The sequence below is a fragment of the Colius striatus genome, chromosome 1 (assembly GCF_028858725.1).
Source record: "Colius striatus isolate bColStr4 chromosome 1, bColStr4.1.hap1, whole genome shotgun sequence".
NCBI classification, from domain to species: Eukaryota; Metazoa; Chordata; class Aves; order Coliiformes; family Coliidae; genus Colius; species Colius striatus.
Window position 1 is genome coordinate 175,483,126 of NC_084759.1, and position 576,716 is coordinate 176,059,841.

At 39.0% G+C, this 576,716-nt stretch overlaps 7 protein-coding genes across 13 annotated transcripts; 5 read left to right on the forward strand and 2 right to left on the reverse strand.

The window, feature by feature from the left end:
• The first annotated feature begins 16,426 nt into the window (after nt 1–16,426).
• ARRDC5 (arrestin domain containing 5) lies at nt 16,427–20,740 on the forward strand. The gene is made up of 3 exons (XM_010198120.2): nt 16,427–16,679; nt 19,397–19,605; nt 20,252–20,740. The coding sequence occupies exons 1-3, from the start codon at nt 16,427–16,429 to the stop codon at nt 20,738–20,740; spliced, it is 951 nt and encodes a 316-aa protein (XP_010196422.2).
• A 12,531-nt stretch (nt 20,741–33,271) lies between these two features.
• Nucleotides 33,272–250,555, reverse strand: TMEM117 (transmembrane protein 117). 3 transcript variants are annotated; one of them, XM_062017084.1, is made up of 9 exons: nt 249,853–250,006; nt 248,774–248,864; nt 247,541–247,845; nt 214,870–215,002; nt 151,019–151,118; nt 105,091–105,188; nt 70,690–70,849; nt 41,444–41,573; nt 33,272–34,249 (listed from the first exon to the last, which is right to left on the reverse strand). In XM_062017084.1, exons 3-9 carry the CDS (start codon nt 247,815–247,817, stop codon nt 33,609–33,611), a joined length of 1,539 nt encoding a protein of 512 aa, XP_061873068.1. In that variant the 5' UTR covers nt 247,818–247,845; nt 248,774–248,864; nt 249,853–250,006; the 3' UTR covers nt 33,272–33,608. The 3 variants fall into 3 exon arrangements, with proteins under 3 accessions (XP_061873068.1, XP_061873072.1, XP_061873060.1); XM_062017088.1 differs by lacking the exons at nt 248,774–248,864; nt 249,853–250,006 and adding an exon at nt 250,530–250,555; XM_062017076.1 differs by lacking the exon at nt 248,774–248,864.
• Nucleotides 218,923–225,508, forward strand: LOC104552809 (P2Y purinoceptor 1). The gene is made up of 2 exons (XM_061991771.1): nt 218,923–218,977; nt 224,487–225,508. The coding sequence occupies exon 2, from the start codon at nt 224,504–224,506 to the stop codon at nt 225,506–225,508; it is 1,005 nt and encodes a 334-aa protein (XP_061847755.1). The 5' UTR covers nt 218,923–218,977; nt 224,487–224,503.
• Nucleotides 250,161–285,889, forward strand: TWF1 (twinfilin actin binding protein 1). Of its 3 annotated transcripts, none has more exons than XM_062017134.1 (9): nt 250,161–250,346; nt 268,528–268,605; nt 271,108–271,174; nt 272,394–272,489; nt 274,768–274,872; nt 279,302–279,427; nt 279,619–279,769; nt 280,547–280,668; nt 282,350–285,889. In XM_062017134.1, the coding sequence occupies exons 4-9, from the start codon at nt 272,406–272,408 to the stop codon at nt 282,518–282,520; spliced, it is 759 nt and encodes a 252-aa protein (XP_061873118.1). In that variant the 5' UTR covers nt 250,161–250,346; nt 268,528–268,605; nt 271,108–271,174; nt 272,394–272,405; the 3' UTR covers nt 282,521–285,889. The 3 variants fall into 3 exon arrangements, with proteins under 3 accessions (XP_061873118.1, XP_061873107.1, XP_061873098.1); XM_062017123.1 differs by lacking the exon at nt 250,161–250,346 and adding an exon at nt 265,168–265,256 and having other exon boundaries at nt 270,996–271,174; XM_062017114.1 differs by lacking the exon at nt 250,161–250,346 and adding an exon at nt 265,309–265,717 and having other exon boundaries at nt 270,996–271,174.
• On the reverse strand, nt 283,423–303,334 carry IRAK4 (interleukin 1 receptor associated kinase 4). Of its 2 annotated transcripts, XM_062017093.1 has the most exons (12): nt 303,244–303,334; nt 302,834–303,003; nt 301,745–301,890; nt 301,250–301,447; nt 300,263–300,423; nt 298,755–298,819; nt 298,128–298,242; nt 295,231–295,340; nt 292,376–292,559; nt 291,397–291,459; nt 289,397–289,555; nt 283,423–289,314 (listed from the first exon to the last, which is right to left on the reverse strand). In XM_062017093.1, exons 2-12 carry the CDS (start codon nt 302,992–302,994, stop codon nt 289,282–289,284), a joined length of 1,395 nt encoding a protein of 464 aa, XP_061873077.1. In that variant the 5' UTR covers nt 302,995–303,003; nt 303,244–303,334; the 3' UTR covers nt 283,423–289,281. The 2 variants fall into 2 exon arrangements, with proteins under 2 accessions (XP_061873077.1, XP_061873085.1); XM_062017101.1 differs by lacking the exon at nt 303,244–303,334 and having other exon boundaries at nt 302,699–302,915.
• On the forward strand, nt 303,259–317,087 carry PUS7L (pseudouridine synthase 7 like). 2 transcript variants are annotated; one of them, XM_062017067.1, is made up of 9 exons: nt 303,259–303,465; nt 303,668–304,607; nt 306,323–306,482; nt 308,017–308,212; nt 309,854–309,952; nt 311,491–311,572; nt 312,657–312,934; nt 314,647–314,700; nt 315,316–317,087. In XM_062017067.1, the coding sequence occupies exons 2-9, from the start codon at nt 303,710–303,712 to the stop codon at nt 315,637–315,639; spliced, it is 2,091 nt and encodes a 696-aa protein (XP_061873051.1). In that variant the 5' UTR covers nt 303,259–303,465; nt 303,668–303,709; the 3' UTR covers nt 315,640–317,087. The 2 variants fall into 2 exon arrangements, with proteins under 2 accessions (XP_061873051.1, XP_010199456.2); XM_010201154.2 differs by lacking the exon at nt 303,259–303,465 and having other exon boundaries at nt 303,598–304,607.
• Nucleotides 317,088–373,780: 56,693 nt separating this feature from the next.
• ADAMTS20 (ADAM metallopeptidase with thrombospondin type 1 motif 20) lies at nt 373,781–464,591 on the forward strand. Its single transcript, XM_062020444.1, has 39 exons — nt 373,781–373,871; nt 374,257–374,603; nt 387,513–387,675; nt 391,287–391,546; nt 405,260–405,343; nt 406,035–406,159; nt 407,062–407,102; nt 407,433–407,538; nt 408,489–408,635; nt 409,246–409,387; nt 410,714–410,818; nt 419,769–419,914; nt 421,256–421,437; nt 421,546–421,682; nt 422,839–422,956; nt 425,871–425,966; nt 427,134–427,300; nt 427,402–427,531; nt 428,577–428,703; nt 429,651–429,861; nt 430,398–430,562; nt 431,255–431,419; nt 433,351–433,473; nt 433,973–434,080; nt 435,229–435,393; nt 435,641–435,931; nt 436,242–436,403; nt 437,876–438,052; nt 454,959–455,126; nt 456,369–456,542; nt 457,945–458,115; nt 458,493–458,693; nt 458,811–458,940; nt 459,098–459,192; nt 459,291–459,385; nt 459,768–459,901; nt 460,605–460,696; nt 463,723–463,827; nt 464,502–464,591. The coding sequence occupies exons 1-39, from the start codon at nt 373,781–373,783 to the stop codon at nt 464,589–464,591; spliced, it is 5,736 nt and encodes a 1,911-aa protein (XP_061876428.1).
• Nucleotides 464,592–576,716: the final 112,125 nt, after the last annotated feature.

Sequence of the window (576,716 nt, forward strand, 5' to 3'; positions counted from 1 at the left end):
ACTGGTGAAATATGGTCATGAAGTCATAACCGAAATACTAGCCTTTTTTTTTTCCTAGGATGCCTAAAAGTGGGTATTTATGCAGAGTGCTGTAAAACTACCCTCCTCCAATGCCAGCATAAAGTCTTGCCATTAACTGTGTTGGGCTACAGCAAATTTACCCTGTGGCACCTCTAGGGAAGCATAGCTTTGTGAGCCTCAGAGCCCAGATGGCAGATCCTGCTGACTTCAAATGCTGTGGGGAAGTGCTCAGCTGCAGGGTAGGTCTCTTGGGACAGACAGCACTTGTGAGTCTCCTCCAAAGGGGAGGAGGATCCCACTGCAGTACACAGACAGTGCTCAGCTCACGTGGCCTCTGCACAGGTAGGGACTCCATGGATTTCTCAGATAAAAATAGCAACAGCTTTAAAGCAGGGCTCAGCTGATTATTTTTTAATGGTGAGTCTTTACTTACAGGCAAATACAGTTTTAACTTGTCCCCAAACCAGTTAATAATTTAAGTTTAAAATTACCTCATAGCTTTTGCCAGCCATATAAAAAATATATTTCAGAGTAAGAAGACTAAAGCAGCTCTGGCATGTCTTCAGTGGGTGACCCTTGGAGAAGGGTCTCTTCTTCAGCGCCTCAGTAAAGCAGTTGTGTCTTCCACAAAAGCAGTCTGCCCAAGTCCCAGCTGCATTTGCCAAGTCAGTCCTGGCCATTTCTTCTGTTGCTATTTTATTTCAAATTAAAAATTTAAAACTTCTGTCCTGGGAAAAAAAGGCAAAGCATACAACTAGATTTTTGAGTAAGAAGAACCGTTTTAGAGAAGACTTGAAAAGAAAAAGACAGGGTTTCAAACCATGCTTCTTGTATCAGTGCGGCTGGTCTTCAGCCATGTGAACAACCACAAGCATGTCAGTGTATTTCACGTTTTTGTCAGTATGGTGCTAATGAAAAATGATAAAAATACAAATTCAGTTGTTAAAATCAGTTACTCATCTGGGTCTGCACTAATCAGTATTATTGCCAGTTTACAGTCTGTAAAATGCCAAATAGGCATTGTTTACTGTAACGGGAGATTTGCAACCCTACATTCTATGAATCTGTTCATAGATTATTTCTATAACATGAACCTTTAACCCCCTAGTAATCTATTGATCACATAATATTTCATCCATAAAAGAGACAATCTCAATAACTGCTTCATTTTTTTGTTTATCTAGTTTTATTAGTAATCTCATTTTACTGTTTTAGACATGTAACTCCCAGGATGTCACTTAGGTATCAGTAGTATTGCTTAGAACTGTAAAATAAAATTGTTTAAATGCTTGTTTTACAATTGAGTTGTATTTGAAAACCAAAATAACTAGGACTGCATCACTACAGGTTGAGCATCTGTCTAAACAGAGCAGCAGAAACGAAGTACTGACTGAAATGCAATTTTATGATGGGCAGGAAGGGCAATTTCATTGAGGGGAAGAGGGGAACAAAACAGAGGAGGGATGCAGCATTTTGCATGGCTATCTTAGCTCTTACAAGAAGCTTCTCAGTTGATTCTGGTTTTGAATATTTTGTATCATTGAGTGGGCCACAGCCCTTTCCTGTTTATTTTCTTAGTGCCTTTGGTAAAAATATTAAAAAAATACTTAAGGCCATCACAATGCAAATGGATTTATCTGAATACTGGGACAGGCCCACTTGGAAGCCAGGCACTGCCCTGCAGCTGGAGCATCCTGCTCCCAGGCAAGCTGCAGGCACCAGTCTGGCATGCGGGGAGCAGCACTCCAGCTACAGCTGTCCTGGGGCAGTTCAGCTATTGTATCACCTGTATGTAGTTGGGTACTCCCAACTCAAACTGGTTCCTCTTGAAGTCTTGCAAGGTAAAAACCTGCCCTTCTCTCTGCTCTACATGAATTTGGCAAATCAAGTGGTTCTTCAGTGCAGACAGATTCAGGAGCTCCTGGGACAGTCCCATATCACTGCAACTCATGCAGCTCACAGCCTAGGAAAGGTAAGGTCTGCCTTCAAGATAGGAACAAAGTGTTCTTATCTGACAAATACTTTTCCCTGGGAAAGTGCTATGTTTGCATCATTCACACTGGCCATGGACAAAATGTGAGCTCTCACAAACACTGCTCAAAATATAGTCCTCTCACTCCTTTGGTGTTTAGTAGTCATATGGCTCTGGAGAATTTACCCCAGTCATCTGAGACTGAGCCCCCTCTCATGGCCAGCTTGGGAGTCCAAAGGTCTGCAGGACTTTTTTAGGGAGATGTCCAAGGATGCCATTTTGCACTTGATGCCTGCAAGGCCTGGACTGGGCAGCCTCTCTTCCCCTGCCCAGCCAGGTTGGGCTGTTGACAAATGGATGTAAAACCCAATATTTAGCCTTGCAGACATTGTCAGTGGCAATGTGAGGGATAATGTTGATACTGCTTAAATGATCTTTGTTTTACTTAGTCTGTTTTGTAATTTTGTTTCCATTGGGTAATAATTACATTTGATGGGCCTTGATGTTCCTGTGAAGAACACAGCAGGCGAGGAAGAAATAATTCTTTCCTCACTTGGTAAACTTGAGAGGCTGCCTAACTGCTGCAGCCTTCAAAGGAACGAGAGATGCAACCCACAGAGCCTATGATTGTACCAAACCCAGAACAACCCAGAAGAAATACACATGGCACCTAGATCAGTCCCTGCCTCCTCTGGGCAGCACGTGCCCTGCAGCCTCAGAAGCCAAAGCACTTGATTTTAACATCCCTGTCACAACAAATTAACTCCTGCACTGCAAATTATTGAGTTAGCTTCTTTTGGTGGGAAATGGATTGGGGAAAGGGCAACATAGAGGATTTTGCAACTACATTACCCTTTTGCTTTGTAGTTTATTCAGAAAATTATGCACTGTCCCTCTGCAGGCACCAGTATCGATACCTGGCAGAGCACTTCCAGTGCTGGCCTGTCTCAGCATAGTGATAATCGTTCCCACAACAGACCATTTTATTCTGCCATGTCTCCAAACTTTCTTACATGGAATTTGTCACACCTTGGGTTAGAGAGCACTCGTGTTGCTTTACAGGTTTCAGCCAGTGTTAACCTTTCCTTTATAAGAACTAAAATATATACATGACCACTGTGCAATTCTTTTTCTGTTCCTGAGAGGCTGTACAATTAATATCACCAAATTTACATTTAAATTTTAATTAATTTATTAATTTAAATTTTTAGTTAAATTAGCCCAAGTTTTCACAATTCAGACTCATCTCAGTTACTGCAGGACTTGAACCAGACAGAGAAAGTGGCTGCTGAAATCTTAACGACCTTTGTTTTTCTTCTGAATGAGGAAGAAGGTGGGGATTCTGTTTTTACAGAAGCAGTTTCCAAAATGTGCAGCTCAGAAGGCCAGTTTACACCCCTGTACAGCTCTAAAGTCTTGAATCACCTTACACCAAAATTAAAAATGCTTCATCAATTCCCAGCAAAGCTATAGATATTCAGGCATTTACACAGCCCATTTAAGTGATCTTTTAATTTCTTATATAGCAAGTTTTTGTCATTTGTGTAGGTTTCAAGTGATTTTTGTGTGCTTCATGTATTTGAATTGCTTATTGTGGGTAATATCCATTTGCACGTGAAGCTTCTCAGCACTTGGCTTTTTTGAGCTGTTAGAATTTAGGATTCATACATGAAATATATCCTTGTGCACCTCTGGTCAGCAGAAGGAAATCCTACAGAGAGATGAATTTGGCCCACTACACAAAATAGTGAAGGCAAACTTCTATTTGATTTAGTATTTGAAACAGTTTCTGTGTTTTATTGTGTTCTTCAGCTGTGTTTCAGCAGTTTTGCATTAATCTCGTTTATAAGTATAAACCTGGATTTCTGAACAATCCATCAGTACAAGGTCAACTGCAGCCATTGCCTGCATGGTGTGAATCAAAGTTAAGACACGTAGACATTTGTAACAATATGGAGAAGCAGAGATTTCAGTATAATCAAAATGCTTTTCATGTACAAAAAGAACTATACAGAATGGTGTTGAGTGAATTAGGTAATAAATTTTTCCTCAGGTTTAGTGAGAGCAAGATCAGAGGAAAGGTTAGATGTGAATTTATGGTGTATTTACTGACTGTTATACTGCTCTACACCAGAAAACCCTGAGATGGCTCTGACTGAACAGTGCAGGTACTAGTCAGATATTGGCCAGCTATTAAAAAACTTCTTCAAGAGATAAAAATGTCCTGGACCGAAAAGTTTCCGATGCTGAGCTTTAGACATGTTGCACAACTGATTAAAGGCATGTAAATATAGGGTGAGATGATGACAGGGGAGTAGTTTAAGGATGCTGCTGTCACCTCCTCTCTGCCATGGTACAGCTGACTGCTCTGTAGCTCTCCTTACAGTGGGTTAGGAGTAGACATATAATGGCTGCTGCGTTGTGGCTGAAGGCCTTCAGGAGGTGATCAATCCTGTTGTTGCTGGTGGCTATCCAGCCATATCCTTGATACTGGTTCAGGTTAAATGCACCTAGTTTGAAAAGAAACCTATCATAGAGACCTTACATCAGTAGGAGAGTTGGCAAAGAAGCTGCAAAACATTAGGTCACTGTCGTGAGAGAAGATGACCTGTGGCAAAGGAGACGCCAGACAGGTATCAGGGAGTTGCACCAAGGCCCAGGGAACTCAGCAGAGATTTTTCCCTCATCCTAGGACCTGAGCTCTGAAATAGTTATGCACATGCTAAATGAGCGTGCTGCTAACCCATGGTTTTTGGTAGGGTTGGAGCACTTATCGTATCTGGCACAGTGCAGACGTGCTCTTTCATCACTTTCTCCGCAGGAGTGTAGTTCAAAGAGGCTATAAATATATATAAACCTGAAAATGATGTCAACTAGAAATGAAGTTAGACTATTTTGTTTGACTGAGGCAGAAAGAAGAAAAAATATCAAATGTGTTTTAAAGCTACTCTGGTTTCTGAGAGGAAGCGTGGGTTGGTAAACGTCAGGAAGGCCCTGACTGCATTCCTTGAAGTGTCACAAAGGAAAGAATCCATTCCATGTAGGGCAGCTTTTCAAAGGGTGCACAATTAGGGGCAGCGATGCAAAAAATTGCAGGCACAAAGAACAAGAAAGACTTACAAACATGTGACTGAAACACCACGGCTGTGAAAAGAGGGGTCTGGTCTGTCCAATTGTGCTCCTTCGTGCCCCCAATTACAGATGCAACCTGTTGGTGTATCTTCAATGGCTTAGCAAGGAGATTACTTTCACAGTAGTTTCCTGATAAATGTCTGGTTGCTCATTAACATAGCTGACATTTCCTAACTCTGCTCAGATTTGCAGTCTGAGCTAATCCACACCCTATTTAGTTCGTAGGCTAAAGTTCAAATGGAACAAATTTTTGATCCCATTTGTATGAGTGCATATAATTTTCCTCCTCCCTTTGTGGCCAGAATAATGGCTTTAAACTCAGAAAAAAAAAAAAAACTCACCAAAAAACTGAAAACCTTAGGGTTTTGAGCATAAAGCTCATTTATATTTATTCCAGGACAAAACTGCTTTTTAACTCTGAATACAATTTCACCTTCTTAATCACTTTCACCTTTGTTTCTGCACAGTAGCAGTTCCTTAAATCTGTATTTCTTTCATGCTTGGTCTGTGCTATAGTTTTACATATATAGTCCATTAAAACAGCAAACACTTTTTCAATGTATTTAACGAAAATAGATATACCAGCTCAGTGGATAATATGTATGGTTAGAACTGGCAATGTTTTTGACGTGGGAGGATGACATAATGTGTCAAACCAAAGCCTGTCTTTAAAGAATGCCTTTCATCGTGGCCTGAATTTGTAAGGTATATATCAGAAATGTTTGATTTCAAAGGCTCTCTGAGACATGCTACAATTACTCACCTAAATAAAAGCTGTATTCAGCCAAGCTGTGTTGCAGTGGCATGCCTCAGTGCTCTTCTGGGATGGAGGAGCCTGGAGTGTTAAGACCCTTCTCTGCTTCCCTCTTCACCCACCCAGGAAGCAAGTCCCCAGCCATTACCCCTTGCACTCTTCTGGTCCCATTCCCACCTTTTCCTTATGCTTTTTTTAAAAAAAAATTAAAAAGACATCTATTCTCACAGCTGAGTGCTGCAGCCATGAGCCTGCCCATACTGGCTTCAGCTCAGCTGCTTTTTTGCCCAAGACACTTGCATTCCTGTGTGTCCAGTTACTGCAAGGCATGGCATGGGCAAGAGGAAGGATTCACCATCAACAGGCTCCCCCAAGCCCTGCCATTGGGGCTTTCAAATGTTCTTTAGTGAGTGCTTCTTAGGAGACAGAAAGATAAATGTTACAGACCAAGGGCCCAGTGATAACAGGTTGTCAGCCCTCACAACCCACACAGATTTAGAGCTCATCAAATACCAGAATGACAGCTGATCATGAACTTGCCCATTTCATTTATGGACTTATAAATCTTTTTGGGAATATTGTCTTATAGGAAACTAACAAGCATTTAATGAAAATTTTTTTCATAAAATAAAATAATCCACATGGGATATAATCTCACTGTCTTTTTTAACTTATTAAGTAGCTTTTATTCACTGGACTGCACGATCTTTTGTTAAAATCCATTAAAAATTCCATATTAGCCACTAAAGAGCAGCCAGTTTATTCCCCATCTACACTAGAAACAAATACAGAATTAAAAGGGAAGAATCAATAAAAAATTGACACTCAGGGCTACAAGAACAGATGCAAAGTGCATTTCCTCATATGCATCAAGAGCTAACAGTATAAAAAAGAATACATGCAATTCATGATTAATATACTGTGGTTTGATTCTTCAAAAAGAACAATGTATTTTACACTGGACCTAAAATTGTATCTATAAGTAATAAACAATTTGAAAGCATTAGACCAGTGTAGATGAGAGGAAGTAATGGCATTGTAGTGTCTTGTCACAGAATCAGAGAATCACAGAATCCTAAGGGTTGGAAGGGACCCAAAAAGATCAGCTAGTCCAACCCTCATACCAGAGCATGACCACCTAGAGTAGGTCACACAGGAACTTGTCCAAGTGGGTGTTGAATGTCTCCAGAGAAGGAGACTCAACAACCCATTTGGGCAGCCTGTTCCAGTGCTCTGTCACTCTCAGAGGGAAGAAATTTTCCCTTATGTTTCTTTGCAACCTCTTACGTTCCAGCTTGTACCTGTTGCTCCTTGTCCTATCACTGGACATCATTGATAACAGCCTGGCTCCATCCTCCTGACATCCACCTTTTCTGTCTTTGTAAATATTGATGAGGTCACCCCTCAGTCTCCTCTTCTCCAAGGTGAAGAGCCCCAGCTCCCTCAGCCTTTCATCATAAGGGAGATGCTCCACTCCATCATCTTGGTGGCCCTGCGCTGAACTCTCTCCAGCAGCTCCCTGTCCTTCTTGAACTGAGAGGCCCAGAACTGGACACAACATTCCAGACACAGTCTCATGAGGGCAGAGTAGAGGGGGAAGAGAACCTCTCTCGACGTACTGCCCACAGCCCCTCTCTGCTATTTACTGCCTACGCCCCAGGATGTCATTGGCCTTCTTGGTCACGAGGGCACATTGCTGGCTCATGCTTATCCTGCTGGTCACCAGTACCCCCAGGTCCCTTTCCCCTACACTACTCTCTAAGAGTCCATTCCCCAACCTGTACTGGTACATGGGGTTCTTCTTTCCCAGATGCAAGACTCTACACTTGCCCTTGTTGAATTTCATTAGATTTCTCCCTGCCCAACCCTCCAGCCTGTCCAGGACTCATTGGATGGCAGCACAGCCTTCTGGTGTGTCAGCCACTCCCCTCAGTTTAGTATTGTCAGCAAACTTGCTGACAGTGCCCTCTGTTCCCTCATCAAGGTAGCAGGAGAGTCCCTGCCATGTTTAGGTGACAATGGATAGGTAAGGAATCTGATCCTTCCTTTCTGATCACAAGTGGTTAACATTGACATGAAAGAATGAAAGCCAATGAACCCAGCAGGGGACATGGACTCACACAGGCAGCACAAGCAGCCTAGAAGAGAGCTAACCAGCATCACATTTAAACCAAAGGAACCTATACACTTCATTTCTGTGTTAAAGACTTCTCACCTTTCTTTGAGAGCCATTAGTGGAACAGAAAAATAAAACAAAGGCTCAGCTTGGGCATTTTTTCTTTCCTTGTTCTTGCTTTTCTGTGATCCTGGGATTTAGCTGCTGAGGTTCCTGGCACAGGATGCACAGTAATTTCACTAATTCAACTTGTATAGCTCTTGTATTCTCTAACCACTAAATCAAAACTTAACTGAACAAGGCACTAAGGAATACCCAGCACATCTGAAAAAGCCAATAGAGCTGTTAATAGACAGATATATAGACTATGCATTACATGAATGAGACACAATTTAGAAGAATACCCTCATGTCTTCATAATCGAGGGTAGCTTGTTTTCCATGTAGTGGCACGCTTTTGAACCTCTTCCTTGCCTCTCAATTATATGCTTGTCTAAAACAGAGCAGAAGGTCACAACCGCTTTTCTCTCATCACTATATAAATCAGCCAACCAAAGCTACCACTTCTTAGTGCATTTCAATTATTTATGACCCCAAACCTAGTTGAACAAATACACTTCCAAGCCTGAATCTGAAAGCTAAAAGAGAAAAAAATGGCATCACAAATCAGTAGAAGTGGGCAACATCAGATTGGGGAATGTAGGCTCTCTTATATAGCAAGAAATCTGTCTGGCATGTCTTCACTGGACCACAAGTCATGGAATTGTAAGACATTTGGCTTTCTTCACCTTGTTTGAAGTATTCACGTGAAACTGCACCATCCCGACATAGTTTTTAAAATGCTGTTTGGACATACAGCTAAGACATATGCAAACACATGCCTACCACCTAGAACAAATAGAGTGAGTTTAATTTATGTCAAACTAGATGTGCTAGACAGCTCAGCACCTAGCTCCTGCTTGATGGGAGCCAAATCAAACATCTCATCAGTTACATCTGTCTATAACTGATAGATCTGACCTGATCTATATGCTTGGAAAATGTCTCTGCTCAGTTCTCAAATGCAAGGGGCTGGAATCAATCCTCCATGTTAGGAAGTGCTGAACCTGGCAGCCCCAGAGCAAGGAAGGAGTCTACCACAGCTCCCTGCTCCTGGACCATGCATCCAGGTGCCCTACTCCCAGAGACATCTCTCCTTGGCCTCCAGGCCACATGCCCCTCTTGCCAACTGGTCTAGCTTGATGCTGGGCAGGGCCATGCGCTGATCGCACGCCCTCATTGTTCCCTGTTCTGACAACATGGGCACACAGGACTCCCACCCCAGTGCCTACATGGCACTCAGATCCTCCATACACAGATGCACTCAGCCTAGAGAGCTCTGCACCTGGAAAAATCACTAGACATGTAGTCAGAAGTTGGGACTGACCACATACTGGTCAGTGCCTCTTTGCACAAAACCAGCTCCTTTTATCCCCTTCTCGCTCTGCATCCCACCTTTGCTCCTCCCCAAAACACCAGGTTGTCTCCCTTCCCCTACTTGCCCTAAACGTTTCACAGTAAGTCCTGTGCAAGCCCCAAAAGCTCTTCCTTGTACCCCACAGCGAGCCCCCTACTCTTGGGCAGTGCCCCCAGACTGCAGAGTGACCCAGAGAGCGTTCCCACTGACTCACGGTGCTGGGTGTCTCCCAGCCCATGGGGCAGCTGGGACAGCCCTGCGGTCAGAGCAGGGACTCCTGTCTCTCACTGAGGCATTGGGATCATCCCTACCATTGTGCCTTTGGGTCTGTGGGGGTGATCCTCTCTGAGGTCCCAGGAGGATCTAGGCACGGGGATTGTGGGGCTCTCCCAGCTGTGGTGGTCTTTGAGAGTGTATGTGCAGCTTTTGTAAAGTAACTCAACATTCAACAGCATGCTAGGTGATACTTACCTCAGAGGGACTTCCAGTTGGATTACACATGGTTATTGTGGCTTTATGCTGTAGGGAAATCTGGAGCAAAGAACTCTCACTGGAAATCAGTTGTAATAAACTCCATATTGACAAAGAATGGCACTGAAAATTAGCCAGAGAAGACACTCTTATGTACTTCTCATTGATGTAATGAATATTTGAAGTGGAAGGGAAATGCTTCACTAGAAGGGAGTGTCAGGTCCTGTGAAGCTTTCCAGGACAGAACAAGTTGTAGCTAAACAATAATACTCTCTTGAACAGCAAAACAGAGTAAAGGGATTATTCATCAATGCAATAAGTGTTTTGGAAATGGTATTTTAGGTTAAAGACCAGAGCGTCTCTGTACCCCTTTTCCCGGGAAAGCCCTCACTCCTTCTTGGCTTTAACAGGAGGACCTACCTCCAAAAAAGAAAACCCACCTATGTTATTCAGGTAAGAAGTGGTACCTCAGCCCCTACACCTGCCTACAAATTGCTGCTGAGATAAGTAGATATTCCCAGGGTGATACAGGCATGGGCAGTCCCCAGCTGCCTCCACAAGGCATAGACCAAATCTAGACCTATAGGGTCCAGCACAAAAAGGTATAGGGTTTGAAGGAACAGTGGACTCTGATGACATTGCAGGGGAGGTAAGCTCTCTGCATGATGTGCCCGGGAGGTACCCACAGACCCTGGTTAGGCAAGATAGGCTCCAGGATGGGGTACACAGCCCTACCTGAAAACCTCTGGGGCACGGAGAAGGGGGTTGCACACACCACACAGGCACAGCTTAGTACGGGTCAAGGGCTGGACTCTCCTTTATGTTTTCCTCTCATTAGATCTGGACTAGATGATCTTTGGAGGTCCCTTACATCCCTTGAGATTCCATGATACATAAATGATTAGGCTTGTTTCTTGGGCTTTCATTATAAGCATTGTTTATGTTAATTGTTGGGATTGGGTTTTGCATGTGTTATCTCCTCTCATTATGTTTGCAGAGTCAGGTTCACTCTGTGTTTCTGTTTGTTTTTCGAGGGGAATATTGAGGAACATTCCCATTTCTGAACTGTCTGGCTTTGAAACAAACCCCAGAGAGCCACTTGCCAGGAACAGCATCGCATACTCTGTGCTCTCAACAAAGCCTCCCATAGCCTGCTGCCCGTGAGATGAAGGTCTGTGGGCCTGGGGCATGCAGCTCCTCCTGGGCTCATGCTTTTCATTGTAAATGTCCTGCTGGTGTTTTGTCCATCTCACTGGTAACACTTTCTGAAATCAAAATAGGCCTATTTATCCTCTTGCTTATTTAAATGCAGACAGGCTAACACAGTGGCTATGTAAAGTAATGGCAGTTAGCTGAACAGATGCTTAAGACGTGAGTGCTGGTCAGTCATTAAAAAACCTCCTATGGGAAACTGCAGCCTTCTGGGATTTTTTGGCTTATTAAGTAAGTTTTGAACTACTATATCTTTCTAGCAGGGATGAAACCATGCAAACTTACTACTAGTGCCAAGTATTGTAGCAAGCAGCTAATCTTTCTCATTGCCCCTAATATTTCTGGATCTTCATACTTCTCTATTTTGGCTCTTGTAGGTAAGTGACTCTGACTAGAAAGAGTGAAATGTTATTTAGTTGTACATTGAGATCTTAATTTCTTGCAGGTACCTATGGGAACTCTTGACTTTACTTTGCAATTTATTATAATATATATAAGGTATAAAATTTTCCACTCTGATTTCCTCTTGTGTACTATTTTCTAGGTAAGAGATCATTCTTTGTGCTTAGATTTCAAGTGGCTTTGGTTACACACATTTCCTTGAAATGAGCAGCAACCATGTTTCTAACCTAATGTAGTGATTCTGAAAAATTACAGCCTTACAATTGGTTTTTAACAGAGGAATTATTCCCTTTCATTGAACAAATCATCTGTAACATGGAAAGCTGCAGCATGGAAGCCAGCTCCTAGCTACATCAATTCTTAACCAGAAGCAAATCTAGCAGTGTGTGTTCTAGATTTCTTCAGTTAATGGTGTGAATTAAGTTACATTTGGTAAATAAGAAAGATGTGTGTTGCAAAAGTTTTCCAACATCTCACTTAGTGTAATAAACTGTGTGTTGTTTCCTGGCTTTGTGGTTGCTCTCAGTTTGTGATTGTATGGTATAAGAAAAATCAATATCTCATTTCTCACATCAGCCAGATGGATTGGCCAGGCATGGGCCATTCTGACAGGGAAAACCCATTTTTTTCCCCCGATTTCAAGCTCTGCTGTTTACAAGCAGCTATTGACAGCTCCAGGTAAGATCTATCATGGTAGAGTTTAAAAGTCTTGCTGGCTCTGCTGTATTTCTTACCTCCCATCACTTGCCATGTGCTGTTATAAATTCTTAAAGTGATTCTTACTTTTGCATGTGCTGGCTAAATGTTGAGATTAGCCTAGGAACAAAGGTGATGTTCTGAATTTATGGTCAGCCTGATATATGCTGATCCTCCCAAAAAATAAAAGGTTTCATGAGATTTTGGCTTATAAAATCCTTATAAAATCATGCCCTCTGATGAAATTATCTTCCCTGTATGGCTGTATGGCACAGGTCTTTATATCTGATGCAAGATAGTTTGGTGGAGAACCAACTGGCAGTAGAAAGAGTGTGTTTTCCTGCTCTGTGAAACACATTAATGGAAGTAATTTAATGGAACACATTAAATAACAGGTAATTTTAAATTTTTATATAAAAGAAATCTTAAAAGTTAAAGAGAGTTGAAAAAAAGTTACATTTTACAATGCACTCACTAATAAAATTAAAAGTATTATTAGTGAAAGCATTGATTTTCTACTTGCATGCACAATATATCATAATCACATCCAAAAAAGAGTATTAAAAGATAATTGTACCTTATGATTGCCAAGTGAATCACTCATGGTATGGGAATGCCAAGTAAGAATTATCCATTTGGCTCTTTCTGGCCATCCTACACACAATGTGTATTACACATTATTTTTTTCCATAGAGAAACACTGCTTGGCAAAAAGAACTGCATTTGTTTGCCTGATTCATGCTCTCTCGTAAAACCTCTGCATTAACAGAGGCTGTATGAAGAATTCATAACAATTCATAACAGTTTCTTCAGAGCTATGTCACTGACCATGAGTTGGTTGTAAAGCTGGCTTTGGGAAAGCTAGTGCTAGCATTTAGTGCATCTAAAGTACTATCAACCCTAATTCCCCTGTAATACAAGAAATTTGAAATCCAAATCCGGATACTCCTTTTTCCACATCACCATCAGGAGAGCTACAGAGGCAGCTCAGCTCACAAAGAGAATTTGTGTGCAAATGCAGGCTCTTCATATACTGGTGGAAAGCAGATTACAAATGAGATCTGTGCAACACTTTCATATTAAATCCCGTTAAAATGCAGACCAGACCAAGTTCTTTGATGAATTCAAAAGCTCAGCCTGGATCTTTCCTCGCTTTATCCCATCCAGTTACTACAGATCTTGAGATGTTTGAGGAAAGTAGTCCTTGTGCAGACCCAGAGTGACGTATGAGAGTTTGGTTCCTCTGAGGCCTTGTCAACACAACCTGCCACCTCTGTAAGCACAAGGGCTTGGTCCTTTATTTCTCGTTGACTTTTCAGGTTCAAAATTCTAAACTGAAACCAGGAGGCTCAAACCTAAGGCAATGGTTATGTGAGTCTTAGACCAGAAATCCAAGAGCAAACAATGACATAGTCTTAACTCATACCTACACAAAATTATGAAATTATGGGACTGCATAATGCTTCTTACATGACCGAGAGGAGGCTATGGAAAGCTTGCAAAATTAAATACAGTGGGGCATGGATCCATTTGTAACTTTTGAAGTGTTTAGAATGATTCACATGAAAGGTTCTGCTTTCGCCGATATCAATTGAAAAGTCAAAATCAATGACACCACAGACCGACACAGGCAAAGACAGAACATTTTGTTCCCCACTGTATTTGTTGAAGCTCACTTCTGTTAAAGTATACTGTACTGTTCTTCTGGAAATGGAATTTAAAGATAATTTTGTCAGAGACATCACAAAGTGCAAAGAAACAACATTTGCACATCTCATTGTTAGCTGGCCTAACTTCAAGACAGAAATTGGAGTTAAGGATTAAGAGCACAAACCATAACATAAAAGTAATGCTTCCTCCTTTTTTCGACTATCGCATCGTCAGATTGCACTTAAAATTCTCAGATGTACAGATTGCGATGAAATACTGGTTTGGTGAAGTGGCAGCATGGAGACCATGGCTTTAAGCTGGGTTTGTAAAGCATAAACCAGTGCCTGAGCCATAGGAGCCTAGCATTCAATTAATATATTTTTCACTAATTGTAATTTTTTACTTGATGATACATCATCACTCATGCAAGTAGCTATAAGCTATTTTTTCCACCCATGACCACACAACATGTGCAGTAGGCAATGACTGCTGAAAACTGCCAAGCACAAATAAGAAAAAGGATACTTTTGTTACGGGTAATTCTGTGCCCAATTGAAAAACTATTTCTTCCCACTACAACCCAGGGTGTTGAATAGCTCTTTTCCCAAAGTGTTTATTTTTTAACAAGGCAAGCAGAGGCTCAGAAAATGAGATGCAGCAGCCAAGAATTGAGACTGAGTGACAGCTTGCAGTTAGCATGTTAATTCAATGCTTTTTTTACCTTAAAAAAGAAACACCTGAAAACATTACAAGCAAGGATGGGGTATGGAGGCTGTGAGGGAGAATCTTGACAGCCTTGGAGCAAGTGACTAATTAGTATGGAGGGAGAGAAAAGGCTTAAAGTTCAATATGCTGCTGTAACTTGTTTCCTAAACTGCTGGCCATCTTGATTAGTTAATTTTCAGCATTTCTTGGCATGTGCCCTCATCCTCACCTGCAGCTGAGAACATTGCCTCTAGAATTAGGTTCTGCAGAGCAGGTATCAGTGCTTTCACTCTGGGCTCACAACTCATCAGTGGCTCACAGACATCTGCTGTGACATGTGCACTGCTACAGACACGATCCTCGCTGCAGCCTTGCTGTAGCTGTTTCCACTCCTGCTCCTCTGGCTGAAGATGTCTTTCTGACTTCCTATGCTGCATCGTTTTTCTCCCTTTTTCACAACTATATGAGTCAAAGCATGGCATCCTCATTTAGTTCATGTCCAACAGCATTTGAGGTCTATCTCAGATCAGTCTCACAGTGGTTTTGTTTGATTTTTTAGTTGTTTGGTTTTTTTCATAAGGAATGTTTTTCCCCTTAGTGTTAGATTGAGTTGCAGCAGTTCCATCTAGCTGGAATTGCTCTGATCTAACAAAGAGGAGCTCAGTAGAAAAAAATGGGCTGAGCTTCATCCCAATCCTCGCCTTCAGCCATCTTCACCAAAGCCTCCTACATCACAATAAAATCTTGCCAGTCATCCTGCATTGGTGTACAAGACCCTATTGGCTTCAGACACACCTGTGGGGCTTTGCTGTCCAGAGGGGTGTTGTGGTGGCTGCCCTGCCATCCTCAGATCTCACTGGCACTTACTCTAGGCTTGTGACCACTGCTTATGCTGGCAATATCAGCCACATCTACCACCTACTGCTAGTAGCTTGCTGTGGGGAAGTTTGCACAGCTGTTAGTAGCATGACCATGTAACAATCGCTGAATTGATAGTTAGGTGAGCGTGCACAACAGATGTGAACACAATACACAAAAATCTGCATTCTAGAAGGGTGGTTGCCCAAAACTGGTAATATCATGAAGAAAATAGGACTGGTTACTTGAGATCATAGAATCATAGAATGCTAGTGTTGGAATGGACCTTTAGAGATCATCTTGTCCAACGCCCCTGCAGAAGCAGGTTCATCATCAGCTGAATTAAATAGTAGGCAGAGAATTACCAGGAGATTTATGAGAGTAGAAAGAGTCAGCCTGGAAAGAAACTTCAAGGAAGTGTGACAAATTGTGTCTAGGGATGAGATCTGGGAGTGGGATGAAGTCACCAAAGCGAGGGTGTAGTGCTGCGGGTTGTGGGGGACTTGTGGGGTGTGTTCTTACTAGTGTATGGGGTAATGGGTAGCATGCACACAGAACATCCATGTCTCCCCAAGGAAAGGTGAATGAGTTGGGGAAACTGCACCCAAGAGAAATGAAGTGCACCTAACCACGCATGTGTGTGTGAGAAGTTTCAGGGATTAGTCATTGAAGAGTGCTTAGACATTTCTAGGTGTGTATCAACATTTCCTAAGTGTCTTGAATAGTGATTTATCTGCTTTGTTGCTGGTAGTGATCCTAAATGCCCAGGTGAATGCCTGCCACTTAGTCAGGTACTGCTAACAATCAGATAAATATGTCCTATTCCATCTGGCATAGCTTGGAGAGATGAGCTCCCTCCCTGTGGGGCATGCTGCACCCATCCCCCATGCTGTGACCTCACAAACCCCAGTGTCATAGGGTAGGTAGGGTTGGAGAAGACAATCTCTAAGCTGCAGCAGCACTCAGCTCATGCTCTTTCCTCATGTCTACAGTAAGAGCAATTAACCTGGTGCTGCCTGAGGTTGAGGTGCATCTGGCCGGCTCTAGTATAGTCGGCCAGCTGGTCCTGAACCTGAGGAGCACCTTGGTGGACCCTATTGTGAAGGTGGAGCTTGTGGGAAGAGGCTGCCTGAGGTGGCTTGAGGAGGATAATCCTGAACTGGACTACTACAAGAGTACAGCTTGCACCAACCAGGCTGTCTATGTCTCCAAAACAAAGGATTTCCACATAGAAGGTAAAATACTGGAATGAGACAGCTGAACAGCATCCTAGTGTTGGGCTAGGAAAGGTGGGGTCAGACCATTTCCAGGGAGGAGGAAGTATTCAATTTGCCAATGTCCATGGCATACTCCTTTCCACTACATCACATGGTAACGAGGGCTGTGCAGTGATCAGTAGTCTTGTGTAGAAAGCATGAGTTAGTGTCTGTGAAGCAAATATTTGTTACACAGAAATATTTCACAACCTGCCTAACAGCAGGTTGGAACCTTTTAGTCACGAGCATTTCACTGAAGCATTCTGTGGTCACCTAAAACAGTTGCCTTCAGCATTGCTGTTGACTTATATGTCAGCAAGCATCCACCGAATATATAGGCTTTGTTATATTTGCAACTACAGTAAACGCATTATTAGAGTCACTGCTGTATCTTTAGAGAGACAAGAAAAATGTGAAATGTGCACTGAAAACATCTGAAAAAGTGTGATTATTTCACTGACTCACGGAATGGTTGAGGTTGGAAGGAAACTCTGGAGGTCATCCAACTCCCTTGCTCAAGCAAGGCCACCCAGAAACAATTTCCCAGGACCATATGCAATTGACTTTTTAATTTCTCAATGGAAGGAGACTTCACAACCTCCCTGGGCAACATTTCACAGAGAGAAAGTGTTTCAGAGGGAACCTCCTGTGTTTCAGTCTGTGCCTTTTGTCATTGAAAAGAACCTGGCTCTATCTTCTTTGCACCTTTCCTTCAGGTATCATGCACCTCAAAATGTACACAGATTAAATCAAAGCTAACTATTAAAATGTAGAGACTTAATAAAAGGAGTAAAGTCAGTGGGATATAACAATCACCTAACACAGTAAATTATTCCAGGGGATGTTTAAAGCAAATGGAAGACTCCTAGGAGGTGCACTCCACTTTCTCAGCTCCTCTTTCTTAGGGTCTGCTGAGAACTGAAGTTAGACTGCCAATTTGTGAAAACTGTGAGCTACAGTTTAGAGTGTTAAGACTTCATTTCCTCTCAGACTTGAAGACTCTACCTCACCCAAAGGTCATTTTCACCATGCACATGCATTAGAATCTTAGCCTTGATGTATGACAGCACATTGACTCTTCTTGTAATCTACCAGATGATACAGCCTGGACAGAAAAGAGGGAGAAAGGCTGAGTGTAGGGTTTGGGTTTTTTTTTTTTTTGCCATTATAAGACTGAGTAGCTGTAAAGCACTTCATTTCTAGATCTTTTCAGATAAAGTTCAAATTGGTGTTGCTTAAAGACACACTTGAATCTGTGTTCTGCCAGATATTCCTGCTTTCAAAAGGGTTGAGCACCCACATCCATCAAGACTTGCCAATACAGTACAGCTTAATAACAGATTTTTACTACTGTATCTCAGTCTTTCCTGCTTTCCAGCATTGATTACATCTCTGTTAGCAGTGCTCTAACAAGTCTAAGAAAGCCCTTTTAAAAACATGAAAGAAGTCACTGACCTGACCCTTCTTACCCTGAATACTCTGTGCACCCCATTGCTGTTATCATACAAGGAATGTATGTTTGAACAGATTGCTGCCTGTGTCAGCTTTTGATACTCAGCTGCTAATATGCTCTTGATAGCATGTTAGTAGTTGGTATTTGATCTTACCACATGCCCTGCTTGGGTCACATCTGATGTCTCTGTGAGAAGTGTATATCCATGCATCCAGGTGCCTGCTGACATTTCTTTTTAACTCTGATAAGCCCTGCCACTGCACGAGAAACTCAGGATTGTCTCTCTGTGAGATAAAGACTGCTGGAGGAACTAACTCCTGGCAGACATTGAATGTGTCTGGTAACAGCTCTAGCGTAATTAGATACAAAAAAGGAAAAGATACGTTTCATTGCTACCAGGGATAACCATTCTCATCACCAGAAGAAACCCCTCCCAGTCAGAGCAAACCAGAGGCTTACAACACTCTGGACAGTTTGAAATTCTTCAAGCACTGCTGTGCACTCTCAATTACACCCAAGAAAAACTCTTGTGTCCTTCATAGAAAGGTGATCCCTCAAAACACTCCTACCAGCAGCCTCTTTATGCTTTCCCTACAGTTGCAGCTATGATCTCCCTTGCTGGGAACTTATCCTTGCATAGGTGAGACAGTCTTTCAGTATAGTCCATGGGACCTCACCCACACAAAAGTGAATTTGATTAAGAGGGAGTGGCACAGAAGCAAAGGCATTGGAAGGAAGGGGTTGTAAATCTTCCAGTCTTGCAGTTGTGCAGAGAAAGTGTCAAATACTATTTTTATTGTGAGTGGGGTCTTTTGCACAGGAGAAACAAAGGTTTCAGATCATATGCACAGGCGTTGTAGCAATGATAAAAGAAGAGTGAGAACTACTACAACTCTTTAAAACCCTATCAGTGTTTATTTGCATAGCTCAAAGTCTGTGGCATTCTATTATGACAAGTGAAAATGCTAAAAAGTTTGTGAGGAGCAGCAGATTTATTGACCTAGTGTTAAAATGAGGCAGATTAGTGGTTCTTAAGTCTGCTAACTAGTCCATACATCCAGCAGCTGACCTGCAGGGGCAATGCACAGTCCACCTCACCCCATGCCTCTTATGGCCCTTTGGGTGTAATACCAATTGGCCAGAATACCTTGGATCCTGGGACAAACACCATGGTTTCCATGAAGTACAAATATCTTAATTTTTTTAAAAGGCTTCTGATAGCAGTGTGTTGTTTGACTTTCAGATGGCTGGCTGGATTCTGGGGTCCACACCTTTGATTTCCACTTCAGCTTTCCTCCAAGTATTCCCTCCACTTTCACCAGCAAAACTGGCTGCATCTCCTACTCTGTTCAAGGGACTTGCTGCAGCCGCCACACTCTTTTAGCTAGAGAAGAGAGATGTTTACTGTTGCAAGGAACTGCTGGTGACCACAGAAGACATGTGAAAGACAAGGTATGGGAAACAAGCTATCTGAGCTGGAGACACAAAGACCTACCCTGTTCTGATCCAGACCTGGAACTGTTTGCTACTGAGTGTCTACAAATTTTTAGCTCTGAGCTTCCTCCTTTTAGAATTAAAAAGACAATTGTCTGCCATTTTTTCCTAAGCCATGTACCACTATTTTTTGGGGGTAGCATATAAGATGCATTGTAGGACTTCAAGAGTGACATGCAGGGAGTGTTTTGTGATCCAGGATAAGGGAAAAGGGAGGTTATTCTCTTGCTTTGAAATTGAAGCCTTGGGCAAATATCACCAAATAGAAGATGTCTTTTTACTGAACTTTGCCTAGAATGGGACAGTCAGTCAAAAGTCATCAAGCAAAATGATTCTAATAACTTTGTGGCCTGCCTTTAAATCTGAGTATGAATATAGCTAAAGGTGACAATATTTACATGTACACACGTGAATTGTTTGCACAAATGCTCAGGAGAACCAGCGAGGAAGACTGTGCTGTGGGTTAATGGTGGGGCTTTTTTGAAGGGTTGATCAACTTCAGCTGTTATATTAGGAGTTTGTGGCTGTGGTGTTTGGGAATCATCCCATATCTAGCCATAAGCATTCAACATGCTTTGCCTTTCTGCTTACCTTCTCCATGCAGGCCTCACTAGTGGCAGAAGCTAGGAAGGATGTAGTTTATTTCTGCTGCTTCTGTCATGGCTCTGTGACCCTTCATATTTCCCTGGAGAAGAACATATTTTGCCCCGGAGAAAGCATTGCCTTCACGGCAGATATTGACAACAAGACACGCAAGTATGTTAGAAAGGCTGTTTTTGCTGTACACTGCATTGTCCTGTACAGTGGCTTCAGCAGCAGGGGACAACAACGCTCCTTGGAAGACCGAAGTGAAGTGACGAGGTTGGAGTCTCAGACAGACGCGCCTCCCTTTGAATCCACAAGAGTTACTGGAGCACTGGTTCTGCCAAAACCTATGCCTGTCACCAGCACTCTCAGAGAAAACAAAATCATGGCATTCAGGTATGAGGTGGTAGGCACTGCTGACCTGCCTTGTACCACATCCACCATTGTGGGCAGGGTGCCCATCACCATAGCATTTCTCTGCGGAGCAGAACATCATGACTCTGCATGAAAATGAAGACATTTCAAAGGGGGCAAGCCTTCACAGAGACATTTCTGAGACTGACTCGGAGCAATTGCTAGCAGATCCACAGAATAAAAGTTTTTTCCACAAAATACACACACACTAATTCTGTGCTTTCACGGGAAGAGCCTGTTTTTGCAGCAATGTGCCAGTGATACCGAAACAAGAGGGGTAAAGCCAGCTAAAGCCCAAGGCTTTGATGTGCCAAGAAGGTACATTGAAGGGAGACTGTAACTCTGTTAAACGGAGTCCTGATAATGGGATAAGGAAGACCGGGAGACAGAGCAGTGGCCTAGGCATAGAGAGGATACTTCTGTCCATGGGAAAAGAGCTCCATGTAGAGCACACTCTCAGTGAGCTGATGGGCAGTGGGGTGCTAGGGGAGGCTCAGACAGCAGGTGATCATCCTGCCAGGGATCAGGGTAGGCTGGAGAAGCAGTTGGCCCTGACAACTTAATGTGTGTGTAGCCCATGCCCCAGCTATGCACACATGTGTATCAGTATGGATTACCAGATGACTTTGCAGCTAGAAGTTTGTTTAGGATTTTATTGGTGTTTATTAACATTTTCTGAGTCTAGTAATGCAGTTTATCTGCTGTATTGCTAGTATTAAACCTGATTGTATAGTCCACTGATTGCTGGTTAGTTAGGTTCTGCTAATTGAATAAATCACCCTGATCCTGATGTGCTCGAAGCCACATGAGCTGAGGAGCTTTGCCTGGCAGCAGACTGCTGCTGTGATCAGCCCAGCAAGTGCCATCCTGGGAGGGCTGCCCTGCCTGTGCCTCCTGTGGGCTCCTGCTGCCTCCCTGGGCTCTCAGAGGGACACATGCAGGGCAGCTGGCCTCCATCACACCTTGGCACAGCCTCAGTCCCTCAGCAGGGCTCTTGCAGCAGTCATTTGGTGGCACTCACCTAGACTCACAGTTGTGGCCTTGACTGACACTTGCACACAAGCAGCACCTCTGTTTCTACACTCCCATGTCTCCACATTTTCTTCTACAGAAGAAAGGACAGTGAGGAGTGGGAAAGATAATCTGGATATCAGTGGGTGCCCCTGGGCCACTTTCTACACATCTTGGTCTCTTACAGGACCAAGAAAAACAAGAAGGCCCTACTAAACACCTGTGTGCATCTCAGAGACTCCCACCTCCACCCACACCATCATTGTCTTCTGACACCATTTTTTGGAAAGAGACAAAAGACTGTCCTAGTCTCCAGACTAAAACAGCCATCACCAGCCAGGCTGGGGGCAAAGGTATGATGCCAGCATCCTGCTCCTGCAGTACTGAGGGGCCTATGCCAAGCTGTGCCTTATATACACTGAAGCATGCTGCCACTGGCACAAGACTAAGGTTTCACAGATGAAGTGCACAGGCAAAAGAAACTTTTCTGTCTATGCCTCATAAAGTAATGGGATCAAAGACACAAGGTGAAGCCCTGCTCCACCTTCTTGCCCCATCACCAGACTAGGGCACGGGTATGGCACCTTTCCTGGTGCCACGTGCTCACTGTTGGGAGCTGCTGCTCTGCAACGAGGCCGCCCAGATCACAGTAATCCCCAGCTTTCTTCTACTTATGGAGACTGCTGACTACATTGACCAACTTTAGTTTACAGCAGGTCTCCTAGCAGCGATTTCCCATATGCTATGCCTGGCAGAAAATTGCCAGGCAGCCCCAGCCCAGGATTTTGCATGTCCACAGCTACCTCCATGGCTGCTCAGGCACATGGCCAGTGTCATGTGGCACAATACATTGAGGGAGTGCAGCATTTCTCCCACCACCTGCCTTTCATCATTCCCTGTGTGTGCACAGATTGACCTTGATTGGCAAGACATCCCATCCTGGCTGTATGCAGGCTGAGACACAACACAACACTTGTCACATCCTGCTGCTCACATGCACTGTCACTGGGCAAATGATTCCCCTTATTTTGTCCCTAAAATCAGTATTTATTACACTGACACTGGCAGGGCCCTTTCCACATCTCAGATGAGCCTGTATATCACAACCATATGTGCAGAATCCCATTACAAATAGGTTGTTGTTTTACAGGTCTCTCTGTTTCATCATTCAAGCAAAAATTAACACACTCATAGAGTATATGACAGGAACATGTTAGAAGACTATTCTTCATTGTTTATCTTTTGAACTTCCAGCATTGCTTCTCAGTGACATTTGATATAACTGAAAGAAAAGCACAACCCAGTATAAATTCTGAAGTTGCCATCACATAAACAATGTCAGCACTTGCATTTCCTATGAAAAGGAATTTAGCTGCTTCCATTTTGCAAAATATCATTTGCAAAGGAACAATAGGATGTCCACGTTATGGGGGATAAAAGAGCAGCTTTTTAACTTGTGTGTTACTTGTCACAATTTAAAGTACCGTTGAAGTCTGTTTTCCAGACTCACAATATCTGAATCCAGACAGATCGGCAAACTCCAGGAGGCAGTAGAGGAAGAGGTGAAGTATTTCCACTTTGCATTATAATCACCCTGCTAGCCTTTGCATGGCAGGAGAAAATGGGTACCTGATACTAGCAAAACTGCCTTCTGATTTCAAAAACTCCATTTCTCCAGTTGGAACATAGGCCAGGGTGAAATATACTTAATTCCGTACTTGGGATGTTTCGTGCTGTGTCTGTGTGAATCTTGAGAAGCAAATAAAACATTTGACAGCATCGAACTAGAAAGGTCCAAGTCCTAATAAAACAAACTGGGATATCTGACTTCTGGGAAGTGATTTTATGTCTTAGCATTTCAATGTTTCTTCCCACCTCTGCATGTCTTTTGTATTGCAAATTCTTCCAAGTAGTTCCTTTCCAATCTTTATAATCATTTGTATAAATAGTAACAAGAGCAATATGATGAGTGAGTATTTTGAGTAAAGTACATTTTTTCCAGCAGACCACAAAAGATGGAGTAGAGAGGTCTCTAAGAAAGGTCTTGTCAATTGCCTGACTCAATTCTCCAAAGTGATGGTGGGTATATTTTTGTGATGTAAAGTTGGAGATATCAAAACACCAGGAGGGTCATTTGGGCTGTCTGTGCTTATTCCTTCATGTGCCTTTTGCAAGGCACTAAAATACACCCAAATGTATTAGATGCCTTTGAAGTCTAGTCTGACCAGTATTACAGTGTCTTTGTAACACTCTTTAGAGAAACAGGAACAATTGTTCAGGCGCAGTGACCTAAAATAGCCATACAGCTCACATGCACCTTTGGATGACCCTGCGTGAGTTTCAAGAACATGGTAGCACAGATTGGTTGCTCACTAAGGACCTGTCATTGTGCTCTCTTACATGATATAGATATCACCTGGGCTTGTAAACTGAAAAAACCCACCCACTCTTTTAGGTGCAACACTACATATTTCTGTGGAGGTTTCATTAAATGCTACACACTAAGCCTACCTGTAGTTGAAAGGTTCAGCAAATAATTATATTGGCCCTTGCAGCAGACCTGCTGTGAAAACGAAGCAGGTGTTGTCACGTCCTACCTGTGGAGGGGGGAGAGTGTCTAAGCATTGCAAATCCCCTCAGTGTGGATTAAGGTGAGATAACACTCAAGATCTGTACATAAACACCATTTTTTATAGGAAACTTCTACAGAAAAAAACATCCTGTAAAGGTTGGCCCTTTCACAGCTGTGCTTATCTAAGCTACATAGCTTAGTAAGCTGAAGTAAGTCTTATGTTCCTTAACAACTTTAAGACAAAAGAGAGTAAAAGATAGGAAGAGAGAAAGGAGGAAGAGCGAGAAAGAACATCAGTCCTGGATCCAGCATTGTATCTGCCAGTGGGACTGTTTGGCGTAGAAGGACCTCCAGATCAGAGAATCACACAGAATCACAGAACAGTAGGGGTCGAAAATGACCTTTAAAGATCATCTAGTCCAATCCATCTGCTAAAAGTAGGTCCACCTAGTTCAGGTCACTCAGGAATGTTTTCAGGCTGGTTTTGAAAACCTTCAAGGAAGGAGACTCTACGCCTTCCCTGGGTAGCCGGTGCCAGGGCTCCCTCACTCTTAAAGAAGTTTTTCCTGAATTTTTTTCCTTAAGTGCAACTTTTTGTGTTCCAGCTTTTGTCCATTACCCCTAGTTCTCCAGATGAAGCCTCAGCACGGCAAAGTAGAGGGGGAAGAGAACCTCCCTCGGCTTGCCGGCCACACTCTTCTGGATGCATCCCAGGATACATTCTTGGCCACAAGGGCACATTGCTGGTTCATGTTAATTTCAAACAGAACTTCCAGGTCTCTCTCTCCTTGTAAACATCTCTGCTTATTGACCCCAGACTTTAGGATTTTTCTCTTGGCTTAGTTCCAAGATTGTTAGAGACAATTGTCCGATGAAGAGAAGTGATACCAGGCCCCTTCCTGTGATCTGACCCTCTCTAGGGATGTTGTTTTCTGGATCCCTCTCTCATCTTGGTTTCAGGAGTTGTTGAGCCAGCTGCCAATCACAGGAGGTGACACGCGGCTCCCTGCTGGAATTTTGCTTGGGACATTGTCCAGGCTCACAGTACAGTCACTCAGGGCTCATTTTTTACAACTGTCAACTTCTGCACATTTGCCACGTCTGCTCTAGCTGCTTTTATATAAATAATAAACTCTTCAGGCCTTAGAATCAATATTGCTTTGTTTTGGGTTGTTTTTTTTTTTTTCATTGAATGCTGCCTGAAGTCTCTCTAGCCTGGAGATATTTAAAAGATGCGTAGATGAGGTGCCGAGGGACATGGTTTAGTGGTGGGCTTTGCAGTGTTAGGTTAGTTAGATTTGATGATCTTAAAAGTCTTTTCCAACCAAAATGATTCTATGATTCTATGATTTCAAGACCTCATAGGAAAGAGTTTGATATCTGCACCCTTTGGGATTATTCCTGCAAGCAATTTAATGTTAAACTTGCAAAGATTTTGGAAAATGAACTATTTTTTTATAGGTTCATGAAGCAAAAATAGACTTTCCTTTTTCGAGTAACCATGGAAACACAGAAACAATAATAACTGGAATTTATCAGTGCTTGTGGGATCAGTTTTGTGTTACTACTGGATGACACAGAAGTGAAGCCACACAGGCATCCTCAGCAGTGTTACCTGGCAAGGCTGCCACAGCTGACGGGAAATGAACCTCACAAAGGTCTTCAAATATCTGAACCAGCTGGAGCTGCTGCAGTTCTGGAATATAACTGTAGCTACTTTCAGCAGATGGTTTTGCGAACAATTATATACGGAAACTGACACCGTATTTGAGTATGTGTTTCGCAGTCCAAAAGACTTAGTAGCCACTAGCACATCAACTCCCTTTATGTCCCCTTAAATCTCTCACAGGAAAGGTCAGCAAGGTACACAGTGTCTCAGAAGCAATCACCATTGACATATATCTCTATTTGAAGTGAAAGAAAAATCCTTCAATACTTTTGTTAAAAGCTGGTTTTGAAGAAAATAGTCCCTTATTATCTAGTTCCTCCACCTTTGTCCTTCTATGCTTTAAAATTACAGAGCCTCTTCAGATAAGCTATTGCTTTAAGACACAAATGTGGATTAAATGGTATTGATTTGTTTGATCTTTGCACATTCATCCTATCATTTACTGTTTAAACCTCTTCCTTTTCTGTAGTGTCCTTTTCATACTTCTTTATGTAATCTGCCACCTTCCCAGACAAGAACTTGGACCGCGCCAGCTTTCCCCCGGATTGCCTCCGTTGGATTTGCTGGTAGGGAAAGGCCCCTTATTTGCACGAGACAAATCTTAATTAAAACAACACAACCTTTGACCCCTTCATCCACATTACAGGCAAGCATTGGTTTTTAATCTGTTTTTCCTTTCAGAGACCAGTTCTAACATGGTTGTGTGTGCAGATGTACACAAGGCCAGTAGCGGAAAGTCAATATGAATGGAAGTCTGAGAAGAAAGAAGTCTTTCGTTCAGTTCATCTAAATGACTTTTAAAGTCAGTAAAGATCACAGTATGTTTATATAGATTAATGACTAGGACAATGCATAGGTTCAGCTATTCAATTTGTTTTCTACCAACTACTGCAAATAGGTTTTCAAAAAAAAAGGAATAATCCGTTCTATTAATGGGTGCTACTGGTTCTTCTAGATGAAATATAATAAAGTATGACTCTTTCATGAGTAATTTTAAACATTCACTCAGTGTAATTGATTACATGAGCCAAGGATTGCAAATTGAAGAGATAATTGACTTCTTCAATATGCAAATACAGTACCTGGCAATAAACAGGTATCAGTTATATCAGTATGAAATATAATTACAATTAATTTCAGCATCACAAAGAAAGTGTCTTGATTTTCTTAAATGCTTACTTGCCATTTTCTGCTTTCAGTTATGCCAGTGTAGCACCTAGCGAGAGACAGTGTACATCCATTCTCACAGGACAGAGTGCACCTGAACAGAGCCACGCTCACATCTTGATAGCCTGGGGTTCATACTGTGTCACTTGTCATGGTTTGCACATAGTTTGATCATTCCTACTTATTACTACTGGGAGTCTCTTTTGGAAATTTCTATCAGCAGCAACATTTACAGAACAATACTGAGAAGGTTTTGGAACAAGTTGTTCAGGGACGTTCTGGAGTATCCATCCTTGGATATTTTTAAGACCTAGAAAGATAAAGCCCTGAGCAATGTGGTCTGAGCTGAGAGCTGACCCGTGTTTGTGCAAGAGCTTGTCTAGAAACCCTTTTCAACCTGAATGAACCTGTGAAAGTGAAGGGCAGGTAAGCAGAAGGGAAAGGAAGAGCCCAAATGGAAATTACAGAATGATTTTGAGCATGTTGAGAATCAAACAGATTTAAGGGAGGAAAGGATTCAATGAGAAAAAGAAAAAATGAAAAAAGAAAGTAGTTGATAGCTGATGAAATGTTCTGATCCATCTCAGACTGCTGCTCTGAAACATGGCAAAAAGGAGGGAGCAAACGAGCAGATTTCTTTAGAAACAAGTATTGCTGGACTAGATGATCTCTAAAGGTCCCTTCCAACCCCTACCATTCTATGATTTCAATTTCAATTCAAGATAACTATGACTCCTTTCTGCTTGTCTTTCTCTTTTCCCTGACAAAAGGTGGGAATTACACCACAGCAAGCCACAACAGCAGCACTTGCCTGTCTGAAGAGAAAAAATCCCCAACCCTGAAGGTTTGTCAGGACACATAGGGCTCCATGCATGAGTAGGCTGAAAGCCCCTTTCCTCATGAACTGGAAACCTGGAAAGACGGCATACTTGATGAAAACATCTGTTATATTCATGTGGCTCATGTCTTCTTTGCATGTAGCTGAGAGCAAGGCAGGTTACTTGCAACAGGAGAGACAGGGCTCTGGTTGTTTTAAAGAAGTTACACAGTTATGTGTCTTCTTGAAAAAACACATCAGGCCATAAAATCATCTCTGTCTGTAAACATTCCTTTGTGATGCTCCATGGAGCAACCTTGTTAAAAGGACCCAAAATCTTTCTGGATGTACCATACAGTATTGCAATGAACCATGCTCGCACTAAATCTGTCCCTAGGTAGGAAAGGTACCTGTTGCTGCTTTGGCAGAATCTCCTTGGCAGGGCAGACTCTGTGTACAGATGGTACTGCATCAATAACAGCAATTATAGGACTTCAGTGGGTGATTTGCAGTTTAGGTCACTAACAATAAACATGTATTGGAAATAAAACAGTAGAATGAAACTGACTTTAGGGAAGAAAAAAAGAAGAAAAAGGGAAGAGAGGAAGGAATTCAGTATGCTGAGAAGTGCTCAAGATGTCACAAAGCAGCATGAGACCCAGGTCCATAACCTGCCTGCAGGAATCAGATAAGCTGCTCTTCCACAATTTCCGTACATCAAAGGAAAAGCATGAGATTAAAGTATCTCTGTGACTGTGCTGCTGCTGTAGCGTGTATTTCTGAATGAATTTGATGCTACTTTACTCCTCTTTGCAAAGCAGCTGGATCTATGCTTTTTGTCTCTCCAATGAGTTTGCTGTGGAAAATACCAGCCTCAGGGGGTTTCTCCTTCATAAGCTTCTTCTCTATCTCACATTCAGAAAACTGCCTGTCCCCCAAACAGTAAAAAGCCACTGACTGCTCATGCAGATGAAGTGTTAGGAGGGAAATAAGATGGTGTTAAAACCTAGTCACCCTGAAAACTACTCAATCAGAGGTCATCTGAAAGCCGAGAGTTGTTTGTAAGCATTTGGGAAGGACTTGCTGCTTCTGTTTGAATATCTGAAGGGGATGGAAAGAATTTCTAGTGATTTGCTGTCTCTCCATTTGTCCCCCATGTGTTCCATCTATTTATATCAATTTGCCTCTGAAATGGTCACATAAACCATTCCTCTTCACCTCAAGGATTTGGAACTCACGGACCAGACTTCCTACTTTTGTCTGTCTCACTTGAAGTTTTTATAGTAGGCATTGCAATGACATGCTGGATCAAATTCAGGCGGCCCAGACTGCCCCACTGGACAGTTTTGAGTACAAAGGGAAATAACCCCTTTGTCTTTTTGGACATTGAACAGATGGACAGGAGAAAGACCATGTGGTGGAAGAGCTGGTCTGTCTGGTGTTTGCAGTGGCATCTCGGTTGGTAAAAGGATTGCAATTGTTTGTTAACAAATGTAGGTTAAATGTTTGCATTTCACTGCCCATAATCACAGGGACACTCTAACATTTGATGAATGCGTGTTTTGTCCGTATCTTGCAGTAGGCAGCTATGAGTGAATCATACATTTGGTCTGTCTAATTTTTATGGTTCCTGTAATCTGCTCAAAGCTTAAGCTGGTTACTTTTAAACACAACCTAAAAAGCTGACACATTCTGCTTTCAGAGGACTGTAACTACTTCAATTTTATGGCCTGAGATAAAAAATCCTCTCCCACTGAGCCCTCCTCCAGGAGGTTCTTAAAATTATGAGCAGTGTATTAAAAATCTGTTATGTCTTTTACTAGTGAGTCATAACCTGTTCACTTGTGGGAAAATGAGCTTGCCAGTCTCATAAGCATCTGAATAGTTGCCTTTCCAGTCTTTGAGAGGTGTCTGCTCTTTTGTTTCCAGGTGGTTGTCATGATGGAGGCTATTCACTGCAGGAAAAGCAATAATTGAACATATACTGTAATACAGTGCAGTAGCCCAGAGTACGGTGATACTAGCTGGAGAGAAATCTTTTAAAACAGAAAAAAATTACTTTCTGCATAAATTAGAAAAATATAATTTGGGGAAGCAGATAGTGCAGTTAAATTTTGGGGAGTATATTTTCTAGTCAACAGATGTGGAGGTAGAGGAGATGAAACAACCTGGAGCAGCTAACTCATGGAGCAATGTAGAATAAAGAGGGTAGTAGTAAATCAAGTAGTACTTGAGAGACTCAGTAGTTTCCCCCAACAGAATCAATCCCTAGGCTCTTAACATTCATATACATAGACATCTCACACAATTGGACTTTAGACATATGTACATATACTCACTTTTATAGGCATGAATTCTATATTTAAGGTAGCTTCTACAAACATTCTTACCTTCTATTTGCTCCATCTCATTTCCATCTCAGATAAGGTAATTTTTGAGGATACTAAGGCAATTTATAAGCACTTGCGGGCTCATAAATCTTATGTGCTTATCCTAGAGATGTCTCTTCTATGTGTGCTACTTTAGGCAGCATCTATCATCTGTCACTGTACAGTGTATCTGTGGTAAAAAAAAGAACTATTGTGTCAAATATGATCTGTGACAAAGGAGACACAGGTCAGTCCTGTAGTGATGGCAGATGCTATGTGGTTTATTACAGAGGGCAGAATGGAGACTTGGGCATTGTGTGGATAAAATGTCACTTCCTCAAGTTTCTTCCATTCTATGGATTCTTTAACTTCTTCAGGAAAACAAAATTGTGCAAAAGTTGGGCTTTCAGAAAAAGTCAATCATGTATAACAAGGTTCCAGTGATGGACTCTGCATTTCAGAATGTTTTGAGTTAGCAAAGCATTTCAGAACATTAATAATGAACAACAGATGAAAATTATGAATGTGTTTGGAGGAGGAATATTTTCCATTTTAGGTAACCAATTTTAGGCATCCTACTTAGCCACCTAGTCTCCCATGCTTCTGCAGTCCGAAGTGGAAGACAACTTGCTTCAGGAGAAGGCCGCAGATGACTCTGCATTAGTAGCTCACTTCAGGAATGCAGCTTAGATTTTGCTACTTACTCTATCCAAAGTCAAATTTCACGGTCTCTGCACACAAAATGTCTTCCAATCACTACTGTGTGTTCAGTTTATAAGGACCAGACAAGAGCCAAACTGAAATAAACCCCTGAAATGCACAAACTGTGGGCACTTGTTTCACTCCACACACCCACTCCTGATGAGTTGTGCTGCTTACTAATGCAGAGATAAATGTCTAAGGTACTGCATCACCTTTAGGGTGCTCAGCTCCCAGGACTCTGCCTACTTCCAAAGGAGCTTAAGGTGAGCCTAGACACCTAACTCAGGCTTCTCAAATTTAACACTGGAAGTGGAGAATGGAAATACTCCTCTCTTCTCCCAGCTGTTCCTGTGTTTACAAATGAGACTCCCACACAACTGAGGATTCCTTCCTCCTTTAATTAAATTGATGAGGTGACCATAGTGAGTGGCTACGCCGAATCTTTTAACTTCTTATGAATTTGTGATGTAAGCGGTCTCTCTGCTTGACCATTAATTAAAATATTCATGCAAAATCTAGGATTATTTCACGTTTTTCTCTCTTTCATGCAGCCTTATAATGACCTTGAAAGCATTAACTCAATGTGGAGTCACAGAATTATTTTAGCAGTGATCAGTTGCTTAATAACAGTTTTCTCAGAATCATGTAATCATGCAGACTGAAGTAATTCTTTCATTTTCTGCCTACATATTGATGAATTTAACCACTGCTAAGCACAAAAAAGGCAGACATTAGTTAACTGGAGATTTTCAGTACTTGGGTTTCCCACGTCCAAAACACACAGAAAAGCATCTATCTGCAAAATTAATCAGCTATTCCTGAAACTACTTAAGAAATCAAATGGTGTTTCTAAGTCAAACATCAATATGGTCACCTCTTACATAGTACAAGCAGGATCTCACAGCGTTTTACCGTTAGTAATTAATGGCATGTCTTTGAGTATAACTTAAGTCAACTAAACAAGTTTATAGGCTGCAGTAGGCAACAGCTAATAATTTATTTTGTCATAATTTTTAAGAGATAAAAATTTAGTCTGATTATAAAGTGAATATTCTCCTGATGAAGTATTAAATGTTCTGTAAGCAAAATATTTGATTCTGACATTACCCTGATACAGCCTGTCTTTTTTATTGCCAGAAATATTTATGATTTTAAATAGGGCAATCCATGGGCAAAATATTTTTGAAAATTGCAAAACTAAGATGGTATGTTCCTACCTCATAATAAACAACTGGTGAATGATGTTTATTAAAATTGGCTCTCAAGTGACAGTTAATAAATGCATGGTTCTATTATGCATGCTAAATTCAGCATTCCAAAAACTTAAAAGCAGATAGATCAAAACAACGGAGATAAAAAAGTCACAAAGACAAAATACAGCAACATCAGTAAATGACAGGGAAATAATTCAGACTTAAAAATCACTTATTATTTAGGAACTTGTAACAACAATTCATAGAACTAAATTAGAGGCAAATCAGAGTCTTTCTGATGTTTGAGATATGCAAGTTCTCTAGTGCACTGAGTTTGATCATACAGCACAGAAATTCACAGTTCAAAGTCCCCTTTCTCTATGTTTCTGCTTCCAGGTTACACTTATTCATGGATAATGAATGAAGGAAAAAAAAGGATACAGTAAAATTAAATTATTAAACTATTTTAATTAACCCCCCTAAACAGTTCTTCAGTATTTGGAGACGTTAAACTGTCTATATGTGGTGTGTTTCTATGTAAGTTTCACCTATGCCCAGGCCATATCTGCTCCATGCCACACAAATACTGGATTTAACGGGCTCTGTGTCCTTTACTGTGATCGCTCCATTAGCTCCTTTATGTTGCATAGATTAGGTGTGAGCATCGAAAGAGTTGCTTTGACCATGTATTTTCACCTCTGATTCCAAAAGGTGAAGAGCAAAACTTTTAATCAAGGAGCAGTTTATCTTTAATTAGGAAAAATATAATTAGGCATTATCACCTAATTGCTGTTACTGATGGAGAAAGTCATATTTTCACAAGTAGTGACCCATGCTGTATTATCACTCTGCTGTTTACTGCATAATGGTTCTGTGTTTGTGTTTGGCAGCTGGCCAGCAAAAATTAAAAGGTAATCAACATGCTTCTCTGCAGTCTGGTCATCAAAGTCACTAGCTTCACAGATGAGTTAAACAACAAAGTCAAGTTGTGACGCCCTAACAGAAACCCTTCTTTAGGAATAACTGTATTTATGTCCTCTATCAAGACATCAAATGATACTTGAAACAACCATATACAAAAAGCTTTGCAAAATAGATTAGAAGAAATGTGCAATACATCTGGTGTTGAGTTAAAAAACAGTTTAATGTCTCAAGGCACCACCACGGTAGAATTTTATACCTGCAAGTAATCATCTAATACACTATTATACAGTTAAGGTAATGTATTAATAAATAGCTTGTGCAATTTTGGAAAGCAATCTATAAAGGAATGTTAGATATACAGTAGGCACGTACTATAGTACAAATAAAACCCAAAATTCCTAGAAAAAGCATGCTGAGCACCTTTTGGTATAGGTTGAGTTTCTTATTCTAAACGCTATGTAAATCCTAACTTACAAAAGGTAAAACTGAAATCTTATAGTAACTGCTTATTTAAACTGATTTTCCTGGGTACTTGCCTCTATGTCACAGGATTACTCTTAGGGACAGAGGACTCTGGTACTGGCTGTAAAGGGCTATCTTGTTCATTCAGTTGTGCGTTCAAGTTTTCAGAAGTTAAGAGAGAAGAATTAAAAACTATTTCACTTAAGTCTGATTTTATGGATACGAGATGTGGTTCTTGAAAACTTAATGGTTCTTCTACTAAGACCTGTGTATTTTCTCGTGTCATTCCCATATCTGACGGTGACTTTCGTTTCATTCTTGTATATGACTTGTCTAAATTCTCCATGCCTTGGTCAGTTTTCTGAAATCGCCCAAAGAACCAGATGAAGAAACCAAACAAAGCAAAAGCCAGCAAACTTGGAATAAAAGCCAGGCATTTGACATCAAGGCTAGAGCCTGTGAATCTGCTGTGCAAGAACATGTCTCCTTCGGCATAGGTCCGGTTGGTTAATGGGTTAGTGTTATTGGATCTCCATTCCCAAGATAACTTAGTTCTATTAAGGTCTTTCAAGCTTTCTGAGTCTTTCACGGTGTAGATCTTCTGTCCAGGACCGATATATTGACCATATTCATGAGGTTTGTAAAATATTTGGTTCTTCCACATATTCAGATCCAAGATTAAAACAAGGAAGATAATTCCGTAGTTAAACCACTTGCCTGTTTGGAAAAAGAAAGTAGTATCATCTGATATATCCATTTTAGAAGCAGTACAAATGCAGTCACATATAAAAGGTGCTCAGAGGAAAAAAAAATCATTTTAAAAAAAATAATCTGTAAAACAAACTTGTAATAAAAATTCCACCATAGTCAGATTGATGCCAAATATCCCTTAGTAGTTCACAATTAGGGCTGGGAACACAGAATCATAGAATCATAGAATAGTAGGGGTTGGAAGGGACCTTTAGAGATCATCTAATCCAACCCCCCTGCAGAAGCAGGTTCACCCACAAGTGCAGCAGTGTATCAATTGAATTTACATTGCAGTTTGTAGGTGACTCATAGTCTAACATTAAGCACTGCATTATTGGAAGAGGAAATCTTTCTCCTTTTATTATTTAAAATTGCTCTTTTGCATGCTTCCTCCAGGAATCGATAAGATAACTAAGGCTAACGTCATGCAATTGCAGTTTGCCCTGCTCTGAGCAAGGTGTTGGAACACTTGAACTCCAGATGTCTCTTCTGACCTAAATACACAAAAAAAGGATACTATTTTCATAGCTAAAGCACCTCCTACACTGTGGCTAGATTGATGTTAAGATCGTACCTGTGCAGTGATGTCTGGCACCACCCAAGAACCCAGCAAATCTGTATGTCAGCACTATGTGAAAGAACATTAATGGAGGAATGTTCCTGCTGGTGATTAATTATATTGGCCTATGCTGGAATCATATTTAAATATGTTTCAAGTGAAAAAGAAAAGGAGCATCTATCAAATGGTTTATGCCATTGGCTTGTAAAGAATAGTTGTATTCCAGTTCCTGAAAGTCTGTGTATTCAAATTACACGACCAAAATGCTCCAGGAAGGTAACTACTTGTATTTCAGCCATTGTGTTAAATAATCCTCTTCAGTCTAAATTATATATAGACTGAAAATGAACAAGAATGTTCATTCGCTTGTGTTAATGTTACTATCCAGATATTAAACTGCACGAAAACACCTTGCAGCCAATCCTGTACACACAGCTTCTGCATAACTCCTCAAACTTTTTTTTTCCTGGGTTTTCATCGATATTATAATTGACCTGCTAAAGAACATTACGGTTTCAGAAGATCATGATCACGTTTAATAATATTTAAGTTTCTTAAGTCAACACCAAGACACTTAAAACACTGATAAAATATGAAAAACAATAACAAACAATGTAATCTAGCTTGATGCAGTCTCCTCTGGATTTTTGCTCTGTATTTCATGTGTTTCTCTCCATCAGCATAACCTTAGCTTCCCCATCATGTATGACTTTTCAACAGACAGAGACAGACTATGTCTTGCACAGTCTGTGGTGTTGAAGTGCTGTCTGGGACACACATACTCACTGATCAGCTGGCTGCTGTCAAACATGGCTGACTTCTCTCTGCTATTTCCTCAGCTGAGCATTAACTTCAGTGATTCTCCTTTACCTAATCATCTTTTCTTAGGACACAATTATAATGTCACTATTTTCCAGATTCCTACCCTTTGAAAAATGTTTTGGCAACTGGTTGTGGGTTCAAAAGTTATTTGATGTTGAATGTTGGATATAGTGAGAGTGAGACCAATCCACACAGAGACCATGATCACATCATTCTCATTTCCTTAGGAAAACAGGCTAAACCAAATTACAATGAAATAAATATTAGAACCATTATCTGTGTATCATTGACAATTTGAAAGAAGACACGATTTACTGCATTCTAAACTTCCTTTCTGTTTTAGGGGGGTTCACTTGGACACTTTTAAAGAGGCCAAGGTCTATGAGAGGTTCAACTACCAGTCCACAATCCCCCATGCAACTGATTTACTGGGCAATTGAGGTGGATCCTGCATGTCCAGATATTCCAAATTGTATATTTCAAGCTGATGATTCTGGAGCTTTTTTATTTTTGCATGTCCACTCTGTAACAAAATAGTCATGTCCTAAAAAAAAAAAAATCTTGTGAAATCTTGTGTAGAAGCCAGTCCTCAGCATGCCTCCTGAGGTCAAGAGGAAATGTGAAAATTCCACTTATTAAGTCTAGACTCAAGCAGCCTCATGCTGTGCAACCTCAGCCAGAGGCCAGTGTAGGAAATGTTGACTTTAGACTCTTATCTCAATTGCAATTTTTGTCTAAAAAACATTCTGACAGCTCTGTAAAACATTCAGGTATCTTCAAAATGTTCGTCATATCTTCTGTCACAATGGAGCAATTAGCTAGATACATACATACAGACCACTCACAGCTGAACAAAGCCACAAATTCTCTGAGTTTTTTTCACATCTGTGGGCACAGACAGCTTTGTTTTTACCTCTAACCTTTCTATTTTTGCCCATGGGCTCCCTCAGGCTTCCTTGCATGTGCAATACTCTGCCTGAATCCAGAGATGCTTCTGGTTTAACTTCAGAGGCCAGCCATGCTCGGCACTTGCCAGCCATGAAGGTGATGACTTATCCTTTGAGTGGGAGGGAATTCAGAAATGCATTTATAAACAGTCAGGAAAAAAAATCCCATCTGTTGTGATACACAAAACTTAACATTTCCTATTTGAAACTTATCCACATACTTGACAGCAGATGCTCTTGGATATCCAGTGCTGCTATCAAAGAGTACCAGTCAGGTACCTAGTGCCTTTTAACCATGAACGAATCTGAAGTAACAAAATTTACTTTTAAGTTTTACAAATTTCCCTGGGTATTATAGAAACTAGGATAGACTATGTATTTTCATAAACAGCAGCCCAAGAAGGAAAATACACACTTTGCAATGAACCATCTGTCAAGGGAAATCCAGATGAGTTAAGCAGATGCAGGAATTCAAGTTATTTTTGATGTTCACAGATAAAAGCAGCTATCAAAACAGGATAAAAATATTTAATATTGAGTAGATGCTTGCTAGCAGTTCCTAGATGCAAAGAAATTTCAGCAAAATGAAGTACGCAGTTACCACTAAAAATAAGATATGCTTTTGATAGCAAATTTAAAATTATGCTGAAGCATATCAGCTACAGACTGCAGATGGTAATTCAATATTACTGCCAACTTAAAACATTCAAAAACCACAAGTGAAGCTGAAGAAAGCATGTTATTAATTTAAAGTACTGTTTTATTTTTGTGCTTTTTTTAGACATGGAGTTATGCAGAAGCAGCATTTCAATCATTTTATATGCAATTGTGAGCTTTATTTCATGAAAACTGCAATTCTCATGTAGCCACTGAATTTAGGAGCTAAGACTTTAAGACAAAACAGGGAAGAAAAAAAAAAAAACGAAAGAGAAATCATCTGTCTTAAGATGGGATAAAATTGGCAACACAGTGTATGTAACTGTGAAATCCTTAATCTGTACAGAAATTGCATGAAGCCACTGAACACACACCAACAGAAAGGTGGTTTAAAGTCCTTACTCTTCTGAATCACTGAATCACAGAATGGTAGGGGTTGGAAGGGACCTTTAGAGATCATCTAGTCCAACCCCCCTGCAGAAGCAGGGTCACCTAGATCAGGTCACATAGGAACATGCCCAGGCGGGTCTTGAAGACCTCCAAGGAAGGAGACTCCACAACCCCTCTGGGCAGCCTGTGCCACTGCTCCCTCACTCTCACAGTGAAATAGTTTTTTCTTGTATTCAAGTGGAACTTTTTGTGTTCCAGCTTCATCCCATTACCCCTTGTCCTGTTGCTAGCTACTATAGAAAAAAGGGATGTCCCAACCTCCTGACACCCACCCTTTAGATATTTATACATGTTAATAAGTTCTCCCTCAATCTCCTCTTCTCCAGACTAAACAGCCCCAGTTCCCACAGCCTTTCCTTGTATGAAAGATGTTCCATTCACCTGATCATCTTGGTGGCCCTGTGCTGGACTCTCTCCAGCAGTTCCCTGTCCCTCTTGAGCTGAGGAGCCCAGAACTGGACACAGGACTCCAGATGAGGCCTCACCAGGGCAGAGTAGAGGGGGAGAAGAACCTCCCTTGACCTGCTGACCACATTCTTCTTGATGCATCCCAGGATGCCATTGGCCTTCTTGGCCATAAGGGCACATTGCTGGCTCATGTTTAGCTTATTATCAATCAGGACTCTCAGGTCTATCTCCACAGAGCTGCTCTTCAGCAGTTCGACCCGCAGCCTGTACTGGTGCATGGGGTTGTTCCTTCCCAGATGCAGGACTCTGCACTTGTCCTTGTTGAACCTCATGAGGTTCCTCTCTGCCCAACTCTCAAACGGGTCAAGATCCTGCTGAATGGCAGCACAGCCTTCTGGGGAATCAGCCAGTCCTCCCAGTTTGGTGTCATCAGCCAACTTGCTGAGGGTACACTCTGTCCCCTCATGGGTTGTTGATGATGATGCTGAACAAGACTGGCCCCAGAACCGATCCCTGTGGAACTCCACTGGCCACAGGCCTCCAACTCGATTCTGTGCCATTAATCACCATCCTCTGGGCTCTGTCATTCTGAATGTCCTTTTACTTAGAGCTGCTTCTTTGGGGGACTGTGTGCTCATTAGAGGGACACAGCACTGAACAGGGCTGCTCAGGAGTGTCCTAGAACTGCTTTTATTTATATCAATCAACAGCAATCAGAATAAACTGTGAAAGAACTGATGAAGAATGAAATTTGCCATAGAAAAGATGGTAGATGTTACATCAGCTATGCCTCCTTTCTCCTTGCTCTTTGGCTGAAAAATGTCTCCAGTTTCTACAAATCAGGGCACAAGTCACAGACTTATAGCCTGACTTTATCACTATAGCAAGTACTAAAACAAACAATATTCAGGCCTTAGTCTTATTTTCCTGCTTGTTACCAAAAAGAAATCCCATGGTTAAATTTAACATTCTGAATCCTATGTACTAATTAGGGCCTAAATACTGCAGGCTTCCTGCCATTATCAATGTCCTGCCCTCATGTCATCTGCTGCAGTTGCATTCATGTGCATTACTTTCTACTCTCATTTTAGATTGGATTACATTAATTTTGTTAGATATATATTGAACTGGTTCTTTCTTTTATTAGCTCCTTGATTTGAGAAGAAAATTACAAGTATCTACATATCCACACAATAACTAGAGCTTGAAAATGATCCAAAATGATACCCTAACCTAAGACAAGAACTGATGGCAAGAACAGATGGTTCCAGTAAAACTTACCCATAGGGAGGTTCTTGTGCCATGTGTTATGGCTGTTTATTAGATCTCCTAAAGGGTGGTGTAGCACTGAGATAAAACAGGCACTCTGTAGACAGAGTACGTGACGAGCAGTCAAATGGATTGATTTGTCTAGTGAATCTAATAAATGGATCTTGTTAATGCTGAGCAGGGAAAAATATTCCTCAGACCCTATTCATTAGCTAAACCTCATTAAAAGAACACTTTCTTGCCAGGAAATCAGAGAGGCCTCCAGTCCTCTCTGCAGAAGACTCTACAATGTATAATATTGTTTTCTCTTGATTGGTCTGTTTTCAAACAGCAGCGCTGCTAACAGTTGTATTTCTGATCCCTAATTTACGTTCTTTGCTGTTGCTTATTGTTTGGTCTTCCCTGACTATCATCAATATCCCTATCTCTTCTACAACACACAACAGTTCTTTGCTCTTCAGTCCCTCTTCTGTCATCTATTGCTTCTCATCTACATTAATTATATTCTGAATTCCTGTATCTGATGGTGTAGCCCATCCTACCATGCCTCAGTCATTGTTCATGCTCCTCTGTGTGCCACTTCCACTACTCCTCCTTATAGGATGGAATAATTGCATGATGTTTGGGAGCCTTGTGCAACTGAGTCCCTCCAAATTCATGCTTTAGTCTTGAGAAATAGAAAAAAAATCCTTTTCCCTATCCCCAAATGCTCTGGTTATAATTTACATCAAATATTTTGTGTTTATACTCTTTTTTTCCCTTTTTGCTCACTTGAGAGGAAAAAAAAAAGTGTTCATCACAGATATATCTCATCTTCTCTCACCTTACACCTTCTAGTCACTGACCAGGAGATAATTTACTTCATTCTGTTCCATAAACTACTAGTGACTCAAATGATCTCTCTCAGGTGTCCTCCAGCCCTTCTTTCTTTTTCCTGTCTATTCTCTCTCAGTACTCCAGCAGGGCTCCTACATTTAATTTTAAAAAACTTTCCAGCCCTCCATCTGTACTTCTTGCCAGACCATTTACTTTCCCTCTTTCAACAGCCTTTTGAAATAATTTTCTCTTTATTTTTGTTTTTTAATCTGATCACTTATCTTCTCTGCTGAAAAAGTATTTTCTGAGGCCTCATTCAGCCTATATCAACTATTCATCATTCTTTCTTCCTCAGCACATCTTCTTTCCTTGGCTTTTGCTGCCTGGTGAGTTTGTGACTCACCTGCTAGCCTTATCTTTGTATCATATGAGAATGCTCCTTTTGTCCCTGCTCTGCAGGAGTTTCATATGGCTGTGTCATTGGATGCCCTCATCTATCTCATTCCTGTACAGTATCATGTGCTGTGATTGTTCATAATACCAGCTAAAGACCCCTGTCAATTCACACCTGCATTCTTTTGCTACCCATTGTTATCCAGCTCTTCCCAATATAGAGAGAGGAGCTACGCTCCCGCATAGCTTCAAGGTAAAACCAAATTATTTATCCCTATTTAACCTTCTCTTTTTCATTCCCTACTGTTATTAAAATACTGTCTCACAGTATGCAAGGATCAGTTACTTTTTATCTATATGTACCATCCATTTGAATAACTGCAATTCTATTTTATTTGAGGTTATTTAACTGTCTGCTTCTCATTAGATGACTGATGGAAGTATGGTTATGGGTGGCCTTTGCCAGATGAGAACGACTGAAGTTATGAAAAGATATTAGCATAAATCACAGCAAAGGCATCTCAAAGCAGAAAAGATTTGAAAATGAAATAAGCCACTAATTCCCCATGAGAGGCATTTTAGATAAAAGATCACTGAAGCTACATTAAGTATTACTTAGTGTCACAAGAAGTTGCTGAAATCCATGGAAAAAAAAAAGCAGGTCTCTGATGGCTAAGATACAGTTTCCCTGAGATGTTTATATACCGATGATATAGATATGGACAGATAAACAGATAAATAGCAATCTCGGACACATACACAAAATGTAGGTAGTTAAAAACATGTTAGCATATATTTATTACATCGTGTGACTGTGTCACAATCTTTAAGACTACATACCTGTTATATGTATGTGATACTCTTCTTTGAAGATCTTTTGGAAATAAGGGACTTTGAACTGCATGTGTGCAGACGGCAAGCCTGGAAGATTTACTTCAACATCACCCATAAAATGTGGAAACTCCCAGTCCTGTTAAAAAATAGGAAAATAAGAGCCTAAATATAAGCTTTCATAGCATATTTTTGCCCTTTAAAATGGCTTAAATTAATAAAAGGCAAAGGTTCTATTTTTAAGCCTCCCATTATTGGATTTTCTTACTTTATGTTTGACTGAACTGCTTGAAATAGAATATCTTGTTTATATTATATATTACAATATGATTTTTACTTCAGCTCCATGTAATTATGTGTTTAAAAGTTCACTTCAGAATGACAATGTTGAACCCACTGTACCAGCTAACAGTACGAAAGAATCTAAGCACATGAATGCCTGTATAGCAACTTTGCAATACTAGTACAACTTCTGTTACTAATTCAGAAGGTAAGAAATAGCAAAGGTCTTATCCTTTCAAATACTTCATATATCTGTATTTTACTTGTTCAGCTCGTGGAGTGTTGCTCTTAATACACCTAAATAAACACTCTCTGCAAGTGCAAACCCTTCAGCATAATCTGCCTGAATCAATCCAAGGACAGCTTTCTCCACTGCTGTATTTCAACTGACAAGGTAATGCTGGAAATCTGGAAGCACTTACCTATCATTATACATATTTTAGTAGCATGTGGTAACCCAGATGAGGAGGAGCTGCATTTAAAGGAATTTTTCACTTGGTTATCTGCACCCAGCATCAGTCACTTGAAAATGTATATAATAGCATGGCTCATTAGAGTCAAAACTGAAAATCTAGTTAGTAGTGCTGGAATCAGTACAATTACTGCTGGAATGGTTGCTCTGTGTGCTGCAGATTGTTGGCGATCTGCTGCTCAAAACACACTGGACCTATTTCCATGCATACCCCCAGATTTGTATCCCACAAGTTTGTGCTATGAGCACTTGAATTACTAAAGTAAGATAAAGGAATCTGAAAGGTGAGGAGCTCTGTGACTGACATGTGCTTCCTTCACATGAAAACTACTTCAGCACAGGCATCTCCCCAAGAAAAACAATTCCATTTGTTTTTTTTAGTTTTATAAAGCTGGAAAGTTTCTTACCAGGGTAATGAAAAAATATTATTCAAAACCAAGAATAATCTCTGAAAGAGAAATCACTATATATAACTTCCAAAAGTTACTAGGTGCTCCAACATTTTATACATTGAAATGGAAATGGAAGAGTTTTCTCACCAGGGAACAGCATGGCCCAAATGCTAACAACAGCTGTGCAAACTCTTTTTGAGACTCAGTTAAGGATTAACAGGAGTACAAGCAAGGAGAAAACCTGACCCTCTGTACCTGGTTCTCAATGTTTATAGCAATACAGAAAGTGCCAATTTACAGATGCAGAAGTAAGAGAAATAAGGATGGTCTCCTTTTGCCTTATCACTAATGCAACACAAGCACTCATGGTCATGAGGTACAGTAATAACTGCCCAGCTGCACAATTCCTTACACTGCATCTGCAACCATCCCCTTGCAGGTGGTAAACATTCAAAACGTGCTCAAAGATAAAAATTTTATGGGTGTATGCTCTCAGCTCCCAGCATCTAATATATATCTCTGGGTTGATGTCCCATGTCAAGTCATATGTACTCTCATCCAGGAATAAATAAGAAGAAAGACATTACATATCCCTGAAGATAAACGCATGGAGAGCTGTGGACTCTGCATTAGAAATAAGTAAACACAGGATTATAAATCTGGCCTCCTGCTCTTGCTCCCCTGTGCTCCTACTGTGCCTTTTACTGATTTGCAGATAAAATTCCTCCATATAGAATTTTGTATTGGACTGTGTCCATGCATCTGAGTTTTATTAAGAAGTTCAGCATTTTCTATGATCTGTATGAATACTACTTGATAATGAGTAACTAGAATGCCAGCTCTGTCAGATGTGCAACTTACTATATTATTTGTCTCAGCAAGCAACCACTGAAACCGGAAAATATTTCATAAAACAAAAACAAAACAGAGAGATTCAACCACACCAGTGCAGTACTGTTTCTATTATAACAGACAGGTGAGTGGAGAACCCAATGGAAAAATATGTATTTGATACTCCAAACTACAGCTACTGTTCACACGTATATTGTTTAATATTTTCTACATATATAGTCCATATTATATGAAAAATGTCTGAATTGTATCATGACCTCTGCTACCCTGTAGCCATGTAATACAATATTGTCACTGCTAGAGACATGGGCACAGGTTGGCACTGGAGATGTCACAGTTATAAACAACTCACCAGCGTTCAACTAAAGAGATGCAGATGTGGGGCTGGACAAAACTGGTTTTAGGAGTAACAAGGAGAACAAAAAAAGTACCTAATGTATGTGATAGGCACTGTGTATAGTAAACCTGGCTGTAATGTGGAACTTCAGATCAGTGAAGAAACAGCAAAGTCTAAAAGTGCTTTAGCAAACATAAAAATGTCCCCAAGAAGATCCTAGAGTGAGGGAAAAAGAAACTATCTTGATGAACATCATATCCTTTCCAGCAAAGGAGTGCAGATGCCAATCACTCACTGTTATGTCTGCACTGAACCCCACCAGACTGAAATTGCCCATTTCAGAACCCACAAGAGCAGGAGGCTGGCTGAACCACCAGGAAATGTGGCAGAAATTAAGAAGTGCATATATAACATTTTTTACATCATTATTATTACTGAAACTTTTTCTTCACAGAAGTATTATTTTCTGTAATAATTAGATCTCAACTAATGATGATTCTTGGATTACATGGTTAGAATTTAAATGATATTAATGATAAATTCTTGGCTTTATCTATAAGGTGTTTCTTCTTTGCCTATAAATAACATTTCAAATGAAACACCTTTATCAGTACGAATATAAAATCTCTTATTAAAGAACAACCCCATTGGAAACACAGAAATACAATAAAAAACAACAACAAAATAAAACAAAACAGAACACAGTAAAATATATTTGAAGGCAATAGTAAAAAAAAGGAAACTAAAATAAGGAGTTAAACCTACTGACTTCCATGAAAGTCACTACAGCCACAGCACTTAAGAAAATGAAGCTTCAATTTAGGTGATTAAGTAGCCTTTAGGGCTTCATTTAGCTTACAGCTTTGGTGTGAGCATTTACTGTCCATGAAATGACATTATAACCTGTGGACACAGAGCTGTCGTATTACTGTGCAAGAGAAGAGCAGATGACTATTAATTTTTGGAGCTAATGCCAATATCAGCTTGTCACATCCCAACTTAACAAAGTGGCCATTTTGCTATCTAGACACTAAGGAAGTGTTTTTACTCTGTTGGCTTTTTCCCCCCTTATTGATAAGCAAAAGACAACTTAATTTCAGCAATATTCAGAAAGCCATTTCCCCAAGAAATTCAAGGTGCCTAGTAGGAATACTCTACTTCATTTGTTAGTAGATACACTAATAGCCAAAATCTGCAAGCCTGTAAATCTCATTGCTTCTCTCTGGACCACAACTCAGGTCTGCATCATACTTTCATACATGGTATTTTCTCTCTGTGATCTCTGATATTGCTCTGTGCTCACCTCTGGGACATGAGTGACATGGGTTTTCAGTTCTCATCGCATAATTTTGCAAAGTTCAATTGATCAACTTTAGACCTTATTGATGATGTGACTGTACTCTGCCATATCTGGGATCTAATTAGGAACTGAGTCTAAATACCATATTTAGAATGCATCTCTATTTGCAGAGTTTGAAAAATAAAGCCATAGGACTGTACTGTTAGCTCATATTTGTCTCTCATACTGCATGAATGACTCATTTCTCCTTTAAATACATTAGCATCAAACTTCTAACATTCATCCACTTCAGTGGTTTCCAACCAGAGGGGCCTGCAGCATACCTCTACAGTTTAGAAAGAAGAAACCTACCCAGGACCAGCAGGCCTAAATCAGCTTCACAGAGGTCTCTAACCTCACTGGCAAGTTTTATGGGATGTGCAAATCAAATGAGGTTATAGCCTCATTTCACTCTAGTCATGAGGAAAGGGCAGATGGAGGATGAATTTAAGATCACTGAGGGGTTCATCCTAGTGTTGCAATGGGCAAAGAGAGCACCTCTGATTTTTATCAGCTACCTCATTAAACCCAGAGGCACAGACAAAAGTGGATGCTGCAAAAGTGGAGATCATGGGGGTTTGGTTTTGTTTTTTTTTCTTTTTTTTCCCATAACTTCTAGCTCTGGACACCCTCAGCATACCCAGCTGCCCCCAGCTCACTGCAGCACATGGACAGCATGGCCACAGAGCTGGTGGAACGCTGTCCCACCTGCTTGGACAGCTGGGAGGAGGCCAGCTTTGTCATGCCCTGCCTGCACAAACTTTGTTGTCTATGCATCCTGTAGTGGGCTGAGCTCAAGCCCACGTGCCTCCTCTGCAGGAGGACAATCTTGAACATCTTGTGCTGAGTGCAGGCAGATGATGACTATATTAAGCATGTCATCACATCACCTGTGACACCATCATTCCCCTGCCAGGTGGGAAGAGCTCCCAGCCACCCAGCTGCCCACTAGCTCCATCACCCTGGAGCACCCCAACAGTTGGCTGTGGAGGGAATGCCCAGCTGTTCTACAGCCCTCCACCTGATGAACCGTTTCCACAACAACCCAACCCTCCTCCAGATTTGGCAGGCCATCAGGAGCTGGAGGGGTTCTTTGGAAGGCAGATCTTGGAGGCACCAACCCAGCCCTCCTGACCAACTGTGGGATGGACACGGGGCTGCTGGGTCAGATGCTGGGGTTCACCTTCTAAAATCACACAGTGACATAGATGCAACAGCATTCAATGGCACAGCAGGGAGGACTGCTGTCTGCTGGCCTGGCAGGATGCCTACGCTGACAGCCACACTTCCTCTGAAGGACAGACTCTTCTTTGGCCCAGCCCCTTCCAACAGCCCTGCAAGATCTGATGCAGATGGTCCCTCTCATCTTACCTGCTGCCATTGGTGGGGGTCCTGGCAGTCACCCCTCTGTTCCCATTGCCATCCCCATGGAGCAAGCAAAGCCATAGTGGAGAGAGAGAGGGCTGTGCCTGGGCCATCCACTTCCAGTTGAGCCAGTGAATGCTCCCCAGCAACTCCAAGAATTCTCTAGCCAACAATGGGTCAGCACTGCCTCAATGGCAGAGGGTGCCTCTGGGGATGGCCAAACTTGAACAGAGGCTCCCAGTCTCCCATATCCAATGATCCAATTAAATGCACAAAAACTAGAGAAAAAAGCCTCAATGTTACTAACAGTGCAGGTGGCATTGCTACCCTGGACTTTTTTTTGCTGAGAAGGGTGGGATGTTTACGCTAAAGAGATCCTTCTAGGTCCTCTTAGGACAATAGGAAATGGCCTCAAGTTTCACCAGGGGAGATTTAGATTGGATATTAGGAAAAACTTCTTCACTGAGAGGGTTGTTAGACACTGGAATAGGCTGCCTACGTTGGTGGTGGAGTCATCATCCCTGGATATATTTAAAAGATGTGCAGATGAGGTGTTGAGGGACATGGTTTAGTGACAGGCTTGGCAGTGTTAAGTTAGTGGTTGGACTTGATGATCTTAAATTTCTTTTCCAACTGAAATGATTCTATGAAAAAAGAAGGTACTACCTGTGTAGTGATGATATATGCTATACTTAATTCTATGGAAAGCATTTGTACCTTAAATATTTCAGAATAACAAATAAACAAAAACAGAGCGAAGGAACTGAGAAAATGCATACATGAATGTGTATATCATAGAATCATAGAATGGTAGGGGTTGGAAGGGACCTTTAGAGATCATCTGGTCCAACCCCCCTGCAGAAGCAGGTTCACCTAGATCAGGTCGCATAGGAACATGTCCAGGTGGGTCTTGAAGACCTCTAAGGAAGGAGACTCCACAGCCCCTCTGGGCAGCCTGTGCCACTGCTCCATCACTCTCACAGTGAAATAGTTTTTTCTTGTATTTAAGTAGAACTTTTTGTGTTCCAGCTTCATCCCATTACCCCTTGTCCTGTTGCTAGCTACTATAGAAAAAAGTATATGAGCACTTGTTCTAGAAATTGCCTATAGCATTTTTTATTTAATTTATTAAATTCCCTTTAACTTATGAAGTAGAAGACTCTGCATTTCACCTCTGAGATACCTTTGTTTCAGCTCTCAGAATACGGCAGACAGCTAGATGAAATTTAATGAGAAGCAATAGCTATACATTTTTGCAAGTGTTTGAAGAAATGAACATCTGGAATTCAGAGACAAAGGCTTGACTCCTCTGTGTTTAACTTCATTGCACTGCCGCAGCTTGCCGTGATATCTGCAGTTGAGATCTCTGCAGCTGTGAGCTGCTGAAGTTACAGACATCATTTTAATATTTTATTCAAACATACATAAGAGAGGAAGTCAGCCACCATAACTAGAACTCACTTTCATGCCCATGAGATCAAATCTTTTGCTCAGTTTCTGGCATTCTGTTCTTTGCCAATACCTATCTGAATAGGAAGAAAGTCTGATAGACAGGGTTTTCAGCCCTCACTGAAAAATGAAAAATAGACCTCTGCTCTTAATAGTACCACCTGTATACTTGTATGGCTTCAATGGGGCTACACAGGTCCCACAGCAAAAGATCATTGTTCTTCAAAAGACCTCCTGCTTCACTTTGGTACTATCAGTGCTAAACTCTTCATAGTTTTGAAGCCCAGAAAAATTTATTCGATCTGCTCATCTGTTTTGGCTTCACCTGTTTGGGAATAACAATTACAAAACCACATCAGGAACTGTGGCACAAAGTCACTAACTGCAGATACAGCTGCAACTTTTATCTCTTAATCTTGATTTAAATAATTCAAAATATGGAAAATCCACAGTAACAGTACAGTGACTGCTTCAGTTGAGCTCCAAGCTGCTGAGACAGATGAATGAAGACAACTTCCAAGACCATACAAAGGCACAGAAAGGCTATCCCTGCACCATAAAGCATACCCACATACCCACAACTTTGCAGTTCTCCATCATCTTTATGTTCTTTTCCTCCTCAGTCTTTGCTTAGCTTCTTCAATCTCCTGGCCTCTCTTTACACCCACCACTGCAAGTCTTGCTCATTTCCTCCCTTGTTTGAGAAAATGATGATGGACATCAATAACTCCTTCCTCGAGAGTTAAAGCAGCAATACAGCCTCTTTTTATGTGTGTGTTTGGCCTTGAATGACTCCTTACATTAAAAAATCATTACAGAATCCTTTAGTATATTACCCATCTGCTTATTTAAAGGCAACAATTCTGTGACCACCCAGGTCCCAGACAAGCCCTGTGTCTCTGCACTTTGAATGTACACATTAATGCATCTTGAGCCTAGATGTATGTCCTCCAAACAGGGACCCTTATTACTGAAATGTCTAAATTGGTATTTAAATTTTCCACAGCAAGCTCAAAGGAAGCTCAAATTTCAGACCTTCTAAAACAAGAAACGCTTGCATTTCACTGAAAGACCTGTATCCGTGCCCATAATCACTGGCAAATGCCTGATTTGTGGCATTCCTTCTCTCTGCCCTGCAACTATAGCTTAGGTATCATCTTTTACTCCCTCCTCACAATCTAGTACTGACTTGATACTGCAGATGTGTTCTGCATAACATATCACATACGAAAATTCCTAACAAACCCACAGCTAAAAATGTTGAGGCTCTTATAATCTGCTGTTTATTTACATCGGCATCTTTCACTCTGGCCTTTACAAGCATAGTTGTTCACCAATACAGAAATGCTGCTGCAAAGACCATTCTCCTTGTCTATTTCTTCGACCATGTCACTGTTTTCTTTGAAGAAATAAAATATAGGCCACTTCCTTCCATATTCAAATCCCTTCGGATCCTTTCTTTCACTACTCTAGATACAGACTGCTGTATCTATATGACAGCTACTCCTTCAATCAGTGTATCAATTCAAGCTATGAGTCTTTTCTCTATACAATTAAACTTTCCCATGTGCAGTTCCCTATCAGCAGCAGAGCCTTCACCTTTCTCATTCTCCTTTACAATGCTATGAGAAAGTATGAGGGTGTCATGCATTAGGTAATCTGGATTACTTGTCATCCTGACCAACAAAGTCACCATTGCTTGTCCTGCCTGTCCAATCAGCCATAAATCTGGGCTTTTTATGTAGCAATGGACTGCTCTAGAACTGGAGTTGTATTTGGCTTGCCATCTAGCACAATACTGCCCCAGTCCTTAGTGAACATTGCTAGTTCCTTGATGGGAAAAATATCGCTAGTAGTGTGGAGAATTAATGGCTATCCATTCTTTCTGTTACATTAGGGACAAATTGTGTTTATAAACAAGCCAGTGTGCCGGGAAAGACAGGCACTAGAAGGTCTCACATCTTGAGAAATGTAGTGACCATTTCCCACTGAGGGCAAGGACTGTTCTTTCTCACAGCTACCCTGTAAGTTTTAGTTATTCATAGGAGTCAAAGAGAAGAAAGTTGAAACAACTGTATCCATGCCAGAGGTGCAGAAGACAACACTAAGCACAGCCTCCTGCACACCCAGGATGTCCTAAGAGCAAGTCCATCAGACAAATGTGAGGTCTCATATCTAAGTGACATTGTGAGGTTCCTCTTCTTTATAACTCCCTCTTGCCTGTTGATTAGCTATTCACAACTGCTGAAAAAGCTGCTGAAAAGTATGTGTTCCATTTTGTCCCTAAGTTTCTTCAATTTTTGTAAGTTTTTACTTTAGTCTACTGTCTCACTCTTTTCTGACCTTGGTTGAGCTAAATAGCTACCAGGTAATTAATTTGGATGAGAAACATTAGTGTGAGGTTTTCCACTTAATTCTTGAGCCTGATAAGCAGCTAAATCAAGTGGTAATGTTACGAAAGTGTGTACCTGCGAGAGACAAAGAAATCAGCTACTACAAAGCAACTGCATCTCGTTCCTGATGTGAAACTTCCCCAAACCACCAGCAATTCAGTCATAATGGTTTTTCTAACTACTTCAGTGACACGCTTTATGAAAGCCATTTCTGTGGTGAATAGGAGAAACGAACATTCACCAAAAATATGCAATACTTAGATTTAAAGCTTTACCAAGACTACAGCTTGATGTCAAGGGAAATCACTTACGGCACACAGTCAATCTTTCTGATATCCTAGAAGACCAAATATCTGACTATCATGTGAAGAATAAAAATAACTTTAAAAATACTGCTATGTAATCATCTTCAATGCTATGAGTATATACACATCAACACACGTAGCACGACACTGTGGAAAATATACCCACATTGCAGCTGAACAGTAATATCACATCCAGAGCACTTCAGGATTTGTAAAGACTTAATGCTGTTTGTACCTATTTGAGAACAGTAAGCTCTGCTTAGAGTTTTGAAGTAATTTTGCATTAATGTAACTGTCTCCAGCTAATTACAGCTGCATTAAAAAGTATATAGTTCCATTTTCTTTCCAAATTCTTACATACATGGATTTCTTTGTTGCCTGATATTCAAATCTTAGCCATGTTTTTCAGTGTTTCTTAAACCCAAGAAGATAAATTTGCAGTAAGATACCTGAACAGATATTTTCCTTGCTATGAGCTTTGCAATGTAATCAAAATGGTGTTGCAGAAATGAAGAGTAAGGAGTAAGGAGCTTACTATATGTTGCTCACTGTAGATAGAAAGTATATCACAGAATGACAGAAACACAGAATCACAGAATGGTAGGGTTGCCAGGGACCTCTAAAGATCATCTACTTCAACTCCCCTGCTAAAGCAGGTCCACCTAGATCGGGTCACACAGGAACATGTCCAGGGGGCTTTTGAAAACCTCCAGAGGAGACTCCACACGCTCCCTGGGCAGCCTGTGCCAGGGCTCCCTCACTATTTCCAGTGAAATAGTTTTTCCTTATATTTAAGCGTAACCTTTTGTCTTCCAGGTTTTTGTTCCCCTTGTCCTTTTACTGGACACTACAGAAAGAAGTGCCTCCCCATCCTCTTGACATAGTCCTTTCAAATACTTGTAAGCATTAATGAGATCTCCCTCAGCCTCCTCTTCTCCAGGCTGAACAGTCCCAGGTCCTGCAGCCTTTCCATATAAGAAGAAAGATGATCCAAATCACATGCCTCAATGTTAGAAATGGATAACTGAGTAACTGGTCTGTTCTGGACAAAATTCCTTCAGATCATACGTGCTCTGAAGTGTTTTATCATCACTTGTTCAGGGAAAATTTGGGGTCAGTTAGAAACAAAACTAAAGTGTGATCTGAAGTGGAAGATTTGGACCAGTGGTCTCAGTTTGAAACTGTCATCCAGCTTGTTTTGGTTTAGCTGTAACTGTAAATTACACATGTGTTTCTGAAGGGTTCCAGTTGCTGTGATTAAGCTAATGAAACAGTAATATTGATTTTCTTTTGAAGAAAAAATAATAGATCATATGTTGCATTTGACTGATACTGAGAAAATTAATACAGCTTAAGAAGATGACGGCAAATAAAAGCATTGCATGCATATAGGAGGAGAAATGTGTTTCATAAATTTAAATGTGGGGTTTGCAAACAAATCAGTGTGAATTCCCTCTCTTTTACAAATACAGTAATAACTATTTTCCAAAATTATTTTTCTCCTCATAACTTTTGCTAAATAAAATACCAGCTTTAATATGCAAGTAAAGAAAAAGGAAATTGTGTGCAAATGTTGAAGTAAGAAAGGCTGATTCTGCAAAACATGGCTACCTACACTTAAAGTTTTGTTTCAGGGACAATATTAATATGGAGGTTTTTTGCTCTTCCCAGTTCCCTCTCTTGTTTTTCAGTTGAAATTAAAACAGTTTTCTCTGTCCCCAGTTTTAGCCTGCTAATAGGATTAGCAGCAGCAGCGTACTGTACATGTGAATGGGTTGCCTTCATTTCCCGAAGGCAATATGTCTCTCTCCTGAACTCGTCCCCCACGCTTCCCCTCTATCACCAGTTTTATCTTCACAAGCTGTGGTGTGGCCATTAGGCACATCTGTTCCAGAAGTAACAGTGTCTTGTTTGATATCACTTGGGGTGCCAGTAGGAAAGTAATACATTTTGTTTGCATAGCCATTATGTGAACACATCTGGGTAGCAAAAGAGGATCTAAGAAAACACATAAAGCTTAGGAGGCATGCCTGTAAAAACAAAATCAGCTTCGCTTCCAATCAGTATCTCTGGAATGCGTTTTCAAACTGAAGAAAATGGATATATGTTATACGGGTGTTTATTTTGTCCATTCTTATTTGCATTACACCTGATGCCAAATCAGTCCCTAACATGTACCGTGTGGGCTAGATTGCCATTTACCAGGATGGGCACTAGTGTACAGATAGCTCCCTTATAGCCATCCACCTTTACATGTCCTGAGCTTCAAGCTAAATCACAGTCAAGGTGTTTCAGTCGAGTGCCACTCCAGAAGCCTGATGAGCCACTTACAGCTTGTTAGTACACGCTGCAAAACAGATGTCCTTTCTCACACCAAAATTTTGCCGAATACCTAAGCCCTAACTGGTCATGATGGCTGGTCTAATGACCCCTGAATAGCTTTTCTCTGTTTGGCACGATTTACCTACTTTTTTTCCATGAGTCATAATAATTTTAATAATCACACAAGAAAGTTTCTCTTGACCTCCTCACTAGGTCAGGAAAATAAACAGCTTCAACTCTGTTGAGGTGCATTCTCATCAAACGGGAGAATCTACCTTTATACTCTGAAATTGAAATTCAGTATGAACCGTAACCTATTTCAACCATTTGAACTGAAAGGCCCACTCTTCTGATAGAAATGGACTGGAAAAGTTTCTGGAAATTACAAATCCAAGAAAGCAAAAGGAAGGGGCCTTCTTAACTGTGCTAGTGTGAAAAGACAGACTTAGTCCAGTGCATGAGATACAGATTGCCAAATTCAGTAACAACTGACTCAGGAAGCTATGTTTGGCCCTAGAATTAAAACTACCAGCTCAGAGTCCTCAGCAGTTTGTGGTGCCCAGAGGTTTTTCTGTCCCCTCAGAGACTCTGAGATGCTGAACAGCAACTGGCTCTTCACCAACCATTCAGATAGGGAACAAGACATATAAACACAAAGGTGCTCCCCCTGAGTTTAACACAAGAGGTTGTGAAAGATAAAATGAGAGGTCCTATCTCAGATGCTTTCTGGTGGGTACAGAATTCAGCATTGGATCAAGGCCTCACAGTGATCTGCGCTGTGTTTTTATAACTACTAAGTTTTAGCTGTATTATTCTATCATGTTAAACAGTTCTCCAATTTCCCAAATACTATGATCTTTAATTAAAAAACAATTTACTTAATCAGACACCAAACATACTCATCCCCATCAACACCGAGGCAAAACTAAAGAAAAATCCAGTTGCTAAGAACCACTATAACATCTTTGTCATAAAATACCCTATTTCATTGTATTGTACATAATTTGATTAAAGAGACTTGGAGAAAAATAGGGAAACAACAGTATTCCTGTCTAAGTACAGATGTACAGCTTAATTATTTTCAATAATAATAAGCTACATAAAACTAGTGTGCTGCTTAGATTGCTATGTTATCTACCATACAGACCACAGCACTACATAACTCATTCACTGCAGTTCAGTGAGATGAAACATCCTCTTATTACAGAGTGTGTATGTCACTTAATAGTTGCGGAAATTATTTACTTTAGCTCTCCCTTTCCCATCTGCCCTCCCCTCTCCAAAAATCCATTCATTTTCTTATCCCTTGGGGAAATTATGCCAGTATTCTCTGTATGTTATGCATACATAAATTACACACCTTAAAGAATGAACAAGATCATAAACACAAAAATAAAGCCTCCAATGTGAATAAAAATTAGGGAAGATAACTCTATTCTACAGCCTGCTCTCTGACCTCAATGCAAAAGCTCACTTCCTGAGAGAGGAGAAATGCAATTTCAGCTTTTTATACCAGAGCAATATATCTGCCTTTGCCAAGCGCATGCAGAAAACATGAACTTCACCGTAAAAGGTTTTCAATGTTTAGAAACCTCCCGGGAGAACTTGTCAAAACCACAGTGAATCAAGTTCTAATTGCACAAACTCACCCTCGTCTTGACAAAAACAACAGTTCGGTTTGAATCTCAAAACCGTTCCCATCAAAATCCTTGGGAGGAGAGAGAATGTTGTTAAGGTGTCTTTTTGAATCTCAAAGACAAAATCAGAGGCTGGTGGTGTGCCATGAATTAAAGTGTTTTCCTAGTGAGATTTGAATCTAAATATAGCAACTATACTGATCACAAGAAAGGTTGAATTGTATTTTTTAAAAAAAATGACAGATGAGAGAGGGTGAACAACCTCAAAAGGTTTGGAAATTGAGTGTAGATAAGAAATCAGTTATACAGCACTTGGCAGAAGCTTATCCAAACTAACAGACCCCTCTGAAGGATGCCCTCCTGCAACCCTTCCATTCAGTCGTTACTTTTGGTCTTCAGGAAATCCTTTTTCCCCTCTCACTGCCAATGCTATTTTTTTAAGACAACTTGCTAATTTCCTTCCCCAGATAATTTTCTCTGGGGTTAATTTTAAGTGTCCCATGGAGCCCCTCTTTCTGGAGGGGAAGATGGTGTTTTCCACCATTGCTTCACAAATCTGTCTCTCTTTCACCTGCTTACAAAACCTCACGTGCCTGTAATCTTTGCCACTAACAACAGTACTTACATGCTTTCCCTCTTACTGTTTTTTCTTACATAACTTTCTCCTTAACATCTAGTTGTAAGAACTTTCATGACAAAAGTTTTGGGGAAAGACATGTTGCCTGCTCTCAGAGACACTGCTATGAGGGCAGTAAGCGAATACAGTGTGCTGCCTGCAAATAAATGCGGAGTTTCCAAACTTCCAAGTATGACTCCAGAACTTTTAATTACTGCCATCAATGAATCAAGGGAGCTACATTACAGCAGCTGAGTGATTACTCTTTCAGTGTGATTAATAGATGACGTTGGGTTTTAAAGCAAGGTTCTGTGTGTGTATATGCAGCTAGAGGAGAAATAGATGCATGCATTTTTGGGTGAGTTCCAGTTTAAGTAGTCAAAGCCATATAATGCAGACTGTGACTAAAACTTTCTGGACAGGTAAATATAGAACTACAGCATTATTTTAGATTGTTTAAAGAACTGGTAAATAATTTTCTCATCAGAGGAAGTTGTTTTAGAGCAATTCAGCAAGTCAAGATAATGAATGAGCTGTTCTCTCAGAGCATTCCTCAAGGAGGAATTATCCCAAATGATATGGTTACTTAACACGAACATTTATAAACGGACAGTCATTATGTGAATTATGCATTTTGCATAATTTATTTCAACTTCTGGTTTATAGCAGGACTTTATCTTTTTTCATTCAGTGATAAAAAAGGCATAAATTATAATTCTCCTAGCATGTCTCCGGAACAAATGTCTGCTAGTGAAGTTGCTGTGCTCATTCAAACATATAATTAGGGGCCTGGAAATCTACATTTACCAAAATAATAAACAGATAAAAACTGCACATTTAAGTGTAGCAGTTTAGGTATATGAGAAATGCACTACAAAATATATTTAGAGGCATGCCAGTTACTGGAAGTGAGCATCCCACAATGTGATGACTGTTTTCCAGGCACTTATCTTGTTAAATATGGAAACTCACTTGCATTTCAGAGAGTAATATGCTTGCTGCCATGATTTAAAAAGAAAACAGTGACTACTGCTTTTATGTCTCATTGGACTCAGTACATTTTTACTAAGGTTTATCCAGCTTGCATGTACAAACCATGGCTGCAAAGCATGAAAGTATGAAAGAAATATGAGCAAACGAGATTATAATAAGTATTACTGCAATTTCGAAGAACCTATAATCAGAGATGGAGAGGCATAATGCAGGAAAGCAATTTAGAACCATACCATAGGTTATTATTACAGCAATGTACTATTTTGGAATTAAAGACTACTATTGGGCTATTGGTCCACATCAGCACGTCTGACAGGAGAGGTTGGCCAAATGTTCTGGGCTCTCTTAAAAGCAATTTCACTGGATTCTACACGAAAAAGTTCAAAAGTTGAGCTATTTATAAAATAACATTTACTAATGGATTTTGGCAAAGATCCTACTAGACTTGCAGATGCTGAAAGTATCTTAGAGCTCCATCTAGAAACCAGAGGCATTCACAAAAAACAGACCTTCCTAATAAGGGCTTAGCTTAGGTGAGCATCGTGGAAGATTACAGAATCATAGAATGGTTGGGGTTGGAAGGGACCTTTAGAGATCATCTAGTCAAATTCCCCTACTCAAGCAGGTCCACCTAGATCAAGTCACTCAGGAACGTGTCCAGGCAAGTTTTGCAAACCTCCAGAGAAAGAGACTCCACACCCTCCCTGGGCAGCCTGTGCCAGGGCTCCCTCACCCTCACAGGAAAGAAGTTTTTCCTTAAGTGGAACTTTTTGTGTTCCAGCTTTTGTCCATTACCCCTTGTCCTACCATTAGACACTACAGAAAAAAGTGTAGCCCCATCCTCTTGACATGCACCTTTCAAATACTTGCAAGTATTAATGAGGTCCTCTCTCAGTCTCCTCCAGGCTGAACAGTCCCAGGTCCTGCAGCCTTTCTTCTTAAGAAATATGCTCCAGTCACCTGATCATCTTGGTGGCCTTGTGCTGGACTCTCTCTAGAAGTTCCCTGTCCCTGTTGAGTTGGGGAGCCCAGAACTGGACAAAGTATTAGGACTTCTATAATAACATACCATGGGTCTCGAGGACACAGAGCTCATCATAATATTTCCCTATCTTCTTGTAATCTTGATCAATATAAAGATTGACCAAAGTATCAACTATTCCTTAGCAGTTACTTAGAATGTCCATACCTTTCATAAGAAACTCAAAATAATAGTTCACAAAAATGCCTACAAATTATAACAGCTCCTTCCAAAACTTTTGACGACTTTCCTCCTTCTTATTTATCTGCCTTTCGCAACTTTTCTTTTGAGTTTTCCTGCAGCCAGCTTCCAAATTTCTTGTTTTAAATGCTGAGTCAAAATAAAAGGATAATATCACCCATGTCACTTTTGTATATTTTGCAGGAACTATTTAAGAAGCAAGCAGTACTATTTCCTTCTTGATAAACATATACAGTTGCAGTATATACCGTCTCACACCTAATTCTAAAGAGTTGTTTTCTGTGAATCCTGACTAGATAAATGGAAATGCTTACATTAATAAAAAAATGAAAGCCCCATGAAACAGCTTCTCTGTCAGAACACATAGTTATTCAAGGCTTGCTACTGAATTGGCACTAATGACAATATTCTACTTCCCTGAAAGCAATGCCAAAAGCTTTCTCTGATTTCTGCGACATAAAGTCAATTACCAATCACAAATCTGATCTCTGAATTTCTCTGCACAAGGACTTCTAACAGAATGTGTTACCTTTTAGAACTAGATCACAAAGAAAAACTGAGTTCATGGTCTTATTCTGATTTCAATGTTACAAAACTCTATTATTTCTCCATAAGATATATTAATAATTTATATTAATTTTCTTATACAGCCTGGATGACCATATAGCCTGTATGCCAGAATGGTTCTGTGGGACTATACAGACATGGCTATCCTATCCCCAAAAGAACTTTTGGTGTATTATCTTTTAAGACTCAATACTTTTCTGCATTTTTAATAACAATCTGTCTTAAAAACTAAGAATACTGGTAATTGATAGAATAAATAATTGCATTTAGTAGATGGTGTTTTCTGCCCTTCCCAGTTCTTACATGTACTTTTATAAACACAAACAAAAGAAATGCAACAAACTGCACTATGAGAAAAGAACCTTTCTGGTTTTTTTTTTGCTACTGAAATTGCACTAGAGGAATAAACACAATCCATGTCACAAGGGCATACAGTTACCACTAAAGCAGGTGCTATACAGACCAGACAAAAATTACAGCACTGTTGCTTACCATTCAAGTGTGTCTGTGTACACTATACTGATTTCATTTGCTTATAACTTTTCCAAATTTAACTGCTTGGGTTGAACACAGACTATGCCAGGTGTCTGCCTCAGGCTGTTGGGTTTTTCTTCTGTTTCGTTCTATGCTTTTGTTTTAGGGTTTTGACATTTTCAACTAGCACCACTCAAACACTTCTGAGAGTGAGACCAAGGAGAAAATAATTTGCTCTGCTCTGTAGAGAAGTCTTTTGCTTTGAAGTTTAGCAAGGGAGTAACTCTGTGTCAGAGATGTGCCTTTTGTGTCCCTGTGAGTATTTACCCCAAACTGGAAAACTTTAAGGTACCTTTGAAAAGTAAGATAAAAAAGTCATATTTGCAAGAATTTAGATAAAGGTTCAGAAACAAGTGTTTCCACAAACTGCATCACTCAGCATGCCAAAGTGTATCCCAGCTCCCAGAGCTCATCAGACAATGAAACTGCCACTCTCGGAAGAGAGACAGAGCATCTTCTTTGCCTCCCACTCCCATTACTGCTTCTCTCAAAACAAGGACTGAGCCAGTCTCACGTAGCAGCTGAGGGATGGAGAGTCAGCTCTACTGTCTGGCTAAGGAAAAGGGACTGACCCAGGAAGAGAGGGAAGGGAGAAAAGGAAAGGTTTTGATTTGGACAGCAAGATTGGGGTGGATGATTAGGATCCATCAGATGTGGAGACTAGAAATGAGAGATTCAAAGATGAAAACTGGAATTGGATAAAAATAATGGGGTATGTCATGGAATTAGGGATGAGAAGGACCCAGGATGGGGGCAGAGAAAGAGACAGGAACAGAGGGCTTGGAAGTGACAGGAAGGGGAAAAAGTCAAATTTGTGGAAATAGAAAGTGTCAGTACTTCTTTGGCTTTGGAGCTTGGATTGGTCACCATGACTCCAATTATCACCAAACTCTGCTGCTAAAAAGCAGATGTGAAGCCCACAGGCAAAGCACCTGTCTCCTCTTCCTTCTCAAGCGTCTCATTGGAAGAAAAAACACATGCTGCTATTAGCAGGTAGCTCAAATGCTCCCCTGCTCCATGCATGGGAGCTAACAGCTCCAGTACCTTGATAAGACACATCAGATTCATGTAGCAAACCTAATTTTGAGATTGCTATCTTTTTGTAAAAACTAAAGGATATATGCACACAGAATGTCTTGCATTAAAGGAATGGTCTGGAAGTTTCAGCGGTTATGACTTATGAAATAGGAGGTGTCAGGCTAAGGTTATCTGTACTGTTTGTGTAGACATGGTACAATTCTTTATTAGTTATATGATCATACAATTTTTTTCCAGAGGACACAATTTTTTCTCATTAAAGAGGGCTAACTTGTGAATGTGAGGTGGGAATACCTAGTGACAGAGACCTCTGTAGCTCATTTTTTTTTTCCTGTGCAGTTGTTTCCACTTCCAATCTAAGCTTAGATTTGTCAATGAAAAAAAATCAATGAGAGCTGGACCTGAATAAATTGCCACTGGAAAGAAGAGGAAGAGCTGACAAAATATCCATAGGGATACAGCAGAAGTCCTCTGTATAGCACAACCTAGACAGAAGTGCCCTGTACTCCTTTAAGATCAGTGTAAAAAGTAACCAGTCTTTTTTGTGGAGCTAAATATATGCCACAGTTATAGCCATCAGTCAAAACAAGCAAAGAAACCGCTTCTACAACCATTTGAATTCTTAAAGGGGAATAGGGCTGTTGGTATAATAATATATAATATTACAACAAGTAGCTATGCATCTCTGTCTGATCCTAACGAAATAATATGCTGGACACTCCTCCTTCAATTAGGTAACTGTTTAGCTAAAAGATGGGTAATATAAATTTTCATAATAATGTCCTCAGACATCTCAACCTTTGACTTTTATTGCTTTGTCCCTCAGTAGAAAATATGGACAATAATGGACAATAATACTCCTATTGTGAAGCCTATTGTGAAGATAAATACAATAATGCTTGAAAAGCCCTTAGGAAGTACAGCAATGAGTATCCCAAAAAAGCTCACAAGGAAATGAATGATTTCATCTTCATACGAAGGTTTCAATAGTGTGCAGTAAGTAAGGCCTGGGGCCACACACAGCACAGAAAGTGTAAAACAAAATATTGAATAGCTTCTCATTAAGTGAACACCATTCATCCAGTGCAGCGAGACAGGGGTGCTGTGGAAAAATGGGATGTGAATAGATAATTAAAGATTGTATCATGATGTGTACACACAATAGGGGTGAAAAGTTTAGACCAGTGACCTTAATTCTGGCATCTCCTAAATACTGAATGTATGACTCTGCAGCCTCAGTAGTGTTGTCTCATTTTTAACACCATTTTTTATCTGTAACTATATTTCTCTTACTTAAGTTATCACCTTCTTATTTATGATATTAGCTTGTTTGTTTGACTCTTTTTCTTTCTCTCATTCCCTGTATTTGGAACACTTTGTCCAGATATGCAAATCTTTGCAGCCTGACCTTGAGGAATACTAGGAGTTTGTATAATTTAGATTAGTGCAGTAATTGTTTGGCCTAGATGCCAGAAACATCCCCAAGGGTATTTAACATTCATTCAGAAGATGAAGCTGTTGCTTCGCAACTTAAGGTCAGGACAAAAGTACCGACTTGCAGCCAAGAGTGTACACTGCAGCTCTCGCCTGGGGGAAGGCAGCACAGGCAGCTGGTGCAGCACCACATGGGCTGCCTTCAGAAATTCTGTGGGGCACAGTCTGGGCAGTTTGAGTAGCCTTCTCTAAAATACCAACTGCAGAAACTGAGATGAAGTGGGACCATCAAAAAGTATGCTTGCAGACTCAAGATGGGACAACAGTTCCTTTGGCTTCATCCAGCTCTAGCTGCCTGATAAAGCAGATCACTTCGTGTGCTGTACTTGCTGTTGTTGAGGATTGTTTGCTTCCCCACTTTGGGTACACAGTTCTAAGTGGGAGGAAATTTCATTATAAACTTAATGTAGTATGCACATCATATATATGATCTAAAGACCACCCGAGAGAAACTAAAAGCAAAGAGCCATCCAACAAGGATTATAGGATTGTATTCTTAAACCCATACAGAGAGACATTAAAAAGAGATATGCACTGTTTTCTCATTTTCATCTACAGGCGATAAAATGGATTACCTAGTAACAAATTTCCATCCAAATGTCCAGTTCTGGGCTCCCCAGTCCAAGAGAAATAGGGAACTTCTTGAGAGAGTGCAGTTGGGGACTACCAAGATGATGAGGGGACTGGAGCATCTCTCTGATGAGGAATGGCTGTGAGACCTGGGGCTATTTAGCCTGGAGAAAAGAAGACTGAGAATGGACCTTATCAACACTTGGAAATACCTACAGGGTGGATGTCGAGAGGATAGGGTGAGTCTTTTTTTCTGTACTGCCCAGTTTCAGGACAAGGGGTAATTGACACCAGCTTGAACACAGGAAGTTCCACTTGAACATGAGGAGAAACTTCTTTCCTGTGAGGGTGAGGGAGCACTGGCTACTAACCCCAAGACCTGTACCTACAGTGGCTCCACCTGGGCCTGAAGAGGTTGTGGAGTCTCCTTCTCTAGAGGTTTTCAAAACCCGCCTGGCCATGTTACTGTGCAACCTGATTGAGGTGAACCTGCTTTAGCAGAGAGTTGGACTACATGATGAGGTCCTTTCTAACCCCTACCATTCTGTGATTCTGTGATCATTTAATTCCTTGTACAATACCTGACATGAGAAACAATATCACAGCGAAGCTCAATGGGAACTGATGGAGAGTGAAATTAAAGCTGGTTTTGTATGAAAGAAAAAGCTACAATGTCTCTCCTGAAAGACAAAATTATATCATAGCTCAAAATGACCAGCAACAGCCAGAACAGACACAGTGCAGTCCTCTCAATTACTGTATCACGTTAATTAATGCCAGTGTGGGTGCAAGACACAAATGCACTGAGAAACGGTGCTCCATAGGCTTCTAAGGTTGTTGAAGAAAAGATGGAAATGGAATTGGCCAGGACAGAATACAAGCTTCTCGAAGGTGCAAGCCAAATTTGTCTGGGTGCAGCAGAAAAGCAGCTCTGCCAGGTTTGGGTCACTGAAACCATGTGAGCACTTCATTCATGGCGTGAGGCTCCACCATAAGAATTTGCCTTTGCTCCGGGTCTGCCTCTGTGCCACTCATGCACTGTACAGCATTGCTGGATGGAAAGAGAAGATTTGAGGGGATCAAGATTGTTCCATGTCCTTCTCCCTGCTACCACGCTACCCTGCATGGCAGGACCAGCCAGCTACCACCGTGGTCTTTCTTCAGAAACAGGGAACTGCTTGCAAGGGGCTGCTTTGAGCAGGAGGTGGCCAGGCCTGGAGCTGCAGCCATGGCTGCAGGGCCCAGGCCCCTCTCTCCCTTATGGTCTTTGTGAGTGCTTCAAAGTGCTCTCTACAACCTACTGCCTTAAGACACAGACTGCCTTGCTCAGAGGCATTCTTGAAAGTGGCTCATTAATTCCCCTGCCTTCATCCAGGGAGAAATGGATTCAGTGCCTGGTGCAACCAAGTTCAGATGCCCTGACAGCTCCACCATGCATTGGTTGATAACAGATACTCCCTTCCACACCTGCAGCTGCCCTTCCTGCTAACGAAGTGGGAGATGAAAGCATATGGAGACAGCTGTACTCATCACATACTACCTGAGGCGGTGTCATTCTGTCATCAGAGGTATTGAGACAAGTTCAGCATTACTGGCTACTGGAGTAATTGAACAAGTGCTGAGGGAAGGAGGTGAAAAATATGGTTCTTTCTCAGTTTAACATACTGGTTTTTTAAGTCTCTGTACTGTTTCAAAAATAGTGACAATATGTTAATGTATCCCTTGGCTCCTGCAGGGCTCTAAAGAATCTTAATGAAAAACTATATTCTGAGTACCGTCTAGGTACTAGGAAGAGATAGACAAGAGGTTAATTGTTTGGGAGCAGCTGAGACATAGTGCAGTCCATAGTCAGCTGCAGCTCACTAATGAGACTAGTTGGGAGGCTAGGTCTGTTGATTTAGTTGCTTTGCTGCTCCAGTGGGAAACAGATTCACAATGTGTCATGCAATGCTGGTCACCAATCTGTCTGTCAGATTTGGTAAAGTGTTATGCTGGGGAATCTCCTCTCCCTAATGAGCGCTACAGGATGGGCAGGCAAACATGGTCAGATTCCAGAAAACAGAAACTTTTTACCTTCTGACCTGTAGGAGATTAGAGAACTGGTTGACTTAAGGCTTATGCAGCACCTGTGATACACTGGGATGCTACACCAAGCACAATACAGTTGAGTAATTAGATGTTAGTTCAGAATCTGAAACTATTGCAACTGTCATCTCAAATCTCTAAAAGCATTAGGGAATACTTACTCTCCTCTATAAATATGAGAATGAATTACTTACTTACTGATGGGTTCAGTAAAGTCTGATTCTGAGAGATGCAAAAACATTCAATGTACCTCAGAACACACAGTGATTAACTACGTATGTCCCTTTTGTTGTACAAAGAGAAGCAGCAGCTTTATAGCATGTTAGAAAAACTCAAAGGTAATAAAAGCAAGCATGTCTTTTTCTTAATGTCTCACACAACAAGCTTAGAACTTCCCAAGGATAAACAACTGCTGCTCAATCAGCTTTACAGAAATAATGCAGTTAGAACAATAATATCAGGTATATTTTTGTTTCTATTCTCTTCTAAGGTTTGATTAAGAGCAACCAAGCTGGTTTTGCTCCTTCTCCTTTCTTGAACTCAGTATTGTTACTTGGTGGATCTGTACACCCAGGTACAACCTGTCTCTAAGTCTTGTAAATTCAGTATGATACGTAGCTAAATTTAAGATATGGATAGGCATAAAGCTTGTCTTAAGGCAACAGTTTATCTAGCAATGGCAAACTGAGGTTCATCTTTTTTTTTTTTTTAAACTCAAATGGCTGTATTTACAACTTGCACACAATTCTATCACTTAGAAAACAGCTGAAACAGTTCAATCTCATCTCAGATTTTTCACTTTTAGATAAAGCTGTGTAGAAATGCTCATTACAAAGCACATTTCTCCAATCAAATAATACATTCCAGAGTATTGCTATGGAGAGATGAAATGATCTGAATGCCACTGTTAGTGTTCTATCAACATATACCACTGCAATAAAATCTTAAGCAGTGCAGTGCTCATCAGACATATATCCCATAACAACAAAGCCTATCACACACTGATTACAGCAGAATCAGTAAAAAGACTCTCCTTGCAACTACAGATGAAAATAGTACTGTGAAAGACTTGCAAACAATTTCCAGCTTTTCTTGTTCCTGGAATTCCACATTTCTGTGCATTTTGGCTGGATACAGCAGTTTCAGGGGGCAGTGTGTGAAAATGCTAGGTTTGCTTTTGGAGAACTGCTTCATTATGTCAGACAAGTACCTGCACTGCTAAAGAAGGGCCTCGGTGGCACATATCCATTGTCAGGGTAAAGGGGAACAACTGTGACAAATGAGAAGCTTTCTCAGCTAATTCATTTTGTGTGTAGTCATCTCAGAACCAAGAGACTCCAGATGGGATTGGTGCTTGATTATGCTGGAAGCTGTACCAAGTCAGATAGCATCCTTCTCTGAGCACCTTAGGGGCCAAGCAGACAATCAGGCAACTAGTGAAAGAAAAGAACTACGGTTGTTCCTTTTCTGCAAATGAGGAACTGAGTTACAGTGCTAAAAAAAGGGTTCAGCCCTCAGCCAATATAAATTGGCACAATAGGATTCAGGTCAGTACAAATACACCAAGTTACAGCAGCTGAAGCAAGCCCTGGAGCTGAATCTATAATGCCTGAGACAAATATAATGCAGCCAAGTAAGACTTAACCATCTACAACCAGTGAAAAGGATGAAATGTACTTAAAAATACCATATTTCACATGTCTTGTTTGACAAAATCCACAGCATGAAACGATGGTGCTAGTTATCAAACTAGACAAGCAAAGAAGAAAAAGGCTGCAATATAAACCAGACAGCTCATTAAAAAGTTAGGGCATATAATGTGAAATAAGGCATAAGATACACCCACCTTTTTTCAGAGGAAAATTTTTTTCCTTATCATTTTCTTAGTCCTAAAGTAACTGAAAAAGTTGAAGAAACAAACTGTACTTTATTGTGAGTTCTGGCAAAGGAAAAAAGAATGTTTCAAGGATTTTCAAAAGGAATTTATACATCCAGATGATATTGAAAATATTCCAACAGAAACTTTTGGGTTTTTAATTATACATAACAATGTGTACTTCCCCCCCACCCCCAGACCCTTTTATATAATCACTACATACAATTCTATCAAATTTGGGGAATTCCAAATGCATTACTTTATTCTTTGACCTATAATTATAGTCCAATTTCACTTTCTTTGCCTTATCTACAGAAAACAACGAGAAGGAGGTGTGGAGGTTCCATGCACTCATTCCTCAGAGCCTCACTTCCCAGCCTGGATAGGGACAGGGACATTTCACTCTGTGGGATGTTGACTCCAATTCTAGCTGCTTGGTCCTGAGCTGTCAGATGGACCATTTCTAGGGGCACAGTAACTTGTCCCTCTCAGTACATGATAGCCAGGAAAAAACCCACCCTCTAGATACCAGTCACAGAGATACAGGAAAGCTAATAGAAAGCAGATGTCTGATGGGAAGGATAAAAGTGGAGCTCAGGACAGCTACCATTCTGTGTTCAAAATAGAAAGGAGAAAACTTGACACCCCTAAAACCAGTAACTCTCAAGGAAATAAATCAAAGCACTTTGGGACTGAGAAATTCAATGCAGATACAAATCCATGAGCAGCAGCTGTGGAGGCAGTTCCAAGAAAAGGCACAATCCTAGGGTAGGCAAGCAAGACCTGTGTCTGACCCACTAGAAATAAATTCCATGTTGCCAATATTGACTTGAGAACCATTATCATTTTGTTGGTTAAAATGTTAGGGATGTACTCAGGTTTGTCACTTGAATTAGTAGTAAACATAAATAATGTGAGGCTATAGATTAAGAGTTGTTCCCTTCCAGTCCTTGTAATTGACTTTTTCAAGATTATTTTTGAATGCTTTAAGTCAGTGCTAATAAGGAACACTTCCACAACCCCTAGAAGCATGAGGATGTAGAAGGGACAAAAGAAGAGATTAAAGTGTTTCCTATGTGATAGACTTTTCAGGAAGGAAAATCTATTACTTACTAAAGAAAGGTTTCTCCCAAAGTTACCTCACTTGAACTTGTCCCTTTCTCCTTCAGAGATCTGTATGCCATGGGAGGCACAGCACTGCAGAGCCAACCCTCGCAGTAGGTTTCTTCAGCAAACATTGCACAGTTATATGAGTACAAGTGTGTGTTCAAAATGCTTACCAATTTTTGTAATGCTCTCTGACAGGCATGTCTGAAATCTCCTAGTGAAGCGTAATGTACTCTGAGTGGAATGAAACACTCCACATAACATCTGAAAAAAAAAAGCAGTTCAGGCTATACAGCTCCTCCCTGTAAAACCTTACCATACAGTAGTGGCTGGGGACATCAGTAATGGAGCTGAATCTGCTGTCAGTTTTATTAAAGGTGAATTTCCATCTATCTGGACTCCTCTGAAGAACCTATCATTGGTTACCTGCCTTTATGGCCAGAGTCCCATCTTAAAATGGTTAGTGCATGAATAAAAAAGCATAGCAACTCCTCACATATAGAAATGCTGATTGCCAGAGATAATGTAAAAGTTGTTTGCTAAATTCACTAACACAGGTGTTTGTCACAGGTTTTGACTTGTATTTCACTATTTTGTTTTCAAATGTTCCAAAACCCAGCAACAGTAACGCAAAGTACCCTGACATTCAAATGCTCACTTCTTCAGAAGCTGTGCTGAATGAGAAGGTTTTTAGAAGGTAATTTTAATTCAAAGTTTGATAACTTTCTTGAGAACAAACTCAAAAAACATCAGTACCTTTTGCTGTTGCTTGTTAGGAAACAACAAAAAACTATACCACTTTTGAATCAAATGTACAGCTGAGAGGATCCGTTTGGATAGGAATGACAAATTATTGTGTACATCTTGCTTTGTCTATGGATGTAAAATCATTTTTTGCTTATCAGTTTCAAAGGAAAACCACTATACCTGTACATTCCGCTTCAAGTGTAAATCAGGATTCTCCTCTCATTTATATATGTGTAAATTAATTCTATCAAATTACCAAGTGAAAATCCAGTTAAAAGCCACGAATTACACTTTCAAAGTTAAATACATTTTCTAACACCTCCACCCCCCTGAAATTCTAAAGAACAAATATTTTCTGTGCACAAGAACATATTTCTACTTCAACTATTCAAGCAATTTATATCTTTCATGTACTTGATGATGTGGGTGTTGGTTTTTAATGTGCTTGCCCATCATACCATATTTTAATCACCTCCATCTGTGTAAAACTGAAAATAAATAGAACTGTCCCTGCTTTAAGTATTTGTTAACAAGACTAGAGCCTGTTACATTTTGCTGATACCACTTCTGGGTTACTGTTTAACAATGACATATACAAAACAAAATTAACATTACAAAGCACCCAGATTAACGATTTCTTTTTTCAGGGAAAGACAAAGAACTAGAAGAAAAAAAAATACAGGACAGCCTAACTATTTTTTTTTCAATCTGTTATCATTCTAATTCTCTTATTAAAACTCTACCAAAGAAAAAAGATCAGACATTCTGCAGAAAACAAACAAATAAAGAACTGACAGGCCACCCATTAAATATGTTGATTTTCAACTGCAGTAGCAAGGAACAATTTACAGTTACATGTTAAAGTAATTTACATACAAAAATACAAGGAAAAATAGATTTTAAAAATGGTTATTTAAAAGAAAAGTCTGTCTCATGATATCCTATTACATACATACGCAGAGATGCAGCACGAGTCACAGGAATATTGTTAATTTTCTAACTCTCTTTGACCTTCTTTTCTTTCAAGTTACCCAGGAAGACAAAATTCTATTCTCCTTATTTACAAAAGTATTATCATTTGATATTAATGGGATTATTTTGCTAGTTTCGTTAAATATTCACATTTAAGAGCTTTCTTAAAGAATTTTAGACATAAGTGCTGCCTGGCTTCTGTTAACTCCACTCAGCTGCTACAGAATTTCTCCCGTTTATTGAAGAATAAATTCTCTTTTTCAAATCTTTTTCAAAATTGCATTTTCAGGTAATGTTTAAATCACTCGGATATTGTATTTGATTAAAAGCTGCAGTAAGTCATAAGAGTTGCAAGAATTTACACCACAGGACTTGCAAAGTACTCAGCAAGTTAGCTGCAACATGTAATTCCATTGTGATGCTGGAATACTCCAGTCTTTCAGGAGTCTGGAAAAACCTGTAAATGCTCTCAAAAGACACTACAGAGTTGAAATAAATCATCCTTTCTGGACACACAAGGTTTAATAATCTAGCCACCACAGGCTCCCACCCATTAGCAAAGTCACTAAGAACACGACCACGTCTACTTGCTCAGACAGAAGTTTTCAAAATGTCTAGAGACATGTAATTCTAAAGCACGCTTCAAAGGATCATGAACCTGATGGTCTTCACTTGAGATTTAATACTTTTTGTCTTCAGTTTATTGCACTAGCAATGAAATGGTGCCAGAACTATAGATGCTAATATGCTAACTTAGTTGCACAGTCCAAATAAATAACTGTAAATAAATAGCTAACCACATCACACAAACATCAGTCAAAAATGTAAATAAAAAGAACCTCTTGCTTTGTGTTGTAAAAATATCAAATAATACTCAGGAGAGGCAGTTTCACATAAAATTTTTCCCTATATTCAGCAGCTCCATGGTCAAACTTCATTTTTCAAAGTGAAAAAGACGATTTAATAATTATTTGATACAAAGACAACTCTGTTTCTCTACCCTGCACACAATACCAAATTCGGTAGTGCCTGACATATTGCATATTTTCATTCACATTTCCATTACTGTCTACTGTGAAGTAAAATCTTTTATTATACATTCTCTTGAATCTTTCTGAAACAGCAAACAAAATGTAAAATGCAAAGGGAGATAAAAGAGAGCACCAGAAATCTTACTAGAAAAAAAAATATATTCCCTTTCTTATCCTCCTTGTTCTAACCATGAACCACAGTGAAGACTGAACAGTGCTGGACATTGGAAAATAAAAGTGAACTATAGGACTCTATGCAGCTTTAATGTCCTAGTACAGCAGTGATAAATTCAGAGTGCCACCACAGTGTCACCTCTATGATAATTACTCAAGCAATAGATATCTCGTTAAAGAGAACGGAGTGCCCCAGAAAGGGTACTTGCTAGCAGAGTTAGATAGTAATATACTGTGTGGAAAGAACTCATTAGTTCTTCTCAAATTCTTTACTAAACTTCAGTTCAACAGTGTAACATGTCTAAGACTAATTGCTAAAGTCACATAGGCCCTCAGTGCTCCTTTTCCTTGCCTCAGCGCAAACGACCTCAGTTTTCACACAGCATTTGGTGAGTTATCCACACAAGGCTCAAACCACAGACAAATACAAAGGGTAGACACAGAGCAGCATCACATGAAGGAGGTTTTTGGCCACGTACATGTGACCCAGACTCCTTTCTTAACAGCTAGATTCAAAGAGGCAGACATCTGGAAGACTACAGAGAATCATCTCCCCAGTTAACCTCTCTGGCAGAGGACATTACTATGCAAGGACCTGTCATGAAAGCAAAGAAATCTTCATGGGATTGTAGAAAGTGGAATCTTAATAGTAAATACTAAACTTCACCTATTAAAATAATGCAATGTGTGTATGCCTAATACTGTAAAGGCTTAAAATATGGAAATTTTTCTCTCTTGTTTGGTCGAATTTATCTCATCTTCCTAACAGAAGCTTTGAATTTACAAAACAACTAGCTTCCACTTCCTTTCTGATGTCATTTGAGCAGAAAACACCTTCTAATTTGGAAAGTCATGTAGCTCTTACCTGTAGTCTAAGAAATCAGCAATGTTTTCACAAAAAGAAAGCCAGCAGATTTTTTGCAAAGTCACACAGAATGGTGTTACAAAATGCTCCTACTAATAGCAATTGCAAACTAAACCTTTATTTATTTTTATTTAGTCTTAGCTAAATGCTGTTTGCCCTAGAGGACATAGAGTGACTAGGCAGTCTCAGCAGCTTGCACAAAACATTAGGAGAGTGTACCTGCATGACAATAAGAAGGTCAAACACCAAGATGAAAGAAGCCAAGAAGGCTCTTGAGACCTCATCGCTTGGCAGAAATCCACGATTCAGCTTGTCCCAGCTGATCCAGTCAGTAGTGATGACAAGCACAACTACAGAGGTCAGAGTAAATAGAACCGTCCTGCAAGGGGGAAAAAAAAAAGAGTTCAGAGAGAATACAATAGTAATGAAGATGTATCATTCTATTTTATCTGTCTTCTAACGGTCAACATGTGTTTTATCAGTACTTTACTGCTGATGAAAAGAGATTGAAGAAAATTAAGCATACAAACAAATAATTTGATTTAAAATAGGAAAGCAGTCAGCTGAATCCTTAGTAAAAATAAATTCAGTAGCTAGTACTAAGCCTGTTGGAAAATTAGGCTGGAGTGTATCACTCTTGTTCTTTATTCCATGTTTTTCACTGAAGATGCAAACCAGTTAAGCAAAATAAGAAACAAGTAAAATATAATAATGTACCAAGGACTGTATGACCTAAGCTAAATTCAAATGAACAATCCAAGAGAGAACATTTAAGGCACCAAAGACATTAGAACTTTTGAAGAGCTGTAGGAGCTATAGGACAATAACCGTGAAGTCTAATTTTTATATAGAAACATGTTTGTATGCAAGAAGTTTTCCTTGCACTAAATTAATCTGTAGTGAATTCTGCGAGTTGTAGAAAGATTTTTGCTTTGTGTCTCCTAAGACGTCCTTTGTACAAGTTTTCAGCACATCTTACAGCTTTTCCAAGAAGTCAGTCAAGAGCAAATCATAAAAGTTATAAAGCCTCCATATGAATGCTATGAGAATTCCAGAAGACACATTTGGCTAATTCATACAATTTTGCAATATGGTATTTGAGCAAATATCTTTCTAAGCTCTCCCCTCAAAATAGCTCTGCATCATTTCCAGCAGCACTTTGGAGATATCCTTCAGAGTTGGCAGTGCCGACTGATTGAATTTCTGGTTCTGTAGAGACAGGTAAATTTAGCTGGTAATTTGAGGGGGGACAAGGCTTCTCTCAGTAGCCATAGCTGTCAGTAAATCTATGCTATAACAGAGGCATATCAACATCTGAATGCACACAGGCTGATAAACTGTGGCAAGATGCAGGGTTTTTTCTACAGCAATAAAGTCTCATTTTCTTCAGCTACTGAGGGCTGTAAAACAATGCGAAGAAATATTTCCCATGACACTTCCAAATAGGATAAGTACTCATCAGAGTAAAAGAAAAATCGGTTCACCAGTAGTCACAGGCTATCAGTCTGTATGCATTTATTTTTATATATCAGCCTTGGCTGTGTCTTTGTAGGAAGGGAAAACAAATATGCACATAAGCAGTAGTGTACACACATCCTAAACATCACTTTCCTGTAGCACATTGGGCTGCACTTCCTAACAGTAAAAGACACAAAATGACTTGATTTCTACCACCTTTACTTTTGAACATTAATTTTTATTCTTAATGAATACATTCAGTTATATACAATGTTGTTGGTGGTTGTTTCGTGGTTGGCACCATACAGTATTCCCTGACTGTATTGCCAGCATCTGTACAAGAAAAAATCCTGAATGAGTCATATTAGACTTAATCAGACACAAGCAATATTCAAGACTGCTTATCCCCAAAACGTTTGCTCAGCTGCCATCTCACCTGTCAGTACCTGAACCCAACTAACTTTTCTACAAGCTCCTTAATGGCATGTACTCATAATGGTTTACTTTGTAAAGGTGATTCATTATGGTGCTCCTCTCTTGCATATAGTCTCATGTTACCCACAAAGGTGGTTTTTCCCATCTATTTCATCTTCATGTCTGAAATCCACATGAAGGTATATGTTCTCACTTTAGCTGAGAACATATCTCACTTTAGCTGAGAATATATCCAGAAATAACACAGAAAGTCCTCAGTGCTTGCCTGCCAGCCAGTGCAGACTGCCCTGGGCACTGGGAGCACTGATTTCCTCATCTTTTTTCTGAGGAACCCACATCTCCTGGTGCACTGGTAGTTCAGAACTGTAATTCAAGTCTGTATAGTGTGCTATGAGAACCATGTACCCAGAAGTTATACTCAATAGTATTCTGCTTCACTCCTTTTCAATTATGTATTTGCATCTTGAAGCAAGAGTACAAAGCATGGAAGGTCAGATTTTTACATGTATGCAAGCAAAACCAGACATTTTTATCCATTCTCCATTGTCATGCATGCAAAGACTAATGTGTATGCTCAAGCCCTGATTTCCTTGAGGAAATGCACATACAGTTGAAAAATTGCTTTGTTATTCATTCTGAAATGTCAAATAGCAAGGGAAGGGAGCAGAAAATGGGCTGCTGGTAGATTAAGAAAATGTGAAACCAATAAAAATGGTTGGAAATAGACTTTTGAAACGGTTACATTAAACTGCAAAATTAGCACTCAGTTGTATTTTTTGACCTATGATACTGAAACACAGCCCAGGAAGTGCTTTTGAAGTTACTATAAACTGAATTTGTCTGGATTAGAGTTCAGTTCACGTCTTGTGAAAGCCTCAGTGTCCTGGAAGTTAAGAAGAAGCTGATGATTTCATTTATCATGACATAACTTGTATCAGATGAACTAGTGTGAGCTACCCTGCAATACTTAGGCCAATGTAGTTTGTTCGTTATTCAGCAATGCACATTACTGAGAAAGGGCTATACCATCAAACTGTTCACAGCATTGCTGGCAGTACTTCTATGTCTTCTGCTTACAGAAGGGCTATGAGGGGAAAGACAAGAGAGGATCGAATCTTCCCTGTACCAGACATTAAGAAATGCAACTTGTTTCTCTGCTTCACAGAGGAAATACACTTTTATATTTCACTTCTAATTCTAGCTTGCTGTATTGAATGATTATGTGCCCTGAACAACTATTCAGCTACAATAACACACATTTTACAACCTAGCCTGTACTCTTCAAGATAGAAGGTTGCTATGAAGAATAAAAATTATAAAAAAGTCTGAAAAAAACCCCCACTGTCCAGGCCAATTGCACATTGAGAAGTTAAAATTATTAGGTAGGTCCAGAAAAGTACAGTGTTTATCACTGCCAGTGATGATCTAAATTTCCCAGTTCCACACTAAACTGAGAGAAAGCTTGAAGAGAGTAACTTGTTACTGCCAGAGAATTCTCAAGAAGCAGGTAATTCTTTAGACTGTATCTCTAAAATTTTTGATATCCAGGACTGAGTTTGGTCTTGAATTTGTCAAATCAAGTCATTCATGCCAAAATGAACTCACATTGCTGGCCCTCAATTGCCAAGAGAACATTAAGTTTGTTCTCATACATTTAGCAAGAGACAAAGTAGATGTCTTATGGTTTCTGCACCTTCCCACAAAAGCACTTTCTTGGACCATAAGCTTTGACCAAATTGACCAACTCCTTAGCATCTATCGCCCAGAATACTACACACTATGAGAGGTTACTACAACATGTCCCAGAAGCTTTAGTAAGCTTTTGTAATTGGTGGTGGCTGCAGACAATCTCTCATGGCAGATAGGGTCATAATGTTGTAGTTTCTATCATGCACAAAAGTAATTTCAGGAGGAGAAAGGCTGTATTACTTCGTTTTTGTCTACACTACTACAATCAGTAGTAAGTGCAGAACATCCACATGCCATCTTCAACAACCTATGCCAAATACCTGGCATTAATTTACCTACAAGGTCTCCACACTGCTGCCCTATAGTTCAAGAATGTAGCCATCATGCCTTGAAGTCTGGACAATCCAGCTTTGGCCAAGTTGTTTAGAAAGCACTTAAAGGTGCATTGCATATCTTCTGCTAAAGAAGGAACTCTTCTAACAGGTGCATCATTGGAAACAGGGGGCTTCACTTCCTTCTCAGAGTCCAGACATACTGACATTTCCCATACATGTAATGGCCATCAAACATATCATCTCAGTCCTGTTTCTGCCTGCTGGGCACACATTCTTCTCTTAAACACCTCTTGCCTTTTCAAAAATCACAAAAAATCTCCCCAAACTTTCTGATTCTCTGTGACTTGTATACAATGTCTGAGCTGTCACTTGCCACATGATGACCAGAGATCAGGCTGAACTTTTGATTCTTCACATAAAAGCTCTGTTGTAAAGGAAAGCAGCCCTTCATCATCCCTCCCTTTCTAGTGCTCTTTGCTGGTCCTCTGAGAAAAACTCTCCTCATGGGGCTTTCTAAGTAATTTCTCTGCTGGTGCCCCAGTGCCCAGATGCCCTGCGTGCCACACTCTGGCACAGCTGTAGCTAAGAGGGGAACAAGAACTGAGAAAATTTAAATCAGAAAAACAGGCACATTACATAAACAAGACCTACTCACAAACTGTAATGAAAAAAATAACCTGGACACAAACATCAAGGACACAAAGTCAATGCAACATCACAGTAAGGAAAAGTAGCAGAAGCAAAATAGGGCCAGTTGAGGACAACACAGTCCCTAGTAAATAAGAACAGTGTGTATTTGGGTGAACAGAGCTGTGCTGTTCTTCAGCAGATAATGAAGTGCCAGGGCTACCTCCCTTTATCCACTGTAAAATACTGAGGATAGAGTAAGATTTCATAAAAAATTCTTCCAGAAGTCTAAAATAGATCCTATATGTTCAATGAATGAATGCAAAAACCCACAAAACCTAGTAGAGTCGTCCATCCAGTGTTGTGAGGGCCTAACTGTTTTTTTTCTACAATTCTTTGCCAGAGTCTTTCCCCAGCAGATGTTTCTATTCCTACATTCTGGGCGCCTTTATGGGTCATATCACTCAACAGCAGCAAAAGCAAAGATGACTTTTCCCATTGTCTCCAAACAAGCCTAGCCACTTTCCATTTCCAAGTGGTAAGTTCAACTGGAGACACTCAGCTCCCTGGGAAATGAGGAGCAGCAGCGGCCACACTGCATGCTGGACATAACTATGTTAGCAAGTTAATTACCAAAGGAGTTTTGTAAGCTCAGTCTGGCACTGAATACTCTCAAAACTCTGCAGTCTCCCTTACAGTGATGCTTTGCCACTGTCCTCATCTTCCTGCAGACATTGTGCTTGTTCTGGGTGATGGGTCTGTAACTTCTCCCTTTGTCTTGCACCTGCACAAACCTGACCTTATGAACTGCAAGTTCTTTATGAATGGAATGAGCCCAGATTGGTCTGTGAAGAAAAAGCCACTTATTTGTACGATCTGCAGGGCAGTTGTTCTGCAAATGTATAACTGCATGCAGATACATCAATACTTCTCTAGATCCATAGCTAGCAAGAAATAACAACCCACTTAAAATTCCTTTTCGAAGAGTGTGGCAAGGAACATCACAGCCGAGCCTTTGCAGCTTAGTGTGCAGACTGGCTGCCATACCATGGTTTGCAGTCTGTCTGCCCAAAGAGAAACCCCACCACTGCCATCTGACATGGCCCTAGTGTCATTCCATACTTCTGCAGTCCGTGTCTCAGGAGAGCACAGTGTGCCAGAGCAGCAGATGGACTTCTCTGAAATGCAGAGTTGGGCTCTGGAGAAAGAGCTGGAACAGATCAAGCCAGGAAGAGAGAGGAAGAGGATACCCATACTTTACAATATACTACAACCAATGTTGAGTGTTGATGCACAGCTGAGACTTTCTGACTTTATTTCACAAGGAGAGAAGTCCACAAAATTTAGTTTTCTTTTAATTCCAAAATAACAGCACTGTCACCAGCCCTCCTGGTAAAAGGTTCTCCTGCTATATCTGTAAACTGCCTGCACAAGTGCACATTTTCTAATAGCTCTAAGGCAGTTCAAAGTTGGGGGCTGGCATGCCTGTACCACTTAATTAAATCAGTATTCCAATCATGAAGTTACTGACATTCTCAGAAGTCCTGGATGACAGAAGACACAATGTACTGCAGTGACTGTAGGTCCCAGCTGCTTGGAGATACCCTCTTCTGCTCTTTTGTGTGTCCTACCTCTCACATCAGGAATTCCCTAGGCTGCGTTCATGAAGCTCTGACTCATCCTTTTGCAATCCCAATGCAGCACCACAAAATCATTCCTAGTACTTTTCCTCCAGACCTATGCCAGATGTAACTTTGACTCCATCCAGCCAGATTTTCAGGAAACAGATTGCGTTACTCGTCCATACTGAGTTGAAAACTGAACAAAACAGGATTTGTCCCTGGAAAGTTAAAAACAAGATGAGAAATCTATAAAGTTCACAAAACATTAACTGTTGGAAATCAGAACCGTTTCCAGTCTGAATCTCCCGATTCTTCATATTTAAATCAGCAGGGCAAAGTGTACTGAAAACAAATTCTGGCCTGTGACAGGATCTCATTACCCAAACCATCACATAGTGAAACTGAAGTTATTCACTGCTCAGATTTCAAATAGAATTTTTTGCACAATCATACATAAGGGGAAGATAACACTATCTTAAATTTTCCACCAACTTTGAGATGCTCATTGTTAGAGCTATTTAGGATTTTTGTGTTTTGCACGACCCTCTGACAAATCTTTGATGAAGCTACAGCTTTGACGATCAGATAGCCAGAGTTCTGCAAGGATTGACTGAGGAGATGAAAGACAAACTCTGGCTATTTTCCCCATCTTCATTTTGTCTTTTCCAAAAGGCAAAAAGCAGTATCTTGCCCTTTGACTTCACCTTCTTCAGAAAAAAATCCCTACCTGTGCTTGGTCAAAAGTAGCTCTTAGATTTGTATGACATACCATTTTGAGAACTTTTCATCATGCTTTCACACATAATTGCTCCTAAACCAGGTTATTTAAAAACTGTTAAAACAACATTAAGAAGTATTCCATACGTTGCTTAATACTATGTAACATTGGGACAGAAGGACACGTTAATAAAGTAATGAGATCATAAATTCTGTATTCCTATTATTGCTCATTAAGAAAATGAGCATAAGTACTTAATACAATATATATGTGAACTTACTAAAGAAAATTAATTCGTATCCAGTCTAGGTATATTAAAACCCAAATAAAATCATCTAGCAGTTAATCAGAGTTCACCAAAATTTTCAGCTTCAGATGGTGCTGCTGGAAAGAGAAATGCAATTCTAAATGTTTTATAAATTACTATTTATGTTTTCATAGAATCATAGAATCACAGAATCACTTGGGTTGGAAGTGACCTTAAAGATCACCTAGTTCCACCCGACCAGCAATGGGCAGGGACACCTTCCACTAGACCAAGTTGCCCAAAATCCCATCCAATCTGGTCTGGAATGCTTCCAGTGATGGGGCAGCCACAGCCTCTCTGAGAAACCTATTCCAGTGCCTCACCACCCTCACAGGGGAGAATTTCCTAATATCTAATCTAAATCTACACTTTTTCTGTTTAAAATCATTATTCCTTGTCCTATCACTACACGCTCTTTTTAAAAGTAACTCTCCAGCTTCCCTGTAGGCCCCTTTTGGTACTGGAAGGCTACAATAAGGTGTCCCCAGAGCCTTCTCTTCTCCAGGCTCAACAACCCCAACTCTTTCAGCCTGTCTTCACAGGAGAGTTGCTCCAGCCTCTTCTTGGCCCTCCTCTGGACTCTCTCCAACAAATCCATATCCTTCTTATGCTGAGGGCCCTACTTGCACTACAGAGTCACTTACTACTGCTTCCAGAGCTCTGCAGCCCTTGATACTCCTCAGACTGCCTCTGGCTGTATCACTGGTGCTCATGGGAAACAACCTATAACAGCCAGTGGACTGCACAAGGCTTGGTAGTCTCTCAGTGACATGCCTGATACAAGCCCCAGCAAGCAGCAGCACATCTCTCTGGAGAGTGTGTCAGGTAGGCAAACGGGTACCTCTGTACCTCTCAGAAGTCACCCATTTGTTGCTTTTTTTCTTTGTTGTGCTGGTTGTTACACAGGGACCAGACTGGGCTGCCTCGCTCCACTCCAGTGGCCCTCCTGAGGAGAGTCTGCAGACTGGTTCTCTCCTCCTGCAGCTCAGCCCCCTGCAGCAGGAGCTCCTCTGCCTGGGCACACCTTCTTCACAGGTCTGCCCAGAGGCCTGCCTTGTCCCAGGAGAGAGGACAGGCACTGCCTGCAGCCTCAAGCCTGCACTGCAGCTTCTCCTGCAGCCATGTTGAGGTGGAGGCATTGGACTGCTGGGGCACATGGCACCAAAAGTCCCCAGGTGGAGATGCAGCCTTTGCTCTCAGGCGACTGCCCTGTGGTTCTGCCCTGAGACCCAGGTGGGATGAGTGTCCTTGGCCTGCTCACGGTTGGTCGCTGGTGCTCCCCAGGGCTGCCTTCTGTGGGAGAGCAGGGTGGCCACATGACTCCTGTACTGGCCCATGACTCCTCAGCCATGCTCACTTGTGAGAGCTGCTGGCGTGTCTCCACACTTCTCTGGGCTTTCCCCTGTTCAGGAAACACCCTGCTCTGCTGCAGAACACACTAGCACTACAGCTGATCATCTCAGCAATCAATTGCAATTGTATATAATGCCATTTTTTCATGTGCCATGATAGATGAAATCACCCCATGAAAACAGATATAGAAAGAGATGAACAATTTTACTGCTCTTGCTATTTAAAAACACTTTCCAGTCATCAGAAAAGAAACATCTATCAAGTTAAATGCTTTGCATAACTTTTAATCTCAGAATCAGCACCGGCCAAACACACCATTCCACAGTGTACAATAACTATAAAGAACAATGGTACTGCAGATGCTCATATGCAAATACCAACACTTTTTATTTCATTTGTTTTAATTAAGAAGGCTTCTGTTGTTAAATCTGTCGAAAATAGCAACTCTAACCCCACTTTAAAAGATAATATCTATTCTACTTGTTGCTTGGTGCTAGCACCACTTCTGCAATTAGGCAAATGTAAGGGACAAACGCTCTGCTGGTGAAAGGCACCTGGGTTCTCTGGAGCAGCATGGATTCAAGTCTGCAGCTGGCCTCTGCCCTCCTGCCCTAGCAGGACAGTGCTCTGGAAGGAGAGAGAGCAGGGTGTAGAGATCTGCCTGTATCAGCAGCTACTGCAGTGCCATGGAGTAACATGGTGCTGACGGCCCCATATTTGTAGCATTTGTGTCTTATGGGCTGAATCCATGCATAACTGCAGTCTGCTACGTCACATTCTGTCTCAGTTGAGCCCAGAGAAATTCCACTTGTGCACCCCAAGATCAATCCATGCTGTGAACCAAAGTGCAGGTGGAGAGATGATTTGGAGATCCATTTCAGAAGCATGCTACTGAAGTGAACTGCTGACACAGATGCAGCCTAGAAGAAGCCACATGCAACAAATATCTACAAATATTTAGAAAATTAATTACACTGGATTTTTGTTAAAATACTATGCTTGGTCCCCTGATGGGGGCAAATATATGGTAGAGATATGGAATAATACTACTGCCAGCCTTCAGAGCATCATGCTTCCCCTGGCACGCTCTGCAACCGTAAAAGACTTAATTATCTGAAGTTAAATATCAGTTAGAAGGTTTTCTATTCAAACTTTTCATTTTTTAAAAAACTGCCATCACAACAGTGTATTTCTGACTTCTACAGTAGGAAGTAATGTGTAGGTAATTCAGCATTTCCCAGTAACTGCCAGATCCAAAATAACTGTTCTGAAATTGCAAGTTCAGAAACTCTCTGCTTCAAATAGGGAATAGCAAAGGGAACTCTATGTTGGGACTGGCTCATAAACACCTATCAACAGCAGACACTGCACATTTTAATAATGTTGTCTTCCCAGTTAAGTCTTCTAGTCTTGTTGTTATGACTGGCGAGCTGAAGAAACTGGACACCATGGAGCATAAAATATGCTTTAAGTCTGGCAAAACTGAAATTGTTTATTCTGCATTTTTGCACATTCATTTTACTTGGAGAAATGAAAAACATTTGTTGTGAATGTAAATGGCACTAGTTTATTTTTTTAGTTTGTCAATGAAAGGATAATACCTCTCCCACAAATCTTGCATTACTTGTATCCTTTGACTCTGACAGTTGCAATTTTATTAAAGTGTATCAATGTGATTCCAGACCTATTTAGGATTTTTGCACAAAGATTTGTATAAAGTCTGAAATTACATTTATGTTAATGCACAGCGGAAGCATTTCACTCTGTTTCATGTAAAAAAATGAGTAAGATTAAGTAGTGTAATCACATGGTGTAATATTAGAATTCTAGAGAGCATCATTTTTTTATTACAGGTAGAAGCATCTTTGAGTTTCCTTTTGCCACATCATTAATTTACTAAAATGAAAGTGTTATCTATTTCAAACAGCAGTTCATTTAAATTAAACTCATCAGCCATAAGCTTTAAGTTTCAAATGCCATTTCCTATCTGTGATACAGAAAAGCAAAAACAGTTTTAGAAGGTTTGTGGTCTTGCTTGTAAAAGACATTTTCAATCAACACCTATCATACACAAGGTAGTATAGGACTCACAAGTCTACTCCATGTTCAGCTTCCAAAGTTAGAAGTTAATTGCCCAGCTCCAGTAGAAAGCATTTTGAAAAAAATCCACAATTCAACATAAGGCAAAGGGAAGTAATTTTTCTGGTTTGCTTTCAGATGGATACATCACTCACTCTATCAACTGAATGGGAGGTGGAAGGCAGATGGATACATCACTCTATCAACTGAATGGGAGGTGGAAGGCAAACTGGTTCAAGAAACAATAGAAACAAGATTTTCAAAAATGTTTTCAGAGCACCAGATGTGCCTTTGGACAGATCTACCTGGCAATTTTTCAGTGAAAATAATTTAACTTTAGGCAAAGTCAGTTCACCAATACATGAAATTTACCTGTGAAAGGGATGACTTCTGTAATGTGAGTGAAGCTGTGTCAGAACTGGGCATGACTCCCACACCCCGCTGTGGTTGAGGAGTCAGGAGTTAGGCCAGCATCTGAGCTGCACAAGAGGCAGATTCAGACCAGGTATTTGAATATCAGCCTTAAAGGGACCATCTGAACACCATAATAACCAGGCTTCTGGATGCTACATGGTACTATTTGTACTGATTCTCTAGTTGAAGCTGCCCCACTTTGTATTAAAGGAGTCAACATTAGTATAACTCTCTGGACACAGATATCCGACACTTTCAACAGTTAGTTAGTAAGTCTTCATGTCACTCTCAAGTCCCTGGTAAAAGCAAAGTAAAGGCTTGGTGTTGACCACAGCAGGAAGATATGGATGGGATCATGCACGAAAACATCCCAAGAGGGATTTTGGCTTTCCATGTTTCCATCATCCCCAGTAACTGTCACAGTAATTGGTTATGAGAAGACAACATTCTAGGCCTCCTTTTCTCAGTTATCATGAAGTATTCAGTAAAGTTTTAAATTAGTTGCAACACAGAACAGGAAAAAGCTCTTGAAATGGAAAAAAACTATACGTCTCTACATTTACAAGGCAATTCCTATTTCAAATGCATTTAGATGGTAATTGAAATGTGACTCTAAGAGCCTAAAATTAGGCTGTCGAGATCTATAGCAAGAGCTAGAGGTATATCCAGCAGCTCCTTGATTTTCCTGAGTTGAAACATGTTATTAAATTGTAGTTTTAGAAAAAAAAAGCAAGCGCATAAGTGAGGATTTAACATTACATTTTCAAGTATATCTGTGATTTGGATTACTTGGATTTCTGGTTTGTCTTTGATTCAAGACAAACTGACTGATTTTCAGAAGACCCAATTAGCAAAATGTAAGTCAGAAAGGCGGTAAAAATCAATGAATAAGAACCCAAATCTTTCATTAATAAATAAGCCAAATTCAGACAAGACTCTGAATGTTTTCTTTGGAATTTTGGCTAGAGTCAAGTGAAAAACTGATCATTCATTCTTTTAATACAGACTGTTTTTTACATATGGTTTAGTTCAGTAAAACTAAACCATTTTATAAGGAAATCATATTCAGCCAAAAACTTAACCACAGATTTTTTTTCTGTAGAAATCTACGTGTGAGTTAATATTTATAATCTCTCATTACATTTGACAGAGATGTAGAGTGAGATTTGGTTGCTGAAACAAATATGTTTAGTGTGATTTTAGGCACTGTAGGGCATGCAGGTTGGTCTCCAGACCCTGCAACAGGTCTCTTCTGAATCCTTTGTCATGTCTACCATGCCTGTGCATTTCTTCAATACTCTAAAGCATTTCAAATTGTAGTCAATGCCTATTTTTAGACACCTAAATCCTACCTTTATTCAGTCTGTGGAGTCTAGAAAATTATTCAAGTGACTAAATCTAAGCTTTTACTTGAGTGAACTGAATGATCATCATCTGCATCAGTTAAAGCTCCATCAGCTGTAGCAGGAGCTGTCACGTCGATAGCCATAATCAAGACACAAGTACAAGGCATGTGAATCTAGAGTTAAGTCTCAAAAATCAAGTAAATTTTCAGTCTTTTAATTTCTTTCAAGAAAATAATGAAAAGTTTGCTTGAATTGGAAAATTAATATCTTTTCTTTAGGAACTGTCAAAACTCATATTTCAATAAAATAATAGAAAAGTTCTATTTAGAAACTGTCACATGGAAAATGACACTGAAAAGTTATTTTTACTTGCTTTTTCAAAGACATTTTAGAAAAGTGAAACGACTTTGCAGAGCATTTCAATGTTGCAGAGTTTTAAAAATATCTTTGCAATTTTTTTGTTTTCGAAAAAAATAAACCACATAAAAGTTCCTGCTGTCTTTATGATCATGAGTTACAAAGCATTAAGAATAAAACCAGAGTCTGATTTATCTATGTAGAATATATGGAATGCATTGTCCTTGCCCAGATACTGTTGGTTGCTGGTCTTAAATCTTTTACTAAGAGTAGGTGGGAGGACTGTATAGTATACACTATATTCTCATAGCTTTTCCGATTACATAATGTATCCACAACCAAACCTAAAAATAATACAGTTAAAATTTTGAATAAGTTAATCATAACAGTTTCGAAAGCTTTCTGTGTTCTGGACGAGATTAGCTGTATATTTTAGTTATATAGTAGTATGATGGAATAAGAAATTTCTCATATTTTAGATTTCATACACCATGGTATCTATGGGATGCAACTTCTCATTCATCAAGATGTTGTTCCTTTTACAATGATATTTGTGCAAACCTTGTCAAAGTAAAATATAATTACAATTGTTTTGAACTGCTCTCTAATGTTTTTTTCCCAAAGCATTTTGAATAAATGCAGACACTTTCATCTAACAAGTTGATTATATTTTGATTAAATATATTTCCAAAACAACTACAACACACACAGAAAAAAAAGAAAAAAAAGAAAAAAAGCTTTAATCTTGCCTCTTGAGCAATGCATTTCTATGTAAAAAAATCTTCTAAAGAATATCTTACCTTAGTATGAAAGGAGCATTAGTAGACCGCAAGCTGAGCATGACCTGGGTATGTGCTCTGGTAGCAGAGGTCCCAACAGTGTCCAGGGCTGTACTAACAGAAGCATGGTCAATAGATCAAGGGAAAGTACTATTTCCCTCTACTTCACACTTGTTAGACCATACTCAGAGCACCATATCCAGTTTTTGGTCTCCCAGTACATATAAAACACCAATAAAGTGAAGTGTAGGTCTCCAGGCTAGAGATAAAGCACTTGTCCTGTGAGCAGAGGCTGAGGGACATGTGGAGAAAGGGTGGCTTTGGGAGCACCTAACAGTTGTCTCCTAGCAGCTCTGTGGAGGTTAGCAAGAAGATAAAGCCAACCTCTTCACAATAGTGAACTATAGGAAGACAAAAGACAACACATATGTTGCAATAAGAGGTTCAGACTGGATATAAAGAAAGATTATTTCCAATGAGTCCTGTGAGGCAGTGGAAGAGGCTGCCTAGAGAGGCTGCACAGTCACTACAGTCTAGAGGCTTTTTTATTCAGTGCCAACAGATTTTTGAGATCCAAGTGGATAAACCTCTGAGCAAACTAGTCTCAGATCAGAGTTGTCCCTACTTTGAGTAGCAGACCAGAGACCTCCTGAGATCTTGAATTCCAGCATGAATTATCCTGTGATCCTACACTACTATGGTATTTTCCATCCAGTAAAAGAATCCTAGTAGCTAAGCTTGTAAATTACATGCCATTAACATTCATGAAAGAAACATGACCTGGTCATTCAGTAAGCAATCTTGTTTGTTTACAGGAAAAATGTGAACAGCAATGGCACTAACCTCAAACCAAAAAATGTGATACAATTCCTCCTGAAAAAAATCTGTGCAATCAAAATAGAAGGGACTTTTTTGTGCATAGGATTTCTGAATTTCAGCTGACATTGCTGCTCTAGCAAAGATTTTACAAATGCAAGCTTTCAAAACTTCACTTGAGATTTACAGTAATTACAACATACAGTGCTTTTTGCAGATGATTCTAGAAGAATCAATGCCAAGTCAAAAGTTGCTCAGGAAATAAAAGTTTAATTTGTGTGATTTTGCACAAGTCGAGCCAGTTCCAGTGAAAGGTTGACACAGGTCTTCTAAGAAGACAAAGAAAAACCACATCCAAATTACTCTGATTTTGATCTCCTGGAAAGTTAATCTTTCTAAGAATAAAATAGGCTTAGAAAGAAGAATAAGCAAGACGAAGCTAATAACGAGACTCACCAGAATACATGCTGAAGGACAGTGCTACTCTGATGATTATATACCCAGTTCTGTGACATAATAAACATGAGGGACTTCAGAGAAGCAAGGAGCACAAATCAAACTTAAGAACTGTTCACTAAGAATTCACTAAGATGCTCAGATATACATTTAGTTAAATCTGAGCTTGTCGGGAAATGGTTATCCCTCTCAAACAGAGACTTTTCTGTATTTCAGAAAAAGCCCTGTGTTCTGTCCTGAGATTAATTTGCATTCTTTTTGGGCTTGTTATAGCAAACAGAAATCAGAAAACAGATAAATCTGGAAGAAACAGCAGTATTTAGGGAACCGAGTAAAGATGCAGCAAACCTAGCTGTAGGATTCTCCCCTTACACACATCTTTTTGAGAATGCAGGGGCTCCAATTAACATTCATCCATGTGAATTTGATGCTGCTGGCTACTCTGAGGAGATCGAGCCTCTCACTAGTTTTGATCACAAGTTCCTTCCTACAGATGAGAAACATTTCTCCATGAAAGTTTAATCAAAAGTGATGCATTTCTGAATGTCTCTGATTTCTTTAAAAAAAAAAAAAAATAAATGTTTTGTTACAGGATTCCCAACAATGTGCAAAGGTCCCCCTCCTCCCAGAATAATTTGTCATCCTTTACTTTCCATGCTTGGTCTCTTGTCTTAACAAGTAAGACTCAGATGTGAAGATGCTCAGAATTTACCAGCTCGGTCCCATGTAATTGTACATTAAAGAAAAGTAGCTCTCCTGGCATTTGCATTAGACTATTTGGCAGTTAGCACTCCTGTGTTTTATTGTTATTTTCTGTCTCCTCCTTCTTTGTTCTTAGACCTTCTTCTTCCTGACTTGTCAACTTGATTTGACTTCAGTTCTTCATGAATTTAAATGTTGTCTGTAACTTGTAGTACAGCCCAGTGCTGGACGACATGGCAGCAGGGATTGACGGCTAGTGAAAAAAGGCATGAGTTTTCTTTTTTCTTCTGGGGTATAATCAGTGGCATCTGTTGCTTCTCCTGCAGTTTTCTCTTGTGGGAAGCTGGGGACAGCCCTTTTCTCCTGCCCAAGTAGTAGGTGAGTTGTCAGAACCACAGAGGACTACATTTAGGTCAGATTAGGTATTCACTCACTTTGTCTTCCAAGGACTGACATACCACATCGATTTTGCTTTTCCTCCATGATTATAGCAAGCCCAGAATAGTTTAAGTGGTGCTAAAGCTACCCTGAGTTTAACAGATATTGTGCTGAGCTAAATTTTCCCAAATATATATTCTGTGTTTAATATCTTGTTAAATGTTTTACCCAATGCTGATTATGTCCCCTCTAGTTTTACAGTTCTTCCTATGAAATACTTTAGCATCTGTATGACAAGCATGAAAGCCAACAGTTACTTATTCCCCATCAGTTACATGATTACTCAATTAGTATCCAGCAAGCACCTACAGAGAGTGGTTAGAGGAATACTTTTGGAAGGGCTATATTTTGCACTTTCTCTCAAAACAGGGAACCTTTATATTGTTGATGAGACTCTGAAATAAATGTTTGGAATAAATGGATTCTTTGATCAACAACCATTGGAGAGACTAGGATCGCCAAATTTTTAGACCTCTGTGGAGCATGTAACAACATCCATTTCACAAAGGCTCCACAATGGAGGACAGCTTTTGGGACTAGATATAGTCTCTCATAAAGCTTTGTTTAGTCATTTTGATAAACTTTGTTAGCATTGTCTTCAGCTTTCTCCTAGATCATTCAAACATCGTACAGAGATGAGATGACATTAAATTCACTTGCCCTGTTATTCACTGAGTTTTCTGGCTTTGTATTCTTCCTGGGAGCCCTGAAAATAACTGTCATCTCTAGGTAGGAGGCCTTGAAAGATGAATTTGACTGGGCCTTTTCAACCATTACTTGCAATTTATCCCAGATATTTCTGGGTTGATAACCCCATCAATGTCTACTAAACAAAAGAAGTGTATTTCACTTGAGGTAGTGGCTATCTTCACTTAGTTGAATCATAGAATCATAGCAGGTCTTCACTTTGCAGTGGTGGTATTTTAACGCCATATTTAGAGAGAAATGGACTTTACACTTAAAACTCCCCAAATACTGTGAAATACTATACTAGACCAGCAGTTTTTTGAGTCTGAAAAGTGTTCACAAACCCTGTAACAGATAACTGCTTATACAGGCATATGTCATTTCATAGTTAAAGGTGATTTCAGAGATGGATTCTACAGGACTGGAGTAATCACCACTTGTGCTATGAACAGTTATTGCAGAATGCCAGAACATCTCTTCTGCAGCCCGCTGTCCTTAAAGCAAAATGTTCACAGCATCATTCAGTGTGGGATCCTTTATAGCTCCCCCCCCCCCCAAAATGCTGCATCATAGAATAAACCTAAACAATGCTTCCACTGACTAGTGCTGTTACCAATTTCTCTGTCAGTCAAATTATAGTTCCCTGGAATTTGCATAAATCTAAATGCCAGGACAAAACATGTTTAATTCTATTTAGATTTCTGGAATTACATTTGCATTAAATTGCTTTAAAAGACAGGATGTGTGGCTCTTTAATGAATGATACCAGCAAAGCCTCTGTTGCTTTACTCAAATGGGAAGAATTGATTATATGAAGCATTTTGGTTACAAGGCAGAAATCAAAGACAGTATATAGATCACCTGTTTCTTAAGGGGAAAAAAAAGTTTTCATCATTCAGTTTGATGTATCAATGCTATTTCATACCTGGGCTTACCATATGGACAAACGTCCTCAAATCTCTTTTATAAGAATTGCTCACAATATCAAGAAGTTTGGAATGAACTCTTACCTTATCACAGGTGAAAGCTACTTAAAATCTCAGCTCATGCTTAACATACTATGGTGGCAGTGTGTGCCTGCTGTGTCAACAGATTGTCCCACCTTGGATCTTACCATTCATTTCATTCAAAATAACAGCCTTAGGAGCTCTTTGAAAATGAAATGTTTAAAAACATATCCAAGAGCTTTCTACTTATGCTATCACACTTTGTATTACAGAGTAATGATTTGTCAAGCCAGCTCTTTCTGTAACCCAAGGCCCGGCTAATGAATGTTGTATTTTAATTCATTTATTGCTTCAAAATTAAAACGCTTCTTTAGTTTTTAGGTTGTTTTACAATAAAGTCACGCCTGCTGCCAAAGCAGAATCACATTAATGTTCATCCAGTTTGCTCATATTGTAAAGAGAATGAGAAAACCAAGCCCTAACAGGCAGTGGATGCACTAACAAGCACAGCTGTGTCAAAAAGTCAAAAGGTTCCCGAAGCAATCCAAAATTCAGATTTTAGGTGGTGCACATATCTATCCATCTATCTATCTATCTATCTACACATATGCATGCATCATGCCCATACAATCAGACTTTGCGAATGGGATAACAGTATCTTCTTTCTCTTTCTGCACATTCAGGGAGAGACACTGAAGCTGAATTCTACTTGTTCAAGCAGATCTGGTTTTGTCCTTGTACTGGGAATTACCTCAATCACAGCAAGTAATCTCACTGCAGATATCCAAACAGCATGAATGATCTGAAAAACTAAAATGATAAAACTGAAGAGGTAAATAATGGAGTTACAAAGTAGTGGTTCACATTCCCTAACATTATCCGTATTTCTAAACTGATCAGAGAGCACAAACATGAGCATACTAAGGGGGCTTGACAAGACAGAGTGTTAAAATTCGTGAAATTTTCATACAGTCCAGGAAAAGATCTTATGATACAACTTTATCTTGTATCTTAAGCTAAGATCCTGAATTCATAGCCAGGGATGGTTTGGTTTTCTCAAGTACTAGAAGCACCACAAATCTCTTGCAGGGCAAATTTAAGGGACACTTTCATAAATTTAGACGGTTAAAATATAACTGTAGGATAGTAAATTCAGATGGCTAAAGAACAAATATTTTGGCTATGACTCGTTTTCCTGGAAGGGTAAAGAATTTTTCATATGCATCACTTTCTGAGTACACATACCTAGTTCTTATTGTCAACTTCCTTTATTAATCTGGCCATACTATTGTAAGGCAAAACCTGCTGTCACAAGACACATTACAATTCAGAATGCCATGCAGGGTGAGCAGGCATCCTCTGACAGTCATAAAGTCAGATTATTTGCCCATGTATCATAAAAAATAATCCAATCATGTTTCTGACACAAAAATCCTACAGATACAAATAATAACAATACTATTATTACTCAAATCAGTAATAAGAAAAACAACAAGCCAACAGGAAACTCAATAAATGAAAGGGAAAAGGAGCATGATGAAGTGGAAACAAGACAAACCAAAAAAAAAAAAGAGAGGGATATATACCCAGCAGTAGAATTTTGCTTATTGAGTAATGAGAAGATATGAATCAACACTATGACGAAAGAAATGTAAGAGTTACAAGGAGGAAATATTACCAAAGGTGAGGAAAGAGTTAACAACTTAACTAATCAAAGACTGTATCTGTCATTGTGTGCTTCAAATATCTATTTGCATGATGCCATAGAGCTTATTAAATACTGTAGGGAAAAATGTCCCGTCCAACTAACTGAACAGAAGCTGACAACACCTAGAAGAGTATTAGTTTCATTGAAGACTACTGGGCTTTTACCATTGATTTAAAAAAGACAGTCAGGTGCTCATTTCAATATACTTGCATAGATGTTCTTTTTCACTAGGAGAAGTCAATCATCTTGACTGTTGAAGTGGATATTACTTTGATTACAAGCACCAAGGTTTCCTGAATTTTGCGATATCACCAAGATTGCTTACCCTGTGCTTGAATGGAAGATCCTAAATGAATGCTGCTTCTCTGGAAAATAATATGATTTGGGGGCCCTCTTATGACATATTGTTGGCATCTCCAGTATTAGTTGTCATATTAACACGACATATCCTTCATAAGCATTGTTGATATTATTAACAGTTACAGGTTTAGCTATAGATATAAACAGGGTTTTTTCTCCAGACTAGAAGAAAATTTACTGAGGCCTTTCAGGCCTTACAACTTGGTTGCATTTAATAAAATAGTTATAATGTCTCCAGAAAGTCAGTTTTGTTTCAATAACAGCCTTGAAAGTAGTTAAAGAAACAAAAGCACATTTCCGGCTTTAGATGAATGTTTACACAGATGTCATTGTTTCACTGTGCTGTTACCCACCAGCAGTGTAAGCCATTAGTGGAACAAAAACCATCATTCCACAACAAGCTATCACTCCACTAATGCCATGGCTTAAAGAATACATTAAGAGGCCAGTGTTTTCATATGGGAGATATCCATACATCTTCCATGAGTAATTACATTACCAGTAACCCTTTTAAAAGGCTATCTTTGCTCAGTTGCTTTGCCAATAGCTCAAAGCCTGGTTTTATGACAATCCCACATACTCATACTGTATGAATTGCTAACAGATGAACCAGCTAATATGCTGGTGCTCTCTGGTGAATGTCAAATCATAGAATTGAGAATCATCAAAAGAAACAAATTCTCTTTACATAGCCTTAAACAGTTTGGTTTTATTTATTACTGAAAATACTAGAGAAATATAAGAATTAGTGACCCTGAAAATGGCATGTGTTTGTACACTTTGCAAAGAATTATAATTATCAGGAAGTACAACCACTAACTTTTTCAAGAGCTCCAGCATTCACGATGGTATAAAAAAGCAGCCTCTAGCTATAGTACAAGCATCTCTTTCATGAAGGATAAAAGTAGTGATATGAAGATAAGCAATACAGGCCATGTCTCGCAATATCCTAATTTGAAGACCTAATAATGCCAGCACATTCAGTCTGAGAAGTCTTGCTAAATTCTAAAAGACTCTCTGAATCAATTCTGTGAGTGATGTCAAATCTATTAATGAATAAAAACTGCTAACCTGAATACTAACACTGTACTTTTCTACTACAGAGTCTACTCTTTGCTCCTGAGATGGTGATTAAAAATAGCAACTGTCACTGTATCTGTCAGTCAGTGGGTACACAGATGACGTAGGAGGCCGTGTGCAGAAGCGTTTTTGGACCATCAAGCAGCAATACACAGAAAGACTGTGAATAAATTAAATCAAAAATATAAGCCCCAGGCTGATGTGTTTGAACTTCACTGCAAACATTCTTCATACATATTTAATTGCTCCATTGAGACTGTGACTGTTCTGGAAATGTTCCAGGCGTTATTTCCATTCCATTAGTACACTTGCAGTATGTGTACTCCTTAACCCAAAATGATTGATTCCATAAATGTCTTCCCACTTACTGACCTGAACAGTAATTGAGGTTGTGTATAGATTAAAAGAGAGTGTATGCATCTTGAAACCAGACAAAATATATTGTAGTCACTAAAATATCTTGTGGCACAAGAAGAAAGACGTACTTCCAACAGGAGACACCAAAACAGCTTCATAGAAATGTTTCAGGTGGGAAGAGCTGGAAATTATACAATGGGTTGAAAAACTGTTTAATGACACTTTAAACAAAATTCTAAGTACAAAGTCTCACCTTTCTGAAACACAACACAATCTTTATTTGAAATATTATTATCACTTATCAGGTGCTTTTGTCTGCACTTGCATCTTTAAATTAATTTGCTCCGGTAGAAAGTATCAATTTTTTACATTCAATAAAAGTAAAACTAAAGAAGTTCAAGTAGTTTTATCAATTCAGCTGTACACAAGGGGAAAAGCTAAATGTTTTTAAGATCTTATTCAAATCAAGATAATGTTGTAAAGTGTAAATTATTCTACTGTGAACTAAAACTTTTCCTGTTGAAGTTATTAAAGTATGATTAAATTGCAGCAGTTCAAATCCTAAGCAAGCCACCTTGAGGAAACAATACTGAAGATGTCCATATGCATTGTCTGGCTTCTGGGTTAACTTGAAAACTATGGACAGTCTTAAACTGTTAGTACTTAAGACATGAAAAGTAAAATCAGTGGTATCATATTTCAAGGAAAAAATGGCTGCATTCATAATACATTTCTTTTTAACCGAGGTACGTTCATGCAGCTCGGTCAAGCTTGTATCAGACACTGGAAGAATCCCTGGAAAACAAATTCATAGTATACTTTATTTATAAAGTTTAGAAGCATGACTATGTTAGACTTATGTGACTGCAGAGATGCTTAGACAAGAAACCTGGACCTCTCTTGGAGAGAAGTTTCATCCTGAGAACTAGTGCACTAAAACTGACACTAACATTGAATGTGCTGTATTCCTCTGGATTGTCTGTGTGAAATTTATTCAATTTAAAGATTGTTTCCCAACTAAATTCCAAATCCTTCAACTCAATATACCATTTAAAAGTCAAATAAGATCTTTCCAGCTTGTTCACTGTCACTGAAAACATGCCTTTCTATTTCCTTGCCCAAGACCTATGCTTCCTGTGCTGTGCCAATGGGCCTTGAATTTTCAATAAGTGAGGTCAGGTCAAAGCATGCAAGTAACTGGAAGCTGAACATGTGTTGAGGGTCATTTTTTTTCCTGACACACTACTTTTGTCAGCAGCAAATACACCAGTGCAGATGAGAGACTTAGCACATCTCTGTGCCACATCATTACTTTTTAAAGCAGGAAGTCCAGACAGTAACCTCCCTTGGGTAGAGATTGCACTTGCACTTGGGCTGCGCAGTTCCAGCACAATGGAGGGCCCAAAGAAGTTTATTTCTAATAGCAATTTGTTTTAATACATAGGACATGGGTGGTTGTTTAGAGGAAAATAATTTACTAAAAGTTTTAAATTTATTATGTTTCAGTTTACAGAAGAGACAGCTTAGGGCACTTCACTATTCAAAGTTCCAACAATTATGTATAAATTCAGTAAATATTAAATCCAACCTGTCTAAATGAAAAGTAAGTAACCAACCAGAACAAGAAAGAGAAGAAAGAGAAAAAAATATCCTGTGCATTTTAAACATGATGCAATTCCCCAATGTATGAAAAAGCGTAAAAGCCCAGGAGCTTGCACTGGAGCTAACAGTCACACAATCTCAAAAAGAACATTTATTCAGCACTGGAAGAAAGCTGCATATAGTACCTTTAAAAGGAGAAATATATTTTCTTTCATTTTTTAGCATATCTTTGAATAAAGTAAAGCTGTCACAGCAATGAAAACCTTTTCCATTTTAATGTATTATCTGGACAATTTCCTGGCTTTTGTCCACTACCTTCCCACTTGTACAATATTATTTATTCAGTAAAATGAAATTCAAATTACTTCATGGCAAAACTAGTGGATTCAGGTAGGGTGTGTGAAAAAGAAATGGGGAAGCAGTAAACTAGAATATAAGCAACAAAGCTTCCGAAAACACGTGCCTTTCTCAAGGCTGAATAGATTTTTTCCATCTGTTGTCTCTGGCTTTGCCTTATCCCTTCAACCATCACAGACAAGACAACCTGATGCTGTTTCCATTGAAATACAGAAACGCTTTGCATGAGGAGCAGCACTGTGTTCACCAATGTACCAGCACAATCAGTAATACAAAGCAAACAAAAGTAAACTGCAGTCAAAGTGCAGGAAAACATCATTCATTTCAGTAAGAATCTGAAGGATGGAAAATGTTTAGTACCATATTAATGGTATCTTTGTTTACACACTGTTTACTGAAGCTCTTGACTTTGATGAGCCAGTATGACAAATTCATTATGTTCATCAGGATAACTTCCTGCTAGACAAAGTACCTCAAAAATGCATGGTCTGAAATTTAACTACTATTTGTTATTGTAAGGACTTAACTGCTAACATGGTTTTTTTTGTGTGTTGCTAAAAAAAAAAAAAACAAACCAGAAAGGATGATGAAATATCACAACATACATTATGAAACCAAGAGCCCTGCAGGTCACCTTTTGTTAACAATTTTTTTGTTGTGATCTCGTTGACAATTTAATCTACCCTTTGTTTTAGGTGTTGCTTTTTCTATTGTCACAATTATCAACAGATAACATGCAATTATTTGAATTAAAAATATAGCTACAACATCCTCATCATGTTATCCAGTCTAAAAAAGCTATTTGAAAGTTGAATGCTTCGATTTAGATAGCTGTCAGCAGATCCTTTTAATTTTACAATGCTGCTGACTTTTTTCAAGTAGAAAAGTAAGAAAGAAACAAAAGAAATGCGACTAATACTAAATAGAGGTTTATACAAGGACTAATTAATCATATGTACACTCGTGGTCGTGTTAAGCACATCCTAAAACATTAGTTTTAATTAATTTTTCATTTTTATTGAATGTTTTTATTCTGATAGAGGCCACGGGATATAAGAATTGGGAGGTGACAGCAAGGGACAAAGTCTGGCAGCATTTAAATAATAATTTGCTGTTCCACATTTATGTACAATCTTTGCAAAAGACAGCCTCATCACTTTTCTGGTAGCCCTAAATAACTGAATTTTGGTGTAACAAGCTTTTTTTGTTGTTGTTCTTTTAAAATATCACCAGTTAGAAAGTAACTCAGCATCAGTACAGCCACATTCTAGTCCCATATAGCACTTCGGATCTGAAGCTGTGATTTCACTGGAACCACTGCTGTTTGTTGGTCTGTTTTCACAAGGAGAGTGAGCTGATGCACAAACCTATTCATGCCCAGGACACGGGAGATGCCATATCATCAAGAACTATCAGCAAGTCAAGAAGAATAAAACTTTTTAAATCAATGGATGACAACCATAATATCTACCTGATGGAAGGCCCTAAAATCACATTGTATCCGAACCAGTTTTCACTGGGCACAGATCAGTTTCACGTGCATTTGAAAGCCAAAGAACACCTGACATCAGCATTTCTTGTAGTGCTTGTCATGATTTAAAAAATAAGTTCATAGTTTTGTGTATTCCTATGGGCCTTCCAGTCAGAATATGTAAATACTCAACATTTACGGGAAACATGGGAATATGAGAAAGACGAGTCGGTAGTTCAGCTGAGCACGTCAGCAAATCCAAAGACACAAATTTAAACATGCCATTATGGAGAAATACAATTTTTTAAAAGTACTCTGGCATTCCAGGAAGGGAAATAATTTAATTGCTTTAATCATCACGTTTATTTTACAAAATTGAATTGATTTTTGGAATCCAGCCATGACAAAGTCTATTAACTCTGGCTGTGAGCACGAGCAGCTGAAGCACTATCCATTGAACTCAGTGGGCTTTCAGAGTGCATGTCTTGCACAAAACCATTGGCTGAGGCTGCATTTTCTCCATGCAGCATGTCTTCGTATGATGAATCCTTTAAAGCTTCCTCAAAGAGACTTTAATTCAAGTCAAACTGATCACGTTTCGGGCTATGATTTTCCCAGGCCTCTGCACATTGAAGCAAGGTTGCAAGACAGTGAATTTCTACCTTGATAATCTGAAATGCATCTTTCTGCTGTATCAATAATAATGCACAGTGTGCATGCTGATATAATTGCAATACTTGGGACTTCTGTCTTGGAGTGGCTGTCACAATTACCTGATTATATATTGCTGTAATTTAACTTTCAGCATTTTTTTCTGCCTACATGATCACATAATGCATATTATCTGACAGCTATACTCATCCTACTCTTAGAGTGGACCCAGAATGGGGCCTAGGTTATCTATAAATGCCAAAGAGAGAAAAAGATGGGTTTGCTAATAACAAATGGATTTATACTGTGGAAGAGGAAGGGAGGGAAAGCACTTAAGCAGATAGAGGGCACTGACAGAACAAGCAACTGCATCAGTGATTCTGCTCATCTCCCTGAAAATCTTCAACAGGGCCTGAGTGGAGGCAGAGGTGTCTCCTGCTCAGCAAAAACTCTGCAGAAAGTGAAGAGCAGGTGTTAAAAGGACTTCCTGCAACATTACTTTCACACTGGCCCTGTGCCTGAACTGAGGATTGCAGCAGCCTATTTCAAAGAAATAGCTTTTGAAACCTGCTAGGGAAAATTTTTGTCTAAAAATTAGAGCTTTTCAATTTTTGGCATAGAATGTGATTTTGTAAAAGCATTTTCATTTGGAAGTGCTGTTATTACTGAAACATTGCAGACACTGCACTTCAGGAAGTTTTATTAAAGCTAGAGTATTTTTAGTAATTGTTCATGATATACCACTTGCTCACTAACAGGGGTAGAATAAAACATACGTTTTAAAACAGGTGACGATGGGTTGCCATATCCATCCAATTACGAGGGCTATACTAAGAGATCTAGCAATTATGTAGGAATAAAACCAGCCTTTTTTTTTCTAACAGGCTATCAGCTATTGAATTGCAAGTAGATACCAAATATAACTCAAAAAGCTTAAACAGGCTGAGGCAGAGAAAAAATATGCTGTAAGCCACATATGTACTACAGCAGTTCAAAGAATTTAAAGCCAAATCAAAGGTGAAACCCAAGCCTATAAGCCCAATCCAAAACCCCACTGTGGCTAATGGCCGATCCTTTTCTCTCTTCAATGTAACTATCTTTCATCCAGATTGCTCTATAAATCTTTGTTTTAAAACACTTCCACAGTTGAAGTTATTAGAGAAATTGTTTTTGTGCAGGAGTGTTAGGAGTTCCCCTTCTCCTCTTTACTGCTGACTTGTGTGTATGGGTGTGTGTCTGGATGTGCACATCTATGTCCTACTTCATATAAGAGGAAAGCTGCCATGCTACACTCGCTCTCCTCTGCCAAACCTTCTCTTATTCATGCAAATACAAATAAGAAGCAACATCAATTTTTGTTTGATGTGTAGCAGTCTCGATCAGAAAAAAAGAAACAGGATGAGACAAATTTGAAGACAAATAACAAATCCAATCTTCATGCTAAAGTGCTCTCACAGTATCTCTTTTTACAGTATCTCTTTTTAATCTGAAATCTCAGTTACCTAAACTTCATTTTGTCTCCCTCGAATGCTTTTCCTTCTGAGAACAGAAGTGAGATGAGACAATTTGTCTCACTATTCTTCCTATTATAAATAGAGTGGGGGAAAATACATGATACAGCCTTTCCAAATATAGACTGGCATAGACAAGATATGAATTCCTTCCTTGACAGGTGAGACAGATGGGAGACTTCCACATGCACTCTCTCACATATGGACATGTTCTCTCTGCTCATATATAAGTAATGTCATGCAAACCGTCTACCTCTCATGCAGTACATTACCAGTCCATGAACAACATGCTCCATGTGGCTACACAGGTGGACTGCGGACTGACTGCATTTCACAAAATCCTGCCACCCTCACTGGCTTTTCCTAGAAAAGTCAGGGAAAGGTTGACACAGGCCATGATGTTAGAGCAGCAAATGCTACCTTGGAAGCCAACATGCTCGCAACTGGGTTAGAGCCCCAAGTCTGCCTTGCCCTTTCCCTCTTGCTTCTGCACACACTGCTACCATTTTGGGCTACTGCTGTGTTGGAGGCAGGGAGTAAGGGAAGAAGGAAAAAAGGCAGACGTGTTCTACCAAGGAATGGAATGATTGTTGGTACTGGAAACCAGTGGGGAGGTCTGAATAATATTTCCAGTTGTCTGCCCAGATTACTTCATATAAATCAGGATTACTTCATATATGTCAGGTTACTTTATATAAATCTTCTATGCAAGACCTTAGTGAATACTTTGTAACAAAATAAAAAGAAAATAGTAAAGAACTTATTTATTGCCTTGCTTATCCAAACTGAAGTTACTAACTTTGATTATAGCATAATCAGTAATACTGTAAAATATTTTAATGTTCTTTTATAGTTTTTATGCTATTTACCAGGAAATCTGTCTCATCCTCTAGATAATTCCAGGTTTCTGTTCAGTAGCCATTATTCCAAGATGCATTAAGAACAGTGTGGCCAGCAGGATGAGAGAAGTTCTCCTCCTCCTCTACTTTGCCTTGATAAGGTCACATTTGGAATATATGTCCAGCTCAAAAGAGATAGGGAACTGCAGCAGAGAGTCCAGCGGAGGGCTTCGAAGATGATCAGAGGACTGGAGCATCTCTCTTACAAGAAAAGGCTGTGGGAACTTGGGCTGCTTAGCCTACAGAAGACCTGACTGAGAGGGGACATTATCAACTCTTATAAATACGTAAAGGGCAAGTGTCAAGAGGTTGGGGCGAATCTTTTTTCTGTAGTGCCCAGTGACAGGTCAAGGGGTAACAGACACAAGCTGGAACACAGCAAGTTTCACTTGCACATGAGGAGAAACTTCTTTCCAGTGATGGTGAGGTAGCCCTGGCACAGGCTGCCCAGGGAGGTTGTGGAGTTTCCTTCTCTGGAGGTTTCCATAACCCGCCTGGATGCATTCCCACGCAATCTGATGGAGGTCAATTTGCTTTAGCAGAGGTCAGATTACATGATCTTTACAGGTCCCTTCCAACTCCTACCACTCTGTGATTCTGTGATCTTATCACAAGATAAATTACTTAAATAGGAAAGAATCAACAGACAAACTTAAGCCCCTAGAAAACAGGGATATAGGTATATATATAGGTATATATATGAATATATATTATAGATACATTATTTTGTTGTTTCATACAGTTGTCTTTATGGGACTCCATCACAAAAACTTTTATTCAAATTTAGTGAAAAGTAGTATGTTTATTTGGGTTAGTATATAATTTAGCGTAACAAAACTGTAATGTCTAATTAGTTTTTCCCAGTGCAGTCTATCACAAAAAAAAATGGATGCTTTAAGAAGCTGTCTTTTAAAAGAAATGTATGAACTACATTCATATACGTGAAAAGAAAAAAAAGTGTCCTATATGCATCTTGACGATGAAAGCATAGAATATGTAAACATAACGTATGAAACTAACCACTCATATAGGTGCATAATAGAAAATGTCTTAAAGAAACTATCTTTTATTTCTATTTGGGAGATGCATCTATCTGCCTCATAAGGAAGCTTCTGCTATTTCCAGTGTTCAAAATATTGTCCAATTAAGAATCCTACACAAACCCATGGATAATACAATTCTCTATAAACATAAAATATGTATGTGAATTAATAATCTGTAGTAATTCAGAACAATTAATTTGAATAAAAGTTTTTAAACCTATATTACTAACTTGCTGAATCAAAATACTGTGATTATTCACATACATTTCTGAGCATGTGTAGTATTCTTTTTTTATTAAAGAAGCTAGAGAGAGCTTATGGAAATACACACTAAAAGATTATTTAGTTTGTAAAGTCAAACACAGCAAATACAGGGAGTCACAAATTTACAATTCTCTGTATTACTTTATTTCTTCCCCATGTTGGTATGTGCTTCGTATTATTTCAGATAAGAGCACTATGTCAAAGATGTATTATTGCACCAGTGAAGACTGATCATTGTGTACACGTACAATGAACGTCTAGCCAGGGCCGCCACGGAAATGGATTCCAGTCTGCTACTTGCATATTCAAACATTCAGCTTGTATATATTATTCTGTCACCCTGTCTGCAATCAGTATTCAGCTGCACAATCCACCATGATCTCTACACTCCCCCATTTTGATAATCTACCTTTGAATATCAATTTTCTTTTCCCTGGTTACACAGACCTCAGTAGTTCTCTTCCAGTAAACTCATTTCTTTTTGTCAGTGCTCTGATTTCCCCTATAGCTAAAAGTTCATAGGAAGAACTCTTTATATCTTGCTCATTATAATCCCCCTCCATCCTCTGTTAGGAAAGTTTTGAGGACAATTAATATTTGAAGAGTTTGTTGAGAGAGAGTATTTGTATCTTGTCTCTATTAACCAAACCATGCACAGAACCCAGAGATGTCCTGATGATCTTGTTATAACTACAACATTCAATTCTCCACAGGATGTGGCAGGCCACTGCGGAAGACATTGTAACGAGGAGGCAGTGATTTCAGGCACAAACTCGGCAGAGGTTAAATACAGGCCTTGTTGGCAGAGACTTGCATGTTAATGCGGGCAACGACTACATAACCTGAGTACACACTGCATGAGTAGGAACCGTCTTTAGCAACTCCACCTGAATGTTTTGCTTCTGAGAGCTTGCTCCTTTGCAGACTTGTAAAAGCATAATGCTCTCAGCAAACCTCAGGGTACCATCTAGACAGCTCAGTACCACACAGGTTTGTTCACTTGGAAGAATACTTTATAGACAATAAAAACAGGCATGCCATAACTTTAATAGATTAGATTCAAGTTCATGAATTCTCTTAACGTTATTCTCCTCCATTTGGATGAGTGGACAGTGAGGTGGATCAAGAGCTGGCTGAATGACAGAGCCCAGAGGGTGGTGATCAGTGGCACAGAATTGAGTTGCAGGCCTGTGGCCAGTGGAGTTCCACAGGGATCGGTTCTGGGGCCAGTCTTGTTCAACATCTTCATCAGTGACCTGGATAAGGGGACAGAGTGTACCCTCAGCAGGTTGGCTGATGACACCAAACTGGGAGGACTGGCTGATTCCCCAGAAGACTGTGCTGCCATTCAGCAGGATCTCGACCGGCTTGAGAGTTGGGCAGAGAGGAACCTCATGAGGTTCAACGAGGACAAGTGCAGAGTCCTGCATCTGGGAAGGAACAACCCCATGCACCAGTACAGGCTGCGGGTCGAACTGCTGAAGAGCAGCTCTGCAGAGAGAGACCTGGGAGTCCTGATTGATAATAAGCTAAACATGAGGCAGCAATGTGCCCTTGTGGCCAGGAAGGCCAATGGCATCCTGGGATGCATCAAGAAGAGTATGGCCAGCAGGTCAAAGGAGGTTCTGGTCCCCCTCTACTCTGCCCTGGTGAGGCCTCATCTGGAGTACTGTGTCCAGTTCTGGGCTCCTCAGTTCAAGGGGGACAGAGAACTTCTGGAGAGAGTCCAGCACAGGGCCACCAAGATGATCGGGGCACTGGAACATCTTTCATATAAGGAAAGGCTGTGGGAACTGGGGCTGCTTAGTCTAGAGAAAAGGAGACTGAGGGGAGATCTTATTAACATTTATAAATATCTAAAGGGTGGGTGTCAGGAGGTTGGGACATCCCTTTTTTCTATTGTAGCTAGTAACAGGACAAGGGGTAATGGGATGAAGCAGGAACACAAAAAGTTCCACTTAAATATAAGAAAAAACTATTTCACTGTGAGGGTGAGGGAGCCCTGGCACAGGCTGCCCAGAGGGGTTGTGGCGTCTCCTTCCTTCAGGTCTTCAAGACATGTTCCTATGTGACCTGATACAGGTGAACCTGCTTCTGCAGGGGTTTGGACCAGATGATCTCTAAAGGTCCCTTCCAATTTCTACCATTCTATGATTCTATGATTCATTTTTAGGGTATTTAGTAGTCTTTTTTCTGTCTTAACAAGGAGTTTCCATACAAGAATTCCTCATAAAAAGAGACTATTAGTATCAGTTGGTCTTAAGTGGAATAAAAATATTATTTGCAAAATAACTGGTCTTCTCACATAGTACTTCCCCCTCTGCTTCCTCTAATACTCCATACTAAAAATAACTACCATTCTATACTGTCCTCTTTATTTAACTGATCCCTAGCTACTGCTATTGGCTTGTTGTCAGTCTTGTCCAAGATCTTTATTTGGCTTAATTTAACAACCTTTTTTCATTGTTCTTCTTTCAAATGCCGGTCCTCTCATGTCATATATCATTTGTCTCTCCTAAACTAGCAAAATTACCAAGATATCAAAAAAATATAAATCAGTCTATCTCAATTCATGCCTGTAACCTTGCAATAGCAACAGCAACCACATAGCACCGGAGATAGTTGTCACTCTGCCGCAGCCTCATCTGACTGCCAAGTGGTGCGGATACTTAACTCTCTGTGGATCTCTTTCATAACCCACAAACATGTCTGCACCATCTTAGTAATTCCACCAGGCTTCCAGATACTTTATTGCTTTCTAAAAGTCATCTTCATGATACATTTTTTTAAACATGTAAGAAAGTGTGTTTGGATTTGCAGTGTATCCCTATGCAATATAACACAGACTGTAACAATATTATACGAAAGAGCCTCTTGGTGGTGGAAGTAGTCATTAGCAGAGCTGGAAATGACCAAAATGGAGACCTTTCTATCAAAAACTCCCAATCCACCACTGTAAGAAATGTAGAAAGCATTTCAATAACTCCTTAGTGATGGGCTAAACAGAAGCAAATAGCAAATGGATATTTTTGATCTAGACAAGCTGCTTGTGGAAGAATTATGTTGTGAAGTCTTTCAAAAGACAACCAGAATCCTCAGGAGCAACTAACAACAAGTTGTTGACAATGTTTCCAAGGAATGATTTAAACCAGGAGATGACAAGCTAAATCTAAACCTTTGCCAATTAGTCACACTGGACAGCTGAAAACAATTCCAAACTAGAAACACAAAGCAGTCATATGATCAACTGTTAGAAACATGTGGATGTTGCCCCATGACAATCCATCTGTCTGTGGTACATTTATATACATTTTCTAATTTTACAAAGTAAACCCGAAAATAAAAATTATACAAAAAACAAGTTCAGTGTGTATATAAAATTTTCATTTCACCAGTCACTGTAGGCTGTGCATCACATATCTATACTGGAATAATTAAAATATAGTGCACTGTATTACACTATCACTGCTAAACAGGTGTCCCACTAGGAAATGTCCTGAATAAATGGATTTTGGCATACCAATATCTGTGTAGTACTGAGGATGCTTCATTTAAGACATTTCAGAAATTAAGCTGCTCACATCCCCCTGCTTAAGCAACAATAAATAAAATACAAAGGAAATAAATGAAATACCCCACACTATCATGCACAACATTATCAATACTTTAACTCCTCCCTCTATTTTTCCTGCTTATAAGGGGAAAAAAAGTCTAATGTGCACTATCTAAATAATGTCTCTAAAGAATGTAGACTAGTTCCCAGGGCTATTTTATTTCATTGATTAAAGCTAAAAATAACAACATTTATCTTACTCTTCAGGTTTTGAAATCCCCACTAAGCATACTCTTTAGTACAAGAATCACACATGAAAAAAAGTCATCACTCTTTACTTTATCTCCATTTAAAACTTTTAGTAGGATTTGTTAATGGGGATACAATTTGAAAGAAAATACGTATTTATAACATAACATCTCTCACAACAATATTTAAGTACTTTTACTAATGTTTTATTGTTCATCCTGTGTAGCAGGTAAATTTGAAATCTATCATGTCATTTTACTTTTAACTCTTTTTTCCTTTCTTTCAGTCTTTTTGTGTAGTAAGTTTTTTCTTGACTCTTAACCAGTCTCCTTTCCAGTCCTTCAGACAAAGCCTTTCTTTAGGCGAGGATGAAAAAAAAATTATGCTCTAGATGGAGCTTTTCACTGACTTAACCAAATGCCACTGTAATCATTGCTAGCACACTTTGTACCTATCTGAACATGTTTTTAATACATCTGCTTTACCTTTTTGCCTAACCCAGCACACTGAGACAGAAACTTCCTCTGCACATCCCACACTGATGACAAGGAGCTATTTGAGCTCTCTCTGCTCCTTTACAACTTTTCAATCATGTTATTCTTTTTTACCTAGCTTTCTAAGATCCCTCTTCCATGTTAGCATTTGTTGAATTATTCACTTTATAAACTTTGCCATGTCACTGATATACAATGTATACAAATTATTCATACTACCTCTAAAATGAAAAAATGGAACTCCTCAGTCTTATCAACGTAGCAAAAAATTGTTTTATTTATACCTTTCATTGCACATTCCCAAAATGATGCTTAAATGTTCAGCACACAATGTGGGGCTTACAAGTCTTCTAAATTGCCTTCAGTAAAGAACTTTGTCAAAAGCCTTTGAAAGTCCAAATAAATTGGATCAAACATTTCTTCCTCATCCATTATTTTGATGACGTTCAAAGAGTTCTAATAGATCAGAGAGGAGCTTCTTTCAACAAAGCTACCCTGAGTTCTTTCAGCAAAATTTAATCTAGAGTTATGTTCATAATTCTATTATTGATGATGTATTCAATCCATTTAGCTAATACTAAATTCAGACTTGGAGGCAAGTAGGACAATTCTAGTTTTCCAGAAAAAAGCACAACAAAACCCTAAATAATACCCAAGTGTTAGCATTCATCTTTTCATTAGGCAGTAAAGCATGGGTAAGATTTGCACCAACTCAGTCCCTTCAGTTCCTCATAAACGTTTTCTGTAGTTACTCAGCCATCTGATTCAGCTTTCTTTTTAGTCTTTAAATTTCTCTTCTTTTTTAAAAATTACTTCTACTTAATTTTTTTTACTGCTTTAAAAGTATAGTCATTTAATAGTATTTACTATAGTAGAATCCACATAAATAAATCTTCAACTTCTCTGTAACTATTCTTTCAAAATATGCTATTTAAAAAACAGCAGGTCTGCTGATATTCTAATGAGCTTTTTAGCTTCTGATGTAGTTAAAAGCAATCTTTGCAGTTTCTTTCATCTTCAGCCATAAGGTTTTCAGATCACCTCTTAGACTATATTCACCATTTGAAATCCCATTCACAAATTAATTCTAATAATTGCTAAAATTAAATTCAAGGTCACAAAAGGACATTCACATACTTACCTTAATTGCAGGACTGACAATAGGACATATAAATGTTGTCACACGTAGCAAAAATTTTTCAACTCAGTTATAAATAGCACCAAAGATACAATAAAAGAAATGGTATAAATGCATTTTAAAATTCTATTTTTACACCAAAGACTTTGATTAGGAATTGTTCTCTCACAGCCTTTGTAATGTTTAATTTTTCGGTTATATAGCGTTTCATTTTTTATAACTATATATTCCTTTTATATTTCTTACTGACAGAGACAATTAGAGGATATATTTTTGGATGTTCTATAACTATACTTACAACAATTTGATTTTACCTACCAGAATAAAATGATTCTAATGTTTCCTTTCTTCCAGAAAGCTCTGGCAGACTTTCCCCAGTCTGGGTAGGGTTTGTCCTGAAGCATCATATCAGTGACCTACATGGAAAGAAGAAATAATATATAGTTAAACTTGTCACCAGAGAGTACTAACATGGACTTTATGAACACTTTTTTAAAATGTAAAACACACCTGCTTCAGTTCTGATAATTCAAATAGTTCAACAGTAGAAACATAGTACCTCTAATGATATTTGCAATCAAGATAAAATTTGTTGGCCTACATATTCTGGTGCCTGCAGTGCACACAGCTCCGTAAGGAAGAGGGAAACCTGTGGAGATCCAAAGACAGGAAGAGAAGAGGAACTAGTCTAAAAGTTACAGCAACCTACAGAACATGAACTACATTCCACTACAGCTACAAAGCTTTCTGGTCCAGCCTGGGAAAGCAAATCCACTTTCCTGAGAGCAGCATCAGCAGAATTTCCACTCTTGAAATCAGAACTGCAGCCAGGGAGTACAAACCTGTGAATTAAGCACTATATGCCATTTATAATCTCCTCTTGGTTCCTGGTATCAGTAAGAAAAGCACACTCGGGACTAGAGACAAGAAAATCCCTTAAAACTTGCCGGGAACTTAGAAAGTATGAAATATTTATTCTCATTTTCATAATTCCTGCCTAAAGAGTCCATCTGTTTCTTTGTCCAGAGAGTCATATGCATGTGCTGCTTCTATGTGGAACACAAAAGTAATAGAAATGACTTTCAGCTAAATTAGGGAGATGAATGTCCCTCAGGCGATTGGACCTTTGTGAAGCTGTGTCTTCATAACCATTTACTTAAAGTTAACTATACTAAAAAGCATCAAAAGTTACATTACAGTAAACTGACCAATTCCATTGTGCAAATGACCCAGAAGAGTGGAAAACCTACCCATACATAAAGATTAATAAGTAGTTGAAGGGATAAAGGACACAAGGGTGACCACCTGCTTCAAAATACAAGTAACTAATGCAAATTCTTACTATGTCATTGGTATCAATATATAGTGGAAAATTACTAACTGTTTGGATTAGTCTGAAAATAACTCCTAATAAGATTTAAGAAGAAAATAACTTTAAATGTAAGTTAAGATCTCTTGGTTTTATTTTCCACTATATTTATTTTGATATACAGTTTTAAAAATGCAGTTTACCTTCCAGATCACGACCTACCACTTTCAATCAATTACATAACAGCATTTATCAAAAAGAACACATGGTTTGTAATTAAATTAAAACTACATGTAAACTACATTTAACTTCTAAATCTTGGCCCCAAGTCCATTAGGAGTTAAAAGTATATTAGCTGGAAGGGCTAGGTCGAAAGGATAATCAGTATGTTAAATAAACAGAAAAACACATTATAGGATTTTATGATTCCATTAAGCCCAGCCTGAAGAAAAATATCTCAAAACACCATCTTTACTAATTGTTTTATGTAGGTAATCCTTTTCTCAGATCAGTATGCTATGATACTTTTTAATAAGATCTCTATTATCTAAAGTAATATTTTGATAAATATTTAATGCTGAACAAGACCTCTGTAAAGATTTCATCCACTACTTTAGTAATACCTTTTTCTATTAGGAAGAACCTACATAGTAATGAGTATTTGCAAAGAACAGATATTTCAAAAGGTTTTATTAAACGTGAAAAATATTTTGTCCAGACACTTTCTGGGAAATACTTATTATAGAATCACAGAATCATTTAGATTGGAAAAGACCGTTCAGATCACTGCCACATCTGTCATAACTGCCCAGCACTGCCAGGTCCACCATTAAACCATGTCCCTAAGCACCGCACCTATACATCTTTTAAATACCTCCAGGGATGGTGACTCCACCACTTCTCCACACAGTCTCTTCCAATGCTCGATAACCCTTTCACCGAAAAAAAATCTCCTAATATCCAATCTAAACCTCTCTTGGTGCAACTTAAGGCCATTTCCCCTTGTCCTGTAGCTTGTTACAGAGACCTACCCCCATCTCTCTACAATCTTCTCTCAGATAGTTGCCCTCAGCCTCCTTTTCTCCAGGCTAAACCACCCCAGTTCCCTCAGCCACTCCTCATAAGATCTGTTATATTTAGTAGAAGGATGCAATCTGCTGCTGTATGACCAATTATTAGAGTAGCATGTTTCGCAAGAATGACATTCAAGAAGGAGACATTTTCTGAGGAAAATGGCAAGACGAGGCAGGAAATGTTCTCTCTGATATCAGACAGTTGGTCTTTCATCTCCCAGCTTTGGCATTTATTTAAAGTCATATCACCAGATCAATGTCAGGTCGGTTGCAGCTAAACTCACTGAAGCAGAGACAGTCATTAAAGGGATGCATTCCATAAAGAGAAATCCAATTACTTTTTGCATTAGAGAAATCAAATTCATTTTCTGGTTTGGTCAAGGACAGTCACTGTGGAAAACAGCTCACGGGAGGAAAGCACTCAACACTGACATAGTGCAAATAAGTTTTAGATTGGAACATAAAAAACTCATTGCTGCAGTTAGATAATGTTTTTAGAAGAAGAAAAAAATTGAAATTTTAATTTAATTTGCACAATTTAGTATAATGAGATGCGTGATTTTTTTTTTCTCTCTTTGTATTTTCCAATGCAATTATTGGGCAGCAAACATTTCTTTTTTAGTGGACTATATTTGAAAACACTGTGGATACTTAGGAATAACAATCAGAAATAACAGTAATTGATCACTTCAGTAATTCTATGTATGTATGCATCCCACATAATCAAGATAAACCAGGGAAAGTCACGAAGTAATTAAGTATTTTTTTGTAGTTGTTTTTGAACCAAGAGATGTGATATTCTTTAATCAATTAATTACACTGCTGCAATTCAGAAAGGGATGGCCTCTAGATATAATGGCTGTATACTATTTCATTTTATTTAGTGTCTCATGAAAAAAAACTCATTGCACTCACTGCTTAATACACATTGTCTGACTTCTTAAGTTACACACATGCACAGTAAAATATTTTCACGAAAAATTAGTATGCCTCATATATATTACAGAATCTTAAATTTCACATTGTTAAATAAAAATGTCTTTATTGACTATTCATATTATTGAACACAACTGCATGTTAACAATGAAGATAATATAATGCTTTTTAAAAGGGATATTACTATGATTAAATTAATAATAAAATGCTACTAATCACAATGTTTGTTAAAGAAAATTAAATAATTCCTTTTGATATACTGCAATAATATGAACAATTATGTCATACTATATAGACAAAAGGACCTGGGATTCAAAGTCATGTTCAGAGCAAGTAATTTACACAAAGAACAAGAGCAGAAAGCATAAAAACTCTAAAAAAACCCAACAAAACAGTAAGATGCCTAAGATAACCTCAGATATACTAAGCAGACTAGTAAGATGTCCTAAGGATCATTTGCTCCTTTCGGGTATTTGCTCTTCGAGCATATTGCTCAGGATGCCCTGCATACACTTTAAATCTCATCTCCCTAGACAGTCATGTCAAATGATGCTATGTTGTAAGTCACAAGATCCTTCCCATCACAGGCAACATTTGCAGCAGGAGTTTCAGGTAAGGCTAAATACCTTTATCTATTAGTAAGTTCATTTAAATGACATTTTCTTTTAAAAAAAAAAAAAACAAAGAAAGAAATAAAATTACCTAGTGCCTTGGTCATTCCCTTAAAGTATCTTCCAAATTCTTTACTAGTAGGAACTATGCTGTAATCTTCAGATGCAAACTGATCATTCCTGGAAAACTAATATGGCACCAAACTGGGAGGACTGGCTGATTCCACAGAAGGCTGTGCTGCCATTCAGCGGGCTTGAGAGGTGGGCAGAGAGGAATCTAATCAGGTTCAACAAGGGTAAGTGCAGAGTCCTGCATCTGGGAAGGAACAACCCCAATGCACCAGTACAGGCTGGGGGCCGATCTGCTGGAGAGCAGCTCTGCAGAGAGACCTGGGAGTCCTGATTGATAATAAGCTAAACATGAGGCAGCAATGTGCCCTCGTGGCCAAGAAGGCCAATTGCATCCTGGGATGCATCAAGAAGAGTGTGGCCAGCAGGTCAAAGGAGGTTCTTCAACCCCTCTACTCTGCCCTGGTGAGGCCTCATCTGGAGTCCTGTGTTCAGTTCTGGGCCCCTCAGCTCAAGAGGGACAGGGAAGTGCTGGAGAGAGTCCAGTGCAGGGACACCAAGATGATCAGGGGAATGGAACCTTCCTTGGAGGTCTTCAAGACCCACCTGGACTTGTTCCTGTGCGACCTGATCTAGGTGAACCTGCTTCTGCAGGGGAGTTGGACTAGATGATCTCTGAGGTCCCTTCCAACCCTACCATTCTAGCTGTTTTCTTTTGCCAAATTGCTTTTTGAAGACTTGTAAGTATAAAAGTGTATCAGATATTTTCATAGCATCACTTCCTCATATAACAGACTGCAGAAACTGTAGAAATGGACTCTGGACACTCTCTAAGGACACTATGTACTCCATACTGTAATATTTATTAAGTGGAGCCCAACCCTCTCTGGATGATTTTCATTGCTTTATTCATATTCAGATAAATTATCTCAACAGAGTAAGAGCAGCCCTCCAGAAGAAGCCAAGATCCCAAAGAAAAGCATGGAAATACAAACAAAATGGTGAACTCTGAGATCTTTGATACAGCAATGAGCAGTGACAGGTCTAACAGACAGTAGGCCTCCAACATGTACCAGTAAAGAAATTGTTCACACATAACTACTCTGCCAGGAGGACACCATGGTGCTCTTTCTGGAAAAGAGAGCAGCTTGAATAACTGCATTTGGCAAAATATCTATTTATAGCACTGTCAGGTACATGACCCAACTATGACAAGTGTTATTTTTTCTATTATCATTTTACAATTTCAAAATATCTTATTTTAAATCATAAACCCCTTCATAAATAGCATCAAATTAATTTTATTTAAAACTCAACATTTAAATAGTTCATAAGTAGCATATTTCCACTCTCCCAAACTCTTTACAAACATAAAGTTATTTTCAGCCCTGCAGCTGAGGAATTTAATTGATAAGAATCAGTATCACAAATTCTGTAAGTTTTCAGAAATTGTAAGGATGCCATTGTGGCAGGGCAGATCTGTGCATGCATGTTCTTTGGTTTTGTGCAGCACAATATCCCTCATCAAAAGAATCCATTGATATCTTTTGCAAAGGCTCAACTCTGTATTTCTGAAAAGCATATGGGGTTTTTTGTGTTTTTTCTAGAGAACGAGGCTAAATCAGGTTAAACTAATTATGCTTCCTGAAGTCAGAGTGTGAAGTCAGTGAGAGCTAATGTATACCACTGAGTGCATACACTCCCTTTGCTTTGCTGTTACGTGCTTTTAGGTAGGAGTTATATATAGGTGTCCCACTAACTACACATCAATACTTTATCACATCTCAGTCTTCAAGCACTGAACTACATTGTGGTAATCATATACCAAACCAGGGAAACATTTAGTATTCAGTCATTAAAAGCTTCTATCCATCATTTTTGTCTTAATCTTCCTTGAGATATTTTAAAACCACAGAGTTATTCACTTGACGTACAAAAGTAACCTATATGGAAAATGCTTTTATGCTTCTTTCATCTGGATATTAGGGAGAAAACTGTCTTTTTTTAATCATATCTCAACTCCTCCATGGCTTACACAATGATAATATGAAATGCCCCCTTTAATTCTGAAATAATATTGTCAGTGGAGCAGAAATGTCGAAAACTTTGTTACACATCCTTCAGAAATAACTTTTAATTTATTTTAATGCAATCTACTGTATTTTCCAATATATAAAATGCACAAATATTTGAAAACAAATGTAACAAATATTTGTACTTAGTCTTACTGATCTATAAGGAAGATGATATTTTTCAAGATATATATTAGTCAGTTGTAAGCACAGTGCTGGATTTTAAAGTAGTTTTGTCTGCTTTCTACATTTTCAAAAGCTCCTAGCATACTTTTATTCCTACCCTGAAAATAACCTAGCTTGAGTTAGGTTCTTTCTCCTTCAAATTAATTGTAAGAAATTCTTTTTATATTAGCAATTTGAAAGCAACAGCAATCACAGAGATAAAATATGGCCCCCTACAATCTATTGTTTGTCTTCTCATTTTAATCAGAGCCAGCACATTGTTCTTGTCTTAACAATATGCATTGTTTTAACAATAGGTAAATCCTAAAAACCAGCATTAATTTTCTCTCACAATTCAGCGATAAATATGAATGAGAAATAATATTACACTTCACTTTTTTTTATTCCACAACTGTGCTCAGTATTATTCTGTGTATTTGCACATTTCCCACCAATAAAATGTTTCCTGAGTGTTGCTTGTATGAGCTACTATTCTCCTGATCCAAGGCATTTACAAATGTGCACCATCTTACATCTGAGTTTCCAGCAAAACCAATTAAAGAATTTCTTTTGTACAAACAGTGAGAGGTCTTATAATAAGTACTGTTGTCTTTACTGCTCCATGAAAATGTATCTCTTCATCCACCAAGGAAGTTCAGAGAGCCTCTTTCAGCTAGGAGAACTTGACTTGGTTTTTGAGTATTATCCTAGCAGTTGAGGCCATAGTCACAATCCATGCAGGGATAACATCTCAACAAAAAGGCTCAAATTTAGAAATGTCACCTCTGCCACCACCTCCTTTCAATTTCCAAATAAAGTTGGGACAGAATGCTCCATAAAGCCAGTGTTTAGCCCACAACCAATTTGTGCAGAAAAACTTCTTTAGATATCAAAAGGTGAGTTAGGGTAAAATCTGGTCCGCAATTATTTTAGCTCTATTCAAGTTATTTTTGAAATTACACTTTGTAGTTCAATACCAGCAGAAATAATTCCGAAATAAACATTAAAGAAAAAAAGAAATAGCATCTAAACCAAACAAAAAAGTAGAATCAATTTCTTTTAACTGGAATTTCCTTGACACTTCATAAATATTAATAGCTGTTTAGGAACAACTGTACAATTGAAGTAGGGCTCCTGCAAAAAAATTCTAAGCTGCACCATTTCCTACCATATTTCAAGTCTCTACCGTGCACACAAATCACTGTTTATGTACAACAAAATCTACTGGATGCCACGTGGCAAGCACTTGCTGCTTATATAACCACTGACACCATGTTTCAGAAGACTGGTTTTTTCCATGCTTTACTGCTTCCTTATTAGTGTTACAAATGCAGAAGCAGAGGTCTGGGTAATATCATGTATTACAAAGTGGGAGATATAAAGCCACATCATGATTTTTATTTAAGGCATTCAGCTCAGTTCCATCTTAGCCTGACAGGAGAGCTTGCTTTACTCATTTAGGGAGCTTCATGTTTTTGCCAAAAGGACAGAGACAGAAGCCATGCCATGTTTGAAGTACACATACCATATGCATCTAGACCAATGTAGATTCTTTTTATAGTCAGTGAAAAGAAAAAAGGCATTTCTGGGGCGCAACTCATTTCAAAATAGATTCTGATGTAAAGATGTACCGATTTCTCATCACTCTAAACCAGGACCTGCTCAGACGTTCACACAGCTGACACTAGAAGTCTGTTAACATGAATCCCAACCTCATTTCCTACATGTCTTCACATTTCTCATCAAAGTGTCATTAACTCAGTTAATAAAATACTTGACAGCTCATAAGGGATGAGGGTTTGTAATAGGCAAGGGGACATACTCACACATCCTATGCCTAAAAATTAAGCTTTTGACCTCAGCAGGCTGATTCAGACAAATTTAGAGAATCCATGTTCCTTGGGTGAGTCCTGGGGGAAAACAAGTAAAGGATTGTAGAGAATGGACAACTCATATCACAAAAGAGTGATCCAATCTTGTGAGCAGAGACAGCCAATGCAAATACCAGATATAAAGCTATTTGCCTTGGTGCTTGACTCAGGTTTTCACAGGATATGTTTCTGTATTTTTGAGATAAAAACAGGCAGAGCTCTTCTGGGGAATGATGACAAAAATGCATTGTTTTACTTTTGCACAGTAGACTATTGCTTAAAGAAACCAAGTGGGAGTGTCCATTTCTAGTCCCAGATTTACCAGTATATTTAAGTTTAATCAATGTTATAGGCTTTAATGTAAAAGGCCCATCAACTGACTGGGCTAAGAACCATCCTTCAGGACCCTCCATTTCCTGTAGCTACAGAATCTTACTCTTTCCCAATTTTTCCTGGCCTTCCGCCTATGAGTAAGTTTCTCATAAAATAAGATTCTCATAGTTTCTAGAAATATTAACTTGAAAATGAAGGCTAAGATAAAATAAACTGCAAAAATTCGTGATGCACTTCAGAAAAACCTTCTCATGGCTCTTTACAATATTTTCTTTATCATACTACAAGGGAAAATACAACTAAAAGAATTTTCATCTCAGCTTCTAGTCCTTTAACAGAATGATTGGTTTTGATAACCTTTTTATATTGAAGCTACAACCCTACTGCAAACCTAATCATAAAAAAAAAAAGAAATCCTTCTATTTGTCCACATTTCCTGTCCGCTTCTGCACTTGGGATGCAAGCATGGTCACAGTTTTGTCTGGTTCTCTTAAAAAAAACTTGCTTTAGTCTTACTTCCAGAATAATAAGTGTACATGGAAGGTACTCTGCAAAGTTGTACCAGTTGCACCTCAACAGCAGAAAATCTCATGACTCTCTTACAAAGTCACTTGCTATTCTGAATAACCAGTATTTTGCTCTGGAAAAGTAATCCAACTATTTTTTTGTGTGTCAGGTTTTTTTCTTTAAGAACATTCAGAAAGTCAATTTTTTTAACACCTCACATTATAACTAAAATGTAAAACTACCCACAAAAATGCAGAAAACGAGTGTAGTGTCTCTTTCAGAAAACAGAGAAATAATAATTACTCTTAAACTGTATTGGGGTTATTCAAGGTATTCTCAGTGCTGAAAAAGGAACACAAAATGAAGTATGTCCCTATTCCCTGAACAGAGAACTTTTGAGATTAATTAGTCAGAAAACTGAGATTACTTAAGTCATCTCTATTAAAGAGTTATAATATTGGAGGCCTTTAGGGTTTCAGGCATAGTGATATATTGCTGGTTCCTTAAAATGGCATGATTGGCTCAGCTCAGTTATACCAAATTAAGAAAAATAAACCATAGTTTCATTTTGTTTGCTTTCAGGTTTTAAGGTTTGGGTTTTCAAAGACCACCCACCAAACATGATGCCTTGAACAGAAGTGGAAGATAAGACACTCCTGTAGTCACACAAAAATCCAAACTTTGGCTTTCAGATAAAATTCCTGTTACTGTAGATTCAAGACAAAATATTACCATTGTTAACAACTGGGAATAATGGTATCTTTTCATAGAATAAGCACAAAAGGGGAAAGCTTGTTATTAAATATTAATGGATACAACTGAAAATGTTTCTATACCAACCCTTTTTTGGGAAGAATATTGAAGATACACAGGGGATAATGCTGTATGAAGAATTCCTAAGTAGTAGTTGAGTTGCTAGAAGGTATTTTCAAAAAGGAGGTAGAGCAAGATGAGAGCTGAGAGAAATGGATGTAACTCTAGAGATAGGATTTACACTTCCTTCTGGACTAGTGTTGAAAGATGTTCCACAGTCAATTTAACAGCAAGCAGATACCAGGCATTGCAGTCTGGAAAGTCAAGGATGGCAAGAAATGACTGGTAGTGTCATTGCTTTCTTGTATGCCCTTGGCTGTAGAAAACAGCAATCTCCAACCAAAATGCTTAGTTCCCTGAGCACATGCAGAACTTTGTATTTTTGTTGATTTAGTTCAATAAGAAGTAGAAGGATGCCAGGACCTCTGGGCAAACAGAACATTCAAAGAGAATGGAAGGAAATTTGTTCCACTTTTAAGCACACTTGAGAACCTTATCAATATACAGTTGTTATTCAGTCTTCTAAATTATAAACTCTGTGCCCATGCTATACTTTCATTTGAAATTGAGTCTCTTTTGTATAAACAAAGAATCAAGAGCTTTAGAGGTTTTCTTTCCTGGATTCACATGCATCTATTATCCATCTGCAAACATTCCTCCCATGGGGAAGCAGGATTGATACCATTTAGAAGAAAGCAAATAACATTATATCATGGTTGAACAGTTATTTGCCATTTGTTTGACATGTTTACTCTTTATCTACTGTCTGCACATAAAGCCATATGAAGTAGGCTAATGGTCACTCATTAAAACATACTTTTACCTTATACATATTCATAAGACACACTAGAGAGAAAACCAATACATTCTTGAAAAAAGAACAAAGGAGAAAAATCTCAAGGAGACTAACTTTACATGAAAGGGAAAGTTGCCTTACTTAAAAGTTCAGATGTTACAAATTAAAAAATGCTGCTTTATCAACACGGTGTAAAGTAGATATTTTATCAGATTCTCTTTTGAACAACAATTTTTGGTCAATTATTACTCCTCATGTGGACATTTCTCAAGGCTGAGCCATACTGTGTGCATAGCTGATATGGTACAATCTTTGCTTTACAGCTGGTCTTGTTTGTCATCTCGGCTTACTTGATTAAGCATTTTAAACAGTGTTTTGCATAAGATTGCGCACCTTCTGCTGAAAATTGTCTGGATAATATTCAGTTGAAAAACAGTTGACTTCCCAACATAATTCTTAGGCTTTGGCTGTTTCTCATTTCTTAACTTTTGAGGGGTTTAAAATCAGCATCTTAACAAACGTTCTCCAATAACACCACAACTCAGTACTAATGTTAGTAAACAGCTTCCAATGAAGCTGGTAAGCTGTTTTACATTTAGCATAATGCCATGGAGAGTATAGAACAAGACTGCCTTATTCTGCCTTAGGCATTGATCTTTTTGCTTCTAAAAAAATAAAATACTTGTTTTAGTACTGTATTTATCCCTTCTCTTCTCACTGTTTTGTTAAGTCACCCCTTTCCTTCAGCCAGATCAGGTGCGGTGTTTTTTTTTTATAAAGTAGTTCTGTTTTTCCCCTCAGAGTGCTCAGGACATTGAATGCAGATTATATTTACATGCTTGAATAAACAGTTTAATATCATCTTTATTTCATTCATCTTTTCTATGTTTCTACACGTTTCCCTTATGATTTAACATAACCAAGGAGCATTATCATTTGGGAATTTCTGAGCAGACCATTTGCCTTGAGCTCCAGCTCTTCTTTTAGCACAAAGAAGGAAATATCATATTTGGGGGAAATGTAAGTCTCACCTCCAGAGCCCAGATCACACTGTTTTAATATCTCCTATAAATTTTTACTGATAAATGAGAAACAAAAAGCTTTCCAATGACTAAGCATATACTGAAAGACTTAAAAAAAACCTTTGCCATAAAACTATAAAGAGAAAGCAAACATTCAGTTGGATTATTAGTGTTCTCAATCAAAACTGCACATTTTCAAGTGGTCTGAAACAATGAAATTCACTTTATCTGAGAAAAGATAAAGATACTATATTTACTGGCTATTCACTATTACAATAAGTAAACAGATATTTACAGTTACTTTACTTTAAGTGATATCACCTTTACCTCAAACACACACTTTTTGTTTTACTAAACTCTCATCCTCCTTGCCTTGACTATGATGGATCATCTTTGAACCAGTCCCTAGACTCCAGTCTTAGTGCCTCTGAATTCTCATTGTAACGATAAGTCCTTTCTCAGAATAATGTATTTTAAAATTAGTCAGCCCAAGACTAAGCACTTGTATGAGCACTTTGACATTGTACCAAACAACTCTTTTCCACCGCCAGTTTGAAAGGCACTTCAGCAAAACTAAGCTACTGCTGATGCACTTGCTTTTTGACCTAGGTACATATTAACCTAAGCAGCATACTGCTGGCTTAACTACCATCTAGCAGAGTTAATGTGGTAAACATTCAAGAAAAAATGACAAATTTAAGTGGTGCTGCTTGTTATCCATATAATGCATAAAGCTGGAATACAGATTCCCTGCTTTATCTTGTCATATAAACAAGAGTCTCAGGAAAACATCCATGTCATTTGGCTGAAAACTGGAACTGAATTTTTTACTTTTATTTATGTAAAAGCAGATATATAAACATATGCTAGACACGCTTGAAAACCAGTAATATCTGTAAACACTTTTATTAACATTGCAGCTCCTCTATGTATTTTGGCAAAATGTTTTACAACAAGTGAGGAATGAAATATGATTACAGCTCCAGATTAGCTAAAATTGGTATGACCTTAGGTATGAAGTATTTCTCATGTAAAACTACAATATATACAGGCATTTCTGATTTGTAATAGCACATCCTGAATCCTATGCACAGAAAATCAAATTTTAATAAAGATCCTTATCAGCTTTGAAAAAATCTGGTCTTTATGATGGGAAAATGAAACAAGAAAATAGTCAGAGGTAACTAAAACAGGTTCTAGAAAGGGAGCAACTTTGATGGAAGACAGGAAGAAGTGTGTTAAAATGCCAAAAATCAGAACATGAAGTTGAAATAAGCTCAATAAACAGATATACTATTACATAGTTGTAGAAAGAATGGAGATCCATCTCAGAGCTTAAAAGTACTTCAAGAGAAATGAAGGTTGACATTAACAGGTAGATTATCCCTAAATTAGAGAAAGCTACCACTTTAAGATGGATATTAGAATATTTTCTAGAACATCTCAGATTGACCATTTGTTCCTGAAATTGTTGAAAGACAATCCATACAGCTATTCAAGTAATACAAGATATCAACCCACAGGAGAAGAACCAAGCCAAGACAGACTAAAGATAACCGCAAGCAGAAAGTTCAGGTCTAAGACCCCAGTGTTATCATACACGAGACAGGCATAAAATAGATATTATCTGAAGTTCTTAATTAGGAAAGTACTTCTAATTAGAGTAGTCTCTAGATTTTTCACTTTCATGAATAATTAAGATATCTTAAAAAGACATAGAATCCAGTATTGTCATGTGATTCTCACTGATGTCTGCTAGAGAAACAATGCTTATGAATAATATTAATATCAATATATTTTAATTTCTTTTAACTAACTAATATATAATTAACATATCAATGTTATATGTATTTAATATATTCTATATTATTATATATTTTATATCAGTTCATATATATTAATATAATATTAATAATAGGAATTGCTTATTAATGTATAAGCTTTAGTGTCTTATTTGATAAATATGTGAAGAGAGTTTATATAAAGACTCTTTGAGAACCTTCAGTCCACAATGCAGCAATGCTGGAATGCAGCAAAGAAATTTTTAAACTGGCATTTAAACAAGACAGAGTGTCTTCTCAGTGGATCTCAATGCTATCTGCATATACTTAACTTTAATTCACAGGCAGCTGACCTAAAATGCTGTGTCATCCTGAAAACAAGCATATTAAGTTTGATGTAGTAGCAGAAAACGCAGCTTTCCTTCTTATGATCCAGACCTGACATCTATCTGATACACATACTTGTGCTTCTTATGATGCAGTTTGCACATATGGCTGGACACATGCTAATTTTTTCCAATTGACAACGGAAATTTAATGAACTTAAACTGATTCATGATGTGCATTTTTCAGTATAGCTAATAGACTAACAGGTTAAACTATGCTGTAATCCTCTATTCAGTAGAAAGCAATTAAATTCAGTTTAGCAAGACTCTTGAGTTTTCTCTTTGCTCTGATTGGTGATCTATCAAATGTTGATTTGACGGTGCATCTTCTGTACTAGGAGTACAAATGGGAAGGTGATAAGCACTATTCAATGTAGGTTCCCCGTGCCAGATACATCTGGCACTGTATCTTCACCAAGCCCAGTCCCATCCCAGCAATCACAAAACTTTTGAGTTCTAGTAATGTAGGACATAATTCTGAACAGCTCTTCAATTCTGTGTTGTTATTTACCTGCTATTTATCCCCACCATTCCACACAGATGTGTTTACTGTCAATCATTTCCACTACAATAATAAGTCTGTGAAAGATACAAGACAATCGTAGCAACAATTACACACAGAATTTGCAGGCAAGTTAGTGATCAGGCAACGGAAGGTCTGACTGCAGAAGCACATTCCTCAGCCTCAGTTCATTAACCACAGCACAACACCCACATGTAGTATTGGAAAGTAATATTTCTGCTGTTTTTAGTAAAATTGTTTTTTCCATTTCTGACTATGCCGTTACCAAAAATATGCTGGTAATTACCAATGATGGTAAACAGGATGTATTTAGAGCTATTACTTGCAATCTGGTGCATAGAATAGATGAAAATGATTCGAAAAAACGACAATTTGCTATTTGTTTCAGTATAATAACCACTGCAGCATAAAAACAGCAAACAAGGGGTTTGATTTCCTGTGTCAGGGAGTTACTTGTATTGAGCTCTCTTATAAGTGTAAAAAAGGGGATATAGGATTGTGGAAAATAAATTACTTGAGGGATTGAAATTTGTAAAAATCACATTAGTGATTAGTTTATTTTAATGGTGATATTTTTTAGCAGCATGCTAAAAAACGATAGTTGCAAATCTCATGCTAGTACATGAAAAGAAGCTTATAAACAAATGCCAGGTGCATTTCTGTTTTGCAGTTTTTGCATGCATTTTTGTCTATGCATGTATCCCGTGCATAAACATAGGATTAAATATTTCATATGTATTTTCCTTTCTCAGCTGAACAGAGTGCTCCTAAGATCAGACTGGCAGAGACTAAGTCTGAAAAATGAACTTAGTTCCCTGTTCCAAAAGACTTTTGTAAGAGCAGCAGGTCATGGACTGCAATGTTGAATGCAGTCAATGATGCCAGGCTTAGGCTCTTGCCAGGCTCAAGGCTCTGGGGCAGGGAAATTTATTACACTGGACTTCCTATCACTATCTTACTGAATGATCCTCCTAATTGCCACCTGTAGCATGCCATCCTCAAACTACTCTCACAGGGTATCTTTCTATTCCTATAACGAAATAATATTATCTAATAATTAAAAAAATTATCTCGAGGCTCAAAAAGCTTTTTGTACAAGCTCAGGGATTAATTTTGTCCTCCCTCACTCCACTTTCTCCATTGATTCTTTTGGCTTCATAAAATGATCTAAAAGTGTTCTTTGCGAGTCAGTGAGAAAGTTCAAAGTAAGACAACTTTCTGGCTATCAATCTGCATTGTCTACACCATCACAACTCCACTGCAATTATTAGTAACAAAAAAGATTAAAAATGCTAGGAAACAAATGATCAGTGAGAAAGTGCTTCTAGACAGGAGAACCAAACAGAGCTAAAGACATTATGTTGCTACAGAAGTGTAGAATTACCTGCTTCAAACAGAAGAATTAATAACAGGTCTGAGCGCATGCTGATGTGAAATAAGTTAGGCTTATTTACATATGTGGTTTTATGTATAGCATCACAAATGTTTCCATTTGAGCACTGCAAAGGATATTTCTGAAGGGTGCTATTTCTGAAGGGGATTTATGTGCCAAGATTCTTATACGACATTCTAAATATATGGTATGTACACATCCACACTATTTTACAACAGAATGCCTGGTCAGCACAGACAGCAAATAAATGTTTGCTATTAAGAAATTCTTTTATAGTATTAATTCTGCTCTGGGAAGATAATACATTTTAATTCTGCTCATTCTTGCTTTTGTAACTGTCACTTAACTGTTTGATTAGTTTGAGTGTGAGTTTGTTTAATTTAAATTTTGGAGTGAGAATTCCTGAATTGCTATGAATGAATCTCCAAATTAGCTTCTTTCACATTCTAGATTATACTTTTTCAGTCCAAGAAGTTTCTGGCTTTTTAATTTTTGCAATATTTTTATTAGCATACATTGCACAAGTGTTCCACTTCAGAGAAAACCTAATAATGACTATTATTGCATTTCTGACAAAGTTTTACAGATAAGTAACTTGTAAAGATTTTTTTAATTCTTGTTAATAGTGTGATAGCAACAAAATTCCAGCTTGAAAATAAGCCCTGCGCTTTCTGACTATACTCCTTTCTCACTAATTGCATTATAAATTAGAAATCCATTGCCAATATTATGGCACAATGATTAGAAATAGATTTGAAACACAACTAGCAGTAGATTCTTATGGCTTATAATGTTTTGTGATCTTTTCCGTTCATTACTAAAATTAGAGTTTAAAATCTGTAGTTATCTTTTTCAGACCAAAATAATGAATCTTTTGGCAGCATTTTACGCCCACTGACTTTGCACTGAATTGAATGAATAGAGCTAACATAAGTGGTTCTGATGACCTCTATCTGTGGTCATAATATCCAGATGGATAACAGCAGAAAAAGACCAAAGAGGCCAGTTAAGAAAGTTCTGCATGGCCATCACGTTCATTTTTACACTTTTGTTTGACCTCAACATTGTCATGGGAATAAGAACGTGCTGCTTTGTAGCTCCTGCATACAAAAAAATAATCAGACAAATAGTACCAACCCCACAGAAATCTTGAGAAAGACAAATGAACAAACCCAATTTAACTTTAGCTATTTGAGTTCAATTGAACTTGCTCAGACATCTGTGCCTGTTTGCTGTACTCAAGATTTCAGTATTTTTCATCAAAGTAAATATCAAGTTATGGGCACATTTTGGACACGTTTTATTTTTTCTAAAGTTGTCTTTACAGACACATAACATTTGTCTTCCATGTGAAAAACAGTCTAATATCACTTGCCTTTTAAATACGTTTCTAACAGTACTTCTTGGCCCAGTACCCTAGTCTAAAACTTGGGTGTGAGAGAACAGTAAAAGCTCAAACCCACTTTTGTACATTTCTGCTCCTAAAGTTCTTCAAGCTCTGTCGCTTCTCTTAGTGTTCAGACTTTTAAACATTGACATTGTTTGCCCACCTTCTCAAGGCATCATCACCACATCAACTACCCATCAATCAGCCAGGCAAAGGATGTGACCTGTCATGTCTGTAGCATCAGCTGTAAACATGCAGATACCTCACTTCTCTAGAAGCAGTGAGGTTCACACACCTGCAGTGATGAAATGCAGTTACAGGTTGCCAAAGATGACTTCTTCTTCGGATATTAATAAGATGCTGCAAGTACAGTACATAATGGATATGGCTTGGGACCACCTAGCTAACTACTGTAAGGTGAGCTGTTATGAGACACTTCCCACAGAAACCCAAGAGGCTGTCCATGCATGGGAAGTATAATATATTTCTGTGGAACTGCCATTTGCACAATTAACCTTGTGATGTTTAACATGGATGAAAAACCTCAGCTCTCCTAAACACGGCAACAGAAATGGGATTGCCAACTCAAGACAAAGATAGAAGAGTTTATGATTCACAAGGGAGCTCAAAATACCTTCTGCTTATTTCTGAAAGTTAACAGCAGTTCTGTCCCAGCATCTGTGTCTTGCCAAAATCAATGGAAAGTTACCATGAAAAATGATAAAAAGGCTATATTCTGGTCTACAAACCTTAGGACAAGCCCATTGGTGTGAATGTATGGCAAGAAGGATCATTATTTTAAATTCATCTAAAAGATAACAGTTCAACCTAAAGACTTTCCTGTTCTTGCATTCTGGTGCTTCACAAGGCAGTCAGACTTTCCTGTCACAAATTATTACTCTCTCACTAGAACTGTCTGATGTAAATTAAAGATGCGAAACAAGTCTGTCACTTGTTCCTCATGAACAGTATGTAATGCATATAGTATGATTAGCATCCTCTGGATGGTATAGTCGATTTAGGAACAGGTATGCTACAAAGTTACTGGAAAGTACATATGAAATACAAAACTTTAAATGACAAAAATTTTGCATTCACTGAACAAAATCAAGAAAATTATTAAATTCTAATTATGGCATACAGTTTAAAATAAACAGAAAAATAGTTTTAGAAATTATACTAACTGCAACAGTTTCTAAATATTAATTAAGGGCTGTATGTAGGAATATTTCACACATGATTTCCTCACCATCTGCATTTGTAAAACTTGAGAAGAATAAGAATGTAACATCTGGTTAAAATTATTTGAAGGTACTAATGCTAAACTTCTTGAATCTCAATTCGATTGTTCACTCTGTCTTAAAAACATTCTTTTATAGCTGAAAAGAACACCAGTATATTCTTTGTGTAGACTTGTCATGTGTCTACAAGAAGTGTCAGACTGTATTTTTAGCTACGGAGTTTACTTAATCCCACAAGACTTTATCTTGCCTTTATGTTGACAAATGAACAATGCTGAAATATACAGGATCTGAGCTTCTGTCAAGGTAGACTGTGTTGCAAAAGTCATTGTTCTTGCACAGTTGTTTCCTTTAAGCTATTGACTTAAAAACAATTTTATTATTCTTCTGGGCTCATTACTGAGCTCCTCAGTAGTTGCAGTTAAATTGTCTCCAAGCTTTACTTTTCTATAAAAGCCAAGAAAATGTGGCAGAAATGTAATATGATGCAATGAGGTGACTTGGATGGCCCTCATTCTACACACACAATTGTGCCCACGATAGGTTTTCTTACTTCCATGTTCCTTTTTTTCAAAATAGACTTGTAGTATATTACCAGATTAAAGAGAGAATGCTACCTTGTAACACCTTTTAGTTAGTAATACAGTCAGTAATTACTATTACCATTAAAATAATGTTTTGGTTCACATCTCAGGCTTCCTTTTATCTTTAATGCATCTACATTGAATGACAAAAAAGACTGTACCAGATGTCTGTTTCTTCTGTACTAATAAACAGTACATCTCAAGAGTTTCTAAATAAATATTAATAATTACTAACAGATAAAATATGAACTTATTATTTTAGGTTTTATAATAGATCTTTTTTTCCCCCTCAAACTGTTACATTCTTGGAGTAAATTATGCCTGGGAGCAGCGCTAGAAGCTTCCCTGTCAGACTAACATTTTTTCCTGACATTTTTAAAGCAATCAAAATACTGTGCATTTGTCTATTTTAAGACCAACATAGACAACAACATATGTACAGCAATTATGTTAATCTTGTCAACACATGCCAAATCTTAGACTCCTTTCTAAGTTTCTATTTACATTAAACTGAAAATTTATAATTGAACTTAGAGAACTAGGAAAGAAAAATGCTCAGTATTGTTCTGTATCACCAGAGGACTAACAGAAGTTGTTTCACTGTTGAAAGACTTGCTTTGTGCCCATTGCACAATCAAGACAATAGGCTTTCCTTTATCTTACAGATAAAATTGATAATGGATTCAGTACGTCAGTCTTATGACGCCTGTGGAACTGTGGCAACCCCTTTTGTTTGGCATCACTCCTAGTAGTGGGTTGCCCACTCCAGTCCTCAGCAGGCTATCGGCACTATTACAGGACTGACCTGCTTAGAGCTACCTTACGGCTGCTGAAGTGACAAGCAGTCAATGTCATTCATTGTACTAGCTCTGGAAGAAGTAAGGGAAGGAGAGAGAGGAAGTTTAGTGCCTACTACTGTAACAGACATGAATCTGCTGTCAGTCAGAGTTTTCTTTAGTCATCTCAAGGCAAATTACTAAACTAGAACTGCCTGGTATAATAAAAAAATATTTGAAATCTGGGAGAGAATTTAATCCAGCACAGGGTGACAAAAATGATGGAGTGGAACATCTCCCTTATGATGAAAGGCTGAGAGAGCTGGGGCTCTTCAGCTTGGAGGAGACTGAGGAGTGACCTCATTCACGTTTACAAATACATAAAGGGTGGGTGTCAGGAGGATGAAGCCAGGCTGTTCTCAGTGATGTCCAATGATAGGACAAGGGGCAACAGGTACAAGCCGGCACATAAGAAGTTCCAAAGAAATACAAGGAAAAATTTCTTCACTGTGAAGGTGACAGAGCACTGGAACAGGCTGCCCAGGTGGGTTGTGAAATCTCTTTCTCTGGAGACATCCAAAACACACATGGACGAGTTCCTGTGTGACCTACTCTAGGTGGCCCTGCTCTGGCAGGGGGGTTGGACTAGATGATCTTTTTGGGTCCTTTCCAACCCTTAAGATTCTGTGATTCTATACTGGCATACTTGATAAAACATAAATAAGCAGTTGTAGTAAGAAATTTTAGTTTATATATATATATCTATCTATCAGAATACAGAATTTAGTAGCTTTGCTGTTACAATTCTGTGATTCTGTGAGGGATGATGAAACTGCTTCCACTCGGTAGAAAGGATGAAAGAACTATCTGGATCAACAATAAAAATATTTTAGTTTTTGAATTGAGTTTGGCTAGAATAGAAAATCGGCATGTGAAAACTGAGCATTCTTTAATTCTAACAACATGTGGAGATGTTCTAATAAACTGAAGCATCTGTATAGCACAAAGAGGACTTAAGCTCTCAAGTGCTTGACTAAGAACCAGTGTAAACACAAGGAATATATGATGTGAAAAAGAATAACATTTGTCTTCAGTACATGTATTTATTTATACTACTTAGCTTCTGACAGATTAACTTCAAAAGCCAAATAGAATGCAATGACTGAGAGTAACATCAGAAGAAAAGAAAAACGTACCAATCATCTATTTCTTCATCTGTGTTCAGCTCTGTCCTGCAGTACTTAGCATCCCTGGCAGATAGCGTGAGGGCATGTGCATGCTAATTCTCTTCTGGGGCATGTTCGACATTATCTTCTTTTAGAAAGAAAGTCATAGACTGGTATGTCTTGAATGTTTTCTTACCTACCATTAATGCACACAAGAGCCTTGACTTCTCTCACATAACTTTAGAAGTTTAATTGCTGTGTTTGATAACTCTATAACCAAGACAGAAAGGCAGACACCTTCAGAGGACACTCAGCTCTTGGAAAAACTGAACTGCCTTCTGAACAAAGACTGATAGCATTGTCTAGAGAGAGGCACAAATGTGGCAACGCTTTGTACATAGATGTTGAAGTTAAGTGCTTAAGTTGGTAAGGTGTCTTTGCTTCCAATTTCCAAGCCCTTTCTCACCAGTATTCTTCACAAAAAGTTCTCTCTCCTGATTTTCACATGTATGATGAATTAAGGATTGTTAGGTTGCCTATAAAAGTCAATAAGGTACATAATAATTTTACAAATAAGTGATTTTCTTATTGCCACCAACATGAGCCAGTGAAGGAAGATCCACAAAATAGTATAGTATCATTAGTGGTGATGGCAGTGAGGTTTCTTCCTCTTTTTCAGTACCTGTATATGGTAATACTTGCTCAGCAGAAACACAATTTTGAGTAATCCTTCAAAGTCTTGCTAGCTATTCTATGTAAAAATATTTCAAGAGTATGACGTGAAAACTGTTTGTACAGAGTAGTTTGTCTAGCTGTCAGAAATGCTTGTGAGCACCAAGTCTCCTCTTTTTACATTTAGGAAACAGATACACACATTATTTTTTTTTCTTAAAGCACCAATCAGTTCAATGGAAATATTGTTTTGTTTTTATTTTCAAGCAAATTAAATGCTAAACAAAACACTGGAGACACACGGAAAGCACAATCCGACTATACACGTTCTGTTGTTCCTTAGTTACACAGTCATGAATATAGAGCTAAATTTGAACTAGAGTTCTTAATAGGATATTCTTATCCAGTCAACAATTGCCACCCTATGAGCAAACCAGGGAACACATAAACCTCAATCTGTGTATCTTGAGGATATATAGGGTGCAAGAACTAGTCCTACATCCTGTCAAACCACTGCTTCTTCCTCCCGACTCACAAAGAAGACAACAAAGAAATGAAGAAAATCTAAATATCAGCATTTTGTTGGATGAAGTACCAAACAACATAATTCTCTCCAGTATCTTTCTGACCCAGACTTGGCAGCAAGGATCCACACATGTATGACCGCTAGGCTTGATTGCTGCATCTTATTGTAATCAAGAATGAAAAATACATATTGTGAAAAAACTCCCGCTGCCAGGAAAAGCAGCTGCCAGTCTGCCTAGCAACACAAACCACTATGAACACATCATCCTGGCATGCTGACCTCTGTGCAAACTCCCCCTCGATTTCAGAGTCCAGGTGAAGGTCATTGCCACAGTCCCTAAAACTCTCAGTGGGACTGGCCTTAGGTACTTGAGAGACTTCCATCCCCTCTGCAGCAGTGACCTTCTCTGACAGCTATGTTCCCTTGGAACAATGAAACTGTCAGCCCACGGAAGAAGCTTAGCAATGCAGAAGACTTAACTTTGCAGAAGCTAAATCTCAGTGAAAGCACTACCACTCATAAGAAAGGGAAATGACTAAATCTCAACAGCTGCAAATGTCAGACCTTTAGCTTACTTTCCCCAGATAGTTTCCTTTCTGACCAACCAAACCTTACATAATGGATGGATAGATTGTCTACCAGCCATCAGTGCAGAATCACTGCAAGACGAAAATAAAAACATAAACATAAATATCAAGATAACACACTCGTAAATGCTCCTAGTGTGTTGCTCCTCGACTTGAAAAAAAAGTCTTAGAAGATTGTCTATTTATCACAAATGTATTTTATATTGAAGTCAATGAAAATCATTGAAATCAGAGTTTCAAGTCATTCTTTCCAATTCCCTGTTCACTAAATTAGAATTACTGGTAATTACAATCTAAGCTCTTCCTAGAAAGACAAAGTTCCTTACCACCAGCACAGACACTTCTCTCTCTTTCTTCCATAGAGTGCTATTTCTTTTATATCAGGGAACTGCTCAACAGCGACAGGAAATTCAAAGCAGTCTGCTTAATAGAGAAATTTCCTATTGAGTATTCTTGAAAAAGGACAGGAAGACTCAGTCTCAGAAAAATGATACCTGCTTTACCAAGAGCTGTTTGTACCAAAAAAGAAAAAAGGTTCAGGCTGCCATAAACATTTATTAGGATCAGATGGAATGGACCCATACTTTTAATGCTCTTCTCATACTATCATGACATCACACTTAAGGCCTGGGACTTCACCCTTACCTGAGATATGGGTGCTACTGAAGAAAAGTGCTACTCAGACTTTAGAAAACTGTCAGCTGGTGGAAGCAATCGGACTGTCTATAAACCTTAGAGTAATAAGATGACCTGGCATGAATACAAATATGTATAATTCACTCAAGGGATTACACTTCTGACATCATAAACTACAAGAACATTGCCTGAATGCTTTATAGACAGTGGCAGAGCCCAAGAGCAAAATCAACATTGCTCTCTGAAGTCATTCAGTATTTCATATAGAACAGGCTGTGAACTTTGCAACATTTGAAGTTTGAAAACTTTCAAAAACACAATGAATAATTCAATTTTTTCTCTCAAATGACCTCAGTGAAATGATGCTGGGGACTGGAATCAATGTTTGTAAGTGGATTGAAACTGGAGCAGCAGCTAGTAGTACTGCAGCCCAGTAGGAGAGGGAGCTCTCTTAAAACTTATAAGGGGCTTCTCTTCATTCCCTGGTGTGTAGGCTTGATCTATGCACTGCTGCTTATACCAATACAACTATATCAGTTAGGGGATGATAATTTTCACATAGTCAAACCAATTTTTATAAGGATGCAGTACCATTAGTATAAATGTGTGTGTTGATTCAGTCTTCTTTTTTCTTTTAAAAATATCTTGCCTTCAGCAGTTGTTTTAATCTGTGGCTACAATAAAGGATTTTTTTCTGACTTTATCAGTACTGTTGCTGATAGTCTGAATACTTTGCACAGATGTTCAGAAGCTATAGCCACATGGATGACACACTGAGTGCTTCTGTAAGGGATCCATGTTGTTTTGCTGCCTGGTAACATCATTTGTGAATTATACACAAGCTAATGTAGAAAAAAAGTGTACATTTTTTCCTGTGCTGCTAGTATGGTTTAGAATTTGGTTTTATTTAAATATAAGTGATGTCATCTGCTCCTCTTCCAAAAATGAACTGATCATTTGCATCAACTGTACACTTAATTCTGAAACGTATTGTAGGTTTAGCAATTCATTTTATTCCATGAATCACAATATCTAATGCCAATCTGAGTTTTCTCTGATAAATTTGCCCTACATTAGAGTGTTATAGACAATGTTTTTCAGTTAGCATTTGTACATCGTAACTAATAGCAGGTGTAAAGCTGTAGTTTTATTGCAAAGAGAGGACCACATTCATCAAATCCCACCTTGTGCAACTCTATAAAAGCCAACAGTTACAGCTAGTGGTAATTCAGTCATCTATGTCTTCTGTAATTTCCTTTAATAGTGTTGTGAAATTATAGCTGTTAGAACTGACTAGTGCGCTGTTGTGGTCATGCCCCTGCTGTAATACTGTCTCCCATCATCAGTTACTTTCTTACTGTCTTGTGGGCCCCTTTGATTAAAATTTCAATAAAAGATATACAATCACTCATAGTTTTATTGACACATGACAGAGTGATCTCCTGGGCTGAAGACAAGCATATAGGTATCAGACTCGGCATCAGTACTGCACAGCAAGCACAGTTCTCAGTGCCAGTGAGAGCTGTAAGCTTGTACACTGTCCCCTCTGAGCATCAAAACAAACTACATCATTGCAACATAGACAAGAACATTCACGGGAGTGAAGGACTTAACTTCATTGCCCATGGTACAAGAAGAGCGCAAAGCAATTGTGCTAATGCTAAAATGTTCAACCAGCATTAATGTTTATAATTATTATTAAAGCATTGCATAGATTGCAAAAGTCACAGTCAGTGAATAACACAGTCAGTGCCTTTTCTACAATACAGAGTTGTTAGAGAAAATGAAACACAGAAGATAGAAGTAAAACAGATTAAGCCATGTAGTGAGTTTGTGTGACCACGTTTTGGTAGCAGGGGGATACAGTCAAGGTTTCTGGGAAAAGCTGCAAGAAGCTTCCCCTATATCTGACAGGGCCAGTGGCAGTCAGCTCTAAGACGGACCTGCCGCTGACCAAGGCAGAGCCAATTAACGATGGAGGTAACACCTCTGTGATTAATATATTTGAGAAGGGGAAGAAGTTTCTGCATAGGTGTTTAAAAACTGCAGCAGAAGGGAGTGAGAAACAGACAACACTATCTTCACAGACACCCAGGTCAGTGAAGAAGAAGATGGAGGATATGCTGCAGGTGCCAGAGCAGAGAGACCCTCACAGCTCATGGTGAGGCCCTGCCCCTTGCAGCCATGGAGGCTGTGGGGGAGCAGAGATCCACTTGCAGCCCAGGGAGGAACCCACACTGGAGCAGGTGGATGCCCAAAAGAGGCCGTGATCCTGTGGGAAGCTCATGCTGGAGAAGGCTCCTGGTAGGACCTGTGAATGCATGGACAGAGAGTAGCCCTTGACAGACCAGGTTGGCTGTCAGGACTTGTGACCCTATGAGGGACCCATGCTGTAGCAGTTCATTCCTGAAGGACCGTTTCCCTCATGGATGAGACCCATGCTGGAGCTGCTCATGAAGAACTCTAGCCCATGGGAAGGATCCACATTGGAGCAGTTCGTGGAGGACTGTCTATCATGAGAGGAACCCCACACTGCAGCAAAGGAAGTGTTTGAGAACCACTGGGAATATCCTAGACTACTGACACATAGAAATAAGAGCAGAAAAAGATTTTTTTTTTTTGTCAAATAACTGAAATTTTGTAATACTTGTTAGTAATTTGAGTTTCATTCTAGCAATACAAGACTTCATTACACTGAGTACCAAACAAGCCTTCAATAACCCAACAGTGCAGCAGCACTTAACCTTCAACATTAGTGTGGCATGCAGCTCTGATCATACCAGATATTCAGCTCCCCTTTCTCAAGGTGAAAGAAGATGTACAGTTAACCTGACAGGAAGCCAGAAGTTATGCCCTCACAGACAAATAATCAACCAGTGTTGGTATCTGTTTTGAAGTCATAACCAAATATCTGTCTTGAAGCGTCATATGGCCAATTCAGGCCTTCCATGCTACCTCAATTCATTTACTAGCCCTTATTCTACTCAATAGCATAATCTTGGAAACAGGTTAAATCAATATAAATAGTAGGTTAGAAAAGCATGAAAAGCCATTGTAGGTGGTATAGGCCATGGCTTTATTCATGCCATTAAGAAAATGCCTTGAAATCACCATGGATAGGAGATTCAGGGGAAATCAATGAGTCTATGCTTTTTTTCCCCCTCTTTTTTAAGGTAAAATCTGAAGTTTTAGAGGATACAGTCTAGAGAAGAGGAGACTGAGGGAGGATTCCATTAATATTTACAAGTATATAAATGGTGGTGTTAGGAGGTTGGGACATCCCTTTTTTCTATGGTATCTATTGCAATAAGACAAGAGGTAATGGGATGAAGCTGGAACACAAAAAGTTCCATTTAAACATAAGAAAAAACTATTTCACTGTGAGGGTGAGGGAGCAGTGGCACAGGCTGCCCAGGGAGGGTGTGGAGTCTCCTTCCTTGGAGGTCTTCAAGACCCGCCTGGACACATTCCTGTGCAACCTGATCTAGGTGAACCTGCTTCTGAAAGGGGGTTGGACTGGATGATCTCTAAAGTTCCCTTCCAATCCCTACCATTCTATGATTCTATGCTTGTTACCATCCATACAGTTTCACACTGCTGTTGTAAGTGAATTCTTTATGCTTTATTTGCATTATGGTGAAGTCACTTCATGTGAAGTTCTTTTACTGTTTCCTCAGGAAAGTCTTGTCACTCTGGAAATATTTCTTTACCTTTCTTAGGTCCCAAGGGATGTTTAAAAGTTAACATTGCCATGCTTTAACTCTGTTAGTTTGTGTGACACCTTCTGGCTTTTCTGTATCCCCTGTATCCACATAACTTAAACAACTCAAATGTAAACATCTGAGTCACCTCACAATTCCTTTTTTACCAGTGGGGAGAAATAACTGGTTTTACAATGTGATTCATTTGCATCATTTGAGATGTCAAATATACTCCAGTGATTTAACAGGTCTTTTCCTCTCCACTTATTAAGATAGTCCAGATAATCAACCGATTAAAAAGTCATAATTTGTAGCTGTCTGAATGTAAATCATACCACTTCTATGTCCAAACCACCATCTGCTGGCACAAATCCTGCCTTCATCATCTGAGTCAAGTATTAACCCTAGCAAAACATATGTATCTTCACTTTGCACTTTTTCTATTGTGAATACTGTGTGGCAAATGGATAATGTGGAGGCCTATGAGAGATAAAAAGAAGTACATGGAAAATACATCTGCAGTCTGAAAAGCATGGGCTTCTCTAACACAACACCTAAGTGTTGTAACTTGAGTTGTATCCTGCACTCTAGCTTGAGCTTTGCCAGCGCTACACTGATGTAGTCATACACACGTGATCTGTCCTCATTCTGATAATCCTTTATATAGTGCTCTGCCCACTATAAAGTAGGTTACATTGTCTGATAACTCTAATTAAGTTGTTTCTTTAATATAAAATTGGAGTGTTGAGTGGTAAAAGTAACGTGTGGCATCATTCAATGAGACTAAAATTTAAGCAAAGATCCATCTAATTTCAAGTTAAGAGAACTGGAATACATGTCATGATTCTCCACAATCAGACATTAGTATAAACTTTATCATTTTGATAGAGTTACACAAGCATAAAAGGAAGCAAAGTAGAAGAGAAGACAGACCAGAGGCATCCAGAAATGGGCACAGAATAGACCTTCAAAGAAAAAAACAACCACGTATTCTGTTGCTCATACGCAAACAGAGCCAGGAGAAAGTGAAGCACAATCAAGGGCGTCCACCACTTTGAAGTATCCCTTTACCTATATACAGGTGAGGAGAAACCTTATAGCATGCTTTTATCCCCAGCTTCAGCTCCTTACCTTTATATATCCCCAGTGTACATACACGCCATTTCGGTTTTCCATAAGAGAAATTATTCAGTATCTTTGCAGAGACTGGAACCTTTTAGCTACATTGGAATGCTGCCAGCAAAGGAGATAAACAGTTTCACTTAAAGATTTCAGGGAAACAGTGATGGGATGACTACAAAACTGAGAACAGGCTCTTGTCTCAGTTCCCATCACCAGCTCGCTACATAATCCAGACAAGCACCAAAGCATTTTCAATTGCAAGATATAAGAACTAAGAATCTGCTTCCCAAAATAAATCTTTTTGTCATCATTAACACTAATATAAAGGTCAGTGTAGCTTAATTGGAAGCTGTGGGTAACATCTGATTAATTTGGCCTCAGAAAGCTTAATCTCTTCCCTCTTCCTTTTCTTTAGTTCTCTATTGTAAAACAGGGGCATATTAGCATACCTATCTCCACAAGTTGCTATAAAGATCAATCCCTAATGTCTGCAAAATGCAAAACCTTTTTTATTACTGCCAGTGTAGGAGGCAGTGATTTCTTTTGTGATTTGGAGAGGCGTAGTACTGTAAGAAATTACAAAAATAGCTTTTTAATGGAGGTTTTAAAGGTACTTACAAAAGTTTAAGTGAAACTTGACAATCTTTCTACCCATTTAAAAAACTAGTTTGAGTTCCATTTCAAGCAATGTAAAATAACAATAAAAAAAGACAAAGACGAGATCGGACTCATCTTACCAAGTGCCTTTTATTAAATGAAGTTTTATAATGAATTGTAATTCAAGTCCATTGAAACTTTTTATTTTAGTATTTCCATTTTTAAGACACACTTGTGTATTTTAAGCCTGCTGTAGTCAGCAGTATTGCATCAAAGTTACACTTGGGTTTTGGCAACAAAGAGCTTTTGGAAGCTGACCTTTTTCTGTAGAAACTGTCTTTGAACATGTTGAAGTTTTAGTGTTTCTTCAACATAATCACAAGCATGGATATGAAAAAATTGACCTTCTTGCTAGAGTAATCCTAAGTCTAAATTGGGCAGTTCCTAAGATTTCTCAGCTGGTTCAGCTTTACTATCATCTTCCATACATTACCTACAAGGTGGAGTTAGTGATTTCACTTGCAGAAATACTCAGTTTGATGCAGAGTTCTTAGCAAGGTGGATTAAGAGAAGACTTCTCAGCTAGCCGGTTACAGGAGGTTCCTTCAGTGCATCGATGATAACTTCTTGATGCAAATGGTGGATGTGCCAACTAGGAGAGAAGCACTACTGGATCTTATGAGCAAGCAGGATCTGGTTGAAGTGGTAAAGGTCGAGGGCAGCCTTGGCTGCAGCAACCACAAGATGGTGGAGTTCAGGATCTTGTGTGGTAGGAACAGAATACCAAGCACAATTCTGCACTTTAGCAGGGCCAACTTTGGCCTTTTCAAGCAATTGCTAGGGGATATCTCATGGGACAGGGTACTAGAAGAAAAAGGGGCCCAAGATAGTTGGTCTCTATTCAAAGATCACTTTTTCCAGGCTCAAGGTCAGAGCATCCCAGCAGGTAGGAAATCAAGAAAGGGAGCCAGAAGACCTGCATGGTTAAACAGGGAGCTGTTGGGCAAACTCGAGTGGAAGAAGAGAGTCTATGCATATGGCATCCTGGGGTGTATTAGAAGGGCTGTGGGCAGAATGTTGAGAGAGGTTCTCCTGCCTCTCTACTCTGCCCTTGTGAGATCACATCTGGAATACTGTGTCCTGTTCTGGGCCCCTCAGTTCAAGGACAGGGAGCTGCTGGATAGAGCTCAGCACAGGGCCACAGAGATGATGGAGTGGAGCATCTCCCTTATGATGAAAGGCTGAGGGAATTGAGGCTCTTCAGCTTGGAAGAGATTGAGGAGTGATCTCATTAATGTTTACAAATACATAAAGGGCAGCTGTCAGGAGGATGGACCCAGGTTGTTCTCAATGATGTCCAATGATAGGACAATGGGCAACAGGTACAAGCTGAAACATAGGAGGTTCCAAAGAAATATAAGGAAAAATTTCTTCACTGCGAGGGTGACGGAATACTAGAACGGGCTGCCCAGATGGGTTGTGGAGTCTCCTTCTCTGGAGACATTCAAAACCCACCTGGATGAGTTCCTCTATGGTCTACTCCAGGTGGTCCTGCTCTGGCAGGTGGGTTGGACTAGATGATCTTTTGAGGTGCCTTCCAACCCTTATGATTTTGTGATTCTCATGCTTTATTACAACATATTATGCAGTATCCCATTGGAAATTTAATTCTGCAACACTGGCATTTGCTTAATTGCTTTTCTGATATAATTTATTGACCTTCAGAATGTGGGGGTTGAATTGACCGATGGCAACATGGGATACCATTTTTAAGGTACAGTAGTTGTTGTGAGAATAACCTTTTTATTTTTAGGCATAATTCATCAGAAAATGAATGGTATGCTGGTAATTTGAGCATTTAAACCATTTCCTTCTGGCCATAATATAAATATATTTTCTTTACAAAAGAGCATCAGAGATGAAACCAGACACTAGGAAATTATCTTTTTTTTTCAGTTATGATCACTTGCACTCAGGGAATGTGAAATGAAAAGTATAAAAAGACAAGATCTATCTATAAAGAAAGGAAACAGACACCAAATGCATCTGCAGTTTCTCCCGGCCTTGCAATAAAGTTTCTCATCTGAACACCCAAATATCAAAAATAAAGCAGTTTAAAACCAGCAATAGTTTCTTCTTTCTTAGTTTACCAGTTTCAACCACACTGTCCCTTGTAAAGAAGTACAGATTTTATACAATATTTTGTTAGGCAAGAGTGCTGTGACACGCTTTTTCATAATGAAAGATCCCTCTCTTCTTTTCCCTTCACAAAGTTTCTGATAGTTCATTCTACAGACCCTTAAGGAATTTAGAATTAAAGAAATGCTTTGCTGTGTACCACTGCCATCTGCTGCTAATCTCTCCCTGTGGATATAGAAGGATTTATTTCACCATACATTGAATTAACTAAAGATCTTCAGTTGAATTTGCATGATCAGTTCAATATTCTTTTTACAATACTTATTAAACCTCCTCTTTCCATTCTGTTACACAGCTTCTTATTGTCCATCTTGGCAGATTTATTGAGGTAATGGCTTCAGTATCAGTTCCAGCAAGAAAATTATTTTCCTCTGACAGTAAGTGAAAAAGGTTTGTGCTTGCAGTCTCATACAGAACCAGGCTGTTCCAGAGAGGAAGTGTCCATCTTAGAGACTTCAACAGTTTACACATTTGCCATCTGTACTCAAAGATCTTGAGTAAGAACATGTTATTTCTACAGTCCCACTTCTGACACCCACTCATTCACACCATTTCTAAGGAGAACATCATGTCAGGATGCAGAATTACTGCATAGTTACTTTAATTTATATGGTACTGTCTTGAGTTTCTAAATACATGTAACCAGTATATAGCAAGATGTACATAACTATTGTCAAGAAGCAAATAGAGTTCTACATGAAAAAGAGCAGAGGAGAGTATGATAAAAAGGAAAGGAAAATACAGGACCCTGAGTCTCACTTATATCTGTATAGTAATTGAAGCTACAAAACAAATCAACCGGACAAGATTTGACTTGCAGGAAAACACATCTCCTTTACACCTCGTCTTTTGAAAAAGATGGAACCGTATCTTTCATCTACAACATCTGGAGAACAGAATAGCTCCCATTAACATTTGACATGATCGTTCATGTATTTTTAAAGCATCTCAGAACACAAGAGATTTCAGAACAGGTATCATCAGTGTTCCAGAATTAAAAGAAATTTTATTAACAGAATAAAATGCACAGCTAAGCGTGATATAAAAGGGAAGCAAGTATTAGGCCTCGGTTTCATATTCATCACAGTCAGAAGACAGTCACCTTAACTTCTAAGCACACCACTATATCATTGTCTTGGTGTGTCTGGGTTCTCACATTCCCCATCTGTCTGGAATAGTCCAGCTCCTCACGCTCTACACAACACGGAAAAAGCCATCACAGAACCATCACTGGCTAGCGAAGTCATTGAGGCCTGTTGTGCCCACACAGGCTCCCTGGGCAAGGTGCCATGGATTTTTGACTGCTTTTTGAGAATTCTCATTTGTTTGATGAATGTCCTTTTTTCATGATGTAGTTTTTGGAGGGTATAAGAGAGCACTATGACAATTAAATAAGAAATAGGTTTTCTGTGTTTTCATAGTGAAATCAACTACAATGCATTAACAACCACAGACTCTTACCATGCGTTAAGAGTTATCCCAGCAGTCCACACAACAGAGAGTGCTGGTTTCAATTTTATAATATGAAAAAATTATGCAATGAATATAATCAAAAAAAGGAAAGATACTCCACTTTTTCTGTCAGAGTTCCAAATTCTCAGAGGAATGCAGTGTCTATCTGAGCATTCAATACATAACCTGTAGCAAGTAAACATGTTTTACTTTCCTGCACTTTCTGAGCCTCCTCCATTCTGCCTGTGCCCCACTTATATCACTCCAAGAAAAAGCAGATACACCTTGTCCTACCTGATTTACTTTTTGCTACTGTCCTTTCATAGGAAGGAATTTTCTTCCTTGCTTTGATCATGAAAAGCTCAGCTAGGCAGCTGGAGCAAACAAACTCTGCAGTGGCCCTCACTGACAGTGACTGCGTCTCTGGTTGTTGAAGGCTTTATGAAAAATGTACTTCTCTATCCTCTTTTGCTTCCTGTCTGTTTCATCCTCCCAGAGACTCTAGGAGGGAGCTGTATTGACTTTCACTGAGCATCTTATAGTGACCAGTGCAGGATGCAGGGCAGTATACAGGATGAACGAGTGGTATTCTCCAATGCTGAATTCCTGAACTCATCTGAACAGCCTTTTTTCCATAACTGTACACTCAGAACTATGGGAGAACTGTGTGCATACAGATAATATATATACGTTGACTCTAACTCAGGCTAATTAAAAAATTGACACAAAAAAAAATGTATCTCTTGCTCTTTTCCAATAGCCAGGAAACTACCAGAAAACTACTTCAATTCCTGGAGGATAACCACAATCCTCTCTAGTAATATTCCTGGCTTTCTATTAAGACGTTTTAGAATACGTAAATCTTCTGGACAAAGTGTTGTTTTCACCTAAACTCCAGCTTCTAAAGAGTAAAAACAAGTTAATAACTAGCCACATGAATATTCAAAACATTCAGTTTGTATGTGAATTTACATTATTGCTGTATGACAGTGCAAAAGAGCAGATGCTTCTGCAGGTGCACATTGCTGTTCAGTACAATGGCATTACTTTCTCTTTGCCTGCAGGACAACAAAAATAGGTATTGTTTAAATAACATGAATATCATCTGCAAACACAAGATTAAGTAGTTCTAGAAGAGCTAGGAGTAAGCATGGTCAGTCTCAGCAAGTAGAGTGTAACTTTTTGGATTTGTTGACTCTTCAAAAACATAGTGGGAATTTCTGGCATTGTCAACTGAAAAAAAGAGACAGATACCTTGATGCCTGTCATGGTTTAGGCTCAGTCAGCAATGAACACCACACAGTCTCTTGCTCACTGCCCCCCATCCACTCCCATCCTCCTTAGGGCAGTGGAGGCTCCAGTGAGATGGTAGGGAAAAAAAAGATAATCAAGGATGTTGTGGATTAAGGGCAGCGAGGGCTTACTGCCCGGTACAGTTCCGGGTAAAAGAGACTCCAGTACTTGACTTAGAGAGGAAAGTATTAAAAAGTTTTTTTTACTACCTACAAGAAGCAGAACAGAACAAAAAGCAAAAAAACCCCAGAGCAGGGTGATGAGAAAATTACAACCAGCAATTTAAGATCTCCCTCCCCCATCCCTCCTTTCTTCCTGGGTTCAGCTCACTGCTCCTGCTATCTCTACCGCCTCCCCCTTAAAGAGCTTTGGGGGTAGAGAATCGGCAATGTGGTCAGTCTCTCACAGATCGTCTCTGATTCTTCTCACAGGATGACTCCTCTTCCCCTGGTCCCATGGGATCCAGTCCTTATCAAACCTCTCCAGCACGAGTCCTTCCCAATGGCTGCAGCTTCTGTTCACAAACTCCTCCAGTGTGGGACTCCTCTGCAGTAGCAGCAGCATTCTGGGCACCTTCTGCTGCAACACCATCCTCCCACTGTGCCTTCTCTGGGCACAGTCACCACCCCTGGTGTAGTGTCCTCCATGAACTGCCAACAAATCTCAGCTTCATCATTCCTCTCCACCGGGTGCAGGGGTACAGCTTGCCATTTCCCCAAAGAATGTAGGAGAGTCTCTGCTCCAGCAGACCTCCTCTCTTCCCTCACTGACCTTGGGGTTCACATGGTCTCTTCTCTCTCCTCCAACTCCTTTCACCATCACCAGATGGAAAAGTAGAACGAACAGTAAGAAAGAACAGAGGAAGAACCCTCCTCTTCTGACTTCTTAAAAAGTGACCATGGACGCATCTAATTGACACAGTCCCAGAAGTGGGTCTGGCTCAGAGCTGGTGACAGTTTTGAGCAACTTCTCACAGAAGCCATCTTTACAGCTCCTTCCCTATTACCTGAAACAGCTCCACACAAACCCATGACAATGGCTCAGACCAAGTGCACTTATTTCTTTGACTGCGGTAGAAGTTGGAAACTGAAAGTGCAAATAATTAAAGATTGTCTTGTAAAGGTATCATATCCAACAAGAATACTTCTACTGGAGAAGAGAAACATCCATATACACCAATATCTCACATTTTGCTGAAGAAGTATCCAAGTAAGCTGCTTCCATCAAAAACTGCAGTAATGAAAAAGTCACAAGGCTGAAACACTGGGCCCAGAGGAGACTTCAGCACTCAGTTCAAGTCACCTTGAGAACTAGCTCCTTCCAAAGGAGAACATTTTATTTAGTTCCACCAGAACACTAAGTACAATAGGGTAGAAGAAATCCATTCCTCACCCACTAAAGAGTATAGGGCTAAGACTGTCATCAGGTGAACCTTGACAGACCATCTGCAGACTTCTGGCTTCAGTAGAAAGCCTCACATCATCAGGACTCAGATCTGTAATTGAGGTGAAGAATCTGACTGAGAACAGAGCTAAGAGTCTGGGCTCCTCTTCTGATAATACACAGAATCTCTCTAGCAAGAGTGACACAACTCTGTTCTTGTGGAAAGACCATTCATCATCATCCATACTGCCTGGTCCAAAACCAGAAATCTGACATTACTTTTTGATCCAGACAGTACAGATCCAGACAGTACAAAAATGGGCATACAAAGTCACAAAAATGTGTGTATGAGTTCATAGTCCTTAAAAAAAAAATAGTGAGGGAAATTTCCCTCCTATTTGAAAGAACTAGAATTAGTTTTTGTTTGTCATATAAAGCTTTCAGCAGCTGCTTTGGAGAAACTTCAGGATTAATTTTGGGGACTTGCAATTCTTACTCTTGAGCTCTGAGGTCAAACTGGCTATGTCCTTCTTTGGAAAAAAAAATCTTGAAGCTTTTACTGCTAGATACACCAAGCACATGTTTTAAAGCCCAGAAATGGGTTATGAACAAAGACACCTGCTGTGAGGATGAGTTGAAGGAACTCAGTGGCTGGGAAACAGACAGGGATGAAGTAACACCTCTGGCAATGCCTGGTCAGAATTCAAATTGCAAAGTAACAGGGGAATACAAAAAAAGATCAAGCTTGAAAAGGCAGATAATTATAACCTAGAGCACATGAACAGATGGCTACACCATCAATCAATGAATAAATAATGGTGCAATCTGACTTGATGGGATCATTGTATGAACTCAGATGACACCAGGCACATTCCACTTTATATAAGAAAGTACCAGACAGGAAGCAGGGTAGGATCTGAGAACATTTGTGCCCTACAAAACTGAGAATACAGAATTAGTAGGTTTTATATGACCGGATATATGAACAGCCATCATGCCGATGAACTTGCATGTGGATTATCACCTGGAAACAGAACCACTAGCTACTGAATGGCTCTGCAACTGGAATGGCCCTTAAGAAGACGACAAAAAACCAAGAAACGTGGCCAAACAAAAAAGGGCAACTGGCATTGTGCTTGCTTCTCTGAAAGAAACATATTGCCACCAATGATGTTATTAGTCACATTCCCGTGCAGTCCTGGCAAGTGAGTTCAGTAACATGTGTCATCCACTTTGCTTCTTCCACTTCATGCTTCATAGTTTAATTTTATTTCTACTACTGAACTACAGTAGAGTTGTTAGCTACATAGTATTTCAGGTGCCACTGCAAATTCAGTTACAGTTTTGTTTAGTCATTTGATAAGTCAGTGGAATAGAAACAATCAAGAAGACTGACACTGATCATAATCTGAATTGTCGTGCCCAATCCTTGACAGACATATGAGTTAGAAAAGGTGTCATTCATTCAAGACTCCTGACTCTCCAAACTACCTTGGAACGTGCATCAAAATGGTGGATTCTTTACTGCTTGCAAATAAACCAATATGCTTTGCTAAACAGAATTTCCTGGACAGAAGAATTACTTTTTAAGTCACATAAATCTAAGACTGAATATTTCAGGCTACTCCTTTAGTTAAAAAGATACATATTGTCCTGGCTTCAGCTAGGATAGAGCAGCTGGTACAGAGTTGTGTTCTCGATTTAGTATGGTAGTAATGTTGGTACCACACTGATGGTTTAGTTATTGATAAATAATGCTTACCCTAGGTCAAGGGCTGGGAGGGAGCATGGTCAGGATGGTTGGCCCAAACTAGCCAAAGGGCTATTCCATACCACAGAATGCCATGCCCAGGATATAAACTGGGAGGAGTTGGCTGGGAGTGGCAGGTCACATGATCGGGTGATGAACAACTGCACTGTGCAGCACTTGTCTTTTCTTCAGCTTTATTATTCTCTCTTTTTTTTTCCATCTTCCTTTTCATTATTCTTATTATATAACAGTAATTATTATCACTATTACTATTATATTTCAGTTATTAAACTGTTCTGATCTCAATTCATGAGTTTTTTGAGGGGTTTTTTTGATTCTCCTCCCCATCTCACTGGGGATTAGAAGGAGTGGGCAAGTGGCTGCATGACAGTTGCTGGCTGGGGTTAAACCATGACATATACAATAAAGAAACTTTACTATTTTTAATAATGATGCTACATTTTCTTTCAGCATATTTTAATAATAGTATCCTTCCCTCTACTAAAGAAGATTTAATTTTTTAGTCACATCAATATTTTCTTTTCCATTTTCACTGCAATAGTTTAGTGTACCTGCTGTTATCAGCAACATGACAGTACTTACAGCATCAAGATTGTTCACTTTGTTTGAACACACCTTAACAACACATACACATTATGAGATGAAATAAACAGAAACAGGTAAATCAACCTTGTTTCTGCATCATGGCAATGGATCCTTCTTTCTTCTAGAATGCTGATTTAGATAGTTATGTCTCAGAGCAAATGAGGATAAGAATAACCCTCTCTTAATGCACACAAGGGGAGTACTTCAAAATCATTCAGTAGCTTGTTCTCCTATTCTACAAATAGATGCCATTTTTCAGGATAACAATGTCAACAATGAAAAGTAAATACTTCCAAACACTGTTAAAACTCTTTCCATTAGCTTGCAAGCCATCAAAAAACGTTTTAATGACAATAAGTAAACATCTACTCTTATTACAAAAATGAATAAAGAAGAAAGCAGCCAGATTATAATCTACATGTACCAGAATCTACAGGTACTACCCCTATCTACCAGAAGGTAACATCAAGTGATTGGTTTATTAAAGTGTAACGTACATGCTGCATTACTTCACCCTACACAGTACAGTATTAGACCATTATGTTTCAAATTTATAGAGAAAGACCACAGCAGAATTTATAAGGTCAAAATGAAGAGCTAAGTAAGGATACATTTGAGGCAGTTGAACACTTCTGTCCCAAACTACAGCAATTAGGTTGTACCTACTGCCTGTACAACAAGGAAGGAAAAAAAAAGTGATTCTAAGCAAGAAAGTCAAGAGGGGCCAAGAGTCAAAGAATTACTTTAGCAGTCAACAGGTTCCTATGTTGAAAATTATGACTCAAAAGCTTCATATAACCAAGAAAATAACACAAACTTGTTAAGAACTTCCTTGTTCGGCCTAAGAGATCCAACAGCTATGTAATTTTTCAAGAATGAGAGGTTCTGTATCTATGGTTGACGTTCTCTGAAATATACAATCCATGCATATATTCAGAATCTAGCAGAGACATTTCTGTCTTCAGGATATTAACAGCCAAGTTCTGTTTCGGTTGACCTTTGTATGTGCAAGAACAGATAAAAATAGGATATTTCTACCTTTTTGTTCACCTGCAAAATCGAACCCAGGCTATGAGAGATATAGCGCTGAGAGAAAGGAACAGCGAAAATGAATGAAATGAACATACAAAATTTAACTGCCAGGAAATAAGCTCACTGTCTTTCATGGATAAGCCACATGAAGATGGCTCCGTACTGTTTCATACATTCATAGATCTTGAGCTGAGACTTTTTGTCTTTCACATGAACACCACTTTCAGAGCCACCCAGCATTGTCTGAATATCTCTTTAATGGCAGCAGGAAACACTGAGGCTGTGAAAGGAGTGCTAAGTGGCTGGCTCTGTAAATATCATGAATGGGGATATTTCAAAACAAGATTACAGAATGAGGTCAATAAAGCATATGGATAAAGAAAATGTGGTTGAAATACCCTAACCTGACTTTTCTATAATGCTTTTGAAAAATCCCTCATCAAAGCTTCTACGGAAACCCAACAGAGTTTTAGGGAAGGTCTTTATGTTGATAAATAAATGGTTAAAAGACAGGGAACAGAAGGTAAGTAGGTTAGCTAGACAGCTCTTGCAATGGAAGGGGGTCATTAGCAGAGTTTCACAGGGATTTGTGCAGGGGATGCAGTCATTCGTCATATTCCTAAGCAATCTGGTAAAATGGGTGAGCGGTGAGGTGAGAAGGCTTTATAATGACTTTAAGTTATGCACAGTAATAAGGGTGATGGTTTGCTGACTGTGAAGAAGTGAGAAAGGTGCTTATGGAAGTAAGTCCTTAGGCAATAAAATGGCAGATGAAATTCTCTGTAAATGGATGCAGAGTGATGCAGAGGGGGCAAAACAACTCCAGAATCATTTATGAAATGATGCCCCTCAGCTGACCATTAGAGTTCAAGATCCTGAGGTTACGATAATGTAATACCATGAAAACATGCTCGCAGTGACCCATGTTGCCAACACCACCCCACCACAAATGTTATGAACTAGTAGGAAAGGAACAGAAAACAAGAGAACAGCATTACATCACTGTAAATCCTGTAGTTCATTTACACCTGGAATACTGTGGGCAGTTATGATTTCCCTATGAGGAAGGACATAGCAAAACTGGAGAAACTGAAAAAAAAATGGCAACAAAGATAATCAAGTACAGTTTCATACCTTGTGTATGAGAATAAACTTACCAGGCTAGAGATCATCAGCCTGAAGAGTGGATAAATTAGACTAAGTATGATATATGTCTACCAAATCATAAACGTTAGGAAGAGAGCATACAGAAATGAAGTGTTCTAAACAAAGAACTAAAGGCAGCACATTAGGTTAGTAGGAAACAAAACAAACAAAAGAAGGTGATTCCTTATGCAGCGACCTCTGGAGCTTGTTGCCAAGTAGTTCTGTGGATGCTAAAGAAAGTAATTGGGCTAAAGGTGAGATTGTAGAAGAACAAGGAAGAGACATCCATCAAGAGTTATTATATATGAAAAATTGTATGTAATTTGAAAGAGTGTTAGAGAATGCTACCATATATCACTGGCTTGTTCTTACCCTCAAAGTAGGTGTCTGCTCATAGTCCCAGTTTGAGGCAGGATAGTAGGTTGGATGTCTGACTTTGTATGACTGCTATCTTCTTACAGATGTGGCCTGAATTCTAACATGGTGCACATGATAGAAAGAAGTTCTGGTTTAGGAGTCTACAGATTTACTGTGTGCTTGCGTGGCAGTAACCATCCACTTACGCCTGTCAGCTATTGATGTTAATAGTATCAAGGATCACATGGACAGGCTTCAGTCCTCTAGAGTGCTCTGAATCATAGAATCATAGAATTGCTTGGTTGGAAAAAACCTTTAAGATAAAGACCAACCACTAACCTCCCAGTGCCAAGCCCACCGCTAAACCATGTCCCTAGTTGTGAAACAGCCTCTACTAGTTAGACTGTGACCAGCCATGTAAGACATGTTAGTCTCATAAAACAGGGAAATATAGAAGTCTCCTTCCTCCAATGACAAAGATTAAAAAAAATGCCTAATAGAGAAATGTGAATGAAAAGAACAGAACAAAATCTATTTCTTTCACAACTAGCAAAGGCAGAACACCTAATGGTGTATGATTTGTCCTCTGGAAATAAAAGACTGAAAATCTGGTCCATTGATGTACATTTCCTGGAGCTTTTTGAGCTGAAAATCACTGAAAATCTCAGAGAACAGAAAATCCTTCTCATGGAACAGATAAGCTTTATTAAGGGAAGCCACATGACACCACAAGTTATATGTCATGATATGGGAACTGTACACAAAGAGTTAAAAGCACCAGTGTCCTCTTATTTGTGCAGACCTGGGAAGCAGAGGTCTGAGAAGCAGCTGAGGGAGGAAGCCTTGTGGAGACAAGCTGGTCCTGTTTTGGCTATAAATCGCAGGACCAAGTAGAGAAACAGCTTCAAAAACAGTTTTAGCAAGGCCACTGTGCCTGGAGTGAGGCCTTTGTCCAATTAACTGTGATATTAATATTAAAGTTAACACCTGTTTGACATCCTTAAGTATGATAACGAGCAAAAAGAGGTACATGCTGAACATTTACGACTACGTTCTTCAGTGCTCCACCTGAATCATGTTAAACATTACCCCAGAGACGGGACAGAGAAGTTTGGGGTATAGAAGTCCCCAGGGAAAGGGAGATTTTTTTTGCACAGGAAAAGCAGGGTTGTTTTGGTTTTTTTTTGCTACAGGAAAAGGAGCCTTTTTTTAGAATCATAGAATGGTAGGGGTTGGAAGGGACCTTTAGAGATCATCTAGTCCAACCTCCCTGCAGAAGCAGGTTCACCTAGATCAGGTCGCACAGGAACATGTCCAGGCGGGTCTTGAAGACCTCCAATGTAGGAGACTCCACAGCCCCTCTGGGCAGCCTGTGCCACTGCTCCCTCACCCTCACGGTGAAATAGTTTTTTCTTAGATTTAAGTGGAACTTTTTGTGTTCCAGCTTCACCCCATTAACCCTCACCCTACAATACGAAAAAGGGATGTCCCAACCTTTTTTAGTCTCTTTAGCTTTTTGAGCATTTTTGCTCCACTTCTTCTCGAGTCAACTTAGAGAGAAAGATGCAGCAGGAAGAAAGAGATTGAAGACCCAGACTAGACAGGTGACAGGCTGTACTCTTCCTCCACCGAGACAGGGACATCTTCTGGTTAAGAATGGTACCTTTTCTCTCTGTGGTGAGGAATCCCTGGGATAAGTATTGCTGGCATTTTCATCACATATCAGTGCTCCTTCTGTAAGTGTATTTATGAACAGCAATCTCAAACTTGTTATCTGTCACCTTAATAAATTACCTATTTCCAACCTTCTAAAATTGTGTCTCATAAACTGAACTCTAACCCTTGACTTTGCAAAACTGCTTTCAGTGAAATTTCACAGAAGCCCAAGAAACCTGTCTATATGGAAGTCATTATCCAGTTCCACTAATGAGGAAAGGTAGGTGTGGATTCCTCATTCAGCAATAATCTTTTGAAATCCTAATACTATGTTCTGACAAGAAGTCTTAAGTAGAAGGTCGCTACCTCCATATCCATCCATGCAAGCAGATACAACGTGTCTATGTCAGTGGAACAGGTGGTGACTTTCCATCAAGACCATGCTGGAAGTACTACTTCCTAACTTCTTTTTAACTTCTCTGTTAAGACAATGAAAGACAGTAAGGGTCCTGGGTCTTCATGGTGTCAAGTGATGGAAGAGTCAAACCAAAGTCAAGTGAAGGTGTTAGAAAGTACGGCCAGGAATTGAGAAATGATTCAGCTTACACTGGAAGACATTGTGCCAAGTACTGTGCTAAGGCACAGTGTTGAGAGAAGTCTTGGCTTCTTGTTAAAAAGAACATACTAGTATAGCATGTTTGACAAATAATAAACTAAACTACCCATTTGAGTTTATCATTGTTTCTGATGATGTGAGCCAGCAGTCTCAGCTGCTCAGTTCTCTCTCTAATGTTCTCAGTTCCCTTTAGTTCCCTTTACTGAGGGGAAAAGCAAATCTCAATTAAAATACCTTTCAGAGGGAAGTTAAATGTGAACAGTATCCCTTGTCAAGAGATTCAGCTCCTGATATATTTATAGAGATTAGGGCCAGCTTCTAGCTAAAGTTGACTGCTTCAGTTTCTGATAAATCTCTCAAGAAAGATGTAACAAACTTCTACTACTTAGATTGTTTCATAGGTACATAAGGCTTTTAAGTAGGGACTTGTTTTTAATGTAGATAGCAACAGCAGCTAGTAAGTAAATCTCCCAATGTGGTAGGAGTATCATTCATGGTGCAGGGCCAGTTTGCAATCTTTGCCCTTTGGATTCTTTGGAGAATCTAAAATCCCACCACTTAAAAGTGGAGAATGCCAGTTTTTGCATCTTAAAAGCCAATAGTACCCTGGAAAGAAGGAGGCTGTTCCATCTCACCAGGAGGCTGTATAGGAGAGGAGGCTCTGGTTGTGCTCTGCCCTCTCTGTCAATGTTTAATACAATCCAGGCCTGTAGGTATACTCTGAGTGTGCCTTACCACTCATGCTCAGGACTCCATCTCTCAACAGCAGCAGCAGGTTTCACTGTTTCAAAGAGAGAGTCAGAAGGCCACTCGACTCTAATCATCTAAGATTCTGCCCTGGAATCAGGTCCTTCCTCAGCCTGCTCACAGTCTCCAAGAAGGCAGCCACAATTGCTAGCTTATAAGCTTGTCTGGGTGGAATTCAACCTTTTTTTCAAATATATCCTGCTATGCCAAATCCTGTGGTGTCTGCCTCTCTGTGAGAATAGAATGCACATTTTATGAGAGTAGGAGATCATGTCAAAGCAGGTGCAGAATATACTTCCCTGGCTTCAGAGGAAAAAGTACTGATAGATGGTGAGTGTATTGAACCCATTCCCCTCTTCGCAGACTTATTTAGATCATCTAACACCACAGATTTCAGCAAAGATTATTAGTAGCAGAAGTTCCTGTCCAGAGGTAGAAAGAATTTGCTCTACACCCACAGCATGGCCCCATTCTTATTACACATAATGCAAAGAATATTCCTGATTTTATTAGGAATTGAGTCAGACCCTGTCACCAAATTAGTCAGTGAGCTAGGAAGTGCTAAGGTGGAAGGCTCACTTCTGCCTTTTAAATCCAAACCAAACAGCAATTCAAAACATATTTTCCCATTTTGATCCCTTTCTTGATTTAACAAGCCTCTCCTCGCTGTACTAGAGCAATATTATTGTTTATTGATTACTCATTTTTTAAACAGAATTCCATCTGTTCTGCTTTACTCCTGTTTATTTCTAAAGTTTCCAATTAAGTGGGGAATAGGACCTTATATCCAGTATGGTTCAAATAGCAGGTGGTCGAGTCCCAATCCCTAGAGATATTCAAAAGATGCATAGATGAGGTGCTGAGGGATGTCGTTTAGTTTAGTGGTGAGCTTGGCTGTGTGAGGTTAGTGGTTGAACTCGATGATCTTAAAGGTCTTTTCCAACTGTAGTGATTCTGTGGTTCTATGAAATACACTGGAGTGAAGGCTATATTTGCTTTTTTCATCTCCTCTACAGGGTTGGCTTTTCTTTCCAGTTCCTAAACAAGATTGGAGAACTTCACAAAATGTAATAATCCCACAAAAGACTTGTGTCATTTTGATATGAGTTTCGTGCTGGGTTTGACATGCAGAAAGTCAAGCATATTCAAATATTAGAAACAGTGTGATAAATTGTTCATATAGAAGAAGATTGCTGAAGTTAGGCTGTATGGGAGGTTTGTGCCAAGGTACATGCACATGCACCAACATACGTGTCTACTCTCCTTTGTTACTAACACCTCTCTACCTTACACTGTAGCTTTTTTTGATGTTCCTAGGCTTAGCCACCCTGAAAACACTGTAATTTCCATTGACTGATTTACATGCTTTGCCTAGAGATTTGCATTGCAGAAGCATTCTCAATCTCACTATTCTCTTTTGCTCTGGAGATCTAAACACCAGCAATCACACATCTAAATCACACATCTATATTCTCCTCGTGCAATCAAAGCATACCCTAAAACACACTGACCCTTCAGTCCCATGCCTTCTGCTCACATAAGCAGCCTAGTTTATAAACAGCTCCCCCTTTACAAACTGCCTCTGCAATCTCTCCCAATCTCTCTCCCATTCTTCAGCAATAACTCTGTGGCACAATCCCATTGTGCCTCCATTGCTGAAAAGACCTGAGAGGACTTTGAGTACACAGAAAAGGATCAGGATTCTCATGCTTCAACATGCTGGATTCAACATCCAGCCATTTCCATACTTTAGAAGGTGCTGCATGTAACAGTTTTTTTCCAAGGAAATGACAAAAGGAGGACTGAAAAAACTGAACGTTATGTAATGTATCACTGTAGCTCTAAGTCACATATGTATGACAAATAGAACCCCTTTTAATTTAGCTTAGTTTATGCATCATCTTTCCTTCCATAGTGGGATAAAGCTGTGGAAGTATTCAGAAGTAGTCATGAATTTTATCACTGATTCAAAAGGAATCAACAACAATTGTCAACATCATTCAATGTACCAATTCTGCAATTTCCTTACCATTACGTAAGTAGAGATGATTTGCTCCATACTTGCTTTTCATGGCCACCATTTCACAGAGCATAATTTGTCTGGGACAAAGCACAGACTGAAAAATATACTGAAAAAATCCTTGATGCTTTTTTTTCTTCTATCGGTTGTACGGTATGTTCCAAATATGTGGAGGACAGAAGACAAACCGACAGAAACTCTAAGCCATTCCTACAGTTTTTCAGGACTATAGTCTCAGCACCTTACAGTCATTCCTACTTGAAACTATTCCTATAGTGTTTTCCCTTAACACATACCATAGTCATAAAATTTATTCACCTTGGCTTGGGTTTTTTTACTTTTGTCAGCGATTACTGCACTAGCAACATATAGTGCTCAGATCTTTTCCATCCATGTTTATGTGACATGTGATAAACATTCACCATCAGACAACACTCTCTGTGTTAATAAATTCCTCAAAAATTATGTTGATTCTTCTGAGTCAACAAACAGAACTATCAATGAATTACTCAGAAAAAAACCTATTAATTAAAACCAATTCTACAGCCTTAGAAACCACAGACGTCTTTCCTCAATTTAAGTGAATGTTACAGTCATAATTCTTAAAATCCTTACCTACACTAATCACAAAAATCTATTCTTACTAAAAAAAAAAAAGAATCAACTTTTTGTGTTTAAGAAATGCTTTCCCTTGAACAATAAAAACATGTGCACATTTCATCCTGTTCCCTGTTAGCTGTCATTTTCTGATTCTCTTTCACTAAGCTGACCTTTGGGTTACCCATACTTCAGGAGAGAATCCTTATAACAATTATAATCCAAGTGAAGACTTTATTTTCTTAAATCTCAGTGACAATCTGATAGTTTCACATCAAACAGGCTACCTTCAAATTCCGGGATGTAACAGGCTTGATTTCCTTCTCTCATCTCTATCACTCTTTGTCGTGTCTTTTAGTAAACTTTTCTTCCTTTTGAATCCTTTTCATTAGCCATGTTTATCTCTAGCCATTACTCACTGCTTCACCATATAGCAAGTTATGATGTTATTTTACAGCAAAGGGCCACTGTGCTGCCTGCACAGAAGCCAATGGCAAAATTCCCACTTACAGCAGAGGAAATTGAATATTTCTCTGACACATTTTAACTGAAACTCTCCTGGACTCTCAACTAATTAAATACCCTGCTATTGTGCTACTTTGCCTTTGTTAAGTTTCTACTTCTCTAGGTTGAAATACTTGCACACTTCAAGAAATTGTGTTTCCTCTCTTCTCCTCCCCTTTCCCTTGAAACAAGCATATTGCTTTTCTTTTAAAATGTAATATTACATTTCTTACCATCCATGCTGTGACAAAGTCTCCCATCCAAGTCCCAACTGCAGCTACCTTCATAAAATTTTCATTCCTGATGCCCATGAAGTCTGTTATAATGTATGCACTGTGGAAACAAGAACACAGACTGTAAGCTAAACACGTTTGCTTAATGCAGTTATAAAGAACTTGCTTTAGTGACAAAAATTATGATTAGCTGTGAAAGATTTCCCATTTCTTTCATAATCATTTTTTCTGCTAGATCTGCGTCTTGACATAGAACTGAACCAGGATCAGTCAATTCCAATTAGAAATGGAAATGCGAATCTGATTTCACAGCTCATGTGTTTTTTGAAGGTGCTAAAATAATAAGGAAAGCTTTAGTATTATGTAAGGCTTATAGAAATACAAAGTATTTTACATGTTTTTACCTCTTCTCTGTACAAATGGAATAGCAACATTCTTGGAATCAGTGACTTTGTAAAATCTTTTTGAAGAAAAATGTAAATCTGTAAATTCTCTTTAAAAAGATCATTAAGCCACCTGACTTTTCACTCTGTCAGTTATACAATCACATATTTAAGACTATAGTGCAAGCAAGCTTTGCAGATTTTCAGTGAGATGTAGCTGTTTCTTGATTTACACAATGTATTTGCATAGGTATATTTTACTTCAAGCAAAAAGAGGCATTTCCATTCTGCTTAAATAATGTAACAGATGGGATTGAAAGCCTCACAATAATGACCTCTACTTTCTGTTTCATTAAGATGCTAGAAGGACAATCAACAAGGTAAATTTCTTTGTGCTGGATTAAAATCTCCGTGAAAAAAAAAAAAACATAGCTTTTAAAACACTTGCTAAAAGCCTTGTATAGTGTTTAAGAAGAGATGACTCTCCTCAAAAGCTAACATGTTGAATAACGACAGCAATTATATTTTAACTTCCCAAGTGACATCTTTGTTTTCAAGACACCTATATACATTGCTTATATAATGTTATGCCTATTTAAAGATGCATATAAGTTGCATGTGACAACTTCCTCAAACACTGTGTTATCCATCATTCAAATCTTAACCGTTATCTTATACCAAATGTTGGAATGTCTAGGAGCTAACAGACCATATCCCTGTAACTGGATCAGTGCAAGCTGATCCCACCTTCTGTGACAGTCCTATTAAAATCTAAATGTTTAATCTGGATAGACTATCTTGCTAGTACAAAGCCATGCACAGCACTGTATCACTTCTTATACACAAGTTAACATGTTCTAGAGTAGAAATAATAACGTCATTGAGTAGTTTCATGACACGTGTAAATGGCACACCCGAAGAGCTCTTTTCATTATACACATCATAACCTTTCAGCTAATATTTCACTAACAAAAATACCCTCATTTTTTAAAAGCTGTTCTTAATAGTGTTCTATGTAGTTAATAAGATCATCAATATTCTAAATTTACTGTCCTGTAAACAAAGATGTAAAAACACAAGAACACCTACACTGGGTCAGCCTAAAGTCTCTCTGTTCCAATGCCCTGTCTCCAAGAGAGGCCAATAGCAGATGCCTAGGGAAGACTGGGAGAACAGGCAAGCACACTCCTCCCAGATACATCCTCCTCAACTCTTTGTAACTGGGAAACACTTGGAATTACTTTTTTCCTTCATCTTAGGTATGCCATACTTGTAGCTTCTGAGAAGGCAAAAAATTATCGAGTCTGCCTTCCTTAATAAGGTTTTTCATTAACAAAGAAAGCCCAAAAATAAATCTCAGTCATAAGGACTGTCCCCAAAAAGCAAACCGTATCTTTAACCTTTTCTTGAATGTGAAACATACACAAATCTCCCATAGTTCCTATCTGCTTTTTTTTTTCATTTCTCATACGCATTATACATTCTAATATGCATTATACATGATTACAGGTGTACAGAGCTAAATGAACATTGCACCACACTCCTGAAAAACGGGCCACTTGGGTAACTCCTACAGCCCTGTCATGCATAGAGGGCTGCCACAGCCACCAAGGGTAGGCTGATGTACAGAAGACAGGATATCCAAAAAGACTGACAGGTCACTGATCACTGAATGTAGGTATTAACAAATAGAAGATACATCAAACCAGACATAAGCTACTTTTCTTTTCATCGAAACTGAAATTCTCCATGTAGTTGCTCGTTTTTACAAATATTCAAAGTACCTGAGGGCTTCTAATAAGGTTGGATGAGCCGGACGCACTACTTAAATTCACAGAAAGGCCTTGAAAGTACCAGATCATTGTAATAGTCCTTTTTGTCACTTGTAACATGAACATTTGAGGTAGCCGATAAACCTAGTATAAACTTTATATTGTAGTCTATAAATAATTAATGCCTAAATTAAATATGCAAGTTGACAGAATTTCAGTCAAGAGTTTAAATAGTATATTATTATTATTAAGGAAACTCTTAAGAATATAATCTGTGCATATTTTAAGTGCATTTACTGACTGAAATACAGCTACAACTTTTTATGGAACAGGCAAGACATTTTTAGCACCGTCATTATCTTATTAGAACTAGTAATGAAATCCACTGCTATTTTATTAACTTTATTTGTTAACTATTAGCATTATATCCTGCCTTTTATGCTCTCTGCAGTATAATTTTCATATCATAGCATGAAGAGAAATTGCCATTTTTAAAACACAGACTTTGAGCTGCTAAAAATAATAAAAAATCCTTTCAATTTTTAATTTTCAGGTTTTAGTTTAAATATGATGGTAGTTGACTTTCAAAAAATGCCAAGCCTGCCTGATAAAGTTACCAGAATATATATTTCAACACCACCAAAAGTAAAATTAATTCTACTGTGGAAAAATCCTCACAGTTTTTCAAGCTTTACCTAGTGATTAGAGCAGTTTTCATTAATTGGTTACTCTGCTTCATGGGAGGACTAATAGCAGTTCTCTTCCAGTTAACTGTCATGGTCACTGAAGATCTTCTATAGCTTGTCAAAAGGTTTCTGTTTGCTTTGTCATACTTGTATTCTGCAGGAACATACATTCATATTGCACGAATAGTACAATCTAACGAAAATATTGAGTGGAAAAACACAGTGTTTGAAGCTTATAACAGAGGAAAAAAGCTCTTCAGAAACAGACAGGGTAAGTGTAAATAATTAAAGGTTGAGGAGGCAACACTCGTGAACATTATAGATAAAGAACAAGTTCTCAATTGGGATTTGGGACAAACCCACTATTAACCTCTGACAGTAAGACTGGAAGCTGCAAAGCTACGGAAATTGCTCTTTGCAGGCCGAAGGCTGTGGAAGGTAAACCACAATTTGGATAGAATGGGACAAAACAAGTGAATCAAGAGACAAAAGAGCCTTGAGACACATAACTTTAAAGAAAAGGTGGAGCACTGGCACAGGCTGCCCAATGGGTTGTTGAGCCTCCTCTGGAGACATTCAGAACCCACCTGGACGAGTTCCTGTGTGACCTACTCTAGGTGGTCCTGCTCTGGCAGGGGGGTTGGACTAGATGAGCTTTCAAGGTCCCTTTCAACCCTTGAGATTCTGTGATTCTTCGAAAGTCTTAAAAAACATCACCATAACATGCTGCCGAGGTTCACATTCTTGCAAAAGGTAAGTCAATAACAATGAATAAATTAAAAAAATGTATGAGCCCAATGCATTTAATCACTTTTCTGGAGTCAGCAGTAGAGTGTACATAGAATAAAGAGGGAAACAACTGCAGTAGCAAAGAAATTGTTCAAAGGAAGATACCAGAGCACTTTTCCAAAGATGGATATCACTTTAGCAGCTGCTAAAATGATTTAATAGTCTGAAAGCAAACAGAACACTTTAAATTTTACGTTGGATAAAAATGTACAAGTCACTGTGGTGCTATCAGCATTGTTCTAGGCACTGGAATAAAAGTCATGGCTTTTTTTTTGCACTCAGTTCAAAAGTCATGGCTTTTTCTTTTTCACTCAGTGCTAGCAACAATGTTTTCTTGGCCTTCACGGGAATCTAAAATTGGGATATAGCTTGAATTTAGACCCTTAAATTTAAGAGTGTGTCAGGGATCCACACTCTCAATGGATCCTAGGCGGGAGAGTGGACAAGCTGAGTGAAGGATTTGTTTGCCATATGCTACTGCAGGATGGCTAGCACATACAATATAATATGGTCACATATTAAAAGGTATTGCTAAACTTATCTGACTAAATAATTCCAGGTGCTGGGATATATCCTCATCTCCAGGTGATAATCCAAAGAGATCCGTATCTCTTGTAAGGCCTGCGATGCATCTGACAATCCAGACGCATCTGAACTGAACCCTAGGTCTCCATGGGCTGCAATGAGAACATGAAAACTTGAGGAGCTTTTAGTTGCCTTTCAATGCCATTTTAGAAACGTTCATGCTTAACTACACTTTAGCCAGCTACTCATTCTATCTACAGTACTGGGCTGGTACATAGCACACAGGGCATTTTCTGTACAGTGTCATCAAGAACTGCATCCATAAAGAGTGGTAACTTTATTTTTTGAAAAAGAGGGGAGATGTAGGTATCTCTTATATTTAGTGATAAAAAACCATTCAGCAGGATCTCGACCAGCTTGAGAGTTGGGCAGAGAGGAACCTCATGAGGTTCAACAAGGACAAGTGCAGAGTCCTGCATCTGGGAAGGAACAACCCCATGCACCAGTACAGGCTGGGGGTCAAACTGCTGAAGAGCAGCTCTGCAGAGAGAGACCTGGGAGTCCTGATTGATAATAAGCTAAACATGAGCCAGCAATGTGCCCTCGTGGCCAAGAAGGCCAATGGCATCCTGGGATGCATCAAGAAGAGTGTGGCCAGCAGGTCAAGGGAGCTTCTTCTCCCCCTCTACTCTGCCCTGGTGAGGCCTCATCTGGAGTCCTGTGTCCAGTTCTGGGCTCCTCAGCTCAAGAGGGACAGAGAACTTCTGGAGAGAGTCCAGCGCAGGGCCACCAAGATGATCAGGGGATTGAAGCATCTTTTATACGAGGAAAGGCTGCGGGAACTGGGGCTGTTTAGTCTGGAGAAGAGGAGACTGAGGGGTGATCTTATTAACATTTACAAATATCTAAATGGTGGATGTCAGGAGGTTGGGACATCCCTTTTTTCTATTGTAGCTAGCAACAGGACAAGGGGTAATGGGATGAAGCTGGAACACAAAAAGTTCCACTTAAATCTAAGAAAAAACTATTTCACTGTGAGGGTGAGGGAGCAGTGGCACAGGCTGCCCAGAGGGGTTGTGGAGTCTCCTTCCTTGGAGGTCTTCAAGACCCGCCTGGACATGTTCCTATGCAACCTGATCTAGTTGAACCTGCTTCTGCAGGGGGGTTGGACTAGATGATCTCTAAAGGTCTCTTCCAGCTCCTACCATTCTATGATTCTCTGACTCTATCTGATACATGCCTCTCTAAGGCAGTTTTACTATCTGGCATTCCCCCTAAATAGCTGATTATCTATTCAGAAATCATCTTCCTTGGTGCACCTGACAAAGTGAAATGCCTTGACATTGGCCAGCAAGTGACAGCATGAGGGTTCATGTAGGCTGCAAAGAAGTATGTGTTTAGACGTGGCACCACAAGATTCCATTACTCTTAATTTAGCGGAGGCAAAGAGTGTCAGAATAACTGAAAACATAAATAAAAGACTGCAGGTACAGTTCCTGATCCATATTTGTCACTGTAAAACAACAGAATGGCAAGTGAGACACCTGGTAGCATTTTGCTCAGTTGAAAAAACTAACCCTCTGCTTCTCAGAACTGAAGTTAGAGCCACAGGGAACTGGAAGATGTACAGAGACAACAAGATCTGTCCTATAAATTGATATATCATAATGAGAATTGCATAATGCATAGCTACCTACAAACAGTACAGACAGCAGCCAGTCCCTAACTGTTAAGAGATACAAATGAAACTTTTTCTGTGACACCATAACAGAGAATAAGAGGCACTCAGATAGGAATTTTGCCTGACAAGATGTCAAAGAGGTAACAGTCACAAGGGGTTCAGCAGGCTAATCTCCAAGACACAACAAAAGGAGGATGCATAAATGGCTTGCCCATAGCAAGACAGATCCATGGCATAGTGCAGAATAGCTGAGACTGATGGATTGATGCTGTAACTGAGCATTGCTGGTTGGTAACTCATTTATATATGTTTTGTTTAAATCAGGCAACAGAATTGTGATTCTCAAAACCTCTGCTCATCAGTCCACAGGCCTGAGGGCTGTGTAAATTACCCTGGGGACTTGACTTTTAAAACTCCCAAGCCATTTAAAGTTCTCTGCTAGGCATGTACATGAGTTTCTCACTCTCCACAGGAATAAGCCATTTGGCTTCTAGCTCACATGCTATATTGATTGATATCCATAAAGTGGTAATTCTTCCACTTAGTTTGCCTGCAGAACTCCATCTGTGAAGTGCTTCACAAGCCTGACTATAAGACAAGGCCCATTGAAAAATGCAGCAATTGTACCTCTGCCTGTTAAGGTAGACGAGGTGTATGCACGTAACTTAAACCGTAGGGAACACATGAGATGCTATCGCAATTTCAAGGGACAGCGGTTCAACACATTTCAAAGTCAGAGAATTGCATCTCACTGTTACGCTCAATAAGAAAAGGAAAGGTGATGACCAACTCCTGTTAGGACAGTAAGGGTTTTTTTGTATATAGCACTCTACAAAAAGATAAGAAACATGCGTTTCAGCCTTCTTTAGGTAAGGGGTAACTGAAGCTGTACATTCCATGACTTGCACAACAGTGTCTTTCACATACAAGACGGTCATTCCTTTTCCTCTGCTTTTAGAGAAGTGGAATGGATGCCACTGGTCAGGATAAAGGTTTGGATTATATCACAAGTACAATCCTAGTTAAGGTGTTTCAAGCAAGTTGGGATAGGATTTTAAATATGTTCTCGTCCTAATATAGTTTTTTTATTGCAAACTATCAGAGTTTCTTGTTCTCTGCAAAGGCTGCAGAGTGCATTCAGCATTTTTCTGCAGCAAGTAAAGGTTACACTACTCAGCCAAGGACAGGCTGCTTGGAACACTTCTATTGTGTTAGCACTTCTATTATTGTGCTAACAGATAAATGCTCATCTAAATACCCATAGCACAGTCTTACCATCCACCACTACACACTCACACAGACACAAGCATTGAAGCTGTTTATATGTAGCTATGTGCATTTCACCTAAACTGTATAACCACTACATAAGTTGTTTTTACTGAAGCAATGAAATAAAAGGCTGCCTCTTACATGCCTGTTTGATACTACAGGAGAGGATGAAGGTATTTACTTAGTGCTAAGTAAATTGCATATTGAAAATTGCTCCAGTGGACAATCACACAAGTTAAGAGAACTGTGTCACTTTTTAGTATCTCTTTTTAGTATCTCTTTTAGCTCTCTTGGCTAGTAAAATTCTGTGACTAATCCACAAGACTGTAGCACAAGCTGATACATTACATGGCTTATTTCACTCCCTTTACCTATATACTACGATATCAAAATAGTTCTACAGTAAAAAAGTCCAAAATACTAGCACAAGCGTGCCCAGGGACACAAATAGGGTGAGTGGCCTCAGACACACACATTCTGAGAGTATAAAGAGGATATTGGCTCATCATACTGTAACACACTGCAGACATGCAGGTTTGCAGTCTCAGTTCCAGCTGTACACATCTTAAGAGGGATAATGAGTGCTGATTTTCAACAGAGTACTAAACAGCAAGCTAAATTATGCACATGTGCATTGGAAAAAAACGTATGCTCAGTTTCTAAAACTTAAAACAATGTTGTATTTGTGTAGGGTTTTTTTTATAGTTGACATTTTGTTAAATGTTGTAGGTTTGCTTACCTTAAAATACAGATATTTTGATTGGTGAGTGCCATTTTTAAAAAAGCTACTTCATTTGAAAATCGCATTAACAAATTTGAACATTAACAGAAACTAAGGAACATAACAGGAAATCCATTTGGGAAGGAAAAGTTAGGTTAGTAGTTAATCAAGAGAGAAACACGGTAAAACATTATCTTTTAAATAAATAATCACTTTGTTTTCAAACTTGGGGAGATATTGGTAAAAACAGCTTGGAATGATTCTGTACTGGCTGAATGCTTCAGAACTGACATTTCAGTACAGCTAAGAAGGGATAAAGACAGATGTGCAGCAACATTCTCAGAAGTGGCACTTACAAGAAAAAAAATATTCACTTGGAAAAAAAAAAAAAGAACTGCTCATATCATTGCCAGAATATAAACAAAATTAAATGACGTAGTTGGAACTTTACCACTTTAACCAAGTGCTTTGACAATATTTAAAACTTCTGTGAATTCCAGCAAAAGCTTTGTACTTTCTATCTATTTGAGTTTTAAGGATGGCAGAGAAGTTTAAAATCGTTATTATAATGCCAAATAAACTAGTAACTGCAGTATTATTGGTATTCAGAAAGGGGAAATTAGAATAATTTGAAGTTCATTAAAGTCACTGCATGAACCTGTTTGTAAGTAGCAGCCCAAGTAGGAAAGAAAACAGAGAAATATATTTTAACAAGTTTTAGTACAAACTTCTAAATATTAGCAGGTAATGCTAACATACCAGATATATAGATCTGATATACAGATCTGTTATGAATTAAAATCATCAAATGCCAAAAAACTTCAAACAATATGTCACAAGTTAATGAACTGGAATGGAGGAAACAAAAAAAAAATGCCAGCACAGTCTCTGCTGACAGATTCTCAGCAATTAGAAGTTAAAACAATTTCAGCTAGCTCTGAAAAAAAAATGTAAGCCTATAGCATATTTATAACCTCTGTGATTCTGTAATTTCTTATGAGTATACTTTTAAAAAAATAATTTATTATAAACAAAGTAGATTTTTTTTTCTTTTCTTTAATTATAACTTTTTAAGGTTTTATGAAGCCTAGCAATAGTTTGAATTCCAAGGGTCTATTCCAAGGGTCTAACAGGACAAAGAGTAATGAGATGAAGCTGGAATACAGAAAGTTCCATTTAAACATAAGAAAAAACTATTTCACTGTTCAGGTGACAGAGCAGTGGCACAGGCTGCCCAGAGGGGCTGTGGAGTCTCCTTCCTTGGAGGTCTTCAAGACCTGCCTGGACATGTTCCTACACGACCTGATCTAGGTGAACCTGCTTCTGCAGGGGGGTTGGACTAGATGATCTCTAAAGGTCCCTTCCAACCCCTACCATTCTATGATTCTATGATTCTATGATTCTGTTGTAGTGATTCAGTGAAGCAAGGACCACGTGCCTTCTTTCACCACTTTATTTTCAGGATAGTCACTAATACGCTGCAGTTGAATGAGAAGTGGCCAAAGGACCATCCTTTCAGTGTGGACCAAGGGATCTCTACTCTATTACTGAACACTGGCAGACATGCTAAAAGCCTATATATTTGTGACTGGAAACAGGTGAGATGATTCACTACAGCAAATGCTGGACCCATATCTTAACCTCTTGGTTGGAGTCTGAGAAGTAATGAAAAACACAGATGAAAGCAACCTGCATGTGGATACTCATTTTTAAAGCAGTGGAGATTGACCTTACAATTTGCATCCAAGTATGTAAATGTGTGGTGGAGGAGTGTAACTGCTGCTAAACAAGCTAAAAAGATGGTGTTTTTAGTACATCAGTACAGTAGGTTTTAATTTTTATATTTTTGTTGCCAGAGTTTTGCTGTAGAGACATGTCAAAGTATCTGAAGCAGAGGAGACATCAGTTATATGCTAGGAGGTTATTTTCCTGACACACGAGCTTCAAATGATGATGTAAAATCCATTCACAGTACCCTTTAACTAAGATATCAAGATATTCTATTTGGCTAGTGTGCTTGTACTGCCAGTGCTGATGATACCTTTCTTCAAAGTTAACAAAAGTAAGAAATGGTCATGAGCATTTTACTATCATTATAATATAGCAGCTCAAACAGAGTCTGCAATCACTTAAAGGAATATATTGCTTTTAGTAAAGAATTTAAAATGTGAAAATACAAATATATTTACAAAATTAAAAAAACTTGACAGTTCTCAACTGAAAATAACCTTGCAGTTTGATTTTATAATAAAGTTACTTACATTTCAAAATTTTTAGCTTGATTTTTTTTAAAAAAAAATAATAATAATTATTTAATGATAATTCCAGCTTTCTTTCCAAATCTGCACATCATATGTGTTTTCATTACTTTAACTTCTTTTGCTGGTTTGGGACAGGAAATCCTTCTAATCTGCAAAAATTCTTGAGAGAATGTAAAATTGTTTCATGTCCAAATCACTTTGGATTAGCATTTATTGTGCATATACTTTCTTTCAGAAAAATTAATTTCTACTTCAAACTACAATATAAAGTCAGATGTTCCTTTAGAGGATTCAGAGTTTAACTAGAGATATGAAAACATTCACCTTTCAACAGTAAGGTAATTTAAGGCTTAATTACATCTGAATAGTATCAAAATTGATTTACCAAATTTCTGTTTCTATTTAAATGTTGTTGTTGTTGCACAAGAGACTTACATTTTCTTACAAACCTAGTCCACAGTATGTAAGCAAAGTTGTGAGAGAATGACTGTGTAGGTCCTGTAATTTTTTAATTATGCAAACCAATCTGGTCTTTGTATCATGATTGTTCAAATTGCATAAAATATTACAAAAGTGCCAAGGTTGTATAACTGATTACTCAACTGATTTTAAAAACACAATTATTTCCTTGAATTATTCTCTATAAAGACAAGTAATATTTGAAATGAATGAGTTGGCAACAAGACCAGTCAGCAATCATATCTGAGGCTGAATGGACTGATGGTAGGGCACAGTCCCATTGCTTTCCACTGCAGAAGTATAAACTTATTAAAAAAGGAAGAGTTACTAAGTAAGAGTGACTACCTGCCATGGAGGTTGTGGGATATTTGCTGAATGAATGAAAAGGAGATTTGACTTCACAGAAGTTTATGGACAAGACGATTTCTTACGTATTTGACTACTAATAGATCCATCAAATAAGCAATCAGTCATAGTTAAATGAAGCAGGTAAAATCACAGAAAAAAAAATAGGTTGGAAGGAAATTCAAGGGATGAACTCGCCCAACCCCTCATGCTAAAGAGGACTAACTGGCATTAGATCAGATCATTCAAGGCCTTATTTATGCTTAAAGATTGTTTATTTTAAGTCACATTAGAACATATTTATTTAAACCTAAATCTTTTATCAAAAGTAAAGCTAACATTACTTAAATATCTGGACAAAATTTAAAACTACACCAGGGAATGAGTTTACTTTACAACTGACTGCTTCAGATTTCTAGTTCAAATGTTCTCTTTCAATTATGCCAAGATCTCATCCATTTAACACAGTGCTAAAGCAGCCAAAGAACTTCTATGAAAGCAGCCAAGGTTTTCCTCTTCCTATTCTGTTATTAGAGTTCAATAAGATAAAGTATATGCTGCTCTACATCACCCTGAATACTTCAATGAAGGAAGACAGTACTTCATTTTTTAAGTCCACATCATTACATAGTTTAGTATTTGTTAAATATCATCCCTCAAATCAGGCAAACGTATTTTATATTAATAGAAACAATACAAAAGTTAAGCATACACACAGACATATGTGTTATATTGCCTATGCAGGATATAAATTAATTGCCTTTACACTGAGAGACAGAACAAGTCAAAATGACAAGAATAAAGTTAAAATATAACCTCTATTTTCTATATGATTTTTGTGTTGTATATAGGCAACGCCTCAAAAAAGTAAGAGACTCAGAATAAAGGCCCTTGGAGAATCTTTGCTCAGTTGTTTCTTCATGAACACTAATGAGTCTTGCACCTACTCCACAGATTCCACCAGTGGGTGCTGGGATTCCTTGGCATGACAAGTTATACAATACTGAATTTGACAAAGGCCCCATCAATCAGCCAGACCCAGAGAAAATCGCATGCACTCGGGGAAACGGAATATTAAAAAATACTTAAGGAGGAGGAAAAGTAGGAAAGCTGGGAAACTGGATTGACAAAGTTGATGGAAAGGAAATGACAAGATAAGTATACAAAGAAGTGCAGAAATACATTTCATGCACAAAATATATGAAAAGTAAGAAAAGCCAGAGTCCCGAATGGAGCAGATGTGGTCACAATCCTCAAACATTTTTAGGAAAAGTGTTTAGATTCAGCCGTATTTTGCTACTTCTTTTGTTAAGATTCAAGTGCCTAGAATCTCAGCATTGTAGAACAAGTCTCACTGCAAGAGGAAAACCAGAAGAATCCTTCCTTCCTTGAAAAGCAGTCAGTTAAAATATTAATTTCAAACAAAGGACTAGGTCTAAGCTTTCTATCATGTTGAGTGCTTATAGATAAATGAGAAAAAGTTATTCTTTAAAGCTACTTACAGGTGCAAAGAAATGGAAGTACTTTTCTGTTATGTATGTCTTATTCTGTATCTGTTGAAGATGACTGGTGAATATATTATGTTGCAGTCTATAAAACCAGGCTGAGATATGGAAACTGTTTTAGTTCTTAAAAAACAATGGTCTACCATGCTCACTGGTACCTTTGAGAAGAAATGGAAAGAAAATGTGAAATGACAACTCAGGAGCTGGTCTGAGGATTTGGTTGGTTTCTCTCATAATGTAATAACAGCAGCAGATTGCAGAGCAGATGGAAGAGAACTAAACTTCAAGCAATGTTCAAATTAACAAATCGAGGAGATTGCTTCTTTATTATATCACTTGAAAATAGTATATACAGAACAACTCAGTCTAGGGCCAGTTATTTGACAAGAGCTGGCATATAGTCACAGCAGAGAATTTCACACAGAAAAAGCAGGGAAGAAGACAGCCTGTTCCTCCACTTCTTGGCTGACAAAGCAAACACCTTTATCATGACTACATGACCATCCAATGGCTTATATCATCTGAAAGAGTCTAACACTGGATGTGCTACAAATTTGCTCTGTACTGTGCTGACTGATATATTTTCTGACCCTTACACTACTGAGCATTTTAAATAAAATTATGATGGAAATAAAGAGGCAAAATTGTCAGAAGTTGTTTGAGGATTTTATCCTGAAAATATAACTCTATTTTAGACCGTCCATTTGACTGTACACTCTTCTTTTAATGACTTGAAAATGAGTTCTGAGAAGATAGACATATCAGAATCACATGCAGCAATTGTTTGCTCGGGCAGTACCACTCTTAGTACAACTTTAAGACACACAAATAGAGAACAGACACAAGTCATGGCGTGAACTTCATCCTCAAAAAGAATATTCTAATTTTTCTCAAGTAAAAGCCCATCATCAAATGCACACACATTTTTGAGACCCAGACACTAAACTTTGATAGTTTTGGCTATATTTTTAATGTCAGTTAGTTACAAACACTGGGTTTCATTTCAACTACAGACTTACAAAAATAAAGTCTCAATTTCAGCTAGTAATTCCAGGATCATAGAACCATAGAATGGTAGAGGTTGGAAGGGAGCTTTAGAGATTGTCTTTTCCAACCCTCATGCAGAAGCAGGTCAACCTAGATCAGGTCACATAGGAACATGTCCAGCTGGGTCTTGAAGACCTCCAAGGAAGGAGACTCCACATCTCAAAGAAGAGTCCATTTCTCTCCACAGTCAAGGAAGAAAAGACAGCTAATTCAACCAACTTATCTTAGACATCTACACTGAATCTGGCTGGGATGGAGTTACTTTTCTTTATAGTAGCTCAAATGGTGCCATGCTTTGCATCTTAGCTACAGTAGTGTTGATAACACACCAATGTCTTGGCTACCAAGGTTAACTAGCAAGAACATCTCCAAATCAGAATTACCTTCTGGAAACTTCATTTTAGTTAAATGTAAAAGTAACTGGTCAATTTTAAACTCATCTTTATTGGATTCTTAGGCTATGAGATATGGCAAAGTATGGATTTTTATGTTTTAAGACTAGTACAGTTTAGATTATTAGAATGAGAGTCTAACAATTAAAATGTCCTTGCAAATCTCCACATATCCAAAACTACAACCCAAATCAGCCAGATACTAAAGATAAAATATGCAGTTTGGGAAAACATCATTCTAACTGAAAACAAAATGCTCACCTTTTATCTAGACATTTCCAAATAGCATAAAAGATTACATGACAAATGCTTGCCAGTAAGAAACCCTGACAAGAATGAGTAAAAATGCAATTAAGATTTCATTAAAGTAGTAAGTTAAATCTAAAGTTGAACAGATGGTCAGCAGGACAGATATAACCAGGATTAAATAAACTATGGAGTAAATACTCTGTCTTTCTCTGATGCTCATTGTGGAAAACATTTCAAATTGCTACTGCTCAATGATAATCTGATCCAGAAATATTTTTATACTATCTGAAAGTTATAATCCACGTGTTACTAACTGGAGCAAAGAGTGTCATTAATAAAAATACCGTGAGGTCTTTGCATGGCATGCACGCACAGTTTCGGGAACAATGCCAATGCATTTTACGGTAAGTATTTCCTTAGTTTACTTATTGATTATCTGTGAGATTTTGTAATTAAACTCATATTCTACATTGATGAATGGAAGAAAAAGAAGGTTGCAGAATGGTTCTGCAGAGCAATTACAAACCCTTCTCTTTGCTCAGGATCCACCACTGCAAAAATTCTCCCTGCATTCTGAAACCAGTGTTTAGAAGTGCCTGCTCTGAAGCAGACAAGATAGAATATAATTCTTTAGTTAAAAATGTATCTTTAAGCTTTGTACAACAATATTTTATTTGTTAAAGAAGAAGATAAAGATAATAAACAGCTCACTTTCAAGCAGTAATGGACATACCACTATGCAGATAGAAGGCAGTAAAATACTGAGTAAAATCAATAGAAATGACTGGCTAGAGTATGATTAAATTATCATATTTCAGGACTTCAAAATCCCATTTATGGTTAAAATTTGAAAATCTGTTTCTTTAAACTTTTGTTATTTTTCAAAGCTATATGTCAGATATAGTGTCCACTTTGTGTTTGTTCAAATGTCTTTTTCAAATGCTCACATGTAAATCAAAAAGTCATTTGTACCTAAAGACACGTTCCAGCATTAAATCAAACCGTAAGACTGCACACAACCTTTTGATGTCTGTATTGGGTCTAGCTGGGATGGACTTTCTTTAAAGCAGCCCATATAATGCTATGCTTTGCATTTTGCCTACAATGGTGTTGCTAACACACCAATATTTTGGCTGTTGCTCTCTCTCCAACTTACTATGCAAGGGGCCAGGAGGCTGGAGATGGGCAAGAGGCTGGGAGGAGACGCAGCTGGGAAACTTGATCTGAATTGACACAAGGGACATTCCATACTAAATGGTATCATACTCAGCAATAAAAGGCCAGAGGGGGGGAGGGCTGGGTCCTGATTTCATGTGGGATAGAACTAACTTTAGGGCTATGTTTTGGGTTTACATTGAAAAGATTTGGTAATGCAGGAAGACATTTTGGTTATTGCTGAGCAGTGCTTGCACAGAATCAAGGCCTTTCCGGCTTCTCACCCTCCCCTGCCAGCAAGCTGGCTGGGGGTGCACAAGAATCTGGGAGGGAGTATTGCCAGGACAGGTGACCTGAACTAGCCAAAGGGATATTCCATACTGTAGGATATCATGGCCAGTATATAAATTGGGGGGAGTTGGGGAGGCTGGATTGCTGCTCGGGCATTGGTCAGCGGGTGCTGAGCAACTGCATTATGTAGCACTTGGGTTTGTGAGATTTATTCCCTTGGGTTTCATGTCTCTCTCATTCACTGTATTATATTTCTTTTAATTAGTATATTATTATTATTGTTGTTGTTATTGCCATATTTTATTTCATTCTAGTTAGTAAATTGTTCTTATCTCAATCCACAAATCTTACTTTTTTCTCCCAGTTCTCCTCCTCACCCCGCTGGCAGAAGGTACAGAGTGAGTGAGCAGCTGTGTGGTGCTTAGGTGGGACACTTGTACTTATGGTGTCTGTCTTGCAGAGCAACTGCTATGCATACTACAGCCATGCTTTCCAGGAAGATGCTGGACATTTGCCTACTGGTGGGAAGCAGGGAATAAATTTCTCTCTTTTTTTTTATTCTCTTCCATCCCTGGCTTTTGCCTTTTTTCATAAAATTGCCTTTACCTCAGTCCATGAGCTCATCTTATTTTCTTTCCCTGTCCTGCTGAGGAAAGGGAGTGAGAGAGTGACTGAGTAGAGGTCTGTCAGCTAGCCAAGGTCAGACCTCCACAATGTATTATGTTCATGCCAACATTCTAAATAGCAAAAAGAGGTCATAACTGATAAAGTAGTACTCTTATTTCATTTTAGTATTACTTTTAATATTACAAAAACAAAACTTGAAATACAATTCATAACTAAAAACTACTGGTAGGATTTTCAGAGATGACCAGCACCAACACTCATCTTATTTAGCTTTTAACAACATACTGGTAAAATAAAGACAATTAGAGATTTCAAAAAACAAGTGTCCTCAGCAAGTTCTCTGATGACACCAAACTGGGAGGACTGGCTGATTCCCCAGAAGGCTGTGCTGCCATTCAGCGGGATCTCAACCGGCTTGAGAGTTGGGCTGAGACAAATCTCATGAGATTCAAAAAGGACAAGTGCAGAGTCCTGCATCTGGAAAGGAACAACCCCATGCACCAGTACAGGGATTGGCCTGCTGAAGAGCAGCTCTGCAGAGAGAGACCTGGGACTCCTGATTGATAAACTAACCATGAGCCAGCAATGTGCCCTCGTGGCCAGGAAGGTCAATGGCATCCTGGGATACATCAGGAGTGTGGCCAGCAGGTCAAGGGAGGTTCTTCTCTCCCTCTACTCTGCCCTGGTGAGACCTCATCTGGAGTCCTGTGTCCAGTTTGGGCTCCCCAGCTCAAGAGGGACAAGGAAATTCTGAAAAGAGTCCAGTGCAAGGACAACAAGATGATCAGGGGACTGAAGCATCTTCCTTATGAGGAAAAGCTGCAGGAACTGGGACTCTTCAGTCTGAAGAAGAGGAGACTGAGGGGGGACCTCATTAATAATAAGAAGCATTTGAAAGGTGTGTGTCAAGAGGGTGAGGTAACACCTTTTCCTGTAGTGTCTAGTGATAGGACAAGGGGTAATGGGATGAAGCTGAAACACAAAAAGTTCCACTTAAACATAAGAAAAAACTATTTCACTGGGAGGGTGACGGAGCCCTGGCACAGGCTGCCCAGAGAGAGTGTGCAGTCCCTTTCCCTGGAGGTCTTCAAAACACACCTGGATGCATTCCTCTGTGATCTGATCTAGGTGGATTTGTTTCTCTAAGGGGGTTGGACTAGATGATCTCTAAAGATCCCTTCCAACTCCTACCATTCTATGATTTGCTAACATAACTTCTTTCAAAATGAATACCAACAAGTCTGTGAAATTCCACTTTCACCTTTTTTTCAACTCACCTTAATCTATATAAAAGTTCTGCATTCCTATTTATATACGAACTTTATATCACCCACTTTGTGCTATTGTCTAGGACATTTACAAGCTTCAGGTGTACAGTTAAAATTTTGTAAAGCAGAAACCTTCACAATGTCATATATTTATATTTACAATAAATGTATCAACTTAGTGAGAAATCTCAGCATTATGTAATGCAGAGAATATCTAGTCCCATGTTCTCAAATGTTTAAAGAAACTTCTATTGTCTTTATTTGAAGGCTGCTCAGTCAGTTGTCTGTTTGTGAACTGCTATTCCATTTCACGTCCTGTACTGCAAATTAAACCAAAATCCTCTACTAGATAAGAGAAAAAAGCATGGGCTGTGACTCTGCTCTTTTTTATTTACTGATTGTACAGGCACACCGTGCATTACACTGCATCATTTCTTTAATTTCCCAAAAGGTTGTATCTCACAGCCAGCAGGAGATTTGCCCCTTGCACTTTTTCACACCCAGTTTTCACATGTCCTGTTATACTACAGGGTGGTCATTTGCCAGCATTTAAAGCTGATGGTCTTTTCTCTACTCTGATGGTCTTTTCTGTACTGACTAGAATCTGACTGTTCTAGAGGTGATTCTTTATTCCAAGTAGGTAACAGGCACATAACAGTGCAACACAATTTTACATATTTTCATGTTTTTATATTTCTCAGGAAAACCTAGAATAATTTAGGTTAGAAAGAACTTCTGGAGATCACCTAATCCAAATTTCTGCTCCAAGCATACCTGATTTCAACCTGATCTTGTTACTGAGATAGAGAAAATCCTTATTTTATTCTTCTTTGCTTAGATGATATCAGACTTCAAATATTTGAAACTCCTACAGAAACTTTCTCACTTACAAGCATGAATTGAACTCTGGGTTGAGCAATGAATGATGAGAGAATTGCAAGAAAAGGGTTTAAAGTATCAAAAGTGCCTATGCCACTTATCTGTTGTGTACACACCCGCAAGTGGGAGGCTGCAAAATCAACATGAGGAGCAGTTGAGAGAGGGAGCCTTACGCTGGTGGGACAGTTAGGTTTTGGATATAAATCATGAGACAGAGAAGATGACTAACTTCAAAATAATTTCAGCAAGGCCACAGTGTCCAGAGTGAGAGCTTTGCTTCATTGACTGAGAAATTAATATTAAAGTTGACACCCCTAAATATGATAATGAGCTAAAAGGAGTACATGCCAAAGATGTATCACTGTGATCCTCAACCCTCCGCTCAAAACATGCTAAATGTCATCCTATATTGCACATGTATTAGATAGGTGGTCACAGGCGGGCAGTTTACTTTTTGAAACGTAACGTGTGTTCTTTTGTCTCTTGGTGTGCATGTTAGGTGGAGCGATCCCCCATGCACCCAGCACCAAATAAAGGAACATCTGTTTTTTAATACTAAATTGAGTGTTAGAGAGTCTCTTCCAAACCAGTTTTCAGTAAAAATCTGATTGAGGGAAGTCAAGATTGTCCCTCAAAAGCAGAGCACAACCTAGAGTGTTGATGAAGCTTCAGACCACCAGAACTGCTGCAGAGACAGAGGTGAGGAGTAGCACAAAGGATAGACACCTCTATGCTGAAGATGCCACTTGGGAAACTGCTAAGGCTTTTATTAAGGTAGCTATAAATATCCCTGTCCTCTTTTGCAGATTGGATAACCCATTTCAGGAAGACTGACAGCAGTAAGCACTCCAGAAGGAAAGTCTATGCTGTAAGCACTCCAGAAGGAAAGTTTATGCTGATTTAATTACTTTAAATACATTTCAACAGACCAGATTTAAAAAGATTAAGACAAACACTCTGCTCATCTAAATTTGAAGTGAAAGTTACCACTTTTTTTTTTTTTTTTCAAAAATGTACCACTTTCCTTAGTTTTAAGGGGATTTTTATGGTAAGTATTCTGAAGCAATAAAGTGCATTCAAGTTTTGAAAACTTAGGATGACCTACATCCAACTTGGTAGTAATCATGTTGTTACACAAACAAAAACACAATGCAAAATAAAACCAAATGTGTTCACTGGTTTTGCACTGAGAGCCTACAAAGATTTCTTGTTATACAAGGATTTACTAATAGAACAATAAAGAAATAGCTATACATTTGGATAGTTAGGAAAGCATCCTCACTGGGCTGGCTTTGGTCTTTAACTGCTGAAGTAGACAGCAATTAGTAATTCCTAAAATACGTAATTTTTTCTATTGCCTTAAAGAAAAAAATAAGACTTAGGCACAAATTCATTCCGTTGTCAGAAAGTTTTTCTAAGGCTAAGAGAACTCTTTCTTACAAGCAGACCGCTCAGGAGTGAAAGAAACCACGCCACAGATGAGGAACATACGGGGCTCCTCCACAGGACAGTTGGGTTCTTAATGTGCTGTGGATATGACATATTTCCATTACTTTATCAACATACTGTTTCACCCTGTGTTCTCTCTAATCTGTTTCTGGCTTGACAATGTCTGGCATAGCCCCATATCCATACTGTAAGTATTATGGCTGGCTATAACCAGTATAGTGCTGTCTTGTTACGCAGAAGTACCTGTGGGAACACAGCACTAGCCATATGGCATTTTCCACACAGAGGAATAATTTAGGGTTTGGAAAATAAGTATGTGAACTCTGCTGGTATCACGTCTTCATTCTGGAAGAGAAACAGCCTCACCAACAGAAGTTTTCTGAGGGTTTTATTTCTCTTATTGTCCTTTGTTTCCTGCAGTCCTAACAGTCTGCTTATCATTACATGAATCTCTCTGAATGTCTTTCAGGTAAGATGTAGTTATCAGCATTTCCATCCATCATAAAATGTTATATTGCTACCATGAGACAAAACTGAAACCTCAAAGGAAAATTTGTTTACAGAAAATACAGAAGTGAGGTTTTCTTCCTGAAAAATAGATGTTCTTTAAACTTAGGCTATGTAATAGGTGTACTGCTTTATTCTTCTCTATTACCTTTTAATTGCTGACACTTTTAGGTGCATAGAATCCATTTTTAAAGTCTATTTATTTGTTTGAGAAGAGGAGCAAATATTTTTCCATTAAAGTCAGTGATTCAATAATTACTATTTATGAGGGTGATATTAAACTAGGTAAATGAATAGCAAGATTTTATCTAGTCACAACACAGAGGATTATTCTTTGAATCAATCTGGAAGCAAAGATACCCCAGATGTCTTGGCCAGACAGGCAACATACAAAATAGCTATGCTTTGAATGCATATCCTTATCAAAGATTGTTTTCATTAAAACAGATCATGTTTCTCTTACAACAGTTTTGTAGCAGAGGTATCTCCTCATTGAAAGAAGCAAACCGTTTCCTTCAAAACAACAAAGAAGAAAAGATTGCTTTTGGAATGGGACTAAGAAGTTGATCCTATTTTTCTAAAAGGTGAATGGATTGTACAGACATTCAGTGGTCTAACTCTTGGAACAGATTAAGTAATCAAGAGAATACCACTTTCTTAATGCCATTAGCAGTGTCAATTTGGAACAAATATTAGCTTTTAATATTCTCAGATGACTTCTAGGGCGGAGAGAGACTATGAAGTGGAATGGCTTTTATGTTACTGGGAGTTCCCACAGATAGTCTTAGGACTTTTATGTTACTGGGAGTTCCCACAGATAGTCTTAGGATAAATTCCCCAAAAGATGAGAAAGGGAAGCAATATGTTTGACAGGCCAAATCTGGAACACTGACACTTTGCATTCCTATGGTCATAAGATAAAAATCCATTCCTCTATTAAGAGGTCTTGAATACTTTTTCTGAGACATTTTCAAATAACTGTAAGCACTATGGTCAACTTGAATAAAGTATGTATGAAATGTAAGGTAAAAGTAAGGTCCACATTCAACATACTTTATCTTAAATGTCTTCTGGACAGGGCTGCAATAAAGCAAAAGAATGTGACCTGTTACAGACAATATCAGTAATAAGAAAAAAAGGTACTGAAAAAGTTTGTCATCAGTCTCTCTCCTTGTGGGCAACAGAGGCACTACAGTAAGCTTTCTTACTGGGAAGAGATTTTTGCCACAACCCAGAGGTCTTCATTATTAATAAGTAGTTCTTTCCACGAGCTGATGTCAATGGCTGCAGAAAGAAATTCATGTTTAAGGCAGGCTGAGTGAGTAAGTGACTACTACTTACTGGAATGAGGGCCATAAAATATGAGCACACCAAGTGCCAAAAAGAGAAGAAATACTGAAAGAGAGGAATTCTTGTATATTTGTGATTTCAGACTTTGTGTGGCCTCTAGTCTCACTCATCAGTCTTTTCTTAATGGAGTGAAATTACTCATTGTTGATAAGTGTAAAAAAAATGGTCATTCACTTCAGTTTTGCAGTATGATTTTCAGGCTCTGACCACTACTACCTCACAGATGCTGCTTATACAGTTTTGTCCATACCTGCATATTCTCCATTTGAGGTGAATTTCTTTCATATTTCAACTTTCAAACTACTTTTTTACAATGCTTTGACTAGAATATTTGTATTTCAATCAAAAAATAAAGCATGTGATGGTTAATGGTGTAATTACTTTCAAAACCACAGATTTAAAGGCTATAAAGAGTAAAACACACTAATCCACCCTCTTCTGCATGATCCAGGTCATAAAAATCTATATAGTAGTTCTGAGCAAAAATGGATTCCTTCTAGATGAAATTAAGTCTATTAGAAGTCTTGATTTCAGTACTCTAAGCATACATACAGAGAATGTACATATCACCACATTTTTCCAATAGTTAATTAATCTCACTACAAAATATCTGCACTATTCTGAAATTGTCCAAACACTGCTTTCAGCTACTGCATCTCTTACATCTTGGCTAGACTAAACATTCTATTACTATAAATCTTATCTTCCAACTCAGTAATTAAAGTCTTCATTCAAGTCCCACAAGGCCTACTCATGTATAAAACAAACAATCTCAAACCAGAGAGCATCCTTTTTAGGCTTTGGGGCTTTCTTAAGGTTTTGTGGGCTGTTTTTGTTTAAATTCTTACGAATTTTCATATGGAATCTCTATGATGTTGTATTCATATCTCCTTATTTCAGGGAAGAAATTCTTTTCTGCATATCCAAGTTCCAACACTAGTTCATGTGGACAAGTTTAAATAAAATTATGTCAAATTCATTGTAGTGTATATCACAACTCATACACTTGACATGCACAAAATAGAAGCCAGCGCTGCTCTATTAGGAGTGGTGCAGGAGCAGAGTGTTTTCCAGATAGAATTACTCATTTATGAACATGCTAATTCTGTTGAAACCACCTACAGTGTTGTTCAAGTACTGTGCACACATCTGTGCAAGAACTTGCACCTCCATAACACCAATAAGAGCTGAACATAGAAGTTTGTGTTTGGATGGATTTCTGAGATATAACAATTCATTGTTCTTCTTAATGAGCAAAATGGAAGTTCTTCTCCTTAAATTTTTTCTTTTGTGTATATCTTGAGTTTTTTTGTTTTGTCTATGGCAGGAAAAAAGGGAGTTTATGTGATTTTTGTTACTTAAATTGGCTGTCCTGTCTTACACAATGATGAAAAAAGCTGTTACCTATCTCTTCTAAAACTGTGAATAAAGTGAAGCACTTTCCTCTTTCCTTCTTCAAAGTCAACAAAGAAAAAGAGATTATTACAGTTGACCTTGATCCCACCAAAATTGTTTCTGAGATGTGAAAAGCTTTATGGTAATTGCTGCAATTTGGATGAAAACATTAAGATGACACCTGACTTCCTTGAAACAATTAGTTCTATAGTCCTTGCAAACTTAGTCCCTGAACAAAACCAAACCTTACAGAGGAAAAAAGTATCAAAGACAGATCAAAGTTACAGAATAATCTGGGATGCGACTCTTCCTAACACATTTACAAGTTCAATACACACATATGCCTAACAAACGTTACCAAAGAACTTTCCCCTTTTTAGCACTGAATTTTAGAGGCATTTCAATGAGAGACATAATGTGGATGCTTTTCTCCTTTCTGCAGCCAAAAACCTCAAATATCCTCATTGAATTCTGATTCATGGTTAAAAAAAAAATCAGGAAAAGAGGGCTGAGAACTTGAAAACCAGAAGATTTGAGGAATAAAGAGAAAAAAATGTCTTAAAGGTCACTGCTGGGATAACAGACCAAAACTAAAGGAGGTTAACATAAGAGATTGTTAATTTAGAAGAATATGAGTTTTGCAGTGGGGGGAACAGTTTCATCACAGTCAAACACCAATCTGCCACATTTCTAGGCCCCATCACAGAGTTTTTGCAAAACTAAGATTTTGAAGGTAATAGTGTGAAGTAGCAAAGGGAAGCTGCCTCTGAGAATGTACATAGTGTAAGGTGACATGCTTTGGTCTAAAACAAATGCTTCTAACTGGAGGAGAAACAATTGTAATCGAAAAGAATATTTAAAGCAGCAAAAAATAGATTCATCAGAGTCCAAAGAGCAAACACAAGTACTAGTAACCAATATCATTATCACTGGTTTTCAGAGCCTTGACTTTTTACTTTGTTTACAGGTTCTAAAAACATGCTTGAGATCTGCTGTTCATTAACTCCTCTCCTAAGGTCCAGCTCTTTAGGCAATATAAATTAGGTCTTGAGCAATATGAAGAAGATGACTCATATGGTAATCCAAAGATACCCTACATTAAGCATGGATTTGTAAAGTGAAACCAAAAATAGGGCAAGAACACATTTAAATACTCCAATAATGTTCACACTCAGGTTCAAACATCGGTGTGTATGTTTGAGACATTCTGGGCCTGACCATATTTCAGTTCTTTCTGGAAACAAGACTCAGTCACTCCTGTTCAACAGCATTGGTTCCCTTCTTCTTCACAATATATTTTTAATGAAGTTGACTAAATTGCATTTCCATTCTTTTATGGTTCTAAATATCCAATGGTATTAATACAAACAACAACTTAGGTAGATACAAAACCGATGCACTTCTGCACACAGGCATTTCAATTCCTTTCAAACTGATATAATGCAACTAGGCTTTTGTTATAACATCCTTGGACAGAAAGGCTACTATGAATCAAAATTAATGTTTCTCAAAATCTCAAATCAAAACACAAGTTTCTTTAACCCAATCTTGTAAAGAACTCACACTGTTTATCAGCTAGTAGTATTCTAATCTTAGCCATACACAGCCAAGATTATCAGAAAAGACGTTTGTAAATTCTGCTTTTCACAAAATCAATACTACTGTTAAAATGAAAGATTAAGTAACATAGTAACTGCATGGGTTTGACACCAACAACACTTAAAATGGTTTGTTCTTAAATAACTGCCTTACGTCGTCATAAAATAAGCCTAAAATATCAGTATGTTATTTATTAATTTATTCTGGCAGGATTTCATTAATGGAATTGCAAGGCATCATGTTACTGATCTGCTAGGCTTCCCTAAAATAACCTGTTCAATGAGATAAGGGATTTATGTGTATACTCTGTCAGAGGGCTTGTATCTTGGATCCATTCCAGCCTCAAAATGGGTCCCATTGGGAATCATTTATTTTCAAACTGGCAATAGTCAATAATTCTAGAAGCTCAATTTAACAACTTCAAATCAATGTCATGACACAAATAAGTTCAAAGTTTAAGATGCTTTTTTAAAACTATCGAGTCGCAGGATTCAAAATATTTAAGACTCAATTCCTTCCGCAACAAAGTTCAAGAATTAAGTATTACTGCCTTCTACAATCACAAAGCGCTTAGGAGGATATGTAAAACTTCCAGACAGGGAGTTCAAAATCTCAGATATGTTTCATAATGTTTTGAAATTCTCAACTAATCATCTTAACTGTGTTCTAGTCTTCGTGTTTTAAAAACCTAAAACCAATATCTTAACAAAATGATAATGTATCCAAAGAAAACAATATCCTAGCGAATATGGTTATTTCCATTGGTTTATTACTTACAATTATGAACAAGTACTGAGACAAAATTATGTAAAAAGAATCCAGTGAAATTATATGTCCAAGATGCGGCACCCAGGGAGTAAAACATATGATTGGTCCTTACATTCACATGGCTACCAGAGAAAGAAAAGGGCTATTTAGTATTTTTGTGGCAATTATGTTTTGAAATGTAATTTTTGTTTTGGTAATAGATCCTGCTGCATGCTGGCCATTGTAGTCTGGTACAGTAGAACACATCTTCAGGTAGATTACAAAAGGTACTAATGTCAGAAAGTGTGCACTTAAATAAAACACGTTGCTAGGTCGTTAGCTGAACCAGAGAATCCTAGTAAAACAAAATTCTTTGGAAGCAACATAAGAATTCTGAGAAAGCAGTGGTCTTATCCTATCAGTCACTACACAGCAGATGTTTTTCTGTGGTGGTTTAGGTGATACAATCTGAAAAGTGTCTTCAAAATTCACATAGGAAAAGTGAAAGAAACCAAAAGGGAATATACAAACAGAAAGATTTTTAAATTACTGTTATAAAAGTATAAGCATTGAAGGTCTAGTTCTCCACTCAATTTGTGTGATGTATGCAGTGCTTCTCATAAAGTGAATATAAAGTTACTAAGGAAAATGGTATATGCCTGCACTGGCAAATGTCTGGACCACTATCAGGAAACTGGACAATATATCCTTACACATGTAGCTAAATAATACAAGCTAAGATGAAGGCACAATATATAATCATATTAGGAACGTGTAAAATCAGAAATAATCTATAAGTAGATGTATCTAACTGTAACAAAGTAGAATGTAACACCATATATTCAGGCCAAGATTTCCTTGAAGAAAAGACAAATGTCACTAAAAGTTACTAACACTGTATCAGATAGCCAGCTAAGGAAAGCAGCATTGAGCCTTGGATTCACAAATTTAAACAACTCACCATTTCATCTCAGCTGGCCTTCCTTTCAGAGCTTTCCTTGCATTTTCAGAGTCATGGAAGTTTTAAACAAACAGTAAAGCAAATTTGAACAAAAAAGGCTAAGGCTGAATACCGGCTTCTAAATTTATGAGTGTAATTCTAAAAGCTTTCACCTAATCAGTCAGATACTAAACTACCTATTTCTGGACTACCACAAAGAGCTAAATAAAAAAAAAATTGCAAAATTCAGAATATTAGTGCAAGTTTATCATAAGTTTTCAGTAATTACTTTCAAAATTAGTTCATGAAGTAGACCAGTAAGTGAACGCACGAGATCACTATGAAATAGCATTTGTTCCTGGTTGATTCACTACTAAACATCAAATAAATTATCAAATCATTAGGTATAGCTGTAGTTCTATTTGGAATTGCCAGTTTCAGAACAGAAGTTCACTTCAATCATTGATCTACAAATGCATTTTGCACATATTACTTGAACTACAGTCACAGCTTTATGATTCAAACGTAAGAGCAAAAAGAACATCAAGTATTTAACTATAATTCCAAAACTCTGCACAAGGTTATGGAATGCTCTAAACAGGTGTGAGCTGCCAGGTATCAACTGGACTGCACTGATTTACATTCACTGATAAGATGGCCCTACCTTTCACATTTATCTCATTTCATTAAGAGACATTAATGATAGTGATTATCCAGAAAGAAAAGAAAGAAAGAATCTCAAGAGGAGATAGATGATGGTCATTAACAGTGCATATTACCTTGTTGTTAAATTGCATAGAGATTGATTTCACCAGATACTAGCATTAACATATAATAGAAGGCTCAAATAATACTACTTCAAAAAACTGCAGTAAAATGAAGAAAAAAATATCTACACGTTTCCTGTTGCCTACTAGATGTTTGAATTTGCTCCACTGAAACAGCATCATCACCAAAGTATTTAAGGGCACATTTAATTTATGGTGATTCCTCACAGTTCATAATTAAACACATACACTTCTCAGCTTTTTTGACTCAGATCTAAAACCAACAGACATGGTACTGAATTTGTATTTCCCCTCTTTCATAGCATTTTCCAGTAATTGGCACTGTGTATAACTTTCTATCTGTTCTTAATACATAAGTAGAGGAGGGAAATCATCTTATTCCTTTACATTCCCATTCCTGAATCTTTACCTACACCTCTTATTTACTTGCTTAATTCCTTTATCTCAGTTCTACTGTTTTCTGTGATTTCTCCTTATGCCACTCTTCATCCTACCTGCTTAGATTGTGGATTACAGCAGTACTAGGGTGTGAACTAGGAGATGCTGACACTGCAAATCTGCTTGGCTGAGAAGAAAATAATTCTGTTAAGAATGAATATTGCAGATATAGACCAAGGAAACCACCTGGAGCTGACAAGAGATAAATAAGATTATGCTGCTAGAATCACTTGCCTTGCTCAAGAGAATGCCAAAATCAGAAGGGCTGACATTGCCACTAACATTTCAAGGTTATAAACATAAACAGAAATAATTTACTTTAACATCTAGTAGACAGACATTTGCTCTCACAAAAGCACTGAATGTAGTTGAGCAATGTAAAAAATGGCATTTCAAATGAATCCTGAGGCTACAGAAAAAAAATAAAATAAAAAGGTGGGTCTCTTCAGATTAGCACAAAGGTGTAGTTCTAATCAAATTCTTCATTGGAATGGGATATAGATTTTTATATGTTTATCTCAGCATAGTTTAGGTTGTTGCTTACATTAATTGCTGTTCCATCAATTCCAAACTAACTCTGATGACAGAACACATTTTATGTATCTTAGGGATAATATATTTTTTAACTTCCAATAAGAGACTGCCCTGGGTCTCTCCATCCAAAGAAAAAGAACTATAGAATGGTTTGAATTGGAAGTGACCTTAAAGATTACCTAGTCCAACACCCCTGCCATGGCCATAGACATCTTTCACTAGATCAGGTTGCCCTAAGCTCCATTCAAACTGAGTTTGAACTCTTCCAATGACAGAGCATCCAGAACTTCTCTGGGCAAACTGTTCCAGTGTTTCATCACCCTCATCGTAAAAAAATTCTTCCTTATATCCATTCTTTTCCAGTTTAAAATCGTTGACCTTCATCCTGTCACTACAGGCCTCAGTAAAAAAATCTATCTTTCTCATGAGTACCCATCAGTACTTTTCTGATGATGCCATTTCAGTGGATCTGGCTCAAATACATAATAGGCACAAATATTGAAAGGCTGCTCTAAAGTCTACCCAGAGCCTTCTCTTCTCCAGGCTGAACAACCCCAACTCTCTCAGACTTTCTTCCCAGGAGAGGTGCTCCAGCCCTCTGATCATTTTTGTGGCCTTCCTCCTCTGGATCTGCTCTAATAAGTACATGTCTTTCTTGCACTGGAGACCCAGTACAGTGGACGCAGTACTGCAGGTAGGGTCTCATGAGAATGGAGCAAAGGAGGAGAATCACCTCCCTCGACCTGCTGGCCATGATGCTTTTTATGCAGCCCAGGATAAGGTCAACCTTCTGGGCTATAAGCATATGTTGACAGCTTATATTCCAATTTCTTTGGTAACATAACAAAGGTAGCCCAGAGATCTTTCCCACATTTGCATTTACATAAACACCTAGCTTTAGAGACATTGACAGCAAAAAGATCCATAAAACGAAATACAGATATGCCTTACATAAGCAACTGTGTTAATGGACTATTTGCATTGCTTGTAGCAGGTTAAGAACATTTAGCCTTTGCTCCTGCTAGGTATGACAGTTACTTTCTGCTTGTTACCTCCCTAGGAACCTGCCTTAGTGTCTCTCGGCAATGGTATTTTTTTATCTGCTGTTACTGGTTAGTAGGTAAAAAGTATCTGCTTGAGATCACTGATAGACTAGATATGTCACCTCTACAGCAGATCTGACAGTTCTTTAAAATTCTAACTTTATAAATGGTCTATAGCTTAAAGATGACTAGTCCTCCTGCTGCAGTGTTTGAGGACCTGAACTTGACCCAGGTTCCCTGCTTGTGTCTACTTTTAAACAAGCAGGGTACATTTTGCTACAACTTCCTACAGCTGCTTTGATGCTATTTTTGCTACAAAGGGCTTGTTTTCACTATTTTAAAGAGTAAAGAACTTGAATATTCTTTTATACAACCTGAATGACCAATGGGAAGTAAACCTGCTGTAAGGAGTTAAAGATTTCTCATTCCTGAATAATTATTCCTTATAATTAGTGCTTTCCACATAATCTCATCACAAACTGAATGGATTTCAACTACTAAAGTATAAAGCATGCATTTCATAAGAAAGTTGTTACAGATGCTACATCCTATTATTGTAGGATTCCTAGTCAATATGAGAAAGGATAAATACATGAAATCTGTACTTTGTTCCAAGGTTTCCAAGGATATTATTTTTTCTCTTTTCTTTAAATTAAGAACAGGAAGGTGTCTGAAAAAGAATTCCTTAATTAGTTTGAAATGGTTAATTTAACATGCATGTTTAAACTGATAAAAAATGAACTTTAAGTTTTTGTCTCAATTCATTGTTTCAGTACTCATTTGTCTGTGAAATTGAGGCAAATGTTTTTACTGTGAGGGTGATTCAAGCACTGGAACAGGCTGCCCAGTGGGGTTGTGGAGTCTTCTTTCTTGGAGGTCTTCAAGACCGACCTGAACACATTCCTATATGACCTATATCTAGGTGGACCTGCTTCTGCAGGGAGGTTGGACTAGATGATCTCTAAAGGTCCCTTCCAATCCTACCATTCTTTGTTAGTATGGGAAAAGTTTTTGAGAGAAGGTGAATTCCAAAAACTTCCAGTTCCAAAATCTATTTTTGCAGACAGATCTCTCATGCTGTGCTATGGATCATCCCTCCATCAGAGAAGACACAAGGCATCACAAGAAGTAGAGTTTGGCTGTTGAGCACTGACAACAGGGAAGTATGGACACACATGAACACAACAGTGATTTAGACTCATGCAAGGAACAATGGAAAATGGAAATTAAAAGCCAATATGTTACACTTCCTTTCCTTAAAAATGAAAAGCAGCAAACATTGTCCTGTTGAAAATGATAATTTGGCAGAAAACACATTTTCTGTGGAAAATTCTAAATTTAAACTTTTAGCCAGTTGTAATATGAAATGATGAGGATTCATTGGAGGATTTTTCCTCTGCAAGGTCTGTCTGTACTGCCAGTCCTTGGTCAAGCAGCACACTTGAAGAGCCAGAGCATTTTCCACCTAAGTCTAGCTACAGTTACATTTAACTTGACAGCAGATGTCAAGAAAAATCTGCTGCAGGGAAATCAGAAACATACGTGGTACAAATTTGAGGAAAGACTTCAGGAATGGCAATGTGGAAACATTTTTAATGACACACTGCAGGAGTGCTGAAAATCTTTATTTCAAGAGTTTCAATCCAGCAATGAAACCACTAACTTTTGTAAATACAGACATATCACTTCTATTCCTTGACATATTTTCTGCAGTACACTTAGTGGCTGATAGAAGATAGACTACATAATGAATGCAAATATCCTTTTAGATTAAAGAAATACTTAAGTGCTAAAGAGAATTACAGTCCTTACAACAAAGTTTATTTATTAAGAGGCTAGAATTTCATTAAGAGACTATAAGGTCTCATTACTTAAGATATCAATAAGAAATGATAAGTAGAGGTAACCTGGTTCTTTTTCTGCTGCAGTGGTCAAAATGGAAGAAACTAAAGGCCAAAAATAAGATGTGTTGTATGTAGATTTCCATCTATAACTAGAAGGACATATGAGGAAGTTCTAGGAGGTGAAACTTCATTTGAAAATATTTATACTTTACTATTTCCATTTCTCCTCTCTTTGCTCTTTGCCTCACCCAGTTATCACTCTCCTAGTTCTCAGTCTAAGCACTTACCAGCTTCACTCGAGCTTTGCAACTGCTGATGCCAAAACTGTATGTATATAAAACATGAGTAAGAGTTTCAACAATGTCCACAAATAAAAATAAATGTACCTTCCCTTCTCCTATTCTCTCTCCTGAATTAATAAACCCACAGGCACTGTCTCACATCACAGCTTCATCATGTTGTTTCTTTTCTCTTTCTCAGTAGTGCACAGGCAGGAGGATACACTTAGAATAGCAGCATTTTCAATCAGACCATCCCTTTCAAAGTCTTCATTCCCAAGCCATAGACAGAATAAAGCTCTTCAAATCACCATGCAAAATTAATGCTTTGTTATGAAACTCAGCCATTTGGTGTGCTTGCATAGAACAACCACTTATCTCAGCAGAACTCATCACCAACCTAATAGAAGATAATAGTGTATTTTTACTCCATCGCACTCTGAACTATTTCAGATTATTTCAGTTTCAAAATGGTAACAGCAGCACAGTGTTATCCCTGAATTTCACTGCTTTGTACTGTGGTTCAATTAATTCACTCAACAAGGTTTCTTGTTGTCTTAACTGGTTTCACCTGCAGACAGCAAGATCAAATTCTTTAAAACAAATGCTCTGTGATGATATAAGCAAGTGGAGAAAAACTTTCAATGTAGGTATCTCCACTATGTCAGCCATAAGAATTAGGTCAAATTTTGGTCCCACAGCCTTAAGAATAACCTATCCACAAAATGGTTTTTAAGTGTTTTGAAAAGAAGCAACAATAATCCTAAGCACGTTGCATTTGTATATTAAGACTTAGAAATAATTGTACAATAGATGAAAAGAAGACAAAATATTCTTTGCAGCGTTGTTTTTTCCTTCCTGAGCCAAAACACCACTGTTATCCAGCAGATAGAATAATGTCATTTTAGTCATGATGCAACAAGGGTTAAATACAGCTCCACTACTCTCTGGGTGTAATAGCAATCCTTTTTTCAATGGCAGCATGCAGAAAGGTATCTTTATTTTACAAGGTGCCTGCCTGCACTAATATGTAAGGAGCACTAAGAAATTATAAGGGATTTACCTGCATGCAGACGTAACAAAGGGAAGGAAAATGCAGACCATGACAATTTAGGGAATTTATCTACCTAAATCCCATGAATTTCCCATTAATATGCAGGGGTTTTGGTTTTTTTCTTCTGTATGTCTCAGAAAGTATGTTCCATTTTATCTGCATTTTCTCATGTAATTCTTCCCTCAATGAAAACTGGTATTTCACCTGGTGATGATGCTGCATCAACTGTAACATCCCCCTTTGTTTTTTTCCCCCTTTAACAAATTAGTCCCCACTTCTGTTTGCTGGTTGCTACTGAAGATAGTGTCATTTTTTAAGCCTAAATTGGACATTTGAGAGAAAAGAAAGTGAACAGCAGAAGACATATACAGGACCCAATTATAAAAGGAGACATGAACAGAGATATCATTCATCCTGTCCCCTGACAGAAAAACTAAGAAACGGCCAATGAAATTATCGAGATCTTTACAGAATGCATCATGTAAGCCTAGAGTTCTTCCTGCTGGGTACTGCATTAGAAAAAATGTAGGGACTTTGAAAAAGCAGTATTATAAACTCACATAAGAAAGCCCAATAAGTGCTAACAGTATACAGATACACCATGTAGGCCAGAAAACTTCTGAGCACTGCACTAATGGAAAATGTAAGGACACAGTGGAAGAAGCACCACTGTATCCTTCTCCTGTGCTCCTTTCCCAGATACCTGACCACCATCACAAACAATAATTTTCTAAAAGTTAGATGAACAGTCTGAGACATTACAGCCTTTCTTATATACTTATGAGAAGATGGATATTGGCAGGTCATAAAACTAAGCAAAAAATAACTTCTATGACGTGTGTAAACAGCTATAAGAAATATATCGGTGTGTTACTTTCAAAAGATCCTCTATATCGATTTAAACTGGGGTGGTAAAATAAGGTATCACCACAGAAGCTTTATGTTGTGCTCAGTCCCAGGGAAAACAGACATACAGCAACAGCATTTTATTTAAGGATGCACTGACAACAACACTGACAAATTATTTATTCTAGTATTAATATTCCTCCTGGTACAACACAATTTCATCCAAGGATACTTTGGAAAACTTCATGGAGTGACTAAGCACCATTTGTCTGAAGTGCAGACAGCTCCAGAACTCTTTTTAACACTCTGTGGTACCACTGAGCATATTTCAACCATAGCAAATTTCACCAGCAACTGTTGCTCCCCAGAAGAACAGCAGTACAAGACAGTCCCTCTGGAGCTGTTAGTATACAATACCAATAGGCAATGATAACTTGGTGTATCTATTGAGCAAAAGTTAACCACACAGGAATAAAAAAATCCATTATCTCAGTTTAGTCCATACTTTCCTTCACATTATTGCATTCAGAGAATCACCCGTATGTCTCATTTTAGTGGTGACTAGAACTTCAGAGAAATCACACAAAAGTATATTATTACAACCAGCCTAGTGGCCTGGAAGCAATGTGCTTCCTTGTTTATCCTGAGACAGAACAAAAATGGAGCTATCATTGCACCTGATGAGATGTTATTCCACATCTCTCTACAAAGCATTTGTCCACAACACATGTCACTTTCAGGGCTGCTCTGCAGCATAGGGCTGGTTTGGATCCTGGACATAAGCTGCCTCCCTGTGGTCAGGAATATAGAAAGCAAAATGAAAAATATGAAACTGAAAGGGAAGGCTGCTGGCTACTGATGTCCTAGGTTCCTACTCAGTTCCCATCCTCTATGCTCCTGCAATGGCATGGGTGCTCACATGAAAACCAGACTAGACATGGGCTGAATTAAGTCCCTCACACATCACAAGTTGCAAATAGTGAGGATGCTCAGCCTTCAGTACCAGATTTTTTCTTTACAGATCCATTCCTGTTTTGAAACAAAACTTGCTAACATGTATGTAGGTTGCACAGGTTCTTCTTGCCTAGCTGCAAGCAAGATGTGTCAGTGTTTATCCTTTTGAGGTCAGAAGTTAGTCCTGTCTTAGCACAGAGCCTATTCTTGTCACTTAGATTGTGTCTAACCGTGAAAGATTACACTCCATGCATTTTCCTTTTCCACACAAAGCCAAATTTTGACATGACAAAATAAACTGGACAAAGATGTTTTAGAATAGATGTAGGCTCTTAACAGAAAAAAGGTTTCAATATCCGAGCTCACAAAATATTATACTATATCAGAAGCTTTCATAGTGTATATCATAATAAGAGCTAGCTTTTCAGAGTGGTAGGGCTTACCTATACTATGATGTACAAGCACAGCAGGACAGGGAACCAGTCCTACAACTGGTCTTCTGGGAGACTCAAACAGTTTTGAAGAAACAGAGACTCCATCAAATAAGTAACAATAACAAACAAGGCTAACAAGTACTTTTTGCTCTGTCAATTAAAGCAGTCCCTTGAGGCTAATGCAGGCTGAAGCATACTAGCTAATTAGAATGTTCATGTGGAAGATGTATAGATGGTAACTGAGTTCCTTTTTTGCTACAACATTGACAACAAGAAGAGACTACAACTAGTGGCCCAGAAGCAGCCCCACAACAGATCAGAGGATGAAAAAAAAGCTGTTTGCCTATTTAGGAAATTACTTAGATTTAATGCATGCCATATGATTCCTATGAAATCCTCTGCTACTTAAATACATGAGAAACACCTTGAATCCTCTCCTATCTTGAAGTGGTAAGCAAACTGATCTATCTGAAAAATGTGTGCTTCGTCTGGTCCTAAGATGTTACAGCTCTGTCTGGCTACTTGCATTCAACTTTCCTACCTGTTAGGGGGTAGTGGCAGAGGGTTCTTCTTCTCAGACTCTGCTCCTTCTCCTTTGTGAATCTCTTTTTCCATTTTCCAGCCTGGAAAATTCATCTCTACTAGGAATGAAAAAAATGTTTCCTGGAACGACCAAGTTATGAGGACATAGTGCCTGGCCTGTCCCTGTTTCTTCCCTGAATCTTCCCTTAAGCGCTCGCCTCCCTAAAAGCCAGGGCAATGGACAAACCAAACCTGCTCACCAGTCTGAAGCAGATTCTCAAATACAAAATGGCAAGTCACACACAAAAGTCAGACTACAAGGTGGAGTTTACAAAGAAAAAATAGACTTTAAAAACAAGTACAGACACACTTTTTTTGTAGGAAATGAATTAATAATACTGCTGAATGAAATCTGTGGCCTAGAGACTTGAACTCCACTTGTCTGCCTCCCACAGATGTTTTCATTGTCCTGCTATCTATGCTCATTGTTCCTGCAGTACACTCATTTCTATCTAATGAATTAATTGCTTCCAATTAATTGACAGCAGCTTCATACTGTATTACCAAAGGATTACAAATTAAATTTTAATTATGGTTCATTGTGCAGGAGAAATCAAGTATAAACATAATCCTGCTCCATTATAAAGTAAGTACACTAGACATTTTCCACAACAGATGCACACTGTCCAAATTACAGTCAATTCTGATATATTGTAAACAAGCTAAGGCTCATTTATTAAACTGAAAGTATCACACCTCCCACACATAAATGCAGGAGACAAATGCTTAAAGCTTCAAATTTTCACAGATGGTAGCAAAAAGAAAACACTCTTATACAACAAGTACTTTATGCCTGCAGTCTTCAGCAGCCACTGGTGTTCCACTGAAAGGAAACCAAAATTCCCAGTGTAGTTTTTCCTGTACCATGGTAGCAGTAACATCACTGCACTGGGACTTCGGCCTGATATCATGCAGAACTTGGTCTCTAACAACAGGTTGCCAGGTGCCTAACTCCAAACTGTTAAAACACATGTATGAAAACAAGTTTAATGGCTGTTTAGGGCAGAAAATATTCTTTGCAGTAAGGGTATGTATGTGAATTTGGAAAAAAAACAGACTGGGAGATCAGAGATTACAGAAGTGGAGCATACTGCTCAGAAAAAGTGTATCCTCATCAGACAGCTCTGTTTTCCTCCTATATTCTGTGAAATTTCACCCACTCTGGGAGAGCAAGCAAAGTATTTTTGGAGGTAGTGGGAGGAAGAAGGATAAAGTACAGACAGATACCTCCACAGCAACTTTTTTTTCTTAAAAGGTTGACTTTAAAACATCTGATTGTCACCCTACCCAGTGAATTCAAAACTTACCACATAAACTAAGCCAGATACTTAACTCATAAAAATTTACATAGTTCCATTGATTTCAGTAATAGGAAAGGTGAGTTTCTGAGGAGCCTAGAAAGACAGTGCCTTTCACAACCAACCTGTAAGTATACTGCCTATAGAATTTGATTGTCTTTTAAAATGTTATTTTATTCATAAACATCTGAGTAAACTTTTTAATAAAATAAATAGGAATCATAGTTTGAAATGAGTGACAAAGGCTTTTCACGCATCATTATTTCACTTCAATGATTATCATTAACAGCATGAAAAGTACCATTTCACCATGTGACAGATTCTATGTAGATGAGTCTTCTCAAACATTTCAATTTAAGAGATCTACCATCTAGAATCCATTTTCTTCTACCATCTAGAACATGTCTAGCAGCAACACAACTCAGGTGTCGGGATGCAGGGTGTGCCCTACTGCCAAGCCAGTATAGGGTGGAATTAGTGAGCACAGCTGTGGAAGATGTGCCCATGTGGAATAACTACTCTGTTTAGTGGCAGAGCACTGTGAGGAGGTGAGTAGGTTGAGGAGCATTAGGGAGTGCGAGAGAGAGATGATTGGGATCATAACCTAACCTCCCCACATCAGGTCCAACAGGGCAATAAGACACTCAATACAGAGGATTCCCACCCCTTCTCTTTGCCCAGCTGAACACATTGTGTTCCTTCAAATAATATTTTAATACTCAATGAAATAGTGCCAATCTGTAAAACAAGAGGAATATCATCTGAGAAAGCACACTATGAGCATCGTTACAGCTAACAAAACACAAGGTCCCAATGCAGTACTACAGCTAATGGATAACAACATCCCTGGGAATATAAACAGCAGAATACCTATCAGGACTGCAATGATGGCATTACTCCTAGCTAGGGAGGTATTTTTTGTTCAGCACATGTGTTTTCAGAGTGTTCTTGCAGGTTCTTATCATTTCATAGAAAACACTAGAAAAAAAGGAAAAACACACAGGAACCACTAGATAATCAAAGGACTGTAAACCCCGCCTTACAATGAGACTTAAGGACCTGTGTCTATCTAATCAAAGTGAAGATTAAGAAGGGACTTGACTACACTGTGCAAGTACCTACATGGGATATTGATAGTAGAGTGCTCTTTAATCCGGACAAAAAGACAAGTAACAACATTAGATGGTGAAAGATTAAGTTAATACATATAGAAACAAGGTAGAAAAGTTTAACTGTTGAAATAATTAACCTTCAAAAAATCCTTACTTTAAATGATTTATACAAGACATAGAACAGTAGAATTTATGGCAGCAGAGACATGCTTCTCCTATACCTGAGTTCTAAGACGTGCGTAGAAATGTGTCACACAAAAAGCATTTATTTCACAGAATCACAGAATGGTAGGGGGTTGGAAGGGATCTTTAGAGGTACCTAGTCCAACCCCCCTGCTAAAGCAGGTTCACCTCGATCAGGTCACACAGGAATATATCCAGGAAGCTCTTGAAAAACTCTAGAGAAGGACTTCATCTGCACTGTTGTAATACTTTACTAATCCTCTGCATTTATGAGTGTTGCTAAAATATAATCTATTATACTGCATCCCATTCCGGCACAAGGAATCCCTCAGACTTCACATTTCATTTCTAAATCCACTGATACACAACTCTAATGATACTGAAATACATCCTTTTCAGACCATTAAGTTTTCTACATGTTCTACAGAAGAAGCAGAACTATCAGTACTGTCTCTGTGAACTAATATCATTTAGTTAAGTAAAAGATTGGTGTAGTGAGGCAAGCAATGATCGTGTGGGAACCACACACAAGCAACATAGCATATCCAATAAGGTTAACCCAAAGCCACCTTTCATTTGCTCTCTACTTCCTTATATTATCCTACTGCCGCCCATGTGATCACATAAAGCTCAATTGATTACTCTATCCTCTTCACGTGGTGAGCATGCAGCACCTGTTCTTAATGACTGGGAGCAGCTTGCTAACATCAGACCCTGCATCAACTCCCATACTATACAATACCTTGTTCATTCAACCATCACCTTTCTGGCTGGTCCAAATCATATCCTTTTTTAATTAAATGTGCACCCACACCACAGGTTGAGCCACTAACTGGAGTTCATAGTACTGTCACTGATCTTATTGGAAGATACAGACTGACATGCATACAGGCCTATCAAAAAGAAACGCATGCACACATCACAATCAAATGACTGTTGGCAATTTTTCAGGCTATACTCCTGCAACTTTAAATGTATTCATTGTTAACTTCTCACATGGGACCTGTAGTCTATTACAAGATGCTGCTTTTATGCACACTGCAGACACTTCACTGTCATTTAGCAGTCTGGTGACAAAAACAAAATTATACTAGTGACTTGCAACAAAAATGTGTTATATACAGGATTTGTAAAAAGGAAACCATAATATGTGTACACTTGTGGTGATAAACAGTATGAAAATTGCAAATACAAGGACAGATACTGAACTAATTTAAGCATTTGAATGTTTAATACGTTGCATGACACATGCGCATGTGTATGTGTGGGTGTCAGAGAGACTGAGAGGAGCCGATCTATCCTGTCAAGCTCTCAAATGTTTTCTTCTTTGGATATGTATAACAAAATGTCACTCTTTAAGGTCAGGTTACTGATGGCTTATTTAGCTAATATTTTAGGACCGTAGAGAAAACATTTGATGGAATATATTCAGTCCAGTGTCTGATAGGTTTGGTATGAAGTGAATGAATGAACTGGAGACTGAGTGAAATAGGCCATTTGTCTTTAGTACAGATTTGTTAACAAAGAAGGATTTGGGCATAACTAGAACCCGCAGCGTATCCCAAGGATCTTACAATATTGTCTCTACTGTTCCACAAAAGGCTTTCAAAATACCTTTCCATTTTCATTTTGTCATGTCCATGTTTCTTTTAACCACAATCTCTTTTGAAGGAAAGGACAAGATTTTATAATAAAAGACTACTAAACACTCTGATAGAAGTCGACTCGTAAGTTTGCTTGTACAAGTGAAATATGTTTAGGTAGTGTTCACCAATTTTTCACACAAAACATTATAGTAATTAATAAATTCCATTTACTTTTTTGCAACACTGACAGATTTTGCATTATAATTCTTCCTATGAGTTTAGCAGCATTGTAAGAGTGAGAAAATATTCATTCTCTGATGGGTATTTAGTTAAGTTTGATGTGAAGGTCCTGTATTTGTTGCAATGCTTAAATAATATATACTTAACCAAATGCTACTATTCCAAATAAAATAGTACACAACTAGAATTAGACACAAGACCAGAATCTCAGATGGGTAAATAAACACAGGCCAGCATTTCCAACCAGTCTTCCCATTTGTAAGTCTATGTACATGAGTTATCAAAGATAAAACCTATTTTTTTCACTTGTCACTTTTTTTCCACTAAGTTTCCATTCAGTGCCAAAGCATTTCCAGATTTCTAAGGTCATCCTGCATGACCTTAGAAGCAGTTTGTGTATCTGTAAGATAATTTCTATCTTTCATTATATTGCTTAGAGGAAGCCCCAAAAGGCATGGATCTTCTGTTTAGAAACTGGTGAATAGCCCTGTTGGGGATGTGATCTGTAATGCTCTTCAGATTGTATTTCACATGGCTTAATATGAATGTTGCATTTTTTAAATACTTCTTTTATCATGATCTAATATTTAAGAACAGATGCAATGAGAACAACAGGAATATAACGATGGCTATACTTTGACAGATCAAACATCTGTTTGTCCCAATATTTCACCTCTGACGGATGACTAAGGAAAGGATTAGGATGGGGAAACAAAAGTTCTTCTGTGGTTCTTTGCCGTGAGCTTTCTTTTTTGCTACAGTGAACAATGCAGTGCTACCAAAAACTTTGCCATTCCGCTCCTTACCCTCCTTTCCACTATACTTCTGCAAATACCAACTACAGATACCAGCACAGATCCCTTTAACACGTTATTAATCACCTCCCTTTATTCTTAAGACAGACCATTTGCTTCTACCCTTTGCCTCCTGGCTTTTACAAGCTGTTCACCTCCAAACACATCTTCACTCTAATCCTGACCAAGACTCTTGAAAGACACAGATGAGAGACTGGTTGAAAGACTTGGAAATTCAAGTAAGTTCAAGTAAATTCAAACCAGATGGATTTATTCATCTATATTTTCAGTGACATCTTACAGACTCTTAATAGATTCATGTAGGGTATGACCTCCCTTTGCAGAGGGATTCTTGTAGACTCATCTATAACATGGCATATTTTTTTATACTTCATTGATCCTACAAGTTCATCCATTAGGGGTATCAGACTTCTGCATTTATGGTTCCCCAATTTCCCCCAAGTACATTATAAAGGAGTAACTGCAAAAATGCACAAAAGTTTACACTGAAATTTTAAGTCAGTTTTACTTTCAAACTGCACTACAAAACTTTTTCAACTACGGAAATTAACTCCCTCTTCAAAGTATGCTTTGTAAAATGCACAAAGATCCAGGAACTATATGGCTCAACTCACCAGAACCCTTTTCAGATGTCTTGGAAAGTGCCACTTTAAGTTTTAGTATCATTTACTCTTCTTTCAAAGTCTACCCCATTTGTGAACCTGCCAGCCTGTCTAGTGTGATGTTAGAGATTAAATTTTGCATACTTTTTCTGAAAGTGTATTTTTGTACTATTTCCTCTATTTCATAAATAAATGACCTATATACCTTTTTAAAGTTACTTTCTATTTGCCAGTACCTCACTAATACTTTTAATAATGACAAACAAAAAAGCCTAAAAATGCCTAAGAAAACTATTTCACTGTGAGGGTGACGGAGCAGTGGCACAGGCTGCCCAGAGGAGTTGTGGAGGCTCCTTCCTTGGAAGTCTTCAAGACCTGCCTGGACATGTTCCTACGCAATCTGATCTAGGTGAACCTGCTTCTGCAGGGGGGTTGGACTAGATCTCTAAAGGTCCCTTCCAACCCTACCATTCTATGATTCTATGATTCTAAAAACCACAGCCCTAGCTGCCTCATTTCATGGTGGAAATGCTGTTCCATGAGATTTCAGACCAGAAAGTAAGACTACCACAGATCTTCTGAATATACTTGGAGGAACAGTAGCAAATACTACATACTAAAACCAATGAACTGTTGATCATAAGTACATTTTAGGACTATCAAGAACCTGAGATAATACAGAATTTTCCATGACTTTAGCAATAGCCACTTTTGGTCATTAATGCAGCAAACAGGAAAAAGTACTTTCTATAAACCAACAAACCAACAAACATCTGTTATTGAATAACAAATGGTCTCAGCAGGGAACAAGGTAATATCCCATAATTGTGAACAGCTTCAAAAAGTCTTACATAGACAAACATTGTGATGTTCAGAAACTCAAAGGATGAATCATGAAGCACAATTACATGTGAAAAAAAAAGTCGGGAATGCTTTTAATCCAAAAGCAACTACCACCTCCACAGTTCCTTACTAGATGTGCAGTGCCAGTATACAGAATTCAGACATTCTCCCTGAGCTCTGCATTTCTGGCTGTTCTTTGGCTCAGCCCCTCCTACACAAATCCTATTCTTTCTCTTGTTCATGTTATTCAGTATTTTTGCAAGATGGTCAGCTGCTGTGTACTGAGGGCACTTGACTTGCAATGCACTAATTCCAATATTTGCTCTGTCATATATTAAAGTGAGTCACCAAGAGTCAAATACCATGTTCTGCCTCCATGGCACTCAACTATGCATCCTGCCAAGTTCATTATTCTCCCTACTCCCATCTCCTACCTCTTTCCTGAAGTTCCAGGAGCAGCTCATGACATACCAGATACTCCCACATTACACAGATGAGACATTCTCCTTCAAACACAGTAGCTTCTGTTACAGAGGCCAAAAAAGGTTTAAACTGGAAATCCCTCTAGCCATAGGAAAAAAAAAAAAACAACAGAAGAAAGGAATAAAGTTGCACAGGTGTATCCTGGCATTTATCAACACAAACTCAACCACTGGATGAGCACTGATGGAAACAATCAGAACACTAAGAGTTCCAGGTGCCTCAAAAACCAAACACTTTTCTTTCACTACCTCTCATGTCTCCAATACTTCTACTGTGTAACTAGGAGTAATGCTAAGTATCACATTTTGCACTCATCTCCTTATACATGTGGTATCAAGATATCTCATTGTTTCACTCAGGCTGTCAGCACAGGATGCAGAAAGTTATTCCAGAGCAATGTAGTTGGTTATCAATGTGGCAACTGCCTTAGATACTGATGATGTAACCTTTGGTATAAGCCCTATATTCTCTTGGACATTTCTAAGGGCAGCACTGTACTCAAAAATGTCCAAAGGAATAAACAGCAGCAGTGTTCTGTGTCCCCACAAGTAGAAAATCAGGAAAAGAAGGCAAGAGGCCTACAGAGGTGAAAAAAGAATTACCACAACTACTCAAGGAGAAGAAAGAAATCTATGTAAGGTGGGAAAAGGGCCTGGTTGCTTGGGAAGAGAATAGGAACATCACCAGAGTATGCAGGGACAAAATCAGGAAGGCCAAAGCCCTTTTGGAATTAAACTTGGCAAAGGAAGTAAAGGAAAACAAGAGGGGCTTTTCCAAATACATCAGCAGCAAAAGGAAGATTAGGGAGAATGTGAACCTGCTGATGAACAAGAAGGGTGTCCTGGTGACAGAGGATGCAGAGAAGGATGAACTACTGAATGTCTTCTTTGCTTCAGTCTTTACAGCCAAGGCCAGCCCTTGGGAAGCTCAGTCCAGCAAGGACAGTAGGATGGTCTGGAAAACTGAGGACTTGCCTTTGGTGGATAAGGAAGAGGTTAAAGACTTGTTGGCCAAGCTTAAGGCTCATAAGTCAATGGGTCCTGATGGCATGCCTCCTAGAGTGCAGAGGGAGCTGGCTGATGTGATTGCTAAGCCTCTCTCCATTACTTTTGAACAATCATGGAGGACAGGCGAAGTGCCTGAGGACTGGAGAAAGGCCAATGTCATGCCAGTCTTCAAAAAGGGCAGGAAGGATGACCCAGGACACTACAGGCAGGTCAACCTCACCTACATCTCTGGAAAGGTGATGGAACAACTCATCCTAAATGTCATCATTAAAGATATGAAGGAAAAGGTGATTATCAAGAGGACTGAACATGGATTCACCAAGGGGAAATCCTGTTTGACCAACCTGATGGCCTTCTATGAGAGCATAACTGGATGGCTAGTTGAGGGAAGAACAGTAGAGGTCATCTACCTTGACATCAGCAAGGCTTTTGACACTGTCTCCCACAACATCCTCATCAGAAAGCTCAGGCAGTGTGGCTTGGATGAGTGGACAGTGAGGTGGATTGAGAGCTGGTTGAATGACAGAGCCCAGAGGGTGGTGATCAATGGCACAGAACCGAGTTGGAGGCCTGCGGCCCGTGGAGTTCCACAGGGATCGGTTCTGGGGCCAGTCTTGTTCAACATCTTCATCAATGACCTGGATGAGGGGACAGAGTGTACCCTCAGCAAGTTTTCTATGATTCTATGATTCTATGAATATACTGCTTATACCAGGAGCAATGCTAGCTAATTGAAGGGGTGGATATGAATAATGGATTTCACTGGAGCATAGATGCAGACAAAAGATTTAGGGAAGTGTGTGCTAATTTCCATCAACAAAAGAAGCACTACGTAGAAAGAAGAGAAATCATTTTACCTTTAATGCGCAGCATTTGTGAAGCTGATACCAAAAGTGCTACATACAGCTCTGGGGTCCAAAAACTGCATCAAAAAGAGACTGTAGAAAAGACATACACTGAGTTGTAAAACTTATCTGTTTAACTGGTTAAAACAGGATTGAGATGTGACCTGGTCACAGATTACACATATCTTCATGGGAAAAAGAAAGAAAGCACTGGGGACTGAGAGACTCTTTAATCTATTATGGAAAGATATAAAACCATTATGAGTCAGAGCTGAAAACTTTCATACCAGAAAAGTAGCACAAGTTTTTAGAAGAGCTTACTAGCAGCATATTCATTGGCCATTGACATACTTAGTTCTTCATATCAAGAAGATTTTAGAGCTGTAGATTATTCTCCATGAGACAGCAGAGTGTGCATATCCTAGTGCATGTTACCAATAGAGGGCAAATACTATATCTAAGCCCTGCTAAACTCATTAATGTCCAAAACTAGTTAATATTTAATGGCCCCAAATATACAGGCAGTTAAGCTCCATAAAAGGTAAAGAACATTCTTCCCAGTTAAAGCTCAGAGCACTGAGAAGTAAGCTCATCCCTGAGAGTAGCTGAAGGGTAGGGACTCACCTGAATCACAGGCTGCAATACACGGAGAACTGTGTTATGGAGCACTTGTAGCCACATAAACACCGGGTACACATAAGGCAGGGAACTGGATATACACCATCCTCTTCTAATGTTTCATTAGTAAAAATACAGCCTAACACTTAATCAGTTTCTGCCCCTCTTCATTTATATGGGAAAGACTTTAAGCAGTATAAATCAGACTTGGATTTATCCTGCCTTTCTAACCATCTACTTGACTATGATGTACAAACAAGGAAAGAACAGATTTGGTCTTATAATACCTGGGTGTACAGTATACTGTCAACAATGACAAAAAATTATTATGAGGACCAAAACTGCTCAGTGGGCTTAAAGGATTATCAAATGATCAGAACAAATGCAGTTTTCAAGTTTCATTACATGTATATGAAATCACAGTTTAAGTAGTCACGAAACATTGGTGCAGAGCAATACTTCTCCTAGCTTAAATTAATTTACTTATGAAATAAAGGAAATACATTTCTCTGGGGACTTCTGGATTTTACAAAACTACACTTACAAAGTAAGTGTTTTGCAGAATGGACTGCTAGGAGGACTTCTATTTAAAACATGCAATCTAGTGAATTCCTGACTTATTCCAGCAGAAGGCACTCGAACCAAGTCTCCTGCTGGACAGAGGAAGTGAAAAGAGAGGAAAAACAATCCATTGCATGTTTGATTGCCTCAAACATATTTCAGAACTGACAAAGCATTCATGTCGAGAGTTTACTTCTACATTGGGAGATTGAGTGTCAGGGAGAGGAATCAATTATCCTAGGTAGTTTCCCTGTGATCTAAGGATTTGAGCAGGTCTTTTTGATTCTTTTCATACCAACTCCAATAAATGTTCATTACTTTTGGTGGTTTATTATAGCATTTTCGTCCTTGAGAGAAAAGAACAACCAAACTGATAAAAAAAGTACTGAAGGTTAAGCTGGCAACAGACCTTACAAATCATGAATGTAATACACTTAGCACAGCCATTTGTTTAAGTCAGCACAGTAGGTTCCAATTAACATTTTCTAAAGTATACTTTGTGCAGTATTCACAGAAGTAGAATAGCTACTGGTAGAGTGACAAAAATTCAATATCCATATTTACTGTTTGCAAGCCTACTGCAAATTCAGATGTTCTACAGGATATACCTAGCGCTGCTGCAAAGGTACAGACACAGATTTTTCAATGACACTGGAAAATAACAAGGCAAAAAATCAGGAACAATAGGCTCAATAGTAAACAGCCTGAAAAAGGAAAATTCCACTCCCCAAGGACAGAAATCATTTTATCTTTGCCTAGAGCATGCATTCAATCCACCAATAAACTCAAGACTGACAACTGGCTCAGCTGTTACCTACAGAGTCACCTTCCTGAATAAAACAGAGACAAAAGAGAGGAGTTGAGTCATGGTACAGCTGCAATACGCAGCATGAAACTAATCCCAGCTGAACTGCACAACTGTGAACAGCTACCAGCATACACTAAATTAGGCGGGATTAATAAATGATTGCATCAAATAGATGGTGTAATTAAATAACAGCAGTTAATTGGTATGTGATTTATGTAGATAAAAGCGTTCAGACATGTTAGATGTAAACTTTGCATTACAGAAAATGTACATAGCCAGGTTGCATTCTGATGAAATAGTAAGCCAAGAACTCTAGAATTGTGAAAAATAATTTAATACTCAATTTGATTATCACCATTTTTATACAAGAAACAAAAGCTAGCATTCTGAATCACTTATTTTAAATTGCACCATAGCCCTAAGTATCTCAGTATACTTTTATGTATACATTTAAAGATAGACTTTTCTATTTTCTCCATTAGCTACACATGTATAACATTTTCAGCAAAGATTACCCATGATTTAGAGTGGGTCACCTGACACCTGACTTAATTACTGCATATAGCAGTTTACTTATGGACAGACTCAGTGTACTTTGCCCACATGAGCACCAAATCACAATAGGCTTTTCTACTGATTTATATGAGCTCACAGGAGAGCTAAGGCATCCCTTGAGGAAATACATACAAAAAAACCTGACTTTTAATCTGACCTTGTGGTTTAGAAGCTGACATTCTCTGTAAGTCAAAACCATCTTTCTTCGGTAAAATTTCCATGAGACACATTTCACAAATGAAATATTGGTACTTACATGGGAAGGTACTGACCAGGTTACAGAAAACTACTTTTGTTTTGCTCAGTTTCCTAAACATACAGAGTAAAAACCAAACAAATGCACAAAATAATATTTTATGCACTGTACTGAATCATTGATGAGAGAAGCAACTTTTGACATATATAGGAAGATCTCATCTGCCACTTATCTACACACACAAAGATCCTAGGACAATGTATAGATAACAACTACCCATAACAATTATTTATTAATTAGGCAAATTGAGTAATGGGTAGAAGATTTAAACATCTAAAAATGTGCAGATGGCATTGTAAATATGTATAGAATTTATAGCCAAGATATTTTTTTGTGAGAATTCAATAATACCTAATAATTCAAAAGCTCATCAAAGAAGGAAACAGCAAACCTTTCAAATACTTTTTACAGTAATTTCTATGCATTCTAGAATCAGCAAAAGACATGTGGGGTAACTTTAAAGCTATTGTTAATTCTGAATTGTAATTTACATCTGGCAAGTAAACCAGGTCTTGTTAAAAAGCAGGCTACAAATGTTTAGCCACAGTGCCCTCTAGCTGCTGATTTTGTAGTTTCAATACAGTTTTGCATCCACAGAAGACGAACCACCAGCTCTTCGATCAGCACAAAATGAATCCACATCTCCAACAGAGAGACTACCTGTGATCTGGAACACAAAAAGTTCCACTTAAATATAAGAAAAAAACTATTTCACTGTGAGGGTGAGGGAGCAGTGGCACAGGCTGCCCAGAGCGGTTGTGGAGTCTCCTTCCTTGGAGGTCTTCAAGACTTGTTTGGACATGTTCCTATGCGACCTCATCTAGGTGAACCTGCTTCTGCAGGGGGGTTGGACTAGATGATCTCTGAGGCCCCTTCCAACCCCCACCATTCTATGATTCTATGATTCTATGATTCTATGATCTATCTGTCTTATTCTCCTTATAATGGTGACCCATCCACCTGACTATCAAAACAGCACTTCTGTAACACCCAACAAACAAAATGTACTTTTTTCATTGAATTTCTCACCTTGAGAAGTAGAGATCAGGTAACCAATCTCAAGAAAGTAAAAACTGATTCAATATTTTTATTAGGACACAAACAACCTCAACAGAAAGAATGGATTTCTACCTTTCACTGCTTATTACATTTGTATGCACTCTGTCTGTTTCAAATCAGAAAGCACCAGTAAACAGCAGCAGATCTAGGCTGAACTGAAAAGGTAGGCTGTTAGATAAAACGTGAAGTTCAGGCTCTCTTTCTGGATGGCGCTGGTCAGTTGCAAACAGATACAAACAGTTAAGCATGTATTTTCTTAATCCAACTGGTTTAGGGATGTGCTGGGTCACTTTTCAAAGTCCGTATCTTTCAGGAACACTATTTGATGGACGCCTCCATTTCTTTTACACCTCTTTGCTCTTGAGACCTGGATTTTGTAGGTTTAAGACTTCTTAAACCATAGCCTCAAAAATCTACTAAAACCTGATATACTTGGTGTGTTACTTAATATTTCTTCACAACTGCATTCTCTGTAAGAAAATGCAGTTAGCTTCTTTTTTAACCTTTAATAAAGACAACTTATATACAAGAATTTTTTTTTTTTAACACAGACACTTTTGTTTCTAAAAAAAACCACTAGACAGATGCAGATGTTTACAAATATAAAGAACTCTTCAAACTCTCCTGCAGTGAACCATCTTCATCAGTACACCTTTACTCCTTCTGTAAAGCTGAAGTATGACCAGTGCTTTGGACATGGTAAAGTCCCTTCTCTGCTTTTCTTTCCCCAGTCCAGTCTTTCTCTAACATATGATAGTAGACAGTCTCTCTTCACAGCATGCATTATTCCTTCAAATTCCCTCAGTCTCTTCACAAAAAAAAAACCAAAACAAACCCACAGCTGAGAAAACTCAAACCCTATAGGGGCTTTATTTAAAATCTCCTACCTCTTAGCATAAAGCAATAGATGAGACATCCATAGTTGATACTACATTGTTCTCCACCAGCTCTACTGATATCCATGTTCAACTATATGTCAAGTTTCCATTCATAAAAAAGATGCTCTTTTTATAATGATAAAAGGGTACTGAAAATAAATGCTAAAATTAAGGACTGAAGAGAGAAATAAAAATGTTAGCAAGGTGTAATTTGTGAATTCGTACAAATAAAAATTAGTATTAAATATACATAAATATAAATAATATTATGCTATATAACAAATAATATATTAATATGGAACTATATTGATTTTAATCCAGCAAAGAAGGGTGACAAGCAGCAACCTTTGATCCAGACAGGAACCCTGCAACTATTTAAGCTGATAATAAAACTCCAAATAACCCTGACATCTACACAGTTTTGCCTGTGTCACAAGGCAACAAGAAGCATCATGAGTATGGGCCAACTGCCCAAAGTATTAGCATGATTCTCATAGTTTCTTTGTCTCAAGAGATATTCTTTGGAAAGTGGCATATATGTCATACAAGCATCCTGCAGATCACAGAATCACAGAATCGTTGAATGGTAGGGGTTGGAAGGGACCTCAGAGATCATCTAGTCCAACCCCCCTGCAGAAGCAGGTTCACCTAGATCAGGTCACATAGGAACATGTCCAGGCAGATCTTGAAGACCTCCAAGGAAGGAGCCTCCACAACCCCTCTGGGCAGCCTGTGCCACTGCTCCATCACCCTCACAGTAAAATATTTTTTTCTTAGATTTAAGTGGAACTTTTTGTTGAAATTCTCAGATCACTCTGTAACCCCTTGAACAGAACCTAGCTAGAAGGTAGTAACAATAATATAGGCTGGTTTAAATGCAATGGAGTCTGCTTTAGAATGAACCACCATTCTGGTGAGCTCAAGCCTCCCACTGGGACTTAGGGATCTCCAATCACATCCTTAGACATTCCCAGGGCACCCTCAAGAGACATGAAGCCTCTCCATTCCCCAACCATTATGTTTTTCTTTGAAAAAGTAAAAGTTTACTGAAATGAAAGGTGGAATTGGAAAAGCTGGGTTTCAAATCAGAGGTCCTAGCAGCATTTGATTTTTTTTTTTCCTAGCCTACTGCAATTTTTAATGTATAAATCCTGAGCCTAAGTTTGTGGCAAACAAAACAAAACAAAAAAATATTTACAGCCATTTTCACTGTGTTCTCATTTTAAAATAAAAAGTAGCTTACACCAGTAATACCACATGGGCACATACAATCATATGCAGGGTTCACCACTACAGAATTCAAGCAATATTTTTGACACCATGCACACTCTGCTTATTTACTGTCTGTGAATCACGTCATTTATGCAGCTGCAATGTAAGGCAAAATAGATCTGGGAGAAACTGGACCTTAACATCTACTATGTGGAAATATCCTTGAGTATGGCCTGTTCCCTGGATGTAAGATGCTTTCAGCAATACATTAAAACCAAGGCTTTCCTCTTGAACCCCAACAATATGAGAATTGATAATTTACTCTCTATTTCCTGAAGGAGATATAACTAATCTTATTTGAAAAAAAAAATCAAAAAACTCCAAAATGAAATATCTCAAAAAGTGGCTGTTTCTGAGCCACAAGAACTGGTGGATTGGCTGTGGTGGTGTTATGCTCTAGATTACTGAATTTTGGTTTCAACTTACTGTCAGGATTTTTTTGCTGTATGTAACTTTCCCCATTCTAACTTAAATTCACCTTTTTACATGCATACACAAAAAATGTTTCAGCATGGAATGCTTCTAATGGGCAAGTTTTGTGACAAAGGTATTTGTAATTATCAACAACATAACTCTGCAAAGGACTAACAGACATCTTTGTAGCCTCAAGTGTTACATGCTGCTACATACAACCACAGGCTAAGAGGAATATTTTCAGTCCTGGAAACTTTCAGGCTTTTGTGACACGTGTTTCTGAAGTCTATAATGTAAAGTTTCTCTTTTTAGGTTCCTGAGCCAGTCTTCCAAGCCTCAGTAGAAAGCTCAAGCACAGTACACAGAGGTCACTGACAGCTTACAGAACTGAAACTGCAGGTTTCTGCCACTGTTACCAGACTGCTCGGAATGGACCTCTGTACAGGGAGGCATCAGGGAGTTTATGTGGTAATGGCCTTCATTGCTCTAAGAATAAAAGCCCTGTGCAATTCTCCCACTATGCTTTGTACAGAGAAGGATGTCATCCTCTTGTTACTTTAGACAGCTGACTGCTAAAGGAATATTCCCTTTCTTAGCCTCACCAGCATTTTAAGGCTAGAAAAAGGCTCTTTTCATTCTATTATCATTTATTCATCACCAGAGAACTAATTGTAGGTGTCAAATGCCACTGTTCCCTAGTATCAATTTATATTCTCAGTTACCATCACGTTTTAAATAGACTAGAGGTATTACAATAGGTCACCTGAAAGAAGCAGAACCTATTGTGTATCTTTACTTTTCTGAGCATGTGTAACTGAAAGCCATTTTATCACAATTCTTTTCACCAGTTGCTTCCATTTAGACAGGTTCTAACCGTGTCATTTTCAATGTTTCATTGTAACTTCTACAACCAGCAGAGCTTTCCATCATAGTCTTGCTGATTCTTTTAGACTAAAGATGTCTCTAAAAATAAATTCCTAGCCTACACTTTGCTAGGTGAGCATTGGTAAGTGGCAAAATATTTCTAACCTCTCTGCACAGCACTCAAGAATTTTCTGTAAGAAATCTTTGCATGAAAAAAATCTTTGTATTGAAAATGTTTGCAAGTTAACTTGAATTAATTTCTTTTGTGTATGCATATATGAATACCACTTCAGCACGCAATTTTGGAATTTTGTGCTCAGCAACTTTCACCCTCATTCACTCCTAAATTGGTGACTTGCATTCAAAGTTTTACTTACTTTTCTTAACAACAAAAATATTAAGAAGTCTTGAAATAATAGATTTCCAGTAATGTCTTAAGTCAAAAGTCTACATCTTTTAAACAGGAAAGAATACAAACAGGTTTTTCAATTTTTTTAGCCATATACTACTAAAATTCCTTGTTCTCTCTATATATACATATGGGTATTGATTCACAAACACACACAACTAAGACACTAAAATATACTGTCCATTCCCCCTTTCACAGAATAACCCTACAGATGAGGACAAGGTAAATCTCAGTGTAGGCAATTGCATTTTTTTCTGAATAATATTGTATTTGTTTTATTAATTATAATGTTTTAACACTATATTTTATTGGACAATGGTAATGTGGAGAAAGTTGTGGGCATACTCATTATAAAAAGCTATTTTCATTAATGTAGTGCTTTTTTTCTGCCATTCGGTACAACCACAAGTAGTTATTTGTACACTGTTCAAAATTATCTTCAAATTCTTGAAGACTTTTGGGCTGATTCTTAACTTTTTACTGTAAGTATTCAATGTTTTATTCAAAATAATAACTGTGTCAATTTGCTGTAACTGGTGTTTTGGTTGCTTATTCAAGCCTGAAGTTTTCTTGGGTGCTGTAACTATAGAATACAGAGTTTTGGCACAATTACAAAAAAAAAAAAACCCAAAAAACTAAGGTAGTAAGTATACTTCAAAACTTTGCATACTGTTGCTGCACAGCAAATTAAAGTATTCACTTCAAAACCTGTAGATGAGTATAGTGGAAAATATATTTCTGTGAATCAGGCTGAACAAAAAATCCTGGATCATCCAGTGGATATTCTGAATAAAGAACTCAAGATTTGGCACAAAGACTCATAGAGAGAAGAAACAGCAAATCTGAGTAATAAAGAGAAAAAAATATATGCAACAGGACAAGAAAGCTTTTATCCTCTTCAGTATTTTTTGTGCAATGAATTTGCTCCATCAAATCTTGAAAATTTCTCCTCCCTCTCCAAATTTCCTGACTTTTCTCCTGATGTGGGACTAGAGAGGAAGGTTTCTCCTTATTAAGAGTATTGATTAGAGAAGATGAAGGATTCAAGAACAAATCCATAGTAAAAATATCACTAATTTCATTTTAGATTAACTCAGTTAAGTATCCATTAAAATAATCCAAGTTAACAGGAATTAAATTAATTGTCTGTTCTTGGCTTGGATGGGCATACACTTTCCTGGGTGAAAAACTGGCTAGATGGTCAGGACCAAAGAGTCATGGTCAATGGAGTTAAATCCAGTTGGTGGCCGGTCACGAGTGGTGTTCCCTAGGGCTCAGTACTGGGGCCACTCCTGTTTAACATCTTTATTCATGATCCGGATGAGGGGATAGAGTGCACCCTTAGTAAGTTTGCAGATGACACCAAGCTGGGTGGAAGTGTTGATCTGCTTGAGGGTAGGGAAGCTCTACAGAGAGATCTAGATAGGCTGGATGGCTGGGCCAAGGCCAATGCCATGAGTTTCAATAAGGCCAAGTGCCGGATCCTGCACTTGGGCCACAACAACCCCCAGCAGCGCTACAGGCTTGGGGAAGAGTGGTTGTGAGCTGCCAGGCAGAGAGGGACCTGGGAGTGTTGGTTGACAGCTGCTGAACATGAGCCAGCAGTGTGCCCAGGTGGCCAAGAAGGCCAATGGCATCCTGGCCTGGATCAGGAACAGTGTTGTCAGCAGGAGCAGGGAGGTGACCATTCACCTGTACTTGGCTTTGGTGAGGCTGCACCTCAAATATTGTGTCCAGTTTTGGGCCCCTCTCTACAAGGACATTGAGGTGCTGGAGATGATCCAGAGGCAGGCTACCAAGCTAGGAAAGGATTTGGAGCATATCTCATATGAGGAATGGCTGAGGGATCTGAGGTTGTTTAGCCTGGAGAAAAGAAGGCTCAGGGCAGACCTTGTTCTCTACAACTAACTGAAAGGAAGTTGTAGTGAGGTGAGGGTTGATTTGTTCTCCCTAGTAACAAGCAATAGAACAAGACGAAATGGCTTCAAGTTGCACCAGGGGAGGTTCAGGCTGGGTATTGAGAGGAATTTCTTCACCGAAAGTGTTGTCAGGCATTGGAATGTGCTGCCCAGGGAGGTGGTAGAGTCACCATCCCTGTACATATTTTAGAGACAGGTAGACGTTGCACTTAGGTAAATGGTCTAGTGGTCGATTGGGCTAGGACAAAGGCTGGACTCAGTGATCTGAAAGGTCTCTTCCGGCTGAAACGACTACATGAAATGTAGTATTGCTCTACCATTTTAATTTGTGCACTTTGTTGTCTAGTAAACTAAGTATTTCCAATCTCTACATGTCATCCTAGGAGATCAAAAGATTTCTATCAAGTCAGTTTTCAAGCATTTTTCTTCAGTGGAATTGACTTCTTGTTTTAAGAAACTCAAAAGCTGTTCACAGTTTTCATTTCACAGAGAAAAATGTTAAAACTCTCTATAGTTTGGGTGGAAAAAGAAATCATAAAAAAACCCGAAGTTTCTAGATTAGAGACAAATAGTCAATCTTTAAATTGAATAAAAGATTTTAAAATAAGTTCACAGGTACAAGCACTTCGCTTAATATGCTGATTTTATAGTTATGAACATAGTAATGAACAGGTGTTACCTATGAGCCTGATGTCATTTTTTAAAAAATGCATTAATTCTGCAGGTTAATCATTAAAGCACAGTTTTATTCACTCTGCACTTACAGATCCTCTTTAAACAGGTCTAGAAAACATGCAGTTGCTGAAAAATGCAGGTAAACACTTTTTTAAATGGACAACTTCTTTTTGTTACATTTGTAGTTTCAGGGTGATTGATGGTTATAACGTCAGATAAAGCAACAGGGAGATGTGTATTATCACTTGCTAAGCTCAGACATTTCTATAAAAATGTGCAGTTATTTTTCAAGATGACAACAAAATACATTTTACAAACGCATATATTTTTGAGGAGATTGCAATCATACATGCTTAAATAAACTCAAGTCATATTTTCTCTGAAAGCAAATCTGGTCTTTCACTTTCTTCCATTTTCTCTTGTACTACTAAATGATGAAGAAAACAATTTAGATTGCCCTCTCTCGCAAGAGCAGTTCAACCACCAGCATTAGGGCCATAATCTGGTAAGGACTATCTCAAGTGCTCAATTTCATTCACACAAGTAGTCAGATTCAAATGTATGGCATTAAATGCACCAAGGGCAATCAGAAGGGCACTCTAAGAGACTATTATCCCAGGCATTACCCTGTGGGAGATGAAAGCACTACATGGGCCAAATTTGTCTGAGTCATATCAGCTGCTGCTACTGCTGCTTCCAGAGGAAAGCAAGCACCTACAAAATTTCTTCCTGCACATTCCAATTCTTTCTCTTCTCTGCCACAGCTTTCATGTTCATCACTCTCAATCACAACTGCACCCTCCACTCCAGCAGCCTAACAAGGCTGGAGAATCATCTTCCTAGCCATCTGCTGCTACCACCTACCTCATTACTGGCAGAGATGCCAGGGACAGGTGGGTTCTCTGCTCTCCAGTTCTGTTAGTGTGATCAAAAAAGAGAATACAGCAGCAGTATCTGCAGCAAACAAATGTCTCACTAGGGTGGCAGCTGTGCTATATGTTTTCTCATTCCCGGTACCTGACATTTGCAGAGTTTTCAGCCAAAACAAAGAATGGTGAAAAGTGCCAGGAAGTATTTTCCCTCTTAAAAAAAATGTTTTATATTGAAGTGCTTGTTATTAAATTTCTGTTTATTAAAGTTTTTTGTCTGTCTGAATGAGCTAAAAGCAAATAGGAGAAAGAAAGATAGTAATGGACCACTTCCTTGCTAGTGGAAACTGACAGTAGCTCCCCTCTGACTGCCCTGCAGAAGATAGGTCTCAGTTCTAGTTTCAACCCTGGCAAAAGAAAAACCTCTTAATAGATCAGATTACAACTTTACAGACATCCTAGTTTATGATGAGATGACCTGAGGACCTGACTTCCTATGCAAGAAGACACTACACTCTCTACCCAGATCATTCTGACAGGCCTATATCCTAATAGGCCTCAGGTGTCGTCTTTGGATTTCCAGCCTCCTACATCATGATTAGCCATAAACATATGGCCTCACATCATGAGCAGCAAACACAGGGTAACCTACTAACTTTAGTCCAGGTTATTTTTCCTTTTGGAACTCAACAATTTGGATTAGAGAAAACTACTTTTCAGATTAACTCGTGTGTGTCATCAGCAAAGAAAACATGGCACAGAGGCGGTAGCAATCCTATGGTTCCTAAACTGACAAGAAGGCTGAGGGAGCAGAATATTATCACATAATCCTAATGGACAATGCCACAGTAATAATATCATAGTGTGACTACAGGAAAGCACTCTGTCTACATGTCAATTCAATCCAGAATGGCATGAAATTTAAAAAGTAATATTGTTCCCATTACCTATGCTTTCAAAAAGGAAAAAAAATGTCAGCAAGGGCTGACTGTAAGAACAGAGAAAAAAAACTGCCTTCTTTTTGTATTCGTGATGTGAACAAAAATATTTTTTAAAATGGCCAATTTTACTATAAAAATATTATCAAGTTCTTTAGGAACTCTTTTATACACAGTTTCATATTAATTCAAACATATTACTTGACATTTGGAATATTTTAAACTGTGTATGTTTTCACTTTAAGCAAGGATAGTATTTCAAAAAAAGTACAAAATACATAACAGTACCATAAATTAACTCTTGCATAAAGTTTAACTAAATTGGGCCATAATTAATTTATCTAGTCAATTATCTCTAGCACTGGAAAGGATATTTATTCAAAAGGAGAAGCAGTCTATACAGTCTATACAGGCCTAAGTCATTCATCAGTGTCACCATGGCAACACCACAGGACAGACGTATCACAGCCACAAGGCCACTTGCTGCAGGGCTACTTGTCCAACCCAGGGCCTGAGCATGACCCCTTTGGTGCTAGACCTTTGTCTCTCACTTGCTTTTCGCATCACAGCCTTCAGCATCCTTTGTATTTGCTGCTCTTAGGGAAAGGGTATGGCTCTGCTCAGCACTTACAGTTCTTCCCTCTGGCATCTCCGATCAGTGACAATCTTCTTAAAACCAGAATCATTCATTTTTTCAACAGGAAAAAAAGCTCTTAGAGAAAAGGGATTTCACAACAGTGCTACAAGTGTAGTTTGTGCTTAAACACTTAAAAGTACTTGACAGTAATTCAGACAGTACATGTAACAAGTACCTAAGTCCCAAGATGGGTCCTCTGCCTATACCTTGACAAAGAACTCCTCCTTCCAAAACTGATTTGTGTCACTTGAATCTCTGTGGTTTGGCCTTTGCTCCTAAGATACTACAAGAGGTTACAGGAAAGTGGTTTGTCTTGCAATTTGGATTTCTCCACAAACTCCTACAAATTTCAGTCATTCTAACAACGTGTTGCTATCAAACTGATCAACCTGTATTTTACAAACTTCATGACAACAGAGATCCAACTGTGTCAGGTATTTTTTGCAGCCTTTGATTCTACTGACCCCAAGGTACTTCTGAGATGTCTTTATGGATGAGAGAGCTCTGGTATCCTCTCTACAGCCATCCACCATGGGATCTTTAACAATTCTATGCTGATTGTTCTGTGGTGTGCAAAACCTACTTTGTTCTCTGCACAGAGAGTGTGGTTTGGGGAAACAATTTCTTAGTTTTTAAAGGGCTGGGGACTTCAGAATCATCAATTATTAATTACATCCAAACTAACTATTTTCTTTGCTTTGCCGTTTCCTGCCTTAGAAGAAGAAAAAGCTTGCTAAAGTTTATTTCACAGAAAAATAGAAGCAATATGGCAGATTTAGCACATGGAACAAAGAGTACTTTTTTTACTAGGTGATATGACTGAGAGTACATTTAGGTATAATGGTTGAAAAACCTTGAACTATTTTGACAATTTTTAAAATAAACTTTAATTTTCAAGTATTAATGCTGGCTCCAGAGACTTTTCAATCACAGTGATCTCAAAACAATGGTTTCTTTTGCTGATGTGATCTCACTAGACACCTGTGCCTTAGGATCCCAGCTAGGACGACATCCTGCAACAAAAAGCCTCACTCAAAGACTATTTAAAGGCTGCAGTCTTCTGCATTCTTAGAGCAATATTTACATCCACAATTCCTACAACTGTATTAAACTTTCTGCCCTCTCTATATCTTACATAGTATAAGCCTGTCATGACCTACGCTGCTCAGAACCTACACGGATTCTAAGGGAGTCTCTATTTTCCACACACTGTTTGGGAAAGACTCACGATGGCCCCAAAGGATTAGTTTCTGAGAATGGCATAGATGACTTATGGGTTTAAAACCTTTTCTTCCAGCAGCCCATAAAAGCTTGAATTTTCTCTAGTTCGCAGTATAACATAATTATCTTTGCTAAATGAGCAGGGATAAATAGTAAAAGTCTTTTTTTTTTCTAGCTGAGAGCTAAAACTATTAAGAAAAACCCCAACAATTTAGAATTTGCCTTGTGGCATGGCTATGGTATAAATATATAACTAAAACAGATACATGCAAAGATACATCAACATTTATGAATTAAACATATGGCTGGGTGAACACAGTTATGAAGGTAGTCTGGAAGGCTAATACAGATCTACTGTGGACCTTACAGTTCTATAGAACAGTATCAGTAGTTAGGAAAACAGGTTCTTGTTTGTTCCTAAATCTTGCTCTAAAAATTACGCCAATGATGACTAATCTTTGGTTCATTAAAAGGCAATCAAACAAACCAAAATACAGAATCCTGAATAAGGTGTGGTATAAAGTCTTCCATAAATACACATTTCCAGAGACACAACTATCTGCATGTAGCTGCAACTGGGGGAAGGAGGAAAATTAACTAATCAGTAACTAATTAGAAGTAACTAATTTGGATAAAGGTAAAATATTTAATAGAAAGGTTTTATTGTAGCTTTTAAAAATGTGTATAGCTATTTCCTTGTTTCAGCTTGTTAAATGAAATGCATATCCTCTCTGTATGCATTTGTCAAGTGCAGATAGAGTCCCCTTCAGATTGAATCTTAATTAACATTAATTAAAGGAATATTTTTTTATTCCTAAGGAATTTCTCCTATTACTGTAAACTGTGAAAGAAATGAGGAATAAGAAACAACAAAAGTACACAAAAAATTATTTTACTTTTTCCTAGTGTTTTATAAGAATAACTGAATCCCTCTGACAGCGCAGGTAATAAATTCACTCCAAATCCTCTCCTGACACATTCAGCACTCAAAGAAGACAATGCCGACAACTTGTATTATTGCTAAAGAATTGTGACAATTAGCATCAAAAATGAAAATGGTTTGTGTCTACAATTTTAATGACACTTTACAATGCTGAACAATGATGTACCTGAGCATCCTTTGGTCAATTGAAAATTGCTTCATCTAAGACAAGACAGCTGACAACTGTGCGACAGCTGACAACTGTGAGACAAGCAGTCACAGCTCTGATTTTTGGATGTCATATGAAAAGTACATCACTGTGTTGTAATTTTAAATATCTAAGTATTATTTACCGATGCAGACTCACAAAGGAGAGAATGGTTTGAGAAGTGCATTCTCTACTTAAAAGCAATTCAACAGGAATACATGTAGGTAATGATTTAAGGTTATCTTAGTATATTAAGCATATAAAAATCACATATAAATGACAAAAATATGTGACAATCGCTGGAGAGTTCAAGATCCAGAATACGTTTAAATATAAGACATGATAAAATAAGAACTGTGAATTTGCTTGCGGCACAGAAAAACTCCAAGAAAAAGTTTGATATAAAGGATTCCTGCATACTTATACTGGATCTAGCTTTTCTACCCTTAAAATGCGCCCTTTGCTGCCACCACGTGGCCCTTGCCGCTATGCACTAGGAAGGAACAAAAAGGTTTCCTCCTTTCATTTCAAATACAGTACTAAATGAATAAACTCTGTTCCATTAGCTGCTACATAGCTCAAAATCACTGCTGAGTTCAAGAATCTAAACGACTTTAGCTAACAAATACACAAGACTTGTTTTTTGAAAAAGTATTCAATAGTAACTTTGATAAAAGATATATAACCCCTAAACTTCACTCTACCTGTTCAGATATCACAAAGTTAATTGTTGTTCCAGGATTTCACAGGTTGGGAGCCAGATGGGGCTTTCAGCAGTGGTCAGTTTCTTGATAGCTGTCAAGATAGTACTTAGCAAAAAAACCCTCTGTTGACTGTATGCACGGCTGTATTGCTGGAAATAGAACTGAGATACAAATTAAGACTTCCAAACAGTCTCACACAGCTGCTGCAAGATGGAAAAAGGAATTAAAGATTTTTTTGCCCTGTGAGGAGAAAGAATAATGTATTGCAGGCAAAGTGACAAACAGATTTGACACAGAGGGCCTCTTTTGATGGCAGGCAGCGCCTTCATGAGGACCACTGCACACAAGCGTGATGGACTCTTTTAAGTGTGATGGACCGCAACGTAATAGACATTGCACTTCTGCTTCTGTGCACAAAATCACCACAAGACTCACAGCATGAACAGCAAATCCCCAGGCCAACGTGCATCTCATGGTGTCGTATCCCTTTCTCAATGTACCATGCCACTAACACATGCACCCACTGAGAAAATGTAATCGGCAGATGTAATTGTCAGTACCCTTCTCGCTACTTCAAAAACTTAAGACTGAATTACAGAGGAAATTCAATGGCCTCATTCCCACTGCACAGTTCAGCCCCTGGCATCACACAAGATAGATTTTTTTCTGATCCTCTATAATTGGTTTTACTGTTCTCCAAGTGTTAAAACTATTCCAAAACAAATATCTCCTTATTTGAGCATAAAGAATTTCTTAAGGTTACTCTGACTTTTTGGAGGAATAGCTTGTTCTGCTTTATTCCCACAACACCCTTGACCAGGTCTTCTTTCTAATGGGTGCTAGTCTGTTCTGACTTGTCTACTACGCTCCCTAGGTCTCTAAACCTAAACATGAGTAACAGCTGAACCCTTCCTACTTCTGGATCATTTTCACATTTATCCTCTCTATCCCACATCTACCTTGCAGTCAGACCAAACACTCTGTTCCTGAAGCCCATGTCTCATCCCTGCTAGGTCTTCAGATGGTTACACAAACTGGGCCTGACAGAGGCTCTCTGCCCAGCTCTGCTTCTGCTTACTCTTTTCAGGATGAGAATTAGTAAGAAATAATAGCTGCAAATCAGTAAGAAATAATTGCTGCAGATCATTCCCTGTCAGCTTTTCAGACATGTTTCCTCACCAGATGTTCAGCTCTGACTACAGCAGAAATGATCTAATGTACAGTGGGTCCATGCAACAAACTGTGAAATCCCTAAACCAAAATGTCACTGAAAAAAAAAGAATAGTGAGCTAAAATTTTAAAAGATATGTTCCAATCTGGAGTAAAATTTTCCATTCAACAGAAAACAGCTCTATAATATATATTCAAATACCAGCAACTCACTCATCTTTTCCTCTTCCCAGCAAACTACAGTCCCTACCACTCTACAGTCCCCTTTTTTAAGAGATACATTCACACCTCTTAGGTTTGACACATTAAGACACATGTGAAGTGTCTTTAGAAATACTTCTAAAAAAACCTCCAACTCTTGGCAACTGTAAAATATACCTTCTTGGAGATGGTAACATGTCAGAGCTGTAAAGCACTCCTGGCATAGGTTTCTCTAACCCTCAACAGGATATTGCTTCTGCTGTGATCATCCACACTGGCATGCACATCCAAGACATATGATTCTCCAACTCATGAGCCACAAAAGGATTTTCATTGATGAGACTAAACATCTGACATAAAGAAACTTGTCAGAATCACTCTCCTACCAGCACACGAGGCAAGCTGAATCAGAGATACATGAAAAAAGAAAGCTTTTCACTCAGTCTTGTAAACAGCAATTGCAAGGCTTTCATAGCCCTTGTATTAGAAAGAGTTGTATTCTGGATGCTTCTGTTTCACAGGAGTCTATAGGCAGAAAGATCAGCTCATCTCTACAAAGTTCGTAACCTCCATTCAGGAAGAATCTGACCTTTACCCTGGAAGTCAGTCTCTACTGTCAGTCATTTCAGTAAGGCACTGTGGCAAAAAAGCGCAGACAGAGGTGTTCTTTTGCCCAGAAGTAAAAACCATGAAGCAAATAGCTTTCACAAGGATTACATTCACTCAGGGGAAAAAAAACTAAAAACAAATCCACTCCTTGAAACACTTTATTGTGGCAATATGAAGTAGTAAGCTTTGATGATGTTTGTTGTAGAAACCCTCTTTTCAAAAGTACCACACAATGTTCTACCTCAACTTCAAGAAGACTGATTCAAGAGCTCTGTATGACTGATGGTTTAGGTTGTGCAGCTTGAGACTGAAATTGTTTGTTCCATAATTGCTTGCTGCCTTTTTGCTGGAATGAACACCCAAAAAGGCTGTAGCAAGCTTCAAAAAAAGCAGTGTGGTTCCTTGAGTACAGCCTCCCAAAAACAAGTACAAAAAATCTAGGGCAGTAAGGTCTAGAGAAAGAGAGGCTTCACCCCACAGAAAGAAAGAGGGCAGACTGATTGACATCAGCTATTTTAATAGTAGCCTGTGCTTATTTCCATGAATGAAGATGCTGATTGCCATACAATCTCTTCAGTACAGCTAATGTACAGCTAATCTGCTTGTAACAGATATGGGGAGCAGGAATGTTGACAAGGACAAATGGATTCTGCTTTCCAAACATGAATCAAGCTTTCAAAATTGTTAATGCTTTGCCTAACAGCTAGTTATAGTTTACAGAGCATTGGAAATACCAAATATAAATCTAACATATTACTAGTAATAGTATGACTATGTAAACAGGGAAGGCAGAAACCTGCAATGTTCTCATCCTCTTCATTTCAGGGATGATTATTCCGTGTCTTATTGGGCATTTATTCATATTTACTGTATCATTACTGTGAGCATTTCCTAAAATACTTGTTAATTCTACCGCTTTACCTGCCTTGCTCAAATCAACACATTTAGTCTTTACACCACAAACTCACAATTAGCCCAGCTGGTCTATGCCTAATGCTCATTCAGTGACACTCAGCCTGCCTCCTACTCGCCTGTCTTTTTATGTCACATTGGTAACAGGATTTTATACACTACACATTTTTGTTGACACACTTAAGGTCTGTAACACATCACACTGGGACTCTCATCAGACTCTGTTGGTATGGCTGAGAATAAGTCATTCAATTATTTGCACTGTTCTTAAACTCATATATACATTAGGTTTCTTATTCTTTGATAGAAACACTTAAGATGCTATCTTGCCTTTCCTAAACAACATAACGGTATTTTTGACCAATGAACTAGTTTCATATGTATTAGATGACTAACAATGTAGGCTTTCTCAGAAAGATCAACACATGAAAGTTCTTTTAATTCTGAGATAATGGGAGAAAGTAAGTCTTCTTAAGCCAGAAAATTAATATAAAATTAATTAATCAAAAGATAGCTGTTCATCCCTTAGCCAACCATAACAGAGAACCTTACTGGAAAAAAAATACATTACTAAGAATATTTTAAACAAGCTGGATCAGCAAATATTATTGTACACAACCAAAATAATACCATAACACACATTTAATCATTGTGCTTTTAGTGTACCCTTCCTCAAGTTTGGATGTTTCAACTTCTTTTAATTCTGCATTACCTGATTATGCACAATAGTAATGCTTATACTTCTAATCTGCTCATCCCTAACTTCAAATCAAATTTGTTGAGCTATGATTTAATTTTTTTAAAAAAGGTATAATTTTCATTGATACAATAGTTGCTATAATTCATCTAGAACTCCGTTTTTCAGAACCGATATTTTAATCTTCTTGGGTAATTAACCAATTAAATTACTATCCTATCTAAATTCAGAAAGCAGAGGAATAAAAAAAAGATGATGAATAGCAGTATATTTACATTTTGGTAAGCTCTTGTTCACTGTGAAGCAGCATAATATGAATTTTCCAGTAAAATATATTCTAGAGCAAAAGAGACAAAAAGAATCTCTGTAACTTACCTCATATTCCCTGCCATAATGAGGAATAGATTATAAATATGAGAAAAAATGAAGAGGAAGAGGATGGTACTGAAGAACATTGTCATCCAAGAGCCATGGTCCTCCCGAAACATTTTCAGACGAAGTAACTGACCTGTGGTATAAATATTGTGAGAAAGAATATTAGTCAATCAGTAACCACATATTTACATCATAACAAAACTAAAATAAAGTACCAAACTGTATTTCTTCTTATATCCAATTATTCCACCATGTGAGGGGAGGGCAGATCTAGTATCATGCAGTCTATCTATTTTCCTTTAGTTCAATATGAAAAGATATAATTTCTATAAAATTACAAAGTTGCTTCGCACAAACTAATGAATCACAGAATCGTGGAATCATAGAATCCCATAATTTAGGTTGGAAAATACTAAGATCATCAAGTCCAGCCATTAACCTAGCACTGCCACATCTACTACTAAACCACGTCCCTAAGCACCACATCTACACATCTGTTAAATACCTCCAGGGCTTGTGATTCCACCACTTCCCTGGGCAGCCTGTTCCAATGCTTAACAGTCCCTTCAGTAAAGAAATTATTTTCTTAATTAAAAACTGGTTTGGGTTCTCACAATTGGAATCAATGAGGCAGCAGTCTGAAAGAGTCCATATCACATGTGTGGTACCTGACCAACATATGTCTGTGGTTTTACACACACTACATCTGATTCTACATGCCGGTTAAGCAGCTTTCCATGTTTCCCTGTTTCAGCCACTAATATCCATACTCCCTGTGCTCTCATGCTGGCACAGCAAGCTGAGCAGTCATGCACAAGTAAACAAGAGTGGGCAACTGACCTATCTAGAAAAAAAAAAGAAAAATTATCTTTTTTTAGTTTTTTCTTTCATTTGAATTAGTTCCATCAATCTGCTGACCTTGATGCTCAACAAACAGTAGTGCTGCACATTTGTGCAAAAATAGGAAGGAGTGATGGATTGGAAGCGTAACTGCCTCAGCCAACACATCTTCTAGAAACTGTTACACCCTAACACTCCAGAACAAACGCCACAGAAGGTCTCATGGAATTAGTCTAGACCTCAAGGCAAGAGCCACTTCTTAGTGGCACCTAAGAAATGTTTTGAGAAACAAGTCTATTGATGAATTCTTAAGTACCTCATGCTGTATGAGATCCATTATTTGCTGCCTTTTTTTTTTTTTACCAGAACCAAGAGTCATTAAATCTTGATAGCTGCCTGTATCTTTCCCTTGACTACAGACAGCATCAGATCAAATATCATATGACATGATAATAGTGATCACATCATATGATCTCATTTCATCACAGAACCTCCAGTTCTATTCCATGTTTGTGTTTTTTGCAAGCTAGACAAACACATATGTGTTTTTGTCTGCCAATCATTTTATGTCAACACAGGAAAATCTGAAAAAGTCTTTAGACTCCAATACTGCTCAGCTGGGATGACTTCACCCAACAGTCTGATATGCACTGGGCAAGTGCCAGGAGCCTTAGAATGAATTTCAAATTCTATCAGAGACCTCCAGTGACATTATGGACAAATCTTTTACATTCTATACTAAAGTCTCTCCTTAATCTACAAAGGTGAAGAATACAGCTCTCTTTCTTGTAGTGTAGACTTTTGCTACATTACCCCACAATAAAGCCACAAACTGATTAAGCCTCTAAGTAGTAACATTAAAAAAAGATAGTCAGAAAAACAGAGCTTACAGCCATAATTATTATGTAATTACTGTTCATGTCCTAGTCAGATACGTTTATCAAATGTTGTCATGGAACCAGAGAGAACTAAACATTCCCTAGAGCATTTCAGCCATGATCATTTCTCATGGTAATGTTCTTGCCATTTAGCAAATGTAATATTACAAGTTTGCCAGAGCAAGATGATTTTACTGTTCTATCCTCACAAGTCTTACTGCAATAGAATACTCTTCCCCATTCCGCTTTTTGTAGTTTATATTTGGTTTTAGTGGTTCCTGCTTTTTCAAAGGCCATTTACTTGGAGTGATTAATGATCTAAATAGCAGCTGGTCAACGATGGTGGAAAGGTACAGAAATATTTTTTCAGTGCTTGACTGCCAGCAAGAACAGCTAACATCCCAGATGGGATTTCAAAAGTGCTTTGTACCAAAAAGATAATATTTTACATGTTTAAAAACAATATACTTGCTACAGAGATCATTTTTACTATTAAGGTAACATCAGAAAGACTGACCAACTACCAAGCACTTTACTAAAATAAAGTTTGTCAAATGCTCAGTTATAATGCCTCGCTGCAGTATTACAATTTAAGTTGTCTTAATATTTTTTCATCATTCCTACATAAAGAAAAATTTCAGTTCCTTATGGACATTTTTCTGTATCCTATATTTCAAATGTTACACACTGAATATAAAGGCTAAAAGGAAAAAAACAACAAAAGAATGCATCAATAACTTACTAGTACTGGCAATTTTTAAGATATGCTGAGAAAGATTACAGACCATTACAATTTATTCCAAATAATAAAAAAAGTTTATGAATTCATATATCATTTTCTTTTTTCATGTCTAAGAAAGCTTTTCTAGTGTGAAGTATCTGAAGTACATGTCCCCTGACATAGATTATTTGCTTCCTTAATTTCATCAGGAAATCAAATTACAAGTCAATGTAGAAACTTCTACTGTGTGTTTTTCTTAGACCTAAGCACTTCAATCATGTGATACATTATTCTGCAGAGAACACATTTTTCAAAGAATAGTGGTATATCTTTTGAACTGAAAAGAAGCTCTGCTTACTCTCATCATTGGTGATAAGTAAAACTTTTGTCATGTTTTCCTCAGGAACATATTTTTCCTGGACTAGCTTTCGTCTCTGTCTTCTCCTCTTAGCTTTTTATATTTGTCCTTCTCCATTATCATAAACACAGGAGTTTCTCAACTGTTCCATTCTATACAATTTCCAGATACTCTTTATGTATACTCTCATCCCTCTTTTCCTCTTCTGAATGTCTCCTTCTTGTATGGCCCTTTCCTTTCATGAAGATATCTACTCGCATTTTTCACGATAATAAGTAGGCTTTGTACAACAGTAGGTTGCAACAATACCCTATCACCTTTTTGTCTCTGATCTCTAAGCTCTATAGGCACACTGTTTATTCACTATCTTGAGGTTTTTTTCTCCTGGACTTCTACAAGTCTGGTACAGCTCCTTGACCCATTCTTAAAGAATTTCTAATGACTGCTTTCTTAAAGCTCAGTCATACTAGTTCTTCCTCATCTGTGAGAGTGTCACCTACCTCAGTCCATTTGTTCATACGCTTCTTGACATCCTGGCCTCCTTTTTTGTTCACAACTCTGTCCTCTAGCTGCTCTCCTTTTACCTCTACTCATTTTTACTCATTTTACTCATGAAGACTAGAGATGCAGGGTTGGTGTAATAAGAGTGGAGGATCAGGAGCAGACTTGGGCTGTGGGCTGAAGCAGAAGGTAGGATCTGAGTTTTGGAGTAAGTAGAGCTGGAAGATGGGAGTTCTCTGACAAGGCTGAGATTTTGGAATGAGGTAGGAACCATGAGGCAGGAGAAGTAATAGGTAGGTAGGTGGGGGGAACCAAGCTCTGCAATGGGGCAAGACCAACAGAGGTCCATGGACCAGTCCAGTAGTAGAACTGCAATAACGGATTCTGACAATGAAGGAAGGGAAAAGGAGGAAAAAGCACACACACACACACACACGTATACACGTGCCCCAGGCCCATGTACTCCTCCTCAAGTGCTAGAAACAATGACAACCCCATGCCTAGCTAGACTGGGAATGTGACATAAATCTGTCCTTCATTAAAAGAATGCAGAGGCTGCTATGGCAATAGCAATTTATCCTGACCTCCTGAGAGGAGGAGCTTAATGATAAAAGACATCTACCTTACCGTCTGACACCTGCTGCCTGAAGAATTGTCATTGCACACAGAATACTACTGACATTTTGGACTAAAAACAGTACTTGCAAAATAGAGTTGTGATTTTAGAAGGTCCAGATTAATGGAGAGGACAAAGCACAGCCGAGCATCTAGACTTCCATAAAAGAGATAGTTGCAACCTTTCTAAAACAGGTAAGAGAAAGATTTATCAAGTATTTGCTGCACATATATTCTCCAAAGCAATGTAATTTTCCTTATTTAGCTATTACACACTGATTAATACATACACATACATAGAAATTTCATGCTTTTTAAAGTACTTTTTCACAAGTATTGTCTTCAGTAGATAAATTCTTACGTTAACTATCTTTCTACTGTAGCTTCTATCTGCCATATAGTACTTCGTTAACTCTCAAGTAAGTACATGAGCATCACTTTTGTAACGAAAAAAATTAGTAGTTTAATCACAATACCAATTGAGTCATCAAGAAGAAAGGAATTGGATATTGGCACGATCTACTTACCTAATTGCATACAAATACTGCTGTATATGACTTACTGTTCCCTTTGTACTAGTATGTGTAATATGCTAAATGCACTTGAAGTAAAATATGTGAAATACTCCACTTAACATATCGCATTAGATGTCATTTCATATCAATTCAGTTGAAAGTAAAAAGAGAATGTATTAAATGATTACCTGACAGGTAAGGTGTTAAAATCAAAAATTACAAATAATGTCTGATATTTTCATAACAAAATCTAGGACTCTCTGTACAATGCTTTATTAATTTGATAAAATGAGATTAAAAAGTATGCTTTGAGAGCACATGTAACAGGATTAAACTGATATGTGAATAGTCAGACATTTGAAAAAAAACTCTATGGTAACTGGAATAGATTTATACTACATTAAAATACAGTTGCAAACAGGGAAACACAATTCTCAGAGTGAACCCAACAAATAGAACAGCTCATGTAAAATTACGCCTTCTACTATAAAAAACAGCAAGCAAAGAGGAGCAAGGGGCAAAAAGAGCAGATAAGGAATAAAATTATATAAACTAAGCTGTTAACTCATCTTAATATTTTTTTTTCACTTCAGGTCAAATTAATCACTTATTATGACCTTGTTAAAAATGTAAAAAAACTCCACAGGTATGACAGGGAAGAGTATGGTTCTTAGGGTACAAAATTAGGTACAAATTTTGCACACCAAAACTAAAGGAACTTTACAAATACAAGTTAAATGCCATATGAATGACTACCAGCAATAAATTGATACTATAATTGAACTACAATTAGCTATATGCACAAATCAAAATTCTTTTCAGTGACACAATGTTTCTTAGCTCCAAAAGAAGTTTCCTCAAAAAGCAATTTTTTTTTCTGAAACAAGGTTTTCTATCTACTCCAAAGACTTCTGAGGCCACGTGACAGGTACAAGAACACGGTGTAGTAAAGACTTCAGGATTTAGGGCCCTGCAATAAACTAGACAGTAAATCAACTCATCAGCTGAAACCCACTTGACTTTCTCTAGCAGCGGACAGACGCTGTCAGGGACAATGACAGAGGAGCTGTAGGTATTCATTGTCTACAATGTCTGAGAGTCATAGGTCTAAACTATCTTCAGGTCCAGAAGAGACAACACAAGAGGCAGATACAAAATCTGAGTCAATCAAACAGGTCACTTTATTAGAAACTAGAAGTTTTCTAGCATCTTTAGATTCACAGCCTATAAGATGACTGGATTCATTAGTCTGTAGAAGCAGAAACAAGAGAAACATAAATTTCTTACCCTCAAATTTAGTATGCTTTCCTGTTAATTATGAATGGTGAAGCATAAACTTCAACCTTTTCCTGGGCAGGTGTGTAATATTCTAATATCAAGCCCTTCACCAAATCAGAGGTATTCCTTTAATTCTGGATGCTGCATCACGTGTTTGCTCCTTCTCTCCACTTAATGTTTCACGGCCATCTCTGTCAATGACTGAACCTGTTCAGTTAAAAAATTAATCTCAATAGATTATAAGTATTTTTTTTAGCCAGCCTTTAGTGTGAAAAGTTTGTTCATAGTCAGACCTAGAAACATATGCAACTCCTCATCTGTCACGGTATAATTTCACACTGCTTTTGCTCATTCTGCCACTGCTAAGATGTGTGTATGTGTGTTGCCTGGCTTTGTTTAAGAATATACAGTGAACACAGCAATGTTCAGAAAGTTTTCTTAAACTGCAGATGCAGAATTTTGGACTTGAACTGTGAAGACAAGTCTATTCATAACCTATAGCTTGAGTTATTTTGTTGGTGCTACAGCGACAGACAGAAAACTTGCTGTTGTCTGATATAAAAATAGTGTCACTTCTGAAAATCATTACAGCACACAGTGCAAATGTACGGGGCATCAGGGTAGCTCCAATGGCCTCAGGATATAGCAGGGCATGCTGAGTGTCCTTCCACATGCAGAAAAATTGGACCCTAACTATAGAAGCCTTCAAATTCTTCTGATGGAAGACCAGCAGTTCATGTTGGGGGGGTCAAGCTGGGGGTCAACCCCCTTGTTTTCTCCTCTTGTTCACTATGTTACCTCAGGAAAGGTTCTTTTTTATCTCTGCACTTGTTCCCCATGCCCATCCTGTAAATTACATCAATTGCAAAGCACATCGTTTCAAGAATCTAGCCTTGCTTATGACCTCTAAGCTCCACTATAATACTAAGAGTTAATAAGAGACGGTAAGAATACTTTAGGAAATTTGAATATGAATCCTAAGGTAAGCACACAGGAAATTCCTACACAAACACAGCATTCTCTAAAGATTCTCTAAGCTCCAAACACACCTTACCCAGCTGTGCAGCTCCAGCCTCTCCACCTACATAATTAACTTCATACAGCTCACCCCTGAGTGCCATCCAGTAAACTGAAGGTGATGAAGGGGGCAAGGGATGTACTCGTTCAGGTGAGTAATTGCCCTAATGCTGTTACAAGGCTACATATCCAGGCTTTATCCAGACAACTTACAGCAAAGTGGAGCAAGCAGGTGGCACAGCTGTCCCCCTCCCTCCATTTGGAACTGCTTACAGTCCTTTTCCAGGAGTTTGATAAGATCAGAAATCTGGCACTACAATTCGCTCATGTAGCTGTGGCCATGCTGTTTGTAGCCACTTCAGGGCTTATTTATACTGCCAATACAACTTTGAATTAAGTGCTTAGTGCCTTCATTCATAATTACTGAAAAGGAAGGCAGAGAGGTAGGAAACACACTTCAACTCACACATGACCTCTAGCCAAGAGGATTCTAGGGAAAGAGAACTTTCTTACGCATACTGAACACACTATAAGGAAATGTTACCTAATAGGGTGGCTACATTTTAAAGAATTTACAGGGATATCTTATAAAATACAGCTGAAGAAAAAAACAACACAAAGTTTGTATATTTTCTTACATTCAGAAAAGCTACAGAGAAGAAGAGGGAAGGAGTCCAGCTACCCTAGGTTAAAGTACAGTGCTTCAATACTTAGCAAAAATACATTTAGAGAGCAAACATTCCCCACCTGTGAAACATACCGTGAGTAGAACAGATGGCTCTCTATCCATATTCACTTTGTGGAAAATCATTTGACTGCTTTTGTTGCTGAGCTTCTAGAGAAACAACTTTGCTCCCTAAGTTTGTTAAGTACTATCTCAACTAGCTTTTTTGTCAGTTCACTGCCTGAACTATAAATTTGCAAAGCACAACACTGCAGTCTCTATTTAGCAGGTCTTCCCTGTAGCTCATGTTTGTTATATTCTGACCTGTGTCTGTGAACATACCTTTGAAAAGTTATATTGTATTAAGGTTGACAGGAAAGCAGAAAATAACGTTCAATAAAACCACCACTACTACCTTCATGATGGTTTGTACTGAATAAAATTTTATCCTGTCATCCTATCAAACAGTCTAGTGGACCCTGATCTATAAATGGCTTTTTCGATGACCCTCATACAAAGCTTCTACTTGGACAGACCTTACAGTCTGGCATCTGCTACATCATTTGTAGAGAGGTTCTAGGAACATAACAAACTGCAATTGGTGACAGCTCATTCTGGCAGAATATTTCAGCCTTTATTTTGGTTTTATTAGGAGTAAAAAATGATTGGGATTAAATGTAGGACTTTACAAGCATAAAAACCTTGCTTTGAAAAACACACAGCAGATCTATAATCCACATAACCCATAACGGACATTGATACAAACAAGTGAGGCAAAATTATTTCTCTCTAATCCTACCAAAAGCACAATATTTTTGGTCTGGGCATTCATTTAGAGAAGAAAGTCAAAGAAAGAAAAACAACAGTTTGTCTAGTGCTTTAGATGGAAAGCTTGTGGCTTCATCACAACCAGAATTTCATCCTGATTTGTTTTGATGCTGTCTTCTGGATCTCAGTCACTGCCCGCTGCAGAGCTGCCCATGGGACACGTCTCTAGGCCCAGTATTGGATACTCAAGGCAATTGTCATGGTTTGACATGGCAGCCTTTTCTGGGAAGGGGGAAGGGGCTGTAAAGATGGCTCCTGTAAGAAGTTGCTCACAACTCTCCCCAGCTCTGAGCCAGAACCACTTCTGGGGCTGAGCCAATTAGACGCCTCCACAATCACCTTTTAAGAAGAAGCCAGAAGAGGAGGTTTCTTCCTCCATCTTCCTCCATCTTCTTCCTTCTTCTCTGCCCCTTCATTTTCTTCTGGCTGGTGGTGGTGCAAGGAGTAGGAACAGTGAGAGAAACAACCATGCAGACTCCAAGGTCAGTAGGAAAGAGAGGAGGAGGTGTGCTGGAGTAGGGATTCCCCTGCATTCTATGGAGAGCTGAGATTTATTTTCGTTTCTTTAAAGACCCCACATCAGTGGTAGAGATTCATTTTGATAATGAGCCCACATCAGGGGCAGAGACTCATTTTGCTAAAGCTGGCCCCAAACCAGGGGCAGCGATTCACTTCATTAAAGGCCCCGGGCCAGGGACAATGACTATGGCCGGAGGAGGTCGTGTCCCATGGGGGGGACCCAACCACTTCACTGCAGACCCCGAGCCAGGGCCAGTGATTTTCTTCGTTAAAACTACTGCCAGAACCGTAATTGGCAGCAAGCCCTCCCTGCCCTTGTCTTAATCCACAACAACCTTGCTTATCTTTTTACTCCCATTTCACTGGGGTCTCCATCATCCTAATGAGGGTGGGGTGAATTGGGGCACCGAGCAAGAGACAGTCATGGTGCTGCTGTGCTAGCTGGGCCAAACCATGACAGCAATTAAAGAAAGGATGGAATGAACATTGGTAATTAGCACCCTCCTGTCCTCGCCTCTGCTTTTTCCAAAGACAGACGGAGTTAAATTAGTGGGCAAGGGGATGCTGCTGTTACTAGGTTGTGTCCTTTTTTCTCTCATCTATCGTACACCACACTAAGTGTTAGAGAGGAAAGAATATAACAGTTTAGAAAAAAGTTCATGAAGACCTGCCTGTGCTGGTATCATAGAATAAGCTCTAAGTGTTATCTACTTGGAATTCACTTTATTTTTCAGGTGGAGGGGAGCCTGTACATCACAACATGTTCTGAATTCTTTTGACATTTCAAAGATACTGGATTTAACTTAAAAGTTTTGAATTTTAAATTCAGTACAACTACTTCAATTTTTATTTTAAAAGCTGTCGTTCTCTCTTTTCCCTTCAGGCATAATCCATGGAAAGATGATGAATGGTACGGGTGCAATTCTAATTTGCAACGGAAATCCTAAGCTGGAGTGGTACTGTTATTTGCTGATTCTGGTTTGCCTTTTCACTTTATTAGCAGGATTTCTAGGCAATATACTTGCACTACAACATTATGTATACTGTATGAAGAGATGGACTACCAATACCATATTTCTCTTTAATTTGGCACTGTGTGACTTTACTTGGACTCTTATGGCACCTTTTTCTGTATATTACAGTCTCCAGAATTTAGATGTCTATTCCAGTAACACGTTTTATCAGATCATAAGACTGTTTTTTAGTATTAATATCTATGGAAGTGTCTGTTTCCTGACACTTATCAGTTTTGACAGGTATGTAGGTGCTGTCCATCCTATCACTTCATTAACATGGTGGGACAAAGGAAAGGCCATGTTTTGTACCATCGTAATATGGACCTTCATAGTGATTGCATCGATGCCAGAGATCTTCTGCATGGTCGCAGCTGGAAGACAATATGACATGGTAGATCCCTTGGATGTCACTGAAGGCCTTTTAGAATTTGCAGTGCCATTCACAGTCTCCAAGACTGTACTAAGATTCCTAATTCCGGTCGTAGTCATCTTTACGTGCTATATGTTGACTCTCAAAGCCCTATTACAACTCAGTAAACGTCAGCAAAGAAGGAACAGACTTGTTAGACCTCTGTTACTGATTTCAGCCGCTATGATCGTGTTTGCTATTTCTTTCATACCTTATCATGTTATGATGATGGTGACACTAATTTACAGAATTAATTGTCAACAACCCTGTGCGGACATGAGCACATTAAGTGCCATTTATAAAGTGACAGAGGTCATCTGCAGCACCAACAGTTGCCTTGACCCAATCATTTTTACTTTAGCAAACAAGACATTCTATCAAAGAATTAAAAGTATAAAATGTCATCCCAAATGCCAGTGCTGCTGTTGTCCAACAGGAAGGGTAAGTGATGTCTCTCTGTCCTCAACAACAACAACTTAAACACCGGTCTACAAAGACATGCATCTCCCACTGCCCATTTGGCTTTGTGTCATCAGACTCTTGAAATTTGGTGTCCTACAAAGCAATCTCTTGAATAAGCAAGAATGTATAGGATTGCAGAGTAACACTTCATGTGAAATGAAACACTGGCAACTCCTAGCTTTAACAAATCGGCATTTTAAGACATTATTGTCATAAATTTACGTTAATTTATTGTGAAATAGCACATCTTACCTATATGTACATGCAACATAGAATGAAGAATTAAGAAAAGTTTTAAGTAGTTCCTTTAATTCTTGGCCAGTAAAATATGGTAAGATTAAGAAGGCAGCATTGAGGAGGTTTCCTATCGTTTCTGTTAATTATTTTTTCAACTGTTGTAAGTGTTGCTGTGATTGGACTCTGCAATTAATAACAAACAATCATAGTGCTTATAGTTGAACTTCCTGTAACATCTGCAGAGAGGCTTTCTACAAATATTTAATTTTAATGTTGCTTGCACTAGAGTTCCACTGACACTGCCAGTGGAACCCCATTAACCCAGGTAAGTGCAGCACATTTCTAAAAACAAACAAACATAACATAAATAATAAGATAAAGTCCCTGAGGATAGTCAGAGCCACAGTGAATCTGCTCATGAAGCAAACAAGCACAGATTGAAGACCTTTGTTAAAGTCTTCCTTCAGGCAGCAAGAGTTTCTAACCAACACACGAGGCACATTGGTGGTGTCCCCCAAATTTTGGATAATTACAGCTTTACAGCAGTTTCTCATAAGTGTTCTGCTTCGGGGGAGTGTGAGGTTTTGCCATGAACTCTCAACTGATCATCAGGAAGAAGTGTGCACAGGAAAAGGTCTGAAATACAGAGGTGACTGAGCTACAAGAAGAGACACTGCTACACAAGAGTGCTTCTGTCCATTTAAGGTCTTAGTATCACAGTTTCAAGACTAATTACTAAGGTACTTAAAGTACAGTGCACTCTAATCATTAAAACAGCACAATATATATAGTCATTAGAACATCCACCTTCAAGAGTCATTAAATATGTGTTCTTTCAACACATTGAGCGGGCAAAATAATCATGTTCCATAATCAACCAACTGCTAACTCTTTTTCTTGTCAAGTCCTACACACTCCGTTGATAATTATAAAAGTCCACATATCAGTGAGCATGTTAACTTTATTTTCAGAAGTTACTAGTGACAAAGCATGTTATAACATACTTGGTACAGTGTCGTAACCCTTTAATTCCAGAAGTTTTAATATCATTTTGTCCTCATGTGTCTACGTGAAAATAATTCTACATGGGTATTAAATCTCTCTTGTTGTATGTTTCCCTTGTATTGAATAAATATATATGTATATATAATATCTAGAACAATGGAGATTTTTAATTGTCTATACCTGTGACATGAAATAAAGAACCAGGCCCTGGTAATCTGAAAAACTTTTCATGTGTTTGGCCATCCTAGCAAAATCACAAGATGTCACAGCAAAATCATGAGCCTACATTCTGTGCAGGGGAGATAAGTATTCACTTATTCTAAGTGCTGCTTTTTTCTTTGATAATTTCTTAATCTTTTGATTTCTGTTACTTTAGAAGAAAAATATTCACCTTTTTTTTTTTTACACATGAATTGTCTCTTGGAAACAGGACAGTGTTATTAACAATACATTGGTTTCCCTGAGAAAAAAGGCTTTTTAATCCCTGAATGGACACCTACAAGCAATTATCTATTATAATATACACTTACATCTCAGACTGATACAGAAACTATGTCAATGCCATTAAGCAACAAAAGTACACTCAGCGTGAAAAGGAATAGAACAGGATAGAACAGGAGATATTTCTGTGAAGCTAAATGAGTTTATTGCTCTCACAAGAATGCACTCAAGACTGTAAACAGTAAGCTGTTTCCAAAATCAAACACTTGCCTTTTTTATCTTTTGTTCTGTCTTTAAAGGTACAGATACACTGTTTCTTCTTTCTTCACCTCCCCATTGCTTTTCAGTAAGTTAATCTCTCTGTGTTCAGGATGGGTAAAATTCCATGTGAAATAAAAATTAAACATGAAAACTCACTGCAGTCCTGGGCTAGAAAAGATAACTCCCCATCTCTGGGAAGTATTGATTCTCACATTTTACCTGCCAGGACTTCTAAAATGTGAGTTTTTCATGAGAGATAACAATGATAGACCGGCAGCTCCTCTAATTTTTCTACAGATTTTTAGTAGAAAAACTGTTGTTTTTCTGTTCAGACAGATAATTTTATTCTACTGCATAAAAGCTACTATATAGATCTTAATGTTACTACTACATATTAAGTAAGTATCATTAGAACAATCTTCTGTTGTTAATGAGGAAAGAAGCACTCTTCTTGGAATAAGTTATGAAAAACATAAAGTCATTTCTTGATTTTGGAAAAATTTGGAATTGCTTCCTCTGGAAGTGCTGCCTGTACAACACCTATGAATGAGGCTACACTCACAAAGTTGTCGAGAATAAAATTTAAAACTTCTGTTTTGAAGGACTGAAAGCCTCTAATACAACACAATACTTAAAATTCTCATGCAAAGTCTAGGGTTTCTCTGCCTGTGTTTCAGAGTACAAAAAGAAAAGCTAAGGCAATCATAAAGAAATGCTTTAAAGCCAATGTGAGAGTGTGACTCAAAGAAACAGCTATGGAGAAGTTTCATTCTGGTCAGGTAATGAGAACATAAAACACAACTGAACAAGAATGACCTTTTTGTTATCAGTGTGACTGAACTATACAGTATACTCACACAGGAAGATATAAAATTAGATGTTTTTTACTTTCTGTCAGCATCACCCTAACAAAAACCTGCAGGGTCCAGGGCACACGATAGAGAAATGCCAGCAACTTCCACCATGAGCCTGTGAGAGTACCAAGGAGGGTCCACTGTGCTGTGCAAGTGACCAAAGATGGACCAGGGAAGCAAATAGGCAGGGACTTGCTTTCGCAGGGAAGAATCCAGTACTCAGACAACTCAGATGACAAAAATTGCCACGAAAGAGTATGTATCAATTCTGATTTCTGCTGTGTATTCTTTGATCCATCCTGACTCCCAAGAACATGAGCAAGAGACAAAGGCAGCATGGATAGTCACCCTGCTCTAAACTCTTTGCTGGGGACAAGTAGGAACAAGTTGGAGACTCGTCTAGTTCACTTATGTGTCCTGGCTCCTCAGTTCACTGTTCTCTGCTCACCTGCAGAACAAGGGACAAACTCTTTGGACCCCGAAACTCTAGTAAAATCTGGTTTTCTGCATTGCTCCTTTTGTGTCGCAATGAAAGAAAAATAGAGAATAAACTGTGTTACAAAAGTAAACCCTTGTCTCCGTGTCTGTTTCTGTATCCAGATGCAACCCTACATGGTCCACACAATACTATAAACCTCACTGATTTTTTTATCAATAAAGCCATCTATAGCAGAGGTCTCAAAGCACTAGCACTAGGTCTCAAAGGGAAGGAAAAGCAAAGAAACTCTCTCATTCTTCTAAAAAGATTATTCCCAACAAACTTCGAATAGTGAATAAGAGGGAAAAAAGAAGACAGGCATTCCTACAAAAAGTATCTGTGTCACAGTGCTTCTGTCATTTGTTCTCCCAGCCTGGGCATCTCACACAACATGCCTTGTGCTGGGATGAGTCTAAAGTCACTGAGTAATCTCTAAAAACCACCTTTAGGACCAAAAACTTGTGAAAAATCTTTTCCTGTCCTACCCTCAGCTATTCACGTTCCTCGTGTTACTCAGCTATGAATACATCCTAGCAGCTGACAAGGCTTCCAGACATTTGTTTGTGTGTTCATAATTGATTCTGTAATCAATTAAACATACTTTTAAAAAGTGGTTTTGTTCATCTAGGCTGAACTAATGCTAATGTTGTCCCGACTGAAATCAAAGGTTTTCTACAAAGTAACACTTAAATGGTACAAGACATCTGTTCATATTTACTTGGTCATACTTTTATTTGAAAATACATGCTCCTAAAACATTTTATTAGAATATTGCTTAGACTGAGTAACAAAAACAAATAAAATTAAGTTTCTTCCATTTTGCTACAATAAGCAAATGATAAACAGTTAAGAACCAAAGTCAACACCTTCTACTATGACAAGTATGTTGCAATACTGGTGTCACTCAGATTTTCATTTGGATTAAATCCAAGGACATCGTATCCAATTAAATGCCCAACTTCTATAATGAGTTTGAACATGTTATTGAAAGTTGTAGTAATGTATTAGCCTATGTAACTGACTGCAGGGTACGGGCAGCTTTCATGTGCTGTATCTACACTCTGAAACCCTGCAGTGATGGACATCTTTCCAATACATTAGTTGAATACAGAACAAACTGTAGACTGAACAATTTGACTGTTTAAGTGATCAGCTGTGGTCAGAGAAGCAACTTTCTAATTTATTACTGTAAACTGCACATTGTTTTGGAAGCAGAATAAAACATCTAAGTTGAAAAGCTATCTTTTGCTACAAACGTCCTCAAGTTGCTTTCTAAGGAATGACATCTTTATGCATCCACAATTCTCCATTTGTCTTTGTAATTCGTATCACTGACAAACTATCTGAAATTTTCACACTTATTAAGAAACAAGCTTACCATTTTTTTTAAATAAAAACATTTAAATGTTCCTAAAACTTTGTTTTTCTCTTCAAAATACACAAATGAATGTATTTTGATATCAAAGGTTTTCTTCTCCACTTCTCAGAAACACGTCACTATGCAAAAAGGTATGACAATCAGTACCACAAGGCAGTTAAAATACTTCACCTTTGTACACTGCTTTCATCAGTGGATGCCTAAGCTCTTTAGGTAGAAGGAAAAATACGCTGAGACCGATTCTACAACTGGAGGAACCACTGAAGAGACAGGTAATGTGCCTAAGTCCACTATCTGCCTTGCAGGGAAACGTAGCTTCTCTGCTCACACCTGAGAGACATCCAAGTCTCAGGGCTGCCAAGTCCTGTGCCCACACTGCGTCCACAACCAGAGGATATGGGAAGTGCTGACTCCCATACAGGGACCTACCTGCCACCTCTATAGCTCCCCTAAGTTCTCTTTTCAGGCCTTCTTCCTATTTACTCCCTACCAGTGCGATCCCTTCCTCTTTGCATGACTCAGCATGGATGGGCCTTCCTCTGTTTGGGAAAGGTGAACCATAATCAGAGAGCGCTGCAGTTTGCAGCTTTTGCAGTCTAAGGTAAAACTCAGCCTAATGTCACACAACCTAATCAAGGTCTCAGCTACTGACCTAGCTAGAAGAATGATGTCCTCACAAAGTACATGGTGTGCTAGGGCAGCAGGAACTCGGGATCTCCAGTTTCCCACCAGTCCAGCCAACATCAGCCAGAAGACTGACATTAGTAGCCAGATGTCTTTCCATCAGGCTTCTACTGCAGCCTGTCTTAGTTTCAAGGGCCTATAAACCACAGGTGAGTAATTGCAAGTGAAATTTACAGTACTCTGCCTTCACTTAAAATGTCACATAGCCTTTACATATTCCTTGTTATTTCTCAAAGGAAAAAGAATAGAAATACAAATGTTCAGAAGAATGCAACTTTTAATACAAAAACAAGAACAGGAAGATGGACTTTTGCTGCTGCAAGGAAAAAGATGACATTTTCTTTTCTTAAGCATTTACCCAGAGGCAGCTGAGAATAGGGTATCATTGGTCAGTGCCATCCACTGTATCAAACATTGCTGGAGATTCATAAAGGTACATCCCGGCACATCCCTCTCTTTGTTCTACATTACTGTCACTGCTATTACCTAGATGCAATACCTAAAGCTGCTGTTGCCAAAAAGCTGTAAAATGTAAATACTGTGGGGAAACTTAAAGCTAATCCAGAATTACAGCATGTAGGCAGGCTTAATTTTGAATTCTTCTGTATCTGTCAATTTGCACTACACAGATTTAATACATCATTTTCATTGTAGACTTTACTCTTACTGATGTTATAACTTCAGGTCTGCAATTCTTCAGGCTTAAAATTACTTCAGGCTTTCAATTGTGCTGATGCAGCTAAAAGAAAACATGTAAAAATAGATATTGATTTCCTATAATGTTTTAGAACATTTTTTAGTAGGGAAGCAACTGAAAACCTTGCGTTAGCAACAGAAAATGCTAATGTATTTGTTCTTGAGGTGTACATTTTTTATTCTATGAGACTGTATCCTAGGTTATAAAATGAACGTGAAAAAAATGTCTCTCCTTCGATGACCTCATGGGATAACAAAAGTTGGTTAGAGGGCACAAAAGTATTATATATATGTTAACACTCTTTATCCTTTAAGATTTTTAGTATCTTTGAGAAACTTGCTTTTTCTTTCAAGTGCCAGACCTATTAATTTTGTGGTACTCTTCCTTTTTTTATTTTTAGATCTACAATGTTTCATCATCTTACCAGTAGTGTCTACAGAAACTACATTTTCCTTCTTTGAACTCATTGTTATCCAAATTTCTCAGTAGGAAAAAGAAACATTGCAGTATTTATATCCTATATAATGCTGATGCTGAAATCTGAAGGACAGTGCTGCAATCTCTGTTTTTCTACACCAGTTTAGTGACACTCTGCATCTTCTCAAAATAATTATTTTATCTTTTTTCCTATACTGTTTCTTCTTCTCTCCTGAAACTGCACTGAAACTGATTCACAAGTTTTTATACTGTTTTTAACAGTATATAGTGTTGTTTTCAATCTATTCACTGTACAGTTTAAAAAATATATATTTATAAAGCACTTTTGAGTCAGAAAACACAGCAAATTTTTTCATCGTCCACTTGGGAGCATCTACAGGTTTACAAATGATCATTCCAGTAAGTGGTCCAAAATGCAGTTTTGTGGCACAGTAAGATGCAATACAAACATAGCTCAATATGGTTATGTATAAATAGTTTAATATGTTTAAATAATAGCAAATATGCTTAACAAACCTTAGCCTGACTTAAATGAGCAATGACCCTTTTCTAGCAAACACATGAAGTGTAAGTCAATAGAAAACAACCAAACACAACTAACCCCAGTGCTGAACTGGAACTCAAGAGATTTAGATCTGACCACAGGCTTTTCCACAGATCTTCTACAGGACTAAAGCAAGCAATGTTCTCTCTGCGACTCAGTGCAGGGAAAGTAAGGATCACCATGCATGCCGAGCCATCAAGGACTGTCAGACAGCAAGAGAGGGAAGAGATTTGGAAGCAAAAAAAGTAATTATATTGTCAGTCAAATACAGGAGATGACAGGTGTTCTAACAAAAAGAATTCAGGTCTCAAAGCAAGCAAAACAATGCTCATTTAAATTTTAAAAATTAGCTAGACCCTCTGAAGAACTGACTACCACTATTTTTGGCCTAGACCTCCTCAGCGGATGGGCTCTCCCATGCAGCTGGTTCCCTCTCTCTAGTTCTAATCAGAAGTTTAAAGTAAGCAGAAAAAACCAAACCCTGGCCAGAGACAGCTTTCTGATTTCTTCTCAGTATGTAGAGAGTAAGTGTGGGGTTTGTTTTATTTCTTGTCTTTGATAAATATTTGCAAGTATGCCATCTGTTTTGGACACTGGCTTCATCTCACAGTGCAGAGACAGGAACCCCAGGGGTTACAGAGGGTGTTGGCATTTCCAGTTGCACAGGACAAGTGGAGAATCAATGTGATGGAGGATGCAAAAATGCTAACTGTTTCAACACATCTACTTCATAATGACACAACCACAATAAGTGACATGAAATGAGCTTTCATGTTTAAGACATTTGCAAGACCTGATTCAACTTTGGGCTGAAGTTTCCAGATGCTAAAAAATTTCTTCAGGAAAAAACGTCAACTTCCCTACTTTGATAACACAGGATTATGTTTACAGGCCTAGAGAGTGGAATGGTAGTTATGTTTTCTTTTAACCACCTGCAAATCAGACTTATTGAATTTGACATTTTTTCACACAGTTGCAAAATTCAGAGGGAATTCATGAAAATTTAAGTACGAATATCTGTTTCATACAGATAGCTTCCACTAATGCACAAATCTCCAGTAATGATATAAAATCAAGCATTGCTCACTAATCCCAATTTCCCTTTCTAGAAATAGCACATCATTAATTTGTATTATGTACAGTATGTAACGGTGTCCAAAAATGATTATTTACTACATACAAATTGTAAGAGTAGAAATCCATACTACTAGTTAAACCACAATATCCACTGTATTTAGCAGTAACTCTGAAAAAATGAATTTTAAATCATTTTATACTATGTTATTTGCAAAAGTAACCATGAATTTGAATACTGGATTGAGAAATATATCTTTACTACATTGGATGAGGAAACTGTGTTAACAATCCTTAAAACTCTGGATAAAATAACAGTTCCATAGCACATTCCCTTTGGAGCTGAACTGAATAAATAATGAACTAAAATTTTAATTCTAATTAATTCTAATGGGTAACTACCACACTAGAACATATAAAAATACTGTTTCGTGGTAACTGCATAAAAAAGCTAGTAAGCTAGTAGTCTGAGGGGGTAACAGGTGGGCTGGGAGTACTGTAATTCAATAATCTTTTAATTTTTCCATATGTGTGCTTTCTCTACTCAGGTTTTGTTTTTTCCTTTGTTTTTAAATTAATTATAGATTTAATCATAAAAATAGCGTGCAGAAATATTCATTACTGTTCTTTATACAGCATATTTACATCTCCTTATTTAGAGACAATATTTAACTAGCTGTCATATTCACTCAACACCACTAGAAGGTGCTCCTCTGTTGAAAAAGAATTCTTTCTGTCTGAATTGCTTCTCAAAACAAGTTTCCTGTGATAACTAGGGTTCTGGCCAGTTGTTTATACAGACTGCAATTGCTACAATCACCCCTGTTAAACAATAGCAGGACCTCATATGCCATAATCATTACCCCAGCATGAGAATAACAGATCTGTTATCACTCATTCTCTTGGTAAAACCGAATCCCAGCTGAGGGACTGCAGTTAGTTATTCTGGAAGGTGAGGTGTGCAAACCCTCATGGGGGAGCTGATACATTGTAAAGAGCCACAGTTTCTGTAAGGTTAGGAATCACAGAATCATTTAAGTTGGAAAAAACCTTTAAGAGCATCCAGTCCAACGCTACACCTGACACTGCCAAGTCCACCAAACCCTTTCCTGGAGTACCTTAGGGCAGAATGCATCCCTACAGAGATATCTGCATGCCTGTCTGATGCCTGAAATCGGAAACAGAGTCTAACACTGAAAAAAAAAAAAAAAAAAAGAAAAGCTGTTAAACAACCACACAAACCTAAGCATATGATCTACAGAGATTCTGCACCAACAGTATCACGACATCAAACCACATCTGGATATACAAGGTGAGTCATTCATATTTCATACACAACCTTATATGAGCCTCAACCAAGTTAAGATTCATTTTGATACCCTGAAAGATATTCTGACGACCTCTGGGTACACACAGACTGTCACTGTAAGCTCTTTGCATATACAATAAAAACCTTAACCAAGAGCTGATACAATTGCAGCTTTTCTAACTGAAAACTTCAGTCTGCACCACATCTAAAGAGTTTTAAGTTTTACATCACCTGGTATTGGGTACCAATGAGAAATGGGAAAAGAGAGGATAAACGATGAAAGTCACCATGCAGTTCTAAGGTCAGCTCCCAGTGAGAAGCTTCCTGCTGGTAAGGAGACATGCACATGGACTTTTCCAAATTTCATTATTACAAGGACAGTGTAATTCTCCACTGGAGTACTTCACAGAGGATGTTAGAAGAGGCAAGTTAACTAAGCTTACAAGCTACTCAAATACAGTTTGCTTCGCTGGACAGGTCTGAATGATCAAAACTGAAATAATCAAAAGAGGAAGGTGTTGGTGAACTGTTTGGGATCAAAGTCTTATCTACTCACCTCTACTTGTTAATATGGAAAAAGGATGATCCCTGGGAAATCTAATGCCACTACAGATGAGCATTCCACCTCTTAAGTTGCACGTGTCCAACTTTTAGATGCGTGTTAATTTATATAGTGATGCAGCTTTCAGGTCTAGAACACTTTATGTTCAGTATGACAGTGTACAGTAGCTTAATCTTCAAATAGTCAAAAAAAGAGCTCTCCATCTTGAGACATTTTGTCTTAATAAGGAACGGCACTGAAAACAGTACACGGCACTTGTTTCCTTGAGGTTATGGAGCCCTTTCTCAGTTTCATTGCTGAACACTTCCAGCTGTTTCAGAGGAAGAGCCTTTCCCTCTCAGAGTAAAGAATTCAAACATCTGCAAGGGAGTCAAAAATACTTTTACTCATTTTGAAGTTGTGTTTGTTTTAGGAATATCTTGTTAGATGACATTCAGTACATCTTATATATATAGAAAAACAAATAAAAATTTTGTCTTTAGGCATTTAGAAGAGCTACAAAATATCCACTGAGACTCCTTGAGAGGTCTAGCTATAAAGGAGTTCAATTTCAAATAATTTGAATAGTTCAGTCACAAAATGAATAGTGCCATTCATCACGTCAAAGACACCTAAGTGATACTGAAGACACCTAAGTGATACTGACATTCTTAGCAATACACATGCTCCTCCCGTCTGAGGAAGAGGTCTCTGAAGGACTTCACCTTTCCAAGATATGTCACCAAGGAAACGTCTAGAATGGGCTTAACTTGCTTCCCTCAATAAGACAAAATGGTGTAAGATGGCTTTAAGACATGTCTTTGGAGAGATAAGGTTTTTAACTATAAAAATTAAAAAGAGGGAGTGAATATATGCTTACATTGAATATCACAGAATCACAGAATGATAGGGGTTGGGAGGGACCTCCAGTTATCATTTAGTCCAATACTCTGCTAGAGCGGGTTCACCTCAATGAGGTCACACAGGAATACATCCAGGCAGGTTTTGAAAATCTCCAGAGGAGACTCCACAACCCCCAGGGCAGCCTGTGCCACGGCTCTGTCATCCTCACAGTGAAGAGGTTTCTCCTCATGTTCAACTCAAACTTCCTGTGTTCAGCTTGTGTCTGTTACTCCTTGTCCTGTCATTGAGCACTACAGAAAAAAAAGACTCACCCCATCTTCTTGACATACACCCTTTAGGTATTTATAAGTGTTGATAAGGTCCCCTCTCAGTATTCTCTTCTCTTCTCTGGGCTGAAGAACCCCGGGTCTCGTACTGCTTCCTCATAAGAAAGATGTTCCAGTCCCCTGATCATCTTGGTGGCCCTGCACTGGACTCTCTCCAGAAATTCCCTCTCATGAGCTGGGGAGCCTAAAACTGGACACAGTATTCCAGATGAGGCCTCACCAGGGCAGAGTAGAGGGGGAGCAGAACTTCCCTTGACCTGCTGGCCACACTCTTCTTGATGCATCCAAGGATGCCGTTGGCATTCTTGCCCACAAGGGAACACTGCTAGCCAAGGACTCACTCTCTCTCTGCAGAGCCGCTCTCTAGGAGGTCATTGCCAGCCTGTACTGGTGCATGGGGTTGTTCCTCCTGAGGTGCAGGGCTCTGCACTTGTCCTTGTTGAATCTCATGAGGTTCTTCTCTGCCCAACTCTCAAACCACTCAAGAACCCACTGAATAGCAGCATAGCCTTCTGGTGGACCAGCCAGTCCTCCCAGTTTGGTGTCATCAGTGAACTTGCTGTTCCCTCGTCTAGGACTTTGATAAGATGTTGATTAAGACTAGCCCCAGAACCGACCCATGTAGAACCCCACTGGTCACAGAAAAAACTTCAACGTAAGTGATACACAAATTTATACTCTCGGTTTTGGTCTTCTAATATAATTGTATCAGGTGTCAATCTGATTTCCAAGGCACTGGTCCACAGGACAAGGTGCGTGAAGAACCTGTGCTCTGCAGCAAATGTGGTAAGTGTTTCAGGTAACTGTCTTGAGTAGTTGATCTATGGGGAGGAACTGAAGAACTGAACAAAACAGAAGAACTAAAAATTTATGAATTACCAACATAGGACACAATATCAAATGAGAGTTTTGCAGCAAGTGTATAACAATACCATACCGTTTGAGTCAAAAAAGACTTTGGCTCTCTAGAGTTCAGGAGTGTGGGTAGAGTGCTGATTTTGACTCTGAGGACACCACTGATCCCTGCATTTGTTCTGACATGTGCCATTAGCACAGAAATCAGAAACACAGTCTCATAAAATCATAGAATCACAGAATGGTAGGGTTGGAAAAGAACTTTAGAGATCATCTAGTCCAACTCCCCTGCAGAAGCAGGTCAACCTAGATCAGTTCACATAGGAACGTGTCTAGGCAGGTCTTGAAGACCTCCAAGGAAGGAGACTCCACACCCTCCCTGGGCAGCCTGTGCCATTGCTCCGTCACTCTCACAGTGAAATAGTTTTTTCTTGTATTTAAATGGAACTTTTTGTGTTCCAGCTTCATCCTATTACCTTTTGTCCTGTTGCTAGATACAATAGAAAAAAGGGATGCCCCTTTTAATCTGTTTAATCTTTGAGTTCATATACATCATACATAAGTAATTTCTAATTTAAATAACAATTTCTCAGCCTTTAGCTGTCACAGAGACGAGGCACATGGCATACAAACATGGCCCCAAACCACTTTGAAATAATCCAAGCTGGTATGTATCAAGAACGTCAAGCAAAGTGGAAGGCACGGAGAAAACTATTTGCAAAGACTTTACATTTTCATTTCCTACATGAAAGTGATACAAAATTGAATGCTGAGCTAAGTACTTAATTACTCATCAGAAGCTTCACATAGAACACTAGTTTTCAGTTTCTCCTTCACTTTCTATACCTCTAGCACACTACACTGTCAATAGTGGATTAAGATCTGTATTTTTTGTCACTTACATTTATGACCAGAGATTAGCAGAAGAGCTAGGATATTTGTGGGGTTTTATTAATTAAAAGTGGGATCTCTCAATTTTTAGGTCTTATTCCCCTTTTTCTCAAGTAAACTAAAATTAAATATTGTTGCTGCTGTGACTCTAGGAACAATTTCCTCGATCTTGCCTCATCTTCTCACACCCTCCCTGACAATTCTCATTTTCATTATTTGTTTAGCATATTTGACTTTGGCTGAATCTCGTACAGATTTACTTTCTTTTTTGTTTTAGTATTAAATGAAACTATGCTTCCTCGTAGACACACGCTGCATCCGTGTCCCTGAAACAGAAAACATTTAGCATGTACATAAGTGACCCTACAAAGTCCTACTCAGATAAAAGTGACCCTACCAGATGAAAAGTAAATTCAAGGCATTTTAAGAGACAGGAAGACCTCAGCAGAAGAATCTGCCTCTTCTCAATCAATAAGAGTTTTTTAAACATTTTATTTTTTCTGGACTTCAGGCAAATGGCCAAACCCAACATATTTGTCAATATCTTAACAGAAGTAGGAAGATGAAGGAGTTGCTAAATTTGAAGGTTTAAGAGTATATGTAAAAATCGGAGAAGGATTTGCTTCTTGGTAACAGGTAGGCAGGAACAAAGACTACTGTTAACTACTACTTTTATTATTTGTCTTGAGAACGACTGTCAAAGGCATCTAAAAATAGACATATTTTTGTTTCAATTCTGAACAAATTGATGAGGGCTGGGAAGCTGTTCTGGGAGTTATCAGTACAGTCTTTCCTATTCCTATACCTTCATCTCAGCATCCATGGTGGGTTACTGTCAGATACTGAGCCAGAAGTACCACTGGTTTAACCCATAAAGTTTGTAATATTGTAACATCTTATATATCACACTAATAAACACTTGATAATCACATTGAATTTGCTATAATTATTCATAGTCAATTTGGATATGCCAAAGAAAATATTATATGTATTAATACTATTATTTATCATTAGAGGTGACTGAGAGAGGCATCAATGCAGAACATTAAATCATCGCTGCAGCTTGTAATTTTTAAGCTGTGTCTTAATAAATTATTTTCCTGTGTCTTTATTTGGATACATAATCTAAGAAATTTTCAATTCCTGCTTTGCTAAGCTTAAGGGAGGACATCACTTGAAACACGTTAAATGGGTTTGGATAGTCATATTGAGTAGGAAAACAGTGTTTTTCTAATTACCAGCGTCATCATTAATATACCATCAGTATTTTTACTTGAAAATTTCAAAAGAAGAGTCTTGTTCCCAAATACCTCTGCAGTCATCTGCTCCTAGGCTGTGCTGCAGAGATTGAGCTGCTGCATAACTATGCAAAATAACAGTCGGTTCTAATGAGGCCTTCAAAACAGGACCAAGGAACCTTAACACACTAGGGCTTGGGCAATAACAAGTGAGAGCTATTTGTGGATTAAATGTTAAAGCATTCCTAAAAGGTACAGGTCTGTGACACATGGTGGAACTGACTCCTCTTGACTCCGCTAAAACGCAGCTGTCTATGGAGAGAAACACAGTAGATGGGTAAGAACTTCTCACTTTACTTAGAAAACAAAGGAAATTACAATGGTTTAGCTCAATCAAGCATTGAAAAACTTTGGATGAAAAGTCCTTTATTAAAACTTCACATGATCACAGGAAAGCTGTCCAGCAGGAAAGGACCTGAGGCTCTTAACTGACTGACGAATAAGAGCCAGCAGTGTGCCCAGATGGCCAAGGCGGCTAATGGCATCCTGGCTTCTATCAGAAATAGTGCGACCAGCAGGACCAGGAAAGTGACTGTCCCCTTGTATTCGGCATTGCTGAGGCTGCACCTCGAATACTGTGTTCAGTTCTGAGTCTCTCACGACAAGAAGGACACTGAAGTGCTGGAGCATGTCCAGAGACAGGCAACAAAGTTAGTTATGAGTCTGGAGCACAGGAGGAGGAGCTGAGGAAGCTGGGCGTGTTAGGTCTAGAGAAGAGGAGGCTGAGGGGACACATGATCTCTGCTCTGTGGCTACCTATACCAAGACACCCAGTCTGAACCTGGGAGTCTCCTTTCTCACCTGGAGGTACCAGGGACACTGTGAATCCTCAAAGCAAAAAACTCTCTGCTGTTCCTGTCATCCCTTAGCAGGGGGAAATGGGTTACTGCCCTTTGTAAGAGAGAAAGAAAAAAGTAGGAACCTGTGTTTTCCAGCATCTGAAATGAGGTTATTGACTCAGAATCACATTTAGAAATACTGTGTGACTTCCCTACCTGTCCCACAGGGAACAACTACTGATCCTTCCTCCTCAAAAGCCACTCTGTATAGTGAGTACATGTACAATCTTTTTTACTTTTGCCATATGCAAAATACCCATAAGAAATGTATAAATCACACTTACTATTGCCTAAATAGTTCTTAAAATCACGAGAATGTGTTCAAAGATTTTTAGAGCCCAGAATGTTTGTAGCTTGTGGGGGGAGGGGGTTTATTTTGGATTTTTTTTTAAAGAAATATATAACTTTATAAGGCTAGAGTTAGTCCTAGCAGAATCACACAAACAGAAACGTTTTCTGCTATGTGAAGAACCTTCACGTCACTGTGACAGCCTAAGGGGGCCTTTGAAAGAACACAGCATGACCAAGTATATCATGTTCTCCTTGGGGCACACTAACATCAGGCATATGGCAAGGTGATGTTCCACAGTAACATACCCTGCATCTCTTCACTGTATGGAATAAAGATGGAAGAAATTTGCCCCTCCACTAGCCTACACCTGCACTATGTCCATCAGGCTGCTTCTGCTAGGAATAAGGTCACTTCTATTTCTGGATGTTGGGGAACAGAAACGTATTATTGCTGTAAGTGGCAGGCATCATTCCAAACTCACTCCTCATCTCAAATGGAAAGAAAAATCTGAAAGTCACATCAAAAAGATCAAAACACAGAGTTGACACATCAATATGAAGTAGAAATGAACTTATTTTTAGTTTTCAGTTCCTGGATGCTAAATATTCTCTAGAGCTTTCCCTTTACGGATAATCTGACACATGTAGTTCTTCTCAGTCTCACGTTGCTGCTTGGGGAATGGGATGTGCACCTCCAGTAGAATTAAAGCTTCCACTGAATAATTTTTTTTTTAGCTACTGTCTGTAGCTCTTTAATTAAATTCTATAATTTACAACCCAGAGGTAATATGGCATGAGATTCATTCCACAACTAACGCTAAGAGCAGACGACAGCAGTCTTCTCATTGAGCCTGAAGAGGGGAAGTAGTGAGATGTTACGGCTCTTCTAAAAATACCAGAGTAAAAAGAAGGAATTAGGAAGTCACTTGCATGTTTTTCATTTTTATTTGAAAGGTCACTTGTGGTCTCCCTCATGAATATCATAAAGTTTATTTTAAACTGACATCTTAATTACTGGAAATGTGCCAGAGCTGAAATCTGATGAGTCTGCACTCATTCAGTGACTGGCTGCGAGCTTCTCCCTTTTTATGTTTCATGTTGAGGATTCTGGCTCTCAGAAATGCTTGCTCACAGTCATTTGTGCGTTATTATTAGCAAACTGTGAGATTGGACCCTTGGCACACATTTTGTAGGACCAAAATAATCATATTGTATTGCTTCAACATTTTACTGGAAACAAAAGAGGTGAATTGACTGTGAAGCAATCACGGTAGACCTTGAATGTCTTCAACAAAATTAACGTGATCATTGTTATTGAAATGAATACTGAACAGGCTCTTGAAGACTGTATTCTTTTACTGGCTATCACATTAGTTGCTTTCTATTAGGCTAAAGTCATCAATGGAAAACAAAAAGCAGGAAAAAAAGTCACTGGGTATTAACCGACAGATCTTATTGTAATGTAAGATATAGAGCTGACAACAGAAAAGAATATGTTCTATCTATCAGGTTAGAATTTTATGCAAGTATTGCCATACACCCATTGCTTGTTCCTACAGATGGTGGCACAACTGTTCATATAACTACTATCAAACAAGAATTGGAAACAATCTGGCTGAAAAACAACCAGGCAAAAATCTTATCACATATCTCCTTTTCTTTTTTGGCAAAACAGGTCAGATTTGATTCATTAGCTATTGCGCAAGTACCACTATCAAAGTGATATGTCACAGCAATACCATGGCCCAGATTTTACACTAACATGACCCCTAATAAGTCCAGATACTAATTATTCATATATGTACTACTGTACAAATTTATCCAATGTCTGTTAGCTGCCTAACAGATTCACTTTTCCTAAGTGGTGCACTAGCATCCTAACTAAATCCCATTCTGCCTAATTTTCCCTTGCAATCTGAATACATTCATTGCTTCGCTTGATACACATTTTAACTTTCAGCATAAATGTAGACACTGAAGGATCTGTTTATAATAGATATCATTTAGAGCCTTCTAGATAAGATGTTTGACAAAAAGAGTAATGCTTTTAGACAACAGGTCCTCAGCGGGTGTTTTGTTTGAAACTGTCTATTATGAAATTGCTCCCAGCATGGCACTATGGTCCATTAAAAAATCCAAAACACTAGTGTGTACCCAACAGTTCAGTGCAATTCCTGTAATGACCGATTTATTTCTTCACCTCAGTGTCTATGAAGCTCAGATTATCATTTAATTCTAAGCAAACCACATACTGCAAACACTTGTAAGAGAGTAAGCCATTCAATTCAACCTTTATTCAACAGCTTTGAATTGCTTGTGGTATTATGATGATTCCCCTGTTTAAGAAATATGGCTTCAGTTCTATATATCTTGTTTTCCATATTTTTTTTAAAATATATAATGTGTTATAACACATTAAGTATTTAGTTTCCATCTACATCCTTTAATAAGGAACTTACAAATATAAATTTAGTCACACTCCCTGGCAATTACAGGCTTTTAATCAGATTTTGATATGTTTTTATAATCACTTAGAATCAGAAAAATGGACAGATAAACACACGCATATTTCATAGTAAGTACATCTTTAAAAACTGATGGATCTAACTTGCAGCATAAACTAAAGATTATTACACATGGAAAATGGTGAAAGCAATGACACTAGACTGAAAAAAACAGATACTCTTTTCCCAAGTATACTGCCCATTTATTCCTACTGCTAAATGTCTATTCAAATTAAAATTACTTTAAACTTACATGACAGAGCATATTTATATACATTGATGCAAAATGCACAGCCTGAACTTTGAGCCAAAAACCATCCCACTGGAGCACAGAACTGAACTGTGCATATGCTGAGAAGGTGACGATTAAAGCATCCATTTTCTACACACTAAACACTCTGTGTTCCAGACAGTGCCTCAGAGTATTATCCAAAATGTGCAAGAGCTTATTCAGGATGTTTTTTCAAGTTGGGAATAAAGACCTGAACGCATCTTCCGAATGCATAGTGTCATCAAATGGCATCAGTTTGCAAGCTCTTTCTGCCTTTAATAAAGCAGAACATAGATCAAGAAATCTCTAAGAAAGGGTAAAATAGTTTACACTTTTCCTTGCCTCAAGTCACTCTCACACAGAACTAAAAATAGCAGAAGTATATATACCTTTATTTTTTATTTCCCCAAGCTTCCAATATTCATCTATGACCTTTCATTTTCCACTGAAAAATAAAAAGCACAGCAGAACACAATACCTACCCAAACAGAAGATATGCTTAGTGACGAATCAAAAGAATATAGTGGAAAACAGCCAGAAGAGAATTTTAAGATTCCATTGGTTCTGACCATATGCCATAAAGATATAAAGAATGTACTAGACAAAGGCTGTTTTCCTTGGAAATACTTATCACAGGAGATCTTTATCAAATGAAGTTATTTCTTGACTGAAGAGCAAGAAATGTAATTGTTTTCTAACCTTGTTTTAAGTCAGGAGCAATGTCTTGAAGGAGTCCCAGAGGAGGTTACTGTTCAAAGGCTGCAATGAATATTATCAATGGAAAACATCCCACCACATCCTCTAGTCGAGATTTCTACTCCTCAACAATATAGTTTACCTACTCCCTTATCTCTCTGTAAATTCAGAGAGATAAAGTCTGAATAACGTTTCCAGCTCTAGTCTCCTACCACTTTTAGAAACACAACATGCTTGAATTTATTTCTATTATTTTTATAGTTCCTGACAGCCATGGCTATCAGACAGTGGCTGTCACAGATGGTAAACTGTGTTATAACCTAATTCTAGCTACACTATTTTTCTAGTTTATATGCAAACTCAGCAGCAAGAAATACAGAACACAAGGGACAAAAGAGCAGGAAGGGCACAGAGAAAGAAAATCCTTTCTACTCCTCTTCATCTAAATTGAGATATGCAGACTAATCCTTCTCAATTTCAATTTACAGCTTACACTGTAAGCCAAGATCTGACAGTGGAAGACTGGTGCTATTTGGTTTCCTGACTGTAGGAAGCTACACACAGGTCACAAGAAACAACCAGTCACAATTTCCTCTACAAACAGAATTTAGCAGAAAAAAAAAGCCACAAAAATAAATGATCAAGGATTAAAAAGCAGAAGGTTTCAAGACATTATACATTTTTTAAAAACAGGATTTAATTTAAAAAACCCAAAACAACAAACAACAGGAGCAGCAGCTTCTCAGAAAGATAGACTAGGGAAATTAAAAATATCAAAGAGGTGAGTTTATGATGCCAGAAGATCCAGAGGGCATATTCAATGAGGATCTCAACAACAGAAGGGACTTCTAGGCAATGAACACTCTCGAAGTGGCAAATAACTGGCAGGGAAGATTTTAGCTTGGGTTGTACAAATCTTCTGGAGACCCAGAGGCTATATGCACTAGCTAGTTTACAGCTGGCATGGCCACATCAGTCAGCAATACAGTCAGCTCTTTAGTCACACAGACCACCATCTGCTCACAGTGTATCACAAGCAACAGCATAATTCCACTGCCACGCTGTGTGGGTGCAGTCCCACAGCACTCGAGCCAACACAAGGCAGGGCTGCCACGGCTCTCGGCTGTCTTGGTTGCACAGTCTTTGGCTGTTGCATGGGCTCTGGCACTCAAGCAATCACATTGGTTCAAGGAACTGCTGTAGACGACAGCAGAAGCAAGTGGTTTACTGTGAGATCCACTGCCTGAGCTGGCTCACTGTTCCATCACATTAACATCAACGCTGGCTCCAGGGAGGAACCAAGATGATGTGGCTGGGGTTAGGAGAGTGGGACTGTGACAGATCTACATTGGCTCCAGTTGCCACGAAACTCCATGTGCAGCAACTAGCCTCAAATCAGACTGCACTCACATCCATTTTGGTTGGTTACCCAGAAACCAACACTGACATGAGGGGTAGGAATCTCTTGCCTGTAAGTTTACTCCCAATGCCAATCCCAGCTTTGTGCTGCCACAAAGATCGGTATGACCTGAGATATGATCCTCACAGAAATAAAATATGGGTACTGCTAATGTGGGTGACTTCCCTATCCTGCTTCACTGAGCAATTGTACAAAATCGCAAAGGAGCAGACACTGAAGGCTTGGTAGACCTTCTCTTTTTGGCAGTAATGGTGATTCAAGCCACTTGAACATTTATACTAAGCTACATTCTATCTACAATATACACTTACAAATCCAGAAGGAATTAGCATAAGAACCTATCTAGATGGAACACAGAGAATTACTCTGTAATCAGACTAGAACATATTCCCAAAAAGAAAAAAAACACGTCTTGATGAAGCTACATCCTACAACAAGTTGTTCCACTGATTGTCTAGTCTTTCAGTTAAAAAAATAAAAAGTGCTGGCTATTTGCCTCTTGCAATACAGTTGCTGGACTGAAAGTTCTGTCCTTCAAGTCAAATTTCAGCAAGTCACCCTCTAATCTGCCCTTTATTCTCTCTAGGGCTTATTTTCCACTTTATCATCAGTTTCATCAGTTTTCCCTATTGTGGAAGCCAGAATTGAAAACATTATTGCCAGAGTGCTTGTTCCAGAACCTGGGAATGAAGGAAGAATGTTCTCTTTATGGGGTCATTTTACGTTTACCATTGCATTATGGTACAATGTCCACTAAATAGCCATCAAGATGCTCAACTATTTTTCAGAATAAGCACTTGAAGGGAAAACTGTATTAAGTCTCTTAATGTGGCTTTGCTTGTTCATCCCTTGACATAACAGCTCTACATTTGATTTATTGAAGCACAAGTGGCTAGCTCTCTATGTTAATAGACTGAGACAAACTAAGAAAATGGCCTATAAGTCATGTGCTTCAAGGTGTTCTGGTAACCATTTATCCTGCAGTCCTATCAGGATCAGAATATAGGCATAGTCCATCTAGACCAGCAATGACACTCCTAGAAGATATTTCAAAGCACGGTGCAGCTAGTGGGAGTAAGGTAATCTTTTCCACAATTTCTACTTATCTCTAAAACTTAAGAGACAGCTTTGAGCCCTCAGACACATAATTTTCTACATTTACCACATGACTCATTTAAGACCATGACAGACATTTTTTTATCTCTATATATTTACATATAAATTTGCAGTCTCAGAGTTTAACCCAGGGTCATTCCACTCCTTTGAGACAGTTCACGTGCACTAAGTTCCCCAGTTTAGTCACACTGTGTGTACAGAAGCGTTTACTGTCATGGGTTTTTTTTCCATTTTCAACCTTCCCTTGTCACTAACTCACTTTTTGCTAAGAGACAGGTCCTGCTTCTCTAGAACTCCTGTTTTCACAGGGGAGCTCTTCAGCACAGCTTTGCTAATACTAACAACGGCCTCTGCTTCCACTTACGTGACTTTTGACAAGACATGTCGTGTCACTGCCCAAGGAGCAATGTCACTTCTACAGATTCTTCAAGATTATCTAAGACTTAAAAATTGTTCTGAAGATGCAAAGGGGTATTTTTTTAATATTGATAATCACTGACCTCCCAAGTATTTCAAACACATCAGCTTTTACTATTTTTAGCCTTTTTTTTGACTAGAATAATTTTGAATTATGTTCACATAAGTAGACATGGCATTAATTTCCAGCTTTGATGTACTGAATTCTATACAGCTCTAAACAGTTGAAGAGATTAATAACAAAGCTTACAAAACAGCATTAAGTAGAAAGCTAAATGGAAGCCATTATCAGGAAGTCAGTAGGTGCATCATGTAACTTACCAAACAGGCGCTGATGAAAGAGAAATTTCCCAGCTATCAGTCCTGTGAGAATGGCAAGCAGCCACAGAAACACCTTCAAAAATCTCCAGCCTCCTCCTTCAGGGTATTTATTTGTTACAAAGGAGAAACAATTACCAACAACAATAACATTGGCTTCCGTCTGACTGTGAGATACCGGGTCCTCAGCAAATATTAAGAAGTTAAAGAAGATGACTAAGTAAGCCACAACTAAGCGAGACCACGGGTGCTGGAAGTAGTAGCGGAAGTCTTTATCCATCCTCAGATACTGCAGAATTGTTCTTTGCCTGCATGTAAAAACACAAATGCACAATGTTATATATATACCTCAAAATCCTTGGAGCTTAGGGTACTTCACTTTACAAAAATCAAGTTACTATAATCTCATCATTAGTCATTTTTAACACCTCAGACTCAACTAGAAGCAAGTTTCAATCAAAAGATACTGTCAGATCCAGGTAGAGAAAAAATGGAACTTCTGAACATTCCCCTCTCAAAACAACAAACATACACATATACATTACAGTATGGGATTTTTAGTCTCAAACATTTGTATGTTACCTCTTTCAAAGAACAGCTCCACAAAGTGGCATGAAAATACAGCATGTAAGAACATGACCAGCTACGTGAAACTCAAGAGTGCTTTCCAGACACGTTCCAAAAAATACAACACAGATTTCACAAGCGTGCATGCTAAGCCTAAACTGAATCTTTCTCCTTATGGAAGAAAGATGGAACAAGCCCGTAAGTCTTCTACCACTTCATTTCCTAGAAGCTTCCAAGTGTATACCCCAGCAACATCAGAAAAGTGTGCAGGTATGAAGCAATAACATGACAGAAAAGTTGCTAGAATGGAATCCTTGCAGGTCAGGCAAGTCTGTGTAATCACTTCAGGAAGTATACCTATAATTAAGCATATTTTCAACACCGGAAAATGGGAGTGCCCTGAGAATACACTGTTTTGTATGAATAGAAGATTTTTTTATAAACTTGTCTAATTATAAGGTACAGCTATGGAAAAATGCAGCTCAGCATGGCTAACATTTCAGTTGTTTGCCATTTCATTCCTTTTCTTTTATTCACAAGAAATTAGTTGTTTCATCCTGTTGAACCACTTTGTTTGCACAAAGATACAAGGCCTTTGTGTATCAAAACACTGCAATTATTCAAAGGACACAGAGTGTAGGAAGAAAAAAAATGAAAAAAAAGAGGTACCTAATAATATTCCTTGTTTATTACAGCACAGCCCTTGAAGGATGCAGTGTACTTAACTGAACAGTACCAATTTTTGTAAATGTCATAAGCCCTGCAGGAAAACAAAAACAATAAACCCAAATCACAGCAAAAGACCTTAAAAACCCCTAGTCAATTACTCATCCTTTCTTGGACTTCTGATGATGTACCACTTTGCAAACTTACAAATGGCTTCAATTAAAATGTCTCCCTTTTAGGTAGTCCCCTCAAAATGACTTAGCTCTATAATCCAATTTATATTTGTAAATTTCCAAGGAATTGTGTACTTATTTTATCAAAAGGATAAAAGAACGTCTCAGAAGATTCGGACAACAGATTCTGTAAATAATAAAACTGAGCAAATGTCCCATTATGTGTAAATTACATAGGAAAAAAAAAGAAATACCCAAACATGACAGTTACGAAGTTGGGACAAAGAAGTGTCCGCTCTTTCAAAAGTTTACAAATAAAGTGATTTAAAGCAAGGGCCATTGGCCCAGCAGCCTAAGCAAATACCACTTTTGACACATCAAACTGCCTTTACAGCCATAAGGATGTCCAAAGCTATTTTACATTCTCCTTTCTTCCTGTTAACGGGAAGAAAAGTTTTGGGATTTCCTTACGTGTATGAACCATCTTAAAGCCCGAATGGGGCTGGAGATAAACAACTATTTATGTCCTGACATTTTTGTCAGCTGTTGGGTATCCGAGAGTTATTAGACACCCAACTGAAGGCGCAGCTTCCTAGGAAGCGTTTCATAGCATAAGAAGCCAGTATTTGCGATGACAGCAGTGCTAAATCGCTAATAAAAAGCCTGCTCCTGACTACCTCAGCGCCAAAACCACCGGTGCCGATAAAGCCGCGCACAACACGCCCATCGCAACCTGTTCGTTCAACCGACCCCTCTCCACCTGCCCCCGCTGCAGCCCTGAGGCCGGTAGCCGCCCTACTCGCGCAGCCATCGCCCTTCGGGGGCACAGGGCCACGGCCCCCCGCAGCGCAGCCAAGCCTGGCCGGGCCGGGGCTGCGCGCCTGCCGCCCTCCCGCCTCAGCCACTCACCGCCACGGGGGATCCGGCGCCGCGGGCGCGGTGGTGCTGCGGCGCAGCTCGGCGCCTGCCGCGGTACGGTCTCAGTGGCGGGTGGCTCCGCTCCGCGCCGCTCCGCTGGGCTGCGCGCCGGCAGCCCCCCGCAGCAGCCCGCGGCCGGCAGGGCCCCCCCGCCCCCGGGCGCTGACAGCGGCGCTGGCGCTGCCGCGGCGTCCCGCCCCCGCCCGCCGCGGGGAGGGAGCGGCTGCGGCGGCGGCGGCGGTCGAGCCCCTCCTCTCTGCTCCGCTCCCGGGCGCGGGCGAGCGCCGGGGGAGGGAGCGCGGCCGCGGTGCCGCAGCCGCGGCGGCAGCGATGCGGCAGGGTCCCGCTCCGCGCCTGCCCCTGCCTGTCCCGCCCCCGAAGCCTGACGGTCAGGACTGGAGCGGGCGAGTCGTCCTCGTAGGTGTCTTTATTCACCCTGGAAAACGGGGGCCTGGGAGCCGTGGCGGCGTGTCCCGCCAGGGAAGGTGAGCGAAAGTGAAGCGATGCTCTATTCCCCCTGCTAAGGCTGCAGTATTAGGTAAATGAGCTATGGGAAACTATAAATATGAAACATACAGGGGATGTATTACCCAAAAGCACAGAGGCTTGGCACTAATAGATCACGCGGGAAGATTTAGGAGAACTTTCATGGGGAAAGAGGTCCGTACCCGTTTCGCTTACGGAGGAGGGGGCTGTCATGGGGCACCGAGCAGTCTCCAGGGCGCACACGCGGTCCGAACTGTCACCGTGTCGGACAAAACCCTGCGCAGCGTGACAGAGTTGTTGACATTGCACTTCAGCCGAACTGTCAACCAAAGCCTTTTTATGTGCGATGTGGTCCCTAGTGCCAGTGTGCTGGTATTGCTGACATCCCAGAAAAACGGTTGCAGGATGCTCTTAGCATTGCATTATGACTGTGTCTTAATGCTAATGTACTAGTTTGGGTCAGTCTGAAGATATAGGCAAAACCAATTTGAAGTTGCTACTCAGCCTCAGGGTACTGGTATGAAGTCAGGTTGCTCCAAAAGAGCAGGGACCTGAAACAGCAGCAAACTTGGAACATGGGTATACATTTGCCTGCTTCAAGCCAAAGTACAGAGGAATGTGGCTGAGGTCCACTGAGGAACGTGGAAGGGTCTTTAGGTGAATAACATGAAGACCAGCATAACCAGAACAAGCACCAAATAAAGACTTAAGACTCCCATATGTACTTATGGCAATACAATTTTATATATTTTTGTAACTAAACATAACTATATTGAACATATCTGACATAATAACCACATTATCTTTGCCAGTAGAATAATCTATGAAACCCTCCAGTTTAGGTACAGTGATACAATATTCATTATTGAGCTCCTCTCCCCCTGCCCGCCCTGCCAAGCTATCTTTATAGTAAAAACAAAATTATTCAGACAAAATAATCATCACAGAATCTCAAGAGCTATAAGGGACCCCAAAAGATCGTCTAGTCCAAACTTCCTGCCAGAGCAGGACCACCTAGAGTACGTCACATAGGAACTCATCCAGGTGGGTTTTGAATGTCTCCAGAGAAGGAGATTCCCCAACCCATCTGGGCAGCCCATTCCAGTGCTCTGTCACCCTCACAGGGAAGAATTTCTTCCTTTTATTTCTTTGGAACCTCTTATGTTCCAGCTTGTACTCTCATGTGCAATGAGAGAATGCAAAAATACAGTGTACAGCACTGTCTGTTCATGCAACAGTTCCGTGTGCACTGCCAGGCTTGCAGAACTCAGTCTACTGTTCAACAAATGAGAATTCACAGAGAAGGAGGCAGCACTCACCACAAAAGAGATAACACTCTTCATGCACCTACACACTAAAAAAAAATTCTCTTCAGCTCAGAGGGAAATCCATGCTACAACTACACAGCATTCATGGACATTTTTTCAGATAGTAATTCAGTAAGTAAGTTTTTGAAGCCATTAATCAAATAAAAATCATCTTCTTTTCTATTAAAGTAACCAAAAGCCTAAGTGCACCATATACCTCCCCCAAATTTCATGTTGCAAGTGCTTTTTTAGAGGAAGCTAGTATTTTTCTAAAAAGTGTATTATTTCACCCGTGTATAAAAAGAAGCTGGACTGCTCCTATTGCTTTTTTTTTTTTAATCAAGCAATCAAGATTCGGTTGACTAAGTGCATACCTGAATAGCAATGATTAACAGCTAATCCAAGTAGACAAGACTGATCAGGCCCACTCACTGAAAAGCAGGAACTACCTGCAACAGAAGAATATAAACAAACTTTTAGCTATGAAATTGTCAGCAAGTGAACAGGCCAGCAGTAAAACTGCTAAGTTTAACCTAAAAAGCAGGCTAAATCAGGTCAATGAGTCATCTTGAAATCCTAGTTTTGATACTTGCAAATGAAGCTATTTTAGCTGCACTTCTACTACAAAACAACACTTGTGTAAAGGCTATTGTTTTACACAATTTCCAGCAGAGAGCTGTGAGTCCTGAACTAACTATGTATGTATCTTACTGCAATATCAATTTCTCTAGAGTCATTTACACTCAGCAATGAGGAATCAGCCTTCTGCACATTACTCTGTAACTGGAAAATTCTCTTACAAGATTCCACTGCTTCAGACAGCTCTGTCTAGTCCAGGAACACACACGGAGCTACAGTATGTTCCACAACGATGATGCTGTACTAAGAGACAGGTTTCTTTGCTTCTCTATTCCAGAGCAAAAGTGCTACTTTTATCAGTGAAAAAGCTGCAGGTCCAAACTAAAAAGACTCATGTAACCACTCTATTCAAAAACAAAATTAAAAGAAAATGGAATTCACTATAAAATACTGTGTATCTAGACTGAAAGGTAACTCTGGAAATTGTGTGTACCTTAACACCCGTGAAATTAAACAGAATCATAACCTACCTGAGTCTGGAAAGGACCACTGGAGATCCTCTAGTCCACTCCTCTGCTCAGAGCAAGGTTGCATCCAGTTGAGTTTTAAGCATATCTAAGGTTGCAGATTCCACAGTCACCCTGGGCAACCTGTCACAATGTTCCATCACCCTCACAGTAAAAAGGATTCTCATAAGTTAAATGGAACTTCCTTTATTCCAGTTTGTGCCCATTGCCTCTCATCTTTTCACTCCATAGCACTGAGAAGAGTTTGGCTTCATCTTTACTCCTCGTATCAGGCTTTTAAGCACATAGATAAGATTGTCTCCTTTGAGCTTCCTCAAGGTTAAACAGTCCCAGCTCTCTCAGTTTGTCCTCCCACTCCTTTCAACTGTGGTTGCACAAATCCCTCTTCCTTGGCTTGCTACTTGGAAAATGTACTCCATCCCCTTAAATCTCAAAACCTTGTTATTCAGGGATTCTGCTTCTAATATATTTTTCTTCCATCTGCTGTTGTGGGTTGGTGCTGGCCAGCAGGTAAGCACCCATACAGCTGCCAGCTCACCCCCTGCTCCCTACCTCTTCCCCCCCATAGGACAAGGGAAAGAATAGGAGTAAAAGAGAGAAAACTCATGTGTTAAGATAAAGATGGCTAATAAGTGAAGAAGAAAAAAAGTGAGAATTAATAAAACTGAGGAACAGAAAAAAAAATGATGCTAAGGCAATTACTCACCAAGGCCCACAAGCAGAATGATGTCTGGTCAGTCTCTTACAGCCAGCTTTGAAGCTAACCACCATTCCACCCTTTTTTTCTACTCAGTTTTATTTCTGGGCTTGATGTCATTTGGCATGGAGAATGCCTTTGGTCAGCTGGGGCCAGCTCTCCTGGCTGCGTCCCCTCCCAGATTCTTGCCTGTCCCCAGCCTACTTGTGGGGGTAGGAGTGTGCGCAGAGTGGGAAGAGAGACAACCTTCATGCTGTGCAAGCACTGCTCTGCAATAGCCAAAACATCAGCATGTTTTCAACACTGTTTTGGCCAAAAACCCAAAACATAGCACAATACTGCTGCTATGAAGAAAGTTAACTCAATGGCTGGCTACACCTGCAAATAACGTCCTTTGGAACAAAAGACTTCCCCCTTTGAAATGTCATAGTCACAGTTATGGCAACTCATCGCAGTTATACCATTTAAGATCTATTCAGTTTCTGCATCCCCAATTCATTTCTTACTATCTAAAATAAAAGCGAATCACATTAAAACATGGAACAAATGGAGAAAAAACAAAAGCTAATGGTGAACGTATAACTAAAGAGTTAAGGAAAGGCAAATAAATACATCCCATGTAAAGTAAGCTCCACAAATTAATCAGAGATAATGACTTTGCAAATAGTAGTACTGCTTTACTACTAGATGTGAAAAATAGATTTGTCTAAAAGAATATGGAACAGCAGAAATGTTTCTATTGGATAATTGCAAAATATAAATAGTGTTTTTACATTATGTAACATGGAAATACTTTCCATTAAATCAATAATAGGAAAGGGTAGTAAACAGAAGCAACTTAAATGAAGAGTCTATTTTTAAATGGCAGGTCAGAGTTATTAGAAAAATAAATGAAAGACACAAGAGACAGAAATGTTAATCATTAAATTGGTTTCCTAACAACTTCTGAAATGCTGAGGGAGTTTCATAAAACTAGAAGAAATTTAATGTTGTAATAATATTTGAAGGATAAATATGAATATAAATACTTAATTACAGGCTTCCCAGCCTGACAGCAAGCATGGGTAAAAATATGGGAGAGGTAGGTTCAGGTCTCAATTACTGAAAGAAGTGAAAGGGAAAAGAACCAGAATAACAAAAAGGAAGATGGTGATGCAGGCTGTTCAGCCACACAGTCCTCCCCCTCCACACACACACACATACACACTGAAAGTCAGAGCAGTCACCAGATTTGGTGGTGATTTTGGCCTAACTAGTGCCTCTGTTTCTGCAGGACCAACCAGCAATACCAGGAGCTCTTTGAAAAAATGTCCTGATGTCACTTTAGGAGAGAATGCATTTGTTTGATTAGGTGACCAATATATTGTTATACTTGAATTCTTCATGGTATGTGAACAGGTACCTATTGATGTTTCAATGAAATAAGGAGAATGACACAAAATCAACATTCCACGCAATCCACAGGTGAACTAATAAGGCTTCCAAGTCATAATCAAGGGCCTTATTTCTGGTTCTAGTTAAGATTTTGCATCAATGAAACAAGAAAGAGATTGCAAATTAACTAAGATGAAGGAAACTAAAAATAATAGCAAAGGGACACATTTCTGACACTAAATCTCTGGACTCTGACTTGTTAGGTAGAATCTACAGCATTTTATACCAAATGCAAATGTGAACTGGAACAAATTCTACCTGTTGTTTCTATAAGGCAGAAAAAATGAATAAAGAGCTTGGATATAGATTTTAACAAATATAAATGATGCTTTAGCTAAAAACATGAGTGGAATCTTGGGGTCTGGGTAATATATATGTACTTTTTGATCCATGTCAAGCAAGTTTGAGTATACCAAGATGGGTTGGTTTCATCATTTTTGATAAGTTAAATCACAAAAATAAAATTTGGAGCAAATAATTTATAGGCAAATTTAATACAGATATCCAATTTTGCATTACCAGTGGAACTTGGGACAAAAAGCAGGAGGAGGATCAGAACTTTAAGTGACCTTTTACATACCATGAAACAGAACTTCAGTCCTGCAGTCAAATGACACAGGGCTTACCAAGGTCAAAGCAGAAGCTACACTGGAAGTTTTGATGATAGTCAAATGATAACAAAACTTACACTTGAATGACGTACTTAATTCTGGTCATCAAGACCAAAGTTACTTCAAATAAGCATGATTCTGCTTAAAGTAATCTATACTGATTTCAAACAGACAGACAGCACACTCCTACCCTACATAAAATCACTGAAGAAGAACTGTCTAGTGAGGTGAATCTACACAACTAATTAAGTAACTTTTAAGTGCATCTGCTGGCTATATGGATGCTTTCAACTAATAGAAAAACTACATGTGATTTTGGTATTAGGAAAAGAGGAATAATCAGCTTGCAGCTACTCTGATAGTTGTATGTACAGAATTAGAGAAAACACAAATTAAGAAGTGGAATCTGAGTTCTGCCTTCCACAAACACTGTTTAACCACACTGTCGAAGTTCATTGCGATGGTAAAAGAAGACTTCAGAAAGGTAGAATTAAAGCTGAAAGACAAAAGGTGAGAAAAATAGTAAGTTCTAACTGAAAGTCATTGGGAAAAGAGAATATCCTCTAATGTTGTTGAACTTCAGTAAGAAAAAGATAATATTACATGTTTTGTTTAGTATGAACTTTATATTCTTTTTATATAAGCAGGCCTCAACCTTTGTTGGTTTATTGAATACTAAAGAAAAACTTGATTAAAAATAGTGAGGAGTAATTTCTTAACCTCATGGAAGTAAATAGGACCAAAAAAAAAAGTATTGTGTTTTCAACTACTGTATCTCATGATACAGTTCTTTCAAAGTGCATTGAATAATTGTACTTTGTATAACTGCAGTATAACAACACATTGTCTCTGTAAAAAAATAAGAGGCTGAAGGCTTTACTGTATTGTCATATAAATTCCCTGTGTCTTGATCCTATTTCTATTAGAACAAAAATAGGCATAGTATAAAAATTTTGCATCTTAACAAAAGTACTGCTTTTAAACTCAAATCCAGTGTGGTAACTCAAACAATGAAATTATTTCCTTTTCAAATCTCTGCATACTTGAAATTAGAGAAGGTTACCTAATACAATAAAGGAGTCTGAGACCCGATCATGCACTGTCATATATGACTGGCTGTATTGAGAGACCACAAACACAGCCAAGGCAAGCAGTACTGAGGCATTGGCTGCTGTGTGTGGGGTATCTCGATGGAGTCTATGGCAAACCAGGCACAGCACTAATGTACCTGAGGAGCAAATCTGCCCCCGCTGATGCAGACACATAACAAGTGCCTTGTGCAGAGCATGGCTTGCAGTGGATCAAAGATCCCAGCAAAACAAGGGAGCTATACTTTGCCAACAACTTCAACAAATCAGAACTATAATCTCACTGAAAAAAATAAAATGTACCAATATTAAACATGACAGAGCTAATCTAAAGACAGTCTAAAGATAATTAATAAGAAAATCATATCCATATACTGGTATGCCTAGAGAGTGAGGTTTTTGCTGTCAGATTTTTAGCTCTGGACAAGTGATGAGAAGACATTTATGACCTTTCTTTAGGGCTTCTTACCGTATATAGGGATATGCAGTATCTATTACGCAAATAGATATTTTTTCTGTAGACAAATGCCTGTGACAAATGCCTGTTATTTTTAGCTCATACTAATGCACTGTGAAAAAAGCATAAGTATTATGCAAGAAAAAAAACCCAATGATAAATGTAATAATTTATTTAGCAGCTGGAAATTTATTGCAATGGACCAGCACTTTGAATCAATGCCTGATAGAACAAATATGAATGTAAAATGCAGTCAAAATGTCCTTTGTTTATTGAATTTCATTTAATTTATAAGAGTTACAGTGAGTGCATTGTATAAACTTTTGGAACTAAAATAAAGTACTAGAGATCTTCAGTTTATGCTGAGACATAGCTTGGCTTCTGTGTGCCCGTGAGGGTCTTATTCAGCTGAAAACTATGTGCGAGGAGCTGAGTACTAACACAGCAGTCTTAAATGTTACAAGGGAACAATGCAGCTATTTCAGGTTTCACTGCAAGTTTTTCTCCAACTCTTCTTTCACATTTCTGTCTAAACAGTAAGCACTGCAGAATCAGGATCTACATTAGAGTTGTCTTCTGTTACATCTCAGAATGCCTTCTGCAGATAGTAATAAATCCCTGACTGGCCTCATGGAGCACTTTTGGCATAAAACTTCTCATGTTTTCATGCTACTATTTTCTTATATTAATTTATAGGTAGAATCTGGTCACTTGTGAGTGACTCAGGAGAAAAGTCTGAGTAGAAGGAACCAGGTCTTCCCATTCTTTCCCTCCAGCTTCCACATCTCTCAGAAGGTCTTCATTCTCCTCATGATGCCTACATCAAAAAGTGGAATTACCTAACAATGATTTGAACCTTTTCTTAATTTCTTTGGAAATTTGGATAAAATCATAAAACAGCAATGAGAAGCATATGGAGATCTATTAGAGGGAACCTAATGTGCAGTGGATAAGGAGTCGGTTGGACGGTCACAACCAAAGAGTAGTGATCAACAGCTCAATGTGCAGATGGAGATTAGTGACAAGTTGTGTCACTCAGAAGTCCATATTGGGACCGGTATAGTTTCATATCTTCATCAATGACATAGGCAGTAGGATCAACTGCACCTTCAGCAAGTTTGCAGATGACACCCAGCTGAATGATGTGTTTGACATGCCTGAGGATCAGGGTGCCATTTAGAGAGACTTGGATAAGCTTTAGAAGTGGGCCCATGTGAACCTCATGGGGCTTAACAAGGCCAAGAGCAAGGTCCTGCACATGGGTTGAGGCAGTTCCTAGTATCAATACAGGTTGAGGGATGAAAGAACTGAGAACAGTCTTGCTGAGAAGAACTTGGGGGTACTGATAGATGAAAAGCTGGACATGAGCTGACAATATGCACCTGCAGCCCCAAAAGCCAACCGTATCCTGGGCTGCATCACAAGAAGTGAGACCAGCAGGTCAAGTGAGACAATTCTCCCTCTCTACTCTGCTTTGCTGAGACCCACCTGCAGTATTACATCCAACTCTGGAGTCCTCAGCACAGGAAAGACATGGACCTGCTGGAGCAAGTCCAGACAAGGGCCACAGAAATGATCAGAGGGATGGAACAGCTCTCCTACTAGGATAGGCTTGAGAGCATTGGGGTTGTTCACCCTGGAGAAGAGAAGGCTCTAAGGAGTATTTTTTTTAAACTAGAAGAGGGCAGATTCAGACTAAATATAACAAAGGCAATTTTTACAATGAAGGTGGTGAAACACTGGAACAGGTTGCCTAGAGATGTTATAGATGTCTGAACAACCTGATCAAGTGAAAGATGTCCCTGCTTATTGCAGGGAGGATGGCCTAGAAGGGCCTTTAAAGGTCCCTTCCAACCTAAAGTCTTCTAAAATTGTGTGATCCTATTAGATCCAAAATGTTCACAGCCATACACAAACATGCAGGAAACTGGGATCTCGGGAAGGACAGGCAAAATATCAAGGTAACTATTAAAAAAAAAAAAAGACTGAAATTTTCAAATATTGATACCTCTATGCTGCAAGGTAAACAGTCTTACCAAGGCCCAGAGGCTCTGCAACACTAATTAAGAGAGGAAGTGACTTAGGTCTTTGTGTCTTCCAACACTGAGCACAAACAATGCCTTGGCTAGAGTTGCGTTTACTTCATCTGGCTTTAGTGTGTACTAAGTATACCTGATCAAGAGAGGAACTGTCATCTCTGCAGTAATGGAAAAGAAGATAAGCAATTGCACATAATCAGCATTGTGCTGGTGTTTCAGCTGATAATATTACACAATGACCCAATGCACTCATCTAAAGTAAATATTAAAACAAAGTGGAAATAGCTATGAAAGGAATGTTGCCCAGCATCTCTCTTTTTAGTTCACCAGGAAAATTAGTGCTGCATCAGTTTATCGTCCCAGACCATCTGCCATTAAAAACAGTTCACATACTCCTTACCAGCAGAGTCCTGAATTCTTAATGATTTCAGTAGGGTCATGATATCCTCCATGCAGAGTTGGCAAAAACAGATGCATAATCTCTGTTTTTTGTAATATATGTTTTTACCTAATCACTGTTACCAGCCTTGCTAATATTTTTTAATGTTTATAATAATACGAATATTTGAGTGAGGAAATCTTCCAGAAAATTACTACTTTCCAGAGTACTATGTACCAGCTCATTAGATCATGCAAACTTTAAAGTACTGGGTCTTTGCTGAGACATGACTACTGGCCAGATAAGCTACCCACCTGCAGGAGGCAATTACCAGTCTTGGCAGATAAGGTCTGCTGTAAATCTAGACAGTATTGTGTTTGGTGTCTCTCTGTCAGGCCTCACTAGCTTTCTAAAAGGGGTCTTTCTACAGTCACCATGTTCTGGGCTGTTAGCATGATCGTCTAAATGGGACTATAACAGTCTCCAGCACATTTTCTTTCTCATCAAGAAACAGCTAGCAAGTCCAATGGAGCGGAAGGGAGAGTAGCCCTAACTGCCATGAAAACATGAAAGGAAAGGCTGCTGAAAGACATCAAATGTACCCAGTCTCTTCAAAGATAAATGAATGTTGGAAAAATTTTGAATGAGACAATGTTGAATGAAGATGATAATATGGCTTCAGTTACTATTTTGTTATCATCTTCTATCTGGGCTACTGCAGTGTAATACACCTTGCTATAAGTAATTGTTGCATTTCTTTAGCCACTCAGCCTGCTTGAGCAGATCATGTCTGCTTTTGTTTTCTGTGCAGTCTTTCCACAGAATCCAGTCAAATTTAAAATCCTGGTATTTATGGTCAGGTATATGATGGTCTGGGAAGAAGGCACATGTGCACTAGCTTAGTGCTGATAACTTAAAATGGAAATTGTGACTTACAAATCTATTCCAAAAGCCTAAGGGAGCTATCCAGGTCTTCAGAAAGCTTTTCTTCTTTCTTTGACCCAGGAATCACTTTGAACATCATGTAAGATGTTCCTAAAAAACTCCTGTGCACTCTACATGCAAGGGAACTTCTTGGGTACTTGTCATCAATAACTGACAAAGCAAACATAGGTTTTAAATAATTAAAATATGCTTTCCCCCTGGAGAGAAAAGGCAAATCGAGCACTGCAGAGACAACAGTCATATTATTTAATACACTTTAGAAATACATTCAAATAACCCACCAATGAAGCAGAACAGCAAATCTGAAAAGAATGGCTAAAAGGGTGATTGGATCACAAATAATTTTGCACAATGGTTTTGCAGTGGTGTTTACATTTTAGTTAATCACTGCTATTAGGGTAAGTAAATAAAAGAACAAACAAGATTTGAGAAATCTCATAATTTAAAAACCACTGAGAGGATGAAACAATTTGACCATCATGTTGCTCAATATATTGTGCAAGAAGGATATACAGACGCCCTATCTAGTGTCTGTCTATAGATTTACCAGTTCAGAATAAGGAGTAGAAATGGACAAAGATATCAAAAAGCCATATTTAGAGTCAACTCCTTAAGAATGTCTGGAGCCACTTAATAGAACAGAAAGATGTAAGAAATATGGCAATTCTCACCAATTGTGCTTTATTCAGTTTATTTCACAGGACATTTGCTTCTTGTTATCAAAGCATACCAAAACAGGTCAAGAATCAGTTGTCTACAACTTTTAGGATAGCAAAACCTATTACTGTAGATCTGTTTTTGTCTATGCCAGTGTCTAGGAAAACCCCAATGCTTCAAATTTGGCTATCTACTATATTGTAATTCAGCTTAAAATACTCGTCTCTCTAGTATGTTCCTGGCCACCCACAGAAAACACCTACTCTGTCAGCCGTTTAAGCAGACAGAAAAAAGTCCCTCCAATTATGAGTATTAAGAGATAGGAGTTAGATGGTTTCTTTGCTCATTTATGAGAAATGAACAGAAATACCTCAGAGCATAAGCAAATTAAGAAATATGTTCACACTGCTATAAAGACTTAATGATCAACGTCAAGTGAGAGCTGTCCACATTGCAAAAAAAACGATTTGCTATAATGGCAAGAGAGTTCTTACAGCAATACTTCTTAATAGACTATCCATAAACTCCAGCTATCACAAACTATATTTTTATTTGACTTCAACATAGTGTGTTGGTAGATTAGCTATAGATATATAGATTAGATATATATAAAATCTAATATATTAGTAGATTATATGTTGAGAGAGAGATAGGTTTGATATAGAGTAGGTAGATTACATATACTGACACAAACAGGTAACACTGGCATGTTCAGAAATCAAGGTCCATTTTACTAGATACACCTTTTATACATAACCTCGAAGTTATAAAAAAATCTGATTCCAGGAGTGATGTGATTTCTACTTTCTTTATCTAACTACCTATGGGTGTATGGGAATGGAGATTAATGGGAGCAAAGAGTGCAAGAAAGGTTTTAATGTATTTCTGAGGAAAGTAGTTGATACTCATTCCTCCTCTATGGAAGAAAGTTAATCTTGTTGATGGGCTAACTCCCTAATACTAGAATTATCTTTTGAAACTATGGTTGTTTTTTGAAGAATATCCTGATGGGGAAAAGAATCATCTCAGCTGAAGCTTTGACGAGTGTCAGGATGGCTATCTACAGGCAATATTGCTCTACAGCAAGAAAATGAAGTTGTAAAATTGCCCAGTGAAAAGGTTTTCACTCTTTAGCTGTTGGAAATGTGTTTAATGTTTGAAGCATCACCTCAAGATAGGTATGGACCTCAGCAATAAAAATTGTATGTAAGAAAATACATGCATTTCCATTGTCAGGTGGACAATTATAGTGAAACTTTGGAACAGGCTTTCCTGGCAACATCACAAGAAAATGTTTACACATCATTACGGAACGATGAACACAATTAACTGAGGATTCCATAGAGAATATAACCACAGCATTTAATAAGCTAGCATAAGTGACTAAAGCATTGTTAAATCAACAAAGAAGTAAACACATAGGGAAAGACAAAAAGGCATTCTGCAGATGAAAACAAGACCCAGAAGTCACATAGAAAATGCTGTACAAAAGTATTTTAAAATATTTCCTTCTTTTAAAATGGCATTTATTATTCAGTTAAAAGAATCTCAGTAAAATTTGGCAAACTGCAGTATAGTGTCTTTGCCAAAACAATCACAGCCTTAATTAGATACAAAATTCAATGTGTACTGGAAAAAGTAATTCAAGTACAGGGAAGAAAATAACAGAGAAAAAAAGTTAAATTATATGTTAAGAAATAAGCCTCCCTATTCTTATGCTGACAGTCTTATGATTTGAACAGGAGTTTAATAATAAAAGACATTTTAGGAAGACTTTGAAGCACACTTGAATTCAGAAATTTACGCACCTTCAATGGACATAAAATCCTTATTTGCTTGTGCTTGTTTCTTCTTTGTCAAACATCAAACACTGTAATATAGGAAAACATTTGTGATACTCGAGATTTTTTTTTAAATACCTCAGACTTTCAGTTTCTCTTTTTGCCAAAAAGGTGCTGTGAAATGCCAATATATACCAGCCTTGTTTCATATGAAACAGATATAAGATCCTGCTTCTAAAGCCCCCTGACAGATTGGTGCATGTGATGTGGCCTCAGATAGTCAAGGTAAACTCAATATAATGACAGATGTTAAGAGTCTCATACCACTCTCACATTTCCAGTCTAAGGGTGGGTCTCCACTGAAGGCACAGTACCACAGTCTTAGATACGCATCCTTGTTACCATGTTGTCCCAATAGTAGTGCTCCTGGTGACACATAACATCCAGGAATGGATCCTCTTTTCAGGACATCTATCTATCAAGAAAAAATTCCTTTTCCCTCATAAATTTTCACACAAATCCATCCTTTACAAACACTACCGTCAACACAGGGGAGGAACCAAAAACACTGGCAGGCTTAGGATCAAATGATTTAAAGTAATTGTGACAGCACCACATCCTTGGTTGCCACTCTGACTGGATCTCTAGTACTCCTTTCTTCTTGGAAAAGCTCTTCTCCAAGGTTTGCTTTATTTTTTTATAACCTCGGTGCATTTGCAGGCTTATAATAGAGCCAACCTTTCGGTATCTGGGAAGCACCTCTTATCTCTTATTTCTTGGTTTCACATGAAGTCTTTTCCCCCTTCTTTTCAGCCTCCTTGCTAGAAGAAAGATAAACTGCAGCCTGTGTGTTTCCCCAGCTGCTGCACACCTCACAGTTAGTCCCAGCTCCCTAGGTAGTGACGTGTCTTCATAGTGACTTTGTATTTGCCAGGCTGGCATTAGACAGCACAGCTCACATCCTACAGTTCCAGTGCTATTTCACATTTCCCAAATAGGACACTAAATCCCTCACCTCCTTAAACTGGGGATCTGACAAAGCACAGGCGCCCACATCTATCAACACAGCTGACTTCAGAAATTCCTGAGCTGTAGCACTCCAGAGGCAGGGAAGGTGAGCCAGGGAAGTTTCCCTGTGTGCTTGCCTTACTCTTTTATGCTTGCCAGGTCCTCTGGGTTAGATATTTGGCATGCCCTCTCACAGCCTTACTTACATTCTCAGGCTGAACTGACCCATAAAACCCCATCTCAGTCACAGGAACCTGAAGGAACCGTCAGCACCTGGACATTACGTTAAGTGCCCACAGCCCTGTTACATCTACAGTTCTGTATACATTTCACCAGTGGAGTCTAATCCAGACTCTAGTACAGATTAAAAACACTGACTACATTTTTAAAGAAGAGGTAGCAGCCATCTTTTTTGTTCTAGAGGATGGTGCTCCTCAACCTGCACAAATATAGCAAAAACAAACCTACCTTCAGATCATGCTTAAATTCATGACGCAGGCCTCTCCTTCTCTAGGAAGGTTAAAAGAAAAAGTTTAGGGCAACTTTACTAACACAGATTGAAGAGGTGTAAAAGCCTTTGGCTGTGTGGATAGGCCACTCACTGACAATCAGGCACACCTTTCCTCTGCCTGAATCCATACCTTGTCAATGTGGACAAGCAGCTCAACTATCAGATCCATGCTGAAGGGGAAGAAATCTTCACTGGTTCTGTTGATGTGGTGCCAGCAAGTAGCAATTAATACAAAATTAATAGATAATGCTTTGTCAGGGGCAAGGGCTTGTGATTCTGGGCTTTCTCTGCTAACTTCTGGCAACTGTTTAATGCCAAATTCACAGTACACAAAAGCAGCCTGGTGTCCCATCTTATGCCTCCTTCCCTGCTGCCCCAAACAAGAGGAGGAGGTCTCCACGTCAGACACCTGGAGATTGGCTTCGTTTACCGAAGTTATTCAGTCAACAAGCAACCCTGTGGGGCACCTGTCCCTTCCTGGCAGGGAGGCTGACGGCGGGCGCAGGGCCGGCTGTTCCCCGCTGCAGGTCTCGCCACACGCTCTGGGACGGCCAGTGAAGCGACCGACCAACAGGACAGGAGACAAGCCGGCTGCACACCAACCCCGCTTTGAGCACGCAGCGGAGGCGGCCGCGCACGGGAAGGTGAGCGGGCGCAACGCCCCGTGGCCGCTCTGCTGTAGGGGGCAGCAGCGCGACAGCTGCGTCCGCGGCCCTGCTCTGGCGGCGGCCCGGGCCGGCGGGGCCCGGAAGGCGCCGCGCTCCCTCCCGGCCGCTGAGTGGCGGCGGCGGGTCACGTGCGCGTGGCCGTGCCGTTCCGTGCTGTACCGGGCGGGAGGCGGCGGGCACCACTGCCTCGGGCGACATGTCGCACCAGACCGGCATCCAAGGTACCCGCGCGGCTCTCTCCCGCCAGCGCTCACTTGCCCCTTATGACAGCCGGGCCCCCCTTCATTGCGTCCTCTCCCCCTGCCAGCGGGGCAGAAGGCAAACGGAGCGCCTTTCCCCGCGGGTCGGGGCGCGGGTGGAGGCAGCCTCTGTGGACATTTAACAGGCCGTTCTCTGCGGAATTTTCTCACCCGCCGCGTTCTTTGTTCGCTGCTGTTTCCGCGGCGGGATGACGGGGAAAGGCGAGCCGAGCGGAGCCGAGCCCAGCGCGGGCGAAACTGCTGCCTGGCTTCGGCCCCGGGCGGCTGCCGCTCCTCAGGGTCGAACCTCGAGCTCCAGCCCCCGTCAGGCGAAAACTGACAGGGTTTATCTGCACGGCGCTCTGCGCGGGCGGGGAGCCTGCCCGAGACAACTGTTCACTGCAGACACCCCTAAATGGCGGGGAAGGCCCCCCTTGGCTCAGGTACCTTCGCTGAGCGCGGGTTGTCCCGCTACAGCGGGGCGAGCGGGGGTGGGAGTGGGCGCCCGGGATCGTGGGGGCTGTGCAGAACCTGCCGCCCCTCGGAGCAGCTGCCACTCGCGGCCATGGGGCTTCCCGGGCTGTGGTGGCTCCCCGGCACCTCCCGCCTTGCCGCCCCTCGGAGCAGCAGCCGCCGCCCGGGGCCGCACAGCGGGTTCGGATGGGACGGGCTTTGCCGGGGGTCGCTGCCAGGCGCGTTGTAGCGGGAGTCCTGAGGATAACCAAGAGCCCCGCGGTAGGGAAACACCTAAAAAGATAATCACTGGAGGCCATAGAGGGGAAAAGTGTGGGGGAACCTTTTTTTCCCCCCATGTGTCCAGGCCTTGGAGGGTGCGAGGAGCGGTTAGAAGACAGCACATTGTTTCTCAGTATTACCGGGTCTCTCGAAATCACAGAGTCGCTAAGCAGGGATTAATTATACCGCGGGATTATGTGGGATCGGGTTTTACTGTCTCGATTTCCGCAGTCTTCTTGCTCGGTGACTAGTACCGTGTACTTTGCCTGGTCTCCCATATTTATTGTTGAAGGTGACTTTTGTCCCAGCCATGACAGCTCTTCCCTGCTTTTCTGTTCCCTTTTTTGTCCATTGGACTGCAATTGGTCTGCACCCTTTTGCCTCTCTTCCTTCTCCTGCATGCCAATCTTTGCTCTTTTTTGCTACTTCTTGTTTTAAATTCTTCAGCCCTTCTCAGGCTTTTGGTGCATCTGGGATAGCTTCTTTTTCCAGGCTGGTTAAAACTGTTACAGTGGCTTTTCATTCACTTGTTCTCTTCTGGAAATGCTAGAAGGAGGAGTAGAATAGTATCCTGTTGCTTGCCACAAGCAAGAAGAGTGGCTAAGCCTCTTCTGCTGCTCCCATTCATGTCTTTGAGAATCTTTTGTGTTCAGAGGAGAGCTGTAGAGAGCTTGGCAGCTTTCCTGCCTCAGCAAGCACTAATCAGAGGTCCTGTTTGCAGCAAAGCACCAAATTCTGCAATTTGGAAGAGAAATAGCTCTTGTTGTGCCATTGCTGGCTTTAGCTACAAGCAGGCTACTGTCCCTCATAAACAATTACAAGATTTGGCAGCATGGGCTGCCCTTTTCTGGAAACAGAAATGAAGTCATGGGGACAATGATACATACCAGGCAGTTGCTAAAAGGACTGTACTTTCAACGGGCCAGTGCAGATAAATAACATAGGAAGTCACAGAATGCATTGAGCTGTGAGAGAATAGGCTAGAATATATTCCCAGTCTTCTCAATAATTTAGAAGTAATATTCCCTGTAAAATATTTGTCAATTAAACACAAATTTTAATTCTATAGGTCGCTGCTATGCAGAAAGTTTAAGGAGAAAATAATATCACTCTGGTGTGAATTTAAAAACCTTTATCTGGAGAAAAGTGGATTGATCACTTGATAGGGATATGGTTTCTCAAACATCTGGCTTCAAAATATTACTTTAGGAGATGTCACATTTCTGGCATTGGTGCAGGATCTGCAGTGTTCTTGTTTTGGTGTGTAGGGTTGAAATGAGAGAATAAAGAACAAAAAGGTATTGGGCAAGAAGAGGACAAAAAAAAAAGGGTCTGGTGAAACCAAAGGGCCTAGAAAGTAACACAGTGTTTGTGTGGAATGGAATGGTGAAGACCAGCAGAGATGATTAGAAAAGCTGGTAGCAGATTACAGTGAGGTTCAGCACTGGCTAGCGGGAGTTTGCTAAATGGGGTGAGGCCGGGCTCAAGTTGGTAAACTGGTGCAGGTCAGTTTGTTTAACACCCCTTTTCTCTCCCACTTCATTTTGCAATTTCAGAATGGGCCTGGGTGTCACTTTGGGCATAAATGTAAAAGGTCTGGAGTATGGACAGTGCTGTTGCTGGATACCATCTGACCATCTGTTCAGTTGGCCTCAACCTGACTACAGATAATCCATTTTATTTATTTCCTGGTTTGGTGTTTGTTTTGCTGGTGCCAGTGCTGTATGCAGTGGGATTACTTAAAGGACCAGCTTGCAATAAACATTCTTCAAAAAATGCCGTAAAAACCCCTGTCTATGGTGTAATTAAACTGATTTGCACTCGGGTTAGTTAGCAGAGCAGTTAAGGATGATCCTCACATGAGGCAAGCACAGTTCTTGAGTGTGCTTAGGGGAGTGTCATGTTTGCAATATAGCATCGATGTGAATTACAGACATTTTAGAATACATTAGTTACTTCTTTGTAAATTCATGTTGTGATAGGTCACAAGGTTTGAACAACATCATCGAGATACTTACAAAGAGATTAGGCGGTGTGATATATGAGCAATGAGTGGCAGCTTTCACTGGTACTCTTCAGAGAGGTGTCTTCAGGAAAGACTGGCACTTTTACCATACAAGCTGTAACATTTTCTTGGCAGGTGTAAAGTTTCTGTCTGAACATTTGTACTAAGCCTGCAGACTACATGAAACTATTGTAATTTGAGATGTGTCATATTTTTTATGGTGTTGCTGGGTTAACTCTGAAACTTGAGAGTGATGATGTGATGTCATCTTCAATTTTCCCAAAGTTGAAAATCATATGGTGTGCTAGAAACTACTGTAATGTTGCCTATCATCTTTTTGTGGTGTGCCAGTGGTTGGAACAGTGTGTAGCATAGAGGGAACATGACTTTTTCAGTCCAGCTTTGTAGTGAAGGGCCAGTTGTACGCCTTTCCACTGTTGTTCACACCTTTGTGAAAATTCTTTGTCCTAGGGAAGTGAAATGCATTAATTTGCTTACTTTTCTCTTTTTCAGCTAGCCCAAGTGTTAAAGATACCTTTGTTGGAGCCAGAAATGGACAATACAGGCTTTTAAAAATAGTCATTGACAATGGTTAGTAGAGCTTTATTCTTTGTCTCTGATTCTTTTAGATATTTTCCTAGTTGTTTCAGTGACTTACATAGTACAATTGTTTAAAAAAGAAAACTCTACAGAACTTAATGTTACTAAGGTCTTTCATATCCAGAAGGTGAGATTTAAGCTTTTCAGTATGATATTATTGGTTTTTTGCATATGAATTTTTCCTCAAAATGTCATTTCATATTTTAGCAAGAACTGCTGAGTGATTCATGTGGATAATATAAATGAACTGTCTCTTTTTACTAAGGAAAGAGCAGAGGAAAAAAAAATTCCACACCTGTGTATTGGTTTGACTCTTTGGTCACTTTCATTAGACAGAGAGATTCTTACACAGTACCTAGTCACTTTAGATGGAGTATAAATGTTGCCTGCCTTTTATACTGGGATGAGCTGCCTGTAGAAAGTCCCATTAAAGCAGATGCTTAAGTAGTAATGTGGCTGCATAGAAAATATCTTTAAAATCTCTAAGGTTGTACAAATTTTCAAGGCTGAAACTGCTTCTTAAATCTCACATATTTTCACATAATTCTTGCAGAATTTAAGGTTCATCTTGAACTTGTTGGCAAGTGATCAAGGCTGCAAACATTCCAAGATAGAATGTGTAATTACTTTTTTTACTAGCAATGCTCGTTGACTGTATAAGACACTTCATGGTTTACTCCTTCTTCCAAGTACGTCAGATGCCCACCTTCAGTTTTTTGTTCTTTCTAGAGTTCATTTGTCTACATTACACTGAAATGCTTGTTAACTGAAGACGATACATGTATGTACATGTACATACAGACACATAAATACTTTTATGGTTAGGTAAATAACCTACTGTTACCTTTTTTTTTAAATATTACTTTTTTAGGAAGTCTTCTTACATTTTAATATTGCTTTCCTTAAGGAAATGTCAGTATTAATACCATAGGCAGGCCACTGTGGTAAAGTTTCACTAGCACAAGGTAGCAAATGCTGGCATTCTGTTACCTTTTTTTTCCATTAGGGAAGGTAAACAAATATGTGTTGGTATGTATGCTACTTTTTAAGTTGACATGAAGCCTAAAATAAGATACAAATTGAAGACATTCCCTATTTTTTTAAGTGTGTAGAAATATGCATTTTGTGTCTCTGTAGAAGCAGAATCCAGTCTTTGATAATATTTTCCACAGTTTGTAAAGAAACCTCTGAAACTCACGGAATACTGGAAGTGGGACAGTTGCCTCATCTGCAAGAGCTTCCAGCAATTGCCCTTAGTCAACAGACAATAGTGAAACTGAGTTCTGCTAATCTGAGTTAATATGAGAAGGGATTTGCTGATGGGCAATAGAATTCCTCTGATTGCATCTAGGTGGTATAAAGCCAGAATTCAGAATTGGCAAGTACATTCTGAATACTTCTCTAGGTGTACAACTTCAGCTAGCTACTTTACATCTTGTTCAGAGAAGGGGCAGACACTCCCTGAGCTGTTCGTGTTCTGTGACGTGCTGTGGTGGAGTGCCTTGCTCTGAAACTTTTGACGTAGAGACCTTTGTATATGGTTGTATTTTAGTGTGAAGTTATAGAAGTTAGGTCCTAGACTCATAAAAGATATTTTGCATAATAGCTACTGTGATGTTCCTCAAACTGTTGTTGTTTGCCATTAAAGGCCATTTAAAAAATGTATTTCTCCTTTGATTCTGAGGGCTTCTGTTTCCTGGGGAGCTGATTAATATTTTGAAAGACACTGTATTAATACTTTCCTTTGGAAGCTGAGATGTGATTTATGAATAAGAGAAAAATCTTTCTGCTACAGCTGTTCACATAATTAAATCTCATCTGAAGTATTCTATACAGACTTAAGCCAATTATACATAATAAACAACCTCAGTTGTTTAAAGAGACCGCACTTAGGAAGCTGTGTTAGAGATTTATATACTTACATAGCCAAGTTAAAGTAATTAGTGCAAACATATTCATTCCAAGCTCTTTCATTGTATAACTGAGTTGTTGACTCCTTACAATGAGTACAAACACCAATATGTTATAGCAGGAGCATCAATAATTCTAAAATTTAAAAACTCACTCTGATCTTGTTTTTACTTGATTTAAAAGTAATAACTGTCTTCTGCCAGTTAGTTTATTTCCCTTTTGTGTGCATTATGGTAAAGCCACTAACATCCATCTTATCAGGTTCATTGCTCTGAAGGGATAACAATCAGCAAGTTAGGGTTTGAACATACAGGGCTTTCTTAGGAGTTCACCTGCTCTCACACTGACCTTCTTGACTTCCATTCTTGTGGGCATAATTCTGAAAGATGAAGTGTCTGTTATAATTGCTAATTTTGAAAAACAGTGTTAATTGTGTTGTTACTAACTGTAGCTTTGGTTATTGGTTATAGAACAGCTTGTTGTGGGATCCTCTAGGCAGCCAGTTGGATCATGGGAAAAGGATTATGATTCTTTTGTCCTTCCCCTTCTTGAAGACAAGCAACCGTGTTATATATTGTACAGATTAGATTCTCAGAATGCTCAAGGATATGAGTGGATCTTCATTGCATGGTCACCGGATCACTCTCCTGTAAGTAACAGTCAACAGAGGCTTCATTTTTAAATGATTTTTCAGCAGTACCTTTTGATCTGAATCCTAGATATGAAGTAAAAGGATTTGAGGAATTAAACATTCCCCAACCTTCCCCTGTCTTTCCCCCAAGGAAACATCTTTCTTGAAGCCAATTGAGGAGCAATCTCAGTGGGTCTAAATGGAGTGCAACTGATGCAATTTATTTCTAGCCTGTCTAGAGACCAGACAATGTTTTTGCCCTGTTTGTTTGTCAGTGTTTTGTGAACATTCATGGAGAGATATAGGACAGAAGTCTCAGTGGGTGTTATCATAAAGAGAAGGATTATAGTGTAAGCTCAAGCTGTTTATTGTTTGTCTTGCTGGCTGCCCAGCTGGCACTTAGGAATCTGTGACCTGCCACAGAATGTGCAGTTTAGTAGTCAGTAGTTGGAGAACATGGGAGGGAACTGAGGTTAGAATTAAGGATTTCAAAGAGAAACTAAGATACTGTGTACAGATTCTGGGAATCTGTAAAGACAAAGTAAAGCTATTCCAATATTCAATTTCCCCTAGCAGGAAATAGTAAGACCCCAAGAGTCAGAGCGCATAAATGAGATTAGGTGGAAAAAGTGGGCTATTGTGTTGAGGGTGGCGTAACGGTGAAATAAGATGGAAAGATGGGACCGTTGAGAGAAGAATACATGACTTAGACACAAGTTATTAGGGAACAAACATCAGTAGATCTTCTACCCACAGAAAACTTCTTTTTTTTTGGTTCTGTAGTTGAACCAAAACTACCTGAAGGCACTATCAAATAAAAAATGAATTTTTTGCAGTCTGCTCTTTTTTTGTCCATTAGTACACAGACCAGTGACAAAAGATTCTAAACAATTGTGATTTTTGCCATTTGAAATTAGTAAAGATTATGTTGACTTTTTATATTAAAAAAAATCTTATACTATTACTAAAGCTGTAATTTAGTTCTGAAATTATTTTGATAATGTGTAATATCATGCCTTTGAGAATTTAATAGCATATGTTAATATCATGATTCAGAACTCATTCCATTAAGTTTATCCTCTGTTAAGAATTACAACTTCGTAATGCAGTTTTTAACACTTAAAAGATTTTGCTGAAGATATTTGTTAATGGAATTGGTACATCAACATGCTAGATTCTCATTGTACACCAAAGACCAAAAAACAACCCAAAAGCTCACTCTTTTATTGTATGCTAGGTTCGCCAGAAAATGTTGTATGCAGCAACACGAGCAACCCTTAAGAAAGAATTTGGAGGTGGTCACATTAAGGATGAAGTATTTGGAACAGTGCAGGTATGTTTTTCTTTGTAAACACAGCATGCTGACTTTAAATAATAAATATAATAGCTGATGTTACTGGAGTTTCTACTCTTTAATTAAGAAAAAAGGTGTTCAAATCTGTGTGCATTATTCCAATGTTAAAATGTAATTAATTGGTGGCCTGTAAAAAAGTAACTACTTTTTTTTATCTTGAACCAAGGATAGTAAGCTGTCAACTCTTTAGATTTTGACTATAAAATGTAACTCAAGTCCATGGCTGTTGTCTTATGTAAGCGGAATTTTAGTAGCTACTGATTCGTTAAATGAAAATACTAATAGTTGACTATTCACTGCTAATTGGAAGGTGCATGTATGAAATCTATTAGGCTTTTAAGAGATATTGAAAAGCCTGCAAATGCTGTGCATGTAAGGAAATATGAGGCTATTATGTTACTCTGGTTCCTTTGGGAAATAAGTTACGTGGTTGTGGTGACTGTCTGTTTGTCAGACAGACACCAGACACTTGACTCTTTAATTCGTTGCCATTTTTTAAATAAATATATTAGAGTTCTCAAAAATACAGAATTCCTATAGCTTTCATGAAAGCTGATGATGACTTGGAGATCCAAGTTATCATTCCCCTTTTCCTCCTTCAACAAAGATGGAATGCAGCACTTGTCTTCTGTTTGGCCTGTTAATTAGTTCAATCATATGCACAAATCTCAACCTGCCACTATTCACAGTGGAAGCTGGTGCTGAAGAAAGGGAAGGAGTTGGAGATCTGGGGAAGAATAGAGGATATGGTAGTAGGGGAAAAGCTGTGAAAGAGACACGGGCTGCTGTGATGGACACACAAGTCCATAAGGACACGAGGCTAATAATTCTTCTGCTCACTAAGCAAATAATTTGTTATATTCATCATTAACCAGTGATGGAAGCTTCATTATCCCAACAAACGATGCTAACAAACCTCTCTGGAGAGGCTGTATTCTAGAGAAGTAGATAACAGAGCTGCCAAGATGGTTTACTGTTAGAAGTCATGGTTTGAGTTTTTTGTCAGTAGATCAACTAGTCCCTCACTGCCATTGTAGCAAACCATTATCAGCCTATGTGACACGTAGAATTTGTGTGTAGCTCTACAGCTCAAAGCCTGAGTCTGAGCTTCTATCTTAATTGTAAGGAAGGAGCATTGTATTTGTCTGTTACTGTTTCAGAATATGCTTGGGGAACTTAAAGGATGGAGTGAACTTAACCCACTTTTTCCAAGTTCATTACGTTACAGCTTTATATCTCTGGTTTTGGTTTGTTTTATAAGCTTCTGAATTGTAGCTGTCCTTTGGTGTTCATCTATGTGAAAATCACAACTTCTTCAAGGGATTCAAGTCACAAACCTCACTCGATCATGAACATCCAAGGAGTTATTCTGTCTTTATTTTGTTAGATACAGGGATGGTTTAGTTGGAACCAACAATGTTGTCCCGATGGAACCTGGTTATGGTTCCACTTGCTACATGCTATGGTCCTGCCTCTGGGCTCTTGAAACAAGGCATAATGGAATATTGGCACTAGAAATTGTATTTGGGAAGGTCTGTCACTTTCAGAAAGGGGAGAGCTAAGAAGGAGCTTTTTTCTCAGGACTTCAGTATAAAATCACATTCTTATAATTGCATAAAGCCTTGCCCCTTTCTGAGTAACCACCTTAATAATAAAAACAAATCAGTATTTGCCTCTGGTATCCGCCTCTTTGGAGAGAGACACAACTAACACTGATTATTAATGAATTCCCCAAAGCGATTATCAGAATTCATTGTTGCTTTGGTGACATTGCAACCTAAAGTATTCTGCTTATCACATGCTTGCTCTCTGTTGTAAGGTAGCATTTGTCTCACATTTTTTAGGTAGAAAGCTACCAATAAGCTGCCAGGCTGAGCAAGCAAATTATTACAAGAAAACAGTTTGGGGGTTTTTTTTTATTATTACAAATGTGGCAGTTCTGAGAGATTTTGTCCAAGGAGGCTGAATAACCTCATGCACAGTCTTCATTAATGCTGTTTTTCTGAATTAGCAAGGGAATTGTGACTGATTGTGAAAGTAATGCCCACGGTACAATTGGGTACCAGGATAGCCCAGTGGACCCCACTGTACAGGAAGATGAGCTGAATTCGCAAATGCACCTGCATATGTCATCTGTCCAAATAAAATGACCATAACTGTGTATGGGAGGTAACTGTTTCATTTATGCTGCATAGAACATCTTTGAAGAAAAGTTTTTATTATCAAAAAGTGCTCAATATCAATATTGTGTTTTCAGGAAGATGTTTCACTGAATGGATATAAAAAATACTTGATATCTCAGTCGTCCCCTGCACCCCTCACTGCAGCGGAAGAGGAACTTCGTCAGATTAAGATTAATGAGGTACCTACAATGTCCTTGAGTATGGGTGGGAAATGGGGTGCAGAGTTCCAAACAAAAAGTCTTTCTAGTGTTGAAAAGAACAGAACAGAAGATGGAAAGTTTCAGAAAGTTTAAGTGGACAAGAACCACAGAATCACAGAATGGTGGGGGAGGGGACCTTTACAGATCATCTAGTCCAAGCCCTCTGCTAAAGCAGGTCCACTTAAATTTATTTCTCAGTGAGGTGAGACTGCATGATGATGATGGCTGAAGTTGAAATGACATGATCTTGCAGAGTTTGAAAGGTCTGAGTCAGAGGCCTGGCAATTGCAGAACCTTGTTGCAGCTTTGGCCTTTAATGTGTATTTCATATCACTGATTGTGCTTTGTTGTGAAGGGTGACTGAGCATTGGCACTGGTTGCCCAGAGAGGTTGTGGAGTCTCTATCTTGGAGACATTCAGAAGCCACCTTGACAGAGACCTGGGCAACTGACTGTAGGCAGCTGTGGTTGAGCAGGGTGGTTAGACAAAATGACCTCCAGCAGTGCTGTCCAAGCTCAACCATTCAGCAGGAGTGGTAGAGAAAATACAAAATAGCAACTGTTGCAATGAGTGATTGCCAGAAGTATGTCAGCAGCTTATTCCTGCTTAGGAAACGTAGTTGGCTTCCAGAAGCAGTGCATTTACGACAAGGAATTCCAATAAAATTAAAATAAAAATCCAAACCAAGACTGATTGGCTTTTGCTACAGACACTTTATAAAAGAACCTCCAACAAATGCCTTTAACAGAATAATTTGATGATTTCTAGCTGGTTAGTGACTGAAAAGTTTCAGAGGGTTCTTTTCTCACATTTTTAATTCACTTGATCACTGTTTGTTCAAACATGTATTATAATCAGTCATGTGCTGAACTTTTTATTTCTTTAGGTTTGTATTTTAGAGCTGTGGTACATGTGTTGGAAATTGGATTTCTTTCCTGTTAAATGTATCTCTGTAGCTCCTCACGTTTTCACTCTACTCTGCTTTTGCAGAACTTTGTTCTTTTTTGGCTTCTTTTTTCTTTCATTGGCGTCTTTGTTATTTTCCATGTCTAATTTTGATTAATCCAATGTAGAAATGCATTCATCGTGGTCACACACTGCATTTTACTTGAATGGCTTAAAAAAAAAAAATCCCAGCAATGAATGTAGACCGTCTATGATCAATTCTGGTATTAGTACTTTCTCTTATGCACGACATACATTGTGTTTAACAGTTGATTCATGCAGACTAAAACTTGACATGCTATTATGAAACCTCATCAGTAACAACTGTGCTTTTCAGAGATATGGAAGCTGTAGATTGCTGCCATGTTGGCTTTGTTTGAAGCGTCTTGCAATACATTGACTTACATCATTTCTCTTTTCATTGTTTCCAGCATTCTGAAGCCTACAATTAAACTCAGGAAATGAAAAGCTTTCTCATAAAAATAAATAAATTGAGTTTTCATAGGTATATTCTTTCATAATAGCCCTAAGAAAGATTTTTACTTGGTCAGGTCTGAGGATCATACAGTGTGCTGTGAAGTCCCTGAGTACACAACACAAATCTAGAAAGAGTGTAAGAGCAGGGCAAGAAGGCAGTGGTAACGCCCTTGAATCCCTTCTGTTGCCTCAGTGTTTGCACGTAGGAACCTTCGTGAGAAAGAGATGTCTTACTATATAGTTGTTCTTAACAGATTTTTCATCTAACATCTAGTCTGGTTGTTTTTCTGAATCCACATAAAAGTTCTTGTTGGACATGAATCCTATGGCAGTCTAATCCACAGTTTGAGTAAGTACTCTGTAAAGAACCACTGCCTATCATCTACTAGTTTGTTCTGATATCATTACAGATTGCATGGGGAATGCACAGTCATTAAGTCATTCTTCAGTTTCCACTCCCACTCCAACCCCCTTTTCAATAAAGCCAACTGTATCCCAGAAAGCCAGCCATATCCTGGGCTGCATCAAAAGAAGCGTGGCCAGTAGGTTGATGATTCTGCCCCTCTGCACTGGTGAGACCCAGCTGGAGCTCTGGAGCCCTCAGTACAGGGCCTATTGGAGTGAGTTCAGAGGAGAGACATAGAAATGATCAAAAGAATGGAGCTCCTCTCCTACAAGGACAGGCTGAGAGAGTTGGGGTTGTTCAGTCTGGAGAAGGGAAGGTTCTGGAGAGACCTTATAGCAGTCTTTCAATATTTAAAGGGGGGTTTATAAGAAAGATAGGGAGAGCTTTTTAGTAGGGCCTGTAATGATAGGACAAGGAATAATGATATTAAACTAGAAGAGGGCAGATTCAGACTAAATATACAAAGGCAATTTTTACAATGAAGGTGGTGTAACACCTGAACAGGTTTCTCTATCCCTGGAGTTGTTCAAGGTCAGGGTTGAACAGGGCTCTGAGCAACCTGGTCTAGCAAAAGATGGCCCTGCTTATTGCAAGGGAGATGGACTAGATGGCATTTAAAGATCCCTTCCAGCCCAAACTATGCTATGATCTGTGGACCTCTGTTGTGGACCTTCCTTAGCAGTTTTCTCTTCTGGGCTGAAGTGTCTTAGTCTAGGTAGTTCTTCCTTCTGAAGAAGGCACTCCATACTTCTGATCCTTTTGCTTTTCTCTGCAGTTTTTCCAGTTCTGCTATATAATTTATGAGATGGAGGGATGGGGAAGCCAGAACTGCATGTGGTATTCAAGATGCAGGCATGTTACTGGTACCTACTGTGCGTAACGATGTGTTCTGTTCTTCTTTTTCTAACATTTTGTAACATTTCATTTGTGGATGAGGGGTGTTGTTTATTTTGGGATTCACTTGGGGCTCTTTTTCCGAGACTGCCCACTGGGCTTGTATTTTGAGAGAGATTCAGTGTGACCTGAAAGGTCTTGCTCCTGAATGCTAGTATCTAGCTTAAGCCCATCACCATACAGGTAGAAGAGAGTTGGATTTTTTCCCATTGCATAAGTTACTTCACATTTACTCGGAAATTTCATTTGTTGTTTTATCCACCACTCAGCAACCTTATCTAACAAATCTTATGATGTGGATTTAAATATTGACTTGTTTTTGTTTTAATGGTCTGAAGTATATTACAATGTGGACATGTCGCTCATTTTCTTAAATCTGGAATTATTCTGGGTTACTCTCTTCCCTTGCCTATCCCTACTCTTCACATCTCGTTTGTATCTTTGGGTTTTTTCCTACTTGTATTTTAATATGGTTTATACAGTATGGTATTTTATTAGGGTTTATCATTTCTTGTGATGCTTATTTTGTGTCTATTAATCAGGCTTGTATGCAGATACATACTCCAAATACTTTTCATATAACCTTCTTTATGCAAAAGTAAGCTTTTCTGCCTGCTTTCTCCTTCATTTTCCTTGTCACTGACAAGAATATTCCTTAAATGTCGAGGGTAATTTAGCGCTGCCCCAAGCACTTTTTGGTTTTCATTTTATCAGTTTGTTTCACATTTCATTAGCATCTCATTTTCATTAAATGAGACGTTCATTAAAGCTGAACATCTTCTTTGATTGGTCTAAGACCTTCACTTTGTATTTTGTACACTTTTCTGACTTTTGCTGCATGATCTCCAGTGTTAAATATATTTGTGACATAAAAGGAGGTCAACATCTTCAAAAGCTAATACTTAGACAATGAGTTCTGGCTCCGGAAAACTGGAGGTCAGAGCGCATTTTGAGAGAAACTGCATGCATGTTGAGGTATGAATACATTCTTGAAAAATGGCTCTAAAGTAGCTTGTTTTCTCTAAAATAATTTGTGACTAACATAACTGGACTATGAACAATTGCCTAGTTTGTAGTTATCCTGGAATTGTTTACTTTGTGCTAGACCTTCTAGGAGTCAAAAGTTAAGATTTTGTTTGGTTTGGTTTTGGTATCAGCTTTTAGGGGAGGGTATTGAAGCAGGAGGGAGGGAAGTTGCTTCAATTTTGACTCATACAGTGTAGTTTTGTGCTTCCTCTGGAAATTCTAACTCTGTAGAAATCACGTCTGTGTTTTGACCTATGTTTTTCAAGATGCAACAAAGCTTGTAAGCAGTGTTGTCCATTCAGAAGTGTAATGCAGCATATGAAAATCCAGCTCTTTCCTCCTGGTTTATTGTATGTTTATACCAGAATTTAACTTAGAGCTTCTTCACTGATGCCAGAGCCAGTTTTCCCTCTGATGGTTCTGTTGGCTCTGGAAAGCTGGCTGTTTCAAAGGCAGGACACTGTTTTCAGGTTAGCAAGCAAATGTCACCTGTAAATGAAAAATGTAAATCTGCTGTATATGGGAATAATGTTTTAGAGTGGTTTATTTTCAGAATAGCCTCTGCTAACTCTTTGTGTAACCATATGCAACACATTGTCAGTTACTGTATGAAACCAAATGAATGCTTTTTGTTTATACCTCAACTGACTTGTGTTCCAGGTACAGACAGATGTTGGTATAGATACGAAGCATCAGACATTGCAAGGAGTAGCATTCCCCATTGCTAAAGAAGCTGTTGAGGCTTTGGAGAAATTGAAAAATAAGAAACTCAATTATGTCCAACTGGCAAGTATAAAATACTTAATGTTTTTATAGTGACTATAAGGTAGATTCCCCACATGTTAAACAATGTACATTGATGACATATGCTGATAAATTACTGTTTAGTATTAGATTAATCCAAGGGTTTTTTTCCATCCTGTCATGTTCTCTACTTTTCTTTCTGTGTATTAACTATAGGTTTGCTTTGTTAACAGCAAATTGATATGAAAAATGAAGTCATTGTTTTGGCCAACACACTTCATACTGAACTTAAGGACTTGCCAAAAAGAATTCCAAAGGATGCTGCGCGCTACCACTTTTTCCTGTATAAGCATGCCCATGAAGGGGACTATTTGGAGTCCATAGGTATGAGAAAATTTCCCAGTATGATATTTCATTGGTGTCTTTCAAGAGAAAGATGTATCATAAAAGTTATCTGTCTCTGCATGTGCATAAGTTTCAGTCATTTAGTTCACTGACTTCTGAAGAGTCCTTATGTTTAGAGAGCAGTGAGCTACCACTTGTGACTGTGAACATCCATGAAACGTAAGATATTGACCGTTCTCACATCCCCCATTTGAAATGAAACCCTTGCTGAAGCAACATGAGGAAAGGCTGTAGGACCTGGGGCTGTTTAGTCTAGAGAAGACTGAGGGGGGATCTTATTAATATTTATAAATATCTAAATGGTGGGTGTCAGGAGGTTGGGGCATCCCTTTTTTCTATTATATCTAGCAACAGGACAGAGGGTAATGGGATGAAGCTGGAACACAAAAAGTTTGATTTAAACATAAGAAAAAACTATTTCACTGTGAGGGTGAGGGAGCAGTGGCACAGGCTGCCCAGGGAGGTTGTGGAGTCTTCTTCCTTGGAGGTCTTCAAGACCCACCTGGACGTGTTCATATGTGACCTGATCTAAGTGGACCTGATTTAGCAGGGGAGTTGGACTAGATGATCTCTAAAGGTCCCTTCCAACCCTACCATTCCTTGATTCTGTGATTCAAAAAAGATCCAGAATGGTGTTATATTTTTCCCTTTCAGACTGCATAGTTTATTTGCAACACTTTTCTGATGTAAATTATTTTATTATTTTTATTTTTGTCAGAGCATAGTTATGGTCTCATTTGTGTGTTTTTCCTGCAGTTTTCATCTACTCTATGCCAGGGTATACCTGTAGTATACGAGAACGAATGCTTTACTCCAGTTGCAAAAGTCCACTGCTAGAAATTGTGGAAAGGCAGATGTGGATGCAGATAATTAGAAAGGTAAGTACATTGGATATACTGGGATTTTTGCCATCCATTTGTTCCCTTCTTAATAGCTAACTATCTCTGCCACCACCTGCTCTAACAATGAAAAGTGTTGTGTAACTCTTAGTTTGTTCTGCACGGGAAATACTTAGTGATTAAACTCCAGATACAGAGTTAAGTCATGGAAGCTTTTCTCTGGTTTGTCATTCCTGCACTTTCACAAACATATCTGTGGGCATCAAGGGAGTGTTTGAGAGTACTTTGAAGGACTATCTAGAACTAACACGGTTTCTTACTGAAAGACCTGTCATATTTTGGACCACAACACATTACTTTTGTTTGAGCGATTTAAATTCCTTTAAAGATAAGGCTATTTGAGGATTTTCAAAATAATTTCAAGCTGCAGTTCTGGAACGTTAAACTGCTATCTTAGGAGTCCTTGATGAAGCAAACAAGGATTTGCAAGTTAGCTGATCTTTTCATGTTGTATAGATTTTAACTCTGTGCCATAATTTGCTTCTTGCTTCCAGAGCAGAGACTGTAGAAATGGTCTGTTTGTGCAGTGTGTGACCTATGGTTGCAGTCTTACAACTTGTGTTGTAAATTTAGGAAAACTTTGAGGCTTGGTTTCTGTGGGGATTATATCTACCTGAAAAACAGCAGAGTTATACTAACCATTTTTCCTGAAGTGACATGAATGAAGTAGATGATCGCTTTGTGGGTTTATATGTAATTATTTCTCGTAAATTTCTTCTACAACAAAATAAATGTACCACCTGACTCCTGAAATTCCCATAGACATACTTCTGAGGCATATACTGGTAATAGCAATACTGTGGCTGACAAGTCTATCAATTGCTATGGCAGGCAGGCAGGCCATGAAGTGTTGAATGCTCAGCAGAGTAGGGCTAAAGCATTTCTTCGAATTCTAAATTCCTGTAATTCAGAACAGTCAGGTTTGGCTTGAACTGTATTTTCTTTCCATTCAGGTTTATATGCTTAAATTTTGAGAAACAAAACAACCCCCACTTTTCTTCATTAAACTTCCTTCAGCTTTTCCCCAGCTTGAAATCTTGCTGAGTTCTAGTAGCCAATCATATGGGTTAATCATATAAGCTGTTGGTACTCCTCCCCTTCTATCTCAGGAGACAATAAGTATGCACGTTGTTTTTACAATGAATGTTTAAAGCACACTGTAGTGAAAAATTTAAATTCTTAAAATGGAGATCATGTTGGGAGAAGGAAAGGCTTTTATTTTAGAGGGGAGAATAAAGAAAGGAACTTGTAGTTCTGAAAGACCCACATGCTGCTTTCTTATCTTTTATTAAGGAAGCTTCTTTACAGATGAGTAAGTAAGCTTTTGTTCCCACATGGAGTGTGTACTCCTAGTTAGTATTAAAAGTGTACACTGTGCTAAAGTTTGGGAGAATGTAAGTTTCTTGGCATAAGTACTGGGTAGTTGTGCTTATATTTCAGGAAAAATAATACACTTAATACTTGTAAGAGTATAGTGGATTCTCAGAAAAAACTGTCCAAGATTGCTTTAGGCATTAGGCACAAATTGGAGAACATTTCATGCCAGACTCTGAATATTATTGCACATATGGTTTTAATGCAGTATTTAGAACTTCAGTTCACATGTTTTAAAATCTGTCTTCAAGAGGAATATGAAAAATTGTATTTTCTCTTTTCACAGATTGAAATAGATAATGGTGATGAGTTAACTCCTGACTTTCTTTATGAAGAGGTTCATCCAAAACAACACGCTCACAAACAAAGTTTTGCTAAGCCAAAAGGTCCTGCGGGGAAGAGGGGAATACGCAGACTGATTAGAGGTCCAGCAGAGACTGAAACACCTAGTGATTAGAAGCTGTTGTTTGCATTTGTTATAAAGTAAGAAATGAAATTGTGGCTTTTGGTAATGAACTGAAATCATTCCATTCATAGATGCTAGGGAAAAAAAACAAAACGCTCTTTTTACTCGTCTCTTCAGACCCAACCACTTTTTATATTTTTACATGATTATATTTGTTGACCATGTTTTATGACATGTGAAAAAGATTATTTTAAAGCTAGAAAAGGAAAACTAAGCTAGTACCCCTTTATTTTTAACTGAGGATCCATTATTTAATATCTATACATGTGATGATCAACATTGCACACCTAAAAGCATGAAGCCCACGTATCCTGTGGGTAAGCTGCAGCTGTACGCTGAGATAACAAACCTGTGTTCTTATGAGTAGCCTACAGAGACCCCCTCAGACTTCCCATTCGAGAGGAGCTGGAGGACTGTGTAGCATTGTCCCAGAGAAATCTTTATTTTTCCTTGTAGCTCTTATGGACAATACTACAATAGGAGATTTTCTTCTGGTTTTAACATCATGTCCTGTTGGCTTTGATGGTTGTTTTGTTTGGGTTTGTTTTGGCTTCTGTTTTTTCGTTTGGGGTTTTTTTTGTAGTAGAAAAGATAAACTAAAATCGGTTATCCATCAGCTAATGTAAGTGTTCAGGAATAGCTGGATATTATCCTGCATAAAAGCATGGTCATTTCAAATTTATAACTAATTTCATAGAATTGCCTTTAAAGAAATCTGACATAAACACTATAGCTTTTACAGACTTCTGTGACACTCATAAGCCTTACACATTCAGTACTGAATGACCAAGTAAAAGGCAATTAAAAGTGCATGAGTTCATATACTCATGGAGCTGCTTTCAAAGCAATATGTGTAAAGTTTCTAATAAATAATTGATTGTCTGTGCACTTGGATCTAAAACATTGCAAGTTCAATAAAAATTGAAGTACATTTGCTTCATAATGGCAGGTTACTCTTGAGATCCTAGTGTGTTGGCAGCATCAGCTGCAATTTCAACTTTCAAGGTATTCTGAAAATGAATTTTCTTAAATGTTTGAACTTTAATAGTAAGTTAAATCTCTAAAAAAGTCCAGCTAGGTATTGAATAACTGCTGGCAGCACCTGGTTAGGATTTGTTCTTTTTTGGTTTTTTCCCCTTTCCCTTCTCCAAAATATTAAAATCAGCCAGAATGGTGTAAACTTGATTGAACCCTGACTAATGTCTTTCATAGGAAGAGGAAAATCAGACTATTTTAATAAGTGGATTAAAGAAGAATTAGATATGGAAATTGAGGATTGGATGACCTTAAAAATTTAAAATTGTGTACTGAGGCAAATACTAGTGGATAGACTGTATTTCCAAGGGGACACTTGCTTTCTAGTGTTCTGCATGTGAGCTTTGTGGGGGTTGAACTATTTTTAAAGCTACATGGGAGCTGCAAGTCTTGATACACTACATGTTATTGTGGGTGCTGGGTGCACACATTCTACAGCTGAATCACAGCTTTACCTGGTGGAAGACAGATCTTAACCTAGTTTTGTAGGGAAGTAATGCTTTGACACTACTAGTTCTTGAGAAAATTGGATTTATCTCCTATATTATTTTGTTTGGAGATACTAGCTTGATATGGATGTCTGAGATTGCACTATATAATGTGAAGATTGCAATAGTTGTTGGTTTTACTGTGGTTTTTATATGCAATAGAAATTTGACACCTCAGCTTTTTTTCATTTAATCTTACACATTACATCAATCCACCTCAATTGCTCTTGATTCTCTGGCTAATCTCCTGCCTGCCCTTAGCTAGGGTGTTCTTTTTCAGCCTCCTGCCTTCTCCCTCCAGGGCACGGACCTGCTCTTTGAAGTGTTTCTTCTATGTACTACCTGTAGGCAAGCGTCATTGTTTTTTAACCATGGCTAATGTGCATGCAGCTCATTGTATGCTGTAATTAAATGTATTTTCAGTTGAACTCTGAATCTTTTCAGTATACCTAATTCACTTTGGGTTTTGGGGATTTGTTGTGGTTTTTTTAAAGAAAACTTTTGAGTGTAGCAGTTAATAATTACAGCTAGAGGGGCTGTTTGAATTTAATATTCCTGCCTATGTGTCAGCCATATGGATAGTGCATGTACATCTTGACACTTACTTGAGCCAAGAAAGGAGTGTCAACTTTTTAATACCAAATGTTTTAAATAACTATATCAGGCCAAACTGTTCATTATGTGCACATCTTGGGTCTTTTGTTTCCTAATCCTGCCCTAGGTAGATGAGGATAGGAGGTAGAAAGCTTAATCTGGAGGATGGCAGAGATGATTAAGTGATTATGTGAGGGCATGTTTAATGAGCTGCTTTAGAGTTGGGCCCAAACCAGACAATGTAAGTTACCTTACTTGAAAATATTCTATGTGAGTGTAGAAAGCCCTGAGCTACCAGCAGAGTCATGTCCTGGGTGTATTTTCCCCTCAAAGAGGACCGTGTGCAGCCCGGTGCTGCCTTGGCAGCATCGCGTGGCTGTTCTCCTGACACAGCAATAAGAAGCATCTGGCCTTCCTGTAGGATCTGTCACGTTTACATCTGCGTCGCTGCCTCATGTGACACTACTACTGCTATTAATGAATATTCAGAGCCAGCACAAAATCAGGGCATTAATGACAGTTATTCCTTTAACTGTCTGGTCATTTAATAATGGAAAGTGTCTGTTCAGGTTTTTGTTGGCCTTCATAAAACCCAAAAGCAATGCAGCTGCTTGCAGTTAACTCACAAGCTATTAAGTAGTTCAGTAATGTGATAGGTGGTTATTTTTGAAATGTTTATGTTACAAAGTAGGGAGAATCTGATCTTTTGAAACACTCCTAACAAAGGTTTGTAAAACTGATCAAGGCAATAATTGCTCCATGATGAACATATTGATAAAGGAAACTTTTCATTTATGGTGTCTATGTATTCAATGAGAACCACCTTCAGATGCTAAAAACTAAGTTTACCTTATCTATTTTGTAATTTACTTTATAAATAAAGATTGATGCTTTAGTTTGGTGCTGTCCAAGTCACTTCATAATCTCTTTAACAAAGATCTGTATCTACTGCTATCATGATGGCAGCAAGATGCAGTTCCCATGGGGATGGGAAAGCAGGACAGAAAACTTGATTTCAGGTGTTTGAGTGGAGGTGGGCAGAAACAGAATTCCTGGCTTTTGTGTTGGAGAAAAGTCCCTATGTTGGAAACAGCTGCTTTCCCGTGCCTTGTGGATGTAGCACAGAGGCCTACATGGCAGGATCCAAGGGTGCTCATCTCCTAAGGGTTTTATGCTTTCAGTAATAATACCCTTCAAAAAGTTCTTCTGTCCTTTTAAAATGCTGAAGTAGATGATTAGTAATTAGACAGTTTTATCAATCGTTCCTTGCTCAGTGTGAGGTAGCATAATTAAACTACTCAAATGATGTTGTTACATTAATGTTTCTTTGTCTAAACTGAAAGTAGCGAAGTCTTTTGAATTTGAAGAAATTGTGTGAAGTCTTCTCTCACATGTCAAGCTGAAATGTGGTTTAACTAGTGGTTTAACTTCTCTTGAACTGTCCTATCAACACATGCCCAGAGGGAAATCAGCAATATAGCAATTTTGCAGTTGAAAAGAAAGAAACTTGAAGATGTGTAGGATTTGAGAGAATAATTGTAACACAAAATGCTATGCAGCAACAAAGCTCTTCCTGTAAGAGGAGGAAAGAGGCTTGGCCTCTACGTGATCATGAATATGTGAAGCAGTTGTATTTGCCTTTTGGCCAGTGGGTGTTTATAAATAAAACTCTCAGACCACCAGCCCTTGTCAAAGTTGAGGCAATTCTTCCTGTTTCAGTAATAGAAGTACTATGGCTGGTAAAAGGTATGTTGGCTCAAAAGGCAACAGGACAAACTGATCAAAGAAGATCTGATAGAGGCTTAATAACTACTGAAGACCGTGCATCCTTTTCAAAGCTAATGAGCTGGAAGCTGTGCATAACCATCATATTCCATGCAGTATCTCTACATCCATGTCTGGTTCTTGCATTCTTTCCTCAGCAGCTACTAGCAGCTCATGTTCCCCCACCCTTTCCTTAACAACACTATTCTTTGTCCCATTACCATTTGCTTTTCTCTTGCTGCTTCTTTCAGGAGTCTTAGTTGGAAGTGCAATAAATCACTTTTGCTATCTTTCATTTTTGCCTCCTTCTGGGGGTTACTAACTGGCTTTATGTTTTACAATTCTGTAGCTGCTTAACAGGCAGAAGGTGGGCGCTTTCTCTGAGGACAGTGATCCTGCGATGCCTTCCCTGGCACCTCCCCTGCCAAGACATGACCTAGGCCTGACATATTAGCCCTGTCTCCCTTACAGCATCTCCAGGCTGGAGCTCTCTTCACCCACCAGGAAACACATCAAATTTTCTCTCACCTCTAGGTCTATGGAACTAGTTCCCCCGTTCACTCACAAATTACTCAAGTTGCTAATTTGTGTCCTAGAAAGCTTTACTATAGTAATTATTACAAAGAAGTATGGATCCTAGTTTAGGATAGTGAGATCAATTTTCTTTTTAGGGAATACATGAAACAGAAGTCAGCTCTCTTATTCTCCTATTAGTGCCTGTAAGTGCAGACTATACTGTATGAAGACCTCAGAAACTGAGGGGGAAAATGAGCAAGTTCCTTCTCCATGCACATTGTGGATGAAAAATGTTTTTACAAAAATTTCACTTGACTCTGTAAGTTAGGTAGCTTTACCTAATTACCCCACACCTCACACTTTCATCCCTCCCTAGAATAATACTAAACAAATCCAAAACTTTCTCTTCTTTCTTTCTGTATGAAAAAGTAGCTAACATGCTTCATATTTTCAGTGAGTGAGGGGAAAACTACTGCCGAAACTTAGGTACCAACACCAGCACTGCAAATAGTCATGGTCTAACATGACAGAACAGGAATGCATGTGCCTGTAGCTTAGAGTCTCATAAATACTTAGAATATCACAGCTGGAGCATCAGCAACACTACTGTATTGCACCAGAGGTGAACAGTGCTGAGTTACTACAGCAAACCTGCTTGAGGACAACACTGTGACTGCATTCCAGCTCCAGGGAACAGTCAAAAAGCAGACACGATCTAATAAAAAGCCTCCACGTAACAGCTGGAGACACTCAAAACCAAAGAATGGCTTTAGCAGACTTTATTCAGATTAAGCTTTATAGCTTTTTTTTTCCTCCACAAGCCCATGTTCAGAGCTGTCCAGCTTTATTCTGTGCACTGAGGTTGGCGTAATGTCATCATCAGAAATGCAGGCAAGGTAAAATGATTGTTGTTTCCAAGGCTTAAAGGGCTAACAAAGGTTTTATTTACATTAAAAGGCTTTTACAGTTGATGCTGAATAAAACTAGAAGCTGTTTAGGTGGATACCTTTTTCTAAATGAAACAATTTGTCTGTTTGAAAAGGCAATATAGAGTGAGTCAATGGCCAGACATCTAATGATATAAACACAAGTGTTAGAAAGCACATGCTTTCTACACAGATATTTATATCCCCAACTGCAGTCAGGTCATTTCTCACAGTTGTTCTTTGATAATAATGGAATTCCAAATTTAACTGTATTCCAGACCATTTTCCAACCCCTAAGCCATCAAGAAAATGTTCATGAAGTGCAAAAAAAGTGCAAAGAAGACTTATATGAAAGTAACCTCTTTCATTTATAAGGGCAGTATTTTCATACCTACTTAGTCCAAAGTATCTGGAATCTTACTAGTCGCTTTCATTCCATGTTGAGTCTGCTTTAATCTGACAATGTTTCTGTGCTTTCTAAGCTTTCTGGCTTGCTTTTTAAAAAGTGTGTTTTATTATTGAGTCATGAATATACATATGTACATGTTAAAAAATTGCTTAATTATGTGACTAAAAAATGCAGAATTGGGTCTTCACAGAATTATTAGTTAACAAATTAAACCATCTGTGTTTATAACCCATACGGCACCTTCTCCTCAAGTGTAAAATACTTCAAGTAGCTAAGAGTCATCCTAGGAACAGAAATTAAATGGTCTGTCATCATACAGAGTTCACTGGAAGAAAAACAGATGTATTTTTGCATTTACACTGCAAAGTAAGTGTCTTTCTTGGGAATTCTTGAAACCAAGGAACAACTGAGAATATGGCTTGCGGCATTTATTTGACTAAAACTAATCTCAAGAAGTCTTTTTGAAAAATAATCACACTCATGAACACTACTGGTCCATTCACACAGATCTGAACTCGCAAATGAAAACAACTAAATAAAATGTGTTTTAGAAAGGTACTGCTGCTGTCTTTTCACACCAAGACAACATGAGTGCCATTTCTACCTATGAAATTTTTGTCTTTAATAGAAAAAGGTCTAACACACCTGATCAGGAAAGCAATTTGCAGAAAAAACATTCTACCCTGTTACTGTGCTCTGCCTTTGCAGCAGACATAATCCATGCTTTGAAATCAAAAGAATTGGAAAAAAAAAAAAATACTATGGAAATACCTTTAAAAAGCCGTGAAGATGCACTGCACAGCACTGCAAGCTGTTAGTACAAAGGAAGTTTTCACACTCCGAGAGGACAGCGGTTAAGGATATGTGATAATTAACAAAAACAGCCAGCACAACTTATGTGCAGATCAGAAAGTTCTGGAAAGCAGAAGAGCTAGTAATGTTGCACTAAATGCTAAGAAAATACTTGCTGCTGGTGACTACTCCCCTTCAAAAACATTTGTGTATTAGAAGAAACAGGTCTCAAGTTTTCATCTCTTGTAGATGCTGTTGGACCTGCAAGAGAACAGATAGAAATATAACTAACTGACAGTAACTACACACTCAAAAGAAGCGTTTGGCCTTAAAGACTACCTACCATCTTAATGTCTGGCCTTCTGCTTTTCTTCTCATTCAGACACCGATCAGCAATTGAATACATTTTATGAACTGAAGGTGCGTCCCAGTCACTCATCTTTGCATCAACATAATCCTCAATGGTTGCTTCCTCATCCTCAATTTCATCTTTGATACTTAACTACAAGAGAGTGAAACAAAATTATCAGATGACACTGTAAGCATCTGAACGTGATGTATTCCACATTAACCCTTTGAAAACTTGGAGTGTTCATTCCTTTCCTCAACCGCTTCTCTACACAAAGAATGATGAGGATTCAGCTGCATAATTATCACTATCTGCAGGAAACAGCCTATGAGATTATAAAGGAACCATACATTTTTATTATACGTTATGTCTGAGGTACCAGGAAATCATAATGCAGTTTTCTTTAACATGCACCATACAGATTTAACTTACTCCCAGTTCAAGGCTCAGTTTCCCAGTATTGTCTCTTTTTAACAGTAGCAGTATGATAAATGTAAAAGTATCTGTTTAATAACCCACAAATATACAAGTTCAAGTAATTTTTTTCTTTGGTCAACTTTATAAAGCCTCTTTCTGTAAACTACTGCTTTCTGTCACCAGTCTCGGTGGCTGCTACATCTATTCTAAAGGAAACTTCTAGTCTGAAATAAATTTTTACATCTGAGTGTTTTAGTCCAAAGCTCTCCAGCCCCAGGACACTTGAAATGCATCCTCTGTAATCATAAATAGTTTGAAGAATACTTCAGACAAGTCAGCAGGGTAAATGAAGTAAGAAATAAAAGTCAGTGAGCAGAGGTCAGGTCTCCTGCCTTCCTCTAAAGGTCAGACTGAAATTGCTGACTAACGTTTAGCTACTCGACAATTTTCTAAGATAAAGAGGCCACGTTTATCTTGCACTGACCATTCTCTTTATGCTCCAAAAAGCACGTTACAAAGATAATCTGTACCAGTCAAATCATAGAATCATAGAATGGTAGGGTTGGAAGGGACCTTTAAAGATCATCTAGTTCAACCTCCCTGCAGAAGCAGGTTCACCTACATCAGGTCACACAGGAACTCATACTTTATATTCCTTTTTGGATCTTCTCTGAAACCTTGCTTCAAAAGAACCCCAAAACCTCAAGTTTAAATTTGACAGGGCTGGAGTTCTCCAAGGATAAATATCCAACAGGGTAAGTATTCTGCCATTCCAGAAGATACATCTTAGAGGGAAAAAAAACTATTAGTAATACAAAGGTATTCTTAGAGCTGTGGAAGAAAGTGGTCATCTGTCAAACAGGAGGGACCAAACCCAATCCAGACCTCAGTGCTGTCTCATACTTAGTAAATGAGTAAGTCTTTATGTCGAAAAGGAAAGTCTTGGATTAAGTAGTTTGGAATTTAATTTTAAGCTAAATGAAAAGCTAAACAACAACCTTGTAACACTTATTTCAAGAGAGGGACCTCTGAGATGTTAGATTCCTAATGAGTAGCCTGAATTACTAGTTGAATAGTAAAACAAAAAAAAATGACCCTACAAAACCCCCGAATCCTTACTTTCCAGACTTTCTTAAGGTTAAAATCACAAAATATTTGCAAATTATTAATAAAGTTGAAGACGAAAACTCATATAAGAATGGTAAGAACTATAAAGAATCATACAGAAAAATCATTAAGAATATTGGCTTAAGATATTTTGGTGAATGAGGGACTGTCAGGGTATCTGAGTGTAACAGGGGTATGCTGATAAAGAATAATGGTATTACAGTAAGAAGCAGTACCAAACCAAAGAGAATTTTAGTGTCGGACCAAAAGGAGACCTCAGGGACTGAAGAATCTTCTACCAGCCAAGACAAAGTTTCAGCCTCACCTCCAAGGTAAATATTGACACAAGAGCTGTTTTCATAACAGCTGTACTTTGATGACTAACTTGGTTGTTTCAGAACCTGTTAACAGGCTATGGGTAAAATGATCCCGAAGCAGGGGGAGGGGAGGAGAAAGCAAATGGAACATACCAGTAACTGTGGCTCCCGGTTTTCATCAACTGGAGGAAGACCCGTTATTACTTCCAATAAGACCTAAGGGAAAAGAAATCCCAAGAGAAAATTAAGCCTACAATAATCCTTAGCATGTATACCATTAGCAAAAAGGAGCATGACCTCAGGCTTTCAATCAGATGCTCACAAGATCCCTATTTGCCCAAAGATAGCTCTCCATACAATTGGTTGCTGTTGCTCCTAACTTTATTTTCATTACCTGTTATGAGCAGTGGCTTTTGAATTTCAACGCAAGCTCTTCTCCCTCTATCTTGTGATTTCCAAAGTCGTCAGACACAGTGTCTGGCCTACCTCCCCATAAAACTAAATGCCACAAAGGAAGTGCTTAACAGCAATTAAGGTCTTGGATCTATTCAGAATGATTCATTAGTCTCCCAAATATTAAGCTCATGTCTTTTTGTACTCAGCTTTAAGGCAAATCCCACACAGACAGCATACTTTTAGTGCCGAAATATAGTAAACCACACTTAATTTTGGAACATTTTATTGATTTTTTTTTCAGCCTGAGTAATATTTTTGTGCAATACTAAGCAAGAAGAAATGATGTTCCATATGACTTCAAGCTACATTTAGCTAGAACTCGGAATGTTATTTTACTCCAGTCTTTCACATGCAAATTTCTATTTTAGCATAATTATTGTAATTGTTAGAAAATCCAATGTCTCAAACAACATATTCAATTGATTTTTGACCAATGAAAATGGTTTGGTTGGGGGGTTGGACTAGATGATCTCTAAAGGTCCCTTCCAACCCTACTATTCTATGATTCTATGAAAATCTGGAAATGCTACCTCAAGAGCACATCCATCGGAAAAAGAAATGATAGGTCCGAGCAGATTATTTACTTTCAGACACTTGTGATTTTGTACACTTTTATTAGTTACAAAAGGACTCATTGCTGCTTCTCACATTGTGCTGCTTCCCACGTTCTACTTACTACTCCAAAACTGAAGATATCAGATTTAGGTGTTATCTCTCCTCGCAGAGCTTCAGGTGCCATATAGGCTGCTGTTCCAACGACTCTTTCAGTCATGATTGTTCGTGTGAATGTTACAGATGCTCTTGCAAGTCCAAAGTCAGAGATTTTGGGTGTATATGTATCAGTTAATAAGATATTTGCACTGGAGGAGAGGGAAAAAAAAATAAAATAAAAAGAATTTTCTTAGCCAGTACAGTAATTAGGTTTTATAACAGTCTAATGGCTCTTTAGTAACAAAATGCAAACTGCTGTTTTGACTGTTTCTTGAAAACTAAGATACTTATATAACAAATAATGTAAGAGGTAATTTTGCTGGAAATTGCTCGATTTCAAAATTAATTGCTCTAAATAAGCCAAGAACTGTCTGCCAAGATCCAGGCATGTCTTTTCCTGAGCATGCATGCACATAAAAAAAACCCCTAACCAAACCAAACCCAAGGAACAAAACCAAACACCTCCCCTGCTCCCAAATCCCACAAACACAAACAATTTCAACTTATAACAGATCAATTTTACTACACCTATGTTTCAGATCTGAATCCTCAATGAAAGATAACAGAATACTCAGCTCTGACGCACTAGTACTGGATAACAGTATTAATTCCTCACTGTCAAAAATGTTGACTCAGAACTAACAAAAACATGGTTTTATACCTATTATCTAACATTATGTCAACCATTACAAATTCCCATGCCAAATGAATACTAATACTCTTATTCTTCTCCTGGATGAAAAACAGAAAACTTACTAATGCTGGAATAATATATGTGCTGTGTTTCCATTTTCCACTTAAAAAAATAAAAACCTGAAGAATGAGGTTCACCTAGAAGACCTGAATGTTTTCAGGCAATACTCAGTGGGATGAATTACAGGATTAATCTACTGTTTTTTTAAACCTGTTGCACTTGGTAACCATTTTAAAATCACTTGATTTAACATTTCTGTAATACTCCTCATTTTCTGACTCCCTTAATGGAACTGTAAGAAAACCACATAGCCGTGTAACATGTAACACTTAGTAGAAACTTATATTTCTAATTTCCCTTCCTTGTACAGGAAATCCTCTCAGCAAAATCAATGCATCAGTAGTTACAACAGATCACTTGGTGTTAGAACTGCTGTAAATAGTGTTAAATAGAAAACCTCAAAAGGCTAAATATTAAGTCAAGGCACCATCCATCAACTGGTTTTCTATTTAAAACTCAGCTTCTAAAAGGAAGAACAGGATCACAACTTCATAAATCTGAGCTTCTTATCAGCTTTTAGTCAAGCCCAAACACTGGTCACTTTTGTCATACAGCAAAAAGGGCACATCAGGAGCAAGTTGAAGCTTGACAATTGCAGTAAAAGAGATAAATGAACTATTTCCTGGGCATAACCAACCCAAAAAGCTATGGATAACTCTGAGAACACCCATTCAGTCAGGTCCCTTCTGGCCTACAGAGCAGCTGTTATAGTGCCTACGTGGTTACTTGTCTTCACTTAAATTGTATTTAGAGATGGCAGCACTATTTAATAACACCAACTAAATGTACTGAACTATTCACACTGCAAGTGCAAGAGGTTGCAAAGTGGAATCCAAACAAAAGAAGAAAAACAATCCCCAAACCAATCCTGTAATATGATCAACTCACAGCAGTTAGAAGGGTAGAGCAGTATAAGGTAAGAAATGCGTCCCTTCCAGTCATTGCACTTGTCCAGAGGCTTAGGCAGGGAAGAAAGAAGAAACATTTTATGAGGCTGCTGAAGCAAAAACTTGTTCCTTAGAAGCTGAAAGGCCACAAAACCAAAGTGGTCTACAACAACCAGAGTTGCCAGAAGCCAGAAGGTCATCAAAACATCCATGACGCCCAGTCAGTTGCTTCTTTTTAACTTACAGAAGTAAGGTATCTGGGCTTTTCTTCAAAGATTTGAACTGCTTTGGTATTTTTAAAAAAACCCAATACAACAAACTTTAGCAAGGAAGTGTGGGGAAAGATTAAAGAAAAAAAACCCCACAAATCCTACAACAATCCCCTCACCTTTTCTGAGCTCTGATAACCCTCAAAAAAAGTCTGGTATAACAAACAAGTGAACATACATTATCATTGAAGAACTCTGAACTTGATAAACCTGACAGAAGTAATTCACATAATCATAGAATCTTAAGTGTTGGAAGGCACCTTGAAAGATCATCTAGTCCAACCTCCCTGCCAGAGCAGGACCACCTAGAACAGGTCACACAGGCACTTGTCCAGGTGGGTTTTGAATGTCTACAGGGAAGGAAACTCAACAACCCATCTGGGCAGCCCATTCCTCTGCTCCCTCACCCTCAAAGTGAAGAAGTTTTTCCTTATGTTTCTTTGGAACCTCTTATGTTCCAGCTTATACTCATTGCCCCTTGTCCCAGATCACCTAGTCCATAAAACAAGACACTGGAGAAATGTTCTAGGGGAAAAAAAGGTGGGTTTTCATCTGAAAAACTCCCCATTTACAATGTTACTATGTTCTCTTCACAGCAGCTTTCCCATTAGCAGCAGTTGTGAAAGAACAGAACTTCAGAGCGTCCTCACAGCACTCAAATAACTCTCTGAGAGTCACTGATTACAACAGCCTCATTAAGTGTCTTTGGAAGTCTGTACTGGTCACGTCCTTGTGGCACAGACAAGATTATGGTGATGGATTTCACTTGCAGAAAAGATTGTGCCCTTGACTGAAGGAACACTTTCTGTTGTTTGTTCTCTCTAAAATAAGTAGCGGAGGAAGAAGAAAAAATGAAAAAAAAAAGGAAAAAGAAGGAAATTTGCAGGCAGCAATAGTAAGCAGCTTTTACCTTTTAATATCTCTGTGAATATGGTGATTTTCATGCAAAAAGTTGATGCCGTTTGCTGTACCTTGAATGATGTCACATCTTGTATTCCAGGAAATTGGTGGAGTGTTATCCTTGAATAAGAAGGGAGAAAAGCAAGTAAACAGGTGAAAATCTAATCCATATGCTCACATAAAACTGAAACAAACCACACCAAACCCCCAAAATCCAAAGCTAATTTCTTGTTTTGTTTTGTAGTTTTTCAAAGTAAGTCATTAACAACCCTAAGGGCATATATTTCTTTGTTTACTTGGGCAGAAATACACACATTTATCACAGATCATTACTCTGCATTTTGCCTCTAGATTAACTCATAAACTGCAAAAAGTATTCTCGGTAATATTCAGTTCTGACCCTACAAGGCCAGCTGCACATCATGCACTTTGTACTGGCACTGATACCAGAGCCTTTTAACTCAAAGTAAATCCTTCAAAACAATCAACAATTTTTACTAATAAAGAAGTCCTGGGAGTCTTGATTGATAATAAGCTCAATATGAGCCAGCAATGTGCCCTTGTGGCCAAGAAGGCCAATGGCATCCTGGGATGCATTAAGAAGTGTGGCCAGCAGGTCAAGGGAGGTTCTTCTCCCCTTCTACTCTGCCCTGGTGAGGCCTCATCTGGGGTCCTGTGTTCAGTTCTGGGCTCCTCAGCTCAAGATGGACAGGGAAGTGCTGGAGAGAGTCCAGCGCAGGGCCACCAAGATGATCAGGGGAATGGAACATCTTTCATATGAAGAAAGGCTGCAGGAACTGGGGCTGTTTAGTCTGGAGAAGAGGAGATTGAGGGGAAATCTTATTAACATGTATAAATATCTAAAGGGTGGGTGTCAGGAGGTTGGGACATCCCTTTTTTCTATTGTATCTAGCAACAGGACAAGGGGCAATGGGATGAAGCTGGAACACAAAAAGTTCTACTTAAATATAAGAAAAAACTATTTCACTGTTGAGAGTGACGGAGCAGTGGCACAGGCTGCCCAGAGGGGTTGTGGAGTCTCCTTCCTTGGAGGTCTTCAAGACCCACCTGGACATGTTCCTATGTGACCTGATCTAGGTGAACCTGCTTCTGCAGGGGGGTTGGACTAGATGATCTCTAGAGGTCCTTTCCAACCCCTATCATTCTATGATTCTAAGTCACAGACGGTTCAGGGTTGGAAGGGCACCTACAGGACCACCTACAGTAGGTCACACAGGAAATTGTTCTACTGTTATTTTTGCAGTAAAGTCAGCTTCCACCAAGACACAATTTAATGTTCTCAAGAGAGACTACTACGTAATAATAATCACCTACTTCTCAAGACCTTACCACAATTCATTTTACTATCTAGACCTTAGAAGCAAGAACACCTATATTTCAAAAGCCCTCTTAATCTTGTCAGTGGCCAAGAGAAGATAATGAGAGTATCTCACCATTCTAGAACCTCCCTCATCTGCTTCTCAAAGCTCAGACCAGGTGACATAAGCAAGAGTCCATGCCTCAAACACATCCAGTGAAATCACAAAATGAAGTTATCAGCAAGAACACAGATTCAGTAAAAGCACATTCCTCACCCACTGATCTTTATCAGAAGATCCTTTCTGACTTATACATTCTGATACAAATTTTTTTTATCCTAAGTTTGTATCTTTCTTGTAAAGGGCTTAGTTATTTCCACTTACCTTTCAATTACCACCAATCACTTCAACTCACTTGATGATAATGGTCAAAGTTCCATGGATGAACATTTTAATATACAACCTTGTCAAGCACTGCTCATTTCTACAGAAAACTTGTACTTGCCTTAGTCTCTCCTCTGCACTGACTCAGCTAAAAAAAAGTAATTGCACAAGTACAAGTGTTTGTAAGCAAAGCAACCAAGCCAACCTGAGGCAGCAGTGCTACCAAACATATCCAGTCCTTCAGTCACTGCTACTCATTCTCATCCTAACACCATTTCAGCCTCACAGGGGAAAATTAAGAGGAAAACTCTCCAGGTGATAATTAAAAGATACTTTTCACCAAGTATTTTTTTCAGCCTAATCAGTTCCCTAACCCAGCTCTTTCTTGAACTACTTAATGTTTCAGCCAGTACAACAGAAAGATCAGTGCAGAAAAAAGCAAAATTGTATTCTTAGGTCTGAGGACATGACAGAATTAAGTAGCACCACTTTAAAATGTTCACCAGACTACAACCTCAGAAGCTGCCTTTGCTTAGTATAAAGTAGATTTTTTAACTCCTTCAGCAAACTAACATAAACACTCATTTACTAGATTAAGTCTGGCTTACTGTTGGTATCACTCTAACAAGCAACTGTTTGTCCTTCACTCAAACCAAAACAACTTATTATTTATTAAAGGCCAAGGCTAGATGATACGTCATTTGATTAAAACAGAAGAAAGCACTGCATTGACACAAAAAATACCAGTGTAAAAAATGTATTTCCCTTTTGTTTAGGCACTTCAGAAGGAGACACGCAGACTATGAACATTATGTTATAGCCACTATCACGGACAATGGGCAAAGGGCAATTTCACAATGCAGAATGTTGGGAGTAACAGAGAACATGCCAATGTCAGGACCAGGAACAATACTGCAAGGCCTCCTGCTATGCTCCCTGCAGACACAGAAAGGCCAAGCTCCTGTGCCACTTCAGGTGCTGGTACATGACACTGTACTGTTGGCCTGCTTTGACATTAATGTGTCTAAAATGTTTGTATAAAACACTATTGGAAGACTATTTGTTAGTCTATTTGCCTGCTAGAACACAGAAGTAAGCAGTAAAACACAGTTTGGCCATTACACTTTGGTACTGTTTTAGAGGCATTTCATAGATATCTGTACTTCAGCACAGATAACTGGAAGCTACAGAATATTTTACTTACCAGACAAGCAAGTCTGTCAAGCAAGGAACCGTTGGGCATGTATTCGTATACCAGACATGGCTGAGCACCGTCACTTGAGAAGCCAAGTAATTCTACTAGATTCTCATGCTGACACCTATAGCAAAAAAACCCCAAACCCATTCATGTATGCTCTGAAAGGCTCCCATGTATGCTCTCAGAGGCTGGAGGAAAACACAAAGCAAGAGGAAACTTGATCCGCAAGTACTTGTTTCAGTCCTACTGCCCATAGCCGGGTTACTGCAGTGCTGCTTTAAACTAAATTACAGAATCACAGAATCTTAAGGGTTGGAAGGGACCCCAAAAGATCATCTAGTCCAACCCCCCTGCCAGAGCAGGACCACCTAGAGTAGGTCACACAGGAACACTTCCAGGTAGGTTTTGAATGTCTCGAGAGAAGGAGACTCAACAACCCATCTGGGCAGCCTGTTCCAGTGCTCCCTCACCCTCAAACAAAAAGTCATGTGGTACATAAAAGGTTCTCACAAAATTAAAATCATCAAGTTATGTTAGAAAGACAAAAATAAAGGATCACAGTAGCTAACATGTTATCTGTCAACTTAGACTCCCATAAGAGCTTATAATGACATCATATAAGACTGTACTTACTTTGCCATGATTTTTATTTCTTGATCAAATTGCTGTTTCAAGTCCTGAACACTAACGTCAACCATCTACAAAAGGAAGCATTTGATGTTAGTATTGCTGGCCATGCTAACATGCACAGCTGTTCATTACCAAAAAAACCTAAAATATCAGAATTGTAAGCCTTCCTTTAGATTAGTTCCATGTGACAACTACATGTTTACAACATGTTTTTTACCAAGTCACAAACAAAGTATCAGTACGTAACTTGGAATATATTATTGGCCAGAGGGGTCACCAACCTACCCATTTTATTTCACTGCAGTTACCCACTAACAGCACTTACTCATTACAAAATTAATTACTCACACAAACTGTTGGTTATGAAGACTAAAACTCTGTGGCAATATCCTGAAAGGGAAACTTCCCCAGGTTTCTGCCACTTCTGGTGTGCAGAGGAGGGAGGCGAACTGTGGGAACACTCTGCTTTTCCGGACAACTTGCCTGGGCCACTCAAAGGAGGGCTAGAGGAATAGCAACACTTCCTCTCTTGTGTGCTGACTCACACCATCCATGAGACAGCAGGGTAAGGTTCTCAGCCCAGCCAACCACAAAATCACAGAATGGTAGGGGTTAAAAGGGACCTCTAAAAATTACATAGTCCAACTCCCCTGCTAAAGCAGGTCCACCTAGATCAGATCACTCAGGACCATGTCCAGGCAAGTTCTGAAAACCTCCACAAGAAGGAGACTCGACACCCTCCCTGGGCAACCTGCGCTAGGGCTCCCTCACTCTCATAGTAAAATAGTTTTTCCTTGTGTTTAAGTGGAACTTTTTGTGTTCCAGCTTTTGTTTGTTACCTCTTGTCTTATCATAGAATCATTTTGGCTGGAAGAGACCTCTAAGATCACTTAGTCCAGCCTTTGTCCCAGCCCTATCAACCACTAGACCATTTCCCCAAGTGCAACATCCAACTGCCTCTTTAACAGCTCCGGGGACGGTGACTCCACCACCTTCCTGGGCAGCCCATCCCAATACCTAACAACCCTTTCAAGCAAAGAAATGTTTCCTCATATCCAGCCTGAACCTTCCCTGGTGCAACTTGAGGCCATTTCCTCTTGTTCTATTGCTTGTTACTAGGGAGAACAGACCAACCCCCACCTCACTACAAATTCCTTTCAGGTAGCTGTAGAGAGCAATAAGGTCTCCCTTGAGTCTTCTTTTCTCCAGGCTAAACAGCCCCAGATCCCTCAACTGTTCCTCATATGAGATGTGCTCCAAATCCTTTACTAGCTTCCTGATGCTGGACACTACAGAAAACAGTGTTGCACCCTCTTCCTGAGATCCACCTTTTAGGTACTTTTAAGTGTTGATGAGGTCTCCCCTCAGTCTTCTCCTATCTAGACTAAACAGCCCTAATGTTTAACATGGTGACACTTTCAGAATTTATCATTCAGCACTTTCCACAGATCAACAAGTCCATGCTATAAAACATGCAGTCACTAAAAAGAACAATGTCCAGAATAACTCACAGCAACGAGTTTCTTTACAGCCACGTTTCTGCCATTGATGAAGCCTTTGAACACAACCCCAAAGCCACCTTCTCCCAGTTTGTTACCTCCAGCCGATTCTGGTCGTGCATCAAAATTATTTGTAACACTTTCCAAGTCACGAAACGAAAAATTATGGAAATCTGAAAGAGATATTTCCCATTTATTACAGAGCTCTCTTTTTACTTAAATGACAAATTTATTGAATAGATTTTCTGCTTCAGTTCTATTAAAATCAAACACATGCTACCACATAATCCTGACATAGTGGAGCTCTACTTCCAGCTCAGTGATGAAGACATCAAAAACCTCCATTTGAAATGCAGACAAATATGTGTAATTAGCAATGCATCATTTTCTTCACAAGTGCCACTGTAGCAGCCTTCTGAATCTATTTTTTGTTAATACTTGTAATACAGAAAATGGAAATCCAACGTGCAGCAGACCACAGAGAGAGTCACACTGCATCACATGTAAAAATATAACCAGACCACATCATGTCTCTTGGCAGCAACTCAAAAGAGAACCTTCAGGAAGAAACAGACCAACCACACACTTTCCTAGAACATTTCGTTTAGTCATCTTCTTTCCAACATTCTTAGTCATTTCTGATATGTAAAATCCAGCTTTAAAACACAAGGTGCTAAACACGCTATAAATTCAGTATGGACAAGTGGGCAACAGGGTTACATGTAGCACAAAATAAACTGCAATTTAATTAACACTCAAGTTTTGCATCACAGCAGCTGCCTTATTGGCAAAGTGCATCTTATATTGAGACATCGTATTAACCAAGCTAAATTCACAGCCGCACAGAACAGGAGCAAAAGCAAGATGCTGTTTCTCATAGATGCACAATGACAGGAATACAGTCATTATTCTAACGCATTGCTCTTTCTTATTTAATGTGGGGTGAAGGACAGATCAGCCAAAAAGATGGTACTTCATTCTACCAGACCAAGTGCCTACCTGTGCTACTAGATGGTGAGCTGCTATTTTCTTGACTTAAGTAGGAAGGAGGTGAATGTTCCTTCTCAATATTCTGAGCTGAAACAGGCTTTAGAGATGACACTTCTTTTTCCTGTACAGGCAGTTGTTTCTCATGTATAGGCAAGGTTTCCTGGGAAGAAAGAGGCAATGTAACTTCTTGTGCCATCCTTGCAGTTTCTGAAAATGAAATTTAGAAAGAGTGTTAACTACATTAGGACTTAAAAAAACAAGTAACATTAAGGTCAGTATTTACTAAGATTAGGAGACATGTAAGCTTCATGAGGTTATACTCTGCCACCATATGGAAGCTGCACAGACTTGACACTTATTTAAACTGTTCTTTTAAACACAGGAAAGTTTGCTCACTTTTGATTATTTTGACCTAATATTTTCTGATTTTTAGGCCACTGTGAAGCTCTTTAGCATCTTTGAAAACTGAGAACACAGTACAAAATGTAAAAAAGTAACAGTTACCTGGAAGCAAAAGACTTGCTGGTGCTAGAAATTGATTCCTAATCAGCAGATCCACAAGATCACCAACTGTACAGTTTGTTGTACCCCAGTCATAAAGCAATTCACACGTGGGGCTCTTTCCCATTTGTACAAATGCCTCAAATCTCCTTAAAAGATAAATTAAAGGCAACATTTAAAAAAATTTAAAGTGACCTTGAAAAGCACAAAGAAAGGAAGATTAAAAGCAAATGAAAAAGATTTTTTTCCTGAATGCAAAGGCAATGAAAATGCAGCTAAAAAGCAAACAAACAAATTCAAACTCTGTGGAAAAATACACAAAACATGGGGAAAATTAAGGGAAAAATACAGCTTCAACATTTTGTCCAGAACCCATAATATATCAGCAGATGAGACTAGCAGAGAACAAAACATCAGTGAGAGACAGAGGGCAAGTCAGGGCCAGATCTAATGGAAAAAAAGTTAAGTGTTTTGCATTTATCTGGAATTCACACTTCATTTTCAAATTCAGTATTTAGACCAATTTATTACATTACAGAAAGATAAATGATGATTTATGCTAGCATCATTAGAAAGACTGGAAATCCATGTTGATACCTAGGGTATTTAAAATCTTTTAACCTTTGAAATAGCTTAAGGATTCATCAAGTCCCTCAACAAGATTTTCATAAATACAGCTGACACTCCTTCTCACTTAAACTCATTAGTTTTAGGCCTCAGGTCCCCACATTTGTTGGACGTTTTCTTGGGAACAGTGAGTTAGGCACTGTAGTCCAGTTGTGCTGTTCTTATGTGAAGATGAAGCCAATGTCTGTATAAACAGAAGTTACACAGCCAGTGTTGTGCTGCTACAAATACCTTTATCTGTGACTCTAGTTAATTCTAATTTCCTCAGTCAATTTTCTTTAGCTATAGCTTATCTGAAAACTGACCTACAGACCAATGAGGAGTAATTACCTTGAGTTACCCACTGAAACGGTGCTGTAAGATGTAAGTACCTACTGACACAGGAACTGCAACAAGTTACAGCAAGGGGACGGACATGCTACCGGTCAATAAACAAGATTTCGTTACGTGACTTCAATGTAGGACCTTATATGCATTTGGTTGTATCTGCTTTCACCGGCGGAGTTGGTTATATCAACCGCTAACTTCTTCCACCCATCTTGCGGATCGATGAAATCTGCCAGCTGCCTCATGAGCCCGTAGCTGATGCGGCGGACGTACGTGGAAGGCGTCACGGGATTGCTCATTTCCAGCTCCTGCGGAACACAAACGGCGCCGCTACCCAGGGGGTTCGCCGGGGGTGCGGCACGCCGGTAACGCTTCACACCGCCCACCAGCCGCAGCCGCCCCTGGCCCCAACCCCACCCGCACGGCTACGACAGCCCCTCCCCCGCCCAGCCCAGGCCCGCCCCGCCCCGGACGCGCCCCCTGCCACCGGCGTCGCACCGCACCGCGCCGCGCCGCACAGTACCGCACCGCCCTGCCCTTCAGCTCACCGCGGGCCCCCTTGCCTCCCCGCCTCAGGCCAGGCCTGTCCCCTGCACCACGTCCCCTTTAAGAGGCGGTGACAACCTCAGGCGGCGCGGGCGGTACCGGCACCGAGAAAGCGGAACCGGCCCTGCCATAGGCTGCGCGGAAGCCGCTCCGCCCCCTCCGGCGCGCCCCATGGCTGGCCCGAAGGAGGGGACCCCGCTCTCTTCCCCGCGCGCCTGGAGAAGGTGGTACCGTCCGTGGGCCCCTTTCGCCGTGGGGACGGGGACGTGAGGAGGAGGGTGGGTCGTGGCGCCCCCTGGCGGTCCCGCGAAGGCGGTTGGGGCGGGAGCGGTGTGGCGGCCGGGCCCAGCCCTTGCTCTGCTCCCTCCCGCGTGGCGATGTGGGGGGTTTGTTGCCTTCCCCCGTTTTTTACTTCCCTTCTTGCAGGCGTAGCGGTTTGTGGCGGGAGCAGGCGAAAGCAGGGCAGCCATGCTTCCTTCCTTCAGCTACGTGACTGGCCACACCGGCTTCTTTGGCACCATCAAAAACTCACCGAGTGACTTTGTGGTGACTGAAATCGAGGACCCCGAGCGCCTCCCTGGGGACACGCGGGCGGAGCCGCCTCATGGAGCCGGCGAAGCGCCGCTGGAGACGAGTAGCCGGTGCCTGCAGCCACGCAAAAGGCTGAGGACGGAGCCTCCTGGCCCGTGTGCCCCGGGCAGCTGTGGCGGGGGAGCGCCCAGGCCTTCGGAGCGTGACGCGAGCCGGGCAGGAGGAGACACGTGTGCGTCCCCTCACAAAAATCAGCGGGAGGGCGAACCCCAACTGATGCCTGGCCTCGAGGAAGCCGGGATACTGGATGCCTTACTAGGCAAACCCGTGAGCGAACTGCTCAGTCAATTTGCTCGCGATCTGAAGGACAGGTGGGACTTGGGAGATTGTGCCAGTGCTGGCGCTGAGGAGTTCTCGCTGGGACCTGTCCTGGACAAGAAAAAACGAGCTGATTTGCACAGTGCTGTCAGGCAGAAATTCCCCTTTCTGGTCACTGTTACAAAAGGCAATGAAATGATTGTAAAAGGAAACACTGATTACAGAGAGCTTTGTCAGTTAGTGACTGAAAAGGAGACAAGCGATTTCTTTAAATTTTTAGATGCAAAGCTAGAAAATTCTACATTTTCTTTTGAGCCTGATGGAAACAAAGAACACAGAAAAGTAGTTCATCACTTTATCAATAGAAAATTTGGGAAACTTCTAGAAACAAAGTCCTTTACTGTGGCAGATGTCAATGATCAGCCAAATATGTCAATAACGGTACGATTTCGAGAAAAAAGTTGGTCCAGAAAAAGGTCTGCTGGTGATTTGCAGGAAAAACAAGGTATTTATACAGGTAAATATTACATTTTTGTGAAAGTGTTGGGTGTTAAGAATGTTCTTTTAGTACAACTGAAATGGGGAATTGCTTTCTGTGATACATAGGCCTGGTTGACTCACTGTTTCTGCTGAAATAAGTGATCATTAATGCAGGGTAGTGGGATCACTGGAGAATGAGACGGGTGAATCGAGTGCAGTGATTCCACAGAAACTGTTTAGTGATAATGGTTACAGTTCTTTTGGTTATACTAACTAACACTAACTCTGTGTGCTGGCCTTCACTTGAAAGTAAGTGGGGGATTTTGGAGGATGCATCTAGGTGTTGGACAGCTTAATAAGGACACATTTGAGTTAATGACCTCGTTCCTTAGAACAATTGGTTTCTGAGATAGAGAATGTTTCTTACAATAGGTCAATACATGTTTGTGGACTCATATTGCGTTTTGCTAGGTACTGTTTTTAAAGACAGCAGGGATTTCTTGTTGTTCTGTCTATTGGATCTCAATTTTTTTCTTCCAATACTGAAAAAGTCACGTTTGGGGTTTTTTTTCAGTTTTCTGGGGTGAGAGGAACTCTTTCTTTGCAGTTTCTATGCTATTATATTATTCTGCTCCTGGGTGAAAAACTGGTTAGATGGCCAGGACCAGAGTTGTGTTCAATGGAGTTAAATCCAGTTGGTGGCCAGTTACCACCCCCAGGGCTCAGTTCTGGGGCCACTCCTGTTTAACATCTTTATTAATGATCTGGATGAGGGGATAGAGTGCACCCTTAGTAAGTTCGCAGATGACACCAAGCTGGGTGAAGTGTTGATCTGCTTGAGGGTAAGGAAACTTTACAGAGAGATCTCGATAGGCTGGATGGCTGGGCCAAGGCCAATGCCATGAGTTTCATTAGGCCAAGTGCCGGATCCTGCACTTGGGCCACAACAACCCCCAGCAGTGCTACAGGCTTGGAGATGAGTGGCTGGAAAGCTGCCAGGCAGAGAGGGACCTGGCAGTGTTGGTTGACAGCAGCTGAACAGGAGTCAGCAGTGTGCCCAGGTGGCCAAGAAGGCCAATGGCATCCTGGCCTGGATCAGGAACAGTGTTGTCAGCAGGAGCAGGGAGGTGATTCCCCTGTACTTAGCTTTGATGAGGTTGCACCTTTAATACTGTGTCCAGTTTTGGGGTCCTCTCTACAAGAAGGGCAATGAGGTGCTGGAGAGGATCCAGAGGCGGACTACCAAGCTAGTGAAGGATTTGGAGCCTGTCTCCTAGGAGGAACGGCTGAGGAATCTGGGGCTGTTTAGTCTGGAGAAAAGAAGGCTCAGGGGAGACCTTATGGCTCTCTACAACTACCTGAAAGGAAGTTCTAGCGTGGTGAGGGTTGGTGAATTCTCTCTAGTGACAAGCAACAGAACAAGAATAAATGGCCTCAAGTTGCGTCAGGGGAGGTTCAGGCTGGGTATGAGGAGGAATTTCTTTACTGAAAGGGTTGTCAGGCATTGGAATGGGCTGCCCAGGGGAGGTGGTGGAGGTGTTTGGGACAGGTGGATGTTGTACTTAGGGAAATGGTCTAGTGGTTGATCAGGCTAGGACAAAGGCTGCACTCAATGATCTTAAAGGTCTCTTCCAGCTGAAAGCATTCTATGATTCTAGAGTTCGAAGGGAAGAACCTCCCTGTCTGTCATGGCAGAGCATCTGTACGATTTAGAAGTGCAAATTTCTAATGATTCTGAGATGATTGTTTCAGCTTTCACCCTTCAGAAAGAAAATCTAGAAACACTAGAAGCAATCGGCTTCTTGGCTGCTGAGCTTGGTGTTCTTCCTTCAGACTTCAGTTACACTGGCATCAAAGATAAGAAGGCCATTACTTACCAGCCTATGGTTGTGAAAAAGGTCACTCCTGAAAGGTATTGATGATCTGGATGTATTAAGTTTAGTACATATTTGTGTATGTTAGTATCAATGTTCTTACTGATTTCTCTTCCCTTCTCCTGCATTAGAGCATGGTAGAAATGGCTTTGACATTTTTGTGCCTTTAGGGAACATATAGCTTAATGCTTAAGCCCTCCACTGTTGAAATTTAAAAGAAATTTTCATTCTCTCTGTATTTTTTCAAAATACAAATATACTGTCTCATCAGGGTCAGTATCTGTCCAATTTATGCTCAAGGGATTCACTTTACAATTTCTTAAATATCGTCCACTATCTGGAACCTACATACACTACGTGACGGAACAGATTTCTGTGTGCTATCAAAGTATTGTCTTGTGGCCCACAGGCAGCAACTTGGAAGCTTTACATAGCTACAGAACTAAATTATTACAAATATACTTTGGGCAGATACTGTCTTTGAGTGTTAGGTATCAACATCTACTATATTGTCCAGTTTGGAAACATGAGTAGATAGAGAAGATATCACCAAACCCGAGAGCAGAAAATAGGTTCTTTCCCTTCCTTATTTTTGTTACTTTTTGTAGCCAGTTTGGTAGGTAAAAAAAAAAAAAAAAAACCAAATTGCTGGAGTCAAAATCATAACTTGTATCTTCTTCAGCTTTAGCTTTCTGGTAGGTTATGGTCTTAGAATCAAAGTGTGCTTTACAAATAAAGGAAACTAGAATTTGTGCTGTTAGGATTTATTGCTAACAGAAATATATACCAGTAGTAAAATTCTGCAAACTGGGCTGTAAGGCCAGTTTTTCAAGAGGTAATTAACAAAACTTTGTATTAGCATTTGAAGGGTTAAGCAAATGCTTCCAAGCCACTTGCATAATGGGGAAAATAAATATTTTTAATACATAAATAATTTATAAAGTTATTAAAATATTGCTTAGAATGTAAGCTCTTTTGCTGAAAGTTTCATTTGATTCAAATAACTGTTACTTACACATAAGAACAAAGAGATTGAGTGGATACTTCACAGGGCAAATACTTGAATGACAGCTGTGTTTCCAATTACAAGCATGTGCAAGACTACCCAGAGAAGCAGTGCAGTGAGTTTGTTTTTGTTAAGGCTGTCCAAGAAAGACCAATTGTGTCTAGGAGTCTGCTAAAGCACGTTACTTTTTCTGTTTCTTCTTTTTTTAATGAAAAGCAGATGTTTAGGATTGAAGAATAAATTACTTGTTTTTCAATTAAAAAAAATCAAATTCAGTCCAGTTTCCTTGAGAAAGTTCAGTGAATTTCTTCATTCCATGATCTGTTGAGCTACAGATTATAAGCACAAATGGTAGCAAACATTTTAAAAGCCTTTCTGAGCTATAACTGCTTTTTAAGACTTCCATCTCAGCATTTGGTTTGATTTTCTCATAATAATGGTTTTAATTCTCTTTTTGTTTTTTATAAGTATTTTTAATTCTGGTGCAAAGATGAAGAAGACATTTATTAAAAGTTGGATAGCTTTAATAGGGGATGGTTACTAATTTCTCCCAATTATTTATGCAGGTTGAAAACAATTGGACCCAAAATGGAAAAAAAGGGCATGAGACTACACAACATTCGTTCAGCATGCCAGCACCTTAGACTTGGTCAGCTGAAGGGCAATCACTTTGATGTAGTTGTGAGAGATCTCAGACACCACAGCCATGACTCTTCTGCAGATTTGAAAGAGAGAATATCTGAAGCAATGGAAAATGTTGAGGTAAAAATGCCTTATGGTTGGCAATAGGGAATGAATAGAGTTTTAATTCTGTACTGTATAAAAAAAAGGCACTACTTCCCAGTTTTGATGCTTTTTGTTATTTTATGTGTTTTCCCGCATTACTTAAGGAATTGGGAGTAAAGCTGCCTTCCAAGGAGAGACCATGAGTGAGTTCATCCTGTGCTACAAGCTGCAGACCCCAGAGTGGTGCAGCAGGACAGATGGGAAATTGAGTAGCAAATGAGTGCGGATATATGAGCTATTGCTGCACAGACCTAGGGCTGACTAAAATCATGTGTTTTGCTGTGGCAGTTGACAGGGTGAAAGAATATAGTTACACGTGTCGGCTAGTTGACCTTTTTAATCATGTGAGGAACATGGATGGTCAACTTGGGTGAAAAACTTTCATGGCATAGATAATGTGAAATGTCTGTAGCACAGAAAGATCCCTTGAAATTCAGTGGATTTTGATTGCTGTTGTCCTTAGTCTCTGAAAAAAAACCCATCATCAGACATTTTTAAACCACTGGGAAAAGTAAATGCAAATCATGGAAAGGAAAAGCTTTAGGTGTTTTGTACAGCAGTAATTTTCTTACTCTATCTTTCTAAGTAATAACCATAATACAAATTACCTTAAGAAGATTAATCCAGGAATAAAGACTATAATGAAAACAACCAAGTGTGCAAGAGCCTGGACATGTTCCTATGCAACCTGATGTAGGTGGACCTGCTTCTGCAGGGGGGTTGGACTAGATGATCTCTAAAGGTCCCTTCCAACCCCTACCATTCTGTGATTCTATGATTTTGGAAATTTTTGTTTTGCTGTTTGGAAAGTAAACACAAATCCCTATGATTGTGTGTCTCACTGTATTAGATTTAGCTTCCTGCTCAGCTGATAAATGGCAAAAGCAACATGTGTGTTAATCCAAAGTATGGGGTTTCGTCTTCCACAAAAACAAAATTGCCCATGAGACCCATGGATATCCAAAGCAAGGTCATATAATTTCAACTGAACAACCATTTCCAAAGCAAACTCACATTTTTTGCTTACCTACTCCATGCATACCTGTTGTTTTCTAAAAAAGTTGTTCTCATTGTGTCACGTGGTTGTGATTTTACTGCCCACATGTGACCTAGAGCTCCTCAGTTAGTGAAGTGCTTGCTCTTGGTCTTTCCTATTGTAATAACAATACAGAAGATCTCATATGAAAAAAGGTTAGTATTTTTGAAGAAAAAATGTTCAACAGTGGTTACTTTTCATTACCTGTCCTATGCTGCATCTGTCTGAGTAGAGATTTCATGATTTGGAGCATATACAAAGTTTGATTACTTTGAATCAAGCTGTAGTTGTATTTATATTCATTCACTATATAGAAATAACTTTGTCTTCACTTAGGTTAAAAAGTAGATAAATGAAACAATAGAACTCAACTTATTTTTAGACATTTTTGAATTAGGTAAATATTAGCTAAAATATTGTAGTGAATCATGAGTTAACAACTTTTTAATATATATTACTTGTGATTAAAAAGCCAGATTGTATTTTGGATGTGAATATAGAAGTATCTGTTGTATGCTTAGTCTTAACAGTTGTACCTGGTACTTTTGAGTTTTTAACTTATTTATTCTTTATCATTCTAGACAAAAGGGTTTGTAAATTACTATGGACCTCAGCGATTTGGACAAGGACAAAATGTTCAGACAGATCAAATAGGATTGGCTCTACTGAATGAAAAAATGGTACTTTCGTTTTGTAATTGAAGTAGTTACTGTCAAGTTAATTTCACATTACTGTTGCAATGTCTAGCACTGGAGTTGACATTCCCAGTGAACAATTTCTTTTGGGAGATAAACCCATATGTGTGCTGGAAGTAATTGCCAGATTAGTTTTGACAACAACCTAAGCATGAAGATCTTCATACAGAAACTAAAAAAAGGTCTTTTTTTTTTAAATGGCAAGTTTTGTTTTAAATAGTTCCGGAAGTGATTTTCCTGTCTATGGTTGGTATTTGAGTGTGAGTGTGATTGTATGTGAGTGTAATTGTCTCATGGCAGGAAAGTGGCTGCATTCCACACAAGGTTTGAACTCTAAAATGAAGCAATCTTTATGCAATGTTTATTCATGGTCCTTATTGCCTCTGGATTTGTAGCTTCTTTATTCTGCTGGGGGTCTATATATGTCTTTAAAACATCACAAGATATTACGTAGGATCAAATATCACAGTAATTTATCTGCTGTATTGCTGCTTTTCATTATTCTTTGGCTACTTTCCCAAACTCTTAGTTCTGAGCGATTGCTCCCATGTAAGCAGAGCTTATTTCTTAAGTAATAATTTGTAAGATAAGTGTCATATCCTTTTCAGTGTCTATGGCATTCTACTTGGCACAGATCTAGAACAGTCATACACTACAAAGTCAAATGAGTACTCAAGTATTCTTTTCTTCTAATCTTGTTTTGAGTCTGAGAACAGTCAGGAAAACTTACACTCCAGATTTAAGAAGAATCAAGATTTGAGGGCAAACCATAAAGGTTACTATTGATATATTTGATGTTTTCAGTTCTGCAGTGTGAGCAGTTGGTACCAGTTGCCAGTCCCTGAAGAGTAATGATTTAATTCTCTAATCTTACGGCAGATACCTTTTAATTTAAAATGTGTAGGAATTACTATTTGTATTAAAAATGTGCCAGTATGTGCTTGTGTAGGCCCAGTACAGAGAAGGACAAGAACCAATGTCACATGTTGTTGTAAGTACTAGCTAATTGTGTGCCTCCACTGGTGTTGCAAGTAGTAGAGGTTAGTGTAGTTTTTTTCCTGTCACAGTATCATCTAACCTAATGCAGAGCAGTCAAAAAAAAAAGAGAAAATTGTCGTCACTTGTCCCTCTGTGGGAAACTGTGGAAAGTGTGAAGTCTGAATTTTACATGAAATATGCAGGAAGAAAAGAAAGAGCTTTCCTGTTCAGGATAGAATGATGGCATTACAAAGTGGAGGAGTTCTACCTGGATGCTCAGGAAGTGTGGACTGATTAAACATAGAGCTTTGAAATCTGTCTTTGGTTTTACTAAAACCTTTCTGTAATCTTAGAAGGATCACAACCACATTAGTTTGCTGTTCAATGACATGCTCTGTGAAAGGGAGAATTTGACTTTGACCTTAAAGAACTGATATAATTTTGAGATCTTGCAGAATATATTAACACAGAATTGGATGCATGAATATCTGTTGCCAAATAATTATATTTAAGTGCAAAAAATTATTTAATATTGTTCTTTAAAGGTGACGGCTGTGAAATTATTCTTCACGCCTGAAGATACTGATGACCCTGTAAACAATGCAAAAAGATACTTTCTTCAAACTGGTATGTCCAGTTAAATTGTCTATACATTTATTCAGGGTGTGGAGCCAGGCTCTTCTCAGTGATGTCCAATGGTAGGGCAATGGGTCAATGGGTACAAGCTGGAACATAAGAGATTCCAAAGGAATATAAGGAAAAACTTCTTCACTGTGAGGGTGGTGGAGCACTGGAACAAGAGACATTCAAAACCCACCTAGACAAGTTCCTGTGTGACCTACTCTAGGTGGTCCTGCTCTGGCAGGGAGGTTGGACTAGATGGTCTTTCAAGGTGCCTTCTAGCCCTTGAGATTCTGTGATTGTGAGGGAGTAAGGTATTGCTGCACAGAGAGATACTTTTGATTATGCAGATATCTTTCATTTCACAAAAAAAGATGAATCGTTCTATGCTGTACCTTGCTGTAAGATGCATGGAAAGACATTGAAGTGGACCCTGATAACAGCTACTTGCCTTTTCCTAAAAGCAAAAGGTAAAAGGCTCCACAAAAGGCTTTCTCAAGTAATCACTTGTAATGAGAAAAATATGTAAACCAGACAATTTTAAATATACAATGTTATGTAAAATGTAATACAAATCTGATTAAATGTGTTTTCATCATGGTTGCAGCTGAGACTTCTCAGTGGCCCATGCAACTTGAACCTTTGTTTTAATGACATGGGTTTTTTTTTTCTCAACCTCAATGAAATACACATTCTCAATGATGTGAAGTAGAGATTTAATGTTCTTTTATAGCTTGGCTTTTGCTTTCAAGTTACCTGATCTAAAAACAAACTTTGGAGTGATGAAGTAATTTTCTAAAAAAAAAAAAAATAAGGTAATGTGAACTAGACTGAATAACTGAATGACAGTTTAGTTTGTACTGTATGAAATAGAAGATAATTCATGGGACTGTGGTGATAGGCATATAAGATGAAAGGTGACATGACACATTGAAGAAAAGGGAACAAGAACCCAAAAGTCAGCATAAAGAGAGTAGACTGACACCATTTTTTCCTACTTGATTATTTCATCCTTTAAGTGTGTTTTTTCCTGACAGGTAATATTTGAAAAATCAGGAATCACTTACATGGTTATTTTTGTTTATATCAGAAGATGCAAAAGGCGCACTTGTGATGCTGCCAGAATTTAAAGTGAGAGAGAAGATGTTGCTCCGAGCTTTAAATCGCTATGGTGTGAATCATGAAGGCTGTACCAAAGGATGGCTCCATATTCCTCACGCCATGCGCATCTTCTATGTCCATGCTTACTGCAGCAAAATTTGGAACGAGGCAGCATCATATAGACTGAAGACTTATGGTTCGAAAGTTGTTGAGGGTGATCTTGTCTTCTCAGAGGAAAATGATGAAAGCATCTCTCAGAATGACAAGGTAGGTCTTCACAAAATAGTTACTGTAAAAAAAAAACCCTTAATGCACTTCTATATGTACTCAGACATACTCTAATGCTTTTCTTTTGGCTTGTTCATTAACATATTTAATATTGGTGACAAAGGTGAAAAAAGAGATGTCTCTTTTTTTGATTTACCATAAATAAGCATATAAGCCGGATGTATATTAGCTATTTGTACTGACTGTTCAGTTTGTTCAAGTGAGAAGGAGAAACTGAATGCTAGAGCTTCTGTGTGTGGAACTTGACCTGCATAGTATATAATGGTTTTTTTAGGATCTGACAGGGTGAAACCTTCAGAGTGGACTCTGGATTTCCCTGTATTATTAGTCAGTGCCAATCTGAGTCTTGCTCTCCAGAGACTTTCCTGTTATATATATTAATGAACATAAATAAGCCCATGGTGAAAGGCAGTGCCAGAGTGAACTGGTAATCTTGTTGCAGCAACATGCTCACAGCATGTTTGACACAGTTTCACTTGGGCAATTATAACAGATTGACTGTGGGTCTATACTGGTGGCAGCTGTTCAAAAAATACAGGAGTTTTCTGGGGAAAGTAGTAAAGGGCAAGGGAGTGCTTCTGCTTGCTCACAGCATGGCATAGATACCATGTGTGGGGATATGGCTGAGCCAATGAGCAAAAGCTGGCAGTGGAGTGTCTGATCCCAGACCCTGGCATGCTGAAGTCCATTCTGAAGCCATCTCTTCTTTCAGGAATAGCATTTCCTTATTGTGGATGCAGTTGGGTCTCTTCTCCCAAGTAGTAAGTGATAGGACAAGAGGAAACAGCCCCAAGTTGCACCAGGGGACTTTTAGATTGGGTATTAGGAAGAATTTCTTCACTCAAAGGTTTGTCAAGCATTGGAACGGCCTGCCCAGGGAAGTGATTGAGTCACTATCCCTGGAGATATGTGGCACTTAGGGATGTAGTTTAATGGTGGACTTGGCAGCATTATTTTTACAGTTGGACTCGATGATCTTAAGGATCTTTTCCAACCTAAATGAGTCTATGGTTCTGTCTTTCTCCTAATCATCAGATAAAGTTTAGAACTTAGCAGTATTTTACTGGATAATAAACAGGTGCGTATATATGCAGAATGTATCTCATTTCTTTAGGGTGAATGAATTTGAATGCACTTGAATAACCTGGAGTTACTTGAGTAACCTCCAGTCCCTGTGTAGAGTGGCTTGTGAGATCATGGGAAAATCGGAGATTTTCCTTCAACGACATTTTTGACAGTGATCAAATAGATCAAAACAAATATATGAAATGAAATGAAATGCAGAGGTATCAAACTCAGTATTGAGTTATTGAGTTTACTGTAGATATATTCCTATATAAGAGAAACCATTTTTCTAGGTATTTTTGCTTTTACTGTTTGTGGCACAATATTGTATTACCATAGTTAACTTCAAAGTCAAAGGAGATGAGTTTGGAGTGATAGTTTGCTAATTGGTGGTCACTATCATCAGTAGATATTTAATGCGATACTACTTATGAGTAACATTATATTACATCTCTACTGTTTTTCATACCTGAAATAGATTATTGTGCTTGTAGTAGCCAAATAACCACAGAATCCTTTACAAGTTTGGGAGTACAGTGTATAAATCCTAAAATGTATGTTTTATTTTTAGAAGTTTTTTGTTATGTTTAATTTTGTTTTTCTTGACTTCTTAAATACCTTGTCAGGTTCATGTAGTCACTGCTCCAGAGGAGTCAGCTAACAAATACTCCATAAATCAAGTAAGTCTGTATGAAAGCAAATAAATTGTTGATCTCTTTATTTGATTAAAATGTTTTGGTTTAAAAATAATGTGATTAAGTTAATGAGTGCAGTCTTCTTCCACACCAGAATGCACAGGAAAGAAAACACATGTGAACTAATCTCCAGTCTCATAACAAACAGGAGGAAAGAATATTTACTTTGTAATGGGAACTCATACAGTGTCACTTGCAGTATGGCAATAATTGAAGATGAGTATAAATGCTTTGGGATTTTTTTAGTCTACTGGAAAAAAAAACCCCATTCAAGAGCAGTGACTTTGCAATTTTGGAAAGTTCAAAGTGTGTAGTTGTGGAGTCTTACATAGGCAACTTAACGCCTTTATTGATGCACATTCCCAACAAGCAAAGAAACTCATGTTAGTGTATTTCTAGTTTGTTTTAGGAATCCTGATACACTGATTCTTTTTCTTGCTTTAATTATACCCAAGATACCTTGCACAGCTTTATTTCACAAGAGGAACTGCTGGTTTACTATTTCAGGCACTTTTAGACAAATTTAATATTGAAATCACATTTATTTAAAGGGGAATTGGTGAGCTGTATTTCAAATGTTTCTTGTTTTTTTCTTTGAAGGTCGTTCTTCCCATGGTGGGACACAGTATCAAGTATCCCAGTAATAAAGTTGGGCAATGGTACCATGAAAGGCTTTCTAAGGATGAGCTGCAGGTGTGCAAATTCAGGGTGTCTCCATTACAACTGAATATACCTGGATGCTACCGACCCATTTTGAAAAATGTTCAGAATCTGACATATTTTTTGGAAGGTAGTGAAAAAGGAATCAAAATTGAAGACAACCATCTGAAAGAATCAAAAATCTCTCTTCATATATCATTTGACCTTGATCCATCGTGTTATGCAACAGTCTGTCTGAGAGAAATAATGAAATGTGACTTTTAAGATTCCGGTTAATGACAGATCACAGGAATGCTATACAATGGTGATATTTTATAGTTAATGCCAAGAAAATAAAGGAGATCAACAGGTTCCTGTTCCAGGAACAGGAAAAAATTATAGATTGAGACTCATACTGGTTAGGAAAAAACTCACCAAAATCTTTTGGAATGGCCCAAAAACATTGCAAACCCTAAATGCAAACCCTTGTATGCATTGGATTAAAACTATGTGTTATGCCAAGCAAGCCTCACAGAAGTGAAAGAAGCCATGGACTGCAAGGGTGTCATATTTACATAGGCATCTGGCTTGCAAAGTTAAATGCTGAAAAGTGTTTGCAGCAAACAAATGTCTTTTATTTTGTAATAATTTTTTTTTTGAATGTTTTATACTCCATGCTGTTCAAGGAGTGACGTTACAAGGTCAGCCTCACCTCCAGCCCTGGAAAGGTGATGGAATGGCTCATCCTGAATGTCATCTCAGTACACATGCAATGGAAAAGATGGTTATCAGGAGGACTCAACATGGGTTTACCAAGACAATATCCTGCTTGACCAACCTGATGGCCATCTATGAGGGTGTAACTGGCTGGCTAGGTGAGGGGAGAACAGTGGATGTCATCTACCTTGACTTCAGCAAGGCTTTTGACACCATCTCCCATAACCTCCTCATAGAAACCTCCTCTACTCTGCCCTGGTGAGGCCTTATCTGAAGTCCTGTGTCTAGTTCTGGGCTCCTCAGATCAAGAGGGGCAGAGAATTTCTGGAGAGAGTCCAACACAGGACCGCCAATATGATCAGGAGAGTGGAGCATCTTTCTTAAGAGGAAAGGCTGTGGGAACTGGGGCTGTTCAGCATAGAGAGAGCAGACTGAGAGGGGACCTTATTAATTGGTGCCTATTCAAGTAAGCTCATCAATATGAGATGAGTAATTAACATAGCTGCAAAACCATTTATAATAATACCAAAACCTTGTTTTATTGTTTACAGGATACAGACTGTATTCCTGTTACTGTCAAGCCTTATGATAGCAAAAAAAAAGTTAATGAAACCATCCCTGGGAAAAAAGCTTTATATTTTTTTTTCTTAATTAAAAACAAGCAATAGACTGTGGTAGAATGAGTAGATTTGTGGAAAGGGAGAGAGCAGAAAATGTCATTTAGCTTGACATTAGCAAAGTGTTTGAGTAGTCTGGAGACCAAGTTAGGACATTGTTGTGGTTTAGGGCCATTTAGGAACAAAAGACAGCCATAAGTACCAAGGGCTGCTGTAAGTACAGAGGGGGCTCAATTGCCACTTGTGGTCCAGGCACAACAGACAAGACTACTCAACTTGGGGAGGGAAACAAACATTAATTTAATCCACCACCAACGAGAAACATAAAAACCAGAAAACACAGAGTGGCACAAGGGTGAAGAGCACAAGCAGCTCTTTCAGACCACCTTCCCCCCCACCCTTCCCCTCTTCCTGGCCTCAGAGCCCAGATCCCAGTGTCTTTATCTCCTCTCACTCTGAGCAGCTCAGGGGCTCAGGGAATGGGGATTTCAGTCAGTGTTTTCCCAATGGCTCCTGCTGTTTGTCTCTCCTCAAGGCAAATGGGCTCCTTGCAGGTCCTCTGTGTTCCAGCATAGGGTACCTCACACACCCCACAGCCCTGCATGGGCCACTCTAACATCTATTCATTCCAAGGACTGCAACTCCTTTCCACCTTGTGTGTGTACCTCTGGGGCCTACAGGCTCTGCAGCACGGCCTGCACCATGCTGCCTCCTTACACAGTCTCCTGCCTGTCCAGGTGCACTCACCTGGAGCTGCTGGAGCCGCTCGAGCTGCTCAGTCTTGCCATGGCCCTCCATGGGTTGCAGGGACACAGCTCACCACGGGTTACAGAGGGGTCTCCAGTCTGACGTTCCTTCTTCCTTCTCTGCCTGTGGTCACCTCCATCTTATACCATTCCTCCACCTCCTCTTCCACTGCAGATTTCTCTCCTTAAATAGTGGTGGCAGAGGCGCCAGATTGGCCTGACCAGGCTGGAGGTGGGTCCACCTCAGAGCTGGGAGATGTTTTGAGAACTGCTTATGGGGACCAGCACTACAACCCCCTCCCTCTGTTACCAAGCAAAAAGCAGCTGCACACAAACCCATTGACAGACATTGTGGTCAGGATGAGTGGACAACCAGATGGGTAAAAAAGTGATTGACTACTGAGGCTGAGAAAATCATGGTTCATGGGCCATACCCTCCCTGGAGTGAGTGAGCCCCATGCTGTTGGCTGTCTTTGATAGTGGCCTGGAGGAAAGGATGGAGTTGAAGCTGCACTAGATTGAGGCAACAAATGGATTCTCTGGAGGACCAGGCTGCCATTCAGGGCAACTTAGGCCAACAGGAACCTTATGACATTGAGCAAGGACGAAAGCAAAGTGTTACCCTGGTGGAGGAAGCACCCCTGCAGAAGCCTGGGCTGGGGAGGCACAGGCTGGGGAGCAGCTCTGCAGAAATGGCCCAGGAGGTCTGGTGGGCAACTGAACGTGGTCCAGCTGTGTGCCTTGGCAGCAAGGATGACCAGCACACAGGGTGTGTTAGCAGGGATGCAGCCAGTAGATGGGGAGAAGGGATTATGTCTTATTTTTCAGCACTTGTTGGACTACATTTAATTTCTACATCCAGTGTTGAACACAATAAAATTGGAGCAAGTTTAGCAATATGTATCCAAGCTACTTGAGGACTGGAGCATTTGCCATTTGTCGAGAGGCTGAAGGAACTGGGCTACTTCAACCTGGAAAAGAGACAACTTAGGGGAGAAGTAGCAGTTCCCCTGTACCTATGGGAAGTTAGCAAGAGGATAGATCCAGGCTCTTCATGGTGGTGCATGGCAGGAGAACAAGAGAAAATGCAGAAATTGAAACAAGAGTTCCAGACTGGTTGGAAGGAAATACTTTTCCCTGTGAGGACAGTCAGGCAGCAGAAGGGGCTACCCACAGGCTGTGCAGGCTCCATCGCTAGAGGCTTCCAAAACCCAATAAGATAAAGCAACCTGGTCTGAGCTCAGAGGCATCTCTGTTTTGTGGAGGCAGTTGGACTAGGGACTACCTCTTCCAAGCTCGACTACACTGCTATTCTATGCAGGGTATTGCAAGTGTTTATTTCATCTGTAGATGGCAGTGTGACTTAAAACTATGAGGGAAAAGCCTGCTCATTTTTACTGAGGGAGAATCAATAATATCAATTGAATTCTGTTTATGGCGTTGTTGCTGACAGTTGAGTAAGATAAATCTCCCAACGTTGATAAATAGACCTAGAATTTTAGGAATAGAAAAAACAGAAATACAATTCACATTATTTCAATGCTTGTTTAAAGACATACAGCAATGAAGCATTCAGATGCCTTAAATAAGAGGATTACTCTGTAAGTCACTATAAGTAATTCAAAATTTCACCCTTAGCTTTCGTCTAGGGAAAATAGACTGTCATGCAAACAATAGCTAGAGAGCCACTGTAGGTGACTTATAATGCTTATTCTGCTACAGTGCTTACTCTACACCTCAAGTTTATGGTATGCAGCCAAACTAAAAAATCCATTTCGCTGCCACAACCCATCTGAGACAGCTTTGCCCCTGTCTTTGCTTTTCAGTGTCACCTCTTTTGTCTTCCACCTGCCCTTAAAAATATCCCTCTTCTGGAAAACTATTTTTAACCCAAGTCATTTTGGTACATCACAGCTCAAAAAGAGTTGTCCTGTCACTACTGACACGGTGAAGGGCTCCTGTGCAGACAGGAAGTTGTGTGCAGTTACAATGACCAAAAGAAATAAATTAGCACTGAAATTCTATTTAAAGAGACTTGTGGTTGTTTTCAGTGTGGCTTAAAACAGCCTTGAAAACCATCTCATCACAATCAAGATTTGGATAGAGAAAGTATTGAAAGTTGAGCCTTATTTGGTAAAACACAAAAGGTCAGATTAAAAGGTTTTTGACTGAAAGACATGCTATTTTAAAATAAAAGATCAGAAGATTGCATTAAAAGAGTTTCCCTATAATCATTTTAGGCTCATTTGTCAGTACTTCTATTGAACACTGAAAGGACTAATCTTCTTAAGCAAATCATTCTTTCAGCAACTTTAAGGTGAAAGAGCTAATTATGTGTGTCTGTGGGTTAAATTCCTATAGTAGAAATGTTCTACTAGGGAAAAGTTAAGTTAGTGTCTGTATGGTAAATATCCTTATTTCAGTGAGCATGTATTTGTAATTCATTCTCTTAATCCTAGCAGCTATTTTGCAGGATTGTGTACATTAACAGCTGAATTCAGAGTTTTGTGTTAATGCAATACTCAGCTTCCTAAGTATAATCTATATAAGCAAAACATCTGTGCCCTTGCATTTAGAAAAGGAGATTATCATTGTGCACTGATCTGAGTTTAAGGAAAAGACTGATGTGCTCGTCATCTCTCATCTTCCTAAGCGCTTCTATTGCTACCATCCTTTTCTGATAAGCCTTAAAGCACTTTGCTAATACTAATGAAGACAGGTCTCTGGATTTGTTTCTAACAAAAGCAGTTTTAAGTTCAATGGCCAGCTGATTTTTTCAGCACAAATGATAGATAATTGGGCATTTGAATGAGGAAAAAATGCACATGTTCTTTGTTTGTGAAATCCTGTTACTTTTAATTAATTACAAAATTGACAACTGATATTACTGTCAATGAGAATATACCAATTTTCAGATCTTTCAGAATGAGATGGCTTAAAATTACATTCCTATCATAAAGGCAGTTCAGAAGCCAGGCAGATGTGTGATTACTAGCCCAGATCACTCATTAAAACTCTATTAACTCCTCTCTTAGTGCCAGTGCCTGTCAGCTGGTGATTTGACCTCTTACACTCAGCTGATGAGCAGAAACCTATTTTCCTTTCTCTTGCAGAACTTCTGCCCATAATAAAAGCTCAAGGGAACAAGCTGAGAAACTATTAACACTCTCTTTTCTTTCATTCTGCAGTCATGCCTTGCAGCCCACTTCCAGCACCTACATTCCTTTTAGAGGAAATGAAAGCAGAAAGTGAGCTCCAGCTGCATGCCAAGCACACTCTGTGTCCAAATGGAGGAACAGGGATCCAAAGGAGAGGCTGGCCACTTGGACAGCTTCAAACCCTATGCATGGGTGTGTTCTGTGGTGGAGCCTAGATGAAATTTAACCCAAAGTAAAGCCATTGAACTGCATGTTGTGTAAGTTCAGGAGCTTCAATGCGCCAGTATGTTCATCTCTTTCTTTGACAACGAAAAGCTTGTTCATGTAGACATTGCTTGGGAATGTTGTGTTTGCAAGGAAGGCAGAATCAATGAAGTCAGATGTTGGCACCATCTAAGATTACTTCATTCTGTTTAGCAAAGGTCAGACTCTTACATTACAGCAATTTAAATGTGTTCTCAGCTTATACACAAGTGCTGCTACCTGCTTAGATCAGTAAGATTTTTAATTAGTTTTAGAAATGACTGACTTTAAATATCAGTTCTGTCTTTCAGAATGTTCCTGCAATTAAAAACCCAGGACATCTCCTCTTACTTCCATCAAAAGGTGCTTTGTCTTTGTGTTGAGCTCCTAAACCAAACTTCATAACTCTTCATAAAATGAATTGTGTGATACAGGGCCAAACCATCCACTTATTAAAACACAGCAGGAATCATTTAGTGATTTTTGTGTTGATATTATATAGAAAAAAGTACATAGAATTAATCTGGATTTGGATTTAGCCGTCTACAACTGCAGTGGTTTGGATCAAGGCCTCAGTCTTGGACCTTGCCTTGTCTGCCACAGTAAGGGGATATGTAGGAAAGGAAGCATATATGATATTTATCCTGAGCTATTTTGAATTTGGGCAATTTTCTGAGCCCAAATGGTGTTGCTAGTTAATGGCTCTCTATGGATTTCTTTCCCAAATATTTCTCATCTTCTCTTGAATGTGTTCAGTCCCTTCCCCCACTTTCATGTTTGCTACCTGTTGTATGAAGATCCACCTTTTGTTTATCTGAAACTGCCTCCTTCCAACTTCATGTGATGGTCCTTGGTTCTTATATTTCCGTACAAGGGATAATAAAGACTTCATCTCTATCCATCCTCTTGGTACCCAGCCATTTGTATGCTTCCCATATGTATTCTTAAAATCAATTGCTTGCCACAACTGAGCAGCTATGCAGTCTCTGCTCCAGTGGATGTTATTCCATACTTATCATACTTTCTGTCAGCTTTTCCTCATTTTGAGTATGAGGAATCTAGAACTCCACACAGTTGCACATTAAAGCCATGGATTCCTCCACTAGCATAGCAATATCTATTTTATCATGTGCCTCTCCTAATATGCAATTTCCTTTTTGATACACCCTTATTCTTCAAGCAGTGAAGGAAAGTATTCTTGGAACTAGGTATAATAACCCCAAGATTCCACCCCAGAGTGGTGATTTCACCCTGGAGTTGGGTAAAATCACATTATCCTATGTATAAAGTTGGGATTTGTTTTGTCTGTGAGGCACTTTGCCTGTGTCTACAATCCAAATTTTATTTGCTACTGTGTTTCCCTGTCATTAGCATCGTAAGGATTTTCTGCAGTTCTTCACACTCTCCCCTTATCTTTATTACCCTGAGCAACTCAACATCATCATCAGTCTCAGACACCTCTGTGCTCCACCCCTGGATGCACACACTGAACTATGTTCCAGGACCCTCCAGCTTATGCAGCGACTGCTTAAAAGTGCTTAGTGATGGACTTTGTCAAGTCCCTTCTGGGAGCTCAAGTGCACCATCCTCACTGTAGCAGGCATTTCCATGCAGCTCTTGACCTCTCTACAGAGCTCCAAGGAAGCTGTAAGGCAATGCTTTACAGAAACTGTCAACTCTTTCCCAATAGATCACAGTTGTTCAAGTGTCCACTACTTTTATCCTGTAATAGATGTGTCCATTGCAGCTCTCTTGCTTATAAGTTTGTACCTCCTCTCACTTTTTCATACCTTTCATACAGTATATATTTTATATATATTTAATTAAATATCATTAAATAGTTTATATGCCATATTGTAAAACAGCTGCAGAAAATGCAGACTGTTGTTACTAGTAATCTGAAATTGAGTTGAAGGTATGAGAAATAAGAAGGCATGCCAGCTTAGAGTATTTTTTAACCTTGTTAAAATGCTCATAGGTTTTGAAAGATCTTTGTTTGCATCTATGCTCTGCTAAATTCAAAGCAGAAATTTGAATCCATATTTCATCATAGCCTGTTAACCACAGCCATAGCCTGTAAAAGTAACTTAATGAAGGTAGTGGCAAAGGATGGCATGTTCAACTGAAAGACTTTCCTTAAATTTGAATATGGGAGACAAAAGATTGAGTTCTAATTCAGATGGAAAAGACTTGAATCTATGTGGTGTAGTCAGCAGATTATCCTGCAACAAGAAACTGACACAGCTGCAGGCCGATGCTCAGTGTTCCAGGTCCTAGTAGTAAGATATGGGAAAGATTGGCCCTAAAGAGAATCTTGCTTCTGAGCATGAAAGGTTTGGGATGAGAAAACAAGAAATACTTTTCTTCCGTTCCTATGTGCCCAACAGCAGAAATGAGCTAGTGGAGGAATTCAGACTCCTCAGGGATTTGTGTATGCTGAAGCAGGATGCTTGGGAATGTCGTGTTAATACCTAAGCACAGCTGAGAACCCTCAGAGGGTTCTCTACCTCAGAGGCAGCATCACATAGAAAATCAAGTTAAGCACTTAAATCAACATCTTCGTTTTCAAAGTTTGGGCTTAACTATGTCAGTTAAGGATGCAGTTTTTTAATCATAAGTTTATACCTAAAGAACTGATACCACATGCCAAAACATGTGGAATTGTCCCCTGGAGCAATGCACACCCCCCCCCACTTCCCTCTTCTTTCCTCAGTGCAGGTCAGGTAGTCTGGGGAAGGCAATACCTACCTTACCCTGCCAGTGGGTACATCAAATGCATTCCTGGTAAAGTCATCTGACATCTTCCCTGGAACATGTAGCTGAGCTGACAACCATCCCATGAAGGTGACTCAAAAGGTATAATTTTTTCCGCTGCGAAAGGAGTTTCAGAAAGGAGGCATGGAACTCTTCTGCAAGGAACCAGAACATGCTCCAGATTTCAGTGCTGCGTGTTCCTGAGCCCCAAGGGCATCCCCCAGCCCTAAGTGGCCCTGAGCCTCCCTGCCCTGGGCCTCTCCATGCCTGTGGCAAACTCCAAGGAAGGGACTCGGCCCACCCCCACACAGCCTCACACTCAAAGCCTTTTCTCTCTCATAAAACTTTGCTTGTGGCCTGCATCATTGATAGGACAAACTCTGTGGCCAGGCCAGATAATTAATCCCAGCACTTCCTTTGTAAAGCCACTTTCTTTTACACCTTGCAAGTAATGCTTGTTAACTAAATGGTTGGCAAATTATTAAACTGTGCTAATAAAAAAAATCCTGGGAAATTGCAGGGCAGAGTTCACAGTCTCACACTGCCCTTGAGCCCTAACTCTTGGACACCCAATACAGACAGTGCTTATCTCCTACCAGCATGTCCAAGGCAAAGAGTAGTTTTCTGTTTCACAACATTTTCACATAAACATGTACTTGTATGTCTTAGCAGTTCCACAAACAGTCAGTCGGTTACTTATTCTCTCAGAACAGCATATGATATAACCTTATTGTAAATGAACTCTCAACTATTTGGTTTGGGTTTTTTTTTTCCCAAGGGGGGCAAAAAATAAATACACTCAAATTAAAAAGCTCTCTTCAAGGCTGAGAGTCTCACAGCCAAACTGGGGAAGTATGTCTGAGGATGTGTAAAGCAGTGTAAGGTAATTTTCTAGATGGAAAAGAAATTTTGGGGTGGATGCTTTCAACAACTGGTTTAGACAAGTGTGACGAAGAGATTATTTTGGAGGCCAGGATGGTTGCTGTATCAAAGGCCATCATTGATAAGATTAATATCCTGTGGAATGGTGTTGGGAAAGTCAGGAATGAAGAGATGGACCATGAAGGAAGGAGTGCTTGTAAAAGAATGATACCAGGAAGTGAATTATATGGGATAACAGAGTAAGGTGGTAAGAGAGAAACAATTAGGTCTGCTTGTATCAATTGACATAGCTCCATTTAACTCATTTCTCAGTATACATACACTGGTTCAGTGTGACTTGTACTGATCCACCATTGCCTTTGCTTGAAAGAAGGAAAACAGTTGCTGAGATAGCAGTTCTGTTAAAAGGTGGGTAGAGCAGGGTAAAGAAACCAACAGTACTAAGTAAAATATGAGCTTGATGCCGCCTTGCAGTTTATGGAGTTTATGCAGTTTACCCCCTTTCTGAAACAGATGAGATAAGAGATACTTTTGGAAGTCTAGAAGTGTATTCCTGTGGGCACAGGAATGGCTGGCTGTAGTCAGGACCTGGGGTCAGATCCTTGTCAGCTTGACTGACAGGAGCCAGTTGAGGGACTGCAAGGAATATATAGTACACTGGGGTGTGGGCTGTCAAGGAACATGCTGATTAAAGGGCAGTTTAAAATAAGAGACAATCTAACGGAGAAAAAGTGTGAATTTGGTCTCTCTCACCACAAGTGTAGGTCTAACGTGATTATAGTATCCTCAGCTTCAAGTGAACTGTAAGGTTTTATTTTATGCCACTTGTTTTTGAAAGAAGCCAAAGGTTGTGTCCTGCCATTAATTTATAGCTGGTTTTTAGTACTTTAAAATCAGTAAATAAGAGAAAAACGTTACATTAAAACCTTCCCCCTTCTTTCCTTCCCCCATCATACATTTTTGTAGTATAATACTCATTTAACCCTGACTTCTTCATTTCACCTTCCATTTAAAGCTTTTCCTCTCTTTTATGTACTGGCAAGTGCCTTCATTATAGGAACAGCAAATAATTTGTACCCTAATAAGCTAAAAATGTGACCTTTTAATGTTAACCTGCCTATCTCTGCCCTGGGTACTGCCATTCAGCTTTGTGTAGCTGGGCTGGTATTTCTTTCCCATCTTGCTGGTATGGAAAGAGCTCTTCAGGTCAGAGGTTTAGTTTCACACTACGAGCATAGGTTCAGCAAGTCACTGCCTCCTTTTCTTACAGAGCTCAGCCCTTCAGCATTTGAGAGCTCTCTACCATGAGCTTGAGGGTGTCATGCAAAACAAGGGGAGACCCAGCAACACCCAGAGCTTGTCCTACTTGAATTTACACAACAAAGACTTTAAAAACCAGAAGAGAATAAGCTTGCAGAAGGCTGGTGTATTGGCTTTGTCCAAGCAGCTGGACTACAGCTGATATTTTTTTTCTGAGGACCTTTTTGATGCTGATCCTGTTCAGAAACTGTGAAGTGATTTGTCATCTTCAAAGGACAGGTTTGTCTTAAGTGCTTTTAAGGCTTAGCTGAGCAAACAGATGAAGTACTATTCCTAAAATGCAGTAAAAAGTGTCACTCTGTTCAGAATATAAAATATTCTAATGAATTGAAAAATGAGAATCAGGTGAATGTGAAAACGTTTCATCCTTGGAAACTTCTCCCTCCTACCCCATATATTAAAGCAATGCAGATGTGGAAGGTAAATCCCTTACTATGTGGGACAACTGTTTTATGCTGTGGTATCTTAAGCTAACATCAGGAAATCATTGTAAAAATGCTACATCAAAGATCTTTCTTTTGTCACATGCAATCTCTACTCTTTAACATAATTTTCAATGTTATAATGCTGAGAAAGGATACATGAAAAGAACTGATCAGCATTTTTGCTGTCAGAACTTCAGCTGTCTTCTGAAACACTGGTATTTACTAGCCTCTTTTATGTTCTCCATTGTAATATACTAGCAATTTGCTGTGTCTTCTAACATTCCTGTTTTCAGACAGACAAATCGTGCAGGTGAAACAATTCATAATTCAGTTTATTATCATCATAATTGTACAACTAAGGTAAAAACATCACAAGAAATTTGATTCTAGGATTTAAGCTGCTTTTAGGCATTAAACAGGAGATTTCCAGCCTGTCATATTTTTAATGAGCAAGTAAAGAATAAAACAGCATATTGTGCTGAGGTTCTTGATGAAAGACCATCATGTGGCTGTGTAGGAATGCTGAGGTAAAATCAGAGCCAGACAGACAAATTCACCAAAAGTATGTGTGTGGGAAGGGCATTTGATTTTATGTGCCATGGAGTCTAACCACAAAGCTTACAAGAGAGACCCAGGTAGGCACGAAGTGCACTGAAGCAAGGTGTTTGGTCAAAAGAATTACTGCTTTCTGGAGACATGTGTGTGGAGGAGAAGCTGTTAAAATAGTGAAGAGTCACACTCCTCATGCCTTGAGTTTTTGAAAGCACATTGACACACACTTGCTATTAAAATAGTTCAGTGTGCATTGCTTATTTGTATAACATCAGATTGATAAAAGTCATATGAAGCAGATTCCTGTAGGGACACATATGCACACTTCAGAGAATCTCTCTGCCCCACATTCTGGTTCCCCAGAACATCTGAGGCAGAAGAGCTCTTCCGGGGCTCTTTGTTGGCTCTTCATGGCAAGATCTTTGCACTGGATTCTTATATTAATATGGAGCTACTTATCTCCACTACGTACAGATTATTCATCTACTGGAGTGTAACAATTTATATGACAGTTTATTATTAGTACCTAATACAGATCAGAATGTGGGCATGATTTACTGCAGTTTCCCCCTTTAATGGCTTAATTACCTATTTAAAACCAGAGTTATACAGAGTTAAAAATAAAAGCAGAACTGTATTAATGGACCCTGAAATGAATACGCTGCTTCGTGGGGTTCACAACACATCATGCAACTTCATTCCACAGATGCTTCTTTTGTATCAGTTAGGATGCACAATAGATTAAATAGAGTTTACTAGAGTTTACTAGATTATTGTGGTGCATTTTAGTATTGAGAATAGCAGGAAATGTACAAAAGACTGTTTTATGGGGCTTTACATATAACACGATTTAAAGGACAAAGAGCAAGTTCCCAGGGCAAAAACCTGGGAGAAAAGAGAGAAATTCAAGACAAAATGGTGAATACTTTCTTTTCAAAGTTAAGGTGTTCCTGATATTTCAGAACTGCCTCTGCAGGTCAGGCCTGCCTGCAACACTTGCACAAAGCATGTTGCAGAGACTTCCCAAAGGAGAAGGTTTGGATGCTCTGGATGTTTAGAGTGGTGCCAAGTTCTTTTTAACCTAGTTAGTGTGGGTTAGGAGTATCCAGAGCCAAGCACACTTACAGCCTCATCTACCAGCAGGTAACCTGAGGCTGGCGTTTTCTGAGCAGCTTTAATATTCTCAGCTGAGCTGCAACAGACTCCACGGTCAATAATGTGGGCAGACCAGGCGTGGCTTTCCCAGCCTTGAGCCTGTTCTTAGCCTCTGTGTATGTGTAGGGAGGTTATGTGTAGACATTATTTGCAATTCCACATGAAAGAAGTTTTGGTGCTTGTGCATGCTTTTCTTAAAAGCCTAGGAAATTACTGCCTAGAAAGTGAACTAAAAGAACATTATGGTAGCAAGAAGAAAAATACTGAAACTGAGATTCCCTGTGCAACCACAATTAAATCATCTTCTGTGTGTTTCTGATATTATACAGCCCTTTACTAATTATTTTTCCCACAGGAAAATGTGAAGGATGGATAGAGTTCTGAGAAAAGACTAAGAATTGTGTTGTGAAAGAAGCTTTGTCTTGCGATTTCTACTTATGATGGAGGGGTCTATAGAGAAAGGAAAAATGGTCTTTTGTTTCAGGCAGCTGAATATAGAATTGTAAAATGTGAAATTGTAGCATCTGAGTGTTGTGGGACTAGATTCTGTCCTTGCCTCCAGCAGAGAATTTCTGTGTAATATTTGTCAAGATATTTACCAAGAGACTTTTTACAAATGTGTCCTCACTTTTAAGGAGAGCTATTTTGAGCCCCTAGGATCTGATCTGCAAAGTGCTGAGCCATGAACTCAAATTGAAAGTAGTGATACCTTGACTTTCCTTTTTTCTTTTTTTGGTGAAAATTCAACTGTAAGGATCAGATTTGGCATCTAAACTCATTGAAGAATGTTTCCTTTAATTCCTGCTCCCCCATCTGGAGAGAAACAATTCTTTCGCTTTCTGAAATTTTTTGAACAATTATTTATCATTTGTGAGGCATGGATGGGAATAACATAATGAAATGCCCATGAGGAAATCAATAAATCTCTTCAGAGCAGGGTTGGAGCTTTTTCATGGAGCCTAGAGCTGTGCACTGAATGCTGAATGTCAGAGGACACTTCCCACAGCTGCCTGCCTGGTGTTTATAGCTGTTCCATCCCTTGGGCGAGTCTGCAGACCCATTGAAACGCAGGATACAACAATATTATTGAAGTTATTTCCTAACACATTGTCTGAATGATATTTAGTGGCATTTTCTAACTCTGCATGCTTGACCTGAAGAGTTCTGATGCAGCTTCTTCTGTACAAGACTGTTCTATGCTGGCATTGGTAGTCACACAACCCTACCAACCAAAGAAAGATATTGAGGCAGCTGGATACTATGACTGTTCTGCATATATGCTCTCTTTTCAGAAGTAAACACAAAGGAGTAGTTTATTCTGATCAAACGAGGATTCTCTCTTCAGAGATACTCTGAGAAACTGATAGGATCATCACTGACATCAGTACAAGCATCACATTTGTCCACAGAAGATGATGGAGCTGAATGCAATGATGGGGCCCTCAGTTCACACTTTAATTTGTCTGAATGTATTTAGTCATTGTCACAGACAAAGAAACATTCATTCTTAAGATGGTGACTTTTATTTGTTGCTAATTTGAGCATAAATTCAAACAAATATTCTGAAATTTCCATATTGTTCCATTAGTTGTTAGTATTGTAGCCACCTGCAGTATCTGCTTAGATGAGCTCTTAATCACAAGTGACAATTGAAAGAAAGTGACTGACAGGAGCAAATGGAGCTGAATGCATAATTCTGCAGGTGAAAATACTCTGCCCTTGCTCTTTTGATCCAAATTGTGGCTTTGTCAAGCAGAAGGCGATTTAAGAAAATAAGAATACCTGGTTTGAGTAAATCTTGAGATAAAATGAAACAGCAGGTGAGGAAACCCCCATCTCATTATGAAAACAATGCCCTCCCTTGTATTTACACTACAGCTGTCTAAATCTCCAAATGAAGGTATTAGCTGAGATCAAAGATATTAATACAAAAGGAAAGGAAAGCCCAAAACTCAAAGTAATAAATGAGGTAACTATGCACACTGACAGCACAATAATTTTCATTCAAATTGGCAATAGCACTGCTATCTGATTTCTGGGGGCTATAGCACCTTTCATTCAAAAGGATTTTCTGAAATATCTAGAAAGGAATCGTTTCAAGCAGTTGAACTATTGGAAGGCTGACACCAGGTTATAACCCAGCCGGCAACAGGGTGTCAGATTGCCCTGGTGTGGTCTTCTTTGAAATCCATCCTATCCTCCTTTGAGAAGCAGTAAGGATGAGCTGCAGTGAAGGCTTTGGATTGGTACTCAGCAGATGCAGGTTCCCAAGAATTACTGCTCTGACCTTTGGCAGCTCTCCTACATACCTCTCAGTGCCCAGCATTTAATCTCTTAGTGCCTGTGTTTCCTCCTCATGGTTTGGAGGTTTGGAGGTAATAGAAAGCCTGTTCTCCTTACACTGAAGAAAAGATGGAATATAGAATCAACATGAAACCTCAATCTAGTTAACATTAAGAAGAGCTCAAACCACAAACTCTGATTTGTGTGAAGTCTTTTTCAAGAAGAAAGTAAAAATAATGGTAGTCATCAGTGAAAAGAAAGAAAAAAGAAGGGAAAGACAGGCAAAATATTGATCACCAGCCTGACAGTCAGGGATTATTTTAGTTAGTTCTCTGATTTGTATTCAATTAGATCTGCGGACAATGCCCTGCAGCTTTTTGGAGGAGGAAATTGTGGCCAACTGAGCAAGCCCCTGATAAAAAAGTGGGTGATAACACTAAGCTGCATATCTTAACATGCATGGCTCAGAAGATAAGGAATAGACTTGATTGGTGTTTGCCAACTGAATTTCTTAATGCAAAGTATGTCTTATCTGATGGATAATCAATTTGATAAAACATTGATAATATTTTTCATGGTTTTAATTATTAAAAGTAATACAGACAACAGCGAGCAGTGCTGGACAGCACAGCATGACTATTCTTCATTCAAATGCATTTCAATGAAAGAGACTTCTATGTGATTAAACTAGACCAAATCTTAAAAATTAAGGCCAGGCTTCATACCTAACATCGCCAATGTGATGTACTTCTAATTCTAAGACATGTGGCTCTCAGCATGGAGCCCATGTGCCTGAGTGAGCCCTTGGAGCATGATAGTCTGCCTGAGGAGAAATAAGGTCCCTGAAATAAGGTCAAAGTAAGGTCCCTGAAAAGCAAAAGCTAGAGCTTTTTTGAAGATCTGTGTCCTTTGGTACTTTGGTACCTGCTTTGGGGCTGTAAGTTGACATGCTAGGCTGGAATTTATTGTCTATACCCTGTGTAACTTCTGCCCTCAGGCTTCTTCAAAAGTTGTGGATCGGCCACTCCTTTTCACCATTGCAGAAGAAAAAGAAATGATTCAGCATATTTGTCCTCCTCTATTTGAGAGCCTTCAATTCCAGATCTCCTGTCTCCTAGTTATCATGGGATGGATTTTTCCTCTATATCTCTTCGTCAAGCAGGGCCACTCTGCTAATAAAGTGTTTGTGATTCACTGTAGTAGTAGACAGCCGAAAGAGCGAGCACAATCCTGTAGTTTAATGACAAGCTATTCCTCCGAATGACAGGATACCTGCTAAAAAGCTTTCTTATGGGTTTCACTCAGGGATTATTTAATTACAAACAAAATGCATTATTTTATGGTTAGTGTGGGAAGAAAAGCAAGGGGATGGGAACTATCAGAATAAGGACAGGTCACTGGTTTGATGAATTGCTTAGCTGAAATGATGGGAACAGACTATTTTACCATCAGAGGGGATTAAGAAAAGACAAAATAATGCAAAAGAAAACTTAGAAAGTAAACTTAGGAATAAAAAATAAATCATCATCTGGTCAGAAAGATGTTAGAAGTCAGTTTTCTTTGGCATTTACTTAAAGTGAACCTATCATTATGTGGAGGGAGTAGGCGTAGGTTAAAGGCTAGTGAGCTCTATTCCCGTGTAAACTTAAAATGAGAGGAATGGCATATTAAGATTTTTTTTTACTAGTGCAAAAATCTCCTTATTTTTATGACAAGGACAATAGTGCTGCATCGTTGGAGGAGCTATTGTTTTAAAGTGGGATTCCAGCACCTGCCAGTGAGCTAATACTGGGCTGACAGAGCACCCTGCCAAAGCATCAGCACACTTGGAGGCTGGCCTAAGCCCAAATCAAAGACATGCCTCAATAGAAGCTCTTTTGACAGTCTTCCTGCCAACATTGAAGTATGTAGCTGATAAAAGGTCTTGCTTTGTAGCTAAAGTCAGCCTTTGGCTTTGGTTTCAACCCACTGGATCCATTGTTGGGGCAATATGTTAGAGAAGCTGATAAGAAGTCCTTGCATCCTAGAATCCATCCAGGAAATGAGTATGAACCCAGCAGCCTGAGAACCTGGGAACAAAAAAGATGAGTATGTCCCCTTGTGTCTGAATACACATTCTAGATTCTGTCTCTTAAAGGCCATATTTGCATGTGAGCTTGTGCAATTTACAGTAGAAAGGTTCCTAGAGAAAATGCTGAAACCAGAAACTGCAGGAAAAATGCACTGTAGGAGTATATAGTGGAGGACTGATATTGTCGAAGTGATAAAGAGATAGAGGGACATTACACTGCTGCTGAGGACACAGAATGGAATTTCCAGATTGCAAGATAAAACAACTGCATACTTTAAACAGCCACCCACAGAGCTACGATGTACGTGTGGAAAGTGACCTGCTTGTGGAGAATTTGTTGTGACAATTTTGGATTTAATTAGGGATGCAAAAGAACAGCCTGTAGAAACTGCTCAAAGATTTGCACGCACAAATGACACTGGGACATAGAATGGAAAATGCAATAAAAATAGAATTCTTTTAGAGAGAGCCCTGGAAATCTCAGAGAGAAAGGGATTTTCTAAATCAGAAACTGGGAAAATGCATTTAAATTCTGCAGAGATGGGAAGAGTTTCAGTCAGTTTACCCTCATGATATCAAAAGTATTATATTTTTTGTATCTTCAAGACCTCATGAAAACTACTTATTTTGGTAGCTCAGATGCTACACAGACTCCACCAGTATAGCTCCATATCCTTTGATCCCTTTCATTAATGCCCAGTTCAGTCTCTCAGACTGCTTTTTCTGTATTTTGATGCTGGAGCAGAGCAAAGCTTTGTTTGCTGTTACTTAAGACACCACATCCGTTTAGATGAAGCCCAACTTTATCTGCAAAGAGGGGATAAGTTAGTACTCCATTTTGTTAGGTCACAGTATCTTGGTTTTCAATGTTTCAGAGACTCTTATCTACGCTGAGACAGAAAGTTCTGCTTGCTCCTTATTTCTAATTGGGAGAACTGCTCTTAGTCTTTGGTTTTGCTTGAAGTCATTGTGAACTTAGACCATTTTTTCTTCTCCAAAATCCTTCCTTTGACTGTATTTCCTTTGTCGTAAACTTCAGTAAGTTACTTGAATATAATGATCCTCTTTTGTATCTGTTATTTACAGTAATGCTACACTGATTTTGTCCCACTATTATTTCTTTATATTGTCCTCAGTTGATAAAGAATGCTGAAAGGAGACAGTTTTATGCCTTCAGAAAGCAGTTGTATACCATGAAAGCACACAATTGCCTTCCTTACCTCAACATATGAAAGAATATAATGAATTTTCACAATATTTAGATGTTCCCACAGCTTAGATTCTTCAGATTCTATGTATAATGTCTTTTAGGAGACTATGGGGTTGTTCCTGATCAGCATCTCTAATTTGCAAGTTCTTTTTTGTGTAACTTGGAGGATAAGGACAAACTCTTGGGAGCATTATTGGCCTGGGATGCCAAAGTGTGCCTGAATTCTGCAGAATTTTGGCTGCATCAGAGCTATGATTGCTTTTCTTTTCCAAGCATCTCACATGGGAATGTTCTTTGTTTTCTTCCAGTTCTTCTAAGCTACAGCAGGAATGTTGAGTGAGATGTGCAGCCACCTAGTTTAGATGAGAAATACTCAACTGGTAGGAAGGGCATCAGAGACACTACCCGTGTACCCATGATATCACAGTCCCTGAAAACTGGTGGCAGTTCATCTTTTGTGAAGGTGAGGGATTCCTGTTTTCTCAGGCAGAGTGACTTTGAGTGATTTCACTGGAGTTAGTTTTCTTTTATATGTAACAGTTTTCCAATAAAATAGATTTATTTATTTATTTTCTGAAGCTCTCTCTCTAAAATTTCAAGGACTTTAATGCTCTTTAGAACTTCACTGGATTTTAAATGTTACTGAAGCAATGTGGAAAGGAAACTGTATCAGAAGAGAAATCCAAATTTCAGAAACTGGTCATACAGATTTCTTGATAAAAAAAAAATCTTGTAATGGTATCAGAAGCATAATCAAAAATTTCTTAAATGACCAGCATGAATTCATTAGTCTCTTAAATGATCAGCATAAAGTGCCAAAATCAGTAATAAAAAATGTTTTCAGTCATTTTGATGAAAAAAATAGTGTGCCTGTGTTTCTCCTAATGTTACCAAATATGTTAGTGACTGGAACAACAGTTAATGATGAAATTAGATTAAATGATTTTCATTTAATTCATTGCTGAATTAGACCACAGGGTCATCTAGCCCAAAAGCCTACCTCCAACAGTAGTAGATGCCCACATAGATTAGAAACCAGCTAAGGTTGTAGCAGTAATTCCCTGGAACATTTTACTGATGGAAATAAAGTTTTAGCTCAGGGACATCCCTTGCCAAAAATTCTTTCTGAATTTCGTTTGTCTCAGTTGAGATGTGTGTCATCAACACTTATAAGTACCTAAAGGCTGATGTTAGGAGGATGGGGTGACACTTTTTGTTGTAGTGCCCAGCAACAGGGCTAGGGGTAATGGACATAATCTGAAACACAAAAGGTTCCACTTAAACACAAGCAAACACAGACTGGCCAGGGAGGGTATGGAGTCTCCTTCTCTGAAGGTCTTCGAAACCCACCTGGATGTGTTCCTGTGTGACCTGATCTAAGTGGACCTGCTTTAGCAGGCAGTTGGACTAGATGATCTCTAGAGGACCCTTCCAGCCCCTACTATTCTATGATCTGTGTTTCATTTGTTCAGTTTCCTCAGAGCACTTGAAGACTTTTAGCAGCAACCACATCTTGTGGCACCAAGTCCTACAGCTTTATACAGCTATAGGCGGTGTGAAGAATTACTCTCTTGTTTACTCTGAGTTTCTCTCCCTCATTTGAGGCCCCAGAGCTCTGTACTAGAAAAAGCAGGAAACAGTAATTCCCTATTCACCTTACCCAGGCCACTTAGGGTTTTGTAGTCCACTGCCATATCAATTCTTGGTCAAAAGTTTTTGTCTGCTTAGTTGTTTCCCATAGGAAAATTGTTCAACATCTTTGAAGATCATTATTATTCTTCTCTGATCCTTTTTCACTTCAGTCTAGTCTGAGCAGAGCTAATTGTCTTTGATTGCTGGCTTTCATCAGGAAAATTAGCTGTTATTATTTGCTGCACATCTAAATATTTAAGAGGAAAGGGGGTCTGCTCTCTCTTCCTGACTTTCCATAAAGGCATTCAGATGTTATTGTTGTTATAAAGAAAAAAATTAGTTGCTTTCTAAGCATTATAAAGAATTTTCCAGTCAGTATTTACGACTGCTTCTTAGTCATCTGTTGCAGAGGAAGTGAGCTGTTACCAGTAATAAAACATCATAATTTACTTTTATTGTGTTTTAAGTTATATATTTCAATTTACTGCAACTATATTTTGCAACCAATGCTAAAAAAAAATGTATACAGTAAACCAATATCCAATAAAAGTGAAGTTATTAAATCTGTAGATTTCAGCAGAAATTAAATTACATTTTCCAATGAACTTCCTGAAAGGCTGTAACCCATAAGTTCTGAGACTCTGTGTCAGGATACCAAACAAAAGGCCATGAACAACCCGCTTCTGGCTTTAAAAGAAATGATTTGAAAAAGACTAACTCCCCTCCCCTGCCTCAGGAATGTACAGAATGGCTGCCTCAGAAGCAGCAGGGTGTTGGCTCAGGAGTGCCCACCACACAGCCGCGGCCGAGGGCCAGGCAGCCAGGCAGCCGTGAGGCTGGGGCACTGCCATGGGTGCTTTCATGATCCTCTGTGCTGGTTGTGAGGGGGCCAAGGGCCTAACTCACCACCACGGTTTCCACTCTGAGGACCAGATCCTGAAATGTGGTGATGGTGAAGTGGGCAACTGAGAAGTTTTAATACTGTTCAATGCTCAAGCTCTTTTTTAGATCTAGCTCTCTCTTAGCATGTAGGGCACGGGGAGAACAGTTACCACATTCATTGACAGAAGCTTTGATGTATCTTATGCAGCCTGCTTAGCAAATGATGTGGAGGGGGAGGATGGCTGCTCTTTAAGCCTTTTGAAATATTTCTGTGTTTAATTCTTTTTTTGTGTGTGTGTATGTAAATGTTCCAGATATGAAGCATCACCTAAAAAAAGAAAGAATTGTATTATCTTAAGAGGAAGAAAAAAACAGATCAATTTATTATTTCAACAAATGCTAAATGCCAGAAATCAAAGAACAGGCTTGGTTCTGAATAACATTAATGTTCTTTCCCTCTGATTGCCTTTAAATGTTGATATATCACATCTCAGAGCAAAAAGTGGTATTCCAGCCACTGGTAGCTATTATTAGGTAAAGATTGCAATTGTGTGCTTACTTTACCCCCTCTATGAAAAGAGACTGATTGTTAAAACATTCTCTGAAGAAGCTGTTTCAAGCTTTTCTGCTATGCTACACTTCATCCTTGGTGATTAGCAGCCTCTCTGCTTTGAAGATTTAGTGCAAGCAAACTTTACTTCTGTGACCTTTCATTTATGTTCTGAACTCTCTGAAAATTCTTGCTTGGCACAAAAGAAGCAATGCACATGCCAACCTGACAAAAGGAAAGCAGCTTTCTGAAATGGAAAGATATAAATCAGGAAGCAATTCCTCATCCTTGTCCATTTAGATAAGTTTTCTTTCTCTAGCCCAGAGGATTTTAGAAATATTTTCAGAAACTTCCATTTAGAGATTGCCCTCGCAGTTGAGGCTTTGGCTTGACACAACAGAAATCTGTTTTCAGTTTGTGACTCTGATTTAGACTTGCTGTTCAGCCTGTCAAGTGACTGGGGACAAGAGTAATCGGCCCTAACAGGCATCAGAAGATAGACTTTTAAATCTGAGTGAGTCACTGACAGACTGCTGATCTGAATTGGGCTCTCTTTATAGGTACAGATTCATTTTCTCCTAACAGAGATAGTTAGAATAGACCAGAAGAATTGCCTTATGATGGTGCTTATTTATCTCCATTAACTACAGAGAAACTCCAAGGTAGCATGTTTCTACTTAGCACTGGGCTTTTGAAAATAAGATGTTTGGTGAAAATAATCCTACTTAAAATCTCTCTATTTTCCATCTGTAAAATGTAATTGTGATAGTACTTTTCTGTTCTTTGCCCAGAAATCACCTATTTGAAGACAAGAAGCAAAGGGAACTTCTGATGCCAACACTGGATGGAGGATGCAGAGAAGTCACAGGTTCAGGCAGAGCTCTTGGTTCTTGAAACTACAAAAAACAAGCCATAGCCACAAATCGAATCAGAAAGAGCATTCTGAATATGATACATCTCAAAGGTACTTGCAAGGTTGTAAAAGGGTCCCAGGAAACACTGCAATGGTAAAAAAAAATATCCCTGATGTCTGAGAAGAGCTGTAAATTCTGAACCTTTGGAAAGCCTACAATTTCATCAGTAATTTTTTTGTTTACATGGTTTATTGAGGTCAGAAACTTGACCAGTGATGTACTGGAGAGTGGCTGCCTAAATTACATCCTTAATTTCCAGTACCTGACTGCTGTAAAGATGGAAATGAACTCCGTGTCTGAAATGAGCTTGCCTCTAGCCACAGGTAATCCATGTCTCACTTTCTGAGAATGAACTGCCACCTTGGGTGGATAAGCAAAGTTCTCCTATAGTTATCTTCCTCTTAGGAGAGTTTTGTTCGTGGCAAAGTATTTACAAAAAATTCCTTTGCATTTCTAGGATCTTACTCAAAAGATGCCATAAAATTACACATGTATTGAATGACTTTCTGGTGTTTTTAATGATTTTCCCATTAAATTCTGTAAGTCTTGTTTCCAGTCTCCAGTGTTGGAATGAACCTATTTCTTTCACAAGTTCTTGTCAAAATAGCTTTATTTTCTTTCCTCTCTGGTGGTTTCTAAGCAGTTCACAATTGCCTGCTGATATGCTTGTTGCTATCTACATTTTCCCTTACAGAGAAACAGCAGAATGCTACAGTTAATGACTTTTCTTTGACATTTTTCATAAACGGATAAATCAAGTAAATGAGTTCCATCTGACTTTCTCTCATCTAACAGCAGTAACTAGCGTAAAGCTAACTCAAAGTATTTCTAAACAATGAAGAAAGTGAAGTTACTGAAGTTCACACACATCTGCTGCTTGCCTCCACTATAGAACTGGGTTTAACTGGTCCAGACCAGTCCGGGTAGAAACAGCATGTAAGAGCATGCTGGGTGGCTGGTTAGTACAGTTTGATAGACAATATGCCCTCCTCTTGACTAACAGATGTTGTCCTTTCTCTCTTAAAACTTCATCCTCACAAATGAAAATGCCCTGGACTGATAGTTGTGTCCCAGGATTAAATGCTTACTCCCAACATTGCAACTGGTGTAGAAACCGTCATTTTGACAAAGAGATCTGTGAAAAAGCATTCCACCTGGTAAGGTGAGAAAAGGTTTTTAAACAGGAAAAAAAGAAGAAAAAAGAAGAAAAAAAGGAAAAAAAAGGAAACTCAAGAGATTGAACCAGGAGAAAGACAGGATGGGGGAAAAATTAACACTGATGTTCAGGAGTGGGATGACACAGGACATAGAAAGGAAATGAACTAAAAGAATGAGCTAAAGGGAGAGACATGAAAATTACTGTGCAAATATCTTGAAAACTTCTCATACGGAAGGCATGGAAAATAAAAATAAAAATGAGTAAAGAAGATTAAGCCACATGTTCTGAGGTAATTAGAGATCATAGTTTCATGCAACACGATGAAAGCTTTTATTTATAACGACATACGCTGCCATCCCTTAAATAAGTCCGAGCTGATTCCACTGACATCATCAGCTTTCCATGTAACAGTTTTCAAATTAAAAAAAGTCTGAAAAGTCAGATGACTTCCTTGGAATCCATGGGATATACAGCCATGTAAACTGAAAGCAGAATTTAACAAAGTAAGCTGAGTCAGTGCCAGTAGTCATCATTTTCTGTGCTATGTTAATTTGGGATTAGTCTCACAAAGACATGAGGTTTGTTCATAGTAAGTATTCAAACCTTTCTTTGTGGTATTATTCTCCATCATAAGAGTTATTTTTTTTCTTGAAAAAACTTATTAAAATGGATTTTTAAAAGTCCAGGTCTGACAATTTTTATTACTGATGTTAGTAAAGCAATGTGATATACACTTACTGCCTACGCATTTATAAGCCAAATACAATTCAGCTAGTTATATACACTCATGTTTTAAGACATAAGCTGTAGTTTTCTTCACATGTTTTAAAAACACTACTCATAAAAGGTTTACATGTATGCCTTTCCCATGTTTTTGTTTTGGGATCGATAGTGCCCTGGGAGTTACTATGCTTAGTTTGTCTTTCTTGCTGGAGGTTACTGCAGGTCCTAGAGACCCGGCTCTCTGAAGTGGGAACAAAGGCGATACTTGAGCATATCCTTTCTAATTGAGACAAAACAGTGGGAAAGAAAATTCCAGACTCTGGGACTGGGGTGAGAGGTTGGAGTGTAGGAAGAGTGTAAACTTCTCTTTATACTTTTTGATACACAGAACAGAGACAAATAAAGAGCAGCTATTGTCCAACAGATGTACTCCGAGCTAAGCCTTTATCAGTCCAATCATGGTTGCATTAATGAAGTGGGATAAAGAGTTTGCCCTGCAAAAAGTGACACAAGTCTTACCCTTTTCCCAGCTCCTTAATAATTTCCTTCCTTGATATTCTTTTATTGCACCGTCCCTATTATTAGATGCCAAAAGTTCAGAGGATTTGGCAGACTGCTGCTATCATGTGGCAACCCCCTTTGGTGCGCAGTAGATATGTTGTGGGTTTACATTGTGTATCTCCTTTCCACATGCTTGAATCAGAGGGCTCTTTTTATCCCCTACAATGCTGAAATATTGCTACAGAACTGCAGCTGGAGCTATAAAGAACACCATAGGCTTGAAGGCCGGGCTTCAGAGCAACTTTATTTGACAACAAGGCAAAATTTTACAAAGAAAAAGAAGAGAAAAAGACACCAAGCACAGCAGGCTGTTTTCTTCCATTTAATGTGTGGAGTTTCCAAGTGGGGCTGAACATTTCACTTGTAGCAGGTTGTAAGAGTTTGCTCACTGCAAGCACCTTTAATACTTCCAATCTGAATACTAGAAGTTTTATTCAGAATACATCAGATTCTATTACTGTAAGAGAAGATGAAATCAGCTGTTCTCCAGGCCCTGTGGGGAAGAATGATTTGACTATTTGCAGCAATGTGACCAATCGCATCCATTAACTCTGAAATCTTCAAGTGAGACAGATACCATCTTACACTACATGCATTTTGTTTTCAAAAGAAGAAAAGAAAGTAGTAAAGAAAGCCTTAGAAAAATAGTTAAAACTATTTGCATATTTAGTATTAGAAATATTTTTAAAGTTCAGGGAAGGAGAAGTGTTTAAATCTTTTTCTGAAAGGCAAGGAATGTATTTGTGTTTAAAAGGAGGTTGGTGGACAAATTCAGCTCTGGGCTGGATAGTCTCACGTATTCTATTTCTATCTGGAGAACAAGATATTTTGACTCAGAAGTAATTTCATATGTGACTGGAATCCTATATTTTCCTCTCAGTAGCTATTAGGAATTTATTATTTCTCAAGAGTAAAAAGAAATTTGTTTGCAGCCTTCTTACAGCGGAACAAGACTTTTGGAAAAGTGATTTTAACTAAATGTGAGAGTTGATAGTCCTTCATGGCTGCAACTCTTCACTCCTATTCTCATTGTACCTGAGTAAATTCAGCTTCTTATAGGCACATCACCTATTGATGAGTAGGTTGTAACCCAGTCTGGCCGTTGCATTCAGCCTTTCTCCTCAGTTTCACTCTTTCTTGAAGAAACAGACACTTAATGGGAGACTACAAACTTGAATATAGGCTGAAGGTGTACAAAGTCAGATTTTAAGATGAAGGGCCTAAATTAAAACACGACACTTAGCAAAAATTCACAGAACCACAGAATCATAACAATGTTTAAAATTGCTTCTGAGCTCTTCCAGAGATTAAATCAGCTTGGCTCAGCAAAATCTTAAGTGTCACGTGCATTTGACTGTGGCAAATACTTCTGCAATGGAAAGTATTATGTCTGATCAATTTTTGAGATGTTCATTCCATAAAACTCAATAGTACCACTGCAAATGTTCCACAAAGAAAATACTTGGGTAGGTAAACACTGAACATGCTTAATTCTTCCTGATTTTTTCTGAATCCTGTTTATGCTGGGGATACACAGAACTTCCTACTGTACAAACTTTTACAAAATATTCACTTCTAACTTTTGTCTCGGTTAAAATACCGTCAAATTTCACTAGTAAATGCTTCTCTCTTTTTCTTTTAAAGAGAAATTTGTTTAAGAGCCCACGCCTGCAATATGCTGGTAGCCCTCAAGGCAAGTCCTGCTTTGGAGGGCGGAGTAGTTGGGAGAATAGCTGAACAGAAGCTCTGGAAGGACAGAGCTAAGAAGATAATATGGTGGACTTTAACCTTCATTAAATGACTATTGTTCCCTATGATGTCATAATTGAGATCAGAATCTGGCCTGCAGAGTGGTCTCTTATGTTGGGAGCTAGTAGCCCAGGGGAGGTTGTTAACACAGGAAACAGAAGGGAAGAAATAAAGAGAAAAGGGAATAAAAAAAAAATCTAAGAAAGGGCTAGGAGAGTCCATGGGTTAGAGAGATGTCCAGACAAAGCCAAAATGTGCCCCAGTTCTCTCTCCTATAACGTGAGGTGACTGGGCAATGGATGGAGGTCTAGAGCCTGACTGAAGATGTGTCTGAAGAAGCTGGATCTGACACACTTGTAATCACAGCAGAAGAAGGATCCTACCCAAGAAGGAAAACATTTATGGACCTTACTCCATTCTCCTAAGTTACTGGAACAGAGATTCAAAGAATGATATGACCCTTCTCCTCACACCTACTGATGCCTTGGTTTTATGGTTGAAATATTATTATGGAAGTGGATTTTCTTCTCTCCCGAGAGAGATCTGGAGAATAACTTCCAAGCTGATGAAAGAAATGCAGATTGCTATTCAAAAAAGAGCTGAAGAACATCAGGGTACCACCTGCAGAATACTGAACCGGTAGAATGCTATAAAAAAAAACAGCAAAGGGGATGTGGAAGCACTTTCCAAAGGGAAGTGACCATCTTTTATTTTTCTCCTGCTTTAGGAAAAGAAGGAGCTTAAAATTCCAGGCTTCTGCATTCCCTTCCTTCAACTCACTTCAAGGCTTCCAGTCTTATGGTGAACCTAGACACTTCTAGTGAGGACAGGATAGTAGGGTAGCCACAACCAGTATCATCTGTTTAACAATTATGGATCGTACTGGAAGAAAATAGGAGAATTAGTTAAAATGTGATGGACTCTTAAGGAGACCAGTAAGGACTAGGAGTGCATGACCCAGCTGCTTGCCCTGGCCTGAGGTACCAGTAGAATGACACAATTTATATTTTCTGCTGCTGACAGGGGCCAGTTAAAATATTCTGTCTGTTATGCTGGGGAAAGCAACCTACCAAATAAGCCTGCTGAAATTACAGCAGATGAAGTTCACTGTCCCGATATACCAGGCCAAGGTTTACACGCTTTCTGAGATCCACCGTGTAGTGGGGCTGAGGGAGGATTTCATTCCCGAGTAACAGCTAAAAGCCAGTGTTTAACTCCAGCCTTTAGACCAGGTTTTTCAAACCCTTGCACCCAGGAACCACAGTCCTCCTCCTCCTGGGAGGGCAGTGAGAGTGTGGCATGACCCCTCACATGCTAGGTGTAGAGAGAGGGAAAAGGCAGACGTTGGGCCCAACCGACTCACACTGGGAGAGTGAAATCTGGACATCATGGCTGCAAAGGTGATCCTGCAGACCTGTCTTAGGTGCAATGTGAAAACTAAGCATCAGGAGGGAATAAATACCCTCTCAATCAACAAGCCATAGCTGGAGAGGAGGCACATGTCACGGATGCAGGGCAGGCATTAATCTTAATGGGAGAATATTGACCACTGCCCAGATGTGTGGCTTTGACCTCAAAGGAAAACACAGTTCTGCCAGGGTGCTTTTGATTTCTGCATTAAGCAAACCCTGCACACAGGCAGGCCATGTTACAGCAGCCACAGAGTGATTAATGACCTGTTCACCATCATGTGAGGAGAACCTACAGACCATAGAAGTCGTACGTATGTCGTTGCTGAAGGCAGATTTGCTTCTGAAAAGGAGATATGATAATACGGGTGGCCTTCAAACAAAAAAGACTTTCTTCTTTGCCATAGACTAGAATTCCTAAAAATGTTTTTAAAGTTGACTTTGCAACTACTTACTGCTCATGGGGTGAAAAGTTCCAACAAAACATGAAGGACTTTTAGAATCTCCTTCTCTGGAGATATTCAAAAGCCACCTGGACAAGTTCCTGTGTGCCCTACTCTAGGTGATCCTGCTCTGGCAGAGGAGTTGCACTAGATGATCTTTTGAGGTCCCTTCCAGTCCTTGAGATTCTGTGATTCTGTGACTATTTCTTATAGGAAATAGTTGCAGGATCAGGCCCTGCACCATTTCTGTAGGAAGCTACTAAACAACAGAATCAGAGGTTGTTATAAATGCTGAATTTCAGAGTGATCTTTCAGAACAGCTTAAGGTGAAATCACATAGGTTAAAGGTGTAGATTCAACCCTTGATCCACCTGGTATTACAAAAGCTATTGTTTTCGTATTAGGAAAATACTTAACACTGAGATTTTAGCCTAACAATACAAGTTTGTGTTCTTTTAAATTACGTTAGATAGAGTTCAGAACAGATTCTGGGGCACTACAGTTCTAAAGATGGAAACTACTAAGGGGAAGACTGAAAAACCAGCCAACCTCAGAACACAAATAACTGCCTGTAGTACAGATGAAAAGCAACTGAAGAGTCTCAGCATCACAAATGCAGAGGAAATTTTAATGTTAGGGTTTGAACTCAGTTATTTGCGTCTTCAGAAGATGAAGTCTGGGGACTCATTAAAAAAAAAGTGAAAGTTATCAGTGTAGAAATTTATTTGCTTATGTGTTATTACTCCATATACACTAAACACAAAACAGGAATTTTCAAAAGAGAAATGAAACCAATTACGTTTTCCAAAGTAATTGAATGAAACTTGAAAATCTTTAGCTTTCATGCATACAAAAAGTTCTAAGTTAGGAAAACAAAGTAAAAAATGCCAAGATCGTGTTTCTTTCTAAACCAGCAAACCCCAAATATTGTTACTCAAGAGTCTGTGTTGTTTGCTTCTCAGAAGCTGCTTCTTGAGCATGTTTTGCATGGTAGTGTGTCTGTATAAACAACTTTATCCTTAGAAGAGAAGCCACGAATCAGCCAGTGGAATGAATCATTTTACTGAATTTATTACATGAGCTGTAGCCGTTCAAAAAGGGATAAGTTTTGTCTTGTAACTTTATACTAACTATTAAGAAGAACAACACAGATCACTGTAGAAATACTAATAAAAAGAATAAATCAGTGACTTTTGGATTTTCACTGTCATATTTGTTTGTTATTTAAATCCACTGTCAAGACGAGACACCAGAAAAAACACATGGTTTTCAGAAGAAATTTATTCTGTCAAGACACAACAGTGAAGAGACCCATGGAGCGATGATTCTAGATACCACAGTAAATCCACTGACAATTCAATAATTAAATAAAATCTCAGAGCTGAAACACTCACACCAAGCTTGTCTTGTACAAATTTTCAATAACATTAAGAATTTATCTCAGAAAAGCTTTAGTTCACCTTGATAGAAAGTTAAACATGGGGAACTGCATTATGAAAGTCAGTAAAAAGAATACAAAATTATAGAAATGATTGCTTTGGGAAGTGTGCTGTAACAGACAAATAGGCAATGTCAGTGCCTATCTAAGTATCTATCAAAATCCTTCAAAGACTCCAGAATAAAGAGCCAGACTAAACAATTTCCAGAAACTGAAATTCCCTTGTATAATGGTCTGAGTTGCCATCAGACTCTACAGAAGCTCAGCCAGAAAAAAAGAGATTCTGATGTTTGTATTGTAAGGTATCTCTTTGACCTCACTATGAATTAGTTCTCATTTTTTACTTTCAGAGTAAGCTCAGCTATGCTCAGACAGTAATGTAAAATATATTGATGACAAAACCTGCATGAATTTAGCAAGCATAGGAGCTATCTAAGCAGCCCCAAATTAAAATCAAGTTCAGTATGTCATATATATAATTTCCTTGATTTACTTGAACTTTATTATCCTTATTGTTAGCATCGCTTCCTTGAAAGGTTAACTGCTTGCTTGCTAATGCAGAAAATGTAAATTGAAGGTGAGTGAGAGATGTGACATTAATAATGCACTTCCTAATTATTTCCCTATGTGTTGGTGTTTCAGCATTTAAAATATTCACTGTTTATGTCTTTGAAAAGGTCATTCCTTAGCAATACTACAGGTGTTGAATTAATGTGTTTTCCTGGCAGCAACCACCAAAGTTTCCAAGGATGCTCTGTGGTAAATGCAACATTGTTTATTCTGGCTTCTTGTTCACCAAGCTGCCGTTTTCAAAATGCTATCTGCTGAATTACAGCAATGTGGAGGCAATAGAACTGATGGCCACCCATTTAACATTAAAAATTAACATTAACAGAGAATTAATTAGAAGCAGAGGTTTTCTGAACCAGATTGTTAGAAGGAAGAGTCTAGAGCCTCATGTACTGAAATACAGTCTTTTGGAAACAACCTGTGGGAGACAGAAACAGCAGCTGGTGATGAAAGGAGACAGAGGAGAGACAGACTGGAGAAGGAATTTCTCAGAGCAAAGTCAGAGGAAAATGCTCAGGATAGTAGGAAATGACTGGGAAGCTTAGCATCGTTTTTCAGTCAGCCTCCTACAACAAGATGGTCCCAATAAAGCTCTTCCTGAAGGTCAGCAAGAAGTAAGCCCACAAGATTTCCAGCCAAACCAAATCTCCCTCAAACTGTTGAACTGAAAGGTATCTGGTAGGTCACAGATCTGTTCCACAGTGGTAGTTTCAGTCCAGGTCTTTATGGTCCATTTTTTGGTTAAAATCTGGTCTGGTCCCTTTGAAATCACTGTGACATTTCTACCTTTGGGTTTTGAAGACACAAGGTGAGAACAGCAATTGCTTCAGGTTTGTTCCCTTTCCTCAGACACTGTTGGGCACAGAGCTAAGCAAAAGGAGAGGTTTTCGGTTTGTGATCTTGTCAGAGCTGCTTCCTCGGGTCCGTCTCACCCTTCCCCACACAGCTAGCCATGATTACCCTTGGAGTACGTCAACCAAATGCAGATGGAGCACGATATACGCAAAGCCACATCATTCATCGGTGTAACCTTGACAAAGCTGGATCATCTGTCTACCAGTAGACATTTTAGGTCAAATTGAGGCCTCACTGAAATGACAAAAGTGCTGGTGAAGTCATGGAGCCAGAATTTTTCATCATCATATTCTCTTATGGGAGCATTATATCAGTACAATTAATTTATTGGCAAAGAGTTTAGAGTAGGTCTTAGTGTGATACAAGTTTAAATTAATAAATAAATGGGATAGGAAATCTTGTTTGTTTGTTTGTTTTATTTTATTTTATTACTTTTAAAAAATGATCTGACAATTTAATAAAATAGCTTATTTTAAATTAAGAAAACAATCTGTTCTAAATAGAAGCTCGTCTCATATTTTTAATAAGAAATGAGTAATTTACCATCAGAAGATGTTAAAAACACAGTGCAAATGCTGTCAAATAGAATAACCCAAGCCTTCAGAAGCCTGGAAACTGTTGTTAGCATATAAAGTTGTGTTCATTAAAGGCTTTTTTCATACTCGCCTGGAGTAGGACCATATATAATACTCATCCATGGAACAATAAAGAATTTAGTTAACAACTTTTTTGTTAAATTGAAACAATGTGCATATAAAAAATTGCTCACTCAGTCAAAGACATACAAACAACCATTTTCAGAAACTGGCATTTCAGCCAGAGTTTAGAGCTTGGAAACAGTTCCAGGTACCTTTATCTGCAATGCTATGCTTTGCCAACAGTTTGCCTCTGACTTGCTTTAGCAGATCTGCTCAGGATGGATAACTGATTGCCCCTGATTTTTGTTACCTATACACAGGTGAGGCAAGGGAGTGCTGAATGTGACTAGCATCAGCAGAATCAAGCCTGTATTTGAAAGTAGACTGCAGTGAAAAATACAGGAACTTTAGTTACTGCATGCAGTATATTTTGTCGTTACATTGTAGACAGTTGTATATTCTTTTTTTTCACTTTTCTTTGAAAAATTTTGTACAAATACAGGATACAGAAAAATTCTTTCTTATCTATCTCCCATTAAAGTCACAAGCCCTTGAAAAAGAAATAATTAAAAGAAACCTGAGAGTGTAAAAAGGTTAAAAGGGAAGTTTTGTCAGCATAGATCAAACATTGTTGCCTCTTGCTTCATGTAAAAGATCTGTAGCCTCTTCAGTGAGAGCTACTGTCTTTCAAGTTACAAACCTCTGTTATTCTACCCCTCACACAGGCTTTGGCTCAAAACAAAACTCTTAGGACTCTTTGACAAACATTAATATTAAGTATTCTCTTGGTATTGCTAGCACTTACTAGAGTGCTAGTTCATTGATTCTAGCCTATAATGATACTTACATACCTTTCTTCACAATATATAAGCAAATAGCATATCACCGACAAGAGTGAGCACTCAAGAGGACCTGCATATCCAACTTGCAAGAAACAGCTATCACCTCCCATGCTTTCAAATTCATTCCAGAAGGGTTGTTTCTTCCACAAAAATATAATGGTGACATTGACAGCTGACAATAAGAAACAGAAATTCTAGTTATATCCTCTCATGTCGTCTATTCTGTGTCTTCTGAAGACAAAAAACTCTTGCAAGAAAAGCACAGTCTTTGCGACTTTCTCTGAATATCCTGTTAGAGCTTAATCATTTCAGACAAGAACAGAAGAGTATTTTAATCTGTTAAAGGGACAAAAGATTCAGCTGACAAAACTGAATGACACAAAAGTTGTGAAGTTCATCGATTCCCATGAAAATCAACAGCTCTTGGGAAGTACCAAGAGCTGTTTCCAGAAATTGGTACTGTTAGACTGCACCACTATAGCAGCAATCCAGGTTTCTTTAGATCAGCAATAAGCAGAGAATAGACTTTAGAATAAATCAAAATAATGCTAGTAGTACTGAAACTGATGTCAACAGCAGCAGAGCTGCATGTATTTTATGGAATTAGTGAGATCTATGAGGCCTGGGGATAAGAAAGACAATTTGTTTGAAATGGCAGCAATAAAGAGAGCTACAGCCAAGAGTGAGTAGATTTAGTGATCTATCAGAAATGGGACTCTACTCTGTTCCCTGATTTTCTTTGCAAACTGGATTAAAGTATCTGCTGCACTGTAGCTTCATTCATCCAGAAATATGAGGGTCACTTCTTTGCCAGTACGTGTCTCAACAACTGCAGAGCCAAGACCTGCTCTAAAGCCTGACAACTTCCAAAAGCTTCTCAGGAGCAAGGCTGGCTACAGCAAAACATGCTTCCTTCTCTGAGGAACAACGTGAGTCCAGCTATGGGATCAAGCTTGGTTTGAAACTCAGTAACCTAGATACAATTTGGAAAGGGCATCAGTGTTTGTGAGCATCCAGACTGCTCAAAAAGATGTGTCTCTACCACTAAAATGCTGCATCAATGAATGAGAGATGCCAGAGGCAAAAAGGTAGAAAACAGCGCAGCACACACACATGCCTCTTCCATCAAAGAAGACAAATGCAGTTTTGCTCACTCTGCAGAGCTAAAGTTTCCACATTTTTCACTATGCCTTCCAATATTTATTACCTTTTAATCACTGTCATCTAAAGAGTTAAAAAAATGTTTTCACTCTTCTGCTGTATCTTAATTGGCACATAAACATTGCCTTGACAGCCCTGAAGAACGAAGCCTGCTCATGCCCAGAACAGACGCGAGGCAGTCAGAAATGCTGCTTTTCTTTTTTCCACATTGCTATACCAATAAATCTCAGCTGTTGCTCAAACAGAGTACTTCTAGGACTGAAAGGACAGTTTAATCTCCATGTCCATTCAATTTTTGGCCTCTGCAAAGAGGCTGCCAAAAAAGTTGCCAATTAGTGCTAATTGTAGAGAAAGTTCTTCTGATGTGCACCCTTCTCCTCTGAAAATTGGATTACAACCATCAAACTCATTTCCTATGCTGGTGATATATTTTATTCGGGTCATCAGCACTTCTGCAGTTAGCCTTTTTAAAAATAGTGTCTGATCATACTTGAAGAGAACAGAGGTTGAAGACTCATCGCTCTTTCACTGCCTTTTCACTCGATGTGTTAGATTTATTTGGGGAGTCATGTTAGTTGAATTTTCTCAACCACAATACACAAAAACAAAATAAGACTTCAAGAGACTTTCGGTTCTCATGTGGTTATGTAATAATACATTAATATAAAGGATTTCCATTTTTAGACATCAAACCCCTGACAGATGTTTTTGGATCTCGTTGCATTTAGTTAGTCTCCATTATTATGGCACACTTTGATCTGGAGAATTCCTTGTCTGTGATCAAATGTAAAATGAATTCAGATTCATTCCCTTTCATCTCATGCGAGCAAGACGTGTGAACCATTTACTTGGCCCTGCGACTCTGTATGATGACTATTGTTTTTTTCATTGGTTCCTGGTGGGATTTTTTTCTTTTTCTGGTAGATGAACCAGCTCCTTTATATGATCTTACAAAAGACACCGACAGAATGTCACTTCACATTTGTCAAGAGCAAGCCCCACGATCTCTCTAACAAGAGATGTTTTACAATGTCTTGCAGGAGATTTTTGCAAATTGATGTTAATTAGCCAAGGGGAAAAAAAAAACCCAAAACCACAAACCAAAGATAGCAATTAAGGCATCAAAACTGTCTTCAGAAAATCTGAAAGGTTTTACTCAACCCTGGAGAGGTAGATATTATGTAAGCTAACACTACAAAAGACTCCTTAACTCATCTCCTTATAACTAAGCATTGTAGTAATCCACAAGAAAGATTACCTTTGTTTAGGAGTCTTTGCTGCCTCTATTAAGGCCCAACAGAGTGTTTTGAAAGAGATTTTCAGTAATATTAGTGTCTCTGTCTCCCCAGTTTTACACCATACCACTACCATAGCTGTATGTCTTTACTATACCTGTATGTTGTTACCACGGGGAAAGTGGAAAAGACAAATAGGTAAAAAGAAAAATACTCTTATTCTCAGACTTTTCCCATCAGTAGTTTAAAATAAAGTTACTATGTGTATTGAACATCAGAGGTCAACCATTTAAATTCTGAACTCTCAATTTGCCCATTATCTTTTCTTGAACCTATGAGAACTACTGCTCATACAAGCTTTGAAGAACAGGTTCTTACGTACTTATTTTGTAAATAGGACTTGCTTTATCCATTTATTTGCAAACTATTTATTTTATAACCAACTCTTTTTCCTTACATCAACATACCTGAAAGTGGGAAACTATGATGGACTACAATCCGACAACTGTATAAGTGTGCACGTAACTTTAGCAATTGAACAGCCCCTTACACAACATGAGAGATGTCTGCACAGCACTCGCAGGAGAGATGTCTTTAGATAGAACACAATAGTTTTAAATTTGTAGACCTAGGCGCAATCATCAGTCCAGCTTCAGCAGACGTTTATCTCAATAGCCAAAACTGAGCCTGGCACCGTGCAAAACCCCGTCTTTGTGCCCTTCCCTGAGGAGTTCAGTTACGGCCTTTCCGGATTTGCTTTGTTTACAGGTTTTATGGTGTCCTCTAGCATTGAGTGTCAGTCCCGTCCCCAGTTCCCCAGTGCTGTCTTGAAATGGACACACTTTGCTAAATCTATGGAGCATCAATGGCAGGGATGAAGGCTCCCAAGCCTGCCCCTCTTCAGCCACCCTCATGGTCCCAGTTCACGGTCACAGAGTGGATGTCTCCCTGTTTGTGCTGGAACCCTTAAACTGAGGTTTTGATAACCCTAAATGGTTGGATCTGTATTTTGTGCTTCTAGGATTGAGATATGGCCATATGGCAAATATCTGTACCAAAATAAAATCTAATTTCTACTTTAAGATACATTTTTGGTCCAAATTATTAACCTGTAACCTAGAATTGTCTAATAAAAGCACTGACCTTCTTGCTGTTTACTTGAGTGTCTGTGCAATGTCTTAGCTTTAATTTAACTCTCAAACTATGTTCATGATATCATTGGTTGTTTTTATTGTTCAGTGCATTTGAAAAAGCTACTTTAATGTCATGTTATGTTATAGGTTAGGAAGGAGAAGAAAAGTTTATGAAATTCTGTGGAAAGGTCTGGGAGACCAAGAATTGCTGAACTGACTCAGTGCAAAAAGCCTGTGTAACGTTAACTTTTCAGCCTCACTTATGTCCATGTGGTGGCTGTTTCTGGAAGGGCAGATAAGTTTCTGGTCAATCTATAAAAGTGAAAAGGTTTAAAAAGCAAAAGTTGCAGCTGGCTGGACCACAGAAGCAGAGACCAAGGGTGTACTGTGCAGGTCAAGAAGCAGTTTGTGTAAATAGGTTACTAATTAGTAAATGGTGAGCTTCTCTTTGCAGAAACATAAAATATTATAAGCTATCTCTTGCTGTCCTTTTGGTTGCTTGGAAAGATGGATGTTTGGAATGCATGAACAAATTAAACTTCCGAGTGAGAAGAGACAATGAGTATGGAGAAATAAGTAAAGTTTTGAAAATTTGCTGTATTTCAAACCAGATGGTTAAAAATAGAATGCAAAAGACCTGATAAATTCACCTTTTTGTCTGCCACGGTCCAAGAAAGCACCCATTGTTGCTCAGCTGACTTGGAAATCCAGACATTTCAAACGCAGGGGCTTCCAGTATATGTCCAAAGCAAAACTGTATTTTCACTTTCTTACTATTTAAGAAAACCTTTTTCTAGTTTTTCAGGAATATAACTCAGTGAATTTTTCTCCCCAGGCTAAGCTTTTGGAGCGGACATTGAACACTACACATTATATTTTAGGGTAGTATGCAGATAATGCTGATGGCAATGCTTAAAGGCAAAGGAATAAAACAATCTATATGGTATGATCTGAAGCTCTTATTGGAACATCATTAAAACATCTTTCACAACCCCTTCTTTTACTTCAGTCTTGTGAGCTGGTACAGATCCCAAATTCATGGTGGTAAAATCTTAGTTACACAACCTTCAATCTCATTTCAAACTTATCATTGCCTTTTTAACTGTTCTCATTTAGAATGCAAATTCTGTATGTGCAACACCTTCCATCATTTCTATTTGCTTTGTGAGTGAGTGGCTGAAAGTGATTTTATTCTTCCATCTTTTCCTGTCTCTATGGTGGTGTTTACAACTATGACTAACACTGGTCCTGTATGGCCTCTGGATGGCAGTAGAGAGGCCGATGTGCGAGGGACTTTTTCACACGGGATATTTGTATGCCACATTGTGTTGTACACTACGTCAGGCGTATTGAATTCCCAAATGTTACTGTTCTGGGACAATATGAAGGCAGGGAATCTCAGTCTCAAACTGGAGTGCTCCAGTCTTCAAGAAACATTTGTGAGCTCAATTTTCTTTCAATAAATCGCAACCTTTCTGGTCTGCACACGAGTCTGCAGGTTATGGCCAAACAATTTAACGCCATTTAAAATCACTGAAATGTCATGCATGCTTTCTACAGCATTAAACATACAAGATAAATGGAAATGATCTGAAAGCTCACCCCACAAGAGGTGTATGTGCCTGTTTATTGCTTAGGTAACCAATGGAATATTTCAAGTGGAATTTATGGTTCAAAACATACAATAATTTAAATTAAAAAGGAATTCTGCATTTTGAATAGCATTACATCCTGGAGTAATGAATACACAAAGGCTACTTTGCAGCTGTGGAAAAGATTGCAAACAGTTTTGTTCTGCCAACAACTGCCAGCCAGAAAGGGCATGCAATGCTACGGTTTGCTGCTCTGTACCGCCACAGTTACATTTTCTGTACATAACAGTAAATCGTTATGCCCTTGTAGACAAACTTCATTCAAAATAGTAGGGCCCACAGAAAGCCCATGGTTTCATCGCATAAAGGGTGATAACAAGAACTGTGGGTCAGGCAGACAAGGGGCCTTTTGGTGCTCATGAGCATGTCGGAATTAGTTTGCTATTTTCTTTCAAGCTGCAGGATGTCGGGATTTCCCCTTCCTCGCATTTAGGGGGGAAGAAAGAAGTCAATGATTGTCAAACTTTACCAGTGCAACCAAGGAGACCCCCCAGAGACTGGCAGGGTGCTTGTGTTCAATCTATGAACAGTGATGTGGGCAGCTTCTTCAGAGATGCCCTCAAGAGACGGTGCCAAAAGGCCTTCCCAAGGGGGCCTCTCGAGGATCCTCTTCAGCCCATGGTGTGCTTGAAGAGATCGCTGTATCACACAAGCATCATATATTGCCATGTTAGAAATCCCTAACAGCAAACTCCTGTTCCTGGAGGAGTGATGTGTCAGCTGCTGCCAGTGAGTAACCTCCAATGGCATCGTGTTTGCTGCACAGTGTAGCGATCCCAAAGGCAGTTTAAAACATCAAAGTAATTTCCACCCACAGCCATTTGTCACCTCCCTGGAGAGTTTGAATTCATCCAAAGAGCACATATCAGAGAAACCTCATGTGTGGTACAAATAGTATCCAGACCTAGACCTGTCTTAGAACTGCTGCTAAGTGACCCTTCATTTCTTCTATCTGTTGACATTGTGAGATCTCGCCTTTTGGAAGAAACACATCTGAAGCGACTTGGCCAGGAAAAAATACATGTAAACTAAAGGAATTCTCTGACATTTATTTTTGCAGTTCTGCTTCTGTTACTGTGTAAACCCTTGAAGCCATTCTTCAGAATTTCAGGGTAAGAAAACCCTGTGGAGGGAGGATATTGTCCCCATCTTCATTGGGCCTGGACTGGTTTCATCTAAAAATTTTTCCTCAGTGAACAGTGACACTATTATAACTGCCTATTAGTGTGCCATGTCTATCAACAAATTTGGAGCCCCTTTAAGATGTGGTGGAATTAACTATTCATCTTTTGAATCAGGTACTGATACATGAAGTTGTTTTCCAGTTGGAATACTCTTAAACCTACTTTATAGTAAGCAGGTTCTCTATAGTCTATCTATCAATAACAGCTTCTGGTGTCATTTACAGAACTGCTCTTTTACATAAAAGATGAGAGTGAACTAAACACATACAAATGTTATTGTCTACTCAACTTTCTGAGTTTATTTGCTGTTACTGGTTCTTGCTGTAAACCTTGCCAGGACAAGGTGTCTTTTAAGTGCTGTTGAAGTGGAATCATTAACTTCAATGTAAGATATTTTGGCCGTTCCATTTAATTTTTTCTGTTGTGGGGAGCAGAATGTCTTTTATATTGATATCTCACAATGAGAAGGGAAAAAATAAACATACCTCAGTGTCTTCTTCTTAGTTACTTAAAATAATGGTGCAGGAAAGGTATGACAAGATATTTCTCATTTATATGGGAGAGTCTGTTTTTACCACTGCTGTTAATAAAATGTGGAAGTTTTATGAGTCTATTGTCTATTTTCCCAATGTTTTATTCTCCTGCATTTCAGTCCTCATCATTTCAGAGCCTCTTAAGTTTTTCCTTTCCTTATAGAAGCAGTAACTAACTCTGATAATAGAATTCAGGCAGTGAGCTTCCAGCACTGGAAACTCAAATTTATTCTGAAAGCTCCTAAATAAAGCACAACATCTGACAACTCAAGAATACTTCTTTTACATATGCTTATTTCTAGGCAAACAGAAGTGCACTGTTATTCAGGAAAGAATAAAAGTAGTACACTATGATTCCTTTGTGCATCTAGCAAGCATGACAATTAGACTAGACTTGGATATTTTTCAACAGCAACACTTTAAGATTGAAGGAGCTGTCTTGCTACAGTTTTTATCTTCTGTTAACTTTCTACCCATCATACAGGAGAACAGAATTGCGACCATTAAAATCACAGTTTTGGATCTCACTGAAGGACATTCCTCCTCATAGCAAATGCCTCAACCTCTGGCACATTCAAGAAAGGATGTGAAAGTCATCTCACTCAGGTTGGAAGTATAAGCTAATATAGCTCTCTAAAGAATGTAAAGCCACACACTTCACTCACTCTTCACTTTAACACCATTTCTGAGATTCACACATACTGTGGTAAGTGATGTAATAACAAGGTGTTGATGATTTCACTAAAAACATTCCTGGGAAAGATATGTTCATCTTATATTCCAACAAAGTCTCCAACTACGTTAACAGAGTTTTGTTGTGTGTCACATAGCATACAAATGGTAAGACTTTAAACTGAGAGTTTAAATTAAGTTTGAAGTCCTAGACAAAGATCAAATATGAAAGCACATTGCATTTGTAAGTGTAAGACTTTAGAGTGACAGTTTAAAATGTTAAGTCCTCATATCTGGACATGTTTCACAGCTCTGCTACGAATTTCTTGAGTGAAGCTAAGCAAGTCATTTAAATCCTGATGTGTTACAGTGTTTTGCTCTCTGAAACAAGGATAATGACAACTGTTCATCGGGAGGGTTGTGATATTTAATATTTCATTGAAGTATTTTGAAATCTTTGAATGGAACTTGATATATAAATATGCAGCATGATTAGTGCTGTAGCTGGGTAATAGATTTACTCTCAGGGGATGCTACAGTTGTAATTTACATACCACTTTTTATCACAAGCCTCTTCTTGCAGTGCTTTGGCTTTTCTTGATTATCTTGGGCTGCAAACTTCCATATCTACCTTAATCCAGAAATTTGAAAGAAAACTGTTCAGCTGTTATAAAAATATTTTAAACAATAATTTCTTTCAGCTGTTAGAGAAATTAAGCAGGAATATTTGGCACTTCAATAATCATCAGCATGAACTACTGCTTTGTTAAAAATAGTTTAAGATCCAAATTCAGTTATCTATTTCATAAAGAATAAATACATTCTGCTTATCTAAGGGGATGAAAAATATAACATACACACACATATGGAGAACTGAAAACACATGGGCACTTGCTATGGGAATATTTAACACTTAAGAGTGACAGTGAAATAAGTAAAGTAAAATTAAGACACGTTAAATCCTTTATATAGTGGATTCCAAATGACAGCTGTTATGAGATACAGCAGTCCTAAACCTTGACGCTCTGGCTGCTTTGCCCCAGTGCATCCGTAAGATGTGCTTCCCTTAGGATTTTCCTTAGAGAGTGAGTATCTCTCAGTCTATGGATGTCTTGGCACTATACTATTTTTGCTCCAACTTTCTAAAAGTGGAAAGGAAGCATGGTTCGAGCAGGGCTGAGATTTATCACCTTAAATGATACTTTTTCAGGCACCAACAACTTTGCCCAACGCACAACAGTTCTGAATCTCTTCCAGGTTGTATTTGGGCCAAGTGTCCCCCTACTCACGCTCAGCTTTTTGAATCTCGAGGAGCAGCTAATTACTCTCTCTCTCATGCCCTTGTCTTTTCTCCAGAGTAGCTTAACTGCAGCAGAGATCCTTAGCCCAAAAAGAGTTGTCTAGAACTGTGGTAGGGACAATATTCTCTGTAGAGTCAGTCCTAAATTATGGAGAATTTTTCCCCACTTACGTCAGTAAAATTATGCATGTTTATCCAGGTGGAATCTGAGCAAGTGAGCTGAAAAATACTCTTTTCCCCGTTGCTAATCTTATATATTTAATTTCTTTTTAGTAATTAAAGACGACATCCAGACTAGCTTTTGTGCAAACGGAATCAGAATGTGACTATAGATTCCGATTTTTGGTTAAAAAGTTACGGTAGAGAAATTCATAGTGTTTACTGCACAACTATTGCTGCATATGTCTGATGTAAACTAGATGAGATTTACATACTGACAAGTGAAATGTAAAATTGAATTTGGTCAGAAGTCTAATTCGCAGTTGTATAGACAAGATATATGTTCTCCTGTAGCTTGTTTATTTTAAGGGCTGTATATTTTCAAATAAGGGTATTTCTACCATGAAAACGACTTATTTTTTGGTGAGTGGGGGAGTGGGGAGGTGGAGGGGGTGCGGTGCTACTATTCACAAGTTGCTTTCACATCAGAAGCTATAATGATGTGAATTTTCTTATTAACATGATCTTTGGTTCATACATTTTAAGTCTACTCTGTTGCTTTGGTAAGACCTTAGCAGAGGAAGGTCAATGTCAGTAATCAGACTGACACTGATGTATGGAGCTTTTCCATGTCTTGATCTTGACAGATCATGTCAGTCTCTTGATTTGTGGAGATAAACAAGAGACAGGTCTCACTTTTATGTCTTCTCATAAGGAGTGAGAAAGAACCAGCTAGCACACGTTTAAGAAAATAATACAGACAGGCATGTCTCTTTTTTGCCCCTAAAGCATCTGTTAGCATAAAGTTCCAAAGTATCAAATACTTATTTAATTACTTTCCAGTCATGTAAGTAGCTGTGGTAGGTAGGACTTCCATGATTACTTAGAATTGAGATTGTACACGACAACCTTCGCAGGGTGTTGTTGTCATTGTTCATAACTTTTCTAGATTTTGAACATTTCAGATAAAACATTGTAGCCACCTCTGATAATTAGATTATACAATTAGTAAGTTGTTTTGTACTTACCGAAAAAATGTTGCTCACCTGCAAGAAATTTTCTTGGACCAAAGACATTGATGTATATATGATAGTGTATTGGCCTTTGCCTCCTCCCAGATTTTGGCAAATTACAAACCTCTTAAAAATTCAGACTGCACTGGAAACTTACACAGTTTACAAACCAGATCATCAATTGGTTTCCTCCAAATGGATTTTGCTTTATTCCTTTGCAGCTTCAGGCCGATCAGGTTGTGCATATACTGTCCTTACTTTTTCTGAAAGGACACCAGGTGACTCCTCCTGGCACTTGGTTTGTTACAGCAAAATATAAAAAATAAGTTGGAAAGAGCTTTTCTTTTTCCCTGAGTCAGATCTGTTAGGAGTTGTTAATTTAAATGATGTCTATAAGGAATACTCTCCTCATTGTGGGGAGACATTTTCACAGTCCCGGTTTCTACTCCACTTTTGTCTGTGCACACCCAAGGCAGGCTGGTGTGGGGTGATGCTGTTTGGGACTGCTCCTTGCAGCAAGCAGTGGCTAGCTCAGTATTTACCCTCCACTCTGGATTCAATCAAGTTAAATAGTTACATCCCCTGTCACAGAGCTCAGCAACATCTCTCTAGTATATAAGGCTCTTGAATGAGCACATGGATGGGGAATGCTGATTGCTCGCTCTTTCCACCATCTCTCTCTAGCAATTCAAAGGCTTTACAAGTCAACAGCAGTCTTTCACAGACATTCATAAACCTCAGCATCCAGTGCAGACCTCCTATAGGTTTAGCTGAAGATATCAACAAAGGTGCTAAAACCACACATGGTCAGGGATGACAAAAGCAACCATACACACCCTGCCCTATGTTAGAGAGTCTGAAACCAGGCATTGAGGCAAAGGAGGCAACTCTGAAGTAGCAAAGGAGCAGTAGTCTTTATCATTGACAGTGCCTGATGCAGGAGCCCTGGCTCTCTGAAGCCCTTCCTCTATCACTCCTCTGAAACTCTTTCCTTTCCCTCCTTTGCCCTTTCCCCAGACACAAGTGAACTTGCTCTTGACTTTTCAGGCAGCAAAATCCATTTTTTCTTCTCAATACTAAGAAGCTTTGAGCTGCCTTTGACTTCATTCCAGGAGAACCAGGAAAATAAATGAGTAAAGCAAGCATATCAGAATAAAGCACATTCCTCTAATTAAACACTTAGTCACGCTTTAAAAAGCAGAATAGTTGTAAGAATGCTGTTGCGTATTTATCTTAATATATTTTAATACTACTAGATGTTCATGAAAATTAGCTTTAGTAGATTTGGTGGTCGTAAGTAAAACAAAATAGGTTGTATAATTTCATCTTTCTTACGGTGCTGCAAGTAATGTTCTGTCATACATAAGCTTTTATTGTCAATCAAAAGGACAACAATAGCCCTTTTTAAACAAGAGATGTACTTTAATAATCAATGTTTAGCAGCTTTGGAAGCATGTTTTAAGCAACAGTAAGGTTATGGACACTTTGTTTCTTCTTGACAGCGTTTTATTTTACCCAAGTATGAAAGAAGTGACAGGTTATTGTGTATGTAATCATGGCTAATTTTTAACTTCAAAAACTCCTCTGTGATCTTAAAAGCTTTTAATTTGCCCATAGGTGCAGGTTTGTACAAGCCCTGTGCAACATCTGTACGCTGTTTTTACAAGTAGCTATAGCGGTAGCTCTCCCTCACAAAAAGTTTAATCAGATTTGAAAAGTGGCTTAAGTTCATATATGACTTTAACACGTAAAAGCACCATCACAAATGTTCACACATTGAACCTGGTCCTTCAAGGTGCTATAGCTTTCATGGAAAAATGTTGCATCCTCAAATCCCTCTTGAGACTAGTGCGCTTCAAGGTGAGCAGCATCGCAGAGGACACGGTCAGTGTTTTGTTGAACTGGGAATATCTGGGAACTGGGAAGTCTGTGGCAAATCTCTCATACGTTTTGATGCCCTAGAAATATTGAATCACAGTCCTCAAATATTTAGCTGATACTTCAAAATTAGAGATAAATAGAAACCTGTAATTGTGTAAGCCCTTGTTCTGAAACACACACCGTCTCAACACACGCTATGTCATGAATACTCCTCTTCAGGAGGTATTTTTCATTAAAAACACTTAAACTCTGTTACTGAAAACATATACATCGTCACAGTTGAAAGATATTGTAATGTTTATATATTGCCATGTGTAACAAGTCATTGGCATTTCATTCAACACAGATAACTAAATAAGAATAAAGTTAATCATATTCATTAGTAATATTTTTAACTTTGTAGTCAGCAGGATGGCATTTGAGGAAGTCATATATCGATCTCAAAGTAGTTTAAAAATTGGTAACATTGATTATTTTTTCATTTTATTAAAATACTTGGAAATTGGTATAAAATTCCCATTCCTTAAAATAAAACTTGAAGTAATCAAATTTTCCTCTATATTTAATATTTAAGCCAACAGAATGTCTTTAAATAGTTTTTGGTGTACAATTTTAAGAATTACATTTAATGATTTAACATCCTTGTAAGAGCCTGAAACACTTCTATTTTTTTAAATTCATAGTGGAAGTAAATTGAGAATAATTAGAAAAAATACAGTTAATTTTTAAACAAGTATTGAAATTCACTGCTTCAGTGAAAACATACCAACTTATGTTAACTAGGAAAGCAAAAATACATTATAAACTCTGAAAAATGGGGAAGTACTTTTAGGATTCTTTCATGCTTAATCCTGTGGTCCTTGATGTCTGTTGTGGAACTGCTGCTGATATCTTCAGGAGCAGCATAGAAGCCACAAATATTCTCCTTGTGTGGCTGGGTCTGTCCCACTACCCAAAGCAAGGGGTGAGGCTTACAGTAACACCTATTTATAGTTCCTGCTTGCTCTAGGAAGCACAAGTAGAGAGTGAAATGGGATACATCTGTCCACTTAGGTGATCGGGAACCCTTAGAGGAGACAAAAAACAAATGCTGCCTGGGCTGTTGAGAGACAGATGTAGTGCCTCAATCTCTAGCAGGCCACCCAAAAGGAGGTGGAAGCTCCTTGCAGTCCTCCCCCATTGTCCAGTCTCATAGGAGTCACTTCCAGTTTCACATTTAATGGCTGTCTTTTGAATTGTTTAGCTTCTGCTAAAAAGTTTAATTTCTGACATTCATCATTCATGTCTTTTTATTCAAGTGCTTTTTGGCACATCTTAACAGAAACAGACTTGAACTGCAGGTCAGATTTTGATACAGCCAAGCCACTACTAAAGCAATCAAGATAATCTTCCTTCCTGCTCTACAAAAGGCTAAATAAAAGCAGATATTAATAAAGCTCCTGTTTAATGTCAGTATTCAGAAATAAAGAGCCGTTTCCTCTGCATTTCTATTTTATGCTGTGTAGTACTCTTCAGTCACTGAAAGTCTGCAAATCAAAAAGATCGATAAGAGCCTTTTGTCATTGCTATACAGGTCCTACAGAGTATCTGAGGCAAATGTGAGGCATGTTGTTTAATTGTTCTGTGTGTTATGACTCTTATGTGCCACCTAAACCAAACTCAATTAAACAACATATCCCCTTCTAGCTGGATCACAAAGATGTTGCTCATCATCACTGTTTTTATTTGGCCCTGCAGCTTGATGCCTGTAGTGCTTTTCCATCCACTGAGAGGAACATAACACATTGCATTAATTCTGGCTGCTGCTTTCTTTGCTCTGGAGGTCCCCCAACATGTGTGTTTACCTGCTCCATTTCTGGGCACACAGGAGAATATGTAAGGGGAGAACAGAGAGTCATTGGGTTTGGCATGACTATTGGAATCAGTTGCTCACAGTACAAACACTTATATGTTGCTCCTCTATCTTGATACCTTAAGACAGAGAGGTTTCAAAAAGCCAATATGAGTTTTTCAGAGCAAAAATGCCTCTGAGCATTTTCTTACACAAGTGCTTATAGCTCCTTCAAATCGCACAACGGATTTCACCACAAGAAGCAAATCGAATAGCTACTGAATAAGAAGAATGTGTATCAATTTAAAGTATCTGAGGGTCTGGAAAGAAATGTTTGCTCCATTTAGCCCTCTGTGGTTTCTAACAAAGGCAAGAAAAGTAGCCAGTGGTCCTTCCTAGTCTCCTGCCCTCTTGTCTCTGACATGGATAGTCAGTTGCTCTGTGCCAGTTTTTCACCTCAACTCTAATGCCAATTCACCTTACCAGGCTTTTGTCAGGTCACTAGAGTAACCACTGTGAGCAGATGATCTTCCCTCTGATCTCCTCCCAGCCTATTTTCTTGGCAAGAACCAGTGTTGTATACACTGGTATTTGGATGGCTTTTCCTTTTAAATCTCTTGTAAAACAACACCCTTTTCTAATTGTCTAATTTTAGAACCTTCCTGTTTCATTTAAATTATAAACTTTTGGCTGCTACCTCCATTTTTACGACATCAACTTATATGACAAATATATAAACTGAAGTCCATAGTATTTAACACAATAATGCTACTAGCAGATACTGTAGTTTAAAAAGAAATCTAACATAATTTAATGTGTCATGAAAGTTTCGAGGTTTGCTTTATATTTTGAAGCATTACACAAATCTGAAAACATGACACAAAAATGGATCTACCGTCTGTGGTGAATGTAACTTGCAAGTGTATAAGCAGAAGCACTTTCAGCAACTGGTAGGTTTTATAACAGAAAATGGAAAACTAGAGGGAATAAGTTGAGCAAAGGTGGAGCAATATGACCCATAATACTATACTGGTAGGACTGCCTTCTATACATATGATAAACAGTTCTTATTAATTAATAGACCATAAGAGGTCTTCCTAATATATTCAGATTCACTATATCAAGGAAGGAATGTATCTGTTGCCCTGAAGGCTTTTTCCTGTGGATATAGAGATCAATTTCTAGTGAGTAAGATAGATTTCTGAATGTCTAATAGTCCATCACAATCAGTCTTTGCAGCTAATAGTTTCCATCTCTAAGACACTGTAGTACAGTTACAGATAATTATATTAAGTGTCCCTCTGTCCTATTACCTGTGAGAAAATGACAAGGAGGAGATGCCAAACCAAGCTGTCTGAGTTCACTGGGCATGTATGGTGCAATTCACAGAAAAGTTTGGTCCTGAGTGTTATCTAAATGTAGAAGATAATTATTTTCCAAGGAGAAACCAGATACAGTAATAACAGTAGTATTATGGAAGCAGCATGGGTTAGTTTCTATTTCCAGATAATGTGCTTGCCATATTTCTGAGTGAGTCTTTTACTATACTTGAAGTATTGTATAATGCATTACAGAGTGCGGACAAGAGCATATTGTTAGAGTGCTCAGTAATGCAAGCTCTGTGTGTCCAAGTAGACTGCTAAAAGCTGTAGCAAAAGTTCCTGTGTATTATCAAAAATTGTCTTTTAACAACCAGAGAACACAATTCTCCTTAGTATGCATTTGAGAAAATTGGATTCCTAATGTTTCGAAATCAGAAAGATTGTATCTAACAGCTACAAATTATGAGTATAACAAAAAATCTAATACTAAACATAGTGTATGGCCTATGAAACTATGTATGGGTGAGTATTTCTTTAAAAATGAGTACATTTATCAGCAAAATCCTTACGAACAGAAGTTTAAAGGAGCTTCATTATGGAAAAACAAAGCTACTTTTTTTTAGGAGCTGCATTATACATAAAGAACACTTACAGGTACACCTACTGCCCTTTAAAAATCTGTTTCTTTGTAAGACTGTTTATTGAATATGTGTCTTAGCAAATGAACTGTAAGAAAGAAGAAAAAAATCACCAACTCGATAAATTAAAATACTGTTCAGAAAAGGGGAAAAACAGAGAACATGACATTACTTCATCCAAGAAATATGATTTCATCTTCTGAAGTAAAATATTGTTTCAAAAAGGGGAATAACAGAGAACATGACATTACTTCATCCAAGAAATATGATTACATATTCTGAAGTAACATTTTCTTATTGCAATGTACAGAGAACAATGCACGTAGGAAGAGGAGAGTAACCAGCGTGGCCATTTGTTTCACTAAGTCTGTGAGAGAAGGATCACAGAGCAATGGACATTTGACAGTATCTTTACACTCACTTTAAAGAGCAAATTATAGAGGGTATTAAAAAACAGAACTAAGTAAGCAAACCACAATAATGTGTGTAATGACTTAACCTTATGAATTAAGATGGCTCCCTCGCTTATGTAAATTTAAATCAGCGTAACTAGTTAAATTATTTGTGAAATGCATGTTAAGGACAAACGGTGTTTTTCTCTATTTAGCGTTAATCTTTCAGATGAAGCTGATCTGCTTTTTATGAAAAGCCTGACTGATGCTACCACCTGCTATCTTGGGACTGTTGTATCAGATTATTTCCTTCTACCACCTGCTGTATGGATTTTTTTTTTTATGGATTTTTTTTACACGCTGGTGACGAGATTGTAACTGTTTCTGTAACCTAACCTGTATTTTAATCTAGAGGCTTCCCAGGGAATGTTCTGTTAATTGAAGCTAGTTAAAAAGGCTCCAGTTATCAGTTTAAAAAATCAGAATCTGATGATTCTGGTTTTAAGAATCATACTTTCCTTACTTAGAAATTAGTTGGGTTCCCTACCAAATCCAATTACAAATTTACTTTAGATCTTTTTTTTTTTTACTCAATTTGTACTTTTTTGTGTAGGATTAATTAGCAGTAACATGCCAACTGGCATGGGTGATGGCATAGTATCTAATAAAATATCATTATATATAAATTAGGATTTAGATGGTATATGTCTTCCAGAAACAGGAAGACAGTCAGAAATCACCAAAATGACTCTTTCTGCCTGAATAGTTTTGCAGGAATGCAAACGTGACAGAGCCATGTGCAATTTCTCCCTGTGAGCACTGATTTGATGTGGCCAGTCTTAAAGAATGGCTGCTTTCCAGGTAATTCACTATATACACTTATCCCTGCTTTGTAGCAGCAGTTTTCAGGAGGAAGTGTGGGTGTAAGCAAAGTACATTTCCCTATAAGAGGACTGCATGCCACTGAAGTCCCTTTCAGGCCTCTAGGTAACTCCATGAGTAGGGAACAGTGTTATCATTTTATTAAGTAATGAATGAAAGTGCTCATTATTGCCTCAAAGTGTAATGAAAGAGTTTGTCATTACGCATGTGTGGGAGACTAATGTTAAAATTACAGCGCAACTAAGTGTTTCTCATTCCTTAATTAGAAGTGCATTACTGAGTACAGAAGCTTAGCATTTCTCTGAGGTGTTAGGAAATTAAAATGTTTAGAGGAAGTGGGAACTAGTCTTAGAAAAAAAAAAGAGGGAAAGAAAGTGTCTCCTTGGCTCAAATTCAAAGTACTTTTGTTCAAAGTACTATTATGCAAATATTGTCCATTTTGTGACTCTCCAAGGTCTTGAATGACCTAATGACTGTGCTTCAGGGCTTAGCAAACAGGTTGTACAACACAGCAACCTTTGCTTAGCCGGAAAGTCTTGGATTGTCAGAAACAGTGACTTGAATTTTGCTAGTTACATTAAAGTTTGTGTCCTGGGTTACAGAAAGCACAAATTCCCTCAATACTTGTTTTAGCCAAATGCCTCCCGTTTATACTTCTTGCTTGCTGGAAATGACTTTACAAGTCTTACGTGAAGTGAAAAATCAGGAAAATATTGTGAGCTCTTAATAAATCAGATCTAGAAGCAGTGAGGGAAGTATCTTTGTACTTCTACACCAAACATCCACAACTTACAAATGTAGTAGACTTGGTGACCTGTTCATTCAGCAGTCTTATCTTCAGATCTGTTCAGGACCATAAATATTCAAGGCATATATTTTGAGCCCTGCTTGGCGCTATGTAAACTTACTAACTTTTCATTCAGTGAGTGAAGCAAACTTTTATTTTAATTCCTTTGTTCAGATTTAATCTAAATAATTTCTCCTCAAAATTCTTGACCAGAGAATGTAAAAAGGAAAACTGCAAAAGCTTTTACTTTGATGCCATTTCTTTCAAGCAGCCAAAAGTAAAGCAGAGATTACTCCAGTGATAAGGAAAGAAGTTCTGCCCAGTAACCCTGACTTAGAGACCTCAAGAATCATGTGAGATCACTGAGTTTATTTTCTGTTGCTGCCTTCATGAGATATGAAACCATGCAACAGAAAGCTGATCTATCTGCTATACTGTAACAGATTTTCCACTAGGGAAATGGAAAGTATGTGGTATATAGTAGAACATTATCAAGAAAATGGGTCACAAGAATGCCCAGCTTACTCTACTGAACAGATAATGGAAACACAAGATCAAACCTACTTTGGAAGAAGTAGGATTAAATATGTCTTTTCCCCTGGATGGATTCTGTAACTACTGGCTGGCACAGCTCTTCCTCCTTTGTTAGTTTTTTAAATCTAAAACTAAATTCAGGCACAATTATCTACTGAATTTGGATTTATTCATCAAAATAATTTCTCTGTAATCTCCTTGAAGATGTAATTGATTAGTCCACTTAGAACATCAGAAGATAATCTTTCAGATTTGATAAAGATGGACATACAACATTTCCAAGCCTTACAGAACAATGGGTTCCAAAATAGGTCAGAAATATAACTGAGATGAATTAATTTTGCTAATTTACTTAGAATTATATAAATTGAATAAAAAAAAATTACTGAAATGATAAATGATATATCAAAAGAAAAAAAAAAAACCAACCCTGAAGAAAGAGAAGTTCAGGGTTTCTTCACCCATAATTTTGAATGTTGAGATTATATAGGACCTGTACAGTAAACATAGTTCTTACATACAGCTTTGTGTTGCTTTGTCTTGGTGGTCAGTTTTGTCCTTTCCTTGTGAGTCTCCTAGCTGGGAAAAGTAGTCTATGAAGGAAGAATAATAAGTCATGTATTTGAAAAAAAACAAACCACAGAACGAAAAGGGTAGCTTCTGGTAGCCTAATTCGGTGACTATTGGGCTGGCAAAGAGCTGACAACTCTTTTCCTAGAAGTTTCTTGCAAGGCATGAAGCATATACTCTCTCCAGGAATAGCCTGCTAATGCTACACATGACTTCACTCTCCTATTGTCTTCGACAATTGCAGTCAGAGTTATGAACTGTAATATATAAATAGTATTCTAACGATGAATGAGTGTCTTGCTCAGTGAAATGCTACAAAGATCCATGAATTTGTGTTGTTTCTGCATTCATATAATACGACTATAATGTCAGAAATGCAAAATTAGTGCAAAACAAGCTCATATCTTCTCTGAAAAACAACACTGTGATAAGAATGTCTCATGATGCTAGGGTCGTGCTCTGAGTAATCTTTCTGACCATGCTTTAGAGCCACACTTAGCACAGTGAGCAAAGTTCAAATGCCTCTGGATCCTTGTAGTCTTTATGCAGCTCACTCCCATGGACATATACTTTTAATAGCAATTTCTGGTTTTGAGGAGTTTAATTTCTAGCTAGCATATTTATGCATGGCATGGGATACCACTGGGCAAACATAGGTTTGAGTTAGCACAATTGGGAACCTTCTCACTTGCCATTAACAACTTGATGCTCGCATTTTATGACCGCTGTTTCCATCTTGGAATGTTAAATTTATACTCTCTCGTGGACTAATTTTAGGGTACTATCCAGAGTAGGATTCTGGAACAAGCTGGTAGCTAGGAGAGAGGTATGTGAGCCAAAGTATCCCTGGCATAACTAACAGGGCTTGATACGAGAGATGAATTAGACCCTATGTCTCTTTGCTGTGGGGAATACTTTCTCTCGAGCCAAAGTAACAGCTGCAGTGTGCTTGTGACAAAAAAAAAAGCTTTCTTTTTTGGCAGAGTGAGTGCACATATCTTTGACTTCATAGTACAGTAACTTATTTTTCTGAATAATTTGTATGGAGTCACTTGTACACCTCAGGTCAGAGGGACTTTTTCTTATGCACACTTCTCTAAGAGTATGTGGTGACCCACACTTGCCAGCCCTTGAAAGCCGAAATTCCACTGGCTGATAGAAGAGGAGCACAAAGGTGGGGAGAAGTTCAGAGTGCGTTTCCTGCCCCAGGGTTAGCAGAAAGCACAGAGGACTCTGCCAGCTTCTGTCCTGGGACACTGAGTGCCAGTACATCCATGGTGCTTGCATAACACTGGCTATAATACCTTGTGGCTGGTTTATGCCTCTTCACTTTCCTTCCCACAGAATTCACAATGGTATCTAAGGGCCTGTCTTCACTTATAACTCAAAGAAATTGTTTTAATCAATCATAAGCTTCTTAAATTAGTAGCTCTGACTGCCTGACATAGATTTGTTTTCAAATACTACTTTTTGCCAGTAAGTCAGTATTTCACAGGCAATAGCAAAAAATTATTCATATTAAAAAAAAAGCAGGATCTCAATAAAAACTCAGGGAAGCAAGTTTCAATTACATGGTATGGTATGCAGAACCTTTCAGCTTCTATGTAAGCCTTCACAACATAAAACTTGGCAAAAGACTTCATGTTAAATAATATAAAAGTAATGAACTTTCAGTTAACTTTGATTAAGGCAAGAATAAATGTACACACATCCTGATGTGCTCCCGGGCTCTGAACAAGGGTGGATGAGACCATGAAAGGGTTAACTTCCTGGCTCACTCCAGAGCATCTCCTGCAGCATCCCTGCTGCCTCCCACCTTCACCTTTCTTTATACACTTACTCCAATGCTTACAGACTTTCTTATCCTGCTCTAAAGACTAGAGGACACCTTAAAACTGTGCTCTCCGCTCTGAGTTGCTTTGTGTTTTTTAGTTCATACTTGAACAACAATAATTTTATTTTAAATCACTTTTACCTGGACTCTATGGTAATTTAGCAGGTAATTCACTTATGTCAGTGACAACACATTTATATTTCATTGCAACACATATGCTGTTCTTGTTTACTTCGGGGTTTCACGGCTAGATTTTCCCCTCCCTGAGCAGCCCCTGGAGCTGCAGCTATGCTAGTGGGTGGACAGGTATTCTGGAGGGGAAGCGAAGGACCAGGCAGGATGGTTTGAGGCAATGCAGAGGAGGAGAGAGCAAGGTGGAGGATAGGGCAAGCAGCATCCAATCTAAGTTGGCTTTAAGTTGTTCAAAGTATGCCCATTGTCCTTGTTGAAATGAAGCTTCTGACATTGTTTTAATGGATTGATAATGCTGTCAGCCCTGAGTTTCCTGAGAAAAGTCAAAGGTGTCTGCAGTGGCAGTGGCTAGGCACACAGGAAGAGCCCAGCTGCCACTGCACACAGGATACAGACTCTCCCGCAGGCAGCAATCCAGACAGCCATCTCCCTCCAAGAGCCTCAGGTTTAGCAGCTGGCTGCAGATGGAGCTGTTCAGGAGGCATGTGGGGCACAGAAGGGGAAGGCCATGAGGTGGGCATGGAGCCTGGCTCACTACTAGCCTCAGCAACTGGGCAAGGCCAGCCCACTCCAGACAGCAGCAGTCTTCATCAAAGGGGACTTGGTACTCTTGACCTGGTGCCAAGGGCCAGGTGGCTCCATGGTGTATATATGCATGTGTATGGTATAAATATAACCTCTGGGAGTTCTCAGGATAAGTACTAGGCAAGGTGAAGAGTGAGAGAAGTGACTGCAAACTGGGCAGATTTGTGCAATGGCTTTAGTGTCCTGACAAGAAGAGTAAATGAAGAGCCTGGAGGACTGATTTAAATTGTATTCCACATAACAAAGATGTCAAGATATAATATGGAATTAAAAGATATACTTCAGTCTCCTTTTCCAAACAAAATTTGTTCTTAAGTCTTACTTTTTATGACAGCTTCACTTACTTAAACATTGCCTTTGCCTCTTCTGAACAAATGACTTCTATACAGCTACTACCTTCCACTTTGTGTTTTTCAGTCAAAGCCACTTACAAAAGACCACTTTAAGAAAAGGAGGCAAAGATAGGCTAAAGGATTTAATAGCTAATCTGTGATAGGTTACACCGGACCTAAGGAAGAAATTCATTAACTACTCCATGTGAAATTTCACAAATCTTGCTCTCTTTATCTGGCAAGCCTTATGTACCGCAGCTTGTGAAGTGTACAATACAAATATTTGAATAATCATGACATAATTGCAATCCAGTTTGTCCATGTAATCCTGGTGAAACCCCGAGGAAGTCAAGTGGTTTCACTGAACACAGAATATCCTTGTTTTTCATTCACTTGCAAAGTAATTGGCACAACATACTTCATTCCAAACATATCTGCTGAAAGAGATAAATGAAAAGAATAAACAGTGTAAATAGATGGATTTATTTCACTAATGTAGGAGGCATTTTAAAGGCAAATGTTCAATAGAAAGCCTTAATGTCAATGCAGATACAGTGAAATCAGAATACATTACATTGCTGAGCACTGCGTTTGCAGATGTAAACCAGCACAGTTCCACTGCCTTAGCTGGAGTATTACCAGTCTGTAACTTCTAGCCTTGAAAATCTTAGCAAATACTTTCAGTTACTTCTCCTTTCTTCCTCTTTTATTTCTTTGTAGCCTAAGCCTATTTTCTCCAGATTTTTTTTCCCTCTCCATCTCTGTACCTTCAGTAGATCTGGTCCTCCAAACAGTTCCCATAATTCTCCAAATTCATTTCATCCTCGAGCCTGTCTCCACCTTTCTGCATCTTAAAGTTGTAGCAAACATGCTATTTCTGTGCTTTCTGAATACTCTGATGTACTTAGATTTCATCATAATAGAAATACATCCCTTCCTTTGATATACAGGGTTATACTTACTTCTCACAAGATTCAAACTGATGCTTTATGAGTAGAGGTCAGGTTAAACAACTGCAGCTTATTGCCCAAAGCCATTCAAGTAACCTGAATACTACTAGAACTGCCTGAAACAACTGCTCTTTTTCTCCTTTGTCCCTGCACAGCTAACTCATTTTGCATTAGGAAATCAGACTTGTGCCTAATACCTGTAGAGCTTCAGTGGTTTCTGAAAGCATAGTGGCCGCTAAGTATTAAAAAGGTGTTTAACTGACGCTGTCTGGATCACCAGATTCACATTTGTTTAGAAGGAATATCTTTAAAAAAAGGTTGAAAAATTGTCTCAGTTGGCAATGAATTTGAAGCAGTAGTCCTGTGGCACTGCCAAGAGCTACTGGAACAACATTTTAAGTTGCTCTAAGCAGTCAACTTTCAGAAGGACCTTCAATGTTGACTATAGAAGTGATGGTGTTCTATCCTAGTGGAGAATACAGGGAAAGTTGAGCACATTAAGATGAGATTTATGAAAAGTAATCTTCCTGTTTTTAAAATATTCACATTTTGACGTACACATTGCTTTTTCTAAAGTATTGGAAATGCATACATAAATGACTCATCTGCTTACATTTGCTTTGACGTGGACTACAACGAATCTTCGTGCTTGAAGTGACAACACTGAACTTTGATTTCCCTGGTACTTGGTGCTTTTCACTTTTAGAAAAATATTTTTGCAAATCATACATAAGTGAAGCAGGTATTTGCTTATGCTAAATGAAATAGGACCCACATACTTCATCACTAACAACTGTTTAAGTTGGATAAGGAAGGAGATATCTTGATTGCTGCTCTCTGATTACTGTTTTGATGAGAGAGATTCAAAAAAAAAGAGCAAATTCTCATTTGCTAGAGAAGTCTCAGCCATGTGTAACACTTGCTCCTCTCAATTTAATTTCTTCCCATTATTCATGCATTTTACAACAGTCAGTAAAATCAAAGCATTCATCTTTAAACTTTTCTCTGCTACTATGTGAGCAGAGCATGTGTTAGTTTTCTGCAACGGGACATCTCAGGGTACTGAAATGAGATTTGTATCTTCATGCTTCTCTGATGGTGAGGATGGAGCTCTCTCTACTCATGTTCTCGTCTTTCTCACCACCCAGTGCTCAGAATTGTAGTTTTGTTTGCATGTCATGATCGGTCCTCTCTAGTGCATGCAGTTTAAAAGAAAGAGTTTGGAATTCTTGTTTATTGTTGGATTATTCTGATATTCATGATATACTTGGAGATATAGGCTTTCCGTTTGTTCTCCCTTGGCAGAAATCTTCAGATTTCAAATATTTGTTTCTTGTTATATGACAGTGCTTATCAATGATCCACAGGGAAAACAGTTTAGTATGCATCTGAGAGCTGCCACCTTCAGAGTGTTCAAGAACACAACTCAGTATTCCCAAGAAGATTCATCATTCTCAAGATTATGATGCATACCAATACCTTTTGGAACAAGATAGACATCTCTTCACCAATCCTGGACTCTGACAGTGATTAGCAGCGACGGTTCTTCCATTACTACTCACCCTCATTCAAAGCCTGATCAGGTCGTTCCCCCATTTCAGGAGCAGAAAACATGGCGTTCTGCTCCATTTCTACCTTACAAGATTACTAAGTCAGATCACAAAGTAGCCTTAAGACATAAAAGGCACTTCAAACTCTCAAAGACCTGACACTATTCTTGAAAAAAAAGTTGTATACACATTGCACGTTTTCTGGAGAGCATTAGTGGATGAATAGGCAGATCTCATTGCCCGTATTGACTAGACCCCTGATTGGCTTAGAAACCTGTCTCACTGCAGATATCTGCATTGTAGATATTTTCATTTAGAAGGCTTATGCTGAAAATGATTCCCTCATCTTCAACAGTGATCAGTCATCACCTAAACAGACTCTCCAGCTTTGGGAATTTTTAGTTTGAGGCTAGCTGCCTCCTCTCCCCCAAGATGTAGGTTTAATCACAGCCATGAGAACTAAATCTGACGGTCAAGCACCTAAAAATTACATTTCATTAAAACAAATTCCACAAGTGCCCACTTCTTCTGAGAAGGAACCATTGTACTCATAGGGCTTTTGTCAGGGCATGGCCTGCTAACAACCGGCACTCAGCAAGGCTGATAACTCACAGCCTCCATCCACCTGAGGGGTGCGCGGCTCCCTGAATGCCCGTACAAGCAGTTTTATGAATACTTTGCCCGAAGGATAGAATAATCTAAAAGGGAGACACGGCGTTAAAACAAACCAATTCCAGACTGTCAACACCACGGTGTTCGATTGCCTTGAGATCTCTTTCCTTCGAAGCCGCGCTGGCAAGGTCTTCACCCTGCCGCTGGCGTGTAGGGGAAGGTGTCCGCCAGGTTGCCGAGGGGAGACCCCAACCCCGAGGGGATAGCCCCCTCCCCCGCCTCCACTGCGCTGTCTCTGCCTTCCGAGGGGGAATTCAGCACTGCTCGGCTCATAAAAGTCTTTTTTTTCCCTAAATGACACCTCTCTCGGGCTGTAACGCCAGCTGCACCAGGCGACGTGGCGGGGCCAGCGGGACGGGACCGGACGGGATGGGGCTTCCGACGGCGGGACGACGCGCGGGACCCCCCCGGGCCATCCCTGCCCTGCCCGGGGTGCGGCCCGGCCCGGCCCGGCGCGGGCGGGCGGCGCGGGAGGGGGAGGCACCGCTCGGCGGCCGCGCGCGGGGCTACCCTCCGCCATTGGGCAGCTCCTGCCCCGGGGGCGGGCCGGGGCCCGGGGGCTGCTTTGAAGTGCGGGTGCCACGGGGGATGGCTGCCGCCTGAGGGCAGTTGGGCATCTCCTCGCCTCCCCGCCGGCGGCGGGGGTAGGGGCGAGGGCAAGGGAGGCGGAGAAGGAAGGACGCGAAGGGCCGCCCTCGCCCACCCCGGCGGCGGAGGAGAGCGAGCTGGGGGAGCGGAGGCGAGGGGCTGAGGGGAGACGGAGCGCGAGGCGACTTCCCGCGGGAGCGCGAAGGGAGCGCGGAGGCGGCGGGACAGCGAGGAGGGGCGCGGGGAGCATGGAGGAGCCGCGCGGTGCGCGCTCGGCCCAGGCGGCCGGCGGCCGCTGAGGCGGCGGCCCGGGGGCGCTGCGGGCACGCCCGCCCCGGAGCGAGCCATGCGGGTGGCGAGGTGGCTGGCGGGTCTGCTGTGCCCCGTCGCCCTGCTCGTCGCCAACGTGTGGGGAGTCCGCTTCCACCCGGGACAAGGTAAACAAGAGGCAACAAAGGCGGCGGCTGCTCCGGGGGTCCCGGCGCTGCGGTAGGCGCCGTGCCCGGCGTGGCAGCCTCGGGCGGGGAGGAGGGAGCGTTTCGTTGGGGCGGGAGCTGGTTGGGGGGGGGGGCGCGGTGCTGCCGATTCGATGGGGCGGTCGTTGAGGTGCCCACAGGCTGCGGCGCAGGGTGGCGGGGCAGGAGTGGGGTCTCGGCGGGCATGCGAGAGACAGGACCCCCTACCCACCACCCCACCCTCCCCCCTTTCAGCAGGGGACCCCTGGTCAACTCAGTGGTGCAGTTCCTGGAGCCATCTGGTTGCGAGTGAAGGTTGCTTCTGCAAAAAGTTTCATCAGACTGAGTCTCTCGTTTTCTGTTGCAGAGACTTTAGTGAGGCAGCTGTCCTCCTATGAAATCGTCACACCTGTCCGAGTGAATGAATTCGGAGAAGTTTTCCCTCACACACGTCACTTCAGCAGGAGGAAAAGGAGCTTGGAGGCACCGCTGGAGCCTGCTGCTTTCAGAACACATTACCAGCTCAGTGCATTTGGGCAGGTCTTCCAGCTCAACCTGAGTGCTGATGCTGGCTTCGTTGGTGCTCAGTATGCTGTGGTGCACGTAGGGGCCCCACAGGAACAGTCCTCGACTGATTTACGCCACTGTTTCTACCGTGGGCATGTCAATGCACAGGAGGCACACATGGCTGTCTTCAGCATCTGTGGTGGCTTGGTAAGCATGTTGGTTACTGCCTCCAGTCTCCATTCATGTTCTTCTCCTCCCTAAGAGAAATGTAGTGGGATGCTTTTGCCACTGAGCTGGGAATTCTTGGGCATCATTCCAAGTAGTTGGTCATGAAATGTCTTGGCATTGTCGGCTTGCAGTCATGATGATACTTTTTTGGTGGGATGTACAAGTGATACTTTCAAAGAATCTGTTGCTGGACAGTAACAGAATTGACTGATGTAACTCCTGACACCAAGAGCATTACAACGGAGGTAAAAACATGCCTCAGAAACACAGTAAGCTGCTCTTTTGATAAAGTGGTGTTAGTAAGTTATGTAAGTTATAGCTTTACAGACACTGTGTGGTTAGGAGTGAGCAATAATAGCGTTTATTAGGTGATGAGAGAAGAAGTAGTGTTGATATTTTTCTTCTTTGCTTTCAGCAGTGCTGTAGAGGTGTGCCATGATCTAAGAGGTGTGCAACAGTGCTCTGTAATCATGTTTCTGTAAAAGATGAATGGGAAGCTTCCTACTAACTTCAGTGAGACTCTGTCTATAAAACACTTCTGAAAAACTGAACTGAGCTAACAATTAAAATTCGGTTGATACCCATTCTTTACTTATCCCTTGGTAGCATTCTATATGTCTTCCAAGGTGATTACGACGAAATAGCATCACACAACTGTCTATCAGATCAGTTGTACCTTGTTGCTAAACTTTACAGTTATGTGTCTAGAAACAAGCAGATGGATACCCAGTACTCTACGTCATCACTGTTTATTGAAATTCTGAGGACAGGTATGTGTGACATGAACACTGTACACATATGATGTTGTAATTATTAATATGAATTTGAGCTTGTTCCATGTTTTTTTGCAGTCACTCAGAAAGTAAAGGGGCAAGATTTTTTTTTTTTTGGAACTGATAAAAAAATCTAACTTTGTATTTCACTATCTTTTAGTAGCCTAGAGAAAATAGAAGACAGTTGGCTGGATGCACCCAGGAGGGTGTAACGTGTATTAAAAGGTGATAGACCTGATGGAAGAAAGGATCAGAAATAATTGATACTTGAGAGGGACACCTCTGCCACATCCTTATTCTTGAATATTTGGATATATGTCACTTTGGTTTGAGGTCTGTAGAAACAAGCATTCGAAAACAGTAATGCTGTATTCATCAAAGTTTTGCTTGCATATCTTTCTTACAAACTGTCATTATGCAAAACCCAATTGAAACCCTTACCAGACACCTCAACTATGTTGCACTAACTTGGAGGCAGTAAAAAAGAAGACAAACCACAATACTGTGGTTGTTTTTTTCATGTTTCATGTTCTAGTATATGCTCATATACCATGACATTAATAATGTCATGCTCAATATGGAATAAATATGAGAAGCTTTAAAACCTTCTCTTTTTGTAACTTTTGTTGCCTGTTTTAATTCCATCACTTCTTGTTACTTGAAGGGACCACATCTGCTGCAAATAATTGTTCGGAATTTAACAGTTGTCTCAACTGCCTGTTATTTAGCAATTCTCAGACTCTTCAGCAGAAGACTGTCTTCTTCTCTCGAATAATTTGAATGTTTCACTTCTCTTGTGTCTCTCTCTTTACTGGTATATTAGCCTACATCATGTATGCTTCCACACAGAAATCCCTGAATGACTGAACCTCTGCCTTCTCTAAATGAGCCTTGTGAACTTTCACTGCAGCTTCAGCTGATGTTGTCCTCAGCCCTTGTCTAGCTGATAGAGTGCCTAGTCTGAGGCACCAGCACAGGCCTTGCTGTCCTGGTGCTCTCAGGACCTTCTCTTGCTGCTCATTTCACATTCTTCCCAGTCACACACAGCCCTAGAGAGGGTATGTAGCATACCCAGTGCTGGGGCTGCCCTCCCCTGGTCGTGATCCTAGTGAGGTTTCTGTAAGAGGAGCCGAGCCCTGCATGGGTGCTGGTGCACTTTTTGTGGGACGTGCCTGTTGTTCTCCAGGGAGGGACTGTGTGAGGATGAAGAGGCAATCATTGCCAGATGGTTACTTGTATCTGCACAGAATATCCTCCAACCTGACTCAGAGCCTTCAACCTAGTGTCCTCATCCTTGTGGATTCAAAGTAAATGTTAACATTCTTCACTAGATGATCTTTTGAGGTCCCGTCCAACCCTTAATATTCTATGATTCTGTGATTCACGTGACTGCTAGGGGAGGTGATGTTTTTGGAGTTGAGAGAAGAATGAATTTGGAAGGAGGGAGGTAAATGCCAGGTGGAATTTTCCCGTGAGAGCTTGTCCTCCCTGAATGCCTTCTCTACTCTGAGGTGGGCTACCCTCAAAAATTGTTAAAAAGATGGGTTTTTTTCTCAAGATTTAAAAAATGTCATAGTTTTATGCATTCAACAAGTGTACCTGTAAAAATAATCTAGTCAGTTATTGCTATCTTACCAAACAGTACCATGCTTCACGAATGCATGTAAAGACTTAAGTGGGACTGTTGCAAAGATGCTATTTATTGTGAGGAAGACAGTACAAAGCAGACCAGTCACTCCGTAGCCATGTATTGCATTTTTAAGTAAAATCCATTTTCTTTGTAGCATCGGTTTTCCTCAGTGCTGAACTTGAGTTTGGTGTATGCAAATTAAAATACAAGGGAACGTTCTGAACTACTAGATGTAATTTTATCTTCCAGCTTTGCCTATATAAGGCAATGGCTATGGACCAATGCTGTAAAAGATAGGGAAGAAATTAGACAAAAAGGTACAGGAAATTTAACAGTGGAATTTGAAGAGTTGCTCTGAAGGTGTGCCTGAGTGGTCTGAACTTAAACCAGATACTTGCATTCACTTTAACCTGTAAACATCTATCCTCAGGCTCTGCATTGCCTTCATTCACAGTTTCACTTCTTCCCACTATCCTTTACTATTTTTTCATTGTCAGGTTGAAGATGTTCTCACCCTCAAGCTCTGCTCTGCATTTTCACCCTCAGATAAGCCATTTTCTGAGTGTGCCAAGAGCGCATACAACCCAGAGCACGGTGGAGCATTGCTTAATGGCTCCTGACACCCTGTATGCAGTTTTGTTGCCTTACACTTCAGAGCATGCTCTGGGTTCAGGGATGCAAATGGCAAAGGGAGGTTAGAAGGTCAGCAGGGAGTCTGTAGTAATTGAGGAGGGAGTGTGTAATTAGAGAACTTTAGGATGCCGTCAAAGGCAGAAGGTCATTTGGAGTGATGGCCAGGGTGCCTAGTTGAACATCTGATCACATACAGACATATTTCTTTCATCTTTAGAGTAATTTTTTAAATGTCACAATTTATTTTACTTTATTTTCCCAAGTTCTATGTATTTTGAATTTTTATTGTGCCTGTCAATAATAGTTTCCTGCAAACATGGGAAACAAGATGGGCTGAGGCTGTCCCTGCATTCATGTAGACTAAACTGGCCTCTCAAATGTTAGCCAGACAGCAAAATCAAAGAGGTAAAGAAAAAATAATTAAAACATCATTTAACTCTTGAGAACAGGTGCCTTACAAGCTTTTTGGCAAATATGAGCAAATACCAGTGATTAAAGTGTCTTAAAATGAGGGACCTATCACCGTTTCTATCTAGAAAAAGCCTTCAATACCAAGCAGGCCCCTGTCTGAGGAAAGGAGCTTTATTTTTATTAATCCTGAATGAAAGCTAGAAAAACAGTTTACTTAGTCCTTTGAGAAGTCTGGTATTGTTTCTTGTAGGTCAGGAATGTGTTGACTGATGCTGAGGATAGTTTAAATCAGTTTTTGTGATCTGGGAGAATGCCTAAGTGGCAAAAGTGGTTTGTGGGACTCTACCGTGAGAGAGGGAAAGGTAAGAAACAAGGAAATGTACTTCTGTGTGTACAGTCTCTGGTGTACAAAGCAACTTTGCGTGTTCACTGACTGGCTAAAGTTAGGAGCTGGGATGTGCATATGAATTTCTTCTTGCATAGATTTGCTAGCTATCAGCTTTCTGCAGTCCAGGAAGGCAGGACTCCTTTGTTCTAATGTAGCTTCTGGAGTGTAACAAAGTCCTAGTGACAAATTCCTTCCTCTGGAACTCAGGGAAGTCCCTTTGTAACATTCCTTTACTGCACTTCAAACTTAGGATTTTTTTTTTTTCTGGAGAAAGGCAGGAAGATGAACCTAAGTGTCGATCTTCAAAATTTCCTCAGTACAAGAGTTTATTATTCTGTTGATAGAGATCAATGGATTGACTTTCTGAGAAACTGAAAACAGTTTTGTCTGCTATTATGGATGAGTGCAGTGGTTACTTTAAAGGTAAAGTAGATAGTCCTGGAATTCAGTAATGAAGTGTAATATTAATTGTTTGATTTAAAATACCCAACCAAAATTTGGTAGAAACTACTGCTAGCATAGGCAGTATCTAGTTTCTTGTGGGGATCTACTGCAGGCAACAGATGCCTGGTATTTGCTCACCAGTTTTGTGCAGCTTAGTAGTAATAACTTCAATGAATTAAACCACATTGTTTTTCTAAAGAAAGCTGGAACACTTGTGACTGGAAGACATGCTTAGCTTGACATGACTTAATCCTTTAACTTATGGGCCGTCACTTGAAAACAGTTACCTTCTAAATCTCAAAGGGGGAATAGTCTTTAGTATTCAGGTCACATTTACAAACGTATGAGTGTCCATATTTTACTGAATTTCATCTTAATGTAGAGATTCCATCATAAGCTAGGAAATAAATCACATTAAAATGTCAGCTCAAGACAATAAATTCTTGTTTGGACAAACTAAGGCTTATTGACACTGACTGGTTGACTTGATGACTTCCACTTAATAGTTCTGGTTTTGCCTGTCATACAGGTACGAAATAGGTGAGACACCTATTAGGTACAAAAGGTGAGACACCAGCCCTGAATCTCTCTGAATACAGCAGTCAGAAATTTCAGTGCCTCCATTACCGCCTTGTGCATTTATTCTGTGTTTCATCATCACAAAATGGTGTCAAGTATAAGGATTGAATTCGCAAGTGAAAGAGAAAATATTCTTTCTTTTTGGCTGTCATTTTTACAGCTAAATGGAACAAAAAGTGATCAGGAGGTAAACCAAACTCTACCTTCTCTACATTGAAAAGGTCTGGACAAAGCTTTTTGTACTTGATTAATTTCATATATTTATTTTTTTCATTTTAAAAATTTGAAATATTTAATCTTTGATTTGATTTTTCTTTTTGTTGCTTTCTTCTCTGATTGAAATTAAGTCAAGAGCAAAATAATAGACATTTACGGTTTTTATCTCACTTACTTTGTTTTCCTATTGGCTTTTCCTTAATATATATTCTCACAAGCAGGACCAATTTTTAAATATTTCTACTTCTATGACACTTGATGTAGCATTTTTCAACAATTGTGTGTTTTAATGATTAATGCAGTTGCCTGAAATCTTCCCAGTCTTGATCTGCTGGTCACAGAGTGAGTGGCATGCATCTTTTACTATTGCTATCTCATCTCTCTTTAGCTTTGTTCTCTCAGGCACTAGATGTCTTTTTCACATACATCTGAGAGTGGACTTAACACTTAATTACTTGACTGTGATCCTGGAATCCATTTCTGCCTGCCTGCTGTGGCAAAATCACTGCTCATCACAGTGTTTCTTACAAAATCATATGACAGCTTAGGTCCACCCTGCAGCTGTTAGAAAAAAAACCCTGAAACAACCCCAATACATTTCCTCCAAGCTCTTGACATCTCTGCTTGCTCTGAAAGTGTTTCCACAGATGCTATGCTTTTGCACATGGACCAGTACCAGTCAGCGTATACAAATGGTAATTGCAAACAGAAAAATCCAAGGAGTTGTGAGTTTGCAGCTGAAAGTCTGACACAGAAAATGTCAGTTGGAAGCTATAGGATCTGAGTAAACGTCTACCTTTTCACTAGCAATTCTGCATAAATTGTCCTTTAAACAGACTGAGACATGCCTATGCAGAGTTCTATGTCAAGGGTGCTCAGCCATTGTTGGCCTGGCTTTTGCCCACATCCTGTATCTCATAGCCTTTTTCCCTGGCAGCTGCCTGAGCATGTTCCATTTGCCAGATCAGTTGTTCTGCTGCTTGCAGCCTGTCCTTAACTGCTGCCTTTGAGATCCATGGTCCCTTTTTCATTGTTTTGGCTTTGTGACACACATGAATTTGCTGAAATGCCATGGGAAGCCACAAGGGGTTAAATTTACATATATGTGTATATATGTGTGTGTGTGTGTATGTGTGTGTATATATATATGAGAGCATCTGCATTACACTTCCAGGAAGTACACAGAAAGTACTGGGCATGAATCATGGGTGACAGGAGTGTCAGAGGAGGAGAGAGGACATGACAAGTAGCCCTTTCCTGTCACTAGATGAGGTAAATTTACTGAAATTGTGTGTGACATGGCTTTTGTTTGTTTGTTTGGTCTTAAGTGAATGCCTCCAGCCCCATGTGGAAGTCAAGTTACCTGTCCTGGATCTGAGGGAGGCTTTGTACTCTTGGGGACAGATAGACTTCCCACATGAGAGAATCTCAGTTGTCTTTCTATTTCAGATGTGTGCTCATGCAGTAGTGGCAAGGTTATGGTAGCAGAGTCAGAATACTGTGAGAACAGGTCGTATCTTCTGAGTATACTGTGTGACCTGATCTAGGTTGACCTGCTTCTGCAGAGGTGTTGGACTAGATGATCTCTAAAGGTCCCTTCCAATCCCTACCATTCTATGATTCTATACAGATATTGACAGAAGTACTCAAGGTAACTTACTGTGTGGTTGACTAAACCAGGTGAAAATCTAGCCATGCCTTGTGTGTGCTTGAGTGGTTACTGCCTGATGGTGGTTGAAAGGGCTTTATGGAGCTAGTCATCTTCCAATGAGAGAGAAAGGTGGTTCTGCGTGTACTTAAAAACATCAAAAGTTAGGAAGTTCTCTTTAAACAGAGATAAGTTGCAAATGTAAATTTGTTTGATGTTTACTGGGACAGACACGATTATATGATGGAGTTTTCTCCAACGTTAAGCATATGGATCCCTTAGGTCTGTGTTTTATCTTGAAGATAAGTATTCCTGTGGTTTACTTATGTGTTTAAAAACAAAGTCCCTAAAAACCCCAAATCAAAGGCAACAACTCCCTTCCTCTCCAAAATACCAAACCAGACAAAAAAATTCCTTTATATATGTTTTGTTTCACCAGGTGTTGCAGAATAGCTGCTTTTCCAGAATGAAGTCTCCATGTTTATGAAAAAAGCTGTTATGCATAATTTTTTACTTGTCTGCTTTTACACTTTGTTTGTAAAGGTAAAAAGAAATAAATTGCCCTTCTCTCTTCCTCCCACTCTGATGCATCTTATTAATTGCCATGAATCTTGCTCTTTCCAGCTGTCTTTGAGATTGGATATATAGCAGAGAATGTTAAAATAACAGTCTGTTACAAACTGTGTTTAGGAGCTCTGAGCTCCTGGAATACCAATTTTACCTGGCTTCAGTCAGACTTTCTTACCTAGAATAACCTCGTGAAGTGATGTTTAGGATACCTTATGCCAGTTTTTACAATTCCCATAAGAATATTCTTTCTGCTATACATTATGCAAAAAGGAATGACTATTTGTTTTTCTATGTGTGTGTGTTCCTGAGTGAAAGTAACTAGGTGGTAAGAACACTGGATCCAGTGCTATGGTTATCAGAATGGTTAGATTGAGTGTGATCTAAACATACAAATAGGTAAAATCCCTTTAGGAGTTTACGTGGAAGTCATATTCCAATATAGAATCACAAAATTTTATTTAACCAGACTGAGACACTTGTGTGCATAGGTGAATGCCTCATCAGTTCTGTTCATGGTGTGGTTAGGTGTGCTAAAGATGTGATTACTGTGTGCTCATGAAATCTTAATGTCACAGAATTTGTAAGAAGATGCAGTTAGATTGTAGTTAAACTTACAGTAAAATATTTTTTCCCTCCATTTTATTCTTTTTCTCTTTAAGAACTTGAAATATAATGTTGCTTGCAATCATTTCAAAAAAGGTATTCCACCAGAAAACTCATTCCTTGTTAGATATTTCTTCCTTTAGCTCGATTGTTTATTAGTATTTTATTTTTGTTATTTTAGCTCTAGTTTTAACTGATACATTAACTTGAAACCACTATCTCTTGTTGTGTTTCCACCTGAATTGTCTTCTAGTAGAAACAATTTTTTCTATGTGTTGTCAGTATGCTATGATCAGAGAATCTTGCTTAGGTCTTTCTTAAGAATGCATTGTAACAGTGGAGTGGGAATTAAAACGTGAAAGGCATCTCATGTGATTCAGAAGAACTTTACATTAAGACAACAAGGAGGAGGAAGACAAAAAAAGGAAGAGATTTTGTAATTTACTTTGACCATAAAAGTACTCTTGCTGAAAACTACTTGCAAGTTTTTGAGTTTGAATTAAGAAGCCATACCAGGAGTACATGAAAAATACTTCAGCACAGGAGTGGAGCTTACCTGGGGGAGAGTCTGCTAGTTTAGTCATGTTTTCCAGAACTTCAGTTGTTCTTTTAGCATTTTTCTGAAACCCTTCCAGTTTCATTGTCGGACATACTAAGATTAATTCCACGTTTCTGAAACCTACTCTATATCCCTTATGTTTTCCATGTGTTCTAAGAAGTTGCCATTGTACACAAGGATGTAATTTGTATATGTGCATGGTACATACTTTAACCATAACTTCTGCAATATTTATTTCTACTGCCCTTGGAATAGAGCAGATACATTGATTAAGACTATCCGGTTTTGAGCCACGTTAAACCACTAAGACATACCGTATATAGTGAGTAGCTGTGTTGATCCATTGAACCTTGATTTCATATAGAGTGTCTAACTCATCCGGAGCATTTGAAATCCAAGAAATAAATTATCTTTCTCATGTGGTTTTTCTCATAAACTTCCTCAAATCTCTGCATATGCATAGTCCTGGGTAGCACTCCCTCTTTGGACCACTTATTTATTATGTGCAAGAGACTGTTTTCAATTTTGTACTCCACTTCTGCTGAAGAGGTCGTTTAAATGTACTCTTACCTCCTTATCTGAGAACAGAAATAGAATGTTTCAAGCAGCTTTCTTGTTACATGATTTGAGAGACATCTGTAGATAAATAAATCCAGTTCATTTCTGATTTAATTTCCTGCAAATGCTTGGACTCCTGTTTCAGCAACCTGCCTCTGTATGTCTATTTGACTTTGTTTTATTTGATTTTACCAAAAGTATTTTTCATTTGGGTCTCCCAGCCCTTTTCCTTGTGTGCCTAACTCGCAGTAAGAGCTCTATTTGTATCAGCAGAGTCTGTCACCAGGTTAAGTATCACTTTCATGAGTGAAGGACTACAAAATGGGCAGTGTAGCTGGTGACTGAATTTTTGTAGACCTATGTGGTAAGAAATTCAGGAGATAACCATGTGTAATAAAATAATAAACAATTAAAAATAAAAATAATCCATCTTTAATCTTCAGAGAAAATTTAAGAGTTTAGAATTGGTGGGTTCAAGCTTAACATCTGCTTGGGTTTTAAATGAGAAGTGTCATACTCTTCTTAAGATAGCGCAGTGTTTGTATCTCTTATCGTTTGCTCTTTCTCACAATATAATGAATTCGTCTCAACCCTGATAGATGACATGCAAAAATTCTATTTCAAACTACTGGTGGGAGGTGTTATTATCTAGTCTATGTCTGTATTTACTTGTTTGTTGTACATTGTTGAAGAGGAGAGAATTCATTGAAGTCAGAATGAAAGTTTATTGCATTATAGATTTTTGATCAGCTGTTTCTTCCCTGTCTAAGCAGACAGTTGATCCTGGGATACTGTGCAAGAATCAGTATTAATCTTTTGATTTAAAACAAAAAGCAAATAATCATTCTGATGTCATGAAATATAATAGAGGATTCTTCCATTCCAGCAGTCTGTGCTAACTTTTTATGCTGTAAGTTTATGGTATGTTTTGTTTTTTCTTGAGAATAAAAAAGTATATTTCATTCTTTTGCTTTCTAGGCAGTTCATGTATCACTTTGAAGGTGGGCACAGTTACTGCTACTTCTGAGTATCTTTTAAAGAGATAAAAAATTGCCTGCTTTTTATTTTTTTGTTCCCTAGATAACTTTAGTTGGTCTCTTTTCAGTGCAGGATACTAGATTTTGGTAGAGGTATGGGTATTAGTTCTGGTTGAGATACTTAGGGTATAGAATATTGTAAGTTTAACCACAGATGGTACCAGGCATTTTGTGTTTTGTGTTCATGGTTAGGCTCAGCTTGATTTGCAGACTTAGGATTCTATGATTCCAAATTGCTTGATGGACTGGTTTTATAGTAAGCTCTTACTGATACGGAGTTGCTTTTCTGCTAGGAAAAATCATCCTCTGTTCCAGGTGACCTTTACTAATTCACTTGAAAAATATCTTTCTTTGGTCAGAGGCATAAATTTTTAACTGTACAGAGGAGCTGGTACACAGTGCAAACAATTTCCATTGCCAGTGTTTAAACATAGAAGTGTGGGAGTGCACATATAGAGGAGGGTCCTTCTTTTGAAATATTAGCAATCCTAGATTGACTTAAATTCGGTCATGATGCCCCGTGTTGACTCTTCCTAATCCACTCTATAGAATAATGTGTTCATAAATATGGTTTTGAATTGCTAGATAGGCTTTTTTCTCTGGTAGTACTTGTTTTTCTGAGCATGGGGTCAGGAATCAGTGGAGTTTTCAAAGTGATCAGACTCATTCAAAAACATATCTTTGATTTTTATTTCATTTTTTTTAAGTGTGAAATGATAGGAAAATATAGCCTTGTTCTTGCAGTTCATCTTTTCCAGTCAAAGTCTGGTAGTCTGGAATATGTGTTAGTTTAAAATACAGCAAAATCTCTTTCCTTATTTCTGTACTATTACTCTCATAATTGGGATGTTGTAGGTGAAAACATTTCTTTTTGAAATATGAAACCCTGTTAGCTGGAAAAGCCATTGGAAGAAACAAATACAAAATATCTGCTCTAGCTATTAAGAGTGGGAGGGAAGTAAAATGCATATGTGGAACAAAGCTTTATTGCTACTGCTTTTGCTTAAATAAAAAAAAACAACATGTTTTAGATATGTCTTACCTAGAAATAGGGTCTATGGTATTTCAGGAGAAAAGAATTAACATGTTAATATTCACAAATAGTATGGGGTCAAATTTATCATGTTTGGGAACTGTGACTTAATTTCTGTAATAAACATCAACATGAATCTTAGCATCAGTTCTTGCTGCTTTGTCCCTGAGTGACAGGTTCTTCTTTTCCATCCCTGTCACTTTGCCCAGAAGATCGCACCCACTAAGGACTGACAAAGCTGTGGCCTGTCTGTTTTCATGAGGCCCTTTCCAGGGAGGCACGTAGTGTTCTCAGTACGCTCCATCTGCCATCGTCTACAAATCACATGCCCTGGAAACACTGGATGTAAGAAGGCTGAACTGAACATAGAAAGGATCCAGCATGAAGACTACTTGCAAAGAATTTAAATGAAACTGAGGGGGGAAAAACTGTTTCTGTGAGTTGGATTTAAACAGTTTTGAAAGAAAAATAGTCTGGATCTGTCTTTATTCTACAACAAAAGTGATGCAGAGAATCCAGCTACAGTGGGTTTACTGTACTTTTGGATTATATTTATGCTGTGTATTAGGGAAGATGACAAATAGTCTGACATATGCCTGAAGCCTAACAGATTTTTAAACATATAAAAATGATAACTGCTAGAAGGATCTCAAATTCAAGGGGATCTTAGAGTTCAAGTACAATACCTTGGACACTAAGGGAGTCTGCAGCTAAAAGGCCATTTGTTAGATTGCTTGTAAAAAAAAAAACAAAAAACCCTCTTCTCACTTATGTATCTTGCTCTGCCATTCAGAGTTTCAGAGTTGACATGAACACTTAATTTCTCAAACTGCATTATGTGGGTTACCACTATTCTCTTATTGGTCAACATGCCTCACTAATATGGCAAAACAGCTAACAGGATGCTGTACCGCTGCTTACTCGAGGTGATTAATTGACCGAAGTGAGAAAGTTGCCAAAGAGTCTGAAAATACTTTGAAATTCTTACATGTTTTTTCTTCCTCATAGAGTCCTGAAGTAAGGTACTTAAGCTGTAGGAAACGATGAATTTAGTTAGAAGTACAGTGAGAAAAAAGAGATTCTGTTTGAGGATTTAATTACTGGATGGATTATGAGGCAAGGGGCTGAGGGAAAGTGGCTTAATATTTTTTATTTTTTTAATTTGTATATGTGCCAGTGCTTTTGTTAATAATCAGGTTCCTTTGGTTCCCATTGCATAGCTGTCTGTGTGTGTCTGCAATGGGGGGCAGTGAATGAAATTGAAGAGAAAAAAAACATTAATGAAACTATCAACTTTGAATTCCTGGAACTTGTTTCAAAGTGTTTAAAAATAATATTAGGCTAACACTGTTTCTAATCTATGGGCAAAATGCAATTTTCCAAGACAAATATTATATAAATTATGTACAGGACAGAAGGCAACAAATCCATCTAGAATTTGGACAACATCTGAATTTCTTGATGGCCTCTGCTTTGCTCAGTTCTCAGCTAGTCCTACTTGTTTATACCTAAATTCTGTTTACTTTTCTGATCTTTGTTTAATTACCTCTGTAAAGTGATTAGCTATATGTTTTTTTAATATGCAAGGTAGTCTGTTATGAGTTATTCTGGTGGGACAAGTCTCTGAAAGCAAATTTCTCCTTGTCTTTCCCACTTCTCTCTCCAGCTTCCACTGAAGTTTCCTGTATCACTTGCAAATTTACTTCCATTAATTTCAAAATATTACCATAAATAGATTATTATATCAATAGAAATGATTTTTATATCAGTATTTTAGTGGAAAATAATTACTTCTCTTACTTTCAGGTGGGCACCTTTAAGGCACATGATGGTGACTATTTTTTAGAACCTCTGATGAAAGCGGATGGAGGTGAACATGAAGATGAGCATAACAAGCCACATCTTATATACAGACATGAAGAACTTAAAAAAACATATCAGAAATCCCATAAACCTTGTGAAGTTTCAGGTATATTTACACTTTCAATTTCAATGTGACTTTTTCTAACTTCATATGTTCTAAAAAAACACCCCAAGATTTAATTTTCATGATCAGTATCTATCTCCAGATTGTTCCATTCCAGCCTACACATTTCTTTCACGTGGGCTTGGCAGCCATTTCTTTTTTTCTTGGCAGTGGCTAATTCAAATGTAAGAGAAAACATGCATGTAGAAAGATGAAATTCATGATACTGCAAGGGCTTCTCTGTGGGTTTACTTTTACACCTATGTTGTTCCATATGTAAATGTTTTAAAGAGTAAATCCACAGGAGTTGTTGCTTATAGGCACAAAAGATAATGACCTTACTGCATGTCTAACAGTGCAGGAGATCTGTCTTTAATAATGAAAGTATGTAATATTATGCATTAATGTAGATTTTTGTCCTTAAATGTATTTTAATAATTAGTCACACTAAATATTAATAATATTTAGGTTTATTTAAAATAAAGTGGAGTAATTTACAAACACACTATTAGGATATGTGACAAATGAATGGTCGTACTTTCATAGCTTCACATCATTAAGGTTAATCATTAAGCAAAATATTAGAATGTATGCAGTGAAAGTGATTACGAAAGATGAAAAAGCTTTATTAATATCCTCAAGCAGTGAGTAGAAAGCAGTGTGCTTTAACATGTTTTTTAGTGAGGCAGAAAACTTTCAGTAGTTGTTTTCCATAGTCACACATGCATGTTCATAGTTGGAAAATAGTATGATGTGAGAGAGGCACTTGCAGCTGCCATCAAAGTAAAAAAAAAATCAACAAAAAAGCAGGATTAGAAAGGATCTGCTTGAAATTGTAGATGTCCATAGACTCATTCTAAGCACTGAAATACCATCTACTTTGTGATATAATGATGTAGAAACCTTTAAAGAACCTGTCTGAGCAATGCACTTCTTAGCCTTTACTAATATACTAGTAACACTTGAAGTATTTTTCATTGTTTTGGAAACGTCTTTTTTTTTTTTTTTTGTTAAGCCAGGTGGCACAAATAGTCTTACCTTTGATAGAAGCATATAGTCTTTGTGTATTGGGCTTCAGAGAAAATACTAATGGGTGGAGATTCACAGTAGGAGAAAGCAGCCTATATTTGGTTCAACTTGACGTTTAGAAACCCATCTAATTAAAATTCTCCACCTTTCATAGATTCAAACCTGCATTTATGTGTTTTGAATGTACTTACACTTCAGGAATGTTTAAGCAAGGCTAAGTGCATAAATATGACTGAGGAGAAGGAAAATAATAATTTTTCAACTTTATTTTCTTGAGGAATATCTGTCCAGGTGCTTGAAAATAATGGTGTAGCTTGGGTGGCTGGTTGTTTTTAAGCAACTATTACGATCATCTTGCATTAATAAGTTCTAGTGAAAGGTATTCCTTTTCTTTAGTTCTGTTTTAGGAAGCTGGTTCTATCTATTCAATGATTGTCACTGGAGAACAAGTAGTTAATACTATATTTGAAAATCAAGCAAGTGTTGTTATTCCTGATTCTTTTTTCATGATGGATAATATGTAAGCTACCTATGTGAGAAAAAGGCTGTGAGCATTAAGAACATGATCGTTTCCCCCTTTTTCATTTACTGGAACAACTGTAAAAGATTGTGAGCAGCATTTACTATCATTTTTGTTGAAGGGAAGTTGCAGAAATGTTCATGGAGAAAAACCTTGTGGTGTTAACATTTCTATCTTCCTAAAGAACAGACTTGTCTCCTTTTAATGCCAGTCTTGCTTGGTTATTCGCATCCTTCAAGGAGGAACAGTATATCTAGCAATACTTGTGATCATGAGAGTTTCTCTAGTAAGTGAATGTTGACAAAGTATCTGGAGAGATATAGCATCCAATACATCTTTTTTGTTTTAAATTGGACCAGGGGAATTAATTACTTCTAAAATTGTGTAACTAATCTTTTCCTCACTTTGTATTGGTTTCTTCTAAACCAAGTTGCTAATGAAAAATTAATTGGAAACCCTGTTAACAAGCCTTACCCAAGACAGAGTAGGACATCTGCTACATTTCCTCTATCTAAGTCCCATTTTCAAAGTATAAAGAAGCTCATCTGAGTTTACCAATGTTACTCATGCATTTGTTGATTTCTAGTGTTTATAAACACAATTATTTTGATTTGTTCTGGTTTTGAATTTTTATTGGCTGCTGTATAAATTCAGGTCATCTTTAAACTCCCACTTTAAATATAGATGCTGTTGTGCATTTTACCAGTGCTCTGAAGTCTCAGACATCTTCTGTGACCTATAAAGATACGTGCATATGAGATTGTTTCAGCCAGTTCTCTTCAGTGCATCAAACTCAGTCTGAACACATCTAATGTAGGTGTTCATGAACAAGTTCCTTTTCAAAGCCAGTCCCCAAATTCTCCTCTTGTAATTGCAGTGCTAATAGTTTTTGAAATTATGATAGCCATATTTTGTGACTGAGTTTTAGATTTTTATTCAGCAAACTTTAAGGTGCTTACTGCCATACCTCTACTGTTGTTTTCTGGCTCTGTTGTGCCCCAGCTTTAAAGAGGACAGACTATTGACCTGTCAAAAGTAGCTTAAAGTTTACATATGGGGACTCTTCCGTTGAAATATGGAATCACAGAATCGCAGAGTAGTTGGAAGGGACCAATTCAAGGATTTAAATCTTTTCAAGTTGAAGATGAGAGAGTTGGGATATTTGAATTCTTGAATTGGTGCTGTAGTCACTAAATCATTAAAATAAAAGCATTAGGGAATGTATCCTTTGGCAGCTACTTTTTAAGAGGAAATCTGGCTTCCAGAAAGGCAATAGAAGTTTGTTCTGAGGAGACTAGTGTCTAGTTAGGTGCTTGAGTTCTGGAGAGTAGATAGAATTCAGATAGGCTTCTCAGTTAAGTATTTTTATGTGGGCATTTGCCAAGGTGACTCCCTGGTCACTGCATGAATTTTATGTATTAGGCGTCAGAAGCACCTCGTAGCTGGACTATACAGCATAATTGGAAGTACAAGAGGATTTAGTTTGGAGATATCTGAGAAGGTTCTGTATTTCATTTAGAACCTGATCCTACATAATGAATATTGACAAAGCTGTCAAGGAAATCACTGGTGGCTTTTATAGTGTACTTGCTTATTAAGTAAGCTCTGTAGTTATATAAATATAAGGTAATACAAAAGAAAAAGTCAATAGGAACTTGGATTTAGGATTCAAAGCCAGCCTTTGTTGTGGTTTGTTTTGGTTGGTTCTGTTGGTGTCAAAAGTTTGTATGTAAACAATATGCTTTTTGTTTAATTAACTTTCTTCCTTTGTTACACTACTTAAACCTTAGTGTTTGTTTCTTTCCAGCCTGCCTGTTTTAATTATACCGCACTCAAGGATCTGTATACTACTTCTATCTCTGAACTAATTTTTAACAATGAATCCATGCATGATGGAACTATAAAAATTAAGAACTATGCAAATATGAGTCTAAAGAAATTCTTGCACTGACTGCTTTTGTAAATATGATCATAAATATAAGTTTGCTTTGTCTAAATTCGGCAGCCATTTGCCCTTTTTTAGACAGAAAAACTGCTTTTGACATTAACTTTTTTTACTTTACAGAAAAAGAGTTCAAGAAGAGCACTTTACTACACTCAGCCTTCAGCAGTTTAAGTGAAGAAAGCAATGTTTTACAAAAATCTCTCAGTTTAGAGTATGCTTTAAATAACTTATCTATAGAGCAAGGTGGCAATCCACATCCCAGGAAAAAACGTTTTCTTTCCTACCCAAGATACGTAGAAGTGATGGTTACAGCTGACACCAAAATGGTTCGTCACCATGGGCAGAATTTACAGCACTACGTACTGACGCTCATGTCAATTGTAAGTAAACTGAAGTTCATAAGTATTAGCAATTTCAGTTCTTTCTGTTCTGTTTTCCAACTTCATTGTCTTCTGATTTGACTGAATTCTGTCTTAAAAGGAACAGATTCCATATACTTAAAGTAGAGTCAAAACTTCAGATTATGGATCTCTTCAGTTTAATGCAGTAAAGGTGTGTAGGTGAAGTGTGGTGACCTATTTACTAATTTCCTGTTACGTCAGGAGAACTTTTAAGCTTCAGTAAGTTAAGCATATAGATTAATTACAAGTGACAGGGGTGAATAGCCATTGTGAAAAAATGCTTGATTATAGTAATCCTAGTTTTTCAAGTAATTTCAAATTAATATGGGTCAGACTTTTGACTTGGCATCCTGTAGCTGAACTCTTCCTGGAAAAAAAAAGTAACTTCTTATATTGATTCAGGATCTAGTACAGTAAGCTCTGTAAAAGCAAAAGGTTTCCCATGTCATTTCTTGAACCATTTTTAGGAAAAGGTATGCTAAAATATTCTGAATAGTAATTATTTCTAGATTTCTGTCAACTATTCAAGAAGCTCAATTTATATGAAATTGTATCTTGCCTTGGGCTTGCAAATCTGAGACACCTACAGATAGGTATCTATGGAGATATCTGCTTTGAGAGCTACTCACTTGACCAGTTACAGATATCTGTTTTTGCATGAACAGAATAGCTCTCCAGTTTCTGCTGAAATCAGTTAAGTTGCTTCATAGAAATATCTAGTACCATTTAAGATGCCATAGGACCTCTGACTTCTGCCTCAACTGCTGCTTCACAAAGGCGTGCAAGTCAGAAAATCATGGAATCACAGAATGGTAGTGGTTGGAAGGGGCCTCTAGGGATCATCTAGTCCAACTCCCTGCCAAAGCAGGTCCACCTAGATCAGGTCACTTAGGAACATCTCCTGACAGGTTTTGAAAACCTCCAGAGATGGACATTCCACACCTTCCTTGGACAGCCTGTGCCAGGGCTCCCTCACCCTCACAGTAAGTTTAAGGGCACCCTCACCCTCACAGTTTCCTTAAGTTTAAGTGGAGCTTTTTGTGTTCCAGCTCTTGTTACCCCTTGTCCTGTCACTGCTGCCAGAGAAAAAAGTGCTGCCCCATCCTCTTGACATACACCTTTTAAATACTTGTAAGTGTAATGAGATCCCCCCTCAGTCTTCTCCAGGCTGAGCAGCCCCAGTTTCCATAGCCTTTCCTCGTATAAAAGATGCTTCAGTTCCCTGATCATCTTGGTGGCCCTGTGCTGGACTCTCTCCAGAAGTTTCCTGTCCCTCTTGAGCTGGGGAGCCCAGAACTGGACACAGGACTCCAGATGAGGCCTCACCAGGGCAAAGCAGAGGGGGAGGAAAACCTCCCTTGACCTTCTGGCCACACTCTTATTGATGCAGCCCAAGGGTACCATTGGCCTTCTTGACCAGGAGAGCACTTTGCTGGCTCAGGTTAGTTTATTATCAATCAGGACTCCCAGGTCTCTCTCTGCAGAGGTGGTCTCCAGCAGGTCAATCCCCAGCCTGTACTGGTGCAGGGGGTTGTTCCTTCCCAGATGCAGGACTCTGCACTTGTCCTTGTTGAACCTCATGAGGTTCCTCTCTGCCCAACTCTCAAGCCGGTTGAGATCCCGCTGAATGACAGCACAGCCTTCTGGGGCATCAGCCAGTCCTCCCGGTTTGATGCCAACAGCAAAGTTGCTGAGGGTACACTCTGTCCTGTCATCCAGGTCATTGATGAAGATGTTGAACGAGACTGGCCCCAGAACTGATCCCTGTGGAACTCCACTGGCCACAGCCCTCCAACTCAATTCTGTGCCATTGATCACCACCCTCTGGGCTCTGTTCTTCAGACAGTTATTGATTTATGTCACCATCCACTCATCCATCCCACATTTCCTGAGCTTTGTTATCAGGATGTTATGGGAGATGGTGTCAAAAGCCTTGCTGAAGTCAAGGTAGATAACATCCTCTTCTCTCCCCTCATCTAGCCGGCCAGTTATACCCTCATAGAAGGCTATTGGGTTGGTCAAGCAGGACCTTCGCCTGGTGAATCCATGTTGTCTCCCTTTGATAACTGTTTTTTCCTTTGTGTATTTACAACTGACATTGAGGATGAGCTGTTTCATCACTTTTCCAGGAATGGAGGTGAGACTGAGGAGCCTATAGTTTCACGGGTCATCCTTTTGCCCTTTTTGAAGACTGCTGTGACGTTGGCCTTTCTCCAGTCCTCAGGCACCTCCCCTCTCTGTTGTTGTTCAAAAACAGATAGCACCTTAGCAGTAACATAAGCCAGCATAAGTGTCCTGTAGATCATGTGTCATATCCGCCTGTTCTGTATATGTGTCTGGAAACTATAGCATCTGAAGTGACATTGAGTAATGTGTAATTACACAACTGGTCGCTCTAATATTGAGACCTCCATCTGATGGGAGTAGAGGTGCTGTCACTTGTCATGCAGTTGTAAGCACCTAAATTTTGAAGATGGAGTTTTAATTGGTTTATAAGAAAAACAGTGACATTTTAAGGGAGATTTTTCTACTGGCAGTAATAGTGTGAAGATCTGAAACATTTTGTGGTGGCAAAAAAAGAAATAGTATTGAAGGGTGGATTTTTTTTACTTACAGTCTGGAGTCCATTTGGAGTTCTTTTAGGAACAACTGATCCCACAGATGCTGTTTATTTTAATAAAGTTACTTTTTTAAAGACAGCTGTACTGAGAAACAAAATAAAGCAGACAATATAATTTTAAAATGAAAGCTGGATGGGTTTTTTAGAAAAATTACACAATAAATGTTCTACTGAATCTTATTTTAATTTTTGAGGTGCTCTTATGATTATACTAGTGTAATTGCTGACGTTGTTTCTGCATCTGTAGATGTTGTATATTCAACTACTGTTCCATACAGTGCAATGTTTCTTGTGTCTTTTTACTTACACAATTGGACTTCTTCTATGTAAATAGGACATGCGTTGTATATGTGCTGCTAAAGAGAGTCCATACAAACTGTTTTTAAAAAGTAGTGTTTTCATATACATGTATGTGGGGAAAAAATGCCAGTTCTTTGCTAAAAGTGCATTCTTGTGCTTACCCATCTATACTGTAAATCTAGGGCTTGAGGCAGTTATTGCTGGCTTTGAGGTAATGGCATATAATAAAACACTAAAACTTTAATATCTCTGAATACCACTCTAGATAGTAAGATGTATATCTGCCATCTGGCAGCTCTTGTTCCACATATGCATCTGCTACTTCTGAAGACAGAATCCCGAAACAAAAGTTTAAGACATTATTTCCAGGAATGTTTAGCTTTCATAAATGCAGATTTTAAAAAAATCAGATCTTAATTCTGAATTATTTTGTTCACAGTCCAGTTAATTTTCTCCCCACATCCCCAAGAATATATGTCATGGCTCATCCCTCTTCTTGAAGCATTTCAGAGATCTCGTAGAATAGCAGAATAATTTAAATGGTAATGAACTATTGAAAGTCATCTGGTCCAGCACTCATAAAAAAAAAATCTTTGTCAAACAAATCAACAAATTAAATTATGCATATGAAGATGGTTTTCAGTCTCTTCTCTCTCTTCTCCATAATAGTGTGTGTCCATAGTAGTCTCCATAATATTTGTGAGGAATAGGAAAACAACTACCACTTTTTGCTCTGTAATCTGCGTTAGAATTCATCAGTATACAGGTGGTCATTTCTTGACCCACGGCTTATTAGTGTTTGAAATAGAACTTTTGTTAGTCTTATTTCATTACCCATAAAGGGAAGAAATGAAACTATTAAACTTTATCCCTCCTGCCAATATCAAGGTAGCTTTGATTATTAAATTTAACCGGTACTTGTGTCTGCTCAAGCAGCTTTCTTTATGGGAAATTGTTGGGTTGCTGGCATTTTAAATGAATCAAGCATTATACTCTACTTTTATAATCATTTTAAAACTTTTAAGGTTATTCAGTTTTGGCTTGGATTTTAAAGAAGACTAAAGTTTAAGCATATAAATCCCATTAAATTTTAATGAAACCTAGACATCTAGCTCCTAGAACAACCTTTGATATCCTGGCCCTTTTTTCTTTCTTTTTCTTTCTTTTTTTAGAATCAACAAAGCCACCAAAGTAAACTTGCTGCTATAGGACTCTATTTTATGAGTGGAAAATAAGAACTGAAATATACTGTTAAATATTTTTAGGATTTTAACTGTCTTGTCACTCATCCAATTCAACCTGAAAAAGCTTAACTCTCAGCATGCAAGTAATCCTGTGAAACTGGAATGCATTTTCTCAGTTCTTTAAAATTGCCTAAATCTTGGCAAGATGAGTACTCACAGTATTTACACTATGCCTTAAACACCAGTTCTGATTGAAGTATGAATTTAAAAGTGCAAGGAATATATTTGTCATAGGACTTTATCAAACCTTTTGTATTAAAATACAATAGTTGGCATTATTTAACATGAAATTATAAATGAAATAATAAATAAATTTGAGATTGCTTAACTCAACGGTGTTCTTTCTTGTTCCACCAAGAATTGCAAAAGCAGAGCAGGTAGCAGATACTACCTTAACAGATTTATTAGCTTGAGGACTCTTGTCTTGGGCACATTATGTTGTGACAGTTTGGAGTTCTTAATATGAAGGTGTGATACTAGCAACTGAAATAATTCATGAGGACACTGGAATTTACTATAAAAGTGTGTGAACCTCATTGATTCTGGTTCCATGGTACATTTCAAGGTACTGACCTCATTTTCTGAATAGGATACCTGATTAAAGACATCTTCTTAAGAAATGTTTAGCTTCTATAGTTAGTTTGGTAGTAAAAAACTGGGTCTGTTCTTTACTTGCAGTAAGAACTTTGTAATCCTTCCTTTCTGAAAATTTGACATGTAGAACCACCTGTGGTAGGGCTATGTTGGCCAGCTCAGATTGTGAACTTGGCTGACTGCCTAGTCATGTGAGTGCTACAGCTCGAGCACAGGAGGGGGGCAGCCATGCATTCAAGGAGAAAGGATTGAGCAGCATTTAACTTGGAGCAAGTCTATGGAATCATAAAAGGGCATTATATAATGGTAAAATAGTACCATTATAATGTTGTATTAAAAGCTGGTATTTTCAATTTTCATTAAGACAGCTTCAAAAGTTGGACTGCACATATGTGGCTTTGTCTCTCCATTGCTTTGTTCTTTGTGTAATCTTTCAGATCTGGGCAAATCAGGTTGCCATCCCAGTGCCTTGAAATAGTTACTGTCCTTTTAATAGTGTATTGTAGGTACTGTAATTTACCAGGATGTAAAATGTAAGGCAGTGACTAACAGATCTTAACAGCAAAAAAATCTTCTAGTTGTAGGCTTGTTTATACTTTCTGGCCATTCTGGCAACTAATCCTCAGCACTGCTTGTTAAATATTTTTCTGTGTGGAAAGATCCATGAACCAGTGTGCTGCTTCTGTCATTAACAAACAGCCAAATTATTACGTTTGCATAATTCAAAACTCATTGCAGTTCATATCATACAATTGTTAACAGTTCATCTTTCCCTAACACCCTGGGAAAACATAGATGTGTACTAGCATTTAAGAATATTTTACTTTACTTATTGTGGCATACGCATATAAAAATAAGCAGCAGATGTGAATATTTTTTAGGTTATTTTGTTTGTATGACTAGCATTTGACAGGCAGTGAATGTTTTTAAATTTAGTGATGAGTGTATTGCTCTTCACATCTATTACTTAGACTACTAAGCTTGTATTTTACCCCTCTTTCACTCAGACCAGTATATTAATAATAAAGCTGCAGGAATGTTCAGTGCTTTTTGTCTCTCATTCAGTGAAATCTAGAGAGACAGCATAAAGGCTGTTTTTTTTTTTTTTTTCTTGCCTAAGCCCTGTACCTTACTGTGTTTTTTCTTATATCCTTTTTTTCTATAGTAGCAAGCAACAGGACAAGGGGTAATGGGATGAAGCTGGAGTACAAAAAGTTCCACTTAAATATAAGAGAAAACTATTTCACTATTCAGGTGACAGAGCAGTGGCACAGGCTGCCCAGAGGGGTTGTGGAGTCTCCTTCCTTGGAGGTCTTCAAGACCCGCCTGGACATGTTCCTATGTGACCTGATCTAGGTGAACCTGCTTCTGCAGGGAGGTTGGACTTAGGCGATCTCTAAAGTTCCCTTCCAACCCTTATGATTCTATGATATGAAACCACATGCTCTTGTGCATTTAGTGGTTAAAAAGACAGTGGATATTAGATTACACACCAATGAATCTATGTAACAGGAAACAATTATTTTCAAAGTATCCATACAAAATTAATATGAGCTAGGCATGTCAATTATGTTGGCATAATGATATCTATATGGTTTTAAAGAGTACTGTTTTTTAAATTGTGACTCTCCTTGTATTCCAGGTTCAGGGTGCCTGTATATTAAATGTTATAATGTCTCACATCACTACCTTTTTAGGTCATCTAGTTAATACAAAGGTATTCGAGTCAGCAGTGGGTGCAGGTGGCCAAGAAGGCCTGTGATATCCTGGCTTGTATCAGAAATAGTGTGGCCTGCAGGACCAGGGAAGTGATTGTCCCCCTGTACTCAGCACTGGTGAGGACATTTCTCAAGTATGTTGTTCAGTTCTGGGCCCCTCACTACAAGAAGGACATTGATGTGCTGGAGCATGTCCAGAGACAGGCAGCAAAGCTGGTGAAGGGTCTAGAGAACAAGTCTTATGAGGAGTGACTGAGTGAACTGGGGTTGTTTAGCCTGGAAAAGAGGAAGCTGAGGGGGAGACCTTATCACTCTCTGCAACCACTTGAAAGTTGGTTCTAGTGAGGTGGTTGTTGGTCTCTTTTCCCAAGTAACAGGCAATGGGACAAGAGGAAACTACCTCAGGTTGCACTAGGGGAGGTTTCATTGGATATTAGGCAAAATTTCTTTACTGTGAGGGTTGCCAAGCACTAAATCATATCCCTGGCTACCCAGGGATATGGTTGAGTCACCATCCCTGGAAGTATTTAAAAGACATGTAGGTGTGGTGCTTAGGGACATGATTTAGTGGTAGATGTGGCAGTGCTAGGTTAGTGGTTGGACATGATCTTAAAAGTGTTTTTCAACCTTTATTTGACTTGATGATTCTATGAATTATTGCAGTATGTACACAGGCACATACTTGCCCATCTTTACACTTCATTGCTGTTAGTGCTATTTACTACTATTGTCATCTAGGTGGCGTATGTTGTAATTAGTTATTTAATGATTAGACTAGTATTTTACTCTATGATTTCCTCCTTGGTAGTACAGGGTTCATGGTCTGTCCTTATCGTGAAGCCTTAGCACTGTTTAATCATGGCAAAGACCTTGCTCTAAGCTGCCTGGGACTTGTCTTATGTGTAAGAAGGAGCTGGTGGGGCAGCAGACCACTCTGGCTGAAGAGGGAGCTTCTGCTGGAGCTCAGGAGGAGAAAGAGAGTCTGTTAGCTCTGGAAGGAAGGTTGGGCAACCCAGGAGAACTACAAGGCTGTGGTGAGGTCACGTAGGGAGAAAATTAGGAAGGCCAAAGCTCAACTAGAATTTATGCTGGCCACAGCTGTAAAAGACAATAAGAGAAGTTTCTATAAATATATTAGCATCAAAAGGAAGCCTAAGGGGAATCTTCCCACTTTAATGGATCAAAGGGGAAACCTGGTGAGCAAGGACATGGCAGAGGTACTTAATGCCTTCTTTGCCTCAGTCTTCAATACTAAAACCAGCTCTTCTCTGGGCCATTGTCCACCAGAGTTGGAAGATAGGGACAGGGGACAGACTGAAGCTGCCTTAGTACAAAGTAGTATGAGACCTGCTGGTGCACCTTGACACACACAAGTCGATGGGGCAGGATAGAATCCACCCGAGGGTGCTGAGGGAGCTGATGGAAGTGCTTGCTGAGCCACTCCCATCACCTACCAGCAGCCCTGACTCACTGGGGAGATTCCAGCAGACAAGAAGCTGGCAAATGTGTCACCCATCTACACCATTGGCAAAGCTACAAGCTGGGGGCAGAGTGGCTTGAGAGTTGTCTTGTGGAAGAGAATCTGGGGATGTTAATCAGCAACTGGCTGAACATGAGCCAGCAGTGTGCCCAGGTGGCCAAGAAGCCAAATGGCATCCTGGTTTGTATCTGAAATAGTGTAACAAGCAGGACCAAGGAAATGATTGTCCCCTTGTACTCAGCGCTTGTGAGGCTGCACTTTGAATACTGTGTCCAGTTCTGAATCCCTCAGTACAAGAAGGACACTGAGGTACTGGAGTGTGTCCAGAGACGGACAATGAAGCTGGTGAAGGGTCTAGAGAACGAGTCTTACAAGGAGCGTCTGAGGGAGCTGGGAATGTTTAGGCTAGAGGAGGAGGCTGAGAGGAGATATGTTTGCTCTCTACAACTACCTGAAGGAGATTTGTAGTGAGGTAGGGGTTGATCTCTTCTTTCCAGTAGTGGATAGGACACAAGGAAATGGGTTCAAGGTGTGCCAAGGGAGGTTTAGATTAGACATTGCAGAATCACAGAATGGTAGGAGTTAGAAGGGACCTTTAGGGATCACGTAGTCCAAGCCCCCTGCTAAAAACAGGTCCACCTAGATCAGGTTACACAGGAAGAACTTTTCCACCGAGAGGGTTGTTAAGCATTGGAATTGGTGCTGGAGTCACCATCCCTAGAGATATTTAAAAGACGTATAGATGAGTTGCTGAGGGATACGGATTAGTTTAGTGACAGGCTTGGCAATGTTAGGTTAGCAGTTGGACTTGACAATCTTAAAGGTCTTTTCCAACCAAAAAAATTTGGAAACATTCTATGCTAACGATTCTATGATTCAGAGTGACTCAGCCTTTAAAAGGGATGTATTTTTTCTTTTTGCTTCCACTAGAGCACAACAGAGTCATCTGGAACTTGGTTAACTCAGGGGATGGTAGATTGAAGAGGACTTGGATGAGAGGATAGGAGATAACCTAGAACTCATAGGGTGAAAAAAATGATAACTCTGAATTGTGTTGGTATACTTGCGCAAATTTGCATAAGGCTCTGCTGGCATTAGCTTCCACTGGGGGAAGCACAGCTGGAACAGAATAGGATTGATAGCAGCAGAAATAACAGCTCTTTCTCATTGTCTCAGTGAAGCAATTAAGGCTGTGATGACTTCTTTATCTCATGACTTCAGACAGTTCTGGGGTCTTAGGAAACATATGCCAGAATCAGGATATGACAATGGAAGATGTGAAGGAGAAATCTGCCAGATCCTGGGTATCTTTCAACCTTTGAGCACTGTAGTGATAAATAAGAAATTATTGGAGCCTGTGAAAGACATGTGAGCTAACAGGTTATATCATATTTCTTTTAAGAGATAAGTATGTTTTTATTCTTCTAGTACCATGGTTGTATGTAGCAGAGAAGAGAAAAGAAGAGGTTTTGGGATACAATCTTTAGGAAAGTAGTACTGGAGGAGTTCAGTTGGATTTGGATATATTCTTTAATCATCTTCCAGCCTCTGGAGGAACATGTTTGTTTACTAGCTTGTTTTCTAAATAGGGCATTTTACCACAACTCTCAGTCCTGGTTTAATGGACAGTTACAACAAGGATATCAAGAGAAACAAAACGTTGTTGTGACAAGGTTGCTTCCAGTCACCTGGCAGCCACAGCTGTGGTGATGACAAGATCTGACTTTATCTTGAGAATTTAATGAGAGTGGAAGCTGTGATCCTTCCACTGAAGGGTAACTAGCTTAATCTCTTTTTCCTTTGTTGCTATACAGTCTGAATCTATGGTGTGGATGCTGGTTTTAAGAGTTTGAAACATCTCTTGAAACTAGTGTCGATCTTGGCTATTACATCCTACTTCTGCAAAGCCAGGATTTAGATCACTATAAAGAAAGTAGCTCTGGAAACTGTACATAAATTGTGTATTCTATCATATTCCTATTTCACTTCATCATCCTTTTTCATTAATGCTTCCACTAAGAGAGCATTGAAAGAGATAGAATACAGGAGCAGAGAGTTCTTTACCTCTTTACTTTTTTTCACTGAAAATAAGAATCTCATATTCCAGATCTGTGACACTTCCCTGCATTGATCTGTAATTTCAAATCTTAGTTGATGATTCTAGCCTGCACAGTTCCCTAGGTAATTCTTCAAGTTTGGTTTGTGGTTTTTAGCTCTCAGGATTTTTCTCTTCACGCATGTGTTCAGCAAGCCTGCAGAAGGTATCTTCCTTTGCTAGTAAGGGCATGTCCTTATCAGAATGGAGTCTTGCTCTTTGGTCCTTCAAAAGCAGTGGTAGTAACTAAACATTTGGAGGTCATGAAAGTGACCATGAGATAAGAACAATTTACTAACTAAAATGAAATAAAATATAGCATAAATTATATAATAATAAAAAGATTTATTTTAAAAAGGGAAAAAACTTTTAAGTGCTGCATAGTGCAATTGCTCCCCACCTCCTGACCAATGCTTGAGCAGCAGTCAGCCCCTCCCTACCAACTCCTTCCAGCTTAAATGCTGGGCATGATGTTCTGTGGTATGGAATAGCCCTTTGGCTAATTTGGGTCAACAGTCCTGTCCATGCTCTCTCACAGTTTTTTTGTACACCCCTAGCTTCCTTGCTGGCAGGGCAGGATGAGAAGCAGAAAAGGCTTTGATGCTGTGTAAGCACTGCTCAAACATCCCTGTGTTATCAATGCTGTTTCAGCACAAATCCAAAAGATAGCCATGTGCCAGCTACTAGGAAGAATATTATCTTAAACAAAATCAGGACCATGATTTAGTTGATTCACTTGGTGTAAGAGATGCCTTCCAAAGAGACTTTGACAGGCTTGAGGAGTGGGCCCAGCTGAACCTCACAAAGTTCAGCAGGGCCAAGTGCAAGTTCTGGCAGCTGGATTGGAGCAGTCCTGGTATTTGTACAGACTGGGAGATGAATGGATTGAGAGCAGCCCTATGGAGAAGGACTTGAGGGTACTGGTGCATGAAAAATTGGAGATGAGTTGTTGATGTCCTAGAAAGCCTGGGCTTTATCAAGAGAAACATACTTTAGCAGGTTGAGGGAGGTGATTCTCCCCTTCTGCTCTGCTCTCATGAGGACCCATGGTGTACTGCACCCAGCTCTGGGGTCCCCAACATAAGAAAGTCATGGATCTGGTTAGAGCAGGTCCAGAGGAGGGCCACAAAAAGGCTGGAATACCTCTCCTTTGAGGAGAGATACAGAGAGTTCTGCTCAACCTGGAGAAGATAATACTCTGGGATGCCTTATCGCAGCCTTTCAATATATAAAGAGGACTTACGAGATCAAGAGAGATGTAGTTGACAAGGCCTGTAGTGGACAGGACAAGATATAACAATTTTAAACTGGAAGAGGGTATATCGACTGGATATAAGGAAGAATTTTTATGATGTGAGTGGTGATACACTGGAATGGGTTGTGCAGAGAAGTTGTGCATCCTATCCTAGGAATAGTTGAAGGTCAGGTTAGACTGGGCTTTGAGCAACCTGATCTAGTGAGAGATGTCCCAGCCTTTGGCTGAGGAAATTGAACTAAATGATCTTTAAGGTCATTTCCAACATGCTTTATTACCCGTTCCAGAAAAGATCTTTATGTTAATACTATATGAATGTAGTTTTCTTTTATAGGTTTCTATTGTAACAAGTTCTTTATTATGACTCTTATGTCAACTTAAGTGGTAGGACAGTCAGTCCTCAAGAAAAGCATCTTTGCATTGTAAGCCAAAGACTCTTTTAGTTCTTTGCAGATTCTTCTGTGACATGATTTTTGAAATGCTGTAAGAACCTGACTTCTATTTCTTCTTTCCTAAAGAGAAATAAAACTGGAAATTGTTGGGGTGGAATTACTTTCCCTTAGCCTCATGTATCTGAAAATTAGATGTCTCATCTCCCTCCATAATAAAGAGATGAAGAAATTCAGTACCTTGGTGTTGTTCATGAAGATAACATTTCTCTAAATATGTCTTCAGATAGACATCTGCACAACATTTTATCCTTTCTCCTTCTTCATTGACTGTTAAAGGAATTTAGACAGCATGCTTACTGTTGGTTACATGAGCTGAGGTGAAGGTGATCAATGTGTTTTATTAATTTGACAATTAATTCAGGAACATACCTTGACAGTTTGTGATATTTTATGGGATATTTTATATCCAGAAATAGGTTTATGAAAGTAGATCTTCTTAGAACACATTGTGAGCTTGATAGTTTGTGGCAGTTTAAAAATAGTTTTGATAGTACCAAAGTGGTAGTTTATTGCATTCAAATTCAGAGAACTCCTTCTGCCTAAATAATGCTTGAGCCTTTGCAGGCACCTTTTCTTTGATAAAGGTGTTCTGAATGTGTGTACACCTAATTGAATGCTTCAATGATGCTTCTTAATCCCAACTCAGAATAATTGAACACTTGCTGGTTGGTAATCAAGAATAGAGTCCACATGGAAGGAAGCAGGCAATAGCTGTGCTACTCTGAAATATGATGTCCAAGTGGATTCCAAAATTCTGTCTCCTTCCTTGTACTTAGCAAATCCTCTATTTTCAACTTGTATATCAGCAAAAAAATGAAGGACGATGCTGCACACTGTAGAGAAGGGGAGAATATGAGTCAGGAGCCAGTGCTCTGTTAGTTCCAACTTTTAGCAGAATTACTTTATCTCAGGTATATGGGATCCATACACAGCAAGTCGTTTCACAACCAATTTGAGGCAGTTTAAGCATAGGTTACTTTTGAAAGAAGTCTGTTCTGCACCTTTCCCTCTGCCAGCACCTGTGAAAGAGTGGCTGCACCAGGAATGAGATCATGCTGATCAGTATGACATGATACAAAAAAGAACCTTAACGTTGTTTTGTAGCTGGATTGATCCTTTATCCTGTTGGTTTTGTAGCCTTGAAACTTTAGCACAAGGTAGGAAAGAAGGTCAGTACTTCTGTGTCTGGTGGCAGCTCCTGTTTGGATAAGGCTGCATTCAGTGACTGTTTTAAGCCAAATTGTAGAATCGATATGGATGGGATGTGTGAAGCTGTTATTGAGAATTCGTAGGAGCAGTAAAGAAGTTTATTCAGTACAACTTTCAAAGCAGTTCACCTTGGTATATGGAATTGACTCGTGATTTTTACTACCTTGATGCAAGAGTATATATAAAAAAGTCTGTTTATGTAAATATGTATTTTGTGGGTGAGGAAAGAAACTTTTATATGTCTTGTATGTTTTCAATACAGATTTACAACTCAATCCAGCTTCTATTAAAGACAAGGACAAAAACTTATTGGTTCAAGTTTGCTTTCTAAAACTCTGCTATTTTAGGTATTAATTATACAAATGATCCATATAAACCAGTTTATGTCTATGACAGCTGCATTAACATTACTTTTTTTCTTTCTTTGATATTTTATCAATAAACTACAGGTTTTACACTATATAATAAGTATAATTTTTATAGTAACATTTCAATGTGGTTTCTGAGTGTTTGGAAATGAGTATAAAATTAGAGCTATAAGGTTATTAAAAACTGAACAACTGTTTTGGGTTTGTCACCATATTTGGGTAGGAAGGTACAGATGGGTGCATGAAATGTCTGTTGTGTAGCAACTTGTTTTTCTCCCATAACTTGTTTGCATGACAAAGAGAGATGGTTTCTCAGATGAGTTTAATATTCTAATCTTCTGACTTTTTTCTCTTTAGGTTGCAGCAATCTATAAAGATGCAAGTATTGGAAATCTTATAAATATAGTTATTGTAAAATTAATTGTAATTCACAATGAACAGGTAGGAAAAGTAAATATTAAAATGATTTCTTTCTAATGGAAGAAACAAAATATGTGAATTTGCATTGTAATAATTCTAAAGTTGAAAATGTTTTAGTTTGGAGTGCAAAATATTTTCTTTGTCTACACAATTTTGTTTTCAAATAGGACACAATGTCAAATGTGAATTGCAGAATGTTTGTTTAAAGCCCGTATTTCCCCATCTGTCTATTAGCATCTCCTGTTCACCTAAATGGACATAAATCAGATATTATGAAAGCTTTATGGGATAACTACCTAAAGTGTGGTTATATGCATGGAAACATGATGGAGAAATGACAACTTTTATAGTGTTTTGATGAAGAGTTTTCAGCCCTAACAGCTATAATGTTTTAAGATTGTAAGAAGTATACACTTTTCAAATGCATGTTGTTTTATATTTGTCATAAATGTCACTTAAAAAAATATTTCACACATGATGCATGCTTATATACATTGATTGATGTAATGGGTTCTCATGACTGACGGATTTAGCTAGATTAAGATCTGATCCTATAAACAAATGTGGGAGTGAACTCTTATGTGGAGTCCTGCTGAATTCCTTTCTAGGTGCTGTCATTGTTTTGCAGATTAAGGGGACAAATGACAAAATAAGTGCAAGTGCCTGAATATTAAGCCACTTATTTCAGGTTATTTTGCCATTTCTTCCTTAGGAAGGACCAGCTATCACTTTTAATGCAGCTACCACTCTTCGTAATTTTTGCTTATGGCAGCAAGCACAAAACACTTTGGATGATGCTCACCCTTCTCATCATGATACAGCTGTTCTTATCACTAGGTACAGTATCTGAAATAGCCATAATTACTCAGCTAGGGCAGACAAGTGCTTCACTTTATTTTTTTTTTACAACATCATTTTTTAATCATTCTCTGATATTGTTCTTAGATAATCAAAGTGAAAATAGACTATCTTGCACTCCTAAACCACCGTATATCAATACATAAGCAATTACTCTGACAGTGCTATGTTAGTTGCTAGCTATCTGATTAACTTTTTGTTGAAGATGATGGAAATTATTCAGACCTGAAATTGTTACAAGGAAATGAAATCTTTAACTGTTGTACATACATATGGTAGGGATATAGTGCTGTACATAATGGAATCAGCTGAAGGATGGTCAGCTTTTAATAGCCTTGGTGTAATTAGAGCTACCAAAAGCTTGCAAATAGAAAGCAGTTAAATATTAGCATATATTCTCCACTGATAGCCTCAGTGGAGATTTTTATGTTTGTTTAATGAAATATAGTCTGTCTTTTGCTGTTCTTTTTCATAATCTTTTTCTCCTGGTGTTCAAGTTGGACACGTTCCAGCACTTCAAACTGTTTGTTATTTGTCCTGAATTTTACGTTGTTATTTTGACAGATGGTCCACTACATAAGGTAGTTTCAAGTCTACTGTGATCTGCACATTTTTCAGCAGCATTTCACACTTGATCTACCTTTTGCATTGCATAGAAATAACATAGTATTTGAATTTTTATTCTTTGCAAGCTAGATAGGGAGCAACGCTGTCACCTTACTCTGGTGAATTTAAATTACTTCCTTCACCAGAATGCTAATTATTTTAATGGACTGTTGCATTAAAAACTGAGAATCAGATATGTGATTGCTGTAATTAATATAGCAACAGTGAAATAGTTTATTTGCTGTAATAACTTAAAATAATTCTCTTCCTTCAAGGGAAGATATCTGCCGAGCTAGAGAGAAGTGCGATACTCTTGGTGAGTTATTCTTTTTTAATCAGTATGATTTTTATAACAGAAAATATATGGTAATTTAACTGAAGGGAGAGAAAATAATTAGGAATAAATCAGAAAGCAGATGCAAACTGTAAGTCACACAGGCAAAAAAAAAAAACCAAACAAAATTTCTCAATACTGTTCTGCCCCGGCATGTACTTTGGTGACAGGCAGTTGTTCCTTTTGTGTAAATTTGCTGCATAGTTGGGTTGTGACTTTCAACTTGAGTGCCATAGTATTTCTTAGTGGAGTCACTCCATCTACATGAGAATTGATTCTGTTAAGCTTTTACATAAGGACTCAATTTTGCAGGTTTAGCAGAGCTAGGTACAATGTGTGACCCACTACGCAGCTGTTCTATAAGCGAAGAAAATGGATTGAGCGCTGCGTTTACTATAGCGCATGAACTTGGACATGTGTAAGTACCTATTTCCCAGCAGGTAAATTTTAAATTTCCTTTTGAATATTAACAATTTTCAGTGATGGGCTCTATGTTGCTATGAGGGCACAGTCTGCTACATTCTTTTTTAGAAGAGTCATCATGTTTCCACCTTGCAGTGAGCCAGCTCTGCCTATCACCGACATGTAGAGGAACTGCAGATTGTATGACTGGGCTTGTATCCTGAACTATGGGAAATACAGGCCATACAGCTGTATACTGTCCTTTTGTCATATGAACTTTTTGGGACACTGGGACAGGTATCTTAGATGTGCAAGAGTCCTGTTAACTCCAACTGCTTTCTAGCCCTGATGGGAATTTACCTCTAAGAAAAAACAATGTAATGCAGAAATATTCTTGTGCTTGATCCTTCCAGAATACAATAGAATAACACAAGGAGAAATACTTTACACAGAAAAATAAGAGAAGATGACAGCATTATATTTTATGAAGCATACCTCATCAGTGATGACAGAAAGGTGCTATACTCTAGCTCCATGAGGCATGCCACAGTGTAGGTAACGATGATGTTGCAGAGCTCAATAGCTAGCTTGTTGATTTTCATGTGCCTGGAAGTTCATTTAGATACATGCTATTTGTTATGGTATTTACCGGGATACAAAATAAGACAGTGTGTTAGTTGTATGAGTATGATGTTGATTTGCTCTGTAGTTTGTGTTTGTTACTGAATAGTAAGAGTTATGGTGTGGATATTGGGCTTGTATGTTCAGTTGAGGAGATGGGTTGTTCATTTAAAGTGACTTATTCCCAAACAGTGGAATTTTACTGGTGAGCTGAAGAACTATTGTAATTGTATAATTTTTAAGACATTTTCAACTCAAAGCTCGAAGCATTTGTTGCTACAACTAAAAGAGTTTCAATTAGTTGTTGCTGAATTTGTTTTGGAGTTTGTATGTTTTGCTTTTTAGATTTAATATACCTCATGATGACAGTTTTAAATGTAAAGAAGCTGGAATTAAACATCAGTACCATGTGATGGCTCCAACTTTAAATTACCATACAAGTCCATGGACTTGGTCCAAGTGCAGTCAAAAATATATCACTGAATTTCTTGAGTAAGTATCGGTATAATGCTATGATTTTGGTTTTGTTTTGTTTTTTTAATGATTTTTAATATCCTTCTGAGAAGTATTTTAAAAGCCTTGCTTAAATACTGTGTGTTGTTCTTAGGTTTAATCGCCCCTGTAAGGCCTCAGTCCTCCAGAAAAATACATGTATTTAACTCTTTGGATGATTAATGACTTTTTAAAATTTGCTTGCATTTTTTTCTTAATATAATGGCATTGCTTTTGCAAAATATCTTTAGTATATTTTTAGTAGGTCAAAATAGGCACACTTTATTTTTGGAAGTTTTCATCTAAAAAAGAAATGGTGGGTATAATTTAGACAGTACCGTCTTTTTTTCCTGTAAGAGTGTGAAAATGAGAAATGACATCCAGAAAGCTCAAAAACTTAAGCTTTTTTTTTGTAGATCTAATGCAAAATCCAATAAAAGAAAATCAAATGATCTGATTTATTAATTTCAATTAAAGTCACTGTGTAGGCAGGTAGGCTTTCAAACCTGTAGCTCTACTGAGATATGCACATGTAAAGTGTTGTGTTGAGTAGGCTTCCAATGAATTAAGAGTGATTTATTCACTTTTTTTTTTCCTGTTTTTACAACAGTACTGGTTATGGTGAATGTCTCCTAGACAAACCTAGCGGAAGAATATATGATCTTTCCTCTCAGCTGCCTGGGTCAATGTATGATGTCAATAAGCAGTGTGAACTTATGTTTGGTCTTGGGTCACAAGTGTGCCCATATCTGGTGAGTGATCAACACACAGGCATGCTCAATCTATACTAAAAAATTACTGAAAGGTAGTTTTAGAAATTTGCTTTAGAAATCAAATCTCAGGACCCTTGGTTTTGAAAGAATTTCGTCCTGCACTATTTCAAAGTTCAGGTTTTGTTTTGTTGAAGGGAGAGATTTCAGTGGAGAGTGTTGCAGTTGGATTTATTAGAAATAAATAGAATCAAAAAGTAGGATGCAATAATTTTGATTTGCACATCTGTAAGTGGGATTATCATTCCTTTAGAAGATCTAAAGCTGCATAAATTAAGTCTACCTGCAACTCCAGAAATTAATTATTTCAATACTTTCTAACAATGTATTCACATTATAGCTTCTATCTTATGTTAACAAGTCTTCCTTATCTGCTTCTTTTAGTAGTTTTTTTAAATTTTAAACTTGAAAGTTAATAATTCAAATACTTGTTCTAAATGTTTGATCTGAGGTGTAGATTCCCACTACTTTGTCAAAGATTAAAACAATATTTTCATGCCTTTTTAGAGTGTACATTTTCCATACTTAACCAACAATTTATTTAAGCAAAATTGGAATCTGGAAAGAAAACTTCAGTAAATCAAGACTGAAACTTAAGTTGTGTTTTGAAAACTTTGTGGCCTGTACAATGTAAAATTAATACAAATACGACTTCATTACTGTCAAGATGTCATGTAGAGACAGGTTTTGTAGCTACCTCTACTAGTCTTGCATGGCTTGTTGGAGTTATTGAGACAATTTAAGATTGGATTGTGACTGAATTAAGTAGAGATTTTTGTGAGGCTAAATGTTGATTAAAAGAGTCAGGGTTTTTTTGAAATATTATAGAAAAAGTAAAGAGAGATTCAAAGACCTAAAGATGGTGTTACTGAAGATGCTTTATAAATGTTACAATCCATAAAGGTTGTTTGTCCATTATTAGTCTTGTAACAATTTTCTTGTTTTTCTAAATTCTTAATTTTCCAGTCAGTGTATTCTTAAGAAGAATTCTGTGTAGAGTCTTTTTCTGGTGACAGTGTGCTGGGTAGTATAAACTGTAACACCTTACCTACTTATAAATGATTTTTCCTACTGAATGAGAAAATGAAATTATCTATTACTTCTAACGGAATCAGTTTCAAGTATTCCACATTCCTACTTTGCCTTAAGCAAAATCCATTTTGTTTTTGTAGTGTTTTATCTGTGAAAAATGGTAGTACCAATAGCAAACAATAAGCCCACATGTTGTGAGAAAACAATACAAATATCCTAGCTAATGTCTGAAATGGTGTTACAGGAACAATAAAAGTAATCTTATTTTCTTTTTAGAAACAATGCAAACGCTTATGGTGCACAAGCACAGAAGGTGTTCACAAGGGTTGTCGTACTCAGCACATGCCTTTGGCTGATGGAACAGTTTGTGGTGTGGGAATGGTAAGCATTGATTTGTGTCTGTTTGAAAAGCTCAGATCATTCATAATAACTTGGTTCTTTTTCCGCATTGGCAGCGCTCCAAAGCTGAATTCCCCTGGAAACAAGGCACCCCAAAAGCATGTTTGTCTTGTTGAAGCTGTTTCGTTAAGCCAGAACAAATAAAGTGTGACTGACTAAAATTCAGGAGTATGCTTTTTTGGAAAGAGGGAGTCTTTGGATTAGAATCCTTATTTTGGTAGATATTTGCACATTGTGTCACATGGTGTGCACATTGTGTTTCAGGCAAAATGCAAAAAGCATGTGTCAGTACCTCTTCATCTACTCCAGTAAGTGCCTTAACCATGCAACTTGTATTCATATAGTCTTACCTGTTGTAACATAATTGGGGATACTTGGGTCTGTCCCATGCTAAATGCCAGGAGCTCTTTTCTCACTTAAGCCCCAAAGCCTGGGACTGCCTGGCTGTGTGAGGTATGGATTGAATGCTTTGCATTCGGATGATATATAACCTTTCTCTTTACCCATAAGAGTCATGGGTATCTAATTACTAGACATAGTCAAGGCAAATACAGAACCTTGACAGAAACAGAAGTAATTGTGGAGGCCAGCTGAATTCAGAGTTCTCAATGAAGATTTGAGGGTTTTAGTTTTGGATTTGTGTGTAGTTTGGGAAGTGCTTGAGTTCTTCACTGATCTAGGCTTTGGCTTCTCTGTATCTCAGTTCACCACCAGCAAATAGAAGTATTTTCTTATGTGTCAGGAGACTGTGAGAATAAATATTTCAGAGGTGTTTTTACATGGTCAGATCTGACAGTGAACTTAAGTAGGGCTGATTTGTTGAGCTGCTTTTAGTAGTAGTGTGCTTTGGCAGCTTCAGGGGCTATGGAAGCAATGTTAACTTTTTACAGGTTCAAAGATGATTAAAAGGATATCTAGTCTAATTTCTATATATAATAGGCTGCTATATTTCACTCAGTTATTACTAGATTTCTAGATTACTAGATCTTTACAGATTTTTTTTTTCTTCTTCTTCTGTATTTGGTGAGACAGTAGCAGTGAAATTCTGTCTTAATAGATAACAATTTAGTGAGTAAATTGTCTCAAATGGTTTCTTTCTCCCTTGCAAGATTAGGAAGTTATTTGAAGGGTGCAGTGGAAGCTGTGCTTGATTAAATCTATGCATGCAGATTGTGTTACAATGTTTAACTCATTTATCAGTCAGTCACTGATCAGAAAGGTTCATATTTTATATAAACTTCATGTATAATCTTTAGTTCAATTGACTCTAATTTGATAACATCAGAGGATTGCTTTTATAGAAGAGTACAAAAATTTATTTTATGCAATTACTGCAGTGAAACGAAGTGTAGGAAGCGAAGAGCTAATTACAGTCATTACCTCTGAAAGATATAAGGAAGAAGAGCAATTATTCTGGCAAATTGTCATCTGTTCCTAGTTAAAGGAGAGCTCCTTTTAAGCTCAGTTGACAAGTTTCTGTTGATGTAAATGGGAATAAGACATGAGGACTAGTAATTATAATTAATGTTTGCTAGCAAGCTAAATAAATTTATATTTGTCATTTGCAGCATTATTGCTGTGGTGTATGCAAAGAACATACATTTAAGGCATTTGTCATTTTAACGTCAACTTTTTAAATGTAAATTTGGCACGTGAGTTTATTTTCACAGTACACTCTTAGTTTTCCTTCAGGTTCTGTGTCTGATTAGTGGATCTTGCACTATGAACTGCTCTAACTGTCCTAGTGTCTTTGCTTCTGTTACCTTCAAGGAGATACAAATCTAATAATATCAGAAACTCTCAAATGAGCAAATGGCTATTCCTGAGAGCCAGCAATTCTTAATGGAATATCTTCTTGCCATATGCACTCTATTGGCATTCATCCATTTTGAAAGAGAATTCTATTGTATGTCTCATGTTGCACACACCTGTAGAGCACAGTAACAGTACTTAGTAGTAGTAGGTACAGGAACCATTTTCTTAAAACATTAAAAGGAAGATGCAGCCTATAATTTCAGTGTCTTACAAAGAATAAAGAAAACATTTTCTTTAGAATTTCCAATGTGAATTCTGTAGAGTTAATATTATTAATTTTCTGTAATTAACGTTACTAAAATAGAAAGTTTGCACTTTTACTTCAATTTGCTCTCTAGTCAAATTTCTTTGAATTTATTTTGTTTTTTAGAAAGTTATTCTATTAAAAGGTTTCTGTAGTGAGGAATTTACTTGGCTGTATTACTCTGGGATAGTACAAAAGACTTCACCTTGAACATAGGAAGTTTTGTGTTGGGATTTTTTCCTGTTCTTTCTGAAATTCCAAAGAAGTGAGTTTGAAGAGCAATTAAGATTTTGCCTTATTGAATATCTTTGTTCAGATTTAAAAAAACTCAAACAAAAAAAAAAAAGAAAAAAACAACCAACCAAAAAAAACCCCAAACCAAAAAAACACAAAGTAATGTTAATAAGTAGAATCTCTAAATTCACTGGATTTGTTCATAGTTCTAAATCTAGAGGGTACCAGTTTTCACAGTGTTATTTATGTCATTCACAGAAAATACTTAAACCCATTTTGTGGAGGACCTGATTAAAAAGAGTAGTAAGATAGTAGTATAGAAAAGAAATATCTACACTATTCTGTGTAACCAAATTTGGTTACAAGCCAACTAATGTACAAACTCTCCTTATGCTTATCTCCAGCTTATACCTGGCTAAGAATCATGGCTTCTGTATTAGCAGTGTAGTTTAAATGATATTCCAGAAAGGGTAGCTCATCTGTTGGAGTTGCTAATGCACATCTGATCCTTAAAATCCATCTCCAAACACGAGTTGGTGAAACCATCTACCTTCTGGGAATGGCATTCTCAGAACAAGTTTTTTTTTTTTTTTTTTTTTGCTAAGAAAATAACCAAGTACCCAATAAAGTGTCTTTTTTAATAGTTTTTTTTTTTGACACTCAAAAGAGTTGTGCTCTGATCCTTACTGGATTCCCAAATGGAATATAAATATGCCCATATTCCATTGATTTATTTGAATCTCCGTTTGGAAGGGAGATGTAGGAGGTAGCTATGTGATTCTGGACCAAACTTTTCCATGTCCTGGAGCTCTCCCAGTGTTCTATATCATATCAGTTTGCAACTTAAACACTGAAAAAGCAGTTTAACATCAAGAAGGAATCTATGATACTAACAGTTTGTCTGGGCAGCATGTGGTTGTGTGTGTTTAAGAGAAATGTTTATTGCTCCTATTCACTATAGATACATAGTATATTGAGCTAGTGTCTCTAAAGATATCTAGAATAGCTATCAAGTGAATTAAGATGTTGTCCTAGTCCCTTTATAGCCACATAAGGAGAGGAATAGGGGGACAATTTCGAATGAGGATGCAGACTGACGAAGAATTGCTTTGATCAGTAAAAGCAATACCAACCAATCTGATCCTGGAATGTGTTTGCTGGGCTTCAGTTGTAGGTTACTACCCGTATATTGATTTATTTAAAAATCATTACATTGCTTTACTACCTCATGAATGTTATACGTGGTTAATCTGAAAGAATAATTCATCATATGTGGATATCTATGCTATATATGAATAAAAAATTCAGATGGATTTTAACAGACTTGGGGGAACAGAGGGATATGTTAACCATCTGGGAAGGAGCAGAAGATCTTTTGAACTGTAAAAACAGAGTAAAGTATATTTAAGATTTCGAACCAAGAATTTTTGCTGTAAATTAGGATTTTTGTGAGATACTTTCATGTTTAGGTGCGATTTCAGGAAAGTTAAACTTTTCTATGGAAGTATTTCAAGGGAGAAAGAAAGTATTTAGGTTTTTTTTTCACAAAAAGAAATTAAAATGTTGAAAAAAACCTAAAATACTGTGGGTTTTGTAGATAATGTCATCTAAGTAATACATGTAGGCTTGCCTGAGATGCCATAATTAGAACTTCAGTTAGACATTTCTCTAAGGTCCATTTCTCCTGTGTCATATACTCATTTACTAACAGCTCTATTGCTGCTAAATGCTGCAGACCTCACTTCTCATCTTGATTCTTTGAGCAATGTGCTTTCTTCACTATGTGTATTGTTGGAAGATTAAGAGCAGGCATAGGTCTAATGTGCAGCAAAATGTTTCTTATATCCACTTGACAGCAGACAAGGCAGAGAGGTCTCTAGCACTACAGTCGTTCGAGTGAATGAATGGGAACACCTCATAGACATAAATATAGCCAGAAGGAACAGCTTCGAGATTTGTAGACTTTAGCATTCTCACTCCCTGCTCATGGAATTATGTGCTGAGTTGATGTAACTTCTATGATGCATACTCCTTTCTCAGCTCTGTGTGATTGGAATCTACTTTGAGACAATTTATGTTCAGATTTCAGCTACAGGCTGCGTGCTTCGTACTGAACTGGTCTTTGTGCTGCAACATTGTTTTTTAGCGTTTGTCATACCAGGCTGTGTATGAAATACTTGAGAGCTGTAGTCTTGTTCTGAGCACATCTGTCACTCTCCTTAATTCAGTCAAAATTGAGCATAGCCTGACAATTAACACTTTAGTTAAATGCTTCAGAATTGCTTTCCTGTAAATTTAGCAAGCTCAATAAGCTATGAGCTAAATTGAAAGCACCTGAAATCAGTTTGTCAAATCATAGTTTAATCCACAGGAAAGACTGAAACTACTTACTCGAATCATAGAATGCTTTCATCTGGAAGAGACCTTTAAGGTCATCGAGTCCAGCCTTTGTCCCAGCCCTATTGACCACTAGACCACTTCCCTAAGTGCAACATCCACCTGTCTCCTAAATACCTCCAGGGATGGTGACTCCACCAACTCCCTGGGCAGCCTGTTCCAATACCTGACAACCCTTTCAGTAAAGAAATTCCTCCTTATATCCCGCCTGAATCTTCCCTGGTACAACTTGAGGTTATTTCCTCTTGTTCTAGTGCTTGTTACTAGAGAGAACAGACCGACTCTCACCTCACTACAACTTCCTTTCAGATAGTTGTAGAGAGCGATAAGGTCTTCCTTGAGCCTTCTTTTCTCCAGGCTAAACAGCCCCAGATCCCTCAGCTGTTCCTCATGTAAGAGTTGCTCCAAATCCTTTCCTATCTTGGTAGCCCACCTCTGGATCCTCTCTAGCACCTCAATGTCCTTCTTTTAGAGACAGGCCCAAAACTGGACACAGTATTTGAGGCGTGGCCTCACAAAAGCTGAGTAGGGGAGAACGATCACCTCTCTGCTCCTGCTGACAACACTGTTCCTGATCCAGGCCAGGATGCCATTGGCCTTTTTGGCCACCTGGGCACACTGCTGACTCCTGTTCAGCCGGCTATCAGTCAATACTCCCAGATCCCTCTCTGCCTGGCAGCTTTCCAACGACTCCTTCCCAAGCCTGTAGCTCTGATGGGGGTTGTTGTGGCCCAAGTGCAGGACTTAGCACTTGGCCTATGGCATTGGCCCTGGCCCAGCCATCCAGCCTATCTAGATCTCTCTGTAGAGTTTCCCTACACTCAAGCAGATCAACACTTCCACCCAGCTTGGTGTCATCTGTAAACCTAAGTGTGCACTTTATTCCCTCATCCAGATCATTAATAGAGATGTTAACAGGAATGGTCCCAGTACTGAGCCCCCGGGGACAACACTCGTGACCGGCCACCAACTGGATTTAACTGCATTGACCATGACTCTGGTCTCAACCATCTAACCAGTTTTTCACCTGTTTTAAGCAGGTGATTAATAGATACAAATCTGAGTATTTGATCCCAAATTTGAACCTTTGACCCTCCCTCTCATCTCTGAAGATACAAAAAATACCTGTGGGTTTCGGTCAAAATTTCTGCTTTTTCGACAGAAAACCAACTCTTGACTTTCAATAGAACAGAATTGCCACTTGCTGCAGTTTATTTGGAATGATGATTGATACTCACTTTACATGATGCATACATTATATTTGCCATAACAAATGTAAGAAAAAATATTGTTAGCAGTAACATTTAAATTTATGTAAGTTCTGAATATTATAGAGAAATAATAATTCAAGCAAGCACAGAGGAACATCTGGAATACGTCTGGTGCTGGAGTTTTCTACTGTGACTTCATCATGTTGTTTCTGTAGGAATGCAGTGGAAAAATATCGAAGACAAGTTTTTTGAATAAGCTATTAAAATCCCAGATGTCAACATGTGCTTTGCATTTTTATGGATCAAAATAATGCTGTCGTGGGTATAAAATTTCATTTTATAGCCCTGTCTTTCCCTGAAAACTCTCCTTCAAGTTATTGCAAATGTTTTTGTGGATGGATAGAACCACCTAAACTCTAGGTCAATGTTCTATATTTGGATGCAATATTCATTTTGTGAAGGGAGAATTAGAATCTTCAGCCTATAGTAGTAAAAAAATATTTTCTGAGATACTAAGGACAGTTCCTTAATTTACCTTATCGCTGCACTGTGTAAAAGTCTGTCTTTTATTGGGTCCTAGAAGCTAGATGCTAGAAGATTTGAGTACAACATTACCCCAAAAGCATCTTGAAAAAGTAATGGAAACTAACAGTAAGCACTACAGTGAGAAATCATATGAAGATATGCTGTGAAGTAATGATGTTTTTTTCGTGTGAGGTTAAAGCATTAACCTCTGCATCAAGACAGTGATGATCTATCCACCTTGTTGGATTGTTTAAATAGCTATGTGACAATAGAGATCTAGCTTTTGTTCTTTATTTGCTTTGGGCTTGAAAATCACTTTGAATGGTCATATTCTTAGAAGGCATGAGTCAGGGCTTAAGAGGTATGGTCCATACGCAGGAGTTGATGTGACAAAGAATTATACAGGTGAGCGTTTTTATCTCCAGGTTGGATAGGGAAGTCAGGCATAACTCGGGAGAATCTGATTCTGTGACAAATTTCTATTTTGAGAGCAGAATGATTGTTAGTATATGAGTGTAAGTATCAATATAGTAAAAGCATATACTATTTAGGAAAGAATTGCTTCCAGATATTATTTTTTAATAAAATGAAGCCAGTAAACAATGTAATTTGTAACATTGTAATAACTCTTGAGAAATTCTATGTAACATATAAATTAGCTTTAGAGAGGGATGGAATCTTCAAATTGTTTTCTTTTCTGTGTATCAGAGGTTCTTCGATTGTTTTATGTGCCAGAGACTTTAGTTTCCAAAACCCTTCTAGACTTCAGTATAATTCAGACCTGTTTTGTGTCACAGAGAGGCAAAGCCTAGGCTTCAGAAATAACAAGGAACTGCATTGTTATAATCTGTTCTGATGATTTTATTGACTGATTCATTATGTACTGCAGGGGAAGATGGAATAAACTACTCGCTATCAATACGACCAGGAGAATCCCTCCTGAGAACAAACCTAATGATTGTCTAATCCTGGATCTGCAAACAGTCATCTAAAATACAGAATTCTCTCCATTGTATATGAGGACTGACCCCATGTAGTCCATCTTGCCCAATGTCTTGTCTCCAGATGTGGACAGTCAGTAATGCTTCAGAGGGTCAAGGACAAAGCTGAGGATACATTATGCACATAGAAGTCAGCAGGAGACATAGTGCTGACATTATAGTATCTTGTAAATATTCTATTTTAGTTTGTAAACTATTCCACTGTACGATCAAATATACCATTTGAGATTTTTCGAAAGCATACAAGTGAATTAGAATTCCAACTGCCATAAGTCATCAATAGGATTAGTGCTGGTAATTCCTGCAGGTTCTGTGGAAAAGTCGCACATGCACTAATCATAAGATTCTCATTTAGACTTTTGAGTCACATACTTTTTAAGTAACCACTGAAGTGGATAAATATTTGCAGAGTCAGAGACTTAGATAGCAAATACATTGAAGCAAAAGACTGATCACCTGACTTCTAGGGGGGGGAAAAAAAAAGCTTGTGATTACAACTTTCTTTAGATAATAACAGTTTCCAGATATGGGGTGGTGAAGTCTCATAACTGACATGACCATAACAGAATAGTCTTGCAATCTTTGTCATCTTAATAATATAAATCCCAGAAGATAAACTGAAAATTGCACTGTTACATAAATTTTTATTTGGAAATAGGTAGTTCTTCCATCAGGAATAAAATTTGAAGTAACACAATAGACATTGCAGTGTAGTATCTTACTGTAAGAATTATTTTCTTCTTTAATTCAGTTTTAATGGTTATAGTAAAACTGGTTTTGGAATTTGTAGTAAATATGACATTTTTGTAAAATATAAATAAAGCATAGCACATTTTACATCTACTACTGCAGGTATGAAAGTGTGAGTTTAAGCATGAATTTATAGTGTCATCTTTCTTTAGCATAAACAAAGGTCTTAAATGCTTGCCTGCTTTTTCAAACAATTCCACTAGATGTTTAGCTCAATATTTTTTTAGCTTGGGATACTCAAAATACCTTGAATTGATTTGTTAGCTTACCTTTTCACTTTTTGATTCAGCATGAATTTCATAAATGAAAGACAACTGTAAATCTATTTTTCAAGTTTGTGGGTTGGAAGGGACCTCTAGGAGTCATGTAGCCGAAGCTCCTGCTAAAGTAGGTTCACCTACATCAGGTGGCACATTAACACGTCCAGGAGGGTTTTGAAAACGTCCAGAGAAGGAGACTCCACACGCTCCCTGGGCAGCCTGTGCCAGGGCTCCCTCACCCTTACAGTAAAGTAGTTTTTCCTTATATTTAAGTGGAACTTTTTGTGTTCCAATAGCTTTCATAGAGAGCAAAGAACTCTGGACATTTCTGAAAATACAACGACTGGGATATCTTAAAGGAATTTGAACTTTTTGGAAAATGTCCAGACCCAGATGAAGAGCAGTGAGCTCTTACATTTTATTCTTTCTGTGGCTAAAATACACAGTAACCTTGTGCTTGACGTACAGATGTCATTTTTTTTGTCAACTGTGCAGCACTGCCGCCATGGAATTTGTGTGAGCAGAGAGGTGGAGACACGTCCTGTGGATGGAGAATGGGGACTGTGGGGACCTTATAGCTCATGTTCAAGAACTTGCGGAGGTGGCATCAAGAGCACCACCAGGCTGTGTAACAGACCAGAGTATGTTTTTTATCGTCTTTTACGTTAGTGTCTAATCACAATATTATGTTGTGATGTAATTAATTGGTTTAAAACAAAATGAAGGTGTTTTGGGGGGCACAAATCGAAGCAGCAATGAAAAAGACTTCTTTCAGCAATTTTCAAAGAGGGAGATAAGTCTACAGACTCTCAAATGCAGAGAACTTTTAGATTACTCTCATCTCTCAACTGTATCATTCATATTTACAGATATTTGTAAAGACTTATTATGGCAGGATCTTTTTTTTAAGCTTTAAATGCTGAGGGCTTCTTTAAACATTGAGATACTTCCTTTGGAGTAAAAAGTGCAAAAAGATGTATTCCCTAGTAATCTTTTTAGTGAAACATTTGATTTGCTTTGATTTAAGCCTTTTTTACAACATCACCACCAGCAATGCCCCCAACGAACGCTGGTCACAACAGAGTCATTTGCAGCCTACCTTTATAATGAGAAACTTCCATTAACTGAATAATTCAATGTAGATTTCATTCTCTGTAATAAAAATCAATGAGAACTTTACCCTTAACTTCTCCAGAAACAGAACCATAGCTGCAACCTGGGTAGTTTCAGGATTTTTCCTGGAACTCATATCTTGATATTACCAGTGGGATAAATGAACCTCAGTCAAATAATCTTACTTTCTCTGAGTAAGAGGCAGTACACTAGGTTTCCATTTGACATGCCTCTCTTAGTCTGTAGCAACTATTAGCGTCAATATACCATTGATTTATTATTTTTTTCCTCCTCAAGAACCTAATACTGAATTATTGTGTGTCAGGGTTTATAACAGGAAATGTATTTTAGACGTTACAGTAAATGGGGCATTTTCCACAATTTTCCCTTTTTAGTTCCTTTGATCCCCAAACTGAAACCGGTGTTAGTACTGCAGAAAAAAGTGTGTCAGCTCCTAACTCTGTCTTCTTTCTTTGTCACTCTGCAACGTAATAATTTCAAAGTACAGCATCTGTAAGAACAGGGCTGTAATCTCAGCTAAATCAATAAAAGCATTAAAATTAATAATGCTCTTTCCCCAATAAAATTATTATGACTATTAAGAGAAGTAAAAATGTCATCTATGTTAATAAACATCAATAACTTGATTACCACCTACCTCAGCAGCAGTATTTTACATGGAATTTTATTTTCCTCACTTGTGTATAAGTACATGCACAGTGCAATAGAAGATAAGAGTGTGTGTGGAAAAGTCAGTAAGAGACGTCAGAGTGTGCTGTGAGATTTTCCCCATTAGATCAGCGGATCAAGCCACAGAAAACAATGATTTAAGGAACTGAGTGTGTTTTACATTTTCCTATTTTTGTTAGACCAAGAAATGGTGGAAAGTACTGCATTGGCCGCAGGATGAAATTTCGATCATGTAATACTGATTCATGTCCAAAAGGCAAGAAAGATTTCCGGGAGCAGCAGTGCTCTGAGTTTGATGGCAAACACTTCAATATCAATGGTCTTACATCTGCTGTTCGCTGGATTCCAAAATACAGTGGTAGTAAGTAATTATAAGTTTGTTTTTCAATTCATGTGCACATGAAATAAAAATGTTACTTTTAAATTAAAGTTTTAAACAGACAAGAAACCTGTTGGATTTTCTTTCCAGTTTCTATGAAAGATCGCTGTAAACTTTTTTGCCGAGTTTCTGGAACAACTTCCTACTATCAGCTGAAGGACAGAGTTGCTGATGGTACTCCCTGTGGAGCAGAAACCAATGACCTTTGTGTTCAAGGCTTATGCAGGGTATTTAAATCTAAACTTATTAATTATTAAAATCAATTTTAACAGATGATAAAGCAGATACTAAATATTAATCCAAATAACCATTACTGAAAACATGTAAAGCAAGATGTTATGAGTTTCTTTAAGTTAATTTTAATCCCTACCAAATTAAAGATCTGGAAGTGGAGGCAATTAAGTGAAGAACATACAGTTGAATCTGAAGACCCAGAGTCTTTCCTCATTAAGCCGTGTATGCAAGAGACTTAATCCTGTCCAAGTGAGTAGAGAAACCAATCCAAAATTTGGTATAAAGGGAGGAAAGAAGTATGTGGTGTGTTTATTGCTATCAGATTTCTGTTGTCACAGAAGTAAAGAAGTAGAAAATCCAAGAGTAGCTAGTTTATGTATTTATTGTCTCATTGCAAAATCAGGTAGAACTGACCCTTAAAAAGGGTCATTTCAACATTGACTGTTTAATAGCAATTAAATGCCACAAGATTTTATTTGGAGAAACAAGGTGCTGTGTTACAACAAGTCAAGAATTTTTTTTTGTCAAGCCCAGGTTGTTTTGCTGATTGCAGTGAAACTGAGTAAGTTCAGGATGAGGAGAAATTGTAGCCTTTTTTATAGTCTTGAATCAGGAGGAAAGAGGAAATGCCAGAGAATTGTCTTGTTCATCATATTTTTTTTAAAAAAATAAGGAAAATACATAAACAAAAATTGTCCTCGTGCTTTTTTAACCAGCATAGTCTATGTGTATTCCATTGCTCCTTTTGCAGTAACGACAGATGTTAAAATAATTGATGACCATGTACACGTAACATTTTAAGTTATATTTACATTTAAAAAGTCTTGGAGTCCTAAAAAGATGACTTCAGTTGTATACACTGTGTTAATATTTTAATACAAAATCTTTACATACTATTATGTGTTTTTATACAGTTCTTAACATATTTAGTATATTTGGTTTGTACATTCTTAGTACAACAGCACTATTGTGTTTTGTTCTTAGATCTCAGTACCCAAACCCATAAAAGACTTTTCTTGAATTGCCAAGGAAGACCACATATATGCAGTGAATAAGAATGTACTGGGGGAGTGTGAAGCTTGCATTGTTTGTTTTCATGGTTTTCTGTTGGGCTGAGTGAAACAGGGCTATTGTATGGTTTTTTTGTAGCAAGCAGGCTGTGATCACGTTTTGAACTCCAAGGCAAGGAGAGATAAATGTGGAATCTGTGGTGGCGATAATTCTTCATGTAAGACTCTTGCAGGTACTTTCAACAGTGCTCGTTATGGTATGTTTGTTTTTTAAAAATTTTAATGCACATTTCAGTATGCTTAGAAATTATGTTTCGCATTTGAGGAAGTGGAATTTCAGCCTATATTCTTTAAAGTCTCTGTCAATAAAAAGCATCTCTGATTTTCAGTCACATGTGCCTTCTTGAGGATGCAGAGGCAAACACTGTGACATGCTAACCCATTCTAGGGAGAGAAAATATTAATCTACTCTAAGATCAAAATAAAAGACACCAATAAAAGATATGATGACGAATCTTTAAAAGGAAGAAAGCTTCCTGCTTTTCACTTTGCATTCTCTTATCTGAAACTACTTCAGTTGAAGGACTTAGTCCAGTGTCTCCTTTTGGTTGTGTAAAAAGATAGCAAGAAATCTGTGGTGTGAGCAGATGATGAGGTTCCTTTTTTCCTACAGTGAAAAAGATAGCCCGTGAAATGTGAGCCTTCTCTTTCCAGAGAACATGGGCAGCAACGTTTATGTTCTTTCCTCTTCACTGGCATGTAGTGAATGAGAAACTTCTGAATAACCCTGGTAATTCCCATTTCTTTGATTTAGTTTCTCTAATAGAGCTACTGATAGTTTCTATATATCCAATCCTTCTGGGGAAGTATGGAGACACTATTATATGTGTGCGGCAGTGCAGTTAAGTAATTAGAGTATATGACATAGGGGACAGACGTCTCCAGGTTGATATCAGATTCCTAAAGGCTCCTTTATGCCGCCTCACTGGCTGAAAGAGACCACAGGCAAAGTGAAAATGATACCTGGAAAGCTGCCAAATAGGATCTTCATAGTACACAGGAGTTTCTGATTGAAGAGGAAAGTATGCCCAGGATCCTGTTGGTTTGGGTTTTTTACCCAGGCAGAGGGCTTGCATCAAGCAAAAAGTACGAAAAAACTTACAGGTGGAATACAGCTACCCTTCCCATACAAATACACATAACTTTTCTTATGCCTGTTAAGAGAAGTTGGAGGAAGACACAATTAACTATTAGAGACTGGATTTCTGATACTACTCAACAGTATACTAAACATTTGTGATTATCACTCAGGAATGCTCAAGTAAGAGTATGGCTATGCAAACAAGAAGTCATAGCTAGCTGATGACAAGAATTTCAGTGTCTGTTGCAGGCCTATGAATTCCCTAGGCTAATAACTGAAAACATGTCTGAGGAAATGCTCTTTTCCCAAAGAACTCTGAATTAGGATCACAAGATAAGTATGGCCAAGTTTGTGCACTTGATCTTTTTCTTCTAACTTCAGCTGATTCACTTCCATATTGACACTAGTCATTTAAGGCAGAACTTGGAATTAGACAATTGCAGCCTGTGGTACATACAGTTACAATGTTGTCATTAAGTGTTTGAACGGCAGTGAAATTCATTACAATGAAATGCCAATTTACTTAGCTCCCAGTTTAGGAAACAGTAATCTAATTATGTACATACAGTTATTGTGTTGTCTATTATTATTGCATTGACCTAGTGTCTCAGGATTTCCTTGAAAATGATGATTCCTAGTGCCCTATTCCCTATTTTCCTCTGCATCCTTGACAACATACTGTGCAGTTTTGTGTAAAATTTAGTTCCATATTTTGTCTTCTTGGCCTTCTATTGCCACAAGATGTTCAGCATGTGAGATGAGGGGCTTTCTTGAGTGTGTTTTGGTTTTCTTCCCAGTCTGTTAGAAGACTGATCAAAAGCTGCATGTTCATCCAGAGCATGCAGCTTGTCAATTTGCGATGACATTGCTGCCCCCAGCTGGTAAATGTCGTGGACCTGATATTAGATTAAATGCTCGTCTAAATGCATGGCCTTTAATTTTAATAGATTAAAAGTACTGGGGAGTTAATGAATTATGAAATTGAAAAAGATATTGCCTTCTAAATTTTTACTCACAGAGGTGGGTGAACTAATGAAAGTTAAATCACAGCAAGACTGTTAACATAGCAAAATAAATGGAAAAGTTAGCAAAGATTATTTTAATGTTTCAGATTTCATGTTTATGTTTATTATTTGTTGCCAGTGTTTGCCACACTCAGTTTTTCATAGACAGAAAAATCCTATTTGTGATTAGCATCTGTGATGGACAGTTTTGGGTTTTTTTAACCTATACTCATGTACAGAGCGACAGTTCTAGAAATCTTTTCTAGAAATCTAGGCACGATCTAGATTTCAGTTCTAGAAAGTTCTAGAAATTGATGCACCAATTTTGTTACCTTGTGACAAGGCTGCCATCATAGTAGTTGGAGATATTAAAGGAAACGATAACTCAGCTGTGCGGCATTTGTATTTTGAAGGGAGCACACTAGGGTAGCATTTTAAATAGCAGAATGTGCATCAGGCATGGCTAGTTTCTCTCATGTATTTACCTATGTGTATGGCCTGAAACACTGTCATCTTGAAGTATTTAAGACTCATTCATTAGAGTGCTGTCATGCAATAATCTTGTGAGACAAACTAATACCACTGTATAAAAAGACAGTGGAGATATTTCATGTTAAGTGATGTATTCAGACTTGTAAAAAAAATTAGGAGCCACAGTGTTCCCTGATTCCCACTTGATCTACTTGACTGCTTTTTAGATTTAGTACTGCTCTCTACAGGTTTTTCTGAGTAGGTTGAAGCCATGTTATTGGTAAATTTAATTAATGGTTTTTTAACATGAATTTTAATGAGTTATGAAAATAAAAGTTCAGTTCAACTGATTAAAAACTAAACCAAAAACCAATAGCAAAGAAATTTAATATGCATGAAGATATTCACATTTCCTTCCTAAAACTTTGGGGCATTCAGCAGTTGTCACTGATGTACTTTAGGGTTTTGTGAATAAAACTACATAAATGTGTGCTCGTATTTACCAGTATTTGACTGTTTTTGCTTATGATTAATTTGTGAATAATCACCTTTCAGGTTACAATGTTGTCATAAATATTCCCAAAGGAGCAACAAACATTGATATTCGGCAGCACAGCTACTCGGGGAAACCAGAAGATGACAACTATCTTGGTAAAAGCCTGTGTATGATATTGATGCAGAGTTCTTGTGCTCTTGACAGGAGTCTGCTCTAGATACGTACCATCAGAAGTCTGATAGTCTTTAGAGTAAATGTCTAATTACATTGTGTCATTTGCCTGAGTCTCTCTTTAGATATTAGTTTTTGGAAGAATGAGTGAGATGTTGTTAGGTTCATAATTTTTAAACTTCTGTGTTCATTGGTCAGAAAACAGATATTTTAGCACTTTGCAGAATTTTGTCATTTTTTTACTTTGCTATGACAATGTTAGTTAAAACTCCACAAGTGAACTCAGGAATAATACAGATATTTGTGGTTTAAAATCTTAAAAGCATACACTTTGTTTATAAATGAAGCAGATCAAACTTAGCAGTTGTATCATCTTTCTGTCTTTCTGTCATGTCTGAGTATAATGATCACATGTTGATAGATTTGCAAGTGCATGAAAGAATTTGTAAGCACATTATGCCAAAAATCATGATTGTTCTATTTCACATTACTTCTATCTGAAGTGCCTTAGAGAATATTGATGCATATTTTCCTTCTGTCTGTTCTTCTGTTACTATCCTACTCAGTTTTTGCTTACTACTTCTTGTCTTGTTGAACACAGAACTGACCCTGACGTTACCTACCATTTCAAATGTAGAAATGCTTGAATAACAGGCCTTCACTTAAAAAATTACTTAACATTTCTTTTAGCTGCTTATTCATCTTCATTATTGTGAATTGGTCATTATATTAAATCACTATTATAAGTGTTTAAATAATTTACTTTCTTTTTACTTTAAAATTTACTTTTAAAGCCTCTTCAGGAAACGTAGCTCTAGCAAATACAAGAATGTGGGCTAGAACAGGCCAGAAATGCAGATCATTATTGTTTCCATCTCCAACAGCTGAACCTAACCAAATGTAAAAGTGATGACTGCAGTGAACCCTTCATCAGAGCAAATATGATTAATGTCATGTTGTTAATGCAGAGAAAAGTTACTGATGGTCAGGATTGAATTAATGCATTAGAAACTGTTGTATACAGTTTTAAAGTGTTACACATGGACTAAAATAAAGCTAAGTGTTTATGAGAAGTTACATTGAGAGTTTTTATTGATAGAACCTTTGAATTATATGGATACTTTATTTCCAATATTTTATTTTACTTGTAGCTTTGTCTGATATTCATGGAAATTTTATCTTGAATGGAAATTTTGTTGTAAGCATGTCAAAAAGAGAAATCAATATACAAGGAGCCATTTTTGAGTACAGTGGTTCAAACAATACAGTAGAACGAATTAACAGCACTGATAGAATCGAAGAAGAACTAATCTTACAGGTGCATGTTTACTTTTTTCATAAGTTTAAAAATTTGCTACATGATCATTATGTTAATGTTCAAATTCACTGAAAACCAGCTATTGTTTTATCTCAATTAAGGTTTTGTGTGTAGGGAATTTATACAACCCTGATGTGCGTTATTCATTCAGTATCCCAATACAAGAAAGGAGTGATCTGTTTACGTGGGATCCTTATGGACCCTGGCAAGACTGCAGCAGGATGTGTCAAGGTAATATGAATTCTTTTGTCACCAGAACCAAAGACCTGATGACATTTAGGAAGAGTCTAGTCTTAAGTAGGCATAAGTAGTCACCTCTACTTATAAGGAAAGAACTCAGCACTCTTGAGTAAACTTTAGGTGCACAGAACCTTTAAGGGCTAAATGACTTCTAATTTTGTTTTGCCATTTTCAGTATTTATGCAATGCAATTCTGCATTCAATAACAGCAGTATTCCTTTCTCATGTAGCTCTAGCAGTGGTTTGTTAAAAAAATAGTTGAATCAAGTCTGATGCATCCTAATGCATACTAATATGTATTAGGCTTCCATTATCCTGTTTCCAGATGGTCATTGATTTGTCTAGTGTCTTTCATATATATTTATTTGTCTTTTTTGGTTATCTGCTATGTTGAGTGAAGCTATTTAAAGATATATTTGACAATTTTTAAGCTGTTACTCTTTAGGTCATTACAGTGTAAAAATAAAACCGCAATGTGTATGAAGTGTGTATATAAAGTGTATGTACACAGAGCTTTGATAGATACTCTTGTTAGCAAGTGACAGAAATACCTGTAGATTCATGATGGTGAGTTTCTTCTGGTTTTGAGTTAGCCTGTAGACGTGCTTATGTGCTGGAGAAGTGAAATATCTGCCAAATATACAACTTCTCCCCGCATTCCAGATAAAATTTTCTGCTTCCTGGAAAAAAACCATCACAGCCTTGAAGTTAACATGGTGGGTTGGAAATTTGGTAGTTAGCAAATGACAGATGTGATGCATTTGTAATACTTAGCCTGATGAGTAGATGGACTGTTGCACTTTTGCAGTGTTTTGGGAACTGATAATCTGTAATAAAGCTGGGGGATAGCAAGGGTGACTGGGACAAGGGTGTTCTCCACTTGTCAGCTGCACAAAGCAGCATGTTTAGAATCTGCTGTAATGGCAGTTAGTATTAATAGGATATCTCAGTTAAATTCCTAAATGATATCTATAATTTAATAGTGTAAAAAGGCACTTAGGCTTTTTTTTTTTTTCTACATTTGCTTCCTTTCAAGGTACCCGAAGACGAAGAATGACATGTATACGTAAAACTGATCATGTGGTAGTGTCTGATCAAAGATGTGAACTTATACCCACTGTACCAGATGTTTTTGAGGAATGTAATACAGATTGTGAATTAAGGTAAAAAGAGATTCCTAACTGATGGAGCTTTTGTAGTCTTACAGATTTTTGTTACTAGATATTGAAACAAAGTAATTCCGATTCCGTTATCTTCTGTTCCTCCACCCTTCTCTACCTCCCTCATCCATCCTGTCTCCTCTTCCATTCCTTAAGTCTATTGGTATAATGGATTTATACATTATGTTTATATGTCTGAATCTTAAGTAGAAGTAGTATTCTTTTCTAATTTTTATTGATAAAGTACAAAGTCTTTTGTTAGGATTGTGAATATATCCTGTGTATTCTGGCACAAAAACTTGTATTGCTGGACAGAATAAATTTTTCACTGGAATTGCACCCATAACTAGAACTAGTTTGAAAAAGATTTGCATTTTTGCACTCCAAGAAAGCCCCCAGTGAAATGTTCAGGCAATGAATAGTTAGAATTACAGCTTAGATTTTTCAAAGTCACCTAGGAGATTAAGACAGAGGAACCTGTAATTTTAAGAATAGGGTTTTAAGCCTGTGAATCAAATTGTTTTATATCGCTTTGAAAATTACAGTCATGAGATAGATTTTACAGTTTTATCTGTTCCCTAAATTACCTAATTATATTTACATTACAATTTCAGGGGGTAATTACTTCAAACTAGAAGAAAGCAGGCTGAGATTCAGTATTAGGAAGAAGTTCTTCCCTGTGAGCGTGATGAGGCACTGTAACAGGTTGCCTGGAGAGGTTATGGGTGCCCCATCCCTTGAAGTGTTCAAGGCCAGGTTGGATGGGGCTTAGAGCAACCTGGTCTAGTGGAAGGTTGGATTTGGAAGGGGCATGGCATTGGGATTGAAACTAAGTGATCTTTAAGATCACTTCCAACCCAAACCATTCTATGATTCTCTGAGTGGCTTTATTCACCATGGTCTTATTTTTTAGAACATAGTTAGCTTCCTATAACAGTTTATCCTTGTAGGTGGCACAGTGTTGGCAAAAGTGACTGCACATCAAAGTGTGGCCCAGGGTATCGGTCTATAGAGATCCGCTGTATGAAGTACTCCATTTCTAAAGGACTCAGTGCTCCAGTGGATGATAATTACTGTGCTGATCAGCAGAAACCACCAAACAGAGAGCTCTGCCATGGTGACTGTATGTTAACAAGTTGGCACTACACAGAATGGTCAGAGGTACAAATTCAAAACTTTATAACAGTGCCTTTATAGTTCTGGTCAGTGTTTGTATGAAATTTATTTTGGTTTTTTTCTTTAGTTAAAGTAATTAAAAGAAGATAATGGCTGAAAAATGCAGAGTTATAATGAGGAGCTGATACCAATTATATTTCAGCAACTTCCTCACATTTTTTTAAGAAACTGTAGCTAAATTGTTTGCAGCATGGTTTTGGAATTTAGGAGAGATGATCTGGTGGTTAAAGGTATATATTTTATTTACAGTCTTGATAATTTAGTTCTGAGAGGATTTTGGAGAAAAGGGATAAGTACAATTTCAGCTTTAATTTTCATCTCAAAGGAGTTTTATTTTGGTACTACTAAAAATGTGCCAAATTTCTCTCATGTGAACGTATTAGCAGTCTATGGATTAAATGTAAAATGCATTTGTCTAATACAATCATTAGTGTCTTTAACTTTGAAGACAGATTATGTATTTTGACCTAATTTTATCATGTTGTGTTTCCTGTTTTCATAATGTTGTCTATGCACTGCAGTGTTCCAGGAGCTGTGAAAGAGGTGTCAAAACCAGAGAAGCTTTTTGTATGAACAATTTGGGCCGTCATCTTGCTGATAGAGAATGCCAGGGACTTCCTAGACTTGTAACACAGAGTTGCAATGAATTCTTATGTCCAAGCTGGTCTGTTAGTGAGTGGAGTGAGGTAATGAACCATGGCCTTGGTCAGTATTCAATATGTAATCAATATTAAAATAAGCTTTTTTTTTAATGTGTTTAGGTGTTTTGTTCTGGCTATTTGGGGCATATAACAACAAAAATTCTGAAATCCTAGGATTTGTCTGCTGTACATCTCAGATGTACAAATGGCAAGAGAACTTCTGAAAAACACACCTAGAATTTGCTTTCATTTTTCTCTGAAATGTTGTTATATTAAAACGAGGTAATGAAGCTACTTAAAGTAAATCATCTGCAGTGATATGCCTGCTTCTTTTATGAAGCATTCAGCCAACTGAAGAACAGAATTATATCTGGTTTATTGTGGATTATATGGGTATAAAAGAGTAATATATAAAGATTTTTCCTGTGAAAGCTGTGTTACGTGCACACATATTTTGAAACTACTTTTTTTTATTCTAATGGAAATAAATAATCTCTACATTCTACTCATATTTGTGTAGCTTTAGAAACTTCATTGTGATTTCTTTGTATTAGCATTTGGCTTGATGTTCATAGGAAATGGAGAGTTCATGAAAAAAGTAATTTTGTTGAACTACTTAGATTCTTGGAATATTTTTGTTAGTATGTGATCTTTAGAATCCAAGAGATTGCTAAAAGAAAGTGAAACCATTACTGCAAAATCATGACTTTACAAACTGATAACTAATAATTTTACAGTGTCCTGTGACATGTGGCAAAGGAATGAAGCATCGCCAAGTATGGTGCCAACTTCATGATGAACAACTGAGAGATGATTTCTGCAATGCACGTGATAGACCAGAATCAATGACATCCTGTGAACTTCACGAATGTGCATCTTGGCAAGTAGGGCCATGGGGATCAGTGAGTACATAAGGATTCCTGGCTTCATGTTTTATAGTTTAGACAGAGTGATCACAAAAACTTACCTTTTAAATACTTAAATTGTATCTTAAGCAGTTACTTTGGTTGAATCAATTCACATATTTGTTTGCTCTTATTGGCTGCCTGACCTGTAATTTAGGAATACTCACATATAAGTTAAATGCCTAAAGTATTAGTTTACACCGAGCCTTAATAGTAAAGATACTTTTACTCGTGAATATATTACATTTCTAAAATAATGAAAATGGAAATAGCAAGTGGAATCTGCTTCTCTAGAGATTTTCAAAACCTGTCTGGACACGTTCCTGAGTGACATGATCTAGGTGGACCTGCTTTAGCACCTGCTTTAGTCCCTTCCAATCCCTACCATAAAAACAAAACACCTCCCCCCCCTAAAAAAAAAAAACCCAAAACCAAAAAACCAAACAAATAACAAATCAACTCTGTCAGATGAGGCTACCTGATGCCTGGGGAGGTTGTGGTGTCTCCTTCCTTGGAGGTCTTCAGGACCCACCTGGACATGTTCCTATGTGACCTGATCTAGGTGGACCTGCTTCTGCAAAGGCGTTGGACTAAATGATCTCTAAAGATCCCTTCCAACCCCTACCATTCTATGATTCTATGAATAAGACAGGTAAAAGACAAAATATTTATAGATATGTGGGCATATTGAAGTGGTATCTTTAAGATCATAGTAGTGTATATGCTAATAATAGCAGGCAAAAAGAATTTTATGTTTTGTTTTAACCTTCAGTGATAAAAGATCTGCCATGTTTTTTATGTGAAAGTGCTGTTGTTAAATATGTTCCCATGTTAAATGATGCTCATCTAATGTATACCAGAGTGGCTGCAAAATTTGCAAAAAATTGAATCAATTTGCAAAGGAACCTTTTGTTACCAAATAGATGAGAATTAATTTAAAAAAATAAAGTATTCAATTTCAAGGGTGAGTTACTCAAACCAACAGAATTGTTGGATAATTCAGTGTTTGTTGGGTGTTAGTGAGAATTCATAACTGAGTAGCAGCTGGTATTTAATTTTTTACATATAGCTTGGTAGTAAAATACTGAATAAATACACTTTTGGAAATTAAGTGTATTCTTAATCACATTGTTGTCTAAAATAATATTGAATTCCTTATGAATAATCTTTTGATCACAAGTTGATAGCTTTCCACTCCCAAAAGCTAAATGAAAAACTGAAATAATTAATTCAGCCTCAGGATATAATTCTTCTGAATAAAAAAAAAATCACTGTGCATAGCCTTGTTGGAATAGCTTGTACAAGCAGTTTACCAGTCCATGTCACTGGAGCAGAGCTTTCCATTGCAGTTTTTCCACCATACCATCTGGTAATAGGTAGTCACAACCTGAGTTTTCAGAAGTGTTTGTTTTTGAGCCACAGCATTTATAGGATGGATTTTGTGACATAATATTTTCAACCATCTAAAATGTTAGGTGTGTTTTGACAAGAGCGTGCTCTTGTAAAAATCTATAGTGAAGAGAAAGACATTTGACAGCTACAGCCAGTGATTCATTTAGAAGCCACTCCAAAGACACTTCCTCTAACCCAGCTTTTATTGTTGAGTACGATGTTATATAGCTTGGATTGTCCTTTTGATCAGTTTGGGTCAGCTGTCCTGGCTCTGTTCCCTGCCAACCTCTACCCTACTCACTGCAGGGAGAGAAAGCCTTTATCCTGCACAAGCACTGTTTGGCAACAGTCAAAATATTGGTGTGGTTTTGACACTGTTTAAGCCTCTTATGGTCTGTCATGAGGGAAGTTAACACCATCCCAGTACTCATTTCTATTAATTCTGGAAAGATTTTTAAAACAGAAAATGTAATTACAAATTAAATTTGACAACAAATAGTGCTATTTCAAGTGTATCAAATTATTGACTTTAACAGTGTGCTGTAACGTGTGGACATGGATACCAGATGCGTGCAGTCAAATGTGTTACTGGGATGTACGGAGTTATTTTGGATGATGACAGGGAGTGTAATGCTGCTACTCGTCCTAGAGATAACCAGGTAAGTTAAAAAACTTTTCAGCTGATTGTACTTTTTAGTTAAAAGCACATAAATACAAGTGTTGTCTACTCTCTCTTTAAGGGAACTTGCAGTTTACTATCTGCATTTTTTCCCGAGCTTCAGATTTGGCCCAGGGAATTAAGTAAAAGCAGAATGATTTGGAGATTGGAGATCTTAGAATTTGGTATAGGATTGAAAGGATCCAAAGGCCTTTGATTATTTAGAGGGGGGGAAGTTCAACCATATACCATTTTGTAAGGAGACTGCTTGCCATGATTCATAGCACCTAACTGGCTTGGTATTCTCTATAATTCTGCAAACCAATTCAATGAAAAGGCTTTGAATAACACCAGAGAAAAGTTAGAAAATGGTATTTGCTTGTTAATTGATACTGGCTTATTGTAATGATAAATGGCTCCCACAGAGATTCTGCTTTACATTTGACTCTTCCAAATCACATATTTTGCAAGCATGTTTTTTATTTTTCTCACTTCCACAGGAATGTGAATTGCCCTCTTGTCCAGAAAACACAAAATTATGGACTACATCACTTCCTGTAGTTCATCTGGGGAAGGTGACCCAATGGAGATATGGATCATGGACCCCAGTATGTAATGTACAAAAGAGTCCTCCATTCCTTCACCATTTTTCCATAAAGCTCTCATTAGTTTTCAGACTGAAATCTGCTTGAGATAAATTTCAAGGGAATTCTAAGTGATATTTTTAAGAACCTATTTCTTAAGGAGGAGGTAGATGCTTCCACCAAAATCTATGTGCTTCAAATCTAGCCAGGGAAAATAAAGAGGGGATAAAACCAGGATTCTAGGAGCTGGGCTTCAGAGCAAAATAGCTTTATATGACTGAGAGTGTGCAAGGAAGTGGGTTTTTTTAGAAAAAATAATTGCTCCATTTCTGAGTACAGAGAATATCTTTCATTCTAAAATATAGTGTAAATCTTTTATGTGAACAAGTATATGAAACAGTTTGAGTATTTAAAGGTTTAATAATACATAATTTGTAAAATAAACCTCGTAAGAAATGCTTTCTGGGGAATCTGTTTAAGGGAAGAATTTTTGATTTTGATAGTGTTGAAAATTAGTTTTACTTGACAGAGATGCAAAAATTCAAAATTATTAAAATTTGGGTGTGTCTTAATCTCTTGAGGTTCTTAACGAAGCATATAACAATTATGTCTTTGCACAACTAATTTTAGGGGTTAAGAGTGCATAGATGGAAGGTAATCAAACTCTTCACTAAATCCACCTTGAACTCCTCAGCTATGAAGGCATCAGAAGGGGTTCACTGGAAAACACTAATATAAACTAGAATGACAAATGGACTGTGAATAAGAGATTTTATCAGTTGGTGTAAATATAGCATCACTGTGTAATAACTAAAATGTTCGGGAAGTCACTCTAATGCTTCTCTGGTGAATAAATAAAAAATTTTGCCTTTGTGTAACAATTCCATGCTGCAGTTGAAATGCTGCCTGTTCAGATACGCTGAGTTGCCTCACAAGAGTTAAGGCCATGCAATTCAGTTCCAAGGCAACCGGAATTCTTAAAGCCTAAACTGTCCTGCAGTATTTCACTTTCGTTCCTGAATGCATGGCTTTATCAGTGGGAAGTGGAAATCTGGTTCTCAGTGTTTAATTCTAAAGTCAAGCTGGTAGTAAGTTATGCTAGTATTTTAGATGCTTGCATGATATTGGTTTGGTGTCCTAAAGTGCAGTAAACTTGGATTGTTCTCTGACAGTGCTCTGCATCCTGTGGGAAGGGTGATCGTGCTCGGTATGTGAGTTGTAGAGATGCTCATGGAGGAGTAGCAGATGAATCTTTCTGTGCTCATTTACCCCGACCAGCTGAAATTTCAAGCTGCTTTAGCCCATGTGGAGAGTGGCAAGTTGGAAACTGGTCCCCTGTAAGTATTAATTGCAACTTCTTTTTAATTTTTCATGTGCATATTTAGATTATTGGCAAAAGTCTCTGATATAGAAATTGGGACTTTATATTCTGTGTGCAAGTGTGATTGAAATCACATCCCTTGAAAAAACAAAGTATATGTTTCTTACTGTCTATATGTTTCTTACTGTCAAAAGTAAATATAAATGTCTTTAGTCATTAATTATCAATGTTCTGTCACAAATACTGGGTTCATTTTTGGTCAGTGCACAGTTACGTGTGATAGTGGAATAGTAACGAGACAAGTTGTCTGTGTCAACTATCATCAACAAATCAACGAGGATTACTGTGATCCTGAAGGCCGACCTTCCAAAGAACAAGAATGTAACATGCCACCGTGTCCGCCAGTTTATCATCGTGTTCCAAAAACACGTGACCATCCAAGCCATTTTCCAGAAACAGGTTACCTTCCAATACACCATCCACAAGACAATATAAACCATTGGAACCGTCCTTCTGGGGGAGGATATCAGTGGAGAACTGGACCCTGGGGAGCAGTAAGAATTTTTTGTTAATATATTAATTTGTTCTCTCACAAGTGCATTAAGATTTCTAGAAGTGCTATTGCAGTACAGATTTGGTCAAAAGAGAAGCACTGTTATTTAAAAAATAATATTATATTAAATTTAAAATGTTTTTTTTCTGCAATTTCAACTTAAAAATACTTCTACATAGCAGTAATTTTTATTTGCAATTTTCAATTTTGAACTTTAACATTAAATACAATAATTTTAATTTGTTTTAACCAACAAATTTTCATTTTTCTGATTATGTGTTGGTGATATGTATGCTTACATGTTTTGGTAGTGCTCTAGTACCTGTGCAGGTGGATTCCACCGTCGAGTTGTAGTATGTCAAGATGAGGAAGGAAGAACTGCGAGTTACTGTGATGAGGCAACGAAACCTCCAGAGTCAAGACACTGTGATTCTGGACCCTGCCCACGATGGAACTATGGGAACTGGGGAGAAGTAAGATCACTTTGTTTTCGACGGGAAATGTTATTTACCATAGTTACTAAAATAGTTACTAAACCAAGAACTAATAGTTAAAATAGTAATTATTTGACTGTGAATGGAACTGAACAATTTTTTTTTTTTAATTTAAAAAGAATGATTTTGAACACGTTTGTTTTTTGGTGAAATCCACAACTGCAGTGCAAATATGAATAGTGTAAATCTACATCCAAAAAAAATGTGTGGGGCTAAGGATTTGCAACACGTAACTGGGTGTTGCAGGAGCATCTTGAATCTTGAGACATACAAAATTATTTTCTGTTATGAAAATATGAATTATATGTAGAAAAACCTCAGTGTAATAGGTAGTCTTAGAAAAAAAATTAACATAAGAAGCTATAAAGAAACATTATTAAATCAAATTTCATGGAATAACTGCAGGTAGTAGTATCTACTGGACTGTAGTTACAAATTAGAAGTATGAAGATATGCATCTAAAAGGTGTGCTTGGGTTAGAATGTTTCAATAAAGTATTACATGTTATTTGCCAAAGAATGGTTTCTCTACACCTTGCTGTGTCCTATCTTGACCACACATTCTTGCTCAAACACTACAAAGAGTTAAAGCTGGTTAGTTTGGCATTCCTTTTAATCTAACTTCTTGTGATTCCTGTTTTCTTATTCTTGATACATCAATGTGTAGATTTGAAAAGAAAAAAAAACATTGTTTTGAGTGGCTTTTTTCTTTTATCTTTTTTTTCCCCCTCTCGTTTTGGCCAGTTCTAGTCAGTTAGTTCTCAAGGCTGGTCAGTGTTGTGCTTTTTCTGTCTATAGCTGCAGACTTGGTATCCAATTAATAAGATGCTGCAGTTTTTGTCTTATTTAGAATCCCCTGAAATACTGTAAAAAGTTATAAACACTTGGAATATGCTCACTTTTGATCAACTTGGTTTTAGTAGCTCATTAGAGATGAGAACTAGTGGTTTTGTCTGGTATTTTAGAATTACAGGTAGGTTGAAACTGAGAAAACACATCTTACAAGTATTTTACACTTGGTCTGTATAAGTCAGATTTTGAGGAAGTGTGCCCAGTGTCTGAGTTTTTTTCTGGTAGGGGAGACTAGATTTAGGGCCAATTTTCATCTTTTTCCCCTACCAAAGACCTATATATATATATGTATATGTCTGCACATTTATTCTCAGAAATGGTTACTTCTCCTTGATAGAGTCTCTGTAACTGAGACTTATTTGTAGAAAATTCTCCTGACACTGTGTTTTCATAGCTTATCATAAACATTTTGATGTGAGAATTAGTTTCTCATTATATGAGCTTAGACTTAAGTCCTTGTTCTTGATTTGAATGTCCAGGGAATATGAAAATAGGCATAGTAAATAATAACATGGATTGATTATTGCTGTATCTTTTGAGTTTAATGGTATGTGATGACTCTCTTAACAAAAATATTGCATCTAAAATTCTGTCTTTCAGTGTACTCAAACTTGTGGAGATGGAATAAAGACAAGACTGGTGATTTGTCAGCTTCCTACTGGCCAAATGTTGGGTGATCACAACTGTGAAATTCTAGACAAGCCACCTAATATGGCACAATGTAATGTGCATTCTTGCCCTGGTGATGTTTCATGGCATCGGGGACCGTGGAAATCGGTACGATAGCATTCACTAATATTTTTCGCTTTCTTGTTCTTTCTGTCACCCTGTTTCCACTTGTCTTTCAAAGATTATGTTATTATTTTATTTGATAACAGTGAAATAATGATGCATGTGGAAAATAGTTTATTTAGTTTGATTAGGCAATTATTCTTGCAGCCATTGAATTAAAGGGGAAACACCCCTTTATTTCAGTGGGAATAGTATTAATGCTCTGTAAAACATTGTAGGGAATAGATTGAAAATTACCAGAAATTGTCATAGCCAATAGCAATACCTAATAGTTTGTTCTCTTTAGAAAGATTATGATTTGATCAGTGTTTAAATCATAGAATGGTAGGGGTTGGAAGGGACCTTTAGAGATCATCTAGTCCAACCCCCCTGCAGAAGCAGGTTCACCTAGATCAGGTTGCATAGGAACGTGTCCAGGCGGGTCTTGAAGACCTCCAAGGAAGGAGCCTGTTCCACTGCTCCGTCACTCTCATGGTGAATTGAAAAGAATATGCTGTAATTTATACTGCAGTTTTATCTAAATATTTATATTTGTAAAAAACCCAAACTTATTAGTGCATAACTTTTCTAATAGCAGATTAAGTATAAAGTAACTCACACACATGTATATTACACTCTGTCATCAAATGTTTTACTCCTTATTACATGTACATTTGTGTATAAAAGTTTATATTTGCGGTTTTAAAACAGTGACTAATTAAAGCTGTCTATGTATAATTATGTATGTAACTATAATATGTTATTGTCTACATGTCACTGTCTATTAATGTGTAAAAATGCCTCCAGTAATCCCTATTAATCTTTAAAATTGCCACTAGCCGATTATTAACATGCTGAATTAATCAGAGCAAGCTCTACAATATAGAATGCGTTACATTTCCCAAGCTGTGAATTTGACAATATTTATTATTGTGCTCAATTCTGAGGAGAATAATGGCAAACAAAGGAGGTTGGAACCTGTTCTGGTTCCATCAAAATCAGTTAAAAACCTATCAGTAACATCAGTGGGAGATGAACTAGGAAAACACCTTTTTTGAAAGCAAAAAAGATTCTGTAATTTGATTTTTTTGAATTAACATGGAAACATGTAAAAAATATTTTCCAATTTGAACTTAAAATAATTTATTAGTGTTTATATAAGCTATTTAATTTATTCCAAATAGACTTTAAAATGAAACTTTGAATTGATATCACAGTTTCATCTTTCTTCCACTGTGCAAAACAGAGTTTTGTTTTGTGTTTGACACCAGGATATCTTCTTAAGCCATTAGCCAAATTATTAGTGATGACTTGCTGATGCTTATTTAATGAATGTACTTCAGGTGCTGAGAAGACAAACAGGGCATGCAGCACATAGTTGCCTTTGAACTCAGTGCTTGTTTTCCTTTTAAATAATTATCCGTAGCCTGTTTATTCTGAGTGATGCAGTTTGTCCTGTATTTAATAGTTTATCTGTAATTTATTATGTCTTGCAGGTGTTACATATGGCTTAGTTTTGCAAAGATTTTAATATTGGTTTATATCTCAACTGACATAAAAAAACATTTTAATCTTTCAAAAAATAAGTTTAGAATGGAATCTAGTTGTCAGAGAGTTTGTGGCCTCTGTTATATGGTTGCAAGACTCCATGCTTATTCAGTGATAGTTTTCATTTCATCACACTGTCACATGGTGGCGTGTAGAAACAAGCATAGAAGATTCAGAAAGTAAAAACAGGCTCACATTAAAGATGCTGTCACTTTTTAGTAATTTTGCTAGTTGGAATGCTGCCAGCATATGAACTGCAGTTAATTTTTGTTGCAAAATTTATTCATTGAGGACAACTATTATGAAAGAGCAAGAAAAGCTTTAGTCACCAAAACATTGTTGTAGCCTACCACAAATGGGTTTATTTAGCTTTCATCTATGAGTGACGGACTAGTGATATGATAGTTCAGTAAGTAGTCACGGCTCTGCCTATCTTATGCCTTTCTGGCATACAGTATGCTCTGATATAGGGGACTGTTAATGCCTGGGCACGCTCTGGAGACTGGAGTCATCAAATGTGTCACATTTACACTTATTCCTTTCTCTGTGAAGACAGAAAGAACCTGATAAAACACTATCTAGTAGAGAGATTTCAATGTCAAAACTTAAGTAGAAACTGAAATGCCATGACATAAACGTAATACGTGGAAAGGGCAAGTAGGAAGGGAATTTCTTTTCAATTGTTTACCTAGAACAACTCCTTGACCTCTTTGAATATTGGCCCTGTCTCTGGCTTGTACAATTCAGAAATTAGTATCAAAACTGCTTAAAAGACCTTTTCCTCATTCTGATGTAGCTTTGTCTGAACTATGTCTGAAGTAAAAGTCTTGCACATGGATAATTCCAGCTTTTATATAGCCATATAGTTGCCACTAGGATTTTAGATTGTAGCAGAAGTAAATGTAGAAAAAGTCAAATTAGCCAAAACAAATTCATCTTAGACTAAGCCCTGAGTCAGGAGCATGATCTGCCATGTAGAAGGATTGCTCTGGTTTATTAGTTGTCATTGATAGACTCAGACAATGACCTCTTTAAAATGTAGCTTCTGCCCTCTTAGTTTCTAAAGGGAATTTTCTTGAATAAGAACTGAATCCTGCTCATCTTTTTGTGTTTTCTGCCTTCTTATCAAAGCCCAAAGGAAAAAGAGTGGCTTTATGCCCAGTCAGTGCATCTTGAGGGACTCTGCCTTGTTTTCAAAGAATATCAGTGTTAATTCTTGATGAAATAAAAGAGTTTGAATAAATATTACACAGAAGTTCCTAAACTCAAGTGTTTCAAAATTTGAAACATTTGGTTTCAAGATTTCATTGCCTAGTTGGCATGTATCTAAGTATGCTGCCTCTTTTTTGGTATACAAAAATTACAATACAGACGTATATATTTTGATATATACATATTTATAATGTATTTATAAGTTAAATAATACTTGAGATAAATATAGCTTCTTATTTTAGTGAAGTTACACCACTAGTAAATTTGGCCCATATATCTTGGATATTTTTCTTTTAGACTATTCAAGTTTCACTGGTGAAGGAGTTGGGGCAATGATCCAAAACTTCATGAATGAATGAATAAATTACAAGCTAAAAAGTATAGAAACCATATGTCACATTATATAACGTCAACAGAAATTCCATAGCATTCTGACATATGGCTAAGAGTACTTAGTTCTAGTACAGATTTTGATTATATCCCTTCTTTCGACAGTTGCACTATTGGGTTTTTGTGTTTAGTCCATGCAGTAAGACTTTGGGCTTATTGTATTAATTTTCCTTAAGAGAGATTCAGGTTTTCTAACACTAATGACAAGAAGTTGTCTCTTACTTAAAGAATGAAAAGAGACAGTGTTACAAATTTACAAAGATACCATAAGGTTTGAAAACTGAACAGCAATGACTAGATTTAACAAATTAGTGCTAGAAGAAGAGTAGAAGAATAATCTGTCTTAATTGAGTTCAAGAATGCTGGTTTGTTATTTTCAATGCTCAGCTTTTTTTCCATTGAATAACATTTCCCATATCCATATGCTTTAGTATTCTTAGCCATATGATCATCTGTTAGCTGACAAAAACTTACGAGGGAATGTAATTGAGTCAACTGTTAATTAGATCAATGGTTATGTTTAGATACAAAAAATCTTCAGATAGATAGTGCAGATGCATGTACAATCTTGCAAAGCTTTAATGTATAGCACCAATATAAAATAGCTATACTAGAGAAGAAAGTAATGTTGTTGTGGTTCAGGACCATAGTGGAACAAAAGACCAGGATTAGCCTCATGTACTGAAGACCTGAGGATTGCCAAGGGGCAGGGAGAGCTTAATTGCCGCTTAAGGTTTAGGACAAAACAGAGCAGGCTACTCGGCTTGGGGGAAGGAAACAGAAAATAATTTAATGCAATACCAACTAAGACATAACCTTAAAACCCCAAAACATAACCAGAATAAAACAACACAGAGTGGTACAACAATGAAGAGTCTGGCCAGCCCTTTAATTCCACCTTCTCCCCACTCCTCCCCTCTTCCCAGGCTCAGAGCCCTGATCCCCGTGTTTTTACCTCCTCCCCCCACGAACGGCCCAGGGGGACAGGGAGTGGGGGTTTCAGTCAGTCTTTTCCTGACAGCTTCTGCCATTTGACTCTCCTCAGGGCAGGTGGACTCCACACCAGTCCTCCCTGCAAATCCATGGGGTACCTCACACACGGCAGCCCTGCACGGGCTGCTCCGACGTGCATTTATTCCAAAAACTACAGCTCCTCTCTGCCTCTTGTGTGGGTCTGCTCTGTGGCGCAAAGGCTCTCCAGCACGGCCTGAGCCATGGCCGTCTCCCCACACAGTCTCTCACGAGTCTGGGTGCACTCACACGGAGCTGCTGGTGGCTCTCAGTCCTGCCATGGCCCTGCATGGGTTGCAGGGTTACAGCTGCATTCTCACCACAGCTTGTAGTCAGGTCTCTGATCTGGTGCTCCTCCTTCCTTCCTCCTTCTCTGACTGTGGGGTCTGCATGATTGCCTCCATCTTGTATCACTCTTACACCTCCTACCAGCACTTCAAATTCCCGTCTCCTAAATAGTGATCACAGAGGTGCCAGATTGGCCCAGCTGGGCCGGAGGTGGGTCTGAACCCAGGAGCTTCGGGGAGAGTCCAGAAACTCTTTACCGGGTCTTCACTGCAACCCCCCCCCGTTACCAAGCAAAAGCTGCTCCTGGCTAAACCATGACAAATATTTTTAGCAATTCAAAACAAGAGTTCACAAATTCCTAATACATATATGCTTTCACTGTGCAGTGTACCTTCCATTTTATATATTTTCTTAAAGGTTTTATGTCATGTGAGGAAAAGTTACACTAGAGGAATAAAATAGATTGTTTCATATCTAGAAGCCAATACCTTCCTCACATCTTTAGATTACAAGAGTTTTGACAAATTAGGAGTTTGATTTTATTTTTGGTTCCACGTATTTTTCCAGTGTTTACCAAAACCCTTGGAGAACCAGGTACACCAGCAGCAAAGTTTCTGTCTAGAGAGTTGCTGATAGCAGTTGAGGTTACCAGCTGATGGTACCTTTTCCTTAGAGTTTTTCTTCTTGTGCAAGTATGTATTAGCCACCTACATTTTATCAGACACATTTTAAGCAGGTGTGTCATGACTTGAAACATAAGTTTACTTCTCATCCTTGGATTACTGAACCCAGATTGTAACTCAGGGTTACCTGAGGTTGTTGGTGGTAGTCTGTTATCAGTAAATCCTCATGGCACATTTAAAACCAGGTACTTAATTAAGCACAATAAGTGCTTACTGTGTGCATGTCTTATCTGAGAAAATGCAGCACAGGAAGCTACTGTAACTTGAAGGTAACAAGTATTGCCACAAAAGTGAACAGTTATGCCTTTGCTCTGTACCATTCTGTTTTATATCAGTGAGTCTTCTTGAGATATTCTAGAGTGTAAACAGTTTCACTAAAGTTATTGTTCAATTGTGTTGCTAAGCGCTACAGTTAAGGTTCAGAGCATAGCGAAGTTAAGGGCCATCGTGAAGCTTCTGTTTTCTGTTAGATTTTCTTGCAAACATCTACATGTGGAATTTTGTTTGAATACTAGTAGAAGAGGATTTGTACTCTCTAGTGTGAGTGAGCATTACAGTCATTAGTACTTTGTTTTCTTACTTTTTTCTTAACATGTTGGGCTTCATGCTCTTTGACTTCACATTTATATTTTGAGTTCAGTTACAATACATCCAGTTCCTTTCAAGTTTAAGACTTATGAAGAGTTTGTCACAAAATTTTACCATATACCAGTTGTGAAGTTAGATAATAACTGTAGAATTCTTTTCTTAATTACTTTAACATTTTTTTAAGATCCTTGCTGTAATTAAAGAGACCTTATATTAAAAGCAGACAGACAACTTTCCCAAGATTAGTTCTTGTGTGGAGTGTTTTGCACTGTTCTAACACTATTTACAGAATAAAACACTGACAGTAAAGCCAGTCAAGTCAATTAGACTTTGCTGTTAATTAAGAAATAAAGTATTAGAGACAAATGTTTCTCTACCTGTTCAAGTTATATCAAAAAAGAAGTCCCACAAACCTCCAGTATACGAATGTTGGTTTTTTTGAGCTCTTTGGGAACAATCTGAATCTGATTGTGCTGAGTTGTTTCTGTGGCCAAGGTTGTCTGAAATGTTGCTAAAATAAAGATTTTTTTTTTTTTCTTTTCCTCACTCTTAGGATTTTCATAAGTATTACTTGTGATTACTGTAAAAAGAGTGGATCAGCTCGTCTTCCTTTAAGTGGCACAAATATCTTGCTGCTATTACTTACTGCCCTTCAGACACACAATGTAATGTTCTTTAAAGTGCCCATTTTTTTAGTTCTTCGGGGTTTTTTTCAGTTGCTCTGGGATAATTTCAGTGTAATTCTGTCTTTGCACTAGTGGAAGAAATCTATGATTATTTTTAATGAGTATATTGATTTAATGAATATAATGATCTTTTAAGAATTGATATCCTAGTCCCCTTCCAGTGTTGTTTCTGCCAGGCATCCCATTGACTTCTGCAGGAGCAGAAGCAGCCTAAACCTGCATAAGTAAATATTTATTTGTTTTCATTTTAATGCAAAAAATCTTGCTATGTATAAGTGCCTTCATTCACTTTTTCTAATGTGTAAAAAGTATTTATATCTTTAAAGATAATCTTTTATATTAAAAGGGAATGCAGAATCAGTGAACTTGGTTTTCAAAACCAGCTTCAGTCTTGTACCTCTACTTCTGCTGCTGCCTAATGTCGAACTTCAGAATACCTCATTATCAATACAGTACATTTATTTAATGTCCCACTGGCTGAAATCTTAATGTTAGCATATGCTATTGATTTTTTTTTAAACTTTGGAAAGGTAACATGCCTTTTCAGAGAGAACTTTTTTGAGTCGCTACCCAAATAACATCATAAACCAGACTTGGGATAGTGGAATTCATTTAGGGTAATTCTGATAAAAAATGTAAGAAAATACTTGTTTCCGAAACTGAAAATCTTTGTGTACTGTTCATTAAGTTTAGAGGAAATTTCTCCATTTTGGTGCTATGTTGCCTGTATAGCTTGAAATAATAAATAAGTTATAATGTATGTGTGATAATTTAATTCAATGACTGTGACTCGTGTCTGTGAAATACAGTTGCATTTTAACCCTTCTGTTTTATGCATGTTGTGTCGCTTTGTGTTTGTACTTAATGTGTCCTTTATTAAGGAATGCTAATGTTTAAAGTTCTTACAATTAAAAAAAGGAGGTGGTTTGGTGGTGAGAACTAACCACTTTTGATGAAAGTGAGGGTTTTTACCATTGAGTAATCTCTACTAGTGACATTGGTTTCATGGTGGAAGCTCTTACACGTGAACGGAAGAAACAAAACAAAACATTACTTCTAATAAAAGCAGAAATTAATGCCGTTGGACAACTGGGCTGGAGTCAGTAGCTGTCTCTGTCATCAATAATCTTTCATGATAAATCTGAAAGGTACTAGCTGTTGAACTTTTTACTGGAGCTATAATGTTATGGCCCAGTCCTGCTCCCAGTTATTCAGTGACAACAGACATAGAAAACTGAGAATCATAACATAATGCTTAATCTCAAAGACAAAGCGTTTTTTTTTACATTCCTTAAACACTTTTGCTTAAAGAGGTTTGCAGGACTTTCAGACCCACCATGTAGAAAGTTTGACAAGTAAGAAGGCAACGTAGTAAAAGAAGAAATACCAAACCAACCAACCAACAAAAAACCACTAAAACCCCAAAACAAGAATATAATGAAAGGGGAAAAACAGAGATGCTCCTTAATGCCATTTCTAAATGCATATAGCCATTTAATGAAAGGAATGTGAAGACAGTGATGAATTTTTTCTTTTTTGCATAGTTAGAACTTTCAGAAAAGTTGAAGGATTCTGGGTGGTCGAATCTGTGTGAAAATCATTCTAAACTGCCAGTATATATGTGGCAGTTTGAGTCACAACTAGTTGGTTCCAAATGGTTTTGAGACACAAATTTAAGTTATTAAACACATATGAAAGTGTTAGCACCTGCTAACCATGAATATACAATATACAGATATTTTTACTACGTGGCATAGGTTAGGAAATGAACAAAATGTTTTGTAGTTCTCTCTATATTTCTGATCCTTAATTTGAAAACCAGTAACTAAGGGAGACTGGTGACTTCGCTGAAAGAGACTGCTGTGCTTATCAGCCTATGTTCTAGCATGCTTCTGTCCTTGGCCTCTTCACTCAGTGAGAGCAGGATCAAGCATGTAGCTTTCCCACTGGATCAGTCCTTCAGAAGCTTGCATGCATGCTCACACTTACACATGTGACTGTAATGTTGGAAAGATTGATCTATAAGTTGAAAATATATAGAAGTGTGGCTTAGGTTGAAAAGAAACTGGAATTCAACGTATGAAGGTAGGTAAAATGTCATATTTCTTATTATCTAAATTTTAAACTTATTTGTGTTCCCATTTAACATTTGAAAGAATTTGTATTGCTTTTTCTTAATACTTTAGCTGATATTTAGTTATGTCACAAAGAGTCATGTTTTTGTGTGCTTGTAAAAAGTTTCAAAAATTTCTGCGAATGCTGCATTGTTCCAGTAGATATTGCTTTTTATTTCCACTTTTCTTTAAAGTTGAAATACAAAACCTTAGTTTTTAATCAAATTTAAAAGGTGAAGTGATAGTTTTTATAGAGCAGACAGACACACAGAGTTCATGTATTGAATATTTCCTTTAAGTTTTGAGATGCTGTTTTTCTAATTTAGCTATTAGAGTTGCTAGGATCCATTGTTTCTCCTTCTTGTGTTTAGCTTTTTGCAAACTTGGCTAAAACTAATTGGTTTACCATTGTAAGACTGCATAATCTCTATTTACTTTTTTAATTGGTTAATTGAAGGGACTTTCTCTCTTAAGACAAAAAAGAATCCATAACTCAAAGTTTGAAATTGTGAAAAGAATATAAATAAATGCACTTCTTTTGTGCAACTCCTTTTATTGTGTAAATATGGCTTCCACACCAATGATCTTCCATCATGTTAAAAACATGGTCCCAATTTTGTTGTAAAAACTTGTAGATAAAATGTCATTCTCAAGGGGCAAACGTTACTTTTCAGTGAGAATCATTGCCATGCATTTGTTCAGTTTTCCCAAGCCTCGCAAGTGGCAGCAGGCTATCCTCACTGTTGAGTCAGTCTGTTAAAATGCATCTGATAGTTGGAAGCAAAAATGAATTCACTTTGGGTTGCTGTTCGGTTTTCAATGAGGTTTGTGAACACAACTGCTGGATAGACACAGATACATCTGTTGTTCTGTGTTGAGCAAATGCATCCAGAAATTTATTCATTTATTGGAAGCAGGCAAAAAAACCCCTAAACACCTGCATTTCTTTTGCTTACTCTGATTTTCCCTGCGGTCTGTCTCCATTTCTGCTGCCCCTCTTTCTTGATGCTTTCACTTCACTCATTGTCTCCAGTGCTGCTGCCTTCATGCTATTGCTTAAAAGTATTTTTAGTGTGGTGTGACTGGGAATAAAGAAGAGACTTGCTAAAGTCTGGCCAAGTCTGCAATTTGATGTCTGCAGTGCTGCAATGGTAAAAGGTACTTTTTAGGACATATCAAAGGCAAAGAGCAGAATTGGTGTTCTGTTATGTTAATTTGACACAAATTTATACTTGTAGGTTAAGATTTTCAGATTTTCAGAAAGACTAGTGAGGGTCTAGCTCCTGTTTGCTACTCATATTAGAAGCAAAGGTAAGGCAGAGTTGTCTGTTGAGGGTGGGGGAGGTGTTTTGGGTTTCTTTTTATTTACGACTGTTCCTGGATTTTTAACTGTAATTTGCCTCAGCCATCTATTTGTTGTATATATCATTCAACTGAAAGGTGATAGAATTTAGGTACACGTACCAGATATGTTGTTGCAGGAATGCTGTCTGAGCAATGTAGTTTACCTGTTCCCTCCCTCCCAGCAATGAATAAGCTGGTCATACTTCTCATTATTTTCATATATCGCTGTCATTGAATACAGTGATGTAATGTCACTTGAGTGAGAGCTGCTGCTGAAGTTCTTAGGAGAGGTACGCGCAGACCGTTAAGTGACACTTAAGACCTGCACATGACATAGCAGACCCTGCCAAATGGCTGTTGAAAAGAGGCAAAAATACCTGTTGTTTTTCTGATTGTTTTCCAATTCTCAAGTGGTAACCAGATGCCATGGATTCAAATCGAGAACAGTAAGGCAGGAAGAATAACGGTACAATGCAAAACTTACTGTAATTGAGAGGTGAAACGGAACCAATAAAGGAAGTGTTAAATGAGATACCAAGTGTGATATGTCATTACAGATGAAGGAGATAATAGGAAGGTAAAACTGCAATAAGAGGATATATCTATGTATTTTTAAAAATAAAGACATCCTGATTAAAACAAACACAACCCATCATCAACAATTCATTAACAATTTCATCAACTCATGAAATTGTCATTATTATTTTCAAAGTTTAGAAAATATCAAGCAGGCAAGAACAGAAATGCAAAATATCTTCAGTTCCCACAAGGCTTGTTGTTCATGAGGACACCTGAAGTAGCACCTGTGAAATACAGTTCTTTGGGCACTGAATTATTATTGAATTATATTCAACTGAATATCCACCAGGATCTAAAGGTAAAGGTAGCGTAAAAGTCAAATCCTACAATTGCTAACGTAACATTGCAGCTGTTTGAGCAGTTCTGTGCTCCTGGTATTAGTGTAGCAGCTAAAAGCTCAGATGAAGGTTTAATTGTGCTTTGTGTATTGTCTAGGTAAAACAAAGATTGCTGACAGGAAAAGCTTACTGTCTTCTTGTGAGCTGTGTGTAGATGGGTTGGGAATGCATGACACAGTGAAGCCTGGCAGAATATCACAGTAGGTGGTGAGCTGAGCATGGTAACAACCTGTTTTTCAAATGCTGCGTAGTTGGCATCAAAAAGGATGCCAGGCTTTAGGCAGTGATGGGCAGAAGAGTGGTATTATTGTGAGGGGGAAAGACAGGACAGGGATTTCAAAGAAGGGCCCGATCATCTGTTTTATTTGTGCTGAGCTCGAGGTAATGGGTAGTGCTTTGAGAAGTCAGAGAGATGGGCCAAATTAAAACACTTATCAAAAATCTGAACTAGAATGAATGGATGAAATTCTGTGGATGACCATTGAGGGGAATTTCAGGAGTTCTGGTTTTTGTTTTCCCACTGCTGCAAGGAGTGTGATTATTCATCTGCCATCCAGGTTTCACTGAGAGGTCTCCATTAAGGCTACTGCCAGCTGCACTGGACAAAATATTTCTATATATTATATAAAATACTATAACTCTAGGGCTTCACTTGATACCCAACAAACAGTCTTGGATACCTCCTTGTAAAAAATGTGCAGGCAGTTGGAGTGCTCAAAGGATGGCAACATGTAAGAGACTTAAATAAAGTGACAAATAAGGAAAGGCTGGGGTACCTGCGATTTTCAAGACCAACTCTGTAGATGAATATACTGGATGAGGTGTTCTTCCAACACATAGTCAGTGATTATAAAGAGGTGAGTGTTTCTGAATCTGCTAGGAAAAATCTATTTTAACAATAAGAAAGATTGTCATTATGTCTTAAGATACTTTTTCTAACTATGAGGATGGTTATACAGTGGAAAAATGCACACAAAAGAGGCTCTAGCATCCATATAATTGAAGATGACTGACAGACTGCTGTCAAGAATGGTACAGGTATAGCTGATCCAAAATGAGCAGTATGATGGATTGAAGTCTTTGAATCTTTCTTACTCTAGCCTTCTTCCCATCTGTTGCTATAGCTGCAAAAGCATGTTTAGAAACGTGGCAAAGCAGACATACAGACTGCAGCTGCAAGGAGGACTTAATCAAATCAAGACATTTTCTGAACACCGGAAGAATGTGATATAGCACTGAACTCCATGAAGTGACTTAAAATTATCTTCAGTGTAACTTTTGTAGTTAACATAGGTGTAACTTAGATGTAACGGTAAATCATACACATACCTCTCAGTTCAATCCACTCTCTCAGGAGTAGTGGAGTATCTGGTCTTTTTTAACCATGGTCCTTTCTGAGTGTTTGAGTTAATGGCATGAGCATTTGTACTTGTTTTAGTGAAGAATTACTGACTGAATCAAATTACAGAGTCTGTGTTGCATCTTGATGGCAATTTGTGCACTTAAAGGAAAGAACAACTATTTGAATAATTTTAGCTGAAAGCCTATTTTAGGCTCGAGCATCATGAGGACCTCTGGAGAGATGCAGCTAACAGAGAGGAGGCAGGCATAAAAAGTACTAGTCCTAATAGGACAAATAAAAAGTCAAAGTAACTCTCAAGTAATATTTTATTAGTGTCTTGTGCAGTAGTGATCCCAGTCTGCTTCTACCATAGTTTTAAAAGAGCCCAAACAGAATTTTGGGCCAACCAGAGATCATAAAAATGCAGTTAGTCAGACAACACAAGCAACTACTGTGTTTAACCTTGTAGGTTTTTAGTTATTCTGACCCACTATATAAATTTGTCATTTTAAAAAAAATATATTTTCTTGTCCAGTCACAGAAGTGCCTGACACAAAAAAAAAGAAAAAAATCAAAATACCTTTTAACATTTGCAACATGTTTTATCCTTTTCCAGTGCTACTGTTGTGGACTAACCCCAGTAGGCAGTTAAGCCCCACAAAGCTGCTCACTCACTAAAACCCCCTGCTTAGATAGAAGAATTGGAAAGATAAAATGAAAAACCTCTTGGGTTAAGATAAAGTCATTTTAATAGGTAAAGCAAAAGTCACACACACAGCCTCCCACGGGCAGACAGGTGTTCAGGTGTTCATCTCCAGGGCAGCAGGGTTCCATCACAGGTAGCAGTTACTTGGGAAGACAAACGCCGTCACTCCAAATGCCTCCCTCACCTAGCCCTTCCTCCTTCTTCCCCATAGCTTTTGGTGCTGAATGCAATGTGATGTGGTCTGGGATATCAGTTTGGCCAGTTGGGGTCAGCTGTGGCGACTGCAACTACTCCAAACCTCCAGACTTCTCACTGGTGAGGCGACATGAGAAGCAAAAGAAGCCTTGATGCTGTGTTAGCACTGCTCAAAAATAACTAACATACGCACATGTTATCAACACTGATTTAGTCACAAATCCAAAATCTTGCCCCATACTAGCTACTACGAAGAAAATTAACTCTAGCCCAGCCAAAACCAGTACAGTTACAGTACTACGTTTAGTCACAATCTTTTATGTTTTAAGTCCCTGTATATCTGAGTACAAAGAGAAACTGTTACTTGCTTTCCTTTTCAGTATCCAGAAGCCCATGAGCTACCAGCTAAGCTACACAAAAGGCTTCCTTGAAAGAAAAGGTTGAGAAAATCTGGAAGAAAATCCACCAAATAATTCCAGGTCTTTCACTAGTCCATGAAATAACACTAGCAAAAAAGAAAAATCAGAAAGTTTTAGTGAAGCTCTGTGTCAGCTGCAGAAAGAGCCTTTATTTGGTAGGAACTGATGATGATGTGCCTATCTGGGAGTCCATCTGTGCCACAGAAAGCACCAAGGGTTCTGTCAGGCTGATCCTCACAAAACTTTATTACTATGGAAAAAAGCTCCAACAGATGAATCCTACCATCAATATGGAACGAGTCTGTGCAACAGTAATCAAGTCCAGCTTTTTACTATAGTTTAATATTTTTAAAAGAACTTGACATATGGGAAATATTACTTTAGCCAATGTTGAGACAAGCGGTAGAATTTCTGTGAAAAATGGTTACAGGATGGATTTTCGACTTGGATTTTTTAAAAGAAATGTTCTTATTTCTTTTGAGACTTTAAGCTCTTAATGATATTTCTTCTACACATGCAATCTGCAGAAAATGTACGGAACATATATTCTCCATAAGCCTCCAGTTGTGTGGAATTTCACACAAGTGAAGCCACATTGTACGTTGTACTTGACCACGTTCAAGTTTGAATGGAAAGGACTTTGTGGCTCAGGGCAACCTGGGTGCTTCTGTAACTGATGGATGCACAGGACTTTGAGAATAACAGTCCTGTGATTAGTTGCCTAAATTTTATCAAGATCCCATTGGAATTGTAAAGGTTCTGACTTTTAGAGATATGTAGGTTTCTGTTCCTCCCACTGGTGTTGGTGGGAGACACTCAGTACAGCAGAGATAAGAATGTGGTCATGGGGAGCCATGCTGAAGCAGGCAGGAGCCACTTCACACAATTCCAGCAGACCCAGCACCTCAAACACTGGATTCAAGCAAAGTTGCTTGAAGACACTTTTTAGTTTGGCAATTCACTTGTTTTTCAATTTGGCTATTGTATTTAAGCAGAGTTTTACTGTTGCTTAATGTCTGGAGGGTTTTTAGCCTTTCAAAGTATTGGAATCTTTCATTTCTTCAGTGAAACAATAAACACATGATTTAAACTTGAGTGTTCTTTCATGACTTAAGTAAAAAAAAAACCCAACAAACCAACAACTTCAAAAGCTCATAAGTTGAAACCTGTAATATTAGGATAATAGTGAATTCACTCTTGCACAGTGAAGATTCTCTTTTTTTCAGTGTAAAGTCTGTTTAATAGGAGATTTGGATACCTGGAAACACGGGATCAGATCTGTAACTTGATGACTATGTGAAAGAATAAGATAACAAATCTATATTCAGAAATATTGTGTCTGTGTTTCTGCTAAACTTAGTGTTTGTAAGGACTTAATGCATTGAAGCTTTTTCAACATAATCCCAGCCTGTTGAACATGTCTTTTTAGGTTGTTGAGGATAACATTAAATTAAGATGGAGTGAAAAAACTCCCTTGTGAAAGTTATTTAGATGTGGATATTTTCTTGGCATGAGTTGGCAACATTCTGTAATTTCTTGAGTATTATTCTGTTCTGTGGTAGCCTCACCTTCTCAAGCAGAGGCTTCATAGGACCACTTCTTTGCTTGCAGTTCTCAGTATGCTGTGCCATCCAGGAGGGATAGAAGGATAATGCCTCATATCCCTCCACAGCCTAGTTGGTGCTTCACAGGTGAAAGCCATTGAAGGAGAGGCACATGAGCGGCACATGGTCTTTTCATAACACATTGTAGGAGGAGATTAAGAAACTCAGTATTGCCCTTCACTTGCATAGACTTATAGAAGGGTTTGAATTGTAAGGGACCTTAAAGATCATCTAATTCCAACCCCACTGCCATGAGCAGGGTCATCTTCCACTAGACCAAGTTCCTCCAACCCTATTAAACCTGGCCTTGTATACATGCTACTGAAGAATAAAAATGAAGATTCGTCAGAGTTTAGAGATCCTTTGTGGTACCATTTTATGACTGAAATTCCTGAAATAAAAAGATTTAAGGGAAGGTAAAATCAATTATCAAGATTGTATCTATTTTAGTTTTCATGCATACATATTATCTTGCCTGCTTCAGTAATTAAATTCTCTGAATTCAGAGCCTAGATTTCTGAAAGCCCTTTATAATTATAGGATTTGCAGAGTTTTAGGTTTTCTGACCTATGTTACTGATAGATAAAGAATTTAGTTTCAGATAATTTCTCTTCTAGGAAGTATTTTCCTGTCTTAAAGCAGTTTCTAATTTAATGAAACATATATGGTAAAACACATGAACAGTATTTTAAAATTATTAAAGATTTTACTGAGAACAAAATGGTTTCATTTAGAAACTTTCTTATTTACTGGAATTGAATGACAGAGACATAAAAGGCAAGTTGTGACCAAATTAGTACTTTTTGCAAATACCATTGTAGCTGCTTAAGGAGAAACATGCTATTCCTTGTATTGAGTGATGAATGTATTGCTCCAAAAAATTTACTTTTAAACACAATGAGAGTTTCAATTAAACCTTTAGGGTGACACATTTAAGGACGTGCAGTAATCTCTGTAATCTCAGTAATCTCTGTAGTATTTGAGAAGTGAGTTATATGTAATAAATATAGTTATTTCTAGTGTGAGAAATGTTTCTCTCCTAGGAGGTTAATTTATTATAGTTACTTGTTCTATATTTTAAAAACTTCTCGGGAAAATATTTGACAGGTTTTGTAGTGAAAAATGGATGTTCTGAACTTTCTTTCCTGAAAATAGAAGATACAAGTTTTTAAAAGTGCTTGATTGTGTTTGTGTGTAATGCTAGTGACATAGATAACAATTTAAGGTAAAAGGAAGAAAAAAATCTTCAGTGCTTTAGAAGGAAGTCTTTATTTAAATGTCTTTTCACATCCACTTGGAATTTAAAGTTTGGTTTCAGTTTTAATTCCCAATCTGATTATGTAGGAAATGTTTGTCCAGGTGTAAAATAATGTACATCAGAAATTCTAGAAGAAATTAAGGATGTTCTTTTTCCCAGACATAAAAGGAATTAACTCAGTACTTTTTGATAGGATGAGCAGAAATAGGAAGATGATTGACAAAATTAATCTAGTACTTAAGTGCTTACATTTAGAATGCTCATGATCTCAGATAAATAAGCCACGTAGTTTGAGGATGCTTCAGCTGTTCCTTGGTTGACTGAATGTTCAATAGGAGCTGCACCTCTGCTCTGCAGGTAAATAAGACAGTGCTGGTTTCAAAAATTTAAATTTAAACCTCAGTAAAGTCTCCTGCAGTCCAGGAACATAGCAGAAGAATGGCCCTTTCTCCAGAGGAGACCCAGCTGCCACATCTGCTCTGATCATAGCTAGTGCATACGGCCAGGGTTGGTTTCACTAAATGTATTCGCCACTCAGTGGGTTTTACATTGGAAGGAAGGAGGGTGACATTTTCAGTAAAGTAATGAAATACACTTCTCTTTTCAGTGTTCTGTTTCCTGTGGAAAAGGTTTGAAGTTTCGTGATGTGCATTGTTTTAATAGCTTCCAAGCTAAAATAGAAGAAGGAAACTGCAGACATTTGAAAAAACCACGGACATACAAAATATGTAGAGCTGGAAGATGTCCTACTTGGAAAGCCGGTAGATGGAAAGAAGTATGTAAAATCTGCTATAGTTATGGCCTCTGTGGGGCTACAAGACAAGGTCGTATTTGTGACACCTGCTCCTGTAGAAGTAGTTGTCAGGAAGCTTTTTTTGATATGTAAATTGCAATTAAATCTACTACAAATTAGTAACTAGTTAGTTAGATTTTCCTCTTTTTTCCTTTTGAAAGTAATTAAAAGTTAATACCTGTGAAAACTGAAAACTTGGTGCTCTGAACCATGTACAGGATAGATGCTTTGTAAATTCAAGACAAATGCATTTTTTTTGAAGTTTACTTCTTACCTTCAGTGATGAATTCAATGGTATCACTGTAGTTGCTATCATAATCTGAATATTGAAGAGAAGCCAGGTTTGTGGGGGTAGGACAAGAAAAATGGATTTAGAGCATAAATATTGTTCTTTTCCCTGGTTTGATCTTTTCAAAGATCTCTCACTTTGCTGTAAAATTATGTATAACTGAGCACATAGCAATATTTTGCATTTCACTCACACTTCAGAATATAATTCCCCACATTAAGACACATTACCACTCTCCACAAGTTAGCCACACTTGATAAAGCAATATCTACTGTATGATTTAAGCTTGAGCCCTTGGGCTTTGGGAACTAATTGTGCTTCTGAGATAAAAGGGAGCTCTGTATTTTTGCAAGCTTTAGTGTTGAAGTGAAATAACTTTGGCCAGGAAGGAGGGAGAGAGGCGTGTGACAGGAAGGATTTGAACATTTTTTAAGCTCCCGAAGATTCAAAATCCTTAGTACTCCCTGCAAAAGAAAGGGGAGTATCATCAAAGTACTGCACTATTTGCAAGAATTTCTTAACTTGGAATACTGAGATTTTTACCTTTAATTTTAATATTTGCATTTTAAAACAACAGACAAGACTGTCAGTCTTTAATAGAGAAATTATGTAAACTCAGGCCTTAAGCTGCTTGATCTTGGAAAAAGGTAAACTTTTGTGTATGCCTGTAGTGATTGTTCCTGCTGTGAATTCAGACAAGCAGAAAGATCAGTCTAGGTAATTCAAATACCTGTCTTTTCTGCATTTCTTACAGATCTTTATGTTAGTTGTAGCTTTACATTTTCAACATGAATTTCTTTAGATACAATGGAGCACTAGTTATAAATGGTAAAACTACATGAACAGTATATCCTAAGAAGTTGTGATAATGACAACTGTACCTGCTGGGACTCGTCTCATTTCACACTGACATAACTAATTTTTATCTGTTTTAGTGTTCTGTATCCTGTGGAGTGGGGATTCAGCAAAGGGATATCTACTGTCAGCTGAAGGGCCTGGGTCGAGCAAGTGAAGCGATGTGTAGTGTTGATACCCGTCCCGCTAGTGAGAGGCACTGCTGGCTGCCTGCCTGCGTGCAGCACCACTGGCTGGCAGATGAGTGGGAAGATGTAAGTAAGGCCTTGAAGTTGTGTGATGTAACTGAGGGATTGTTGTGAGTTTTTGTGGAGCCATTTCTGCTAACAAAGAAGGGGTGTAATGGTGGCTGCTGTAAGAAGACGACTGAAACTTTCCCCAGCTTTGAGTCAGATCTACCTCTGGGACTGAGACCGTTGGGCACCTCTGTGAAGAAGCAGATGTAAGAGAGTGGTTCTTTTCTGGGAGGTAGTGGAAGGACAGAGAAGTGATCATGCAGACCTCAAGGTCAATGGGGGAAGGACAGGGGCAGGTGTGCTGGAACAGAGACTCCCCTGCATCCAGTGGTGAGATGGCAGCTGAGATCTGCCAGCAGCTCATGGAGGACCCCATGGCAGAGGGAGTGGCTGTGCCTGGAGGGACCGTGGCTCTGTGGAGAGGTGGTGTTGGAGCAGAATGTGCCTGGAGTTCTGCTGCTGTGGGGGAGACCCGCACTGGAAGAGCCTGTGAGGAGCTGCAGCCCTTGGGAAGAACTCAAGCTAGAGAAGTTTGTTAGGGCCTGAATTCCATGGGAAGGACCCTGTGTTGGAGCAGGAGAAGAATGCAAGGAGTCCTCCTTGTCTGAGAAGAAACAAGTAGCAGAGACCATCTGTGAAGGACTGACCACGTACCACATCCCCTGCCCTCTGCACTGCTGAGGGAGAGGAGGTAGAGATATCAAAAGCAGGGAGCTGAGCCCAGGTAGAAGGAAAGGGTGGGGGAAGGAGATCTAACACTGATGGTTGTATTTTTCTCATAATCCTGCTTGGTTTTGCTTTCTATCTTTTCTGTTTCTAGTTGGTAATTGAACTGTTCTTGCTTTCTCCGTAAGTCAAGTGGTGGAGCCTGTTTTGCTCAGAACCGTAATGGTCAATGAGCCCTCCCTGCCCTTGTCTTAATCCACAACACGGTTACCTTTTTCCGTCCCATCTCACTGAGGCCTCTGCCATACTAAGGAAGGTGGGGGTGGATGGGGGGCAGTGAGCAAGAGACTGTCGTGGTGCTACTTTGCTGGCTGGACAAAACCATGACAGGGATTATTTTTGTTTTATTTTCAAGACTAACTTAATTCTTTTGTGTTTCTCTTAATCTCTTGGCTTGTTCCTTTTCATACAGAAGAGTTACCCAACTGTCATCTCGTCCTAACGTTTCAGTTTTGTCCTTAGACTCACCCAACAGTTAGGGTGTCATGTCATTGTACACTGTTGGCTTTTTAGCTGACTGGGGATACCTAAACTTTGAAAGCAAAGTACAGGATTTTTATTTAGTAATTCAGTCCAATACTGATAACATGGTATAAAAGTTGCTGTCTGGGTTTTACTGGTGGTGTGGCAGTTGGCAAATAGGTTTGTACTGTAAATGGCTAGTTTAAGTACAGAAACTGGCTGTTTTTCTCAGTGTTCGGCATCATATAGAAGAAAGGAAATACACCGAAGGGTTAAATGTGTGGATGGAAACCAGCTCCAAGTGGATGAAAGCTACTGTGATGCTGCCACAAAGCCTCCATCAACCAAAAACTGCAGGATAGCTCCTTCTAAATATGTTGTGTTTACAGGAGAACTGTCACAGGTAAACTAGTTATACTGCTTGCTCATCTTATATACTACTTTATATTTAAAAATGTTAAATTGATGTAAAATAGATATTGTGCATGCAGAGAAAAAAAGAGTATATTGTCATTTGAATGTGGGTGCTGAGCTGAGAGGGAACTACTCTGGAACCACTGTGATCTCTGAGAAAAGGGCAGCATGGAGCTTCCCATCTCCTTGCACACATGACAGTTGTAGACCACTTCTGCACACTGATGGAGCAGCCCTGAGGTGGCAAGCATGGGACTGACTGCCTGCTTTTGTTAATGTGAGGGTCGGAGCTGACTTACCTGTAATTGCAATGCTGCAGAAAGGTTGTTTCATAGAAATAATGCCTGTGCTCGGATTTTATTTTAGTGCTCAGCCAGCTGTGGATTTGGTTACTGGCAGAGGGTCACATACTGTGTTGGAATCCATTCTGTTCAACATCGGCATGCCCATGGCCTTCGAACTGTAGCATACCGAGAATGCCCAGTAGAGCCATCTCCGTACGTTTATAAATGTAATATCAAAGGATGTTCACAAGCAGCTACCTGGAGAGTGGGGAAGTGGACCAAAGTGAGTACAGACATGCAAGCTCATTTTTAATAACTACCTGAAGCATAAATGAACGGCAAGGCTAATTTGCTGACATTATTGTTTAATTACTAACCCTTGATGGTTATCCACATCTAGTGCTCAGTATCTTGTGGAGTGGGGGTAAAAGAGAGAATCGTAGAATGTATGACTGAAAATGGCGTATCCAGTGACTTGTGCCTGCCACGTTTAAAACCAGATGCCAGAAAGATCTGCCGTGAGGAAGAATGTAAGTGACAGCTGTAATTTTCAGCTCAAGTTAATATTTTAACACTTTACTTATATAAAACCTATAAATATATCTGGAGCACAATTATGCAAAAGCAAGTCCTAAAACTAAGCCCTATTCATGAAATATTAATATGTTGTAATCTTTCATTTTGAAGGTGAAATTCTTACTACTTGCAAAGATATCCAGCTTAAAAAAGGAATTAAAAAGGATGGTGAATATCTACTTAACATTAAGGGAAGGATGATAAAGGTACTCCTAATACTTATGAGTTCTTATAGGCACATATTTTTATGAAATAATACTTTTTTAATAAAGATTTTTCTGAAGGTTTGTATTTTCTCTTCCAGATTTATTGCTCAGGCATGCACTTAGAGAATCCCAGAGAATATTTGACATTGGTAAAAGGTGAAGCAGACAACTTTTCTGAAGTATATGGATTCAGGTACAAAAGGGGGTTTGTGACTTCACGAAGGGCATTTATTCCTTCCAAAACCAAAGAATAAGATAATGCTTCTCTTTTGTGAGAACATCTGAGGAGAATTTTTTTTTCCTTGTTTTTCTGTTTTGAATAACTGTGCATATGAGGACACATGAGAAATGTATCCACTGCCAGGCTGAAATTGTGTTAATTGCCTTAAATTATTATAAAAGTTTTCTATCCTGACATTAATGGAAACAGCTTCAGACTAATAGCCAAGTTTCTTGCTGGGTAGCTGTTGTGAAGTATTTTTTTACGTAGCATGGAACAATGCAGTTTTTTTTCACAATGATATTATGTTACAGAAAAATGACAAAAGGAAAACTAAATCTTTGCTATTCACTAGGCTGCAGAATCCCTATGAATGTCCTTTCAATGGAAACAGAAGACAAGACTGTGCCTGTCGAAATGATTACCTTGCAGCTGGCTTCACGGTTTTTAGCAAAATAAGATTTGATGTGGCTTCCATGCAAATTAAAAGTAAGCATTTTGGCATTTTCAGACAATGTGAACGTTCTGTTGAAATTGCACATAGTCATGATTACCAAGTTACAATTTTGGTCCACTTATAGATTCAATTGTGTCATTTCTGGGCAAACAAATTCTCGTTTCCTTTAGGAATTCAATGGGAATTTCAAAGAAATAGTAATGGAGAAATAACTGCTACTTTCCTTCTTAGTTTGTCAAGTGGTCAGGTGGCATGAATCTTACAGATTCATATTTTTATGGGAACCAGCTTCTCTTTCTAAGGTTTTGTTCCCGTTCTTCCATTTCCTTTTAGTCCCTGGCATATCTTTTTTTCAGAAGTCTTCCTATGCCATAATTAGTCCCTCTTCAGACCTTGACAGACATACTAAATGGACAGGAAATCTTGCAGCACTTTCAAGCCCCTGCCTGAAGGTGGCAAGTTCGCTTGGAGCTGTGTCCAAGTGCACATCGATACTCCTCCTAGCCCCCTCCTGTCTCAGAAAGAAAACTGGTCTTACAGGCTGGACTACTGTTGCATTAACCAAAATAGACAGTTTAAAATATAGTTTATAAAAACAGAAACCAAAACACACAAAGCTCCCTCCAAAAGTATCAAAAAACCAAACCAATCCAAAACCCCCATCTTAATACATTTTCACACTGTTTGCACCTAAACCTCTAATGCATCAGTGTTGAGTAATTTTCTATTTTCTAGCCACAGATTTTCTTTTTGCTCAGACTATACTTGGGAGAGCAGTTCCATTTGCTACAGCTGGAGATTGCTACAGTGCTGCCAGATGTCCACAGGTATTTGATTTATTATTCCCTTGAAATGTGCTCGTAGGAGGGGGGTAAAAAAAAAATATCTGTGTGACTGGTTTAGAGTTGAAAGGTTCTAAACCAATTCTCCTATTCTGTCTGGTCTGTGTAATACATTAGTATTTTTCCTTGCTCTTTTCTCTGTTGCACCCACTCCTCCCTACCCTCCATTTGTCCCTCAAACTGTTCACACATTCTGTCTAGACTTCATGTATGTATATTCAACTGTCTACATATTTCATGTGTTGCTCTCCCTCCCTCTGGGTATGGTGTATTCTTTGTTTCCCATAATCTCTTCTCAAACTTTTATTTTCCTCCAGGGACTTTCCTTTTTTATAATCCTGCAGAATTTTTCTTATCTTTTCTCTGTTTCTCTCCTGGTGTTTTAAATCTTTGAAGACTACCAGAGGAAATAATCCTGTTTAGCAGTATAATTCAAAATTTATACATCCTTCGCTGTGTCTATATTAATGGTTTTGTTTAGATTAGATGGTAGTTTTACAGTTAATCTCTGTATTGTCCCATCTTACTGATTCTTGATTCACATTATGGACAAATCGTGAATGAAATGGACACGATGTCTTCTGGATGAAACTAAATCAAACAATGAGCTCCAGAAGCAGCATCTTAGTGCAGTCTAACTGCTAATGATGATTTAGTCTAGGGGAGTAGATGAGAGTTAGTCCAAACTAAAACCCTATCTGTGTACTGTATACAGACTTTGTACTCTCTGACCCAACATTTTCACTTCTACAGATCTGCTCTTACTGGTAGCGTCCTTCGCTAACACAGATGTAGCTCTTGTCTTAACTAGTCAAGCTAGGCTGCCTTTGGAGTCCATGGGCAGAAATGGCATTCCCTAGAAAACATCCCATCTTACCCTATTAGACACTTTAGTATGTCAACCGTCCTCTGGAAGTACATACTTCTTTTCACTCATTATAAAAGGAGTTAAGATTGACTAGCTTGGACTTGCATGGAGGTGGATCCCTGTTGTCCATTTGTCCTAGGTGCTTAAACTTAAGACAGGCTATGTGAGTATGTTGTAAGGACACTTACGGGCAGCTAGAGACAATTTAGTTACAATTTAGGTACAAGTGCCTAAGTTAAGTAGACCTAACCTCTGACAAGTAAACAGTTGTTGTTCATGACACTATTGCGTACCTTCAGTCTGCAAACATTTTGGGCTTAGTTTAATACAAATCTCTTTGCAATCTATAACTTCTTTTGGGAAGTCATTCTGCTTACATGGTTTTGCACTGATTCATGTCCAGTTATATTATCTGTGTCAAAACTAGAAGTATATAAGCCTCCATTCCTGCACTCTCAGTCCGTGAAATCTCCTCCTGGCCTCAAGTAGGCTGCATGACATGTCGAGATGGATATTAAGCTGTCATTATAGTTGTACATAGAGCTTGTCATTTATTTTTACAAAGTGATGTCATTGTGAGTGAAGTTACTTTGGGTCTATCCCACAATTACATTTGTATTAATTTCCTACAGATGCTTTATTCATTAAATGGAAATCTTCCACTTCTAGAGCACTTGGAGAACCACCTACCCTATCCATAAGAGCTTATATTTGCTCATCCTGAGTGTGAGTGCTACTAATGCAAGTTTCCACAGAAGTGCTCTCAAAGCAAATCTGCCACACTGAACAAGACTGAACTTTTATGAAGATTTTTCAGTGAATCACAAGAATAAAGGCTGAATGCTATATTTTTTTTTATATACACATATACCCACAAAAACATTTATGTATATATAAAAAGTATATCTGATTATGATGATAATAATATCAATAAGCTAACATACAGAATAGAAATATTGTCTTTGCTAAAGCTTTTATCACAAGATTTAGACAACTTAGTTCTGAATACAGAAATTCATGTCTCCAATTAATTGTATGGAGTTGTGCAGGAGATTTCCAATTCTAATGCCACCTAAACTGACCATCAGGCTTTTTGTGGAAGCAGGCTTTCTTTCCAACATATTGCACTTCTCTGTGAATGCGATTTAATCATTTTCTGTAACCCAGGTTCTTTACCAAGGCAGTGCAGTTTGTTACCTTTAATATATTTCTTGTTTTTGTATAAACTAACTGCTTTAAAGATGTTTTTCAGAGAGTGTATTTGTATAGGGAAACATTTTAGTAACAACAAACTATAATTGAATGCTTTATATTAGAAAACATTCAATTTATGAATACAATTGTTTCTTTTAACCTTTGCTTATGTTCATGTTGAATTATGTTATTTGTTATACTGAAATGGAAGGTGAGAGGGTGATACTTGGATGATGTGCTTGCAAAAATTTGAAAATTAGATGACTAAGAAGTGATTTGTCTTTGATTTTCAAATAGCAGCAGGTCCTCACCATGTTATTTCCAAAAAGGAAAGATGTTGTAAAAAAACACAAGTCTTCCAAGAAAGTCAGCCTTAATCTTGCATATTGCAAGTCTGTGTCTTTTGTAAATTAGAATTTAATTCGTAGAAAGGAGGCTGCAGTGATTTGAATTACAGAATCACACAATGATACAAGTTTGAAGGGACCTCTAGAAATCATCCAGTCCAGCCCCCTGCTAAAGCAGGTTCACCTCAGTCAGGTCACAGAGGAATGTATCCAGGTGGATTTTGAAAAGCTCTGGAAAACTCTGCACCCTCCCTGGGCAGCTTGTGCCAGGATTTTTCCTCCGTGTTTAAGTGGAACTTCCTGTGTTCCAGCTTGTACCTGTTACCCCTTGTCCTGCCACTGGGCACTGTAGTGCTACAGCTCATCTGATGCAGAGATGGTACTTAATGCAGAATAACTTTTGTGTGTGTCTATGTCCTGAATTTCCTAAAAAAGGCTGTAATGCAATGTGACTAACCTAGGTCAAGTACAGACCTTTGAACACTTGAGGCCTAGATATACTCTAAGTGATACGTGCAGATATGCTCATGTAAAGTGTTTTAGTGTGTTGAACTCTGTTTATCAGCTCCTTGTTTTACCTTTTCCTTTTTTTACCCTGTTAGGGTCAGTTCAGCATTAACTTGGCTGGTACAGGTCTGAGAGTATCCAGTACAGTTAGGTGGATCACTCAGGGCAACTATGCAACTGCTGACATACATAAATCTCACGTAAGTCAATGTTGTTTTCCTTCACTTGCCCTTATGGCTTGGAATATTATGCTTCCAGAGGTGTAAGTGATGACTGTCTAGTGAAAGCTCATTGTGAATGAAAAATAGTGTCCAAGGTCTATGACATCTAAGTCTTCTTCTAAGTGTAATATAAAAATTATGTTTAAGCACGCTGCCCAGAATCTAATCCAGATCAACACTGCCTGCCTACCTGTCTCTTATTGATTTTAAGAGCCTGTTGTTACATCAGCCAGGTTTATTAGAAGTTTTGGAGATACTTAATGATACTTAAAAAAAAAGAAACAAACACAACACCCCAACCCCCCCATTTTATTAAAGATGCCTTACCACAGAAGATCATTACAGCTTGCTTACCCCCAAACTTAATTCATATGAGAAACCAAAAGACCAGTTGAACAAGAACAGTAAGAGTGTGCACAGTTTAAGACAACATTGGATGGTAAGTTGAGAAAGAAGTTGTACAGCAGTACTGATAAAGGATCTCTGTGCCTGTTTTGCTAATTTCATGCTCTCTCTTGATTTAGTGTTTGTAGTGTTTGTACAATTTGTTGAAAGGTTTATTGAATGTAAACCTCAAGGAGGTTTTTTCTTTTTGTACAACTGTGATTTCAGTCTTTTTTCTTAATTGACTATTCTCTTTGGTTAATTCCCAGGATGGTACTAAAATATACGGAAGATGTGGAGGATTTTGTGGAAAATGTATTCCTAACACAATTATTGGTCTCCAACTTCAAATACAGTGAGAACTCTGATGTGGTAAGAGCATCAAAGCAGGGACATCTGCCATTTAGGAGCAAATTTTAGGTTCTATATGTATATATATTTGAATTCTTTCATCTCTGTAATGTTCATTACTGTAATAATCACTCCTAAGAATTCCTGTTCTTCAGTGTTTATTCGGGGATGTATTATCTGTTTGTGGACTAGCAAGTGCATAAATCACAATCATGGGGAGGCATTCATTCAGTGTACAGTATAAATTAGAAAGTAAATTGCACTGAGGTTACTACCATGGGTAACACTCTAAATTGTGCCATAATCCTAATACTTTACCTGCAGCTAATCAGTGCAATTATTTATGCAGCATTTGTTGACATTTATGCTCTGATGGTTCATCAACTGTACTAAAATATAGAAAGGAGTTATTGCTCTACAGAGGAGACAGACAATAACTTCAAATACTTCCATTTTTGTGAAAACTTTTAGGAATTATCTGTCAACAACTTTGAGCAGAAAAGTACACAACCAACATACTTGAGATAGTTTCTGCAGATCCCTGTTTCTATGTCAGCAAAACCATTTTTTCCCCAGCCCTTTCATTATATTCTTTGTGGTGCTCACATACTAGCAGTAACCCTGAGGTTGTGCTTTAACCTCTCTAGTCTCTGTGGCATGTTGAACATCTAGACTTAGTTTTGTTGTGGTTACAGGCGGAGAAAATAAGGAAACAAATTGTTTGAGAATCTGATTTTAAATCCCTGCCTCTCATCCAAGTATACTTTAACAGCGGCGTATTCTGTTTACCATAGCGTCTTGTATGTGATTGTATGAAAATGTATTTACTTAAACATCTTCCATATAAACCATAACTCCTTTATACAGGCCAACAGCATAGTAGTAATGGCTGTAGTGTGTGTTCCTCTCATATTCCAATTCTACATAATTCTTGACAGCCTTAGCAAAAACCTCGGGCAGAGGTGGCATCAAGCCCCACAATGGTGTCGGTGTCCATCTTCAACTTTTAGTTTAGTTTTTCAGTTTGTCAAGACAAATTGTTCTTACATCTGCTAGTTAAAATTATTTCTTCCAGGAAAGTAAGTGTATGACAGGGTGCTGAAGTTTAAAAACTGAGCTACTTCTTTGACTTGTTGGTTTGTATTACTTTACAGTCCAGAACTGTAGAAATATCTGCACATAAAGAAAATGCATTTCAGGGTCAATTCTCAGGTATTCAGAGTAAAACTTTCTACATGAATAGCAACACATTATGTAGCAGATAACGTGTTTTTTCTCACAAGATGCCTTCTGTAAACCAAATATTTGTTTTGCATGCCAGTACAATTGGTACACCAAATGGCAGCTATACCATGTTTTTACCCACAAAGAGTTAGCTATGAATTAGCAATATGTATTAGTTAAGAGCAATACTGTACCACAGAAGTGTAAGCAGCTACTTTTTTAGGTAACAGATGTAGGTAATTATTTTGTGATCTCTGCATCAGAAATGTGTTTTTGCACTATGTGCCTTATATTTAGTTGTAAACATTAATAAGAGTATAAAGCATTATTTTCCTAGAAATGTTTACATTTATAATTAAAGTCTTGTAATTTATAAAATATTTATATAATAAATATGCTTGTGTGAATGGTACCAGAGGACTTTTGCTTTGTGTTTTCTTGGCATCTCATGCTTAATACAAAATGTGGCAAAAAACATTTCAGCTTATTGATGCACAGAATAACTACATTCTTAATACCTCTTCGTAGTAATATACATTTACTCACACAAGCAGGTTATAGTCATTTTCCATGGAAGTAAATTCTACTTCAGAATTACAAACTCTGCGTCTGTGTGTTCTTTGGAGTCATTTCCCCATGTTCACCTGTACCTTTCTCAGGGAGCTGCCCCGTAAATCACTCGCTGAAATAATCGTCCTGCTCCTTGTGCTAAACTAGGACCAGAGTCCTTTATAGCATGGTTGCTAGACAAGTGCCTTGGCAGAAGGGGAACTGCAGTCTGCCTCCATCCTCAGGAGGACCATTTCCTTTTCAGCCCTGAAATTCCAGGGAATTGCTAGGAGGCACTCAGATCTGCTGCCACAGAATAGCTCTGAAAATCCACTACCCAAGTGACTTTTAACCTAGTATTCAATACAATATGTTTTTATTGGATAATAGTAGTGATTTTTCTACCAAATTGTATGTTCTATAATTAGAGCAAACCCTGACAACTTCTGCATAAATCAGCACTGTATTGTATTGCAGTTTTTTGTGGATGTTGTTTCTTTTATCCTTGCTTTGGAGTTTCGTCCCTAGTATAGGGAGACAGTACTTCTATGTTCTGGCATTTTGTGAATTCCTTGTGTTAGGACTTTGATCAGATTTGAAGAATTTGGAGACTTGATGATGCTGACATGTTAGAAACTCTATGCAATAAAATAGAATCATGGGTTGTACTTGCACTGTGATGTTTCCATCTCCTTTCATTGACCTTGCTGTGGATTCTTAGCACACTGGGTACCTGATACCTACCAGAGTAATGGGGTTCTCCACCTCCTGGGTCTGCATGTGCTGAGTTGTAGCCACAACTGGTCATAGCCACACAGCTCTACAGCTTTGGTTGCTGGTTAGGAAGTGAAATGCTGAAGGATCCTGTTACTGTTTCCTACAGGAAAAATAATAGCTAAAGAATGATGATAGTTTAAGATGATTCTAACAATACTTTGTTAGATGTCTTCTTGGACATTTCCAATCCCATGAAAGACTACATCAAATATTAGGTGACAGAACTGCACTTACTTGCTCGTGTGTGTTGCACATACACCCATTTAGTGCTCATCTGAATACTAAAGATGGACTAGATGTAAAAACCTTGATGCTTCACAATCATCTAACAAATTGATGTGCTCTGCTTGTGACATCTCTTGAGCAAGACATCATCTTCGACTATATTCTCCCACAGACTATATCTGGGAGGTAGCAGAGGAACTGGAAACCCTGCCTCTGGGTCCACTAACAGGTCTCCATCCTAGCTGAATTCATCCTGATGTGATCTGTTGTCCCATGCTCCCTGTGAAGTAGAGCAGAATATGCCCAGGCATTTGATCTAGGACATGTGTTGAGTGTATTCCGTATCCATATCCAATCCCATTTTCATGGAAGGAGTTGCAAGTGTGTGATTTCAGCACGTGTATGTGTTTATGCAAGTTTCTGATGGATGACCATGTATCTTTCTTTTCTAACTGAAATGCTCTAGTATCCAAGACATACTCAAAAAGATGAGAGAAAGATTTGTGGGTTTTCTTCCACTACTGTAACCCAGAATATATTTAACATAACTTCTAAGTTTTGTTGACTAGTTGAAATAAAAGTTATAGATAACAAGGTGGAGGGGTTGCATCTTTGCTGTTTTATTGTAGTAATACATGAGATCGCTAACAAATTCAGAATCTGAATAAAATATTACTATCTGACAGGTGCTTTCTGTATATTTAGGGCTTTAAGATTAATGAGGAGTGTGAGGGGTTGTTTTTTTACTGTTTCACATAAAGAAAAATATTTGTGAAAATTTATGTTCTGTGGTTATCAAAACTGAACTTGAATTCAGAGTGGAAGAGAAATATGCTGTAATATTTAACCTTAGGAAATAGAAAACAGGAAAACTGTGTACAAAAATAGCTTTGAAGCAAGGTAACTGAATATTTAAAGAGGGAATTATTATTATAATGAACATCATATATAAACACTGCAGTTTAAATTTCATAGTAATCTGTCTTGACCTTATTTATAAATGGAAGTAATTTCTAACTGCAGCCTAAAGAGGCCCATCAGAACCGCTTCCAAAAAATAACTTTCATGATGCAATAGGCTTCTACTTTGTAGAAATTCAACCATGAAATATCAAAGGCTGCACTTTTATCTCTTTATACTTACTCATGTATTGAACAGGTACATGGTATGTTATTAACACAGGTAAAAGCATGAGTAGAGGTTAGAGTGGCACAACCTGTCAGAGAAAGTGTCCTCCAGGCTACAGAGGGGTGACTCTGGGGAAGCTTCTGTAGCCCATGGACCAGCTCATTGTCTCTCTTGTAAGGCCTGTGTTGCTCTCCTGTAGTACTTGCCCATCTTTTCCTGAGCCTTTATGAATTTTTTCAGGATGGCCTCATTGTATCTAAGCATTAAAAAAAACCTTTGAGGGGAGGTTCGTCCGCCTGGGGTGCTTTGGAAATAAGCTGAAAAGATCATAGGAAAAAGAAGGGATTGCTTTTAAAGAGCATTGCTGCTTCACAATACTGGCTTTCCTTCAGACAGAGCAGGAACTCTGATGATAGCAGGGGAAAATTACCTGCATTTTATTCAAACAGAAGAGCAACCTATCTGCTTTGGAGTGAAATCTGACATTTAACCTTTTCATCCACAGAAGGTGGTTTACTTTTGCACAATTACGTTTATTTTGCAATACCATAGCTTGAGAGGCTTTTCTGGGCTTTGTTTATCCTGGCTTTAGGAAAGCAATCTGCACTCTGTTTCTGATAAACTTCTCCTTGTGTTCAGTTATGACAGATATTCCTTTGAATCGACTGTATAAAAATACTGTAGCAGCAGAGCAGAGCAAAGATCTAACTGTATTTATGTCTATATTCTGCCTTTAAACATGAACAGCTGTGCATATATTCAGCTGTCTCATGTCTGAGTCTGTGCTGCCATCCAGAACCTTTTCCTTTTTAATAAACAAATGTTTCCTCCTTTAATCTGTGTGTGTGTTTTATCTCTGTTCCTGCAACAAAATTTTCCTGTCCACATATGTTTTTCAAATCTTATTTGTATAATTAAACAAAGCATGCAACAAGGAGAAGCCGTGCTGTAAATGGTAGAGAACTGCTTTCCCTCCGAGGAGCTGAAATAAAACAAGCTATTTCTGTCTCGCACACCATTTTGGAAAGCAAAACCCTGCATTTATGAATACTGAAAGACTCTTTTTGAAATCACTGTATGGTCTTATTTTACAGTCTGACTTACAGAAGCGAGGAATATTCAAGGAGAGCTCATGAATTTTCTACATGCAAAAGGATAGAGTGATTCATAGCAGCAGTGTATATTTATGCCTGGTGGGCAGAAATCCTTTCTTGGTTTTCAGTTGTCTCTGGTGGTGGTTCATTGGTCGCCGTTCGAACATGACATTCATGAACAGTTCATGGTTCTCCATGAGGCTTTTTTTGATGACCCTCTGAAAAACCCTTCGTTTTAAAGCTTTGTATTTAAAACATCTTACAGAAAAGGCTTATTGAAAAACATTTAACACCTCAGCAAACAGCAGCCCCATTACTACTTGTGTTCCCGCAAGGTCTGCGGCTCAGAGAGGGATAAGAAAGCTGCCACCAGTAGCCCTTTTCATCAGGGTTTACAAGGTATTTAACTGAAGATTCTTTTGCCCTTCAATTATTGTTTTCTGTCTCAAGTTTATGACTGCTCTTGCCAGAAAGGTAACACTGTCTGCAGTTCCTTAAATAAATTCCTGCTTGTAACTTCTGAGAGAGAAAGCAAAAAGAGGAGTATATTCATAGTTGTTTCCTCAAAGGGAAAACACACGGGCTGTGTGCAAACGTAACAGCAGAGCTAGAAAGTGCACAGGAAAAGAGACATTCTTTTGCTTCTGAAGGCCTCTTCTCCATGCCAGGATTAGAGGTTCATTGCTGTTTGCTCTTATGTGGCCGTATATGTTTTTGGTATTTTACTGCCAAATATTTACTCGGAGGGATTATTTTGAGATGGATGTATGGAGAATGTAGATAGGCAGGCTTAAAAGAGGGAGATCTTTGGCTTGTAAGTGCACCCTCCTGCAATGTGTTTGCCTGGCCAGCTGTCGACAGCATTGCTTCATATGAAGTTCAATGTTCAGAATGTTTTCAAAGCAGTGAAGAATGTGAACTCTGGAGGCACTGTTTCCAGCCTTAACTGGCACCCCTGTCTAAGCAGAGGGACAGGGAGGGCTTTAGCTCTAAAATGGAAACAAGCTTCTGGCTACTTGCAAAGCTTACCTAGCCCATAAGCAAACAAAACACCCACTATTGTTATCAACATTCTGTTGTTACTGACATAGTAAATGATATATAAGCTATAAGAATCACAAAACTTTACATATCTACAGGCAATTCCATGCTGTGCAGTGCCTTTTCTCTCTGTGTTTCTTGTTCTGTGCATCACAAACATAGTTTCATATCTTTTGGATGAGCTTGACTTTTCTAACCAAATCAAACTTCTAGAGAAATTTTGTCTTGAAAGTCTTTTGTTTCTGCTTTACTCACTGGGAAAAAAGAGTGAGGTATCCTATTAAGATGTCATTGCCCTAGAAACACACATTCAAACAAATGTGTTTAAATATTTCTGCCCACCTTCCACATACATGACCCTTGTCAAGCCAGTGGAGTATTTTCCATGTCAGAAGGCAGATGTTGGCACAAGGGTGGCAAAAGCAACTTGCCAAAGTTTAGGTTTTTAGTTTGGGGTTTTTTTTATAATGAGGTACATTACAAAAAAGTTTTTAAAAAGTGACTTGGTGTGACAACTGTTTAGTCCAATAGAAGTCTTCTGGCTCTGATCCCACTAGTTGCTATACCAGGGTGTATTTCCAGCACTTCACTGAATCCCGATAATACTCATGTAATTCTGCCCTGGTGCATGGATCTACTGTGGGGATCCAGTTCCCCACGCTTGAGACCTCAGGCTGGGGGGTCTTTTGACATTTGTTCCTGGCCATACGTCCTCCTCTAGTGTTTTGTTCAGGACAAAGCACATGGTTACTTTTCAAAAGATGCTATTGCTAGTAGGAAAACAGGAAGAAATGGTGTAACCCAGTAACCCTTGTGGGGTTTTTTTTTAAGTGGGATTTGCTATTTAAAATTTCTGTGTAATTAGAAATGTTGCTGGTTCAATACCCCATTGCTACCCGGGAATTATTCTGAAAGCACAAAATTCATGCACATCTGAGGTCACATTTTGTGCTAAAAGTCTTATCTAGTTGTATACTGTGCTGCTAATTCACACTGCCTTTACCATATGAACCAAAGCTAAAAGATATCATCAGTGCTATACCAAGTATGAGCTAAAAATATCAGAATATTAGATGTGAAGGTGTTAAAATGGTCTTGATGTGGAGGAGACAGGCTGTCGTCCCTACAGAGCTGTGACTAGCAGGCAAGAATCTCAAATCTAGATCTTCCTAAAACCAGCATGCTCCTAATTGCTGTATTACAGAGCATGTCAAGGAATCTCCTTTGCATATATAAACCCCCTGCTTGTTTGGTGGGGAAGTGATTTCATTTTCCTCACTCACCTTGTTGACTCAGTCCTTGCTTCAGGGATAGTACCCTTAGTCACCAGGAAAGGGCTCATCTGCAAGCTGCGAAGGGGCAAGCTGCTTCAGTTCAGCATGGACTTCAGTGGTCGGCATTGGGCTCGTGCCTTAGCATCACTTTGAGGCAATGTGGCAGCTGGTTTCCCAGAAGCACTGACCTTCTCTCAGTCTTTTAACTGAGCCCTGTTTCTTTCTGCAGGCACTATGAGGGAAGCTTTGTGTCCTGTGTGCAACTGTGGCTCACACAACACAACAGGACAACTCTGAGGCTCGGCTGCTGTGTCCTGCTCAGGACAGATCTCCTGTCCTGCTAAAGTTCAGGAGCCACCCGTCTTTCAGCCTATTGGAAATAGTAACAACACTCAAATATGAAACACATCCTCATCAAATCTCCTTTTGTCTGGTTTAGGGATTCTGGATTTTTCTTAGCATCTGTTATCTGTAACAAATGTCACAATTTCATTACTGTAATAGCAAGAGGCTCCAGCTAACGTTAGTGGTCTATTTTATAATGCCCTGGACAACCAGAGGCCTTAGGGCAGCAGCACTGTAACAGCTGAGCAATGAAAGACAGAGAGTGATTTATACTGTTAAAAAACTGGGAAATAATCTGATGTCCCATCCAGCTCCCTACATGCCTGCATTAGAGTCAAAGGTACTTCTTAACAAGAAAATATGTCTACCAATCCAGACAAAAAAAAATCAAACAGGTCTTGCCAGGTACTAAATAAAATCCTGCCTTCATGGCTACAGCTACCCTACTAAATAATGGCTCAAAATAGTCCACCTCCTTATGTCTATAGGTATAAATCTCCCATCCAAGTCAGGAGTCTCTGCTTGCTGCAGGGAGCCTCTGGCACATGCTGCTACAAAAAGCTGCCCACTACACTGTCTGGAGAGCACTACTGGCCATCAGAAACATGGCAACATCAAGAAACATGGCAACAATTTAATGCCACAGCCAGTAAGGCCTCAATCATGTCATGCCCCAGCCTTGTATAATTGAGCAACCCCAGAGCATCAGAGACCTTCCTTGTCCCTCTCACATATAACTTACACCCTTCACCTTGGCTGCAGTGCATCATTCCTACTGACATTTGCTGCAGAAACCTTTAATAATCCCAGGCATGATAGAAGCAGGAATGAAACACTTGCTAAGATATTCCCATGTGTGGGGCTATCATGCTGGTTTGCTATGATCCTTCCCTCTCCACATTAACAGCAAAGCTAAATTGGATCACTAATTTTCCCTGCGTGTGTTTTGAAGTAGGGGGATGCTCACTTGAGGAAAACATCTTGAATTTTTAAGAAGTTGCAAAAGAGTCTGTAACTCTGGCAGATTGCAAGGGAGAGGAAGTTTGTGGTTTTGGATAACATAAAGTGGCGCCAGCTCCTCTACTTTTATTCCAGGAGAAATTTTATTAACAGTTGGGAAATATAAGCTGCCTCCAGATTTCTCTATCACAGTCCTCTCGGATACAACATCCTCTGTTAACGCAGCAGCAGCAGGAGGGCTGACTGCAAGGTGTCCATGGGCAGAGCTGGCACAGAGGGGTTGCTGTGCTGAGCCTGAGCAGGCTGGACACCTATCTCAGAAACCCACAACGCACCATGCTTGCTTACTACAAACCTGGTTTTCTGTGCTGAGTGCTGTACAGCAGCCCTGGAAAGGGTGTGCTCTGTCTTTTGGTGGATGTGGGCAGTGAGGGAGGAGCAGCACGATAGCTCTGGGACTTTGGGGTCTGGAGCAGTGCGCTTACCCAGACAGCCCCTTGCTGCTTTCCAGAACTCCGACTGATGTGTACTGGCTCGGGGTGGAAACCCAGGACAGAAGTTCACAAGTCAGGATTGGGGAACATCTGGTTCACATTTGCCCAGAAAAGTTTGCATCAGACACCAACTGCTTGGGCTGATGGAGAGAGGGAGTGTATTTCTCAAGCATCTTCAGACTAGTCACAGTTTCTGAACTCGAAGTCGTAAATTAGGGCTTAAGGAAACCATTTGAAATCAGATGGCTGAAACAGAGACATTCTCTGAGAAGACATAACTGTTTATGTTATCAATCTGATTTCTCTTCCCCTTTGTTGTGCCAGCTTTTATAAGAATCTGGATACAGCCTTTGGGAGAAATATTTGGCCTGCAAACAGGAAAGTTTGCTCAGCACCACAGTAAAACTGCAGGAGATCTGAAAACACTCCTTTTATAGTACTGTGTGCACTGGCACCAGTGTAACATTCAAAGCAATCACTTCCTCACCGTTTTCTTCAGCACATTGGGAACCCACAAGCTGAAATCAGGAGCACGCCAGATGTTACCCCAATGTCCCACAAGATGGTGACAAAATAATTCTAATTACACAACACTTTGATTCGTGGCATACACAGACTTAGCCACTCCAAATATTTTCTTGCCATCAGTTGCATTAAATTCTGCATATATAACATATCTTGAGCATATTTTAATGGCTTGCTCGTTTGGCAGAGGTTCATCCTTTTAAGTACTTTGTTGATTATATTTTAAATTAACTTCAGGGCTACATAGTGAGTTTCAGTCCTCCCACGTTAGGAGTCACATGTTCCCTAGATGCTGGAGAAGGAAAAGCACTTTTATTGCTTCTGATCCATCTCTTTTGCCAGACTGCTTACCCTCCCTCTCTCCCTCTGTGATTTTTGTGTGAGGTCTTATGGTCCATAAACTCTTTACTTTCTGAATTTAGCATGAAAAATTGACTTGGTAAATTAGGCGTAAGAAAAGTGGCCACTGTACAGCAGGTATATGCTCTCCAGAGGCAAGGCTGGGAACAAGCATGGTGAAGAAGAACTGAGGCTCCAGAAGCACAGGAGGTCTGGAAATCATCTCCCCTTCCCCTAGTCTCAAAATAGTTTATATTAGACTTTCTTTTTTCTTTTTTCTTTTTAAACTATGATTAGTTTGGGCTAGTTGCTTCTTTGGGCTACCAAACTGAGAAACCTGAAAGGGGAACCTGAACTGCAGTATTTGCCTCTTGGAAATTGTGCCCTCAAACTGGGCACTGGAGGTGGAGCAGGCATCCCACATTACAAACTGTTTGTCTTTGGGGATAAAAGCATTGCCCAATATTAGAAACAGTTACTTCCTTGAGTGCTATTGCTTTCAAAATAATAAAGGAAATAAAGCTTATTTTTTTGCCTGTCAGGGGACAATAGAAACACTGTAAATTCTAGCTCTTCATTTCAGTGGAGGAGCTGATTTTCCTAGACTGAATGACTCCAGCCATTTAGGTGCCTGAAAAAGATTATAAAGAAAATACATTCCCAGCTGTAGCTGTGGGTTTCTATCAATAGATGGCAAGACCAGACTAGTCCTTTGGCTAAGGTTTACAGACGCATTTCAGTCACTTGAAAGACATAGGACCAGATTTTCAAAGGTGTTTAGACATCTGATTCCCCATCATTTAAATATGAATTTTATGTCTAAGCTGGTTCCATTTCTGGCCAGAAATACCACTTAAAAATGATTTAAGCATTCAGGAGCCCGTGTTAAATGCAAAGCTTGTGTGATAAAGCAGGGCTGCGCAGAGACGCTGGCCCAACAAGCTATCAGAAGTGGCTAAGCACAGCAGCCAGCCCAGGAAAAGCCAGCCCTGCTGAGGCATGTACTTAGATCATCTTCAGAGTCTCACCTCCCACCCTCAGCACAGCAAAGACGTTTGCTGTGAGTTTCATTCCTGTGAGTGTTGGCCAGGAACAACACAGGCTGGTTGCAGTGCACTCATAAATTTTAGTACTATACATGAGATTCAGATGGATTTATTGTGGCTGTGTTTAGCTCCTATTCTGGGAGAAAAAGGACACTTTGATGGCATAGTGGCAGCAAGTGAGGTCATAGAATCATAGAATTGTTTTGGTTGCAAAAGACCTTTAAGACCATCGAGTCCAACTGCTAATCCAGCACTGTGATGTTCACCACTAAACTATGTTCCTCAGCACATCATTTACACAGCTTTTAAATACCTCCAGGAATGGTGACTCCACCACCTCCCCGGGCAGCCTGTCTAAACCCAGGGACAGCCTTGTCCACAGCAGCAGCAGTAGCTCAGTAAGGCTTGACAGGACCTGCAATTTTCTCCCTTTAATTATCATTTTAAGGGTTGTTCTCTTTCCCTCTCTCTACCTCTCCCCCTCACACTGTGAGTCTTTTCCTTGAGACGCCGTGTACTCTCCATCACAGCCCACGCAGGTGTGTTTCCTGTGCAGGTGCACTTCCCATTGTTGTTGCACAGCTCCTGTTCCTGTTTGATACCTGGCAGTGGAGGAAGCCCTACCCTTCCCTGCCCTCACTGCCACGCTCAGCCAGTTCCTGCTATCTGCACCTACTCTGAGCAGGCTTTTACATACAAGCAAAGCAGATGATCACAAGCACAACCACAAGCTTGTCTGGAAGTGGGCTATTCACACTTGTGTAGTTTTCATATAAGAAGCTATATGCCTAAACCCATGTTCAACATATAAATAAACATGACCTAATTTTAAGCATCTGCCATTCCCATGGCCTTTGCAGACATTATTTAAATGTGCAATCTTTGGCACCCAACTGGGAAAGCTTTGGCTTGTGTTTCCAGAAGCCTGTAAGAAAGCTCGTTTATATGCCATTATATTAAAGGCATAAATTCAGTGATCTGAAAGCAGGCTTCTGGGCTTAACATCAATCCTGGACAAAATGCAGGAGGAGTTACTTATAGAGAGTTGTCTTTGCAGGAGTGTGATACCAGCAGTGCCATTTGATTTGATTGTTATGGAGAACAGCTCTTGTCTGACTTACCTGCTAACATTTTTCAAGCTATTTTAACAGAGATGTTTTAAGAAGATAAGGTTGGTTGGTAAAGATTTTAAAACAGATAAAATTTACTTAGGCTTCTGCAGGGCATTTAACACAATCATTGTGTCTTTTTCATTAGCAGAAGCAACAAAATGTGACTGTAGAGGAGAAAACATACTCAGATTATTGTTTTTCTAGTCAGACCACACAGGGACTAGTTCTTGGTCCTATACAGCAATGAGGGGGGAAAAAAATCATTCAGCTATGAATGAAAAATGCAACAGAAAAGGCAGAACCTCAGTTCTCATTCTTAGCTGGCTATCTAACTAGAAGGCAGACCAAATCAGGTTGCTCAGGATTTTCTCATATAGTTGAGTTCTGATCATCTGCAACAAGGGAGATTCCACAGTCTCTGAGGACTCTCTTCCAGCGTTTGAGTACCCTCATAGCAAGGAAAAAAAAGGGCTGTAGAACCTGCTCTTTAGGGAAAGACTGAAGGAGTTAGGTCTTTTTTGCTATAAGTGAATACTGTGATGAGATCCTCCCTGAGTGGTCTCAGCAGGGATCTCATCACGGTGTTTCAGTACTTCAAGGGCAGCTACAAAGGTGATGGAGGCTCCCTATTCACGAGCAGCCACATAGAGAAGATAAGGGACTATGAGTGCACCAGGAGAGTGCATTCATCTTCATATAAGGAAGAAAAATTTACAGTGAGAACTTTTATGCACTGGAAACACCTTCCTAGAGATGTGGCAGAGTCCCCTTCACTGGAAGTTTTCAAGATGCAATTGCACGAGATGATAGATAATCTCACCTCATCTCCCTTTCCCACTAAAGGTTGGGCCAGATGATCTTTCGAGGTCCTTTTCAACCTGAGCTCTCCTATGAATCCAATTTACGCTTTGCATGTGATTTGTAGTTACTCGATTTATGAGTTTTAAAGACAGCTACAGAGTAAAATTGGACCAAAATCAGGAAAAGACATAAATGTCCTCAGTTACATGTCACAGCTTTGTCCAAAAATATGGCCAAATAATTTTTGGCCATTACTCCTTTCCCTGCTGTGGATAATGTGATACATAGTCTGTTCAATTCCAGCAAATGCTGTCCCTGAAATCAGCTTTTAACCACACAGGTCTGCTCGAGCTGGAAATTGCTAATCAGAGCAGAAGTGGAGGACAACTACAGTCTGGGGGGCACATGAACTGCTTTTGCAATCCAACATGTAACTGCAGCCCCCAGGCTACAGGGAGTGGTGGCGAGCACATCAGGCACAGGATGGTGAATGACACGTCTCTCCAGACCCCGTGGCCTCAGGGAAGATGCAGCACTGAGGCGTTCACATCCTCCCACTGCACTTTGCAGTCCACTGAAGAGACCAGCATCCTCCTCGCTGCTGGGCAGGCTGTGTGTCAAATGCTCTGCAGCACCACATATGGGATGGACACTTCTGGCAGAGGAAGGGAAAGTCAGGGACACAAAAAGGGGGAGCTGTGACCTCTCAAACTGCCTCATCAGGATCTGGCAAAGCTCTGCTGCTGGAGCCCTTCAGCATGGCAGAGTGCAGCAGTCCTCCATGTCTTCAAAACTGAGCTCATCACTTCTGCTACCTCCCTCGCTTTTCCTATAAAGAAAAAAGGCTGCTTTCTGAAGTTTCTGAAGCAAGATGTTCTCTGAAAGCTGCCTTTTGCTGATCCCACCCTGAAAACACAAAATGTTTCAGCATTTGGGAACATGCATGAAGAAGAAAAGCTCTGTGCTGGATTAAAGACACTTTTGGCAAAAGATAAAAGACGGTCTCTCTCTCTCTCTCTTGCATGCACACACACACAAACAGGAAGAAAAGCTCTCAGGGGCACAATCAATTACAGTTCATATCTCTTCTGGGTTGTCAGAGATAGTCACTGGCACGGGACCTGCTGGAGTGGAAACCCAAAAGGGATTTACAAAAACAAATCCTCAGCTGGTGCTTACCTTGTCTACCGGTATAGCTCACAGCAGTTTGTACAACAGGAGGAAGAAGACGACTAATATGTGATGATATGCAAGCACGAGTGTTTTTCTCTTAATTGAATTTCTTCTGGCCTTCTGTAATGAGCTGGCTGAAACAAAAGTTCTGTTGTTTCATGCCTGTCATGAAACTTTTGAGATATTTGGAACTTTGACTCAGTCTCAAATAGAACAAACATGATCTTTACACATAGCTGTATGTAGAAATGCAGATAGGAATAGGGAATTCAGAAAACAGAATATCTGGTATGAAATGCAGACTACTGATGGTGTGTGATCTTGACCATCCTGCTGCTGCTGGAGATGGCTGTAAAATTAGCCAGAGTATGGATAGCAAACTCAGAGAGAAATCCCACTGGAATGTAACCTGAAAAGTCACCAGACCTCAACAGAAAGGACAACATACACTTTATCGTTTACAACTGGGAAACACAGCTCCAGTGCAAATATTTGCAACCAACCTAGACTTCAATATTTGTTCTGTTATCAGGTGATGGGTGCTGGGTTGTCGTGACAGCCATAGGAATCCAGACTAACACTGCTAATCTGAAGTCAGGGAGACGTGCTGCAGTTGGGTAGGAAAATGCTGTGTTGATTTGATTAAACAAAACATTGGGATAAGTAGTTGGAATTTTTCTGTGTTCAGTGTTGGAGAAGGATTAAAAACAAGCTGGGCTGAAAATCAATGACTTGAGAGCTGTCTTGGCCAGCACATACTTTGGATTTGTTAGGAGCTGAGCCATAACTGTCAAAGCCCCATCCTTCAGGCTCATGTCAGGCTCCAAAGTCTCCTCTGGCAACAACAGATCAAAATGACCACAAATACTTAAAAGAACGCCCAGGTTCATGCTGAGAAGTGTCATGGGCTGTCCCTAGGGGTAAGTGAGTTTCAGCATTCCCTGTATGCTGCCTTCCTGGGAGGTAGCTGTGTGTCCTGGCTGGCACCTCCTCTCTGTGATTCCAGGGAGGCCGTACAAGGGGTATGGGGTCAGGGAAGCGACCTGAGCAAGGCAGTTGCTTAGACCAGACCTGCCACCAACAGGGACACCTGAGCAGCCCCAGCCACAAACTGGGTGCATGGCAGATTCATCCTCAGCCCACGGTTTTGAAATTGTTTCCTCCAGCATTATGGCTTACTCTGTCTGCTAAGTGCCAGTAAGAGCTTTGAGTGAACAGAAATCATAGTCTGCTCACAAATGTCAGAAGAGAGAGACTAGGAGTAGCCAGTGATTAGTAATGAGATACAACCCAGGATTTGTAACATACAGAGGAACCGACATGTCAAGGAGACATAAAGAGCTGAAATCCTCTGGATAAGTATTACCATCAATTACTCCAGCTTTTTGGGCCAAAGTCCAAGGGCAGGCGCAATGTTTCAATCACTTCTCTGAATACTTAGGCCAAAGAAACCACAAAGACTGATCAAGCTATAAAAAATGATTAGACCATTATATTATAGCCCCCAGATTGCCATGCAACCACTGAAAGTTCTTGTAAAGGATGCTCTTGAGGCTTTGGGGGTCCCTGTGGCTGCAGGGTTAGTGCAGTCTGCTGACACGAGTTCATCTGGGACTGAACACTAACATGCTGCTCATGGCTCCGTTTGCCCTCCATACCCAAACCTCTGAGGCTTTCCTGACACTTTGGGCTATAGCCATCAGGTAGTGCAGAGCTATGAGATATTGCTCTCCATCTCCAGCCAGTTCCCTCCTCACTCACCCCATTCTCAAGCCTGATATAAATGTCTTGCTTATTTATTTTGATGTTACATTCAGTTTCTCTCACATCCTCCTGAAGTTTTCATTTCTGGCATCGTTGCAGATTTCTGTGATTCAAATGCAGAGATGCTGTGTGTAGGTGCAGGGAGGGAAGCGTCAGAAATTGAGAGCCTGGCAAGGACTTGTCTCACCCAAGAGGGCCTGAGGAGCTGCTTTGGATTTTAGGAATCCAGTAGGCCCCAACTTGGGTTTTATTCATTATTCACAATAATGAATAAAATTTCAGTTCATCTGAACTTCAGCTGCAATGAAGACAAGTTACAAGTGCAAATTAGAAGCCTAAATCCTACTCAACAGCTCTTAAAATCTGGGACAGCGATTTGAGCCACATGTCTGATTGTAGTAACTGTATATTTTGCCATTGTTTGTAACTAAGCTTAATCTTCACCATACTTGGTGCCTCAGTGTCTACAAAGGGCAATCTCTGCATTACAGGCCTGGGCAGCTGGTGTGGGCAGAGGAACCTGAGGGTAGTGTTGGCCCAGGGAATGGGGACAGTATCAGACCTTCTGGTTCTGAGCAAGGTGTGAAGTTTTCTGTGGTTATAGGGGAAGAGGGAGCTGCTAGAGCAATTAACAGCCTGGTTTCTGGGGATCAGACCTTTGTAAGGGCCTGGGCTGCCATTTCAAGAGCAGTTCTATGTATGCCAAGCTTGATGGGTCCTGCCACCTGCATCACCTCTGCTCTGCAGGACAGGACTGATTTACTCAGCCTAAAACAGGATGCAGAGGCTCTGTCAGTGGCTTTGGATACGCTTCTGTCTAAAGGAAAAGCTTGCAAATCTTCATTCATTCAAATTTCCACTATTGGTTACTGATGGTTAACATGCTTCAAAATCTGCTGGGCACAACATCTTTGTGTATCACTTTTCATGTGATCAAAATACAGACCACGGCAGGAGCTGCTGAATTCAGAGAGGTTAATGAAAAAGTAATTGGCTGAGGAATACAGAGAAGAAGAATTGGGGAAGGAGGAGCTCAGTTTTGCATTTTGTGGGTTTTTTTAACTGTTTTTCTAAATATTGTGGGGCGTGTTGTGGAAAAATTTTAGCCATCTGTCTAAAGGATATTAGTAAGGTGGAGACTGTGTTAAAAATAAAGTGCCAGGTTGTCCTTAGCAGAAAGTTAATAAAAAGAAGGAAGTGAAAGACTGCTCATTATTTTTAATGACTTTGCTTTCCAGCAGAGTGCCTGTATCTCCCTGCCTTTACATTCTGCCTTATTTCAGTTCATTACGGCACATTCAACTCCTCTGGAGAATGATGGCTTTGTTCTAAAGCACTGAATTCATCAAGAGGCCCCTGGCCCAGCCTGGCCAGGCTGTTAATCACAGCCCTGCTGCCAGGAGGAGGATGCTGAGAGGAGTCCGATGCACAGCGAGTGCAGCCCAGGCAGGAGGGAGGTTGCTGTTGGGGTGATCTGCACTGGGCTGCTGGCCGCCACATGCAAAGCCATCCTCAGAGGCACAGAAGTAATGCTCCTTGGCCACTATCTGGACATTTTTGGCCTGTACATCTCCACATCTGTCTCTCTTACTGGCTTCAGCTGACATGAACCTCTCATTCCCTCTCCATGGATATTTGCCTTGTTAACTTTAAAATATAGGACACATTTTGCAGTTCTGAAGATGAAGATTCATGGGTCTGCAGTCCAGAGCATGATACCAAGCAAAGCACAAGGAACATACAGCTAGACCTGCAAGCTCCTTAAAGGGAGCAGACAGAAGGTAGGAAAGCTAAAAGGAGAAGCTGCATTTCCAGATTTGAGAACCAATAGATTTCTCAGCAGCCTTGCTTGCAAAAATCCATGCTGTGATTCTCTTAATCTAAAATTCTTCTGTTATGCTCTCTGTGTAATTTGAAGCCCACATTACAGTCTATTTTTGAAAGCACTACACTTACAGTGATTTGCTTAGAAACAAGATGTGCATTTTGTAGGTCTCAGAGGAATCACCAAAAAAGGAGTCTACAGCCAGGCACTGGGGTCTTTCCAGGATTTTTTCTTATGGGTCCTCACAAACTCATGTGACAGCAGATTTTGTTGTCATGCTTCATCTCATCTTCTTGTTTATCCATGGTCATGGCCCTGCAGTAAAACCTGCATCATACACCTCATATGTACCATGAATGCAGAAGTCATAAACGTCATGGAGAAAACACTGCGTGGCTTGGGGCAGCAGTAGGGGATGTAGGGAGACCTCGCACAGCTGTGCACACAGCTGGAGTGCCTCCCTGGCTTTTTCCACATCTTTCCTGTAGCTGCTGCTCCTGGACTCAGCTGTGGCTCCCGGACTCAGCTGTGGCTCCCGGGGGTATGGAGGGTCAAGGGAAACTGAATTTGGGCAATTCAAGGGCCTTCCAGCACAAATGATGCTCATTTGGGACAGCAGGCTCAAGACCAACCTGGCCAATTGGAGGACAATTAGATTCTTCTGGGGTGCATGGCATGGAGAGGAGCTGGTGCTGATTTGTTAAATTCTGGGCACAGCAGGCTGTCTGATATTTTGAATTGGCTCACCTTTTAACACAGAACAGGGTCAAAACTCATTTATATTGGCAAACCACACTTTTTGCCGGTCTTAATCCAGGAAATGAAAACTGTGACCAGAAGCGTAGTCCCGTTGTCTAAACACTGGCACGCCGATGTTTAGAAAAAAAGATTCCACCATGATTCTTCCCAGTTGCCTGCAGAGTAGAATGAAAGCTTTAGCCAGAGAGGAAAAGGAGCCCATTCCTGTGTGGAAATTCAGCACAGAGTCAGGCAGAGATTTTTTGGAGGGTAGGGGGAATGGTTTGTTTGCTTTCCAGTCATACCAGACACTAAACTTGTCTGTATCCTGACAAGATGCTGAAAAGCACTCTTCTGGCAGTAAGTTAAGAGAAACATTTGATAGATGCCTACTGGCAAGCTAATTAGAAGAGATGGGATTCACTAGATTGCAGGGAAAACAAAGGAAGGAAATCCAAATGTTCAGGCAGATCATTTAAGGTCCCCATCCTGGGAGGGAAGGAGTAACTGTTTTAGTTTCCTAGAGGCTAATCCTTCTCTAATGGACTTATTATTGAAGTCCAAAGGAAAACAATCCATATGGCCATGGGGAAGGCAGGATTGCAGCTGCTGAGGGAGACACGGGGAGACGATAGGTTGTGTGTGTGAAGTGACTTGGGGCAACATTGGTCATGTGTGGATCTCAGTGGCATAAAAGCCCTAAGCGGGCACGGGAGTTAGTGTTACACTATGGATAGGGAGCATTGAGAACAGGCTCGTGTTTCATTTTGACTCAGTGGTTTCAAACGCATTAGTCTTCCGTGAGAAAAAGCTCAACCTCTTTCTAAACCCAGACCAGACGGCCAGGGATCACATGTTGCAATGTGACAGCTAGAGCTTACTCATGAACTACAAAAAATCAGCTGCATATTTATAAACCAAACTCAGGACAGTGAGATCCTGGCTCTGGGAGAGGTGATGCTGTGTATGCCGTATGACAGAGCTTTAAGGACAGAGATGCGTCGAAATACAGGAAGTCTGGGAGTTGAGCAAAGGCTGAGATTTGCATTTTTCAGCACTGGGAAAGTCTGTTGTGCTTTTCATTAACACCAGAAAACTGTTTTGAGTCCCTAGTTTGCATAATTAAAATACATAGTTAGAAAGGAATTCAAATTTGGGTTAAATTACACTGATGAAACTTTGTTCAGTTTTAATCACTGTGCTTGACAAGGACTTTTTGGTGTTAGAAATGCACTGAAGGTATACTATTACTAAAATAAGAACTATTATGGAGTGCCTAAGGGATACAATTCATTATCCAGATAAACTTTCAAATAAGCAGACATAAATGCATGCTAAATTACAATAAAATTCCTGTGGAATTACATACTTCTTCCATAACAGGCCAGATGATCTCATCTCATGAATGTTATTACTACTGACTACCACGGCTCTCCAGGGAAGTTCAGAAGACACAGTGAGATTAAGGTAAGGTTAGACGGTATGAATATATAGTAAATTAAAGAAAACACGGAAGAGAAAAATCCAGCAAACAGAACAACTGTGTGGAAAAATACCTTTCACCTCTTCAAATAAACTTTAATCAAAAATGTATTTTCCGGCCTGAAATTGGTGGAAATGCTTTTTCACCAGAAGGATGTGAAGGGAAGGAGCAAGTGTTGAAACAGGTGACTACATGAAGATCCCATCAGATATTTGATTAATAGCTGTGGTTTGGCAAGGAAGGTGTGAAAATGTGGTACCTTCTCTTAGACCAGGTTTTCTGAGATTTTGGTTCAGGCTTTTCAAATATGTTTGAGTATTTCCAAGGGGGTAAAAAAGAGAATAGACTAAAATTAGCATACCAGAAGTATTTTATTTTGCTGGAGTATGTGTATGTACAGGTGACTGGCATTGCTAAGTAAGGGTAAAGCTCATTGGAAAGCAAGGAGCCACAGTACTCAAGGTTGTGGATTCACCTGGAATACAGCTATGGGGAGACAAAACGTTAGAAATGCTCCTCTCTGAATACAACACGTTGCAGATGTAAAATGACACTGTCATCCAGTCGGCTGCAGGGACTCATTTAGCTGCGCTGGTTCAAGGTGGGAACACTTCTGTCAACACTTGGGGGTCTACTTGGTGATTAAGCAGAGTGTTTGACCCGTAGTTTGTCAGAGAGAGCTTGCAGTTCTAACAGCTGCTCAAGAACCATATTTTCTTGTCCTACAGACAAAGAAATACACCTGCACATTTTCCTAAACTGCTCTGAAGTTTCAAAAATCTCAGAAATTCTAAAAATCCCTTAAAACTGTAGCCTTAGTACAGACTTTTTAAAGTGGAAGAAACAGCTGTTGTACCACATAGTAAAAAAAGCAAAACAAAACACAAAACCAAAAATAAACACAGGTGGTAGAAGCAGGGAAAAGAGCTCTCAGAGAAATTGGTGCATTTCTCACTTATTAGGACATTTCCTTGATTTTAAGCATAATTTATTCTGTTTCAGCTGCATGATTTCTGCACATTTCCTTTGAAACATCTGTAGTTCTTTCTGGCAGAGTTCCGAGGCAATATAGTGTAGTCTCATTTGGGAACAGAATCCTTGGAAAGCGAAAATATCCTGAAGTGTTAAACAAAATAACAATAGTAAGTTAGCATTGAAGGGCTTGACTGAAAATCTGTATTAGATCAGAGATATAGGTGAATCTCCTCACCCAGTGACCTGGGGAACACAGAGGAGGAGGAGACTGGCGTCCGCCCACCTCGTGTGCCAGCAGGCCTGTGAGAGACAGCCCTTCTCCAGCCTCTGGGACTCATCAACAAGCCCTGTTTCTAGTGGACTCGTGTTTCAAGGCTGACTGACTTTTAAACTCAATTATAACAAGAAAAAGGCATGAACTCTCTCCTCAGTGGAATCTGCACAGGAGAGAGAAACTGCCACCAAGGAGTCAATTATTTGAAGATTAATAAGGCAAAGCCCTGAAACGTGCTTTCTGTGGAGCAGGGGCCACCAACCACCACAGGATCGTTCATTTCCCCTGGAGAGGACTCCAGCATGAAGAGATCACACAACCTCCTCGGTCACAGACCAATGCTGGGGGTTTAGCAAGGGCTGAGCACTGGGCAGACACCATGAAAACAGCTACCACATCCCACACAGCGCGGGGTGACATCTCAAACCCATGCAAGATGGAAAGTCTATGCCCTGCAGAGACATTCACCAAGGTTCCGAGGCAGCATGGCAACATCAACATAGAATCCTGCCTGGCCTAATTAAAGAAATGGAACCAATTAGGTCAGACACAGTGCCATATTGATTAGATGGTAGAGGCACAGCCCTGCCATCCAGACATGCTGATGGGATAACGTAACACTTGGCTTGCATGATACCCAGGTAAATCAGAGCCTTTATTCTCTGTAACTGTCAGCATGGTGCTGATCACAAACATTGCCTTCACACGGACTGTAATGCTGCATTGTGTTTTGTTTTTCTTTAATATTACCCAGAACTCAACAGTCATCTCTCTGGTTTGTAGGCAGAGTTCCTGAAATAAGATTAACTTTGTCTCCAGGGATCACTTTCCAGCCAGCAAACCAAAAGCTGTGCAGGAGAATGAAAACAAGGCAAAGGGGAAACAAAACAAAAAAAATCAGTCTGTGTTGCAGGTCATCAATTTAAGATATGAAAACCTTTCAGAGCTTTTTATAGGGAAACACATAAAGTCACAGATTAAGATTTTCTTGTTCAGACCTTCCATGTTCATTTGACTGTGAGTAGCTGATGATTTCCTGTCTGGGGGTGATCCCTGAACACACAGACTGCATGAATGCACTTCCCAATGGATCTTACCCCACAGCCTCCGCTCCCCAGACCCGCCTGGCAGCACAGGATCCCATCAGCAGCCCTGCGAGCTCTGCAGATGTCCTGAAAACGACAGCACAGCTACAACAACTGTGGGTACATCTATCCTCCTGGTAGTTTGGTTGTGTGACCTCCATTTGCAATTTCCATTCTCATCACCCAGGATGTTTCAAAAGGATAGATGTATTTTATTTCTCTAAATTATTCTAGAGAGGCTGTGTTAATATTTATGAGTCTGACTAGCTGGATTTCTTCGTATCATGGCGTAAGCATTTTGAAGATCCCGTTTCAAGGAAAAGTGAATCCCAGGGTTCAAGCAGGGCCAAGAAAAAAGAGAATATTTTATTATCTACGATCTCTCTGATCAAAGCAATACCAAAAGCATTTCTCTGTCTGCACATAAAACAATGAAGAATGTGGAGTAGGCAGAAAACCTACAGTAATATGTGTGCCTGTACTTCTGAACTCCCTCCCCAGCAAAACACAGAACAGCGTGGCCTTTCAGTCTGAAAGCGCGTACACACATCTACATTTATTAGACTGTGGACCTCTCTATTTTTATTCCGTTCCAGTCTGTAAAGAAATGCAAATGGACTGATTAAACAAAACTACTTTATTCTCCCCTTTCCTCCATGGAAAAGGTGATGGAGCTGTTTTACTTCAGAGCAGACAAGAGGGGGCACTAACGCATTTCCTACATGAAGGCTTTTGATTTACGCTTGGTTGGTAGGAAAGGTATCTGAGAGAGTCCGTGTTGAAAAAGGTTGCAGGAAAAATACCAAATTAATATAACACCATAAAGAAGCAGAGAACTTGTCGGAAAAAAGAAAGAAGTAAAAATGGAAGTGCGTGGGTAATGTTAGAAGACATTCTTGTGCCCTGTGATGGGAGGCCTGACTCTGCAAATCTCCTTAGGTGGGAGGATGAAGCAGAGATGGAACTGAAGATCCTATGAGGGTGAAAGAAAGGCTGGATCTAAGGTGTAGTCCACAGCAGTGAGATAAAGCTGGCCTCAGGACTCCTGGAAGCTTTTAAGTTTTCAGAGGAATGAAAAAGGGCAGGATAAGGGCTGGGAAACTGTAAGAGATACAGCTTGAAGGGCAGTCCTCATTTTACTAATGAAACAGTTTGGGCTGCCTACACGGGGTCACTCAGGAAAGTTAAATAAATCAATCAGCTAAAGGTGTGAAGTCAATTTATATAAGTTACAGCATATTAAAGCTCCATGTGAATAGTTTCATTCAGGGTAAATAGCCTTAGATTACTACTGCTTCATTTTCCAGATTAGCAGAAACAAAATATGTTTTGATAGCAAAGTAAAACAAGATGGAGGGAGAATAAATATCCAGTCAGTAAATTAGTCCTGCATCTTGATTTGTCTTTGTTTTTAGCAGCAGAAAATCCAAAGCTACTCAGACAGAAAAGTAAAGTTCATCATAAATATCATCAAACGACCTTATCTGAAAAAGGCTGTAAGGAGCAGAAAGTGTGTTACTGCAACCAAGTACAAACCTCACAGTGTTTACTGTGCCACTGTGAGTCCCCGTTGCTGCTCTCATCTCTCTGTGGGCACTCTGGCCAGAACTGAACCATACTCTTGTTGCAAACAGCAGAGACATTTATCTGTGAATTAACTCTTATCTAGCACAATTTAACTAAATTACTGGATAGTGATACTATCAGAAGCATAACTAATTATTTTATTAAAAACTGCATTAATTTGCTCTGTTAAGTGAAACACTTGTCAATCAAAACCTCTGCCTTGCTCAGTAAGCCTCCCTTTTCCTTGCCTAGCCATCAACTTTTTTCTGTTTATACCAGTAAAATGAGCTGTGCTTTTGTCTTTTTTATCTTTCGTAGGCTTCCTCCATTGGTCACGTCGTCATCACAGTTTCTTCAAGAGGTCTACTCTGCTGTACAAATGAAGAACTTCTGATGCTACAGCTAAGTGAAACAGACACAAGGTAATGGGCTGAGGTCAGTAAGTGCTTGTGGGCATTAGGTTGTGAAATGTACCTGCTTCACAAGGAAGCGCGAATTGTAAGAGCCCTCTCCAATCAACAACTTTGTAGACTGATCATTAAAATCAAGACTGGGATTTTCTAAGAACATGAGTTTCACTAGTCACTTCAGACACTTTGTGCCAAATCACCTGAGGATGAGATTATATTAAAAAAGGAAATATTGTACAGCGTAGCTGTAATAACATTATGAGTTTGATTTTTAAAATTAACGTCCCTACGTAAATGGATTTTTCTTTGAACTACTCTGTTGCTGAAAATAAACTCCTACTGTAGACTTCCCAGACTTTTCCCAGAACATCCTCACTACAAATGCTTTAACATCCTCAAGGATCACATTTTCCCTTTGGAAAGGGGAAAATATCAGGCTTTAGCAAATTTCTGACCTATTTTAACAAGATGGGTTTGGAAATGTAACTGTAAGTTGAGTAAGACTCAGTTTTTGTGACTCTTAGCAGAAACTCCACAGAAACGTGAAAGTGGGAGGAGCAATTCCATGAGAAAAGGAAAGCATTGTACTAACACTGAGATGATCTGCATAGATCTTAGATCTTTCCAGCGATTTAAGAAGAAACCTGCTCTCTCTTTTTCCCCCAAGAAGCTGGTGGAAGTTTGCAATTTATAGCATTTATACAGTAGAAGATAACTGGAGTTGGGGCCTATAAGCTCCATCACACCACATAATTAATAATTAGGCTATTTCTCTGACCTTTTTCTCTGACAGTTTTATATTGCCTTCATATTCATTGTTATAAACTCCTATTGCTCCAAAGCAGAGTAAACAATAGCAGAAATATTTTTTAGTTTATTACAAGGAAACAACATTTGAAATTTATTGCTGAAGTAATTCTTCAGGCATTTTAACAGTGAACTTGCTCCCTGACTCAAAGAACATTTGTCCAATCTAGAAGCTTTTAAATCACCTTCTTCAGATCTGTACAGAATGCTTCAAAAGGCTTTATGGGATGGTTAACTCTGAGGCATTTGTCTCATCTGTAAAAGATGCCGAGAACAAGGCCACACCATACTAAGCAAACAAGAGGATCTTTCCAGAGAAAATAAACTACATTTGCTGAAACATATCTAAGAGATGTGGCAGATTTAAGAAAGTTCAGAAACCAAAACAGGACCAAACCAGAAGTCTTAAGACTACCAGACTGAAACAACTTTCCTTGTCCCTATAATTACCTGCAGGAAATCAACGACTTTTTTTTGTTGTTTTTTGGACGGTTTGTTGCCATTTAAAGCAAAGAAGCTTTAGAAATGCCTATAGCCTACAGAGAGTGCTCATCTATGATTTATGTCCCTGCTTCCCAGCAACCAGCTCTCAAAGAACCTCTCTTCAACACTTGCAAAGATTTTCTTTTTACTTTTTCACTCAGCCACAGCCCTCTTGGTCTTCAAGGCATCATTCTCTGCTTTCCTAACCCCATAACATTGCAGCTATGTTCTCAGTGTCACAAACCCTCTGATCTGCCCAGACTCTATCAGTGTATGCTTGAAAAGCTACCAGAAATGCAGATGCAGAACAGCATTCACCAACCTTTCTTAGGAGCTGGTGACCCAATGCAGCCATGCTCTCATCCCCTTGAGGCTCCCTGCCTCTGACAACCTCTCTCTCCCTGTGCCTTGCTTCTCTTCTGGTGACTCAGTGCCTTTGTTTCAAGAGTAAGAGGGCGAGCTTTCCAGAACATCATGAATGTGCACAAGTTCAAGTTCTGGGAGATGAAGTTGTCCTCAGACTTGGCTTCAACTACATCAACAAGTGGAACCACAGCAACTTTCAAGAAGAGAGAAATCAGAACTCTTCAGCAGGCAAATACCACAAAAAGGTGTCTGAAATCCTTTACTGGATAGCTAAATGACTATGTGGGAAAGGAAACATCCTTTTATCTAAGAATAGTTTCATGTTCAACCCCTGAAAACTCACAGGCAACTAACTGGGGAAGAATTGTGGAAAGTCCTGCAAAGTACAGTGAGTGACCTGCTTTCAGGCAGAGCTTAGCATTACTCAATCATTTCCAGCATCGACCTATGTAACAGTAGCCTCAGAGCTTAAATTTACTCCCATGCATTTTTAGTCTCTACAAATTAGGCACATTTTAAGAAATTAAAAGATGAATAAGAAGAAAGAAGCAATTAAGATTCCAAGAAGAAGACAAATGCTTCTAATAAAGAGAAATTTATGTATCTATTTGCCCATAAACAACAGAAGGAAATTCATAATGCCGCACATAATGCTTTAAAAGCTATTGGAAAAGCAGGCTGAGAAGGGTGAGGGCAAAATGTTCAATCTCCTTAAGCAGTGTCTGAAACAGGCTCGAGATTAATCGGGATTCTTAGAAACTCTAATAAGAAGGGACTGATGAAAAACAGCTGCACCCAATCCCTATAAAAACCTTCAAAAAGAAAGGAATTAAGTGATAATGTTGGTGGAAGGGCATATCATCACAGGATGGTCTCCTGCTGCTGCAAAATGCCAGAGCAAAACCAAATAGTTTTCCAAGGGGAGATAATTATGATGACTCTCAGCCCTGTTTTCAGTCCCTGGACCTGATTTCTACTTTACGATGTGGTGATACAGATCCCATTTTAAATTGTACTGAACACTGAGAGTAAGAGCATCCAGTTGCTAATATTTATTAAAAGTGGTATTCAAAACATCTCCTGCCCCCATCATAGAGATTTGCATGAGAAGAAGGCGGTGTAGCCAAAGTATGGCTTTGTAAATGAGGAGAATAGAAGGAAAAAACAGAATATATGCTCATCATGAAGTGCTGGAGATCTTCAGTACTGTAGACTCGGTGAAGTTAACTTATAGCCCAGTACAGTTAAACAAGAAAGTATCCCACAGAGACGCAGGATATAAGTCATGTCTCTAAGGAAATTGGTTGTCTGCACCAAGAAGTGTTTGTAGAAGAGTGAGAGGTGATGTTAACCTGTTTTAGCAGTATTACAGCAAAAAAATAATTGAATAGTTTGATGAGATTAGTGATGCAGCCAGATGATGTTGTACAAAACCAGTAGCTTACGGAAAGAAGGAATAATGACATTTTGCATGATTCTCCCAAAACTGTATACAGATATATTTTTTTTGACAGAAAAGCAGTCAGGTCTCAGTAAGTTGCCTTGCTCTGTGTGACACACCTGTTGAGTGTCCCCCAAGACAGGCATACATGCAGCCCACAGTGGAGTTGCAGTCTCCACAAACACAGTTCCTGTCCTCCGTGGGAATACAGCAGCTTTTCCCCAAAACAGTAGTATCTGAGCAACAGTGATGGCCTGAAACTGCTAAATATCTCTTGCTGAAAACACCCTTATAATATTGATTCTACAGACACCAAGGTCTGTGTTTTGCGTTCAAAAGGACTTTTAGTGACTGCATGAAAATGAGTGTATGTGGGACTTTTAGTCTCAATTTTTGCCCTGGAACAAATTGCTTGATATTTTTCATCTTCAGTTTCTGTGGTTTTAAGTTGCCTTACTGTTCATAGTTATGCTGAGGACTCTGTGGGCAAACAATTTGGGATGACCATGTGGAAACATGCTATTACATCAGAGTTACTGCTTCTCCTCTTACCCAAGTCATCATGACAGGGAATGACTTCTGTGTAGGAGATATAACATATAAGCCACAGATGCTTATCTAAAATCCCTGCAGAAGCTCAGTTATTTATCTTTGAGCTATTTTTATGACAAAGATCCATCTCACAATCACTTAGCTGTGCAACAAATGCAGGGAAAGCAGTAAGGTTTTTGCTTGCATTGACAATACGGAGAGGCCAATAGAGCTGCAAGTGTGACAAAGGGCCCATCAAGAAGGGACTCATCTTCATGGAGAGGCTATTATAACTGCTTAGGCATAAGGTCTCAGCTCCCTCCACTCCCCGTCTTGTGCAGTCCTCAAGCTTGTCATTTCCCAGCAGAGCTAAATCTTGAACCCTAAAAAAAATGTCTGATTATACATCTGATATTCAGCAATGACAAGCCATTCTGAGGGCCCTGTAAGAGTCACAAATGTGTTTGCTTCAGCTCAGGTAGGGTAGGGTTTGTAATGTGATGGAATGATGCAAAAAGCCCCGATTAACAACTTATCTCATCTCCTGCTCTGACAGCCCCTTTCTCAAAGCACCAACATTACCCACTTAGAAAATGGATTTATGCCAACATTTAAAGCACTACTTCTTCTTTCAGCACTCCAGATGGTACTAAAAATTCAAAATATTTCCTACAACAGCTGTATCTTTGACAACAAAATTAATACAAGCCGAAACACCGCTGTTGTGTGTAGGCAATAATGACCAGACTCCTCAGTTTTATGTCTAATGTAGCAAGGCGTTTTATAGTTAAAAAATAGATCTGATCAACTCAATATTGCATCGATCATATGACTCTGTCTGGGTTTTCAAAACCAGATGCAAAACTTTGTGCCTTTATAGTTTAACAGCTGGTCTGATAAGAATGTAAAATACACCTTTCCCTAGAGCTATAATAAATGTGTTAACACTTTCTTACAACCAGCCCTTTCCTACAACTCATCATTTTCTTGCCCCAAGCTCCGTCTTTATGTATTTGATGACATAAATCTTTTAAGCAGGTTTTGACCAGAAGCTAACTTCCCTTACTGGACAATAATACACAGTTTTTCTTTGGTGTTCAAAGCTGAGGAGGGAGGAGGGGAAATACTTTTAATTCAAACAAAACAAAGAATGCAAATGATTATGCTTGCAATTTCCATCTCCTCTAACACAAATGCATACAGTAGTTTTTTAATGATCTATTTGCTAGATCATTAGCTAGGTCATTAGATATAAGGCACGAAGCTCTCAAAGTTTTCATGTTTTCAAGAGTGTGGTAGTTTTGGCATGCCCTGAACAGTGAGCAATACGAGAAGGAAACCCAAAAGAAAACCTCAAGCCAAGTAATTTGCCCATAAAAAGACTGTAATATCCAAGCAATGAAATGAACACAATTCCACTGCCTATTTATGGTTCTACATATATGTGAACATTCTTGATGCTAATGCATGAACATCTGCTAAGAAATTTATATAACGGTGCTGGTAAGCAAGAAATGACTGTAATCTCTTGTTGTAGAGGGAGAGGATGGTCTGGTGGTTACAGATACTGGACTCAGCCTAAGGAGGGAGAATTTCATATACTTCTTTCCTTACAGATCTGTAAGACACGGAGCCACCTCCACAGGGAGTTTTACATACCAAAGGCGTTTAACTATCTCTCCATGGGAACAGATACAAAAACCCTATCACCTCAGCTCTGGCTCATGTCCAATCAGATCTTGCCTGTGGTAGGTGAACATTACCTTCCCCATCGTCATGTGTCCTTGCTCTCTGCCAAGTGCCAGTCTTTGCTTTCCCACTGGCACCTTCTTTGCACGAATCACTCCTCATTCTCCTGCAGTCCAATTCTCACCCTCATCTGTGGGATTCCCTACCCTCTGGGATGCTATTCCTCATTCAGCACAAGTGTGTGCTTGCACGAGGCACCTGGGACTGAAATGATGCAGTCGGCCTGGTGCTGTTGTGCTGGACATAGAGGTGATGAGCAAATGGTTGTTATTTGTGGAAGCAGTGCTAGAGCTATTTTTAACCGTCCTTCTTTTGCACAGCTGCAATGCTGTCATCTTGGCTCAGCATACTTGAAAATTAACATTCATGAAGTAAAAAATGAGAGGTTAGTGATTTTTAGAGTATTGACAGAGTTTGTTAGCATTTTGTAAAAATAGACAAAAAGTATTTTGGAATGTGCTTCACTTAAAAATTTGCAGTCCCTGCTCTCAGCTGCGTTAAGGATACCACACAGGCTGGAAGTGGAATGAAGAACTATAAATTAGATGTAGGTGGAGGAACAAGACAGCTCACATCACTCAGGGCTCCCTGCAGGTACCTCCAAAGTCTGCAATACCGCCCTATGACCTTGCAGGAACAAGACCACGGTAATATCGTGGTTTAACCCCATATTGCAACTAAGTACCACACAGCTACTCACTCACTCCTCCCACCAGCCCTCATGGAGTAGGGAGGAGAATCAGAAAAAAACCCCAACCTCGTAGGTTCAGATAGGAGCAGTTCAATAATTAAAATTAAATAACATCTAATAATAACAATAATTGTAGTAAAATACAGAATAATAATAATTATAGTTATGAAAAGGAATATAACAAAAACAAATCACGGGAAACTGGAAAATCCTTGACTTAGGCTAAGCACTACTTAGCAACAACTAAAACATTAGTGTGTTATCTACACTATTCTCATACTAAATCCAAAATGTATCACTATACTAGCTACTAGGAAGAAAATTCTGTCCTAGTCAAAACCAGGACAGATGGAAAGGTGGGCAATGGCTGTGCTCCATGACTTACAGAGGCATTTCATTTAAAACATGTGAAGGTAGAACTGGTACTAGTTTTGATTTTCTTTCACTCAAGTGCTCCTATTTAAAAATTTTAAGTAATTAATTCATTCTTACATTAACTGTGGCTGGTTCTAAATGAAAATGTTAGTATTCTCCACCAAAATAAATATACTGTCCAAACTGACGATCAGAGAGGTGGCAGGGAAATGTATGTGACATTAGCACACATGAACAGATGGTTTTACTCTAGATAAATCTCTAGATTATTTTGTCTATAAATCTAAATTATTTATCTAGCCATCTAAATGTATATAGATGGCTCTACATACCACAGGGGAGGTGGCTTTCTGCCTCTCCTCAAATACAGTGCATTCCCAAAGCCAGCTCAATTTAAAGATGAAAAGTATGGATAACTTCTATGCCTTGGTGATCACCTCAGGAGGATCAGGAGGAGAACAACTCCCATGTTTTATACTGAAGACTGAGCCGATCTTGGAGGCTTAGAGACATCCTTGTTCCCTTCCCTGCCCCTCTAGACCCACACAGCCCATTGACTTGCGGCCAGACCAGGCCCACTGTGAAGGCAAGAACTCCTTTTAATTCAGGTGAAGTAATTTTAAAGCTGAATTTGTGGGAAAAAATACTGAACTACCTGATGCATCTCCTTTAATTCTTTGAGGAAACAAAATAAACAATCTTTAAGCAGGGTTTTCTGAGCACTGTTGTTATGTTACATTTGGCCAAGATCTGTAGTTGTTTATTTCCATTTCCATTTGCAAGAGCCCATCTCACTCTCACACAAATCCCTGTTAATGACACAAGTCCCTAGCTCACTGGTAGCTAAAGGGTTGGTCACAGTGTTTAAGTCCCAGCTTTAGCTGCTGACTTGGAGCCAAATAAACTCCTCAGCCTCCAAACCCTGACTCTGTCACCCCCTTTCATGATGACTGTTAAGCAAGCAGGAGATGAGCATCAGCAGAGGGCCAGCCCATCCAGGAGAGTTTCCCTTGAGCAGTGTGGAGAGCAGGCTGTGCTAAACTTCAGCCAATAACAGCTATGGGGCAGAAATTTCCTCTGAAATCACTTGAGTGTTATCTATTTCACTCCAGTGCAAGAGCAAAGAGGTTAAAATGAAAAGTGCTGGTTCTTTAAACTAATCTATTGGTTTTTGCAGAAGAATGGAAGACAGCTGAAAGAGGTTCAAAGAAACATTTAAAAGTGGTTTTTGGGTTTTTTTTTGCCATCCTACTTGGTAAGATTCCATCCCCAGCTGTCTGCTCACTTGGACAAGACCAGAGTGAATCAGGTGATGCACTGGGCCAAGGCTCAGCATTCACTGTTTGGTCACATTCTCAGAAGCCAAAGCCCTCATTAAAATTGCTTCCTTCTTCAGCATTAGCTCTGCTAGCTGAAATGAAACACTGTGCATTTGAATGATTCCTAGAAGACCATCTGCGCTTCCCAAAGTCTGTCCCTGTAAGTCCCTTTCCCAGCTGCAGCACACACATAATCACTATGCCTAACTGATTATACTGGGAGCGTGTGTGATTCCCAACCTGCCAGATTTCCGTGGTTTGAGATGTTGATACGCAGCTCCAAACTGAACACTTTCAGCTGTAGGATAAAGCACGTAAAGGAAAATAGGGTGAGTTTAGTACACCTGTTTTCCATCCATCCACCATGAACACAGTCTTTAAAGACTAGAGACAATTTCACTGTGGACTCCCAAAGGTAAAAGGCCATGAATGAAGTCACTCTGCAATATTTTATTTGCTGCTAAGATACTGCAAGGTTGAAGGAAAGCTGACACCAGGAAGGTTACACAGGCATCCCGCGAAAGAGCGCAGGAAGCAGTGAACACCGCCCATACACATTTAGTGCACTACTAGCTAAGCTCCACACATTTAATAGCTTGCCTTTCATCAAAAAGATTTACGATGCTTGATAACAGAATGGCATTGCAAAGAGACTGTGCTGCAGGAACGTTATTCTTGTGCTGGCATGCAATAACATTGCTGGAATAAATGATTTTGCTACCTTACTGCAGTAAACAGTCACAATCTTTCTGAGCAATCCGTTCACTGGAAGAGAACTGGATTGTCCATTGGTGCACACCATGTCTGATGAGCAGTATGGAGACTTCAAACCCCAACTCCTTCTTCTGTGAAGTGATCGAGGCCTCAGCTTCACCTAATTATTTTCTTTTCAGATTTATCTCCATCATCCTGCTGTCCTTGGTCCCTTAAGATCCAGCCTTAACTTGAGACTTTCTTTTACACTCCTTAGGTGCTTTTATGTTCCTCTAAGTCTAAAATCCATTTTGTCAAAACCAGAGAGCCGCTAAGTGTACTTTATCTGTTCTTCTCCCAACCACAGCAGGCACAGAGGCTTAGATTGCACACAGCACTGTGTCCATCCATATCTTTATGGCTTGCTACTGGCTCTTTGTTCCTGGCTTTTGTCTTAGTTCTGGATGTAGCCTTGCTTTCACTATTCACTCTCTCATGCTTTGTATTAATTATCTGGCTCTTTCTGTTCTCAAAGCCAGGATTCCTTCTCAGCAGTGGCAGAGCACAGATTTATTTTTCTGTATAACAAGAACTATGTCAAAAAAAAAGCTCTGTTTGTAGAAAGCAGCATGTGAGCTGAGACAGAGGTGAGGTATGTGCACAGCCAATTAAGAACTACTCAGGGGTGAAATGTCTTTTTGAAAGTACTGGTGAGGTAGTTACAATGCTGTAATCATTTGTACAGGGTGAAAGGTAAGAATATTTTCCTGACAAATGTCTGAAAAAATGCAACGGCATCACTGGCCACTTAGCAGTGTCCTCCTCAGATTGGGAATCTGCCTGGGAAAGTTGCTTTTGAGATGCAGCACATCAGAGCAGTAGTTTACCTTGGGTGGTGCCTCACTTTCCCCTGTAGAAGCTTAATTCATCGTTATAGAGGTTCACACTCTCCGGAGCATTTGTTCCATGTTCTTTGAATTGTTCCTTGTACTAATGCACTGCAGTCTGCTCTTGTTTTAACCATGTTTATCCCAGTATCTCCTTTTTTGTGGCAATCTCTATAAAAAATCCCTGAGACTTGTGCCTCAATAGTCTCAGTACTATCTTTCAATTCACCTTCAGTTCCCCACAGCGACCTTGAGGTGTCCTTAGCTTTGCTAAGGTGACTGCACAAGTGATGGACATTTGCAGGTCAATCTGTGTGAGCATTTGGGAGGCAGAGTCTCTTCTTATCTCTGTCGCTTCACTTAGTGGGTCACCTTGGAGGCGTCTGTTCCTTGTTCTTTCCTTCAATCTCCTCACATGTCAGAAGAGATACTTAATATTTCTTGATGAAAACCAATTAGCTAAGCTGTAATACAATTTCCCTTCCTAGTTATCTGCCAGACTGCTGTCTGCTGAGAGAATGCTTAATCTACGTGCTCTCATGCTTGCAGATACACTGAGGAGTTATTTCTTTTCTTTTTTCTTAACCTCTCTCTCACACTTCTTGGGTGCAATCTTTGTGTCTCTGACTCCTCATAAAAATGGGTTATAATACCTAAATAATACCTATCCTAAATTCCATCATAGCACTTTTGGTAGGCAAGCACAGTCATTCCCCAAAAAAATCAGCACTGGAGTTTTAATTTATAGTTTATCTTCTAATAGACAATCAGTATCTGAAGCAACTTGAGGTAAATAATGGTACCCAGTCTCTGTAAAGGACACGGGCACAATTCTACTGTAGACTGCACAGGAGAAGCCAATCTCAACAGAGCAGCACTTGGGATTCTGCACCTTTCTGGAATATCCTTTGGAAGAGCTTCCAAATATTTGCCAAGACAATGCACGTGATGCCCCCACATGCTGGAGCATGAGTTGTACTGGTGGTGAGTGCATGTTCACAGTAGCTCCATACAGCCTATTTAAGAAGTCCAGCATGTCTGGGATACTCAAACATCACGCTCCATGTGCTGCATAGTCAATCTGCCTTATGTGAATGCCATGTGCCTGGGACTTCTAGAAATCTCACAATTATATTAGCATTATTTTGCTTTCTCCTTCTCTTTGCATGGCCAGCCATCTTTAATAGGCCAAAAAGCTCACTCTTTCTCCTGATAAAGTTTCTGGGTAGAGAAGAAAAGTGAGCATGTCTGGGAAAATCCAGAGATGTTTTGGCTGAAAATCACCAATAAGTGCAGTGATCCTCATCTCCTTTTACCTACCTCTTCTCCCTAACCTTCACATAATCTTTTTTCCCTGAAGTACAGGCACTCTCCTCTTGCCCTCTATCTGTAGTCTCCTCCTCCATCTAGTTTTCTGTTTCTTCAGCTGATGGTGTAGAGGAGGAAAGCCCTCTCTCTGAAGGCATGTGCTTTGTTCTTCCTTTTTGCCCAGAGCCGCCTTGCTCTTCAAACCCCTGCTCTATCACCTCTGCCCCTTTGTTCTCCTGCTTAGGGATTTTCCACTCCTCACCTTCCTGTTGATAAAGTTAATCAAACTAATTTTCCCACTCAGACAGCTCCCTTATCACAGTAACTGTTTGGCCAGAGCCCAATGGATATGGTTTATGAGCTCTGCTGTTTGCTCTGCAGCTTTTTCTGGCCAGGGTGAATGATGTGTCTCAGGGTCTGTGTCAGCTCGTGGCTGATTCACAATACCTTGAGACAAATAACAAATATATTTTGAACCATTTTGGGAAATAACTGGAATTCATAAATGTGAACAATTCCATGATGAGGAAAAGATCTGGGAGCTTTTTATTTTGCTTTGAAACTCCCTGTTTTTATCTAGTGCTTAGCTGCCCATGTCAAAACGATGACCATAACTTGGTTCAGCTTCTGTGGGAATGACTATAAAAGAAAACGTAGTTTGTTGTGCTTTATCCTTGCTTGTGTTGCAGTGTAGATGTTTTAAAGACGCAGAATGAGAACTGATATAAGAGTCATCTGGATATGGTCTCTGATACCTCTGGCAGATATCTAGTCTGATCTGCTCCCCAGACTCCTTCTGCAGTTAGTGGAAGAGTCTGAATTCATGGTCACTCTTCCTCTTGCTGTTACTGTTCCAGAACCACTTGCATTAGTAACACCAAGGACCTCATCTAAGAAGGCCAACAGCAGCGTTTTGAGCAATTCCTGGGTTAATCAGGCAGTGCCACAAGTGGGTAGGTGTATCCTGATGCTTAGGGCTGCTGCTCATCTCTGTCATTTGATTTCACACCGCTGACGTTGTCTAAGCCTTCCCAGTGTGGCCCTGCAGCTCACAACTTGGCTGTCAGTGTTAGAGACCTATCAGGACATCCTTGCAGCTTGGTGACAGGAAAATCCCTGAGTACCTGAGGGTTGCATGAGGTGGGAAGTACTCCCAAAGGAATTCCTCTTTGCACATTGCTCCTGGTAAAGGGTTATCCCACTGAGGCAAAAAAACAAACCAAGATTTTTTTCTGCTACACTAAATACAATTTTTAAAGCCTGCTTGGTTTGGAAAAACAGGTGCAAAGAATCAAAGATCCTGTTCTGACCTCACATACCCAATCCCTATTCCTGTCCCCAGCTACTCATCTGTGCGTCCTTGCACCAGCTCTGCCACTTGCTGAAGCCTCTCACAAGCTGATTTAACCCACTGCAACTTCAGAAAACTAATCCCAGAAGGAGGAAAAGGAAATAAACAGTTCTCTGAGGTTTCAGTGTGGTCATTGGTCTTGACAGAACGTCGACAGGTACCACCTGAAGAAGGAGGAGCATGGGGTGTGTGCAGGATGGAGGGTAGTGAAGCCTACCTTCAGCCTGTGCAGCAAGCTGGGTGCTGGCTCAGGGGCACGTGCAACCATGCTCCCAAACACCCTAATTCCTCTCATGTCAAAAGGACAAAGCCCTATGAACTCATCCTCTCCCCAGGAATTCATCTGAGGGGGATTTCCTGTAGCCCAAAGACTTGATAATTAGTTTAATTAGACTATCAATTTATGATCTTCTTGCTCCTGAAAAGCTGCTTGATACAATGTTAGCTTTTGATATGCAAAAATGCTTTTGAAACTCTACCTCACCCTGGGTGGCCCAGAAAGAGTTATCATTTCACTGTCAATAGATAATTCATTCACGATACACACATGTATCCCTGCCTGGAACACACTGATGGGAAGTGTTGAATAATCTCTGAGGCTATGGATTCATATGAAGTTTTCTTTGGCGACAATGCTGGAGTGATATCTTTCTCAGACTCCCCCCAACCCAAAACCATCAGATCACTTCACTGACCTCCCTGTGGACCCAGAAACATTCCATTCAGCCTAGTGAGGGTGCATGAAGACAGAGATAGGGAAGGGACAGGGAGGGAATACTCTCCTCACATTGACACTAGTATAGGGAAAAATGGAATGTGAAATTAAAGCTTGAGTTTAAATACACGAGTTTGAATGACTAAACTCTCTATGACATATAACCTAGTAAAGAGGCATTATGGTGGTAGAAAGATACAAATTATCTGCAGTTTTACATCGGTGCTAAATACTATCACTAGCAAGATGAACTGGAAGATTCTCAGTTCTAAGTCATAGAAGATACCAGCATAGCAAAAAACAGGAAGGCTGCCTACATCCAGGCACAATGTGGTATTGTCAGCACCCTTCTATGTGTGAAAGGCCACAATATTTCCATAAATAGTAATTTACTAGTATGATAATGAGGATGACAGTATTTGAGAGAGATTTCTACTGATCTTATATCATTTTAAATAATGCCTAAACCATCTCTTCACCATTTGTTTCAGCATTTTCAGCCATTCTGATTTAGTTTAACCTGATTTTCTGCAGAGCCAAAAAAATTTCCCACTCTCATTTCTTTTGGACTGATTTGCTCATGGGGCACATTTGTTTCTGTTTCAATTATGACCCTGTTAAAATCCAAACATTTTCTAGGATTTCAAAATCTGCTTTGGACAGCACAGAGTTCTTAAATTAATGTTAGCCAGCTATGCACTTTTCATGTTATTACACTGACAATCCAGACTGCTGAGCCCCTAAATTACTTGGGAAAAGTGCTATTAGTGGCTCCCCAAATCATTCACCATGAGGTGGTCAGTTCACCTTCTCATTTAAAGAGCAGTTATATCCCCATCTTTAACAAATGCATTTCTATTTCAGACTGGTTTCCCAGGCAGCTTGCAAAGAGCCTGATGTCAGCAGTGTTGGTCCACTTCCGTGGTTAACCTTACCCTTCTGGGCCAGCATCTGAAGAGACTCATCACTCACAACAGTGTGTGGTTGTGGGTACAGGGCCCATACCCCATTAAATGGTCAGTACCACATGCTCATTCCCACGTGAAGAAGAGGGAGGCATGGCTCAGGAGTGCTATGTACAGGGTTGGGAGAAGAAGAAAGGAAGTGATGTCTTGAGTGGACAGCTGCCAACTGTTTACCTCACCATAGCATCTAAGCCTTCTTGCCTGTCCTTACTTTACAGACATGACCAAGGAAGTGAATAAAGTCTTGAAAAACTGCTTTCATATCTTCCTTCAGAATATCTCTGGACACATAAAAAAATGTCATGTTTCCCCAGGGTAGCAGCAGTGTCAAGAACTTCCAGCCCCTGGGTCAGCTCACTGATAGCCAGGAATGGTTTGTACATCTGGTTGCTACTCTGGGAGATGAAAGTAAATACAGGTTTCTAAACTGCACACTGAAACATCTCACCTGGAGATAAAAAAGTGGTTTCCAAACTATGGAAACAACTGAGACTAGCAGACAGGAATGAGAGTTGGTGGGATATACAACGCAACATGACATAAATGTTGTGGGCCATTTCCAAAGCTCATAGTGAGGTGTTGACTGGGCCCTTTGAAGGGATAGAGAAGCTTCTCCCAGCTCAGACCACTGGTTGAGCTCTTGTTTCCCTGCTTAGTGAATGCCTCCTGATCTCACCCTTATCCCAGCTTTATCTGATCTAAAAATCTTCTGCAGCCTCAAACCTTTTCTTCCTGTTTCACTGCTTACAGCATTTGAAAATACTCGGGTAGAGATTAAAATATGGGACATTACCCTTAAACTGTTATTTACAAAGTGTCCATCAGAGGTAATGGCTTTACAAACTCCCTCATTATTAAGGGCTTTCCAGGTGGTACATAGAGAGGAGAGAAGATGGCTAGATATCTAAGCTGGTGGGAGAAAGGAAAGAAAAAAGTTTTGGTCTGTACCCATGCAAAACAGGCATTTTAGATGACTGGAGACATTTGTGCATCTCAGTCTGGATGGTGACCAGTTTAGACACGATGCTGGTGCCAGTGAAGAGATGAATGAATTTCAGTATCTTTCTTAATCCTCCCTGTATGGCTACTTATGGGGAGGTGCAGACAGACTGTGAGAGAAACTGGTCTAAATCAAAGTCTCTCTCTCTACCCACTAATTTTAAGCTGTGAACCTCCAATGTTAAAGGTGCAACAAAGCAGAACCCAAAGAAGACCCAGGAAAAGGATAAGTAGCACTTCAAAAGCAATACAGACGGGGAGTTACTTCAAAAGCGAACCTCGGAGTAAGAAGCACTTCAAAGGGGAAAACTTCCCTAGGGAGCTTCTTGCAAATTATCTTAAAGTAGGTCCTACCATCAAACAGATGTAATTAGTTTCATTCCTATTGCTACTGTCGTGAAATCTTGTTCATCCAAAAACACCCTGAACATTTCAAATGGTGGAGGGATATTTGCTGAAGAGTACACAAGACTTTACTGTAGTTGACATCTTACAACTGCAGGCAAAAGGCTACAAGAAGTACCTGCTCTCCAAAGCTCAACAAAGCTCAGAAAGGTCTCTCAGAGAAGGTTTGTCCAATATCGTACAATGTGAGTTTGTTTACATCCTGTCTTTTCTCAGCTGACTTGAGCACTGTAAATGAGGTTTGTTGCTGCAGCAAAAGCCAAGGTAATTTTCTGGCCTCTCATGTATTTTCCAGGCACTTTGTGTAGTCCAGTTAGTGCACTCTAAAACTACATATACATTTTTCTTCATCTGCTTCATTGTCTCTAGAGATAAGCCAATCCAAACTCCATGAGCTGCATGGACTGGCAATTAATTTTACTATTATCATAGTCAGTGTAAGTAATGACAATGTAGCCTGATCCTCCTATTTTCCCTCTTTACTTCTTTCTTATATTTTTCTTTCTTCTCATGGCTTAGCTCTCTTCATCTTCCAGATATCCCTTTCCATGCGCTAGTTCTCACAACAGAGGAACTTACTCCCCCCTCCCTGATCTCACGGCTATGGCTGCACCCTCCCTTGGCCAGCATCCATGTTACCTGCCTGACCCCACCACTAACACTAATATTAATTTTAAAATGTCTGCTTTCTTTTAGAAGTCCAAACTCTATACTCTCGGAAGAAAGTAACAGAGTGAAGACAGTTGTGTTCGCAAGGTAGGTCAAGCGTGAACAACAGCATCCAAAAAGAACTGAGGTATATCAGGATTGTTAAGTTTCAAAGTGCCCCCAGCCTGACTTCGGGGAAACTTCCCTCAGTTCTCAGTGCTCTGCTTCCTCAATACCCTCCCAAAACCCTAGAGATAAGTTAATTTCTCATTCACTTGAGAACCAATTAGCACATTTGGATTAATTAAAATGAATGTCTTTTGAAACTACACCCATGTCTATTCAATAACTGTTAAGGTACATGATTCCATTATACTTTAAAGGAATACATGAGAAAACAGTGAATACATATTATAATAGTGGTAGATAAAGCCCATATCACTTGAAGGCTCTCACATAGATACCTAGAAAGCTGACTCACCTTTTTCTTCTCTTTCCCATCAGACTCTGTGTCTCTTACTATAGGTCTTTTCCAATCTTTCGACTTTTGGAAACTTGTTTGAATATTCCTGAATAGTGTCTACATTACCTTGACTCAGGCAAAGGTGAGTCCTTATTACCTACCTTGTGTTTCTTGCCCCTCAGATCAGGAAAGGTTGTAGATGTGCTGGAAAAAGAGAAAGGAATAAGAGTATTGGTTTTACATTCTTTAACAAGAAACAACATTTAATGTCACAGCTTGAAGTTTTGGTGGCCTTTTTCTCCTTGTAGCAGATATTTTCAGCATACTTCCAGCGTCTAATTTCCATAGTTCCTGCTGAACAATCACAGAATCTTAAGGGTTAGAAGGGACCTTGAAGGATTATCTAGTCCAACTCCCCTTCCAGAGCAGGGCTGCCTAGAGCAGGTCACACAGGAACTGATCCAGGTGGGTTTTGAACGTGTCCAGAGAAGGAGACTCGACCCACTTGGGCAGCCCATCATCCCTTGAATTACTAGTGAGATTAATGTTGCCTTTGAAGACAATGAAAACATACAAGAGATTTTGATGTGTAAAAACAGATATCCTTCCCTAGACCTCTCAAGTGTGCCAATTTTCTGCATTTCATCAACCTACACTACTAGACATTCAGAGAAAGAGCTACTGTGAGTGCAAGGGTCACTCAGGCATGCACAAAAGGTAAACTTCAGGACATGGTCAGACCTATTGTCCTCTGAGTTGCCAGTGTTGGCAACTCAGCTTCCATCAAATAAAAAAGCTTATTTGGCCTTGTCAGAGGATATTGAAGTCTGTTCTGAACACTATGAACATCTTTATTTAAGATTTTTAGTATTAACACTGTTGTGGTTGAGACATGTTTTGAAATTTGTCTCTTAGCAACATGAGAGTTATTTACAGTAAATCACGTCTGAATTGAGATGAAAAAACCTCACCTGACTTCAGAAAGTAAAATACACACAACTTGTGTTTACAAGGCAACCCATTACAGACGAATGCTTTGGTGATAGCAGCTTATGGAACATCCATATGAGCTGTTGGCATTTGTAAGGTGATGAAACAGAATTCAGTTTCTGATATCTGAGCTGCTTTGACTGTGGTATTTGCAAAAATAAAAATATCCTATAAAACTAAACACAGAATTTATAACAGTTGATTTATGTGAAAAACAGAAGCCAAATCATACTCTTTATTAAAATGAAGTTCAAGCTCTAAAATAATTAAAATATAATTGTGTGTTTTAGACCGCTGTAGAGCAGCCTGACAAAGTAGTGGAGCCTGAAGCTGTTATTCTGAGCTAGAAAGAATGTAAAAGAAAGTTGTTCTTTTAAAGTAGAAAGGAGATAAGCTTATAGAGAATAGTTGCTCTAAGTCTCTTTGTTTCTTTGTCACATCCAAAAGAGAGAGGAAAAAACCAGCAGAAGAAAACAGAGGACAAAAGTTTAGCTTAGGAACAAATGACCTGTCTGTGATAACAAATATTACAATATTGTTCATATTTTATTACTTCTTTGTATATGGGTTAAGCCTTGCTGCTGATCAGTTTTGTAGGACTGAATCAATGGTACTTTGGATGGTTACACAAAGGGAAGAATAATTCGGAAAATTAAATTATATCAGCATCACTAGTTTGAAAAATCAACTAGATTCTTCTTTAAAACATTGCAGCTAAGAGTCTTTGCTATTAGAAAGCTAGATATTCCTACTGGAAAAAAAAAAATGTGCAAAATTATGTTTTGGGCTAACTCCTCAAGAGTCTTCAGCCTTGGTCTTTGAAGTGTGGCAGCACCTTCTTGTCCCACGCGCTGTTTGTGGTGTAATCTACAGATTAAGTTAAACTCATAGGCTCCTTATAACAGAATAGGAATACACAAGAATAGAGAATACATAAGTATTTTTGAATTGAGCAGGGAGAAGTCATGTTTCTCAGTCAGTCCAGTGGGAAGTGCTGTGGAGGACAGAGTGGTTTAGGAGAGTTGCATCTCTGAGTACAGACTGCAGGGATACAGGCCCTTCCATCGCAGTCCGGTTTTCAGATGTGCATCCTCTCCCAGGGGTTGGACCTCTTGCCAAGCCCTTCTTACAAAGTGTAACCAGAAATAATCTTCTTCCCATCACCCCTCTTCCAAAAATTTATATTTCCATCCTCTCCTTAGTCAAGCTCAAATTCACATCTCTTCCTTCAGTCTTCCTCACTGCCCTTCTTTGCCACCTCTTAACTGTTGGGCTGTACCTTTGGAGGTTGTAGTCCCTCTTTCATTTTGCTTGGATTAATTACATGCTCATTATTACTATCTTGGGTCAAAGCCTGTAGGAAACTGTAGCTGGGAGGACAGCTCATATGTGAGATTTGAGAGACCTGAATACTAATGACTGTTCCAATTAGTACTTATGTCTGTATTACAAAGAAGTAAATCTTTTTGTCTCCCATGCTTCAGATGAATGCTCTGTATCTTCAAATGCAGGCTATTATGTAGCAGGCAAAGGGAGCAGTCTTCCATCCTGGAAGACCAGTTCAGAGGATGCTGGGTTGCCCCGTATGGGGAGGATGTGCATGATATACCTCAAGTAGGTGTCAGGCCAAAGTGTCTACACATTTGGGTTCCTAATGCTGTCATGTGTCCAGGCAATTTCCTTTTTGTGCAGCAGCAGGAAATTCAGACTCTCCAGAGTTTGCTGCTAGAACTCAGACACTTAGACACTTCAGTGGTACCAAAGAAGAGGTTAGCAGCCTACAGAGTACTTGGGGAAATCCCATTTTTAGATTTCAAATTGCCTAAATAACTGACAGTGAGGTGTTACCAGCTGGATGGCACCTCACCATCAGGCAATGTCTCTTTCCATGAGATTTCCCCCAGCACAGTCAGTCTCCTGGAATAAGGAGACAATATCACCCTCCAAGAAATAACAGCCTTTCCTTCCAAAATATTTGAAAATGTTTTCTAATCCTCAGAAATGAAAGCAGCAAATGTTTCTTATTTTCCACAGAAGTCAAAGACTGCCATCTTTATTTTTGTGCCTTTCCTTGCCATTCAGCTGTCATTGTAGATAATTATCTTGTCAGAGGCATCTGCAGTTTGGGGACTATAGCTTAAATATTTTCAGCTGTTTGCATCTCATGGTAGCACATTTCAGTAAGTGGTAGGAAATAAATAAGATGGAGCAGCAGAAGGACACAAAGATGGTGAGATTTGGCAATGGCTGCTGATAAGGCCACAATGTAACAGGTTTCATTCTAGTAAATCAGAGGCTATAATGACTGCAAGAGCAGAAGATGGGATATAGACCTGTCATGGGTTTATATGGAGAAGCTTCTTGCTTGGTGACAGGGTGAGGAGGCTGCAGTGCTGCTACTGTAAGCAGTTCTTGAAATATCCCCCTGGCTCTGAGGTGGACCCACCTCCAGCTCAGCTGGGCCAATCTGGTACCTCTGCTGTCATTATTTAAGAAGGGAAACTTGGAGGAGAAGAGATGAAGAAGGAGGGAAGCAAGTAAGCAGTGAAGGAGCAAACAGCTGGACTGGATACCCCTTTGCAGCCTGTGGTAAGAATGCAGCTGTACCCCTGCAACCCATGGAGGGCATTGGCAGGACTGAGAGCCACCAGCAGCTCCAGGTGAGTGTGCCTGGGTGGGTGAGAGACTGTGTGAGGAGGCAGCCATGGTGCAGAGATCCACACAAGAGGCAAAGAGGAAGTGCAGCCCTCGGGATGAACGCATGTCGGGGTAGCCTGTGTGTGAGGGACTCTGCAGAGGAGCACAGGGGGGCTAGCAAAGAAACCCATCTGCCCTGAGGAGAGACAAATGGTAGGAGCCATCAGGAAAAAAACTGATTGAAATTCCCGTTCCCTGCCCCCTTGAGCTGTTTGAGGGGGAAGAGGTAAAAGCACTGGGATGAGGGCTCTGAGCTCAGGAAAGAAGAGTGAGGAGAAGGTAGTCTTAAAGGATTGGTTGTGCCCTTCATTGGGGTTTTTTTGTGTTGTTGGTGGATTAAATGTATTTCCTTTCCCAAGTTCAGTAGTCTTGTCTGTTTTGTCTGGGACCATAAGTGACAATTGAGCCCTCCATCCTTTGGCAATTCTAAAAGTCCTTGGTACTTATGGCTGATCATGGTCCTTTGTTCCCAGATGAGCCTAAACCACAACAGCACCCTTAGAAATTGCAGATAACTGCTTTACTTACATTTGATGGACACAAAATGTCCAGAATCTTAAAGTAATTTTTAAGTTTACTTGTTTAACCTAGTGTGTTGTACTTGCATGATCATATACCATTGCAATGATCTATCTATTGAACATAAACCATTCAGTCTGAGTGATTTGTTAACCTTTGCTTTTGTATGGCTGTTGAAGGGGAAACACACAAGGTATGCATCCTCTGACCAGGACTAAGGAACATGGACATATTTTCTCCTGCTACCCTTCTCATGATGGGGCCACCCACAAGGAAGGCTGGAAAGACATGGACTTAACTACAGAGAGAGTGGCAGGAATGCTAGCCTAGTGAGACCAGTGCATGCTGTATCTTTTCCAGGACTGATGGGAAAGACCTAGCAGGTATAGTATCTCTGTAATTTAGTGATGCTCTAAGGTTAAGAGGACTCCTAGACAGACAATGCCTTCTGGGCCTCCCGTCTGGGTGAGAGAATATCTATTATGCTGGAGCAGGCACATAAAACACAGGCTGACACATAGATTAACAGTGATTACCAAGCCTGGACCCTGATGGACCTACAAATATACAGCTTTCGTGTAGGATGACATTGTCTCAAACATCTGCCAGAGGGCAACACATAGTGAATTTCTCACATGCAGAAGGGGATAAATGTTAGACATTCAGCAAATAAGCAAACCAAAGAAAACCTGTTCCACCTCAGTCAGAGAGCAACAATTGTCTGGATTACCCCTGTCAACACTTGAGGAGATTTATTGCATCTTATCAACAGATAGTTAAAAAACTGCCAAGATGGTAAGAAAAGAGGGAGGGGAATCCTCCAGACCATAGTTTACTGTTGAAGCCCACCAGTCAACCTATCTTACCTGGAAATCATGCTATGGCTGTCAATGGCAATGAACTATTCTACTTAATGCAACTATGACAGGTGTGATAGATCATAGAATCACAGAATCATTTCAGCTGGAAAAGATTTTGAGAGGCTGGTAACATGTCTGGAAATATGAAACTCTTTATGTATCATGACTGAAAAGTCTTCAATAAATTGATTACCAAAATATTTTAAAAGGCTGGTTGATACTCTGCAGAAATAAGGTCTTCTTCATGAAAACAGCAGCAGGTTGTAAAAATCTTTTCTTTCTGGTCTAAGGCGTACATACTACAAACAAGTCCAGAGTATATTTGAGGTAACCCAGTGACTGAACAGAGGAAACACTGTTATATTACTGTTTAGAGTGATGGCTGAACCAACAAAAGGGAGATGGCAGTGGTGAGCTCTAATATATAGTTCATCCCATACTGAATTCACCTCAGCTCTATATCCTTTTTATAATATGGATATTGATACATGTGGAGGCCACATTTGGAGTCTTCAGTTATACAGATATATATACACAGTCATGTATTTCATAGCTGATTTGCCTAATGCTCTTCAGTTTCAGTTATGGCATTAACACAGTGCTATCAAAGACCTACACAGACTAAGACAGGTTAAAAAAGGCATTTGGTTTTAAAACAGATTTGCTACAGTTTCATTCATTTATAACAGAAAGATCAATATAAAAAACAAGTGAATGTGTAAAGCACAAGTTGCACCTAAAGAATGCTCCTATATATTGTATAGTTCCTTTCCTAGTTATATAGGCAGAAGGAATCGAATTGTTCATTTTTCCACTTTATGAAGATTAATGTAGAAGATATCTAAGCTATTGTGTCATAGAATCATAGAATGGTAGGGATTGGAAGGGACCTTTAGAGATCATCTAGTCCAACCCCACTACAGAAGCAGAGTCACCTAGATCAGGTCGCATAGAAACATGTCCAGGTGGGTCTTGAAGACCTCCAAGGAAGGAGCATCCACAACCCCTCTGGGTAGCTTGTGCCACTGCTCCATCACCCTCACAGTGAAATAGGTTTTTCTTACATTTCAGTGGAACTTTTTGTGTTCCAACTTCATCCCGTTACCCCTTGTCCTGTTGCTAGCTACTATAGAAAACAGGAATGTCCCAGCCTCCTGACACCCATCCTTTAGATATTTGTAAATGTTAATAAGATCTCCCCTCAAAATCCTCTTCTTCAGACTAAACAGCCCCAGTTCCCACAGCCTTTCCTCATATTGTGTCTTTATAAACATAAATTCTAATTTTTATGATACAGGTGAAGAGGAAGCTAAATGTAGATGAAATGAAAGAAATTGTATACCTACAAGGAAAGAAACACTTATCTGTGCTATCTCTGATTTTAATGGAGTCTTCAGTGTTTCCTTCCTATTCCTACTTAGATCAGATCCTATGGGTAAAATACACATATGAGGATCTACTCAGTGGTAGAGTGACAATGCACAGATGGTTCAAAATTCTATGCTAAATTCACAGTCTGAGTTGTCTTTTTTTTGTAAAAGTTATTCGTTGCAAAACGTCCTCAGCTTTACACTGAGGTGTAATGTTCTACCAGCAATTGCTTTAACAGCTCTCCAAGAAAAAAGACCCAGGGACTCATTTTATCTCCAGTTTGTGTTTTATTAACTCTATAAAGCTATGTCACTTTTGTCCATCACGTATGTTTAAGACTAATTTCACAGCCTACAACAATTACTTAATACATAATGGATACCTTTTGTCTGAAAATAAAAGGAAAGCTCCAACAGCCCAGAAACTGCATTTTTCTTCACATGGTTCTCCCCACAGAATTATAAAGAAGTGTTTTTGTGAAAAACATATTGTCCAGAATCTGTTCATTTTTTATCAGCTAGTAGAATCTAAATGTGAGTCACTGAAATCCAGTCTCTTCTGTTTTCACAGGTCCTGCTGTCTCACAGCAAACCACCTAACAACCAGCTGGGCCAAGATAACTGCTTTTTTTTCTCTCATAGATCTTTTGTCAGCTTGCAGGGAGATGACAGAATGAATTAATTGCTGATTAATCCTTATATAAAAATTAGAAAGCTCATTCAAAGCTGCTTTCTGTGGCCACTGGTCCTGGAGTACACAGCAAAGTTCCTTTGGGGAGAGTGCAGCAGCAAGTGCATTTACCAAAGAGGTACCTGATTTCTGTTTCATGACAAGTGTGCAAATGTCCTGGCTGTCCTTCCTCATATAAAGTTTCTGCCCAGCTGCTTCAGTAATTATCTTGCTACTCACCTGACAAAGACAAAGTTACGGTGCAATAAGGCAGTAGAGATGGCATGTGACAAGAACACTGACTTATTAATTTGGGGATCCATGCACATCTTGGCTAACAAAGTCTCAGTTGAAAACAACATATTTATTACTTTGGAAGAATTTCTTCATTATCTGAAAATAACTCATAAACTGGTGGCTTGTTGTCTGACATTAGAAGCAACACTTCCACATAACACATTTGTAAGGGCTCACAGTCAGTTTCACTAATTAGCTATTTTGTAATTGCTTTGGATAAAGTAATTTTACCCTCTTGAAATGTGTGAGCATCTTTAGCGAATTGTCTTAAAGTGCCATGTAATTATTCTATTTGTGATGGAGTTAAAGTAAAAAATATTGTTTGCTGCTTTGCCCCAAACCAATAAACAACCTATTTTTCCACTATTAGAGAAACAAAAGCTGCACAAAGGCCACTAGGTTTTGGAGCGTGGCTTCTGTAAATAAGAAATGATCCAAAAACAGCTCGAGTGAAACCTCAGCCTCATCAGACAAAATGCTGGGTGGACAGGGACTGTGAGACAGGCTTTGACTGTGAGAATATAAATCTAAATAGTCAGAGGGCAGGAGAAAACAAACGTTAAACCTATCCTGCAGATGGGGAACAAAGGCACAGAGCAATTAAGGTCCTGATTCAGGAAAATACTTAAGAACATACACAAATCCCACTGAAGTAATTAAGCTCAGCTCCTGGGGAATGACTTTAATGAAATGAGACCTGGGAAATTGCCTGCAACCACTCATGAGTTTATGAGTGAGCCAGTGGTGGGTTCTGATCTCCAAACTCCTATTCTGGTAGCTTCAGCAGTGTCTTTGCACTGCCTTGCTGGGAACCTCCCCTCTGGCTATGTTTCTGACCAGAGAGCACAAGAGGAGGAGCTGGACATGTCAATGCAGAGCACAGGAAAAACTAGTGGCTGCACTGCCTCCTGACTGATCACAGAACACAGGTTTAGTTTTGGTTGTTCTTCCTTGCTTATTTTGATATTTTCCTTACTTTCTTTTTTATTGTCCTCTTTAACATTGCAATTTTAGTTGTTGAGGGGGAGGAAAGATAGAAGTGGTCTATCAAGCTCACCTTCCAAGCACAGTCGTGCCCAGGAGCACAAGGTGGTAAATACACCTCTGGCATGTCAAGTTGTGTCCATGGTGCTGTGGCCAGTTGTGCCCCACTGCCACTTCTTCTCTCCTGCACCCTGCTGCTCCTGGAGAGAAAACTGAGGGTGAGCCCACCTTGGCCCACCCCCTTCTTGCTCATGGGCTTTCAACACTTTATTTTCTTCATAGGTAAAATTAATAGCCAGTATTACTTTGGGCATGTCAATGAAAAGATAGGTAGGATATTTATTTAGTTTATTTTTTTTCCAGACCTAAAGTGTAGTATTTTGTAGTATTGCTTGGGTTTCCTACTGATATGCTCTGCATGTTTTTATTTTTCATAAGATATATGTTTCTTTCAAAAGGAAATAAGTGATTTCAAAAGGAAATATAAAAATATTTTGGTTTAGCCTCTTGAAACAAAACTTTCAAACTTTTTCAACTGAAGCTATTCACAGACCTGCAAAGGACCATTCCATCCTCCCTACATGGCAGTGTCAAGGTCATAGTTTTTCCTCCATCTTTACCAGTCATCAGTTTTACAGAATTAAAGCAGTTACAAGTTGACGACATTTAGTATCCCAAACATTTTCACCAAACAGCCATAAAGGAGACAACTTATACTTCCCAAAAACACTGCTTTAGGTTCTGCCACAGCTTTAATTAGTAATAGTCCAAGAGAGAAGACTAAGTACATTTTATGGCAACAACCACTCCAGTATTACCTCTTAAATCACTTCTTTGATGTAGTGAAAATAAAAAAAAGTAAATAATGATAGTAGAACTGGGATGCTAGTACAGCATGTGCTGGAGAAGTCAGTTTGGGGCTGAGAGGAAGCTATTAGTTGGTTTTGATGCAGCTGTTTTTTCCCATCTGTAGTCATTTGGACTTGGGATATCTCAAGTCCTCTCCCTGAGAAAAAACCTGGGTGTTTTCCTGTGCTCCATTTTCAGTCAGTTGGTTTGATAGCTACAGAGAATGTACTTACTGCCTTGAAGCCTGAAAGCTGACTGTCACACAAGTACACAAAGTGTCTCTCTTACACAAGTTTTGCCTGTCTCTGATCACCAGTGCTGCTGCTCCTGTGTTTGGTTTATGATCTATTGCTAGGGTGTATTTCCCTGTCTGGGAGCTGGCCACATTTTACTGATGTCTGGCATATGCTGCTCTGCTTTTTATTCATGTAATTGTTAAGCAGGAAATACCTAATAGCTTGTTATCATCTTGTGTTGAACAGAGTCCTGGTGAGCAGGCGCTGAGGAGCTGCAGCACAGTTGTTTCTGCTCACACACATCATTCTCCAAGCCGAGTACAAAGAATCCGTGTTTTCTTGTTTCACAGAGCACAAGTGTAATAAGTATCATATTGTGTGATTTTCTTCCTTTGACTAGGCTTACAGGAAACTCACCTCCTCCTGCTAGTGAGATCCACATGTGCATTCTTCCTGGGCTATGTCACTAGACCTTAAAGAATGCCAGGACATGACCATAATGCATCAGCTTGTCTCTGAAGGAGCCACTGTGAGCAAATGAGCAGTGGTGCAGCCACTGCCATGACTTCCAACCCACTCGACTGCCCTTAAGAGACTTGGGCCATAGTTGCCAATGCCCCTGATGGACTCGAGTGCACCAACAATGCCTTACTACCCATGAGCCATGGAGCAAACCCGTGTGTTCCCAGGAAAAGGCGGCTGACAAGCTCTGAAAGCAGTCTCAAAATAGCAAGAATTATTCTTGATCGAGGTTTTTTAGCTCTGTAACAAGCACCTACAGTTATGATACTTAAGGTTTGACCAAATTCATTGGTAGCTAATTGACAGATTTTTTTTTTTTTTTTAGAAATAAAAGTTTCATCCTGCTAGGTGCAATGGACCTGAAATGTGTGCCTACAAAGTGCAAATGGAGCACCTAAAGTGAGGGATTGATTACTGGCTGCTGACTTTGCTGCAAGTTACTTTTTTACCTGGGTTTCTTTGAAAGGAGATGACCTGCAGATGATGTGGCCAGGAGAGATGATGATGTGAGGCTCCTCCTGACTACGTCTGGATTACACATACACACCCACTGCCACTGGGGAAACGGAGCAAAAGGAATGTAGGGGTCTGTTAAAACACAGCTGCCCCATGAACTGGGCTACCATGGAAGGTTCTAGAGAGAAGATCAAAACCTCAATAGCTAGGTGCTTTCTACATGACCTTGGAATTTCTGAGATTCAGATCTTTTATTTTCAAGTAATTTAGATTATAAAAGACCTCTGCTGAATGATTTTGTTTTAGGACTCCTATAGATCTTTCTTGGGGGCACTGCATCTGACCCAGGAAAGTGATGAGTGCATATTTGGACAGACTCTGAGAGAGAGTTGAGGAGCCTTCAGGAGAGGTGTTATTTGAGAGAGGGCTGCAGTGAGGTATGGAGTCTGTGGCTCTCCTACTCCTCCCAAGGAGCCCTTGGGAAGTTGATGGCCAGAATGAGCTTCTTGAATGTTTCTTTTGGAGAGACCAGCTTATTCCTGTCTGTTTTCCTAGATGTTCCTCAATAAAACAGTAAAGGGAGTGTGAGCTGGTCAGTGCATAGCAGTAAGTCTGACCATAGAATCATAGAATAGAACCATTGAATCATAGAATTGTTTCAGCTGGAAGAGACCTCTAAGATCGAGTCCAGGCTTTGTCCCAGCCCTATCAAGCACTAGACTGTTTCCCTAAGTGCAACATTCACCTGTCTCTAAACACCTCCAGGGACAGTGACTCCATCAACTCCCCGGGCAGCCTGTTCCAATGCATGACAACCCTTTCAGTAAAGAAATTCCTCTTAATATCCAGCCTGAACCTCCTCTGGTGCAACTTTCCTCTTATTCTATTGCTTGTTACTAGGGAGAACTGACCTACCCCCACCTTGCTACAAATTCCTTTCAGGTAGCTTTAGAGAGCCATAAGGTCTCCCCTGAGCCTTCTTTTCTCCAGGCTGAACAGCTCCAGATCCCTCAGCTGTTCCTCATATGGGATGTGCTCCAAATCCTTTCCTAGCTTGGTAACCCACCTCTGGATCCTCTCCAGCACCTCAATGTCTTTCTTGTAGAGAGGAGCCCAAAACTGGACACGGTATTTGAGGTGTGGACTCATCAAAGCCAAGTCCCTACTGCTGACACAGTGACACATAATCACCTCCCTACTGCTGACAACACTGTTCCTGATCCAGACCAGGATGCCATTGGCCTTCTTGGCCACCTGGGCACACTGCTGGCTCACCTTCAGCTGTTGTCAGTCAACACTCGCAGGTCCCTCTCTGCCTGGCAGCTTTCCAGCCACTCCTCCCCAAGCCTGTAGCTCTAATGGGGGTTGTTGTGGTCCAAGTGCAGGACTTGGCACTTGGCCTATAGAAACTCATGGCATTGGCCTTGGCCCAGCCATCCAGCCTATCTAGATCTCTCTGTAAAGTTTCCTTACCCTCAAGCAGATCAACACTTCCACCCAGCTTGGTGTCATCTGCAAACTTACTAAGGGTGCACTCTAACCCCTCATCCAGATCATTGATAAAGATGTTAAACAGGAGTGGCCCCAGCACTGAGCCTTGGGCACACCACTTGTGACCGACTGCCAACTGGATTTAACTCCATTGACCACAACTCTTTGGACCTGATCATCTGACCAGTTTTTCACCCAGGAAAGTGTATGCCCATACAAGCCAAGAACAGCCAATTTCCCTAAGAGAATGCTGCAAGAAACAGTGTCAAATGCCTTACTAAAATCAAGGTAGACAACATCCACAGTCTTTCCTTCATCCAACAAGCAGGTCACCCTGTCATAGTAGGAGATCAGGTTTGTTAAACAGGACCTGCCCTTCATAAACCCACGCTAGCTGGGCCTGGTCACCTGGTTGTCCCACATGTGCTGCATGATCGAACTTAGGATGATCTGCTCCACCAGCTTCCCGGGCACTGATGTCAAACTGACAGGCCTATAACTTTGCAGATCATCCTTCCATCCCTTCTTACATATGGATGTTATATTGGCTGACTTCCAGTCAGATGGGACCTCCCCAGTCAGCCAGGACTGCTGATAAATGATGGACAGTGGCTTGGTGAGCACCCCTTCCAGTGCCCTCAGCACTCTAGGTTGTACCCCACCTGGTCCCATAGATTTGTGTACATTAATGTGAAGCAACAGGTCACTGACTAGCTCCTGAATTTTAGGGAGTACATTTTGCTCCTCATCCCTGTCTCTTGGCTTGGGATCTGACTTTCTCCAGTGGAAATGATCCTATTACTAAAGACTGAGGCAAAGAAGGCATTAAGCACCTCAGCCTCATACTCATCTTTTAATATCAAATTTCCTTCTGGATCTAATAGACGATGGAGGCTCTCCTTGGTCTTTTTTTTGTTGTTGCTGATGTATTTATAGAAACTTTTCTTATTATCCTTTACCTCTAAAGCCAATTTGACTTCTAGCTGGACTTTTGACCTTCTAATGATCTCCCTACATAACCTAACAACGTTCTGTACTCATTGTGAGTGGTCTCTTCCTTCTTCTAGAGGCCATAAACTCACTTCTTTTCCCTGATTTAAATCCAAATCTCCCTATTCAGCCAAGCCAGTCTTCTTTGTCTCTGGGTCATGTTACGGCGTGTGGGGATGGCTTAAAAAGTGTCCTCTTAAAAAGTGTCCAGCCTTCCTGAATCCCCATACCCTTCAAAACTGACTCCAAAGATATTTTATCAAATAACCTCCTAAACAGGTCAAAGTCTGCCTTTCAAAAGTCCAAAGTGTCAGTTTTGCTGACCCACCTAGTAATATCTCTATGAATAGAGAATTTAATAATTTCTTGGGCACTATTCCCCAGATGACCTCCAACTACTACATCCTCCACAAGACCTTCTCTGTTCACAAACAAGAGGTCCAGCAGGGTGCCCTCCCTGGTCGATTCACTTACCAGCTGTGTGAGGAAGTTATCCTCCACACATTCAAGGAACCTCCTGGTTTGTTCCCTCTCTGTTATGTTGTATTTCCAGCAGATACCTGGGAATTTGAGGTACCTGACAAGAACAATGGAAAGTGACCACAAGATTTCTCCCAGCTGCTTATAGAATGTTTTTGTCTGCTTTACTACTCTGTTTGGGAGGTCTATAGCAGATTCCCACAGCAATATCAGCTTTATTGGCCTTGCCCCTTTACCTAATCCAAATGCTCTCATCCTCATCATCAGTATACTTAAGTTCTCAACACTCATAACAGTCCCTAACATACAGGCTTCCCTTGGGCTTATTCGTAGCAGGCCCGTTTATATCCACTTCCCCCACTCAAAACTAGTTTAAAGCTCTATCAGTGAGCCCTGCTAACTCCTGCCCCAGAATCCTTTTTCCCCTCTGAGATAGGTGAATTGCATTTACTGTCAACAAATTGGGTGTCTTATATATCCACCCATAATAAAAAAAAAACCCCATCCTTTGCTGATAATACCAGTTCCAGAACCATGAATTCATCTGATGGCACTTCCTGTTAATTCCCTCATTCATCCCTGTCAGTGGAGGGATAGAGGAGAACACAACCTGTGCTCCTGATCCCTTAAGCATATGCCCGAAGGTCCTAAAATCCCTCTTAATTGTTTTTGGGCTTCTAGTAGGCACTTCATTACTACCCACCTAAAATACCAAAAGCTGATAATAATCTGAAGGCTTCCCCAGGGTGGGAAGTTTGCGTAGCACATTTTTAACCTGTGCCCCAGGAAGACTGCAGATTTCTCTGTGAAGTAGGTCCAAATGGCAAATTGGGCCCTCTGTCCCCTTCAGGAAGGACCATTGTGAGAGTCCTCCAAAATCCAGGCTGCAGTGAGATGTAGTATTATTCTGGTGGTCTATTTGCATACATTTGCATCAGAGACCATCTAGGACTCTTTAGGTTATAACTGAAGCCCTGTTTACAGGCAGCTGTGAAAGAAGACATAATCATAGTATAGACCATGATTCAACTGCTTTCCACCTGCAGGATACCTTGTGGACAACCTACCTTTTGCCTGCAGGAGATTTCTCTTACTCCATGACTCAGTCCCAGAAGCCTCCAGCAGTTAATACTGCAGAGCCTCTGGCAAGAACTGCTCTCCAGACTCCCCTGGAGTATGCCTGTCAGACCTCTGCGAGAAGGTGGACAAGCTGCCAAACCACCGGCAACCGACTTTGTGTGTTTTAAATGAATGCATACAAAAAGCTGGGAATGAGCAAAGCATTTGACAAGTGAAAGCAGAGATATCAGGGGTGGCTGGCTGTTGCCAGAATGGATGTTTGCTGAACTAACCTGCATGCTGGCATTTCAATGGGTTCATTTGAGAGGGAATGAAGCATGGGATAGCAGGCCATTTTGTTCATGCGTTCAGTGTTGACAAACAACAGAATGGAGTTAAACGTTTAATATGAAATATGAACTCTGATAATCATGACAGACTTTATAGGGGCTCATTTTGCATTACTTAAATGTGTCTTTTAATATAATATAATTAGTCTTCCAACGGATGAGTGGAAGCTGGAAGATTTCCAGGTTGTTGTACTTCATTTATGTCTAACCAGGAAGAACAAATCTGAAACACACACTTTAATTGGAGTGTACAGTGGCAGCTCTTAGTGACCATTGATACATTAACAACCTCTTAAATAACAGCAGATCTAGCTGGTCCTTCTGGAATTGCCCTTTTTTGATTTACCTATCAAAAAAACGAGAAAAACATTTGTCACTTTAGGAAGGTAAGCTTTGAGATTGCAGTTTTATTGTTATAAGATACATTTTAAGCGGTAAGGAGAAGGAACATATTTAAAACTATTCCAGGAAGCCAGCCAATGCACACATGCATTTGCTGAAAGTATGTGAGAGATTTATTAAAAAGAATCCTGGATGAAACATTAACAGCACAGTGTCTCAAAAGAAGTGCATGAAACGCAAAAAGTTTAGGCAACCATCCTACCAAGATATAGACAAGCCATGAGAATGCAGGACACACGGCACCAGCTCCATGGTTACGCTTCCACTGAGAGAGTTAAAGGATGACATCAATAAGGACAGTACAATGTGGAAAATAACCAGACATGTTTCTGCTTACAAGTCATCCCTTGCACAATATTTCAGTTCATGTTGCCTGAAAGATTGTTCCATTTGCATTGCAAATGTAGCAGTGCTCTGTGGTTTACTGCCTCTGGGCATTAAAAACCTCTGTATTTTTTCAAAATTTGTGCCACTAACCTTGGTTGTTGGATGTTTCTTTTCGTCAGCTTTCGGCTGCTCAGTCTTATTCACTCTGTCTACTCTGCTTCCCATTCTCCAGCAACTAATCCTTTCTATGTCTCTTCATATTTTTCAGCTGTATAATGTCCTTTGTTTCTTTCCTTGTAACCACCAGGAGCCATTAAAACACAGGCAATTTGCAGGTGCAAATGTCTACAATACATGAAGTTTACCTTTATTGATTAAATAACTTGTCCTACTCTCTGTCTTTGTTCTTAAATCAAGCCCACTTGGGATCAGGAATTGAGACAGTGTATTTTTATAGTAGCCTTCATAACAGGGTGGTGCTGCTATGTACTGTAACGGAGGTATTGCTATAATAAAATGGCAAAAGAAACATCTGAATACATAAGAGAACAAACGATATACTGAATGAGAAAAAATATCAATGTCTGTTGAGGAAATCTGGAGAAAGATAAGAGAAGACATTTTCTTAGGTATAAAATTTTAATCTGAAGACTTAAAATGAGACACATTTAGTGTGTCATGTTAGTAAAAGAACAGTATATATTGCTGGAAAACCATGTTCATCAGAAATAATGCAACAGATACAGCTGACAAAGCAGTCATTTAGAATTCACCACATTAATGTATTTTTGAGCAGCTTTGGTCTCAACTGTATTCCAATGTGAGCACATTGGGTATCATCTCACAAAAATTTTGCAAGCAAAGCTGCTTTGTAAGCTAGGATTTCCTTGGACATATATAACTTATATTCTTGCCTAAAACCTTAAAGTTTTTAGACACACTGTTCAAGTTAGAAAGTACTTTTCAAAGCAGTCCAACACCATGTTGTGTGTCTTAATGTTCCATCTGGGATGGAAAAAAAACAGTGTTGCCTGTTCAAGAAATAAGAAAGAATGCTTCTTTTTCCTAAAAGAGTAAGTTTGGAGGTTTGGAAACTGCTATTTGGTAGCATAGGACATCATTAATTTACATAAGCAAACATAAATTTTGATTATTTGTCATCTGTCTTTCTGAAGAAAGTATTGCACCATGAAGCTGACTTTGATCTGACTGCAGCCTATTGCTCACTCATTCATAGAATCATAGAATCATAGAATGGTAGGGGTTGGAAGGAACCTCCAGAGATCATCTAGTCCAACCCCTCTGCAGAAGCAGGTTCACCTAGGAACATAGGTCGCATAGGAACATGTCCAGACAGGTCTTGAAGACCTCCAAGGAAGGAGACTGTACAACCCCTCTGGGCAGCCTGTGCCAGGGCTCCCTCACCCTCACAGTGAAATAGTTTTTTCTTATGTTTAAGTGGAACTTTTTGTGTTCCAGCTTCATCCCATTACCCCTTGTCCTGTTCCTAGCTACAATAGAAAAAAGGAATGCCCCAACTTCCTGACATTTAGATATTTGTAAATGTTCATAAGATCTCCCCTCAATCTCCTCTTCTCTAGACTAAACAGCCCCAATTCCTGCAGCCTTTCCTCATATGAAAGATGTTTCATTCCCCTGATCATCTTGGTGGCCCTGCACTGGACTCTCTCCAGTAGTTCCCTGTCCCTTTTGAGCTAAGGAGCCCAGAACTGGACACAGTACTCCAGATGAGGCTTCATCAGGACAGAGTAGAGGGGGAGAAGAACTTCCCTTGACCTTCTGGCCACACTCTTCTTGATGCATCCCAGGATGCCATTGGCCTTCTTGGCCACAATGGCACATTGTTGGCTCATGTTCAGTTTTTTATCAATCAGGACTCCCAGGTCTCTCTCTGCAGAGCTGCTCTTCAGCAGTTTGACCCCTCAGCCTGTACTGGTGCATGGGGTTGTTCCTCCTGAGGTGCAGAACTCTGCACTTGTCCTTGTTGAACCCATGAGGTTCCTCTCTGCCCACCTCTCCAGCTAGTCAAGATCCTGCTGAATGGCTGCACACTCTTCTGGTGAATCAGCCAGTCCTCCCAGTTTGGTGTCATCAGCCAACTTACTGAGGGTACACTCTGTCCCCTCATCCAGGTTGTTGATGAAGATGTTGAACAAGGCTCGCCCCAGAATCGATCCCTGTGGAACTCCACTGGCCACAGGCCTCCAACTCAATTCTGTGCCATTGATCACCACCCTCTGGGCTCTGTCATTCAGCCAGCTCTCACCACCTCACTGTCCACTCATCCAAGCCACACTGCCTGAGCTTTCTGATGAGGATGTTATGGGAGACAGTGTCAAAAGCCTTGCTTAAGTCAAGGTACGTGACATCCACTGCTGTCCCTTCATCTAGCCAGCCAGTTATGCACTCATAGAAGGCTATCAGGTTGGTCAAACAGGATTTCCCCTTGGTGAAACCATGTTGACTCCCTCTGATAACCATAATTTCCTTCATATGTTTAATAACAACCTTCAGGATGAGTTGTTCCATTACCTTTCCAGGGATGGAGGTGAGGCTGACTGGCCTATAGTTTCCTGAGTTCTCCTTCCTGCCCTTTTGAAGACTGACGTGACGTTGGCCTTTCGCCAGTCCTCAGGCACCTTGCCTGTCCTCCATGATTGTTCAAAAAAAATGGAGAGAGGCTTAGCAATCACATCAGCCAGCGCTCTCAGCACTCTAGGATGCATCCCATCAGGACCCATTGACTTATGAGCCTTAAGCTTAGCCAACAAGTCTTTAACCTCTTCCTCTTCCACCCAGGGCAAGTCCTTTGCTGTCCTGGCCATGCTACTATCCTTGCCGAAATTGGCTTCCCAAGGGCCAGCCATGGTATAAAGACTGAAGCAAAGAAGGCATTCAGTAGTTCAGCTTTCTCTGCATCCTCAGACACCAGGACACCCTCAGCATTTAGCAGCGGGCCCACATTCCCCCTTGTCATTCTTCTGCTGCTGATGTACTTGAAAAATGCCTTATTACTGTCCTTAACATCCCTGGCTAAATTTAATTCTAGAAGGGCTCTAGCCTTCCTAGTTGCACCCCTGCATGTCCTGGCAATGTTCCTATACTCTTCCCAAGAAGCCAGCCCCTGTTTCCACCTCTCATAGATGGCTGCTTTCTGCCTGAGTTATCCCAGCAGATCCTTGCATGGAGGCCTCCTACCTCCTTTTCCTCCTTTCTTGTGCATTGGGACACACTGATCTTGGGCTTGGAGGAAGTGGTGTTTGAAGACTGACCAGCTCTTATGGGCACTTCTGTCTTCTAGAATCATATCCCATGAGATCCATCCAAGAAGATCTTTGAAGAGGCCAAAGTCAGCTCGCCTGAAATCCAGGGTCACAATCCTGCTTTGTGTCCTGCCTCTTCCACACAGGATCTTGAACTCTACCATCTCATGGTCACTGCAGCAGAGGTTGCCTCCAACCTTCACATCCCCAGCCAGGCCCTCCTTATTCATCAGTACCAGGCCCAGCAGCACACCCCTCCTTGTTGGTTCCTTGATTATCTGTGACAGGAAGTTGTCAACAATCTGCAGGAACCTCCTGGACTGCGTGTGCTTGGCTGTGTGGCTATCCCAGCAGATATCAGGGTGGTTGAAGTCTCCCATGAGGAACAGGGACTGTGATTGTGAGGCAGCTCTCAGCTGTTCATAGAAGGCCTCATCCACTTCCTCCTGATCAGGTGGCCTGTAGCAAACTCCTACAACTCTGTTCACTAATTTTTATCCATAAGCGCTCTTCCTGCTCCTCATCCCCACCCAGGCACAGTTCGATACACATTAATTGCTCCCTCACATAGAGAGCAACTCCACCTCCACGCCTTGTCAGCCCTCCATGGCTGTGCTCCAGTCATGGCAGCTGTCCCACCACGTCTCTGTGACCACAATGAGGTTGTAGCCCCACATCTGCACCCACATCATCAGTTCCTCCTGCTTATTCCCCAGGCTGTGTGCATTGGTGTAGAGGCAGCGCAGGGGCTTACTCAAACACACAGGTTTCCCTGGATAGTTGCAGGAGGATCCTCCACGGTTTGGCACTACCTCAGGGTGGTCAGCTGTCTGCATCTCAGCCCAGTGTGCAGATGAAGGGCACTTATCATTGCATTCCCTGTCCTGCCCTGTTTCCCAGCTAGAGGGGACAGGTTGTTCGATTTTGCTTCTCCCTCAACCCCCCAAGTCACTCCTCTCATTTAAAAAATGTTTCTATGTGGCTGACTGATGCTAGTGATTTTGCATGGGGTTTTGCAGACATGACTGATTTTTCAGGTGGACATAAATACCTAAGCCTTGGTATCATGTGTATCTGAAAGTATGTTTGTTCCAGCAAATGTAGTCAGTATCTCCTGTGATCTGCTAAAGCTGTGATGCAGATATTTAGAAGCAGGTTAGTGACCATAATACCTATTCAAAACAGTGCACTATGATCATCTGAATGATCCACTTCAGAGAAAAGCTGCATTTGTCCAGATTTTGGTGAAGAGTGAAAATCCATTCCTAGTGGAGCCAAGTTGACTTAATGAATCAGTCACTCCAAACAATGCTGAGCAAGGTCCAAATGCAGCTAAGTAGAAGCCAACTCCTGCTATGAGGTGGAGGTCCCTGAAAAGCTCACTGCAGACCACCAAGAAGAGCAATATTTTTTATTGTATCAAAGACTACATCTAGTCCAAATGGGAAGTCTTACAACTACCACACACTGCAAAAGTAAATTCAAACTTTCCCAAAAAACTAGGCAGTGTGACAAGTCCAGGATATTTAGAAGTGAGAGCTAATGCATGTGTGGAATAACTTCTTCATTTCACAGAAGGGCCTGATGAACTTTAAGCTTGTGAGATGATGCAGGTGGAAGAAAAATCTCAAAGAAAAAGAATATTTGATATTTAGGATTTTTAACTGGTACAGATGGTTCACATGGTTATAATTCACATTGTAATAACAAAATTGGCACCAGACACCTTCCTGAAATCTGTTATCCAGATTTCCAAAGGGTGGATGAGGATATGATTCTAGCTAGATAAAATCTAGAGATCTTATTCTAGAATGAAACAAAACTCAAAGGACCAAGTTTCTTCTTGGCAGATAGCAGAGTTCAAGAGTCCACTTAGATAAAAATTCTCTGTTTCAAGCTGTCAGAAAAGATCAGGGCTGCAGCAGATGCTTCATTTCTGGAGAATAAGAGTTAATTCCATTCATTTCAGGGGTTTTTGTCTGGTGTCATATGCTGCCTATATATCTCAACCTGCAAGAGTAAAAAACAATAATGTTTTTGGATAACCCTCAAATTGCATGTCTTTTATATATCTTTCAGAGGACATTTTATTAATAAGTTAGAAGTCAGCCATTTTCCAACCAGTGTTTAAACAGATAAGTAAAATAATACACTTTTTCATCTTTGACTTTTTAGTTAACTTTTTTGAAAGATTTAATACACTTGATTAAAAAGAATCTCTTTGAAATTACGTAGATTCATATGACCATGGTATTCCTGGAGACTTCATAAAAGCTTAGGCCTGAGATGAAAAGATTTTACTAAACAAATTTCAGAGATCTTATGGAAAATAACAGTATAAGGAGAATTTTATTGCTTGTCAGGGTACACTATTCTGGAAATCAGACATAGTTTTTAAAACTGGTTTCTTAGGAGGTTCTGAATTGGTGTCATTTGCACCCATTTGCTGCTTCAACTTGGTAAATTATACTGCACAGTTCATTTGAAATTGCCCTAATCTCCACATCAGACTTCATGAAAAAATTACACAGTTCAGCTACACTGAACAAATACATTTCAAAATCTGTGTCTTGTCTTCTAATAAATGTCATATTAGTTAATGACTTGCGAGTAAATTTTGCACAGACAAAAAAACTCTACAGATCGATATGTCCATGTCTGTATATATTCAGTCAAGATTTTTTTTTCTCAGAATAAATCAAGAAGACTGTTTAGAAACTAAAATTAGGTCATTTTTCTCGCAATTCATTGCAAGAGGTTACTGCAGGAGAGATATATTTTTATCTGTAGTCAAATACAGTACTGGTATGCTGGTGGGTTACAGCCATCCTGGCTGGTGGTCACTTGTGACACACAGCCAGGAACTGCTATAGCATTGCATAAGCATTCACCTAGTCAGGCTAATAATACAGGTGACTAAATTATTCCTGTGTACAATGCAGTATGTTTTGAATTTACATTTTTGGCAAACAATGTGCATTTGTAAATCCCTTCTATAAGTCTATACATATTGTAAACAGACTGCCTAAGCTTAACTGGGATAAGCTTTAAGAAGTATGTAATAGAATTTCAATTAAATTGAGAGAAAAAGTTAGTAGATTCTTTTGCCCATATGAAGATTCTGTTCTGCCTACATGATTCTGTCTTTTGCTTTGTAAGCTAAATTATTCCCACTCCCCTTAAGTGTTACAGTACTATCTCTCCTAACAATTATCTCATTCTGCTTTCTCCTTTATTTTCCCAAAGGCTTTTTTTCCCCTTTAGCAAAGTCTAATTTGGCCAGATCCACCTACATATGCTCAGCTTTCAAATGATTCATTTCAGATGTTCCTTCTGCTTACTTCTCAGCAGCATTTGTTTCCATCATTCTCCATATGTCAACAGGTTATTTTGAAGCAGGTTTCCTTCCCATTTTATCAGTAGGGTTAGCCATGTTCTCTGTGTGAGGACAGTGAATATAGAAAAGAATGCACAAGATTTTTTTTAGAGTATAAAAAAATCCCTGAAACTTTCATCTGCCATTAGTTCATAACTCTTGCATAAATAACAGATAAAAATCTTCCCCATTTTTTCCTGATACCTGACTGGTCATTCATTTGCATTTTTTTTTCTTGTTAGACAACAAAATTGCCTTTGATTTCTCATGTTAATTTTGAGTTTGATGTTGTCTCAAGTGTCAAATCCAAATAAAGGTGCATGCTAATTATGTGGGGTTTTATTTCTGTGATTGTACAGATTTTTCCTGCAGATACTTTCCCCCTTCAGCATTATGTACTCCCTGTGCAGTAATTCATCTTTCTCCATTTTTAGGGGGCTACTGTTGAACTTCTTTTTTGACAAATGAAGAAAAGCATGCAACTCCTATTTTCCTTAGAGATAGTTCAAATATTTTTCTCTTACATGAATTTAAAAGATTCTTCTTTCAAACATACTGCTCTCTCTCACTCAGCCTTTTGAGATCCTACAAGAAACACTAAGCAAGATGAGAGAAACTAAGTGCCCATGGTATAGCCTTTGGTGCATTGACCTGCTGCAGTTTTCATGGTAGACTGTTGTACCTCTTCTGCACTAGCTAGTTTGCAAGATTTTGGGAGAGGGGGGTTGTTTGTATAATTTTCTTTCATTTAACATATTAGTTCAGTCTCAGAATAAAAAACATTTGGTGTTTTGGAGCATACAGAGTTTTTATTTTAATTGGCAACTACTGCACTTTGAAAAGGGCTGTAATTTGCATTGTGACAAACCTTCCATGCAAATGCTGTGTCCTTTCCAATTCAGTCACATTACTTATTTTAATTTTAAGGCGTACTTTTAAAAGAATGTGCTTTGCAGTTAGTCCAGTTGGTAAGCAACAGGCTTTGAATCATGCCTAACACAAGCTTTGTGCAGACAGCCAGACAATAGAAGGCCTGTGTCCAACTTGACGAATGTTAGATGCAGATTTCCAATGTCTAACTTGTAGTTTAGGTTATGTTGGGGAATTTCTGCTGTGATTTTACTCACTGCAACTAGTTGTTAAAAATCACACCCTAAACCCAAAGTTATTAATAGCACATCCAACAGATGGCAGATTATTTCATATGAGCAAAATTTACCTGAATGAGAGATGCATTGAATGAGATTTTTACAGGATGGACTTTTAGTTCACATTATTTGGCTCTAAATCCAATCTAATAAAATGCAGTACATAAATTGTAGTCTAATGTAAAGGAAAATAATTTTTCTGCTCATGTTATATCTCTCTCTGAATCCCTGAGCCTTACCAAAATCTCATACAAGTATAAGGATACAGATATTTGCATTGGACATGTGGAAAACAGAACAAGATTTTTGAATGGGTTTTATTAATTAATCTAGCTGGGATTTGTAAAGCTGGGATCTGTATACACTGCCAACCATTCCTCTCTCAGAAAACAACCCTAAGCTCCTTACAGAGCTCTTTGCTGCAGTCTGTGAGGAGGACCAGGTGGAGATGGTCTTCTGTGATCATTTAGGGTTAAAGCAACCCACAGTAAAAAAGAACATGAAGACACATTGCAGCAGAAGTAGTCAGTAGAGGGAAAGGTTTGAGTGTAACACCACATTTTTCTGCGTGTCTAGATGAAGAAGTGTTGTTATTTATCTGTAACAGAAAATAGTCCTCTCCATTGCACCAGCTCTACTGTGCTCTTTGTTTTCTTGGTGATATATCAGCAAGTTTCAACCAGTTCTTACACCTGATGACCCGACAATGCTCAGCAGCTGAGGTGAGTGACTGCTCCAGCATCTATCCACAGCATGGTCTGCATATGAATAACTTGCACAGATGCTTAGATTGCGTTTTTCATCCCTTTATGCCTTAATGGGAAGGAGGAAGTATCAGTCGACTGTCAGAAGCCAAGCCCCATGGAGCCCAACGGGGTTGCTCCTTTATGACCTGAATGCAGAATGCAGTTTCTTACCGGCTTTGCCAGGACAGTATCAAAGGAAACCCACATGTGATGGAAACTGTGCACTGCTCCGCCTTTGGATTATGTTGCAGCCTTGTAACACTAATGAAAGGCCACCTATACTGTCAAAACATAATTAAGATGTAAATTAATCTCAGTACAGAAAAGAAAGTGCAGCATCTGCCTTTATCAGCCTCAGTCATGACTCATTGCTCTGTGGTGTAAGAAGGACGACTGAAAATGTAGTTGGAGCTCAGCCCCCACAACTTTGCTCTAAATCAATGACAACAGCAACAGGAGAGTTGTGTCTTGCAGGAGCAACTGGAAAGTTTCAGATATTTGAAAAAAATTAACTTTTTCTTAAGAAAATTTAATTTCATTTCTTGCTAAAATAGTAGCAGTAAATATGCATAGCTAAAGAATTGTACGTTTGTATTTACCACCAAGTTTGATGTATGGTTAGCATATGCTGTTTTGAACAGGAGTATAGCTAAACTACACTAAAGCTGACATTGTGTTCCTTTAGTTAAGCAAATTTAGCATGTAACACTATATTGAATGAGGTTCAAACTAAAATGACTGAGATTTGTGTTTTGTACAGGGTCTGTGAAAAAAAATTCTGTTTTACCAGAAGAGATAATTTGAAAGGGAGGCAGTAGAGATAGATTAAGCGACATACAACCAGCAAACTGTGAGATAATTGCCCAGAGACAATTTTGGTCAAAGTAATAATTTTTTTTTTCCTCCCAGCATTATTACAGTGCTTTTCAAACGTTACAGAGTGTTCTGGGAATACTGTCTGTCTATATTTTTATCTGTATGTTATGAAGTCTCTCCAGCTGCAGACAAGCAGCTGAAGGATATGAGGAGACCACAGGCGACATGCTGAGCTGCCCTTTGTAGTTAACCTAAGTATGTCTGTTGCCCTACCTATGTGAGTTATGTGTTGCTTTTATCTTAGTTGCTTATACCACAGAAATTTCTTTCTGCAAAAGGAACGGCATTGGTGTTTATTCCTTTAGTCCATAAAGCTGATCATCTGAATTAGTTTTATAATGTCACCGTTAATTACTGTATTTACCAGGTTCCAGTTCAGCAAGGCAGTCAAGCTTGTGCCTAGCTTCAGTAGAGTCTTAACTGAAAATATCCTTATATTTAAACTTTTGCTTTTATACATAGGGGTTTTAGTATCATGTCAGTGGGAATAAGGAAGAAGATGATGACAGCATTCTGCATTGAATTAACTAAAATAGTAAACTCTCAGAGCAGGCATGGTTCAATACTGTGAGAAAATGCATGTAAATATTTACTATTGACAACAATAAAATAGTCAGTCATTAAGGGTAAAAGGTTGTTCTCAAAATGGACTCTTGAAAATCTGTTAACTAGATTCTTTTCAAGTGAAGTTTACTTGAAATAACAAAACACAGTTGCAATGTCAAGGGTATGGATCTGAAGGAAACAATTCCCTTATTGATCTTAGATTTATTTACACAGTGGATTCTTCTCAGCATGTGTGAAAATCATGGTTAAATTTATGTAGAGCCTGGGAAAATTCAGAAAAGTTCAGTCTTAAACTTCTGTTTAAATAACCTCAGATATAGGAAATCCTTCAAAATTATGAGATGAGACCCTATCATTTTAATGTAATCACAAAAGCAATAATAAAAGTCTATTCCTCTTCCCAAGGCCTTTATCAGTCATACAGGAATATGAAGAATAATATTTGAAACAAACAGTTTGTAAAACCCAGCAGGCAATGCCAAGAAGCAGGGAGACACAGTTACTGCCTTTGTAACATGTTGCTGTCCCTTGATAGAGGCAAATATGGAGCAACAGAGAAACTTGCTACTGAAACAAACAAAAAACCAAAGGAGACTCCACAACCCACCTGGGTAGCCTGTTCCAGTGCTCTGTCACCCTCACAGTGAAGAAATTCTTCCTTTTATTTCTTTGGAACCTCTTCTGTTCCAACTTGTGCCTGAGAACAGCCTGACTCCATCCTGATGACATCCATCCTTTACATATTTGTAAACATTAATGAGGTTACCCCTCAGTCTCTTCTCCTCCAAGCTAAAGAGCCCCAGCTCCCTCAGCCTTTCACCTTTAGGGAGATGCTCCACTCCATCATCTTGGTGGCCCTGCGCTGACCTCTCTCCAGCAGCTCCCTGTCCTTCTTGAACTGAGGGCCCCAGAACTGGACACAATATTCCATATGTGGTTGCATGAAGGCAGAGTAGAGGTGGAGGAGAACCTCTCTCAACCTACTGCCCTCACCCCTTCTAATACACCCCGGGATGCCACATACATATGCACTGAAGACTGCATCAGTGCATGCCTAAAACGTGACTTTCAAGAAGATGAAATATTTCAGGAAATCCAACTCTGTATCTATGTGAGGCCAGTGAGCTGCCAAATGAAGCAAGATTCTGCCTAAAATTTTGTTGCATGACTTATGTGCCACATTTTTGATCTCATTTCATTCAAGTGGAATTTTTGAAGCTAAAAATTTAGAAAACATGAATAACTAAATGAAAAAAAGACCAAAAACCCCTAACCTAGTGGTGATGGTGGTTTACACTAAAAAATATTCTACTAAATCTGTAACACTTCAGTACTCATCTGAAAATACCCAAGAATTACCTGGACACCAGTGAGTATATTAACAGAATATTTTAAAGCTGATGGAGGTATTCTATAAGCTTTGTTTGAAATTGACTGTCCTTCAAAAGTTTACAGAATACCAGTAAAATCCCATGTAGCTAATAACTATTTGTTGACTAATGAGTAAAGGCTGTTCCAAAGCACCAGGTGATAGCAATCTCAAAATGAAGGAAGTGATGAAACCACAAACTACCATTTAACAAGTCAGAAGTTAAGCTTTACTTTCAACTCTCTTACAATTCACTCTTGACAAGTATCAAGTAATGTGATTTTCTTCCCTGTGCTGCCACAACATATATCATAGTGCTGAATGCAATTTTTCAAACAAAAACTGACTCTTTGCTATTCACTTTTTAAAAAAATAATCTTGCTTCTCCAAGCATTTAATATTATTATATTTCCATCCAAAACCCCCATAAAACATTAATGTTTATAAAAAGTACTTTTTTTATCAGAAAACTGGCAACAAAAAACAGTTTCAGCCATTTTAGACAAGTGTTCCTGAAATTCATGTAATACTAATGGTCTGATTTGAATATCAGAAGGTAAACTCAACTTGCAAATTTCATTAGTACCTACAAGAATTTGGCTATAAAAAAAATATTTTTCTTCTGTGACTCATGTGCTAGATGCTTTGCTCTCTGAGCAATATTAAGAACTGGAAATGCACTGGTGTTTGTTTGCTGGGCGGGTTTTTTCCAGTATATTTTCTGAATTAATTTTTGTATGAATTTGTAGATTACTTTTTTTTTTTTTTAATACAGGCTGATGAAATGTGGAGTGTTTGGGGTTTTTTTTCCCCCTGGTTTTGGCTACTTGATTGGTGTAGTGTTTGTAAAATCCCAACTGAATTTACTGTGGTTTTTACATGAGACTACTTTTCTGTGTCTGTATTCTGTTTGGAAAGTTTCCACTTTTTTTTTTACAAGCAGATATTTACACACTCATGCACATGCACACACATTCTGGCCTATAAGCTGATTTCTGTTGGAATGATCTCAGAACTGGATTTTACCTCTATATGAAAATAAATGGGAATTCCAACTCCAAACATACTCAGGTTGTCAATGTTTAACTCTGTCTCAAAGGTGTCCAAAGCCCAAGAACAATGTTATGTTATACTGGGCAAGTAAGCTGAAGAAGAATTTGCAGAGTTGAGGGATTAAGTGTAGAGTGTAAATCAGAAGTATAAACTGTTAAGGATGAAATGATGGACTCTAGTGCAAAGTGAAAGTAGGTCTACACTAACTGCCAATTCATATTGGCCACCAAAACTTCTTACTATTAAAACCAAAAATGGATGTGCTCTGCCCAAGGCATTTTTTTAATTACTCTCAGTTTGCCCTGGAATTCTCCATCTCATTAAGATGAGAGAATTCTCTTCACAGAGAATTGCATGCTACAGGATCAAAATACACAAGAATCAACTTCCCTGACTTTACTTACCAAAGCCATTTTTATGCAATCTTATAAATACACTTCTATCTATAATCTGAAATAAATTTAGGACTTTTATTCCCCTATCCAGTATCTGTTTCTCAGCTAACTCTCCAAATCCTGACAAATGTAAGGGTTTTCCTTTAGATGATTTAGATAATTTTAGATATTCAAAGCTGTTTTTTAAAAAATATAGGCAGTTTCCAAAACTCCACCTGACTTAAGGTAACAGAACTTGGCTTCATACAAAAGCGAGCTTTTAATTTTTATTATTATCACAAAAGATATGGAGAAAGCATCTTATTAAGTACAAGAAGATTATCTATGGTGCTCTTTCAGTAAGAGTCTGAAAGTAAGTACTGTTTGAAAAAGAGTGTTCTTCCAGCAGACAGCAAAATATCTTCAAGGCTAAGCGATGAGCTGAAAGCCAGATTGTAGTCCTTTTTATTCAATTGCATGGATAATCCAGTTCTCTGGAAAGATTATTTTAGGGCTAAAATTGAAAGTGTAACAGTTAAAAGCAAGGGGAAAATCTAAGGCTGAGTGAAAATGAACCTCGCTTATTGCCAGATTTGACCAATACTGTCCATAACACATTTTTGTAACCACTTCTCAGTAGCAGCAACAATCTCCCCACAGAGAAAGACCATTTCAAGTAGACAACCCATATGTTGAAGAAGAAAACTGGGTAAAGGGGGAAAGGCCCTATTACAAGGCCATGAACACTCAGAGGGAGTGAAGGGAAATTGCTGCTGAGTACCAGCAAGGCCCTACTTGTTCCAGTGTTGCTTCTGGTATTAGAGATGGAGGTGTGCAGGCACAGATCAGCACAGAAACCACTGGGCATGGTGCACCCTCACAGGCAGACATCTAGAAATTATAAATATAATAAATACAAATAAAAAAATTTGCACCAACAGGATATTCAGGTAGGAAACAAATCTGTGATAGGAGACCATTCATGCTCCTAAGATACAAAATCCTTAGTGGCATAGTCACTTGTGGTATTTAACAAGGCCATCATCCAGGAAGGCACTGTTCGTCCAAGAAGCAAATTAGAAAACACTTGTTTAGAATCCCTCTTAGTACAGGTGCAGTTTATCACAGTAGATAGCTTGTGTCTGTGCTGTGTTCATCAGACTCAGAAACAAATCAAGCTATCTTGCCACTGTTTGATGTGTGTTTGCGAATATGTCTGCCTTCAGGTTTTTACTAGCTTAGATAAGCAATACACTCCTGTTTACCAAACACAACCCCCCAAGCTGTTCTTGATAAGCACTACCATGCTAGGAAAACTCCTTCTCTTGTCATATAACATTAGCTCATTTTTATTTCCTTGTAGACTCCAAATGCACCTCTGTGCAATGGGCATTTGCAGCCATAGGATGGTGAAACTATGACGATGGATGGAGTTGCACCCACTTCTAGCAGTACAAAACTTGTTCAGTTGATCACTGCTTAGCAGATCTCTCTGGTCTTGTGTCCCCAAAGAATCCCTTGGCCCCTTCTGCCCACAGTCCCCAAGAAATTGCTGTTGCCATCAGCTAGTTGCACTTCATGGCCTGCATGAGGAGCTGTAAGGAGCACAATCTGCACTAGACTGAACAAATTTGGAAATCAGGTAATGCGAAGTGGCTTCAGCTCCCTGCATGATCAAAACTGAATCCGAGTAGCAATTTACAGTCAATGTGACAGTGGACTCTGCTGTTTATAAATTTTCCACAAGTAAAATTAAAGTTCTCCTGACTTAAACGTCTTCAACTTTATTAAAAGATGGTATTTTCTATTTTCTTGGCTGTCTCCCAGTTTCCTGGCTTGAGTTCCCAGGCAAGTTTGATGTTGTCAGCTGCTGCCCACAATTTTGAATGAAAGAGGAAAAAGACAACTTTTTTTTCTCGACTTGAAACATCGCTTCTGAGTTGTCTGATGCTTTTCTTGCTACCTTCTCTCTTCCAATGAACATGGTTTCTTCTAACACCTTTTAAGATGTTTTCTTCTTTTCTGACACTGAGGCATTTTCTATTAATTTGCTGCTTTCTACCAAAGCTAGCTGTTCCTCTTTTGACACCAATGTCCTTTTAGTGAGTGATTTCTGATTCAGTCAGCATGCTGCTTTGAAATTTTTGGCAACTAAGACACCAATTAACCATTTCAAGTTAAAGTTTCAAGGCTCCTGAAAATGTCAAAGCCACACACCAATAATGGAGGCTTTCATGAAGTTTGCTTGCATTTGATCGCTTGGAACCCACAAAGTTCAGGTGAGTTCAAGCCAAAACCATTTCCCTCCACATAGCATCAGATGTGGTATGAGTCATTTTCTCCTCTACCTGCAGATGTGGGATTGTCATGTGCTGATTTACTGACCCTGAGGAGCTTTTTCAGCTACGTCCCATTAGTACTAGCCGCCATGGTGCACATTCAGATGGCCATGCAGCAGTTACATTTATCCATAGAGTATCCTATTTTGAAGGGTAAAGCATTTGTTCTTGTTTTTATCACGTCTCAACAAGAATCTCCAAGTCTGAGGAATCATTGCGACCTTTGATTTTCAGTTCAGTAATTTGACCTAAATGTTTCTGTTGTGCTTCCTGGAAAAAAACCCATACTTTTTGTAACATTTTGGCAGATGTTCAACTCAGACCTCCTGGAGTGATTTCTATTGCCTTGATCGTGCTTCTTCAGTTGATCTTACTGAGATATAATATTTCATATTCATTTCTGAGCATATCTCAGAACAGACTATCCCAGAGACACTTCTTGGAAACCAGAGAAAAGCACATTGCGATCATGAACTGTGAACTCTCAAAATTTTACTTCAGGAAGCAAGGACATATATTTCAAAAATGTGCTAATTCAAACAAATACAGTCTTACTGCTCAGTGAGCTTATTATCTTGTTATATTTGGTATGTATACCCTGGGTCATGCAATACAGATACCCCTTGGCATGCTTTTCATCCCCTGCATAGCTAGGAGCTGTCACTTACTCTGAAGTCATTAATGTTTACAAATATGTAAAGGGTGGGTGTCAGGAGGATGGAACCAGGCTCTTCTCAGTGGTGGTCAATGATAGGACAAGGGGCAATGGTTATAAGCTGCAACACAAGAGGTTCCAAAGAATTACCTTGTATTTCTTGAATTATTCCTTGAATAATTTCTTCCCTGTGAGGGTGACAGAGCACTGTAACAGGCTGCCCAGATGGGTTTTTGAATCTCCTTCTCTGAAGACATTCAAAACCCACCTGGACAAGTTCCTGTGTGATCTACTCTAGGTGACCTACTCTAAGGGGTCCTGCTCTGGCAAGGATGTTAGACTAGACGATCTTTCAAGATCCCTTCCAACCCTTAAGATTCTCTGATTCTGTGAAGTCCACCCTGAGTCACTGAGCACAGCTACTGAAATACAAACTGAGATCCTGTAGCTTCCAGATGCGAGAAAGCTGCAGAATTTTGCCTTTGGCTATGCAAGGTGTTTTACAAGAGGTGAACATGTTGCAAGGATATTAACTGTACTGAATTTTAAGCACCTAATTTGATTCTCTCCTAGGCTTCTTTTACCAGCAGGGAGGATCAGGCTGAAGGCAATTCAGAATTGTTAAGTTAGGCTTCCACACTTTATAGGAGCTAACTCTCTCTCCACTGGCTAAGGCTTAGGAAAATAAGGAGCCTATTATATTTAACTTATGAGTTTGCACATACCCTCTGATGAATACACAACCAAATGTCACAAGAGAAATTTCAACCAGCTGCTTTCAAAATCAGTTGGAATTTAGCTCAGGAAAGGCTTTGAGATACTGCCCTGGACCGGCTGAGGCAGTTAATACCTTAAGAGATGTGTTTAGAGCACATTAATTCCTCCATGTATTGCAGACAAGAGCAATTAGTATAACATTTACAAGCAAAAAACGTGTTATAACCACCATGCATTCTTTTTTCATATAATTTTGTAATTATGTATTTCATCCTGGAATTGATTTTGTTTCACATCTTCATTTTAGACTTGGAAATGCTTTACAAGTTCTTGATCATTGGCAGGTTTGGGGGCTTTTTTGTGAAAGAAGGGGCAAAATGCCAACTGAATAAGCTTTGCATTTCCTTCATTTAAAAAAAAAAACCCAAACAACAAAACCACAGTAGCATCAGAAAACTGTAAAGTAACTGGAATGGTCAGATACGCCTTTTAGACTTCCATAAAAGCAGTCATATTTATGTATAAATTGCATTGTTGATCTTGGGCAAATAATTTGGTTGACAGACTTTATGCTGCCCTCTTCCACCTGCTTGTCAGTCAATGGAGAAGAAAACAGTAAAGGTGAAAAGAAAGAAGGGGAGAAATAGCCCAGGCAGATAGGCTCCAGGAGACCAGGACTCATGCTTACATCCAAGGAAGTCCACCACCACCACAGCTCACGGCAAAACGGCCCCTTGCCGTGCCTGAGTGTCAGCTTGCACTGGGCGTTATCCTGTTTAACAAAAAAAAAACAGAGTATATCTCAAAGATCTGACACTGATAGACTTCTCTTAGGATATTTTTGCACATCAACTAGCTGCTTCTCAGAAGAATAGGAGCGCTAGAAACAAGAACAAAATGTATTATTTGCTGGCCACGGCAGGTGTGCATATAACAGGACTACAGAAAACTGCCTCAGCTGATTGACAAGATACCATGCATGCCTCAAAGTCAAGACAGAACCGTGAGTGTGCAGCCTTCAGGTAACTGTCTGAACTTGCTGGAAAGCAAGATGCCCTTGCCTTATTATCTTCTGAGTTTTCAATCTGTCAGCCCTTTCCTGGGAACAACTGCATTGTGTTTATATAGCTGCTGGAGCCAAGAGATGGAAAACATATGGGACACCAAAATGACTCAAACGTCAAAGTAGACCTGGCATCAGCCTGCTAAACCACAGCAGGAAACTTGGAAGATATACATGAATCCTGCACTGCTGCCGTTAACCAGAGATGTTATTGGAAGAGGTAGACAATGAAGCAGGGAGCTAAGGTCATATTGAGTGAAGGAAGTGGAGGAGGGAGATACTCTGATCCTTTGGCCCGTGGGGTCTGAAATTTAGTGCAGTGGATGTTGTTTATCTCGATTTCAATAAAGCATTTGACACTAGCTCTCACAGCATCCTCATGGCAAAACTGAGAAAGTGTGGACTGGATGATCAGGTAGAGAGATGGATTGTTAACTAGTTGAAGGGAAGAAGGCAGAGAGTTGTGATCAATGGGACAGAATCTAGTGGGAGACCTGTGTCTAGTGGAGTCCCTCAGGGGTTGGTGCTGGGACCAGTACTGTTCAATATGTTCATTAATGATCTTCATGAGGGAATAGAGGGCACTGTCAGCAAGTTTGTTGACAATACTAAACTGAGGGGAGTGGCTGATACACCAGAAGGCTGTGCTGCCATTCAACGAGATATTAATAGACCAACTGATGGAAAAAACTCCAGTCTTTTGTTTGTGTGTAAGAAAATCACAATTTGGCCAATACTTAGCTGAGAATGAAAAGTTCTTATCAGCAAAAAGAGATTAAAAAAAATTAAAGGCAATCTCAGAGTACTTATAACATTTATTTGCATCCAAAACAAAACTTTCACGAGCTATCATTTTCTCAGTGTTTTTATTGCTGGAAGAAAGCTTTACAGCTGATATATAAACCACCGTGATTGTCAAGTGGGATTTTTTATAATTCATCATCTGATTCTTCAGAAGGAAGAAGACAATGGTCTGTATACAAAATAACCTCCACGTCATTATGCTCTTGATCAGAAAAAGGAAAGGGTAATTTTAGACATCTCTGTATTTGGCAGCTTTGCAGGATCTAAAGTAGACGGTGAATTATGTTGTATGAACAGATCCATATCAGATATGTAATTACACTTCCCAAGGATAAACCCACCCAAATCAAAGCAGAGATCATCAAAATTCATGCAACAGCTAGGCTTCCCCTGAAATTAAAAACGTAGCAGTACCAACAGCATTTCAATAAAGAAGGATGTTAAACAGTCTATCTTCTCCAATTTCTTTCAGTTAGATATATGATTTCGGCTACATTATTTTCAAGTCCAGAAAATGCTCCAGGTACCTTCCATTTTCAAGCTAAGGCAGGATATATTAAGGTATGTTATAACCAAATTTACACAGTGTTGGCACGTTGTAATTACCACAGCATTATCAGCTTTAAAAAGAAAAATTAAGATCTGCACTTTTACCTGGGAACAGGTGAAAATGGTGACATGAAAAGATAAAATCAAATCCCTATTAAAGTTGAAATACTGCAATGGGATGTAAGACACAACTTTTAAAATCCTATCTATCTATGCACTCAAACTGCAAATGTCTAACCTATGATTAATCATCACATAATCCAAACCTCTCGTTAATCTTCAAGTTAATGGAGAAAAAATAATCTGGATCAATAAAACTGTAACATCTTGACAGATGCTGTAGATACATGCTAAACTAGCATGGCAGAACTACAGTAAATTGCAACACTTAATCTGTCCATGTCATTTTCTCTGGAAGAACATAAGTTTGTATAAATCATATGTTGACTCCCACTCTAATGACTCCATCCTGCAAACACCTACAGACTTTGGTTTTCTTTCTCATATGATCAGTGGCAATGAGTAACAGGCCTCAGCCAGCCAAGTCAAAGTGTTTACAGAGTAAAGCAAAAGGTGTAATCCAGTCTGCCTCACTGATACTTTAGGCATGTTTTTTCAGAGTTACTGAAGGCAAGGAAGAGATTGATTCATTGCACCTAAATTTACTTCACGCAAGGAGAGTGCTTCAGAAACAATATCCCACTCTATTCAGCTTCTTCCATTTCTCCTGTCTTCAGAGGAGCTCATGAACTCCTCAAGAGAGATCCAGTCCTTCCCAACTTTAATCATCACATGGGGATATAAGGAATCAACTTCAATTTCCAGGCATCTCTGGCTTCTAAAAGCCAGTTTTGGTGACCTTCAAAGGACCTTGATGAGCATGCCATAGTGAAATGCTAATGCAGGCTGGAGACTGGAGCCAGGCAAGGGGCTCTAGGCTCTGCTTGAGGAGAGGAATCACGCATACCCACGCTCCTGGCTCCCAATGTCAAAGCATAAGGGGCCTCAGAGGACCACCCAGCCCTCATGCTGTCCAGGGGTGGCCAGAGGACAGGCACAGTATGCAAGGAAATATCCATGGGAGACGACCACCACCAGTACCACACCCTTCCACCAGAGAAGGCCATTTTGAATTGCATCTCTCTATAACACATCACGTCTACCACATACTGTAGTAGATGAGCCAGTAGAAGATGAGCTGGGAAGATCTGAAGAATGTGATGGGCAAACCATGACTTGTGTCCTCAGTAAAAATCTGCCAGCTCGTAGTTAGAAAGAGTCCAAGCTGGAGTATACAAGCTGGCAGGTCAAGCACTTGCTCGGGAGCTGGAGTGGGTGGCAGAGGCAGACCTACGTCAAAACGGGCTGAGATGGTGGTTATGTGGTGTTAGTCACAAGTAAAACAGAAAAACATCCCACAGCTGAGTCTGGAGCACTAAGCAGCCTCACATATGTCCTGACTTTTGTAATTAAAATTCAATGTCTTTCTTGGTCTAGTATTCTGCTCCTCCTCCTTCTTCTCCACAGAAGGCCAGCTCTAGTGACAGCAGGGAAGCACTGTGCAGCAAGCAAAGTCTATAATTAACAACTGTGCTCAGCAACTCAGAAGAAAATCTTCTCTTGATAGTAGTGTCACTGTACAGCACTGAGAGTATTAATAAACTCATCTTTGAGGAAGACGCTCTTAAAAGTTTATATTCAGGAACAAAAGCTTGATTTTTTTTCCATGCTATACTGTCTGCTTTCTTAGAAGTGTTAAAATCACTAAGAGACATTCTGACTTCTCACAGGATGCAACTATCAAAAATTAGTTATGATACTTATTCTCACTGTAAAGAACACAGAATTTCAACAGTATCCACTTAGATTATTTTATCATCTCATCTCTCAGTACAGAAACTTTGAATATTGTTGAGTATTTCTCTTCAGACACTCTATAAACCAGCCTCATCTCAATAAGTTTCGGTCCTTCCTAAATATATGGCCTTCACTGTATTTATATCACAGCTATTGCTTATGTCAGTCTAAACATTTTATTTCTCTTCATTTAGCACTTACATTTGCAGTTGTTACAGAAAAAAAATTATGGCTGAATCAGCAAAAGTTTTTCGGAGAATATCAGTCTGTTTAGGCATAGTCTGACAACCGGAGGCATGTTTCCTGCCCTCATTTTAAGTAATTTCTTCTGTAGAAATGCCTGTGAAATGGAGCTAACATGCAAAAGGGAAACTCTTTGCTTTGCTCGCTGTGTCCAGCTCTTATGGCTTTATGTGAGACTTGAGATTTCGGCTGTTTTTCTCGTAGCTTCAACAATTTGTTGTGAGTGAGGTTTTTCAGCTTGTAGAGTAAACCTACAAGTTTTCTTGGTAGGGGAGAGAAGCGAGAAACAAGAGCCGTGTATACCCTAATAGCTGAAGAGCCCAGAGGCAAATAAAACACGCACAATTAATTTCATGAGTATCATGATTCCTATGCCAGTTGCAGGAGTTTTGAATCAGACTGCTGATCTTTAGTTTGTTGCTTACAGTGCTTCTTATTAACGTCCCAGTCAACCACCTTTTAAAAACATCTCAAATTTTATGGTATTTTTCTTCCATCTCTCCTGAGACCCCAAGTATATGATGCTGGACTGAGCCACATGAGATTCTGATACTCGTCTGAAAAAGATTTGGTACAGATTAAGCAGTTCAAGTCTGTCTACTCCCACAAATAATAGGTGATATAAAAATGGCAACTATGGTAGTCATTTTTAAAGTATAGAAAATTTTGCCTTCTGCCTGATTAGTAGATGTTATTATCCATTAGTAGATGGTATGATCTATGCTAATGTACCATAGCAACTTTAAATACTTGTAAATGATGATTACACCCACTGCATTATGAACCGAATCACTGAGGTTTGTAAGGACAGAAACAAATTCCACAAGCTAAGAAACATCGTATGAGAGCCGAGGCAAACAAAGAGAAAATAGCAAATCCATAAGAGTGAAAATAATAGGTGGCCTCTAATTTCTTGGATCTGTATACTTTGCATAGGAGCTACTGAAAAAAAGAACTAACAAACACATCTATGTCTTTCACTAAACCATCAGAAAATAAATCTCCCCTCTTACATCCCCAGAAATATGTCCCGTCTCTTCACTTATCACTTAAAGATATGTATCTAAGGAGTGGGGTTAGAGAGGAAGGCCAGGTCTTTCTGAAGAATGTTCAAGATGAATGACAATGAAGGTTGTTTGGAAATTTTATTCATGTTGGAGAAGGGCCAGCTGCACTCTTTGTTAATATTTGAAAAATTAATTGTTCTGGTCAGAAGACTCTTTCAAGACACATGCTTCAATTCCTTTTTAAAAATGCAAGATCTAAATATGTGTCATAAGTTACTTTATTTTGAAACATTACAAACTCGGTCCAAGATCAAATTCGTGACAGTCACTGTTTCTCCATCACTGACATTTAAGAAAAAAGAAAAGAAAAATAATATCATAAAGGTGATCTGTGTCTTTTTTAAAAGCCTTTCCTAGAAAGAGGGCAGGCCTCCAACAAATATTAGAGATCCAAAAGACGCTTTACTTCCCATTCATTCTATGAAAGATCCTGCATTGCTAGAGCATTATAAAGCATTGTTCCTCTAGATCTCACAGGAGGAAAACAGAATCAGTGATCAATGCCAAAAGGTGAGAGAGAGGCTAAAAAGCTGTTACAGGTAAGATCTGAAGTACATAAGGACAGTGACTGTATATGCCCCTATGTAGGGTGCAATGTAGTAGCAATCAAAAGAAAGCAATGAAGAGCTGCGTGATTGCCCTGGTTTCAGCTGGGACAGAGTTAATTTCCTTCTTAGTAGCTAGTACAGAGCTGTGTTTTGGATTTACTGTGAGAATAATGTTGATAACATGCTGATGTTTCAGTTGTTGTGAAGTTGTACTTAGCCAAAGCCTTGGATTGTCCAGTTTCTCATGCTCTGCCAGCAAGCAGAGGCACAAGAAACTGGTGGGGGGAGCATGGCCAGGACAGTTGACCCAAACTAGCCAAAGGGCTATTCCGTACCGTAGAACATCATGCCCAGTACATAAGCCAGGAGGGCTGGTGCATCAGACAGTAGGTGGTGAGCATTTACACTGTGCAGCATGTGGAGTGTTGGTGGTTTTGGGGGAGTAGGGGTGTGATTTCTCTCTCTTTTTATTACATTGTTTTACATATACAGCTATTGTTATATCTTTTATTATTGTTATATATTTTGTTATTATTACAATATTTTGTTTCATTTTAGTTATTAAACTGTTCTTATCTCAACCCACAAGCTTTATTTTTTTCCAATTCTCCTCCCCCTCCCACTGGAGCAGAGCACAGTGAGAAAGTGGCTGCGTGCTGTTTAATTGCTAGCTGAGGTTAAACCACAACAGAGATCCAGTTTTGTACTACTGATCCTGTTCCATACTGCTAAGCTTAGCACTAATATTTATTTTATTTTGTGTCTTTCTGACAAGTGCTATTAAAAAAGCTTTATAGGGTTTCATAATGCACAATTAGAATTTCCTCCAGCAGTGGAGTTAAATAAATTCTGTTCCACTTTTTAAAGATAAAGCATGATGTATAATATATGACTTGGGAATCAATAGCCGTATCTTCTGTACATATAGAGCTGGACATCGGCCAGATATTCCAGACACAAGTCTGGTTCCCAGAGAGTATTTGCCTTAAGGAGTGGTATCTGAACAAGTTTTATAACCACCCAGTGTCTTTGTTACCTCTCTCCTCAACGTTTTTGCTTTAAGGTCTCTTACTACTTTTCAGTTCAAATTCTCTCCAGCAGTTTCCTGACATCCACTTTGAGTACCTGATTTTTTATTGCCATTCTTTGGACATGGAGATAAATGGTTTAATAGTCATTAAGAGATGTTGCAGCCAGTGTGGCACTAAAGACAGCTTGACACTTGCTGCTTGAGAAACTGCCTCCCACAAAGCACACTATGAGCATGGCTGATGTGAGTGGAAGAGCGCAGATATGCAAAAGCCAATTAGTTTTGTCTCAGCTAATAGAAAATACCTACTGGGGAACTGTTTGATTCAGGCAACTTGCTTAGCTCCCATGTTTTTTAATATATCCGCTAACCTGATACCAGAATGTCTTGAACCTTTAGTGATAAAAATTTACATGGGATGGCAAGAAGGCAACAACAGCATCATCATCTGGGTTACAGAAAAGTTCTAGAAACATTAAGTTCATGTAAATGTAATTTGGAACACCTCATCCTTCAAGGTTTTACTTAGTATAGAAGGCAGATCTTGCTGCAGAAACTCTGCAGACAGCAGATGAGAACAAAGCTGGTACTGCTGGAATCTTGCAGTTTTCATGGTAGGCCTCGAAGATTGAAATTAGGTATAAGCTAAATATTGGAGCAGGCTCATTTTTAGTAATATACCCAGTGGAATCTGATGGGTGATGAGTCTTCAACCTAGAAGGAAAGAAAACTGTAATCAGATCCAATGCCTGGAAAATGAATGTTGACAAAATTCAGCCTAGAAATCAGACTCTGAACTTTAGCTGCTAGAGTGATTAACTACTAGAATAATGTGTGCGGGGATGAGTACATTCCTGAAGACAAAGACCATCCATTTTCCTAAACTACAGAGCTTTAAAGGAGAGTTCTGAGCACAGTGCAGAAATTATTGAGCATGGTTTTCTGGCAAGTGTCCCGGAAAAGGTGAAACTGGCCCATCAGCACCACACCTTCAGGTCTTCGGATCCTCTTTCTTTGCTCCATAATCGGATGTACTCCAGAGGTTGGTACAACTGTTGCAAGGCTACAGGCAACACCCAGAGCCACTGTTGTTCTCTGGGAGATGATCTCACTGCCAACTTGAAATTCAGGTAGATTAATTTGAAATTTCACTTGTTTTTTGAAGCAGCACAGGGCTCCTTTCAAGCTAGATTGTAAAAATCTGTAGGTTCATCTACTTTGACAAGAAATCCCGTAGTCAAGGCTTCCTATATTTTTTTCTGGTACTGTCAAAAATATAGTGAATATATATATATAGTGAAATTTGTAGGATGTAGTTTATGACAGCAACTCCAATACTGCTGAGTTACAAACCCCAGATACTGTCTTCTCATAATCTACTCAGTTTATGCTTTCTCAGGAAGACATATCTCAGACATATATCTAAGCATATCAGAAGACCCCTTCCAATGAATATTTAAATCAAGTTGTACAGATGTTGCTGAACTGGGATCAAGAAAAGGGAAAGTTTTTGGACATTGTTCTCCCTCTTATCTCTTATCTCTTCCAAGACAGTCTAACTGGTGCCCTCTCTACAGAAATTTCAGAAAATGGCAAGAATTCATTCCTCTGTGTTTTCAGATCACTCAGCAAAGTCCACATCTTTTGACGATATATCTTTCAAGGTTGCAGCAGTAGCTTGAGCAGGTGTTTTCACTGGGTCCCTCTCTGCCTCTGAGCTCAGCAAGGTGTTTTCCTTTTGCCTACAGAATGGCTTCAGTGACTCATTACCTTTTGCATTGTGTCTTTGTGAAAACACAAGGCTGTTTGAAATTTCACCAGGTTTTACTTTCTATATATAGATTTGGTAAGGTCCAGGGTTCAAAATGAAAAGCAGAAATCGGAAATTTGGCCTGAAATACAACTAGCCAGTATCCTTAAAAAAATCATTTTAAAAAAATGAGGTTTACAGGGAAAGAAGAGAGAAAGAGCCAACAACCCTAAAAAAATATACATTATTTAGTGCAAAAACTCCATCCTTATCCAGATTCTTGTTTATTCAGACTGTGCATAGCATCACTTTCAAATAATTAATGAGCATGGCTCCCTGAGACCTCAACGCCTATGTAGATTTTTTGTTTATCTGTGTCTAATCCATTTTCTGCAACAGCTTTGAGGTAGATTCCTGTAGTTTGTGCTAGGAATTTTAACCTCACAAAAAGGCTTGTATAGGCCAGAGTCAGACAAAAGATAACAAAGCTCTGTTATTGGGAAGTCATAACGCTCAAGAGATTCTATTATGGGTCTGTCTCTCCTAGTAAAATGAAGCGTCAGATTCTTGTATATATGGATTAACTTTCAGTCAGCATAGATAAAAGACTGTTGGTGGTGTTACTGTCATTAAATCCTCTCACACTGGGGATTTTTTGTCATTTTCTGTGGCTAACCAGTGCCTATACAGAAGGGGAAGAATGTTGATGTGGGTGAAAAAAACACAGAAGCTTCCTTTTCCTAGTCAGAAAACTCTTGCTGCTATATTAGAGACCATGACAAGGACATTGTGCCAAAGCACTGCTTATCTCTCACTGATGGAAGCCCACAACCTTCAGACCTTTTGGGGAAAAAAAATGTATTTCATGAAAGCCTCTACCAAGCCTGAGCAGTTATGTCAGATTTTGTGCGATGATGGTTAAAAGCTTCCTTCTTCAGAAAAAGCACTGCAGTTTGCCAATGGCCTATCTAAGGGGGGGTGTGAGTTTCTGACCTGAGGCACCAGTGCCAGTGGTAATGCCTGGTTGAGGAGGCAGGTCCCACTGGCTGAAGGTGCTTTTAGCTGCAACACAGCACTCGAGGAACCCACTGAAGGCAAAAGGAGTTGTTTGTTTTTTGGACCAGACCTGCTATACCAAATCAGATTGGTGTTTGAATGTACAGAATTCCTAAATAAACACAAAAACTATTAGTTCTGTGAGGAGCAAAGACGCTTACTTGAAGCACATAGGTGTACCAGGTGTTTTAACAAATGATCGGTGGGTTACAGTCTAAGAGATGCCAAAAATCAATGACATTTAAAGGATATGACTTTTAGGATGGAAAAAGTAGGAATTTAAAGTGATTACTCATTTCTAGATCTCTTTTCCTTCTCAGAAGAATGCAGCACTGAAGCTGATAATGCAGCAGTTTACAGCACTTGAGAGCACCACCTGCACTATTCACTGTTCCCTAATGCTTACAAGCAAGCTGCAGCTGAGGCTAATGGCTTTCATACACCAGAACCATAGGAAAGTCTTACAGCCATTGCAATGTGCCTATTGTGTCATGCTACAACAGCACTGCTGTACCAGTATACCAGTACAGTATTCATATGATGCAGATTTACTAAGCTATTACATTCCTGTTTCTCCTGAAGTACATTAGCAGAGGAGACATGTGGGTGCAGTTGTACTCGGGTCTTCAAAGAATCCCTGAATAGTCCAAACACATTAAATTCCCAGAAACATTCAGCCTGTAAGCTATTGACTGAAAATGTCTAGACCATCCAAAATAATTTTTGGCAGGCAAACTGAAAAAGATCCAAACTCCTCTTTTGAAGTATGGCTATATTTTATATAGATGCATAAAACGTCATGTAACGGGTAACAACTTTTTGAATGGCGAAGACTTAAATAACAGCACATTGCAAATATTATTGTGCCAAGTATTCTAACTCCACAGCCTTCAACCATGGTCTGAAGGCAAAATAGGAAAGGCTTTTTAGTGCTGTTTTCCCTCTTTTTGTCAACATATTAGCTTCTTAGTATTTAAAGTATGTTTGCTGATATTGGGATAGTGTTATCAGTTCATATGAGGAGGCAAGGCTTTATTTTCAGTATAAATGTGGGTAAGTACTATCGACTTCAGAGGGTACTATGGGGCTTAATTAATGTTTACAGTGCCTCAGGAGTCTTACCCATATTAAGGGTATCATAATGATTCCTAATTAACTCCCTACTAAAAAGCAAAGTTTCATGAAGTTTTAAAGCAGAACAGTGGGTGAATTTGTAAACTCCATTTATTTGAATCCCTGGAGTAGGAAAAGTTAGTGGGGAAAGTGGTAAAAATCTTCAATTAATTTTCCTCAACCTGTGGGATTTAATTAAGATGTTAGCAAAAGCCTGAGAGTTTCCTGTGGGTATTTCTTATTTAATTTTCGGTTCCACAAAGACAGATCTTGCAGCTTAGAACAGATTTGGTAAGCCACAAAGAGCCTAATTCAAAAAATAGGTGTTAGTTTATTAAACTTGATCTGGGTACAGATCAAATTATCTAGACAAAATTCACCAGATATATGCAGCACTTTATACCATTTACATTCTGTGCTTTCTTTGCTTTGAATTTCTTTAAAAAGGGTTGCTTAGCATCTCTGAATATTTCTCCCTGGCATAATTCAGCACCATGTAGGGATAACTAAGCTATCTGTGAGGGAGCTAACTTCAGTGCTAGCTCAGAATTATATCTGAGTTAATTAGTCCTGGGGAGAAGAGGAATATATTAGCTTCAGTGAAGCACAATATAACATAGTGATACCCGAGCTACCTTCTCTAGACATAACCCCTAGCTAAAAAGTAGGAAACGTTCAAAGGATCCACAGGGCTGCATGCATTGCACTGCAACAAAGAGGGGCTCCTATCCGTGCCCTCAGGGTAACTCTACACTCACAGGTAGAAGACACACTTCTATATGTGCAACTGTAGCCTGTGACCAGTCATAATCTTAACTGGCCCCAGCTTTATCTCTGCCCATCAAACAAACCACTGTGGAGCAATATGAGAGCTGCAAAAGTCTTATTTCCTTGAGGACTGGTCATCAGACGGCATGCGGAGACAAAAGGTTGTAGTCTAGAATTGATGACACAATCAGAACAGACATCAGAATTTATGAGCTCCATCCATGTGAGGAAACAACAATGAAATAAGAGACAATTGAACAAAGAAAAAAAGAGGAGTTAGAGAGAAGGAAATTACATTCTTGTCTTGGAGAGTAAGGGTGAACATTAGAAGGTAAAGTACTTGTATCAAAACCATATCAGGACATAACATCTCTGGGCAGCTCTCATTCCCTCTCTTCACTTGCCTGGCTTTCTTGCTTCTCTGCTTCTCTCACAAAGTCACTTAGTGCTCAGTGCTTGTCATCAGGCTCTGCCACCTTGCTAATCTTCTGTCTTCAAGGAAAACATCTGCAGCATCCAGAGTCACTGGCTCTCCTTGCAGCAAGTGAAGCCTAGTGAATGGGACTTGAAGCTATGTGATGATAAGCTCCCTGCCAGCAACCTGCTTAATTCAAAGTGAATATACCTATGGCAGTAAAGGCTTAAGCCTAAGGTTTAAAACAGGTTTCAAGGAATTAAACACCCAAATCCTATAGACTTTCTCAGTTTAAGTGCTTTTCTGGGTTGGGGCCAGAGTGCTAATCAATTTGTAGTCCTGAGCTCATAATGAGGAACATAAATCCCAACTGCTCCAGTGGGCTACTTGCCTTCTCATCTGACTTTGGCCAAGAGTGTGAAATAGTATCTCTGGTTTTGGAATACTAAAGCTTCACAAGTGTTATTTTACATCTTTTTGGACAAGGTTTTTGTCTGATGTGCAGCACAGCCTGCAAAAGTATATCCTCTAACATGTAGAATTCCAAAAAGTGTGGTAATATCTGTCTAACACGACATCTGTCTAGCATTAAATCTGAAGAATTGGAAACATTTGTTTGATGAGCCATATAACAAAGACAAAAATTCATTCTTAGAATATCAATGGGGAACTTTTTTTAAAATTAAATGTGAGATGATTTCAACCAAAAATTATGTCTGCCAGCACATATATGCCTCCAGGCAGCTTATAAAATGTTTATAAAAGCAAAGCATAGACTCATTAGAAGACTTTGGGGCTAAAATGTCAATAGTCTAAGACATATGCTGTTTAGCAATATACAGGTACTCCTGATTAAAAGAACCAACAGATAAAATGAAGACATTTATGCAGACTACGTACTTCTTGACATACAATAAGTTCTTTGTCTTCATATTTTGTTCATAATTTGTTCAAAACAATTATCTGAGACCACAAATGATGTGAACGTTTGCTATAGAAGTCTCTAGCAAAGTACAAGCCAGTCTCCCAGAATGTGCTAGACATGGATTTCTAGAGGCCCTCCTCAGTAGGTGAGGTGATCAAGCAACCAATAAATATGTGTAAGGACCTTCCATGCCAATGCAACAAAATTGATGTCTATGAAATTGTATCAGCTTGGATGGGATTCAATGAAGCAGACAATTTGGGAAAAAAAATACCGAGAAAAAGAAGTATAATAAACACAGAAGATGATGCCGCTACTGCAGGCTGTTGTCAGACTTGACAGAGTTTTTACAGAGGTCAACTGGCTGTGAGTAACAGTACATCTGAGGTAGACAGAACATCCCATAATGCATCTAGGCTGCGGAGAGGCAGGAATATGACAGATGGGAACAGATTAAATTTGCCCACAAAATAGTAGTATTGACAGGTGGAAGTGTCAGTATTTTCGCCTTCAGGAAACGCTTAAAACCCACCCCCACAACATATTCAGCTTTAGAGACAAAGCTTAAGGCAAATTAAAACCCACCCCCATAACCTATTCAGCTTTAGAGATAAAGCTTAAGGCAAATCAGCAGTGCTGTTTTACTGCAACCATTGTGTTATATGAATCACAGAAGGCTCTTTGACTCAATGTGAAATTTCAAAACCCAGTTCTCCTTTGAAGATTCCCTGAGATTTTTCTCTAGTGTCAGATACAGTATGATCTTTCTTGCTTCTCTCAGCTGGCTCAAAGCATAACTCTGCTTTCAGCTGACCAGCTGTCACATATCAACAGTTTCCATTGGAGACTCTGCTAATTTGTCATTAGTTCTTATGTTTATTCTATTAACACAATAAACATCATTTGAACAGCGAAGATTAATTTTTATTAGCTGCTCAGAAAAAAAGAAAAAGTTTCTTTCAGACAGCAATGAACCCAGGGCTATATGTTTCTCAGTTGTTCAGGACATGTTTAAATGCCTTACTTATGTCTGCCATTATAACTGGGAGACTAAAACATGTCTGTTAGAAACCAAATAGTGCCTATTTATGACTCACCTCTAGGGTTTTTTTACTCCCATTGTTCTCATTTTATTTAGTACAATTAAAATACAAAGGATAATCGCTATCCATAGCTTTTGGCACGTTACCAGTTATTTAAAATACAAGTCCAACACAACAGAGCTCATGCGAAACAAAATTAAATTAACTTAGCCAGCTAGTAATTCAAAGCAGTAAAATATATCCTGTCCCATTCATTCCCTCAATTCTTCCCAAAAAGCCTTAGGAAACAGACGGTCTTTGTAGTATACTTAAAAGGTCAAAAAATTGTGTTTGAAACTCTTTCTCTCTTTTAAACTGAGGGGACTCATGCTTGCATCCCTCTGGTGACACCAGGATTGGATATGTCAGCAAAATCTGAAAGAAACAGTAAGGCAGAACTTAACAATAACTTCACATCCAGCCAAGAAACCGACCAGCAGCCAAAAATCACGGGACACAGTTCTTATATGCTTACAGAAAAATACTGTTACACAAGCTCAGCCAGTTGATTGCTGGCTCAGAGCAACCAGGCACAAAAATGATGGTGTCTGGGTAAGGTTCATCTAGTGGAAATAATTTCATACAGTGATTAGGAGTATAAGAGTTGGGCTTTTTTTCAGTTTGGCCGCTGAAGCAAATGAAATTAAACACAGCCCCATAAATTAAACACTTGAGACTTCAGAACTAAAACAAAACTGGTTTTTAATTTTAATCTTGTCAACTAAAAACAAAATGTCAAAAGGTTTAATTTTTGTATATAGCTGTTTCACGTCAATTAAAAAGTATCACAGCTTCATCTGAGGCATGCCTATGAAACAGTACTCCTCATCTGGAGTACTGTGTCCAGTTCTGGGCTCCCCAACTCAAGATGGACAGGGAGCTTCTGGAGAGTCCAGTGCAGGGCCACCAAGATGATCAGGGAACCAGAACATCTTTCTTATGAGGAAAGACTGCGGGAGCTGGGGCTGTTTAGTCTAGAGAAGAGGAGACTGCAGGGGATCTCTTTAATGTTTACAAATATCTAAATAGTGGATATCAGGAGGTTGGGGCATCACATTTTTTTCTATTGTATCTAGTGACAGGACAAGAGATATTGGAAAGAAGCTGGAACACAAAATGTTCCAGCTTCATAAGGAAAAACTATTTTACTGTGAGAGTGACGGAGCACTGGCACAGGCTGTGGAGGGAGAGCATGGAGTCTCAAAACCCATCTGGATGCATTCTTGTATGACCTGATATAGGTGAACCTGCTTTAGCAGGGGAATTGGACTAGATGATCTCCAAAGGTCCCTTCCGACCACTACCATTCTGCAATCCAGTGACTCTGTCAGTATGTTGTTGGATAGTGTTTTGCTTCCGTCACTTTGAAGCAACCTGTGCACTATGAGTGGCAGAAAAATTCTATGGCTGTAGAAATCCCTGCCCTAGAGCATGGTGATGGAGTCAGTTACTGGTTTGGTGGTACTGATATGTTCAAATCTCCTCAGGCAGAAGATAGGATCTGAAGTTGAGTTTTGTACAGGTTCAACAAAGATTCAAATTGCTGGGTGACTGTGGAGGCTATCTCCATCCAGAAACTCACATCTAGCCCCAAGAAAATAAATTTATATGCATCTACTTCTGAGGACAGGAAAAAAAAGAGAGAAAAAAAAAAGCAAACAGCTGAGCCAGTTCCATAGATATGGGCTGAATTCAAGGATATTTTCACGCCAACAAAAATCATATTTTTCAGTGAATAATCTTTTTGTTGGAAATAAATGGCCTAACCCTAATGGAGAACCACCTCTTTTCCTGCTGCTGGAATAAACAATTCTCCTCTTTCCCTGGGGCAGGACTCACACCCACATGCTTCCAGGTTTCCTTCCTGAATTACCTCCTCAGACAGCGTCCACCTCTGATGAGAGAGGCCACACCTGAGAGTGGTATCTGTAAATATGCCAAGGAACACCCACTCTCTCTTCTACAGAGTGTCTCTTGTTGCACTCTGATCCCTTATAAGTGAACTGCCATGTTCTGTGCCAGGTTCAGTTTATAGCGCTTGCTGCCCATAATGCTTCTGGACCAGGCTCATGGGGCTAAAAGAAACCATGATCTCCTGGAAGCATCAGGCAGGAGAATCATGAAACAGCTGTTATGATCCCTTCTGTGTGTTTATTTTTTAAGATTAGGGAAAGCAATTTCAGAGGCCCAGCCCTGCTCTGCTAGCATTCTGCCTGTCTAGAGTCTGCTTAAGGTTTCTTTACTTTTCATCTTCTTGTCTTAAAATGTGCAGCTACTCTGTTGCGAATAGGGATTCAGAGAATTTATAATGGTGCATATATACATTCCTTATCCCTCAAAGGTATTCCAGGAACATGTTGTATGTGACACATACATGAGATCTTCAGGGAAAGCAAGTAGAAATTGCAGAAACAGAGTGAACCTTGTGGACATGCGTTTCAGAAAATCTCCTTTTTCATACTACTGAGAGGTCAAATTAGCAAAATGCATTCTCTTTGATAATAGCTGAGAAACAGTGGAGGAAATGGGGCTTCTTGGGCTGTGGATGTAAATAGCAGTGAACTTCAGTGAAGTTGCAACCAAAACATCAGACTCTCATCCTCTCATAGCAAATCAGTGCAAACGTGTCATTCAGGACAGTTGTAAGGAATTTCTGCAGCACATCACTCAGCATATGAATTTTCAGTGCAGAGAAAAAGAGTATAGTTCTCATCTGAAGTTAGTTTACATTCATTGCTCTCTTAATTAAAGCAGGGTGTTATTTTCCCAGACTGAAGTGGATTAGAAACACAATGGCTTCAGTGAAAGCTGAGAATAACTTCTCTGTGATGCATTAGCAGGATGACAGAGGAATGAAAGGTTTAGTAGGCATGCTTCTCAGAATTTGTTTACACATCCAAGAATAAAACGTTAAAACAGATCCTAAAGTCTATTGCCCTATAGAAAATTGTGTTTCCAAAAGCATTTTTACCGCAATGACAGTTAAACAAATATTGTATGACTTCCCACCCTTGGATGTAGAAAAGAAATACCAATTCTCTAAGTTCTCTGATGTGGACATTTACTGTAAGGGGGGTTTTTTTAATTGTTATTATTTTATACTGCAGCAGAAAGAATAGCAATGAAATGGTGCTCTTTTCCCCACTGAAACTAGTACTGTCTAAGCTTTCTGCTTGGTTTAATAGTACCTGTAGCAGTATATATATAGCAATACACAGCCAAAGTTAAGACAACTTGGTGTAAAAGAAAAGTCAATTAAATGTTTAATTTGGCACTTCTATTTAAATTAAATGCCATGGTTTTAGTGGAGTATATACAGGAATTGGCTCAGAATAGCTTCAGTTAAACAGACACCTTTGCCATGTTTGGTGACTCAATATTACTTATTTCCTGGCTAAGATTAACTTCTGATTTTATAGATATTTTTTGTTTCTCTACCGCAATCAGCACAGATAAACAATTTCAAGGATACAATCCTTTAAACCCTCCTCAGGCAAAATAACCACTTAAAGAAAACAACCATTTTCCTGCAGTAAGGACCAAGTCAAGGCTGACATGGCTCTGGTGCAACAAATAGAAGTTAAAATAATGGATAATTGTCTTCAGGAAAAACAGACTAGTAATTAAAGACACCTAACCTTCTAATATTTTGTTTCTTTACTACAACCCCATGAAATGCTCCTCAACATGCAGTAAAGGATTTGTGCAACCCTAGTGAGCTGCAAAAAGCTTAATACTAATCAGTCCTCTCTTAGGCAAACTTAAATGTGTTTCAATGCCACTGTTTTCCTATGGGCAGGAAACAGATTCTGCAGGACAGCTTCCTTTCACTGACCAGCAGGAAATAATAGAATATTTTTATTACTGGTGTGTTAAAGTTTGACTGAAGGAGAGTAAAAAAGCGGCCAGATAAGAACAATCTTTTTTCCTCCCTTCTTTCCAATGTCTTTATTAGCAACTTTACTGTGAAGTGACTAAAACTCATTTTAATAACTTGTGAAAAAAAAAAAAAGATCACTAGGACTACAATTACAGACAGTTTCATGCTGAACACAGATTTTTTTGACAATCAAAATTAGATCAGCTGCCTGGGGATATTTTCCACTATATTATTTGTAACAGCTTCAAGTTCTGCCTGTTAGTGCCTTCACTTGTAAGGAGCCTTATTATTCTTAGCCTGGAATGTGGACAGAAAGAGAGGCATTTATTACAAGAAGATATCTGTTTGGTTCTTGTTTTAAAAAGTGAATAGTTAAATACTTAGAAAGTCTTGATCTCTCAGGTTTACAGCAGATGTTAAATGGCTATTCCTACAGTGAAGAGCTGTTAAGCACCACTTACTCTGTGACCAACAGTATGAAATAGCCACATGATTCTTTTTTTCCCTAGCAGCATGATTATACTCATTAAAGCACGTAACAGAGACAAAACTGAGTGGATGGCCACTTATAGTCATTTGAGAGCAGATTTGAATTTCCCTTGATTTCTATCCGGTGTATGCTCACTTTCAAATGAGGCCTCAGCTTTCCTGATTCATGTTCTTTTCTCCTTGTACAGTAGATCTCAGTTTCACCTGCAGTGGTCACATGAGGTAATCTAGCTGTCCTGACAAGTCTTCTTTCACATATGTGTAGCTCTTCTCCTCCTCCAAACCTCTCTAAACCAAAGGTAGACCTTTGTTCACATAACTCCAGGGTTTTCCTTAGCTGTGCTAAGGAAAGGATTGGGGTGCTGCCATGCTCTTCTAGTCTTCACGTGGAAGGGCTCAGATCGCAAAATTGACTCACATAGCTCTGCATATCCAGACTTTAATCCCTCAAACCCCTGACACACAGTCATCCAGGTGGGTTTTTACCTCTCTGTGCCTTCCTGATCTCCCTTGGGCCTTTCCCTCAGTGCCCTCCCAGACAGCTTCCCTAGTTCTGCTTGGAAAGAAGTCCCACCACATCTTCTCCAAGCCCTGCTCTGTCTCCATCTGAAGAAGGAGCTTGTCGTAGAAAATCCTCATTGCATTTCCCAGCAGGACTTTCATCCCCTCCATTGCTTCTCAGGAACCACCAGCCACTGGTTCCTTAATGGGTGTCGTGGCTACCATTGGCCTCTGCCCAGGTGGCACAGCCACAGTGAGCCCTCACAACCATGAGAACTATCTCAGTAAGGAAATTTATAAGTAGTCTATTCAAAAACTTTTTTTAAGTGCACATTTTAATATAGTTCAATATATATTACACTTTTAGGAAAACTTGCAGTGAGGTTCATTTTTTTGTAGCTGAGGAGTTTGAATGTTAGATGAATGGTTTAGATCAGGACAAGGCTTCTAGCCTTATGAGAGAAACAGGCACCTCCTGAGGCTGAACTATTGTGGGTGATTGGTAGGGGTCTTGCAGAATAGCTTGGAAATATCCTCAGTTTGTTGAGAGGTGTCATTTGTGATCTTCCTTCATCCTCACAGAAAACAGAAATGGCAGTGACCAGTATGTCAGGTTGAGGGCAGGGGTAAGTGCCACTGTATCAAGCTGGGCTTGCACACTTCTGGGAGCAAGCCTGACAGTAGCCCTAAGTGACAGGATGACAATCTTAGTCACTGGCTGGCTGAGCGGGGCTGAGTGGTTAGGTCATGATGTCAGCCCTCTGTAGAACCCAACTCTGCACAGTCATGCAGCCAAATAAGCTGTGGCCCCTTCCTCTAATCTCCACATCTCTATAGAAATCAGATATTTAAATATAAAATTTTTTACTAGTTGAGGATCTAGCCAGAAATGTATTTCTAGGCATGAATGTAATGAGAAGAAACAGAAGCTCTCTTACTAATCTATCGATATCCTATATTTATGGCTGCAATGTTCACTAGCTTATCTGACATTGTTGTCAGCAGCAAATGTGTGCACGTTGAATATTTCACCTAGGTTACTCAGGGGGAGTGCTGATAGTTGTCCATTTGCCTAGAAGAAATCAGACTCTAGAGAAAGAGAAGATAATGGACCAATATTGCACTAGAAATTTACACAGGTTTTGCTCACTCTTAAAATTGACTAAAATGAGGAAATGTTTAAAGAATTATTATCTCTAAATTGCCATCACACCCAGAATATCCATATACAAAATCCCAACGCTCTGAAACAGTCTGATTTTTACATTTTCCTGTTTCTGCCCCATAAAACTCTGTACTATAAAAAGCGGTGGTGTGTTCTTAGCAGTAGACACAGTTTCAGTCTTTGGATCTGTATTAATCCTTCAAGTTTCTCTCTCACGGTTTATTATGTCATCCAGATTTCACTCTGAACCATCTACTCTTTTCCATATGTTCTTAGCAGGAAATGTGCATGAATTTAGAAACACAGCAAGACATACGATATTCAATAATAAGAACATTTTGAAGAGACACAAAAGAAAAAATCCAAATGCAAGTTCTAGCTGGCTTCCAGCCTCACTCGGTCAAATAAGATATCCAATATTCCTTCATTTGAAACTTTCAGTTACACTAGAAAAAAACAGCCATTCTTTTCACTTATTTAGCAATATCTCGGATTTTACTGCAGTTACAGGTTGCTACTTTATGTTTAGTCACATCTAATTTTTATACTAATATCTAGAATCATGTGAAGTTTTTCTTAAGTTTTATGCAGACAAAAGAAAACAAAGCTTTAAAGACAAGTCTTTGTATTTTGAGATTTGGTAAATACAGAAGTATGTGAGATGCCACAGTTTATGAACTACATTACAGATTTTATGTATATCTCAAATAATATGACGTAACTGTTTAAAACCCCTAAATGTTATGCATATCATATCAACAAGAAAACTGCAAATGATGTGCAGGTAATTGTCTGAACACAGAAAAAAAAAATTCCTAGATATTTTTCCAATTAAGAGTGAACTAAAACTGCCACAGACTTTGAACACTCATCCCCTGTGACCCTGCATGTAGGAAGGTGATGGAAAAATAAGAAAATAAGAGTTTGCTACTGCAGAAAAAAAAAGGGGAAAGAAGCCTCAGTCTTCAGAGCCTTGTATGTCCATGAAGAAGAGGTGAAGGCAATGGAGAGGTGAATGGGAAAAGTAGAAAGGACAGATCATGGGAGTTAGACAAGCCAGAATCACACCCCAAGTCAATCAGGGGTATCCTGTAAGTCTACTTAGTCCCATAAAGCTCAGTAAAAAGACCGTTTATTTGACATCCATAAGAAAAAAAAAGGCAATCTTTATAACAGGAAATCACCTGTTTTTAGGAGAAAATGATTGGGGTTTTATTTTGCTTCGGTTTATTTTTTACCCTTTTTCTCTAGGATGACCCGTATGTAGTATTAAACCTCTCAAATATATATGTTCAGGGAGATGGTGTCAGCAGTGACTTGCTGTCTTTGCTTGGTGGTGGTGGGTCTCCAGACAGGAAATCAGTTGCCCACTGAATGTAGCAATTTGGCCCATGGTCTCTGTAGAATCCACAGTCTGGAGGGAGCAGGGAGGCTGAGGCAGGAGATAGGGATGGATCTTCCATATTCTTCTCCACTACTCTAAAGAAATGAGGTGCGACCAATTTCTGTTGCGTCATATAAGGATTTCTTGTGGGTATTAAGGGTATTAGAGCCGTTCAGTTAACAGAGCCTGACGTTGGCCTGGATGTTTTCAGTAGCATCAGGCTGCACGCCCCATGTCCATTCTCTAGGCCTAGCTATGTCCCATCCCTGCCCTCTGTCTCACATGTTATCACCCATATGAGATCCACACATCTACCTCCCCACAGAATAGAAAATAGCCAAACTGAACACTGTTAGAGGCTTCTAGGACCGCTGGAGGCAAAACATAACTACTCCAGGTGGAGGAATTTAAATTTTAAATTATTTACAGAAAATTATTAAAATAATTTAAACTGTTAAAAATACTTGAATTACAGAAAATACAGAAAGGGCACAGTTTTTGTTTCAAGGCCATAGACAAACAGTATTTACGATCGAGATCAGCAGTTCCCAAACTGTCTTCTGCAGATGGTCCTTTGTGGTGCATGAGTCAGTGGCAGACATCACCATTACACCATTATACTGCTGCAACGTGATGAGCCACGTTCCGGGTGCTCTGTCAGAGATTTTGAAAAGGTTTTTCCATCACTTTTCTTTCCTGACTTGAAATTGGTTTGAGCCTCAGAAGAGGTGAGTCTATGTTAGCAAGAAATGAGAAGTGTATTCACTACTCCGGTCAGGAAAATATTTATTTTTTCTCTTATTAAATGAGCCTTATATTCTAGAGAAGATTGATCTCAAGTACATGCCTGTACAAAAACGCAATGTGAGCCTAAGCTGAAAGCGCCTGCACTGTAAAGTTTTTTGAACTGTGGTATGTAAAAAATTCCAATTTTTTCTGATGATATTTTTTGTTATTGTAATTGTGTAGTCTATCTGTACCAGGCCTGTAATTTTAAGATACCCATAGGCAAACATGGCGAGTCAGTACATGTATAAATCAATGACTGTGACAGGTGTGGGCCACTGTAACAAATCTTCTATACTTTAAATTAGTCATAAATACATGACTTTCACTAAGCAACTTCTCACTCTCATAAAAAAAAGATGACCATAGAAATCAATTGTGATTTAATTTGGTATCTTAAAATGAAAGACATATGTGAACCCAGTTTCTATTAGCGAATTCACCAAACAACCCACATTTTTGTAATTGTTATTAAAAGAAGAAAAGATTTGCATCTCAGGGATGCAACTTCCATTGTTAAACTTTCAAGTTTGTTTGGGTTTTTTTTCTTTTCCTTTGCATATGGGGAATTTAAAGTTCAAATATTGGTCTCCATATGTCCTGGCAAGGCTGCCGAACAGCAAACACCCCCAAGTTCGGCCAGTGCTCCATTCCTCCGTTCCTCAGGGAGTTCTTGTTTCATGTGTTTTTCATTTTAAGTTCTGCCTCCTTGAATGCTATTTCCTCTCCTTCAGTTTTCACCAAGGTCAAAGAAATCTTTAGCAAATAAAAAATGTGAACATCCAGTCATCTACTGGAAATGTGCCCATCCAGTGTCTAAATAATAAGTTAATAAGTTCACAAAGCAGTCCTACATATACTAAGTGGTGCGCAGCAGAAACCTTCATCTGAGCACTTCATCACAGCTAAATAGAGAGTACTTATCAAATGAGGGCTCTTTTGTCTTGATTGTGAACTGCAGAGAAAACAGTTTAACAGAAATCAAAATTCTAGCTAACAAGACTCTCCCAAGCCCCTGGGGTAGGTGACAGGGCACAGATGTTCCCCCATTGACCTTCACTCATCTGTGGGTTAGAGCTGCAGAGACCCCAACATAAAGCAAAAAAATGGTGCCAAACAATTGGAATGCCCAGCTGCTGAAAACATCTCATATTTTCAGAGAATCACAGAATCTCAAGGGCTGGAAAGGACCTCGAAAGATCATCTAGTCTAACCCCCCTGCCAGAACAAGACCTCCGAGAGTAGGTCACACAGGAACTCATCCAGATGGGTTTTGAATGCCTCCAGAGAAAGAGACTTGGCAACCCATCTGGGCAACCTGCACATGAAAATCAGAGGGATTGTGACTCCACAGAACCTATTCATCAGATTTTGGAAGATATCTGGTGAAAAATCACCTATAAAAAAGAAAAAAAGTTATCTAACAACAACATATGCTAACTGCAGACAGGTAAGCTGTTGAAGTTGCCTGAAAATCAAGAGTCACTAACTAACAGGATTTGTTAACAGGTGATGTTAGGGGATACATTATTAATGGACATCATTTGCCTCTGCAGACAAATATATATTTGGAGATTGAGCTAGTCAAGTGATTAACAGCTACTAATATACTGATAATTCTTACACATTTGGGCTTACTTTCTCATCAAAAATAGAATTCAAGTTCAAACTAGCCTTTGGGTGATTCTACCAAGCAGAGTGTCTGAACTCTGAGAGAGCCTAAAAGGAAGTCAGATCCAGAAGAGCTCTCCTGGACTGCTGCCTCCCATCCCCCCCAACCACCTTGCTGTTTCGGTTTCAGAAAACCTGTACAGTTCTGCCTTAGCAGCATATTTGTATTGATGAAGGGCTGTTACCAAAATATATTGTTCTTCTGGTCAGAAACTTCATTTCCAGTAGAGGTAATCTGTGGAACAAAACGGCACTGGTACTTATCTTTGCTGGAGATTTTCCACCTGATACATTCGAGAATCACATTTATATTCTCCACAGGAACTTCACATACTGTGTCATCCAGTGATTAAATAGTCCATTCCCAGGTCATTTTTCAAAGCTTCCTGCTTGGGGAAACATTATGAGTCCTGAAGTGCCTGACCTCACCTTTTGGGTTATTCAAATTCATCCCATTTCTGTTATTCCAGTCTTGAAGCTTATCCAATTCTTCCTGTATACTGTCCTCCTCCACATTCACACTACATATTGCATTATCAGAAAATTTCATGAGCACAGCACTACTTTTTCTGCCAAAGTTGTTAAAAATGTTAAATAGGATCAGTCCCTAGACACATCTTGGAAGAACTCCACTAGCAACTTCCTTTCAGTTTGGTATTTCTCGTTTCAACATGATCTTTCCTTTTTTTCCACCTCACAATTCTTCTGATAATCCAATTTTTCTCTAGATTAATGAGCAATTTCCTATACAGTACTGTGTTAAAAGATTTCCTGGTAGCTGTGTTGCATCTCATTCTCATACTAATAGAAATAATCTGCCAGGTTATTCAGACATGATCTGCTCTTACTAAAAGTGCCTTTTATTTTATTTCATTTCCATCTTCATGTCCTTATCTGTTTTTCTTCCAGCATGTATTTTGAAATTTCACATATTCTTGAGGCCAGACCTCTGGTTGCCCAGACTTTTTCTCTTTTTTTTTTTTTACTTACTGGATCCTCTACTTTCTTTTTTCAAGGAAGAGCTGTCTTCTCTGATAAACACATTCAAAATCTTTGTTAGCAGACGTGCATTTTCTTAAACCAGTTCTTTCATAGTTCTTCTAGGAGGTGCCTCCACTACAAGCTGACTCAGTCACATTAATCTCTTTAGAGTCTGGCGTCCACCTTAGATGTGGTTAATTCCATTTCCATTCTCATATTCCCATTAGCAACATAGCCTTGTTTAACATCATCATCCCTATTGAAAACTGAGCCAAAGCATTAATCTTGGGGCCATATCTGTATTATCCTTAACTTCACCATTTTTGCTGCACAGTGGCTATAAATCATCTTTTTGTTTGTGTGGCTAAAATATTCTCTATTTGATTTAGCTGTGTTTGAAAAATCCAACTTAGTTCATCTTTTGGCAATTCTAATTTTATCCATACACTTCCTGACCTCTAAGACTTAATAGTGTTAGTTGAACATTACTCTCTTTTTCCATTCTTCATAGGATGTCTACTTGTTCTGAGTAGGTTATTTTTGAGCTGGATAATCATCCCACTAGGTGTAGATCCCTTCCCCTGATTTCAGTAGAGGCCCCAGTGAAATGTTGTACCTTTGTCGTTCAGAAACTCCAGCTCTCTTTTACACTCACGTCCATGAGTTTCCCAGTTCAGTGAACTGCATTTTTGAAACTGAAAATGGTAGTTTCACTTTCACCTAGAACTACCTGTTTTTTCTCTTTACAGTTAATTTAAAATTAATCAAGTCAATGTCCCTTGACCTGGTGCTTCTTCAGTGTCTAAAGTAGTAATCCAAATTGCATCTAATTGAATGATCTGTATCTGGATTTAAGCCTGTTTAGTGAAAAAGACTGGCAGCTATCTGGGATATTAAAAGACTCTGACAGTAGCACAATTCTTGGTAATATTTCTAACTCTAATGGAAATGCAGAGATTTCTATCCAAAAACTGATTGCTATAAATCTGCGTTGCTGTGCTGAAACTGGTTGAGCTACACAAATTTGAGCAGGCTCTTTATCATGACAAACCAGATCAGACACATGACAAGCACAGCACACTTTGGTTAAACTACAGAGCGTACTTGAACCGCCTCATTCTCTGCAAGCTTTCACATCCTGGAAAGACCTTTTATGGCACCATTTATAAGTCTTATCCCCTAAAGCATCAAATGAGGACACTCCTATCACTCCTGCTGCCATTGAAAAAGCATCTCTTGTAATTTATTGTGTTTCATTTGCTTGCAAAAAAAAGCAAGGGAGTTTCATTAAGTAGGTGGGAGAAGCTGAAGGCCTTTTTCACACTCACATGTTTTCCCTTTGTTGCTGTTTGTACAGGTGCAGTGAAAAAGACTCAGAGGGCGTATTCACAAAGACAGGACTTCAGAAGTGCCACTTTAAATTGTTTCAAATCAAAGGTTTTGCTAGCTTCTAAAACAGAGAGCTGTTTTTTAACTTAGGACTGCAAATCTAAATATAAGGAGCTACCATCATGTACAAATACATTCATCGTACACATGTAACTACTGTGAATGCAGTGTTCCCTTGAGCACTGTGAGAACAGGCTCTTGTCACCTATGTTCACTGAGCACCAGAAAAAGAAAAAAAAAAGGAGACATTCTCTTAGCCAACCAGCACATTTGTATGTTGAAAAAACAGTATCCAACGAGGATGTCAGGAAGCCTGTACTCCATCCAAACTGACCAATTTAAAGCTTGCTGTAAGCATACTTCCAGACTAGCATCTGGAAATCTTACATGAACAGAGATAGACATAGACACCCTTACACTCTGGGAAATAATTAAAGTTGGAATAAGAAAATGTTTGTGGACCAGATCATCAGCTGTTATAAATCAGCACAGCTCTAGTCATTCCAAAAAAGCAATGCCAGTTTATGCTAAAGCTCTAGCTGGCTCCCGTAGCTTTCCTTTGTGATTAATTTCAGCCCAATCATTTGCTGGAACATGCTTTTGGACTGAGCTTCCTGTAGCACTACTTTTACAAATCTCTTGCATGCTCTCGGACTGATGCCTGTAGCACACCCTTCTGTATTAAGTCTGCTTTTCTCCAACAGAATGCTCAAGTTTGGGGATGGTTTTGAAATGTTATATTAAAAATAAGACAAAACTAAACTTTTTGATGAGCAGTTACTATACATATATTGTTCTTGGTTCTCTTCTATGAATCAATGGCACCTGACCCTTTTGCTCCTTGCCATTCTTTGCTTAGACTATCCTTAGGGTAGTTAATGTTGGTATTTATCACTCCCTGTGTACTCCAAGCTTCCACTGAATGTAAGAGTGGAAAATCAACCTCATGGTAGTGCAGAAGCAGAGAAAGGGCTGCCACAAGGTACCTCCAGTACTAAGGGTGTGAGAGCCAGTTTTGCTCTGCTTGGTACCCATTTGCACAAGGACCTGGACATGCCCTAGCACCTGAGGAGCCACCATGGCACAGGCTGGGCCAGCACAGCCACTGCTCCTACACCCTCCTTTTTGCAAACCACCCGAGGAAGCCCCATAGCTATAGAGTTTTGCCAGGGCAGGGTGCACAGGTGACCCTATCAACTTTCCACTGGTGTCTCGGATCTGCCAGGTTTCCCTCTCTGAATGCAGTGATGCTAATGAGCTCCCTCCCACTAGGACCTCAAGCACTATACCCTGCTTGCCCTGGGAAACACAGCAGCAAATAATGTGTGGCATCACAGTTGGAGAGAGAAGCCATGACACCGTCCTGTGGCTGGAGAAGTGTCATCATCGGAGTCTGTGGACTCAAAGTCACTTCACTGGGGCATACAGCTCCACCTTGCTGCCTCTTGCCTAAGCACTCTGTGTTAGGATGCAACGAGGACCTCCCAGAGAAGACAATTCCTGAAAAACTGGTCCAAAACCATGCTTCACAGCCATTGTGCAGCTCCCTAGCTACTCCATATAGTCATGGCTGGAAGACTTTCATTTCTGTTTACTGACAAAAGAGAAAAAAAAAAAAAGCAAGTTACTTAAAATAATGACTGTTCATTCATATATTGCAATTAAGCACACTTTGAAAAAACACAGATACTTACAAATTAGCTAATCAGAGTCTGTGTTGCCCTTCCCCCTTTTCCCGAGCTCTCTTCTCTGTTCCTCCCCAGTGCCAGCCATAAGCTGTGAACACCCATAGAAATGTAGAGAACCGATCAATCAATCAAGGTCATGATTTATTTCAAGGCCATAGTAGCTCTTAAAATATTCTCCAACAGTAGGCCTCAGATGTGGATGATATTGCTTCTGCAGGAGTGAGGGCTCACAAAAGAGTTGAGGACTACAGCTTGCTGTCAGATGACAGCAGCTCAATTGTCCTTGGTCACCCACAGACAGCTCATATTCTCCATTACATGGGATAAATACAAGGCTGTAGAACCTATAAGTGTTCAAAGACACCAGAGACCTGCTAAGAACCCTTAAGTGTTGGCAGAGACCCATTTCCTTCAGGGTGCTGGGCTAAATGCAGATATATGCAGTCTTCAGCTTATGAGAAACTATTGCGATGCTGGGGAGCTGCTTATAAAGAAATGAGCCAAAGGGGACTTATCACAAATCATCTACCAGTGGCATGAGATCATCATGATTTTAAGCACCCAGAAAGACACAGAAGATTGCCTTTTCAGTGTTATCCATGCTCCCTCTGTGGCAGAAACTTGCAGAATCACTTTTTCTGGGTGCTTTGGTTTTGTGTCTCCAGGTCCTGATTTGCAGAAGTATTAAATACTTATATGGTTTTAAAATCTTCATCCTTGGAGATACTCCAGATTTGAATAGATATGACCCTGAAAGACCTGATCTGATTTCAAAGTTGGGTATAACTTCAAAATTGGCCCTGCTTTGAGCAAGGGGGTGGATCACGTGGCGCCTTCTAACTAGAATTATTCTGAGACTGCAGCTGCCACTGCAGTCACTGGGAGTTCTGACTTTAACAGACATGTGCTCCAAAAAAATCAGAGATTTTCTGCTCAGCACCCAAAGTTATTTGGAACTTCTGAAAATATGATATTTAAATGTTGTATCTATAAAATGGAGCAAATAACATGATTCACAGGTAGGGGCTAAAGCTTGCTTACAAATTGCTCCGGTATTATTTTGTAAACATTAAAAATGACTGATGAAATCAGCATTTTACTATTATAACCACAACTTGAATAATGTAAAGGGCCAGAGCTCTTCATGGAATCACAGTGCTTACATGCAAGGCTGAAAACCTATTCATTAACCACTGTCTGTACTATGTCGCTCCTTTCGAGCGTGGCTTCTGCGCAGAATGTAGAATGTCTTCATGTAATTAAGAGCTGTACAAAGCTTTAATATTTGCTGCACTGATTAGCATTTATCTTTTGACAATTAAGATTTGACAGGCCATTTCAACCAACTAGATGTAATTTTATATCAATATAGAAACAACCATTTTTAAATATTGGCCTGTTCGGCTCAAGTTAAGCTTTAGGGTTATAAGAATGTAGGTTTAGAAGTTTACAATTACAGCAGATGCCTTGAGTCTGAGTCAGACTTGGTGACTAATATCGACAGGATGCTATGAAAGCAGAAGAAAATGCTATGGAGTATAAACACACACACACACGTGTATCTGGGTGAAATCTACTTTACCCTGTAATTAATGAGATTAAGAAATATATTGAAGTAACTGAGATTTCATTCAACGCTTTTCTCATGGGTAACTGCTAACTGTGATAGCAGAAACAAGCCTTCAAGACTAAAAATGGAAAGCACTCCTATTACAAGTTTTGCTTAAAGCTCAAAGATGAAAACGTTATGAGAACAAGGGAAAGGAAGAGTAATGAAAACATCTCCCTTTGCCTCTTTCTCTGTTATGCCATGCTGAAAAGCAGCACTTACTTTCTCCAACACACAGAAATCCTTGTGCCTGACAGATAGATCAGGAGATAAAAAAGATACAAAGCATCTGGCTTTCCAATACATACGTGGGATGATGATTTAAATTACAAAGTTTGAAGAATTTGGCACTTAGCAGACTTGAACCTTACCCAGGTTTCTGGGTTCTTGGGTTTTTTTTCCCCTCAATAATTCGTTTGCAAAAACATGAAAAAAGAAAATTTTTTCCCGGTAACACAGCATATAAACAACATCTGCACTTTCGAATGAGTTCAAAACACCTTTGGAATGAAAGGTTTTTCTCTTTGAACAAGGAAGAAACCCTTCCAGCATGCTCCAGCAGAGTGAAAGTCTTGCAGAAATTGAGCTGTCTGATTCCATTGTAAGGTTGCTGGCAGGGCCCCTGTGGCAGGATTGATGTTGCATTAATTACCAGGCCCATGGGCCTTTCGACCCTGCTCTACCATGAGACGTGTTGGCAATGGATCTGAGGAATGCTGGCATTATCTCAGTCCTCACGACCTCAAGGCAAGTTGTCACCTGAAATACAGGTAAAGTGAAACATTTCACTGTGCTAATAAAATCCACATATCTCCCAGACCGTCTGGGAGATAACTGTTTAATGCATTACAAGCTTCATGGCTAATATCTGACTTTAACAAACATGATTACAGAAGAGACAGCCTTTCTGAAGTATTTTGGTTTGCTAGTAGTCATGGTACTAATAATATTTTAATAATAGAGATGTATTCTCAGATATGTATTTTTATCCTTATTAGTTGATGCTGGGCCTTGCTCTTATTTGAGCCTCTTGAGTAGGAGAAACTAGCATTAACATAAGCATGTATGGCATACAGTGGAAACCAGTGCTGAGCCCACAGAGAGTTGTGCTCCATGTTAATTTTCCTTGCTTCTGAGTTAAAGAGACAACAGTGCATCAGTTATATCAGCCAGTGTTTTTTAGCAACTAGCCCTTTCAAATGCCTTATTTCAGCTGGCTTATTCTGAATTGCACTGCACCAGCTAGCAGAAATTTGGAGGACTAGTACGATCAGTTCCATGCAGTGTCTCTGCACAGTAAAAAGTGAAGCACTCACTCATTTCCCTGTGATCACTATCTAATTGATTACTTCCTATCTTGCTTGATTGCATTGCCATTTTAGCTCAAAATCAGATGTAATAGCTAAGAAGATGGAAGCCATCAAATGACTTTTTAACCATCATTAGATCCTTTGGTTATCAACCTTGACTGTAAAGCAGTGACAGGCAAAGCCATAGGACTGTATACTGGCCTTCTTTCTGAACAGAAAATCTGCTGAATTTGGCATCTTTTCACTATAAGCATTAGATTATGAGGTCAGATACCTGAATTCCACAGAAACATCATTTGCAAACAATAAGCAACAGTAAATGGAAACCTTTTAGCTCAGGCTATATATAATCCTTTAATCCAGGTGGCATTTAAACCAATATTTGACTTCGACAATTATTCCCACAGATTGTGTGAGCATTAGAGTTTTTAACAATGTTTATATAATGCAGGATAAAGAACTTAATAATTACATACTGGTTTTAAAGGTATGAGTGAATTGTTTAAGTCTTTCAAATCAAAGTTGTAATGGATTGCAGCTTTATACACAGTCAAAATAAGGATTTGTGGAACAAGTTGGGTTTTTTTTATGGCTCATAGATCTATTTTTAAATATTTTTTAAATAAAACATCCCATGATTAGCCCTTTCAATTACTGCATCACATAATGTTCTTTACAGACTCTAATTATATCTTAGATTAAAATTCAAAACACCTGCTCTTGTGGATCGCACTAATTTCAGCCTCAAGTATTTTGATACAAAGAGCTATAATCAGTGAGAACCAAATGATTTCCTATTCTCTGCACCACACCTTCTCAGCCGAGTACAGCTAGAGATCTCCATTTCTTTCTTACTTTTTGTATTATGGTTATTGCATCTTTTATTTAAAGATATCTTCTTAATGCTGAAAGAAGTAGTATTTTTACTTAAATCCGATGGAACGTTTAAGGCAGATATTAGGTTTTAAAACAACAGTCATTTTGATTTTAAATAGCAGATGAATAGTGTGGCTTTCTTCTCTTGGTTTCCCTTTTTATTTCAATGTAGCTAATATAAATACTTTTTTCCTGGCTTTTAACAAAACTATTCTTTAAAAACCCTGTAATTTGAGTTCAGGGATTTAAAAGGAACATCCACTTACTTGAAAGATAGTTTTTGATGTGCATGGTTCTCTGTTATTATTCATGCACTTCCCTACACTTTAGTGGTGTGATCCAAAGTCCATGGAGTCAATGGAAAGACACACAGATTTCCCTGGACCTTGGGTCAGGCTCTAAATATTGTATGAAGGAAAAGGAAATAGTTGAATTGTCCAGGTAGATTCTATCACCGTAACATAAGGGTATCTTTAACAGTACTTATTATTTGAGGAACATCAGATGGGACCTGACTCTTGCATAGTTTCACTGGTTTTAGGCCAATAGGACAACACTATAGGGCAACAAAGAGCCACGGTATGACACTCATCAGGCCCATTTAGTCCTCTGAGGCCCTCCAAAACAATTCAATTACTCAGAATTTTGTGTAATTAACTACTTTCAAATAATACTGTCTGTGTGGAATGACCTGGCAGTTCTTCGCCAGAGCTGCTTGTTTTGTTTCTCCCCCATACTGTGCTGTAACTTGTCACTTTGCTCTGTTGAAAATTTCTGAAGGCCCATGAAAATCCACCCAGCTCTTGCTCCAAAGTACATCAATGCAATGAAAATAGATCTTATGGCACATCACACCATAGTTAAAACAATCTTTTTAGAAATTCAGCACTGTGATTAATTAGCTGTAAATGTATTTATTGAGGTTTTTCTTCCCTTTTCCATGTCATACATTAGAGAGGTAGGAATAAATTCTTTGTGGAACAATTCAAGCCCTTCATATGAAAAAACAGCATATGTCCCTGGCATGCACCAAATTCTTCTGGTTTTTCCTAAAAGCTTTAAGAAATTTGTGCCTGAGTGGTGCACAGTGAGCTTTCCATTATTTATGGACAGTTGCTCTGATTTAAGATAAATTATAACATGGGACAGGGATACGCTCAATGATGTCCAATGATAGGACAAGGGGCAACAGGTATAAGCTGGAACATAAGAGGTTCCAAGGAAATACAAGGAAGAACTTCTTCACTGTGAGGATGAGGGAGCACTGGAACAGGCTGCCCAGATGGATTGTGGAGTCTCCTTCTCCGGAGACATTGAAAACCCACCTGGATGAGTTTCTGTGTGATCTACCCTAGGTGGTCCTGCTCTGGTAGGGATGTTGGACTAGATAATCTTTTGAGGTCCCTTCCAGCCCTTGAGATTCTGTGATTCCGTGATTCACTAGCATCTCATAGACAAGACTGGTAGCTCTGATTTACCCTATGCGCTGGGCTTTGCTGCATCCAGTGTCTCTCAGTAGTTTCTTACCCTACTTTCAGCCTCACTGCCCCACCAAGGATGCACAACACTGTGCCCCAGTCTTATGAACTGTAAGTTTGGTTCAAGGATCAGTTTTGATCTCTGTTGTCCAGAGTTTCCAGTCTCACAGGTATCTCAGGATGACTGAAAATGACTGCACACTTCCCTGCCAGCCTGCGGACTGCTGTAGAGCAGAGCCCAGCAGCCATCAACACTGAGAAAGCTTCAGAAGCATAAGGAAAAAAACAATTAATGCCAGTAGCATGAAGAACAGAGCAAGTGATGCACATTTTGTGCATAGGAGTCAGGGCATTGTTTCATAAAGTCTCACCTCTCCACACAGTAGGTGCATCAAACTTACAGTTTGCCTAAAGGAGTTGAAAGGCTGAGTCAGTCCTGCTGAGATTTAAACCAGAGGTTCCAGAGAGTCTAGCTGTTTCAAAGGTGATGCTTACACCACCAAACTACTTCTTTGGCTTTATTTAGCTGCTTCTACTGCTATCAAAATAAACCACATGTTGCAAGTCTATTTATTGTGCGTTTGTGGTTGGTTGACCCTGGCTGGATGCCAGGCACCCATCAAAGCTTCTCTATCTCTGCCCTCTCAGGTGGACAGGGAAAAGAAAGGCTCCTGGGTGGAGATAAGGACAGGGACGTCACTCAGCAATTACCATCACAGGCAAAATAGATTCAACTTTGGGAAAATTAATTTAATTAATTTAATTTATTGCAAATTATATCAGTGTGGGATAATGAGTTCATCACACATTGTTTCTGTTGCTCCTTCCTTTCTGTTGCTCCAGTGCGGGGTCCCTCCCATGGAAGACAGTGCTTCATGCACTGTTCCAAAGTGGATCCTTCCCCAGGAGAGAAGCCTTCACAAACTGCTCCAGCTTGAGTCCCTGTCCATGTGAGGTGCACTCCTTCAGGAACAGACTGCTCCAGTATGAGTCCCTCATGGAGTCATAAGTCCTGACTGTAAATCTGCTCCAGCATGGGCTTCTCTCTCTACAAGTTCACAGATCCTGTCGGGAGCCTGCTCCAGCACAGGGTTCCCATGGGGTCACAGCCTGCTTTGGGCATCCACCCACTCTGGTATGTGGTCCTCCCCAGGCTGGATCTCTGCTCCCTCATGGCCTCCATGGCTGCAGGGGCATGGCCTGCCTCACCATGGGCTGCACCATGGCCTGTGGGAAAATCAGATAGAGTTTTTTTCTGCTTCTTGCATTGTATTATCAAAGAGGTGCTAACAACAACCCTGATGGGGTCAACCATTGCCAGTGGTGAGTTCATCTTGGAGCCAGCTGGCATTGGCTCTGTCAGACATGGGAGAAACTTCTAGCAGCTTCTCACAGAAGCCATCCCTGTAGCTCTACTACTGCCAAGATCTTGCCATGCAAACCCAAGATACGGTTTATGCTTCATTTGATGTGAAAATCTTTTTTAAAACAAGAGGAAACCTTGTGGTAGTCAAACTGCTTTCATTTTTTAGCTACACAGCATGTGTATTCTCCATTTTTGCTTAAAAAATATCTAACCTTTTCCATTAAAAATTAAATTAAAAAGCAACTGATGTTTTTAATTTGAAATTTACTGCAACTATGGAAGTCTGCCTACCACCTAGTAAGTGGAAACACTAATAAGTTAAAAAGATAACAACATGGATGTTATTCAAAGGAATAAATAAATCAAAGCTGTGCTCAAGCAGTGTCTTCTGTCTGACAGGAGTCCTCAGAGAGCAACACTATGGCATTTTCCAGAATTAAATTGCATTATTATAAGAGCTTTAAATTAGGCTCCTAACCATGACCTTTAAACACGGTGATTGCCATTATGCCTGCTGAGGAGGTTGTGGAGGGTTTGGAAACCCTGTGCAAGATTGATGGGTTTTAATACGTAATCAAGTATAGGTTCATTTAGCACAGCTGTTGAATAGAGGGTCTAACACCGGGTTATCACAGGGAGCGCCCTCTCTTCTCTTTCAGACAAATCAGTGTTAGCAGTGGGAGGCAGGGCTTGTTAGTGCTAGGGAAAACAACACGATGTCTTCCTGATGGGGCTGGAAGGGAACGTGGAGTTTAACAGCAATGCATCTCCTTTACAAGTGTAACTAGAAATAAAATGCTCCACCAGAACTTGTGCAGAATCACACATCAACAAAAGAAAGCAACAGATGTACAGTTTTTGTCTGAAAGCATTTCTGTGGGTACAACCCAAACTTAAGGTATCCCAAATACAGTTAAAGATGATAAGTGAAAGTATGTTCACTTAGACCAGGTAAAGCCTTGTATGCTGCAGACTGAAAACAATAAGATGTGCTAAAATAAATCAGTAAAATCCTTAAACAAGAGCACAGAGATAAAAAAATAAATATTTTCTCCCTCTCCATAACATTCTGTTACAAAACTTTGAACATTGCAGGAACCAAGGCTTTGAGCCAGTGCATGAAACTGAGGTCTGAGAGGAGCTGACTTGCCTCATGAGAGTCCCACTTGTTCTAGTGGGCCAGAAGGAGAGACAACAGTCCCACTCAACTAACTCTCCAAAGCAAGGTTAGAGTAAGTCAAGGCCCAAATAATCTATTTTGTACTATCCACAGTGAAAATAAGCAGCACGAAATGTAGGACTTCCTTCTGGCACAAAGGGGCCTGAAATTTCTCTGAGGTATCAGACTCTCCAGGGATGCTACCTCTCATTCTCCCCTGCAGCAACCACAGCTGATGGCTCAACTCTGTACACTTCCCACCATCCAACTCTGGTGGTGTCTCTGACCAGCCCCAGGCTTGGAAAAACCCAGTTCCTGCTGACAGGTCCACTCATCAAACACAAGTGTAGCCTGAGCCCATAGATAATGAAATACACACAAAAAGGTCTTCCGATATAGAATCACTGTAATCACAGAATCACAGAATCACGCAATCTCAAGGGCTGGAAGCGACCTCAGAAGATCATCTAGTCCAACCCCGCATCAGAGGAGGTCCACCTAGAGTAGGTCACACAGAAACTCATCCAGGTGGGTTTTGAATGTCTCCAGAGAAGGAGACTCCTCAACCCATCTGGGCAGCCTGTGCCAGTGCTCCATCACTCTCGCAGTGAAGAAATTCTTCCTTGTGTTTCTTTGGAATCTCTTGTGTTCCAGCTTATACCCATTGCACCCTGTCCTGTCCTCCCACAAATACTAGTTGTGTCAATGGCTGTAATTTAAGCAGCCAAGGTGCAGTGTGACAGCTGATTTGTGAATGTGTGACAGGTTTTCAAGTGACTTAATCAGCATAAATGTATTCTACTGATAGTATTGTGCAGTATTGTGTCAATAATATTTATTCTACATTTTTGTAAGAGTTCAATTTCTAACAAGTCAATCATGTAAAAGTACAGAAAGCCTAAAGCAATTACATTTGTATTTTAACACTATATTAGGCCAAAAATTCCAAGATGTTCACTGAGGTTTTGGACTAAAAAAAGTATGAGCTCCAGATTCACATGGGCCACCATCCCACATAAGCTTTCCTTCCTACCAATCCAATGAATGTGGGCTTATGTGAAGATTACAGAAATATGAACCAAAAATGTTGATAGGTTAAGTCATATTTGTCAAAGGAGTTAAACTCTCCAACCACATTGATCATTCATGCTATAGAATGATCATATTTGCAGAATTCTTCTATTTAGAACCACTGTTAGTTTTCTTTGCAAGGCATCATTATGTAAATATATATCTGGCTGCACATATTTTCTAGTTTCTCACAATTTTAGGGAAAAATAAGATTGTTTTTTTTTCTATAAGAAAACCCTATAGAATTGGTTACAATGTGTAATAACCCTGTCACAGTCTCAGCTGCTCTCATTCTTTTCCTCCTATTTCAGGCATGGTCTGAGAGAGCTCTTGTGGTCCTCTGTCTCTGACTGTGTGGGATAGCCTTTAGAAAACTTAAGACATCTTTCTGCCCATTCTACTAACTTCTTTTGGCTGGGAAAGCATGAATTTGCTTTTGATGGATGTTCTGTTGGAAAAGGTTTGCACAGATTCTTCCCTTCTTATTCCATCATCACAAAAATTTTGTCACAGTATTTTCTCCAGACTTGTTCTTTGCTTAATTTGTCCTTTTTAATATTATTTCAGTAGAGATGCAAACTGAAAAATTAAACTCTGAAGTCTGTTCAGCTGCCTATCTAAGGCAAGCTCACACTACAATCTTCTCCCTCCACATCTCTGCATTTCACAGCAGCTTGCTTTGTGTGCAGACTAGCATTCCTTGTCTCTCAGATTTTGTAGGCAAAGATGGAATACATGCCTCTTCAATCACTGAGCTCTATTCTTAATTTCTCTGATGAGCCAAAGTTATCCCAGCACTAGACCTAATACCAATGCAGAACTGCTTCTGTTCTTTGCATGAGATGCAAGATTTTTTTGCTCTTGGTATCACATTCATTACGTAGCTTGCGTTCTTGATCTGATGAAGTTTGTCTTCTCTTTACATTGAGAGGAGGAAAAAGGGTGTAAAAATGCATCACTCTTCCAAACATAAAAATGTGTTCTCCTGTCCAGCTTAGGTCATAGAGAAAAAATATTTGGTGATTTTAGTCATCTTTCCAGAGCAAGCAAGCAGGCATTTGTATAGCAGAAGTAGTATTTGATATGCATTGCTATTAGTCACGATACAAAGCAGCTTTGCAGACACTCATATCCAAGTGTTTCTTCTCATAGACATCTAATTAAGCTGAATGATTTACAATTATCTACTCTGGAAATCTGCATTGTATTCTCATTGTCTGCTTCACTCGCTTTGACGGTGCCTCTTTCTGCACTTGCCATCACAATAGTGTACTACAATAAGTTGATGTGCGGTCTTTTCTTAGGATCCTATCCATCCTTATTTGGTTATCAATTATCTAACAGCAAGTAATCGACAGGAAGCTGTCTGGGGAGCAAAAATATTCTCCAGATGAGACTTTCAGCTGGAAGTCATAAAGTTGATAGATCCTAAGTGTCTATAAAACTTGCAACGTTCCACAGAGAGTTATCTGAAAGACAGTTTATGGCTCTCTGAGGGTAACTCCTAGGCTGGGGATACAGCTGCTGCTTTTTCTTCAGAGGAATTGGCAACAAGCTTTGTGGGACAGTATGTATGTGAAGCCCAAATGCTGAATGTCTTCTGCTGTCATTTGGTGTAGTCACCAGCCTCTGAAATACATCCATGTGGATGGTGGGACTGAGACTGGAGGACTCCAAGGCACTTCATAGATTCTTAGGCACCTGGCTTAGCACCTTCCAGGATGATGTCTCCAGGTCCTCTGCTTTTTCCATGTGAATAGGCTAGGACTGCTACAGGTGTCCAGAAGTATGTCTGTCCCATTAGAGACCTTAAGAAAGCATAAGAAATACCAGAAGCAAATACAGCATTTGTTGTTGGCAATCAGATGTAGGAATTGCCAACTCTTTGGTGGCTGCAAGAAGGCCTCAGATAACCTACTGTCCCACCTTCCAATGTCATATGTATCATCAGTATGCCCAGATTTACTTTGTCACATCTCACTTAAATTTGAAAGCATTATAAGTTACTAAACTCTTTCTTCACAGGGAAAAAAAAACAAGAGACATCTCCGATTTCAGTTGTTTTAAGAAATCGTTTCAGGTTTTGTATCAAATATAATGTTGAGTTTTAAGATATTTTATCACTTTAACATTTTCCCATTAACAATGAAGCTTCCAAGTGGATAGTATAAGACTTTATAGTCTGGATTTTGTATATTTTAAACTATATAGGTGAAAAAAAGGGTTGAAATACATCCATGGAAGTAAAAAGTCTCAAGAGTTGTTTATACAAAACTACCATGTCTCCCTGTGAAAATACCAGCTAATTGGGTACTGGAAAACAGCAATGTAGTAGGCAAAAATATCACTATAGATTTACTGGGCTTGCCTACGTGTTCTCTAAGCATCTGTCACTGGGAACTATCACAGATGGTAGGGACATTGTTATGAGCGGACCTTTGGTCTAATCTGGTAAAATTTGTCTTAAATACTTGCGACTTTCTACTCTTTTACTCTGATGTCATGCTGAGGTACCCCCACTGTACTGCTGTTAATTCAGTGTATTTACAGTGTCATAAAGCTGACACAGTGAAGTGTGGAATTA

Bases quoted from the DNA above. Each gene is read 5' to 3' on its own strand.
- LOC104552809 (XM_061991771.1), top strand. From the start codon at position 224,504: ATGATGAATGGTACGGGTGCAATTCTAATTTGCAACGGAAATCCTAAG.
- TWF1 (XM_062017114.1), top strand. From the start codon at position 265,690: ATGGCGGGGAAGGCCCCCCTTGGCTCAG. The intron at 268,606-270,995 runs GTTAGTAGAGCT...TATTGGTTATAG, and splicing joins AAAAATAGTCATTGACAATG to AACAGCTTGTTGTGGGATCC. The intron at 274,873-279,301 runs GTACCTACAATG...CTTGTGTTCCAG, and splicing joins GTCAGATTAAGATTAATGAG to GTACAGACAGATGTTGGTAT.
- ARRDC5 (XM_010198120.2), top strand. From the start codon at position 16,427: ATGTCTACAGTAAGAGCAATTAACCTGGTGCTGCCTGAGGTTGAGGTG. The intron at 16,680-19,396 runs GTAAAATACTGG...TTTGACTTTCAG, and splicing joins AAAGGATTTCCACATAGAAG to ATGGCTGGCTGGATTCTGGG. The intron at 19,606-20,251 runs GTATGGGAAACA...TTCTCCATGCAG, and splicing joins GAAGACATGTGAAAGACAAG to GCCTCACTAGTGGCAGAAGC.
- TMEM117 (XM_062017088.1), bottom strand. From the start codon at position 247,817: ATGGATAAAGACTTCCGCTACTACTTCCAGCACCCGTGGTCTCGCTTA. The intron at 105,189-151,018 runs GTAAGAAATGTA...CTTTCCATGTAG, and splicing joins ACTTTGTCACAGCATGGATG to GTCACTGATATGATGCTTCA. The intron at 34,250-41,443 runs GTATGTAGTCTT...TTTTCCAAACAG, and splicing joins GTATCACATACATATAACAG to GCAAGTGGTTTAACTACGGA.
- IRAK4 (XM_062017093.1), bottom strand. From the start codon at position 302,994: ATGAGCAATCCCGTGACGCCTTCCACGTACGTCCGCCGCATCAGCTAC. The intron at 300,424-301,249 runs GTAGGCACTTGG...TATCTCTTTCAG, and splicing joins CTCACCATCTAGTAGCACAG to ATTTCCATAATTTTTCGTTT. The intron at 291,460-292,375 runs GTAAGTAGAACG...CTTTTCCCTTAG, and splicing joins ATATCTTCAGTTTTGGAGTA to GTCTTATTGGAAGTAATAAC.
- PUS7L (XM_062017067.1), top strand. From the start codon at position 303,710: ATGCTTCCTTCCTTCAGCTACGTGACTGGCCACACCGGCTTCTTTGGC. The intron at 309,953-311,490 runs GTACTTTCGTTT...TGTTCTTTAAAG, and splicing joins CTCTACTGAATGAAAAAATG to GTGACGGCTGTGAAATTATT. The intron at 311,573-312,656 runs GTATGTCCAGTT...TGTTTATATCAG, and splicing joins AAGATACTTTCTTCAAACTG to AAGATGCAAAAGGCGCACTT.
- ADAMTS20 (XM_062020444.1), top strand. From the start codon at position 373,781: ATGCGGGTGGCGAGGTGGCTGGCGGGTCTGCTGTGCCCCGTCGCCCTG. The intron at 425,967-427,133 runs GTAAAAGCCTGT...TTTTACTTGTAG, and splicing joins AGAAGATGACAACTATCTTG to CTTTGTCTGATATTCATGGA. The intron at 458,941-459,097 runs GTAAGTGACAGC...TTCATTTTGAAG, and splicing joins GATCTGCCGTGAGGAAGAAT to GTGAAATTCTTACTACTTGC.